At 40.0% G+C, this 574,368-nt stretch overlaps 21 protein-coding genes, 3 long non-coding RNA genes and 1 other non-coding gene across 50 annotated transcripts; 13 read left to right on the forward strand and 12 right to left on the reverse strand.

Moving 5' to 3' along the window:
* Positions 1-795: 795 nt before the first annotated feature.
* On the reverse strand, positions 796-30,412 carry mindy2 (MINDY lysine 48 deubiquitinase 2). 2 transcript variants are annotated; one of them, XM_026168871.2, is made up of 9 exons: positions 29,343-30,409; positions 28,928-28,985; positions 25,621-25,685; positions 17,578-17,736; positions 9,309-9,411; positions 8,209-8,351; positions 4,682-4,855; positions 3,597-3,788; positions 796-1,791 (listed from the first exon to the last, which is right to left on the reverse strand). In XM_026168871.2, the coding sequence occupies exons 1-9, from the start codon at positions 30,267-30,269 to the stop codon at positions 1,603-1,605; spliced, it is 2,010 nt and encodes a 669-aa protein (XP_026024656.1). In that variant the 5' UTR covers positions 30,270-30,409; the 3' UTR covers positions 796-1,602. The 2 variants fall into 2 exon arrangements, with proteins under 2 accessions (XP_026024656.1, XP_026024664.1); XM_026168879.2 differs by lacking the exon at positions 796-1,791 and having other exon boundaries at positions 3,656-3,788; positions 4,664-4,855; positions 29,343-30,412.
* A 3,016-nt stretch (positions 30,413-33,428) lies between these two features.
* On the forward strand, positions 33,429-68,761 carry adam10a (ADAM metallopeptidase domain 10a). Its single transcript, XM_026168891.2, has 16 exons — positions 33,429-33,689; positions 39,783-39,933; positions 47,494-47,612; positions 48,930-49,088; positions 53,102-53,199; positions 53,464-53,625; positions 57,315-57,407; positions 57,701-57,884; positions 63,656-63,819; positions 63,945-64,128; positions 64,240-64,390; positions 64,505-64,688; positions 64,774-64,885; positions 65,070-65,290; positions 65,422-65,548; positions 67,158-68,761. The coding sequence occupies exons 1-16, from the start codon at positions 33,638-33,640 to the stop codon at positions 67,301-67,303; spliced, it is 2,307 nt and encodes a 768-aa protein (XP_026024676.2). The 5' UTR covers positions 33,429-33,637; the 3' UTR covers positions 67,304-68,761.
* A 1,524-nt stretch (positions 68,762-70,285) lies between these two features.
* lipca (lipase, hepatic a) lies at positions 70,286-82,449 on the reverse strand. 2 transcript variants are annotated; one of them, XM_026168914.2, is made up of 9 exons: positions 82,143-82,449; positions 79,900-80,078; positions 77,842-78,021; positions 77,605-77,722; positions 77,270-77,503; positions 75,701-75,943; positions 73,021-73,135; positions 72,410-72,628; positions 70,286-70,580 (listed from the first exon to the last, which is right to left on the reverse strand). In XM_026168914.2, exons 1-9 carry the CDS (start codon positions 82,222-82,224, stop codon positions 70,466-70,468), a joined length of 1,485 nt encoding a protein of 494 aa, XP_026024699.1. In that variant the 5' UTR covers positions 82,225-82,449; the 3' UTR covers positions 70,286-70,465. The 2 variants fall into 2 exon arrangements, with proteins under 2 accessions (XP_026024699.1, XP_026024690.1); XM_026168905.2 differs by having other exon boundaries at positions 79,900-80,084; positions 82,143-82,409.
* Positions 82,450-84,616: 2,167 nt separating this feature from the next.
* On the reverse strand, positions 84,617-98,657 carry aqp9b (aquaporin 9b). The gene is made up of 6 exons (XM_026168926.2): positions 98,444-98,657; positions 97,642-97,768; positions 94,408-94,545; positions 94,069-94,187; positions 92,701-92,918; positions 84,617-85,663 (listed from the first exon to the last, which is right to left on the reverse strand). The coding sequence occupies exons 1-6, from the start codon at positions 98,543-98,545 to the stop codon at positions 85,501-85,503; spliced, it is 867 nt and encodes a 288-aa protein (XP_026024711.1). The 5' UTR covers positions 98,546-98,657; the 3' UTR covers positions 84,617-85,500.
* Positions 98,658-102,244: 3,587 nt separating this feature from the next.
* aldh1a2 (aldehyde dehydrogenase 1 family, member A2) lies at positions 102,245-130,588 on the forward strand. Its single transcript, XM_026168940.2, has 13 exons — positions 102,245-102,462; positions 109,992-110,096; positions 111,578-111,718; positions 112,282-112,411; positions 115,812-115,873; positions 116,551-116,679; positions 118,965-119,078; positions 126,524-126,626; positions 127,236-127,420; positions 127,537-127,701; positions 128,020-128,177; positions 129,355-129,429; positions 129,661-130,588. Exons 1-13 carry the CDS (start codon positions 102,346-102,348, stop codon positions 129,731-129,733), a joined length of 1,557 nt encoding a protein of 518 aa, XP_026024725.1. The 5' UTR covers positions 102,245-102,345; the 3' UTR covers positions 129,734-130,588.
* Positions 130,589-170,062: 39,474 nt separating this feature from the next.
* On the reverse strand, positions 170,063-174,987 carry polr2m (RNA polymerase II subunit M). Its single transcript, XM_026168966.2, has 4 exons — positions 174,632-174,987; positions 172,514-173,110; positions 172,128-172,350; positions 170,063-170,762 (listed from the first exon to the last, which is right to left on the reverse strand). Exons 1-4 carry the CDS (start codon positions 174,739-174,741, stop codon positions 170,619-170,621), a joined length of 1,074 nt encoding a protein of 357 aa, XP_026024751.2. The 5' UTR covers positions 174,742-174,987; the 3' UTR covers positions 170,063-170,618.
* Positions 174,988-180,688: 5,701 nt separating this feature from the next.
* On the reverse strand, positions 180,689-193,463 carry myzap (myocardial zonula adherens protein). Of its 4 annotated transcripts, none has more exons than XM_080298683.1 (14): positions 192,954-193,463; positions 192,117-192,197; positions 188,739-188,831; positions 187,912-188,073; positions 187,704-187,796; positions 187,477-187,590; positions 187,220-187,372; positions 186,435-186,560; positions 186,104-186,232; positions 185,367-185,461; positions 184,652-184,757; positions 184,143-184,226; positions 183,795-183,856; positions 180,689-183,358 (listed from the first exon to the last, which is right to left on the reverse strand). In XM_080298683.1, the coding sequence occupies exons 1-14, from the start codon at positions 193,029-193,031 to the stop codon at positions 183,106-183,108; spliced, it is 1,629 nt and encodes a 542-aa protein (XP_080154809.1). In that variant the 5' UTR covers positions 193,032-193,463; the 3' UTR covers positions 180,689-183,105. The 4 variants fall into 4 exon arrangements, with proteins under 4 accessions (XP_080154809.1, XP_080154799.1, XP_080154804.1 ...); XM_080298673.1 differs by having other exon boundaries at positions 180,689-183,706; XM_080298678.1 differs by having other exon boundaries at positions 183,795-183,901.
* Positions 193,463-198,335, forward strand: LOC145425567 (uncharacterized). Its single transcript, XR_013906289.1, has 2 exons — positions 193,463-198,082; positions 198,162-198,335. It is a non-coding gene; the product is annotated as an uncharacterized LOC145425567 (long non-coding RNA).
* Positions 198,336-204,176: 5,841 nt separating this feature from the next.
* cgnl1 (cingulin-like 1) lies at positions 204,177-237,993 on the reverse strand. Of its 2 annotated transcripts, none has more exons than XM_026168979.2 (19): positions 237,822-237,993; positions 233,143-234,733; positions 232,889-232,983; positions 231,120-231,225; positions 230,609-230,710; positions 229,924-230,060; positions 227,802-227,940; positions 227,270-227,482; positions 217,241-217,447; positions 217,018-217,122; positions 216,781-216,933; positions 215,921-216,091; positions 211,662-211,823; positions 211,383-211,472; positions 207,243-207,326; positions 206,927-207,051; positions 206,521-206,629; positions 206,174-206,337; positions 204,177-205,544 (listed from the first exon to the last, which is right to left on the reverse strand). In XM_026168979.2, exons 2-19 carry the CDS (start codon positions 234,679-234,681, stop codon positions 205,394-205,396), a joined length of 3,852 nt encoding a protein of 1,283 aa, XP_026024764.2. In that variant the 5' UTR covers positions 234,682-234,733; positions 237,822-237,993; the 3' UTR covers positions 204,177-205,393. The 2 variants fall into 2 exon arrangements, with proteins under 2 accessions (XP_026024764.2, XP_026024773.2); XM_026168988.2 differs by lacking the exon at positions 237,822-237,993 and adding an exon at positions 237,688-237,817.
* Positions 237,994-244,370: 6,377 nt separating this feature from the next.
* On the reverse strand, positions 244,371-327,161 carry tcf12 (transcription factor 12). 6 transcript variants are annotated; one of them, XM_080298733.1, is made up of 21 exons: positions 326,970-327,161; positions 326,092-326,180; positions 325,792-325,864; positions 314,102-314,193; positions 303,847-303,949; positions 282,335-282,396; positions 279,887-280,019; positions 277,418-277,470; positions 262,699-262,798; positions 261,309-261,448; positions 260,650-260,791; positions 260,388-260,458; positions 257,723-257,867; positions 253,356-253,429; positions 251,692-251,763; positions 251,013-251,204; positions 248,511-248,613; positions 248,268-248,406; positions 246,770-246,999; positions 246,188-246,335; positions 244,371-245,023 (listed from the first exon to the last, which is right to left on the reverse strand). In XM_080298733.1, the coding sequence occupies exons 2-20, from the start codon at positions 326,161-326,163 to the stop codon at positions 246,193-246,195; spliced, it is 2,139 nt and encodes a 712-aa protein (XP_080154859.1). In that variant the 5' UTR covers positions 326,164-326,180; positions 326,970-327,161; the 3' UTR covers positions 244,371-245,023; positions 246,188-246,192. The 6 variants fall into 6 exon arrangements, with proteins under 6 accessions (XP_080154859.1, XP_080154847.1, XP_080154855.1 ...); XM_080298721.1 differs by having other exon boundaries at positions 248,268-248,418; XM_080298729.1 differs by having other exon boundaries at positions 248,511-248,616.
* Positions 327,162-334,498: 7,337 nt separating this feature from the next.
* LOC113021788 (uncharacterized) lies at positions 334,499-338,366 on the reverse strand. Of its 2 annotated transcripts, XR_013906308.1 has the most exons (5): positions 337,763-338,366; positions 337,214-337,247; positions 337,056-337,126; positions 336,000-336,199; positions 334,499-334,710 (listed from the first exon to the last, which is right to left on the reverse strand). It is a non-coding gene; the product is annotated as an uncharacterized LOC113021788 (long non-coding RNA). The 2 variants fall into 2 exon arrangements; XR_003272364.2 differs by lacking the exon at positions 334,499-334,710 and having other exon boundaries at positions 334,750-336,199; positions 337,763-338,316.
* Positions 338,367-340,790: 2,424 nt separating this feature from the next.
* znf280d (zinc finger protein 280D) lies at positions 340,791-360,203 on the forward strand. Of its 5 annotated transcripts, XM_026169047.2 has the most exons (18): positions 340,791-340,931; positions 344,064-344,188; positions 345,275-345,483; positions 345,586-345,685; positions 345,807-346,028; positions 346,588-346,662; positions 346,764-346,870; positions 347,027-347,214; positions 350,431-350,588; positions 350,681-350,781; positions 350,872-351,018; positions 351,465-351,599; positions 351,687-351,916; positions 353,178-353,318; positions 353,424-353,492; positions 353,576-353,691; positions 353,783-353,807; positions 358,574-360,203. In XM_026169047.2, exons 2-18 carry the CDS (start codon positions 344,071-344,073, stop codon positions 358,950-358,952), a joined length of 2,520 nt encoding a protein of 839 aa, XP_026024832.2. In that variant the 5' UTR covers positions 340,791-340,931; positions 344,064-344,070; the 3' UTR covers positions 358,953-360,203. The 5 variants fall into 5 exon arrangements, with proteins under 5 accessions (XP_026024832.2, XP_026024850.1, XP_080154884.1 ...); XM_026169065.2 differs by lacking the exon at positions 353,783-353,807; XM_080298758.1 differs by lacking the exon at positions 340,791-340,931 and having other exon boundaries at positions 343,901-344,188.
* A 666-nt stretch (positions 360,204-360,869) lies between these two features.
* mns1 (meiosis-specific nuclear structural 1) lies at positions 360,870-365,000 on the forward strand. Its single transcript, XM_026169078.2, has 10 exons — positions 360,870-361,048; positions 361,167-361,376; positions 362,550-362,677; positions 362,796-362,898; positions 363,074-363,303; positions 363,454-363,670; positions 363,748-363,855; positions 363,992-364,249; positions 364,337-364,462; positions 364,546-365,000. Exons 1-10 carry the CDS (start codon positions 361,046-361,048, stop codon positions 364,654-364,656), a joined length of 1,494 nt encoding a protein of 497 aa, XP_026024863.2. The 5' UTR covers positions 360,870-361,045; the 3' UTR covers positions 364,657-365,000.
* tex9 (testis expressed 9) lies at positions 364,725-371,518 on the reverse strand. Of its 2 annotated transcripts, XM_026169091.2 has the most exons (12): positions 371,379-371,518; positions 370,556-370,689; positions 370,175-370,238; positions 369,961-370,037; positions 369,787-369,832; positions 368,718-368,800; positions 368,436-368,587; positions 368,106-368,197; positions 367,727-367,900; positions 367,465-367,599; positions 365,126-365,260; positions 364,725-365,044 (listed from the first exon to the last, which is right to left on the reverse strand). In XM_026169091.2, the coding sequence occupies exons 1-12, from the start codon at positions 371,424-371,426 to the stop codon at positions 364,970-364,972; spliced, it is 1,215 nt and encodes a 404-aa protein (XP_026024876.2). In that variant the 5' UTR covers positions 371,427-371,518; the 3' UTR covers positions 364,725-364,969. The 2 variants fall into 2 exon arrangements, with proteins under 2 accessions (XP_026024876.2, XP_080154921.1); XM_080298795.1 differs by lacking the exon at positions 370,556-370,689 and having other exon boundaries at positions 371,379-371,479.
* A 7,488-nt stretch (positions 371,519-379,006) lies between these two features.
* LOC113023042 (DNA-binding protein RFX7) lies at positions 379,007-404,309 on the forward strand. The gene is made up of 9 exons (XM_026169103.2): positions 379,007-379,366; positions 384,572-384,605; positions 388,976-389,061; positions 389,241-389,363; positions 390,985-391,101; positions 396,042-396,126; positions 396,244-396,457; positions 399,481-399,761; positions 400,598-404,309. The coding sequence occupies exons 1-9, from the start codon at positions 379,236-379,238 to the stop codon at positions 403,757-403,759; spliced, it is 4,233 nt and encodes a 1,410-aa protein (XP_026024888.2). The 5' UTR covers positions 379,007-379,235; the 3' UTR covers positions 403,760-404,309.
* Positions 404,310-414,629: 10,320 nt separating this feature from the next.
* LOC145425619 (uncharacterized) lies at positions 414,630-415,705 on the reverse strand. The gene is made up of 2 exons (XR_013906330.1): positions 415,053-415,705; positions 414,630-414,966 (listed from the first exon to the last, which is right to left on the reverse strand). It is a non-coding gene; the product is annotated as an uncharacterized LOC145425619 (long non-coding RNA).
* A 287-nt stretch (positions 415,706-415,992) lies between these two features.
* On the forward strand, positions 415,993-456,953 carry nedd4a (NEDD4 E3 ubiquitin protein ligase a). Of its 2 annotated transcripts, XM_026169125.2 has the most exons (29): positions 415,993-416,128; positions 417,407-417,480; positions 420,442-420,520; positions 420,606-420,644; positions 420,906-420,959; positions 438,239-438,289; positions 438,682-438,743; positions 438,920-439,022; positions 440,605-440,768; positions 440,867-440,981; positions 442,831-442,992; positions 443,156-443,239; positions 444,380-444,499; positions 444,673-444,936; positions 445,140-445,217; positions 447,233-447,287; positions 447,383-447,441; positions 447,515-447,580; positions 447,951-448,180; positions 449,439-449,560; positions 451,257-451,327; positions 451,438-451,533; positions 451,633-451,706; positions 451,795-451,855; positions 451,951-452,010; positions 452,106-452,213; positions 452,330-452,426; positions 452,576-452,648; positions 454,177-456,953. In XM_026169125.2, the coding sequence occupies exons 1-29, from the start codon at positions 416,084-416,086 to the stop codon at positions 454,277-454,279; spliced, it is 2,769 nt and encodes a 922-aa protein (XP_026024910.1). In that variant the 5' UTR covers positions 415,993-416,083; the 3' UTR covers positions 454,280-456,953. The 2 variants fall into 2 exon arrangements, with proteins under 2 accessions (XP_026024910.1, XP_080154949.1); XM_080298823.1 differs by lacking the exons at positions 415,993-416,128; positions 417,407-417,480; positions 420,442-420,520; positions 420,606-420,644; positions 420,906-420,959 and adding an exon at positions 436,459-436,479.
* On the forward strand, positions 426,431-430,645 carry LOC145425615 (uncharacterized). The gene has a single exon (XM_080298832.1). The coding sequence runs from the start codon at positions 427,856-427,858 to the stop codon at positions 429,260-429,262; it is 1,407 nt and encodes a 468-aa protein (XP_080154958.1). The 5' UTR covers positions 426,431-427,855; the 3' UTR covers positions 429,263-430,645.
* A 6,331-nt stretch (positions 456,954-463,284) lies between the features above and the next one.
* Positions 463,285-489,870, forward strand: prtga (protogenin homolog a (Gallus gallus)). The gene is made up of 19 exons (XM_026169135.2): positions 463,285-463,524; positions 464,923-465,225; positions 471,442-471,586; positions 471,765-471,898; positions 472,036-472,332; positions 472,423-472,582; positions 473,000-473,247; positions 474,412-474,576; positions 475,103-475,408; positions 476,095-476,283; positions 482,114-482,209; positions 482,301-482,487; positions 482,915-483,042; positions 483,164-483,334; positions 484,688-484,858; positions 484,951-485,074; positions 485,215-485,356; positions 485,600-485,713; positions 485,946-489,870. The coding sequence occupies exons 1-19, from the start codon at positions 463,461-463,463 to the stop codon at positions 486,324-486,326; spliced, it is 3,525 nt and encodes a 1,174-aa protein (XP_026024920.2). The 5' UTR covers positions 463,285-463,460; the 3' UTR covers positions 486,327-489,870.
* Positions 489,871-494,951: 5,081 nt separating this feature from the next.
* Positions 494,952-506,361, forward strand: ccpg1 (cell cycle progression 1). Of its 3 annotated transcripts, XM_026169149.2 has the most exons (11): positions 494,952-495,149; positions 498,320-498,409; positions 498,868-498,985; positions 499,077-499,162; positions 499,256-499,439; positions 499,529-499,621; positions 500,795-501,139; positions 501,283-501,344; positions 502,147-502,266; positions 502,897-504,188; positions 505,459-506,361. In XM_026169149.2, exons 2-11 carry the CDS (start codon positions 498,350-498,352, stop codon positions 505,649-505,651), a joined length of 2,553 nt encoding a protein of 850 aa, XP_026024934.2. In that variant the 5' UTR covers positions 494,952-495,149; positions 498,320-498,349; the 3' UTR covers positions 505,652-506,361. The 3 variants fall into 3 exon arrangements, with proteins under 3 accessions (XP_026024934.2, XP_026024939.2, XP_080154978.1); XM_026169154.2 differs by lacking the exon at positions 499,529-499,621; XM_080298852.1 differs by lacking the exons at positions 494,952-495,149; positions 498,868-498,985 and having other exon boundaries at positions 498,326-498,409; positions 499,020-499,162.
* pigb (phosphatidylinositol glycan anchor biosynthesis, class B) lies at positions 506,217-510,995 on the reverse strand. The gene is made up of 12 exons (XM_026169167.2): positions 510,747-510,995; positions 510,536-510,659; positions 509,917-510,034; positions 509,711-509,815; positions 509,344-509,474; positions 508,678-508,818; positions 508,541-508,592; positions 508,213-508,424; positions 507,275-507,339; positions 506,967-507,189; positions 506,496-506,673; positions 506,217-506,423 (listed from the first exon to the last, which is right to left on the reverse strand). Exons 1-12 carry the CDS (start codon positions 510,856-510,858, stop codon positions 506,310-506,312), a joined length of 1,575 nt encoding a protein of 524 aa, XP_026024952.2. The 5' UTR covers positions 510,859-510,995; the 3' UTR covers positions 506,217-506,309.
* A 1,960-nt stretch (positions 510,996-512,955) lies between these two features.
* LOC113023083 (uncharacterized) lies at positions 512,956-513,830 on the forward strand. The gene is made up of 2 exons (XR_013906396.1): positions 512,956-513,133; positions 513,489-513,830. It is a non-coding gene; the product is annotated as an uncharacterized LOC113023083 (transcript).
* Positions 513,831-515,521: 1,691 nt separating this feature from the next.
* rab27a (RAB27A, member RAS oncogene family) lies at positions 515,522-536,554 on the forward strand. Of its 2 annotated transcripts, none has more exons than XM_026169200.2 (6): positions 515,522-515,723; positions 530,449-530,617; positions 533,058-533,143; positions 533,220-533,323; positions 533,859-533,982; positions 535,709-536,554. In XM_026169200.2, the coding sequence occupies exons 2-6, from the start codon at positions 530,465-530,467 to the stop codon at positions 535,902-535,904; spliced, it is 663 nt and encodes a 220-aa protein (XP_026024985.1). In that variant the 5' UTR covers positions 515,522-515,723; positions 530,449-530,464; the 3' UTR covers positions 535,905-536,554. The 2 variants fall into 2 exon arrangements, with proteins under 2 accessions (XP_026024985.1, XP_026024990.1); XM_026169205.2 differs by lacking the exon at positions 515,522-515,723 and adding an exon at positions 516,287-516,310 and having other exon boundaries at positions 535,709-536,143.
* Positions 536,555-539,722: 3,168 nt separating this feature from the next.
* vrk3 (VRK serine/threonine kinase 3) lies at positions 539,723-555,020 on the forward strand. 3 transcript variants are annotated; one of them, XM_026169207.2, is made up of 16 exons: positions 539,798-539,924; positions 543,863-544,074; positions 544,158-544,250; positions 545,495-545,608; positions 545,705-545,851; positions 548,460-548,606; positions 549,542-549,585; positions 549,738-549,804; positions 550,541-550,625; positions 550,723-550,825; positions 551,793-551,885; positions 551,975-552,107; positions 552,548-552,665; positions 552,746-552,804; positions 552,889-553,025; positions 554,650-555,020. In XM_026169207.2, exons 2-15 carry the CDS (start codon positions 543,864-543,866, stop codon positions 553,023-553,025), a joined length of 1,551 nt encoding a protein of 516 aa, XP_026024992.2. In that variant the 5' UTR covers positions 539,798-539,924; position 543,863; the 3' UTR covers positions 554,650-555,020. The 3 variants fall into 3 exon arrangements, with proteins under 3 accessions (XP_080155011.1, XP_026024992.2, XP_026024994.2); XM_026169209.2 differs by having other exon boundaries at positions 544,158-544,241; XM_080298885.1 differs by lacking the exons at positions 543,863-544,074; positions 544,158-544,250 and having other exon boundaries at positions 539,723-539,924.
* Positions 555,021-556,279: 1,259 nt separating this feature from the next.
* LOC113023155 (rho family-interacting cell polarization regulator 1-like) lies at positions 556,280-572,200 on the reverse strand. 3 transcript variants are annotated; one of them, XM_026169212.2, is made up of 16 exons: positions 572,035-572,200; positions 569,061-569,194; positions 568,853-568,931; positions 568,732-568,755; positions 568,597-568,650; positions 566,212-566,361; positions 565,906-565,969; positions 565,775-565,818; positions 565,568-565,693; positions 563,690-563,838; positions 563,453-563,561; positions 560,464-561,039; positions 560,140-560,387; positions 558,444-558,537; positions 557,681-557,771; positions 556,280-557,594 (listed from the first exon to the last, which is right to left on the reverse strand). In XM_026169212.2, exons 2-16 carry the CDS (start codon positions 569,150-569,152, stop codon positions 557,533-557,535), a joined length of 1,962 nt encoding a protein of 653 aa, XP_026024997.2. In that variant the 5' UTR covers positions 569,153-569,194; positions 572,035-572,200; the 3' UTR covers positions 556,280-557,532. The 3 variants fall into 3 exon arrangements, with proteins under 3 accessions (XP_026024997.2, XP_026024995.2, XP_026024996.2); XM_026169210.2 differs by having other exon boundaries at positions 558,444-558,540; XM_026169211.2 differs by lacking the exon at positions 572,035-572,200 and adding an exon at positions 569,315-569,339 and having other exon boundaries at positions 558,444-558,540.
* Positions 572,201-574,368: the final 2,168 nt, after the last annotated feature.

Raw genomic sequence — 574,368 nt, forward strand, 5'->3', positions numbered from 1 at the left:
TTTAAAAATCTGATTTTATAATAAATTAGCCACAAAACAAACAGATTTCCGTAACATTTGTTATTTTTTAGTTTTATTTTCATTTTCTCGTTTATGGTCGACTCTGCTCGGATTAGCCGGCAGTCGTTTGGGTTCCAAACACTTGTGTTGCCAACAAGGAAGTTGCAAAGTGCCCTCTGGTGGACAAAGTATGCAACATCAACACTCATAAAATAGCTGAAGGGTGTTTCTCCCATCTCTTCTTTACTTTATTAGTTTACATTTATTGGCCACTATGATTGCCGATATTGACAAACTGTCAAATGGCTAATATCATAGGATACTATCGGCCTGCTGTTAAATCTGACTCTATTATATTGTATATCCTGATGTCACATATTTGGAGTCCAATTTATATGTTAATAAAAGGACCTCCGTTGTTCAGAGAAATGTATGTGGATTACTGAATTCAAAGCCCTGATTCTAACAGTGTCTCCACACACACAGACACATACGCTCTACAGGAAGCTGTCAGAACAGACTTTCAAACTACCGCTCACTCTAAACTAGGTGCCATCGAACGCAAACCTAATCTGCCGAAAGATAGGCGCGTCTCAGAAACATCAGATTCAGACATAACGTGCCAACGTAATCTTCAGTTTTCCTGTCCCAAATCTTGTTTTTGTGAAACAGAATCACAACAAAAAAGACACAAAATGTCCCAAATGTGTAGCTTAACTGATGCAGCATACAAAAAAAAAAAAAAAAAAAAAAAAAGCAATCTTGTTACATCAGTGATGCTCAGTAAATGACACGTTTATACCAAAGTAGCACATGTTTACTGCACATACACATTCAGACAGAGCAGAATACAACACTGCCATACTCTGGTAAGGCAAATCTGAACAGGGCAAGCTGTGATGAGTGTTGTAACATAGCTACAGTATCTGGCAGCTAATTAACCCTTAGTATGTAGTGTTTCAGAGGGGACACGAGTGGCGTTACATCGACTTCCCTTTAGACTGCGAGAAAAGGAACAAAAAAGAAAAAAAACATAGAACCTCTCCCAAAGCTACAGGTTACTCAGATAAATAAAATGTGAATGTTGGCATCAATGGCTATATATGTTTTGTAAATATTGACGCATACAAAAAAGCTTATAAGCTGCACTACTGAAAAAAATGACCAAAGTGAGTTAAGTTTTGTAAAAGAAGAGAATGTGAGAGGGTGAGATTTAGTTTCTTCGGATTATGTCGTTGGCTATAAAATACACCATCCCCAGGTAAACTTGACCCCCCTCCCTCCCTTCACAAATATAGTGTGCAACTTGTAACAAAGTTTGGCGGACTCTAAGAAAGAGAAGGGGTAGTAGTTGTTGTTTTGCCCCTTCCTCTGATGTCCAGGTTCCACTGAGGATAGAGGATAGCAGGCACCAGTGGTTTGGGAACAGCAAATCCTCTGTTAGTCACATCTCTCCTCAATCGTCTCCTTCCCTTGTTTGCCATCAAGTGGGGGCTGTGCGTTGTGTGTGTCCAGTCCATGGAGAAAAAACTCTGTCCCCTTTCTCACAGATAAGCAAATGCACAAAACACTCACATGCACACTCACGCAGACAGCTATATGTTACAAAATAACACATTTGTCTTTATCTTTTGATTCTTTCTTGTTTTTACGCTCCCCACTAGATGACTGTTTCCCCGGGCTGGGTGTGGCTCCAGCCGGTGCTGCTACGCCACCGCTGGCTGCTGCTCCCCCTGCTCCTGGACCACCTCTGTCCGTCTCGGCCCCCTCGGCAGCATCCTGCTGGCCCTCCTTCCCGAACAGGACAGCAAAAGAGTAGAAATTTACAGCTTTGTTTGTATTTGTTGAAAAACTGTGGCAAGAAATGATCAACCAAAAATTAATCTCTCTCTGGAATTAATTACACAGACTTTGAGAGGTAAACTAAAGCTATTTCACACATGCACTGCAGTCCTGAACTTTAACAGGACTCTACCAGGCAGGTGATCATGAGAATGCAAACACATGACGCATTCAGGTTGAACGTGGTCGCTCTGTGAGCTCTTTCAAGTCTGTAATTCGCACTGATGTGAGAATAATCATACAGTACGGTGCATTTACCACCAGGTACAGGACACAAAGACAAACACCATCCACACCTAACCCATGCAGACAGATCCCTAAAGTAAAACATATTTAGAATTTAAGATGACCTATTCTGTTTGATTTTCATTTTATGACATATTGACTTCATGTTGAACACATAGTATGAATGTGTTTAATGCTGTGTGGTAAACATGGAAAAATTATCATAATCTGATTGTCCTGACACCCTGCAGGACGTTAAGACGTGTCCTCATGAAACTTTGGCCATGTGTGTCAGTGTTACTTACGGCAAGAGTGATTCACAGTAATTACCTCAGCCAAGGAGGTACTTGGTAGCGTGTATGAACATAATAGCTTAAAAAGATTTGAATGAATCCTGATCAATCTTTTTAGTGGTGTACGGGGGTGGGGGGGTGGGGGGTCGCAATCCATTAATAGTTGGCTTACATCCACCAAGGTTTTCAAGGTCAACTTCATAATTTGATTGGTTGAAAACTGAGAAAAAGCCTTAGAAACTGTGATTCTTACAAGTGTGTGTCTTGTCAACATATAGCAATCTATTATATATCACACTTGACCTCTGACCTCTCCTTCAAAGTGAATAGATTGATCTGATGGTCAAAGTAGTAATGATATATAGAGTTATTTAAAACTGCATCTCTCACTGCAATTGTTTGTATTAATGACATATAGGCACACTGGGAATGTTAGATGGGTATATCATGTACTTTGGACCTCTGACCTCTTCTTCAACATTTCTGAAATGATACTGATATATGGAGATTTTAAATATCACATCATTTACATCCAAATATTATGCCACATTTGGCTAATTTCACTTTTACATTTTACTTTACCCTCTCTTTCCTTCCAGAACGTTATATCTGCTTTTTTTGTAAAACAGTCAATTGAAAATTCGTGAATAACAACAACAAAAATGTGAATTTTTAGACAAAGATGGGCGAGGCTGAGATGGTTTGGACATGTGCAGAGCAGGGATAGGGGATATTTTCGACAAAGGATGTAGAAGATGGAGCTGCCAGGCTGGAGGACAAGAGAAAAGAGCACAGGGAAGATAAATGGATGCAATGAAGGAGCACATGCAGAGGGTTGGTGATAGAAGAGGATGCTAGGGATAGGGTGTGATGGAGAGAGATGCTCCACTTGGGCGACCCCTAAAAGGAGCAGCCGGAAGAAAAATGTAAAAAAGGAGAAAAGCTGTATAAAGAAACTGATGTGAATAAAACTGAAGAGTTTTACTTTTATCTCCTGTTCTCTGTTTTATTTCTTTTTGTCCACTTTCTGAATTTTATACTCTGCTCACACAAATTAAGGAGAAAAAGGATGATTATTTGCTATCACCTTCCCCTTTTCATCATCAGTTCCTCCTTTGTAATTCCGCTCTCTGATGCAGACATCTTTCCGTTTCCAAAAGGCAAACTTTACCCTCCGTGGTTCATAAAATTACCTCCTTTCTTACCTGCTATCTCCCTATCTCCCACCCTCCCTACCTGTGCGTGTGCTGCTGCTGCCACCGCCGCCTGCTCCTGCTCTTGCTCCTGGTAGTACTGGGAGGCTCGTCGGTCCTCTTCCTCCTGAAGCTTTTTCGCCAACTCTAGATCACTGATGCCTTCTGGGAGTTGTTCCCACTGTAAGTCCTGGCTTTGCTGCTCCTGCTGCAGTGACAGCGCCATCAGATAATCCTGATAACAGACATGAACACACATATAAAGGTGGAGAAAGAATCACCTATGAGCAAATCTATCACTGCAACGCTTAAATCCATCAAATACTGTGTTATGGTTATTGAACAGTTGGTCACAAGCCTCAAGTTTTTCCTTATTCGGAGAAACAACTGTGTCTGTCGTCTACTTTGTCAGAGTGCATTATCTAAAGTGTTTCCTTGTCTATGCTATGCACAGTGTCGCTGTAAAGATGGTGAATTTTTTTCTTCATCTAACTGAAGTCATGAGTCGTCCATAAAATACAAATTCTTACAAAACCAGTTTTGCTGATAAAGAGTGCTAGACCTGAGTAAGCAAGAAGAATAAAAAGTAATAGCCCCTCTGTTCATGTCTCATTGGTGCATGTGTGGGAGCGAGGCAGAAAATCTGTGTTCAATCTATTTTGGTCCACCGAGAAGAAGACAGCTGTGAAACAGGTAAAAGAGCATCACAGACAAACACAATGCATTGATAGGGACCACAGTGAAGCATGCATTAGAGGGGGGCAAGGTGCCATGCAGCCTTGCCCGGTGCTATTCAGGCTGCCCTGTATGTGATTTGCACTGGGAGCTACAACACATTTATTATTTAAGAAGTTTCCATTATATTTTTTTTTAGCCTGGGTTGACGCAGAGTTTATTTCTTTGGCTTCATTTCCCGTGTCTATTCACTTCGATAATTCTGTGTCTCATGGGAACTGGTGTTGTGTTTCATTGAGGCCAATGCTTTAAAGCAGCTAAAAAAAAAAACAAACCAAAACGTTACTTTGTGTCACACTGATGGTGTGAAAAGCACAACACATTTAAACACATCACGGTCTGGACGGGAATTGTTACTGGTTCTGCTAGTCTTGCCTGCATCAGTGCTCAGACCTGGTCTATCTGATCCTGCTGGCCACGGTATACAGTCTCTGGATCAGAAGGAGGCCGCAACCTGAACTCCGAATCGCAGAAATTGCCGTCGCCGTCAACGTTGTGCAGACTTTCCCAGACAACCTTCTCCTCCGTCAGGAAACCTTGGTCTGTAACCAGAAGGTACAGCTGGCCCTGGGAAACAACACACACAGATTACACACATCTTATCAGTGTATACAAACATGCTGTTAGTACAATGTGTATTTGTTATTACCACAAAGGAGGTGAAGGACTTTCAAAGGTTATTTGTCAGATTTGGTCAATGTGATAGCGCTGAAGGTCAAAGTAAGCAGTCTCAGTTCCAGAATTTATCAGCTTTGTGGAGCCAGAGATTATTGTCTACCATTTTCTATTTTCATCATTTATATGATCATTATTAATAATACATGCCAATGCCACAATATTAGTTGGTCTGTTGGTGGTGTTGGCAAACTGATTTACAGGACTCAGGACAAGGATGGGTACCGATATCCGGTGCCATTATGGCACCGGTTCTGACATAAACGGTAGTAACCAGACCGAAAAGCAGCGCACATTTCGTTGCTTTCCCCCCCCCCCCCCCCCCCCGAGATGTCATACACTTTGGATTCTAGCCGATCATTTTACCTTTCCAAGTACAGTAGGCGGGCCCAGGTACGTACGTTCTTTTAGAGCAGAGCTACAGATTAAAAATGCCCAAGGCGAAGCGGTCACAAGTCTGGCTGTACTTCACAGCAAAAGATGCAAACTCAGCAGCCTGCAACAAGTGCTTTAAGCTGATACTGTGCAAAGGAGGTAACACCTCGAATCTGATGAAACACCTGGCGACGCATAGCATTTTTTAAAAAGCTATCAAATGTACCGTATTTGATAGCTTGCTGCGAGACCTCACACAGAGCACATCTACTGCGGGTGTGGCAAATCTCCATTAGCGAGTTAGCTCGGATCGCTCCGTGCGTAGGGCTGGACCGTGCTTATCATTTTGCAGGAAAAAAAAGAGACTGCTAAAAATAAAAACATAGGAGGTTTTTGGACAAAGTTTGTGTTCTCCATTCTTTAAGCACCGGTTCGAGCACCGGCATCATTTCAAAAGTATCGATTTGGCACTGGTATCGGATAAAACCTAAACGATACCCATCCCTACTCAGGACCCCAGCTTTTACAGGCCATCAGGCCATCAGACTGCTGAACACGTCATAGACACCTCACCTTCACTACTGGAACTTCAACATTATGCACTACACACTGTACATTAATGCCACTGTTTTGCACATGTCTCAACTCTGTATATTTTTATATATTTTATTTATTGTTGACTCTATTTAATTTGTAAAATATGTGTATACACACACACACACACACACACACACACGCGCACACACACACACACACACGCACACACACACACACACACACACACGTAGAAAAACATTTAGTATACACATCCAGAAATTTTTTTTTTTTGCATATACTATTATATATTGTACATATATTTATTCGTTTCAGATTTAGCCATTCGTATATTTTGCCTGTTTATGTTATTGTATTTTGCACAACTCTGTTGCTTGTGAAGCTCACACACAAGAATTTCACTCGCTTGTGCTGTACCAATGTACCTGCACATGTGATGTGACAATAAAAGTGATTTGATTTACCATATAAATGTCACCTTAGGCCACTGTTAAGTGGTTGCCAGGCAACATGATGGTGTAAAAAAAAATTACATAATTTTAACGTTTTGAGGCTATTAGATGTTACTAATAGTTACTGTTGTAACATTAAAATATGATTCTTTTATAAGGTTTTACAGTTGCATTAGTTAAAGTTAAAAATGGGTCACTTTAGTCTGTTGCTAGGTGGTTGCTAGGTAACATGGAGAGATAATATGTAATCTAGATAAGAACCTTCAGAGGCCTAAGATGTGCCTGTGTGCCAGTGTGGTTGTTGAATTTTGGATCATGGAACGAGTATGTAGACAGACAAAGTTATATTATTACTCTTATTGTTATTTTCCTTATAATTATGATTATTATTATAATGAGTTTGGTTACAAAATATTAAGTTGAGGAAATGTTGATTGTTCTATAATAATAAACTCTTTCACAGGATTAACTCTTTTGATGTCGGACATAAAGTGCTTCGGTATTTATCTGATCCCCTTCCTCGGATCCCCATATTAATTATTTGAAGGAGAATTATTTATGAAGAATAAAAACAACGTGCCAGTGTTCAGATTAAATCACATGCTAGACCCTACACATACAGTCTTCACAGATAAATAAGGCTGTTTAGCATGTATGTGTACAAGTTCATGCAAAGGTCTGCTTTGGAGTGATTACAAGAGACCATGGGCTATTATTATGCTTTGTCTGATGGTTGTTGGGCACACACATGCACTGCTTTGCTTATATTGGCAACAAGTGTACTATTCAAAATGAAAGAACAGACACTCACTTCCCCTTCCGTGGATAACAGGAAAGGTTATTCCCTGCTGCAGATATATGGTAAGCAATGACCCTCTTAGGGTCACTGTGAATGTGGTGTCTAATGTTATGTACACATAAATAAACAGCTTTCTTCAGACTGATGAATATATTAAAGCATATCATTAACTACACAGATGCCACTTAAAGGCAAAAGAACTACTCATCAGAAACAAGAAAGTGGTTGAGCTGTTTTCTGTGAGCTCAACTGTAACTTATTAACACTCCAGTAGGTTTGTTATGCATGTTGTGTAGCCCCTCCCACTAGGTCATTTGGACACTGCTCTCCCAGGTGAACATCCTCTGTGCAACCAATTGCACCTCGATTGAAAAAAAAAAAAACACGTTATATTATTTTTACGTTATTTTAATCGTTTTACGATTATACTTTGTGTTCATATATCACATACAATCTACAACAACTGACATTTAAAGGGCTGCAAGACTTGTTGCTGCTAGAGGGACAGATGGTATCATGACGTCCTGACCCATTTAAGCTGTTGCAATGTAGCAGTGGCTTCTTACATAAATCTCAACTCTTTACCCCTTTAAAGCATACTAAGAGTAACTCTTGAAGCTCTTTTCTGAGCTGAGCAGTTTCTGTCATATTCCAGACCTGCTTATGGAACAGAACGACTGGGTGTCGACAGGGTGGTCTCTGTCTATGCAACTACCCTTGGAAAAATCGTCAAACCTTGTCTTTATTGATATATACTAAGGTATCAAAACTTGCCATTAAGAGTTATCAGGTAGTAGTGAGGCTACCTGATAACTTACGTAGTATTACTCTTCTGAATAGTCGTTTTTCACTATTTCATTGATGGCGCAGAGGTTTTCATTTACTGTAGATGAAAGAGGAAACAACATGGAGGAATGATGACCTTTCATTCTTGGAGTGAACCAAATAAAGCCCAGTGAAGGTTGCCAAATGCCGTCTTGATCAGGAAAATATATTAAATGCAAGTTACATCAATAAGGTTCACAGTCAGAGCAAAAATGCTGTTACTTTTTTGGTAGTTTTACCTTGTACTTGATCATGGTGCTGAAGTGATTATTCCTGAAAAAGACGCAGAGCTCTCCCTCCTGTACCGTAGATGTGAGCTCACACAGTCCATGGTAAGTCAGCTGGGTGGCTGTGCTGTTTAAAAACTGCTCTGCTACGATGCCTAATGAGAGAGAAGAGAAAAAAAAACACAAAACAGAAAATTAAATGAAGTTAGATTAGAAAATGAAGAAACACTGATGACTTTTAATTGGTTTAAATTCCTTGGGGAATATAAAGCAGATTTAGGTGACTATAAATTTTAGTTCCTTTGTTTTGATTAGCTTTACGTGCTAGATCCCATAAAAGCTATTTTTGTCATTGAGCTACCACTTGGATGAGTCGCCTGGACTCCAATCAAGCAATCCCAGTTCATTCATGAACACAGGTCGCTACTTGGAAAGCTTTGTGGAAATTCTGCTGTAATGTCTATCCTCACTCTGAGCAACTCTGACTCTCTGCTCGAACTGGCAACCTTTACAGTCACATTTGACATTTGTACAACAGAGCAGCATTCAAAACTCAAAATCAGTGGAATGCTACCACTGAGAAACACTCTACCCTAGATTGTGAATGAATCTTTTAAAGATTTAATCAACTTTACACAAAACTCAGTTTTCTCAGAATTTAATCTCTGTCCAAGATAATTAAATGAACCATATCGGGACATCGACTAATGCGGTGATGTGTCGATGTGGTAGCAGCCCAGCTGACAACTACTTAGGAAGCTCAGTGTTGATTGAGCAAATATTTAGTTGAGAAGTTACAGACAGCTGGTAGGAACGCTGTGAGCCGAGGAAATAGGTCATTTGATGAGTAGTCACAAGTATGTCCTGGTTTTTGTTTAAACTCAGTCAGTGGTTTTCTGGGGAAGCATGTCTAATGTAATGCCAACAAAAAAATGTTTCAGATTTTTTTGTTTTTTAAAAGAAAAAAAAGAAAAGAAAAATCTTTTTATTATTTTACTAAAATGTACAACTTTTCTCTTTTCTCTCCAGCTTCAAGTACACAGGATCAAAAGAGAAGAAATGGGAGACTAGAAAGCAGTCGGGCAGATCAGGAGAGTAGAGAAAGCACTTACCTTCTCCTGCCAGCTCACTGTTGTCTGACTGTTTGCAGGATATTATCTTTTCGACCAGCTGGTTATAGCTGCAGTTGCCCACTGCCTTTACAATATCATGCATCTGTAAACAAAGATAAAAAGTGTGGGAAAGAACATTCAACAAGCTTTGATGTTGTTTTACGAAAAGCTGCAGAAAAACCAAAAGAAAATTTATGACAGCAGCTCCCCAAAAAGTTAACTTATTTAAATCTGTTACACTCACCTATTAAGTCTTTATACAGATTACACACTTATAAAGAACATGACCTTTCATTAACGTTTCTCAAAAAGACGATCAAATGGGAGAGTGCACTTTAAAAGGTCACCTTTTACTTTCAGATCTGTTTTTGCTGTAAACATCTGCAAGTGGGAATTTATCATGACTCATAAGGACTTGGAGAACGATTAGATAAAAGCTGATAAAATAGAACAAAAATAAAACTTTCAAAGAAAAGGTGAGCTGAAACTGGTACAAGAGTAAATTCTAACTAGAAAGTGCATTTTCTGAAGAAACTGCAGTGTGAATGCTTGAATCTGAATGTATGCACTGAAATGAATTAATTGCTGAATTTTGAGTTAAAAATATTGAATGAGATAAAAAAAAAAAAACCCGAATTTAACCTGAAAACAAAAGTGCTGAACTGCTAAAAGCTGAAGGTTACACAGAAGAAGAAGTTGGAAAAAGCTGAAAATGTTTTAATTGTAAATTAGAAAAACCTAAGAAATGAGAAAAGAACATTTAGAGTCAGAAAACATCTGAATGAATATTAAAAGTTCATATTCTTTGAATCACTGAATGACTAAAATGTGATCCCTCCACTTTGATCCACACAGTTTAAAAAGTTTAAATGCCTGAGCTTTGAAAGACACGGTGTTGGAAAGAGAACAATAATGGCGACAATTTGAGGGTAAAATGATGGCTGTAACACTGTGGACACAGCAGCAGTTGAAAGAGAAGTGCTTAAGATGAATCTTGGCACAGTGGCAGGCAGAGCTCGTTAAGCAGGCAGGTGTGAGCCTGGTTGCTATAGTGACTGCACCCAATGGCTCCATACACACGTACACAGACATGCACCTCACTTTTGCTGCTTAAAATGAACAGAAAAGTCAGGCCCAAACAAATTCTTCCCAAATGAAAAGTACATGTCGTATTGACAAAATTCTTTCACCGTGAGCGACAGCCATGTCTAGTCTACCTAATTCTCAGTTTTCATGCCTGTGGAGTTTATTATATGGACGTGGTGACAGTGTAAAGACACCATGCTCTTCTGATTTTCAAACGAACCTTCTGAGCCATTTTAACATTAGAGTCTATGGAAGAGTTGGAGGGAGGAGGCTGTGCATTGGTGACATTTATGAAAGAACCATAACACCTAGTACAATAGTAAACACATTGGATGAAAGAGGACAGCCATGGCTACGTTTTGAGGGTAAAATCATACCTGTAGAGCAAACGCTGTGGACACAGCAGCAGTTTTAAAAAAGATTTTAAGATTAATTTTTTTGCTCCTCTCACTCTAGCAGTTGAGCTGTCTCACTCTAGCCCCAACATTCCGTCCCATACACACCCATTATAAACTCTGAAACGGGTGAAAAAACATCATGAAACTTAAACTGGAACTGAAGAAAAAGTATAATAGATATTGAAAAGATAAATACAAGTTGAATAGTTGAATGTCTTGTCTTCGTTTTAAAGTTTGAATGGTGGCTCTATGTCAACGTATGTTGAAGTAGTAAGAGTTTAAAAATGAGTAAGTTGAATGAGAATTTGAAGGGTCTCCCCATTGAAATACATGGGAAATTTTTGTTGAATAAAGTTGAATAAAATTAAAAATATAAATGTTAAAAATGAGAAAAATACAAGCAACAGTGTCCAAAAGAATAGGAATCTAATGGTGTTTGAATGGTTTTTCTAAGTTGAACGGTTTTGAAGGAGTAGGCTTTCAAAAAACGTACGGAATAGATAAAATATAATAACTAGAAAGTGCATTTTCTGAAGAAACTGCAGTGTGAATGCTTGAATCTGAATGTATGGACTGAAATGAATTAATTGCTGAATTTTGAGTTAAAAATTTTGAATGAGATAAAAAACAAAACAAAAAAAAAACCCGAATTTAACCTGAAAACAAAGGTGCTGAACTGCTAAAAGCTGAAGGTTACACAGAAGAAGAAGTTGGAAAAAAACTGAAAATGTTTTAAATGTAAATTAGAAAACCCTAAGAAATGAGAAAAGAACATTTAGAGTCAGAAAACATCTGAATGAATATTAAAAGGTCATATTCTTTGAATCACTGAATGACTAAAATGTGATCCCTCCACTTTGATCCACACAGTTTAAAAAGTTTAAATGCCTGAGCTTTCAAAGATACGGTGTTGGAAAGAGAACAATAATGGCGACAATTTGAGGGTAAAATGATGGCTGTAACACTGTGGACACAGCAGCAGTTGAAAGAGAAGTGCTTAAGATGAATCTTGGTACAGTGGCAGGCAGAGCTCGTTAAGCAGGCAGGTGTGAGCCTGGTTGCTATAGTGACCGCACCCAATGGCTCCATACACACGTACACAGACATGCGCCTCACTTTTGCTGCTTAAAATGAACAGAAAAGTCAGGCCGAAACAAATCGCTCCCAAATGAAAAGTAAAAGTCGTATTGACAAAATTCTTTCACCGTGAGCGACAGCAATGTGTAGTCTACCTAATTCTCAGTTTTCCTGCCTGTGGAGCTTATTATATGGACGTGGTGACAGTGTAAAGACACCATGCTCTTCTGATTTTCAAACGAACCTTCTGAGCCATTTTAACATTAGAGTCTATGGAAGAGTTGGAGGGAGGAGGCTGTGCATTGGTGACATTTATGAAAGAACCATAACACCTAGGACAATAGTAAACACATTGGATGAAAGAGGACAGCCATGGCTACGTTTTGAGGGTAAAATCATACCTGTAGAGCAAACGCTGCGGACACAGCAGCAGTTTTAAAAAAGATTTTAAGATTAATTTTTTTGCTCCTCTCACTCTAGCAGTTGAGCTGCCTCACTCTAGCCCCAACATTCCGTCCCATACACACCCATTATAAACTCTGAAACGGGTGAAAAAACATCATGAAACTTAAACTGGAACTGAAGAAAAAGTATAATAGATATTGAAAAGATAAATACAAGTTGAATAGTTGAATGTCTTGTCTTCGTTTTAAAGTTTGAATGGTGGCTCTATGTCAATGTATGTGGAAGTAGTAAGAGTTTAAAAATGAGTAAGTTGAATGAGGATTTGAAGGGTCTCCCCATTGAAATACATTATAAATTTTTGTTGAATAAAGTTGAATAAAATTAAAAATATAAATGTTAAAAATATGAAAAATAGAAGCAGTGTTGTCCAAAAGAATAGGAATCTAACGGTGTTTGAATGGTTTTTCTAAGTTGAACGGTTTTGAAGGAGTAGGCTTTGAAAAAACGTACGGAAAAATAAAATATAATAATAATAATAACTAGAAAGTGCATTTTCTGAAGAAACTGCAGTGTGAATGCTTGAATCTGAATGTATGCACTGAAATGAATTAATTGCTGAATTTTGAGTTAAAAATATTGAATGAGATTAAAAAAAACAAAAAAACCCCCCGAATTTAACCTGAAAACAAAGGTGCTGAACTGCTAAAAGCTGAAGGTCACACAGAAGAAGGAGTTGGAAAAAAACTGAAAATGTTTTAAATGTAAATTAGAAAACCCTAAGAAATGAGAAAAGAACATTTAGAGTCAGAAAACATCTGAATGAATATCAAAAGGTCATATTCTTTGAATCACTGAATGACTCAAATGTGATCCCTCCACTTTGATCCACACAGTTTAAAAAGTTTAAATGCCTGAGCTTTGAAAGACACGGTGTTGGAAAGAGAACAATAATGGCGACAATTTGAGGGTAAAATGATGGCTGTAACACTGTGGACACAGCAGCAGTTGAAAGAGAAGTGCTTAAGATGAATCTTGGCAGAGTGGCAGGCAGAGCTCGTTAAGCAGGCAGGTGTGAGCCTGGTTGCTATAGTGACTGCACCCAATGGCTCCATACACACGTACACAGACATGCACCTCACTTTTGCTGCTTAAAATGAACAGAAAAGTCAGGCCCAAACAAATTCTTCCCAAATGAAAAGTACATGTCGTATTGACAAAATTCTTTCACCGTGAGCGACAGCCATGTCTAGTCTACCTAATTCTCAGTTTTCATGCCTGTGGAGTTTATTATATGGACGTGGTGACAGTGTAAAGACACCATGCTCTTCTGATTTTCAAACGAACCTTCTGAGCCATTTTAACATTAGAGTCTATGGAAGAGTTGGAGGGAGGAGGCTGTGCATTGGTGACATTTATGAAAGAACCATAACACCTAGTACAATAGTAAACACATTGGATGAAAGAGGACAGCGATGGCTACGTTTTGAGGGTAAAATCATACCTGTAGAGCAAACGCTGCGGACACAGCAGCAGTTTTAAAAAAGATTTTAAGATTAATTTTTTTGCTCCTCTCACTCTAGCAGTTGAGCTGCCTCACTCTAGCCCCAACATTCCGTCCCATACACACCCATTATAAATTTTGAAACGGGTGAAAAAACATCATGAAACTTAAACTGGAACTGAAGAAAAAGTATAATAGATATTGAAAAGATAAATACAAGTTGAATAGTTGAATGTCTTGTCTTCGTTTTAAAGTTTGAATGGTGGCTCTATGTCAATGTATGTGGAAGTAGTAAGAGTTTAAAAATGAGTAAGTTGAATGAGAATTTGAAGGGTCTCCCCATTGAAATACATGGGAAATTTTTGTTGAATAAAGTTGAATAAAATTAAAAATATAAATGTTAAAAATGAGAAAAGTAGAAGCAGTCATGTCCAAAATAATAGGAATCTAATGGTGTTTGAATGGTTTTTCTAAGTTGAACGGTTTTGAAGGAGTAGGCTTTCAAAAAACGTACGGAATAAGAAAATATAATAATAAAGATTAGAAGAACAATACTGTGAATGCTTTTCAAGCATTCACACTAATAATAATAAAGATTCGAATAACAATACTGTGAATGCTTTTCAAGCATTCACACTAACTAGAAAGTGCATTTTCTGAAGAAACTGCAGTGTGAATGCTTGAATCTGAATGTATGCACTGAAATGAATTAATTGCTGAATTTTGAGTTAAAAATATTGAATGAGATTAAAAAAAAACAAAAAAAAAAAAACAAATTTAACCTGAAAACAAAGGTGCTGAACTGCTAAAAGCTGAAGGTTACACAGAAGAAGGAGTTGGAAAAAAACTGAAAATGTTTTAAATGTAAATTAGAAAACCCTAAGAAATGAGAAAAGAACATTTAGAGTCAGAAAACATCTGAATGAATATTAAAAGGTCATATTCTTTGAATCACTGAATGACTCAAATGTGATCCCTCCACTTTGATCCACACAGTTTAAAAAGTTTAAATGCCTGAGCTTTGAAAGATACGGTGTTGGAAAGAGAACAATAATGGCGACAATTTGAGGGTAAAATGATGGCTGTAACACTGTGGACACAGCAGCAGTTGAAAGAGAAGTGCTTAAGATGAATCTTGGTACAGTGGCAGGCAGAGCTCGTTAAGCAGGCAGGTGTGAGCCTGGTTGCTATAGTGACCGCACCCAATGGCTCCATACACACGTACACAGACATGCGCCTCACTTTTGCTGCTTAAAATGAACAGAAAAGTCAGGCCGAAACAAATCGCTCCCAAATGAAAAGTAAAAGTCGTATTGACAAAATTCTTTCACCGTGAGCGACAGCAATGTCTAGTCTACCTAATTCTCAGTTTTCATGCCTGTGGAGCTTATTATATGGACGTGGTGACAGTGGAAAGACACCATGCTCTTCTGATTTTCAAACGAACCTTCTGAGCCATTTTAACATTAGAGTCTATGGAAGAGTTGGAGGGAGGAGGCTGTGCATTGGTGACATTTATGAAAGAACCATAACACCTAGGACAATAGTAAACACATTGGATGAAAGAGGACAGCCATGGCTACGTTTTGAGGGTAAAATCATACCTGTAGAGCAAACGCTGCAGACACAGCAGCAGTTTTAAAAAAGATTTTAAGATTAATTTTTTTGCTCCTCTCACTCTAGCAGTTGAGCTGCCTCACTCTAGCCCCAACATTCCGTCCCATACACACCCATTATAAACTCTGAAATGGGTGAAAAAACATCATGAAACTTAAACTGGAACTGAAGAAAAAGTATAATAGATATTGAAAAGATAAATACAAGTTGAATAGTTGAATGTCTTGTCTTCGTTTTAAAGTTTGAATGGTGGCTCTATGTCAATGTATGTGGAAGTAGTAAGAGTTTAAAAATGAGTAAGTTGAATGAGGATTTGAAGGGTCTCCCCATTGAAATACATTATAAATTTTTGTTGAATAAAGTTGAATAAAATTAAAAATATAAATGTTAAAAATATGAAAAATAGAAGCAGTGTTGTCCAAAAGAATAGGAATCTAACGGTGTTTGAATGGTTTTTCTAAGTTGAACGGTTTTGAAGTTATAGGATTACAAAAAACGTACGGAATAGATAAAATATAATAATAATAATAATAATAAAGATTCGAATAACAATACTGTGAATGCTTTTCAAGCATTCACACTAATAAAGATTAGAAGAACAATACTGTGAATGCTTTTCAAGCATTCACACTAATTACGTGCTAATGGAGAGGTACGGTGTGAGCTGCATTTGGAGACTAATTCCAGTAGCTTGTATTGAAATGAGGAGATTGCCACCTACACTCATCATTTCTGTTCATGTCCAGAATAAAGAGCTTTCTGTTAAGGTGCATGCGTTATAGTGGATGGCTCATTTTTTTTAAAGGTTGGAGACCTCCTCCTCTCTCTGACAGGCTCCTAAGCCATGAACCAACTCAACCTCTCAGGTCCTCTGAAGCAGAACAAATGATTGTTCTCCGACTCGCCCCTGATACTGGAGACGCTGCTGGAACAAGCAACCACATCGTGCTCTGATAATGTTGGCACACATATTGGACGAGTTTAAAACCAAATGAAAAACATTCTTGTTCATCTTTTTAATTGTCATTTCTTTTATCCAATCATTTTTAACATTATTTTTTTTCTTTTCACAAATCTAATAATAACACCCTAAGACTAAAGTCTTTGTGCTCCAGGTGCCCCCACTGAATGTATTATAAATTGGTTTCTAAAGCTTAATCCACCACCACAAAACATATGGAAGTAAAAGCATGCAAACATATAAAATTAGCTAAAAGTCATTGAAGCTACAAAATCTCTGTTTTATAAAGCTTTTTAACTCTGCAATGGCCTTATAATTACAACAAGGTGCTTCAATCCACATCTCTTTCTATTCTTTTTGGCACATTTTTTTGTTTAATCATTTATTAATTTCCTCCCTGTTTGTGGGGTTAATCAGAACAATTTGTTTTTATGCTCTTGTTTTGACATTAATTTTTAAAGCGTCATATCGAGGATGTAAAGTCATGTGGCATGCAAATAAAGAAAAACATGACCTGTCGAAATGTAAAACTGCTTGAAAATGATGCTGCACTGTATGAGATGTTAGAATAAAGCACAGATTAAAAAACAAAAAAGGGGGCAAGTCAATACATGGAGACATGTGAACATGAAAGAGGATGTGCTGAAGTTCAAACTGAGCATCAGAATGGGAATAAAAGGTGATTTAAGTGACTGTGGTTGTGGCAGATGGGCTGATGTGAGTATTTCAGGAAGTGTTAAATTACTGAGATGTTCCCACACAACTATCTCGAGGTTTACAAGCCTGAAAAAGAGAAAATATCCTCGGACCTGCAGTTCTCTAGCTGAAAATGTCTTCAATATGATAGGAAGGCAAAACTACCTCAACTAACCATTCATTACACCCAATGTATGCAGAAGAGCATCGTTTAATGCACAGCATGTAAAACCTTGAAGCAGATGGGCTACAGCAGCAGAAGACCCAGGTGCTGCTCCTGTTAGCTAAGAACTGAAAATTGAGGCTACAATTTGCAGTAATAAGTTAGAACAAGACTACTTAATTGGACTACAACTAAAATGAATTCAACGTCCAACGTATATGTGTGGAGAAAAAAAAAACAACAAAAAAAAAAAACACAAAAAACACAAAACTGAGAGTATTCATATTATGTTGAAGATAAAAAAAGAAGAAAAAGAAAACGGGCCGATTTCTACGGCAGTAAAGGCAAAATAAGATCCATCTCACCTGGGGGTCAACCAGCCAGCCGTGGTAAAGAGGGATGTCCAGCAGATCAAACACAATGCATTCTGGGGTGTACTCAAAGACTCGCACCCCGGTGAACTTCACATTCACGTCTAGACCTGTCTGCAGCTTATGCAACACTGCCATGGCATCACTCATGTTCTAGAAAACAGAAAGGACACAGCGCAGCAGCGTGAGACACAGATGTTATACAAATCAAATTGAACTGATCAGAAAAAATGCAAGTAATCACAACAGTTGCTGGGGTCCTCGTGGATCAATTTCTAGAACTTTAAAATAAACCATTAGCTGTCACTTACACCAATACAAAAACCTGCTTTCATGTAGTTTTGTCAGATCACATTATTTTATTGTAGCGGAGTTATTTTCATATATACTGCTCTTTTTACTTTTTGCTCAATCAGTCAACTTCATGCAATTAAATATTCCTGTGATTATTTCACGCCGTAACAAACTACACACAGTTCATCTTTTCATCTAAACTCAATGACATCAGTATATGTTTTAAGCGGCTAATAATAATATTTTATTTTTTCCTTTCAAAAATTCAAGTAAAGCAGATTTTTACTTTTTGTTTGCTTGCAGCAGTTGGTAAGATCAACTTCAAATGTCGTTTCTTCCCTCAATGTGTCATGTCTTTATGACCAGATGATGGGAGATGACTCACTGTAGCCGAAAGATGCACTGACGTCACTTTTTCGCATGATACCACCCCCCTGCCGCTATCACACTGTGACAAAACAAACCCACTGTGGCTGCTATGAACGGACTGAGCTGTGATACCAGGAGGCGAAAAAAATACAAACAAACAAAAGTCCTGAAAAAGTAAAAAAACTGAATCCACATCCATCTATCTTTCAGATTAGATCATGTTTTATGCCGTGTACCCGACAGTAGTGGCTGGGCACAGGAACCAGGAGAGAATCAGAGGCTCCTGATTTGTACGTGGTGTGGTAAATGGGCTGTATTTATATTGTATAGCATCTTATTGAAGATCTTTAATATGGACACTGGAGGAGCTGGGAATCAAACCTATGGAACTACAAACCTTTAACCCCCAAACAGAGAGCACAAACTGGCATTCTGGGTATAACAGTTAAATCCTGGAAAACCTGGATGACTGAGCCTATTTGTCAGATATGACCGGTCCCCGTTGCAGTAAGTTTGTGAATACAGTTCCATGTCATTGTGTTTCACCTGTGCGCTTAATTTTCCATTATAAAACAGAGTGTTGATTTGCTTTATTTTGCTTCAGTTTTCCCTCACCCACTTCTCAGTGTATTCTTGTTAAAATGTTCTTAAAGTCAAGTTTCAATTCTTAATAGCTTACCCATGTTTTAAAAGTGCTTTACACAAGTCAGTGCACAGTGGCAGATACTTTAGAGGCACAGAAAAAAGGGTGAATGCAGCAGTGGACAAAGCTTTCAACATTTAAATTCCTGTAAAAATAAGATTTCTTATTTAGTTCCTCTTGTAATGAGTGGGCTGAGTTTTTCAAGGTCTGCTTGAGAGAAAAATGGGAAATTCTGGCATATTTCTCAGTTGAAAAAAAGTGCGACTGCACAACCATTGTAAGTTTTAAACAAAACAAAACGAAACAAAACACCTGTTTATGTTCAACTCCTTGAACATAAACCCACAGGAAGGTCTTGGATTTTGTGTAAACACAACCTAAAAACATAGTTCACAGGTGAGAAAACAGGGAGGCCTGAAGCTAAACCGTAACCTAGTTGTTGTGTTTTCATAGAGACCTGCATTCAAACCCTGCACACTCTTCTTGCCCAGTGACTACACAATCACTGCACAGAGGCTGCAGCCCAGATACCACCTAATAAGCAACATAAGAAGAAAATAAGGCCTAACAGGCAGAGAGCAGGATCCCTGCATAAAAAGCCCAAACAAACTAACAGTCGTATGAATGAGACGGCATCATTTTGCATGAGATTCAAATTGTTTCAGTTACATCCTGCATATTAGAACCTGACTGAGAGCTTGTATGCCACTGCTATTTTTCAATTAAAGCCAAATCCAACAGTACTGAGAAAAACATTGTCTTTTACACTGATAAGAAAACCTCTCACTATAGAGGAATTAGTCTCTATGTGTGCGCCTGTACTCCGCTTTTGTTGACAACTGCTCATCCTCTTTTCTTCACACTTAGCAGGTGTACGGTTGGGGACCCAAGGAAATGCCATGCTTGGTGTAAAGTTGTCTGAATGAGCTGCCCTAATATTGATAGTTAAATGTTGTGTTTTTTGTTATGCTTTAACAACACCATGTTTTTAATAATGACTTCCTCGGGATGCTGCTCGTTCTAAACTCAAAGCATTCGCACACATTTTACCACCTAATGTGAAGTTGTTTGGGAGGCCATCTTTAGTAACTATCAGCTGTTCCACAATCTTCACACACTCCCACACACACAAACACACCCCGTCCTCTTTACAGTAATGTTTTAGGTGTGTGCTAGCTCTTTTCCTCCTTTGTTATTGCAGCACACATACACACGATGATCCACAGCACATGGCTGACCCTGATCCGTGTGCTATAGATACATAAAAAAGGCTTTTCTGATATAGTAATACAAAAACATGTTTTAAGTATATTTCAAACAAATATCAGCAAATCTTTATTTTTTTTTCTCACATTTAGAAAGAAAAATTTTAATAGAAAAGTCTCTGGTTGTACTTCTCATTAGCCATGTTTTGACTGGTGGATTTTCATTATCTCTGTAGAGTAAAAAGGTTTTAAAGCAGACACAAATACATCGTGCGTAAGTGGAAAATCCTTTTCTGTGGATCCGACTGGCATTCTTTCTTTATCGGTAAGAGAGGATTTAATTAGAAAACCAGCCTTTTTACTTCACCGTATGAATATTAGAGCAAATACTCTATATACATAACTGCACCACACACCTGAGGACCCAATGAGAGAGACTAATTCCTGCACTCAGCCTCAGAGCAATGTTTCCCAGCTGGCACTAAACCTCTCCTGCCATTTAACTCTGAAATCAAGATAAGCCTCGCAGCTGAGCCCGACAACTCTATTATGAGTGTATAGTGTGTTCTATGGGAAGATTAAAAAAAAGTTCCACAAACCAAAAACCAATTACCACCGTCACACATACCAGAAAGATAAATACGAGCCTACAAAGTGGAGATTTATTTGCATTTTTCAGTTTTTAAATTCTAATATTAAACGATTAAACCCCATTTATTTTCTCTCAGCTGTATTGCATTATAAAAATGCCTTCATATGTTTAATCAGTTAAAAACTTCGCTTGTCCAAACTAATAATAATAGTAATTCCAAGCAGCTGTAGGGAAAATGCTTCCAAATGAATTATAGAAATGTTTTCTAAGGGTTTTGTCTGACACAAATCAATTTTATTATTTTGGACATGACTTTGCACACATTTTCCATAAAACTATGAATAAAATATGGTCTTACTATTATGATCTAGTTTGAATCACTATGCAAATGAAAAACTTTATTTCTGTGATACACTACATCTAATATGCAAGCATCGAAATGTCTTCATGTTTTCAGGGCAGTTTGTGTGGACTCAGGGGTGACCGGCGGTGTCAAACATAAAGCCCAGGGGTTACAACCAGCCCTGGTAAAGACTCCAATCAGGCCCACTGGATAGTTTTGAAAAATGTGAAGGAGGGGATACATTTTGGACTTTTAACTATAAAAGACCTCCCCGCAAAGCCATTTATACCACACCAGACTAAATAAGTAATAGACAAACAATAAAAAGGCAGAAAAATTCCCACCATCTAATACAGAAATGTCTTTCCTTTTTTCCCCTGTTTTTCCCACAATGGCTTCAGAGTATTTTCTGTGAAGTGTTTTGACATCCCCCTGCTAGCAATAGGATCGTGTCCAATAAGCGCTGGGCTGCTCCAGCTTTGACCCTTTGGTGCACAGAGCTGAGGTGGAAAGCCCACAGCTGGCTCATCTGAGTGTGTGGATTAGGATGCTTATAAGCGGCAGTGATGGGAGGATTAGCAGGGATGTGTAATGGACCACATCTCCTCATTTTAGGGCAGAGAGCTCCAACAGCAGATGAGCGCTCGTGGATCAGATGATTAGCACTGCATCACGCACACGTTCATCTAGCCCCGCCGTGTTACACTTCCACAGCGTAACATTAGCATGGTACTCTGCTGGGGCCTTGCAGTTTGTTTGTTTTTTACACAGTCTAAGCGAAGGTGTCTAAGGGCAGGCCTCTCTGCTTCTCTCTCTGAGCACATGAGGGACTTTGTTCCCAAAAGGATTTATTTTCTTAAGATGAAGGTTCCAATTAAGAACAGAACACATGTAGCCGTTCCCACTTTACAACATAATGAAGCCAAGAAATCACCGTGACACCAGTCATGCAGAAACAATAAGAAGATGCTCGCTTTATTTCTAGATTTGAAAGAACATAAAATCTGATTGTTACTGTGAAGAAACACAACTGAGCACCAGGTTCTGATAGAAATATAAAGGGTGTATGAAAAGTCCAATTTTAAAGTGCTATAATTATGCAGCCTTTCCAAGACCAGTAACGATCAAAACACACTGTCAGAAAGATGGGATTTGTGACTTTCATGTGGTTGTTGGTAGGTAACATAACAACAACAGCAACTCCAGAGATGATTTCAAAAGTATGGGACGAGTCTGAGCACTGTATGCCGTGTGTTTGGAGGGAAACAGCACTAATGACTTTATACTTTGTAATCAGCTGTGTTTTAAAAATTACCACAAAGCTTCTGTCCATTACTGTCCAGCGCTATGAAATCAGAGGATTCAGAGGATGCACTGTACATTTTATGTCACTGTGAAGCAAACAGAGAATAGTGAATACAGCTGTCAGATATTTGTTGTCTGTGCAAGCTGATGCATATTTTATGGGTCTGCCTGCAGTCATCTGTGTACATCTACACGCCAGATAAATCTTTATACATATACACAATAGATCTTTGAGCCTAAAAAACATCAGTCAATGAATGGAGGCCAGCAGCCTCAGAAGTCTTACATAATGTCATGACCCATTAGTTTGAGGTGTTAATTATTAACAGTTTACAAGACGGCAATGTCCCACAAAGTGGGACACACTTTTTGTGCTGGCTCACATCTGCAGCGTTTGATACTCAATATTTTGGTCATCAGATTCAAGACAAATCTAGATCTGTCTAAATCATGGGGGGAATATTTCTTTTTCCCAATAGAGCAGAAAAGCAAACCAGGTCCTAAAAGAAATCAGTTTCTTTCTGACAGTGTCAAAGCATCAAGCTTCATAGAGATACATTTTTTGCAAAGGAGCCCTCGCAATGGATTACACTAAATTGTACAAACGCATTTAAGAAAGAATTTACTGAAATTTAATGGAAAAAAATAAACAAAACAAATAAAGATGACACATCAAACATTGAGAACTTTGACACTAATTAGTAGATGACAGGTCCAGACAGCAGGGAGGCCAGCTTAGCACAACAGTGCAATTGCAATATGTGTGGTTTTCCACCGTTTTCACTAAAACCAAGCACGGATTCACTGAGTCTGGATGAAACTTGTTTAGCTTTAATGGTGCCTTCACAAATGTGTGAGTTAACCAAGCTGTGTGCACTGATGCATCCACAGAGGGTCACTCTCCTTGTTAGCTCACAGGATACAGCCTTTAGGATTTCTTTCATGGATACCCTTCCTGTGGCCTAAAGGTCACTGCCATTCAACCTCGTTTTTAAACTGTCCCCTGCGTACAAGACTCATTAAATATTAAATACCCAAACTCTGACCACCAAACTGACCATTACCGCAAAAATACTCAGCCTCTATTCGTATTGATTCAATTCAATTCAATTTTATTTATACAGCCCCAAATCACAACAACAGTCGCCTCAAGGCGCTTTATATTGTAAGGTAGACCCTACAATAATACATACAGAGAGTTAGTTTAGTTTTAAGACCTGGCCCCTGGTTTATTTTTAGTATTACACAACTTTTCTACATTTTTGTTCTCCTTCTGTTGACATTTTTGAAACATGCTGTTTGCATCCAATTCAAAATAACCACATACATAAAATGTTTTTTTTCAGTTGGTACTTTTACTGTAGTTGTTATAAAATACAAGGTTGAAAAGACCTGCAAATTACCTTTTACACAACAAACCTGATAAACTGGCAACTCTGCGTAGACATTCATTTCTCATCTTTTAATTAGATAGAGCCAACTCGGATTAAATCAGGCTCTGATACCACAACCCACACAACTGAGAGCATACTATAACTCCTTCAGTAATCTGCACTACACAAGGACCTCCATAAACCTTATAAACTGGGCTGTATGATTGGTTTTTTTAATTGTAACTTATTCTATTATCTAAAGTTTATTAACTACAGTCAATGCTGGCTTATTTCGACAGAGATTTCAAACATACCACACACAAATATTTTGCCTTCGTTAATGAAAAATCCACACTTAAGGGCATATAGAAATTCAGAGTCATGCTACAGCTGCTGGGACTGTACCTGCTTCACTCAGCGCAAAATACTTGTGAATAATGATCGATACTATGAATGACACTAAATAGGAACAAGAGAGGATGCTTAAACCCAGCCCGCTTCCTTCAGTGATTGTGGATGAATCACAGTGTTCAGCTGGGTCCACTGAGACGAAAGCCTAGCAAAACTACACTCACTTCCTCAGCTTCACCGAGTAAATATTTAACAATAGCTAAAGAGCAGCCGTGCATCTGCTATTTTAATCCGCATGCACTCCTGCGACAGATGATGACTTTTAAGCGGAATTTATAAATAGAATTACTTCGGTTATGAACTCCTAGCATCCTTTTCAAAGTCGGGGTAACTTCATTTGCATTTTGCATCAATCCAATGAGCAACGGAAATATGTCTCTGCAACATATCAAGAAGAGGGCACCATCTGATTCTCATCCACGACACATCTCAGACTTGTTCCTTTTTAAATCATAATTTCCAGCTTCCAAGAAGCCTTGGCCGCTGTAGTCTCCACATAACTGTGTCAACCAGCCCAACTGCAAACGCAGGCGGCAAACGGACACAAGGACACCCACATGCAAAACAACTCCTGGGCCAGTATCTAGGATTAGACCACCATAATAACTATGCAACGCATACCCTGACCACTCCCTTACTCTGAATGCTGAGGACACTGCTGATTTATTCAAGAGGTTGTATTTCAGCTCAACTTAAATTTAGAAAGGTCGCTCCAGAGAGCTTCTATGAAGAACCTATGCGCATTATTTTTGCCCTTTCTGAACGAGGGACAAGTGTGGCTTGAAATCATTCACAGATGTGCTGGTGCTCTGCCACGCAAATGGAGAAGAGGCAGGGCCCCTCCCACACTCTGAGGCAGGCAGTGGAGATGGGAGGAAGCAAGGGAACCACAGCTCCATCTCCAAGAGCCTCTCACTGTGAGCCACACACATACAGCCTCAGTAATAGCCGGGAGCTGAACTTACCCAAGCGTCTCTAAGCATTTACTGCCATGTGAAACAACATAATCTGACACTGTTGACCCTTTTTGTTCCCTGGGCCTTGCAAGACACATCTTATGTAACATACAGAGCAATGGAAGAAAAAAGAAAAGCTGGGCTGCAGTCGTATGTATGCAGTTTGCGATCAACTCGACCCTTATTACCATATTATGGAACATCCGCTGCCCTTCTCTGCTATGTCAATGCAAATGTGCAAACCCGTTGTAGTTTAAACAAGCAGCTACACGGGGTGTTGGCAGGACATGAGACACAGCAGCGCGGCAGTGTCGTCACTGTAGTAAAAAGAAATCTCAATAGAGACAGCGAGCAGAGCAGATAGCTCGTGTTAAACGTGCACATTTGTCGTTTCAACAGAGAGGGTGAGAAGAGAGCAAGAGAGTGAGAGCCAACTCATCCAAAACAGCCCTCGCTCCTCCTCAAGCACCGTGAACAGTCAGCAGCTTACTAATACACACACATAAGCAAAAACACACGCCTGCTTAGGTATGAGTCAGGCCTTACCTGCTCATAGTTTAACCGCTGAGCTTCTGATATCTCTTTAGGTTTGGTTTCCAGGATGTAGTCACCTGGAGAGAGAGAGAGAGAGAGAGAGAGAGAGAGGGAGAGCGATATTGGCAGATATGTCGAGTCATATTCCAGAGCAACGCAATTACTATCTGGATTGGAACTCATTACATGGAGTAAAGATTGTAACAGATGTTGTGAACTGTTTCTAGTGCTCACTGGTAGATTTTGCACTGGTCGGCTGTATCCCAAAAAAAGGTCTGTGACAAATATGGAGGATGAGCTGAATCTCGGTCATCTGTGGCATCACCTGAAAGCTCCGCTGACTCACCTCTATAGCAATACAGGCTGTGCCAGAGGGCAGAGCCTGGCAGATGTCTGGCTCCTCTTTTACTTATTTATTTTTTTGCCCTGATCAGTACTACCAACATGCAAGTCTTCACTCAACAAACTGAGACTTTACAGTACATCAGCTGTAGACAGATAAGTTTCAAGATGCACCAAAAACACAGCTGACCGTTACATCTCAAGACAAAGGTTTCCGCTCGTTGCTAATTGTCTTGTTTTTCATTAGGATCTCACTGATGAACATTTCCAGCATTGCAAAGGGCAAATACATTCTTCCCCTCGCTGTGAATGCTTTACTGCCGTCTACTCCTTACTTTTAAAACTCTTGAGCAAGTGGTTTTCAAAAATGTTTCACAAAGAATCATAAATTTATTAGGAACTGGCAGGAGTATCGTGCTGCACTGTCAACACATATTTTCCCTGAGAACTGCTCAGAGGAATGCCATGGACGCCTAGTCGACAACATCTATATTAAGTGAAAACAGCTACACGTTTAGGATAAAAACTGCTTTCATATGCATCTTCCTCAAACAGAACAAGTGGAATACATCCAATAAAAAGAGCCTCTTAAGCTTTCTTTTGTGTGATTAGTGCTTTATAATTGTAATGACGCAGTGGTTTCTTTGTGCGTATGCTGTGGGAAATACCTGCCCAGTTCTGAACTTGGCTTTCAAGTAAAATGAAATAAAAATACAAAGCTCAGCAAAGGCTTGTTACGTTCTTCAACCTTTATTGGGACTTATGATATCGTGTGCCAAATGCATGCTTCACAAACAAACCGGAAAAGCAAGCGGATGCATTCACTCGGGCTTGGTATAGCCCTGCTGCCGTCTTCTACAACTGTAAAACACAAGCTTGCTTTTCACAAAATGTTTGATCAGACAGTAGCCTAAAAACCACCTCTGTCTTACTTGCTGAACTGGACAGCCTTGACAAAGACTTTAGTGCAAGTCAAGATTTTTTCCAGCAGGGGGCCTGCCAGCTGACTGCTTTTACTACAGCAAGTCCACAACTGGGAAAACCCCTCACTGCTGACCTGTTGACTCACTGATCCCTGACAGTCACTTAATATCTGTATCTATCTGCCGGATCTCTGGCATGCTACGCTGCTTACTCGTGAGCTGTGATACTCAACCATTGGCCTTTTAAAAACACCACTTCTGAGCTTGGTGTTTACGTGTTACGACAAAGAGGCTATCCAGAAGCCCCTTAACGCTACGCAAGACTGTGTGTGCCGCAATTATGTGCAAGCACGAGTTACCACACGCACACAGCAATTTTAAATGCACATAGTGATCAAGCCGCACAAATCTGCCACTGTCTGTCAGTGTGATCAACGGAGACGAGGTATGTCTCACACACAAGTAATCCTAGTAAATCTGTTGTAAAACCTTACGTGGATCATTGTGCACTGGAGAGTGACACAAGTGTGGATCGGTGACTCTACCTCTGAAGAGCCCCTTGCTAATGTGACACTTTATTTTGATATTTGAAGTTTAATTTTAGTTATGAATGACAGGACACAGCTCCTGTTTCCTCTGCAGCAGCATGAGACTGGCTGATGGGGGATTCCCCTGTGCTGCTATATATATATAATATATATATATATATATGACCAGTATTGGGGAGTAACGGAGTACATGTACCGCCGTTACGCATTTCAAATACAAAATATGAGTAACTGTATTCCGTTAGAGTTAACGTTTAAAAGGTGGTATTCAGAATACAGTTACTTTGTTGAAATAAATGGATTACACGGCGGTCTTTTCCTGTTTCATATGTTAGGCTATGCTCTCTCTATTTTTGGTAATTCCACACTGGTGGAAACCCAAACAAAACGCGCATTAAGAGGCTCTAATGCCTGTGTCTCAATCTTGTGGCTCATGTCACCTCTACTTGCACAATGACATGAAGAAATATTTTTAAAAATGATTTAATATGAAGGCAATAGGCAGAGTGTTACAGGCATCACCCTAAAGAATGTAGCCTCATGGGCAGTGTAGTCCGTGCTGCAGGGAGAATGGACTGCCATACCCGTTATGTGCGAGCGAGGGAGGGAGGGAGGAAAAAGGAGAAAAGTACGAGTTGTCACCGAGCAGAAACGGGAGATGGAAGCATGTAAATATAATAATAACCACTACAGCCAAAAAGAGTGCCTGACAAGCCCAGTTGTAAGTAAGCTATTAGGACTGTAGGACTGTACACTGTGTTCCTGTTTTTCTCCGACACAATAAGTTCCTTTGGAGCAGCCTTCCAACGCATCTCTCTGTCTCTCGCTAGCAAAGTTGACCCACACAACAAAGTAAAGCCAGTTTTCGGCTACGAGCCCGACACGAAACCCGGCGTATTAGCCAGAGGACCCTTTACCTCGGTTTGACCTGTTTTATATACGCTCAGAATAGTTTTCTATATGAGATCGCTGCAAAAAAGCGCAGCCTTACCTAATGTCCACCCTACTGTTACTCATTTTATGTTAAGATTTAAACATCCAGTTGGTATTGGTATGGCGAGTAACCCTCAATAAATCACACAGCAATAGTACATTCATGTAGTTGTAAAAAACATGACAATATATTAAGTAATCCAAAGTATTCAGAATACTCTCATTGAGTAACGTAACGGAATACGTTACAAAATACATTTTGGGGCCTGTATTCTGTAATCTGTAGTGGAATACATTTTAAAAGTAACCTTCCCAACACTGTATATGACCTGCATGTAACTGCTCATTAGAGAGGACATGAAACACAAGAACGCTTATGAGGGCACTGAAACTCAGTGGCTTTGCAGGCTTCTATGTTTACAAGTGCATGGACTCATGGGCGCCACTCCAAATGCAGGTTAGTGTGATGCTGTAGGAGCAGCCCAAGACACTGCCACTGGATTATGCTGCTTTTTGGACTTGTCACTGAACACACATGGGAGACTAAGTGCTGTCAGGATTACAAAGACTTACCGAGATACTCCATCAGTTGCTCAGCAGTTATAATTTCCATCATAGGTGGCATCTTAACCTGCAACAGACGTATGCGGAGCCATAGTTCATTAGTAATTTTTAAAAACAACACAGCGGGACAAATATGTAAAAGATACGTACATCATATATCCTGTAAGCACTTAAGGCATTTGGGCATGATGGTTTAACTAGTGAAATCACGTAAAGACGTGTCTTGGCTGAAATTAATAAAAAAAAAAAAGATAATGCAGAGCGATGAGACTGACAGTTGTGTTATTAAGTTAAGTCTTAATACACTTTTTCTTTATAAAGGCATGAAACCTGTCAGAGCTCAGAGATGCATTAAGAAATCTGCCTAATTATATCAGTGCAAAATCAAGTTTGCATTGATCCACAGTCATTTCCAAGCCTTTACCTTCCATGCAAGCAGAAGGACATTCATGATGGCCAGTAATGGACAGGGGCCATTCTCGTTCTGGGTGATGATCGGCGTATTCTCCTCCCTCCATTTGATCCACTTAATGTGGTATATGGACTGGCCGGCGGCCCTGTCCTTCGCATATGAACTCTTCGTGCCATCAGCCCCGTACTCGTTCTGCAGGGCCAAGGCCAGTCCTCTTTCCTCCAGCCCCTCACTGTTCAGGTCAGAGCTGGGGCAGGAGTTGAGGTTGGAGAAGGACTCGAGTGAATCTATGCTTCGAGACTCTCCACCGAGACTGGGATCGGGGTCACTCCCACTCGGCAATCCCTCTGATAAGGCGTTATCAGCGGGCAGCCCCGACTTGACGTTTTCTGTGTTTGCATTGTCCGGACACAGATTAGTCGGTTTGGCAAGTTTTGTCGGCTCACTTTCTCCGCTGGCGGAAACCTCAGCCTGCACATCTGCGCTCTCTTTATCGGGAGGTGAGGACGAGGCGTCGGTTTTGTTGTTTACCAACTTTGAGGCACCACCCTGGCTGTCTTTTGCGGCCACCACAGAGTCATGCCCCATCCCGTTACTGATCTGATCGGACCCCGACCACAATTCGCTCGCCTCGGCGTTCTTCTTCTTCTTCTCGTATCCCTCCTCTTGCTGCTGCTCGGGGAGGACTTCGACCACTTCTTGCACGTCAGACTTCCCGGCACTGGTACTGGAAGTGACATTACTGGGAGCACCATCGGTTGTGGTGCTGATATTATAACTAACGTTAACCAAACTACAGAGAGGAGCCTCACTATTCTTGCATTTGTCGGCTGTTCCTTTCACTCCAGCGACAGTAGCAGCTTCGCCCATTTCTCCCGCAATCGTAGCACACAAAGAGCTCCCGTCAGCGTCTCGATGCAAGTTTGCATTTTTCTCCATTTCGGTTTACGAGTTGTCGACAGATTTTAGCTAAATTGCAGCGGTAGCTTCGGTCCCAAAGACGCCATGACAACTCTGCGAGTGACGTCACCAGAGTGAATTGCTTTCAGGCCGAACGAGGGGGGCGGCAGACAACCAGTGGTGCGTTTTGGGTCACCTCGTATTCTGTAAACTCTAAAGCTTATCACTCACATTAAACCGCGTGACCCACTCGACGTGTTACTTAATCTACGTGTCTACACACCATTTTACCACTATGGTGACAAGCTTACATTTCACGCCTTAACATTTATCTGTCATTTACTTAAACATAAATAAATATATAAAATGTAGAATATTTCTCAGTTTGAAACTAACGTTGCGTCCCAGACGAGCTGAAAGTGAGAGCTTTGCGTTTATCTAATAAATAAATAAAAATTAAAAACATTTAAAAGTATTTGCATCAGCTGAATCACATGTAGAATAACTTAATAGTCGGGCTGCCTTTCAAAGCGCTAAAATGTTCAGGTGGTTACTTTTACGAGTACTCGTAAATTGATAAGAGCCTGGCGTAGCCGTGACCGCTTTGCGTCCCAGTGCACGCGCATTTGTATTGCGTGATCTCGCGTAGCTGGACCTCCCAGGTCCAACTTTGGATATCGCGAGGTTGTCACTGTCTGTGAGTTTTAAAAATTCACAACAAAGTATACTTTTTGTTGGATGTGTTTTATTAATTTGTTGTTTGACAGTTTAGTGTATACTTTTGTGTCTACTTTTTTAATCCTTGTCTATTTTTTAATACAAAAAAGATAAATAAAAATACATACATACATACATACATACATACATACATACATACATACATACATACATACATACATACATAAATAAATTTTAAAAAGCACAAAAACGGAGTAATCTTTGAGTAGATTAAATTTTCCCACACTGGAAATTCTTGAGATAGAGCTCTGGCTGTGCAACAAAAACCACATCTGACAGTTATAGATCCCACGTGTAGTAACGTTTTATAGACACTGGGTGGGAGAAAATACTCAATCTAGCACAAGAAGCGCAATTTAGGGTTTCAGCACAGATTTTACAGGCATAAATTTCTGCCACAGATAGTATTTAGTAACGTCCTATAATGACAAAACCCAGAAAAAGCTGCAAAAGTGAAATATACAAAAAATTCTTAATAAAGTGTTATATTTGATAAGAGGTTTGGCTCTCAATATCACAGTGGAGCTACATGAAAAGGAATGTAGAAGTGGGCAGCTAAGGAAAAAGGTCGTTTTACGTGGCCATTATTATAAGTTTGACAGGTTCACACAAAAGATTATCCCTGTTTTGATCTGTTTTGAAGTCTGCATCAAAACTGAGAATTATTTATAGGCCAGTCACAGGATGTCAGTCACAGTCACTTCTGGGATGTGAAGCACCTAGATTTTGTGGTTGCAGACTGACAGACAACAAAAATGACCACATGTTATCGCCTAAAAATACAAGTGACATACCCCTTACTTTCATACGTAAACATAACCCTTGCGAATTGTATGTTAACATTAACAGCAAAGTACATGTCAGATTATTATTATTATTTTGGGGGGGGGGGGGGGGGGTTGTTTTGTCATTTTGAGTGATGTGGCTGCCCATAATTTTCTAGTCTGCAAAAAGAACAAACAAACTTGGAAGTCCATCTCTCTCCTGTCTCAGTAATTTACACATTTTCTTTTTCAGTTCTAATTCTTTATTTGCATTGATTTCTTTGTTGTTGTTGTTGTTACATGCCCACAAACAATGTTGTGTATTGTTTTCACTTGTTTTTAGATCCTGCTATATGCATAATCTCTCTTTTAGTATTACAAGCCTCAGCATTCTCTAATGCAAGACACTTGTGTCCTTTCAGCATTGGAAATACATCTGTCTCTTCAGCTGATCACTGATGCTGTTCACTGAAGCCTCATCAGAAATTATCTCAGCGGAAGGGCGGCTTTCAAGAAGCAATTCTTACGAAAGGGAAACAAGGAGAAAAGGCTGAGGTATGCTAGATTACACAAGAACTGAGCTGAAAATCAGCTGCAACAGGCCCGATGGAGTGAGGAATCCAAATGAGACATTTTGGGTTCAAGTCATAATTAGAGCAGCTCAGGAGAGAGGTGCAACAGTGAGATGCCTGCAGTGGTTTGAGACTGTATTTCAGCCACTGCTGTTGAGAATTTGGGCAAAACTGATGAAATCATAAACACAGAAAAGTACCAAAGCATTTTTATTGGCAATGGCTTAATTTTTCAGCATGACAACGACCCCAAACACACTGTCGATGCAATAAAAATACACCTGGATAGAAAAGACACATTGTCAGTCATAGAGTGGCCTCCCCAGAGCCTGGATTTCAACATTAGTGAATCAGAACATAACAAATAGGTTTCATCACCCAAAGAACACTGCAGACTTTTGCGGGGTACAATAAATTGTATACACTGCAGCTAGAATAATCCTTCTGGCTGAGGTGGTACAGGTATAGAAAGCCAGTGTTTCTCTGTAATTTATATACCCTTATACTTACCTGCTGGTCCAATTACAGATGCAATTTACAGATGTCTCTTTTACACGGTTACCATGCGGTTGCACAAAGCAATAAACAGATAAATATGTATACTGTCAAAATATTATTTCATTTTTTTCTTCAAATTGTATTTTTGTAACTTTTTTCTTTTAGTTTGTATCTACTTAATCTCGAAATAGTACTTCGAGATTCATTAGTACATTTCAACTTCATTCTTTAAAAAAATCATTAAAAACGAATGACTAATCCTTTCTTTCCCGAGTTCTCTTTATGCTAATGTTACAGACCGGTTTGTTGCGAATCCTCGCTCTCAGAGCAGTCTGTACCTTGCATTTACAGCGCAGTCTACATAGACAGAGAAACAGGAAATGTATAACTTCACTATCACAAAGTTAAATCTTTAGTTTTTAAACCCGGAAATAATGTGTGCAAGCAGTAAACAGCAGATCAGTGCGTGTTTTCAGCACAGGAGCAGACACATTTTGGTGGCGTTGTGTAAAGCTCAGTAGTGTTTTTTTCCAGTTGTTTTCACGTATCTTTCAACCTACGATCGCAATACTATAGAAACGCAGAACAGCGGGTGTGTCCATATCTTTTGGCCCCATACACCGGAAGGGAGTAGTGCCTGCCTGTCTGTCTCTCTCTGTTTATGACAGTGTGTAGCGCTGTTGGAGAGGTAGAGCTGCCGGTGTTTGCGATGGGAGTCACAGCTAACTAGGAAGGGCGACTCTGTCTTTAAGTGTGGCAGAAATCGAAACAAGCAACTGTCAGGGGTATCGCTGTGTAGCTTCGCTGGTTAAGCGGGACTACAGGGCATTTCACTATGGAATTTGTCAAACTAATTCTTCTGTTTTGCTGCCTACACGATATTGCAGGTAAGTTTGCCGTTGACTAACAGAGAAAGTCTTTAGAGCTCGTCAGTAGAGCTAGCGCTAATCGGATCGTGTAGTTGTACTGTCGACAGTTTAACTTGCTAGCTAGCTGGCTGGCTAATGTTGTGGAGACTGCGGTTAACTTGTGTGTGTTTTTTGTTTGTGTTTTTTGTTGTTGTTGTTTACAGTGTGTAGTTAATCTGTATTAGCTGTTATCTGGTTAATTAATTATGTTTGGCTGATACAGGTTAAGTACTCCTGTAGTAGAGGAGGGGGGGCTTGTCTTTCAGTCACTTGCTTAGTGGGAAATCTTTACACTGTTAACGTCTATAAACAAGAGTTTTACTGCCGAATATGTTTGTTACCATGAATATTTAGTGTCGCTAGAATAATTTGAGACTAGTTTAACAAAAAACTTTCGTTTTGTCGGACAGTCTGTGAAAAGCAGGTTAGGTATGAAGCTGCGTGACAAGCAGTTGCATCCGTCAGAAAGGCACCTGAAGCAAAATACGGTACTTTTTTCTACTGCTGACTCAAGCATTTGGTCGAAAGAGATGATATATATCCCGTTCTTACCGTGGATGAGTAACTACCTGGGTGTCGATATATTATAAGTTTTAATATAACTTAACCACCTTACAAAACTTTGTCCAGGCCCTTCTTAATAACATATTTTCTACAGTATGTCAGATTGGTACTTTAATTGTACTTTAGGCATCAACATTTGTAAGACAAACAGAGCAAAACTGTGATTTTGTGTAACTGGTGATATTAAAATAGATATAATTTGTGTGTAAATGAAAATAAAATCATCGCTAAGGGGTTATTTCCAGATTTAGTACAGTTACACCACCTGCTTCACAAAACACCAAGACAGACGAGCTTAAGCTCACAGTGTAAAATGTGTGCATGTGATTAACTGCAGATACTACACCTGTGAAGTTTTATTATCTGTGAGGGCAGTGACAGATTTATTGAGAGCTGGGGGCTGTCATGAAGAATCAGGACAGGAAAACCAAATAGAAATTGATTTCTGCCTTGTGTTGGTAATGAGCTGCTGTGCTACTTTCATATAATTGTATAATCTGGCAAGATAGCTGGTACATTATTATTCAATTTTCACTTTTTAACATCTGTCAAACCTTCATTAAAAAGTTCTAATATCCTGTGGCAAAATATTGCTGCTGTGTTTGAAAAATTGCTTAATCTGTCATTATAAATAATTCAGTTTCTTGGCTTATTTCAGATTTGTTTCATTGTGATTACACATTAATCTTCTTTATGTCTTTAAAACCTTCATTTGACATGTCAAGATTAAGTACAAAGTGCATCAACGTATTTGCATAAAACATCTGTACTGGCGTTTTTTTGTTTGTTTTGTTTTTTGCAGTAGCACAAGTGAAATTGTGACTCAAGTGACTACGTTTTTTCCCCCCTGCTTCCATCTCACAACTTTACCTTTTTTTTCTTTTTCTTTTTTTTTTTGTGTCTGATCAGAAATGTATTTTGAGCTTTCAAATCAAATCAAATCAAATCACTTTTATTGTCACATCACATGTGCAGGCACACTGGCACAGCACATGCGAGTGAAATTCTTGTGTGCGAGCCCCACAAGCAACAGAGATGTGCAAACACAACAACACAAACGAGCAAAATACAAGAATGGCCAACCTGAAACTAATAAATATATGTACAATATATAATAGTGTATGCATTTCTGGATGTGTATACTAAATATTTTCCTACGTGTGTGTGTGTGTGTGTGTGTGTGTGTGTGTGTGTGTGTGTGTATACACATTTTTACAAATTAAATAGTAAAAATAAATAAATAAATAAATAATAATAATAAAATATATAAAATATACAGAGTTGAATATGTGCAAAACGAGTGGCATTTATATACAGTGTGGAGTGCATAATGTTGAAGTTCCAGTGGTGAAGCTGAGGTGTCTATGACGTGTTCAGCAGTCTGATGGCCTGGTGGAAAAAGCTGTCTCTCAGTCTGCTGGTACGGGACCGGATGCTGCAGAACCTCCTTCCTGATGGAAGCAGTCTGAACAGTTTATGGCTGGGGTGACTGGAGTCCTTGATGATCCTCCCCGCTTTCCTCAGGCAGCGCTTCCTGTAGATGTCTTGGAGGGAGGGAAGCTCACCTCCAATTATCCGTTCAGAGCACCGCACTACTTGCTGGAGAGCTTTGCAGTTGTAGGCGGTGTGTCCACTGATGTGAACACCAACATGAGGAAACACTATTTATATTCTTGAAAGGGATCGGGAAGGTGGGGCCAGAAATGTCCTGATCAAAACTTCACGCTTTGTGTTTTTTAAATTTTATTAATTAATTTATTTTATCAGTTTAACATAAGCTAAAAGATTGCATTCCAGAGTTTTCAGATGTACAACATGACTGATTTATTATACAAGCTCAGTTGTTTTTTAAAAAATGTTTTTCCACAAAGCTTCAAACAAATGGCTTTATGTCATTCCACATGTACCTCTGAAAGATATGTTTGATGTAAGAGGGGCCATTGCAATTGAGTTTGCAATTTGATAGCTTGTTAGTAATGATGGCGTGACATGCAACAACCAATCTTACTCTGTTTACATGCCCAGACATTTTCGAGGAAGTCTGTGTTTCATGTAATGTAGGTTATTTCACTTTCGCACAGCTGCTGTTACTTGGCCTTCTCACAGTCACAGCTTCCTGCAGACATTTTTTGAGTAATGTAGAGTGAATTTTTGTTGTGGACTTGATGCCTACAGGTTTTTGCCAACCCACTTAATTTTTTTTTCAGTACTGTATGATATAAAATGTTAAGGAGAGACATTTTAGTCGGGTGCCTGAGATATTGTCTTAGCCGGGCTGCCAGGACCCAGCGTGCATGGCAATGCGAGGCTCAGCTCAGTTCTGATCCATGCTGTGACCATGTCTTTGCTTCCTGTCAGCAGGTTTTTTATCTCTCTCTCTCTGTCTTGCACTTTCCTGCAGGACTTGAGAGTGAAAACAGATTGCTCTGTAGTGATGATGCCTTTTCAGTAAAACTCACTGGCAGTTTAAATGAATTTTTTGTTGCTATCAGTCTGAAGTGAACTATGTAGTTCCTAATAGTGTTGGATAGTATTGTCACATAATGATTTATTGTACTTTTTTATTGTTACAATAAAAATGGAAAATGTTTTAAAAAACAGAAGAAGAATAAAAGTAAAAGAAAGCAATCCAAAGGAACCAACTGATGTGATTAATGTAGGGTATTAATAGAGATGTTAATGCAAGCAACTAAGAGCTTCATTTTGAAAGTAATGTATTTTGCAACCACTGGAAATCAAAATGCATTAAAAATCTCAATTGAATTCCAATTTTTGTGCATGCTATTTTATAAATTATAGATACACATAAAGGTTGTGTACATTATGTTATAAATCACATACACAACATCATGTCATTTTTCCTGTCTTCCTCCGCTTACCCCTAACCAGTTGGGGCGATGGCTGCCCCTCCATGAGCCTTTGAGCCATGAGTTTTTCATTCCCAGCATCGCCAAGGACTTGCTCATAGGGCATTGTCTGACTGTTGGGTTTTTGTCTCTTATTGTAGGGTCTTTACGTTAACATGTTAACCACCTTGAGGCAACTGTTGTTCTGATTTGGTGCTATATAAATAAAACTGGATAGAAATTAAATACATGCATATTCACATGGTAGTGATGACTTTATGTTAAGAATGCAGTGTATTTTATGGCTACAATTTAGGTAGTCCAGTCAATGTTGTATTTCAGTTTGGCTGGAATGTTGACATGCGAGTAGAGCAATCCTCGCTTTTTACCTTTTTTGGATTTTGTGTGTGTGTGTGTGTGTGTGTGTGTGGTATGAGTTGTGAGGTATGCAATGACGTGGAACAAATTAACTCAGATAGTACTGGTTTGATGTTTAAACCTATTTGATCTGGTTTAACTTCCTGAAACATCCTGATCAACACATTTTTAGTAATAAAGAGTAGTTGTATTAAATATATATATATATTTATATAATATATATAATATAAATATAATATAATATAATAAATATATATAATAATAAATATATATAAAATATAAAATATATAAAATATATATAATAAATATAATATATATATAGTAGTTATATTAAATATAGTTGATTTGAATTCTTTGTTGTCACTGAGAGAAGGAAGTGTCTTTTTAACCTTTTCAACATTGTGTAGCTGCCTGCATTTTAGATTCTTTTCAGGCTTGTAACATTCAGGATGTGATGTTTACACACAACATGAAAAAAACCTGCTTAGTAAGATGTCTGTGTATGGGAATCAAGAGTTATATAGAGATTTTAGTAAGTAAAACAACATTACATTTTGTTATATTGTTTATGTTTACAATTCCACCTTTTATCGCTGCCCAGGAGGTTTTGGTAATGTTTGCTTGCATGTCATTCTGCCTGTAAACACGATTAGCTTGAAAAGTTTTGGGTGAATTTTGATCGACTTTTGTGGGAGGTGGAGTGGGGTACTGCTATCAATCATTTAAAATTTGGCTTACATCCACCAAGGTCTTCAAGGTCTTAATTAAAATAAAGTGTGCCATATCCATATTTTCACTGCACTACAAACATAAAGTATATTAAAAACAAAACAAACAAAGAAAACACAATGAATATATAGAAAATACAAAACTACTCCCTTAAAAGTAAGTACTGCCCAGAGAGTGAGCTGCCTTGGCGGACGTTTGCGCTCTTGGCGTGGTTCTTGTATTTGTTTTGCAACAATAACCTGTGTGTGTGTGTGGGTTGCAGTAAGATGGTACATTTTTTGTTAGTGATAGTTTTCTCAGGTATTTGAAAGCTGCATAAAATGTTAACCTGCTCTTACAACTGGCTTAACTCTGTAACCCTTAACATAAGCTAAAAGATTTCATTCCAGAGTCTTTAGATGGAGAGCATGACTGATTTATCATACAAGCTCAGAGTTGTTTTAGGAACATGTTTTTCTACCGTGAAGGCATCCGGAGATACCTGTCAGCATTCTTTTTGAAACCGTGTACATAAAGAGGTCAAATGTGACATGATATCTTACACACACACACACTGCATACTTCATTATATACATAATATACGAATGAAGTTGGTGAGACCTCCTGCAAAGGTTGATCTGTGTTGTCTGTGTAGTTTGCAAACATTATTTTCCTTGTTTAATGAGACTAAAGAAGATGGTTGTTGAAATATTTTCTAAGTGCATTCATAGACAAGTTCATGCTAGCCTGGAGCAGCCTCTCCCTGTATGGGGAGTTATGCCTCCCACTGACATGGAAATTATGTAGTTGTCAACAGAACAGTGCAACGTAAAAATGCAGATAATGTGGAGCATCTACATCATCTATTTTTGCATTTTTGAGTCTAGGTATCTCTTAGTCATGTGCAGAAAATCCTACAGTACAAAAAGATTAGAACTTGATCTTACTAACAAATCCTTAAATCGAGTCATAGCTGAGGATTTTTTTTTAAGGCCACCAGAGTTGCACAGACACCGATAGACAGACAGATAGATGGACACACACACACACACACACACACACCCCTTTGAATGTAGATTAGCATTTAAGCAGCCTGCAACAAGCTCACACAATGCTATACAGTACTACTGAAACAGACCCTCGTCACCTGATCGTATCATGTGCTCCTCACTTGTATTTTAAACTGAACACTAGCTTTGTTTTTGTGAAAAGAACAAAGAAAAGGGTCGGTATGGATGCCGGTAGGGTTTTACCTCAGGGGATGTTATAGCAATTGGCTGAATAAGCCTGTTAAGCATGTTTAGCGAGTGCGGGCTTGTACTAAAGCTAGCCAGTATTGTAGAGATCGATTGCTCCATAGGCCATTTCCATTGAAAGATTGGCACGTCAGGAAAATCATGGATAGAAATGATAAAAACGAATTATCTCAGAATTACATGCTAATCTACAGTGGAAAAATGTCAGCGATACGTGAATGAAATTTTAATTATCATTTGATTAATAAAACAATATAAAAACCTATTCGTTTTGATACTGTTGTTGACCAGTACTAAAAAGCTGTTGAACTCTCTTTCAGGTCAGTTTGGGAACCCTTTGAACAAGTATATTCGCCACTATGAGGGTTTATCATATGACACAGAAGCCTTGCACAGCCGTCACCAGAGAGCTAAAAGGGCGCTCTCTCCTCAAGACAGCACCGTGCAGCTGGACTTCCATGCACACGGAAGGTCAGTTTAAGTAGAAACACACACAGCCTTCCTCATGTAGTCACTCTTTCTTTCTGTGCTGACTCAGTTCATGTCCAAGTCTATTATTCTTGTGATCAGTAATTTATATTCCAGCCCTAGGATCAAACAAGAAGTATTTATTTTTATTACTCAGTGGGTTTTTTTTTTTTTTTTTTTTTTTGGTTTTTTTTTTTTAGTAATGTGAAACACCTTTTCATAAATTCTTACTGCTTTGTGTGTTGTGGTGATATTTATCAGGTTTTGGTTTTTCTAGTCTTGGTCTGTGTGCACTTTGTTGCCACTGCAAGATTATACTGCACCTTTTTGCATGGATGATCAGCAAGCCGTATATTTGCCTGTCAAATTGATAAGTGCAAGCTCTGTTGCCTAATGCCTTTATACATGACATATTGTGTATTTTGTGACTTGGTTATGCTGGTTCCCTGTTAAAACTAGAGCTGCAGCCAATATGAAATGTTTTTTCAGTGTTATCATACTGGCAGACATACAGTACATACCAAGGAATTGCAAAAGAGCTAAGAAGAATAGCTTTGTATAATTTGTAGTATAATTAGTATAATTTGATTTTCCTTTCTAACTCTTATTATCATCTTGGAGATGGGCGGTGATATTTGAGATCAGTGATGCTTGGTGATTGCCCGTCAAGATAAGACATGGCTTGTTTTCTTATTAAGTATGTACAGCTAATAAATTACTGTGGAAATTAATTTGCTCACCATGGTTTCAGTTTGTGTTGGTTGTGGCTGTATATACAGAGCTGAGCTGAGAGAGGGAGTTGTAGAAAGGTCAATGGAAAATATCTCTTTATTATTTGGCTAAGATACTAGTTATAGTCCTTAAGATAAGACTCATTGCTCAAAGTTCAAACTCAGGTTTTTTCATGTTTCATTTTAACCTGAGAGATTCAGTTTTCATTTATATACATTATCCAAGGATGACCCTTCATCAAACCCATGTCATCTGAGTGCAGTGGTGCCACCCTTGTTTTGGAAACGGGCAACAACACAAATGTTCCCAGATTTGTATCAGCTGAATTTTTGCCATCTCCTGTAAAGGAACAACACTCTGCAACAAAAATGTGTAAGAATTACACATTTTCACATGAACTTGTGAAACGCAGTTAAAGCAGTCAATGCTGTTAATTCATTTTGCAGAAGGTACTTTTAGGTGTGTTTTCAAAAGGTTATTAAGAATTTAAACATTTGTTTTTAAAATGGCAATCGGACTCATACTACTTTAGTGTTTTTCTAATCAGAGTACTTTCTGTGACAGCCTCATTTACACATTCACGCAGGGCTTTAACATTTGCATTTTTAAGCGCTTTGTCTAAAATTCACATACTCACACTCCAGTGGATACATTGGGGCAACTTGGGTTTCAATATCTTGCCCAAGGACACTTTGACTTGTATGGTGAGTTCCCAGTTGGAATGTTTTTTGACAAATGCCCCCTCAACTTGGATTTTCCACCCAGAAAGCCCGTTGTTAGCAATCCAAATGGGGACACTGAACATAAAATGATAGGGAAACCGTTTATTTTTAATCTGTACTGCCACTGTTGTGTATTTGCGACTCACTAAATAAGGCATACACAGAGGAGTGAGCAGGCTCTAGCCACGAATGTGTTTTAAGTGCAAAGAAAATTTAAACAAAATGCTGTATTGCTAGTGATACCTGACTGGCTGAGCCTTGCTAAGAACTGAAACAAAACTTGTTTTTTTCTTGCTTTTTCTGAAGCATACTAACTTGAAATCTGGGATGCAGTAGTAGACTGGAAGAACCAGGGATCTGGTCTACCTTGTTAGCCACAGGTTCCCTTCTTTTGGTCAAAATGTTCACAATGATAATAATTTGGAGCTTGTATTATTCCTAATCTACACGAATGAATTTCTAATTTAGCATGACATCCAATCATTTTAAATGTGTCCATGCAGTCCATGTCTTTGTGAGACAGGTATATTTACTGAATAAAGAGGCACTGTAAGACAAAACTGTGTAAATGCTCAACAAAACCAAAGACGAGCAACATTGATTGGTTTGTTTATTTATTGTAGCCGCGTCTATGTGAATACATTTATGAAACTAGACCCTGAATGATTTTTAAGATCAATACCAATATTTGGTGATTTTAAATTCCAATATATTGGCCAATATTTTTTTCAGGCACATGAAACAAGCATCTGTTTATTATGTGTAGTTATTTATGAGTACTTGCTAAAATATTATGACAATACAGTTTATAATCTTGTTTTATTGTCACAGGTTATGGATTACTCATTTATGTTCTGTCTAAGTCTGTGCAGATCAGCTGGTTGTTGTGTTTGTGGGTTTGAAACACATGTTGCCAGTAGGGAAGATGCAAACTATGCAACTCAAACATTCATGAATCAGCTGAAGCGTGTTCCCCCTGTCTCTTCTTTCCTTTTTAAAAAATATTTAAATTAGTTGCGGTTATAAACTCTGATTCCAGTATATTCGCTAATGTTTTTACTGACGTTTTGTGCAGTGATACTGTTTCATTCCTTATTATTATTATTATTATTATTATTATTATTATTATTATTATTTATTTTTTTTAATTCTTTTTTTTTTTTCTTTTGTCCTTTCTTTCAGTTTTTTGGTATATTGATACCAGTGGCTTTTTACCCAGCTTTTGCGCTTTTTCCAGTTGTTGCTGAATCTTGCAGAACTTGTTAGCATTGCCTTATTGGGTTGGCCAGAAAATATGATCTCCTCTCAAAAAAATTCAGCTTATAGGAAAGATTCTGCTCAATCATCTGCATCATTTGTGAATCATAAAAGCTCACTTGTAAGTAAAAGCCTTAGAATCTGCAGCAGTAGGAGCAGTAAATGGTCCACTGCTTACTCCACAAATACATAAGGCTGGGTGGTTCATGCTTGGGATCGACTGTATTCAGCATCCTAAATCCAGGATTTTTGACTGCGTAAGTGGATATCACTTCTTTAACCGTATGAGCTTTCCTTCAATTACTTCCCTGTCTTGTTATATAGGTTGCCACTGTAAAGTGAGGCAGCTTTTTATCTATGGCCCTGGAACTGAGATTGGTCTGAGGCTCCGAATTTAAGGAGACACACTGTTCGTATTCCACTGTGCGAAGGAGGCTTGTCATGCTTCCACTTTTAGTTTGAACTGAGTTTTTTACTTTACATGGCACAGTTGTCTGTTTGAGGTTATATTGAAGCATATGAGTAAAATTTGAGTGTTCTAAATGAAGAAGCTCACACTTGCAGGCTTATTTCATTTTTGTAGACTAGACATTTTGCACATTGTGCAAAAGCGAAACTTAGTTTGAAAAGTCATGTAGCTCTACTGCCTGTTTTGGTGAGATAACCACTTTAACTCTCTGAGCATACTGCAGTTTCCAAAAACGGCTGCAGTATACCTGCTGTACATCAGTATGATTTATATTATGGAAGCATTAAGGAGCAAGAACTGCACAGATAATGCTGCCTACCTGTTACATTTGAGTTCTAAAAAGTTTCTTAGATTTTTCTTTGAAATAAGTGGACACTTAGTTATAAAGTGTCCAGTTTTCTGCAGTATCACATGGAGTGTAGAAACCTTTGCACATATTAAAACTGTGTGTCAGGTATTACTTGTACAAGATAATTTACTAGACATGTCTGACAGTTGCTAGTTATCATGCCAGTTAGAAATATCTAGATTTAACTAAGAGGTCTTGAGGCTTGATGTTCACATCGCATTGCATACTAGAACTTATTTTCTTTTCTTCTCCTCATCCATAATCAGCTAGAGCAGATGGCTGCAACTCCCTGAGCTTGGTTCTGCTGAGGTTTCTTACTGATAAAGGAGTTTTTCCTTCCCACTGTCGCCAAGTGCTTGCTCCTAGGGGTCATCTGATTGTTGGGGTTTTCTCTGTATTATTGTAGGGTCTTTATCTTCTAATATGCAGTGTATGGAGGCAACTGTTGTTGTGAGTTGGTGCTATATAAATAAAACTGAATTGAATTAACCTGTAGCAGAGATGAGGAGCTACAGAGATGTGGTAAAAAAAACAAAACAAAAAGTGAACTAATAATTGACCACTTTCTTTCAGTTTTTCAAAGCTGAGCAATAATATTAATAAAAGTAGCTGTACCACAGACTATAATACTATGCCACTTGACATTAAGCTTGTGTCTTATGTCCTGACTGAATTCATTTAGTGTGTGCAAATTAAGGCTAACACTCTCCCTTCTGTGAAAACTCAAGGCCAGGCTGTTTGGCACTGTAGAGGTTTGTTGTAACGAGAGAAAAGCGTTCTTCTGTATGCCCACTCGCATGAGTATTTGTGGCCAGATCAGGTGACAGAAGAAGGCAAGTCACAGGGTCTCTGTGTAGGGCTTCTTTACAAAGTGAAGTGCCATAGCAAGCATGTGCTAATGCAATGCTTGTGATTGTGATATAATTCACATTTCTTTGTAGTTTATAGCTTAATAATGAATTAATAAGACGCATAAGTGTTTTTTTTCCTTAATTATAAAAATATTTGACAAAAAACATTATTATTATTATTATTATTATTATTGAAGCAGTCAAACAATGCAGCTTATCCATTAATGAATGTTAAAGTTAAGGTTCATACCACATTTTACCACTTTAACCAGAATCTCTTAGGACTGCTTCCCAGTTATGTCTTGATTTCATCTCTTACTCTCCTCTCGTTGTCCTTGTTTCCCACTTTCTGCACTGATATTTAACAACTTCTGACCTGATTTGATTTCTTCCAATTAAGTAATTTGGGAATACTATGATTTTACGATGATTCATTGTGACCAAGCGACTTAATATTGTAAATAGAGCTCTATGTAGTGATAAGTAGGTATTGCCCCCTTTTTAGTTGGAATTTTCTCTGTAGAAATGTCTTGAGGGCACCCCATCTCTGTGTGCTTGGCCTGCTTACTAAGCAGTGGATGACTGTCAGATGCTTGATTCAGTATGTTCAGCAATTGGGATTTGTCTGAATAATTTAGCAGTGAGCTGCTGCTGTGAGACGAGTACCACTGGGTTTATCCTTGGATTCCTCTCTTCTTGTCTTGCGGCCCATGTTGATTTGTTGGTATTTTTTCTGGTCTCTTCTTTCTTTCTCTTTTTTGTCTAGGGCACTTTATAGTTTAGTGATTAGAAACACACTAAATGTGTTTGTTTTTCCACACATTGCAGGAGAGACATGCTTCCCACTAAACCTGCTAAGATAGCTAAATCACATATACAGGTGCAGTTAAGCTGCATTGTTCTGCAAAGCCCAAGCCAACTGTTCAAGTCTTACTTCTTCATTTACTGCTTTGTTTTCTCCCCTTTCTTCGGATTTCCTGCTTCTCTGTTCTCTGAACACACTAAGCTCCTTTACTGAGTTGCTGCGCTCTGAACCTTGACTCACATGGGTGTCAACGACTTGTGGCAGACATGATTGAGCCCCTGCAGTCTGTTTCTTCATGAACTTTGGGATGGAAATTCTGAATAGGAAAGCCTTTTAGATGCTTTTTAGTGTATTTCTATACACCTTTTTTGCTATTATTGCAATACAAAAGATGTAACCCACGATTCCTCTTTGCCAAGCTTCTCGATACACAGGAAACACTGCCAAAACTGTATTGTTCAACTGCTTCAGAAACAAGAGCAGCCACATCCTAAGTGTAGAACAGTTTTTTATAACAGAATAACCAGTGGTTTGTGACTTCAGTGGTACACCTGGCTGCTGTGGGGAAGTTGTCGCAGAGGTGTTAACTTCTAAGATGAGGAGGCAAATGTTGCAAAGTAGGCAGTTAGGTTTTAGACTTTGTAAGGCTTCTTACCAACTAGTCATTCTCTTTTTGAACCCAACCACAGACAGTGTCTCAATCCCTGATGACTAACTCTAAATACATGACAGTGCAGGTTATATTTCTAAGTGAATAATTTGCTTTGGCTGTGACCGGAATTATATTTATGAAGGCAGATTTATTGTTTTAGTGCCAGTATGAGTAATAAGCCAAGGAAACTATACTGTATCTGTTGCTATCTCTGTGTAACACTGCCGACTTCAAACAGCAGGTCATGTTGCAGCCATTGTCGTACAGGTTTAGCAGTTCTCTTATTTCATCGTCTCCTCTTCTGTGTCAAATATTTGATCCTTTTTCTTTCTCTTGGCTTCAGCTGAAATGCTCTTTGGGCAGAAAATCTGTAGACGAGGCCAGCTTGTGTTTGACTGCAAATCTACTTGATCCGTCTAGGTTATTATACATGTTTGTATCTATAAAAAGCATTCCTAATGACATAACAAAGTTTTTACCAAACTGAATACTAACCAAAAGCAAGGCTGTTTCATTCAGCATATCATTTGGTACAATGAACCAATACATGGAAAATAAACAGTAATAAAAAAGGGGTGTGAAATGAAAACTGGACTGGGAAAAACTGAATGCAGGTCAAAAAGTCATCCTGGGGAGGGAAATCCTGAACTGTCTGAGCCATGAATAATGCCTTGCTTTCTAACTCTGCCAGACACTCCCTGACACGTTGTACTGCTCAGAGCATTTATTTGCATTTTGTGTTTTCATTTTGTTTTGCTCTATGAATGTTTCCATGATTGTTGTGTAGAAATGTTACTGTAAGATCCTTAGTCTGAAACAAACCTGTATACTGGAACATCAAGAAAACTTCACAGCATACACTTTGTTCTCAGTAGTATTATGTCCTCTATGACCTGAGATTATCTTAGCTTTGGTTTGGAGACTAATGTGCAGCTGAGGGATTGAAGAACATGCACACATCCTGCCCGACTATGATTAATCTCATTACCATGCCTGCCTATAAGGGCAACTGTGGTATTTAAAATGAGTTAAAAAAAAAAAAGAAAAAGGTGTGGAGTACTTTCAAAATCTGTTAAACAGCCTACTTTAGCTTAAAGATTTCCTGCTGTGAACAGCTTTTTGGCCTTACTGATGATTGTGTAAACACACCAAAGCCAAAAAGGTCTTGAGCCATTTAAGGTTAATACTGAGTCATGTGGAGGAATTTATAATTTGTCAGGAGATTTCTGATAAGGAGTTTGCATCTGAACTGCTCAAGCCTTAGAACCACTAACTTCTCATAAGTGCCTCATGTGAGCGCCATGTGACGTTTGCCTTTTTGCCTTTTACATCATTCTCATCATTTCCACTGAAAGTGTTACATAAAACAGTGTCTGTGCACTTGCAAGGTTCATGTGGTTTTCCTTGTGACATAATTCGTCTGACTCACTGAGCTGCCTACTCGGTAACAACACTAGAACGGTGAACCTCTGTAAACATTAGTGAAGTAAATAAGGCTGCTTTCTCAGCTTCCTGTCGTAGATTTCCAGTGTTTGTGGTCCTTTATTCTAAAAATTTTCAGTAAGAGGATGACAAAAACACTGTCAACACTGTGAATTATGAGTGTCTGTCTGCAGGACTGTTGTCCACATGTAAATGTGGACAACAGTCAGAGGAATGTACAAAGTTTGAATGTGGTGTTAGACATTTAATGTAATTGGACATTGTTTCCTATTCTTCTTTTCAGACATTTTAACTTGCGGATGAAGAGGGATTCAAAGCTGTTTTCTCCAGATCTTGTCATTGAGGTGTCAGGGGAGGAGAACCCGATTGATACATCACATATTTATAGTGGAGAACTGTATGGTAAGTCTTGAGTTGCGCGTGTGTGTGTGTGTCTTTTAAAGGTAGTGTATCTGATTTGTAGCATTGTTATTTTTCAATTCAAAGCCTATTTGTATTACCTTTTGGGTGACTTCTCAATTGATGAAACGTTGTTAAATGTGCAGAGTAAACAACAAATCACAAGCCAAATCTCACAAGACTTATTTTTAGCTTCTTTTTTTTTCCAGTTCTTCCTGCTGCTCTTATTTCCCTCCCTTCCTGGACATCTTCCTGCTGCCTGTTTCCAGTAGAGTTCAAATGAACAGGAGGAAAAACAAGGGTGTTTGTTTTTTAGTGATTGGTCTGCATCAAACAAACAGATGGGGAGGAGAGGTGTATACTCCTTGAATATTTTCTGAGCTGATAAGAAGTCAGCTTCTTTAAACCACTGAGTAACATTTTAAAGTTATTCATGATGCATAACTAATCCACACATGTAACAAAGCAGGAAAAGCACAGCGTGAATAAAGTTGTTTTCACACCGGTGCTCTGTAGTTACCTTAAATCAAACCTTTTTTTTTTTTTTTTTTTTTTTGGCACTGTTGTGCAGTTCGTTTGTGCATGGCAGCTGCACTGGGGAGCAGTCCAAAGCTCACTGTAGCCAGATCCTTTGGAGGAGGTGATCTTGATCTGAACAGAAGTAGAAATAAAGGAATAAGATGCAAAATCCTCATTTCAAAGCAAAACAGGAAATGACTAAATGAGAAAATATTGATGTGAACTGTGACGCTTAAGAAGACGTCAGACTAGGGAACAGTGGAACTAATAAACTAATACAGAAATGAGTCAGAGGGAGGAACAGGCAGTGAAGTAAAACTAACATTCATAAAAATCAAAACTTTAATCAAACGGATCACAAAACTGAAATTCATAACATGAAAAACCCATAAAACAAAAACGGCGATCAAAGACTTAAAGTCGGAATCCAAAAGTGAAAAAAAAAAACAAGCAAAGAAAAAATCCCTGACAAAAAAGCAAACCTCATACTCTAGAAGCAGTACAACAGACAAAACCGTAAAACAGAAACCTATATAAGCCAAGCCTTCTTCATCTATCATCATCATCATTTTTATTCCTCATATTGATCGCCATCTCTCTCTCTCCTCTTCTCGCTTGTGTTTTCAGGTTTTCATGTGTTTTTTGTTTGTTTGTTTGTTTGTTTTTAACAGTTTTGGTTCGAGTGCTTGTTTGTTTGTCCACTTTGGCATGTTAGTCTTTTTTTCAATTTACTTGCGACTTTAGGCTACACAAAAAAATGACGTGTCTTCATCTGCTGACCCTCCTCCTCTTATGTTTCAGGAGAAAAGGGCACACTGACACATGGCTCTTTGGTTGATGGGCGATTTGAGGGCTTCATTAAAACCCAACAAGGAACATACTATGTTGAACCTTCAGAAAGATACCTACAGGACAGGAGTGTGCCCTTCCACTCTGTCATTTATCACGAAGATGACATCAGTAAGTAGGCACTATATTTACATTTGTGTTCTGATGTTTAGTATAGTGACCAATACATGAAGCTTGTTGGACAAGTGGTATTTTTTTACAAAGTCTGAAACATTTCTTTATAGAAAAGCTTTCTTTTTATACCCCTGGCAAATGTCATTAACTTGGTGAAGAATTGTTAAATACACAAAGGAAAATTCTGTTATATTTTTTAAATAACAAAGTGAAATTTGAATTTTTTTTATTTTATTTTTTATTCAGTTGCAACAGAAGTTGTTGAATCAGCGTGCCAGACAAACGCTTGGGGCCTAGACCATTGGGGGCTCTCTAAAGAGTAACAAGCTTATCTTCCTCCTCCATAATCTTAACTGGGAAATTGCATAAATGAGCCCATTTTTGTAGCACACCAGCTGTTTTGAAATGTGAGACTGTCTTGCCTGCTGATAATACATTTAAATAATTGACATTTGATCAGAATATGTACAGCTGTGATTGATATCTATGCTGTCCAAATAACATTGTTATTATACATTGAGACTAAATTGGTACTTGAACGTCATATTTAATAGTTTAGTTTATGATCTTAAAACTGAGTGAAGGACAGAGTAGTAGTGGTAGTAATAGGATATTGTTCAGCATCCTGAGTCATGGACAGGGTGTTCGGTATCTATTGAAAACTGGATCGGAGAATGTAAATGGCTTACATTCACTGCTTTTGTCAGGCTACAGAGCTATAGAACCAGGACACTGCAAGTTTCTCAGTGTTTTCAATGAAGATGAGCAAATCTGAAATTATTTAGAGGTTGACTTCAACCAAGCTGAAAAAACATGTGCACAGTGCGTGAGTCAAAATGCAATTCAGTAACTTGAGACTTACAAATTTAGTATGAAGGCTCTTTCATATGGGAACAGGCATGCAGTGCGCTAACTGTAAGGTTAAGTTCCGGTCCAAAAGCTCTGTGTTGAGTTGGCTGCTACACTCACGGTCTTCGTGTGTACTAAATGACATTCTGCATTTCTACTGGTCGCACAAATGTATGCAAGTGCTCTCTGACCGGGGGTGCATTTAGCAGCATGGCAGGGAATCTGATATGAACCCTGTGGTGGCTTTAGACTAGCACACAAACACACGTCTAAACACATACACTGGTATATAATCTGAATCTGCTGAAGGAAATTTAGGAAATATGGATTTAGAGTCTCAGACTGTGCCTAATGATTTGTTGAATTCATGTTCTAACAGCAGGAGCATGAAATTCTGTCACTAATGAGATAGAAGATGCATATTGGAAAAATTAAACCAACAAATGGTACAATATAAAAGTTCAGCAAGTGCACTTATTTAAAAAACAAAAAAATAATAGCTGTTATCCCCGTCAGGGCCGTCTCCTTAGCGAGAAACCACTCAAAACATTGCAAGAGCCTTCCCTGGAAATCTCTGACCGCCTCAGGTTTGCATTTGAGACATGTGATACATCTCTGCCATTTTTAGCACAGCAAAGGTAGATAAGCAGGCAGACAATAGCATGTACCAAAGGTTAGGTTTACAGTCAGTTTCCCAGGGCATTACAGTAGAGCTCAGTATTTATCGTGTGACCCTGGGGCTCTAATTCAAAGCTCACAGCTTCTGTGAATGTCATAGTAAGAGAGGAAGTTGCTCCTTGTTGCACTTCTCCCCTGATGTGCCACTTTTCTCCCGCTGAAAACTGTTTGTGGTCTTTGGACCAAAGCTGGAGACCTAGCTTTCCTCATTGTTCATCCTGAACATGAAGTTTAGGTCAGTTTGACAAAGAAGTTGATGTTTGCTTTCAGCACGAGTTTGTGGTCAATGGTGAAATTCAGTGGTAAGAGAAGTGCTGGGAACTATGTAAGAAAACTACCCTCGGTGGGATAACTGCCACACTTTAATGAAGTGCTAACTTTACTCTTTATGAGGGTAATCAAAGAAAAGGTTTTGTCACAGTTTCCACAGTGGAGTTTATGACTTCTTAAATTTCCTAAGAAACATCAAGTGGAACTGAAATTGTTTATGTAGTGCTTTCATTAATTCATCCTTCTTCCCTTAGTGTTGCAACTATAATCAACTCTTATTTGCCCTTTTAAAATTTCTACTTCCCTACTCATCATTGTTAATCAAGACTGAAGTAGCACATCAACTTGTGTGGAAGTGTGTTTTTCATTAAAACACTTCTGCTGCATGTAGTCTCTGCTAACATCTGCACTGGGTTGTAAAGATAAAACAAGATGTTGTTTCTGGCTGTGTACCGTGATTTTTAAAACTCAAATATGTATTTATCAGACATATTTTTAAAACTTCTCTGAACAATTTTTAGGTAGTCGGAATGTATCCCCCTTGTTTTGAGATAATTAGGTGACATTTTTACGAACCTTGAAGGTCTAATGTCACGAGGAGGCATCTGTCTGCCCAGTTGCCCTTGTCTGTCTGCCCACAATTCATAGGAATTGCTGCTCTTCCTATAGATTTGTACAGAATTTAAGCAAACTTATAAACAGTGATCAGCTAATCGATCTTCACCAAGGCTTTGCTTTAGATGAGGGTCATATTTGTCACCTTACAAGGAATTTTTCATTTTCCCAAGAATTCCTGCTGCTTGCACAGTGTCAGTCATGTTTTAGTGAAAGCTGCACACAGTGATCACCCAGTGAGACTTTATCAGGACTGTGCTCAAGCTCAAGGTCACACATGTTGTTTTATGGGCAATAACCTGTGAATTGTGATGGCTCTTGTGCTGTCTCATTGATGTTGTGGTTTTCAGAGGACTGTGAACCGTACGTGGATAGTACCCAGCAGTAAAACTGCTCACAACTAACTGGGGGATTTTTTGTGTGAAGTTTCTGTACAGTTTTTTATTCAGGTATCAGTGAAATGGGTGGAGAAGGCTGATTCTTTTTATTTATTTATTTTTTTAAGACTCAGAGGAGCCTTTGCTTCTGATTTGGCCTTTCTCTTAAGCTTTTTACTTCTGTCCAAACTGCAAAAGCCTTTTGATTAGCAGTTGAATGAGACACCATTCACTGTGAGGACAAAGACGACTTTCTTTGAAAAAAATTCAAAAGCACATTGCACACAGTGTATTTGGTCGTTTCAGTGAGTTAAAAGAGGAGACGACGGACCTGTTTTCATTTAGGAAACATGTTTCTGAAGTCAGTGTTATTGTTTATGACACCATTATCTGTTATGGTGTCAATAGTAATATGCAGAAACATTGAAATCCAACATTCACAAGGCTTCACTCAGTGTTGAACTCTGGATCTGCTTGTAGTCTTAGCGAAGCGTAGTGTATTTTGTTCATATGAAAACAGAGACTTTCAATTTTTAGATATGATCAGTGGAGCCCGTGATTGTAAATATGCAAGAATTTCTTTTCCATTGCTGTAACATGATTAGTTTGTTTGAATTTTGTATTGAACTTGAGCAGGCCCTAATTTCCTTACAGTGGTGGTCTATTGGTTTTGCTTAACACCTGGGCAGTACGTGGAACAGTGGTCAGGCCTGTTGCCTCACAGCAAGACAATCCTGGGTTTGCTTCCCACTTGGCCTTTCTCTGTGAAGTTTGCATGTTCTCCCCGTGTTTGGGTGGCTTGTAGTGACACAAATTGGTTCTCTTCAAGTTTTCTCCATGTGAAAACAAACCAAACCAGGGGGAAAGGCGGCAAGTTTACAAACTCATCAACTGATTCAAAACAGAGTAAACAAACTATTGGTGTGAAAGAGCCCACAGATTACAAAGCAATTTAAAATGAAACCAAATGTTCCTGCAAACTCTGTCAGTCTCTGCTTTATTTTGTGGCTTTTGAGCCAGGTCATAACAATTTTTTTTTGCCTTGATTTTGTTAATAAATGAGAAAAGAGGCCTAGTTGCACAGATTTTTAACTAGTGGAGTCAGGGCCTTTCTCTTCTTGTACTGAATGTTAAAATAAAGATATAAATGACTGATGAAGATAACTGAATGGATATGGTGAAAGGCACTCAAGAAAATGTTTCTCTCCTTCTGTCTGACAGATTACCCTCATAAGTATGGTTCAGAGGGTGGCTGCGCAGACCACTCTGTGTTTGAGAGGATGAAGAAGTACCAGGCATCAGCAGAAGAGCCAGCCAGAGTAAGTGTTATTAAGAACAAGAGAACAAGAACAGATAAACACAGGCAGACAAGACTCGTGATATTACATGAGCTTATTTCCACCTTACCTTACACTGTTAGTGTTTGACCTTACTTAAAATGGCAATATAAACTTTTTAGCCCAGGGAAATTTTTAGGGGATAAAAATGTTGGATTGTTTTCAAAACCGGAAATGTGCTTATTTCCCCAAACGCCATTGAACTATGCTATCGATAACAAGCATAACGTAACGTTTTCTGTCCAGGATGTGACACGAATGTTGGAAGATGAGGAATCTAAAGATACTCCTGTCATTTTGAGAAAGAAGAGGGCGACGGGTAAAGAAAAAAACACTTGTCAGCTCTACATCCAGACTGACCATTTCTTCTTCAAACGCTACGGCTCAAAAGAGGCTGTCCTTGCTCAGGTATGAGGAAATGCAGTATGTGAAATCTTTGTTTTCTTTTCTTTCTTTTTTTATTTGAAAAAGCCTGTTTTGCTTATTTGCTGATTAGCATTAGCTCACACCCCTTCCCTTGTTTTAGCTGCTGCCTCCCAGTGACTTCATGCTGGATTACCAAATCAAAACATTTCTGTGGAGTCGGATTTTTGGGCTAACTTGCTGCTGCTACATCCTGACATCAGATTTTAATTTCCTAATTCGTAACTTATACTTTTAATAAGTTTAGCTGGACAGAAGTTCGTAAGGCAAGGCAAGGCAAATTTATTTGTATAGCACAATTCAACAACAAGGTGATTCAAAGTGCTTTACAGAGACATTAGAAACAAAAACAAATAAAAAGCATGATTTAAAATTGATTAAAACAAGCAAACAAACAAACTAACTAAACACACACATTTCACACCTGTTCGCGCGATCTGAACCCTTATCGTAAGGGGAGCTACCAGTCCTTCTGTGGACGAGCTACTTTCTATTTTAAATTCCCTGAATTTAAAATACTCTCTAGACCCAGTCTAGACCCAGCTGGGGAGCTACCCAGAGCTCTAAACCCACTTAACAAACAAACAAACAAAACAGTATATAAAATCAAAACAGATAAAATCAGAACAGTAGATAAAATCAGTAGTTAATGTAAGTTTTGAAATTTAAGCTTAACAAACAAACAAAACAGTATATAAAATCAAAACAGACAAAATCAGAAATAGATAAGATCAGTAGTTAGTGTAAGTTTTGAAATTTAAGCTTAAAAGTGTGGATTTGGTGCTTTATTCAAATGCAGCTGAGAATAGGTGAGTCTTCAACCTGGATTTAAATAAAGTGAGTGTTTCAGCTGATCTGAGGCTTTCTGGGAGTTTGTTCCAGATATGAGGAGCATAAAAGCTGAATGCAGCTTCTCCGTGTCTGGTTCTGACTCTGGGAACTGATAAAAGACCGGATCCAGATGACCTGAGGGATCTGGAAGGTTCATACTGGGTCAGGAGGTCACTGATGTATTTTGGTCCTAAACCATTCAGAGCTTTATAGACCAGCATCAGAACTTTAAAGTCTATGCTCTGACGGACAGGCAGCCAGTGTAAGGACCTCAGAGCTGGACTGATGTGGTCCACTTTTTTGGTCTTAGTGAGGACTCGAGCAGCAGAGTTCTGAATGAGCTGTAGTTGTCTGACTGATTTTTTTGGTAGACCTGTAAAGATGCTGTTACAGTAATCAAGCCTACTAAAGATGAATGCATGGACTAGTTTTTCCAGGTCCTGTTGAGACATCAGATCTTTTATCCTTGAAATATTCTTGAGGGTGATAGTAAGCTGACTTTGTTATTGTCTTAATGTGTTTTTCTAAGTTTAGGTCTGCATCCATCACTACACCCAAATTTCTCGCCTGGTTTGTGGTTTTTAGATGTATAGATTGAAGTTCTCTGGTGACCTGTAATCGTTTTTCTTTGGCGCCAAAGACTATTACTTCAGTTTTGTTTTTGTTTAGTTGGAGAAAATTGTGGCACAACCAGTCATTAATTTCCTCAATGCATTTACCAAGAGCCTGTACAGGGCCTCGGTCTCCTGGTGACATTGTGATATATATTTGTGTGTCATCTGCATAGCTGTGGTAGTTTATTTTGTTGTTCTTTATAATCTGTGCCAGTGGGAGCATGTAAATGTTAAACAGAGGGGGTCCCAAGATCGAACCTTGGGGAACTCCACATGTGATACTTGTCTGCTCAGATGTGAAGTTACCTATTGATACAAAGTATTTCCTGTTTTCTAAGTATGTTTTGAACCAGTTTAGTACAGTTCCTGAAAGACCTGCCCAGTTCTCCAGTCGTTTGAGTAATATGTTGTGGTCAACTGTATCAAATGCTGCACTGAGATCCAGTAAAACTAGGACTGACATTTTTCCACTGTCTGTGTTCAGACATATGTCATTAAAGACTTTGGTCAGAGCGGTTTCAGTGCTGTGGTTCTGTCTAAAACCTTACTGGAAGGCATCGTAGCAATTATTCTGTTTTAAGAAGTAATTGAGCTGTTGAGAAACTGCTTTTTCAATGATCTTACTTAAAAATGGAAGATTTGAGATCGGCCTGTAGTTTTTCATTTGTGTCTTGTCAAGATTGTCCTTTTTCAGTATAGGTTTGATTACAGCAGTTTTTAGTGGTTCTGGAAACACACCTGACATTAAGGAAAAGTTGACGATCTGTAACAGGTCTGACTCTAAAGTAGGGCTGGGTATCGTCACTGATTTCTAGAAGCGATTCAATTCCGATTCACAAGGTCCCGAATCGATTCGATCCACGATTCGATTTAATTCGATTCGATTCGATTTAAATCTGGGAAATTTTGACAGTCAGAAATATTATAATTCAAATCAGTACATTTACATATTTTTGTATCAATAAAAAGGAAGCTGACACACGCAAGACTTTATCAAAGGTGTGAGCATCACAGCAGATGCCTTTGTGTCAAAGTAGCTGAAGATAAAACACAGAAAAACATGAAGGTGATTTTCCTGGCCTGGGATTTTATAAAAATATTCTGCAGTACATCAAAAACGAAAGAAAACCATTAATCAACATATGAACATTACCTCTGAAGTTACAGCGGTTTTATTAGAGACACGGTTAAGCGTTTTGCATTTTGAATAATTTTAAAAAGTTTAAATTTGTTCAGTATTGAACAGCAGAAATGAGGTTTTCTTTTCGGAAGAATGTAAAAGGGAAAAAAACAGCGGCTGACAGCGCTGTAAACTACGGTAGACTTGTGCGTAACAAGCAAGCGAATAATGAAGAAAGCGAAACTGTTCTTGAAGTACAGAGAGAGAGAGAGAGAGGGGGAGAGAGAGAGAGAGAGAGAGAGCTGTGCATCGCGGTGGAAGCAAAACAGTAAAAGTCAGAGTGAATTCATGACGATTTTATGTGAATCGTTTGGATCTTCTTTTGCTGCTGGTTCGGTCAATATTGTTTGGAGAGAGATCAAACTAACAGCTTTAGAATCGGCGCAAAAAGGGCGTAAACACAAAGCGCGGACCCGCCGAAACATCAGGATCAGCGAGCTGTCGGCTTTCAGCCCCGACCGTGAGAAAGGCGACATCTAACTGATTCTGATCCGCGGGTCGCACCGTGTGTTTAAGTCTATGTGCAGAATCCGTGTACCTGCTCTCATTTACTGTCTTAACTGTTTGGTGGTTCTTGAAATTTTGTGAGATGTCACCAAAGATTCTGGCATTTCAAGCAAAATAAATTTATATTAAAAAAATCGATTCAGGATTTAAATGAATCGATTTTACGTTATCCAAGCCAGAATCGATTTTAATCGATGAATCGATTATAAAAACCCACCCCTACTCTAAAGTCTTTGAGACCTTTTTTTCGTAATCCTTAATCCATTCATTCTTAATGTTTTAGTTTTTTTCATAGCTGACCACAAAGTCAAACTTGGCATCTAACATTCATAGGCTGAAAACAAATGCCTACTTATGTGGTGTAGGCATTATTCTAGTAGCTGGGAATTTAGCCAGTAACCTGTAGCAGAGATGAGGAGCTGCAGAGATTTGGTAATCTTATTTTTATTTTTATTTTTTTAAATTTTAAACCTAATAATTCACTGCTTTTTTCATTGTTGTACCTGTGTTACTCCTAATCTAAAATCTTGCACTCCCTGCAGATCTCCAGCCACGTAAAGGCTATTGACACCATTTACCAGGGCACGGACTTCCAGGGCATACGTAACATCAGCTTCATGGTGAAAAGAGTCAGGGTGAGTTTCATCTTGACATTTAGGGTCTCAAACTTCAGGCCAGCCACCATTTATAGTCCTAAATTACATAAAGTGTTACATTATTATGTTTGTTTACCATTATTTAATATGCTAGAATTTTTCATCTATACCAGACCTCATTTATCATTATTAATAACAACTAAATCAACCTGCTGATATTAAAAGTGGAAGTAATCTGTCTACTTGCCCGGGATCATTCTAAACTAATCTGCTTCATTGGGGTAGTTTTGTTTTCCTACTTTTCCTTTTGATTGTTTAACTCTTTCTCACAGATCAATACCACAGTTGAAGAAAAGGACCCCAGCAATCCTTTTCGCTTTGCCAACATCGGAGTGGAGAAGTTTTTGGAGCTCAACTCTGAACAGAACCACGATCAGTACTGCCTGGCCTACGTCTTTACTGACAGGGACTTTGATGATGGCGTGCTTGGCTTGGCGTGGGTTGGGGCTCCCTCAGGTTGGTACCAGACACACACACCGAGCTCTGGTAGTGACTCCCTGCGTTGCTCAGAAGCATTTAAAGTGTTTGGGTGTTTTGTAACACACCTTCACATTACTTCTATAATCATATTTGCTATCAAGCCAGTTATCCATACTACACATTATAATTTTTTTTATTAGTCTGATCATTTTATTTTTTAAGATCACTTTGGTTCAAGAAACCAGATCTCAGTTTTAGTAGTTTGAATAGTGCTACCGCATCAGCCATAAAAAGGCTGACGGGGTATTGCTGTCACCCTGCTTGGCGGGCGGGCAACCAGGCGGGGAGACAAGGACACCCAAGTTTGTGAATGCGGTAACTTGAGAATGAAGAGATGTAGGAGTTTCAAACTGATACCATATGTGCATCGACTAAAAATCTTGGAAAAGTTATAATCTCACAGATTTCAGCTGTTAGGTCAGAGGTCAAGTTTTCAGAAAATTTTGTGAAATCAGGAATGAAGGGACATAGGATTTTGAAATTTATACTGTAGGTGCATCTGCTATGAGGCTGATAGGTACCACTGGACACTGCCAGTATTTCTTTTTTTCCTGTGGTGATCAGAGGACCCAGAGTTTGTTTATATTCTGGCAATGCTTTGAGACCACAAGAATCTGCACAGGTGGCCATTTGTATTAAGAAATATTCTAATTTCTTTATATTTATGTATGTGAGAAAAACTGTTGTCCTTGAAGTGCAAAGTATGCCAGCAGCCTCTCTTTCCTGTTGGATTTCATGCTGTGGTCTTCCCACAGATTGCTCATATAGACTGGCTTTTCCCTCACATTTGTAATTGATTGTTGTGTTTGGTGCTTCTTTCCTCTCCTTTTGAATTAGCTTGGATACCATTTCAACATGAAGTATACCGCTACAAACCCAGACGATCAATCCTGGCGTATTAGCAAAACTGTAAGCTGAAAGAATTGATTGAATAAAAGACATGGAGAATAGATTGGTTGCAGTGAGCTTTGTGGTGATTGATTGAACAAAGGAAGTCTAAAAAAGGCTTTCAGGCCCACTGGTGAAGCACAGCTAATGTGTGAGTTCATGTGACTAGTTGTGCAGGGTTTACACAATTGCACAGGTAAAGAGTGCGATGTGTAGTAAAATGTGCACTCAGTCTCATGGTCACTTTACACAGAATGGACACGTTATTGCTTGATGTGGTCTCATGTTTCTATGTAGCTGGAAGTGGTCTCCTAAACTCTGAATTTCTGGATATTGGGAATTGCAGCACGACTGGGAGAGTGCTTCTTGTTAAGCGTGATACCCAATATATCCAAAACCAATTTTTATTTTAGATAATTTAACAGACAAAGCAAAGAAACTTCAGGGGTTTAGATGTATTCAGGGTCTTAGACTTACAGACGATTCATCCTGTTTCAGATTATTGTTCTCCCCTTTTAAAACATTTAAAACAAGTTCCTTAATTTATTGGACAACCCTTATAAGACTTTATTGTTTATTGGTTAAACCGGTATACAAATAAAACCTTCTCCATCTGTTAATTACTGTAGTTTATGGTTCACTGATTTTCATGACTTCTTTTCGATTAACTGTGGAGCCAGTTACGCTTGCTGAAACTACCAGCATCTCCATGCCCTGCTACTGTGTGTCTGTATGTATGTGTGTATTTTGTTGTCCATATTGAACCAGAGGGGTGTACAATAGGGTTGCAAAGGGGCGTAAAATTTCCGGTAAATTTCCGAAAAGTTTCTGGTAAATTTCCATGGTAAGTTAAGCTTGGGAATTTTGGAAATATTCCATATTGGAAACTGTCCATGGAAATAATGGGAATTATGGAAATTAATGGGAATTTAGGAGAACTAACTGGGAATATATTATTTCCAAGCATAAATATAAACAGAAATCATAAGAAAACCTCCATGCAAAATGTTTTCAACAGATATTTCAACAGATTTATTTGTAAGTACAGTAGAATAGAACACGTATCAATAACTTGTTTCATGGATGAATAAAAACAGAAATGTTGAGTTCAATATTACCATCCCCTAACCCCGCTCATTCAAAAATGGCCCCTGTCCAAAAATCTCCGCAAAGTCCCATTCAAAAGGTTAAATGAAAAATGTCACTTATCCTCCAAAACGTCCCATTAAACATGCAAATCTTCCTTCAAGCAATCCTCTTTTCTCATTTTTGCTCAGTCAATAGACTCTTCCTGGACCTCATCATCATCCAACAACATGTCCACTTCCTCAGCATCCAACTCTGAGTCTTCCTCTTCAGTGTCACTTTCCAGCCTTGTTGAGGATGGCTCTGTGTCAGGCTCAAAGAGCCGTAGGTTTGCCCGAATGCCGACCAGCTTTTCCACTCTCACATTTGTGAGCCTGTTGCGAACCTTTGTGTGGGTGTTGCCAAACAGTGACCAGTTGCGCTCGGAGGCAGCTGATGATGGTGGGATTTGGAAGAGGATGGAGGCTACAGGTGCAAGGGCCTCAGATTCACATAGTCCCTTCCACCAGGTGGCTGCAGATATGTGCTGGCATGACTGCCATATTCCATCCCCTTTCCAAAGGCCTTGCTTTGTTCGATACTTTGCCAAACTGCCTAGAACTTTGCCTTTATCGAGACCCAGGTGGTCAGACATGGCTGTAATGACCGCATAGGCACCGTTGATCTCTTCCCCAGAAAGTATGCCCTTGTCATATTTGGGGTCCAGCATGTATGCTGCTGCATGCACTGGCTGCATGAAGCCAGTGCATGCTCCCTCCGCTGTTCCAATGACTTGACCACAGCCGTTTCCTCTGCTTTCAGTAGTAGGGAAGTGGGCAGAATTGTCTGGATTTCCTCTGAGTTCTGCAAAAAGGCACTGGACATCTGACAAGATGGCACCATCCCCCTCTATCTTCGCTATTGCTGCTGCAATAGGTTTGAGGATTTTCCGACTGCTAGATACTCATTCCCAGAACACATCATCCAAGATGACCTTCTTGATGTCACTGTCGATGCCTACAGACTGGGATATGGCCATCTCTTGCAGAGATTCCTTTCCCTCCAGACGGCTGTCAAACATGATAACAACACCACCCCATCGCGTTATGCTGGGAAGCTTCAGTGTAGTACTCTTGTTCTTTTCCTTTTGCTTTGACAGAAATGTAGCGGATGTTACTTGTTTGCCTTTAACATATTTCAGAACTTGCTTCGCTCTCTTATTCAGAGTGTCCATTGTTTTTAGTGCCATTATGTCTTTTAGGAGAAGATTTAGTGTATGGGCAGCACAGCCAATAGTAGTTATATGAGGGTAGGTCTCCTCCACATGTGCCCAGGCAACCTTCATGTTGGCTGCGTTGTCAGTGACCAGTGCAAAAACCTTATCTAGTCCAAGGTCATTGATGATCACTTTTAGCTCATCTGCAATGTATTGGCCTGTGTGTCCGTTTTCCTTTGTTTCTACACTCTTGTAGAACACAGGCTGAGGAGTGGTGATTATGTAGTTAATAATTCCTTGTCCCCTGATATTGGACCATCCATCAGAGATGACTGAAATACAGTCAGCTTGGTCAATGGTCTGTTTCACCTTTGCTTGAACTCGACTGAACTCTTCATCCAGTAGATGAGTAGACAATGCATGTCTGGTTGGGGGAATGTATGCTGGTTAGAGAACATTCAAAAATCTCTTCCAGTACACATTGGATGTCAGCATCAGGGGTGAGCCAGCTGCATAGACTGCACGAGCGAAACACTCATCTGTGTTTTTCTGGCTAGTGTCATCCATAAAATCAAAGAATCCTCCGATGCCAGAGGGACCAGGAGCTGATGAGTGGGTATCTGACTCTGATACAGCTGAAACAGATTCATTTTCCCCTTGAGTGGAACTCCTGGCATGTGTTGGGCCTTGAGGAATTTTTTTGCACTTTGCAATGTGCTGCTGCATTTTTGTGGCATTCTTCACATACGTCTTATCACAATACTTACACATATATACAGATTTCCCTTGTACATTAGCTGGTGTAAAATGTCTCCACACATCAGATAGCGCACATGGCATTTTTCTGTAAAATAAAACAAGAGCTTGTAAAAATGCTAATGCAATGCAAGAGATCGTAATAATACAATTGCAATATGATAATAAACAGATATAAATAGTAAGGCTAGCTAAACAACTGGAATGATCTTCAAAACAAAACAGCCAAATGAGGAAGCTAGCATCTTCTTTATGTTATACTAGCTATGGCTTATTTAGCATCTAACAGATGCTAGCATTTTATTTAGCATCTTATTAGATGCTAGCATTTTATTTAGCATCTTATCAGATGCTAGCATTTTATTTAGCATCTTATCAGATTGCTATCTACCAGATTAATACATTTTATGTGATATTCACAATTTAAACATTTAATGAATATATTTCCCCATAATATCATCAAAACTTACCTCACTTGTTAAGTCCACAGGCTCAAATGTGTGCCTTCAATACTCTTTGTCCTTCAGGCTCAAAAGTGTGGTCCATGTGTACATGTGATGGAGGCATGCACAGTGCCAGTAGGTGGTCTCAATAGCCATGCAGCAAGCTTGTGCTCTGTACATGTGATTAAGGAATGGCATGGATATTCAAGTGTATTTGAATTGCATTTGTTTGTTTTTGTCAATATTATGCTAAAATATACTTTGCTCAACTATATTTAAGTTCCCTAAGAAGAGCCATCCTTCAATTTTGAAAATTCCCAGTTTATTCCCATAAATTCCCGTTAATTCCCGTTTATTCCCATGGAAAATTTCCATCTTTGAAAATTCCGGGAATTTTGCAACCCTAGTGTACAATGGGTTAGTGAGCTAAAAGTAAGGTTTTGTCACCCGCACAGGTGGCTAAGTCACTGTTATGTGGTAACTGTTGCTGAACACACAACCTGCTTTTGAGCAGGTTAGATTCACTGTTTTAGTTGCCACGTTTTCACGTAATGTTTTATTTATAGCATTTTTTAACTCGTATTCTTTGCTGAGCGAATACCTTTCATATGTGCAAGCTGTCAAACCATACCAACATCAGGAATGAAGCCCAGATGTAAAGTAACAGCAGCACAGACTGTTGCATTCATGTGTGTATTCGGTTGGTGATGCAGAAAATATAAAAATGTTGTTTTTGCTTGATTCTAATCTGCTGCTAAGTCGCCTTTGACACTGCTGGAATTGCAGCTGCTAAAACACAGAACGCAAGAATGCCTGTTTAAAAGTAAAATAATTTTCACTTTGATCTGTGATTTCCACGTTTCCTTTATTAGGCTATGGGATAAAGAAATGTAATATTTAAATATATACACTTTAAAATTTCAGAGCTGTCACATTAAAAATAAACTGCAGCAGTGAGAGCGCATTTGGCTTTAAAATAATTAACTTAAAATGAAATGTTTATTTTATTGCTCTGTGGACTGAATTCCCAGTTTAATTATTTTCTGCAGCATTAATTTTGTGTCTTATTTACAACAGGATTGCATTTTAATGTTGTTTTCTATTCTCTTTACATATTTAGCAGTGTTTTATCATCATCATCATTAAAGTGTTTCTGACTGGAGTAGGCAGAACTCATATGGGTCATTTTGTACAGATTAAGAATTATGATGGGCTTCTAAACATGCTCAGAAGGCCTGGTTCAACAGAACGTTGATAACCACTGTTGAGATGCACATTATCTCCAACTGGACTTTTAGGTTTTGTCTAGCAAGCAAATTCAAACAAATCCTGGCTGTGTTTGACCTGTTAATGCATCGCACCCTTTGTTTTTACCGCAGGAAGCTCCGGGGGAATTTGTGAGAAGAACAGAAAATACTCAGATGGAAGGACAAAGTCTCTGAACACTGGTATCATCACAGTGCAGAACTATGGCTCACATGTCCCCCCCAAGGTGTCACACATCACCTTCGCTCATGAGGTCGGACACAACTTTGGCTCACCTGTAAGTACTATTATTTAAATCCCGGCCTTTGCCAGTAGCCTACTTTCTCTTGCCAAGCTGTATTTATTCTGTGGAACTTTCTCAGAGCTCTGCTGTTTCTCTTTTGCTTGCCTACTATTTCACAGCATGACTCTGGTAGCGTATGCACCCCTGGAGAGTCTAAGGAGCAAGGACAAAAGGAGAGAGGGAACTACATTATGTATGCCAGAGCCACATCAGGGGACAGGCTCAACAATAACAAGTTCTCAAGCTGCAGCATCGGGAATATAACCGCTGTTCTACAAAAGAAAAGAGATAGCTGTTTTGTTGGTAAATTCTCTTATGTGATCAAATAAATAAAAGGATTTTGTTATCTGTGTGTGAGTGAGAGAGAGAGAGAGAGAGAGATGCTCTTTCAGTCTGTTGTTTCTGTGTGTACAGAGTCTGGCCATCCTATCTGTGGTAATGGTCTGGTGGAAGAGGGAGAGCAGTGTGACTGTGGCTACCAAGACCAGTGTAAAGACAACTGTTGCTTTAGTGCAGATTCAGGGGATGGCGAAAAGTGCAAACTTAGACCCGGCAAAATCTGCAGGTAAGATTTTGTGATGGACTGTTGATTGTGGTATTAGTGAGCACAGAACACAGCTGTGAACAGGGCAGCATTTGTTTGACTTTTGGTTGCATGGTTTTCATTGTTTTTACGCAGTCCCAGCCAAGGCCCATGTTGCACAGGAGAATGTACTTTCAAGACCAATAATGAGGTGTGCAGACCAGATTCTGAGTGTGCCAATGAGGGCAGGTGTGGTGGAAATACTGCTCTATGTCCTGCCTCACAGCCAAAGGAGAATTTCACCTTTTGTCATAAAGATACACAAGTTTGCATCAATGGGGTATGCTCATATAATCGGCTTCGTGTCTTGTTTTCCCGCTTTGTGAGTTTGTATCATAAGTTAAAGTTTTTGTTTTTTGAAATAGGCCTGCACTGGTTCTGTCTGTGCAAAGCACAATCTGGAGGTATGTAGCTGTGCTAAGGAGGATGGCAAGGATGAGGCTACTGACCTGTGCCATGTGTGCTGCCAGGAGAAAAGTGAGTGTCTGATTGTTCACATGTCAAAATGTACACTAAGTATAGTCATTTAAAACTAGAATTATCTGACGTATAGCATAAGTGACTGTTGGTTTTAATGTTTGCTTTTAGTCATGAGAACATCTTTACGATTAAAACATTTTCTTGGTAATACAGATGTCACTTTCTTTCTTTCTACCCTCAGCGAATCCCAGCACCTGCAGCAGCACAGGGTCACAGAGATGGGCCCAGTATTTCAGTGGGAAAGTGGTGACGCTGCAGCCTGGCTCACCCTGCAATGACTTCAAGGGATACTGCGATGTGTTCAATAAGTGTCGCCTGGTGGATGCAGACGGGCCTCTTGCAAGGCTAAAGAAAGCCATCTTTAATCCTGATTTCTATAACAGTATTGCAGACTGGATAGTGGTGAGTGTCTCAGTGTGGGAGTGTATATAGTGACAAAGATTTGTCAACATGGTGACAAACACACATAGCTAATATTTTTAGTGATTCTTGTCTGTGCTTAAATATTTTTTATTACATTCTGTGTCATTCAGGCCTACTGGTGGGCAGTGCTGTTGATGGGTGTTGCTCTCATCATGCTAATGGTTGGCTTCATCAAGGTCTGCAGTGTCCACACACCCAGTAGCAACCCCAAGCTTCCTCCACGCAAGCATGTATCTGGTACGTATCTAAACCAGGGCTCTGCAAAAAAAGGAAACTGTGATGTAATCTGTGGCCTGTTGTGGGTTAAAGAAAAACTAATTTTGGAGTGAGGGAGAGAAGGGAAATTAGATATTAAAAAAGTTTGTTTACTTTCATTTTGGATATCAAACTCCATACTGTACTGGTTCTATTTGTAAGATTTAGTCAATTTCATCACATCAAGGATTCCAGCACATGTCCATGTTAATGAGCAGATGGGCCGTGACTTCTAGTTCATTCAAATCAGGGTTTTCTTTTCTTCTAACTTTAGCCTATTTGTGACAAATTAATCTTCGGACTTCTAAAATCTCAAGTATTTCCTTTTTTAAGAATCCCATTGCAAAGTACAGTTTAACTTGATTAGGTCATCCACCGCAGAGGTTTTTCCCTCTTGTTGTAAAACCTTATAGCATGAAAAAAATTTACGCTAGTTTCTTTTCTTTGTAAGGATTTCTCTTTATTCTCAGAGGATGTATATTTTTTTTCTCATACATTTTGTATTTTAACCATTTAATTTTTTATTTAATAATTTTAAACAAAAAGTATTTTTTTAAACAAAAAAATGTATATACATCATTGAGAAAAAAAAATGTTTTTTTCAATAATGCATATAATACATTTTGCAAGTATACTAACAGTTCATCTGTATGTAACTCAGTTTATATTTACATGTTTTAGTAGGCCATGGCCATGAATGTCATGGTAATTTGAGACTTTTAAGGAGTTTAGAAAAAATCCAAAATTGATTCAGTGTCTGTAGGATCAAAAATATACACCCTCCACAACATTTAATTAAATGTCCCTTAGTCAAACCAAACTTTGCCAAGACTGGTCACATATCCAGTCAGAATTATGCCAAAAGCATCGGGTTGAGGTGCAACTCGCTAAGGGATATTCCCATGTATGGATCCCTGTATGGATTAGAGAAAATCCCAAACAAATTTAAACTTTTGCATCTAATTCTTGTGTTTTAAATAATTAAAGATGTATGATGCACAGTTATTCCACCCTGGAAAATGAACAGTTCAGAGAAATCAAATCCCTAAATTACCAGGACTTTCATGTTCATGATATGTGTGTGTGTATGGGTATTAACATCTTTGTGGGGACCAATAATTGGAATTTACTATACTTGTGGGGACCGACAGCCCTTGTGGGGACCACCACAAGGCACGAAAGCATTTTTGAGACTCAAAATATGGTTTTAGAGTCAGGGTTACAATTGGGTTATGGTTAGGTTTAGGGTAAGGGTCAGGGTTAGGCATTCATTTTTGATGGTTAGGGTAAGTGGCTAGGGAAAGCATTATGTCAATGAGATGTCCCCCACAAGGATATAAATATGCACAAGTGTGTGTATGTATGTGTATAAACTTCCACAACTGTGGATTACTGAATGCATATTTAGGTTAAAGAGAAGAGATGGCTGAATAGCAAGGTGCTAAGAAATACTTTGTAGTCCAACATGATTACCTTATCATGTAATAGTCACTTCTACTGTGGGCATTTCTAACAATATAAATGGTAGTAGCATTAATTTGCAGCATTCACTGTATTTCTTTAAGTTAATTGAGATGTCCATTTCCTGTAGACACCCTGAATACTCTGAGACGGCGGCCCCCAGCATCACAGGGCCAGCGCCAAGCTCAGGGCCAGCGCCAAGCTCAGGGCCAGCGCCAGCAGCGTCAGCAGCGTCAACAAAGAGAGCAGTATCAAATGGGACTGTTGAGACAATGAGGCAAAAGTCCGCTTGTTGCCTTGGTTCTTCTTCGTGCCTACAATCGGAGCACCTTACTCCAAAGAGTTACCTTTACCACTTATTGCAGAATTCTGAGAACTTGCAACTGAAACATTTTTACTGGACAAAACCTGATGTATTTTTGGGTCTAACAAACTCACTCACCTCTGCTCTAAGAGCAAGACTAGCAGTGGTTCACTTAGCTTTTATAGGAAATACATTTTTCCAAGGATGAACGGGGGAGAAATTTACTGATCTCCGTTATTTAATCTTAATCTTGTTTCTTTTTTTTTCTTTTTTTTAAACCTTTGAATTTTTTTCTTTTTTGTGGAGGAGCGAAAAGCAAATTTATTAGTTTTTCACAAATTTCTGCTGCCAATCAAAAACAGATCTGAGACTTTGTGTTTGAAAAGAACCTGTTTTTCTTTTGCCAATGTGACTTTTTCCCCCCAATACATATAATATTTTTTTTGTAAGGCATACTTCTGTTCCTTCTGTGTGCAAATATATAAATGTTGAGGTCGTTTTGTCTTTTGTTTCACATGAATTTATTTTTCTTTGAATGGAGATCGTTCACTGTTTTAATTCATCTTCTCAGGATCAATAAAATGACAGAATACAAGTGTAAAGACGACTGCTTACAGATGTCTGGGTAGAGTCTCTTCTGGCTCAGGCCTACAGGTCACGTAAGCTGCCATCCAAGGCAGAGGACAGGACTGGAAGAATGTATATAAATGAGCTCGATAAGACCAGTCAGTCATCTGGTGGTCTGAATTTGTGTATTTGTAGTTGTGATATGGTTTGCAGATGTGTTTACAACAAAATACTTGAGGTGGAATTGAATGACGAGAAAATAGCTTTTGTTAAACTGATTGTATCACACTTGTATTCTGTAATAACTCTTTTTACCTAACTGGTTGCTTTGACTCTGAGCGGTGAAACAACCACTTTGTGCTACATTCAGAAAAGTGAAAGCTAAACCAGAATGCGTTAAACCAAACAATACAAGTGTACAGAACTGATTAGAGGAGAGAGAAGTCCTGGTTTGACTGTCGTGTCTTTTAACTCTTGTCATCTGTCCATCTTTTCACACATTAGCAGTTGTTAAAGACAAAGTAAAACCACTCAAATGCAGTCAGACCTTTATACCCAGATAAGGAACCTGTCCGGGTTTATATGTGGTTTGTTTTTTGTTTTTTCTTTGTTTTTTTGCTTTTAATGCTTTTTAATGCAGTTGAGATTGTTTCTATTGTGCATGGAGTTGGGAAGTCTAGCGATTCTAATTGTATTATTGCTTTGTTGCTGCTGTTAACAGATCTTTATCAGAGTGAACAATCACATCGCATCAGCCATCCACTACTGTTCTGTCCTTCTTTTTGCTACTGATTGGGGATTTTGTTAACCTTTGTTACTCCCTTTGGTTTTGTGTGATTACATTAAATATGTGCCTACTCGGAGCAGTGTGACTGAAGTTGATGTACAAGTGTCAGCAATCGTTACTGAAGACTGAAACGATGTCTGTGTGATGCAACTTAGAGCATAGCCTTGCCTGATTGTAGACACTTTATCAGCCAGCACGTGAAGAATCCAATTTTGCACACAGATAAAAACCTTTTTTGGCTTAACTTGAGCAGTATTCAGTAAGTGTAATTTTAGGTTCTCTTCAGATAAATAGATACAAATGCAGAACACACACAAACATGATTTGTAGACTACATAACATATGTTTAGTAGAATAAAAGAGATGCTCCCTCAAATGAGCTCTGTTGAGCGCAGCTGCAATTTAGCATTGTTTTATGTGCAAGGTGCCAGGATGTCTTACAGACCAGATTCTATGCAGAGCTTCACAGAGTTTTAACATTTGACCTTCTCAGTGAGAAATGCCTCCAGCGTGTCCTCCTGAGAGGGTACACGGAAAACCGTGTGCTGCAGCAAAGCTTGTGAACAGGCACAAATGCAATTCTTTTGCTCCCTTTTCTTATGTTCTTTGTCTTTGTGGTGCTACTAGTTATGCTTTTTGTTGGTTATGAGATTTTCTGTGGCTTTTTAAAAAAAAGCTTTTGTCTGTGTGTGAGAGAGAGAGAGACGCTTTGCTGAAACATTCGTATCTTTTTAAAAAAAAAAAATATGTATGATGTGGATACTTGGTGTCGAGGGTTAGTACTCTGGGATTTTGTTTGTTGATGTTGCACTGAAATGTAAGCGATGTAAACAGAATCCATAATGTTATAGATTCATTACTACTGTCTGATTTAATGCGTTGTCTTTTATACTGTGCCTTCAAATTGTGTGGTTTTGTTTTCCCCCTTCTTTTGTTCTGATTCTCATCCTGCTTAATTTGAATATTTTACTACATTTGCAAAGGTGGAAATGTATAATTTCTTTTGAATTACTTGAACTGCATTAATAAAGTTGAATTTACCATATTGTTTCCCTCTTTGTCCAGTGTTAAAAGGTAGCGCCATGGATTTCTGATACTTTAAAAAAGAAACATTTTACAATTTAATTTAATGTTATTATGTTATTCAACCCACAAATGGTTCAAAGTGATGATTGGTAAGAAGATTCAAGTGTCGCACCTGATTTAGAAGAACAAGATTCAACTGCATTCGAGTTTTCAGCTGTAACAGCCTGCCCTCTGCAGTCATCACCTGGTAATTACTTGCCTTTCTTAATCTCTTAATGAGATTTTAAGACTGATTTTGTTTTCAAGCAATTATGATACAAATTCAAATAATAGATGCAAAATAGGCATCAATAGAGGGTTTTATAAACATCAATTTTCAGTTAGAATTTAGATTAGTTCCCGTTTCAGGCTTTAAAGGGTTTAGCGCTTTAACTTACAGTTCAACCTGTCAGTTGTGTTTTCATTCAACCAAAATATCTGCACATTTGTGACATGGAAAAATGTGTTAGTCCGTAGCTGGATACGAATGGACCTTTGTGCATGTGTAGAAAAATAAACCCACCTAATGACATGATAGAAAAGAACAGTATATTTATTCAGCACTTCTTTCCAGCAATTATGGTTTTCTGCGTTACTCCCTGAATGTACACAACTTCCCTTCAAGGAGGGAGAATTTTATCGCATTCGTTGTTGTTTTCAAGGGCCATTCAACTGATATCTTCAGTTAGATCTTCAGCGAGTGACCCACACAAGTCTATAAGTTGTCCTTTCTTCTGGGCCTTTTTGGTCTCTCTTCCTTACAGCGTACAAACACCATGTCTTCTGACGCTTCCATTTGTCTCTCGTTTGTCATGGAACAGAAAGATGTCCTGGAAAACAGAGACGGTGTCGTTAACACGCTGCGATTAAACAGAAAGAGTGAGTGCAGGAGTAAAGATTAACCAGTCTGTGTATGGGAAACAACCCACTAGATGGCATCAGCAGTCTGTAATGGTCTCAAGTGTGTTCTTTATACGATTGTAGCATCTTTACCTTACAATATGAAGCACCTTGAGCCAACTGTTGTTACAATTTGGTGCTATTTCATTAAAACTGAACTGAATTAATATAATTCAGTATCAGTAATATTACTCGTCTTAGCACTATTGTACAATTTGAGACAACTGTACTTGACTTTCTTTCCTGTTTATCCCATTTTCAGCTCTATTAAATATCACAGTGTGATTTTTATTTTATATTTGGAAATATCATATATGCTCATATATATGTGCTTTGAATGTGATACGAAAAACTGCAGGGTCAACAGAGGTCATCTGTGATGCCACCAATGCAAGTTAAAACTTTACAATGCAAAGAGAAAAAACCCCAAACACCATCCAAAACACAGCAGCTTTCTCTGGGTCAAAGCTCATTTGAATGTGTACAGAGTGGGAATGTGAAGATATTTTGGAAATCATGGACACTGTGTCCTCCGATAGATGCAACAGTAAAAGGACTGGTACTTACATTGCACTCTCTTACTCTATTTGAGCACTCAAAGTACTTTCTAGCCACAAGCCTTAATCACCATTTTCTATGCCTAATTGCTTTTAAAGTTATTTAACCTAACACATAGATGCAGCAGGGGCAGCTCAGGGCTCAGCATCTTGCCCAGGGAAACACTGACACGCAGACTAAAACCACTGACCTTCCAATTAGTAGACAACCTGCTCTTCCTCCTGAGCCACAGCTGTAACGTGCTAATCCGTGAAGGCCCCATTAATGCTGAATGACACATATATTCAGATAGAGCCATTCAGACGTCTCTTTCAGAGAAGAGCTTTTTGCATGCAGCAAAGATAATGCTAAACCACTTTTTGACACATATTGTTGGCTGCTGTAGACTAAACTAGCCTGTCATGTCTGTCTGCAGTTAGACCTGCAACCTACAGGAAATATGTGATCTATCATGAAACAAAAAAATAATACAAAGAAAACAAACAAGCTGAAAAGTATCAATCACTAAAAAACATTTCACCTTTAAAAGTTCAGTTAATGTTCTTAGTTTTTGTCACGGCTTTTGTTGAAATGGGTTTGGACTGGATCATTGAAGCATTTGTATATGTATATGTATATATGCATGTATATATGTATGTATGTATGTATATATATATATATATATATATATATATATATATATATATACATATATATATATATATATATATATATATATATATATTGTGTGTGTGTGTGTGTGTATGTAAATAAAATCAATTTAAAAATATGTAGTTTAAAAAAATAGAAAAGGCTTCAGCAGTGTTGGAATCATGTGTGGAATAAAGCCCGGTATGATGATGAAAAGCTGTATAATTATTTGTGCTCTCCATCATTTAAGCCCTTAATTTAGGGGTGTCAAACATGAGGCTGGGGGGCAGAATTGGCACAGCTAAGACTCCAATCCGGCCTGCTGGATTTCTTTAGAAAATATGGAAGGCATAAAGGTTTTGATTTAATTATATATTTATACGTGTTACAGTTTGTTGATAATAACCTCCCCCATTCATTCTACACCAAAGTAATAGATAAACAATTAAAGACAGAACAATTCCTGTTTTTTTGGTGTCTGCTAAAGAAACTTTGGTTAAAACAAGAAAATTTACAGCAATCAAGAAAAACTTTTGGTTTTATGCCGCTAGCTCGTAAGAAACACATGTACCTCCTCTGTGTTTCGCCCGCTTTGACGCTGACTTTGCCCACATTCAGGAGTCTTTTTCTTTCCCAAGTTCTCCAAGGAATGATGGTCTGCACCTTGTCCCACACATTTTCCCACAGAGGAGATGCCTCCCAGCGTATATTGAGCAACATCAGTTCCCCCAAGTCTCTGTCCAGGGTGATCAGGAAGGTGAAGGTTTTGTTACCTGAAATCTTTTCATTGCTGGTGGAGATTTTTAAAACAGTAATCGAGAGAGACAAAGTTAGACGAGAGTTAATCACCCTGCAAAAGGCTGTTGTGGCGGCTCAGACTAGAGCGGGACAGCAGATGAGATTTCCTCTGCTAGCACTGTTTAGCCTGAGACGCTTTGAGACACAGAATATGAAGGATAACACAGTTGTCAGGGAATATTGTCTTGTTTAAATTATTCATCCCATCATTGCCATTTATAGTTCTCTTTCATGCAAAGGCTTCAGTTGTTTCCATGTGTGTCAGCTGCTCTCCTTAACTTGCTTTGTAGAGCTGAGAGCCCAGCTGCATATTGCATGTGTCAAAGAGTGCTCATGTGTTCTGATTTAAACCCGATGGGGGGTTGGTGTTGGTACAGTACTCACAAGGTGATGTCCACAGCTCCACTCTCTTCTTTGGTTCCTGTGAGGGAGATCGTAAGAGAGGGCTCAACCTTCTCCGTCTGATTGATGAACTGGACCCTGAACTGGTAATGATAGACTGAAGGGTGGAAGCCAGAAACAGAAGAAGAAGAGGACACGGTTACAGAGAAACCCCCGACACAGTTTTCAGTTTTTCTTGTTAGCTTTACATTTTATCAGTCTAACATATAGGATAATAAAACATTGAAACAGGAACAGATTTTGTGTAGATAATGGCTGATTTTTGTATTCCTACCAGTCAAACAGAGGACTGGATTCATTTACTGGTGGATGTGGACTGTCTAAACAGATTTAGATGTAAGTTTTTATTCGATAGTGTGAAAAATTGGCAAAAACTGCTCTGTAATTTTTTTGATTTAGACAAAGAAAAAATGTTTTATGAGGCCAAAGTGGCCCTGATCTTTCACTTTTAACTACTAAAATCTAATTTGCTTATCCTAGGCTTATGGAGCTACAGTGGGGCAAAAAAGTATTTAGTCAGCCACCGATTGTGCAAGTTCCCCCACTTAAAATGATGACAGAGGTCAGTAATTTGCACCAGAGGTACACTTCAACTGTGAGAGACAGAATGTGAAAAAAAAATCCATGAATTCACATGGTAGGATTTGTAAAGAATTTATTCGTAAATTAGGGTGGAAAATAAGTATTTGGTCACCTCAAACAAGGAAAATCTCTGGCTCTCACAGACCTGTAACGTCTTCTGTAAGAAGCTTTTCTGTCCCCCACTCGTTACCTGTATGAATGGCACCTGTTTGAACTCATCATCTGTATAAAAGACACCTGTCCACAGCCTCAAACAGTCAGACTCCAAACTCCGCCATGGTCAAGACCAAAGAGCTTTCGAAGGACACCAGGAAAAGTATTGTAGACCTGCACCAGACTGGGAAGAGTGAATCTACAATAGGCAAGCAGCTTGGTGTGAAAAAATCAACTGTGGGAGCAATCATCAGAAAATGGAAGACATACAAGACCACTGATAATCTCCCTCGATCTGGGGCTCCACGCAAGATCTCATCCCGTGGGGTCAAAATGATCATGAGAACGGTGAGCAAAGATCCCAGAACCACACGGGGGGACCTGGTGAATGACCTGCAGAGAGCTGGGACCAAAGTAACAAAGGTCACCATCAGTAACACACTACAACGGCAGGGAATCAAATCCCGCAGTGCCAGACGTGTTCCGCTGCTGAAGCCAGTGCATGTCCAGGCCCGTCTGAAGTTTGCCAGAGAGCACATGGATGATACAGCAGAGGATTGGGAGAATGTCATGTGGTCAGATGAAACCAAAGTAGAACTTTTTGGTATAAACTCAACTCGTCGTGTTTGGAGGAAGAAGAATACTGAGTTGCATCCCAAGAACACCATACCTACTGTGAAGCATGGGGGTGGAAACATCATGCTATGGGGCTGTTTTTCTGCCAAGGGGACAGGACGACTGATCCGTGTTAAGGACAGAATGAATGGGGCCATGTATCGTGAGATTTTGAGCCAAAACCTCCTTCCATCAGTGAGAACTTTGAAGATGAAACGAGGCTGGGTCTTCCAACATGACAATGATCCAAAACACACCGCCCGGGCAACAAAGGAGTGGCTCCGTAAGAAGCATTTGAAAGTCCTGGAGTGGCCTAGCCAGTCTCCAGACCTCAACCCCATAGAAAATCTGTGGCGGGAGTTGAAAGTCCGTGTTGCTCGGCGACAGCCCCAAAACATCACTGCTCTCGAGAAGATCTGCATGGAGGAATGGGCCAAAATACCAGCTACTGTGTGTGCAAACCTGGTAAAGACCTATAGTAAACGTTTGACCTCTGTTATTGCCAACAAAGGTTATGTTACAAAGTATTGAGTTGTATTTTTGTTATTGACCAAATACTTATTTTCCACCCTGATTTACGAATAAATTCTTTACAAATCCTACCATGTGGATTCATGGATTTTTTTTTTCACATTCTGTCTCTCACAGTTGAAGTGTACCTCTGGTGCAAATTACTGACCTCTGTCATCATTTTAAGTGGGGGAACTTGCACAATCGGTGGCTGACTAAATACTTTTTTGCCCCACTGTAATGGAGTTCAATCAAGGCAGAAAACCGGGAAAATGAGGCCATCAAAGTGCAAAGTTTCTGATATTGATATTTATCTGATATTTATGTTTTCATGTCTGCAAGTTCCATTAAAACACCAAAGCTTTGTGGTTTCCAGCCCAGTTGATGGCACCAATCTAAAAGCCACCCTTTCCTACTAAAGATCTAAATTACAAATGAAATTAGTGGTTTGTAATTTCTCATTTTTTCATTCTCAAAAGAAATGAAGCTGTAAAAAGTCTAGGTCTTGTCGTAGGTTTACTTGAATAACAAATAACGACTAGAAATCTTCTTGGGATGAGATTTTATGCCATGATGACAGATGCACCGAATCCTTTCAAATCTACTGCCACTCCGCTTTAACTTAAATAAAATTTGGCCTCCTTATTTTTGTGTAATCTTGTCATCAAACTGATTTATTTTGCCTTAATAACACACGCAAAAGCTATTTATATATATTAAGTCTTTAATGGGACATATAAGTGTATCCTGTTGGTCAGTTATGACTTTTACACGGCTGTTAAGTCAAAATGACAAACCATACGTTTGTAAGGCATCCGAGACCGTGTTTTCAGGTAGAGCCTCTTGCTGGTGCCCGTGCGGACTTTCTTGATATCATAGCCGAGTGTGTTGCAGCGATTCTTCCGGCAGTCCAGACAGACGCCCTTGTCAAAGGCGCTGTTGTCGCTGCACCTGTAGGCCATGCTCTGCTTGTCTTTGTTGAGCAGAGAGTCGATGAAGAGATGGACAGAGCGCTCATGGGCACATTTCACTGTTTGCTCAAAGCCTAAGAGAAAAATAAAAATGTGGTGAAAATTTTAAACCTGCTTCTCCAAAACGACTTTGATCTGACTTTCAACGGATTGTGGAAGAGCTAAACCACGAAGCCTGACCATTATTTGTGGATCGAGTTCATTATCGCCAAATGGTGGCATCTATCAGCTCTTGCTTCTGTCACATCTCCTATAAGTGACTCATTATGTCTGACACGGCTCTGCTCTGAAGGCCGTTTCTCTGAGCAGCAGCTTGTAGCCTGAAGGCAGCTCAGCTCAGACGGATGGACAGAGAAAAAGCACGGCACATGTTGCTAATTAACTCCTGAGGATGACAGATGCTTTAATGTGGTTCTCGCTGTCATATTGTGAGGATGTGTTTAGGATTGAGAGGCAGCATAAATCCCACAGCCACTTCTGTTAGACTGCATGAAATTAAATACATCTGCCTAAACACAGAAGAAGAAACTGTCAACAAGCAGAAGAGGAATCGGCATCCTAGACGTGGCTTCTAAACCAGTGTTCTGAGGTGGCAAGGCCAATTAAGAAGAAAAAATGTTATGATAGAGCGTGCAAAGAAGGAAACCAGAAAGCCTTTAAGCAGAGAACATACTGCTCTGATTGGAGCTTTGATTTAAACCAGAGGAACCAGAAACTTGAATGCCTTTTCAAACAGGGAATGAATGCCTACTTTATGTGGACTCATCAATGCAGACATTAAATAAATAAACAAATATAATAGCTTTGGTATTCCTGATAAATATGGTCTAAATTTGTAAAAGACTGTTTGTTCAGAAAAATGTTTGTAATATTTAAGTTTCAATACAATGTTTAAAGTGGCCACTTCATTAGATACATCTGGCTAGGGTTGGATGCTGGATTCAACAAGGTGCTGGAAACATTCGGTTCATGCTGACATGATATCATCGCACAGTTGCTGGGTGCACTGTGATCATAAAGGGATGGACAATACTCAGGTAGGCTGACCCTTAGTTGGTACTAAGAGAGGCAAGAAAATATCCTCCACATGATTACATCACTAAAAGCAGCAGTTTGAACCGTGAATTCAAGGCAGGATCGAGCCATGCTGTTTATATCTGAATGTCAGAGCAGAGATTGAGACTCATCAGACCAGGCAGCTTGTTGCCAGTCTTCAGCGGCAAACAGACAGCAGGATGTTCTGTTGTTCTATCCCACACTTACAGACCATAAAACACTGCAGCCTCTAAGAGGCATCACAGAGCTGCTTATTTCATGCTGCAGAAATACTATACTATAAAACAATCATGGTTATTTCTGGTGGTCGCAATTTTTAATGTGCTGTTACAGATTTATCTTACCGAGGATCCCGTACTGGGATATGTGCTCGTAAATGTTTTGCAGGTCACACCCTGGTTGGAAATCTCCTCCATTCGGGTAAAAGTCATAATGAGCCACAGCTTGCTTAATTCCCACACTGAGGCCCATACGCTCGTGGGTGAAAGTGTGGATGGCATCCACAAATTCAGCATCATCAGGAGACAGTCTGTCCGTGGGAGACATGCCTTCAAACAGTGGACCGGCTGGATCGAGCCCTGAACACACATGATATACACAAGCATTGGGTGGTTTTAGAATATTAAATGAATAAATTGCTATTTATTAAATTTAGCTATGAAAGGACTAAAAATCTCACCAGTAATTCTTCCAATCTTCTCTGGACCTGTCAGAAAGCTCCCAGCAAATCCAGAGATGTGAGCGCCGAGGCTGTAGCCAATCAAATGAGCATTTCTAAGTGGGTACTTGTAGTGCTCCTGTAGGCGATTAAAGACATGCATGATTGCTGAAACGTATGGATTTGATTATGGAATGAAAATGTATCACCTTTCAGTCCACTGACATCATAAAGATCAGTGGAGGAGTTTATTCTCACCTGAAGTGCCTGCAGTAGGTGAGCTATGTCTTTTCCAACAGTGCGGGTTTTCTGTACTGCGATTGGATAGTGCTGCTGAGCCAGCGACAGCCAGTCTGTAAGCACCACATTTGCATCTATCAGGTTTGTCCTCACAGCCGTGGCTAACCTCATCACCCAGCTCTCCATTATGCCATCCACCTTCACAACAGCAAAACTAAGCATTAAAAAAACAGCTTCTTACTTTTAAAGTGTTAATATGTGCTGTCCACAGTACAGTCCTGTGCATAGTTCAGTTCGGCAAAAATGAGAGAAACTGCAGTGACTCTGTTACTTAACTAAAGGATTTTTCCTCATGAACCGTTACAAACTGTTGATTTTTCACTTTTCCCCACCCATCATATATTGGCATCATCTTTGTGTTTATGGAGGGTTTTTTCTTTCTTATTTCCCTTTTTGAATTCTTAGTATGTGGGATTGGGGTTTCTGTTTGGTTCTCATTTGCTGAGCTAGTGTTTGTTGGCTTTTATGGAGTCTTAATTCTCATGGTATTTTTGAATTCTGGTTCTTATTTTTGAGCACTTGTCACAAGTTTCTTTTTTAGTGATTTGTAGTTCTTGTGAAATTAGTGAGTTCTGTTTTGTGTTTTGCTTCTGTTTGTTATTCTTCACCAGTATTCCAGTCTGTGTCCCCTCTGTCTCGTTCATGTCCTCGTGTCTTCACGTGTCATCCTTCACTGTCTCTTATGCTTCTCCAGTTCCAGCTGCCTTTAGTCTGAAGCTAAATTTTTCTTTGTTTTTCCCGTGTCTTCAAAATGTTGTCCCATTGAATGAGTTCATTCATGTTCCGTATTTATCTTTCATGTTTTACTGTAAAGGTGATTGTTGTTCCTTTTCTGTTTTCATTTCTATATCACTTATGATTCAGTGTTTTATTGTCACCACCTGTGTTGATTACGCTCACCTGTGTCTTGTTCCCCATGCGTCTCTAATCTCCAGCTAATCCTCAGTGTCTCCTGTCCTCCCTTTGTCAAACTGACTGTCTGACATCTGGGACCCTATTCTCAGACTATGGAAGTTTGTTTCTGCCACAGAAAAAACATTTTTTGCCATCCATAAGTCAGAATTTTAGGTTATTTTCTAAAAAAAAAAAAATCTTTAAATTGAAAATCAAACTTGAAATTTTGCTTTTATACCATGACTGTGAAACATATACTATATGGTTTCACTCTAAATAAAATCAGGCTACCTCATACGGGGAGGCATAACAAACTACAGGGCGACTAAGAGGGTTCAACCTCAGCCAAGGCCTGCTTCCTGTTTTGCAGTTTAGGAATAGGTGACCTGCATGTGCACAAGAATGTAACAGCTTCCTTTTATCTGCCATCCTCCACCTCTCCTGCAGCATTCACCAACTTCAGCTTGGTGTTGAAATCTCGCTGACAGATAAATATGATACAGATTGTTTTGTGAATGGGAATTACAGCAAGGAGTTTTTATGTATTTTGGCAGGTGTTCTTAAGTCTGTTTGTGGACAAATATTTTCACTGTTATAGAGACAGCTTTATAGTTGTGTAACCGAGATCAAAATGTTCCATACTCCAAAGAGAAAAGGGCAGTCAAAGTTCAGTGGGGTCAAGAGAGTCATGGCACTAGCACCCCACCCCTTTTTAATGTACGTTTCTCTGTGTTAGCCCTGCAAGAGGCTGGCGACCTATTCAAGATGTGCCCCTCCTCTCGCCTTTTGACCACTGGGATAGCCCCCCCCAACAACCCTGAACTGGATAAGCAAAAAAAAGGTTGAATGATGGATAATGTACGTATAAATCTCTACCAAAACTTTAGTAATCTTGAGTTGTGACGGGTGTGGTCTGGGAACTAACTGCTATTGTGGCTGACATGATCCGATCCAAAATTTAATTACATTTCAGTGCAGATCCACGTGTCTACCTCATGGTGTGTTTTTTCAACATGTTTCAGCCTTTTGAAGACGTTTCCCTCCCTGTAGTCAAGTTCCATGTTTAGTATCCAGTGGCTTAAGTCAGCGAAGCGTAAAGAGAGAAAAGGGAGTTGACCTTACCGACCACCCATGAGTGATGATGATGAGGGGATTACTGCTGTTGAAGCCACAGGAGGTGAGAGTGTGCAGCTGCAGAGGGTCCAGCGTGCAGGTGTCCTCACCTCCTAAAAACAGCCTAAAGACTGAACTGCTGACATATAGCTCTTTCTCCCTCAGGACATCCCTCTGCTCTGTCCCCACTGCACCTCAGAAATCAAATAACGGATGGATTGTCTGTTAGAAACGAGTACTTTACAGAACACGATGGTTATGCTTACAGAATAATTACAAATGATGAATGGAAATGTGTCAATTTGATAACACTGAGTGTGTTTTGATGCATTAATGTAAGTATTTGAGTGAGTAAACGTGGAGAAATTAGGACAGTCAGTTCCTGCTGAGGCTCCATTGGACTGGAGACTAACTAACGCCCAATCAGAAGCCCTTTGCTGTGAGTCCAGGTCATACAGACCTCGCTGGCATCTGCTCACAGACATCACTTCACAACAAGTCCCATCGGATGAATCTCTGCCAGACTCTTCTATCATTTGTTACGTAAACTCCTCCTCCCTCAACATGTTTAAAACCACAGCCAATAATGCCAAAAACCAAGGCGCCTGTAAACACCCAGCAATGCAGCTGCCTTCATACAAGTTCTGGTTCCTGATGTGAAGCCCAAATCGTCTTAGCAAGAAAAGTAAAAGAACATCCAGCCATCATTTATCATCATTTGCTTTGGTGTGTCTCTTCAGTGACTGTTTATCGACACGATCAGTGAAAACAGTCTGACTCATTAGTAACAGAACACAAACAAACCCTAACCCAGAAATTTGTACAAGAACTGTGTTTACTTTGCAAATCAGTCATGGTATCTATCACAGCGCATAATTAAAAAAAAACATATTTCTAAATGGGGCATGAAGTCTGTCATAAGCCCACATTTAAAGACCCAGTAAAAACACCGGCACTAAAGACTGAGATGGAGAAAATAATGGCAAACCTAAAGGAATATGATTTATTTATTTATATTTATTTATGTAGCGCCAAATCACAACAACAGTTACCTCAAGTAGCTTTGTATTGTGAGGTAAACACCCTACAATAATACAAGGAAATCTGATCTGAGTTAAAATCTCCAGTAACTTTTCCTTTTTGCGCACGTTTTAATGATTTCGTTGTAGGACTTTTTAAAATAATGACAATCATCAATAAGGTGTGAACGCATCCTTTACGAGCTTTCAAATAGTTGAGATTTTGTAGAAAAAAGGCTGGGTTTTAAGATGCTAAATATTTTATTTTATTTAAAAAAGTATTTAAAAGTTCAAAACAACAAGTTCAACTTAACAAGATCTGACAGCTGTTTCAGTTTTTAAGTCTCTCTCTGGATGAACGCCATTCACCCAGATATCCACGTGGTGGAGAAAAGGCTAACAGCTTTGTAAAATCTCCCATAGATGTTAAAAAAACGTGATTCATATTTTTATATTCATCAAATCATTTGGTGGCCTGTTTTTCCCCCAGACACTGTGGGCACTGGCAATCTTGAAAGGACCGATTGCATGAAAAATGTTTTATCACAGGATAAACGTGAAAGCTCAGAACAGCTTTATACCGATTTGAAGTGACTCTTCACTGTAAGGGAACAAGGGAAACGCACACAGACGCACACTGTTTGTGTTTCTCCGCTTACTTGTTGCTCATCTGTGGAATCTTAATGTAACTTTTAAATGTAATTGTTCATATGAATTAGTAAAAATAAACATACAGCCTGAAGCAGCTGGACTGAAACTTGGTTAAAATTTCACTTTACAAGACATGAATTTGCTTTCAGCTGCTTCCTGATGTACACGGGGTAGCCATGACAGGTAGCTCCACATGTCTAATTTATCTGTGTTTCTATGTCGGCCCCCTCTGTGATCCATTTGTGTCTCCTCCTGGGACCAAATCGGGGAGCTTTTGCTTTTTAGGCAAAATACTACTCTGTGGAACCACATCTTTATAACTATCTACTGTGAGGCTAAATAAACAGTAAAGATTGTTTTAAAGATTGTCTTTAGAAAGAGATACTTTGGGAAATTATGTGTATACTTCTGCGGTGTACAGATTGGCTAGTTTCGGTGTGAGTCTCATTGCAAACACTTTCCTCAGCATGAATTCACAGCATGAACTACAGTTAAATTTAGTGCTTGTTAAAGATTTTGATAGCATCAATCAATCTGTGCATAAATCACAGAAGCGAAGGCAAAGCATGATATTTCACTTACCTGCTCTGATTCCTTTGATTTTCTTTCCCTCACTGAGGTGATAGATTAAAAGCAAACACCACAAGACTTTGACCACAAACATGCCGTCAGCTTGGTAGGTCCTTTTGGCCACGCTTAGAAAATCTTCAGCGTGTGCTGTGGATTTTAAAGGTGAGAACCTTTTGTCTGCAGATGTAGGAGCTGTTTTTAAGGAAGCCTCATTTCTGTCCTGAGGATTGAAATCAGATTATTTTACCGAACTCTAAAGAGAAAGAGAGGGGACACCAGGAGCAATGGTTCGTGGATAAGGGGGATTTATTCTTATCCTGATTGGCTGGGGGCTGGATCGTGTACATTGTGAAAGAGCAGAGGTATGATAGGCAGGGGATGTGGTACGATGTGCTGTGACCTTGGATCCTCAATCGAGACCCTTTCCAGGTACCAGGGTAGAGGTACAGAATATGTACTTTTTATGTAGCTTTTATAGAACTATGTGTTATTGGCTAAAGACATGACATGGATTAGATGTGGACTATTACCGCATTGCTTAAACCCATGTTTAAACAGTTGACGAAGAGCACTCTGTGTACCCAGGGCACACAGTGGATCAATACTGCACACAAAATTTTCTTAACGTCCCACAGAGTGGGTAAAAAATACAACCGCAGGCATTTGTTTTCATTTAGTAATATTGGGTATTAACAAAATAGTATAGCGTCTGAATCATATTTTCTTCAGTTTTAAGCTACTGTTTTTGTTTTCTTCCTTTTAATGCGTACACAGTCTTCACTTCTGATTTCTGTTTATAATCTCTGCGTTATAAAGAAGTGTATTTGTATTTTGTTTGTCTTTTTTATTAAAAACTCTACGTAATATCTCTTTCAAAATAAATTTTAACATTTGCTTGATTCAGTACTTTTATATTAACAATGAATCATATTATTGTGTGTGCAGTGGTATCAGGCTTATATTTTGGTGTCTTTGTATCTGTTGTCTTTCTGTCCGATATTAGTAAAAAAAAAAAAGTTTTGGGTTTGCTCATTGCTTTGAGGAAAAGTAAGCAAATAAATAAATGTAGTTTTATTTATATGGCACAAATCAGAACAACAGCAGCCTCAATGCATATTATATTGTAAGTTAAGGTGTTTGGTATATTAACCTTACTATTAAACACTCTCTATACCTGTTCTGAACAGCAGCTATATTTAAAGCTGAGGTTTGTTTAATACATGATGTCGCCTGACACACTTTCAGACAGCAAACTTGATGACCCTGCTCTTTGCCAAGGATTGTGTACATCCATGCCTTCTTCACGTGTGTGCACACAGTTTTAGCAGGCAAGGACTGCCTTTGTGATGGTACTTTAAAAATTTACATACAGATGAGGGAAACATGGTGACAGCATAAAGACTGACGGGGAATCAAAGCTGCCATAAACACTTAATCTAGATCACAGCATGCAGCAGGCTCGGGTAGTGAGAGGCTGCTTTCTGAGGAAAAACCACTGATAAGCAAAACACTTTGCATCCATTCTTCATGAAGCTGTTTAAGCTTCACAACCTGTCTTCACTGATTCGTTTTAAATGCTGCTTATCAGTTTACTACATTGATACAGTGACACGTGTTAAAGAAGAAAATGTGTCACACATTACAAGTACATGTGATTTCAAACAGCTCTAACATAGAAGTATTAGAAAAATATACAATGAAATATAATCTCACTAATGAACAGTTGCATACATACAGTTAACAGTGCAGCGTTTAATGGACCAGTTCATGCATGGTGCACAGACAAACATCAGAGATTATGTCATCATTATTTCCTGTTTCACAAAACAAACAACTTTTAAGTGCTTTGAGTGCTTTTATATCACTAAACCACTGCGTTGCTGTAAAATGACACTCAGCATAGTAATTATGTGAGAACGGCTATTTTTCTTCAACTGACAGCCAATATCAGCATCCATGCATTAGCAGAGATTATATGCTTCCTGTTTTCTGACAGCAGTGCCTATTCTGAGTGATCCAATCTTCAAGGCTGTGTTTAACGTCATGTTATGCTGAAAAACAGCCTTATGAAGACCAAACAGGTGATGTGATTGGTTTAATTTATTTGTTTGTTTGTCTGGCTTTTTTCTTTACTGCACATATGGCTCAGCCCATCTAAGCAGTGATTCACATATAGATGAGGCATGTCAAACGCATTATACATGGTGGGCCACATGCAGCCCACGTTGATCTTATGTAGTGAAAATGAAACCTGTCGCCTTTCTTTGCTAGCTGGGCTGATTCTGGCCCCCGGGCCTTATGTTTGACACCCCTGTTTTAGAGTATATGAAGATGTAAATTAGATTCTTCAAGGCTGCAAGATCGGGCAAAATTGGACATTTCAAATCATGTCTTAAACAAATACGTATCAAGAGTAAATAGTGCAGATAAGATAATCTCAAAATATCACAAACTAATCTGAATCAAGAGGCTCAATGATTGTGTGCTTTGGAGGGAATTTTCAGCCTTTATTACACATTTCCCACATTAGCTGCGAGAAGGTTTTAATGTAAACAGTTACAGTCAGTGTTTGCATACTGCCTGTGATACAGTGACACTACCGCTACAAAGAACATGAAGGAATTCAGTGACATGTGCTACATTCTTTGCAGAGAAGAAAAGTTTATGCGAGCATACATAAATGAAAATATAAACTTATACCAGTATCGTCATTTTAAGGCTCGACTTTCTACATATACACGTTAAAAAAACAAAACGACAACAGCAAGATGCAGCAATCGTACATTTTTACATGCACGCAAAGGATGGTGTGACACAGAGCGAAGACACTCCACGATACCAATTAATGCCACTACCTAAACATATCATAAATTGCTACCTTTCAGCAGTTTTCAAATACATGCTGTATATTTAATGCCCACTTGTTTGACAGAAGCACATAAAAAAACAATATTGTTCAGAAACTTGGCAAATATTTCTAACAGGAGAAGATGGTCCCAGTTAGGAAATAGGAGATTAAAAATACTGCATAGCTACTGATTAATGCAGAAAAAACACTTTATATAAGGTTTTATTATTATGATACTAAAGAGAATATATTTTTTGTATAGTTGATATATTATTTTAGTCAAATTTGATATATAAAAGAGCCCCTGGAAGATAAACCCTGATACCTGAAGTCGTATAGACTTTAAAAAAAGAGAGACTTTAAAGGCTTCATAAAATATTCATGTGTATATAAATAAATGACTATAAAATGTTCCATTCACGTACATGCTTCATGCAACTATTCACTGTAAATATACTCAGATATTTTTTTATAGTAGAAATAGATTTCAGTTTTCATGCTAACACCTGTTTTTTTTTAGTATTAAGTCATAGTTACGATCTCATATTTGTCCTGGACATTGTTCTGCTCTTGTTTTTCAGGTTCAGGGTGGTGCAGCTCAATGAAGATAAGGTAAACACCTGCTCCCACTGCGCCACCCACCATGGGCCCTACCACAGGAATCCACCACCAGCAGCCTCCAGCTCTGCAGACAGGGGACATACGCAGAGATTATGATGTCACAAAAACACAGCCCCAAACGTATCTGGTCTTATTAAGGATTTAAAAATAAAAATTTGCTTATTGCGCAGTCCTAAAAAACAAACAAACTAGGATCATGAAGTAAAAAGTTTACCATACAGAGAGAGGCTGATGTTAGATTCATGCCGAGGAATCACTAACAAGAGTGAAATTCTAATATTGTTATTTAGACTCTAATAAACGGGATAATCATTAAGACAGACAGCTGACGGAAATGTCTTGTTAGGATTTTAAAAAACACTACAAACAATACGAAAATATTACATTTATGTTTTGGTTTCAAAGAGTAGTTTTATGTTGATTTGCTAGAACTGAGCAGGAACCTCCAGTGCTGAAAAATGTAACAAAAACTGTAGTTCCTCCAGTGGCCACTTGAGGCCAGCTCCAAAAGTGAGTTAAAATCATTCTTCTAATGCTCGACATAGCCATCGTCACATCAGGAATAAACAAAGTTATGACCTGATACAAAAATTTTGTTTTTTACAACTCTGACTTCACTTTGAGTTTCAAAGGTTGGTGCCAGTAGAGTATGAGTTACTTCATGGCTAGGTTTGTAGAGTGTGTTGGACAAACAATATGACTAACATTATTGTTAATTATACCTGTAGACTGCCCAAGAAACCTGAGTGCCAGTTTTGAGTTAAATTCTAGTGGTTTTTGTTTTTCAAATTAATGTTACTTAGCCCTAACTAGCAGATATCTCATTCTGTGAAATGCAACTAGCTAGCATTATCTGATAACTTAGATGTAGCTTCTGGGTCCGAAAACAGGAACCAGTACCCTAAACTTGCATTCCTTTTAATGGCCATCAGGGGGCGAAAGCTATGTTTGCAGAATGACTCACAGTCCAATAGATGTCTCTCTACTGGGACCACAGTAAATACTTTACTGTTGAGTTTATGGTCTTTGGAAGTATTTTCTGGTTATACTGTATAAAGCATTGAGTCCATTTTGTAATGTTTTATAACTTTAAGTTTCAGAAAGGAGGATTATCCAGGAAATATTCATTAGCTGGCAACTTAACAACTTATGAGCCAAAAACAAGTCAGCAGCTAATAAGCATATGGCTTCAAAGTCAGACATACCCCTTATTGTCTCATCTCAAAATGGCTCAAAATGGGACTTCATCAGCTCTGTCCATCTTTTACATACAGTCTGTGGCTAAAACCTGAAGAGTCCGTCTCCGTCCTAAGATAATTAAACCTACCTACCACCACCTTCAATGCTCAGTAGGTAACATGTTTTATCCCATTTTATTGATCTAAGGATTTGCAGGTTTATTGGTGATATTGTGGCCGATTAATCTGTCCACATCACAGTGGGTTCATGGATGATACTGCTATGCTAATATAAGCAATTATGGTGTAACTAGCTACTAGGATTGTCTTTATTTCAGACATAGATGGTGTTTATTACTTGCCTTTGGCTGATGAGTCTCTTGTGTTTGTCCATCTCGCACTGACACATGCTGACACATGTGAGATGGTTTTTTTTGTTGTTGTTTTAACATTTTGAGTTAAAAAAAAAACCCCAAATGGATCAGATGGGAATGAAGATTATAGTCATAATGCCTCAGATAGGCAGATATGCTAGCTATATTTTTGAATCAAAATTGCAACTTGGATGTTGTTTTAAATGCTATAAAAAATAAAAGACTGCAAACATGGCACAAATGCAGCACAATTAATGTTGTATTATTTTTTTTTTCTTTTGTATGATCTCTAATTTTATTAATTAATTAGGTAGGTTAATTAGTAGGTTTAAAAGACATATTGTGAACTGCTTCACTAGTCTCTTTGTTTATGTTAGTATCCTCCTACCGGAGACAAGTTATCCCAGATTACAATAAAGACTAAGAAGCTCTGTTTGTTGGACCAGCTGCTTGTGTCCTCATTTTCACTCTGCCCCCCCCGCAAAGACTCTTTTACTTAGAAGAGGGAGTTAGAGTCTTGTGGGTTAATGTAGCAATAGGTGAAAGGGCTTCAATTAAAAGAGCAGGCCTGAAAGTAAACAAGGTCCAGCAGACATTCAGGAAGTAGACTTGAGGAGAGAGGCACCCGGATTATAGACTTTAATCTATGGCCACGGCTAAGATGATCAGGCTGGGTGGCAGACACTCAGTGGGTCACATTGACACCATCAAATGCAAATAGTGAGCGAGAAAAGAAACGGAATATCAGGAAATCCTCAGCCCGACTTCCATTTTTTCTTTTGTTTTACTACATGTTGTCTTTTGTTGCATTTTTTTTCCAACAATATCTTTTTTTTTTTTTTTTTTTACATTTTAATGACTTACAAACAGTCCAACATTCTAAATACTACATGAGCATACACTCCTCTCAGACAGCAAAAAGAAAACAAAAAAGTCATCAGATTTATCACTCCGTTAAAGGCCTAAATTTATCATTATCCCAAATCAAATGTCATTGCCCTCAGTCCTCGTCCTCCTCAGATAATACAAATCCTTCTACAAAATTCACAAATGGTCTCCACACCTTCTCAAAAACATCCAATTTCCTTTTCAGTATACATGTTATCCGCTCCAATGGCAAAGCCACCATCATTTGTTTTATCCACTGTGTGATACTCGGTTCCCTTGTTCTTTTCCATTTTAGTGCGATTAATCTTTTTGCTTGTAACAAACCCATATCAATAAACATTCTGTCACTTTTTGTGTACTTCATGTTTTCCGGGTACAATCCCAAAATAAGGAAGCCAGGATCCAAAACAACCTCTTTGGATAATATTTGTTTCATAGTTTGTGTTACTGCAACCCAAAAAGAGCCTATCTTCCTGCAATCCCAAATACAATGCCAAAAGTTACCTTTATCTTCATTACATTTATTACAAGTGTCTGGAATATTAGAGTTGTACTTATTTCATTTTTCCGGAGTAACATATATTTGCATTAACCATTTGTATTGCAACAACCTTAGTCTAGAATTAATAGTTTGTTTATGAGCTTTTGCGCAAACCAATGCACATTGTTCCATGGATATGTCCTTCTTTAAATCATTTTTCCAGGCGTTCAACCTTCCCAAAGAATTGTCAGATGTTTTGGACCTAATCTTTTGTTGCATTTTTAATCAGATTTACCACAGTGATACGAACCTCTTCAGTGCATTTCTACCCAGCGAGAAAAGAAACGGAATGTCAGGAAATCCTCAGCCCGACTTCCATTTTTTCTTTTGTTTTGTTGCATTTTTAATCAGATTTACCACAGTGATACAAACCTCTTAAGTGCATTTCTACCCATTAGTATAGAAACATTGCTACACATGAGATATTTACGGCTGTAGTGCAGTAACAGATAACACCAGAACATTTATATTTCTCAGGCTTGTTGAAAAAAAAAAATCCAAGTCTGCATTTATATGCCCTATATTATTCAGAGAGCACCTGGGTCTTAGTTTGTGCTCAGACACTTTCAGGTCCAGGGGTTAAAGAGATTGGATCAGGGCACAGCCAATGATGATCGGACGCTGAGGGCAAATCCACAAACAAACAGCACAAACGCTTTGTCTTCAGGCAAACTGTACTATTAAACTGTGTTATGTTGCCAACCCAAAATAAACATTTTGAGTTAAAACCCAGCTGGATCAGATGGGAATGAAGATTATAGGCCTAATGCCTCAGAAAACTGCCATCAGTTCTGAGGGGTACTTTTACAAAAGCTTTAGTTTTGATTTGGTACAAAGAATTTGCTTTGGGCAGAGAAACCCAGGGGATACTGTCTTCATAAAAGGGAAACCTGAGGGAGAATGAAGCAACAACTGGAAAAACTAAACATGACCTGGAATATCTGGAAGCTTGAATCCTACAGGAGTTAGTTAAAAAGCCCAACACTGTATATTTGCCAGCAATTGATGAGATCAGCTCCTGAAAATTCTAATACTTCAGCGTTCAACAGCTGATGTGGTTTTCTAATATCACAAAGATTCTGGGGAGAGATCTTCTAAATTAAGAATAAGAATCTGATTCAACACTCGGAGACTGAGATGAGCCATCAGAGGAGTGTTTTCTAACTCTGTTAGGACCAGAAGTCTAAGTGAAGACGGTGTAAATGATAGTCTGTTCAGTGATACTACTTCTTGGGGTCTCTGTCCAATATTTTCACTACAGACATTACCGATTTGTGAATAGTTGGTCAGACAGCTGACACAAAGTTCACTGTTATAAAGCATTCAGGTAATTTACATGTAGCCAGACAGTTCTGTTTGCACTCCAGTCAAAGTCCAAAGTGAAAGTGAGACATGGAGACACACTGAACCCACGTATGTTTGCAACATGCTGGAAAAATATAAAAGGTACACTTTGATGACACAGCATCATTTTGATGGTGGTTTGGAGTGGTCAGTACTTCTTGATCTTTCTAAGATTAGTAAGTGGTTAATTTAGGAATCCACATACATATTTATGTGGTCTGAAGGGTGCTAAATACAAAAAAACTGTCTCAATTTCCCAAATTTCCAGATAATTTTTGGTTCCAAGAAGCAAAACATTTCACAGAAATGTCACAACACCTGGATTCTGCAGGTTTCTCTAAACTGTTAGGGTTTCTGTCAACTCTAAATTGCCTGTTTGTCATGGTCCTGGGTCGTGTGACCCAGTGTGTTATGCTTAACCTATTTTGATGTTTATTGTTTGCTTAGGTTCTTTAAGGTAGTCCAGTCCTTTTTGTAATTATGTTACCCTTGCATTACGTCTCCCTTGCCCTTCGTGTGTTTATGTCTGTGTGTCTTGTACTGTCAAGTTCATGCTGTCAGTTATGTCACCTCCCCCTGTACTACGTCTCCCCGGTTCATGTCTCATGTTTCCTGTTTTACTTTGAAGGCCTGCATTCACTGTCTGTGTATTCAGCTCACTCCTCCTGTCCTGTCGTTAAGCTCATGTGTGTCAGCTGCGTTCCCATGTGTGGCCACTTCCCCTGATCATCCCTCATGTGTATTTAGTCTCTGTGTTTCTTACAGTCTGTGTCGCGTCGTCTGTGTTCCCACCCTCCGTGTTTCCATGCCTGGTCTGTTGTCTTCCAAGCCATAGCCTCACCATAGTTTGTTCCCAGTTTAGGTTTTTGTTTAGCCACGCCATCCCTGCTGTATTTGCACACCTTGTTTTCAGCCATAATAAAGGCTCGCCTTCTGTTAAAGCTCATTCCTGTCTGTTCACTTGTGTACGCACCTGGGTCCATTACACGCATTCTCCACTCGGTCCGTCACAGCGGACCGTGACACTGTTGTTTTTCTGTGTCTCTATGTCATGAGTGTGTACCCTGTCAGATGCGGGGAGCTCTGTGTGCAACCTTCATGACCCTTTAAATCACTTCTTAGAGGGAGGAGAGAAATTTTACAGAACATTGCACTGTTGTTAAAAATTCTTTGTTCGAACATTTACATATAGAAAGTATTAAAGCACAACTTTTTTCTTTTTTTCTAATTGCACTGATAACACCCCGCCTGAAACCAGTGGGATGCACCTGACAGTTACAGCTGAGTTTAATATCATCTTCCACATAGAAACGTGTCCTGAGCTCCTGACTGAGTCTTCATTGAGTCAGGACTGACTCACATGGGTAAGAGGGAGTGGGAGCAAAGTTGTCATGCTCTGAGAGTTCAGGATACTTAACGGGTTGGCCTAAATACTGCGTGAGACACCTGCTGGTATTTCAGGATAAATCCACCAGTTTGTTGCGACTGGGGCACAAACAGTCCTAAACTTTAGTTTTAAAATCAGGGAAGTATGAAGTGAAATGTTGTCTGTGCTAAACACAGAGATCGATGATGTATGATTTTCTCCATTCCTCAGTTTTTCCATAAACTTACTTAGAGAATGGATGTGTAACCTCCTTACATTTGCAACGTTTTTCTCTTTGATTATTTTTCTTCATTCTTTATTTTATATACAGATCTTTTAGGTTTACTGGAGGATTTGCTTGGGTTATTAGGGTGTTGGATTGTTAGACGGTGCTTTAGCTTGGCTTGCTTAAAACCGAAGAGAGATCTGTCAATAAAGCCAAAATCAACATATAAATCAACATCATCGTGTCACAGCTTCAAAAATGTTTCCATCCTGCCAATGACGCTATCTTCCCAGAGCATAGCCAACAGTTTGACGATTAGCCGTTTTCGTGGCGATGATTAATTGAACGCTTTTGTAGCAACTTTGAAATAATATTTCTCAACTTGTTAGAATTTCCTTTGGCTCACAGATAGCATGAGGGAATTGGGGTCAAAATGATGTATTTGTTTTTTATAAGGGGTGTTAAATATATTTTTAAGTTAGTGGAGATTAATCAAAGAACCCCACTTTAACTACTGCATATACCGATGGACAGATGGACTTACATGAATGCACATGTGACAGTTAGTTTTCATCTTTTATAGCAGCTGTTACTAGTGATTTAAAATACCCCAAAAAGTGCCATTAATGTAGTAAGTAAGATAAGATAAGATAAGATAAGATAAGATAAGATAAGATAAGATAAGATAAATAGATGCAGCATAACCTAACACTAATAATACTATGCAAAAAATAGACAAAAAATATGTAAGTGTATATTATAATATACATAGTGCAGTGGTTGAGTGTTAATAACAGCAGGTATTGAGTACTGCACACTACATGTGTAGACAAAATAACCCTTTTTGTGATCTTCCAAATCTGATTAAAACCTTTTTGTGGAAAAACACAAAACAGGACCAGCTGAAGGTAAAAAGGAATAAAACTGAGGAACATCCAGTTGTTTCATTTCAGTAACAAAGCGCTGAATATTTTATATCTATCTGCATTGGATTGCCCTCTGCTCCTCGCTCTCATTGAAATATTAATTCAGTTGTCACAGGACTGAAGATGGTGCAAATGCTGCTCATCATGTGCAATAAGAACAGAAACTCAATAAATGAAATTCTTCCCAAAGTCTCAATAAAATGCACTTAACAGTCGATAACAACCACCTTTTGTTTAAATATCAGACAGCTAAGTTACCTGAAAACTTCCATGCCCCATCCAGCCAAAGCTGTGAAGAAACGGGGGCCAAGGTCTCGAGCCGGGTTGATTGGATAGCCACAGTTCAGACTCATGGACACTCCAATGCCTGCGATGATCAGGCCAATACTCAGAGGCTCCATGCCCTTTGGAGCGCCGATATTCTTCCTGTCAGTGATAGCCAGGATGCATATGACCAGTGCAGCGGTTGCAATTACCTTAAACAATAAAAAATAAGGCAGTTAGCACAACTCTGAACATATTTGCTATAGTTGCTGCTGCAGCTGCTGCAGTGTTTGAAGGACTTCACTGTACATTAAATATATTCCATAATGAGATAATAACAGGAATATTATTTGATGATTATTTGATGTTAGTTTATTTAATATCATGTTTATCAACAATATAAGCATATTATGACACACTTATTGTTAAAACATCTCTAAAACAGTGAACATGTCAGTTAATTTGGAAATGTTATTATACTTTTGCATACCCATGTTACAGTAGTGTTTGTGCTGTTGGCAAACTGACATACTGTATCTCATTTAGAAAATAATAAGTAGGGTTGGTGGGTCTTTTTTTTACTCCAGATTATCTTTAACCATGTCATGTCTTTTTTGGGCGCACTGCAATGATGAGGTTCTCCTCTATCACATAAATGCCATTGTTAGGTGGTTGCCAGGCAACATGATGGCATCATGATATATGATAGTATTCAAATTTTAAACTAAATGAACATAACTGCTGTGAAATTTTGTATACAGTGTTACAGGCCTGGATAATTTGCTTGGGGTTGCTTGGCAACATGATGGTGATGATGATGTCATGTCTGATATAGATAAGAACCTTCAGCCGCCTGAAATGTACCTTTGTATCCCTGATCATGGAGGAGGAGTTTGCGGACAAAAAGGTTTGGTGTATTATAATAAAATGTCTTATATATAATTTTTTCTTTTTTGGATTATTAATTTTATATAAAAGAAATTAATATTTTGTAAGGTTATAATTCACATTGATTCAATAACATGTTTTGTTTTGTCTTTTTAGGCTTATCAGGCCATTTATATAGCTTGTAAAGGTCTATCAAATGTTATGCTTTTACTAAAAGGGTAAGTCTGGCCAAGCTCTTTTACCTCAATTATATATCTAAAGCTCAATGTATTACGGTAGGTTTCATAAACACACATGATTTGAAAATATATTTGCTTTCTGCTCTTACTTGTGTATGCATGTAGTCCCAAACTCAGGGCACTTCTACTTCTACATCCACAATATACTGTGATCAACTGACAAAAATATGTAAAGGAGTGTAAAAGTCATTAAGATCTAAATTACAAAATATAAGTGACAGGTCTAAAGGCCCACCTGATCACCAAGCCCGTTTAGGACAGACAGATGTTTTGAAGGATAGCTTGCAAATATGGTGGCTGTGGCATTTTCACCTGTAACAATAAATTCTCCTTTGGTAAAGTCCATCAAAGCATCTGCAAAAGAAATGTTTATAAAATTACTGCCATGAAGCTCATCTAATATTTAAAAAAGAATTCAGGCATTAAAACAGTATCAACTATAATAATGAGAAGCATCATTGTTTCGGCTCTTTAACATGTACATCTGGTTTGTGATTATTGTTATTGTTGGATGGTTATTCCGGGTTTCCTCAGAAAAATCCTGCCTTTTGGTACTGGCGAAATTTACACCCACCATAATACAATCCATAGACGGCACATGATCCAACAAAAGCCCCCAGGAATTGTGCTGCCACGTATATGGGGAACTTCTTTAGAGGCAGCTTCCCCAGGATCAGCATGGCCAGAGAGACTGCCGGGTTCACATGGGCTCCTGGAACAATGCAACAATGCATTAGGAACATAGCATTGCAGCATTTACAAGTCAAAGATGAGAAACAATAGTAATCAACAATGATTTTATGACACAAAAAAGCTTTGGCAAAAATTAAGACCTGTTTTCTATGATGAATGATGGCCACACAGTTCTCAAAGCCCTATAACCTCAAACACTGAGTTTATCACTCTGAATACTTTGCATTGAGCATGAGACTCTTATATTACACCTAGGCTCACTGTAAGGCTGTTTTTTAAAAAAATAATCAAAGCAGATCCAGCATGGCTACAGACGTCATTAACTTCTTTATTCCATAGTCTTCTTCCTTGTTAAGCTACATCAGGCCTTTCTCCCCTCCCCCACATCATGAAATATTCCCCTAGACCTGCAAACAAACTTAGATTTGTGAAATTGACGGAGTTACCCTTTAAACGATAATTATCAAATGTTGATTGACAAATTAATTGACTAACCATTTAAGCTCTAAATCAGATGTCAAACATCTGAGACCAAAGAGGAGGACTTGGCCAGGCATTTAAAAGTCTCTTATGTCTTACCAGATGAGGTGAAACCAGTGTGCAGTAGATTAAAACACTTAGTGACGTCCTGTCTGATCATTTCATGCTTGTGATCAAACCCTCTGCTAACAATCTTCAGGATACTTTCAAACAAAGGGCACCGGGTTTGTGTGCCTTCAGAGTCAATACTTTTTCTTCTGCATTGTCCTGAAGAGGCGTGTTTGAACACATTCCAGCCAATTGTTATTGGGCTGTGATGGCAGTGTGGGGTCATTTATTTAACACTCTGGGTTCTTGGCTTTGACCTAGATGTGGTAACACCACTGGGGGTATCGGCCATGCGCCCATTGTTAATCTCCCCATCCTGTTCACAAACACAGACCACGACAACCAGCCAGACCTGCCTGTCTGAATTGCATCTGACATAATCTGCCTGAATCTGCTTAAGGCACACGTAGGCTGCGGGTCATTAGAGTGACCATGATGTGTCACACTTACCGTATACTGTCATCTAAAATCTCAGACTACAAAGTGAAAACAATTGTGTTTTCTTCTCCTATGGAGCCTCCCTGCCAGGGAAGCCTAGAAAGCCAGGCTTGCCACACCTGACTCCCCTCCTCTCCAGAGACCCATGCCCCAGTAAAGCTCATTAGTCCAATACCTATGATCATCTTCAGAGATGTCGTTGGACAGAAGATTCCCACTGAGCCGTGGACCCCAGGGCTGAATGGCTCAGTCATGCAGCAAAAGCTCTTCATATATTAACCTTGCTGTCCTCAAGTTTTTCAGCGACTCTTCTGAAGCTTTAAACTATTCTTATTAATCATGTCGCGCAAGTAAAACTGAACCATGAGTCTCAGTGCTCACAGCAATCATCCCTAACAGCAAAAAAAAAAAAAAAAAAAAAGGAATGGAAATAGGTGGAAAAAAGTAAAGAAAAGGCAGGAAAAATTCAACCACATTATGGGTGTTGAGCTTGCGTAGTTAACCAAATACTAAGACCTTTAACGAAGTACAGCCTACATGACATTAATATTTATATATATATATATATTTATATTTATAAATTCTTTTAATGTCGCAGGCCACATACAACATACATGGGATCTTAAGTGGGCCATATTGGACCAGTAAAACTATGCGATAAGTGTGTGAAATTACAGACAAACTTCTGGTTGTTCATTACTCAGACTGTCCTGTAATTATGAAATATAAAGTTTTTAATTCACTGAAAATTTCAATGTTTTGTTTGCTTTTGTAACTGTGAAGTCACTGTAAAGTAAAACCAAGCAAACAAAAAATCAGTTTTTATGGCAGATGGTGAAAAAACATGTACTTTTTAATCATTTGATTGTTTAACCATAAATTGCTTTGGTTCGGGCCAGATTGGAGTCTTTGCTGGGCCGATTCTGGCCCCCAGGCCGTATGTTTGGCTTCCTTGATTTAGCGTAAATTGGATATTTCAGTCTTTGATTCTTAAAAAATAATAATAATTTTTAAAAAATGAATTCACTTATTATACTATGTTTGTTTGTTTTTTGTTTTTAAAAACCCAAATTTTATTTATGAAACTCTGTCTTCTCCAAAGCCAAAAACAAACTCTGAAGCCTGCAAAGAATTGCACACGTAACCCTCATGAAACAGCAAATATTCACTTTTAAACAAAGGTGCTGGTAAGCTCATGTTACCACTGAACTTGCCGCTTCCCCTTACTTCAGATACATTAAACTTTTCTTTTCAGCGGTGACTAAGCCTTCAGATGCCACAGCATTTATATAATCTCTTATTTCAGCCTTGAAGCTTTTTCCCCTTCAAATACTGATGAAATGTCCATACATCTCATGGAGTCTGCACAATGCAACCCTTGACACACTGGATACTGTAATCACTGATTAATGGACGCTCACTTTGGCTCAGACAGCCTGTGAGAAGCACCGTGACATTTAACAACTATCCCCTTCTATCCCTGTCATTGCTGGCAAAGCCGAGCAGGGTCTGCTTAATCCTCAAGGAATGCACCCGATAAAGTCCCATTGGTGCAAAATTTCCAGACTTAGACCATTCAGACTACTATTAAACAGAAATGTAGCCCATTAGAGAGGATAATTAAATAATGGCAGTAATTTAGTGTCACAAGGATCATAAAAATATAAACTTTACATTAAGACCTGTGTGTTATCATTTAAACACAGAGAAAAGTCATCTGGAGCAGAGTGACCTTCATTACCAGCCTAGTTTTGTTTTCCAGGGTGAATTATTAAGTAACGTTAAGTATTTTATATAAGAAAACAACTGAATTAGTGAGGGAAAACAATGTGACAACAAATTGAAACTAGCATTTTTATCATGTGCCTGCAGGTAGACCCTAAACACATAGTTATTACACAATTATGTGTCTGTATTGTGGGAATGTGTCCTTTCCTTTGTTACTTTTGTTACTTTTAAACTCAGTATTTTGGCTGTTTTTAACATTTGAGTGACCAAAACAATCGATTCATCTGCTAACAATCTGATATTCAAATTGTTAGTTGTTTAAAAAAAGGGGCGACATAATTAACGCGAGGGGAACTTTTACCTGACACTCCCCCTGCAATATAGACGGCCATCATGACTCCAAGAGTGAAACCAATGTGGACGCTCAATATGTCACCGAGACCTGCTCTGCTCAGGACCATCTGGGCCACCGAACCACATCCAAAGAGCTGGAACACAAACAAGAACAGAAACGTAAACAGCAGAGGCAGAGAGGCTCACTGTGTTTAATTTAATTGGTCCAATTATACCCACCATTAACACTAGCCCCCTTTGACCACCATCTGCAGCAATTAGTACAATTTGTAGCTGGAAACAGTAATGAGTCCCCCACTTAATTAGGTAAAGGGTGTGGGTGATTTAAAGGCAAATAAAAAAGGAAGCTGTTGATGGTGTGTCACAGGCTTTGGAGGTCGGGGTGGACAGGTGGATAGAGGAACATAACTGTAAAGCAGGCCACCGCTTGAATGAATGAAAACACCAGGGTGGGAAATAAACACCCCCCCCCCCCCCCCCCCACATGTGACATAAGAATTATGATGAAATAACATATTTGCAAATTTTCAAAATTTGTAGAGCGGGATGCCTTTGCTTGCCTGAAGAGAAACATTCCCTAAATCAGAAACATTTTGTTGTGATTTTTACAGTCTGTCAGCAGCAAATCAAAGCTGAGCACATGAAAGACAAAGATATTTTCAAGATATATAGTCTGTTAATAGACTCATGACAGACAGCAGTTACAGTCCCTGGAGACCCAGTTTGACACCTTATTATCATAGGCTGCTGGCTCGCAGCTTTAAAGCGTCTATTTAAGCTGGATGACAGGTGCAAAGGGAGGTACTCACTATCAGGAAAAATATCCCCAGAAACTCCGCCAGGAACTCCTTAAAGATGTCTCGCCTCAGGCCAAGTTTCTCCTTCATCTTCCTCCTGTATTCGTTTTCCATTTTCCCCTGCGGCTTCCTTCTTGATGTCTTCCTTGTGACACAACAAACAGCTAACAGCTCTGATGGAGTCTCCGTGAAACACTGGCGGTGTAGGTTGTCGCCTCCCACTCGGTGCGCTCGGACCGCGCAGGCTGACAGCGATGTTAAGCTTTCTCAATCCGTTTCCCTTGGTGACCACAAGAGGTCTACTTCTACTTCAACAGGGTTTTTTTTCCAGCTGCTTTCACTGAATTTTCAAATCTCACTTGAAGTTGTAAAAACAAAAATTGAAATGCTTCCTGTGCACAACACCAAGAGCACCAGCGCACATTTTTTAACACAGCTAAGCCAATGTGACATCACCTGCCTACCACCTGAACGGTTACTAAATTGTAATTGGCTAGTTTTACAGCACAAAATATGCTGGGGTTATTTATTGTGCAAGTCACCACGACGGCCGAAATCTGTCGATCCTGCAGGTGTAAGTCACACGAGAATGTGGATTGTAAAACAAATTTAGCCACGGCGAGAGGAGGTCAGCACAACGATGCACGGGCGTGCAGACGATGGTTGCAACATGCAAGCCAGTTATTCCCAAGTTACGCTGCAAAGGGATGCAATAAATGCAAGAATTTCTGGAAAAAGGAGCGACATGATGAGATTCCCAGCAACATTTTGTTGCTATATGCACACGTAGGCCAATGCTTTCTTTCTACCACACGTTTTTGGGCACTGACGGTCTGTGTGTTTTGTTCAGTGCTGGGTACAAATGTATTTGTTCTTTATATTTTCCCCTTGTTTTTGCTCAATATTGTATGTGTTACGTGATCATCGCAGGGCAGTTGATTTCCCCTCACGTGTTAGCGCTCTTTTGCTTTACAAGTTATAGGTTGAACCATGTGCTCAGCATCGGAATTAAACACACAACAGCGGCCAGTTATCTTTCCTCTTAGAGATTTAGAACCACAGCACATCCAGTGTCAGTGAAAACATGTCGGGCCACTTTTCAGAAATTATCATAAGTCACTTGTAGCACATTCAGTGACGCAAATTATGAATTTTGGCACAAAGAGTCTGAGCCAGTTACGGCATTTTGCAGCTTAAATAAAGATTTCTACTGCATGTATAGACGGTACTAAGCAACTGATCTTATGTGAAGAGAACTTTAAAGTTTTAATTTGAAATATACAAAAGGCAAAAAATGCTAAATATGCTCCTCAAATAACATAACATTTTATACTTAAGTTCCATGGGAAATGTGACCTAAAAGCACACATATTTTACTTTACACCCATACAATTTCAAAGGTGCAACAGTTCTAAAAAAATCTCTTATTTTAATGAGCTCTAGCTGAGGGATTTACTTATAAGTACATTTAAATATAACCCTATAAAACGGATTTTTCTATTGGGCGTTTAGAGGATTTTTTAAAAGCCCAAACAGACTAGTTTTATTTATTTTATTTATTACTTTCGGGTCTGAAGTTACATTTAAAAAACATTATGTGTGTGTATTTTAACAGAACGTGATAGGAATTACAGGCTTCTCTATTTGGTGCTCGAGCAGCCGCCTTACATCAACATATGTTAAACCTTTAAATAACAAGCAGCTTTGTCTCGGTTTAAACCATAAAATCAAATTATTTATGCAAAGTAGACGAACTAGTGCACAGGGGGAGTTAGAGTTAAGATATTTACAAATGTGTGCGCCATCAAATAACCAAATAAAACTGAGAATAGTTTAAAAATTAAAATATTAAAAAATATGTTTAATCTACCGAGTATAAGAGGTTAACCTCGGTTAAGGGTTGAACAGATTATCTTCAGCCTCGTTTCTTGATTTAATGCGTCTTTCCATCAGTATTATTACGCTTGTTTGTTTGTTTTTTTACATTTTTAATCTCACTTATGGGAAAAAATTGAGTCCATAAAAAAATTTGGTTGATTTTGTGAATAAAATATTTCGTAACTTTCAGAGGTCTTCACCACCATCCATTAGTCGCGTATTTACTCTCTGTAATTCGTTTGGGGGGCAACTGGGAGCGATGCTGGTTCATTTCGGGGGACACTCACCTCTGTTTTCTCTCTGAAATGCTTTCCCACTCACCTTCTTTCAGCCTTCCTTCAGGAGGGTTTGCGCTCCTTGCACTCATCCTGGGCTTTCGGTCATGCCTCCATTTGTTATCGTTTCGTGTTCCCATCACTTCAGCTTATCGAGTCGCTCTCTCCAATTATTCAGACTCATGTAAACGTGTGTGACCCTGCAGAGTCCTGGGCTCTCTCCGTCCAACAGAGGGAGCTCCATGAAAACATTTGAAGTGTTGAAGTGGCGGCTACACGTTTGTCACACCGTCTCCCCGGTATGCCTTATCTTCCGTTCACTGCGCTCTGTGAAAAGGTGAGACGACAGGCTGAGAATGGGATGTTTTGACTCCATTAATCAATGTCACAGTTTCGGAGCCGTCCTCTTTGATGTGAAACAGACACTTGGAGAGTGTCGCCCATGCTGTGAGAAAAAGAGTGATGTGCTGATGGAGAAAAAGCATCCTGCGGGGATTTGCAAATTATGGACCTACATCTGTCTCAAACTCCTTTGTGCTGTCAAGAGGCCCGCGTTATGAAATCTGAAATTCACGCCTCTTCAGTAAGCCCTGCTAGATACACTTTCTCCCCCCACGCCGTTTCTTCACATTTCCGCCAAACTTAATGAGCAGATAATCGTAAATAAGCACCTCATTCACCCACAAACTGCTGAGTGAGTGACGTCACATTTAAGTATGACGGTCTATTTGTTGTGGATGTGTTAATACGCGTGGATTTTCTTTAAATCCTTTAGTTTTCCCAGATAGGGCCTCTTTCGGCTAATTGGAGGATGTATATTGGCCGGTTTTGAAGGAGGCGCTGGAAGGAATTATCACCTACAGGACAAATCTGTGCCAACAATACCCCGCACGCAGGAACAATTGCTCCAGTGCGCATTTGCATGACATCTCAGGCCGTGGGGAGGTTGTGTTAGGCAAATAGGACTACATGGTGACTGTGAGGCGAAAGGTGGTGCGACACTTTAATGTCACTTAGGAAAAGGTTAATGACGGTGTAAGTGTGAGGTTATGGTGTGCTTTATGTATGAGGGGTTGTTTTGTTGACTGTGGGATCCGAGAGACAGAGTTAACTTTTAATCTGAGCCGAAGCAAGGCGCTTAAAGGGCTCAGAAAGACCGATATTTGCACATTTACAACTGCAAGACAACAGGGCAAACTCCGTTTGCGGCGAAGGAGCAAGCGATAAGCTCCAGAAACTAATGGACCCTGTTGCGAGACTGGTTTACCCAACAAATATGTTGGCTATTACGCTTTAGTAACTCTCTGTTTCCCTGAAGGGCCCATTTATATTAACTATATAAACTTGGCATAGCTTTTACATGCTGAATTGTTATTACCATTGAGTAATACTACACTTGTGACTATCATAACAATCCATTTCAGACTTTCTCGAGTATGAGCGTGGTCTATTTGTACATGTAACAGGATGAATTAGTGTAGAAAAGCGTCAGCTGTTGGTGAGTGAGAACACTGGAAACTGAGTGCACCGGGAGTGTGAGGTGGGTGGGGTGGATGTGTTCCTCCTCCTTAACACGCATGGCTTTATGTAAATGCTTGAATTTATTTTTCAAAAGGACAGCCCTTTTCTTTACCCAATGAAAATGAACCGCTGCTGACACCTGGCTATAAACCCAGGAAGGAGTCCAAAATCTCAATCAGAACTGTGCTGAAAAAACCCAGAGAGGCGCAGGCAGGCAAGACGAGCGCAGAGACGGCCGCGATGACTTCCAGTAAGATCGAGATCCCGGGAGAGGTGAAGAGCGACCCCGCTGCTCTCATGGCATCGCTCCAGCTGATGCCCTCACCGGTGCCCAACCCGGAGATCAAGTATACCAAGGTCTGTGTCTCTCCACAAACCGCCGCCGACCGAGCAGAGTTTATTTTACGCGTAACGACTCACAGCCTGTACGCGCAGATCTTAAACCTAAACTTGGAAATCTTTAGAAGTAAAGCGAGTTTGTGAGTCAGCAGCTGGAGCTTCAGTGTCAGAGCGTGTGGCTGAAAGCAGACTAGAGGTGATGAAAAATGATCCAGCAGAACTTTAGAGCTTTAAACCTGGCGCGCTGCAACTTTTAATTAGATTGTTTTTCCGCTCGCACGCGCTCAGAGATGATCATTAAATCTTAAACAATCCGTGCGCGACTCACTGAAGCGGTGACGAGCGTGTGGCTGATAAAACACGTTTGATTAATATTTTTAGATTGTTGTGTTCTCTAGATAGGCCCATCGCTTCGTGCGTTTTGAAACACAACTGGTTTCCTAACACAGTTCAGCCTTTTTGTTCTTAAAAAAAATTAAACATGGTTAATTGGCCTGGTTTTGCTTGTAGTTAAAAGTGCGCATGGTGCACAACGGCTATGATTTTAAGTAGACGCCAACAACGTATTAACAAAGGGCGTGTCATAGTTTGACCGTGTTTTAAGAAGTGCACCACATGCTAAACTTTTACAACACTGAGTCACGTGGCCAATTTTTTCCGCCGTTTTAATGTAGTTTTTATATTTATTCCATCTGGAATACATTATCCCTAATATCACAGGCCAACCTCATTCCAGGTTACAGCGTGGGAAAACAATTTATAAAATATACTTTAAAGGGGTATAAAATAATGATACTGGGAGACTTGAACCATGTATTGAACCACTGGTTTTTATTTAGTCTATTTTTATTTTCCTTCCTATGTGTTCTCGTCATATTCACTGAGTCGATTTACTGTTATTATTACGGCCCAGGATCATATTAGGCATCAGCTAAAAAGAAAAAAAAACCCGCAACCAAAATAGTTTCTACCTGATCTTTAAGCATTTTTCTATTAATGACATGAGTGATGGCAGCACACTCAGGTCAAATGTTTCCGTTTCTTTTATCTAAGAACAACATATTTAGTGAGGAAATAGTTTAGAATTAAAATTTATTTAAAATATATTTTCTATTGTTCTTTCCTTTTTCTTTTCTTTCTTTTTAAAGATATATATATATATATATATATATATATATATATATATATATATATATATATATATATATATATATATATATATATATATGGTGAACTGCTTAATCCTGCTTGAATAAATAGATGTCTCTTAAAAAAACAAAACAAAAAAACATTAATTAATCGGATGATGTCACTTTAAGCCTCTGGGCTTTGAAAGTGAGTCTTCACCCACCACAAGTGATGAGTCACATGAAAAACTGGCATGATATGAGTTGTTTTGATTTGGTTTGATGTCTAGACTATCTTCATTCTTTCAGTTTTATTTTTTATTCATGCTTATGTTGCTGCACTTTTAGGTAAATTCACAGTATCAGTAGCAGAGGTTTGATCATCAGTCTGAGCAGCCTGATTGTGTCTTGCTGCACTTTGTCGCTACTAAAACAGTCTTTTAGCTGCAGAACAAGTGTTTTTATGATTGTAAGATTAAAGGGCATCTCGTGCAGAGGACAGGCTGATGATAATGTGGTGGAAGTTCATTTGCTTTTATAATTGCTCTGCGTTAACACATACCTCAGTGTTTTAAGTGCAAAGGGCACACTACTGCTGCCCTGTAAAGACAATGGTGTGTGTTGTCCTGCTAAAAGCTTTTCATTCCCTCTCAGTGCAGAATGTTAGTTAAAGGAGTGGAAACAACAGTGTACAGGAGGAAATTTAGGAAGCGACTTGGTGAATTAACCCCCAGGAATTTGGATCATCCAGTCCCTGATGGTTTGGTGGACATAGGGGGCAGAAGGGCCCTGATTTATGGGCACCCCTGGCGTGGACTCTCCTCACACCCTGTTCCTGTTCTCCTCCCTGCTGACTGCAAAGGAATCAGCCCACATTGTTCACTGATGCAGTCCTTTTCCCTCAAATATGATTTTTAAACACATTTTCTGCAACATAAAGGCATCTGAAACTTTTTCCAACTTAATGAGAATTCAAAAACTTTAATCAAACTTTGATCGCAGTGACTTTTCTTTGCTTTGCAATGCAAAGATCAGATGACTCCGGAAGCAGAGATATGCTGATCCATTATCGTGCTTCAACAGATCTATAACAGGGAAGCATTTGATTAAAACAAAAGGGATAGTTCAGCCAAGGTTTGCCCCTTGTCCTTTTCACCAAGTCACAAACCACTCACAGTGAAATTGTGTGATCGTATCAAGATATCTTCCTGCTTGGATGCAAATCATATTAAAGTGGCATTTATAGTTTTTTAATACCTTCAGGAGACTTTGTAGTTTTAATAAATACTCTAAAACCTTGAAAAGAAAGCATACCCCCTCCCATCCTCTACCCCCACATTTCTATTATTAAAAGGATCCAACAGCTGGGTTACAAGACAGAAAGAGTTTAAAGCCTGATATTACCACAACGGAAGCCATAAATAAGAGGACGATGATAGCTATTTATTGACATTTTCCACTTGTGCCAGAAGTGGAGAGGAGAAAGACTGATAAATAATTAAGGAGAAAGTATCCCTGCTCTTTGTTGTGGTTTTTCACACTGTTGAGTGGTAATGACTTGTTAAAACAGACACTCGGTGGGACAAATTTAACAAGAAAGGCCCAGCTTTGTTTCTTCTGCTGTGGATGAAGAGTCTATAAAATGTTTTTACATGTGGTGAGAAGAGAGGATTTAGAGGTATTTTACGACATTTTTATTTAGTTATTCTTAAACGTTTGCACATGTCTTGTCTTTCTGATATTATAGAGACTTTATTAGAGACTAGAAACTACAAGAATGCTCCACAAATGTTAATATTAAGCTTCTGATAAAAATGCACTTTTGTATTTGTGTTCATAGCACAAATAAAGTGAGAACGCATCTGAAGAATTGACAAGGACCAGATTCAGTGGCCTTGTTCACCGTCTGAGTTACAGATCTCTTAATCTAATCAAGTTATAAATTTTCATTGTTGCTTTACTCGTGGTGGCATTAGTGCACTTTCACCATAGGAACCTGTGCAGAGCCCCTCTGATGAAGACCCATGAATTTGTAAAGCAGTCTATGCACAGACATCCACTCAGTGTGGATGAATAAGAGACTCCATCAATCTGTCACTGATTGAGATAGTACAGATGGAGGCTTGGGGCTCCCCGATGCTAGGTGCTGTCCACCGGGGTGTAAATTATGACCCTGCCTCACTGTGTGGGTTAGTGGCCCTGCCTTGCCAGAGTCTGACCTGCAGTTCTGGAGTTTTTCACTTCAAAACCACCATCTTACCGCGATCAAGATCAAACAGAGGCAAAGTTAGTGGATACTGTGCAACTAAATGATTTATCACAACGAGCACAGCAAGATCCCCTCCCTCCTTTCTGTGCCTTTGCTTTCACAATCTCCTCGTTCGCACACACATGGCTGCGTACTCTCTAAAACACATCTCTTTGATTGTGACAGGGTAAGTGTGCACCGCCATTAATGTGTCCATTGGTGTGAAATGCCTGCTTGTGCAGCGAGTGTAAATTATCATCTTAGCAGACACGTCAACATCATGTCCCCTGTCTCTTAATCACTTTTTAAGGAAGAGCAGTGACAGCGAGGTTACCCTGTTAACTTCCCATACCTTCAGTCTGCGGCCCTCCTGACAAGAAAACGTGTAAATCCTTACGGTGTCATTATGAAAAACACTTGGCTTCATAAATCTGTTGGAATGGGCTCTTTTTCGCCGGCGAGCACAACACGACACAGCAGAGACCGCTTTTCTAGATGTTTATTTGTCCGTGGAAAAAAAGCATGACATTTCTTTATAAATTACTTCCTCCTTGTCCAGTGATCCCATGAGTGAAACTATGTTAAAACGTTCTTTAAAACCTCCCTTGACCTGAAATATAAAGAGTGGTTAAGTACACAGGAAACCCATCAAACCTCAAATGGTAGAAAAAACACCACGAGTGAGAGGAGAGGTCAGTTTTATTGTTGATTCATGGAAATTAAGCCGCACATGGTCTCGAGGTTTTTTTTCTTTGTTTTATTTTGCTCTGTCTTTCATTAGGACTGCAGATTAAGCTCTTCTAGGTTTTGCAGTAAATAATATTCATATTGAGTCTGATAAAAATTGAGCGTTAGTGTTGGGATTCATTGCCGGCCGAATAAATCTGCCCAGAAACGTTGTCACACTGGCACCAGCATCACTTCTGGGGATGTTATTAGAAAGGTGTGCGTTGTGTTAAGCTTGTTTCTTGCTTAACGTCGTTGTCAGGACAAACAGCCTTTATCAGTTGCCTACTCAAATTGACAAGACAAAGGCGTTTGCCAGGCAGTGACAATGAGGCCGCCCTCGCCAAACCCGAGAGGGCAGGGTGGCATTGTCTCTGGGTGTGTGAATGAAAAACATGAAGGCTCCACGGTGTCAGACATGTGGAGAGGAGTAGGAGAAAAAAAAAGAAAAAAAGAAAATACCAGCTGGTCTCCACTTTCACATGCTCTCCACTCACTTGTAACAGTAGTAATTATAAGAGTTTTGAACGCCATCCAAAACCAGAAAGGAAATAGAGGTCCTGTGATAGGGGAGGATATGAAACTTCCTGCGCAGACGAGTGTTGCAGGTGCCCGTAGGATTCATCTGGCTGTGGAATCTTGGCGTGTTGTGTGTAAACACACACGTATGTAAACCTTCACACACACACACACGCGCGCACACACACAGACGCCCCTAAACCCCCGCGCCCCCTCTGTCCAACCGACGAGAAACGAGTAGCCTTACATATTCTTTCAGCATGTGAGCTGTGAGAAGAAGCAAAGAGCCAAACAGATGTTTTGTTGGCTGCATGAAGTATTTTGGCATTTCATACTTCCCGTTACAGTTCACTCCGAAAAAATGAATCGACACAAATACCGCACAAAGTTTTTATTAACGTGGAAAAAAAGAAGGAAAAAAAGGAAAAGTCGGTATCGTTTACATTTTAAACTTTGTGTAACATGAACAAATCCTGGTTTTAACGTTAATTTATTTGTTGTTGTTTTTTGTAATTACAGAAAATTAAAGCTGAATTGAAAAAAATACAATCTTAAATTGTAGTTGTTTATATTGTGCCTCATCTTTTTGTGATCCCCATCCCTCGCAGGCTCGTACCGGATGATGGGACCGGCGATTTTTATAGAAAAGCAAGAGATTTGCTAAATGTTTGCAGCTGCTCTGTGACCCATGCAGAAAGCCCTGACCTATAGGCTTACTCATCCACATCAGGCCTCCTCGTTATTATTCAAGCAACATATATTGGACTCAGTTTTAATCCTCTCTCCCATTTGTATAAAAAGCTGCAGAACTAGATCTTTAAAGAGTTTTTCATACCTCTAGTTTAAAATGAAATATAGAGTAAATAAAACCTGGGATTATTTGTATCCATATTAATTATTTTCTTTCATCTTGCGTGCACTTTTGGGATTTTAGGCCCTGAATGGCAGCACAGACTTTCATAAACATGAACCTATCATGTGAAGTGATAGTAACGACCCCGCAGGGAATGGGAAAGAAAACACAATTAGTCATTTGAAAATGTGAACCCTTGCACTTGCTTTTTCATCCTTGCGTTCTTTGCCCCTCGTCCAAATGATCCTAAAAGCAATTTTAAGAAACCTTGAGAGTTGATTTACGACTCCAGCCTGTCATCTTAATCAAGTCTCTCAATGGAACGAGACAAAAGTCTAACACCAGTCCGAGCCCAGCGAGAGGGCTGAGCCAAACGGCGTCTGACAGTTGTCCTTTTCTGGCTGTGATTTAGGTGGGGCCTGCTCCACTGTTGTCGTGCTTCATCCGTTCTCCTTTAGCAGCATCTTGTGAGAGGGGTTACGCCATGCATAAAGCTACCCATGGTCTGCATTCTTGCTCGGACTGTTGAGGCTGTCAGGGGGCTCCTCTGATTTAGGGCGCCCCACTTCAGTGGCCCCTATAAATTTAAAAACTAATTCAGTGCTCTACAGGACTTTTTGTTTTTGTAGCTGGCCCTCTGCTCCTTATTGTTACTGACAATTTTATGAAGTGCTCTTAATGAGCAGCAGATTAAAGGTGGCCTCTGATGGTAGGCGCCTGAGAATACCAGGCTGGTAGAGGGAGAAGTTACTCAGGCCTTTGTGTGGGGGACGGTTTGGGGGTAAGCAGTGCAAAGGAATGATAGGAAAATGATCGTGTACTGTATTTTTTTGCCTTGTGAAGTGGTACATGGAGATACTGAACACCTTAAACACGTGAATGCGAGGTAATCAGATGCAGAGTCCACATTATGAGCCAGTGAGCCGTGGGAATGATACGGAGGAGGGATTGAGGGAGGGAGGGGGGCAGAGTGATGTGTTTTTACTGTGACTCCAACGGTTTTCAGGAACTTCGGCATTTTATACCAGCCTGAAAGTAAACACAGCTAACACTTTACAGCCAATTAAATAGTACTTAAAGCCCGGCGTTTATGGAGGTAAACATGTTGGAGAGTTTAGGGAGGCTACAGCCAGTGGGATACTTGAACCCTGCTCTCAGGTTTGCTCTCAGTACATCAGAACTCCTCTAAAGTAGAAGGAGGGTAAGAGCGAATATATACACAGAGGGATTTGTGCCAGCAGATGTTCTCCTTGCACTCTATCTATCAGGCAGACTGACAGCCATTAAAAACAGTGTGAGTAAGTCAGCCTAATGAATCCAAACATGTCAGCGGGGAAGGAGGTTTTTGTCGCTGACCTAATATGCTGGAGGTACGTTTAAAATTACGTATGACACATACATGTACTTCTGTGTCATAACTCTCAGTTTTGGAGTTGTGTAAACATTTATTTTTCTTTTTGCTCGGCAAAGATGTTGCATATGTCTCGTGTTGGAATCCAAGGACTTGCTGTTTAACGGAAGACTTGCTTTAACGCATCACAGAAACCAAGTGCAGCACGTGTTTTATGATCTCGTAAACGAGCAGCGATGTTGTGAAACGTGTGTCTGTGTGCTTGGGGGGTGGGGGGGCGGATTGTGTAGGTGGGTGGGGGTCGAGTGTGTGATTGGGATTTATCTGTACCCCCACATCCACCCACCCCCTTTGTCTGGATGGTGGAGCACTCCCTAGAGAGCAATGCTGAACAGACAGGAATCTGTGTCCAGATTTCCAGAGATTCTCCCTGGACGTGTCGCTGCGTGAGAGCTGTTTTTCTTTCGCAGTCCACAAACACATAGCTGCAGCAAAATGGTGAAATGAACGCATTACTTAATATAATATAAATATTTTTAAATAAAAAAAAGAGCAGCCATTGTTGCACGCTCATGCTTAGCATGTTTGGAAACTGCCTTTTCAGGCTTTCAGTGCTACGTGTGAAAAGGATACATTCCAATAATAATTTTGCCTATTTAATGAATTTAAAATGGGTTATATCTCTTACTAAAATGCCCAAATTATCTTCTTCTTTTTTTGCAGATCTTCATCAACAATGAATGGCAGGACTCTGTTAGTGGAAAGGTCTTCCCTGTCTACAACCCGGCTACTGGAGAGCAGATCTGTGAAGTCCAGGAAGCAGACAAGGTAAATGTTATACAATGTTTTATGGTGGAGTATTATTATAAGTATTACATTACATAAGTATAGTTAAACCAAGTAAATGGTTAAAGTCATTACTGTTGATGGATGTAGAAGTTTTTATTGGTAAAACTAATTTTTAACTTGTTCATGTTGGACTAGCGTGCAGGCTTAAACAACAAAAGCAAGCGTTTAGTGGATGTTAGACAATATACAAGATAAAAAAAGATAAAAAAGACAGAAAAGATAAAGGCAGAACTACACACACACACACACACACACAGGTGGGAGGGTAACCCAAGTGAACCTCATGGGGTGGGGCAGATGATCCCAAAGGACAGAAAGCAACATGAGCAGAAAGTAAAACCTCAACAAGACCCTTGATGTTCAGCAGATACATTCACATGATGTGCAACCACAGAAGAGATAAATGCAGCTAGAAATAACAAATTATTCTTAAAGTTTTTCTTATTTCATTTGCTCCATATTTTTATTCTTGGGCTTTAAAAGAGTAGCTTTAAATTATTCATAGTTCAGTGTTATCTTTATTAATCATATACTTGGCCTTGCTCCATTCCCTTAGTTCATCAGTTTAGCCCCTCCCACTTAAAGCCAGTTTTCTTTTGATTGGCTGTCTCTCACAAACAGCGGGTTTGAACAGCTGCCAGCGTGGCCTCTGTACTCACAGTACAGTACTTTGAGATGAAAACGTTAGGATGCCCTCTCTTTCTCTTTCTCATCACACAGAGCCAAGAGTTAAAAAAAAAAAAAAAAAGCTGGTGTAAACTGAGCATGCAGTGAGGTCTGGAGTTTCTGGCTCACAGGGATTACTTTTATACATGATGACCTAATTTTCTGAAACTTAAGCCATGTTTAAAGTGAGCATGTAACAGTATATATATTTGAAAAGCATAATGGAGCTACCTTAAATACATGTAGTACAGTAAAAAGAATAATGAATTTCTCTGTACTTAGGTTTCAGCGCTGGAGAGTCTAACAATGAAAGGTGGGGGGGGGTTACCCATAATCAGGAAACATATCACTTCATTTGCATCGCAAAGATTAAAAAAAGTCACACTTTAGGGTTAAAGTTGAGACTTTCTGTGTATCTTAGTGAGTGCCCTGTAAAAGGTTAACCATCTTTTTATTGGATAGGGCAGTGCAGAGAGTAGGAAAGTGGGGAGAGAGTGAAAACATGCAGGAAATGGTCTGTAATGAACTCCAACTCTGGCTCCTGCAGTAAGGACGCTATCCTTTGGTACATGCGTTGCATGCTTAAACAGGTATAGCAATAGTGTTGGCCTGGAGTCTAGTCTTTAGCCGTCATACATGAGTGAAATAGCTGGATCTGAAATATTAAAGAAAAGCAAAAGCACAATATGAGACAAATCATCTTCAGCATTCAGCATATACACTTCTATGTCAGATGTAGGCCTGCTAAAATGCAGAGACAGATCATGAAGTGACATGTTTTTTTTCCCCTGTAGGCTGACGTTGATAAAGCCGTGCAGGCAGCTCGCCTGGCCTTTTCTTTGGGCTCTGTGTGGCGAAGGATGGATGCTTCAGAGAGGGGTCGACTGCTGTCCAAACTGGCTGACCTGGTGGAGAGGGACAGTGTCTACCTAGCAGTAAGTGGACAAATACTGGGAATGTTCTCTTATTTTTCCTCACATGTTATTAAATGCATTTTATGCCTTTTGGAAAGAAGGATCTACAGTTGCTTTTGTGCTTGATAGTACAAATACATGCAAATTCTATTTATCCCCTTCGTATATTTTATTTATATTGTCTCTGTATTTATATATATGTGTGTGTGTGTGTGTGTGTGTGTGTGTGTGTGTGTGTGTGTGTGTGTGTGTGTGTATATATATATATAATATTCTGTAACTCTGTAACTTCTGTCGGTGCTGTGCTTTTTTGGAAATCGAATTTCCCAGAGGAACCCACCCGAGGGATTAATAAAGTTCTATCTTATCTTATCTTATCTTATCTTATCTTATCTTATCTTATCTTATCTTATCTTATCTTATCTTAAATGTCCTAAAGCGAGCATATTACTGCCGTATTTGTAGTTAAGTGTTATCTTAGTGTCACATTTCACCCATGGGTGCGTGTAAAAGATAGAAAACAGTATGGAAATATGTGAAGATCAAAAGGTTATATCACATATTTGTCCCTCGTCTCTCTTCAGACTATTGAGTCACTGGACAGTGGAAAGCCTTTCCTGCCCACTCTGTTTGTGGACCTCCAAGGAACCATAAAGACACTGAGATACTTTGCTGGATATGCCGACAAGATCCATGGTACTTCCATTCCAATGGGTAAGAGCCATTTGGACTGAGAGAGATGAAGGGTACTAGCAGTTAAAGAAAGGATTAGTCAGATGGTATTAAAGAAAGAGCCAGGTTTGTGTTTTTGTGTTTGTTCCTCTGACTTTTTGGTACCAAAAAACAAACAAAAAACGCAACAACACTCAACTGAAATTGCAAACTTAACATATATGATTAGTCAGGATTTAAAAACTGAAGCATGTGTGGAAGATCTTTAAATCTACTTCTTTCTTCTAATGGCCAGCAGGGGGCGACTCCTCTGGTTGCAAAAAGAAGACTGACTGTATAGAAGTGTATGAGAAAGATCACTTTCTTTCTGATCTGCTCTTTGACCTCAGTAAACACTTTCCTTGATTAATAAACCAGTTAAACGCTTAAAGATTGCAACATGATGTTTATTTTGTCATTTTTAGTTCCCATTTAGAGAAAATCTATGATAATGAAAGATATGCCTTAGGGCGTGGCAACCTGTAGTTGATAAATCAATTCAATATGAATGCAACACGTCGCTCTTTGCATCAGCTTGAAGTTTCAATACAGAATTCCTCAAACAATTGTTGATGTTACACTGTGCACATTTTTTACACAGTCTGTCATTCAGATTTAATGTGTCAAACCTCTTAGACAATAGTTAGCTGTTTGTTGTGAGAAGTGAGCAGCTGAAAGTAGCTTTAAATTCTCCACTAACTCTACTGAGAGCTTTAGCAGGCACGGTTTTATTCTGAGACCCGTTTGGTATCAGTAAAAGGTTTTAATTGTTATTGTGCATTACTGGGGTGTCAGGAAAATGAAATTAAAATAAAACAAAATAAAAAAATAGTTCCCTGACCTGGAAAATCAATACGATCGCTCTTTGAAGTCTGTTGATCAACTTTACTTTTATTATTGTTACATGTGCTAATTGAATTTGGGATATATTATTATATTGACTGTGTTCCACACAAAGTGACCTAGATTAGTAAGTTATTATATAATTTACAACCAGTGCCTGATAACAAATGCAGCAAATTGGTGTTTATTTTTTTAATAAATATTTTTATTGAGCGACAAATGTACATAAGTTTAAAATGACAATACAATCTGTTCCCCTGACATATTTGTTAGTTTTTCTTACATGAACAGATACAATAATACACACACACACAGTCACACCCACGCTTATATAAAATTGAGAAAAACAAACAAAACAAAAAAACCCAAAAAACCCCAAAAACTAAGAAGAAACCCAAAACACACAAAAAAAAAGGGGGGGGGGGGGGGGAGAGATGATATTAATCAGCTGGTAGAACGTTTAATGACTTGCAATAGTTTGAATAGCAAACCCTGTACAATACACAGGACGTACTATAACGGACATTGGATACTGCTTTCTCCCATTGCTGATCCGAAAAAATTACTCCTAACTCCCGCTCCCAAGCCCTCCTAATTTTAACAACTGAATGGACATGTAAATCCATAAGTTGTTTATATATTAAAGATATAATTGAATTCTTATTGGGTTTAAGGGATAAGAATTCCTCCCAAGGCTGGACATTTGGAAGAAGAGGGTTGGACGGGAAGAGAGCAGAAGTGCAATGCCGTGCCTGAAAATAACGGAATAGATTGGTAACCGGAAGATTTGTTTCTGAACACAGGTCTAAAAAAGTTAAGAAAGTGCCATCTTTATAGAGATCCTTAAAAGTATTAATACCATGACGCTTCCACTGTACATAGGTACCAAAATCGGTGTTTATTATATACAACAAGCAGCTATAAACATGATTTTAAAACACTCAGAACAATAAAATAAAAAAAATCTTTGTAGCCTCCGTTAATCTTTTCCTACGCTGACTGAAAAGCATGTGGACAGTCAGGAGAACTATGTTATAATATAGGAACCCTGTAAGAGGAGCATGAGAAAGCACAATTAATATAGGGATTTAAGTTGTGCAACATTAATTTTTTTTGCTTTTAAGCTACTTTAGAGACCTTTGACTAGGATCATTGCATAAATTCTTGCAATATTTTAATACAAGGCTTTTTACAAGTACAGGAAATTTTAATCTTTTTTATGGGGGGGGGGGGGGTCTCTATTTGACATCACCATTTATTACATTTTTTAGTAAAACAAAACACTCTTTTTATTTCATTGTGTTCAGAGTTTTGCAGAAAGCTAAGCTTACATTCAGCGGGTGAAGGTAACAAATTGGTAATCAATCTAAACACATTAGAGCCAGCTGCCAGTGTTGCCCCTCTAAAGCAGCTGAATCTGAGGGTGGAAGAGAAGAAAGTTGGCTGTGTGTTTTAAAAGGAAGAAAAAAAAGAATGAGAGAGACTGAGAGGACATGGAAAACATCCTGATACCGCTGTATTGTCCCTCTCAAAGCTTCTCTTGTACGCTGCTGCCAAACCAACCACGGCGAGCGTTTTCCCAGGGCTTTGGTCTAAGCTTTATTCCACTTGTAGGCTTTCAGAGTAAATAAATAAGGGTATTCCTGTAGCCTGTATGATGTAAGTAATCATGTTTGTTCACCTGTTAGAATGAGGCGCAACACAGCTACCATGAGCTGCTCCTCTGCAGCTATTTGTCTTGCCTGTTATGCTGATACTGTGGTGTTAAATTTATATCAGAGACGGCATGAAATGAATGGGGAGTGTCATTATGTGCAGCACCTTTGGCAGTACAGTTTGGTATCATTTACACCACCTGTGCCAAATTGAAATATAATTCATGTGCAGGCGTCATTCTTTCAAACAAGGCTTCAGATACTCGAGTTCCTCCAGAAAATGTCATGCCTACTGGGTTTGTAGATTCATTCCACAAACAATAGCAGTTTTGCAAGATCCACACTGGAATACACGGACAAAAAAAAGAAAAAGTTGAAATATGGGAATCTTACTGCAGTTTTGTATCTGTTGTCAACGTGATTGTTTAACTTGTCATCCCCCCACTGATCCTTCCAGTCCAAGTGCAACATTAAGCAATCATCAGCTGACCACTGTGGTAACAAATTTATACACACATTTCTCAATATGAATTGTTTTTCTGAAAAATGAACAAGCATGGCACACCCTCAGCAAGTACCTCCTTTTTACTCAAGTAATGCAAGAGGAATGAGCAAACCTTTCCAGCATAACACCCATCTCTATGACCTAAAACAGTTACACACATGCCTGTGCTGCTGGAGGAAACGTAATCTCTCACCAGGGTAAAGCAACAAGGAACAAGGAATGTGGATTCATTTGCAAATTAACATGTCGAGTCAACAACACCAGGGGAGTCAGGTGGTGACGTTTTTCATGTGTTTAGAGGGATTTTTTAGTATTTCCTATTAAGTGCTTATTTGTTAAAGTGTTAAAGCTAGGAATAAATAACCCAGTTCTCTCTTTGCTCATGTGTGTTCCTCTACAGATGGAGAGTATCTGACATTTACCAGATATGAGCCTATTGGAGTTTGTGGACAAATTGTCCCTGTGAGTATAACTTTTCTGAAAAGTGACATGCAAACATGACAGGGAAGTGTGAAGAAAAAATAAAAAAGATGGAGTTAGCTGCGTCTAAAAGTACTGAATTACATTCTGAATTTTCCAGTAATTCCCTGTCAGCCACAGTTTTTAAATCTTACCGGTAATCCCCCGCAACCACTCCAAACCCCACCCCCTCCAGTGTGCCGGTGGCTTTGAGGAAAAGGGAACAAGAAGTGAGAAGCAGAAGAATGAGCTAAGGGATTTAACAGAGTGTGTTTGAGGAAAAAAGAATGATGAGAAAGGAGGAAAAGATCAAGGAGAAAGAGACACTGTTGATTGTGCAAGAGTGCAGAAAGCGTGTGGTTCTGTGTTGAGCCCCATGGGCTCCTGTGCAAAGCAGAAATAACACAGGCCTGTGTGTTGAACAGTGATACGGGTCTATTGCACATGTGTTGCAATTTCCCGACTTTCTCAGAATACTGTGGGAAGAGAAAATACTGTACAAGTGCCGAGAACATTTTCTCACTTGACTATGTTTAGACAGAGTGAAAATGAGAGTGAGTGACTTAAGAGCGATGAGTTATTGAACTTGACTTGTGACCACCCAGTGTGTCAGATGCATGATGTCTTTTTCCGGTGTTTGTGTGTGTGTCTGTGTGCGTGCGCGTGCGTGTTGTACACAGTGGAACTTCCCTCTGATGATGACAGCATGGAAGCTGGGCCCAGCACTCGCGTGTGGAAACACTGTCGTCCTGAAACCTGCTGAGGAGACGCCGCTCACTTGCCTCTACATGGCAGCTCTAATCAAGGAGGTAAATGACAGAGTCACTATGACGACAGCAAACATTTCGCACGCACAGTTTCAAGCATGAGTGCTGAACTAACTGAAACAGAATCACTTATAGATTTTATTTTGCCAAGGACACAGTGTTCACTTTGACTTTGGCCAACACTTTATTTAGACAGTTCAATGTTAATGTAACCAAAAGGCGATAAAAAACAGATGTTTAGTGAAGTGTCACATCGATTTGGTGCATCATCTCAGAGTCAGTGAAGTAGGACTTGGCCTTTATGTTATCTCCAGCCAATATAGAGCCAAAATGAAATGGTTAGTTTGCCTCAATTATGCAAATGAACTTTTTAATGATCTAAAACATACACATTTTAGTCTCTTAATACAACAATAAAATTAATTAAGGATGATAAAAATGAAACATTTAAAATCTTTCTTTATTTTAATGAAAAAAAAAAAAGCTCAGAATTAGCATCTGTCTGGTGGGAAATGCTGCAGAAACAGTAATAATGAGATTAATATTGTGAATATCTATTTTTGCTGAGCTTTCACGCTGCACTTAAAAACCTTCATGTTGGTCTCTGTCACATAATTAAGTGTCAGAAATACAAAATAATTATCTGATGCAGAACTAAACACATGTCTAGTGTCTCTAGTTTACTACCTCTGGTAGTTTAGTCAAAATAAAATCCAAATATTAATATTAATACAGCTAATTCAACTCAATTCAATATTCACTGTATGGACAAAAGTACTGGGTCAAACCTATTAATCTTTGAATTCCAATGTTTTCATCTACTGCCTTCACACACATTTGTAAAAGACTGGGTCGTTCTAAAGAACTCACTAAATTTGAACGTTTTGCTGTAATAGGATGCCACCTATGCAACAAGTCAGTTTGTGAAACTTCTACCCTCCTAGATATTACATGATCAACTGAAAGGGGAATTACTGCAATGCGGGAGGCTTTACTAAGAACAGCAACTCAGCCATGAAATCAAAGACCACATAAAGTTATAGAGCAGCAGCACCAAGTGCTAAGGGAAAATAGTCCCTGAATGTCAAATTACAAACAGCAAAACCTCCTTTTGCTTTAACATCAGCACAAAAACTTTGTGCCAGGAGCTGTGTCATCATTGTGTCATCAGTACTCGAGCAGCATTAACAATGTGTCTCACATCCTTCAGCAAGTATGGATGTGGTATATATATATATATAAACAGTATATGAAGTATATACAGTACTGCTGTCTCATGATAATTAGGTTATGTACTTAGCAGAAATGGCTACTGAAGCATTTCACAGTGGTTAGCAAGCTAGCTGTGCCATTTTGTAGACATTTACAGCTTAACTTAAAATGTAACCACTCATACTAAATTCTTCCACGGGGAACATTATTAACAATATTTAAACATTAATACATAGACAAGAAAAAACACCCATAATGTCAAGGTCTGCTAAAAATCACCTGCTGCTCGGTTGCTAATTAGAATTAGCATTCCCTCAGACTTAAAATATGTACTCCCTAACCTTCTGCTAAGATGGCAACCTTTGAGAATAATACAGGCAGTATTTTAGCAGTAATAAGTACAGCATTATCATACCACATTGAATAATCCCACTTTAACAATAGCATGAAGAGTGATGAGAGCCTAATGATGCACACACTAGCTAAAATGCTAAATGACTAATAAGGAAAGTTATTTTAAGTTTTTATTTCTAAATTTGATATCAGTTTATTATGAATTCAGAGAGATCACAAGAACAAATGTTATATAATCACATAGTTTCATATGTTAAGTATGGATGTGACAGTCAACATAAAAGTGCTTTAGAAAAATTAATTCAGGGATGCTCTGGTGTCAACTTTCTTTTTTCTTTATTCAGTTTTTCCTGGCAATAGTGCCGAAAACTCCACAAAATAATAAAATAAAATCTGAACATCTTAAACACGCTGATATAAATCTCGAGTAAATTCCAAACCAGAGCTCTTTGTAGTGAGTGCAGCTGTGTACAATAAGGATAAACACATGAGTAAGTTCAACAACACAGCCTGACATGGCAATGTATTGAAGCCAAATAATGGACAAATTTAAGTGTCTACATCCTCTCTATTTTTCCCCTGTCCTCTCCGGCCTCGCCTCTTCTTGGAGACTATCTGTCTGTTGCCTTTTTGATGTTCTCCCTGCTCTCTGCTTGTAGGGAGGTTGGGTTGGGTCCGGATTCCCCCACACTGCCTGTGGTTTTGCTTGGCTCTGCTGTCATCTCCGCTAAAGCTTGTTTCCTCTCATATTGTTTTGACAGGCCGGCTTTCCACCGGGAGTCATCAATATTTTGCCAGGATTCGGGCCAACAGCAGGAGCTGCAATTGCTTCACACATGGGCATAGACAAAGTGGCTTTCACAGGATCAACCGAGGTACTTTTCTCTCTAGTGGAACTGCTCAGATCAGCATCTGCCTACTGCTAGCTTTTGTCACTGAACACAGTTGACACAGTGACCAACATGTGCAGAGCATAAGAGCAGGCTGGGTAATTAGGGGATGTTGTGTGCCTGTATTGAAGTTTAAATGACAAACAAATGGGGTCTTACATAAGCCGCGCACCCTGTCATTACTCCTCATGACAGGGCTCTGATTTTATCGCACACACATGCACATATTTGCGCTGTCGAGAGTATACAAACAGGTCTCTCTGAAAACACTGCCTCTCGTCTGTTTTCCCTCAGCTGTCTTTGAGGTATTAATGCACCTCCATACCGCTTTTCATTTAGCTCACCATCAGGATATACCCTTACAGCTCTTGAGAACAGGGAAGCAGTTAATAGGAAGACAAAGGACATACCATGTTAGGTGTTGAGCCTTGTGGTCTGAACAGATTCCTGGAGTCAGCGAGAACAGCCAGAGTGACGGCAGATCCCTTTCTACAGATCATTTATAAACATCTGTCATTTCCATGTTGACTAACCCCTGTATTAAAACCATTTACAGTAGTCCTGATGTTGTAGTGATATTTTTATGTGACCATCCTGTAATTTACACCTATCTTTAGCAAATAACACGGCCTTATGTAATATTTGTTTTGACTCCTGCATTGTGTTGGAGGCGCCATGTGTACAGTATGTGTAATTGGAGCAGTCCCTGATAAGCCCATACAGGTACAGATGTCACAGATAAAAGCAATGAAAGCAAAACCGACTGGAACAATGAGACATTCGCTCGTTGGACCTTTTTTGCCTTCAGAGGTGCCTTAATCCGTCATAGCATAGGTTCTACAAGGTGTTGGTAACATTCCTCAGGGATTTAGGGTTTTGTTGATGTGATGATAGCATCACACAGTTGCTGCAGATTTGTCGGCTTCACGTCCATGATGCAAATCTCCCGTTCCACCACATCCCAAAGGTGCTGTACTGGATTGAGATCCAGGCAAATTGTAGCCTTCCTGTTTTTAACTGCTGTTAGCCGACAGGAGTGCCACCCGGTGTGGCTGAAGCCAATCTGCGTGCTGTGCGCTTTAGCGATTCTGCGCTGGCATTCTGGCCATTCCACTCTGAACTTATTTTCACCCAGAGAACTCCCACTCACTGGATATCTTCTCTTTTTCAGATTATTCTCTGTAAAATAGATGGCTGTGTGGGAAAATCCCAGTAGATCAGCAGTTTCTGAAATAGTCACACCGGCCTGGCACCAATAACCATACGCCCTTCAAAGCCGCTTAAATTACATTTCTTCCCCATTCTGATGCTCAGCATGAGCAAGGGGCAGTTGAACCAGTGTACCTAATTAAGTGGCACATGAGTAGACATATTCCTGTAAAATGTAAACGTGAATGTCACAGGGAGAGATCATCATTAGTGTACGCCGTTGTTTGCATTTCAAAGATCCTGGATGTCGATGAGGCGGATTTTAAGTGACGCTAATGGACTCGAGGAACAGCTGTGAGAGTTGACCAGTCTGTTGCTTCAACACTGAAATTTCCCCAAAACAGTTTTAAATGACTTTGGTGATATGCTGGGTTTTTTTCTTTTTATGAAACAATGGTGGATTTTTTTGTTTATTTTTTTAAATATCTGGATAACTTGCAGAACTGAATTTGTTACACACATTTATGTCTCAGTTTAAAAATCAACATTAGCATCTGGGCAGGAGAACAATTCAGCTTCAGATATATTAAGAACTGTTGGTTACAGTTATATCTGCTAAGGTTTGGGGTTATGCAGTTGTTTGTGGGGTTCATTGTTATTATAATAATAATTAATATTATTATGTTGTGTGATTTATGTCTGTCCTCTTGAAAATTCCAGTAAATTTATTGTCTACGTGATATGGAAACAGTTGGTGTTCGTACCAATGGTTCTAACTTTTAGAAAGTCATGACAGGGACCAGACTGAAGTAATTGCAGGTAGTGGTTGCTGTCCAATCGATTAGTACTGAAAAGTCTCATAAATGACATTATTCATTTATTAGCCTTTGTAATCTTTACCTCTGTTCATTTATAGGCTGCAAAGCGGAGGCATCACTCCCTCAGGACCTTTAGTTTCTTCCATTTTAAAACCAAAATATTCCCAAAATAGTGATTTTTTAAAATATTTTCACAAACAAATGCTTCCATTTGCTGAAAGGGTGTCGGGAGTCTTTTGCCCTGCTCCCTGCACTTGCTGCACAGACAACCCTTAACAAATATATCATCAGTTGCCTGTCGTAGGACTGACGGCAGGCCGTTGGAAAATATTTACATATTGCCCAACCCAACTAAGCATGTTAATATCATATTGTGTGTTTGTGTGCGTGTGTGTGTGTGTGTCCATGCTGACATAAGCATTAAGCTCAAACCACAGCTGTAGACCATATTGTTCCTAAAAATGGCCACAGCATTGCAGAGTTTGTCTGTGTGGAGCCAGGACCTTGGGCTAGCCCATGCTGGTATTAGTTACATTAACCACAATGTGTTAAAGATAAGCATTACCAAAATAATGCATGACTGCATCATATCAAAGTCTCCTTAAATACAAACAGAGTAGTAGAAGTGTGCGTCTGGAGAAAAAAAAGTTTACTCTTTAAATAGAAACTCTGAAACAGCTGTCAGCCAGCTGTAAATCAACGCCTCCTGCCGGGCGTTACAGCCTTCCGTTAGCTACCAGTCTTAGTAACACAGCAGTAATTTATAAAATGACCAATGGTACACACATTAGATTGTACAGCTGAAATCATCAAAAACTAATGTGATCTAGTTTTTGCGGGAAAAAACGGACCCATTTTGAAGCAGGAGACACATTTATTTTGGAGCCAGCATCTAGCAGCTTTCAGCAACACTGCATTAGCTACATTTTGGAGACTAGACCACACTGATATTAGAAACGATCAGACACCCATGAGTAGTTCTTGATCAGAGACTGTATAAAGCATGGATGTGCCCACATTCAGAAATTGTATTGTGGACTCTGTTAGCATTTTGGCTGTTGCCATGTTGGATTTTGGGAGGAAGAAGATACTTTATATGAATAAACAAGTGGCGTGCTAATTTATCACCTATCCATGAACTCGAGTGCAAAACACAGAAGCACATATCAGCAAAGCATGTTAAGGCAATTTACAAGCGTAGTGTTCATACTGTATTGGTTAACACATGTCAAATGATTAAGGGACACAAATCCCTAGGAGGGTTGTGTCAGGAATGGAATCTGGCATAAAAATCTGGCAAATCAAACTTATTGATTTATCCGCTTTTGTGGTGTCTTGTGAATAAGCAACCCAAGTAGTGAACTAATAAAACACCAGAACTTCACTCACCAAAGCACATAACTTCTGGGATGATTTGACCACACATCAAGCCCTAATGTTAGTCAGATAATCAATTAAAAATTCACCTACGGCAATACCGGCCCAGTCTAATGGCTGGATGTAACAAAAGTGAGGCCTCGTAGATGCTAGTCAGCTCCAGCTAAATGTGTTGGGAAAGCTGTCTGTTAATTAATAAGGCCACACCCCTAACTCAGTTAAGCAGGTAGATCAGTTATTAAAAAAATAAATCATTCTACTTATAGTTGATCTGAATGGCTATCTGTAAAGCACAGGGACATTTTTATGTCAAGCTAAACATGCTTTGTAATGCTGTACATGGCCATTTTATCATGGAAGTCTAATGAGACTCACTCCCTTTTGAAGCCAGCCTCAAGTGGCCACTAGAGGAACTGCAGTTTGTTTTGGTTTTTTTGGGTTTTTTTGGGTTTTTTTTTTTAGCATTGTCTTAATTCATTCCAAGGCTTCTGATTGGCTGATAACAGTAACTATGTGTCCTTCCCTGAGTCGTACATGTATCGTCACATGATTTGACCTTTTCTAGGCAAACGCAAATAGTTCCTAAAATAAAAGTTCAGAACAGAAATGCGCTATTGTGGACACAGCATCCTTTGTGTTCTTAGCTTACTTATTTGTGTGTGTAGGATGTCTGTTCAATGTCTACAGTGTCTTCAATCTTTCGTACATTTTCTGTAAACATTCAAATTCAAGCACAACCTCACTAGGATCACCAAACTTTGTTAGAATAAGCCACGGTAAAAACTGTTAGCAGCTGCTAACGGTCTATATTAGTTACTGTATAATTTCAAACATTGATCTAGTTATGATTAAACCATAATCATGTATTTATCTATTTAGAAATTATCTATCCTGTGGCATCTTGTTTAACTTGTATTATAAACATCTTTGTTTAACATCTCATCCCAATTGAACATTTCCTTTATAAGTGGTCCAGTTTGGGGGGTTTCTTGTTGTTTTTGGTTCTTTTTTTACTAGTTTTCCTGTTATTTCGTGTGAACTGGAGTCAATTACTGAGAAAAGAGCCAGCACTGTCAGAGACTGCTGATGCCCAGACAGTGAGTCACTGCACTGTAGTAGCAATGGTGGGATCCTAGCAAGCACCTCATCTCCTCAGACAGGATTAAAGGTGCTGGAGTAGCTACAGGTGGATTTTAGGAGCTCAGCTCATCTCTCACTGACTCACATGTGGCGGAGGAGTCTAGCAGCCCAGTGTGTTTCCTTTACCCTTGAATAAACACATGCTAAACTCCCCTTAGTCAGCCACTTTATGTTTCTGATCAAAGACAGACAAAACACATCAGAAAAATGAAGCCGAGCCAAGTTTTGTGTTGTATTTAGGCAGCTTCGGTACCAGCCGCAGCCCAGCTGTTCTGATCTTAGTCTTTCAGTATATAATGGGAAGTAGAGCGAAGAAGAAAAGAGCAAGAGAATGAGTCTTTAACATGTTTGAAGATGTTTTTCTTAGGGGTGGTTTGAAGAAGGGGGGGGGGGGGGACTTGGACACTAAGGGGTTTTTTCTTCTTCTTTATCTATAAAAGACACAGTATGAGTAACAGGAAGATGAATACTTGTTTAGGGTGTAGGATTGTGAGGGTGGTGTATGGGATTTTCCAGGCTTGTTATCAGTCCAGTTATTGCAACGTGTCAGAACAGTGAAAAATATTGATTAAAAACTGGTGACTCATTCTCACAACCTAAAATCATGTTTACCGAAATTGGCAAGGGGGTCAAATAGCGTCCGGCAGTTTTAACCTGTATCTTTTCATGTCGAGTACGTATTACTGCAACTGCCTTTATTAGTCTTAAAGCAGCAGGTTTAGATTAAAGGCTGTAACCAGAGGTGCACAGTCAGCCTGGCTCTGTCCAAAAGTGATGAATCCCACCATGTATTTATTATTTTACCAATTAAATTATTCATTTAAATGTCATGTTTATTTTTTTTAAGTTGCCTCATTATATGTTTGTTTTGTGTCTCATTTAAAACACGTTGAGTTGAATTGAAAAAGTGCCTAAACAAATAAATGTGCCATGACTTTAATCTCATATTAGCACAAAGTTCTGTTGCCTTTAGCTCAAGCTAGTTTCTCCTGCTCATAAGCTCATAGATGGTATGATGAGTGGGCGTTGCCACTGTGATGTCGCCTGTTTGGTACCTGAAATCTTATTTGGATTCCCTGAGTGGTTGGCGGTGGTTGCTGGAGGCTGCAACAAAAACTCTTACCACCTGCTCTCCAAGTGGTAGTAAAACTGGGAAAAATGCAATGCAAACTGGGAAGGCAGAACACTCACCTTCAAAGTAAAAGTTGTACCTTACCACTGGAACCAGAAGATTTCAAAAAGTGCTCAACTTTTACTTTGATGGTCTTTGTTCCTGGTTGGTGTCGCACTTTTAGCAGTTTTAGCAACACTACCGCTAGGCGAGCAGTTAACAAGCAGAGGCCCATAAAATACAAAAATTTCAATCACCAAAGTGGAGTACAAACCTGGACAAATAATCACACTGAAAACCATACTAATCAGTATGCAACAAAAACCTCCTAGTGATTGCAATCTTCTAGTGGCAATCTACCAGCAACACTAACAATCTGCTAGCAAAGCAAGTAGTGTGTTGCCTTTGCTTTATCATGTTTGTCTTCAAAATATCTTTGACCACTAGCCAAGCACTAGTAAAACTTAAAAAAGTGTGTCACAAACTGAAAATTGTAAACAAGAAAAATTAATTTGAGCTTTTTTAACAAGGTTGGCTGCAATGCTAAGACACAAATTTAAGCATCTCTTTTTCTGGTTTGTGTCTTACTTTTCACAGTTTCAGTATTAGCTCAGAGACTAGCTGGACAATGTTTATATGCAAGTACAATGCTTTCTTTTAAACTACAACTGCAGCAAAATGCTAACAGCCAAAGCAATCACAATGAGGTTTTTGCTAACTAGTTGTAGAATACATATTTTTGCTAGGGAGCATGTAGGCTTGCATTACTGGGATTTTATCACTCATCTCCCAGTGACTGCCATCAGCATCCAACCACTCCTAAGCAGTCAGGGAATACAAATTTTTTCCTCATGACCAGTGGTTCTCTGATGTTTGCAAACTAGTTTCTTGGTCTATGACACTAATGCCTTATTCAAGCGATCCTACATTGCCACCAAGCTTACTACACATCCAAACAGTGAATATATTAATGTTATGTGGTTAATGGTCACGTGCCTCCAAAAACCTCATCGCCTTCAAGTTTCACTAAATCTCCAGTCACCAGAGAAAAATATCTTTTCCCTGACTGGCTTACTGGTGATTGGTGGAGGTACAAGGGTATTGCTTGGTCTTCTTACCTTAGCCTGCTTCTAAAATATCTTACTATGCATAGCCTGTAATGTAGCAAAAAGAAGTGTGGATGTTATTTAATGATGTATTACAGAGAAAAACAAGGTTCAAGTAAAAAAATATTCATGGCTTGTATTCAAAACATTTTCAAAGATTTAATGATTTGTACTAAATAAAACTAAAACGTTCTCCCCCAGGATGAATTTTACACATGATTCTCTTGAGCAATAGATCTTTATCAAGGAATGTTATTCCTCAATCCGTAACTTATTATTCTTCATTTAGGTCATCTGATATCATCGCTCCTGATAAGGAGTAAAGTGGAAATTAGGGCAATAGAAGGATGAGATAAAACACCACAAATCCCTTGCCGTCTTTCGTATCGTCACACCAGGCCCAACTCATACCGAATATCCCGTGTCGGTGTTATATCACAGTACACCACCCACACACCTTGTGGTTGCCTCTTCCTGTCCTACGGCACATATCAAATACTCTTCCCGGCAGAAACATCATTTTGTTTTCCTCTCGCTGTCGCCAAAAGCCTGTAACAGATATTCTTTCTGTGTGTTTGCAGAACTCATGTTTCAGGTGGCCTACCAGTATATTCCTTGTTAGGAGCTAACCAGCCTCTTTAAGATATTTAATGGTTCCAGCTGATTTACTGATCTGGCTGTGAGCCTTGCATCGCCACGAATAAACCTCTGATCTGTTTCCTCTGTTAGGTCGGCAAGCTGATCCAAGAGGCAGCTGGGAAGAGTAACCTAAAGAGAGTGACGCTGGAGCTGGGAGGAAAGAATCCCAACATAATATTTGCAGATGCTGATTGTAAGTTTTGTTTTGTTATTTTGTTATTTGTCACTTCATTTACCTGACCCCCTCCCACCCAATGTCTGTCTGTCACAATCACGGTTTTTTTTGTAGCTGTGTGTCATATTCTTAGAAAAGCACTCACAGCTCTCACCCTTACTGAGAACCTTAAAATGTTCGGGGCTTAGCAGTGCTATGAAAACCTCTGGATGGATGGGTTTCATATAAACTCCAAGTGTCTCACCAAACTGGGGTTGCAGAGCGTCTCAAATGCTTTCAGCAGCCGTGAGAGGGGCACACTAGGGCCTGTAAATCAAGGGAATGGACCCCGACTCGGCCGAGACCCATAAATCACAGGGGTCCATTAACCCTTTGTGCACAACAGCGGGATCCTGTCTCTCAGGTGTCAGGTGTCAGATTTGCATGGGATAGCTCCAATAACATTGCACACATTGCTTTTTATAAACAGATAAATTTGTTCTGTCTTTATTGATATTTAATTTGTGCGTTGTTTCACTTTTAAAGACCAGTCAGGTCTTTTTTTTACCTAATAAGTGGCTTCATGGTTATAATTCTATACTACTTTTGTTTAGTTATTAACCAGCACAAATCTCTCCATTTCCCCAGTGGATCTGGCTGTAGAAGAAGCCCACCAGGGTGTGTTTTTCAACGCAGGCCAGTGTTGCACGGCAGGCTCTCGCGTCTATGTGGAGGAGCCCATATATGACGAGTTCGTCCGGAGGAGCGTGGAGAGAGCAAAGAGGAGGATAGTTGGCAGCCCCTTTGACCCCATGACTGAGCAGGGACCACAGGTGAGGAGCACAGAATCAGAAGCTGTGATCGGTTTTTCTATCATTTGCTCTGTAAATTTCATATATTGCTCATTTTTTCTGTCATAAGGGAGTAAGTCTGTCCTCCACCTCCACAGATCAGCCGAGAGCATCAGAGCCGTGTGCTGGAGTTCATCCAGATCGGCATTACCGAAGGGGCCAAGCTGGAGTGTGGAGGCAAAGCTCTGGGCTTGAAAGGTTTCTTCATTGAGCCTACGGTCTTCTCTAACGTCAGAGATGACATGCGCATTGCCAGAGAAGAGGTATAGTGATAAAGACTCCAGCACTACTAATGCATCTTGAGTTGATTTAAGGGCTGCAATAGAAGAGGTAGCAAAACAGTTCATGAATAAATGTAGAGGCTGTTAATAACCTGTTTCTCTAACCTGGAGAAAAAAAGAGTCACTAAAGCTGTCAAAAAATGTAAAAAGGTACCAAAAAGGATGGTGATACATAAATTAAGTCCCTAATTAAATGCGTTTACCTAAGAATAACTAATAATTTTGAAGTTCATAGTGAGTCTGTGTATTCTCATTTCTTTGATGTGTGATGTTAGCTTACCATTTACCATATTTCTACAGATTTTTGGGCCAGTCCAGCAGATCATGAAGTTCAAAACAATTGATGAAGTGATAGAAAGAGCCAACAACTCAGATTATGGTTTGGTTGCCGCTGTATTCACCAAGGACATCAGCAAAGCCATGACCATATCCACAGCCATGCAGGCTGGCACTGTCTGGTAAGCTCTATCTGCCGTGCTTCTTCAGCTCCATTCAGTAATATTTTTCATGTGAGAAATATCAGCCACTTTCCCGAAGCTTTAACTAACAGTCTGCTGATTTAGAATCATTACAGTAGCCACAAAGAAAAGCTTTTCTTCCCTTTTATCCACCCATAAGCTCAGATATGATGAGAAAATATCAGAAATAATGTTCCAGGACAGGACAACTGAAATGAAATTAATAGTAAATGTTACTTGTTGAGTTAACCTGCAATAGTTTCCATTTTTAATTACTTACAAATGGTTATGAGTAGAAGTATAGATAGCTGCCAGAAATCTTGCGTCACTTGTTATGCTTAGCTATTTTAATAACTCTTCCTTCATCAATGATGTTGACCTAATCACCATCGGGCAATTTTCATCACAAATGCCACATAAATTATTCTGTAACCAAGAAAGGATATTATATGCTCCATCCTTAATTATAAACATTATATTTATGAGTCCAATCACAAGACATCAGTAATAGGTAAGATCCAGAACTTTAATCATAGACATTGAGAAATTCACTCAGCAGGTGGTCAACTCAGGCAAAGAGACAGACTCCAAAAGAGGGGAGAAAAGTCATGTATGAGGAGGCACACAAATATACAAAAACCTGAGCTAGAAAGGAAAAAGAAAACACAAGTAGTGCAACTATTAAAATGGCATGAATGTTTGAGACTAAAAGGACAATCTAGAAATTGGGGGGTACTGTACAGGGGGTGTATGAAGACTCAGAGAGCGATCAGCTGAATGTGGTTCAAAAAACTGGCGAGAGAAGAACAAGGACATAAGTGATGAAGCACGAGAACAAAGTCTTTCAGCAGAAGGATGAGAAGGAAAAAAATCGCTGAAATATTTAATAATTTTACTTCATATTTTCGAGTTACTTCAAAGCATTGTTTCTGCAGCTACAGCAGCTGTAATCACTACGTTTACAGATATAGAACCTGACATTTTTTAACTGTGTTTGCTAAACAGCAAAAGAATAATTGTTATTGAGTTCAGGGGTTTTTAAAAATAGCTGTGATGATGAGAATGTAATTTTACATCCGTCTTCCCAAATGACGCTTTGGATAAAGTTGTGCAAAATTTTTATAGTAAACTGCAAGTCAACTGATCAAGAGTGATCAATGCTTTGTGTATTTCACAGGATAAACTGCTTCAACGCTCTGAGCACACAGTGTCCATTTGGAGGATATAAAATGTCTGGCAATGGACGTGAAATGTGAGTAAGACTTGGTCGTCTGCCCGCTGAATACACACAAATTAGTTGCAACACTAGTATTGCTGACTTAGTGTTTTGAAAGCCGACTTTCCAAAAAAGCTTAACATGATGTAAATCTCTATCTAAGAGGAAATATTCCTGCTCCAAGGGCCTCCAGCAGTGTGTACACTGTAATTCAATGTTGCTGTCAGCATTCGAGTTTAAACAAAATGTTTCTATTTCTTCTTTCAGGGGAGAAAACGGCTTGAAGGAGTACTCAGAAGTGAAGACCATCACAATAAAGATGGTCGCCAAGAACTCTTAAGGCAGCCACACTTTTTTTGGGAGTGGGGAGGGTGGAGGAGGTAGTGTCTTCCTCATTGTTGACAAGCTTTTGTCAGTCTGTCCATGGTGTCACACCACGACCCATCAGAGCTACTTATATCCATGATAACTCCAGGCTGTACCCACTCACTGCCTCCCATCCCTCCGTGGACATTCAGCTGCTTCCAGTCCAGGTATCGCCACTTGTGTTGCCCCCCTCCCACAGTACTCCATACCTTCTCCACTAACTACACTAAAGCACTCACAAAGACGATGGGGGAGGCTGCTCTGACTTCAAAACCCAATAACGACGCCCGTCCCAGCCGTTACAACCCCGATTCTCACCACCAGATGCTGGATGCTCAGAGACTCAGTTGCCGCACTTGCAATCAGCCCTTTAGCAGCTTGTAACCCGCTGGGTGACAGTTTTTCTCTGTACTGTGCGGTGTGATCGTCAAAACCTCATGTGTCACTGTCTTGTTAGAATTTGTGCAAGCACGTTCGCTCATTCAAAACCACTGATGTCGTCAGCCTCAGACACGAATGGATGAAATGTTAATTCTGAATTAAGATTGATTTCTAATTGTCTTTGTTTGTATTTTAGCTCATATGACTTAACACTGTATGTCGACCTTTGACTGATGTAAACGTGAAAAAACTTTAACCTCTTAAAAGCATTTTACTCTCACCTGCTAAAAGAGGAGTAGATGTGTTTTAAAATACATGTAACTGATTTTCATTGATGTCCATCTATTTTTATGTTTATACAATCATATGCTATAAAATTATAAAATGACTATAGTTGTTTTTTTGTTTTTTGTTTGTTTTTCAGTAAAATCTTTTTTTCTTGGAAAAAGTGTTTCGAGTCTTTGCCGATCAAAAAGTCTCACATTTTAATTCAGGCTAAATCTGTCTATTTAATTATTACATTAAATATCTATACTTAGCTCGTTATATTGATCCACATGTTGAACAGTACTAATAGTACTACTCATTATTATTATACTTTGAATACTAATTCAAAATCTCCATCCACTCAGATGTATTTTTGTCAGTGTTTGGAAAAAAAAATCAGTTTTAGATTTACCGAGCCAAAATGATCTGTGACGTATAAATCAGCCCATCCAGGTCCAGCAGGGAAGTTACACAAGTCTGATGTGAACATTTGAACTCTGAGGTAAAAACCGTTTCCAAACTTATGAAATTGGAAATATTTGCATAGTGATAAACGCTAGAGTTTTTACTTGCACCACAGAGGAGGTGGAGGTGTCATTGTGGGAGTTATTAATCATATTTTGTGGGGGACAACATTTAACACACTACTTATCCTCTTCCTTCCTTATTTAGTTGGCCAGTGCTGCAAAATATTAAAGTTGTATCAAAGTGTTCCAGTAAAAAAAAAGTCGTGGTGGGGGCAGCGGCAGGTAGCAGCGGGTAAAGTTAAGCCTACCAGGTGAATGGAAATACTGTTTATTTCTATTATGAGAACACCAAAACTGCGTAAATAGCTCTGACACAATTCCAAAGAAGAAAAGTAAGAATAACGTTAGCGTGTCACACACATCCTCTTGCTGTGTGAATTGCTGTTTTACTATAAATAATAGAACGCTTGTCAGCATGAGTGACGGTTGTGTCCTATTAAGTGGAAGTAGGGTGGGACAAGGAAGTAACTGCTTAATAACAACTTCTGACATTTACATGTGTGACCTTACGCCTTCATCTGTCTCTAAATTTAGACTTCTAAAAGCAACTGAGGAATGTCAAAGAAGTGGAACATTTGAGTACATTGCATGAAGGAGTAAAAACACATATATTAAATATGAGATTTTGCCTCAGCTGCCCTCTTTACACACTATTTGTTTACTTAAACACAGGCTGGTTTAGTTTCAGGTCCTGGTGTCGTGCATGCTGGCTCATAGTTACTCAATCACAGCTTAATGGGACTAAATACAAAAACAAACAACAAACTGCTATTAAGATCTTTTGTCTGTGACATGTGGAAAGTCTGACACAAGAACTAAACCACAAAGGCAGCACGCATACTTTTTAAAAAATGGCCATTTAGAAAAAAAAAAAATCACTTTTCCTTTTTTTTTAAATGAAAGAGGGCCCTAAAGACAGAAGTGACCACTGAGGGAGGCTACAGCAGAAATATGAGTCTGTTTGGTGACGGCGTTCATGCTGGAGGTGAAGACACCGTGCTGGAGTGTTTCTTTGGCAAATAGCTTTTAATTTACCAGGCTACGGTTTCCCACAACTCCTTTCCCAGTTTATATCAGTCTTTCCAAGGACAAGATGAAAAAGTGATCTCCTTATTGCAGCACTCTGTTAACACTACAGGGTATGTCAGTGCAGACCAGGAGATTACACTCTCAAGATAAAAACGCATTTATGAACCTGTTTATCTTCTGACTTATTTAAAAAATTACTTCTAACCTCTATCCTTTTTTGCTCTCTTTTTGAATCAATTTAAATTCACCCTTGCAGCGTTAACACTACCCTGTGAAAAGTTTCTGTCACTTTTCACACAATTAAAAACCTCACATGCACTCAACAACATAACAATCAGCAAATGAGAAAGACAAAGAACTGAAATTTCCTTTTTTTTGAGGGGATTTTATTCATCTTGTTCTTCTTTAAGAGATTTTGAAATGAACAGACTCAGTATTTCCTTCATGCAGACGCTTCAGAGCATCTCATTTTCTCAGCGTGCACGTACATAACCCCACAGTTAAGGACATCAGCCTAGAAACAGACCACACACTGACAGGGACATTCACCCTTTGTCCAGAAAAAACCCTTATCCTTCACAAGCCTTGTTTATAGTTTCAGTTAATATTCCAGAAGATAGCGCTGCTTTTCCTATTATCTGTTCCTTCATAATATTTTCTCACAGAGTTAACGGAACAAACAGATGTGTCTTTGTGATGTCCGGTCCTCTTTATTTGTCACAAAAGCGATTTCCACATTTACGGACACTTTGGAGAGGTAGCTAAGGACAGAGATTGTGTGTGTATGTGTGCGTGCGTGCTTTTGCAGAGGTGGTCTGATTCTTCTCACTGAAACATTGTGCAAGCCTCTCTCTGCATGCTTCTCATTCCAGTTTAGTGTGAGTCAGGGCTCGCTGAGCGAACAGAGACTCCTCCACACCAGCGATGCTGTGATGAGTTAATGTGTGCATGCGAGCGAAGAAGAAATGGCTGTTGAACATTACAGAAAATAACAACAGCCCTGGATGGGGAGCCTTTGTCCTTAATTTAGGAGAATTAAAGCAATAAATTCAACATTCACAGAAGATGGAACTGGCGCTAGTGTAACTGGAGGGATCATTGCAGGGTAGCAGTCAGTTAAAGGGGCATTCTTAAACACAGAAGTGTACTTTGTTCTGTAAATGAATACTGCTTCTACTACTGCTGCTGCCCTTCACTGCACACTTGAAAACTACAGAGTTAGAATGAAGAATTTCTACTTTATTATGTACAGCTTGCTTGTACCGGGTTGGACCCCATTTTGCCATCAGAACTGACTTACTTCTTCCTGGTACAGATTCACCAAGGTGCTGAAAACATAAAAAACATTCCTCAGACATTTGATTGATATGACAGCATCGCAAAACTAGTTTGAAGTGATCTGATGTTTATGACATATCCTGCTGGAAGTAGCTATCAGAAATACATAGTGAGATAGACATCATCAAGAACAATATTCAGCTAGGCGATGGTGAAGTATCCCTGAGAAAATATCCCTCACACGATTACACCAACACACTCTGAACCGTTGATACAAGGCAGGATGGGTCCATGCATTCGTCTTATTTATGCCAGCCTCTGATCCTACCAGCTGCACGTCACAGCAGAAACTCATGAGTCCAGACAACATTTTTCTAACCGTCTGCTGTTCGATTTTGGTGCGCCTGTGTGAAGCACAGACTGGGTTTAGTGTTCTTAGCTTACAAGAGTGGCGCCTGGTGTGGTCTTCTGCTGCTGTAGCCCATCTGATGTCTTGTGCATTCAGAGATGCTCTTCTGCATACTTCAGTTGTAACTGCTATCAGACTGCTGATAGGAAGGCAGTCTGGCCATTCTCCTCTGACCTCTGACATCACAACAAAGCATTTTCACCCTGGGATTTGCAGCTTACTTCTTTGGACCTTTTCCCTGTAAACCCGAGAGTTGGCTGTGTGGGAAAATCCCAATAGATCAACAGTTTCTGAAATTCTCAGAGGAGCGCGTCCAGCTCCAGCAACCTTACCAGGTTCAGACTGACTTAACCTCTTAGCGTACAGTGTATCATGTTTGATACATAAGTTTTTGTGAGTGAGGTTTTGAGACTTCTACATCATCACTGTGATATATTCATCTTCAAAAACCTAAAAAATTATATACTTTAAGCATAAATTATAAAGAAATAAAATGCCGGTTCTAACAAATTAAGAATCATATGTGCAAATTATATTTTTTTAATCTCAGAAGGTTCAATAAACACTTAAACTTAAAAACAAAAAGAATGTCCTCACAATTATTTCATAATTCAGGTCTTAAAGGGTTAAATCACTTTTCTGTCCTTGTTCTGCTGCTCGGCTGACTGAATATAATGAGCCATTGAACAGATGTACCTAATGAAGTGGCCTGTGAGTGCGTATCAGTGCACCACTCATTTGCTTTAACCTCTTATCTGTTGTGATCATGAACAGATTCTGTGTAAAAGTGAGACAGAAGGGAATCATAGTTGATGTTCTGCTGAAAAATGCATTAATTCCACATTTAGACAAAAAAAAGGATGCGTTTTCTAGACAAGCTTATGTGTGGATAGCAGCGACATGGTCTGTCTGCACTGTCAGAATGAAACATGTAAACATCTCAGGATTGCCCCAGAGACCGCTGACTTTCCAGATTCATACCATGAATGAACGCACCGGTCAGGATTATATCGACTTCTAAACTAACTGTCTAAACATGCGTGTCAGCATTTTTAAGCCAGTTGTGAGAAACTACTAACTTCTGAACGCAGCTTTAAATGTTTACATGAAAAGCAGTGATGTTTACTCTACTGTATGATGATTCTGTGGCGTGAAAGTCTTCAGATATAATTGTGGCAGGCAGGGTCAGGGTCAAGAGAGCCAGCTTTCAACAAGAAGCACATGACCACAATCAGCATTCATACATCACTGTCCTGCTTTGTTAGTGCATTTATGCAGATTCGAACCTGCTTAACCTGACAGAGATTAAACGTGTCTCTGGAGCAGGTTACGTGTGTTGCTACTGCCTGCGATCCCCTGAGCAACGCTGTTACACGTCAGTGTGTCAAAATAATAATAATAATCGCATGACCATAATATGGGAAACATGCATACAGTAGCAACCTTTCACAAAATAAAAGGATAGAGGTGCCCTGTCATGAGTACATCTAGGTGATGAATAGGTCACTAACACCTCCGGTTTAATTTATCACATAAAACATATTTTACATTAAGAAGCGATATCCTTAAAGACTGGTCAGCCGTTATGGGATAGATAATGTATTGGATGATTTAAGCGGTGCCTTGGAATTACTCCAAGGTTAAGTGGTAATCCCATATCCATCAACACGTGAATCTCAATACAAATGACCTGGACTGCGTATTTATTGGAAGGAGCACTTACAGAGCTTGATAAGTATCATTCACCAGCCATTACCCTGTAGTCAGAAAGATGATTTATAGGAGCCATTTGCATGGAAATCTCCCCATCTGCTCAATAGCCTCAAAGATTCAATTCTGAAGAACAATTTCTCAGATTCAAACACTGAAATATAACTTCTTTAAGAACAGAATTACTGAGGTGATCTATTGAATTTCCATGGTGTGCCAAATCCATTTTGCGGCTAATGAAACGACTCATTTGTACCATAAGGACTTTAATGAGATAGTGACATTGCTGCTTTGAATGTCATCATAAAACTTGTGCTTGACATGTCTATGATCAAGTCTGAGTAGTGTTTTTCCAATAAAACTGTGGCAGAGAGGCCCAACGGGGTCAGTCCTCAAGGCAGAGATGGCTAATTGTTTAGCTTGGCTGATTCAGAAATATTCCCCGATTGTTCTACCAGCGTAACAGCAAATATATCTCATGGATTATATTTCACTTCATCAGGAACTATTTGTAAAAGCTGGGTGGGGTGTTAATTTGTCCACAAAGGAATTCCAAAAATAACCACCGGCTTGCGTCCAGTGTGATGTCAGTGTAATGAACATAATGCTCACTGATGATGTTGAAATAGTTTCCATCTGCCGATCTGATTGAGCACGAGTTAAAGTAAGGTGCATGCGTGTGCTGTAAACTATTCTCTCATTTTTAGACATTTAGAGTTTACAGTTTTTGTGGGAACTTATCTGCTTGCAGCAAAGACTTGAAATAAAATCCACTTGCAAGTACTCGCAAGTACAGTTGAACTTTTTAAGGTTATGCATGCAGCATCCAAACGCCTTTTTGCCACTATATTGATTATAGGGATTGTTTTGCACAATGTAAAAAATAAATGTTTGCTACAAGGTTGATTTAAAAAAAAATATTCCTGGTATTTTATCTTAAAAAGGGACTGTTGATATAAAATATTCAGTACTCCAGCACAGCCAGTCAAATCATTTTATGCCTTCTTAGCCTGTTGGCTTTATTGTATTTGAAATATCATGTGTAACGTGTCCTGCATCGTCATGAAAAACAAAGCAAAAGTGTTTATGGTAGTGTAGAAAAAAAGCAGGGTCTGCAAACCAAACTGCGGATTCACACAGAAACAACTTCTTCTGTTTACATCATATCGGTCTCGTTAACATTTTTTAATGTTGCAAAAGACTTCATGTAGGAGCTGATCTTCAGCAGCTTTTATCGTACTACACAGATCTGTTTGTTTCTGTTGATAATATTGCAGTGATTTTGCAAATGCAAATGTCTAAACAAGCACTAACTGACCAATTTCAAGTCTGTTCCCAGAAGAAGAGAAGAGAAGCAGGACTGTATCTTTCCGGTTTCCCGGACAGGTTAAGGACAAAAACACTTATCCTTTCTGAACTAAATCTTCTGACACTGTGCTTCTAAACCCAGTTGTACATTTTTAAAGGAGCACTCTTATAAACCCTCCTTCACTATATTCATGAACCTCCTCTGGGGCCTTCCTGTTTCCTCCTGCCTGGCAGCTCCATCTTAAACGTCCTCTCTGTCAAGGAAGGCCATCTGTGGAACAGTCTTCCTCAACCCATTAGAGAATGCTCTACACTCACTTTGTTTAAGGCAAAGGTTAAAAACTGGTTATGGACAAATCAAGTGTGTGATCATGTATGAGTTGTATAGTTTTAATGTTTTATTTGGGAACAGAATGGTGTGTATGTGTAAGTTTGGTGATGGAGTTTTTATTATGAATGAATGATGAATTTTTATGAATTATTATGTCTATTTTTTATGCTTAAGGACAACAGATGGAAATTAGCCCTTGGCTATAATCTGGTATGTTTACATTCATGTAATTTTTTTTTTTTTTTACATTTATGTTCATTAACATGCACTGTCCTAAATAAATAAATAAATAAAATCATGTCCATCTTCTGGACCTCAACAGACCATCTCAACCTTGCCTCTCTGACTTTGTCACCAAACCACTCAACCTGAGCTGTGATCAGCTCTAATCTTGTCCATCCTGCTCACTCCCGATGAAAATCTTAACATCCCCCTCCAGCTCAGTCTTCTGCCTTTCTTTTGTGCCACTGTCTCCAAACCGTACTTGATAGCATGTCTCAGCACCATCTTGTAAACCTTCCCTTTCACTCAGGCTGCTATCCTTCTGTCTTCTGTTACGAGCCATCCCCAGCTCTCCTTTCCATCCACATGTGATCCAATAGTAAAACTGGATTTAATAAAATAACAATAACAGTTTTTTTTCTGTCACCTCCCTCAGAGAGGATGGCATGAGAACAAGCTGTGAGCCATCACAAGCCTTCACAAGAAACTTTATTGAAATTTCTTTCTGATGACAGAAAAGCACAAATACATTGGAAATAATTAACATGCATGTTATTAAGTTTGTGGAGGCCCGAACTACATAACTGCTGCCCAGCATCCATAACTGATTCTTATTCATCATCACTGCTTAAGCACAGACTGTACATCTGCACACGTTTGCATTTGCTCACTCTTAACTTACTCACACAGCATCCAAGGGCTTTTATGAGACAAGGTTCAGATAAGAAGATGCCAAAGTTACAATGTAGTCTGCCTGCAGGTTGCCAGGAACCAAACGTTAGCCATCCCTTTTCAGTTGATACTGTAGACTAATTTGTATTTAATCAAATTACCCAAACTGACTGACACTCTGCCAGTCTGGGTTCTTCAGGCCATCTGGCTCTGTCAGTAATCCACTCTTGGTACTGAGAGCAACATTATGCAACCAATGCAACACAGGTGCACCTCCTCTGAGTGAACTGGATGTAGCAACAGCTTGTGCCACATTTCCATAAACAAACCAATCTCTCATTTTATCCAGTATCTCAAGACTAACTGTACCACTCTTGCACAGATCAAGACTGATAAAGATTCTGATGGGTGGGAAAAAATACTGTGGGACCACTTTTTGGTTCAAATATGCACATTTTGTAAACCTCAGCGACAAGGACTGGAGATATTGATGCTTCTGCCAGGAATTCAACTGAAGCTAGACTCGCTGTCCTACACACTCACTATTTGGATTAATTAGATCTGAAATATGGGTAAATTGTTCTTCCTTCTTCTTCTTTTGCCTCAGATCTTTTTCCATGTATAAACTGGATGTTGTTCATTTGTTGTGTGTGGCAGTTGTATTTGTTTGCAATGTTTGTTTTTAATGGTTGTGGTCACCCCACCATCTGATCTGTAGTCACCCAGGAAGTGCTGCTTCCTGCAAAACAATGCAGGAGTGCCACTAAATCGATTCAAGCATAAATAACTGTCTTTAATAAAGCGGAGGACTATCCTAACATGTTATATAGCAAATAAATTATGATGCGACTGTATACAATACTGTCAGTTTTCCAACAGTGAGACTTGTGAGCTGTGCTGTGAGAGCATGTCACAGATTTGTGCAGTGACGGTTTACATCAGCAAACTCTTTCAGATGCAGAAATGCTGCATGCAATCTCTCCAGGAGGCTCCAGAAGAGTTTAAACTTTAAAAAGTCTTCTCTGATCCCTCCCCTCCAAAGGAGTCACACACTGGGAACATTTGGGGGATACAAAATGGTTTTTCCACGTTATAGATCGGCTGGTGTTGATTTTCTCATTACTGGTGATGAAAGGCTTGCTTTAATGTAGCAGATGAATTAGTTTGTCCATCCAGTCATTTGTCTCAGTTTCATCCATTTACAACAGTGTGTTTCATCAATGCGCAGCCATCTCACTGGATGTTCCATTTAATCAAGCTTTTATATTTAACCCCAAAATGACAACTATTAGTCCACAATGATAAATCACAGCTCTGTGCCTGATATGCTAAAGGAGGCAACATCCTGTCCATGCAAGCCATTTGGACGGAGTGACTATGCTTTTAAGGAAAGGAAAATGGAAAGAGAATAAGGAACATCTTTAAGCCAATCTGGGTTTCTGCCAGCCTGCCTCTAACCTTTGCTCTTTTAGTTTGGGAGTTAGCTAGTTTCCTTTTTCCTCTGACATCACTCTCCAGGATCCACACAGTGATAACACGGCCCGACTGCATGACATTACTGCTTCCTTCAATACACATGGGAGAATTGTGTTAAAAATCCCACATGACTACAGCCTAACTGCAGTTTCCAGTGAGCACCAGCTGCACAGCTGGTGTCCATGGGAGAGACAGAGCGGATACACAAATTCCAGACTGTTATGAGGCAGGGAAATACATTTCCTTGGGCAAGATTTTTCTTACGGCACACCACACTGTGGTGTGTGTCCAAACTATTATGGTATCATATGGCAAATGTTACCTCATGCACATGTTTCTGCGCCACAAACGCAGAAACATGTGCATGATGTTTCAGCCGAATATTGCAAATGCCGCGTTTAGCAACTAAAATCAAACTCTGGAGTAGATGCATTCATTCATTTTTTTTTTTTTCATTTAACAGAGTGCAGCTGACAGAGAAAGCTGAATGAAATCAGTGTTTTGCAGTCAGTTTTTCAAGGACTTGTGACTTCTTGGCACTCTGTTGGCAGAATCAATGACTAATCAGGTGTGATGAAAATAAAATAAAAATATAAACATTTAAAGCATGAAAAACATGGAAAAGTCCTGCGTGCTGATTTGTTGATGAAAGTTTGATCAGGAATACTCTTGCTTGCTGAAATCTTAGTGACAGTGCATTTTACTTCAATCCATCCATTTTCTTAACCACTTATCCAATTTAGGGTCAGAGGGCGACTGAAGACATTCCCAGCTGGGTAAGCATTAGAACAGAAATGTGTATTTATTTACTCCCTAAATAAATACACTGGAGCTGCTATATGCAAAACATCTCTAAATTAAAATCTGATAATAATTGTTAGGGACTTGGGACCTGTTACAAGTAAAGGTATTTACCTACAAAACAATCTGAGTCACTCTTTGCCAGCTTTGAGGAAAAAAGGCTTCTGTTATCTTTGTAAAACAGAGCTTTATATTGTAATAAACTTTGCAGCGCTTTCAAATTCTTGGATTTGATATGTTCAGACCCCCAGAGAGTCTAGTTCTGAAATCTGAAAGCAAATTACTGCTCCTCATAAGTTTTGTTTTTTGTCTCATGCCTCAGATCTTAATTTGTTGTTCTAGCCTATTTCAGAAATATGAGCCAAATACTAAAGTAAAGCACAAAGGGGAAAGAAAAAAATGCACCTTGTGTAAAAAAGTTTTTTCTCTTTGGTAATGCAAGCCAGATGTGACCGGGGACCATGGAAACAGGTGATGATAGCATTACACTGGGATTGCAAACAGATGGAGAGAAGTTTGAACCTATTCGGGTGTCACTGTCGAGGTCATAAATTAAGATTTTTTTCCCCCCCCCAATAAAATAATTTCTGTATAAATAATAGAAAAATTTTAGGTGCTGGGTAAACACAAGGAGGCCTCGTTCATTGTTTGGCAGCAGCTGGTAGCACTTCATGGACCGATCGTATATGTGTATCCATAAGTTACACTGTGGTGTGCATATGTAGTTATCAGTTGATTGGTACAGCAAAAGCCTCACTGCTTTGAGCTTTGGTGTTTCTCGACTGTTTCCCCAGCAGACATAAAGAGTTTTCCTCTGTGAGTGAGTGTACAAGGCCCAGGTCTGCTTCACATCAGGTGGATATATCGCTGGGAGAAGAACGTCTCCAGCAATCAGCCTTGATGAGGCGGATGCTGGAGCTGTCCTGGGAGACAAGGGAAAGCCACTGTACGTGTCGGACCGGTCTCCGAGAGGGAGAGGACGCTGTGCAGACCCGTGCTGAATGGCAGCGTGGCCACCCCTGAGAGATTGTTATTTAGTGAGCAATTACATCTCGCAGCACTGAGAGAAGCAATGATCCCCCCCACCCCACCCTATTCTCCAACAAAATACCAGCTGGACTGTTCATCATGTGACCTCATCTCAAGAACTGAAGTTTGCATCGAACATCTGCTGTTGCATAAAAAAAAAGTTAAAAAAAATCTAAAGCAGCTAAATCAGGACGACTGAGTCACAACATCATGTGTGTTTCAGAAGCAGTAAAGACTTTTTAAGGAAAAAAAATACCAGCTGAAAGGATTTTAAACAAAGTGAACATTGCCATTTTCCAAGCTATCCCCAGAGCTACCACAAGAGAGCACAGCTGGCTGACTCTCCCACTCTCTGCTGAGCCTCCCCTGTGTCACACACAGGTGTAAAAGCCCAGGCCTTCAGCACAGATTCATACTGTCACCGCTTCAACCAGCCACCCCAAATGGGGCCTCGTTCTCTGCCATTTGGGAAAATAGACTTTCACAGTAATGGACACTTAAGAAGGCGACACCTCGGCCCATCATGGTGCCACTTGACAACATGACACTGAGCTCTTAAATCGTTAGATCACAGTGAAATGATTTATTGGCCCCTGTAGCATACAGTGTTATCGGGGGAGCATTAAAGATGGTCTTTGTTTTAGATTTCACACATTCTGTAATGTGTTTATGCAGCTGGATAGTTTTATTGGAGCAATTGAATTAAGCAGTGATGAGTGGGCTCAAGTACCACGCACAACTCAGAAATGTCACACCTGTCAGTGCTGGGAGCTGGATGGGTTATGAAATGTTGTGCGTATGCAGGAACTAAACTGATCTGACCTGACTGATCTGAAATGTAAAAAACTTGGCAGTCGAGATTCAGATTTCTGATACACAAGATCCTAATATAAAAATAAAAATAATTTATCTGGTTTTATTATAGACTTTTACCACAGTCTTGTTGGTTTGTACAAGGCCCGTTACACAATTTTATTTTGTTTTTCCCTCCTCTCGGTGCCGTTGATTAAGTGCTACTACAGTTTTTCTTTTTAAAAAAGGCAAAGCTTAGTTGCGGTCTGCTCAAGAGGATCAGCTCATTTCCTTCAGCATGCAGCACAGAGCGCTGAGAGTAGAGCCGTCTCGGCTTTTGTTGAATCGGTCATGCAGCTTCTTTGACACACAATGGCATTGGGGCGGTTGGTGGGGTGGTGACGCTTTCGCATGCAGGACCACCTGGCCGCCTATGGGTGACCAGGATACACAGACTCTCTCTCTCACACACACACTGGTGATTGTGTCTTTATCTGTCTACTGACAGCAGATTGTTTGAAAGTTTCTTTCTCTCCCTCCCCCTACTATAGAGTGAGTTAACATGCTTTATTCTGCTTTGACATACAAAACCGCATACGCTATGATGTGCAATAGGCTCTTACATGTCCCAACTAACTGGTCCCTGCTTAGAGGATTATTTGAAACACTAACCTACAGGCTTCATTCTAAGTTTTGTTTGAGAAGTTAAAGCTGTTTTCCATTATTAAGCCTCCACATTAATCATCCATACTTCTTTTTTCTATAGCAAGACAACACACCCTTAAACATCCACCTCATTTGGCATGTGGTGATAATCTCTGAATGTTTTGTGTACTCGTAACATGTTTCGAATAGAAGGCCTCTGGGTGTAAAAGTTTCCTATTGATTTGTTTACTTCTGGGATATTCATGACCCACATTATCTCAGCAGTTAAGGAAAACTTTAAAATAATTTTTCGGCGCAAAGTAGGGAGTCTTGGAGCAAATAATGAACTCTGCTGTTATATTACAAACATCAGAAAGGTATTTTTCATGTTTATCTTTCTCTCTCGTAGCCTCAGAAGTACTTAAGAGGAAAAGGAAACCAGACCTTAACGTGCAACTGCACATTCTCATTAAAACGAGGTTGCTAAGACAAGATAGAGAAACAAAATAAACAATCACCAGTCGCACCATTCTTCATCCGGAGCAAGAATGCAGAAGCTGAGGGGCCGCTGGGATTCAGGGGCCTGTTAGTGATGACACTCCTGATCCAGCCTTGACAAAGTCCAGCATCATTGCCCCCCCCCCCCCCCCCCCCCCCCACATTGCTCTCTCCCTCACACACACACATAGAGGCCATTTGTTTTGTTAAGTACTTGCTAAATGCTACAAGCTGATTATCAGGAAAGACCTGATCTCAATTTTCTTCAGAAACTAAGGGGTTTAACACTACACACCTCCTCCTCATCCTGTTATCACTGACTTATTTATTTATTTATAAAATCTGTATGATGAGGTTTACTTGGTAGATGTGGTGGGAATTACAGCTAGATTGGAGTTACTTGTGGATGTTTAAAGGCATTAGTATTAGTAATGCATGGGAGTCCAGTGCATGGGGCTGCAGCTAAAACAAGGCTCCCAAAGAACGTTTTTTTTTTTTCACTTTTTCAAAGTGCATTTATTCAGAATTGCCAGCGTTGCTCTTTCTACAGGTCTCCAAAGGACTGGTTTTACACTGTCTACACGCATTACTCCCATAGTCTGTTGAAGGCTGATCCTGTCACCCACATCTTTCCTGCAGCCGGGCCACCCAGCCTGGATGTGCCACCAACATGTCATCCCTCTGTGTGGTCCTCAACAAAATAGAAACAGAGAAACAGAGGGAAGCAAAGCATTGCCAACCAAGAGAGAGATGTTTCAAAATATGACAGTGTCATCTCTGGGAGGGGAGTGCGCAGCAAAGAAAAGGGAAGCGAGAGTGGAGAAAGAAGCGTGTGAAGAAAAGCTGTATGCTGAATTGGAGCCGTGGTAAATTTACTGTGAGGTGGATTTCAATCTTCAGCTGATTAAAAAAGAAAAACAAAATCTGTATAAATGATAAAAAGAGAACAAGAGGAGTTACATGAAAAATAAGTATATGAAATATTCCTTTTTGCCAAATGCCAAAAAACAGGAAGCAATTCATCTTAAACTATTGATTGCACCTGCAGCTTTATTGAGATTTTAGGCCACTAAATAACAAAGAATCCTCCCGTTTGTTTTTACATCAAAAGTATACCATTTCTCTCACAGAATAAATGAGAAAATATTATTATAAACTGTAAAAATAAAAAAAACTATATGAATATAAATTTAAAAATATAAACTCTAAAATTATAAACAGCTGTACAGTCATTCATTATTCAAAAAAATAAAAACAAACCAAAAAAGAAATGGAAAGTAAAACTGTCACAATGTTTGGGAACTTTGCGGTGCTCTGCCACACACTTTCGCAGCTTGACATTTTTGCAGTGATTCCAGTGTATTTTGCGGTCTTTTGTGATTGTTTCCAGTTGATTTATGTGTCAGTTGATGGATATTAAATAACTTTCACTGGCATCGTGCTCTTTGGGAATTTTAAAGACAACGATCTCCAGGTCATGGGATAGATATCCGATGTACTGAATGTGTTTTGTGTTAGGGAACTACTCTGATGGCTGAATGATACCAGCTTCACTTCTGTGATTTACGTAACATGACATTATAGAAAGGAAAGATAAGCGATGGAAAACAAATGATCTGCAGGGCATGATGATTGTTCGAGTCGCCCTCTAAACTCTTTCCCCCCATTATTACAGCTGAGGTTCTGCTAAGTTAGAGTACATTCATAACTACCCCTGAGCCTCACTTAACTATTCATTTGATGCTATCTGCAGCTGTTTGCAGCCAGTCCTATTATTTTAATTACAATCAAATGTTTGTTTAGCACAACGGCATTTCTATTTTTTTTTTTCCACAAATGCCAGATATTCATTGGAAAATATCAAAAAAGGCCCCTATAGCCCTTACCAAAAGTGCCAATATGTGAGTCAGTACTGTTTATATTATTGCTATTACAATGGCTTCCAAGGTCCGGTGAGCAAACTGTCCTGAGTGTATTTTTGCACATGTACTAAATTATATGCAGTAATCACTCAGCCACCAGGACATCAGCGCTTTGAAACATAATTCTTGCAATCAGAAGACACGTACCAGCAACAGCAGACACACTCAGTGCAGTTTAGTGAGATACTGCCCAGTGGAATGGCAGAGCTCAGTCAACTGCCAAGGCCAATGCCCTGTTTGCAGTTTTAAAGAACAAAATCTAATGTTTTTTCTTTGCCCAGGTGCTACCTCTTCACGGGTAGGGGCTTAGCTGCTTTAGTCTGCTGACAACCAGAAAGATACACAAACTAACAAACACGACAAAAGCACAACCTCTGACCATGTTACACCTCCTTGATAAATGTCTCAACTAAGAGCTGGCAACATAAGCCCCAATATGTTAGTGTAATGTTGAGCATTTAATGTGCCAAACGCTGGCTTAGAATCAATTCACTGTCTCAGACAAACACAACAACGATGATGAAATACAGATGTGCCAAGTTGTTGCAGTCAAACAGTTTACAGTACCCTGTCATAAAAATATAGGAAAACCTTTCATCTCCATAATAGGTAGGGCCTTTGTCTTACAGTAAACATTTTTACAGTTTGTACATCTACTATTTGCATCAATGAAACACACGCTGAGACTATAAACTACTCTGCTGACTTTGCCTTTTATGATAGAGACAAAGTGAAACATTACAAGTAGAAACAGAGACAAGAAAGCTTCCATGACCAAAAATGATGCCTACAGATTCTCGATATGCATAAGCAGATATCAGCTTGCACTGATGAATGAAAACACAACACGACCTCTTACAGATGTTATTTTGCATTGGACCACACAAATAGGTGATACTGTAACCGGAAGCGATCATTAGTATGAAAGTAATGCAGGGCAACAAAATGGGGAGAGGATGTAACATCCCTTTATGAAAAGTGTAGTGTTTTACTCCACGTAGAAGTTCCAGTGTTCAATGTGATGGACCTCACGAAAGATTTTCTATAGTTTTGTGAGTTGATAGTTAGAGAAACGCATCATCTGCATACAGCAATAATCTTCCACATGCTTTTGTCTTTGGATTTATAGGTGTGGGTGGAAGTGGGTAAATGAAACTGTAAAAATGTGGGAAAAGACTCTTAAGAGTTAAACTTAAAGGTAAAAACATGGAGATGTTTTTGGTTTATCCCTCTCGCTGATATTTCACTGCCAAGCCACATGAGGTCAAATTAATTTAGTTAGTGGTCTGTTCATGCATCGAAATGTTACACTGCTTTGACAGATCATTGTAAATGCAGCATGGCATGATTTAGAGACAAAACTTAGTGGGATCTGGGGTTTTAGACATGGTGGAAGAAGCCGGCAAGATGATAAACACACAACGAGCTGTGCACTCAACAAGTAGAGATGCCACTGAAACCAGAGGCCCTAACTTGCAGCTCATTTAAACCTCTCTGGTTTAAATGAGGATCTGTAAATGCTGCAGTCTTAGGCATTAACTTTGTTTATAAGCCTAACATACCAACACCAAACCTTGTTTAAGCCTTGTTTAAGGCAGCTAAACTCTCGCACCACATGTGAACAGTGTTTGCCGCAGACAATTGCCACTGCTGCATTACACAATACGCAACACCACCAGTACATCCAAATCCAAAGTTATGTGCAGCATGTGGTAATTTCACACGTAAACTAATGACACACTGGAAAGTGAAAGGATGTGAACGATACCGTAATGTGAAGACATTATGGGGGAACAGCTGGGCAACTTTCAGCCACGACGCTGCACTGCTCTGGCCTGTAGAGATCCCACTCATGATCATTAAAGGGAACTCTGTATCCTGTCCCAAAACCTCCAGCCTATTTATCTTTGATTTCAGTCTCCCTCTGACACACACAAAGACACAGTTTCATTCATTCACACTGTGCTCCACACTCATGTCTCCTGCCCCCTCAAACACGAGACAGTGAGTATGAGCAGAAATACAGAGAAACAGTCACGCAGCCCATTTTCTGTCTAAGCTTTCATTGTCAAATTAAGCTCCATATGTTAGTGGACAACAAGCTACAAATGCCTGGCCTAAACAACAGTGCGTTCCTCATCATTTGTTGTGAAAACAGTTCCTCTGGTGGCCTCCCTGCCCCCGGCCCACATTTCCCCACTGTAAATCATGATAAAATGACTTGCAGGTGTCAGGATTAAAGAATTCTCTTGAAGGGCTTTGGGCCACAGACGCAGACACAGCTGCTGCCGTCCTTTTGCCAGGTCCTTTATTGCTATTTTGTTTTCAGTTTAGGGTGATGATGGTCTTGCAGTACCAGTGCTGGTTTGGACCAAACGACAACTTCCAAAGGGTGTGTATGCATAACTTACCAGTCTTATAATGTTAATGACTGAGAAAGTATGGAGCCATCCTAATGTGCAGCGTGTTTCCTTTCAATGAACATCAACTTATCTTAATTACATTTTTATTCAAATGTAAAGTTTTGTTGTTCTTTATAATCCAGCATTGCAGTCTTCTTGTCTGCACATGGAAAATGGAAAACCTACATTGCATCAATGAAGAACTGTTATATTTCCAGAAAGATCTGAAATATAATGATGTCTCCTCAGGCTTAATAGTTTGTTTTTTTAATGATTTCTTCAATTAGTGATAAACAGAAGATGAAAAACAGCAAGAATCATTTGTAATAAGCTCACCCTTAATATCCTAAAGTATACTGCAGGTCATTTGATGCAGATTCCAAAAACAATTTATTAACCCAGAGGGCCAGATGAGAAACTGCGAGTGTTGTGGATGACCGCCCTCAACAACAGTTCCAGTTTCTCATGTGGCCCCTTGGGAAAATTAACTGCCCTTCCTGGTACTACACAAGTTATTAATGACACCCTTCGCTAACACACTTCTTTTGATCAAAGTGCTGGTGGTCATTCTGAACATGATTTCATAACTCAGCAGACATTCGGTATCAAAGAGAGAGATGGAGCGACTGACAAGCAGTTTGGAGCATTAATCACCGGTAAACTCTGGATAATGATAGTTATTTGTAGTAGTTTGATCTTTATTAAACTTCTTTCAACAAATTTTAGGTTCACCATAATTATTACTAGAATAAAAATAGGACAGAAACTTCCTTGTGACTAAGACAAAGTTGGTGGTTGTCCAGTGATTGCATTCAATGTTCTTTTGCTGTCGAAGGTCCTATTGTTCTGATTCCAAGGTTCACCAGGTGGGAAGTAAACTTCCTTCAACAAACTGTGTCCCATCTTGGAGTGACTGCACTTACTCTTGGGCAAACTGGTGAATTCTTGCAAATAATTTCTCTCTAATATATAAATGCAGACATAATGCCAATATGTTGCAATCAATCAAACTCAAAATTGTACTTACTATGTAGTCTTGTTCCATAATCCCACTAAATGCTTAAGACTACAATACGGCTCTCTGCTTTATGAATGATAATACATTTTCAATTATCATCATTAATATGAAAAAAGTTATCTTATTTCTCAAATAGTTAGGAAAGTCAGTTGCTTCAGTTATTAATTTAATACCAAAAATACTTGTGTGTATAGTTTTAAGTTGTTTTAATGTGCACAAATGCCTCAAAAATGGGTGATTTGAACACGTTGCTAGGTGGTTGCTTGGTAACGTGATGGCGTCATAATATATGATGTATAATTCAACTTCTGTGGAAACAAAATAGATGTAGCTGTTGTTAAATTAAAACGATATCATGCTTTTACAAGGTGTTAATAGTTTCATAAAATAAACAAATGGTTCCATTTAGCCTGTTGCTAGGTGGCTACTAGGCAACAAGATGATATCATAATATCTGACATAGATGAGAACCTTGAGGGAAGACGTACCTGTGTGTCAATCTCGATTGCTTAACTCCTGATTGTGAAGGAGTTCAAACAAACAAACAAACAGAGACTTTGTGGTGATAATGGGGCTTTACTCAGCTATGTGAGCATGCAGCTCAGACTGGAAATGTTCCCAGCCACTAATATAGACATTTCTCACAGCGGTCACTTTGATTTGTCAGGTGTAACTAATAATATTATGTGATGGCTCCATTCCATTTAGGTGGCCCAGTAAGCCATGACGGTGAGCCAACAAGCACAACAGAAGAGGCCTGGGCTTGGCACCAGAGCAGTTAGATCTCACACGGCCATCGTTAATGTTATTAACCACACCTGTGTTTGGCTGTGGAAACATCAGTGGAATAACAATGACCACAAAAAATAAAACACTATTCAACTGTTAAAACACAGTTAAATCTGGATAATGATGTTGTTTTTGTATAAAGCAAAAAACACTATATCAGTCTTAATTAGCGAGGCTTGAGGGAACATTTCCTTCGAAACCTCACCGACACCGAGATGGGAGGGAAATGTAATTTGTCGAGAGGGCTTGGTGTGCCAACGAAATGAGCTTGTGCAGATCAGGCTGCTCAGAGCAGTTTGTTGGACCACTTGTGTATAGTGTAGAGCTGTTCCAAGCACGTACCAGCCACACTTGACGTGAAACTTTGACGTAAAATAAATGTGTCTCTCTGCTTTTATCACTCTTGGGCGACGAAGCTATGACTACTATTACCTTGCACCTTGAGTCCAAAACCACTGTGGGGAGTTTTGTGAAGTTGCTGGGCAGTGATGAGCGCCACTCCTGCAAGGCTAAATGGAAACTGGATGCCCAGAGGAGTTAAACAGGATGGGAATGAGGTTTCCTTGAGGATACATTCCTCACAATGAATGCCTTTTGGTCCAAGTGTTTGTTTTTTAAGCACATATTTCTCATAGTTTTACTTGATATGATACATTTGTACTTTAAATTAAACATGCTTTACCCTAGCACTGAACCATTTGTGTATATGAAAAAAAAAACTTGTAACAAACCCAATGGGAATTATCGCCCAGCTCTGCAGCTTCACGCAGGATTGACCTTTTCATTTTTGGTCCATACATTTGGTTGGTAAGTAAAAGGTTGCTATGTTGATTCCAGCCAAAGACAAATTCTTTCAGAGCTGCATCAGGAAGGAAATCAGGTGTAAAAAAGAAAAGAAAAGAATAAAAGCTAACAACTGTATGGTTGACAGAGTTCTTATTTTATTACTATAAGAAACTATTTTCTGGAAAAAATACTCATGGTATTGTGCAAACACTTTCCAAAGGTGAAGCAGGAGTCAGTGGGCACTTGTGTGTTTGCCTGTAGACAAACAAAAATCTCCTGGAGCTCACAGTATTATCATGAGTCTGGTTTCTTAGTGATCTTCTCTCCAAGGTGCACTACCCATTCACAGGGTTCATACACCTGCCAAGTCCCACTTTAACCCCTGCGTGCAGACCAGTTACAGTTGTTCATTAAAACAGTTTGACAGAAATCACATGAGATCATTGTTTCCATTAATTAAAGTGTTGATGCTAAAACACCGACCGTGTTATAAGGTATATTTTTGTGATAAGGGCCTTGCTGGCTATGCTGCATAAAAGGCTGAAAACTATAGCACATAAACTTGCTTTTGGGGGTTTTTTTGTTGTTGTAAAGCACTAAAAATAAAATTATAGTTTTAGTTGCTTACAATTTTGAGACAAATACAGCCTTAAGCAGAGAACTGAAGTTCTCAAATTTGAATAATATCAGCAAAATCACACGGTTATACCAAGGCAAATCACAGACCTCTAATAGGCCCCTACAATCACTACTTTAGTTTAAAGACAGGAGGTTGCATGGTTGTATGTATGTTGGTTGCCCTCGGGAAAACCATTTTTGGAGATTATACTGTCTATTAAAAATGCAATCTATCCATCCATCCTCCCCAAACTGTTCTCACAAAGTTGGGAACTTGAAATGATCAAAAATATAGCATTAGCAAGAAAAGGAGCTTGAACTTATCATCTTAACGGCTAGTTGTTTGTTTACTGATCACCTTGGCCAACATGTAATATAGAGGAGTAACACTGTAGTGTGTACAGCTCTTTTAGCATGTTAGCAAGGAAAGTCTTGATGGTTAATGAAACAAGCAAGCTGAAAAAGTTGAAAGCTCCACCGTGCGTTGTCCATAATTCTGAGTAACCAGATTTGTGACTTTGTTGTCAGACTCCTGTTGTAGCTAGACTGATGTGTCTGGAAGAAAAAGGAGACAATCAAGAACAAATGAAAGGTTTTTATTTATCTTTAATAAAACACCCAGCACGCCCCTGCGGGCGGTTTATCCTTCAAGCTCGGGTCCTCTACCAGAGGCCTGGGAGCTTGAGGGTCCTGCGCAGTATCGTAGCTGTTCCCAGGACTGCGCTCTTCTGGACAGAGATCTCCGATGTTATTCCCGGGATCTGCTGGAGCCACTCGCCTAGCTTGGGAGTCACCGCACCTAGTGCTCCGATTACCACGGGGACCACCATTACCTTCACCCTCCACATCCTCTCGAGCTCTTCTCTGAGCCCTTGGTATTTCTCCAGCTTCTCGTGTTCCTTCTTCCTGATGTTGCTGTCATTCGGAACCGCTACATCGATCACTACGCCCGTCTTCTTCTGTTTGTCTACCACCACTATGTCCGGTTGGTTAGCCACCACCATTTTGTCCGTCTGTATCTGGAAGTCCCACAGGATCTTAGCTCGGTCATTCTCCACCACCCTTGGGGGCATCTCCCATTTTGACCTCGGGACTTCCAGGTTATACTCGGCACAGATGTTCCTGTACACTATGCCGGCCACTTGGTTATGGCGTTCCATGTATGCCTTGCCTGCTAGCATCTTGCACCCTGCTGTTATGTGCTGGATTGTCTCTGGGGCATCTTTACACAGCCTGCACCTGGGGTCTTGCCTGGTGTGATAGACCCCAGCCTCTATGGATCTTGTACTCAGAGCTTGTTCTTGTGCTGCCATGATTAGTGCCTCTGTGCTGTCTTTCAGTCCAGCTTTGTCCAGCCACTGGTAGGATTTCTGGATATCAGCCACTTCCTCTATCTGCCGGTGGTACATACCGTGCAGGGGCCTGTCCTTCCATGATGGTTCCTCGTCTCCCTCCTCTTTCTTGGGTTTCTGCTGCCTGAGGTATTCACTGAGCACTCGGTCAGTTGGGGCCATCTTCCCAATGTATTCTTGGATGTTCGTTGTCTCATCCTGGACTGTGGTGCTGACACTCACCAGTCCCCGGCCCCCTTCCTTCCGCTTAGCGTACAGCCTCAGGGTGCTGGACTTGGGGTGAAACCCTCCATGCATGGTAAGGAGCTTTCTTGTCTTTATGTCAGTGGCTTCTATCTCCTCCTTTGGCCAGCCTATTACCCCAGCAGGGTACCTGATCACGGGCAGGGCGTACGTGTTGATGGCCCGGATCTTGTTCTTACCATTCAGCTGACTCCTCAGGACTTGCCTGACCCTCTGCAGGTACTTGGTGGTTGCAGCCTTTCTAGCAGCCTCTTCATGGTTCCCATTTGCCTGCGGGATCCCCAGGTACTTGTAACTGTCCTCTATGTCTGCAATGTTGCCTTCTGGTAGTTCAATCCCCTCAGTTCTGACTACCTTCCCTCTCTTTGTTACCATCCGACTACACTTCTCCAGTCCGAACGACATTCCAATGTCATTGCTGTATAGCCTTGTAGTGTGGATCAGTGAATCGATGTCTCGTTCACTCTTGGCATACAGCTTGATGTCATCCATGTACAGGAGGTGGCTGACAACTGCTCCGTTCCGTAGTCGGTATCCGTAGCCAGTCTTGTTAATGATCTCACTGAGGGGGTTCAGGCCTATGCAGAACAGCAGTGGGGACAGAGCATCTCCTTGGTAGATCCCGCACTTGATGGTGACTTGTGCTATGGGCTTGGAGTTGGCCTCTAGTGTTGTACGCCACATCCCCATTGAGTTCCTGATGAAGGCTCTTAGGGTCCCATTGATCTTGTACAATTCTAGGCATTCCAGTATCCAGCTGTGGGGCATTGAGTCATAGGCCTTCTTGTAATCAATCCAGGCAGTGCACAGGTTGGTCAGTCTGGTCTTGCAGTCTTGGCTGACTGTTCTGTCTACCAGTAGCTGGTGTTTTGCGCCTCTGGTATTCTTGCCAATTCCTTTCTGTGTCCCACTCATGTATTGACCCATGTGCCTGTTCATCTTAGCCGATATGATGCCTGACAGGAGCTTCCATGTAGTACTGAGGCAGGTTATTGGTCGGTAGTTGGAGGGGACCGGTCCCTTCTTGGGGTCCTTGGGGATCAGGACCGTCCGACCTTCAGTTAGCCATTCCGGGTGTCTCTCGTTAACTAGCAGCTGGTTCATTTGTGCTGCCAGATGCTCGTGGAGTGCAGTCAGCTTCTTTAGCCATATATATATATATATATATATATATATATATATATATATATATATATATATATATATATATATATATATAAGATCCTGTGGGACTTCCAGATACAGACGGACAAAATGGTGGTGGCTAACCAACCGGACATAGTGGTGGTAGACAAACAGAAGAAGACGGCCGTAGTGATCGATGTAGCGGTTCCGAATGACAGCAATATCAGGAAGAAGGAACACGAGAAGCTGGAGAAATACCAAGGGCTCAGAGAAGAGCTCGAGAGGATGTGGAGGGTGAAGGTAATGGTGGTCCCCGTGGTAATCGGAGCACTAGGTGCGGTGACTCCCAAGCTAGGCGAGTGGCTCCAGCAGATCCCGGGAATAACATCGGAGATCTCTGTCCAGAAGAGCGCAGTCCTGGGAACAGCTAAGATACTGCGCAGGACCCTCAAGCTCCCAGGCCTCTGGTAGAGGACCCGAGCTTGAAGGATAAACCGCCCGCAGGGGCGTGCTGGGTGTTTTTATATATATATATATATATATATATATATATATATATATATATATATATATATATATATATATATATATATATATATATATATATTAGGGGTGCAACGATACACAAAATTCACGATTCGGTTCGGTTCGATACTTTGGTGTCACGGTTCGATATTTTTTCGATACAAAAAAATGTTCATGCATTTTTAATTTGTCATTTATTAAAATTATAAATATATATTTTAACTCAAAAGTACAGTTTTTAAATTTAACCCTAACCCTTGTGCGTGTTTTTTATTTTGACAGCGAATGCGCACCTGCGGACCACTTATGTGCAGCCCTGGTTATTTAGCTCATCATATTGCAGCCACAGAAATTCTTTTGTCCATGAAACCATAAAGCTGCACTTTCTTTTTGCCTTATAGTCTGATTTATCATAACTTCTCCGTTTTGTGGTAAGCTTTTCTTTGGCTGTCACTTCTTCACCCTGACCTGTCTTATATGTAAGACTGCTTTCTTCCATTTGCGCAACATCTCTAAAATTAGAAATATCCTGTCTCAGAGTGACGCTGAAAAACTAGTTCATGCATTTATTACTTCCAGGCTGGACTACTGTAATTCATTATTATCAGGATGTCCAAAAAACTCACTGAAAAGCCTTCAGCTAATCCAAAATGCTGCAGCAAGAGTCCTGACAGGGACTAGAAAGAGAGAGCATATTTCTCCTGTTTTGGCTTCCCTTCATTGGCTTCCTGTTAAATCCAGAATTGAATTCAAAATCCTGCTCCTCACATACAAGGTCTTAAATAATCAGGCCCCATCTTATCTTAATGACCTTGTAGTACCATATCACCCTATTAGAGCGCTCCGCTCTCGCTCTGCAGGCCTACTTGTTGTTCCTAGAGTATTTAAAAGTAGAATGGGAGGGAGAGCCTTCAGTTTTCAGGCCCCTCTTCTGTGGAACCAGCTTCCAGTTTGGATTCGGGAGACAGACACTATCTCTACTTTTAAGATTAGGCTTAAAACTTTCCTTTTTTCTAAAGCATATAGTTAGGGCTGGACCAGGTGACCCTGAATCCTCCCTTTGTTATGCTGCAATAGATGTAGGCTGCCGGGGGATTCCCATGATGCATTGAGTTTTTCCTTTCCAGTCACCTTTCTCACTCACTATGTATTAATAGACCTCTCTGCATTGAATCATATCTGTTATTAACCTCTGTCTCTCTTCCACAGCATGTCTTTATCCTGTCTTCCTTCTCTCACCCCAACCGGTCGCAGCAGATGGCCGCCCCTCCCTGAGCCTGGTTCTGCCGGAGGTTTCTTCCTGTTAAAAGGGAGTTTTTCCTTCCCACTGTCGCCAAAGTGCTTGCTCATAGGGGGTCATATGATTGTTGGGTTTTTCTCTGTATCTATGAAGCGCCTTGAGGCGACTTTTGTTGTGATTTGGCGCTATATAAATAAAATTGAATTGAATTGAATTGAATTGAATTTGGCTCAGCAGAACTGAAATGCTTTTACACATGCACTCACATAAGCTCAGCGATTCTCTGCGCGATCAACCTCTCACATGTTTAAGCTTGCTGCGGGAGATTTCACTTGTCATGTTTTTTAGATTAGATAGAACTTTATTAATCCCTCGGGTGGGTTCCTCTGGGAAATTCGATTTGCATAGTTTGCATAGTAAGCTAACGATTAATAAGACGATGTCAGAGGAATTGGTGCACAAATTATCATCACTCACAGATCAGTGCTGTCGCTCTCTATACACAGTTCGCACGATTGCAAAGTGAAAGCAAAAAAACAAGCGCAAATTCAAACGCGACTTCAATATGTCACATATTGACAGTGGCTCACCGATGCCAATGACATAATTACCCAGCTACATTTCTGAAAGAATGCAAAAGCATTGACATATATTTTTCCTACAATAGCCCGACGGGCAGGGAAGAGATAGATTTTGGTAGCCCGACTGAAAAAATCGCTAGCTCCGGGACGTCGGGCTAGCGATATTGCAAGCCCTGTATCTGATTGAGGAATCACTCATCTTTGGAAAAGAGAGTTTATTACAGAGAAATGGCTCTTTCCAAAATAAAAGCTATACTATCCGCTTCTTCTGGGCTATATTCTCAGCAGCATAAGGAGAATCATGTGCTAACAGCTGTCTAAATGACTCGGCTAAAGTTAGTAGCATGCTTGCTTTTTTTTGTCTGCTTCCACTTGTCTTTGCACTAGGATGATGTCGGCATAAATGTGCACTCATATTCGTTGTGTTCCCACTAGTGCTTTCAGGTTAATCTCGTTGAAATGACCTTAACGCCACAACACGGCAAATCTCCGTTAACGAGCTACCGCCGATCGCTCCGTGCATGGGGCTAGACGGCCAACACGTTAACGAGCTAACTGCGCTAACACACTAGTTCACACCAATGTAATTGAGCATTGCATGGCACATCCAACATACTGTTTTACTTTAGTGCATGACTCGCTTACCTTCAGGGTCATACGTCACATGAAAACCAAAATAATTCCAAACGCCAGATCTGAATGAGGTTCAACTTGCCTGTTGCAAGGACAGCTTAACTTCTGTCTCGCTAGCTTGCCCTGCTCTCTTCCTTCTGACTATGCTGTCTGTGTTGAGCGCTCAGTGGATCTGCGCTCGACAGTGCAGCCTAGGCGGAGTAGTCGAACACAGATTCACTGAGCGCTCAACACAGACAGCATCGTCAGAAGGAAAATTGATAAAATAAATTACAAATGTTGTATTGTTCGATACATATGCGTACCGAACCGAAAGCACTGTATCGAACGGTTCAATATCGATACGAATATCGTTGCACCCCTAATATATATATATATTATTGAAGAGACGGCCAAGCCACCTGCAACAAAAAGATAAACAATAATTACCGGAAGTAGGTCAACCTAAAACACACAAAGGAGTAAGCCACCACAGATACACAGCTCAGCCATGATCACTACAAAGGCTCTCCAGCACTAGAGCGCTTCTCTTCCTCACCTTAAATACTCGCAGGCATAATCGTTGAATAGAGTGAGCTGTGCGCATTTTACTGGCTCCACAGGAAATCGGGCAGTACCTGAGACAGGGCAGTGAGCCATAGCACACACTCACAGCCACGAGCACAGTGGGCTTGCTACGGCTCTAACACTGTTATTCATATTCTTGGAAGTGAAGTCTCCAGAGAGAGTCACAGAGGGAGTCTCCAGAGGAAGTCATGAGTTTTCATTGGCATTGATGTAGCATATGTCCTTCCTGAGGGGAAAATGAACAGGTGAGTCAGGGACAGTGTTGAACACTATCCCTGACTCACCTGTTACAGCGAGAACTCAGAATTCCCCAAGTCTGACCATGAAACAAATCCACTCAGTAATTCTGGTAATATTTCTCAACTCTGACTTCTTCATTTTAGGCAATTTCCCAAAACAGCCAGTATTAGTGTAAACAGATCTAAATATAAATATTCAAATCTAATCTAGTTCAATAAATACAATGATATTTTTATTTCCAGCTTTGTGAATTGAACAAAATGAGAAAATTTTTCAATCTCGGGTTGACTTTCTCTTTTCCAATCACTGCATTTATATGAAGTAGATTTAACCTCAAAGTTTGATAACTGAAGCCAATGTGAAAGCTCCTTGTGGTTCATGGTCAGCTGGCAGATGGCTGGCCCTCCCTGAACCTGGTGCTACTGGAAGTTTCTTCCTGTTAAAAGGGAGTTTTTCCTTCCCACTGTCAGCACGGGCTTGGTCATCTGATTATTTGGTGTTTTCTCTCTATTACTGTTTGGTCTTTACCTTAAAATATAAAGAGCCCCAAGATGACCTTTGTTGTGACTTGGTGTTGCTAAATTGAATTGAAATGTATTCTTTCTAACGACCAACAGGGGGCGACTCATGTTGTAACAAAAAGTCAGAGTTAATTCAGTGAAAAAAACCAACCTTACCTGTAAACTGATTTATAACCTCATTAAACATCTAGTTGTTGAATTTATGGTCTCATTCACTGGTTTTAAGTCTTGATGTGAATTGTCATGCTGTTTCTTTTGTACAGTATTATCCCATGCAGAGCTAAACAGATTTGTAAATCAGCGAATTGACAAGTGCTGGGTTTCTGCCATATTTCAGCTGCAGTGCTTCAGACCACACTGGCAACATATACAGTGTTTGGTGATATATTCTGAAATTGGCCAGATGCTCAATGCTGTTCCCATATCTGACTTGCTGCTCTGTGCAGCTTGACACGTCTGCGCTCATGTTTCTGCAGCACAGAGTGAAGATGTGCTCCTTAGATGCTTCCAAATAAATTTACATCCTAAACGTTGTCTTGAGTGGACAACATCAGCTCTGACAACTGAGTTATAGCCAGATCTATGTGTAGATGCCTCTCACCTGTACTACAAGATACTTTAAGGAAATACTTATTCAATTTTTCTCTTAACCAGTTTTTCTTGCATCCCATTACTTGTGATTAATGGGGAAAAAGCTATACTCCACTGCAGTAGATTATAGGCCTTTCATTATCTGGTTAATTCTTCTGGTCCTGCCAAACCAATTGGTGATGTCAAAGAGTCTGAATCCCTCTTACAGTCTGTTCTTCCAAGGTGGAACAAATACACAAAGACAGGTCACAACATGCAAGTCCTATCATATCATACCACCACCTACTTTCACTGTGAACCGGAGTCTAATCAGGATAATCAAGTGAAAACACCTGTGGGAATGTGCCTGCAATTTAAAACACGTAGTAATCAAATGGCCTTGTCTTCATGTATCTGAATTATCTTTTTTTTTTATCTTGGTGTTTGTTAGACTTAAAAGAAGGTTTAGCAAAAGATAACTTTCAGTCCCAGAGAATGAACTGATCGTGGTAAACATCTGCTAGAGAAGGTTAAAAGACTTCTCCACTTGGTGAAATTACTCGCAGGATATTTTTTGTAACTCGCTCAGTGTGTGAGGCAAAAGGAAACAAGGGGGAAAAAATGATGGGTCGACCACATCAAAAAGAGATTTAGCTTTTATGTAGTGACACCAAAATTACCAAGGTGATTACACAGCTGATTCATGCTACATTCACTGCTTATTTACCAGCATGTGTCAGAGCTGGCATTCACCAGCTCAGACACATGACACAGAGCACCTGCTCTATGATGAGGCTCACGCAAACAAGCCTTTGAAAATTACCAATACACCAGACTTAATAAAACCAGTTTGTCACGGCCTGGCATTTATGACTGTTAGAGAAACCTCCTTTACCCAAAATAAAACTAAGACCAAAGCCATGGCCTTTGAAAACTTCCTATGTTCAAATCAACACAGAGAACACTTTATTAGGCACACCTGTACAACTTAATGCAATCCTGACAGATCAGCTAATTTCAGGGCCAGCCTGCATCTCTAGATTTGATTAAAAGACTGCCCACAATGACTACACATCTGCAAGCCACTTTGCAACCCACTTCCACTTGAGCTCCAGCTTTCTGTCTGACTTCATCACTGTGATATTGACACTGAGGCTTAGTCTAATGTGTTCAGCCAAGGAGGTCTGAAAAAAAGGTCAAACAAAAAACTGTTTCAAAAAATTACAAAAAAGCTGTTATGGTTTATTGTTTGTTTCTTTTCTTCTTCTTTTTTAATTATTATGAGTAACTAGCATGAACATTGTCACTACAGGCTCACTCTGCCCTTCCTGGAAGCGCACCATGCTTAGAGTAAAACATGTCACAGAGGAGTGCAGCCTTGTTCTCTCCTCTACATCTTTGTGCAAACAGGACTTCCACCCATGCTTTTTATTACCCCGTGCAGTGGCACCTGTAGAGGCTGAGACATGGACGTATACAGAAGCGAAGCAGGACCAGATGCAGCTTGTAAATGTTTGTCTGAGTGTGATACATTCTTCATTGGTCATGCGCTGTCATGTTGTAGGTTTCATGCTGACAGATAAGAAAGGATAACAGGAAGACAAACAGCCTTTATGAACTTAGTTAAGGCGCTGCAAAGAACAACAATAGAAATGAAAATCTCTCCTACCGGCTTTTGTACGTATGCGCCAGTAGAAATGTAAATGAGGTCTGGGTGTTTTGAATTTCGGGGTCCGATTGGTGACTTGTTGGAACAAGTAAAGTGATTTTAATATATTGAATTTCAAACACACAGATCACACCATTTTGTCTCTACTGTAGTTAGTTTGGGTGTGTAATTTCAGTGGCATTAAAGTAAATAATTTGTATGTTTTAGTGGGAGATTACCGTCAGCTGTAGGAGTCGAATAAGCCCTTCATAATTACTTCTCTCTAGTTGCAGAACACTGAAAAAATGCAGACAAGCTGATCTCTATTACGCTCTATTTCTTCTTTTATTTAACAATGAATTCACTTCAAATGTGTAATGCTGTATGAAGGTAAAACGAAACCCACAGTCTGCATAATAATGGAGCGGTTCGGCTTCTTTTAACCAATTGTTTTGGTTAACTGATGGCACGTGACGATTACTTTACAGTTCATCTCTGATGCTGCTTGCTTTTGTACTGAACCTTTGGTATATGCACAGCTTTTGCAGCAGAGGTGTTTGCAGATACTTTGTGCGCTAGCTTTTGGTTTCGATGTAATGACAATAAATAAGTAAATAAAACCTGGGTGTATTTTCTGTACTGGGCATTGCATCGCCACAGTTTGCAAAACTTGGCAGGAAGAAGTTAATATAATCTTGAGGAATGGCTGAAACTGTGGCGGTAACACCCATGTGTTTGTTGCTTCTTACAATTACATGTATTTCTTTAACCCTCTGAGATCGAAGTCATCACTGGTGGTAACCCTAACCGTACATTAACCCTTTGTTAGGAGAAAGGCAAAGTTTTTGCCGTGTGTCTGTCAGACCGGTTATTATCTTTGTCCCCAGACTGCAAAGACTTTGGAGAACTGTTTAACAAAAACAAAAAGTACATAGTGTGATTGTATGCAGTTAAGGTTGGGATTATTACTGATGATGTCTTGGACATCAAAGGGTTTAAAGGCATTCTCTTTGAGGTAGGAAGACTACCACCAGAGGGCAACACTACCGGCTGTTTGCTGAACTTTTAACCATTCACTGGAACTTCTTAGTTCTGTTTTGATGACAGGCGATTCTGCATCTAGTGAATTGGTGCAGTGACATCTGAGGAGTGTGTGAGTACTCACATGTCACTGAAGGTAGAAGAAATGACAGATATTCACTGGGAGGGAAATTCAGGGATGAAGGGACAGACCCCGCCATTCTGAAGCAGACAGTATGTGGAAGATGTAAGTTGTTTGTAATAGAATAAAAGTGAAGTCATTATTGTGTCTGTTCAGCAGAGCTCATCCAGACTGTCCCCCCTTTTGAGCTATAAAATCCAAAAGTTGTCTATGTCTGTAGGTGTTTATCCAAAACACTTTGCACGCTGACATGTTAGATCTCAGCTGGAATGTATTTACTCAGCAAAGGAAGTCATCTAATAAGAGGGTGTAGCTGCCTGTCTGTCTGTCAGCTTCTCTCTGAGAAAACAAAACATTAATAAATAAATAAGGAAAACAGTCTGGGCCCTATACTCCCACTCGGTCTCCTCTGTTTTATCATACTTGTATCCAACCGCCTTATGGGGCCAGAGCCGTGCTGCAGAGTGCGCGCTCCAACGTGCTATACTGCAATCAAAAACACCTGGCCTCGGGGCTTGGAATGGTCACAACATCACAGCATATAAACGAGCCAACTACTCCATATAGAGGCCCCATAATTGTTGGACTGAAGAGGATTTTGTGTGTGTGTGTGTGTGTGTGTGTGTGTGTGTGTGTGTGTGTGTGTGTGTGTGTGTGTGTGTGTGTGTGTGTGTGTGTGTGTGTTTTAGTGCATAATTTTACTATTGTTGTAACACTCGAGAACCAAAGCCAAATTTCACCATCCAGCACAGATTTTATGCACATAATTTTACAAATAAATAGCAACTTCCCAGAGAGCTGTATGACATGCTGTGAGACTCGGCCTAGTATGAGAAATAAATGTTTTCACACCTACAAAATGCATGTATAAGAAATGCTCTGGCATCAACTCTCATCTGAGAGTCATGCACACAAATAAATTTACACTTCTAGTGTTTGCTGGTTCAAATCTCCTCAAATCAAGTGGCATGATTTCACTCGCAGTTTTAAAATAATAATATTATGTTGATGTGCCTGTCGGTTCGCTCTTGTTGTTAGATTGGTGTCACAAACAACACTAGCCAGGAAATGATACCTTAAAACACAGAACTATTTAATTACCACAACTTCTGAGATAATAAGCAGGGCTTCCTGAGTTTCATCAAATATAAGTTAAAGGGGTTGTAAATGAAACAAATGTGAAGCATTGAAGGGAAAAAAAAGCGAGAGAGGGGGGAAAAAAAGTTGGACAAAAGTGCATTGTTGTTGTAACATTAATGGGAATACAAGAATAAGAATTTTCCTCCTCATTATGACCAAGCTGCTGGGCAGGGTCTCTGGTTTCTCCCCCCTGCCGTGCCCTGGCACCCCCGCAGCATCCCCACAGAGACGGCTTCCTTGCCGTGATGAGCTTTTGACAGGCCCCAAAACAGCCTGCTTAATACTGTGCCAGGCCAGACATGGAGCGGCTGGGATGCTGGCAGCTTCTTGGCCCACACTACACATCACGGGCCTCAACCCATTTCGCCCCCCCTTTTCCTCCTGCTCTCTCTCCACCCTGTCTTTCTAGTGCCTCAGGATTGTTATGCAAAGCTTTCCAAGCAGAGATTGTGGGAGTGCTTTCAAGTACAGATGTATCCAGATCATATTTGTATAGTCTTCCATTGTAGTGAGAAAAGGAGTTCCAGACTGAGAGCTGGGATCCGGGAAGAAGCTGAGCAGCCAGGTGTACAGACTATCTGGAATCAGATGGTAAACGCTGAGGCTGCTGATCCTCCACTTTGCCTCAGATGGGGATTCTGGCTTTGCAGTCTTTAAGGAAATAGCTTCCCTGCACTCAGATGGCTATTGATGATAAGATTAAAACCTCCCGAGAAGAAATTAAGCCGCAATGACATACCTTACATCGGCAAAGCTGGCTGTTATTAAAGCTGTATTGTGAAAATGTGATATGAGCATAAAATCATAAATCTGCAACACCGAAGATACACCACTGCCATCCAGTGTTGACCTCTGAGTACTACCTGCACGGAGTTAAAATAAACACACAGTCCATCTGCTACAAGATGTGGCTACACAAGGATAACTCATTACAGCTATACCATGCCTTTTCCATTTGTGGTCAGTTTTATGGCTTTTGAACTGTAAACATTGTTCCAAGGAAAAGGAAACACATAATGCTTGTGTTGTGACATTCTTATCTCGCAGAAAGTCCACAGACTGCTTCTCTTACATTAAATCTGGTAGTTAGTTAATTACAGGCAAAAGGATGTAGTGGAAACATAAGAATATAACTCTGCTTTATAATGAAGTTGGCCATGTATATAATAAAACAACAGCACACATGCATTTCATTATGCTGCACCGAACATTAGAAGTATGTCATCTTCCTGAAACTGGAAGAAAATTGAATTAAAGTGATAATTTGCTATCGGTTATACTTGTTTATTCATGATATAGGTGGAGGAGGCTGAGGCAGCTCTTCTCAGAAAGGGATTGCTGTTATTAACAGCAACGTAACGCCAAATGTATCTTACTTCATACATGTGTTATTGTGAGGTTTAGGTTTTGAGACCTCAACGTCATCAAAACCTAAATACATTTAGAAATAATTTCTCTTAAACTATGTGCAACAACATTTGAATGTGTGGGGGAACAAAGTAGTTTTTACTGTCTTAAGAAATAGCTGATGGATTTTTTAAAAAAAAATCTCAGTTTTTCTGGTGAATACTGGAAAAAGATGTATCGTTTAATGTATTGATGATAAAGTTTAGTGCAAATTTCTAAGACTGTACCAATATGCAGTAATTGGCTACAAACACCATTATGTACGAACTGGTAATAGATACAGAAATGGTGTGTATGGATGGCAAAAAGGTTTTGCAGCATGATTATTATAATACTCCACACCAACATGTATCGCATCCATAAAAACACCTTGAAATCATCAGGCAACTGAAAATTCAACAGATATGAATGAAATATACTGCAATCATAATAAATAAACTGTCCTGATTGCATTTATATGCAATGAACTAGCTGTGTCTATTGTATGTTTAAAAAAGAAAGAAAGAAAGAAAACAATCTTAAGAATGTAAAAATCTAATAAATCATTCCCATGACTATGTTTTACGACCCCCACTCATTTCCAGACACCTCTGTCTTTCTTTTTCCCCTGCAGTAGAATAACCCACCAGTAGGGGAACATTTTTTTTATCCACATTACTGGTGAGACAGCTGCAGGACTCTCTTGAGTGTTACGGCCACATATCACGCTTCCTCGGGCAGCCAGCAGCTATGACACAAACTATGTGCAAGCTTCCTCTCACACACACGTTTCATGGTGAGATAACTGGAGACCTCAGCACCTCTGTGCTGTCAGGAAAGTATTTACTTTCCTCCTTGCCCTGTCAGGAGGACACACACACACACATAACACAGCACAGTCACACATGCAAGCTTGTTTGGTTCTCATTCACAGCTAATACCATTTGCATATGAAACATCTGTTTAGCTTTAACACTTGAGACAAACACCAATGAGAAGCATTGCCTTCCACATGTTAAGATTGATTAAAACATCCATCTGGTGGCTACCTGATTGGAGGGACACCACCAAACGTTTTACAATTCCATACAAAATGAATGTTTTTGTCTTTTGTTTTTTCAGTCCAATCCACAACTGCTGAGACACAACACCATGACTGAGAAGCTGTGAGTGGTTTTGAAACATCATGCAATAATGTAAAGCCTCAATATGTGGCTACATAGCATGCCATCTGTGCCTGATGTTATACACAGCACACTTTAGTCCATCTCAGATCAGCCATTGTTTAGAACATCTTCTGTTCAGCCATCCCCAGTTTGCCCCAGTTTGCCCCAGTTTGCATAAAAATGTTATGGTATAAAGTTTGGACATATATAATGAGTGCTTTGAGATTTTAGCTTCATGTGTCAAAGACTTTTCAACATATATGTATAGATTTTATTTTATTTTTTAAAACCTGGTCCAGCAGCGTTTAGACATGAATATCTCAAAAATTATTAAAGATAAAAGAAAATCCAGTACGATTTTCAGGCTCTTATCGGCAATGGCTTTTATAATATTTGTCTTCACATATTGCCATAGTGTGCAAGAAAAAGGGAGGCCTGAAAGTGAGTTACATGGACCTTTTTGAAAAATAGAAATTAAAATTGAAATCAATCTACTGTTTGACATATGAAGCTAAAATTCCCAAATTTTATACAGTCAAATTATACAGTGAAAAGTTTTCATATAGCTATCTGCAGTTCTGTAAAAAAAAACAGAAGAAGAAGAAAGAATACTCCATGATTCAGTAGCTTTTAGAACAAATTTTAAAAGAAATAACTTGAATTAATCATTTTCTGTGTAACTTTATCAGTCTCTCACATCATTATGGAGGAATTTTAGCCCAGTCTTCCCTACATGTTGCTTCATCTCATTAAGTTTTTTGCCATTCATTTATGCACATCTCTCTAAACGTACCACCAAAGCTTTTCAATCAGGTTGAGGTCTGGACTTTCACTGGGTCATTGCAACACCTTCATTCCTTTCATTTTCAGCCCTTCTGCTGTTTTGCTGCTGTGCTTGGGATCATTGTCCTGTTGCATAATTCAAGGTTTAGCTTTCAGACAGATAGCCTCACGTTTGACTCTAGAATACTTTGATATGCAGACAAGTTCATGGTCAACACAGTGACCTCAAGGAGCCCAGGTGTGGCTGCAAAACAAACCCAAATCATCAGACCTCCACAACTGTCCTTGATAGCTGTTATGAGGTGTTTGTGCTGATATGCTTTTTGTTTTTTTATCAAACGTGGTGCTGTACACTATGGCCAAATATTTCCATTTTGGTCTTGTTTGTCCGAAAGACATGGTTTCAGACGTTTTGTGCTTTTTTCACATGCAACTTTGCAAACCCATGCCATGCTGCCATGTTATTTTCAGACAGAAGAGGCTTTTTCCTGGCAACTATTCCATGCAAACCATACTTTTTCAACCTTTTTCTAATTGCACTGTCATTAACTTTAACATTTAACATGCTAAGTGTCAGAAACGTAGCTCTAGGGTTCTTTGGCACTTCCCCTGAGCATTTCCTCATCTGACCTTGGGGTTATTTTGCTGGGACTCTTGGGAAGACCACAATGCTCCAGACGGGAAAACTGCAAAAGCTTCTGCAGTTATAGAGGCAATCATGCTCGGTGATGATCAGCTAATGAAGTGCATTTGATTATCAGCACCTGGCAGCTACTTACCCTTTTAATTGCATAAGTAAGGGTGTACTTTGCTTTGTCCTGTGAAAACTCTCTTTGTTCCATGACTGTAACAACATATAAAACATATATGATAATTTTACTCTTAAATAAAGTTATTTCTTCTGTGTTTATCATTCTTTATGCTGTCTTAATCACAGTTGCTAGGTTACAAACGAGCTAAAGCTTTGCAGTGGGACAGCACAATGCCGGTTCATGCTGTTGTTCTGCCAACTGTAATACTACTTAAACATTTAGGTGGTCATCAGTTCAGTTCAATTTCATTTATATACCACCAACAGTCACCTCATGGAGCAAGCACTTGGTGGCAGTGGGAAGGAAAAAGTCCCTTAAAACAGGAAGACACTTACAACAGAACCAGGCTCAGAGCCGGTCGGTTGGGGTTTAAATATCAGAAGCTTGCTACCTCATTCACAGGAAACATGAATGCATTTGTACATATTGTAATTTATTTGCTATAGGGAAGGTTACAAAACCACAAAGTAATATGGATATGTCCTTTGGTGAGGCTGATTGGCATTTATCAGTGGCAAACAGTTGTTCTGAACAAGCAGACCAACATCTCCATCCACCTTTTTGGCAAGCCAGCCATGACGCTTGATTCACTTGATTCAGTTTTGGTGCACTAGATGAGGGAGAGCTGGTTCTAATTGGGATAGGAAGATAGGCTGTAACCTTATCTACAGAAAGCTGCTGTGTGCTGCATTATTTCATCTCCTCGTGTGCCCTGAAAAAATATGACAAAAGCATCAGAGAATGGAAAAACTATGAGCTCAGACTTCGTAACCTGGCAGATATAATCAAATCATTCTGCTGAGGGCCTAACTCGTGTTTAACGCCAGTCTATACATCATACTGTATATCTAATTTAAGGCCGAGCTGACTGCTCTTTGAAGAAGCAGTTTTGAAATCACATTCCAGTTTCCCCTCCCAAACAGCAAATTATTTCTATTCCCGCAGGACGTGTGATTTCGGACTCGGAGTTGGAGCAAATCACTTGCAGACTACTTCATGAGGAGCTTATTAATCTGAGTCAAGGGGTCTGGGATTCAAGCTGAAGTATAAACAACCTCCTCATCAATGGGCAACGTTTAGAAAAAAAAAAGAGAAGAGAAAAAAAGCTTTGACTATAGAGTGAGCTTGGTTCCACCTCAACAACGTCAACCTACGTGCAGACTCAGGTTTGACGCCAGATACCACAGAGAAAAGCTACGGCAAAAATGTGCCCTGTAATTGGTAACAGTCTCTAAATTTATGTAAGCAAGGTAGGCTGTAATTAATCCCAGCACAATGAGGATCCTCTGTGGAGGAGTGCATATGTCTTTGTTATTGGACATCACCACAGGGCCATTCTGCAGCCCATCAGATACAGTGTCTAAATACATAGCAATCAGATGTGGAAGGGTTTTTTTCCTAAAACATCTCCCACCAATGCCTCAGCAGCAATTACAAAAGGTTATCAAGGGGCATCGACCACCAGTCTCTGACCTACATGAACCCGCCCTCAGTTCCCCTAAAAAGGTGCCTCTGTGCCTTTTCCTCCCCTTTCTTCTTCATTAAAATCCCAGAATCAGACTGTTTAAATTACGATGGTCTGCAGTCCTCACAGCGAGTTGGAAGAAAGATGATGGGAAAGGCAGTTTGGAAAGATGCTGAACGTAGCTGGCACTTCTTATCTGCCACATATTAGCAACGTTGAGAAATGGTGTTTGCCATATTGCATTAGCCCGCTGCCGTCCCATCATCGCCTGCCATTCTCAGCAACAACATGATCCAAATGCATTCCAGATGTCTCAGCCATCAAGCTTTAATATTTCACTACCCTCCATTAATCTTATCAAGTGTGAGACAGATCCCTGCCTGATAACATCTCACAGCATTTCAGTCTATCAGTGCCTGCAGCTGACCACAGTCTCACTAGAAATTGAAATTTATATCACCTTGCAGATCTCCTTTGCACATAAATTAACTAATGTGCTGGAAGCCTAACAATAAAATAGCTAGGATCTTTTTTTTTTAACACTCGGAAAATAGTGAAACCTAATCCGAGTAGAAGGTTGTATTTCATATGGAAGTGGAGATAAAAATGTCAAGAAAACACCCTTCATCTCACAATTATCAAGATTATGGAAAATACACACTATACACAACTTTTTTTTCCAAACAAAATAAAAAAAATAATAATAATAATGAAAAAAAGTGGTGTCAAGAAAAGCAAATAAATGTCCAAATTCACAAAAAAAAACCAGTTTCCTCTGTGCTGCATCACATATTCGAGATTCTTGGAATTCTGGGAATGGTGGAGATCCACTGTGGTAGTTTTGAAAGCAAAGTGGTTTGTTGTGAAACAAACAGGCCAGTGTGGCAGGCAGGCTCGCTGTTGTAATACATGCAGAGTGTGGTTTGGCGCTTTCTTGCTAAAATAAGCATGAGCTAACCCTGAATGATCTCTTTGCGGTTCTTGATCACAATTTTGTGGTGGAGTTTTACACTTAACATTTGAGCAAAGAGTAATATGACATTTAGTCCCCAGACATTAACTCTCGTAACATCATGAACATCATTCTGAACATTACCACATTAATGCTTTTTCTGTTCTCGTTATCAGAATGAATATATATTCGCTGGACACTTTGTTAGGTACACCTTGTTAGTAGCAGCCTGGACCCCTTTTCACTTTCAGAATTGTTATAACTCTTCATGGCACAGATTCAACAAGCATCACAAAGTTGAGCACGCAGTTGCAGATTCTTCAGCTGGACATCCATGACGAAAATCTCTCGGTCCACGACATCCAAAAGTGCTCTACTGGATTAAGATCTGGTGGCTGTGGAGGTCGGAAGTGACCATAAAGGGGATGGAAATGATCAGCAACGATACTCAGCTAGGTTGTGGTGTTTAAATGATGTTCAGTTGGTACTTTAGGGCCTAAAGTGTCACAAAATAGTCCCCACAGCAAAACCACCACCAGCCTGAGTCAATGATACAAGGCAAGATACAGTCATGCTTTCAAGTTTACACCAATTCTGACCATGCGATCTGAATGCTGCAGTTTTTCCAGTCTTCTATTGCCCTGTTTTGGTGTAACTGTGTGAACTGGAACCTCAGGTTTGTGTTCTTAGCTGACAGGAGTGGCACCTGCTGTGGTCTTCTGCTTCTGTAACTCATCTGCTTCACGGTCCCATATGCCTTGCGTTCAGAGATGCTCTTCTGCACACTGTGGTTGTAACAAGGGGTTATTTGAGGTACTGTTGCCTTCTTACCAGCTCAAAGCAGTCTCGTGTGTAGTAAAATCCCATCAGATCAGCAATTTCTGAGATACTCAGACCAGCCTGTCTGCAACATTCAAAGTCACTTTAAGTCACATTTCTTCTTCACCCCAATACTCGGATCATCTTGACTATGTCCACAAATTTAAATGCATGGACTTACATTTACATTAAGTAGATGAAAAGGTGTATCACACTGATCACACTACAGCCAATGAAGCTGAGACAGCAATTACACCATGTATACAATACAAGCAACATACAATTTACTCCATCATTACCTGTATTTTATTTCACTGACCTGACTTTTAAAATTTTATACTGAAGAGACTACTCAGGTCAGGTTAATTAAATAAAGTTTATCTCTTAAATATAATTTTTTCTAGAAAACTGATGCCATGAAAACGCTGAATGTTATTTTTAAAAAAACAACAACAAACAGGGATTTAGGAAATCACATGATTTATTTGTTCATGTTACACATTCTGTAACATTGAAGTTTGACATAACTATTTGCAGGCTCACGTCTGCTTCTCCACAAAGCTGTAAACAGTCACCACTGATGAGCTTTAAGTGAATTGAATTATTAAAAATACTAAAAACAGAAACCTCAGCACTCCCAGGATCTGAAAGCCATGATGTCATCAGTCTAAGCATGCTGACAAGAAACACTTTCCCACATGACACATGTTTCAAATTTAGCACTTAAGCGTCGTAGTCAGCGGAAGGTGTTGTTATTCCTGCAGGACGCTGAAACAACTGAACCCACTACAGACTGAATGACAATTAAGTAAGCTAGTTTCTCAACCTGTCATTCAATTTCCTGAGCTGAGTCTGGGATACCGACTATTCCTTCACACCATGCAAAAGACCCTTTTCCTCTCTGAAGAATTGTTGCCCTTGGAGTGAAAATCCTGTCTGATGGGTCCTGATCACAAGGTCCAAAGCCTCTTTCCCTCAGGGCCAAGGTCACACTGGTTTCCCCAGCTGGCCCTCCAGGATCAGTCTTCCTCTGAGGAGAGCTGTGCTCCTTCATCGTGAACCTCTCTGTAGGTAGCCATGGGGCCACCGTCAGGAGTGTAGCTCCCCATAGAGATCTTCAATCCTTCAGACAGTTTCTGGGCTGCCAGCTTGGCCTGCAACTCCTGAAATTAAACACCAGACAGAGAAAAAGCTGACATGAATAGGCTGGTAAACAGAAGACAAGCACATTATTATAAAGCAGCACAGCCACTGCTATTAAACTCTCAACAAAAGTAGGACTGATAATGAGCTCAACCGCCTCCATAAGTTGACAACAGCACACTGTGTGACGTACACGGCCCCGACGCTGCTTGAATGCTGCCCTCTAGAGACAAGAAAGCGTCTCAAGCAGGGCAGCCTTTACCTGAAGATTTCCATCAGAAGAAACAAAGAAATCAATGAACTGATTGTGATAATATTTTAACAGAAGATGAGAGATGGCATTTCCATTAATGACGCTTTAGGACAATGTGGAAGAACAAATATGTTTTATATGAATTCAAGTTTCAAGCATAGAGGAGTGCCTATGTTTGTCTTATGTAATACTCTTCTATAGGGGCGACCGTGGCTCAGGGGGTTGGGAAGCGCATCTGTAACCGGAAGGTCGCTGGTTCAATCCCTGGGCTCTCTGTCCTGGTCGTTGTGTCCTTGGGCAAGACACCTTACCCTACCGCCTACTGGTGTTGGCCAGAGGGGCCGATGGCACGATATGGCAGCCTCGCTTCTGTCAGTCTGCCCCAGGGCAGCTGTGGCTACAACTGTAGCTGCTTCCACCAGTGTGTGAATGTGAGAGTGAATGAATAGTGGTATTGTAAAGCGCTTTGGGTGCCTTGAAAAGCGCTATATAAATCCAATCCATTATTATTATTATTATTATTATTATACTCTCGTTCAGCTTTCTCTAATAATAACTGTTAAAAGGTTTAATTCTTAATTAAATTAAAGCATCCTAAGTGTTCGCTATTAACAGCATCAACGAGCTCTCTGAGACTTCATCCCTTTATAAATACTTATTGCACTAAAGTTTTCTTTTCTGCAGTAGCTACTCAGTTTGGAATCACCAGCATGTCTTTGGACTGAGGCAGGAAGCCAGAGTACTTGGACAGAACCCACGCACGACACAAGAACATGCAATCTCCACAAACCAGCCTTCTTGCTGTGAGGTGACGATGCTAACCCACCATTGTATCAGCTGTCAATAAAAGTCCTGACTTTTTAAAAATAGTGAGAATCAAAGTGTAAGATGCTGATTGAATTTATGGCACAAAGGACAAGAGGATAAACATGATTGTTGTTCAGATAATTACTTAATTTTCTTTTACCAAATATTAAATAAAATTTATGTCTATTAAAAATGTATTTCTTGTATAAAAGGAGACATTCAGAACAGCTTTGGTTGAACCATATTGCTAAGTGATCTAGGGAGGCACTGGCTGTTTCCACCCAGCCTGTTTAGCCTCCTTAGAAGGGCACTCGGCCTCACTAACCAGCTGCTTCTTGGTTTGCTTCTTCAGCAGTGCAGCTGACTCCTCCAGAGATAGGAGCTGGGCTGGATTGTGATGGAGAGGGGGGAGTCTGGCAGCAGTGATGTCATCCAGGTGTTTTCTGTCCCGCTCCCTCCTGGCTTGCACAGACAGCGGCGATGAGCCTTCAGAGGACTGACTGGGTGACGAGGATCCTGATGGAGAGATGTCACTTCTATGAGGCAGCCTGGAAACACATTAAGGTGCATATTATTTATACTCAGTTAACTTACACAGAGGACAAAAAGGCAGAATGGCAAACTATGTCAAATGTCTTACTGTATAAAATCTGGATTATTGGAGCATTTTTGTTGGAAATGTTCAGAAAACAGTAAATAAAGTCCACTCACTGATTTGGTTTAAATTTTTGCTTCCTGGGAGCTGCAGACTTCTCTGTTTTTTCCAGGACAGTTATATAGTGAGGCTTCTTTGGTGGTTGCTTTCTGAGAAAGTAATTGTCTCTTGCACTGCTGTTTAATGGCTCTTTGGATACGCTGCTGCCACCAGTAGTAGTTCCAGACAGCGTGACCCTTTCCAGGGCCTCCACAAGGTCACCCTCTTTTGTTTCATCAGAGTTCAGAGAGGCCCCACGAGCCACCGTTTCCATGGTTTCCACAGCAGTCGCTCCGGAGACAAACGGCTCTCGTTGCTCGTCCAAAGTGTGGTTTTCTTGCACTTGAGCTGAGGCAGGTGAGGTCTCGCTCTCCTGTGCAGCATCACCTGCAGCAGCGTCATATTGCCTGTTTTGATGCGAGGCTGCTGGTGTGATGGAGGCAGCACGCCGGTGAGCAAAAGCCTGCTGGTACTTGGACTGTAACTCTGTCCTCGCAACACACACTAGGCTTCGTCTCCTCTCCTCCTCACTGTGGTCATCAATGGCAAGACGCACTTTATCTGCAAAGTCTTTTATCTTTTTCCCTTTGTCAGGTAGCGTCTGCAATAACTTCCTGCAAACAACACAAACACATCATTGTAAAAAGTATACTTCAAGCAATATTTCAATACACAACGAGAGCAACAATAAATGTCAGACACATACATGTCTGTAACCCCTCCCTGACCCCAAATAAAAGTCTTTCATGCCATGTTTTCCTCTTAATTGTTGATAATGGCAGCCAAAGCTGATACTGATCTACTTCATGGTCCTACTTCCCATACAATCACATTTTTGATAAGAATTTTTTTTTTTTTTTAAACATATTATGTTACATTATGTGAACAAAATCCAGGAAAACTTGTCTGGAAATATTATGTGGTGCAAGTGTAACACAGAAAACTACTGATGCACTCCAACAAATTATATATAATTTTTTGAGTAAATTGGCAGAAAGATACAAATGGAGGCAGTATGACGCATCTGATGCAGTGATGAAAACCTAAGGCCAGATTTACCAGCATGTTGCACCAGCACAAGTGGGTTTTGGCATTAAAAAAAAGTATTTAAAAAAAAAAAAAAAAAAGAGTTTCTTTATCAAGGTGTGAAATATAGGGAGGAGAACATTTAAATAAAGCATATAAACTGATCGACCAATGCCAGCAACATGTGTTTTACTACTAACTACATATTTGAGGTTTGAAAAAAAATAAAAAATAAATAAATTTGCACCTTATTCTGAAATGACTGCACCCGTGTTCAGAAAACAGCCCCACATTTGTAAATCACCCGTAAAACTGAACACTCCTATTAGTGCCATTTGGCCTCAGTGACTAAATCTGGCAGTGTAAATGTCTAAGTATCCTCAGCAGTTGCTGTTATAGGTTAACTGCATCTGTAAAGGTGTTCCCATATTAGTTAAACAGAAAGAGGATTTCTGTGTTTCTGATGGTATTAATAATAATGGTAGTTTATCGTTTTCAAATGGTCTACTTTTTATTTTTATTTTAGTTAAATAAAATGTTTTGGTTTTTTACATCTAGTTTTAGTTAACTATAACAAACTTGCTGGAAAACAGGAAGATGGGTCAAAAGTATGGAAATGGTCACTGACAATACCCTGGTAGGCTTCAGAGTTTAAATCATGCTCAACCGGTGCTAGGGTGCCTAAAGCGTGTCAAGAAAATGTCCCTGACATCATCATCATTATTGTTACCACAACTAGCTCCCTGAACTGTTCATACAAAGCAGCATGCATCCATACTTTCATGTTTAAGCCAATGTCTGATCGCACCGTCTGTTGCAGCAGAAATCGAAACAGGTGTACCTAAAGTGGCCGCGAGTGTTTGTTTTTTTACCCCATGTTACAGCAGAGTAGTGTCGCCCGTGCATCGTTTTTTACAAAAAGCATTTCATATTTTCACCTGAGCCAAAGTGGACTTATATAAACACGTCGTCAGTAGATCATCTGTCTTAGTTTTAGGGCATATTCCTGAACACATAGAAGTCACTTTACCAAACCGGATCAAAGCTAACGGGATGGCCGTGCGCATAAGTGTCACGCTTCTCTCATACAACCTAAGGGTTAAACTTACTTGTTACTGAGGATCCCTTCTTGTCGGAGTAGCAGTTCCTGTAGTTCTTCTTTACTCAGGTGTCCCAGGTCTCCCACCTCTCCCTGGCGCTCTGTCCACGACGAGGACATCACTGTTAGCTAAAGTAAGCTAACTACAGCCATCCACAAACAGCACGAGCCCGCTTTAAACTTCAGCGTAAACACGAAGGTTTGCGGTAAATCTAACGGTTGATTGATTCCTTTTTTATTAGAGAGCTTCAGAAAACTCTTTAAGTGACAAATTCACTTCTTCAACACATGACACAACAACATTTCAAAGTGGGACCCTTCTTCTTCTTCTTCTTCTTCCTGTGTGGAAAAAATAGCACTCTATCGCCCCCACTGTACGGGACACGGTAACACACCTCTTCCCTACAAAGACTATGAAGCTTCTTTGCTGCCCTCTCCCGGTCAAACGTGGTAACCAGCCTGGATGCAAGAGCTTTCTCTCTTAGCAGCGCGATCAGTACAGACAGTCTGGACTGGGCTGGTGTCTCAGATTTTCCACAGCTGCATTTCCTGTCCGGATGTTTTCCGATCCACTTCTCACTCAGCTCAACTGACAATGAATGACCCAAACACAGCTGTGTCCTCTCCAGCCTGTGTCAAAGTTCAAAGTCAGTTTTGGTTGCAGCTGTGCCGTTGGAACAAAGTCTCTGCAGACTTTACCTTTAGAGTTCAGACTCTAAGTCAAAGTTTAAAGTTTTCCATTTTTTCCTGAATGTATTATTCCAAGACCTATTTCTCAAGTATCCCAGATATTGTCAAAAAGAGAAATGCTTCTTTTTTCACGCTTATCTTTGTTAATCAATTGTAATTAAAGTAAACATTAAGTTTTATTTTTTTAGTCCTGTCAAGAGATTCATTCTAAAAGACACTTCTTCAGCTGAGAGTCAGAGAGTAGAAAGACACACGCTGCAGTTTCTACTTGCAAGGCCAGTCACAGAGCGCTCACACCAGAGTGGGGGCCCTGTGATGTGCGCTCTGTTCTTGCACTTGTCTTTATTTATACACAAGAAAAGTAATACAATAATGAATACATTTGTTCAGTGGAATGTTGATACGTGAGCATGTGCGTATGTGATTGTGTGTGTGTGTGTTGGAATGTGGGAAGCAGCCCTTTTTCCTGGTAAGAGCTCAGAACTGCTTGTTCAGCTTCTTACTATCACTGTGGGAAGATTCAGATAAAAATATATGAACAGGTTTTATAAAGACCAATCAGTTCTAAGTAATAAAAAGGTCATCATGCAGTATTCTATCACATGTACACTTATATCATTAAAAGCTTATACTGACTACTAAGTACAATTTTCCATTGACATTCCCTCCCGTTGTCACGTATAACTTTTAAGTGAGATATCAGTATGTAATATCTTGTCGTACATTTTCTGTCACATCATCATTAATCACACAAAGTCTTCATGTTCTAACAGGTCGGGGTCATCATCATCATCATTTGTCACGGCTGTGTATGCAGCAACAGTGGATACAATTATGCGGTTAATCATGAGTTTTAGACATGGCAGGATACATGTTACAAAAACACAAAATAAAAGTGAAAATGTTCCAACTCCAATGAGTAGTCTTTTTAGCACCTGTAGCAGGAGCCAGTGTAAAGCCAAGAAAACCAGTCACTTGCATTACTTACATAATCCTGATTTTGGGCCTGCTGGATCTGTCTCAAGGCGTTCAGGGCGTCAGTCATGTTTGATGAGTGTACATTGTCTGGTATGTAAGTGCAGCAGGTGTTGTTGAAGAGGACGCAAAGTCCCCCTTTTTCTGCTAGTATCATGTCCAGAGCTACTCGATGTTGAATCACTGCAATTCGTAATGCATTGATTTCCTGATTCTGCTGTTTATTAATCTTGCATGAAGCGTTCAAGAAAAGTCCAAAACTGTAGTCCAGAGCTTCAATCCTCAGCATGTTTTTTCCGGTTCCCACCCAGGGGAACAATGAATGGAGTACTTTCTGTCCGGTAGTCCATAATTGGAATTCCTCGGGTACGTCGCTCCCCCATATTGGGTCATGTGGTTGAATTTCAGGGAGTGTTGATCTTCTTTTCCGGCGTACTGTAGAAGTGGTGTTTACTGCGGTCATCCTAAAAGTGTGGTTTGACAGGAATGTGGGAGCACATGTTCCTGTCCAGCCTGGGGGCAGTATGAAACATGCCCGTTGTCCACATTGCCAGGTGATGCCTTGCACTCAGTATGTGCCATTAGATGGTCCAGTCGTGTTCACAGGGGCACCTTCTCCTCCTCCAGCGGCCCGGTTGCAGTTAGTGATGTTTCCAAGTGGCCTGTTACCTTTGTTTTGTTTATAGCACATGGAGTGGTTCTTCCCTGGAGTTTGGTCCAAGAACACTGGGAAATGGATGGCTGTATTCCAGGTTGTCACATTGAAGTTGATCCAGAAAAGTTGATCACATGCTCGTTATCAAGTCCAATGTCTTCAATGGTGATTTTCTTGTAACCCTCCATATAGTGTAGGGTGTGTCGACGTGCTGGGCATATAAGAACAGACATAACAGTCTGCATTTTCCGATTCTGCCCTGGTCCTGTCGTACCAGGCATTATTCATCCAAGGGTGGATGTGGTCTTGTGTCATGTCTCTTAGGTGGGAGTTGTCGTGCGTCCATCTTTTCAGTCTGACTCATGGTTCAGCTGTTGTCGGCATCAGCTGGGGGCCTGTAAGGGTGAGCGTCGTAGTCAAGGTAACCAAGAGGGTCCACCTTCCCATGGCTGCGTACTACACACTCTACTACTTGGTTACCCTAGAGTTGGTCAATGGCTGGAGGTGGAAGTGCGAGCAATGCTCAATCAGCACTTGACCCTCAACACTGAAGCAACCAAGCGAGGGTGAAACTTTCCCTTACTAGTTGATTTCTGTGAAGGAAGTGGAATCCTCTGGGACCTCAACTTTCTTGCGGTGGCTTTGGTGTATCCAGGAAGGTCTTTCCGCTATTTTGCAGGCAGTTGGAGTGGTCAGAAGCACTTGGTATGGACCCTCCCACCGTGGCGAGCTCCAATTTTTCCTTGGAGTACTCGGACAAGGATCCAGTCACCCGGCTTCAACCTGCAGGAAATAGAAGAAGAATCTTGCGGCAGTTTATTGTTCAAAACAACATCTCTGTTTGTCAACAATTGAGTCATCCAATCTGCCAGAGTGGTTTCACAGACTGATTTATCTAGTGGCTCGCTAGTAACTGGTAGTGGAAAAGGTTGCCCATGTATAATTTCAAATGGGGACAGTTTGTTATTTCCTTGTGTTATTCTCATCCACATTTTGACTAGGCCTACACATTCTGGCCATGGTCTGCCAGTTTCTTCCATTGTTTTCCTGAGCCTTTGTTTTATAGTGCCATTTGTTCTTTCCACTAATCCTGCACTCTGTGGGTGGTAGGCACAATGGTGTTTTAAACTAAAACCTAGTGCTTCAGATACTTTGCTGATCACATCATTTACAAAATGGGTTCCATTATCTGATCTTATCAGAGTAGGAATACCATATGTTTGCAACTGAGATTGCGTCTGCTTTTTTCACTGGGTAGATTTCTGACCATTTTGAGAAAACATCTATAATTACTAGAGCGTATTTTGAGCCATCACACTCATTCAATTCAATGAAGTCCATGTGAATTGTATGAAATGGGTGGTGTAGGAAAATGTCCTCTTTTTGGTCTTATCAATAAAGGACTACCGTAGTAAACACTTTTACTAACCAGATGGACAGGCGCTCTGCAGGTGGGATTGAGCGCCTGTAGTTGGTGTCTAGGCGGGCAATTCTAGGACCGATGCAGGACAGCAGGTCCTCAAACTGTACGAGTGAAAGACGGTGATATCGCTAAAATCATCCAGGCGCAGCTCCTGGAGCAAGTGGTGAAACTCACCAAACTGCTCACGTGTCTGGAGGATCTGATGGACCCAGGTACGGCGAGGACGTCCTTAACGCCGCTGCTCTGCTCTCCACAGTAAATAGAGAACGTAGACTCTCTCTTCAAATGCTAGCTCGACAGCTGCCATCTAGCAAAGATACTGGTCTGGCACAACTTCCTCCCACATCCCTCCCACATTTCCGGTTCACGCGTGTCAAAATATGCAATTTTGAGGCGCGATGGATTTTTCTTGGACACGCATTGAGGTGCAAATGTGCGTCTATCGCGTTCGGTGTGAACACACCGTTAAGTTACCTTTGGTATTGTGTTTTTGGCAGGTCATACATGTTCTCACGTATTCTTTTGCTGAAGTTTCAAAATTTATAGTGTAGAATTGTCGGTTTATTATAAAGACCATCCCTCAGATCATCCCTCCTGTTGAGACATTGCTCAAACCATGGCTCACTAGAGCGGCTGTTTTGTGCAATGATTCGGGAAGAATGGGTTTTCCTGCTATTTTCATTATGTCATCAGTGTCCAGTACTGCTCCGTGTTTCAGCCATTGTTTTGGTTCTTTTGGTGGTGCTGCTTTTTGTTCGTCCTGCAGTACAGATAGTGGAATGGTGTGGTTTTCATGAGTTGTTAATAAGACTGTGGTTGCTATGGCTGCTGCTTTTGCAGCTTTGTCAGCAAAATTGTTTCCCTTTGTAATTTCAGAGTCATCCTTCTGATGTGCTGCACATTTGCAAATTGCTAAATGTCATATCACATAAGGAGTTTCCTCTCATGTAAACAGATGTGTGCCATGATAAAACCTTCCTCCACACACTAGAAATAAGAAACTAATCTCAACCCTTATTTTATAATCCAGTCATTTTTCCAAATCTAGTATCAACCAACTAATTTGCATATCAGCTTATAATGCGCTAAGTTGACAGGTCAACTGAAATGCACATTCAAAATATTATCACAAAAGAGAATTTCCTTCATACAGTAAATTATTTGTGTTGCATCAATCAAACAGAAAACATCTCACAATTCATTGTATTACCAACTAAATTTATTGTCTGATTACTGCTTGGTCATACCAGACTCTCTCGATCTTTATTTTTTCTTCTCTGTTTTCACAAACGTTTCACCTATTGTCAAGCTGAAGAGTTAAATGTCAGCAGTGGATAAATTCAGCATTTGATAACAAAACTCTGTTAAGTTTTCCCTGCTTTAACACCAATGAGAGATATAGGCGCATGTATAGTGTGTGCTGTAGTGTAAGCTGTTCTTCATTGCATGTATGTGTGTTAGTACGCTTGCATGCAGGGCCTGTGGGCCTGTCTCACCCAAAAGGGCATTTTCTTAACAGTTGCCTTTCTCTCGCGTGTGTTAAGAAAGGCAAATGTGCTTGTAGCAGTTGTGAGATTATTATGCCGTTATATATTACATTGTACCTGTAATCAAAATGAGTGAATCATGATACTGCTGTAGGCCACATCATACTTCTTGTATAATCAGTATGTAGTTTTAGTTTGAGTCATACTTTTGAGTTAAAAGAATGTGAAAATAATTAGATTTATTAGAAAGGTTTGCCAGTCTTGGCAGCCGGGGGTTAGTCCGCCAGGGCCTCCGCTCCTGGCCGCCACCCGGCACACAATGCACCCGACCCCTATGGCGCCTCCTGCGGGTGGTGGGCCTGCGGGAGGATGGGCCCACGTCTCCTCTTCGGGCTGTGCCCGGCCGGGCCCCATGGACTAAGGCCCGGCCACCAGACGCTCGCCCTCGGGCACCCTCCCCGGGCCTGGCTCCAGGGCGGGGCCCCGGTAACCCTATCCCGGGCAGGGTAAACTGTTCCCTCGATATTCTTTTCATAAGGGTCTTCTGAATCGCTCTTTGTCTGCCCTCACCTGAGAGGCACACCCTCTCAGGTGAGGGCTCTGTCCCTCAAAAGTGAAGCCAAACAGGTGTTATGAGTCGGGGTGTAAAGGCACTGAGAAAAAAGCGTTTGATAAGTGTATCACTGAGAACCATTATTCTTTTGGAGTGACTGGATTCAGTATAGTGTGGGGATTAACTACTGGTGGCATCATTTCAGTGATTTCATTTATTGCTTGCAGATCATGCACTAGATGGTATTTTGCAGTATTAGCTTTCTTCACCACTTAAACAAAACATCACTCTTTGTTTGTTTTATTATTATTATTTTTTAAATTCTCCTTTCTCAAAAACAGAAAATGAAATTGTAGTTGTTCTTGGCTGAGAAAACACAAAACCTCTTTCTTGTAAGCGCAGCCATCTTGTGACACATTCAGGATCATTTGCACAGTCTTTATTATCCAAACAGATGCTGGCCTCTCATCATTAATCGTAGTATTATATGTATCAACGAGGAAAAGGCACATCATAAAACTATTTCAAACACAGCTGTGGCAGTACAGACAACACCTGGATAACACTTGTGCCAGTGGCTCAGGAACGGCAGTCACCTCATTAAAGTTAATATCGTTAATAACAGATTTCTCAAGAATTTACCACGTCCTATTTTACCACATTACCCTGCTTCCAATTAAAATAGCTTTCCTTTCACCACCAGGATCACAGAGTAGGCTGTCACAAAGGCACAAAGCATGGTAATAAATATTATATTATTGACAGTAACAAAATATCATATGTTTAATTTGTACAGACCACATATAAAATGATAGGAAAATACACGCAATAACCATATCGACCTTCATATAGGACTGAACGCTCATAGCTCAGTGAGCAACATGAATAGAATAGATTCACTGTAAACAAAAGAAATATATTCCATATTATATCAGTTAGAAAAATATTTTTTACATAGCATCACATCATTTACATCCTACATCAAGCTACTTTTATCATTATTAGAGCTATGTGCAAACATGGGACAGAAACCCACATAAGACTTTTTTTGCTTCACTGGCCAAAAATCATTATCTCCGACATAAATGAGTGAGATATTACTGACATGGATGTGCCAGCTTTAAAATGATTTAAAACTGATTCTTGTGTTAGTACATTTTTAAAAGAATATTTGTAAAAATAAATAAAAATTGACCAAAGACAATAGAAGTTTAAGGGAAAAAATTCCACTCTTTGGTCTAGTTAATATTAACAGCTCTGACTGCATAAGTAACCCTCTTACTTTCACTATATGGACAAAAATATTAGACAATTCTTATTAATACTAGAATTCAGTTGTATAAAGTCAAATGCCTGGCCAGGCAGTCTGTATTTACAAAGAATTGGTTGTTCCAAAGAGCACACTTTAATGCTCCCGTTGCATGGGTTTACATGGCAGAGCAGCTCCTGCAGGTGTGCTGTGTGTTGTGTTGTGTCTGATATCCCAGTGTTGGTGTTGTCCCTGCATTATCATAATAATCTTGGTCCAGGATCAACATTGCAACTGACCATTCACTTTGTTGATAAAAGAGGAGGGGGGGATTCTTTTGTTTATATAAAACGTTGTGTGTTTTATTAACTATATTCTTTATAAAGTTATGCAATGTAATAAATATATTATCAAGTTAGGTTGGCTGTTATCCAACTGGCATTATCAAGTTAGGTTGGCTAATGCCGTTTAGCATTAGCTTAGAATGTGGCTAAATTCTAAGCTAATGCTTGGCTCACTGAATGCTCCAACGTCATTGGTCAGGTGTAATGTTGATGCTGGATCAACATTATTATGATGATAACAACATCAACACGGGGATATCAGACCGTGAGTAATGTGCAGCTAGGTCGGTAGTTCTGTCCACGTAGTTTATTTACATATTATTATTTTGCATATGTATTCTGAGTCAGCGGTATTCTTGAAGCACACTAGCTGATGTTTTAATGGCTAACCTGACTTTACATCACCACTTTTTCACTTTCAATCCTAAAGTTAACGTTACTCTATGTTATATACCAACACAGAGTATGTTATCATATTACATTATTAAAACTTGTTTTTAAGACTGTTATTTTTTACAATTTGCTGTGAACAATTTGACAATTTTATGGTCCATATAGTACGTAAATGTTAAGCTCAAGTAAGAGAATAATAAAGGATGTTACTACTGCACTACTCCAACCAGTCTTTTAATACGCTTGTCTCTTTCCCAGCATACGCAGACTGAGTTAGAGGATACTATTATTTAGCTTTACCTACATATTTACTGTTGACATACAGGTTAGCTCTGTACTTAGCACTGATACAAAAAGAGAGAGGAAACACAAAATAAAATCCAACTGTCAACAGGTTTAAAGAAAAGTAATTAAACTGTTCACTCATGTTGTCATCCACATGGAAACTAAGCTATCATCTGACAGGGAATCTGGATCAAACTAGTTTGTAACTGGGGACAATGACTTCCGTGAGTTTCTTTTAATTTCCAGTTTTTTTTTTCACTCCCAGTTTGATAAAATGTTATTTTTGATTTTGTTGCTTATGAAAAGAAGTTTGTGCGTTACTTGTTAACCCTGTTTTCAGTAATTATACTAAGTTAAATGGCTTCATAGCTTCATTGACTCTCCTTATTTAAGTCTTGGCTCATGCATTTTCCAGGACTGCTACTTAACTTTAATCTATGTTTATCTTTGCTGTCATTTCCATAAGTTTCATGAACGGCGTATAAACTCGCACTCCTGATCGTGGTTGAGAAGAGGGCGGGGATGAAGTGGACTCTTCTTGTATGGAGGGTGTGCCTCTGCTTGTTTGTGCGTCCAATTCGTCTTCTCCAGGCTGGACCGGACTGACACCAGCTTCAGACTCAGATGGGTGGATGTAGGAGAATGTCCCATGCTCCTGTGAGGGTCTGGAATCCAGGAAGCGGCTGTACTGGACAGGAGTGTACCTTAGTAAACTTGAATGTAGCCTGCTGGGGGGAGGGTTATTAAGCTTAAACGTCCTTGGCTGAGTGGGCAGTGTTAGAGAGATCGATGGATGTTGAATGGGAGGTGATGATGAGGGTTGTGCCAGGGATGAGGGCACTATGGAGGAAGGGCTTGGTCTAAGTGATAGAGGATGAGTGGGTGACAAAGGCTGTGTCGGTGACAGTGGTTCGGTGGGTGATGGGAGTTTCACAGGTGATAGAGGATGATCAGGTGATGGGGGTTGGATGGGAAAGAGATGAGTTGGTTCACACTGAACAGGTTCAACATCATACCTCTGTGTTTCATGTCTGCAGAAGCACAGTCAGAAACCAGAGTGAGAAAACACCTCCTAATCAAGAAAACACAACCCAATGCTACTTAGTATCACAATCCTACCTGGGGAGCAGATCACAGCCTACTCCTTTCTCTCTGGTTTCCAAAACCTCTCGCGTCTTATTCTGTGTGGACATAAAATACTTGAGCTTGTCTTCTAATTCATTATTCTAGGAAAAGGAAAACAGGAAACAAGAAATATCAGGTCAGTTACATGCAAAAGACTATCGTCACTTTGCATGAAAAAAATGACCTGACGCTTGCAGCAACAAGCAGTAGAGGGGGATTAACACAGTTATTCAGTTATTCAGTGGTCAGAAGCCCATGTGATCATCTGAAGCCATGAAGCAGATTATCACACCCCACCACCAGTTATTAAAACACACAGAAAGCACACCAGTCTCATCCTACCTCACACTCCACTATTGCAATCCTGTCCAGAAGCTCAGAGATGAACATGTCCTTCTGAGCAACTTGAGCTCGCAGAGATTCGACCTTCACAAATTCAAAAAGATAAGCATTTTAAAAACATTATATAATTTACAGGGAAAACAGAAATGGAAAATCCAGTTCACAGCAAACTTAACTAGAGTCGTTATCTAATCTCGGTTTTTCCATACATAGAAATGAAGGCAATGAATAACTGAAATACTTCAGTGAAGACAAATAATGCCCCTTTATCTCCAACCCCTTCCCATCAAAATTATGAACATGAATTCACCCCGTTAGCATGACGTCCCGCCCTTTATTGACTCTGTGTGCAGTGAAGTTCTCCGTTCCTTGTGTGCATTGACATTGATCCATGGTTTTAATGGTAAACAGGCTACTTGTGTAAATGTATGAGACACTCCCACTATCAAAACAGTGGAACAGAGGAGTTGAATCCATGGTCTACATACAGATAAATAAATCCTACTCACCTCCTCAATCATTCCTTTGACCTTCCTCTGTTGACAGAACACCATGTCGTTCAAGTGTTTGATCCTCTCGCGGAGATCACCTGCTTCACCTTCCAGCTCTTTGGACCTAAAAAACAACCACGATGTAGTCCCACATATGAAGGAAATACGACTCTAGCACCCTGATTCATTTGCAAACATCGATGAAAAAGTTATGTACTTTTTTCCCTTCTAGGTAATTAATCTGCCTGCAATGCTATAAACATCCTGCTCCAAAGTGCATCTTGCTCAACTGGTTTAAAGGGCCAAGCGTAAGCCGCTCTGCTTCAGGCTTCAAGAAAAAGTGTTATGAAGGTTCTTAGCTGACTTGAAAAACCTTTCAGGTCTGCACTTTAGGTAAACGTACGAAAGAATTTTAAGCTGAACTTTTACACAAAAACTAACATGTTTTTTTTTTTTTATTAATATCCCATCCTATTCAATTATTTCTCAGTATTGTTGCTGTCTGAGGTGGGGTTTATCATGCATCCTGTGTGTTTGCAGCTCCTTGTTTAAGATCTCTGCACCAAGAATGAAAGTTTATCCTTGATGTTTGAGAAAACAAACCAAAGACAAAGAACTTCCTCACATCTAATGCAGTCTTGGCGAAGTTTTATCCACTTTTAGAGAAAGGGCTGTAATAGAGCCTTCAGATTCACGCGCGGCTCAAATTTTCTATCTGGACTTTAATTTGTACCTTTTGGCTACAGTTTCGTCAGTTCTGTCCGTCACCTCCATCAGGCGTAGGCGCTGTTCGCAGTCCTTCAGCTGCTCTTCCAGTTGGCTCTTCTCCTGTGGAAATCACAACATTTTATCTGTTTTCCTATGGCTGAATGAAAATCCTAATACTCAAAAGTTTGAGTCTTTTTGGGAAGTAAAATCACTGACATCGGTCGTCTCCTTAGATTACAGGGTCCTGATGGGGAACTTTGGCACGTAACATCCACCTGAAAAGATTCTCCTGGCAGGAAAACACTCCAAACTCCAACAATCCCTATCAGTTTGATCATCAACTAAAGCAAGGCAGCAATCCCAATCCATGGAGGCCCCACCCCACAGTCCACAGGAGTCAAAGGATTGACTGCTGGCGCCCCCAGTGGTCCCGTGCCCAACCGGTTTGAGCTGTAGGGAAACCTCGGTATCAGGCATGTGGTTTTAAAGTAGTGGGTCCTAGGTGTTTTTGCAGCTGGCCAAGTGTTATGTTGTTTGCAGTAAACATGGACTGAACTCCACTACGTGCACATGTATACGGTCATAACCTTTTACAGAAGGTTGCTTTTGTACATTTAAGAAGTATCATCTTCATCGTTTCCTAAACATTTGACTGATATATGACAGATCCCTCAAAGTATTGTGTAATTTTTGTTTTACACAATTTTGTTCAAGGGTCAAGGGAACAGGAAGACATATACATACGTTACATTTTTGACTTACTTTTCCCATGCACTCCAGGAGACGCTCCACTTCCATGATCCTCTGGTCCCTCTCTGCAATCTTGGCTTCTGCGATTTTGATGTTTCTCTCCGCTTCCTCCAGTCGTCTGATGTACTCATCGAGTTGGGCCTGTGCAAACAGAAATATGTCTGCCACTCTTCTCTCAGCTTAGGCTTGCCTCATTGTCAAGAATTTTGTAACTTTTTTATTTGTAAATTGTGTACAGTTATTTCCTTAGGTAATCTACGTCAATAGGTTTGGTTTCTGCTGTCAAAATAAAAACAAAAACAAAGTGTGATGTATGTATGAATAAGGACCAAAGAATGCAGACCTGTAGGTTTTCAATCTCCTCCCTGTGCCTGCGTTGTTCTTCCAGCAGCTTTTCCTCATACTCTTTCTCTAGCTTTTCCGAGAGCTCCTTTAGCGCCTTATCGTTGGCCTCCCGTGAAGACTCCGCCTGGACAGTCCACAGCATAGCAAAAATTAGCGCTTTGCTCAGCTGATTAGGCCACATTCTGCTCAGGGTAGAAGATGCAGATGCAGCTGATGTGTTTCTGTTCCGCAGCAATATGATATGTTAACAGAGCTGCTCGATAAAAGTTTGCTGTGTCTCAGATCACACAGTGATTTGAAAGCTGGACTCTCTGCTTTCTAATGTAAATTAAAACTTAAAAAAAAAAAATAGGACAGGAGATGGTTTCTCAAAACTTCAGGAACTGTGATGATGATCGGTAAAGCTGGATTTTAATGTTACCTGCTGCAGAGATAGAAAAATGTTCTTTCATTTATTGATTTATTCACTGTTGGTAGGGGTCATGAAGTCCTAAACGTCCTGTCCTTCCATCACTCTTACTGACTCATCAGACCACTTTGTTACAGGACAGCTGAGCACTTCACTGTCCCTTTAAACATACACAAAGTAGCACTTGCACAAAACTTGAGGGAAAATTTTGAATTCCACCCATTTATTTTGGCCATGCTGACATCTCGGTCTCGTGGCCTTGTGGCATTAGAAGCAGCCACTTCCACTGTAAAGTTTTGGGGGGTTTTTTCATCTGTGGACACACGTGGATTCATGTTCATTCCCACAGAAAGAGTTTGTGTTTGCGGGACTACCTGAAGCCTGAGAGTTTGGTTTTCAGCCTGTACTGCAGCCAGCTCACGCTCCTTGTCTCTGAGCTGTTGTTGTGTTTTCTCATAGGTGCTCCGCAAACTTTTCACATCGTCTCTCGAGCTCACTCTCTTCTGACAGTCGTCCAGAAGGGATTTCTGCAAAGGGAACTTATTTTAGCCAGTGAAGACTTTTTGTAACAGCCGGAGTAAAAAAAGAAAAGAAAATGTCTTCGGAGTGTTTGGTGACTTTGATTTGTTACCTGCAAGGTGAGGTTAGCAGATATGAGGGAACTGTTCATCTGATCAAAGTTCTCCATGGCTGCCGTGCGGATCTTAACCTCTGACTCTAGACTCCTCTTGTGTGCATTGGCAGCCTGCAGAAACACGTGGCACACAGCTTTTTTCAGATTTATGCACAGCTTTACAGGTCAGAGTTTGATGAGGAATGTCAGTGCATCCGGTCACATGGTGTTGTCATAATCTTTACCCTGAGTTCCTGCGAAAGCTTCTGCATTGATTTCTGCATTCCTCCAAACTGTCCGTACATCCGCTCTCTAACCTTTTCAAGAGAATCTCTCACCTGCAAACAGAAACCAGGAAAACACAGATATCATCTAAACAGAAACCCACTCTGCCTTGTATGGATGATGTGATGGCAAAAGAATGATTGGCCTGAAGGCTCAGTCTTTCCTCACCTCCCTGATGTATCTCATCTCATCCTGTAGGTGACTGGTTGTCCACTCGCGTGCCAGCACCTCCTGTCTATCTGAGCCTGTCCTCTGCACTACACCATACACTTTGGGCCCATGATGCTGCAGCGAGGTCTCTGGCACCCCATTGGTCATGTCTCCGAGGTGCTGAGGGAGACAGGATTGTGCCGGTCAGGTTTCTGTAGCTACCTACCGCTGAGGCAGGCTTATGCTGGCATGGTGTCTCTGTGTTTGTGTGCACACTTACAGATGCACTGCATGAGTCTGCATGTACATGCACATGCATACATATGTGCAAGTGATCAAGTATTTCAGCGCCCACGCTGCTGTGCAGTGGAAATAGGAAGTTGGCAATGTGCAGCTAAAAAATGGTGCAGAGTGCATCGAAGGTGTCGTGTTTCTGCAACCCAGGACATGAGCTGCTGCCCATTTCTGTCTATTGTGCCTCTAACAGCCAATGAAAACAGATGCACACCAGCACAGGAGCAGTGTGGCACAATGCAATGACTAAATAATACACAGCAAAAGTCCTGGGCACAAATAAAAACAACTTTAGCTCAGAGACTACATTTAATCAATTTGCATGATCCAGCTCATTTTATTAGCTTTGCCATAGTTTATCACTTGAAACAAATAAAAACAAATAGAAACACTTTGAACACGCCTGCTGTCTTTAAACTGTGATGGTCACAGCATTTGCCACGGTCACCTCTGAGCCTCTGTTCATGCTGAATGTGTGAATACAATATTAATGACAGCCTCACGGTGCATGCGCAGGGCACACTCAATGAAGCAGTGGCTGCTTTGTCTACCTGCTGAGGTGACTCCTGGCCAGGTGGACTCTCTCTTTGGATGAGCCCGTTCTTCCTCTTCCACATCCCATTGACATCTTTTTCATTTTCAGTCTGCAAAATAAAACAAAAACAGGTCAAGAACACTGATGTGGATGGCTTCCATTCAACCATCCTTCCATTGATTCTTCCATTCTCTTGACAGCATATCCAAGCAGGGAGCCTGCTCTTAGGTTCATTGCTAATTCTAACATCCACGTCTTTAGTACAAACAAAGCACTCAGTCAAACTCCACGCAGGCACAGGTTCAACATTCAAACACTACACTGCAGGTTCAACCCCATAACTTCATGTTGTGAGGCTATAGTGCTGACCACTGAACCACCATGCCACCCATGATTCGTGTAAAACAAAACATTTTCAATTAAGCTTTATCATTTCTGTATATATTCTACAGCACGCCTCATGTGAGCCTAAAGTGCAGGATTCTAAACAAAAATGCAAGTAAACACGCTCTTGAAGTATTTATTTAACTGTATGTGAATATTATATAGTTTCTATAGATCTATAGATAGATCTAGAGATAGACAGATTCTGATATCTTTTAGATGTCTCTACACAAAGAAGTCATTCATTGAGGACTACTACTCAGAAAAAGAGGCATCAGTGTCCACATCTCACAGAGATACGAGCGAGGAGGAACAAAGATGCCAGTGTGGTCTCGTGGACAGAGCCCAGCCTCACATTTCTGCACCACTCAATCTACAGAGGACCTGCTGTTGAGAAATGGAAAAGGCCTGCTAATAGGTGGGAGGATGTGGATTCCAGCAGATGGGAGGGAAGCACAGCCATCTTTATCAGTTCGCTTCACGAAGCCCTGCGTGCTGCCCATTCAGCTTTGAACTTTACAATGTTTGACCACATGCTGGTCCGTGTTTACCTGCCCTTTGTCAGTTTTGTGGGAGAAGCACTCTGGCTTACTTTTCCTCTGTTGCTTGAGGAGCTTGAGCTGTTCACAAATGTTAAAAAAAATGCTCGGAGACAGCTCGGTAAAATAATCTTGCATCAGTGCATTGTCATCTAACACTGTCATTTGTTTGTATGAACTCACTCCTCTATCATATGACTGCACCGTCTGACCTGATTAGCTCCTTATTTGTCACACAAGCACGGAGGATGCTCACTGTAGCTCACTGGGCTGAACCGTGTTCACTTTACGGCTGTTACGGAGATGAAATCCAATGCTGGCGGTATAGAAACATCGTCTGGTAACAGTTCTCTGTTTACTTCCTCTGCGTGTGTCATGATTCACATGTGCTACATATCATCTAGGCCGCAGTCGCCGGTTGGATATAATCCACGATGTCTCGAGTTGCAGGACACGCCCTTTCTAACTTCACAGCGAAGAACCAGCATTCCTCTTGAAACACGGTATTGCTGGATATCTCTGAGAAAAGATATTTTGGTCATTTCCTTCCTCGTTGATTAACTGGATGCAGTCCCCATTACCACATTCCTGCTGACCTTCATTTGACCTTCCATGGTGATGACATCTAAGATCTAAGATAGTGTAACTAGAGCGAATAGTTATCTGAAAAACAAGCATCAGTACCCAGTGTAAACACGTGCAGGTATTTTGCAACAACACAGTAATTACAGCAGCGCCTGCAGAGACCTTAAAGCGCCACACTGAAAACATGATGAACAGATGAACTAGGCACAAGTTTTAACCTCTTGAACCTCTAACTGGCTCCAGCCTGATGTTTTCTACTCTGTGCTGCAGTTCCACGTACACTTTAAGCTTCAGTTTGCTGTTGAACTTCAGTGAAACTGAGGCTGATGACTTCATGGTGATTAGGGTTCAGGAATGATAAGACTGCTTTCAGACTTGCAGCAGTCACTGGCGACATGTTGTCTAATACTTTCTGATAGGAAAACTTTTTTCACATGATACAAGAAAACAGGAGTGGTAGTGTGGAGTAAAGTGGTATCTTTATGATAGCTTTATGATGATTGTGAAATACCTCACTGTAAAGAAAATCTGCATCTGGATTGGTCTCAGAAATCCAGTTTGTGTTGCCATGAATCCCACCCAGCAGCGGTGATGTTACTCTGTTACTCAGCTGTTTTTATTTTTAAAAACACCCTTCTCTTCACTCGTTACATCGCTTGTTGCCATTTTCATCTCACAGACAGATGCTGACGCTGTTGCTGGAGTCACCGATGTCTGTTCTGGGACAAACCGGCTGCCACTCGCAGAGGGCACAAATCTGCATCCTTCCCAAACACTAAAGTGCACATCAGCTCTAAACACGTGCGCTTCCCTCCACTCTGTGTTCACACTTCATCAGACTGTCCTTTGTCATCAGTTCCTATAGTCGCAGTCACACCCTCCCAAAGGCAGCCACATTCAGAGATTACTTCAGTGTGCTATCGGTGGAAAGAGTGGACATGTTGCACAAGGTTCATTCAAAACTAGCCATCATGTTTCTGGATCCTGCACACCGCACAGTCATACAAGGAAAAACCTCTCCTCAGAGATTAAACCTAACCCAAGCATTGCACTCAGTTCTCACACTTTCACTCTGAAACTTTGGCATCAGCCTCCGATCACAAACAAAGACCGGGGCAGAGCCACCAACAGCAAACACCCACGCAGCCTGCGGCGTCGACTCAGCCATAATTCACAGGATCACAGAGCATACCAGCAAATATTAAACGTGACTAAGAGTAATTCTACACCTCGGTAGGCAAATATTAATTTCTCATGAGCTCTGTTTGTTTTAGTTACCGTCCTTTGGAGTTAATACTGTTAATACTTATTAGCATTTTCTGTTCTGTGGAAGAGTGTTAGAGCACAGATGGAGCAGAGCTTTGAAGTAAATGTAAAACAGCTGTGTGTGCATTATCTCACACACACACACACACACACACACACACACACACACACACACACACACACACACACACACACACACACACACACACACACACGCCCTCCTGTCATGATTGCATAACTGGACCAGATGATAAAAAGCACATAAATCTCAGCTTTTCCACCATCTTTCTTTTAATGGTTTATAAGATGAATTAAGGTGTGTGTGGGAGGGGTTTCTGTTTGGTTTTTATTGGTGCTTTTACTCCCACACGTCACTATTTCTGATCAGCAGTGTCAAACTGAGTCGAGTGTGATGACGTTTCCTCTTTAACTCATTCACTGCCATTGACGTCTATAGCCGTCAATTGCAGTGCATGAGTCAATGGGTTTAACTCATTCACTGCCAATGGCTGGCAGTGAATGAGTTAATGTAACTTTACGTATTGTACCGTATGGATTTGAAGCCGGTTCTGGCCGGAGTAACAGGGTGGAGGTAACACCGAGGGAGACGCAAAACTTACAGTGTCTGACTTTTCAGTTTTTGGCTCCTTGTTTCCATTTTCTCCGGGATACAGAGTCAGTCTCAGGCGTCTGATTCTCCTCTGGAAAACAAAACAAACACACACAGACAAAAAAGGCAAATGTTTGAATTTAGGGGAATTTACAGATGGTCATCATGAAGAAAAATAAAATTCAGATCTAAATATCTCTGATATTGTGGCAAAGCTTGAACTGTCAACTAAAAAATTCTGTGAGCTTATTCACATACAGCAGCAACAGGGCACCAAACAAAGTTTATGTAAATGCAAAACAGAGTAAACAGAGTAAAATGTTAAAAAGTAAAACAGATACATGGAAAGTGGGAACTCTGTTTGATTTTTTACTATTTTGAGGTTTTTCATAAGAAATTTAGTACAAAGAAAAAAACCGAACTCTTCAGCAGACCCTACAAGCGTGCTTCACCAAATATTACGGTACGTGTTGACCTGCATGAGGCGACCATGGGAATAAAATAAAACGTGGGGCAAGTACAAAGGCCTGTTTTATCAGAGAGCTGTTCAAATAAACATGACAGCTCTGCCTCCTGCACGCTCAGCTCCCATTACACACTTGTGTAAGTGAACAGAGCCACACATCCTACAACAGAGTCAGAAAACGTTAGAGAGAGAGAAAATGGATCTCTTTGCTTACAGACAGGAAAACAAGTGTCGGCAGAGTTAAAAGCAACAGCCGACAAACAGAAGAGGGGAGGAAAAAACACTGGACAGGACAAAACACAGAGAGAAGAGGAGAGCAGAGAGAAATGGGAGGAAAGACAGAGAGATCTTCAGTGTTCTCGCTTCTCTCGAGCTTCTTACCTCCCTTAAAGCCTCTGGAGAGTCCTCTGTTGTGGTGGTGGTGGTGGAAACAGTTGGTCTTGAACCGTAGCGAAGCATGTCTCCTCTAATGTCCACTCCTGGCTTCTCTTCCTCTCCCTCTCTGGCTGTCCTCCCACCCTTCCTCTCACTCTCCTTCCTGAGTTCTGCTCAGATTCTCAGAGCGACCATTCGCCCCCGGCCCCAGCCTGGGAACAGGAGGGAAATTCCACTCTAAGTCTGCTTCTGCTGCTGCGTCTGCAGTGGGTATCCTCAGGGCTGCGAGGTTCCCCCTCAGTCAGTGAAATGAACAGGTGCAAACCAGCTCTCAGCAGCACAAACACAACAATGTCATTGTCCTAATTCCAGCCAGACTGCTCCTAAAGCCACCTGACTGACAGGCTTGTCAGTCACTCAGCAATCCTCTCTGCACTGACTACGTCTCTCTGCACTCCCATCAGACCTGTCGGGCCACATTTCACCTGCTTCGCTCTTTTGCGCCTCCTGGCCCTGAGAGCAGGACTTTCACAGGCAGGGCGGATCCTTTTACTCGGGCTGGGACAGGTGGAGTGCGCCTTATCAAAGGGAGTGGCTAATAAGAGGAGCCCACTGTTCACATGAAGCAGTGAGACAATAACTGCCTGCCAGGCCTGTTATACATACAGGAGTTATTAGACTTAAAACACATTTAGATAGAGGTTTTGCTTTGTGAGAAGAAGAAAAAAAACACATTGAGTGGCAGAGGTAGGGTTTTTTTTTTTAAAGACTTAAAATAAAGAATTTTCATTGAGATGGAATCTGATTTCTCCCTCTTATTCACTCGCTCTCATTATTTGCTCTCGCAGGTAGGACAGCCGCATTATGGGGGCTCTTATATAATAACCTTTAAAAATTAAGGGTCTTCATCTGATTGAAACCTTTACATAAACTAAGAGAGTTATTCTTTTTTAAATTTGCTAATAAAAGTCCATAATATAACTTAAATTGGAGGTTATATGTAGGAAGACAGGCCATAGAATAAAAAGACAAAAAACAAAAGCTCATAGACTTCCATGTCTGAATGGACAGTATGTCATGCCCTGTGATTTCAAAGGTCTGTTTATATCAGAGTTTATTAGTTTCCTCAGTTCTTTCTCCTACTTTCCTTCTGTGTCTGTTTCCTGTATCGAGTTTTCCTGTATTGAGTTTCCCGCTTTAGTCATTGTTACTTTCTTCCTGTTTTACTTTGCTACTTAGTTGTCCTCTGTCTTGTGTTCAGTCTTACTTCCTCCTCTGTGATTGTGCTGATTGTGTCCACCTGTGTCTTGTTTCCTCCCAGCTGTGTCTCTGGTCAGTGTGTGAGTATAAATAACGCTGTCTTACCTTTGTCCTCTGTTACAGTGTTTGCTTACCCTTAGCACGCTTCCTTCTGTCCCCCCCTGCTGGATTTAGATGAATTTGTTTATGGACTTTGTTATTTGAATTTTATGCACCAATGAAGGGGCGCTTTTTGTTTGTTTCACCTGCGTCACCTCAGTCTTCTAAACAAACCATACTTGTTCTGTTTTCAATCGTACAGTCATAAGCTTTAAGATTTAACGTGCTGACTGAGGCCTGTAGAGTCTGAGATGTAGTTTTTTTCCTTTTTTTTTCATTACATGATCTGACCTGGGGTTGAATTTGCTGGGAAGATTGTGGCATTGTGTTAACACACAGCTGAATGATACAGACCAGTAAACCGACAGAACTTGTGCTTTTATAGAGGTGCTGACTGTCACTTAATCGAGTGCTTTTCATTAGCAGCACCTGGCTGCTACTCATCCTCCTAATGAAAACAGCGAGGGTGTTGCTTTTCCACATGACTGTGAATGCCAACCAGCCAACAGAGGTGCTACACTAGATCAATTATTGATATCGTGAGAGGGATGAAAAGAAAGACCGCACTGCAAACATGATTTTTTAATGTTCTTCCTTACCACTCCATGTTTTACTTGGTTTTACACTGACATAATATGCGCTCTGCTTATGATTATTCATGCTGACAATTATCTTTGAGGACCAGAAGCACAGTCTTCTGCACAGCCAGATCACATTCCTCTTTTGAATGGCTGCAGTCACTCCCTTTCAATAGAAACTAGAGACAAAGTCTCTGAAGAATGAGGAATCAAGTTTAAAGACTCAAGTTGCCTGGCGAGAGCTCGTTCAGCTGCACGTGGTGCTTCATCAAAGCTTTGCTGTTAGCTCACGTCAATAAATATGATGAGAAAAGCTCGCAGAATAATACGAGATGCATTTCTACTGGACTCTGTGGTTAATCGTTAACCAGACATCAAACAAATGGTGTTTCTGCAATCAGTAAGGCAGCCACTCTGTCCAAGTCCAATGTCATATGGAAGTTCTCTCTCATAATGATATTCACCTCCCGTCACAATCACAAAGTCACTCTCTGGATTAAATCCACAGTACTGGTGTCACAACATCAACCAGATTTACAGGACGAAAAAGTTTCTAAAAATACTTTCTACATAAAGAAGCAACACGAGTACATTTATAAGCAGAAAACAGAGTAATAATTCATACATGACAAATAGCAAAATAGAGTAAACAGTGTTGTTAATACTGTTAGTAAACAAAGAACACTAAATAGCGATTTTAATTCATCTTTAGCGATGCTATTAGTTATGTCATAATATTGTGACATAAACAATAACATTCTTCTTCTTAACTAATTCAAGGTCACAGACAGGTTGGAGTCTGTCGCAGGTGTCATAGGGCAAGACGTGGGGTACACCCTGCACCAGGGGTGGGCAACTCCAGGCCTCGAGGGCCGGTGTCCCTGCAGGTTTTAGATGTGTCCTTGATCCAACACAGCTGATTTAAATGGCTAAATTAGCTCCTCAACATGTCCTGAAGTTCTCCAGAGGCCTGGTAACGAACTAATCATGTGATTCAGGTGTGTTGACCCAAGGTGAGATCTAAAACCTGCAGGACACCGGCCGTCGGGGCCTGGAATTGCCCACCCCTGCCCTGCACCCTGGACAGATCACCAGTCTAAGAGTAAACACAAAGAGAGAGAGAGACACAACCTCATATTCATACCTGCAGCCAACTTAGACTCACCTGCTCCACACAACAGACCCACACTGTGGGTAGATTTAAAGAGACTGTGAAGCAACAGTGCTGACGAGTAGACCACTATACCATCCGTTAGTGTGTTTTTATTCATTTATTAATCATTCACAAATGTTACGTAAGTGTGAGTCTGTCCTCCTATCCAGAGCATCAAATACACCTTCAGTGCCCTCCAGCTACACAGTCTTTTATTTATGACGCCACCACCTGATCTTCCCATTTCACGCTCTTTAAAGCAAATGTAAATGGCAATTTTAACTTTATAATAAGTATGATTGAGTTTTTAATGATTAGTAATAAGTGCATAAGGATGTTTTAGGAATGTAAAAAATATTAGCTGGAGTTTTACTTCTACCCAAAGGAAATATGGTTAAACTGGTATGTACAGGTTACAGATTAAGATTATTCAACTGATACTACCGTAGCAAGAGCACACAGAGAGCACAACTCCCTGCGGAGGGCAACAGCTGTACTAAAACTTTGTAGTTTAGTCTCTGTCCCGAATATTGTAGTGAGGTTTGGAGATGACACATAAAAAAACTGTGGGTAATATACAGTTTTACTGATTTCAAATTTGCTGTTACTTTGACCCAATTTCCACCAAAATGAAATCAGCTCAAGCTGTATCTGGTTTAAACTGTCACACAAAATTTGTGGCTGGAAAAGCAAGTTTTTGCTCAGGAAACTTTTACTTTTTCCGGTCTTTCTTTTTAATTGACGAAGGCAGAAGATCGTGGTTTTGAAGACACCAGCCAGGTGGGGCCTGTTTCTGTGCAGACTTTGCTTGTTCTCTCTGAGTACTCCAAATACTCGGGCGTCCTCCTATCGTTAACAGCTACAGGCTCCAGCCCCTCTGTAATAAACACGAGGAAATGAATGAGTGATGATGGCGGTAATTGTCAGATTTGATCAGTAATGATTACTTCTGTAAACTCCTGATCACACAGTAATGACTCAACATTAACAAAATGCTAATGTCATGTATAATACTACTACAATCCAAGCTGTTAGAATGTATTTTCTTCGACACTTTCAGTACATTTAAAAACAAACTGCATACTTGCATTTATTTATTTCCACTGCAGTAGTTTTACGTAGAGGAATGTGTATTGCTGTTGTGACTTAATTAAAGTATCTGAGCACATTCGCCACCACTAGAAGACAATGATAATTAGAGGTTCACATTAAACACAGTAATAAGGAGACTATTGTTTGCTGTTGCGTGCAGATTACAGGTGTTTGATCTTTTTGGTGTGTGGGACTGGCTGTTTGTGTGGGATTTAGCTGTTGAAACCGACAACAGTAGTTGGTGACTTCTCAGCATCCCTGCAGCAGTGAATTTCAGCTTGTAGTTGCTGCTACTGTCATGATCCCTGGTTTTGGCCCCAAAAGTTTGATCCCATAGAGTTTTGTGCATTTAGTGTAATATTCTGTCTTTAGTTCCTACTTCACGATTATTCCAGCGATGAGTTTCATCGAGATTTGGTTCATGTCTTGATTTTGATCCGACATCTCTTTTTTCATGTTTAATGTGAGTCTTCTAGTCTCTATGTTTAGCATATTGTCATGGTCTACGGTGGGTGGCTGGAGTTTCCATTAGGCTCCTGAACTGACCTGGGATCCGCCCCTGGGCAGGGCCAACTCCAGCTCCTGCACACCTGGAGCCTATTGCAGGCAATCAAGCCAGAGGGATTTAAACCACACATCGATGTTCACTCACTGCCAGTTCGTCATCAACCCATGTTGGTAACAGGTCTTGTGTTTCAAATTCTCGCTGTGATTTATCTTACTAACAAAGACTCTTTTGTACTACAGTTGCTGTACCCACCCTGGCTCACTCCACCTCCGGACTCGGGATACCTAGTGATCATTTTGGAAATCCCTCTGTGCCTCACCTGCCTGCCCTCCTGCCATCACACTCCATCTGGAGCCCCGGATCTCAGGTCAGCCTTTCCACGCCACTCAGCCTCCCCTGGATCTTCATCATCCCCCTCTCAAACACTCCAGGTCCCTAACTGCAAGTAAGAATTGCTGCTCTTATATTGGCCACTTCTGAGCTGCCTTCACTACCTGCCTAACTCCTATATCCTCTCCCCTCAGTGTGACTGTTCCCCACTCAGCTCCGTTCCACTTCTCAGGCCTCGTTCCCTCGCCCTAGCCACGTTCCCCTGGGCACGCCACACCAAGGCTCCACGTCTCGTCATTTTCTGTCTTTGCCACGTTTCCCTTTTTTTTTCCCCCTTGCACTTAACCGTAATAAACTGTTAAATCATCTACTGTCTCCGCTCTGGGTTTCTGCACCTGAGTCCTATTCAGTACCGGCCATCCGTCGCCGTGACACATATGTTCTTACCTAGCTTTCCTTTCCTGGCCATGTTTTCCTTGCATCCCCGATTGTTGCCATTTGTTTTATGTTGTTCTGAGCTTTGTTCCCTACCTCTCTGTGTATAAACGGTCCTGCTGTATGATCAACCCTTTATGTATAAATAGTCCTGATGTCAAATAAATAACTTTCTGTGTATAAATAGCCCTATCTTCCATCTTGTGTCAGTTTGACCATGGATCTCGTCCTGTATCGAGTCCTCAGTCCCACACTTCATCATTCCCTGACAGCTGCAGCAGCAACTTTACAACTGTTGACAGACAAATGCTGCATCTGTGATGAAATGACATGGTTTCACAACACCATGATGTTTTTAGAAATGTGAAGCAAGCAGGTGTTGCTGTTGGAGTTCAGTCACCCAGCATTAATGAACTTTAGGCCACTGCTTTTGAGGTAATCATATTTCCATTTCACGTCACTTCCTAGCAAAAAATTTACTTTTAACTCCAGGAGAGTAATCAGACAGCCAGTGCACGAAATACTTCACATTTGCTAAACTTCGAACACTGAAATTTGCAAAGTAATGCACAGGTTTTATTAATAAAAACTCACATTCACTGATAATGCTGGTGTGCTAATTTGATGTCACCTGATTTTGCATGACCTGGAATGGAGTTTAAGCTGTTTTTGTTTTACAAAGTAATATATATGTATACTGAGAGATTAGTACAATGTTGAGCCTTGATAATTGTTCCTGAGGCGGCCATCTAACCTGTTGGGCGTTTATTCTTTCAGATGGAAAACAAACAAAACACTCCTGTTGTGACACAGCGTTAGATGTTTTCCCAGCCTCTGTGCCGTAAATAAAGGACAAGACATTTACAACTGTCCTTTGAGGCTTTAGCCTTTATAGCCGGCCATCAAGTTTTGATAACCCACCTATTCATTGATCTAATGTCAAGAATCAATTATCTTGTTTATAGTTCTGTGACTGACTCCACTTGATAATGATGATTGATGATGATGTGATCGTTTAATAATTAGATAGAAAACAAACAGAGAAAACTAATCTGACACCAATCTGGTGATCTCATATATATCTCAGACTACTGTTAATGAAATATTACATCATTACACAGTGAGAAGTAACTCTGTGCACTTACTGGGGTAGTTTTGAGGTATTTTGAGGTATGGGTACATTTTAGATTAGGGGTTTCTATGTGAAACAAATGATGACATTCACATCCGTGTACAAAATAGCTCTACACTGGTGTGACACAATGTTCAGTAATAACAGGTAATAGCGCAATATGTATTATCAAATTATGTACAATTAATAATAATCTAATACCCTCAAAGCTCCTGTCAGCAGGAGCTTTGAGGGTATCAGATTATATTATTTTGAGGCTGCAGGTAAAGAGTGTGAATATTTCCTTCACTGTAGGCAGTGCTGGAAACACCCTGAGACCCTGAGAGCAGGTTTGTCCTGCTGCACTGTAACATTCAGCGCCTGAGGCATCCACAGGATGTTTGTTTAGTGTCTCTGAGTGATGTTACTGCTGCTGATCAACACAGAAAAAACACAATACAACTCTGTGGGTGTTGGTTTAAAAATACACATTGAATTAGTCACAATAATTTAAAGTGACGTATTATTCTCTTCCTTCTTGCTTCCCTGTTGCTAACACATATCTAATCAGCCAATCACATGGCAGCAATTCAGTGCATTTGGACATATAGTATCAGAATGCGGATTAAAAAGGTGATTTAAGTGACTTTGAACATGCTGTAGTTGTTTGTGCCAGATGGGCTGGTATGAATATTTCACAAACTGCTGATCTTCCGGGATTTTCCCACACAGCCATCTCAACAGTTTCCAGAGAATCTTGATGAAAACAGAAAATATCCAATTAGTTTCAGTTCTCTGGCTTGTTGATGTCAGAGGTCAGAGCGGCCAGACTGCTCTGAGCTGATAGGAATTCAGCAGTAACTCAAATACAACAAAGGTATGCAGAAGAGCACCTCTGCATCAATACACCAAATCTTCAAGCAGAAGACCACACCAGGTACCTGTCAACTAGGAATGATAAACTGAGGCTTCAATTAACACGTGTTCATCAGCATTGGGCAATAGCAGACTGAAAAAAATGTTTCCTGGTCTGACAAGTTTCAATTTTGAGAGATGAGTTTCATATGCTACAACATTCAGATGGTATGGTCAGAATTTTGAGTAAACAACATGACACCCTGCCTTGTATCAACAGTTCTGGTGTAAGAGTGCGGGATATTGTCTTGGCTCACTTTAATGGAGCATCATGTAAACACCACAACCTGCCTGAGAATGGTTGCTGACCATCTCCATCCCTTTATGACCACAGTGTACTCTTCTTCTGGTGGCAGCACCCAGCACGATAACACACCATGTCACAAAGTTCAAATCACCTCAAACTGAGTTCTTGAACATGACAAAGAGTTCCCTGTACTTAAATGGCCTGGACCAGTGAATCTATGCCAAGGAGAATTACAGCAGTCCTGAAGGCAAAGGGGAACTAGTGAGGTGTACCCAATAAAGTGGCTGGCATATTAGACATAACCAAAAATACTCACCAAATCTGAAACACACGTTTCTTGGACTGAGTGTGCAACATAGAAGTCACAACATTAGCCAGGTAACCTATTAAAAACGTTCCACACTGGAGAGGTGCAGTTTAATGATGCCGAGAGGTCACTTGTTAATCAACATGACCACGCCTGTAGCCCTGCAGGTGGATGAGCTACAAAGAAAATCACTCACATGCTTTTGATGTTTGGGTTTCTCTACATTGCAGCTCTAGCGGCACCTCTAGCGGCAGCTAGAGTAACTGCAGTTTTTCATACAGAATATCTATATGCAGCAAATAAGTGTAATTTCTCATAAACCCTGGATATTAATAATCAAGTTGAAAGCAATAAATTAGAAATAAAGAAATAAATCAGCATAAGCGAGCATACAAGCGGAAAAAGTGATGGAGCAGAGAAGCAGGAATCCCATTTAATTCCTATTCACCACTGAATTTTTCTCATATTTAGTTAATCTGGTTGAATTTTAGGTAACTGCATTGGTTTTGCTCCTAACCAAAACCTTATCAGGAAAAAGTGAAATATGAACTCTGCTATATTTTCCACCTCTAGGGGGCAGCATGGCACTGTGACAGTTCTGGGTCCAGCTTTCTGTCAGACTTGTAAAACTTGAAAGTGAAGCCGTGAAACGGTGAGCTCCGTGTGAAATAGATTGCCTTCTCAAAATTTATAGCTTCGTGTCACAAAACAGCCACAGTTCACCTCCAGGACATCCCTCTGTGCCTCCTGCCTGCTCTGCAGCCGCTCCTGCTGAAACCAGTGAAGCACATGAAGGAATCCCAGGAATGATCACCTTGTTAGGCATACACAACTTTCCCCCCTAAGCCTTGCAGCCTGCGGGCCCTATTAGTTTGCTGCTTGGCTTAACACAGGAGAGAGAGATAATACTGTGGCACTTGAGGAGGTTGATTTGTTTGTCCCACAAAGAAAAGCAGCAAACTAAGGTCGTGCCCTGCCAACAATAGCCAGTCAGCCAACGAGGATAAGAAAGCTCCATCTATTCAACTCCTTTTAGTGCTGTGGTCAGCCCCAAGTGGCAAGAAAGTTTTCAATCTGAGTCCTCTACAAAATAAAAGCACTAAAAAAGAGATTAAAGAAGGTTTAATGTGAGTTTTAAACAAGAAAAAAAAACAAATTTAAATGTCAAAATGAGAACAGTTCTCTGCATAATGTTTGAATAAAATAAAATACAATAAAGAGGACTTTTAGCTCTGTGCTCCTGCTCCGTGCCAGGACTCTTTTTTATTACCCCAGAGACTGAAGGAGGTCAAACCTGTGCTCTGAAACTTGATCTGGGCCAAGCATGGGCTGCATTTGCTTCATACATTCCAGCAGGAAAAATATTGACCCGCTGAGAACGAAATTAAAGATAGAGCCTCTGTTGACACAGCTGCTTTGACCCTGCACAGATTTTACCCGAGCACGAGGGAAGTCAGCGGCGATCATTACACAGCAGACTGATCAAATCGTCTCAGCCTCATCCAGGGGTTTCAGCGCATTTACTCAAATACTGCAGGACATGCAGTCGGTGGTTTGATTTACTCGACTGTTCATATTTTCCTTTTTTAATTATATATTTTAACATGACAGACAAACAGATGACTTTATCTGATTGCTCAGGTTGCTTGCATCTTGCGTCATGCAAAACTCCTTCAGGTAGTTTTCTTTTTCACAAGGTTCATGATTATTTTTCTTTTGTTGTTTTACAGCTGTCATTCATGTCTAGAGTTTTTTGATACAAGGTGATTTATGCCAGGGCATAGTCGGTAAAAATTCAGGTCATCAAAATATTCTGAAGAAGATCCTCCTGAGTATTTCTCATAGATCAGTGCTCTGTGCAGTCCAGGGGGAATTAAGAGGGTAAGTAGCAGCCAGATGCTGATCATCAAATGCAGTGATTAACTGATCATCAGCCAGTGTGAGCACCTCTATAAAAACAGATGTTTTGGCAGCTTGTTGGCGTGGAGCTTTCAGAAGTGGGTTAATACAATGCCCTGGAGAAAAGATGTTGGCAATGATCTTAAAGAAGCAAATGTTGCTGACCGTAAATCTGGGAAACGGAGGGCATTTCTAAAGAATTTGAAGTCTATCATTCTACACGGACAAGAATTATGCACAAGTGGAAAACATTCAAGACATTTGCCAAAACTACAAAAAAAGAGTTGCATATCAGACTCTATGCATCTCAGTTAGCATATTAAATGTTAAAGTTTACGACTGTAGAATTGGAAAAAGATGGCTTGTTTGGAACGGTTGCTTGGAGAAAGCCTCTTCTCTTAAAAAGAACATAGCACAGCTTATGTTTGCAAAGTTAAATTTGAACAAACCAGAAAACCTCTGGACAGATGAGACCAAAGAGAAACTAAACACAGTATATCAGCACAAACACCTCAATAATAGCCGTCAAGCACGGTGGTGGAAGGGTGATGATTTGGACTCGTTTTGTAGTCATGGGACCTGGACACCGTACAGTCAGAGCGGACCATGAGCTCCATGTGAGGCCATCTGTCCAGCAGACAAAGCCTGACTGAAATCAGGTCATGCAACAGGACAATGATCCCAAGAACAGCAGAAGATCTACAAGAGAATGGTTAAAACAGAATGAAGGTGCTGCCAAAACCTTCCTATTCTTAGAAACGCATTTATTCTGGAGTATTAAATGCTCCTCTTCTCAAACATTTTACAGTGTAGATATCATTTATGGATGCAATTTGCACTACTTGCTTGCATTGTGTTATCACTGTTGTACATGTAAATTTTTTCACCCCACAGTATCAGGCCCTTACTAAGCACATGTGGCACTTTATTGTAAACTGCACAGTTTTTTTATTCTTTTCCTTCAGCTAGTATCTAAAATGGGTTTTTTTTTTTAAGCTTCATTGTGCAAGATGACAGTATACTTTTTAAACAAACGGGGCAAGTTTCTGTGTGAAATATAAAACCTAGAAACATTCACCACCACAGCTATGGCACAGTGAAGACCAGCCCAATTTCCATATCTGAACCCTCGAGTGCACTTAGACTGAAAGGAGGGGGAGAAGTTTGAACTAGAAACTTAAACTTAAAAAGAACATGATGCACAAAATATTCTTTAAAAAAAATGTCTAAAAGAAAGAAAGTCTTGAGAGGAATAGTTGTCAGGAGGTCTGCACCAAGCAAAAAACAGGTGAGAGTAACTGAAATGAAGTTTATTTTAGCCTCAGCAGGATTTAAGTGTACAGAGAGGTAGTGGCAGGAATTTGTCTCGCTCATCCACTCTCCAACTCACAGAGTGCAAATCATCACAGTGCAGCAAAATATTGATTGTCAGTTTATCTGAAGAAATTCCCTGATTCGGTCCAAGGAGGACCCATAAGGTCCTCACGTGGTCCTTACAGGCACTGCTGATGTACACAGCGGGCACAGCTCATCACAGACAGGTAAGAGTTTAAACATGTTTTAAATCAAAGCGTTTCCAGTATAAAACAGCTTTAATGTGTGCAGCTTTGTTCGGAGATGCTAGAAAAATCACGTTAAGACAGAAAAGCATCTTCCAGAAGATGTGTGAGTAACACTGTGATGTCACTAATATCAAAAGAAACCTGCATGATGAATGGTGATTACAAACTTGTAATTTTACTGCTCATTAGATATAAAACTGTATAAAAATGAATGTGTACAAAGTCCCTCATTTACTGTTCCCTAAAAAACAAAAAAAACAAAAACAAAAACACAAACACAAAACCTCTTACTGAGAGGAGATTTTGTATTTATAGCTACAAATAACTTAAAAAAAACATCCTGGCACATTTCACTTCATATACCCTTGATTTCCAATCATTAAAATAAAATAAAAAATAAAAAAAATAAAAAAAGGAAATATTTTGCATTTAACTCAATGATAAAAAATAAAATGTATATTCAGATACTGTGTGTAAATGTGACCTATTAGATTAAAAAGGAAGGGGTCAAAACTGGATATCGGTTACAAAGACATTACAGGTTTCATTTGTTTACAATGCATTCAATGCTGGAATAATCATTGACAAGCATGTTTAACCCATTAAAGGAAGATCCACTCAGAGTAGAAAGAAAAATGTTGGAAGATGGGGCTTAACGCAGGAATATAAAATGAACATTTTAAAACCGTATTTACAAAAATTTTCACTGGACAGGACAAAACATCATTGCCTTTGTGATTTCACCAATTAATCAAAGAGCTGCTCTAATAATACTGAGTGAATTCATGGACGTTGAAGCTGCTGAAGTGAGGATTTTATTTATCTCACCTAGCTGGAAAGTCTTAATATTCACAGCTCAGTGTTTACAGGAGCACATGGCACAGCTCTCCAGCCGTTTGGTGTGACAGTGTTGCACATAAAGCAGCTTTACTTCCAGCCTCAGAGTTTGTTTATAAAGAAAAGGTCGATAAGAGGTTGTCCTGACTCGAAGAGCGCTTGTACCCCGAGGAAGAGCTGAAGTACGTCTCCCCATCAGTGCTGATGTCATCGTCTTCGTCGTCATCCAGATTGCTGAGCAGCGAAGCAGGCGAGTTCTTGCGTCTGAACAAACAAAAACAAACAAAACTATTAAGAGTGTTCTTGTTATAATGTGTGTGTTCTTTGACATTACTAGAGCAGCTCTGCATTATTTGCAGGCCCTAAATCCATCCTGAGTGTGAGCTCCTCCTCCTTGCACCTCATAAACTAAAGGTTTGAACAGGGACAAGGTGGAGCTTCTGTGAGATTATTACATTATGCATCTCTGTGTGACATCATAAAGATCTGAGAGCAGAAAAAACTGCCTGAAACACACCTCTGACTTGTACAAACACAAACTTCATTTTTAACAGGAGTGTTCACCATTGTTACTGTAGGTCTTTAAAAAATAAGCAAACGTAACCTGACCATCTACAAATTAAATTCCTACATCAGATTTTAATTTCTGACTTTCTAAGACCCTTCAATGACCTGCAGGAGCCCACCAACTTAACTCAAGTGGCATAATTATTTAATTAGTAACTGTAATCTAATTCATTTCAGATACAATAATGGTAAATGGTCTGATATTTATGTAGAGCGTGTGCAGTCTAAGTATTTTAAGCACTCTACTCTTGCCCAAAGGCACGTCAACATGCAGGAAGGAGCCCAAAAAGACCTCCAAGCTCAGCCTCCTGAGTTTGTGCTTTTACCTCAACTCGCTTCGCAGAGCTTTGAGCTGACTCTGGAGCTGCTCGTTGGCCTCCTGCTGCTCATCGAAGTCTCTCTGCAGCTTCTTCTTGCTGTGCTCAAGTCGGTCTATCTCCTCCTCGGCCTCGTCCATCTGTCTCTTCAGTGCCTTCAGACGCAGATTTAACTTCACGAAGGGGGAAAAGAAAAACATGTCTAGAGTTAAAAGAGTTCTACTAAGATCAAATTGTATTTTCTTTTTCTTTTTTTTTTATTTGCCTGATAAATTATTAGTCTTGACATTTGTCTAAGTCAGAGCAAAGAGAGTTTAATGACTGTTAGAGTGGGCATGAAGGTAAGGGTTACATACTTGGTCCTTTTGATCTTGCATTGATTGCTGTTCTTCCTCAACTTGCATCATCATCTCTTTTACCTTCCTCTCCAGCCTGCGGTTCACCAGCTGCATGTTAGCGCGCTCCCTGAAACACAGGCGATGCATCACTAAACATAAACATGAGCTAATAATTCAGACCAGCGTACATTTTATGACGCAAAGACCTACAAGCTGATCAAATTCTTTAAGTCCGACGATCTCCCAGTGCAAACTAAACTATACATTTAGATAAGCTCCAACTTTCTGACTCTGTGTCCTAAATCCATGTGTTCAGGTATAAACTTTCATCTGAAGCTTTAAACTAAACTCTCACCGTTTCCTCTTACATCACCTCAACCACAGCACCCCTCAGCTCTATTCCCAGTTGGAGTTCCCATCTCACCTCTCCTCCGCCTCCAGCCTCTCCTCCAGCTCATGTATGCGTTCCTCCAGCTGAGGTACCTGGCCCTCTCTGTTGGACTTCTGGGAGCCTTCTAGATGACTCACTCTGGCCTTCAGATCCTTATTCTAGAGAGGGCAGGGAGAGAAAACCACTGATGTGTTTGACAAATGTATGTTTATACCATAATCATGTCTGTGTACAGATAATAAAATGATGGAAATGGACAAATCAAATGAATGTGATGAAAAGACAAATGAAATGAGTGTGTGTTTTGGACTGAGTCTGTAGCTGTTATCCTCCAGACAGGAGTGTGTACCTGTCTCTCCAGAGCAATCTTGTCACACTCCAGGTCCTGTCTGCTAGCCCTCTCCTGCAGGAGTTCATTCCTCATCTGCTCCACCTGTCAAGCCGAGTCCAGACACTGTCATCGCTACAGTCCCACACAGTCTGACAATAGTTATGATCAGACACTGACTCACAGCAGAAACCCACGTAACACCTACTGAGCCAAAATGCTAAACAATAGAAAAGTTAATGCTGTGTGAGCTCTGCTTAATTGGTGAGCAGGATTTCCTTGCTTGACTGCATTCCACCCTTTTATTGTGATTGTGATGCCAAACTGTCAGAGACACAAGGTTGTAGTACAAAAAAAAGACAAACCAAAAACCCCACAGGTAGCTGACAGTAGTTTCTATGACGCAAGAGTCAAAACGTCCTGTATTCATAGAAACACAGAATGGCCTCTGTTTCATCTGAAATATCATCAAATCCCCTGATATTACTGACCGATAAAGGCATATTTTTTGCTTTGCAATAAGCTCCACTGCATTCACACCTTCTCGTTATCAGACACTTTCACTCAATCCAACAGACCTGCTACTCTTCATTGTGATCTGGTGATCTTCGAATAAAGCAGAGTTTCTGTTTAAAGGATTGTCTGGTTTCCAGGTGCCTCTTCAGCTTGCTTGGCAACTTGTTGCTCTAACCTGACATCGAGCATTAGTTTCTTCTGTCAGTTTGTTTTCCTTTAAGAGGTGTTGTGTGGGTTACTCTACAACTTGGTGATAAGTTTCACATCATCAAAAATTGCATCTTCCTCTCTAACTCTGATGTGTGCCATTATGGTAAATTTATACGTCACTCATTTTTAGTGCAGCTCAACTAATATTTGGCTGCCACAAATCCCATGGCACACCTGGGCTCCCCTTGAGCCAAACCCACGTCATCTGAGATACACTGCTGTAAAGAATATGTCTGTGTGGGCTTTCAGATAGTACAGAAGGTATTAGTGTTTAACAAGTTGATAAGCGAGGATTAACTTAAATATAAAGCCAAAAGCAACAGCAAGGCAACTTAACTTACGGAAAACAACAGCAAAAGGAAACATTGATCCTGGATTTGTCCCCTGGAGACAAAATCCCCCTCCAACACTTATTTTAACCATTCGAACAAAGTAGTTTTGTTTGTATCGAGAATTTTAGTAATATAGCCAAGGGTTGAGATGCTGGACACAGATTCACCATTTCAACCATGTTCAGTTTTTATGCTAAGCTAAAGCCCCTTTCAAACCTGCCAGCTTTAAATCAGCATTATGGTAACTTTTTGGTAAAAGTTGTTACCTGAACCTTATTCGGGTGGACCTAGAAACATTTTAACTGCAGGCAGACAAAAATGACAAATAGCTGCACACAAAATTAGGACTGTTCACATCTCTTATGTATCTTTGTGAGTTGCTCAGCTCACCAGAGAATGCCCTAAACAGCAATAACACACACATAATGATGTTTTATCTCATCAGCTGTTCCTAATTTGCAATAAGATTAAAACATTTGTCTATGATGCATTTTTCGTGTTCCCAATCGAGTAGAGCGATCTCACTTTCTGAGCCTCAGGGGCGGGGCAGCTGCAGCACACACACTCACACACTCTTGTGATGATGGGATCACAAGGAGTAAGAGATTTAAACAAATAAATGTGTCGTTTTCACTTAATTCAGCAGGGTGTATGATGCCAACCGTTGTTGCTAAAAATGCAGGTAAATGCTTGTATGGCAAATATCACTATTACTGTGGCACTCTCGCCATTGTTGTAACTATGTGTGAATAAACCTTTAACAAACATTAACATAAATGTCTGACTTGCAGAAGGTTGTTAAGAGGTTAGCAAAGACAGAGGTTTGCAAGTCATGCACCCTTTATGTGGAAAGGCCTTTTTGTTTAAAAAATATGTCATAAGTTATGAATCCTGTGTAAATCCATCAAACTCAATCCACAAAAGCACTAATGGTACCTCAGAGAACACAGTACTGGGTGTGAGACTTTAGAACATCTGACTGAGAGTTAAAGTAAGATGACTGTTTTTTGACAGTAGTCTGGTGGCTGTGATGAGTCCATGAGCACATCCTTACTCCCTGTTCAGCAGCACTGTCTGACAGCAGCTTGAGTGCTAAAAACTCTTCTAAATTGTTTGTATGCAGAAATAAAAAAATAAAAAAAAAAAAATATATATATATATATATATATATATATATATATATATATATATATATATATATATATATATATATATATATATATATATATAAAAATCTCGCCACAATGAACAAACTTTAATGAATCTCAGTCTGTGACACATATATATGATTTTTTTTTTTAAAGAAAGAGTTGTTTGTAAATGAATCAATATGATGAATAAATTCAACTTGTATTGTTTCTGTGTTTAATGCTGATATTATTAGATCTTACAAACACAGATATAAGACCTGTACAGATAATATCATCTGACACTGAAGAAAACAGCGATTAGCACAATTTCTAAAACTATTCCTTCAGTACTTCTGTCATCACACATCACCTCAGTGGATATTGGATCGACTCAGAGAGGCCTGACTGTTCAGTGATAACCTAGTTCAAAAGAAAAGGGGCGAATGAAAACTAATCAATACAGCAGTGATGGCTCTTTGTGAGAGGAGCTGAGAATTGGTGATATTTTATGCCAATTAGTGGGTGACAGTGGGCTGCTCTGATGAACGATGGCCCCTATAACTGGTGCACCCAGCACAGTGCTTGAGGGAGCTGAATCAGCAGACTGGAACATACAGCGAAACTAATCTGCTTTGTGAGAGACGGCAGGAGAGTAGAGGGGAGATTACTCTCATTTAGACAGGAGAGGAGCACCTGGTGCCAGGAGAGACGCAGGTGTTCTTCCTGCTGCCTCCGCTGCAACCGCACCAGCCCTCCACCCCATAGCCCTTCACCCACCTCTCTCTCCTCCCCACAGACATTTGAGCACATGCACCAGCACATACCCGCACGCACGAACGCACACACACACACACTCTGCTGGCACTCAACCTATTCCACTCTTGTCGCACAAAGCTCGAGTGTTGCCTTGACAACCGACCTCAGCCTCATGCTGAACCAATGCCACTTTGTCACAATGCCACTCTTTCCTCTCTGCAAAGATTTTTTAAAAGGGGGGACCATTTATGCAGGTTTAAATACTCTAATGAATTGCACTGGGGCTCTCTTGATGTCGCTGCTCACTTTATTTAAAATTTTGGTTACAACTTCAAAATACGTGAAGGGAATTTGTCCCAAAGCCAAATCTTAAAAGCCGCCTTTGGCCCCAATAGTTGTTAAAAAAAGAAAGGGAAAAAAAAAAAAGAACTATCTGTGGCTCCATAGTTTTGTGGTATTTTTTAAACTCCAGAGCCAGCTTCCTCCCTCTGATTATTAAGATCTCCCCTATGGACAAACAAGTGTTAAAAGTACATGCAATTTATCTAAATCTTACTTCACAGTGTCTCTGTCAGCAGTTTTATCACAGTGGAAGGAAAACTGGAGCGTTTGCTTGCAAGGACAGAAAAAAGAAAATCTGACTTCTAGCACAAGAATGAGATTTGTTCTCAAGCCAAAGTTACTGAAGCATAATTTCCAAGTGCACTCCACAACCTGAAAACTTGAGACATTTGGCAACTTGCATATTTTGGCTCAGGCGGTGCATTAAGAAGGGTCTTTTGTGGCTGATGCATGAAAATTGGATAGACACTCCTAGACCATGCTGGTGAGCTGCCAACCTGAATGATTATGCAATATCATCTTACAAAGCAATAACCCATCCACTTTATCCAGACCAGAAAGAAAGAGAGAATTTTTGAGTACTGATATTACATGTAAAGACACAGACACTTGAAAAAAACCCATGAACCTGCACAAGAATCACACACATCAACTCTTTAAGGACACATCTGAGACCCGAAGCTGTTATATGGAGGTCAAATGTCCCTTTTCATTTAGAGATTAGTGGTTGCAATCATGATGTTAGAAATGGAAGACAAAGTGACAGGAGATCTAGAACTCATTTACAGGCTGACATAAAACAGAGACACGTCTGTGTGTGTATGGACAGGTGAACACTGATGATGAAAACGTGTTGAGTGTTGAGTGTGTTTCACCTGCTCTCTTCCTCGGTCTATCCTGTCCATCAGATTGTCTCCACTTTGACGCTCCTCTTCAAGGTTCATTTCCAGCTGAGCAATCCTCTCCTACAAAGTGAAGCAGTTACATCTTTATGAAGAGTGTGTTTTGCCATCACTGCTCTCTGTAAATCTTCATACAAAATTGTGCGAAATTAAGATTTGCCTTTAAAAAAACTTTTAAAATAAAAAATGTTGAAAGGATACTTCTGGTCTTTTGCAATAATGTAACAAAGCAGTCATTAGTAGCTTGTGTACCTCCATGAGTTTGACGTGTCTGGATTTTTCCTCTTTAGACAAGGCGTTTTTCTCAGCCTCAGCTTCAAGATCACGAACTCTTTTCTCTAGCGTATTCTCCTTGACCAAGGCCTCATCTCGCTCCCTCTGAGACTGTCGCACTTCCTCCTCCCGGCGCAACAACTAAAACCAGAAACATTTATATATTTCACTATGATCTTATGACATACATTTTATTTCTGGTCCTTGAACATTTGAGCACTTTTAAAATAGTGACATTATCTTTTTCAGCATCAACTCTAATCTTATCAAGTGTTAGTGCTGAAGTGATGAGCAACAGTTAGTTGCTGTTTAGCGATAGTATTAATATGATATAATATACACTCCCCTGGGTGACTAATGCATCCAGCACAGTAAGTGTTTCCCTCAGCTGCAGTGCCCCTCACAGCTGGAAAACTGCCCTCACTGCTTAATGCTAAGACTGGAAATTCATCATCTGCCCTCTTTTTACTCCCACAACAGATATTTGCCCATTAGTGTAAAATTGTTATATGGTTATTCATGTAATGATCTGAGCAATACTTTAAGTACGGCACTGCACTGTTAGAAGTATAACTGGATAGTTGTGCATCTTTTATTGGATCTTATTTTTAAATTTATGCGATTACAAAATCTGTGGAGTAAAACCTCTAACTTCAGGCCGTCTTCATAGTCGGCTTGTAAAAAGAGATTTATACGTACAAGATGCTCACTCGATAATTCAAGTAAAGAAGGTGGATGTATGTAGCCTACACTTCATATGGTAGAGGACTATTGGAACGTTTGAGAACAGCTAGAAAATGTGGACTAAATGAAGCAGTCCAGGGCCCTATTTCAGGAAGCCGGTTTAGAAAACTCAGAGTGAAAAACGATACTCAGGGTTGAGTAACCCCGAACTGTCCAACTCGGAATATTCGGTTTCAGAAAGGCTGATAACAATTAGTTCAGTCAACGCGGAGTTGCTTTAACCCCAAGTTAAGCGCACGCACGAGGATACATAAAGCCCTGATTAGTGGAGCACAGATTAAGCGAGTCACCATGGAGACGGAGGGAAAGAAGGCGCGGTCAATGTATTTTACAGCGCTTAAGGCCGAAATTCTGATGGCAGCATATGCCGATAACATGCAAATTTTGCGGAAAAAAAGTAACACAGCATCAGCTGCAAAAGAAAGGGAGCATGCATGGCAAAACATAGCCGACAGAGTCAATGCGTGAGTGTTAATTTAAACATTGATCTAGGGATTTCCACCCATATAACACATTATTTTATTATATTTTATTTTGTATTTTATACATTTTATTTTGTGATGTGATGTGAGCGCAGGTGCAACCCAACAGGCCCCAAACGTTCCTGGCAGCAAGTAAAAATGAAATATAAAAATATAGTCCAAACAGGTAAGGTGTAATTGTATTATGAGCCATAGTGCTTGGTCTGTTTGTCCGATGTAAATCAATTGCAGTTAGAGGCTACATTAATTTCCCCTCTGTAAGCACTTATTGAAATTATCTGAGCACATTACAAGTACATATTTGCTTACTCTGTATGCTCAAATGTGACCCGTTATAGCCAACAGAAAAAAAAAGCGGAGGCCCGAAAAACAGGTGGGGGTCCTCCACCACCACCACTCACAGAGGCTGAGCAGTTGGCTTCCACATTTGTGATAATGTTGGCAGCATCACATATGATCTTCACAGTGCAGAGAACACAAATTAGCATCCATTACTATAACGAAATAATTTGTTAGTTTGAAATGCTACAGGGAACCATGTACCTGTACATTAATGCTGTGGAAAGACTTCCTGTTCACAAAGTCTCCTTCATTTACTGAAGGAGCAATGATTGGAATGTGAGTGCCATCTATACAGCCAATCACGCCTGGGAAACGTGAGAATAAATGTGAAATTTAAGTAGTAGTTCAAGTATCACCACATCATAAATTAAGTTTTGTTCATCCTGATACCTGCAATTTTGTGGAATCCCTCTTTGATAAATCTTGTGGGTCTGTGACCGGGGAACACCACAAACAAGTACAGGAGACGTTTCAGTGCAACTGTAACATTCCTGACTGCCCGACAGACGGTAGCCTTGGAAACGTGCTCAGCGTCACCAATATTATACAGAAAGCTCCCGTTTGCAAAAAACCGAAGTGCAATACAAATAATATGTACAGAACTGAGAGAATGTCCGCGATGTGTCACATGAGCAATATTAGGCCTGAGGATGTTATCCAAATAAATTATAGATTGTGCTGAAAAACGGTAACGTTCACACAGAAAATCATCAGGAAATGATAAAATGTCCGAACGCGCTCTAATCACTCTCTCCCGGCGGAGAGCTCTGCGGAGAATTTGGGCTTCAACATCTACTGGCTCTTCAAGGAAGGGGCACGCCATGTCTGACACTTCCTACAGTCAGGTTTCCGACAAAGAGGTGGAGAAGGTCAGGGTTAGTTGAAGTAAACCTGCTAGGGGGCAGGTTAGCTTCACGGAGTGTGTCGTCATAGTAACTCACTCAGAATTAATCTAAACTCGCTTTGTGAAACCGAAAACCCAGAGTTTTCGTTAACTCAGGGTATACTTACTCAGAGTTTGCACTAAACCGGCTTTCTGAAACAGGGCCCAGAGCACTGAATTTCTTGGGAAAGGTAAGTGGAGGAGGAGGATGTGAATCAGCCAGCACAACTTTCACAACAATGATTTCACAGCGCTAACATCCTCCTCTTCCTGTGCACCAGCAGGATAAAGATATCATAGCATGGATGCTGACAGAAAAAAAAAGGAAAAGCCTGGACACTGACCTTATCTTGACAAATGAACTCTGTTCACAACCACATTGTACATACAGACAGACATGCAATGTAGAGCTCCATGTTTGCCCAGATCAGCAAATCAGTAAAACTAAAGGCTGGCCTATTATACATGTGAAAAAAAGCCTGCAACTAATGACTACAGGTTTCAGAGAACAGTTCACATAAAAAGGCCTGTCTTTTTTCTTCTTTTTTTTTGAAAGGCAGCCTCTTGTGGTTTCAAGAAAAAAAATTAAGGCAGAGTCTGCCAATACCTCTTTTTAAAGGTACCCGTGGAGTTTTCATTATAAACAGGCACTGCTTTGTTTACAGCATTAGAGCTCTGGGACACTGAGTGTATCCTTAAGGACTAGCAAGCATGTTTAATACATTTCCTACCTCAAGACCTATTAGCAAACAGCCATTTTTGAAATCAGCATTGTTTACAGTCATCATCTTTTCTTCCTGTACTGGCACATTAGTTCCAACAAGTTCTACCTCACTGTGCAGTCAGGAGAAATGTGTACAGAACCCTGTGAATGTTACTAAAGCAAACAACAAAAACAATATTCACTTTCCAGAACTAGATTTCATTACCTCTACATGGTACCACTGAGTATTCTTTTTGCTGTGTTTACACTTTTTCCACACATTCACTAATACAAGAAAGTGTCAAATTTTTATTCTCTCAAAAGGTTTAAACTCACTGCTAATCAGTTATATAAGCAGGGCTCGCGAAATCGCTAGCGTGACATCCCAGAGCTAGTGATATCTCCGGTCGGGCGACCAAAATCAATCTAGCGATCGGGCTAGCGATTTTGCTGGCCCTGATAATCATAACTTTACACACAATGTGTCTCACACAAATGATCTACCAGAATTGCAGATAAAACACAAAATCTTAGCCCAGTGATCTATGTACCATTATCTGCATTACTCACTGATGCTATACACAGTTTTTGCATCACACATTGTGACATTTCTCCAGGACCAAACTGTTTCAGAGGTCACCAAAAAGAAAATCTTAACTGCCCTACCTCCATAAATAAATATTTTATGTATAAATGAAACAACTTAAGGCAAGCTCATTTCAACATAAATGATTCTTTTTCATCAAAAACATTCTTCACATTCCAAAGAGCTGACAATGATAAACTGCACGACTAAAAACAATGCCAAGGGGTCACACACAAACAGAGCTTTTCTATTACTTGAATTGGCTAAATTCTTTCACTTTAATATTATGCTTTGGGTTTGAAAGGGCAGCGGGGAGCAGAAATACCTAAGTGCTGACATCACTCTCTGAAAGTAAAGATTGATGTTGGTAGGAGTGCTCAAACTGGCTGACTCAGAACAATAGCTCATAATGTGCTGGTCTGCATGGAATTGCTCAGATAGGCTGACTGATAACAGCCTTGATCTGGCCACTGTGTCATTTCTTCTTATTGTGTTTACCTCATTTTGTAGGGTTTTGGTAGTCACCAGGTACTTCTCCAACTCCTGTCCTCGCTCTTTGAGAAGCTTCTGCAGCTCGGCCAGCTCCCGGCGGTTCTTCTCCTTATAAATATCAATCTGCTCCTGAAGCTCGCGAGTGGACGACTGGGATGCCTCCACGATGTCATTCATCTGAAGGTGTGGTGACAGGGACGGAAGAGGCAAAAGAAAGCAAGATGTTATGAAAAAGTAGGGAATTTTAAAGATAATGATGTGGTTCAGATGCAAGTTTGATAGTATTTTATCATTTGTTTGCACATTGGACTGGACTCCTTTTATAGAGTTATTATATAACATGAACCATCTCAAAAAAATAATGTTCTTCTGGAAAGCTTCCTTTAAACAGGACCCTTTATACACCTTTTATTATTGAACCCTCAAGGTAGCTTTAGATGACTCACAGTTCATAATAATCCACCTTAATCTAATACTGGGCCCTGATGCAGCCCATCACTTCATTCACTCTTCAAAACTATGGTTTTTAGCTATTAATCATGTGCCTGAGATGACTATACTAGGGATATCCATCGCTAAGATTAAGTAATTTGATGAGGACTGCATGTTAAGAATGAGTCAACATCGCTCTTCTAAATAAAAGGTTTTTTTTTTATCAAAGTTTTCTTGGTTACTCTGCTTTAGTAATGAGTCTGGAAAATAATTTTTGTAACAAAGGTCAAACTGAATAAGCACACGGCCTCCATCTTGTTTGCATAACCTAAAATTCTATTCTCTGCATAACAAAAGCAGACATTCGGTGTGAAATTCATTCAGATCAGAGTGAATAAGTGAATTAGTGAATAAACAAACACTCAGAGACTCACCTCCTTCTGAAGTTTTTCCACTGTACGATCCAGCAGCCTCCTTTCATCCTCTATGTCATTCTTCATGCTCTTTAATTGCTCCTTCTGATTTCTCTCTTCTTGAAACCTCTCCTCCAAATCGTTGTGTTCATTGCTGAGTTTGGTGAAGTTTCTCTGCAGAATGACACAATAACAAATGTGTCAAGTTGTGCATTTGCAACTGTATTATCTAACACAGTGAAGTGTTACTAATCTTACTTGCACATCCTCAAGTCGGATGGTCAAAGCTCTGTTTGCACGTGACATCTCCTCTTCTTGCTCCGTAATTTCAGATAGAGATTCTTCAAGTTGCTTTTTCTCTCTCTGTTAAATGGACATTGTTGCATATGAGACTGTCATTTAGTATACATATAATGATGCTACAAGTGACTGTGTAGAACAAAACTAATAATAGTTGAGACTCTGGAACTCCACCCCTTACCTCCAGTCGACCAACTTTATCCCCCAGCCTGCTCTCCTGCAGCTTGGCTTCGTCAATAATTCGGTTTAGTTTGGCCACCTCATTTTCCAGCTCCTGCGCCCGTCTGCGGAGTCTCTCGACTTCTTGAGTCAGACGTCCTGCTTGGCCCTCTGCTACACCCTTGGCTGCCTCCACTTCTGCCTTCTCTTGCACCACTGTGGCGCTGCTCTGCAGATCAGAACAAAACACAAGGCTTCAGTACAAAGGAAGCAGCAGTCTGTGACACTCAACAGAAAGTGGAATAATGAGGCATGATGGAACATTTGAGACCAACTCAAATACCTCATAACAGAAGCCATTTGTAATACTCAGTCCCCCAGTGGCCTTCCTGTAATTCTCTTACACCTTATAATAAACCACAATTGGAGGTAACTAAATCTGAGCTTTTATTAGCTTCTGCTGATTGAGGGTCAGCAGGCTAGCATTGCAGACCTGTTATGCTAGCCTGCTGGGTTAGCACTACACTACTACCAGGTATTAATACAGACTGTTGTGTGGTATATGTCTGCAGTTGTAACACAGATGAAGTTTCAGGTGCACCAGTCCTTTGAATTTGCCTTATGCCCAAATCTACTAATGCAAATCCTTTAACTCCTACATTTCAGGGTGGAGTAATGACACTAGTCAAGAACAAGCTCTAGCTGAAAACGTATTCCAAATTTTTCAATTCCCTTGAATCATATGCCTTCAAGATTGTAAATTTCTTTAATCAATGCCAGCATGTTTTTCTGACAGCTGAAAAACAATGATGTCAAACTCTTGGAAGTGGAGCTAGAGCACATCTCGCACATCAACTCGTGTGCAAGTCGTTTTGTATTGTGTTGGTAAACTGTGTTCAGACTCAAAGATAAAACTGTTGTACAGATGGGAAAACACATGTATGCCAGTGTTTTGTCCAAGAGGATGAAAGCAAAATCAATAATGTAGTAGTAAAGAAATTGTTATTAATATCCATCCACAGGGTGGAGTGCTGTGCAGAAGAGAAGAAATGGGAGACACCCAGATATATATGTCAGTGCGCGAGGAGACAGAAACAAAGAAAACTGACTACAGTAGAACCACACAACAGATAACAACAGGTTTCAGTTGCGCTTACACCCTTCTACTGAATAACGTCAGCAGGCAACAGGCTTGTAAAGGTTTGTTTGGAAACAAAAATGTTTTTTGGTATGGAGGTGGAATGTAAGGAAACTGGTTTAGTAGTTTACAGCCTCAGTACAGCGAGGTATGCACGCATGTATGGCCGTGAACACAAAATTACAGAACAAAATCTGTAAACTCGATTTGTCACCATTTTAATATATGACAGAGGTGAAAGTGGTGAAACATTAAATACATAAAAGAAATGCTCAAGGTGGGAAAATATGCGAAAGGACTGCGATAGTACAATCATACGGGTCTTTCTGTGCAGGTCTTTGTTATGCATCACACACTCAGCTGATATCCAAGTATGACACTTCAGGTGTGTTTGTATGTGTGAGTGTACTAATGCACAAAAGCACACAAGGCCTTCTGTGTTTAAGAACCAACTGATTGAAAATGTGATCTAGCTGGTGAGACATAGATGAAAGGTAAAAATGTAAGAAAGCAAACAATGAAACCAAAAACTGGTTATTCATTCTCTGGCACTTTCTTACTGAAGAGCTACAAACACCTTCCACAGAAGCAGCATAATCACAGAAAGAGTGTCATGTAAAAATCTAATCTAACCTAATCTAATCTTTGAAAAAGATAAGGAAACAAACTGTTAGTAGATTTTAACTGCAACGCGGAAAAGTTTCCTTTTGTAAATTGTCAGACAATTTATTTACAATTTTTTTAAAAAAAGTTTTAAATGCCTAGTCACCTCCTGAATGCCCTTTCATGACTGATATAAAAGGTGCTTGTTGGTTAGCACATCTTGTCATCACCGTGTGTACAAAGAGGCACGTCCTGTATTAAATACGCGATGGGTGCCTCCCAGTTTCAGGCCAGTCAGACCTGTTTTCCGCTGTCACAACATAACCGCCCTCATCACCCACTCACTGGATAATTTAGTTTGGTCAGACGAGAAGAGCAAGAAGGTTCTGGATTTGAATCAACCAGCCGCCTGAGCCTTTGGGTGGAGTGTTTCTATGTTCTCCACATACCTGCAAAGGTTCCTGCCAGGTACCCTAGCTGCCTCCCACAGTCCAGACATGTCTGTTAGATTACTTGGCAAGTTTAAATTGGCCACTATGACTATGCATTGGCTTTGCAAGCCTGTCCAGGGTGTATCCCGCCTTTCACCGTATGACAGTCGGGATAAGCTCCAGCAACCCTATGATCCCCAACTGGATAAACACCAAGAACATGAATGGATGCCTGGATAGATGGATGAACCACAAAAAACATCTGCAGATTTTATAAAAAAAAAAAAAGAAAAGAAAAGGAATTTGCTTTTTATAACATAATACAATTTCTCACCAGCACAAACTGCAGCCTCAAAAGTGGCCAAGTTGAATCAACACCTGTCTCAGGAAATATGACATATAGTGCTATTTCCAGCTTCTGCCTTGGACTCTACTGCCATGGCTTTGTTATTTATATTGTACTGAGACTTGGTCTACTGGTTTTAGTTAAATCTTTGGTTGCATGTACCATCTGAAACTTAACATTTAAGAGTAACTTAGCTTTTGGCTCACAAGGATTCATCTACCTGCCTCCCTAGCCACCTATCCACATAATGTAAATGATAATAGTTCCCATTCTTTGCAGGGTGGATGTATCTTTATCAAATTCCATTACATTTTTCGCTTGATGTGCTTCCATAAACTGGCATCTGGTTGAATAAATAAATACTCAGTTTTTTGTGTAAGTTCAGGCTAAAATGTTTGAGATGATCAGATGTTCTGTGTCAAATTGTGTTACAGCAGCCCTCCAAATGCTGAAAACTAATTAAAAAGCTGACAAATCAGTTTTATAGACAACAAATGCTGGTAACCATCTTTATGACCACTTTCTAGGAAGATTAAACTCTATAATAAATGTGGATTTACCGATTAAATTACTGATTAAAGTGTGATTGTGTTGAGGGCAATAAACAAAGCTGTAACTACAGTAATAAAGGAATAACGTGTGGCATGATGGTGTCTGTGCTCCATTTCTGCATGTCCCACTTCCCACATTGGGTCACGTGTTAAAAACAAGAGCAAAGCCACCCAGCCAGAAGGAGAGAGACCCTTCTGCTGTCTGTGGGAAGAAGTGGGAGGGGATGCAGTGACACGATTAGTCAGTTTTTAATGAAAAGTTTCCCATCTGCATCGTTAATTTATTTTAAGTGACTTTAATAGACCTGCACTATAACACATTTATCTCACAATATCAGGAACACCTGTGAACTTAAGTGTTCATACTGCTAATAGAAAAATCTTTTTTTATTTGGCTCTTAGAGAAATACTGAATTTTAAATTTCTTCAGGGTTTTACTGCCTTAATTCTCTTGCTTTTCACTAGTACAAAAAGTTAATAATTTGTTAAAGCAGTATTAAAGTTTACCCAGCAATCACTGAAGGATTAGTACTAAAGAAACCTCCCTTTATCAGCTATTATTTGTTTATTTTGTCTATTTATTATATTCATTTATCACCACTTCAACTTGTGACCAACAACACAAGCTGACTTCAGTGTATTAGTGAAATATCAAAGAAGAATACGTATTAAGATTATACTGCTGTTACACTTGTCCTTCTACCCTAAACTCAAAGATTGACTTGGGACCTCATGTGTACTCTGTTTACCTAGAGTTGCACATTAACTAACTTTGTGCAGTCTTTGAAGCAACTCCAATGCTCAAGCGAAGCGAATACTTAGAAAGGTCGTTTGCTACAGTGAAATCTTGGCTTAGCTTTTCCTACCGACCTATTAACAAACTTCAGAAAAAGAGTAAAGAGTGAAATCCTCAAACAGCTAAAGTGCTGATCATGTCAGAGTAACTTCTATACATCACAGATGAATTTAAGATTATTTCATTGGATATAATGGATTATTTAGTACATTAACTTTCACCTAAAATGCTTGGGCAACAAGTAAACAAATCCAAAATGCAACTCTAATACATTCAAGGTACATGTTATTTTTAAATATTAGATTTACAGTAAACAGATAGAAAGGAAGCTTCTCCAAATAAAGACATTTTCCACACAGGGAGCTGCTAAAATGTCATCCTTTCTCCCCCTTCCTGATTCCTGGTGTTGTTCTTTGTGAGTTTTGTTTTCATTCGGGGGTTTCTTTTCTGCAACTTCAAGATTATAATTATAATGATTAATAGATGTACAAAGAACAAAATCCAAGAAAACCTATTCAGGTAGTACAAGTATATACAAAGAACACTACTGAAAGACTGTTTTCATCAAGGTGAGACTTTGATAAAGACTTTTTTTTTCCTTCCAAAGAACACAAAAATAATTTTACAAGAAGACAGAGAGTAGTGTTCTTCGGATACACTTGTACTGCATGATATTTAGCATGCTTTTCTTGGTTTTACTCTTTGCATAACCACCAGCCCTACTGAAAAGCACCTGTTAGAGCAGCCATTTGAGACACATAGTGCTTTTTAAAATAATATTAACACATTTTAAAAGAAATGCATTACATATATAATATGTAAAAACAGCTTGGGCCTCAGCTAAGAATTCACCATTCAAAAATTATCACCTCCTCCATCTCCATCTGTGCAGGTACAACAACTGATTCAAGACAGGAAGCTAAGTCAGATGGAGCAGTGACCAAAACATTTTTGGCTTTCCCTTTAGATGAATTTGCAATAGAATATATTAACATTTCTTACCTTCCCAACTTTAGTCAAAACAGAGGTCAAAGGTATGCAAATCTGCTAAAATAAGCACTAAAGGCTACAGGAAGTCTTTTATACATTGTCAGTGCACAAAACACCAGAGGGAGTGTTTGATGTGTTATTTGCATTTATCGGCATGTCACTTGCTTATTCTAACTAATCCTGTTCTTGTCACTGTGGAGTTTAAGTTTTTGACAGCTAGATAGATGGAGTTCTTTGCGGTCCTTGTTGGAAAGGAACTACTACACACACATGACTTAAGAAAATAAAACTGCCCAAGGTCATGTAGAGCTCACCGCCTTTTCTGCATGATGTCAGATTATCTGAACTTAACCCTGATATCAGGAAATTAAACTTGAAAAACTTATTCGGGGAGTGCAGAAGCTGTGATTTGGTTCAACTACTCAATGTATTACAAACACAACAGCTATCTTTAATTTAAAAAACAGATACCTGACAGACACCCGAAACTAAGGTTAACTGCAACAGGAGACCTGTCATGTACTAATGAAAGAAAGGATTGAAGTACAAATTAAAATGTGAAACCTGAGAAGTACTAAAATCTCCTTGGGTAAAAGCGTAATCAAATATAGTCTTGTCCTCAGAGAAATGTGAGTGGAAACCAGCTTTTAAAACAGTCTCTGTGCAAGGCCCCTTTGCAAGGCCCCTTTGCAAGGACGTAACAACCAGACAAAATGGCACCAAATAAGTTCTATAAGAGGCACTGATGTTTCTTATTTAAGGAAAATTCAAAGCAAGACAAAGTACAGCTGAAGTAAAGCATTCTGAACCACTTTTTAATAAATAAATAAATTACAAAGCCTTTAACAAACAGTGGTAACACTGTTTGTTCACTCACAGACCACAGAGTGTCAGTAAAATCAGGTATCACAGTCCAGAATAAAGTTCAATCAAATGCTGAGCAGAAACAGAAAGAGACCAGAAAACTGCATATATTCTAGTTTTTTCAGGCCAAAGTTGACAGAAATGAAATAGAGCTATGAGTGAGAAAAGAAACACCCATAATACACATCCCACACAACAAGTCAATCCAGAGAATTTACAACAAACGCAGAGACCTCAGCCCACACATCAATTTACTATCACATTTAATTTCATGTGGCGAAGCAGCCTGCTGGCATTAATCCAAATACAAGATGCAAAAGTATGAAACAGGTTCAGATTCCTCTCTTTGTGGCCAAACCAAACAGAAAGCAGAACAACAAACATCTCTGCACATCTCAACAGGAGATGAGTGTTTTACTTGACTTCTGTGAGATGTTTTGGCAGATTGGGCTCCTGCAAAAACAATAAATACAAAAATCCAGGCCACTGCCTAGTTTTACACAAACCTGACCCATGTTTAGCTGTGCTGCAACATTTTCTGAACTGAACACCTGAGTGAGCTGCAGGGTATTTAGTTCCTGGTTTTCATAGCTTTTAAAGTCATCAATCTATAAAGTTATCACCACAGCTCTTTGAAGACCAAGAAGTAAATCGCCTAATATTTCAACAAGATATAAACTGCTAATTCCTCGCCATCTCTGTCAAGATAATCATTTCCTTCCTTGCTTGCTGTCCTGCATCTCATGCCTCTTCTTCCCAGTCGCCTGGTAAATCAGCTCCCAAAGCTACGCTGGGAAATACAGAGCTATCATCAAACACACAGACTCATGCTGAAGTCTTTACTTTCAAAACAAGCCTGAGGGGGAACTCTTCTCTGAGCTACACAAGTTTGATGATCAGACAGAGAGACTTCAGTTCACACACTGGCAGAGATTACTGAAGAGGCAGGCTGAGATAGAGTACAGGCCAGAAAATGAACTGCATTTAGGTCCACATGAGATCACTGTGGAGTGTTGTGTGGAAACTGTGGAGTTAGGAAATGAAGAATACAGCATTTGGGATTGAGGTTAGAGATGAGAGCGTGATAACAATCTGGCTGTGTTACACACTGTGGTTTGGATCTGTAGGTGAAACATAACAAGAGCTGGAAATGATGCGATAAGCACAAGGCTCTGTCTTTACAGTTAGGAAGGGCTGAGACCTTTTAAAGCCTCTAACACTGAAAATATGGAGCACTGTAGTGACGGAGAAGCAACTGCAGCACCCTGAAGAGGAATAAATGAAAATATCTGAACCTCTCCCGCAGATCGGAGCAGGTACACTATAACAAAGCTGGAGCTGAGTAAAGAGGAGGTCTACAGGGTGCACATTCCCCACTCTAACCCTGGCATTCCTGGAAACGAACCCTAATCTCTACTCACCACACCTCATCTTTCTGCATTTTTCACATACTAGCACATGTCTAGTTCCCAATGAGTACATATCTTTAGTTACAGAACATTAAGAATGGTGCTAATGCTGGCTAATTTACATAAAACAATAAAACCAACGTTTTTCAGCCTAGATAAAATTCCATACATTTCATCTCATCAAAAACACAATGTAGCTTTTAAGTTGAGACACAAAGCAGCCCCCCACCCTTCTTTCACAGGGGTCAGCCTTGCATCCCCTCTCTTGCAGCATACTGACCCACTTATTCTGCATGTCCCAACCCCCGCTGCTTTTATTGTGTGAAACAAACTCATCATTCATCAGCAACTGAGGTCCACAATTACCCCGACTCTTTCAGAGTGCAGAGAGAAGAGGGGACGTGACGCGATCAGGAACAGCAGCTCATTAGATTAGTGATGGCTCGTCACTGCAATTAACTAATATACAGAGGGATTTCGCGTTCCACTTTCCACCATTCCTGTCCACAAGAGCAGGTCTGGTCACTGCAAATATCAGGGCCAACAAAGAGGAAGGCACCTAAACAAAGGTAGCACTTCAGTTAGAGGGCAGGGTGAAATATTCACAATATGTATTTTAGCTGTGACTGCAAATTATTTACTTAATGTGTCATTTACATGCTGGCAAGACTGTCTATTTAATCAAAATTTGTATGCCATTACAATTGAATTACAAAAAATAAACAAAATAAAAAACAAGATTACTGAGATAAAAGAATTACATTGTTGCTTTGTTGACTTTTGATAAACAAGAAAGGTAAAACCAATTCAGAAAAACTTTTGTCCATTGTGAGGCTCCTTGAAACAAGAGTTACTGTGTTAAACATAATACTAAGCAATCATGGGTATGATTTTTTCTTTAATCGGGCAGCCTTGCATGCTGATTTGTTTAGATTTTTTTTCTCTCTACTTGCATGTTGCCCAGCATAAACAACATATATTAAACTGGTAAAGGAATGCCACTGCGTTAGATGGATACAATTTCATATTCTGCATAGTAATCGATACACCAGACTGGAGAAAACATTAATTCAAGGAAAATAAAGGAAACAATTCAACAAGAGGCAGCTTTTATACCTCACAAGAGAAAAAACAATGACCTTATCTTGCCAAATGTTTACAATGCACTGAGGGTAAATCCCTGATGACCTCAGGCGAGCAGTACCTCTGTTTGACAAAAGGAAGTGTTCTCATAGAGCCTTGTTACACAGCAATGCTGTGGACCCCAACCAGGCCTCCAGGAAGCTGAGAACAAGGACAAGTTCCACTCGTGAAGATAAACAGGACACACGTGGGTCACAAAAAACAACCTACTGACAACAATGCATCTTCAGTGCCATTCAAAGCTATTCTTCTCATCTTCTATTTCTGAAACAACAGATGACGACCCCTCTAACTAGAAAATGCACTTTTTTCATTTATTAGTAATGAATGGCCCATCACTAACACTAATCTGGAAATATTATGTGGTGCAAGTGTAACACAGAAAACTACTGATGCACTCCAACTTCTGGTAAAAATGATATATACTAGTGGTGCAGAATAATACGGAATGGTTCAGATTTCTTAAGACAGTTGTGAAGCTTGCCAGAAATCGTCATAATGATGATAAAACTTTCTCTGCGCTACAATAATGACCTTGACTGTAAGGCAATACTTACAAATACAGACAAATGTTTCTAAATTGTAATTTTAAAAAGTTCTCCTTGTAAGAAGACTAAGCCATTAAGAAAGACTTCGCATGAAAAATGATGATGAGCAACATTTAAATGTTACATAGCGTTTTGTTTTCATTTTATCAGTTTGCTCTGTTGACTCAGCTCATCCACAGTGAACTCAAGTGGAGGTCAATTTCCACTTCACTGAAAAGAACAAACAACTCACATCGCACAACTCTAGACTGAATTGATGAATATTTCAAGGTTTAGTACAACACATGCGAAAAGACGAGTTAGTAGCAGTTTTCTACATTTCTATTAAGGCGTAAAGTAGTTTTGAGAAACTACTATTCACCAACATAAATTAAAGAGCATTAGTTTTAATGGTCAGCAGATTAGAAAAAACAACAAGGCCTTTTTGCTTCCCTTTCATGCTTATCGTGCATTTCTTTTTTATAGAAATGTAGTTACTCTGATTAAAACGACCAAGCGTATCTTTCTGCCTATTTTAAAACCAACTGCCTCGGAATCTGCATACTCAGTGTCACAGCTGTGTAACTACTGAAAGTGTAAATAATGGCACTTCAAAGCAGAGGACCAAACTCTAAGGCTACATCCACCCTAGCCCGGATAGATTTGAAAACAGCGTTTTCGTCTGAAAACGTTCCGCGTCCACACTAGTGAGTGAGGATTAAAGAATTTGAAGAAAAACTATCTGAAGCATGTACAAACTAGGGCTGTCAAAATTGAGAGCAAACAAAACAACTGCTGTATAATACCCTCCACTATCTTTGTTTAATTGGTCACATGACTGCATCACATGACAAAAATGCATCATCGTTTTTGAAAGTCTCCATTTTCGCTGTCCACACTGCGATGCAAAAGCACCGTCTTCAATTGTATTCATTTTCCAGAGCGTTTTCAAAATGCTGCATTTTCCTTCGAGGAAAACGCTGTCTCAGTGTGGACGGGAGACCAAAACGGAGAGAAAACTATGCGTTTTCAAACGAAAACACATTAAGTGAGGACGTTGCCTAAGATGAACTTAAAATCCACAGCAAACAGGGTTACAGTACCCCTGACTGTGCTTATACCCACACCTCTCTGTAACACTCTGTAACATTGTGCTGTGGGTGAGATGGCAAATAAGCGAAAACAGAGAAGGAATCAAAGTAGAGGAGAGTGGAGGAAGGGAACTGAGGGAAACTACATGGGAAGCTGAGTACCTGCTTGGCCTCCTCCAAAGATGTCTGCAGCTTGCTTATTTCCTTCTCGTACTGCTCCTTCATTTTATCCAGCTCCTGATCATGAGCGGCCACCTCTTCCTTCAAAGCTCCTTTCAGAGCCGTTAGCTCCCTTTCTCGCCTCCTCAGCACCTCCTCCTGTTCCTCTTTGGCTAGGATAGCTTCCTGCATTTCTACCTTGAGCTGCATCATCTCCTATGGAAAATGCAGACATTTTGACAACTTTAGTCCAGAATTTGCAGAAGAAAAAAAAAAAAGCTTTCAGCAACTATAATGTCAATGTGATCATTTTAGCTACAATGTAAAGAATTTAGGAAATCAGTGATAGGTTAATTGCTATACAGGCTGCGTTTAGATCTTTTGAATATTACGTGAAACAGGAACTTAAAGGCTTAAATCTTCTATATTGTTTTATGAATAAAGTTAATTAACCCTAATGCAACCCCCCCCCAAAAAAACGCAAGAACAATAAACATTTATTTTTCTTTCTATAACAAAGGGCACTGTGGCTCACCACCATAAGCATGTCTTTCTCTCCATCAGCAGCAGACTTCTTGGCTGAGTCGAGTTCATCATGCATCTCTGACAGCTGGTCCTGCAGGTCTCTGATCTCTGTCTGATGTTGCTCCCTTTCCATTTTCACCTGGAAAAGCCTAACAAACCATTCAACATGTCACAGCATGGTACAGGTCCTTTTCATACACTGCACACATGTACAAACATACCCATAAATCTGCGCCTTAATTCATGTACAAATGGCATCAAATGTGGTTGAGCTGAATGTAACGCCTCTAGAGCACACTCGTTAAAATGAATAACTGTATGATTGAAAACCAATAATTTCTAATCTGCTTCTTCATCTCTGAGGCAGAGGATGATAAGTGATGTGAGACACCTTAAACAAAAACCACACAGTAATAAATTGATAAAGACTGGCCTCAAATGCAACATGCTATAATTTTTACAAATTATTTATTCATTTATTTTTTTAAAAGGTAACATACTGATTCAAGAGTAGACGGCATAAACAGAAATGTCCCTGATTGATTTGCAGCTGGAAATAAGGCTCAATTAATTTTAAAGAAAAGAGTCAGAGGAGTAAAGACTTCTTTGGTACTCTTCAAGCTGAAAAGCACAGCTAAGCTGAAGCTACAGATAATAAACTGAAGAACAAGGAAATGATAATTAAAGATCCTGAATTCACAGAACAAAACATTATGATAAAAGGACCAACACAGACACAGGAAGAAATTAAAGAAAAAAGCTCAGTTTTCAACAGCATGAAATTCTCATGAAGTGTTACACAAATTAAAAACACAAAACCATTGGCTCGAAGATTGGCAACTTTGCTACAATTTCCTTTTCAACCATGCAGAGCTCAAAACAAAACAAGGAAGCTATGAATAGTGGCGACACTCTGTACTTGAATGACTGTGAAAACAATTACACGAAAAGCAGTTTGGAACGGGACAGTTAGTGCTGTGATTGAATGGTAAATGAGTCACCAGGCACACAGGAATATAGAGGGTAAAAGATAAACCTACCAAACTCATGGGGACACAAAGAGTTGTACTACAACACAGAGGTACTGATTTGGTAACCACAGTAACTATCAACAGTCTGGGCCGTTTCAACAACAGATCTCCATTACTGTTACTTAAATCACACTTTTGATACACCTGAAAAAAGGAGGTGCTTCACCCACTGGCTTTGAGTATGTTCCCAACTACCCATGTGGGGGCTTCATAGCTAGTCATTAGAAACCAGTACTGCAGCAATACAAACAAAATGCCACCACATGCACTTCCAGTTTTAATCACTTAAGGACAAAAAACAACAAGAATCCAGTATGTGTGGGTTACGGGGGTGCATTCGTCCCTATGGCATTGGCAGCTTACACTTTGGGAAAGTCACCATCAATACTGAAAGGTTTAAAGAGGTGTTTGAGCAATACATGCTCAAATCCAGATCACTTTTGGGTTTGTTTATTTTTTTAGTCAAGTCCTTGCGGATTTCAGCAAGACAATGCTAAACCACATATTGCATCTATTACAACGGCATGGCTTCATAGTAGAAGAGTCCAGGTGCTGAACCTGCTGCCCTGCAGGTCGAAAGTCCAGATCATCAACTGAAACATTTGGTGTATCATGAAATGGAAAATGGACTGCTGAGCAAAAGTTCTGAAACTTGTGTCCTCAGTTCACAGATGTTTTCACAGACTGATGTTAAAAGAAGCTACACAGCTGTAAACATGGCCCTGTCCCAACTTTTTAAAGATGTGTTTCTGCCATTTATTAAAAATTACCTTTTTTAAATTTCTTAAGGTGAAACATTTTGTCATTTTTTTCATCACTGTGTTGGACTGCAGCTGATGATGGTAGACTTTGATTTGGTGATCCACTGAAAGCTGTGGGATCACTCTTACCAGAACCAGCAGCAGGTGGAGAATCAATAGTCTACCATCACAAGCTGCAATCCAACACGGTGAAGTCAGAGTTCATCTGCAGGATGAGAGAGTCACTGGAGAGGCAGCTGACAAAAAAAATACCCATTTATCTATTTGAAATTAACTGCTTATAAAATATTTTATTTAATACGCCTCTTAAGGAGGCAATTTGCAACTCCTTTACACTTACTCTTCCACTGTGGTCTGTAGGTCAGCTTCTGTTTTGGCATGTTTTTCCTTCAGGTGCTTGTACTCTTCCATGCTCTGCTGTATCTTCTCCTGCAGCTCCTTTAAATCTGCAGCCGTCCTTTTGTCAGCCTGATTTTTCTGTAAGTAAAAATGACAAGGTTATTACAGCTTGTGTGTTTAAGTAGAGACACGCATCTAGTCTTTTACATTTCTTAAACTAAGCTTTAGCATTTGAAATGAACATTTTTATTTATTGTTTGCTGAAAGTAAGTTTGAGGATTCAGCGTTTTTTGATTACAGGACGTGTTTTAAGTATAGCAAGCAGTGCCATTGATATACCATCAGCATATCAATGGCACATATTTTACCCCAAAGTCAACGCCTGGCCAACACTATCCATATTTGATTATTTAGCTTCTTATTTAATTCCTTACCTAACAGATCAACTAAATAATGAGTTTTCAAGGGAGTAGCCTATTTGTTGCATTATTCTGTTAGCCTTTGTACTACGCTTAGTCAATGCTACACCCAAACACTAGTCTTTAAATTCAGCTAGTTGAACAGTAATCCTGTAAAGCTCCTTTTCAGCCAAACCCTTGATTAAAGGATATTCTCAAATAACAACAAGTTAAGCAATAAAACCAACATAAACAAGCTGGTCATAGAGACAGTCGCACTGTTCTTACCATGCTTCGTTCCTCTAGTTCTCTTTTCAGTTCAGACATTTCTTTCTCCAGTTCAGCATTTTGCTCCTGCAGAGCTTTGGTCTGAGCAGCAAGATCCTGGGCCTGGAGAAAACAAACAATTTAGAGGTGCTCATTTCTTATTAATCCATTACAAATACAAATGGAGACTAGGTCTTTGGACAGTAGTACCCTGATAAATTAAATAATCTTCGGGTAACAGTAAACAGCTTTGGTGTTAACATCTCATGAAAGCACACAATATTTAATCATCAATCGCCTTAAATAAAAATGAATTTTAATAATGAAACCAGTCTGGCTAATCTCCCACCCATTTAATGGTAGGCAGACTAAAGAATTAAGCTGGTGCTGCTCTTTTACTCCACCCCAATCACCACCAATTGTGATATAAAGATGCATAAAGATGACATCTTGTTTGACATCTCGTTGGCATTTAATACTGTAACTGTAGACTGCCACTGTGCACAAGCAGAATGACATAAAATGGCCTTACTTTGTTGTCGCCTTGCGCACTTGCTGTGGCCCGAGACTTCAATGTCTGTATCTTCTCAAACACAACGTTGACCTTTTTCTTCGTCATCTCATCATTATCATTGCTCCTGCAGACGTGCACACAGACAGTTGCGTTAAAACACTCTGCTTATCAAAGGTTTCAAAAACTTTATTTCAATGTTGTGGCGGCCAGAAGTTAATCCCAGATTGTTCTGGGAAAACAGTAGCTTATTCCCCTCCTTAGAAGGGGAGAGAAAGGATCATGCTGCCTGGAAGTGACACCTCACAGCACAAACAGCGCCATTATAGCCATCCAATAAACTGTTAGACACATAAACACAATCCAAATAGGCAGTGTATTTTATTTTCGGAACTACATTGGTATATAAAATGCAGCTATATAAATATATACATTTCAGTTTTTTCTATTATATATTTAAAAAATGGCTACAAGGGCTAAGAGATCTCACCATTCCTACTCCAATAAAAAACGCAAGTAAATTTCTGTAGTCAGGTCTAAGTTTCGTTTATTTTAGATAGTAAATGGACCAGCACTTACACAGCACTTTTCTACCCTACCTGAGAACTCAAAGCGCTTTATATAACATGCCTCAGTCACCCATTCACACAGGCCTGGCTCTGCCTCCTGAGCTACAGCCACCCGCCCAAATAATATAATAATTACTGAAACAAAAGATGGTGATGAGAAAGAAGCTAGGATTTACAGTATTGGGTAGAAGGACAACCACACCCACAACGTTTCTACACCAGCCCTATTATTTTCAAATGTCTTTAAAAACTAACAGACTAACCCATTGTTCTAAATAGTAAAAAAAACATCAATTTCCTCCAACTTCAACTTCTCCTAAGTTTAAAAAGCAGCTTGGTCCTCGGCGTTGAACAATGCCCATTTCTGAGATCATCAACAGATGTCTGAAGGCCCAACGATCAGGGGATTTTCTAAAGTCACAGAAGAACATTTAATCCTTTAGTTCGGGTGAAAACATAAAATCAACAAAACTGAAGTTGCGCCATTTTCACTTGACAGCAGCGATAGATTATTTCAATAAATGGTGAGACTGACACTGAAAGCCAAACCCCTTAAATCTCCCCTCTCCTCATACACATGATTTTCATTAAACCGTTATAACCCCTGTTGCTGCATGTTTTTCTTCTGGGCCTTGGGAATGTAGTTCAATTTCAGCCCCTGCACTTCCATCTGTGCTTCCTTTCATTTGTCCTGTGGCTCCTGACCTGTTGCCCGACACACCCAAACAGCTTCCTGTTCGACTTCTACAATACCCCGATTCAATAACACATCCAGAAACTGTAGTGATTGTATTAACTGTAACTTTCTCCATGAAATTGTTACTGATGACAGTATTAACTGTTTAACTACTGAAAGACTCGCTGGTATCCATAGCCTAAATGCAAACTCGATGTAATTTTTTTCGAGACAGATCGTCTCCTCTACAGAAAGACAGGATTTTATTCATTATTTCACACTACACAAAGAACAAAGCTGACTAAAAGTGGGATTCTGCAGGAAAACAAATTCCAGACAACTGGATCGCTCACAGCCTGGATGGGAGGGTACGAAGACCACATTCCTTCGTTTTTATCACAAACAGTCCAGCTCAGATAAAAAAGGCACATTAATTTACTTCCACAGAACGGTTTCTTACTTTGTGTGAACAACACTCAGTTCTTGAGTCAAGATGTTTTCACAATATCTGGTCACATTTTGTATGGGAAAAAGTTCAGACTTACCCATCTTTAAGGTAATTGAACAAAATCTGTTTTGCTGTCTCTTCATTTGTTTGTTGTGACAGCTCCTGCTGACCTTTCAGGAGATCAGGTGTTGCCTGGATATGTCAGGAAGAGAGAGTGAGATCTTAACAAAATAAAAGAGAGGAACACTTCTCTCATAGATCATATTTTGAAAAATGCTACTTTAAATTAAAACGAAACATAACTTAAAACAAACAAATGTAGGATGCAGTGATAATGGTCTGACATTTTACCTGCACGTCCGCGTCTGTCCCGGGTTTTTTGTTTGCTAAAGAAGATGGCCTGGATAATGACGATGACAGTGATGATGTCAAAACCTTTTCACTTTCCTCACTCGCTTTAATCTTAAACGATAGAGAAGAGGACTGAGTCTGAGGGTTTTTGTAACCCTGTATAGAGCCAACACCTTTAGAAATGGTGTTCTGTGGGGAGCCAGGTGCACTGGTGGCATGAGATCTGGAATCAACGTGATCTAAAAGCCAGGAGTCCTGACTTCCAGCTGATTTCTGCATCCTCAGCTGTGAGGGAAGCAGGACATGCTCCTTGGATGTGCCTTGATGTAGCTCCGTGTAGCTAGAGCTATTTTGCAGGCCGAGGGCGCTATCAACACTCCGTGAGCGCTTCCTGTCCTCTGGATTGATCCTGTTTCTGCGCCCCGCCCTGCCTCTGCGTTGAGTGCCATCTTTGCCGTCAAACTTCTCAATGAGCTCATCAACACCGGGTATAGAGCCTGTGTCAATATCTCTGCCTGAACCAGGCATAAAAGGGATGTAGCGACGATTCTCGTGACGGTTTATGGTGTCTGCATAAAGGGCCTCCATTTGTTCATCCATTGGCGTCTTAGAGGTGGAAGATGAGGAGGAGTGGCGGGAACGGGAAGAAGGCTGAAGAATTGGCTCGCTGGAATCAGTCCTGCGCAGGGGAAGGACATCAGGCTCACGAGGGGTGCGCTCAAGGCTGGAGGTGGCACTGCTCCTAGGGCTCGACACAGTGGAGGGCTGAGGCTGGGCTGGAGGAACTGGTTGATGTGGAGTTTTAGAGGTCAGCTTGGGATGAGCTGGATTCAGGGTGGTAAGAGGAGCTTTGATCTGTGGCTGAGACAGTTGTGACTGTGGCGTGCTCTGAGGCTGAGTGAGCTGTGGCTTCAGCTTAGGAAAGCCTGCCTCATTCACACTCTGGGATGTAGGTTGTCTGTTCTCAAGCGGCGTGGCATCTTTTTTCCGGTCAAGGCTTGATGCCCTACGGTGAGATGCTGCAGACCTTGGGGACCAACTCTGGGGCAGGCTCCCAGTGTCAGGCCTTGAAGGAAGGCTGTTGAAACCCTCAAGGTTCAGGGAGTTGGTCTCTGGATCATACGGCTGTAGTATCTCAGGGTGCTTCTGGAAGTTCAGAAGGGAGGATGGTTTCTTTCCTTGGGATTCTGTGACACCATTTTGGGGACCAGTATAATGCAACATCTTCTGAGTCCTGTACTCCACAAAGGGGCTGTTAGATTCAGCCTCTTTGCCACGTCTAAAGTCATACTCATCGTAGCTGTTGATAAAAGAGTCTTCTGTGTCGATGTAGCCATTACCTCTGGGGTCCATATAAGTGTGGGGACCCCCATCCTGGTTGTTGAGAACCACAAATGGGTGTCCATCTATACCTTGGACTCGGATGCTGAGACCATATGTTCCAGCTCCATTACTTTGTGGCTTGGAAGGGCGGGATGGCTGAGCGTAGCCCCGCTGTGGTCCACTGCTAGGAATGCCAGACACTCTGTATGACTCCATCAGGAATGCAGAAGGAAAATAAATCCCTCTCCCTGGATCAACTGGCCCACCTCTGCAAGGAGAAGATTTAGAAGCACTGGATTAGTCAGAGATGAGATGCTACATAATTCAGCGACATCAACAAACATTCCTTAGATGTACTTTCAGCCAATAATGAAACTTTATTGTTCTAGCTTTCATTTTCCCTTCTTGTCTTGCATTCCTTCTATTCTACTTGTTTCGCAGGAGAGACCTTTGTGTCAAACTACTCAAGTAATGTGCTCTAACCAAATGAAGACAGTGCCCTCCCCTTGTGTTGCCTGTAACATCTCAGAAACCATAATATCCCTCAAGAGATGAGTCAACTTCTGCCACATTCTTTAACAACAGAAACAGCCAGGTACTGTTTAGCAAGGCCTCACAAGTGTGTGACTAACAGGTATGATATAACGAAATGACTGTTTACCATGCTTGACAAAGACTATGCCTTTCTCTTCACCTGCTAAAAGGTATCATCATGAATATGAATGAGTTAAACCAGGGAAACATCTCAAAGCTGTCATGTCTAAATAACTTCAGCAGGTGTTGGGTTCAGTTCTCTGTCTGTGTGCACAAACGGCACAGGTGAGCCTTGTAAATGACACTGTTAATTGCAGCCCTGGGAAAAGTCATGAAAAGCGGGCAACAAAATGTTATCGAGCCCTTTTCTGTCACATGCATAATAACTACAGGTCTGTCAAAGCTGACAGATTTGCAGCTAGACCGTGAGAGCGCAGCTGGCAATAAATATCAAACTGTGTACAAATATTAAAAGTGAGCCACCCGGTGTTTTTCAGGGAAGCCAGTGGAGACAAAGCCATCAGCAGCCACCATGTGCTTTTCACTGGACAATGGCCTTTCAATGTGTTCCTGTTTGTCTTGCTGATAGCATCCTTTTCTGATGTTACAATACAAAGATGGACAGAGGTGGGCCTGGAAGGAGGACACTGATAAGACTGACAAGAAAGGGCAAAAGCAGGATGTATCACATAAGTGTGAAATGGGTCAAGACAGACTTATGGACACAGATAATCATTTTGAAAACATAGTACTATGAGGGGTTTCATGGCAATGCACCTGTAAATTTGGCTGTTTTACATGTCTATTTTCAGGTTTTTCTAATTTGCTAGAAAGTGGATATTGCAGCAAAATGGTGGATTCCTCCCTGGTTTACCTTACCAGATGAACAGAGCTAGCTAAGGTAGTTCAACCATCTGCCTCCTGGATGCCTTACTTTGGAGGTTTTCCAGGCATGCCTAGCTAGGGGGAGACCCTGGGTAAAACAAAGAACTCCTTGGGGAGATTTTACATGTCCTTTTAAATTGCTCTTAAGTGGGTCAGATCAGTGTAACTACTCTTTAATAATATATGAAATAACACACTTCCTTTGAGATCTTCCAATATTGTACTATTCTACTGCAGTAACTCAAAGAAACCAGTAACCAACTTTGTCCTGTAATTTAAAAAAAAGTGAAAAACAGGAACCTTTATTTGATGGAATACTAATTTAAAAAAAAAAAAAAACATTTGCTGGTTAATCTGTCTCCTAATTTTGTCAATGTCTTTCATTAAGAATAATTTAAAACTTCATTAAAAGAAAGTTAAGTCCTAAATGTATGCCCTCTGTCTTTACAGTTTACACATTCACTGAAGCCAGTGGGACCAACTGGAGCCTCCAATGGGCCAGTACTGGTGTGTTTGACATTCCTAGTATATGTCACGCAGCCTAGGAGTATCTCGGGATCCCCCAGGAGGAAATGGATAACACTGCTAAGGAAGAGGAAGTCAATAATACCCTGCTCAGCCCACTGCCACTACCTTCAGATAAGCGGACGGACGGACGGATAGACAGACAGACAGATAGACAGATAGACAGATAGATAGATAGATAGATAGGCCAAAAGAGACATTCATCTCTGGTTATCTTATCTGGCAGGAGATTTTAAACTAAGGCATTTAGCTGAGCTTGAAAAACCACCCTGATCCCCACGTATTTCTTCACTGATCAAATGTGTAAATGCCCCCCCACCACCACACACACAAATACACACCTGCCATATAAGTCATGAAACAACAGCTACCTGGGAAGCATTTAACTTAATGAAACTAAATAAAATCTTGCCTTATAAACAGCCAAAGTTTCCACCATGAAATACTGCAAGAAACTTTTGTGGGCCACTCCTAGCAAACCACGAAGATGATTCAACTCCAGTTTGTTTCCACTAGACTAATGACATGATGTTCCAATTAGCCAGAATTACTCAGTTTCACACGCAAACGGGAGGAGAGAAAGGCTGAGGTAAGGTGTCCTGTCAGGGAGGATGAGCCAGATTAAAGCCTGAGACGACACAATAGACCCTTTTATGCTCAGTGTATGTATCTAGCACACAAGGGCTCCAACAAGTGTGTTACTTTTTCCTCCCATTGTGTTTTTCACTCCAAAAAGGAGGAAACTCTCAGTGAGCTGCCTCACTGTCCTACACAGGGTCGGTGCTTCCTTCAATGACCCCTGTGCTGCCTGTGATGTCCATCCAGAGTGCAAGTTAGGATGCAAGCGAGGGTGAAGTGCAAAAAATTGTCTTTTTCTGTGTCAACACCTGTAGCCACTCACATATCAAAACACCTAAATCCAGATGGGACCAAACTTTGGAAAAAATTGGAAACAAACCTGCCTGTGAGGGTTTAAACGGTGGGAAACTATTATTAGGTTACGTAACATGAATGGGAGTTCACTAATCTCTAGCGGCAGGTACAGTAGAAGCAACGTGACCTTACAGGAGCAATTGTAAACATAAGTCAGATAAAAAACAGTTAATTGGATGCAGATCTGAGAACTGAAATCATACAGTAGCTCGTTAGCCAAAGTGAAGAGGTAGCGCTTTGATTTGACGCAGTTTCTCGTTATTTGGCTGCTGAGTGCAACAGGTGGCAGAAACACATCACCATCTTCAAATTTTACTTCACCTATTTCTCACCTGTACCACTCACCTGAAGTAAACGAGCTGTGTAGAAAAATAAGCGGCCCTTCTATTCGTTTAATTTTTTTCTCCTCCGGCTGAGTTTAACGGCTGTTAAAGAGTCTCGCGCACAGGACAGTTACTGATAGCTAGTTAGTTACTCACCGGCGTCGTTGCTCTCGCTTGCTCACTTATCCCAGGTTTGGAAAAAAAGTTTTCTTCGAGCGGTTTTAAAAGCTAAACTCTTTTGCAAAGTGCCCGCGCCGCACTTTGCTAACTTATTTGGTCCTGAGTTGTTTTCTGAGAGTGAGTGAGAACCGTTTCAGAAGGACGTTCTGAGCCTCCAGGCCGCTCCGCCTCCTCAAACAAGCGCACTTTACCCGCCCACCCACTCAAAAGCAGTCCGCTGGTCCTGGAGCAGATCTCACACAGACTACCCCCGAACTCCCAGGCCCCACTCAGTTTGGACCGACTCGGCTCGGTTCAGCTCGGTTTTTAGAAGCTCCTGCACTAGCGGGGAGTATTGTAGCCAGAGGTGACACCTGACAAATAATTAATTCATAAATTTTTCCTTCTTATTAACTCCTTGTAGTTCAAAAATGTGTTTGACATGTAGTGTAACACAATAAAAGTTTTTACATTTCTATTAATTTCTAAAACAAACTAAAAGTTTTGTGACTCCTGGGAAAACTTCCCACGTTACATAATGTACGCATAAATCCAATTTGTAAGTGAATGTCTTTAAAAACCGAGAGCGTCATCTAGTGGATGGTAAGCTCACCTGACTGCACCTAAACGCATCACCAGAAAGTCAACAATGAGTATCTCAGAGAGTGATTTAAAAGGCATGAGCTAGTTATTATGCTGAGCAGATATGCTAGAAAAATGCTGATGATTGTGGGGAGTGTATACTGTTTGTGTGCAGCCTCTGTGATGGTGAGCATGCTCTTAGTGGGGGGTGCCAATGGCACTGTGCAACTATAAACGACAGCAGGATTACAGTCAGTGTCAGTGATCCTGAGGTGCTGTGCTTGATGCTCAGTTTCCATCATAAACAGTCACCTGTAGCAAGCAAGTGTAGCCACATGCTAGACAAATATTATTGAACAAGCCACAGAAGAAGATGCGAATAATAATCATCAAGTTTGCTTCTTATTTCTCAGGCTGTTTTAAAATTTATGGAACAAATGACCTTTAAAACAATCAAGAGATAATGTAAAGCTGAAGATCTCCGGTGTATTTGAGGCTTAAATGCTATTGTACTGAAATGTTTTATGGATATAATCTTCATCGTCACTTAAGATAATGAAGATTACATTGAGAGCAGTCTAATTTTAGAAAAACACATGTTTAATATTTATTTATGAAAGAAATAAACGTTGCAACTTTGAAAGGTACTTGAAACCACATTATGTAAATTTAATATAACATAAATACACAGGAACCATGTTTAGTTTAAATATTACTAACGTCGGTCGATCAGTTAGATGTGACCAGTACCCATCTAACTGATATTTTCTTTGGGCCTAATCAATGCCATGAACTTCAAATAACAGCTGTCATACAAATCAGAGTGGCATTAAAGTGAGTGCTGCTTAAAGCACCCCCAGCCTCTCTTTTCAGTGCATCCATGCTGCTCCTGAGTGGCAGGAGAAAGAAACGGTGCATTCACTTGTCTTTTTATAGATCTTGCCACTGCAGTGTAAACTTCATTAAACCAGGGGCCTAGCTTCCCCTTCGCCTTTGTAGTGGCCCACTGTTTATATTTTTGTCCGCAGAGACCACGCGGCACCGCAGCCTTTAATCTGAGCCACTGTGTTGGGTTACAGCCGCACACAATGGGAGCTCTGTTCTCCGCTGAGGTGCCACAGCTGGGACCTCTGGGCATGCTCAGTGCACACCTCAGTCTTATCCCAATTATACAATAAGGGGGTCTGCAGGTTTTCCAGGGGCAGGTCAGCCCAACTGACCTGTAGCAGCAATTGTGGAGATGCATTTTATTTTTTTGATTTCATCTTTTCACAGTCACCGAGCCATTGTGGGAATTTTATTTTAAATATTTAATTGTTAAATTATTCCTAAAATATCCACATTAAATAAAACTCTATTCACAGTTTTTTAAAAACACTTCTGTTTCAAATGCCAGTTTTGGATCCATTAGCGTTCCCACATATTTATATTCATCAGCTAATCTTTTCCTTGCTGCTATCTGGACTTGGATCTCCATTTAAAAATGTACACACAAATATCTAATGAGCCAATCAATGGTAGTATAATGGTGTGGGTGATGTTTTCTTTTTGGTACCTCAGCCCAGCTGAGCATCTTTAAACACCATAGCCTACTTGAGTATTGTTGCTGACCATCTCCATCCCTTTGTGACCACACTGTAGCCATCTTCTGATGGTTGTTCCCAGCAGGGTAAGACACCATGTCACAAAGCTATGATCATCAGAAACTGTTTTTTTTTAATATGACAAGGAGTTTGCTGTACTCAAATGGCCTCCATGATCACCAGATCTCAATCCAACAGAGCACCTTTGGTATGTGGTGCAACAGGAGATTCTCATCATGATAAGCAGAAACTGTGTGATGCTGTCAAGTCAACATGGACCAAAAACTCAGAGGTTTCCAGCAGCTTGTTGAATGTATGCCATGAAAAATTAAGACAGAAGGCAAAAGGTGTCCAACTGGGTACTGGCAGGGTGTACCTAATAAAGTGCCTTGCCCATGCTACTTTCTGGATCTGATTTCACTGTATTACTGACACTCTTGCTTCCCAGCTTTGGTGTGTAGATAACTAACTACACCATCAGTGCACATCTGGCAGGTTACGGTGGGTGCACAAATGTCAGGTAGGTCATTAACACACAGACACACAGGTGAACCTCATCAAGCTTCACCCTGTCTTACTGCTCCTCATAAAGATGTTGTCCCTGGATTCCTTACTGAGGGAATCTGATACTAAAAAGACAAACTGTGGAAGTTACCAGACTTCTTGTGTCTAATTCAGAACCCTGGAGCTTTTTTGTGGCCTTCTTAATATAAAACAAGGACTAGGTATTTTATCCATCACTCTAAACTGCTTCAAAAATGGATCTCTGTGCAGCTGGTGTGGGCAGGAGGAGCAGTACATTGTTGTTTTGAGTACATGTAAAAGTAATCTTTGAAATTACTTTTGTGCTGTCGTATTTGTTTTCCACACTTTATGCCTAAAACTTCCATTATTGACAGATAAGCACTTGCTTTGTGTCTCTGTGAAATGTCTGAATATCATATCCTGTTCTCCTCACTATGTTGAAATGGTCAAAAAGCCTTGAATCTTAAAGAGCTGAGATTAGAAAGTGAAACAGAAGACAAGAGGCCTGTTCAGTGCAGCGTGCATCCTGAAAGTGGCAGAGAGGCGGATGATCTTACTGTTAGAGCAGGAGGAGCAGCAGGCTCTTTGGTTGAGATTCAAGGATGTGAGCCAAGGACTTTCTGTCAGCTGGCTCAGCCAGCAGCCATGACAGGAAGTCAGCCTTCAGACATGGTGGTCCCACTCCTACAGAAAACATGCACACCCACGACCACCACCACCAGAGCTCAGCACAGTCACACGCTCCGTTTATCCCTGCGAGGAACGCTGGAAGGCCACCGCGCATCACTGAGCTCACCGCAGACAGAACGGCAGTCAGCACTTTTGTCACCTCAGTCTGACGAATGACTCGAGATCAGACCTCTCAGGACGCAATGAGCGGTCTCCATGCTTACATCTGCACGGAGATAATTCTGCGCAGATGTACAGGCTCTGAGATTTACAGCACAGCAACAATCTTCCAGGTTCAGAGCAGTATTTTCACAACGCTTTTGGGATTCATTAACTTCAGTCACAGCACAAGTAGCAGATTGAGTACGGCAGGTTACAGAGAGAGACACTTCCACCAAAGCCATTTATTAAAAAACTGTTTAGGTTTGTGCTTTTCAACATGACTGTGGAAGTTCAATTTCAGTGCTGGGTGGGTCATTTTGTTTTGTGTCAAAATATAAGACAATTTATTCAAATATTATTTAACCTCCTAGGACCTGGCGTCCACATATGTGGACATCACATTTTGGGTTGTCTGGACCTAAAAACACAAATTTGTCTCTACAAGAGCCTGATATCCACTTACGAGGACATTATCCTGCCACTGTTCTATCAAAATTTAAAACAAATGTCCTCATATGTGGATCTCATTTTTGTCAGAAACACAAATCAGGTCAAAAAATTAATCTGGCAATTCTTTGTTTTTACATTCATGAGGTCCCAATATGCCCAAATATCAAAGAGAAATTAAAAATGCATGCCATGGAAGAGTTCAGGTCTTAGGAGGTTAAGGCACGAGGATCTGTCTCTATACTGCATAAATGAACTTGCAAAAAAGAAAAAGTAGGAGCACAGCACATATACAGTACGCTGCTATCACACTTTATTAAAAATAGAAACATATATTCATAGTACTTTTCATACAGACTACAATGGTCCACTGGTATTACTTTCAAAAAAGAGTTACATACTATAAAACACTCATTTGGCCTAAATCCACTGTAGAAATGTCTCAAAAACAAAATAACAAAAACGATAAGGAAGTCTAAATGAATCCCATTGTTTCAGAGCTCTTCCTTCTTGTGCGTTAAAACACAACAAAGGTTATGGAAAGGTGGAAAAATGTAAATATGGAGAGGAAGATGAGCGAAATAAATGCACATACGATCGAGTTTAAAAAAAGATGGCACATTTATTGCAACATAAATGTTATATACATCGTGTTTTTCTGTTTGAAAATGACAGAAAATTCAAATTCTCGTTGCCGCAGTTTTTCAATGTGCATCAACAACACCTTTTATTTGACACAAGAACAAATCTTTTTTTTTTTCCTTTTTTTTTTTTTTTTCAATCAATCAACAACGGAGACTGAGGAGTACGATGGAGGTCGCGCTTTTAGGAATCTGGAGCTCATACGGAGCCTTTTTGAAGTACTAAACTACGAGCAGCAGTTCAGCCGTGTTCTTGAGATGCCATATGTAACTTTTTTGTGATAATGGACAGGTTATGGTAAATAACCGTACATTTTACTATCTAATATAGTAAAATAAAGTAAGAAACTTTTTACTCAAAACTTTTGCTTTCAAAAATCTAGAAAGAGTAATATTTAGAATTCAAGAAATATTCTTACAGTATTATTGTATAAAAGACTAACTACAGTGAAAAATAAGCCAAATGTTTTTTTTTCTTTTGATTTTCTTTTTTTTTTTCATATATTATACAAGGGAAAGCATCTGGGGATACAGCAAAGTTTAACTTGGCAAACAGAGGAGCAAAGAAACACAGGAAGAACGGGAAGTTTAAAAGAAAGAAAGAAAACAAATGAAGGGAAGCGAGCCGGAAGTGACACACATTATACCCTCAAAGTCTGCCGACATGAATACAGGATCATGAATACTGAAATGATGAACAAGGCCTCATTCAGTCAGAGAACACACCACAACCGACCAGGTCTCTCTCTTTTTGGATTCTTCTTCACTAAAATGAGGTTGTTAAATTGTAAACTCATCATCCTTTATTCTAATCAAAGTCCCTTTATCGTACAGAATACTCGTTCTGAATGCGGCAGCCTTGTTTAAGGTGTAAATAATGATAGAACGCAATATACAAAGAAATAAATGGAATATAAAGCAAGTCTTAAGACCGAAAAGACTCAAAAAAAGGAAAACGTAACGCATGCACACGGATAGGGAAAAAGAAATAAAGCCATGACCGATGTCTTGGAACATAAAAAAGAAAAATCCTGCTTTTGTTCATCATCATCATCCTCATTATCATGATCATGCTACAATTCAATGATACTCAGAATAATCCATGAAATGTTCAGTCTGCTTTGCCATACTGAGAATAGCATGGCTTCCATCAAAACATCACTGAAAATAACTTACAGATTTTCTCTGCTAGCTAAAAACCGGAAATTATAATGCTGGACAGAAAGGACTTGTTACAACAAATAAGCATAACTAAATTTTAGTCAGGAGTAACTGCGCTTATTAGAATTTAATGTCTTGAGATATTAACAGAAAGAAAATTGATATGTTTGATCAGGCCAGGAGAAACTGTGGTCGTCGTTTTGTGTTGTTTGGGTTTTTTTTGCGTGTTTTTCTACTTTTGTTTGTTTTGAACGTCTTCATTAGGAGATCTCTGATTAGCTGGTGGCAGAAACAAGAAAATAATAACACATTTTCAAAAGAAAAAAAGCCACTTCTGTGCCAACACAGCCAACACTTCTGTGCTGACGTCCGGAGGAGGAATCTGCAAACATACGCCACTGCTTACGTTTAACACTATATGGCAAAGGGAAGCGAGGGCGCTGGAGTCGCCTCTTCCTTTAGTTAAGACACTAAAATATGCAGGGAATGCTAAGGTTTGCAAAAAGTTTGCCCTCTGTATTTTCACTGCTCACTACTGGGAAAAAACAAACAAAAAAAACAATTAAATCTGAGCCTTCAGTGAAGCTACAGTTTGCCGTTTGTGCGTCACCTCCCGTGCTGTTGACGCTATCGTAGCTGGACCTGTTACCTGCCGGTCAGTAGCACAGAGACAGATCTAAACTGCTCAGAAACAAACATAGGTAGTTTTGGTTTCACGTGTGGCCAGTGGCAGAACGAGGAAAACAAAAATATAAATAATATATCATTTTTAAAAAAATTTATATTTAAAAAACGGGTGCTTTTGTTTTTCAGCTCGTGATGATTTTCAGTTGGGTATAAATATCAGTCTAAACTGGCCAATAAATTAATCTCTAACATTTTTCCCCCAATCTCAGACTCAAAGATTTTCCCGGGGTGGAGTGCTCAGGGTTGATGGCGACACTGGCAAACTATAGATCGACTGAAAAGCCGCATGCTTCTCTTTGTATTGACCTAACTTTCCCTTTAGACATACACTTTATAGCTCAATAACATAATAAATAGGAAAAAAAACAAAGAAACAGACAAATAAAAACAATTGCTGTTACAATGCATTCGTCAATTTAGTTTAGGCACAAGGCAATTTCCACATACGGTTGGAGGAGATTGCGAAGTCTCTGATTGTTCAGAAGCAACACACTTCTTGCAGACAGTGATATGTGTTGAAGATTTTTTTCTTGTGGGGGAGAAATTTGCAAATGGAATCTGGTCACAGGGAGCTGGACGCTTGGCTCTACTTCAATCTTAGGAGTGGACTGTGTTAGACTCGTCGTTTTGCTTCAAGTGGTCTGTCTCCTCCAATTGGTGTCACAAACTGCGAGTCCTGTCTGTCACTGGGAAGCAAGGTCACCGACTCAGATGGGACAGAAATGATCTGCATCGCTCTGATCTGGAGGAGAGGAAGCAAAGAAGGAGCACTGATCAGAGGTGCGCATCAAAGGAGCTGAGCGTAGGCCGTCCAAATTTTAGCTTCAGCACTAGAGCTGGTGATTAATGAGATATACCCCAAGCCAAAATAAACAGGAATGCATCTTTCAAAATGCAACTTGCACAATGCTGTTGAAAAAGGTCAGTTTGTTTAAAGTCCTGCTGTTTTACATATTTATTTTTTAAAAAGTCTGACATAAATCAGACATAAATCAATAAAGGACAATTATAACATTTAAATTAAAGGATTTTTCCTCCAAATAAAAATAAGGGATAAAAAAGGGGTTTAATTTATTCAAATACAAAATACAGTTTTGTTGATCGAATAGCCAAAAATGAGAAGAAAATGCACTGGCTTACTTTAAATGAGGTAACATAGATTTAGAGCCTTACTAAAAAGTGACGCAGCACAGGAAAAACCAGCCAAAGATGCAGATCGCCGGCCAAGAACAACCAGACTTTCCAATATTTCCAGTGTTTGTTATCTTCACTGTCTCTAAAAGTATGTCTGGAAAGTGCAGTTTATTGAACAGATTCTGATGCATAAACGGCAAATAAGCCGTGCACAATTTCACCCCAAATCCTTGTTTAACAAAGCTCTCAGCCATGAGGGGGAAACCCCGCTCAGCACAGCCACGCACGTGGCTGGAAGCGCGACCAGTCAGCCAGCAAAATTTGTCCTCTTAGTGATGGCTGGCAACTTTAACTCTCATGAAATGTGACTGATTGATGGTTTCTGGTAACCTTAGCAGAGATTTTATTAAAATTTAAATAATTTAGTGAATATTCCATCTATCTGCATCTTTTTAAATAACAACGATTGAAAGAATTTTACAGTTTGACATCTTCAAGTTAAAAATTTTATTTTAGGAAACATAAGTAAAAAATGAAGATTGTGGACTTTAGCTGGGTTTAAACATGCTGCGTCAATATGATTCAATCATGCTGACCTGTGTAATCAACTAAACATCAGTTAAACCAGGAAAACACACAGGATGACCGCAATTATCATGGTATCAAAGTGCAGAAAGAAAAAGAAAATATGCTGTCATGAGATGACCGATTATTCAGTTATTAGAGAAAACCATCATAGCAGTGTGTGTCGCTCAATTAGAGGTGAGAGTACCTGTCTCAGAGGTGGCCCATGGGGTTGGATGTGTCGGTCAGGCCTGGATGGACTCCTGTGTGGGCTGGTTGGGCATCACTGGAGCCCCCAGACACTTTTTCTTCCTCCCTTCTCTTAAGGCAGGCTGCTTTGGGGTTCAGATTTCTCTCTGTGAGTTCACATAAACACAGATTACACTTTAATTAAACACATGTCAAAGCTTTTTTAAAAATAAAATTAAGATAAAATTTTAGAGAGAGACCGAAGCTTTAAGGGTGTTATAAAAGGGCGTTACTTTGTTTGTCTTTCGCCTCAAATCTTTCATCATTACTCATTTTAGTACCTCTAAATGCAGCACTGCAGGGAAACATCTGAGCTGAATAAACGCCCTGCATTTTCTTTACTGTCTGTGATACTCTGGCAGCTCCATTCCCTATTTTTTCCTTTCTAACTCCACATGTATCTGCTCTGGATGTGACAGTGAAATTAAATTACCACCTGCAGGAACGCTGCATCAAAACACACGTTGTTTTTAAGAGTCAGCAGTGATTTGATGTGATGTAGCATTTCAGTTAATTGCCGCAGCAGCGCTGCAACACTGACCTCTGACTTGCTGCTCCAAGCTAAGTATGACAGCCACAGCCTGATGGAGGATGAGCAGTTTAGTCTGGGGCTTCTCGCTTTTCAGGTGCAGCTGGCACATGCGACCCAGCTCTTTGAAAGCCTCGTTGATGTCTCGCACCCTCAGGCGTTCGCGAGCGTTGTTAGCCATCCTCCTCTCGCGCTCCCGTTCAGCCTTCTGCTCGGGATTCAGATCCTCGTCTTCGGTGATGCTGCAGCAGAGAGAAGAAATCAACCCGCAGCCACCATTCAGTCATCTGCACCAATGATAGGATGGTCTTCAAACCATTAATCTGACATGACCGTGATTAAACCATGAACTATAAACATGAAGGAAGAAAATTTAATTCATTTAACATCCATGAGTTTTTACCACAACGATTTCACTTGACGCTGAGAAGCTCCGCCTTCTCAGCATCAAGTGAAATCTGTTGTTTCTTAAGCATGTGTTAATGAGACAAAAGATTTGCCTGACAGGACTGGTTATCCCTCCCACCCTTAGGGGAGGTCTCTGTTTGTTTGTGTCCCGGCCGTTTTCAGACACCCGGCTTTAACTTGGTTGCAGGCTTTCTGAGGAAATGAATGAAGTGTATTCACTTGTCTAATGTGAAAGTGAATGTGCCATTCATAGGAACCAAACTGATAAAAAACCGAATTTTATTTGCTTCCTTTACACATATAAAATGACTACACATGGTGGCTAAGCTAACGCAAAATAAAACTGAAAAGTAGCCACATGGAAACATAAAACAAGCACATGAACATCTGAACAGTGCCAGTGTTAGTGTGTCGGTGCAAAACTGCCTCTTTTAATAATTTCTGTTACTTTTGACTTTTCTTCACTTTGTATAACAACCGTTTGTCCCAGATTTTTAGAAATATTCTTTCACTTTCAGTCTGTATTTGAGTTTACCATCACAACAACAACAATCACCCATTGTCTGTAGCTTAGTGTTTTGATCGTTAGCCAGTGCTAGGTCAATGTTAAACAGGTATTGGTCTTTGGATGCATGTTTCCTTTAAGGTGATCCAAGTATAGGATCTGAAATGATCATGGGATTGTATAGCCAAACATTTCAGCAAGCTCTGAATGAATACTATCCAAAAGGGGTTTTATTTTTCCGAATGTCCAAAACATGTGAGTATGGTTTGGTTCCATAATCTCCAGCAGGGCTGTTTCACATTTATCTGTTTGCTTGTAATTTGGGGTGTTAAAAAGCACCGAATCCAGTATTCTCCACATCTCCTCTGGAATTTCTTTACCCAGCTCTTGTTCCCATTTGTTGACATGCCTATTTTAAATCAAATAATGACAGTAAAGGTTAATACGATATGTATCAGATTTTCCACTACCTGTCGCATATGAAAGACAACCTTTCCAGCCTTATCCCATGTTTCTACCATCTCAAAGCATGCCATAGAGCTTATTTTCACTTCTGAAGAATGTTTCACACGTTTTCGTATCGAAAGGTCCTCTTACCTTGTGCGTGGGCCTGCTCTGGGTGTCTTCATATCTCTTCTGTCACTCTCGTCATCTGACTTGTTATCGGTGGAGATGCTGTCGAGCATCTCATCCTTGTCCTGTTTCTCCACCTTCAGCTCCAGGGTTGCTGGAAGGCCTGAAGTAAGACCTGTTATTAGTAACAGAAATGTGGAGGTAAGACATCATACGTAAACCGAATCGTGTGGATATCGTAGAGTGGGACGCCGTGGTGGAGCTGACCTCTGAACGTTTCCACTTGGTGATTGAGTTCTGTGCTGGATGTCGAGCCGGCGCTGGGCAGGCCTCCGTGGCTGTTGTTCAGGCTGGCAGCATCGTCGCCGCCCTGCTGCAACACAGACAGGAAGGACACGTGAAGAAAGGAAGCAGCCACACACTCACTGGAGACTGTTCATAAAAATGAAACAACACTTTTGAGCAGGAGAAAAGCCTAAAATGGAAAATCCCACAGTTTTAAAGAAAAAGAGCAACCTTAGTTATACTGATTTGCACATTTTGGTGAGCACTCTACACTGGTTGGATCATAAAAAAAGATGCTTTTATATATGTATATATACATTAGATTAGATGCTGTCTGTAGCAGTGTTTATTAAAACCTGTAGTCACAGCATGGGACAAGTTCTGGGTTTAATCACCATTCAAGTCAGTCATTACCAACACCTGTGGGTACTTTGGAGATTTGCTCCACAGCAGCGTTATAATGCATAATCAAGGGTAGGAAATAGAAAATAAACACAAATTAAAAAAAACACCTGTGCCACAATATTTAGCCATACTTAAAGGTCCATATATAGCCTCCTCATTTGTCTCTGTCACTGTTGCATTTTGTGTTACTGCTCGCTGCAGCGACATTCTCAGACTCCCCGCTCTGTAACCACAACTGAGGACCCGTCTGTTCCTCATGTCTACGAGAAGAATAATCCTTCTGTGTTCAGTTTCAAAAGAAGTCAAGCTAAACCCACTCCAATGTCTGACTATCTCCTTGTTATTTTGTTCACATGCATAACATAGAAATGGTCAACTCCCACCACGTTGTGCCACAAAGCCCCTCCTTTACCACATGCTCTAGAGCCATTTGATTTCCTTTTTCAAGGACTGAGGAAAGGCGGAGAAATCATCACTAAGGGTGGAGAGCATCTCCCTCTTTTCCTCTGGAATGTGATCCCCAGTCACTGTTGGCCTCTGTTAACCCCACCGCTCCGAGATCCTCCCCTTCCCCAGCGCTACGCTAATCTTTGCTGTGCTCTCAACAGGTGTCCAAACAACTCTTTGTCTGGAGGAGGAGGAGTGAGGCTGGGGCTCTGGCAAGAAAAGAACGCTGCCATTTTCATGGCTGGGCCTGATTACCATACAGCTGAGGACCTCTATTTGGGTGGAGGCTGCGGGTTCAGACACACGTTTCCAACGATTCAGATTTCCTGGGTTGTTAAAAAGAAGTGATGAAAAGGGGTGGAAGGGGGTAGAGGGCGGGGTGACAGCCAGAGTAAAAAGCCTGTGGCTGTGCCGTGTCGAGGCTGTTGAGCCCTGTCTGAAGGGACCTCTTCCCACACAGGAAGTGCTGTGTTAGTGCAGACACAGTATGTTCTATCTCACAGTCGCAGTCGGTCAACATCACTGCCACAACCCAGCTCTCTGTAACAAATACATCAAACTGAGCTCTTCTGACAACCACAGTAAAATTCTTGTTAAGGGACAAAGCGAGCTACCCAGTAGCCTCCGCGTACGAGTGAAAACAACCATCGACAGGAAAAATACCACCTTAAAACAAAGAAAAAAACGAAACTGCTTTGAAAATAAATGAATTTCTGCACGACAGCTCCACTGCAATGATCAAGACACGAAAACAAAAAGTGCAGACTGAGCACTAAAATGTCGGTCTGCACTCAGAAATGCATCTTTTCATTCTTTCTTCATGCTGCATCAAAGTACAACCTTACCAAAACACTTTACTCACAATACGTGCTTGTTTTATAGAAAAAAAAATTAAACTAATTAATTAATAATCAATTTACACACAAAAGGAGCCTTTTGGCCTTTCTGTATAACAGTAATCTAAACAAGAATATTAAATTTAGGTCTGAATTTAAAGGCAACACCACATTTACAGCTAATCACTGGCTTATTAGATACAAAATCTCATCACTGTCTAACTTTTCCTTCCATCATTTATCTCAGAGAAAAAAGTAATCTAAACTTCTTCCCACGTTCAAATTAATTTGATCTTTTTCTTTTTAAGTTTGTGTTTGTGTCAAACTTTTTCCAAACACCTCCAGATAACAGTTGGACGAGTCATCCCATTTTAATTTCCACTGCAGATGTGTTCAAATCTCCTGGCTCTGTACAATCAAATACCTCAGAAGGAGGATGGGCGAACACGTCATGATTTACACCGAGACCGGCATTTCCCCAGTTCTCAAGGGGCTTCGAGTTTAACTCTAGAAGGATTGCAACGTACAAACACGTCCTACGCCAACTTTACTTCTTTGTGCCTGTTTTCTTCATTTCTCTCTCAAACTTGTGTATACAGCCGCTCTCAAGAGGAGGGTGATCCTACGGCCAGCTATTACACTTATGGAAAATATGCCGGTATAAATTCAACTGTTCGTCTGCGGAAAATGTCTCAAAGCTCTCCTTTTTTTGACCAGGTGGCCAAGGTGTTTTATGTGGTGTAGTTTGAAAAATACCGTATAGTAATAAATAAATACTTATATGAAGTTATCGTACCATCGCTGCAGTCCGACTTGGAACCAATGCAGAGGCAGGAAAATTTGGTCCAATGGCTGTTATTGGCCCATTTTGTGCCTGTCCCAGCAGACTGTGTATGTCGCTGGGCAGACTGGCGGTGGAGCCCACTGCGTGGTTCCTCAGAACAAGGATTGCATCATCCAATCTGTCCAGGCGATCCTCCATTCGAGACTGGGAGGACCAAAGGGATTGAGAAATGAAGGGTTAGGGAGAGAAAGAAGGGAGGAAAAGAAGGACAGAGCAGCTTAGTATAAGCACATTAGGACAAAAATTGAAAATGCTGATTGTATGGTGAGAAAAAAAAAACAACACAAGATAAAGAAGGCAATTCAAATGCAAGATCAAATGAGCCATTTCAGCTTGAGTTGTAGAAGTCAGGATATGTTCTCATTTGTTTTTCAAATGAACAGAGGCACTGCAGCCACTTAATTTCATTGTCATCTGAACCTAAGCTGATTACTACAAGCTGGCATGGCTGCAGAAAAAAACTAAAACAAAAAAAACGACAACAACATAACATGAGAATAAGGCGACAGAAGTAGTAATAAATGAAAGTGCATTTCACTGTGAAGAATGTAGTCGAACTTGTGCAAGAAAACAAAACGATGTATGGAACACGCAATGGGTAAAAAAAAAAAAGAGTCTATCTGAAGAGTACCTCGCAGACATCCTTTAAGAAAGACATGGCATCCTGGAGATGCTCATGTAACTGCTGATGAACTCTGTTTTTCTGGCAAAGTCAAATAAGAATAAGAGAGAATTAAGAAAAAAAGATCAGAATCTATAAATACTACAAACACGCTGTGGGTAAAGACTTTTTTTTGTTTTGTGATAGCACATAGAGAGAAAGAGGCAGGATTTAGAAAGAAGCACACAGCTGCTGACGACTCACTTTGTAAAGATAAAAATGGTTCGCTGTTTGCGTATTTACAGACCCCTACTACAGCACTTGTCACATTTTCTGCATCGCCACAAGTTTAAAACTTTACACTGACTTTATGTGCTGGGATAAATAATGTTGTTGTCTTTTGTGCCTTATTGCTTTGCCTTCTTATGTTCATTTCATCCAGCTGTGCGTGTTTTGTTGATTACCAAAGTCTGCCGTTTTTAAAAAAAATTCGTCTTAAACGAATATAACTACTGTTCACAGCCCAGTCCAGTAACAAAATTAGTCATTTTGACTGTAATCTAATCCTCAAAGAGCTTCATCACCATTTCCAAGAGCTCTCTGGGACTTTCCAATGTTCCAAGTAGTTCTGTCGTAACTACCAGAGGACCGTGATCTACGATTTTATTTCAGCACACTCTTGAACGTTGCTGAGAATAAATGAGAATTTCCTTCAGTGGCTGCCAGCTGCATTTTTCATTCATCATTCAATAAAAAACTGCAATTGATGTTTTTTTACCTCTTAGAAGCCTAAATGATTCAGAAACAACCGGGTATGGGTTCAAGACATTCTTAAGGAACATCTCTACCAGGTAGATATAGGATCCTTTATATTAAACCTGGATGTCTTTTCATTGTTACGTGTGAATACGGATTATGAAGGAGCTTTGCAGACGATGTCAGGATGAATCTATGTCCCTCTAAGATCACAGCATGGCTAAAAGCTCCATCCTTTACTTCTGCGGGTCTTCTCTGTGAGGTCATAGAAACATATAATCATGTTAAACTTCGACACCAATACAATTTGAATTGCTGGTGATAAGAAAATTCAATATCGGTCAATATTTTCTTTCTTTCATACACATGAAACATAAATGCATTTTGTTAACACTTATGATCCATATGTTTTATGAATTCACTTGTTCACCCATTGCTTGGATCAGCTGGGTTATTGCCTAACATTATACTGTCTTTATTTATCATATAAATATGTCTGTGGATCTGTATAGTAAGTTTATTTAAGTCCGTTTATCCCTTGAATAAACTCCCAGTAGAGTATGTAAACACATGACATGTGCATCAGGTAGCAGGGCTGCATGAAATCCGATCTTCAGCTCTGGTCGTACGGCAGCGAAGGAATTCTGGAGAAGAGGTTCAGCAAACAGCTGCCACCCCCACACCAGCCCCCATAACTAAACCCATCCCCCAACTGTCATCCCAGACCCAGCCCACAGAGTGGAGGACAGATGGCATGCCCCAAGGGACAGGTATTGTTCAGTTTGGTTATCCCTCTACCCCCACCTTCCTCAGCAAAACATTTGTCAGACAGGAATCTCACTGTAATGCTAGCTCAGTCCTTCATGGGCAGCTTATCTAAAGCGAGCATCCATCATATCCTCCTCTCACTGAATGATGGAGGCGGGCAGAGAGCTTACCAGTGAGTGAAGGGAGTTCTCATAATTTGGGGAGGAGGGGGTCTGCCCACCAACACGGGGCCACTGGTTGGTACCTGAGGAGAGACAAAGTGAAGGTCAGTGTTAACAATTATCTGATTCAGTTTTGGCCAAAAGCCTCATCCTGGTACGCCGACACAAAAAAATCATTCACTGACAAACACAATAACATGCAGTCATAACACACTGACATCCTGATTTTCTGGTCTCTTGTTGTTCTATGAGAGGTATTTTTATCTTTCAGAGCTTAACTGCATCACTTCCTGATGGCTGGACTGCATCCTGACACATGAGCCAGCGCAGGGTTTGACTAACACCCACTTCCACCCTGAAATGATCGCTGCATCTGCACATTAATAACCATGGCTATGAGAACAATGTGAGCAGTGAAAAATATCACGCTCAGGACTAGTTTTCACGCATGTTTTAATTTTATTCCAGAAACGTGCAAAAACATCAGGAACCAGTAATCAAAAGTGCACCGTTGCTGACTGTTTTAGTACCTGATCTTCATGCAGGCTTTTGGTGAAAGAAATAATTACATGGGCTTTCTTTTTCTTTAACTTTTAGTCAGTTTAAAGCATCTTTGACTGGTGATGTGGTAGCACTAAAGTCAATCATCTTTATATAATTTACATCTGTAAATATATGAGCCTGAATATTCCACTAATGTGTCCCATAAAGTCAAATCTAATTCTGCTCTAAATAAAGACCAGTGCATTTTAATCATATGATCTAAATACAGAGATATCTAAGACACTCTGCACTGGGAGAGAGATTATAATTTACCTTTGGCACAGTGAGTTTTTGCATGTTTATCTGAGCCAAAAATTTAATCTACCGGCCAGTACAGGAAAGCAAATCAAGCTGATTTGATCTGGTGTAAATTAAAGAAGAGGAATCCACATCTGCTCATCACATTTCCAGCTACAGTACAACATTTCTTTCTTTCCTTTTTGGAGTCGCAATTATCCAAGTAGTGCCAGCCATGTGCAACAAGAGGCAATGCATTATACTGCAATCAAATAACCTTAATGGACTTTGACAGTAATGAACCTTTCCAGGTTATTTACAGAGTAGGATAGGGTGTCCGTAGTCTTTCCAAGCTCTTCTGGTGTCTATTATAGTGTTAGGATGCTAAACCCAGCCCACATCCTTGTAAATGGTGCGCACTGCTGCGTGATCCACACAAGGAGACTTTGTTTCTGCTATCAGTCATTTCGCATGATTCTAGAAATTCATTTTGCTAAAATAACCAGCAATGAAAACCCCATGATAAAGGCAGAGGAGCCTGAGGAACGCTGATGGTTTTTTATTCTTAATTTAAAGCTTAATTTACATCATTTCAAAGCTATAGCGTGCTGAGCGGGGTGACGCAGCGTTTTTATTTCTCAGTTTTACAAAATCAGACCGATGTTGTCAGAACAAGTACACAAATAACTTAGCTATTAAATCCTTTAAAGCCTAAACCATGAAATAACTTCTAGAACATTGTGTTTATGTATATTAATTTGCATGTGTGAGTTTTAATATGTATCATATTTGCTACATTTGACAGTCTTGCAATTATTTCTTAAAAATGTATTTTTTCAGATTTTTCAGGGGGGGGAAAAAACAATCACACTGATGATGCAGAAGCCTCAAAACCTCTTGCAGTAGATATGACACACTTGGCTTTAAGGGGTTAAAAGTGGTAAAAATGCAGCTGATGTATATTTTTGACAAACACTAGAAAAATCACACCTTTCACGCTCAGGGAACTTCCATTAAATCATCCCAATGAAATGTCTAACAACTCTTCTGTGGTCTTATGAGTTTTCATGTTTCTGCACACACACTCACACACAGCCTTGGAAAAGCCGACTTTAATTAACAGACTATTAAAAGTGACTTTGGAGGAGGAAATGAAAAAGTCTCTGTTCTGCCTCAGCTTTCTCCCAGGTGAGTGAGACAGGAACTTCACATAAGCCTCTGCTGGCTGGCGGCTATGAAAAATTAGACTGAAGCTCTGGTCCCCAAGTGCACCAGAGAAGGCTAATTGAACAAACCAGCCTTGAGTAATGTGCTGTATATTGGTGCAGTCCCAATGATGAATGGATTTGGAAACTTACATCAACAACTAGCCAAATTTTGGGCTACTTTCAGAGTATCGTTCTTTTTCTAAGCCTGGAGGCACATTAAGGACGAATAATTAGTAAAACTATATCTTTTCCCCATAATTCCACATGACATATTTGGCAGCAGTGCTTTATATATTATATAGATATATATCTATATAATATGGATTTTCTTCATTCAATAAAACACTGAACTGTTTTTTCAGCTTGTCATATTGTTGCAGTTTTCAGGTGCAGCGCGCTGTACTGGAAATAGGTCAACAGACACATCACCGCCACTCTGATCAGCTGAGTCACAGCCACCTTCCTTCACTCACTGGTGAATAAATGGGGCATTTTGCCGCCTGGTCTGCGTGTGTGTATGCGTGTGTGCTGGGGGAACAGCTGTCCATGGGGCAGGGCAACAGCTGAGGAAGAGGGGGGCATACGTAGAGACAGCTGTCGCCACTCCATTACCACACATGACACAACTGCCCGTTAAAACAACACACTGGGCTTTCCCTTACTGTCCCCCCCTCTCATTCTCTTTCCATTGGTCTCCCGCCTCTGTCAACATATCTGACGGACCATTTTCTTCGTCTACATCTCTTTTCCGGTACTTAAAAGTACTGTGTACTACAAACAGGATCCCCTTGATGGGGCCGCCCTGATTTCCTTACTACTTTCCTGCTTTTGTTCTCTGAATTTGTTGCAGAAAATAATTACAATTCAGAGGGAAACTGGTCGTCCCATCCCCCCCCCCCAAAAAAAAAAAAAAATCTAACTACAAAAACACTTGTCTGGGAAAGCAGGATTATATAACAATAAATCTACTCCTGAAACTGTTTTACTAAAAGTAGAATGAATAGTATGAGCTGCTATTATAAGCCATAAATGCAGTTCTGCAAATATGAAAAGCTTTTCAATAACTTAAAACCCTTCGCCGCCCCAAGAGCCGCAGTCATTCCACAGTTTGTCCATAAATTTCTATCACTTAAAGGAAATGACAGCAGAAAAAATAAACTACACGTAATTCTGAAGGTACTTCTTGGCTGCATTTAAACTCCCGAGCTCGAGCAAAGTGCCTCCTAAAAAGCTGAGAGCCAAAACTTCTCTGTGATGTCACCGGGAGTCAATGCGGAGCGGCTGCCTCAGCCACAAAAATAAAGCCCCTGACGCAGATGCAGGTGAAGAATAAACTTGTAACACAGATTTCATGCTTTCAGTATAAATGGTGTCACTTTTGTGCTCGTGGACCGCAGAAAGAGCACAGCCAGCAGATAAATCTGGCATGAGGCATCTCTTCTATTTGCTTGAGATTAAACTTCCTTGGAACATTTTCGCTTGAAAATTAATTCTCGCGTTTCTTCAGTTTTAAATACTCATCGTGGCTGTCAATTCAGTGGATGTTCAGCCTTATCCCAGACTAAACTAAGCTTTCTTTTAGGATGGATTCATGTAGAAATGGCATTAACTGCCCCGACTCAGATAAAGCACGGAGAATGACGACCAAATGATTAGAGATGCTCTAAAGCTAAAAGGGGCTATTAAATTAAGTTTTAGGGAAACTCTTCACAATTCACTCTACTTAGGCTTTAATTAATCCGACTAATGCAGCACAGAGTAAAAGTAATTAATTGAAGTCACAGGGCCCTATATTCACTGACCAGTACAAGCAGAGCTGTGACTATTACATAAAATACAGACCTTCAAATTCATTACTTCCTCTTTTATTCCTAAGATGCATGACGGTGCAGACACGGTCACAGTTACTGTATGATGTTTTGGCTAATCATGTGAGATAAAGCAGAAAAATTAGCTGTGACAATAACTCCAGCGTCCACACAATAACACACTTTCCTGGAGAAGCCTACCTGTCGTTAGCACAGCTGTTTAGGAGGGATGACAACACTGAGTGAACAAGACTCGGTTTATTAATCAAACTCTTTCATTTGCCTCCCACTTCAGTTTCAGCCAGCCTTTTTATACTACATGAATCAGAAAGCACAGCTGGAGGCAGCCTAAAGACCTGCCTTTTTGTGTGGGTTATTGCACTTCCACAGTTAAAATAGGGCACATATTCATGAAAGCCTGATAATTAGCTTGGCTATTCTAGGAAAGAAATAGCCATTGAGTGAGTTACCGGCACTTTACCTGGGGAAAAAAAGCCTTTATGAAGCAGTTTCTGCTGGTATCTAGTATATGTGTGCAGACAGTGTTTATGAGATTAAAATCCACAGGCTGGTGACCTACCTGGCCTTCCAGACGGGGTGCCAGCAGCAGTCACCACTGTACCTGCTGAGGCTGCACCTGCTGTGGCTGTTAGAGGTGAAGGAGAACCCACAGGTGTCGACGGATTGGATGGAAAACTACTGCTAGTGTGGTCAGGTGAGTAAATCTGCAGAGGCAGAGAGGAAGACATCAGGAGAGACAGGATAGATAAAAAAAATAAAAAATAAAAATAAGATGAATTTGAAGCAGGAGCGTGTTTACCAATGTACACCACCCTTCTATAAAAACAGTAAAGTAAACATGCTTTTCCGGCTTTCCAAATCAAGTTCCTAACATCAAATGGAAAATTAGCCAAAGTCCGAAAGCCACCAACTTTCTGTTTCAAATGTTTCAATGAGGTCGTTGCACTATTTTCAATTAAATTAATCGTTTAAACGCACTCTCAAATTTCATTTGTTTTTTAACCTTTTTAGGAAACTAGGCTGTTTTAAAGGAGCACACTTTATTTTCACTCGTATACAGACTCTCTGCTTATAGGTGTCCAGTTTTTCCAGTGTGCAGACGCCCAACCTGGAAACCCCGTTAAGCCAACAACAGGAAATCTCAAGGGGCACAATTCAGGCTGTAGCCAGAGATTATACTCTGAGCCATATATCAAAACCCCGTCATATTCAAATGTTGTTTTTTCTTGCTTCTTTTTAAACCTCATAGTCTATTTAAAGAGGACAAATAGTTACAATTGAATTACTTTGGTTTCATTGCTGCAATACTGGCAGTTTTCGTCGTGCCATCCTCGGATAGGTCACGCTGAGGTCACTGAGTTTTAGGATGACGTGTCAATCACAAGGGAACGAGGAGATTATGTCTTCAGAACTTTCACAGGGATTTCATTTGTTTAAACAAATGCTGGATTAAAGCACAAACACGTCCCTGATTTTTTTCCCTTTTCCTCTTTAATAAGAGGATATTTGTGCCATAATGGAACATGCCTCGGAGAAGTCAGGGTATTACGGTGGATCCTGACTAATTAGCAGAGAAAAAACAACAGATCCACAGAGATTTCTCCTCCAAGTTAAGATCAAATTGAGCTTGAAGGAAAGCGTTCAACTTCTGTGGGGATGATAGAATGCACTCATTACTAATAATCTCCTTATTCAATCTTGATCTCAGGGCTTTAGTTTTTCAATCAGCTTGGAGTATCAGGATAGAGGCTTCACTGAAGTGTGTGGCGCTGAATGTGGAGGAGGATCGGCCGTTGTCTGAAGGGAAGAATGAGTATTTATGCCCCGCGACACTCAGAGAGCAGAGAGCTTCTCTCTGCTCAGCATTTTCACTCCCAGACATGCAATTCAGTGAAAAACTAAGGAGGATTAATAGCGCGGTTATCTCTGCGTTGGAAACCAATAAAACTCAAGACAAATCTCCAAATTTTTCTTAGTTTCTCGACAGCTGTTTACAACCGTGACTTCTGACCCGACAATATATGACTTTCTATTCTTTTCACTCACCGGCTAATAACGCTGCATTCAAAGTGAAACATGGCTCATTTTACTGGAATAAATGAAGCTCCGCCTCATCATCAGTTACGCTCCCGCAGGCGGCATTGGGCCAATAAGCACGGCCAATTTAAAAGGGCCGAGAACAAAAGCTCTACAAAGGGGGGCCCATGGAGTTGAGCCACAGCAGTTATAAACTCCCCTGTGCACCCCTGATCCATGCACCCACCCCCACCCTAGTCCAACCGTGTCCATTTCACTCCAGCTTTGTCATGCTAATAGAATTGAGTCTGCAAATATAAAGGACTTAATTTGTTATTACCATGCCCAAATTCTCATATTTTGGATTCACACTCCTAAGAAATATTCCTCTTACACGAACAGCTCGTGCTGTGTGTAAAATTAAAACGCTGCTTTCATGTTTGTGCAACATGTTAAACACCATTTGAAAATTTAGCTGAAATATCGAGGATCATAGGTTTGAAATCCAAAGCAAAAATACATCCAGTGCGTAAATGGAAACAGCAAATATTGTTGCTGAGGAAACAAGGGAAGGGTTTAGGATAAAAAGTGTCTGTTGTGTCACAAAAACGTTTACATATATGCACATGTACGTCATCATTTTCATCATGCAATTCAAATAGTGACGTTTATCTGTGAGTCCACTTCGGACACATAACACTATAAACAACCTAAAGGACTGAACCATTACAGGATGTCCCTGAAGTGTAATCCATTGGCTTTAGGAGTATTTTTTAATGTACAGTTGCCTTTCTTGAATACTCTTAGTTTAAGCCCACAATTATCCAGGCTTAGGCCAAAAAAACAAAAGACAAAAAAACAACTATAAACTTGTCCTCTGGGCTGTTTTAATCAGCGGTCAGTATAGCATTTAATTCCCTGCATGATTACGGAGGTCACCTTCTTTGGAGACAAAACACTAAAAACATTTTTTTTTTAAATAAATAAAAAGGGGGGGGGGGGGGTATTTTTACTTTGATTTGCAGAAAAATCAGAACCATTTGAGCTCGAGGGCTTAAAGAAGTCAGACATGAGTTTCACACTTGACTAGAAATGCAAAAACTTCTTTGAACTTGACCAAAATGCCTTAAGCAACACTGACGCTACTCGGAAAATACTTAGTATTGATAGGCAACGTTTTCCATCATAGACATAACAGCGTAACTCACCGAGGCTAAAGCCTTGCCCAGTGCGTCTCCAGTCTGCGAGCTTCCAGTGGCAGTCCCCCGATTTGCAGCAGCTACAAAAACACAGAGCGAAGCTTTGTAATCGCAAACTCAGACAAATGTGGAGCGGTTACAGTGCACAAAGCAGCTGTCCCCCTGCATGACTCAGTGCCTTCACAGAATGAACATTCAGCTATGATTACACTGCGGTGTCAGTAATTAGCCAACCTGAGCAGGTAGCTGAACTGTTAACACAAGAACGTACCCATGATCCCGTCGGCCGAGGTGACGGACGGGGTGTGTGCCGCAGTGACGAATGGTGAAGTGCTGGTGTTGCTTCTGTGGAAGCTGGACATGGGAGGAAGACTGGCATTGATGTCTGGAGAGACTGAGTCTGGGGGGTAATTCTGGAAAATCGGGAAGAGAGAAAAGTGTTATTTTCAATCATAAATGTGTTTGTGTGAGACAGAAAGAAAGAAAGAGCTTATTTATTTATTCTTGAAATTAAAAATGCCCTTTGACGTCTTCCAGGCTGTCACGCAGTAAAAGTTCGTGTAGCGGGGGAGGGACAGAGATAAAGAGAGGGCAGGCAGCATCTGCAGCCTCCCTATGATGCCCTGCCAAGTGAAGCAGGCAGGCGGACGAAAAAAGATCAAACGCTGACACAAAGAGGGTCAGCGGTGTCTTCACTGATAATAACCAGACAACAACTTAAGACACACACAGATCCCTCCAACTGAGGAAGATGCGCTATGGGAGAGCAGAGCAAAAACCAGGGCTTCAACAGAATTTATTTGCCCTGCGTGTTCAACAATACACACTGCATCGTTCATGTAAACGTGAGGGCAAAACAGAAACTTACTAGCAATCATCTATCACTTATTCATAAAGCCTAAGTGCTGCCGGCCGAGCTGTGAAGCTTACCAAACGGTCGTGTGAGTGCAGGCTGCTGTAGTTTCCTGACTGTGGCATGTGAGATGAAGATCCTGCGAGTATTCCCCCGTAGCCGGGCTGACTGATGCCATTGGACGAATTCCACGGGTCAGACGAACTGTGGGTACCATCTAAAACCAATAAACATATCACTTTAGCACACAATGGATTAGAACTGAAGGAAACAACATGTTAGACAGACGGCTAACCCCCTAACTTTACCCTTAAAACTTGGGGGTCATCCAAAGAGCACTTTTTAGGTTTTTTTCCCTCTCGGGACTGAAACACGATCCTTGTCTTGAACACAGCTGAGATAACACAAACGCTAAAGAGCAACAAGAAGACGTTTGTGTTTGTGTGTGTGTGTGTGTGTGTGTGTGTGTGTGTGTGTGTGTGTGTGTGTGTGTGTGTGTGTGTGTGGGAGTCAGTCCCACTGAAAAGAATCTGAGCACACATCTAACAACTCAATCTGTCTGACAACATATAAACTACAAAATTAAACAGATGTTTGGTTCAGTGGTTTTGGAGCTCACGATAACCGCCAAGGTTATAACTGTTAACAAAACTAAACAAAAAACTAAAACTAGGTGTAAACAAAATACTTCAGTCATCTGAAATACATTGTGAGCTTAGAAAATTGACTGAAATAAACAAAATCAGGCAATTTTCTTTCACTTTATTTTTTGTCACTCTGGCCAAATGCGTTAACCTAACAAACACCAGGTTTTTTCGTGACGCATGACATAAAGTGTTAAATTTCTATTGAACATCTGATCTCTGACACAAGCCACCCACATTATAATAACAATAAATTCAAAATACTACTGAAACTAATAAAAACAAAACTGAAAAGAGCAAACCCACTCAGGAAACTAAAATGAACTGAAAACAAAAATAAAAATGCAAACTAATGGAACAAACTGAGGTTCTAGGTGATAACTTGATGAAAACATACCACACTGACTTTAATTTAGGCCAGAGGTTCTCAAAGTTTTTGTGACTTAATGGGAGTTTAAACAGTCGAAAGAATGCACTCATCTGGTTTATGCTGCTAAATATGACGTTTGTCCTTGTTTATGAGTTGGTGAGATGAGGTGGCTGCTAGATTTCTTGACATTAGCTGTGTTTCTCAGAGGTCAATGGCTGGGATTGCAAAAAAACCCAAAACCCAGAAATGCTCACTTGGTCTTATCCTGCTTATCCTTCTAAATAATGAGAAATGAGCATGAATGGAATATACAGTAGTGCGTTTAATCCATCTCATACTTGCTGGTTAATCGTGCACAAACTCAACACACACCAGTGTAATAAAAGGGTATTAAAAAAATAAGCAGTAGATGGTAATTCTATCCAAAACATGGAGACTTTGCTTTGAACCTACCGAAGAAAGTGCTTGCAAACATACTGCTGGAGGGTTTTGGAGAAGAGTACGAAGGTGAATCTCTGTTGAAGTCTTCTGAGTTTGGAGATGGTGCGTACACCTGCCAGGAGAACATGATCGTCATTAGAAGAAACCGAAACACCAAGACTGTCACACGGTATGAGGGTGTTCAAACTCATTCAGCTCTCTTATATCAGTTTCTGTGAAGTAAACACGCTTCCTAAAAATGCAAAGCACAATCATATTAGGGTCTATACAAGTATGTGATCTCACACGCACACATCCACTGCAGAAACAGCCCTACAACTATAAATACACACATTCTAATGACTAGCAAGCAATCAAGCTCATGACGGGGGGAGTGGATTATCAGAAGTATTTGCATTTCAGATCAACTCAACCTCTAATGGAAGTATAATGACACCCGCTTACATGCATAGACTAAATGCCTGGCAAATTGCAGCATTCCCAGAGAGGCAGAAATCAAATAAGCGCTACAAAAAGAGCCTGCTTTGCTTTCTTTATACTTCTACCTGCAAGCTAGCGGGGGAAAGGAGACACAATGAGCACGCTGTTGTACAGCTGTGAGTGTGTGCCAATCTGGGCGGTGAGATCAAAAAGACTGGAGTCCAAACACCAGTGATGTGGTCTCTGACTTCATCCACTCCAGATGGAGGTCGAGGGAGCGAGGCAGAGCATAAAGGAGGGAAACAGGGAGAAAAAGTTTTGGACAAATTCTCCCTCCCACAGACAGGACTGGATGACCCCACTGTCGTGTAACACTAATCAGAGCCAGACCTGCCAGCTCGATTCCACCTGCACATTTCCAGCTTGTGTCCCCACTCAGCAAGATAAACCTGCCGTTTAATGGCCTCATTTCACACTCAGATGTTGACAGCTCACTCCTCCAAATTGGTTCCTAATGCACGTGGACGTGATGACGACCACAAAGGTTGTTTACTTACTTAAGTTCTTTTATGACGGGGTGCTGATGGAAAATATGCACGGCAAACAAAGTGTTCGCGCTGAAACGCTCGCACATACACGTGAACATCACATCAAAATGCAGCTTAAGCGAGACTCTGCTGAGTGAGCAGGTCTCCCGCACGCTGTTGTCTGGGTGTGTAATTAAAGTGCTCTGGGAGGGGTGCAACCCTCATGGGTCTTCTGGCTTACACATGTGACCAGGGTTGATAGTAAGTTCCAGAGAGATCTCAGGTTAGCCTCACACGGGAACCCGGGCTTTGTCTTTCGCCTCTGTCAGACGCTCAATGGGCAGCATATGGCAGCGGATAATGCTAATTGTCCTTTTTACCCTGGGCTAACCAGTCAAAGCATTAATAAACCATCCCAAACACCGGGTGCCTCATTCCGCCAGGCCTATGGAGGAGAGGGCCCGCCTGGGTTTCCTTTTACAAGGCCATTAATTAAAAGCCGTCACTCACACGGATCAGCACACCAGCACACGCCTATACTGGCTATTTGAGCACCAGCCGTTATTTCTTAAATAAAATCAACACAAAAGACAAATCTTACAGTGGCACCTTTTTTTATTTACAACTAATTATTTGAATATGAATCATAAATTATGAAAGAAAACAATGACTTTTAGTTAATGATAATCTATGAAGCTTGATTTTGGTGAATATATCCTCCACACCTTCCCATGTGCCTCCCAGCCTTGCGGTACCTGTGTTTGAAGTTCACGCCTTACCGATCAAAATATCAAAGGCTGAAAGAAAATCTGTCGACGACCACAAAGGACATCACAGAATAACAGGAAGGGAAGGGAAATGTAAAAATAAATAAAAGTAAGGAAAGAATCAGTCTGTCTAATTGCCAAAAACCTCAAAGAGAAGAGTTCAAACACACTCTTAATGGCTTGTCCTGTTTTATATGGTATGTCTTTACTTGGAATCGAACCAACTCTCTGGGGCATTTTGTTTCAAGTCCAAATCTTAAACACTTACAGGGCTTAGAAAGAATCGATGCCTCTTCAAACTAAAGCTGAGCTCAGTCTCCTCTCTTAGAGGGGCGTTGTTCGACATTTGTGTGCGATATCTGCCAATGTTTTTTGGAAAATAAAAGCTTCAGTATTTTTATGCATAAAACCGTGACACTGAGCCAACACAAAGACCAACTTTTAGTGGCACGACGTTTTGATGTTGTAAGAGTTAGCAGTGGAAGCCAAACGCTTACATGAGCATGTGAAGAAATAAAAATTTCAGTGAATTCACATTTAAGTGAAATATAAACATTAAATGCCCTCAAAGAATTGAATTCTTGACTAGAAGAAAGCAAAGAAAGCAACTGAAGGAGATGGATAGATCTGAAGAGAATAATAATGTTTATTCTATTATATCATATCTAATAAAAACATATAAACTGCTAAACAGCTAAATCTTACATCCAAATGTAACGTCAAGAAGCACAAAAATACCTTCCAGTCAGTAATGTCACAAAAATTTGGTTTTGGCATCAACACAACTTTGCTGACTAATCACAGTATGCCGTACAATTTATGCAAATACTCTGACTTTGTCCTGGATATTTAGTCAAGCATGCATACTGCAGTGCAGAAAACACATGCGCCATGTAGGCTTCTAGAAAGCAGGATCCAACCTGTTGCACCACAAAAACAACAACAACAACAGGCATGTGGCACTTTAAAGAAAACATGTTGTGACATTAGCGTTTTTGCTATTTTCTGGTCTAATTTTATGTCCTTCCACTTGTGAAGGACAGCTTTCTGTGAAGCAAAACAACAACCACCACCAGAACAGCAACAACAACAACAACAACAAAAAGGGGTCTAAAAAAAAATCGCTGCAGGGCTTTCACTTCAATTTTTTCTTTTCCACTAATAGGCAACGGAAGAAAGCTCAGTGAGCTGCTCCATCTGTATTGGTACCGTGCCACCAACTCACAAGCCAATGGCCCACTGTGAATTCTCCCAGTGCTCCAGATGGTGAGCCTGCTATGCAACTCTGCATTATAACAAATTAATGTGGATGAAGTTGGTGCAAAGAATGAGCACCATCCTTCTTTTTCCTTGCAAGCAAAACAGAAAAAAAAAGAAAGAAAAAAAAGTTGTTGGTGGTTATTTAACAAGTGCTTTTGATCATAAAAGTTTGCCCATTCTGTCCACATGCTATCAATTTTCTCCCCATCACCAAATGTAACACAAGCCTGTTAATACTTAATATGAAAAAGATCAAAGTCATCTTTTGTGCAGCGAGAACAAAAAGGGAAATGCCATAATGGGTTATGAGGAAAGCTGAAACACAAGCATGAGTAACATGACCTTTTAAATACAATGCCATAAAAAAGCTAACCTCTTCATTTCTCTTTCAAATGCCCTTTTTATCTAACAGCAAAAACAACACGTGCAGTGACAGGTGGAAATCTGTCTGCGTAATTTGCTTATGACAGGATCATTACTTAAGGATTACTGAAATGCACTGCAGAGCTACTTCACCCGTTGTTAGACTGCCCTTGAACAGACTCATCAGTCCACTAGATTTTTACAGTAAAACACCTCAAGCATAGCTCGCCTTTACACCTACAAGTCCACACACACACACACACACACACACACACACACACACACACACACACACACACACACACACACACACACACACACACACACAAAAACTATGGAAACTCCAAAGTTCTGAGGGCAGCACACTTTAATTAACGTATGTATTGACACAAAAGCAGTCACAGAGAAAAGCTTTTTAGAGTAACAAAAATCAAAGAAGTCATTACAGAAAAGTTCAGAAATCACATTAGGCTCCCTGTGGCGTCAAGAATGCTAAAGTGATTAAAAACAGATGGAATAACAGCAACACTGGTGCTTGGAGCTCAATCTGCAAACAGGAAAGTCTAACCTCAACAGGCAGCCTCTTTCCCTTAATCATTCCCAGACTCCCACTTGCTATTATTTCAACCCAGTCTCGGAGTTGAAGCGAGCAGCCAGTAAAAATAATTCAAGACTGCAAAAAACGTTCTGCTGCTCTGCTTCATTCTCTGCATGAGAGGAAAATGCTTTGGCAAAAAAAGGGCAAAACCTCCTTTTTTAAAATATGTCTAACCTGGAATATTTACTTGTACGTGGTACAAAGCAGGTTTGAGTCACTTGTTTTAATTGCACTGTGTGACAGCTTTAACTGATGCAGTGGAAAATGAGGCAGAGGAGCATCGGACGCTTGCACTTGCATGCAAGGAGGCGAACAAAGTGCTTTAAAAGTTCAAACCAATAAGTGCAAAAACTTCACATAAAATCAGACTGACACTCAAAGGGATACACTCGTATACATACACACACAGGCAACCACACTTTATACAGCTCCCTTCTGTCTCAGACACACACACATTCCCAGAGAGACTACTCACCGATTTTCCGTTGTAGTAATACATTAAAGAGTTACTGCCCATTCCAGGGACAGGGTAGGCGCAATACATTATAGCTTTAACAATTTAAGTGATAAAGGTATAGTACAGCGGCACGCTAGCTTTCTCTCTAGACATACATCCAAACCGTTCAAAAGGGACTAATAATTCTTTCAGTACTGGCCTTCACACACACACACAGACCCACTCAGAGGAAACTTATGCAAAGCAGGATTGTACCATTCCACACTGTGGGAAGGGGTGGCTGTAAGAAGGGAGTGGCTCGTGTGGTACATCCCTCCCTTAAGCCTCTAAGTGCTGAGGCGAAGAGGACGAGGAGGGGGGAAGGGAGTCGATGGGGAGGTGGGTATAGAAAAGATAAAGGGAAGTGGGTGGGACGGAAAACAAATGTGTGAGCGGATTTAGAAAGAGAGGAGAAAAAAAATGTTTTAATTCCAGGCATAGAAAAATGCAGATTTTCTGCAGGGGAACCCCGACAAACTGGAACTAAAATAATTTTGTTCTAAGCAGGGTTTTATTGTGTGTAATTCAAAGGCGATCAAATGAGGGCTTTAAATAAGTGCGGCGAGCCTGTTCTCTTCCACACGTTTTAATCCCGGGCGTCTAATCTTTTTGTTTTTGTGATGATTAAATGAGTCTACAGGCAGTGAGGTGAATTATGGCTTTTGGAAGAGCAAAGCCATCTGGAAGCTCATTTTACCTGTTCCCACACATGGTTTGCACACCAACAAGGAGTCATTAGAGTGGAGAGAGTGACGGCTCAACATTGCAAGAATTTTTTTTTTAAATCCATGAATCCAAAATCCAGCCAGCAATACAACGGCTGATTTATGAAATGTGAGAGTTTGGGTGTTAGCGCAGGGGGACCTTTAGCTGGAGCCCCTGTAAACACAGAGTTGTAAAGCATGCAACAGCTGCAGAGGGGTTGGCTTGTGACGTCGAAACAGGAAAATAATGCTCCATTTCCTAAACCCTGGGGGCCTCAGACGGGGGAGAACTAAAGGGGTGGGTGGGTGGGTGGGAGCAAAACATTGACAGCCATTTTACCATGGTTTACTGTCACTGCAAGCCACACAGCTCCCCATTACCTTTATCACGGGGGAGGAGAAGGAGGGGTGGGGGGTGGGGGGGTAAAGGAAAGAAGAAGAAGAAGAAAGGAGGGGAGGAGGCGAGAATAGATACCATATTCTAGCAAGAGACCGGTCTGGACAGCCTGACTGGAGCCTTTCATGTGTGCCACTCGAAGCTTGCTCGACTAAACACAGGCCTGTAGACTCATTGAGAACATTACTGTTATAGAAAGATGAAAGCTTCCACTTCCTTAAGAAAACTAGGCCTTTATTATGCTTTTGCTTTTAGTACTGTTATTATTTATCCCCCTTTCTTCTCAGAGGTCCTTTTAAACTCATCCAAAACACTGGCTTTGCATGTTGTTACCCCTTTAAATCTGGCACTGTTTCAAGTTGATGCTTTAAGGAAAATGGTCATGATAGAAGTGTTTGAAGAGATCTTAAAACAAGTCCAGACACACATCGCAGTGTTGCGAGGAAAACACATGAAAGCAGGGACAAATGGGCACAGACACACACACCAGTTCTGGCTGATTCAGGATACATCAAACTAATTTCTCTCACTACTGACTCTGAAGGAGAGAAAATGTCTAAAAGAGTTCATTAATTTATAACGTATGAATGACCGTGACTCACAGTTCACAGGCTTGATATTGCTGGAAATCATCACTGTTGAGCTGGGAGGTGAAGGTTCAGCTCCGCCCACCTGTTCACGCGATCCTCTCTAAAGACACTCAAGTCATCACAAGGTGCTTTTCTTGGGATTTGTTTGGGTGTTGAAAAACCCCGAGCAAATCCACAGGCTGAGGTCACCCCCCAACTCACGCATGGATTTAGCGGTGATGTCATCGGGCAGGAAGATTGCTTCCTGTAAGAAGCTCTGGTTCTAATTAGGGAGGGCTGAGTGCGGGGCGCATGAGGGGATTCAAACCTTCTCCCTCCCAAACTCCTGGCTTTATCATGAATGGAGACTCAAAATTCAGTGTTTCTGTGCATTAAATCAAAAGACCATTTTTTATTATCATGGACCATTAAACCCGCATTACCCAGACAGTAGTAACACTGGCAATGATAGTGATGGTTAATATTTTTATAGACTCTGGCAGCGTGATGCTAATTTCTAAAGTTAGCTGACCTGGATCCAAACAAACAGCAGATGGGGGATTACCCAAAACAGGCTCATTAGCCCTATTTATATGTATTTTAAGTTTTTTTTAAATAAATGAATTTAAACTTACTTACTAAAATTTTTTTTTGCTTACATAGTGCTCAAGAGATTCGTTTTCTTTACATATTAAAGTCTATTAAAGTATTTTTGTTCATTTTATCACAAACTATAAAAGAAAATGCAAAAACCTATTCACTGCACACTTGATGTCTAAAAAAGGATTAAATAATTAAATAATGATCTCTGTAAAGTCTCAGTTACTGTATGACAGCTTGCATGTTTATATTTAACTATAACCTCTGCGTACGCTACAGAGCAGTGAGCTTGTATAATTGAGTCCAGTTATAAAAATTAAATTTCTCGGCAATACAAGCACACTGTACTGCAGGAGAAATCTCATTAAAATATGAAGATAAAACTAACAATATACATTATGCTGCATCAATGAATTGCATATGAGGAAAGTATAAAAAGTCAGAGCAAAGAAGTGAGTTACTGAACCTGTTTAGGAAATTGATGCTTCAAAGCCAGCTGCAGGCTTTAGTTGATACTGTTAAAGGCATCAGAGTGTAAGTGGATGAAGGGGACAGATTAAACACGAACGTGTATGAACAATAAGATGAGTGGCACTGATTTTTGTAGGGGTGCATGAAGAGGAGAGACAAAAATGAAACTTGGGGTTGACAGCACTGAGGCCTGTCTGCATTATTTATCTCCATACCCGGAGAAGAAACACACACACGAGGAAAAGCTGTTAAGACTGTGAACACTACTCATGCAGATCCATTCAATCACAGTTTTGTCATGTGAGGCCGGATCCTGAATTCTTCTGTATGAGAGCAGAAGCAGAGATGCTTTTGATGGAAATTTAGATGTTCTGACAAAAAGGAGAGGACAAGACAGATGCTGTACAAGAACACAGCACAGCAGCACCTTTTGGTTGATTTAGGAGCTATATGTTCACGTGTCCCACTAGTTCACGTAAGATGTTTTTTGTAAGATTAGCCTATAAAACATTAGCCTATAAAAACATTTGAGGGAAAAAACCCTCACCTACAGTTATAAGTAAGAGAGACTGACTTTGGATCCATCCGATCTTAAACTACAAACTCATTTTTAAAAAGGGTTAAATTTCTTTTTCCCATGAGATGCCACATCGTTAATCCTGACTTCTTTGTGTTTTCCGCTTGAAGAGTTCAGGGAAGTGAAAGTAGAGACCTCCTTTTTGCATGAAATGTAAAAAAGTGCTGGGATGGGACACCTGTTTGCTGTTTTGCTGCAAATCTATTTGACCTCTTCATAACAGACATTAAGGAGGGGAAAAAGTATGTTCTGGGACGGATGGCACATGTTTGAAATTTCAAGTTAAGCCTAATAATAGGCTTCAAAAGAAGAACAAAAATAAAACACAAGGTTTTATTTATTTTACTTTTTGTGGATTTTGTGCTTGTTGCATGTGACTGCTGGTCTCAAAAGCTGTTTTACAAATACTGAATGTCCACATTACAGACTGCAATTTAATACAAGTGACACGACTCATGGACTCATCAGCAAGAATGAAAAAAAAAAAAGCACCCTTATGTTTTCAATCATATTTACAAGAAGAGTGCACACATTTCAATAATTAGGCACTTGGACTAAAAACCTGATGGCAGGAAATGATAACACAAAGCTTCTAACCATATTTATTTTATTCTCCGAGCTAACAGAAATAAAAGGAATTTTAAAAATTTACATAACACATTTGTGCTGTTTGGACATCTGTCTAAAACCATATGGCAGGGAAACTAAAAACAACCTAATAACATTATCTCCTGAAAGAAAGCTTCCTTTTTTGACTTTTTCTCCTGCTGCTTACACTTTTACTTTACACTGTAGAATAAATGTGAAAAATGTGTAAACCAGAAGAGAATAGAAGAGATTGAAAGAACTGAATAAGACAGAGCGAGACTGGGGCATAGAGAATGAAGGCTTCTGTGGTTAAACGGTGAGGATGTAATCCTTCAAAGGATTAGTTTCATTACCTTCACGGGGACTCATTCATTTGTTCTGGAAGGATCTAGAAGGTCACTTCATCCGGGGTACAGATATGACCCAGTGGAAGCCCAGAATCACTATTTTGAATCTACCAACTTAATTTTTCACATGATTTTGATTCTAGTTACAGATGATGTCGCCAAACAAATATATAACAGCACTGTTCACTGAGCAAAGCAAACCCCTGATTGGCCGTGACACAAGTAGGACAGTGCTCACTAGAAGTGCTGGGCATCTTAAAGGTGTAACTTATCTCGTCAACGGCAGACAGCAGAGCCGGTGAAGACCACAAGAAAGCTAATCAATTAACATCCTGGAAGCATCAACGCAGCAGAGACAGAAATCACCACTTCTGGTCAGATCTTTCAGTTTAAAATAAGATAAGATTATCGTCTCCCACAGGAGAATATCGACTGAGATTTGGTGAAATTCGAACAGATGAAGCTGCACCTTTACTGCATGTAATTTCCTTGCTCCATTTCCCCTCATTTCCTGCCTTCCTCTACTGCTCCTATCTAATAAAGACTATCAAAAAAAGGAATAAACAGGATGACGCAGCAGTCCAGTGAGTTGGAGACTGACTTTCTATCCACTAACTAATTATGTAGGATAATTATGGAGGATCGCAGAGCTACCCCAAAAGATCTTTATATGATCCTCTGGCCAGCCAGAATTTTGCAGGAAAAGAAGACTTACAGGGTGTCTTTCTACGCTGCAAAACCATCCCTTAAATGGCTCTTTTGTATTTTAGACTGCATGACGAAAAGCTCATTCATCCCTCCGGAGTGCTGCAGGGATGACTTTTGTTGTAGGCCAACCTGAATGTTAGCATCACCCTGGCTCCCTCGCCAAAAAAGCAATGGGATTTTTTTTTTCTATAGGCTTTTAGTGTGACATATAAGTGTTCGATTCTTAAACATTTAATTCTGCATGATAATCTCCACAAATTAGCAGCACAGTTATAACCTGAATAGTAAAACATGGGTATTTGCTTGCATATTTGTTGTAGAACAAAATGTGAGAGTGACTAAAGCTTCTTATTACAGCAGACCTTATTTTTAGGCATTGAACAAGAAGCTTTGACACAAGAGAACCAGACGTACAAAAATGCAAACCTAGTGTTCATTCTTTGGCAGTCTGCTGCAGCTGATGGGCAGAGGTGAGCAAACATTTACACCTGCACATATTGTGTCTGCACATGTTCAATTTTAAACACCAACACCAACATTATGAGGATGATTGATTTCTCTGGGTCCTTGAACGCTTCAAGATGCTCCAATACTTCCGAGCTGAATAAACTTCCTTTGCCTTAGAAGCAAGCTGACCGGCACACCTTCAGAAACCTGAATAGTCGCCATCTATGGTCGTTACACTGATCTCATTTATCCCTCAGTAATACACGCATCACACATTACCTCTGACCTACAGCAGAATCCTGTGGTTCAGTGATGTCTTTTCCAGGTCACAGCAGCCACCCTTAGATGGTCTCTAAATAACAAACTTAGTGATTGTTGACAGGCTGTGTTCTTGAGTCTCCCAGCGATCTCAAATCAAGGTTTGCATTAATGCCGTACACTCACGCAAGGCTTACATGAATAATTTACAACAGGCCAGAATGTGAGTAATGACTTTAATCTGTGCATTATTTTTGTGCTCTTAGTCCTTTTAACTCCTTGTTCTCCTCACAGATGAAAGAGGTCAGGCCTCTGGATTGTTTGCCTGTTCCATTATCTGCAGCCTCTAATGTCAGTGGTAAATTTCAGCCACCCAAACAAAGATAAACACAAAGCCCAGGGTCCCAGAGGTGGCTGCGACTGTTCAGCATCATCCCGTCAAACCAAGGATGTCTATCTAATCAGCCATCTGATGAGGTCATCTCTGGGGAGCTCGCTAACTGGGGTCAAGTCAAAGCCTACAATATTGGCCCCTGTCAGTTTAATCACCTATTATAAAAAATTCAAAACAATGACATACAGAACATACACCAAATTCTAATTTTTACAGTGAACTGTGGAACAATCAGGAATAATTTCCAGCTTTACAGGTGTTACTCTTTAAGAAATAAAATTAAAAGACGACTTAACATTTGCAGCTTGGTCTGTTGTTAATATGAAACCCACAGAAGTAGGGCCTGCTGTCCGATAACAGCAACCAACTGTCAGCAATCAAGTCTTTTTGAGCTGTGCAAGTATTTAATATTAGCTAGTGGTCATGATACTAGAATTTAAAAACTTGATACCAAAAATCAGGAAAATACTCCATACGCGATACCACTTTCAACACCACAGGGAAAAAAGTGAGAAAAAAGAAAGTGTAATTAGCTATTATTGTTATTAATCCAATATTTCCCTTGTTTCACATTAGAAACCATTAACTTGTACAACGAGACTGGGAAACAGATCTCTGTTTAGTGACTTCCTACAAATAAATAAATAAAAATCAGCAGGCTACTTCAGGATGTAATTGAAAGTGTATGCATGCACGTTTGTTTATAATGTTCGTCCCTGCGGGTGTCATTGTTTAATTCATGTTTTTGTGGATTTACATCAGGATATCAAAAGGCAAAAACACAAAACATGCAACTTTATGCTTTTCTGCTGGGTGGCCCCAGAATCTAATTTTGCCTGAGACTTAAAAAGGCCCGGAGGTTTACAAAGGGCTTTACTGATGCATTTCATCTAAGATCTCTTCCCTGAGCCCTGTTACTGTCCCATCCTGCCACGGTTCAAAGGAAGAAACAAAAAGAAGCTGCTCTCACTACAACAGGAACCCTAGCTTACCGCTGCAGTACAGTATTATTTTTGTCTTTGAGCCGTTAATGGCAGATGGAGAGAGAGAGAAAATATACCATTTGAAAGTCATGCACCAGACAACACTGCGAGGAACATTTCTAGGTCTTAAGATTCACAGCCTAGAGCAGACTTCCTTTCTTACAGCTCGCACAGTACAAATCTCTCAGAAACAAGGGTGTCTGAGTGATCTGTCAAAAGCAAATGTCAATCTTTTTTGTCATCCACACTCAGGGTTCTCGCTTGCAAAAGCCCCCAAGGGGAGCCGAATCTCAGCCCACCACTTTCTTTCTCTCATCCTGCAGCCATACCGTCACCAAAGCCAGGGAGGAAGTGTCACATCGAGCCGCTGTGCCTCTGACAAGGCGGGGATGGGGGGATGAGGCGGTGGGGGAGGATGGCACAAACGCTATTTACACAAACAAACTCGACACGCACACAGAGATACACACCATGCCCTTGCAGATTCCCAGAAATATCCTACAAGAGGCAACTTTCCCCCACGAGCTACGAGCTTTCTCTCCCTCCTTCTTCAGTCCTTCTTGTCAGACAGGTGCCCACGCAGCTGCCCATCAGCATCCCTCGGCGTAGCAGCCTGTCTGTCCAATGACAACAAGCTCTGTCCTTCATATCCACTGTTCAGATTATACAGTCAAATAAAAGCAGGCGGCCAATGACATCCGAGGTGTCTACTGTAACAGAACTAATGCTTCTATCGGTATCTCCCGCACAAAGTGGTAAGCTATAAATTTATAGATAAACAAACAGCTTTGAAGAATCCTTTAAACAACATATTGCTAGGCATATACATCACACGATTATACGATTACAGCCACTGCAGAATCCCACGTCTGCAAGCACACAGCCAGCAGACCACAGAGGAAAGTATGAGTGTGGTTGATGTGGGGGTGGGGGGTTTGTCTGTATATAAGATGAAAAAGCCCTATAAACATTTAAATATTTGCAATCACCAGCTGGCCCGTCTAGATAGTGTTCACATCCCGGTGCACTGCAGTGTCAAAACCTAACTGCACAGAGGATGTGCTCCCGTAAATATTTTGATTCAGCTCCATCATGTAGTGTACACACACATCACGCCTGGACTTGCATCTTCCATTGCCCATCTGATTTAAAAGTCTGAAATTTATTTTTAGACTGAGAGAGCAAAGAATACAAGCTGGGGAATAAAGAGGGGATTTGAGAATGAAATAAATAAATAAGAAAATTCCCAGCAGTAGATATAATGATGGGAAGCACTGTGTTGATTTTTTTTTTTTTTGTAAATCGAGCAGCTATTCAGGTCTCTGGTGAGGCTCCCGCGTTTGCTTACACAAGCAAAAGCTTTCGGTGGCATATGCAGCTGCATTCATGCTTTACAGGTACGCTGCAGGCTCTTCACACAGCTGCCTGTGGCAAAGTAAATCTGACTCCAGGTGCGCCTTCCCCTCGACACTTCTTCAACGGCAAACCTCGCTACATCCACAGCCCGCAATACAAACACGGCTCTCAGCTGATAACCATCCTCAGAAATGCAGCTTACACTCCCTCCAACAGTCACCAGACACACCTTGGAAGGCCGCAGGTAGCACTTTTCCCCATCCGATAGCTGCTACACCCATGCCTCACCTTTGCTTCCTATTAGCTCACTAAGCAATAAAGTAACAGCTCCTAAAAGCTGCCACACAACCTCCCACTCTAACATTTTCCACATATGCCAACTAAAAGAATAAAGAGGAGAAAAACTCTTTATGTTTTCCTTTCTCTGTCAGCAGGTAAGAAGAGACCTATAGCCCTTTATTCAACACTGCCATCTTTATTCTTTCAAATGGGATCAAAGACTAACTGGGATAATTCCTCCAAGCTCCAGGCTTTATCTTCTGAGCTGTACTGAGTGACAAGAAGAAGCTGTATTTTATCCCATGCTCTGTCACTGTTTTTCCCCATCTAGCATTGTACTGCTTGATTGTACTCTTATGAGTCACAGAACCGCACCTGCGCCCATGTGTTAAGTACTGACAAATAAAAGCCCAGCGTCCATTTACACAACAAAGAGATGTAACCCGCGAGGCAACCATTCTTTGCCTCCCTCCCTCCGTCTGACAAGACCTCAAATATATCACTTACTTAAGAGGAAGGCAGCGCACGTTCCTGCTCCTGCCAGGGACTGCTCTCTCTCCCTCATGCTCTGACAAACTTCTTTTCAAATACAAATCCAGAAACAAAACACATGCCACCCTTTTATGTTCGGTGGCCTGTTCCATATTTAATTTCAGAGTAACAGCAGTAGAGGTGATGATTATCAAAGCTCTGCAAGGCAAATCCAGTCTCAGACTCCCTCGCCAAAAGAAGAAAAGAAACCCCGTCATTGTTTAAGGAAAGAAAATGTTGGATTTTTGGTAAACCAGTTGCTACTGATTAAAAAGGAAAAAACATTTTTTAAAAATCCTTGTCTTCTACTAGTTCTGAGAATTCAAGGCAAAGCCTAATAAAAACCTCTGACGATCCACCGGGGTTTTTAACAATGAACATCTGACTTAGTGATTTATGCATATTAATGAACTCCAACACCCCCTGTCTAAGCGAATACAAGCTGAGCTCCACACTTCTCTGCATCCTAATGGTTTCTGCTCCACCGGGATCATTACCAATAGAAATTTCAGATATTCTGTGCTATTAATCTCTGTCTGTCCTCCTGTTCGGCTACGTAATGACTAATTAAACATCAAAAGAGCAGAGCTGTGGATCCGCTCTGACAGCCTCTCTTTCTCCCAGGAGAGGCTGTGAGGAGGCTAGACTGTGACAGGGCAGCACTGAAAATCAATCACCTCAAGGTCCACATGTGTATTCACACACTCGCACGCACGCATGCATGCGCTTTTGCACGACACACCAAAAAATCTGCAGGAAGTTGTCGCCCGCCGAGACCTTTACGTGCTCGGATTAAAACAACAAGCATGTAAACAACAAACACTAAAAGTCTAAATCAAACAGCCACCACCGCAGTCGCTGTTGAACAAGCCGCACAGAGACAACACAATTTCAATCCGAGAAGTGTGCCGGGGTTGTCAAGAGCGCTCTGTGTGTACAACTGTGAAAAGAGAGGGTGTGTGAGTGGTAAAGATGTGTGTGTGTGTGTGTGTGTGTGTGTGTGTGTGTATGTGTGTTTGAGTGAGTGTGTTTGTTTAGGTGAGCTCACTGTGAAATCTATTTATATGAGAGGTAGATGATCTTCCACTCACAGATGAAGGCAGGCCAGGAGGGACCTTGCGAACCTTTTTTGTTTGGAGAGGATCTGTGGAAAGATGAAAGCAGGGTGTATTCATTCAAAGGCAGAAAACAAAATAATAAAGAGGCAACTGTACAGAAGCCATAACTCACCAACAAAATCCTACGAAGCATTGTTTGTGATTTTCACATAAAGAATAAAAGAAAACTACACACAGTCCTACATGACATATCAGAGAAATATGTCGATACTTGTTTTTTTGTGTGTTTTTGTCATTGCTCTTTCAACGCAGCCTGATGACGACTGAAGCCAGACACCAAAGCAGGGTGTGTTCATATTAGGGCTGGCCAAGTTTTATATCAAATGTGGAGTTATTACAGCTGTCATTTTTTTTATTAATCTTATCAAGTGATTATATAAAACTAAACAAAGTTAAAAGTAGATGTGAAAATCAGTAACTAAAATAAATATAAAAACTAGACTTTTGAAAAAAAGGAAAACTAACTGAATTATTTACCATTATTTACCTGCTTGTTTCAGTTTAGCTTTTATTAGTTTTGCTGTTACTTTTAGTTTTCCTTTATTGTGCAGTGGATGTTAAGACTGTCAAACAATTAACACTGTCACGCAGACGCCCCAAGGCTCGATAAACATTAGAAACAAAGCCTCACCATGGCTGTACATAAATATAAATAAGTATTTAAAAAATATTTACATAGCGAAAATGAGAGAATCACAATTTTTTTGATATAATATTAACAGAAAGTTTCTTTTTCTAAAAGAGCTCATTTAGATCTTGGAAATGGTTTCACACCTGAGGAATAACACACTAAAGTTAGATGAAAATGTTTGGTTTTTTTCCATATTGAAGCTATAATATCTGTGAAACCACACACATGATTTGCGCAATTTTAAAGAACATGTGCCATGAAAATGTGAAGCTGTAAATATAACAACCTATTGTGATTTCTACTCATCAGAGATCAAACATACAAAATACCATATTTTTCGGACCATAAGGCGCACTGGATTATGAGATGAAGGGATCTGTTTTCATACATAAGGCATTGATGTTGAATTCTCTCGCAGCTGCTCCATTCCCATGTTGTTGCAGTATATTAATAACTAACCTCTTATTGTGGATGGATTATCTCAGTTGTTCTCCTGACTGAAGTTTGGTCCGTTTACAGTACACTACCATGCAATTGCATTTGTCAAAAACCATCGGGAACCCTCACCTTAACTTAGCTAGCGTTCATCCTCCAGCTTCACTGTGGTATGCTTTATGTTATGCTAACATAGCTGTGTTGCTAGTGATCACATAGCACAGCATTATATACCAGCTAGCCCAACCGCAAACGTCACTGCTGTTTAGTTTTCTGTCTTCATTTATGTTGGAAGTGATAGCAGAGCTGTACGTTTTTATTTTTTTTTTCCAGTCAGAACATGCTATATCACGTTTAGGTAGCGAAGCTAGCGAGCTAACTTCCTGCTAACTTCCAACTCCATTAAATTTAATAAATTCTGTTTTGAATGAATGAATGCCTGGGTGTTAACGTAATTGTTACACCTGGTAAAGCAGCAACGCTGATCATTTTATTAAAGATGAAAGAATTTAGACAGTTTTAAATTCTCAGTGACGCCAGAGTGTTCGTTTGACTTTGGGACCTGAATAGACGGAGTTTTGGACCCAGATTACTCCGAGTCCATGAGGCTCCTAACTACGGTAGCCCTAATGCTCAGACAATCCATCAAGCAGTGCCGCTTGGTAGCTTACCAAAGTCATACTAAAACATTTTTTTGACAGATTTTTCAGGCCATGCACCACATAAAATCGGTTAGAGGACAGTAAGCACAACCAGAATTCATACATAAGGTGCACCGGATTTCAAGGTGCACTGACTATTTTTGAAAAATTAAAGGATTTTAAGTGCGCCTTATAGTGTGGAAAATACAGTAATTCAGTTAACTTTACCTTAACTTGAGCTACACTCCCGATAGTGTGTGATCATAGAGCCCCAGCGCCTAATAATTACTCTACTCCTTTGCAGGACCTAGCTCAAGTAGTTTTCTACATAATTGAATTTAAATATTGCACCTCAAAACAGGAGCTTGAAAAAAAATGCCCAGATCCTCATCCTGTTTTTTTTTAATCAAAGTAATGACAGTATGGACCTAAAATCTTGCACATTTCTGATTAAAATACAATATTTTCCTTTATACAGCCAAATCTGAGATGAGAGGCATATGAAGAACTGACTGAGCAATAGTTCGTATGTAATTGGGATTTCTCAAGCATGAGCTAAAGTGGTCCAAAAAACAACTTTATCAGAAAGGCTCGAATCCTGCATTGCATAATTAAGGCTGTCTTTATCTAAACTTGATCTACTTTTGGAGCACAATGTGAAATTCAAATATTGTAAAACCTGCTTTGCTGGTCATTTAAGAGCACTTTTCTTTCAGTCATGAAGACGGCACTGACCGATGGCTGGAGGGTCTGGCAGAGAACGTCTTCTTGGATTGGCTGCAGTGAAGGAGAAGAAAGGAGTAGCAGACTTCCCTGACGTAGTCACTGAACTCGGACTCGCCAACCCAATGTCTGTCCTTACAGAAGGCTGAAAGAGAAAACGCAGAAATGTTTAAAAACTAAAGGAAAAGAACAACTTTTATTGTCCAAACTGACCTTCAACCAGTCATTTTTTTAAGCTCTCTGCATTTAAACCGAGCTTTGTTCAAAATAACACATATTTTAATAAAGAGAAGCACTCAGTGTCTCTCACTTGACCGCTTGTATTAGATCTTTCTTTAGTACACTAACTTCAGTATATTTAAAAAAAAACATGCAAAAAATTTACTTCATGCTATGAATATTCTGAGTTATGTGGTTTCAAAGTAGAAAGCAGTTGATTAAAATTTTGCACTTTTAATTCACATAATTATTCCAGCTTTTATGAGCCCATATAACTTCTTAAGTATCCACATGAAGCCTTCAGTGCTGAAAAGCACATTTAGGCTCTGTTAAAATCTAAAACCAAATCAGTTTTACACCCACAGCAAATGCCACAATCAAAAACCAAAATCTTCTTCTTCTCAGTATTTTCAGCACTTTCTATGACCAGCTTTGAGCATTAACTTCTAATGCCTTTAAAATTTAAAGGCTATAAAATGTAACTGAGATGGAATACGTTCTTAAGCTCTGCAAATTGAATGTGTCTATAAGTTGTGAGGGCTCAGAATTTGGAAAAAAAAAATTTAAAAGAATTAAAAAGTGTAAAATTGAGCCTAGCTCAATGTGTGTGGAAATTTTGGTGAAATTCTGCATGTCTTTATTAAATAAAAATCAGCTGACTGGGAACTTTCTGTCAGATGTGGTTGATTTTAAAAGAAATGAATAATAAGAAAAAAAAGCAGAAAACAAAAAATTCAATTTTGTTTTAAAAAAAGATTTCACATATCTTTTTTTTTTTTTTAACATGAGAGGACAGACTCCGCCAGCCTTGAAAGCTTACCATGTTACCCTGCCACCAATATCTGTTTGACCTCTACAACCCTGACAAACTGGGTTAAGACGCCCAATTAAGAGCTTGGTCTAATTAGAGTAATCGGCTGGAGATCAGGAGAGCGTAGAGTGTGTGAGTGAGGTCAACTCAGCCCGATGAAGAGTAGTAGTAGTTGGCTTGAAAACCTGCCTCATGTGCCCTCTTGGATTCTTTGCAAGCTGAGGATTAACACAGTTTACCACTGAGACGTTTCTATCTGATGCTTTAAAGTTCCAAATTTAGTTGGGACTAAAAAAACAATGTGTACATGAGAAGCAGCACAAAAGAAATGAAGATAATTTCGCTGATATGAAATGTAGGTCAGGAAAATAGTTTGCAAAAAAACAATCTGTCACTGATGCTGGAGCTTTCACATGGCACAACAGACCCACTTCTGCTGTTGCCTTTGTTCAGTGACATTGAATACCTTCAGCAGCACTGGGTCTGACCTCCTTTATGCTACTGTAGTCAGTCTGGGAGGAACAACATACGAACATCACTCAACAATCATCAGCTCAGCTCTTCCAGCTTGAATAGATCTCAAGATTGTACAAGCTTCCCTATTCAATCTCAGATTTTGTGGTGAAAAAATCCTGAAATTCTGATATTAAATGTTAAGAAGCCACAGCTCATGTGAGGCACACCTCAGCACCAATATGCACAAAGGTACAAATGGTACCATGCTCTCCCAAAAAGCTGATTCTGTTCATCTGGACGTAGTGTTTTCAGTGGGAGAAACGTTTCGTCACTCATCTAAGTGACTTCTTCAGTCTCAGCTGACTGCAGGTTATATTTGCATAAGGACTGAAACTAGCACCACTGACAAACAATTGGCCGTGAGGTCAGTTTCATAATCATTCATATGCAAACTGTTACCACGCTGTCTTCTGAGCCAAGTTGGGAATTGTGTAAGTCTTGATTGACTGTAAAATGACCACATGGCTACACGTCATGTGCCAAGTAGCTCATGAGATCAGTCGTCTTGTTCAGCTATTTGTCCTGATTAGATGTCAGTTGGTTAATCTCAGATCTGTGCAGCTGCAGGTGTGCACTCTTTCCTCTGTGCTTATTCACAATATCTAAAACAGTAGAGTTAGTCAGAAAGCCAAAGCAAAGATAGTTTACATTGTAGGAGGGGGTCTTGGTGGTCTTGTAGCCTCAATGGGACAAAGCCGAGAAGCCATAGCTTGGCACCAGCCTGAGGTATGGGGGTCTGTTTAACTTTTAACGCTCACTACTCAGCACAGCACACTCACCACACATATTTGCTATAATGAGACTGCCTATAACAATAAAAAAAATACTGTTTGACTTATTTTGAAGTAAAACATTTTAAAAGCAGGATGGAAATGATGCAAAGGTCTATATAGAAGCAACAATGAGAGACTCACCTGGCAGCCAGATGCCGCAGGATCCCTGCCATATCCAAGAAACGAAGCCCTCTCTGATTTACCTGTAAAAACAGACAAAAAAAAAATAATTACTATTTCAGTATTTTATGGAACTTTTATGGAATGCAGATGGTTTTATAAGTAATAACAGGCTGCGGTATTTAGCCTGCAGTCAAGCGTTTAGCGCAAGATGAACACTTAATTTGCTGTAATGTGTTCTTAGCTTTACTCACAGTGATTTGTACATTGTTGCACCTGTTTGCTTAAAACAGGATTTTCACATTATTCAATTTAAGGTCACACATTTGCTTCTGGAGCCTGTCTAGTACACAATCACTCAAACAATGCTAGTTAAAAGCAGCCACACTGGAGCGGTGAATGCTGTGATGCAGCTCCTGTGCCGAGCAGTCAAAGAAAGGAGGAGTTTGGTTTCCCTGTGCGTTGCCCTTGTAATGATTTAAAACATTATTGCTATACCTGATGAACACCTATTCTGCTGCTGTCAGATGTTGTCTACTAAGCAAAACTGAGGGCTTTAAATGAAAAAGAAAAAACTCACAAGCATGCTTAAATGTGGTAAAAATGTTATTGCAAAGGAAATACTCATATCTTTCTTTCTGGGTAACAACATGTAAACAACACAGAAGCACACAAAGACTCTACTGTAGTATACTGACATATCATTTAACAAATTTGGGAGCTTTTATTCGAGGACACGAGCAGGATTCTTTTTCTGTTTAGAGCAATAATAAAATATCTTTGGACAATCTTGGAGCTGCTGTTCCTTTCACTGAAGCGAACAGCCCAGTTTGTCCCACTTTCATCTGCTGTCTACTGTAATATCATCTGATGCTGGCAGGAAAAAGAAGGACACAAAGAACGAGGGATTGAATCAGTAGACGGATTAGCTGACGGACTCATGGATGTACATCAAGTGGAAATCTCCGGGGCTGAAAACTGAAGCAAAGTCCTGGCAGTTCCTCTAATGGCCACTTGAAGCTGTCTCCAAAAGTGAGCCAATCCCCATAGACTTGCATGTTAAACTCAACAATTTTACAGCAGAAATAAACATATTTACAGCCCAGTACAGAAAATAGTTTTGGTCTCTATTGATAGTTGGATAATTGGGTGGTGTGGTGGTGCAGTAACTAGCATTGTTGCTTCTCTGTTGTGAGCATAGAAGGCCACAGGTTTGAATCCCCTAGTCATGGTCACCCCAGTCTAAAACCAAACATGTTAGCTTAACTGGTGACTCTAAATTGGTGTGAATGTGTGTGTAAATGATTGCAATATACTGATGACCTGTCCAGGGTGTAGCCCATCTCCAGCAAGTCAGCTATTTAAGATTTTTTTTCCAGTTTGAAGGTAGGGGTATATCCCTTTTGACAGGCAGAAGCTGCCTTCAGGGTCTCAAATCTGAATCTGAGAAGCCGAACTGGACATAACCCTAACCCTGTTGGTGAACTGTAGAGAACTTTTAATGGAGCTATGTAGAAAAAAATGGCTTACTTTGCATTAATTGCACTCAGGACCAGGAATTTTAGAACTTTAATAAGCCCACTATGACGTCATGTGCCCTCTCAACTTTCATACTGGTGCTTCAGGCAGAACGGACTCGCTGCACTCAAGGAAAGCAATTGCCGAGTCTTTCTCAGAGTTTTCTCAAGAAAGTCTCACATCAGTTTCAAGATGTTGCAAGATGATCCCTCTCTGTAATCTCTGACCTCTTGCTCATACACGCCTGTCTTCAGTCCAGCCACGAAATGCCAAGTTACAAAAAACGTGTGCAGCAGGCCAAAACTCTGTTTGTTAGCGTAACAACAGCAAGCATAAATGGGGCACTAGTCTGTTATTTAGCACCAACTAGTAGGTATGTGTGTCTGCTTGACACACACAAAGTCCACAAATGCAAAACTATTGCAGTCGACTGACATCTAAGTATGGCTCCAAAAACATCAACACGGCAGTGGCAAAATGGGAAGTTCTGAAACCAATATTTTATGTACAGAAAATCCTTTACATTCAAGAGATCAAATGTACTCAACTGTCCTGCAGTAAATGGTTCAGTCACGAAAAGTTTCCTTATCTGGATTCCAGTAAAAGCAGGTTCTGTTACAAGCACTATTCAGCAGACCAATAGCAACACCTGCAATACTTCTGTAAAACTGCGTTATGACTCTCAAAGTTTTCTGTATGCAAAGTATGTTTTGGTGAATAATTACTGATCCAACTGTCAGAGTCCGTCTCTCAGTGTCAAATCCTCAGAGGAAGGCTCCCAAGGATCCGTCAGGGGAGGAAATAGACCTTAAAGCACACAACACCCATGAATCACACACATCACAATATCCACACTCAGCACTTTTAGTCCCCTGGAAAAAACAAACAAACAAATGAGAGCTCCTCTGGGAGAATGATGAATAACTTTAACGGCATCGTACATTATTTTTGTCAGACTTCCAAATATTACAAGCACAGACAAAAGTGTTGGTACTAAATTCTGTTTACTCTGGGGACAAGGAAAATATTTTTTGTGCGTTAAAAACCTGCATAGTTCAGATCTTTTGTTACACAATGACTGATCTGAACAGCACTTTCACATGCGCAGGTGAACCGAGGCACATCTAAGAGAATTCACTTGTGCTTATCTGAGCAGTCCTGCAGGAGACAGTTGTTCTGCATCTGTCCATGCCGCCTTTAGAGATGAGGGAAGCTGAGGGAATCAGAGAGGATCGTTTAACTGGCAAAGCTGCTTCTTTTCTAACAATGATGTGAAACAGTTCTGAGCCATTGCGCTTGCAAAAAAGAAATAGGATTAAGTTGTCAGTTACCACCAACGTTTTCCATCATGGCAGGATGATGAAATGTCTCCTCTGAATGAGAATATTAATTTCTTTATTTTCTGCCTCATTTTCGAAGACGGTTTAGTGAAATTCATTTTCACTCATCAGATGTAATCAGAGAGAAAGGTCTGGTCAAGGGCAAGAGTTGAATATTCACTGCAAGCACGTGTTCTTGCACACACACCGCGTCTGACGTGAATAATTGATCGTTAGTGTCGTAGGCCCAGACTCAAACAACAGATGTGTTTGCAAAAACAGTCGCACTTTACACTATGACACAGAGAAGCAGTCCCTCAGGGCCATGAGAACAAAGCCTAACAGAACGAAGTCTAACAAGTGCTGCCTACTGTGTTTAGCCCTTTACATCGAGCGTGTTGCTAAAAAACTACATAAAATTCCCAATTTCTCAGATGGAAACTTGTACACGCCGAAAGATCTGCGGGGGGGGGGCAACAAATTCATCCACAAGAAGTGATGATGAGCTGCTCTGGATTTTTCTAAAGAAGAAAGAAGAAACTGAGATTCTGAATTCATCCAATTCTCACAAGAAGATTTGATCCAGCAGTAGAGGCTGAATCACGACTGCTTTCGTACATATTTCAGGATGTGAGCGAGGGCAGTTTCAGCTGTCATCGGCAGAGTTGGGAGCACATCAGAGGAGGCAGATAAATCACTTCAGAGAGCCGATTGACCCACAGCAGCGTCTAAGTGTGTGTCTGAGGTAAAACAGCATGGCTTTACTATTTCCATATCTTTGTAAAATTCAGTACCAGGTTGCGTTTTGAGCTACAAGCGCACTTGTTGCCAAATGCAGTTGCCTGATTAGTCAAATCTGTTTATTTGACAAAAAAAATAATCTAAAGAATTTCGCTTAATCTGAAAAAATAAATGCCACAAATATGTCCTGCAAAATTACACGGTTGGCATGAACAGCTACAGAAGTCAGAAAACTGCTGCTTTGTATGTAATGTTACTTAATCATAATAGACAGGTTGCATTTTTCCTTAAATGGTGCCAATTTGCAAATATAGGGCATAGTTGTCTTGTTTTTTTGCTTTGATTACCCTGTTCTTGAGAGTAAAAACATCATTATTTAGCAAATTGAATTGACTTTAAGAATAAAACATCATGGAACAGCAAGTGTAATGTACACTTAATGTACATAGGTTTACAACTATCAGTGAGAAATAAGGTGTCAGAGCCACAAATTTGGAGAAACTGAAGCTAGACTAAGCACCTGTGAGACCACAAGACATGTCAACCCCCATTCAGACCGCACTCTGTCTCTCATGAATCTGTCAGCAAGAAGAGATGGATGCAGCAGCACTCGAAGGACCAATCCAATGGCAGCGCTGGTTTAACTTCAGGAGTATGCACAGGGATCATGGATGAGCAGGTCTCTTAGCTTATTTAAACTATTCTTCAGCAAATGCAGCAGCTCTAACCTCTTTATCTGATCATGTTTCTCCCTGCTGCCCTCAGCAAACACTTCAGTGCCTTCTGCGATGTGTGGTGCAAAAACACAGCTTAAATCTCTCTGTGGTGTGATGTAGATTTACAGGAATTTGCTCCCAAATTTCAGGAGAATTCATATTTATGACGCTGAGGTAAAGTAGAACAAAGTGATACATCAAATGGAACATAATGCTGGGCTGGCCGGTTCTAAAGCCAGGAGCCTAAATTAGCTGAATATCATGCAGTGACACCATCTTCTGTCTGACGCACAAATACTGCAACTTACCGTGAGGAAAATAGGTCACAGTACAAGAGTGAATTTCCCATTAATGAACACGACTCAAAGTAACTTTTTAAACTGCACATTCATGATTGAATTAGTTACGTTTGAAGCTTATACATTAAAGCACATCCCTACTGTGAGGAAAGAGAATTAAAATAAAAGCAGGATTTAACCGTTTCATGTACTTGAGGCTTGTTATCGGCCACATTTTGTTTTGCCTCCTCCGTGGAAGTCTGTGTGATCACAGCCTCACAACAAGAGCAACACAAATATTGTTATTATTACTTCCTGAGTACGCCCATTTTTTCTGTGCGGCTCTACATGGGGCTAAAGCATGTGTTTTCTTTTTGTGCCGTCACAGGCCCACTAATGAGTCACCGAAGTGCAGTGATTGATAGACAGCACAATTCATTAGGTGCCTTAAAACATCAGTGAGAGATAGAAAATGTAAGAAAGCAACGCGAGTAAAGTGGCTTAATTACCGCAATCACCATCAATAATACGAATGTATATATGCAGACATCACTCAGTATATCCCCAATGCAATGAAAAATCAATCTCAAGAGTGGGAAAAAAATCCCATCAATTCTGATTTAAATATTCGGCAAAGCTGCTCATTAGCATATCACACAGAGATGAGAAGGTGTAACTACAATTTCACTGCAGAGGAGGATCCATCTTCAGCACAACGCAGCTGATTCACTGAGGTAAGTCTTTATCTCCCAGGCCACACACCTCATCGGCAGTTCGGTAAAAACCTAAAATCCTACAGCCATGCAACAAACTAGAAAAAGGACTTCCCCAAACAAATAGTATTATATTAATAAAGGAGAACAAATAGCAAACACTCTGGTGTGTCTGGGATCAGCCTTCGAGGAGCTTGGTCATTCAGAGGAGCTCAGCCGCTACTCCTACACATCAGAAGGAGCACTCAAAGAAATGATTCTTCACCCTCAATAAACATGATAATAATATAATGATAATTTTGATTAAAGACTGCAACTGAAATATATGAAAACAAAGGTTTGCTAATTCAAATAGTTCATTATTAAGGAAAACGTGTCTGCTATAAACTGAATGTATACCAGTCATTCCAGTAAATGTAACATTTTATGCTGTTTTTATGTAACAAAATTAAATGGAAAAGTTACTTGAAATAAAATTAAAGTCAGCATTTTAGACATAAATGTTTTTTGACTGAGCCAACTGAGGGGACCCAGGGTCCTCCTAGGTTTTGGGCATGTCCCATCTCGGAGGAGGCCCGTGCACATCCAGGACTGGACAGATTAGACCTGTGAGACGGCCTAGGAAATGCCAAAGTCTCCTTAAACCCCCGTTAGTGACAGGAAATGGATGGATGGACGGATGAATCAAATACCAAACTGAAAACATCCAGCTCTCGGTGTTAACACACTGCAGAGACACTTTTGGAAGCTTTAACAGCTTTGGGTCTTCTTCTCTGTGTGGATATCACACTTTCAAATACAGCACTGCAGTTTGCCACTGGCACCTTTGCACAGGCTGTGAACAGGCATCATGAAGTCATTCCACAGATTTTAAAGCATCGCTCGAGTAGTGCCACGCGAGGCTTTTCACACACTTGTAGTGAAGCTACTCTACTCAGAATTTAAGAGTTTTTTTAATCATCACGCCACTCCAAAGTTTTTGGCACAGTGAAGCAGAAAAACTTTCATATCTAACAAATAATTTGGCTCTTCATGGTCCTATTGTACTACCATCGTGCTTCAGATGACAGATATGATTTCCTCTGTGCCCAGTTTCTGCTAAATATAGCACTTTTATGACTTTTTTTTTAGTTCACCTATTGTTGAGCCAGATCCAACAGTTGCTTTCCTCATGCTTTTCAGTCTTTTGCTGTTTTTCCATTCTCCGGGCTACTGCCATGTGCCTTTTATCAAGAGTGGCTTCTTTCTACTGTTTCTTCCACACAGACTAAATTTCGCAAGTGTTACCCTGGTACATTAACTTCTGGCACATTCTCTCACTGCATCTCAAGAGGGAACATATTTCTGTCAGTTTTCTCTTTAGGGTCTTGGTCTCCTTGTCTGCTTATTTCCCTTCTTATTTTGGGGCTGAGCACATCTCTGTTTTTAATTTCCCAACCTAGACTGCTGGTACTCACCAAGCAAGAACTGTCCAAGACACCTGTTTCCACTACTAGCTGTTACACAGCTACACTACAAAAGGTGGGAATTTGGTATTTTTGCTCAATAAGACTTCTGTAGATGTTTTCTATCATTTCATAACTTTAACCCACCAACCTCAGAGGGCATATACTTCTTAAACTGCTTAAAAATGAATTCCACATGGTGTTTCCTGCAACAGCCAGAGTATAAAGCACAAAAGATGACAGACCACATGACTGAGAACCATGATTGTCTTCTCAACATCGTTAGGGCTTCATTATCCCTTCAATCATGTTTCAAAAGGCACAACTTTTACTCTAAAGGCAAACGTTCTCCGTTTCCTTTCATCCATCCAACCATCCATTTTTTACTATTTATCTGGGTTCAGGTCATGGGGGCATCAGTCTGAGCAGAGAAGCCCAGACTGTCTAACGGGCGTCTATAAAGCACCCCTCTTCGGGTGTTAATAAACAAAATTAATTTAAATAAAAGCAAACAATTTGTAGGTAAATGCTAAATACAATCTGCACATTAAACCAATAAAAATGTAACTCATGTTTAAAAGACTTTAAATTTTTCCTGCAAGTTTTAAACCAGTTCAGCGTCATCTGCCTAGAGCTAGTGGAGCAGAGTGTAAACAACAGTAGGTGCAGGAATTTTGCAGAAAAAAAAAGGCAAGCTGGCCAGTCATTCACAGCATGCCTCCTTATTGATCACAAGACTGCACCACAGTATAGCACTGCACTGTGCTGAGCCCCTTATTTTGATACTGTGAGAGGTAGTGACCTAAGCATCCCCAGGGATCAATTCAAAACCCTTGCCACAAAAACAGCCAATTAGCGAGCGTGCTTCACTGCCTCTCAGATGCATTCCAAGGGTCTCTTTTTTCCATCCACAAAATGAGTCAGTTTCCTTCGCTCCAAGGAAAGTCAAGACCATGAAAACAAACACATTATACAGTATGAGGAATTATGCTTAAAGCAAGTGAGCTTATCACACGCCGACTCAGTTAGTTTGTTTTTGCTGTGTCTGTAGATCTTTGCTCATACGCGTCATTATGTGATGACTCCCCATCATTTTTCTGGCTCCCAATGGGCCTTTGGGGGGTTACTACAGATGTAAGAACAACTGGTCAACATACAGCAAAAGTAACGTTATTTCACTGGAATCTGTGCATTTTTGACTATTTGAGTAAACCCGATGTGTATTACGGTCGAATACATCAAAACATGATGAATAAAACTGAATCTTTAACTCCTAAACTCAAAACGTTTCTTTAAAAAAGGTTTAGTTGCAGCCAAGATTCAAAATTTTTTATGTGACTTTAGCATTTAAATGTAAATATTTTAATACAGCTTAATGCTGAATCCCTAGAGAAAGATGTGCACTACAGGAGTCAGACTCCGACGTGACTAAATGATAAACTGTCAGTAGGGTACTCTCGGCTACACGACGCTAATGTTTTAGCCTGTCTGGGTGCCTTGGAAGTAAAATTAGGCAGGCTCCATGGTTACTAATACATTCCTCTGGCAACCAGAGATGGTACAAGGACATGCCAGGCGTACACTCACTCCCTTTTCCCCCATACCTTTTAACACGCCTCCTTTTGTTTCCTTCACTTATGAGTTTGTGTACATCCATCCATCCAAATCTGTTTGATGCTTCCCAGCAGATTTTTTTAGACTGTAAATAAAAGCTGACTGGGTTAGAGGTTAGGGCAGTGTGTGTGTGTGTGTGTGTGTGTGTGTGTGTGTGTGTGTGTGTGTGTGTGTACACTGGTGGAGGATTTCTACAGCCCAGCATTAGAAACAACAGTAGGACAGAGGAAAATAATAGAGCCACAAAGCACCGAGGAAACATGACTCCCTCGCCCTGAGCTCAACATCAATTCTGCGCACAGCCTTGTCAGCGCCAACATTATTCAAAACAGCAAGAGCAAATGTTAATGAGTTCTTATTTGCATATTTATTTTTTTCTTTGTTGAAATGTCACTGATTATTATGTACTATGATGATAAATGCATCTGCTCACGCAGCCTGATGTGTAATTAGCCATTAGGTGGAATGAATAGATCAATTAAAGGCAAGGGACCAGGATTAAGGGAAATCAAACTGGGAAGAATGCAAGAAGGAGGAACAAAATAACACACTTGGCTCAGGGGGGGAGAAAAAACTATACTGCTTTTAGATGAGGCAAAAAATCCAGAAGGGGTTACTAATCAAGAGAAGGTGTCTAAATCAGCGAGATCAAAGATATTCCTCGTTTTATTGCGCTTTTTTTTTTTACCCCTTAAGTATGACTTTGAAAATCAGGAGCAGCTAGCTTCTGCCCTTCGCTCCAGCTAACCAGTTTATTTTCCCCCTAAAATCCATCTCTCTGTATGAGAGGAGAGATGGGGATTTCCTGATTGTATTTATCCCCTCTCCCAGGATAATCAGGTGCCGTGGCTCGGTCTATTTGAATTTCTTCTAACTCGGTAAAAGGGAAAAAAAGGGGGGGGGGGGGGGGGGGTGTGGAGGTGGACAGGGGAAAATGTTTTCGCTTGGCCTTTGCCTTTTTCCAAGCCCAACTATTCTCCTGCCAGTGCTTGTTATTCACAAATGAGGAAAAAAATGCATTACTGCGGACCAGATGGGAACATTCCACATGACCAAACCAATCAATCACCTTGGTGGGACGCAGGTGTGACACAGCCGTGCAGCAACACACCATTTCACAGTCTATCAGGCACAAACACATGGTCACCAATCAATGGCACCCTGAGGACCCATGAGGAGGGGTGCTTCTCCGCAGCCTCACTGGTTCATAGCTGATGACTTCATAATCACACATCCATTCTCTCAGAGGAGAAAGGCAATGAGCTCCCTAATAACGTCTCCCACCATGTGAACACCAACACTGTAATGGATGCTGCTGTAGTGGGGACACTAACATGCTCCCCTGCATCTCGCATTCACGTGTGAGCTCAGCGCCATCATCTCTGTGAGGATGAGACAGAGCGCTGTCTGGGGAAACAAGAGCACATTTAACAAGCTGAAGAAATGTCCCCCAGCCGGCTATTAGAATCAAGTCAGTGTGTTGCATCAAAGTACAAGATTATGTTTGGTCTTAGATGCCAAACAACTGTTGAACAGCAAAACAACAGAGAGAGCTGGAGAGAGGTGAAGGACAAGGAAGGATACACACATGGGTTAGGAATGCTGATCCAGCTCCAAGCACTGTGGGAATATTTCCTTACGCAGATATACCCCTAAACCCCCCGAAAAGTCTTCAGAACAAAAGCCTCCACTAAATAAAACACCAAAAAAAAAAGCCTGAAGGGGATAAATCTTTTGATGAGTACTCTGTGTGGATGGCACTGCACGAGGGCATAAATTGTAGTCACCATTTAAAAGAGGTTTGTTGATTTTCAAGTTGGAATTTTGTTGGTTTGTTTTGTTTTGTTTTTTACCTTCCCACCCCCGTTTTCATGGCAGTAAAGAGAAAAAAAAGTCTCACAGAGCCATGCTTCGCTCTACACTTCCCACACTTCACACTCTCGGGGCTGTGCCAGCGCAGGAGAAAATGTCAGGCATTGTCAAGTGGGAGTAAAGGCGAAACAAATGTTTGCATTTTATTATCCAATTACAGTCCACTGCAGTCCAACAAGACGGGAGTGTAACATTATCTAGTGTTTTGTTTGCCAGCACTCCCAGCATGGACGCAGGACGCCTGGGCAAGCAGTTGTGACCGTGGAAAAAAATGGAGGCGGGAGTTAGAGGAGGGGTGGGCAAGAGAATTAACGAGCTACTGCCGGCCAGGCTTTCTGTGCCTCGTCTCGACAAGGACCCAACTTCTGAGGTGGTGGCCAATCGGTTTCCCTCCAATCGGCTATTGGAGGGAAACTACAAAGTTCACTCAAAACCTGACCTGTCCGTGTTGAAGAAATTGATGTGCGGGAACCAGGGGTCAATTTCATGCATTCTCCAGTTTAGCTGGTAGAGTTAGCAAAAAAGAAGATCTAAGGATGAATTTGTCACCCATCTGTGCCCAACCTGGGTTCAAATACTGCTACCAAAGGGAATTTTATCAAAACTGGTCCAGACGTTTACGTGATGAATGCAAGAACAGCTCTACTGTTTTCAAGCTCTAATCTTTAGAGCTTGAAAACACGTTAGTCCGGAGTTACCTACCAAAGCTCTCAAGACATAGTTTCTTTGTTTTTGTTTTTTTCATGTGTTCTTTATTTGTGATGGCCAACATTTTTTATTAAATGTGCTACAGTGTGCGACAGGTGTGTACAGCAGCACGTGCTGACAGGTTAGATTATGAGCATGGGGATATTAATTTCAACTGGCCTCCACTGACAACAACAGGAGCTTAGCCCGAATGATCGAAATACAACATCTGTAAATATCACCAGTACTAAAGTCAAAGGTGATGTTGTATAACATTTCAAAACTAAATAACACATATAAGGATCATGTGAAAAGTTTGCCTAACAATCTCATTTAACTCGTTGTACATCAAAGCTACAGACATATAACATTGCTATCAACAACGCAATGTGAAGCAATAAAGTCAGCAGACTTAAAGTGTTCCTCTAACATCATTTCTTCTGAATGAATCATTTCCCTTTTAGTGTTGTGCTTGTATTAAATAATCCCCCAACATTCCTCTTGGCATCAGCTGCAGGCAGAAAGAGACGAAAGCAACGAGAGATCGGGGGGAGGGGAGAGCGATGTGGGATATACGAGGAAACAAGTACAATGAGGAAGGATTTGGATTAATAAAAACTTCTTTTATGGGAAAGTTTTAACACAGAATTTGACTCTTTTGTTGTGCAAACATCTGCAAACACATGTGTGCAATTAAGTATCTTATAGCCTCGACCTTGCAATTTCAACATGATTAAGTATTACAAAAATGAACTAAAGTGACTGAAAGCAGCAACATTAAGACACCTTTCCACTGCTGATAAATATAACTTTGGCACTCTAACCCCTGCAGCTGTCTCTCAGAGACTTATTATGTCATCATACCTTAGCTATACCACAACTCTTCTATCCTCTATGGAGAGACGGCCCTCGAGGCCTACTCAGACTACAGCTGATCCTCTGCAGCTGGTCAGCCTCACCAGTCACATGCTGGGGGCCGGGGCCTAAGGAAGCAAGGCAGGACGGCGCGGGGTAGGGCCGAGAGAAGCGAGGAGGCGGGGTGGGCTGGGATGCGTGGGGAGATGTGGGCGGCACGGGTAAGGAGGAACAGGATTTGGACCCTTTCAGCTCGTCTTCAGCTTTTCATGCTCCACTGACCGCAGTAATAGATAAGCACACCCTGCAGCTCTGCATAATGACCGGCTACAGCCACTAAACTGTACTACACACATCCCCTCGTTTTCCCTTCTCTCGTCTCTGCTTCATCACACACACACACACAGTCTATCTATGCCACATCACTTTTGATAAAGCAATACGTGTAAAACAATATTTGAGTCCATATTTTCTGCTCTTATTGTGAAAGCTTGTAGTAAACAGTGTCTGTGTGTATGTGAGAGAGTCTGGGTATGAAGAGGGAAAAGGGAGCAGCATTGGCAGCACCTGTGACCCAAACTGCACTGCAAACCGAGTGCACACCTGAACAGCACCTGGCCACAATCACAGCCTGGGTATGAGGAGGGTCTCCTGTGGGACGGCGCATTAGCACATGACACCTGCCCCAGTAAAAACACACTGGGGATGCCAGTGTGAAGTGGGATTTGACACTTCAGGGAAAGCCTTGAGGAACAATTAGACATGAAAAGGCAAAAGTCTGGAAGGGATGAATTCTTTCTCAGTGCGAAACACTAATCAGTGCAAAAAAGAAATCACTGTTGTGTCTTCTTTGTACTTTAAAAATACAATCAAAATGTTAAGTTCGACTGGTTACAAAGAAACAATATCACAAATTTTGCTACTAGCTAACATTACTTCTGTTTTACCAGCAGCATGCTGTTCCCATGTAAAATCTCTAAAGGGTCATTTCATATACAATCATGTAAAAATAAAATAAGCTGACACCTGCAGAATCACCTTTTTTTTTTAAATTATCACAGACATGCTAATTTTCTAAAATGTTTGAAGTTAGCAAACTACAATAATATGTTGTGTTGGTTTTAAAATTTTGAGCTTTTCCCTTTTTTCTTCCAACATATTTGAACCCTTTTTGAACCCATTTTTTCAATCTTTAACTTCTTAAGCACAGGATATATCCACATTAAATTTCCAGGGCTGAAAAACACATTTAAGCTCCATTACAAACTGCAAGCAAACCAATTCCACCCACTCGAAGTGTCACAATCTAGAGCCAAAATTTTATTTTCATCCAGCATCTTTTTTCTTCTTTTTTTCCCCAACCGACTTCAAGCATCTATCATGGGGCAGATCACAGTTTCGACAGCAAAACTGCACCAATTTAATATCTAAGATCTGGAGTAACAGAACCGAGCACCGGTAAACTGGATATTTGATCTATTATTATTTATTCATTATTGTAGGGTCCTTACCTTTCAATATAAAGCGCCTTGAGGTGACTGCTGTCAAGATTTGGCGCTATATAAATAAAACTGAACTGAACTGAATCTGCTGTGTCACATTGAAAAGTGGAAAACTTTAAAGGTTTATAATATCACGTGGGAAAAGTGGCTGTTGAAATCAAGTCATATCATATAAAATCTCCTTTTTTATCTATATTTATCATCAGGCTCATCCTTCAGCTCTGATTTTCTCTGTGTTACAGTTTTCTAATATCCTCATATTTTGATAGAAGCCTTCAGTGCTTGACTGAAAATGAAAGTTTTTTTCTGATAGTGTTACGAGCTCTTGCTCTGTGGGTTTATACTGTCATCCTGCTTCTATCGGAGGCGATTTGTAATCTCGGAATTTAATGCTTGTCTTTTTCATCTACACCGATCAGGCACAACATTATGACCACTGACGGGTGATGAGAATAACATCAAGTATCTCTTCATCATGGCACCTGTTAGTAGGTGGGACATTTTCAACATTTTCTCCTCAGAGTTGATGAGCTAGAAGGATGAAATATGTCCAAGCGTAAGGATTTAAGTGACTTTGGCAAGGGCCAAATTATGATGACTAAACGACTGGGTCCTCTACAAAACTGCAGTGGTCACTATCTAAAAGTGATCCAAGGAAGAAATGGTGCTGAACCAGCAATCGAGCATCTGTGGGATGTGCTGGACAAGCAAGTCCGATCCATGGAGGACCCACCACAAACCTTACAGGACTTAAAGGATCTGTGGCTAACATCTTGGTGCAGATACCACAGCCAGCCTGTAGGGGTGTAGTGGACTCCGTGCCTCGACAGGTTGGGGCTGTTTTGGCAGCAGAAGCGGGGACAATATTCTGCACGTGGTCATAATGTTATGCCGGATCAGTGTATATTTCTATCATGAAGGACCTACCAACTTTACGAAGCCTGGGCAGAAATCTTCATTGTTACCATGTAGAACTTGTATCAGTACTCATGGGATGATCCTGTACTGAACTGCATCTAACAACGAGCTTCCACTGAATAGAACAAAAATAAAGAGCTACCATGAAAGCAACAAGAAGCTGTCAAACAATCATTTTAGAAGTTATAGTCTTCAAAAAAAAAATGTTAGCTAGCACTTAAATCCATCACACTAAAAGAAAGCTACTTTCGGCTGCTGCCTTGTTCACAACTGTTACCACAGCAGGTACCTCCCTTCTCTTTGAAGTGGCAGAGGTCATCTACTGATTGGAAGGTGGAAGATGGTTAGATTCCTGGCTGCTTCAGTCTGCATGCTAAAAGTATCTTTGTTGTATCCATCAGCGTGTGAATGTTAGATAGAAAGCACAACAAACAACTATGCATTTTTACAAATATTAAATACAAAAATATGTGAAGTCCTATAAGTTTACAGCAGGATGAAACAAAAGAGGAGAGCAATAACTGCCAGGTCATCATGTGAAAGTCACGTGTGTGCAGACCGGCAGGACGGAGCACGCGGCCTTATGCATGCGGCTTTATGCATGCGTCGATGACAGTATTAAGCTGATTAATTGTCATGCAGGGCTAAAGCCGTATGAGTAATATACATGAAGCACACCAGAGAAACGTGAGTGGAGAAACTACAACTCAGCAGTTGTGATATCACGCCTCGGACACATGGCCCGAGAGAACTGATGCTAAAGCGGTCCACAGATTCACAGCGAGATCCCACATAAAGCCCAGCTCACAATAAACACGGGCATGCCTTTGGCACTTCGTTTTGAAATGAATGCTTCAGTATATGTGGGTGTTGGTGTGTGGAGAGTAAAATCAAAATAAACACATAGAAATCCAGACGATTTTTATTTGACCTTGTTCGTATTGACAAACTTGCAACTACAACTGTGATTCTTTTATGTTTCCCACTCTCCAATCACAGGCCGTGCCTTTAAATCCAAGCCAAGGCCACCCTGAATGGAAAAAAGACCTTAAAGCACAAGAAAGAGAAAGACTGTTGTGAATTAACATAGCTTGTAATTTTAGCCTGAAAAGCATTAAATAAATAAAAGAACAATAGGGAGGCCTGGAGTATTTTTATTATTCCTTTGAAGTCCCTATAATACATTTCCCCTACGTTATTTTTAAACTGACAAATGACAGCTGTGAATAGCTTCAGTTCTGTCCTACTAATTTTGTGACTTTAAAGCTATTTATCTAAAGTTGCCACACTTAATGAAAAACAGCATTAGTCCATTGAGTAAATAACAGCAAAAAGGCAAACACTAAGCAGTGCAGACTCGAAACACAAAGAAAAATAAAGGGGCAGAGTGCAGCTCTTTCAGTTTTAGCTCATCGCCTCTGGTAATTGCCCAGAATTGCTTGAAATCAGCCTCCCCTACTGACTTTCCCATATTGAGCTTACATCACAAGGAAAAAAAAATCTCTGCTGGTAATTAGACGAAACCATTCCTTGTCAGGGCTGTGAACTGTTGGCAATCCATGTGGCTAAACATTTAGAAAGAGCAAATGAGAACCGGCCATCCACTGCAGGGCGAGCAGAAGACCTGAAGTGAAGTGCCACGATGAAAGAAACATAAATGAATAAAGGTGAAGACTCCCTCACACACTCTTCTAAGCTGCTTTTCCTCTGACAAAAAGCTAAAATGCAGCGTCTCTTTACTGTTTACAGACTGAGAATTGTTTTCAATCCAGAGACGATTCTGAAATTAATCGTCGCACTAAGAAATCGATTTAAATCCTAGGATTGCCAAATGTTGCTAGCTCTGATACTATTACTTATGCAACAAAGTACGAAAATCTAATCCATGCTAACAGAGCTTTCACGGAATCAGTTTTCCAATCACAGCAATTAATCATTAAGTAAATAGTCCATGCATCTACGTGACTGCCAATAATTCCTATCAGATCACACGATGTGCTATGAATGCTCTGACTAAGTCTGTCCAAGTGTAGCCTGTGTACTTAATACATGTTATGAGTGGCTGAGTCACACAGACTCACATGGCTGAGGCTCTACACATGAACAATGTGGCTGCCACCTGTCGGGCAGTACGACGTGGATGGCGTGACGGCGAGTAAGAGGATTTTAGCATGAGTGAAGCCCGTAGTCTGCCCTAACTCGAACCCGGCCCCCCCTTTAGGACAGCAGCATCACATGATCATTAGGCACTCAGAGGCTCCCCAGCGCTAAACCAAAATGCCCGTTCTTCAACTTCAATCATTCCCGATTAGGCGGGAAAAAACCCTGTGATTTGGAAAAAAAGTTTGCTAAATTTCTGTTTTAAAATGAATGATAAAAATAACAGAACAAACCACTTCCTGCATCTATATGTTACCCATAATAACTTACAGCCTCACCTCTCTCCTGCCCTGTTAAGAACATGGAACCTATGCCTTCTCGAAATGAAACTTAACGGAAAAAAATATACAGATTACTGAGAGTTACATGATTCTGAAACACTGAAAACACTGATAGATTATGTTGTACAACCCTGCAGTAATAATGAACAGTAATAACAGGAACAGTTATGTATGTGTTGTGGCTTGTAGGAGTAGTTTACAGGTGCAGAGGTCTACTGTGCATTTGCAGTGTGCAGTTTTCTTGTGCAGATTTTTTCTTCCTAATGCAGGAAGTATAAATGTTGCAAAACTGAAAAGAGAATTTGGTTAATAAAATACTTTTAGTTTCTGAATCCCAATATCATCATGCTCTAGAAACTACACATTCAAGCACTTTCTCTAGATTTAATCTTAACCACATGCAAATTCTAATATAAAAATTTCAAACACTGTATATTCATTGTCTGTCTCGCTTATCTTCTGATGCACACAATTACTTTTATTCCCGAGTTTGGTTGGCAGATGTCAGAAACAGTAGCAGCTTATTTCGCACAGGCTGTGGATTTTACAGAAATGTGAGCAGTGTGCACTTTTGCTTACAGTAAAAAAGAAAGTGCTCTATTAGAGCTAAAAAGCACTATATGAGTGCATACGGTTAATTGTAGTGATCTTTAAATAAATACAAATTAAATCTTTAGCTTTTATCCAAGTAGCAGTATGACTTCCCAATTAATGGGCAACAGGAAAGCAGATGGGGGCATAGGACATGAAAGATATTTTAGTTGGTATTTTTGCCAAGGGAAATTTCCAAGCAGCTTTTCTCATACAAGCCTGGTTTAGATCTACTGTGTTGATAAACTAGACTAAACAAGTCCATGTAAACATGGAAATGTCATTAAGAGTTATGGACTGGGAGCTTCCGATTAGGAACAATACACTGACTGAGAGGCAGGAAATATGAAGCGGTCCTCAGGGCCCTAACACACCACAGCTACTGCTGACCAGCTCTGGGTCGTTTTCAGATGTCTGCAGCCATTCACTGGGCACAGTTTGTCTGACGGTACAGCAACGGTTTCACTGACTGAAACTCAAAATGACAAATTAATGGTAGAGGACTTGACTTGAGACAAATTACCTCTTCAGATCCTCTACCAAATTAGTTTCCAAGTTTATTCTCCACGTTTCACATTGGCAATGATTGGTATTCAGATTACAGACTAATCAATGTGATCTTAACCCAACATAATATCTTGAGGATCTGAGTGTATATGCCTATAGTCTGACCACTTTCTCATCATCTCATCGCTGAATTTCAGAAACTTGATGGAAAAATCATCTGCTGTATTCTGCGAGATGTTTCCTGGCTTAAAATAGTTCATTTAACAGCTCAGAAACTGCTGCGAATGCCTTGAAGTTTACAGATCTACAACATATGCTCAGATTCAAGAAACTTCAGCAACACTGGAGTCCCTGTCTGAAGCCCTCATGCAAAAAACAACCCAGTTTCTCCAATGTTTCTCGGGTTTGTTGGGTTTTTCTGTATCTATGAAGCGCCTTGAGGCGACTTTTGTTGTGATTTGGTGCTATATAAATAGTGTTTATATAAAGGAGTTATACAGGAGGAATAAAAAAGAAAAGTCATGTCATGAATATCAGTAGAACAGTACAATTAATCTTGTCCTCAGCTTTACTGTTTTATTTATTTGATATACAGAATACAGTGTATAAATATAATATATATGAATACAAACATTTTACACACACACACACAAAATACACACATATCATTACAAAACATAAATACAAATAAAATAAAACAAACAGTAAAAAAAACAATTAATATTCGACTTCTAAGCTCTGTTAATAAAAGAATACAATATTTGGTGCTAGGGCTGCCACAAGCGATTATTTTGATAGTCGACTGGTCACCGATTTTTTTTGCGATTAGTCGACTAATCAGATCATGCATCCGTTGGACGTAAAATGTACAGCTTAAAACACCAGCATGCATCTGCTCTTATCTATCATTAGCTTACAGCTTTAAATTTTTAAGGTATGCTCCAACTAAAAATAAAGACAAGATGATAGTTTATTAAATTTTAATGAAATTTGCAGATTGTTTCAGTGGAGTTTAATAAACTCAGCCATCTGCACCTTGCTATCTAAAATATAACAGGACACTGGAGTATATTCTCGAGCATCTCACACTTCTGATAATCAGTTGTCTGCTTGACATTTATTCAGCGGTATAAAAACTATAACTTTAATCTCAGCCAAACTGATTTACTCAGGAACAAATAAAATACTGAAAAAAGCCAAACAATAACATTTTTAAGTTATCTAAGTGACTTATATATGTTTAACCTGAGTAGTGAAAGACGGCGGTGGGTTTGAAAACGATTTGCCGGGAGTCCGGTGTTCTCACGGCTCTAGTGAGCCTTGAACCCCGGCTAGCTATCGAGCTAGTGGGTAACAGATGTCTCTGAAAACATCGGAGCGCTTTTGAAAATACGTGGTGTCTTGATAAACTGAGCAGATATTTGAAGTTTACACAACTACATTCTCACCTGAAAATATGTTAAACGTTTATTTTGTGACCCAGAAAGAATAATAAGAGTAATATTAAAACTAACTAGCTGCCGCCATTGTTGGAAACTGAGCAGGGCCGTGCTATGAATTCTGGGATAGGTTGGGCCATGAAGTATACACCCGACCCATCCTTCAAATCTGGGGAAATGAAGGACGCATTTCTCGGCCGCATTTGTCGGAGTCTTCGAATTTGTACAGGCTTCGTCGTGTTGCTGTAACGTAATCGGCCTACAAATGCGTTCACAGGAGGATGCGCTTACTGAATTCGGACACAGCTACGATACCGGACACTGCTTCTTCTTCTTCAGGGTTTAACGGCAGCTGGCATCCTTGTACATGCAGTGCTGCCATCTTCTGTTTCGGTCCATTATTACACTCTTAAATCCTACTACTTATTCCTGCGTCTTTTGGGATCTTACAAAGCTTCAAACGACGCGTCGACTATTAAATTAGTCATCGACGATTTTGAAAGTCAACGTAATCGTGACTAGTCGACTAATTGTGGCAGCCCTATTTGGTGCACAAATGAGTCTGCTGTGAGGAATGACACCTGTTATTTTAGCTTTAAGTGACAGGTTATCTTTTTCTCCAACTGTCGGTAGTGTTGCTGCATGTAGCAAGAGACTCCCAGCAGTTAACAGACATTTATGAAACTTGGTTAGCTAGCATTACCCAACATTCTGTTCTGTGGCATACAGTTAAAAACAGTTTCTCAAATTATGTTTATTATTATGCTATGATGTCTGCCCTTTTTAAGATGGTTTGTTGCGGGTTTTTAACTATGTTATTTTTTTTGCATCACATGATTAGAACATGAGTAAGAAGGGCACACATTATAATAGAGATCTCATCCAAATACACTCCACAGCACTCCTAATAGCCAAAAATACATTAAATATAAACCTGCACATAAGTCACAGTAGGCATTTTGTCTGTTCACTGGTGTTGTGGTACTTTTACTTTTCTTCAATCCCCCTCAAGTCTCCATTTTAACTGCATCTCAACCATTTAATCTCCAATGTATTATAGTGGCGTAAAAAGCCTAACTTCATGAAAATGATGTCACTGCACAAATATTTACAGCCCCAACCATATATTTCACTACTACATAGTTGTTCTATCCTGTGCATTAATGAGGAATAACCTTTCAGACATGGCTTAATGAGGGTGCTGAAAACTATAAATCTGCGCAGATATTACTTCTGGAAAAACAATTTAATAAGACCACAGTCATCCTGAATTCCCATCCTGAGATAAGCGCAGGCAATTCCAAGTTTACAATCATGTTGCCCAACTCTGACATATCATTGCGACACATCACATCCATATTCTGAAGCTGGTGAGCACAATTACACACACACAGTGGCAATGGGTGGGGAAGCAGTCATGTGATCAATTGCAGGAAAGATAATAATTTGTTTCATTCAGTAGCGCCCTAACCGCTGTGCTTGGAAACCAGTCTCCAGGGCCATTACATAATGGGCTAAGCTGTAGTTAGCCATAAAACTGTCGAGTGGTTACACATCACAACGATGCCAGGCCAAAGAGCTGCACACAGCTTTTAACCGCTACAATAGCAGAGCATATTGTAAGCCAGTAACACTATGTCTTTTAAAAAGTGATGACAGAGTATTAAAACTCAAAGTACGATGTGTTTGGGGAAAGTGCGTCCACCTGCTTGTGATTAAATTGATGCTAATAATAGGAATGCAGAGTAAGTCACAAAAAAAAACTTGGAGAATAAAAGCCAAGAAACACTACAGTAAAGGTCCAGAAATCTAACTAACTAGTAAAATGAAAGCCAAACAAATGCAAATAAATAAATATATATCTTTTGTATGAGCAAACCAGATTGAGCTAAAGGAAACGCAGCACCTGAAAAATCCAAAGGCAAACACAGCAACAATCCCAAATGAACACAACTGTATGATCTACTTTCAGTTTAAAAGCTTGTTTCTGTTTCACAGTGGGGTCTTTGATACAACAGTCTGTTTAACCCTACACCCAAACAATACATAACTGTGCTGCTGCTGGAAGCTGCTGAGGGCGGTTTTGATGTCTAGGACACAGCTTCTTATGACGGAAACCTATACTGATGGTGTGACTCCTAGCCTGGGGGAGGGTCATCTCAGGAGGAGGAAGAGGGAGATGTGGAAAGGGGAGGGGGATTAAAGAGAGGAAATAAAGACATGAGGGGCGAGAAGAAAATTGTCCTGTAGCCTGCAAGCCTTTCAGTCCTGCTGCCTCCAGTAAATGATGTGCCTTAATCTCAATCAGTTTTTTTTAGGATGTCTTTCCACCACCAAAGGGCATATGAGGGTGAGTTGAAAGGAGTCACTTACTTACCCATTATGTTTGAGTTCATAAAAGGTGTTGGGGACAATCCTTCATGGGACACTAATCGACTGTCACTCAAATGATCGCTGTAATGAGGGCTGTCTGCGAAGCCCTGAGGGAAGAGATCAGAATATTAAGCACATTAGTAGGCAACTTTGATAATTGTGTGCTATAGCGTACTCCTAATTAGCAAGGCGAGAACACAATTGATGCCAATAAAATCTGCAAGAGAAGCCCAAAAATTTGAAGAGAAAGATGGTTCACATTAATAACACTGGTTCATATTTAAACCCCCAGTATCTGCCATAAAAAATACAAGAACTCTATAGATGTTTTAGTAACCTCTCATAACAAGCTGCTATGTGCATTGCATTTTGTGATCTACTGGAAATTACCATAGTAAGGAAGGTTACACGAAATCGGTCAAGAAGAGGATGTTTTAGTAGCTAGCAGAAAACTACTAGCTAAGTGGTAGTGAAACTGTAAAAAGTATCAAGTAAATTGGAAAAGTAGAACTTCTGAAGTAAAAACTGTATTACCTCTCAACAAATAGTTGGCATCCTCCATGTAAACTACATGCACCATTCAAATGCTACTGACCAAAGCAATCACAACAAGGCCTTTGGTCCAGCATCGCGTACTTCTTTACGACCAGTCTCACTTAACGACAAGTCTGGCACACATTTTTCCACTAGCAACCAGTGACAACCAAAAGGTCCCTGTAAGACTGAGGCCTTACTGGTCCTGGGCCATCAGGCTGTTATATTAACCCAAGAGATTTTATCATGTTTTACCATTATTTTATGTACAGGGTGGGCCATTTATATGGATACACCATAATAACATGGGAATGGTTGGTGATATTAAAGTCCTGTTTGTGGCACATTAGTATATGTGAGGGGGCAAACTCCTCAAGATGGGTGGTGACCATGGTGGCCATTTAGAAGTCGGCCATCTTGGATACAACTTTTGTTTTTTCAATAGGAAGAGGGCCATGTAACACATCAAACTTATTGGTAATGTCACAAGAAAAACAATGGTGTGCTTGGTTTCAACATACCTTTATTCTTTCATGAGTTATTTACAAGTTTCTCTTTGTTCACAGCCATTGACATGTCGAAGAGGTTAACACGTGAGAAGCGGATCGAAAGTGTGTTGATATCTGGTGAACGCAGTAACCGGGTCATTGCAGCAGATTTCAATGCAAAACACCCTACGAGACTACCCATCTCCCATGCTACAGTTAGCAAACTGCTTGCTAAGTTTCATGAAACTGGTTCAGTGTTGGATTTGCCAAAATGTGGACACAAGAAAACTGTCACTAATGAAGAAACATCAGTGGCTGTCCTAGCTTCATTCAGCAAGAGCCCACAGCGTAGCACTCGCCGCATGTCACTGGAGAGTGGCATTAGTCGAACATCCCTTCGGCGGATATTAGCTACTCACAAATGGCACCCTTACAAACTCCAGCTACTGCAGCATCTCAACGAGGATGACCCAGATTGGCGCACAGAATTTGCAGAATGGGCAAAAAATTTGAACAGGACCCTCAGTTCACGCAGAAGATTTTCTTCAGTGATGAGGCAAACTTTTATGTGAATGGTGAAGTTAACAAACAAAACCACAGCTATTGGTCTGACACTAACCCACATTGGATGGATCCCTCCAAGACTGCTGGAACAACAAAAGTGATGGTTTGGTGTGGTATATGGGTTACAACGATAGTGGGTCCATTCTTCATCAATGGAAACCTCAAGGCCACTGGATATTTGAAATTGCTACATGATGATGAGTTTCCCTCTTTGCGCACTGAAGCTGCACGTTCCCTGAGTTTTTCCAGCTAGATGGTGCACTACCACATTATGGGTGCCAGGTCCGAGCTAGATGAACAGTTTCCTGGAAAGTGGATTGGTCATCGTGGGCCAGTTGAATGGCCCCCAAGGTCTCCCGATCTGACCCCCTTAGACTTTTATCTTTGGGGTCATCTGAAGGCAATTGTCTATGGTGTGAAGATACGAGATGTGCAGCACCTGAAACTACGGATAGTGGATGCCTGTGCTAGCATTTCTCCTGCAGTGTTGCTATCAGTGTGTGAAGAGTGGGAGAAGAGGGTTGCATTGACAATCCAACACAATGGGCAGCACATTGAACACATTTTATAAGTGGTCAGAAACTTGTAAATAACTCATGAAAGAATAAAGTTACGTTGAAACCAAGCACACTACTGTTTTTCTTGTGACATTACCAATAAGTTTGATGTGTCACATGGCCCTCTTTCTATTGAAAAAACAAAAGTTGTATCCAATGGCCACCATGGTCACCACCCATCTTGAGGAGTTTGCCCCCTCACATATACTAATGTGCCACAAACAGGACTTTGATATCACCAACCATTCCCATGTTATTATGGTGTATTCATATAAATGGCCCACCCTGTACAATAAAATATATCATGCAAACGGAATTCAAAACCAAACTCTTTAACCCTCTAACACCAAGTGTGTCATATATGATACATACTTTTTTTTCCCCTCGCCTAAAAATAAGAAAACATAAGAATTTGCACAATAAATTTTTAAGCAATAAATTGCACATAAATGTCAGATATAGCAAAAATTATACAAATGAAAATTCATACATGGAACTTCATATTTCCTCTCTTGTCTTTTTATTTGATTCAAGTTTCAATAAATACTCCAGTGTTGTTGTTGGGGGGGGGTTGGCAATTATTTCTTAGTTCAGGCTTTACATGGTTAAAACAGGTCTCCAAATTCCACAAACAGGCCACCGACTTTCTCAGTATAAGAATTCTGTGCTGTCATCTTAAACCCAACAACTCTTTACCTTAAATGTATCTATAGTTCTATAAAATCAAAACGTATAAATCCAGTTTCTTAAAGTATTCTGTCTTATTCAGTCGTTTTGTGCAAGTCATAAAAGGTCTGTATACCATTTCATGCTTGCAGATGGTGTTGTTTAACAGAAGAGGAAGAAACACAGAGATGCAATCCTCCACCATTTCCAGGTACCTGCAGCTTAAAAAAATTGCCTTTTTTTCTCCTGCAGCTTAACAGTGCCTTTTCATGACAGTTATCAGCTTCAGGAGCTCAGGTCTAAATATCGGTCACAGTATGGTTTTTGAAAACTTGGGGTCCCATGTAATAAAAGATGCTTCGTTACAGTGCTAATCCCAAGTCCTGTGAAAATCCTCCTGTGCTCCAGTAAAATACATCTTCCCAAACTACATTAACTCCCACCAGAGGGACCGAGCAGCAGTGGGCTTGCATTTGTATGGAGCTATTTTCACCAACTCATACCCATTGCATTCAACATACAGTTTAAAAAAAAAAAAAAGTAAATCTTATTATCCATCTTTTCTTGTGAGTGGATGGTGATGGAGTAATTTCAAAGGCAGTGGAGTGTTGTGCTGTGTCGAGGGATTCCTCAGAGATTCCCTATTGTGCTCCTGCCAGGCCGCGCTCACTGTTAATCACACCATGAACCGACTCAATAACAACAACAGCCCCGTGAGAAGCTCTAGCACACATACACAGACTTACACATACGGAAAGCATTCCTTCTCATATACAAGTAAAAAGCATCAACCTGACCACTCTCTGCAAGGTTGCTGACCAAACTATGAAATACTGAGCTATGGTCAGCAGACAGTGAAAACAATGGTTAAACAACAAAAATAGATTCTAATCATAAACATAAACATAAAACCATATGAAAAGCTCTACTTTTTTCTTCCTTTTTAAAATTTGTGCAAATATCAAGAAGAAGAAAAAATGTGTGGTTTCACAGAGACTTATAGGTTGAACTATTTCTTGGCTGGGAACACACCAACTTTCAACAGTCTCTGCTTGTTGCCTGGCAAAAACTGCTCATGGCCAGAAAACAATCTGACAAAAGTTGATATCAGACCAAATTGTCAGCTCGTTAAAACTGTTTTCATCCTCAGTCTTACTGCATCTACTCCAAACAGTTTCCAGGGGAGAGGGGATTTGGTTTTCCCTCGTCGATCACTAGAGACCAATATATCTGCCTGAATCTAACATGAGGTTAAGTCACTATGCCAACATACTAGTTTAGCCAGGACTTTAAAAGTGTGGCAAAGAAAAAAACAGTTCAGTAGCCATGCCTCATGGGTGAAGAAAATAAGTGAGCACTGGCAATTTAAAATTTCACTTCACGAGCACTTAGCTTGGCAACAAGTAGCAAATTGTACTTCCACTAATGGCCATTTGAGGCTGGCTTCAAAAGCGAGCTATTCCCCACAGACTCTCTGGCTAAAATGCCAAACTTCAGCTATGAAACAAACACGTTTAGAGCCTGATACAAACAAATAAGTTTTAAGGTTTTAAGGATAGATTCCCCCCTTCGTAACAACTGCAACAAATCCATTTGGATTTTATGAAGAAGTGAAGTTAATGAAGACATTATGATGTCCAATATTTGGAATCACTGAGCTGGACCTCTCACTAACGCCTGCCTTGTTGGCGTCTTTTTAATTTAATTAAAAAGACAAACAATAAGGCCAGCTGTGAGGCACAGCATAAGCAAGAAGTTTATGCTCGAGTTTTGCTGAATGAAATTCTAGTTTGTTTTTGTTTGTAAGTTATATGAATGCAAGGTGCACCCATAAACAACTCCAGGAGGGGCCAGTGGATGATGACAGGACTACATCCATATTTTATATACATTCTATGACTGACAGTAGTGTTAATCCTGCCCATGATGCTGACTGGGAATTTGTTGCTTACTTTTCCACTGAAAACTTGCAGTTTTATGTCCAACCACCTAAGGAATGAGTCTCATGGAGCAGATGGATTTAAAGGTCTGAAGCCAAGCCAAACCTGACACAAAATTTAATGTAAAATTTCAATTTTTTTGTTGTTAAAATACACAACATTTTACTAAACTTTAGAGCAATATCCCCCTGTTTTCACCCTTAAAGGTGAAAAGATATCTTTAACATACAGTGTTGTACAAACCTTTGCATTCAACTCCATACAGTTTATATATGTATATACATTTAAAAATATTCATGTATGTATGTATGTATGTAGGTAGGTAGGTAGGTAGGTAGGTAGAGAGAGAGTTATATATTTATATATATTTGACTCTACACAGGAAAGTTAAGCAAAATATCAAACTGAAAAGCACTTCCTTTCAGTTTTATAATTGCAAAGCAGGAAGAGACCATCAGGGTCAGTCAGCAGTGCAGGAAAAAGAAGTAGGAGGGTAACGGTCAATCCAAGCTTAGTGCATGTTTCTACATTCATCTGCGTGTTCACACTGGGACTGTTAGATCATCAATCAAAGGTCCCTCATCATTCCCAAACACTGGTGGCCTACATCCATCCAAGACACTAACACACGCTGTCATTGTGCCACAGGGCCACGTTAGCACTGGTGGCTAAATAACTGTCAGATCACTGTGGCAGCGTACAGGCCGGAGCCCATGCCTCATTCCCCAGTCGCTCGCCACAGCGTTTAAAGAGTCATCTCTTCCACACTCTGTGTTGCATCCCAGGTGAACATGTGGCTGCATGTGGCAGCTTGGGAAGTAATGATATGGTCATGATGGATGCGTGTGGGGTCGAGTATCAAGTTGGGGCAGGGCACTAGGGAAGTGGGGGTTGTTGTGTAGTGGCGGTGGGCACAGCCCTGCCTGTCAGACCGCCAGCCTACAGCCACAGCTGCCCAGGATACATCGAATGGCTGGGAGCCAAGGTCAGCACGCCAGGGCTCGGGACTGTTCACAGTCGACTGGTCACACACTCGTAGCAGCAGCTCAAACAAGCTCAGGGACAACACTGAATTCCCTTTGTAACACACTGAAAGATGAAGCACTCAGATTTTTTTCCACGAGCCTTGGACAGATACAATGAACAGAGAAAAACTGGGAAATCTTAGAAAGTAAGTCTTGTTTTTAATTTAGTTATTTGATACTAATTTAATAAGTTCTATAAATTACACTGAATCAAATCTCCAAAGTTTCGCCTGAGATAAGAACAATCCAAGAGTCTGTTCTACTGTTCTGTCTCTGCCTAAAAAAATTCAGGAAAAAGGGGAAAACAGCAAGATTTCTGCAGCTCAATTTAAAAATCTCATCTTCTGTAAAGATGCAGAAACATATAAATGATGGTTTAATTGCAAATAGATTTTTAAAAGTTTATCTTAGTGGAACAGCTTCTATAAATTGCCTATGCAAATATCAGGCTCTTGCTGGGATAGGTGATTCAGCAAATGGAACTCAGTAAACAGATGTATTTGAATTATATTATCCAGAAATCTCAGTCTTTACACAATATCTTTCACTAGATGGTTTGTAAATGCAAAGTTGGCAATCACAGAAATCCGAGTTACTCTAACTTTTACTGGCACCACCTGATTTTAATATCGGCCTGTTTTGGTTATGGTCTGTCCTGAGTGCTCAGGTTCAAGAAAAGACATTGACAAGTTAGTAATTCCCATCATCACAACAATACTCCCTTACTAATGCTTATAATTAATGATTACAATTAGGTTAAATTAGCCAAGATTATTCACTTTGTCTGTCTCTTGTGTGCAAATTTATATTAAGTTAAAAAACAAGGCTAGAAAATTGGTTACAGGAAACGTAAGACAGATTAGTTCTAAATGGAAAAATGGATCTGAAACAAACAAATTAAATGTTCCATTTATGAAAATAACAATGTTAATATTTAGCCTGTCTACAAATTTGCATCATACATCATATCCATTTCCACTGCAGGTGCCTCATTATTTTAAAGCTTTCATTTAGGTAAATTTAAGCAAAACACTATGCTAATCAATCATTATTTAGCTGTTATCGATTACAAAGCACATGAACACTATGGCTTCTTCAGTGAGTTCAGTACTGCCACACACAGTCATTTATTTAGTAGTGCTGGGGTTATTACTTCAGCCATGCTGTGTTCAGACTTTGGTTGCTGTGGTTTCCTTTGCCTGCCTGGCCAAGAACAGTGTTATGGTTTACCTACTAACAGCCCACCATTACTGAGACTCCTGTAGTGACGTCAGGGCTGCTGTTTAAAATGTAAATTAAAGCAGTGTTCTCGTAGCTATGCCGTGCAACAAGCACATATATCATGACATGAGGAGATTTTGCTGTGATATTAATATTTAGTGCAGTTATGCCTCAAAGTGGACCGTTATGCTCATGTGTGCCCCTATATTTTTATTCTTTCATTCTACTACAGTAGCTTTCCATGATTTCAAGTTTAAAATATTCCCTATTTTACCTTATAATTTTTCTTTGCTGCACCTGTTTAGTTCATTCACTGTCTGAAACAAGCTTTTTTAGTTCAACACTCTTTAAGCCAACATTGTGCTGCACCTTGTTAACATTAAGTTTCAATAGCAGCCTTTGGTGCCTGAGATGACCATGATATGGTTCAGTCATTCAACAGTAAAAACCTACAGCAACCTCCTTGTGACAGGAAAAATCAGTTGGCTGCCCTGTGACCGCACTGAATGCTTACTGCACATGCAACACCCTTAACCTCAGGGTGACCACTTTTGATCACAAAGTGATTGCACAATACGTAGCAAAGTGTCTCCAAAAAGTCATGGTCTGACTTGGACTGCACGCAATCACTCACAGATCAGTCTTGTCGTGTCTTGATGTACCAAAATCAATGAAAGACAGCAACAGACACCTCTCTTTACTCACCATTTCTTTATATAGCACTCTGCATTTAATCATTAGTTAGTGTTGATCATTTCCCTAAATCCCTCGTTTTGCACAGTGTTGATGGGAGCCATATCTTTGGTCAGGTGATAAGTGATAGCCTCCGTAATTTCTTTGTGCCTGCGGGAGTTCGACGGGTATAGGGAAGCGCTGCATAAGGTTCCCGTTATTGGTGTTTGGGTGGTTGACCGGGACAGATTTTCTCCTGTCACTTTCTCGTCATCCCTGACGTGCTCTCCGTTGTTTTTTCCCTGCTAATTTTAGCATCACACGGCACAGATTCTGTATCACGTGGTATAAGGCTCCGCCCTTGTCATTTGTTGAGCAGGAAGAGTGAGCGCTTGTTTTCATGCAGATTACGTCCCGGATCAAAATGCGGTACAATCGTCGTCGTCTTTTTTTTTTTTTTTTTAAATCGTTGTCATTTGGAAATGAGATCGCACATAAGTATGAATCGAGATCGCGATTTTCTAACGATTAAACGTGCAGCCCTAACTGATGATGTATTTATTATTTTCTTTAGGCTTTGGTTTTGTGAAATTTTTTGTTATTCGTTTTTAATTCAGTTCTTTCCTTTTATTTAGTTATTTCATGAGTATTTTTCTTGCGGTAAATAATAATAACAAAAAAACTTTTTTTTTTAAATATGCAGCTTTTCTTTGAATCTAATTAGGTCACCTTTCAGATGGTCAACAATGTTTGCGAGCAGACATCAAAACTATGTGAACTGTATTAAAAAAAAATCTCAAAATACATTATTCATTGAAAAACCTGAAACTGTCTGGACAGATTACTATAGTCTATTGAGCTTTACAAGAAAAGCCACTTCTTTCCTAAACCAGCATATGCGGGATATAATATTCTATAGGGTATATAAATCAAATCTGTAAGGTACGTACGCAGCTGTGTGTGAGTGTTGACATGCACGCCTTATGGAGGTGCAAACAGCTGTCTGCTGGCTGATGGTGTGCCTTGTAATGTCAGAATCACTCATTTATATGCACCTGGAGCAAAGATATCTCAAGCGTCTCAGTCTTATAATTCAAATCAAGCTGCCTATGTTACCATAGCCTGTAGATGTTCATTCGGGAAGGGCACAGAGAAATAAACAAGGTAACGCAGCTCGAGTGGCTCTGACATTTAACTGAATTCTAATAGAAAGTGACAGGAGATTGACATTAAATGAAATTCATACAGGGCATCTAGAACAACCAATGTGTGAGGGACAAACAAACGGGAAGAGCTGTTCACACTTGCTCACACAAACAGTGAGATGTTCTCACTTAAACAAAGAGATACAGTTTCACATGGAAATGAACATGCACACATCTTGTTCATTATTTTACAAATGAACTACACTTGAGAATATTTTGAAGATACGATTTACAGTGGATTAGGTCATCACAAATAAAGCTACATGACCTTTAAAATTTTTTAATTCCATGACATATCATGTTAATTTACACTCCTTAAAGTGACAAATTTAAACAAATTTCTCATTTCTACTTCACACAGGCCTGAGATCATAGGCTAAATTGTACTGAACTAACTGTGCATAGTGCAGGGTAGCAGAGTGCTGGATATCAGCAGATATTAGTTATGGACAGAATGAAGAAAATAACTAAAAATATTGTTTTCTGTAAATATCTTCGGATATGCAGCCATGAATAAGTTGATCCTTTAATTTTAAAGTCCACCATTTGCCATGATTTAAAAAAGGACTAACATTAAACATTTACATTTACAGACAGGCTGATTGGCCTGCGGAGATGATCACAAACCATATTTTCCTGCAATGCAGCTTATAACATAATAAACATAATATTGTCTTGTTTTCATGGAGAGTAAAGTTTTTAAATGTACGGCAAAAAGCACCTGCTTATTCTGAAGCTCAGTTTTCTGACTGAATCAGTGGATCAACAGATAAAAATCTTGCAACTATTTTGGTAACAGATTAATCCTTGGCATTTTACATTCTCAAATTAGATTATTTTGCCTGCATTTCTCTGTTTTATATGATTTAAAAATAAGTATATTTTGTTCAATTAACCAACAAAAGGAGAAACAAACCCATATTTAATTTAACATGCGGATATTTTCACTACTCTCAGTATTAGACACTCAAACTGCTGATTTAGTTTTGCAAAATCGTGACAGGGTATTTTTTTTAATCTTTCATTTATATCTTTAATTTAGTCATCTACTTTCTGACAGGGATTGGATTATTTTATCAATCCCTTTATCAAAAGTCTTATTATGTTATTGAAAAAGACCTTGCCTAATTGTGGAAATGAATAACAAGCACCATTTAAATATAGCCTGAACTGAAATATTTTTTAAACTAAAAGGAAGCTCAAGAATAACACCAGATTCCAGTGTTTTCTAACCTTTGCTGGTCCCGTCTGTCACACAAATACATGTCTATCATAGGTCCAACAGCAACAATGGTGCTGGGATAAGGTCTTTGTTATAGTAAGTGTTAAACGATGTGCTGTGGAGCAGAAAGGTCACTCAGGAGCATTATCGTGTGGGTCATCTTACCCGTGAGGACTCATAAGAAGGACTGGACTCATAGGAAGGACTGGACTCGCCACCTGGGGTCCAAGATGCTTGGGTGGTCCGCTCATCCATACCTGTCAGAAACAGAGAGCACAACTCAGTCAGAAAGTCACGATTACCCTCACAGTTCAGTGTACCCGTACCACATGTACCTGTGTCTTCACTCAAACAACCCCGGTTTATTTAGTGTCCCTGTGGTTGTGTTTAACACGACATCTTCTGTTTATAACTCACTGTATATAATGACCCTTATATTTATATTTGCTTTTGTAATCTTTTTAACTATAAAAAAATGTTTCTTACACATCTGTTCTGGCATGGCTAGAACATTGGAAATGTGTGGAAAATATATGAACCTTTTTTTAACATTAAAGGCTTTGATTTCTTACAGATTTGCTGGCAAATTTTTTTTGTTTTTGGGAATTTTCAGACATTTCAATTATGTAAAGAGTTTGTGTGTTTCCGCACGGAATATTTATTTTGTAAGTAGCAAAAGACAAGCACGAGAACAATCTATATAAATCTGTGTTTGTCCAATTTACGTTTCTAACTTTTTTTTTGGTATAAAAGTTATTATAATCCATAATGAATTAGATTACATTAGAATATGTTTTACAGATAAAGGAAAGAGTTCACGTGTGAACTAATAATATATCCAACTAATCGTACTATAACAAATTAAATTTCTTTGTCTCTGTTTGCCTGTGAATTCCTTCCACAAGATTGACACCTAATGAACCAAATTTGGCACATAGGTACATCACACAGATATAACTTTTATCCATGTGACATGATGCTATCATGTTGCCTGGCAACCACCTACCAGGACTAAAATGACCCATGTGCAGCGTTCATGCACTTACAACACCTTATAAAAGCATTGTATAATTTTTATTTCACAACAATAATATCCTACTCAGCAAATATCGAATGTAACTGTTTTTCACATTTTCCAATGGCAATGTTTAAATCATTAACATTACAGTATAACATCTGACAATTAAATACATTATACTATATATCCATCCATCCATTCGCTTCCGTTTATCCTTTTCATGGTCGCAGGGGGCGCTGGAGCCCATCCCAGCTGTCATAGGACGAGAGGCAGGGTACACCCTGGACAGGTCGCCAGTCTATCGCAGGGCCAACACACAGGGACAGACAGCCGGAGTACCCGGAGAGAACCCACGCAAACACGGGGAGAACATGCAAACTCCACACAGAAAGACCCCGGCCTGATGTTGGAATTGAACTCAGGACCTTCTTGCTGTGCGGCAACAGTGCTAACCACCGTGCCATCGTGCTGCCCTATATTATATATAATATACTATATATAAAATATATAATATATATAATATAGTATGACTCCTATATCTACCTATTTCTTTGTCAAAACAAATCTACCACCCATATTTTTTTTAATTTTCTCAACGTGATTAAGTTTACCAGTTTGACAACAGCACAATAATAATAATGAAAAAAAAATGCACTTCTCTTTTATTCTGGCTTTTCCAGCTTGAAATGTTTTCTGTGGGTTTTTTTTTCCTTTTTCAATTTTCATTATTAAGAAATATATCTGAGTTTCGGGTGGTTGTCTGAACAAAACAAGATATTTGCATATGCTGTTCATTTTCTAATATTTTATTCAGGAAAAAAAATCTGGAGGAAAATAATTCACAGATTTACTGATGACAGTAATTAGTGAAATTAGTTCTGAGCTGCAACACTTAATGTCCGCCAAAAAACATCTTCAGCCAGCAGCTTTGGATATAACAATGACCACAAATGAGCAAAAAAGAAAAAACAAAAAGAAAAACTTAATAACCTGGGTGGGTCACATAAACAGACTCTTGTCTTGCTTACAAGTTGGAAATGCTATTTAATTACAGGTGCAAGCCTTTGGTCTGATTAACACCCAGACTGCCATGACAGCAGTGTGATTTTTACAACAAAACAAAGAGAAAAGTGACTAACTGATATCTTTAAATGTGACACATAAATATATTTTTCCTTCAAATTCTCCTCATGTACCACAAAGCAACCAGAAACTTGGTAATCCGATGTATGGCAGGCTAAACAGCTGAGCACTGAAACGTGATAAAACTCATTTTCTAAATTAAAGAAAACCTGAATGTTTCAAAACTCAAACTGATAAACAAATAAAATCAATAACGCCAACCAATCTGCAAAGCTAGAGCATCTGGCACAGCTTGAAAAACACAATATCTGATTTTTACAATCTAATTTATGTGATATAGTCAGTAACAAATATTTGATGCCTCGATTGAACATTATTGTGCTCCTGTAATAGCCAAAGTCACCACAAAGAAAACATAACTGCAACGCGGGTAAAGCATCAATATTCTCGAAGTTATTGATTGTCCCTGTTGTAATAATATCTGTCCCAGTAAAATGCAATCCCATTTGTTCATTTCCAACTTCAAATAAAGAATATCAGATTTTATAAATATTGGGTATGCTCAGAAAAAATAATACAACAAACAAAAAAAACTTTTTTTTTACACTTTAACAGGTTTAACAAATTTAACAGATGATATGCAGCAAAGTTGGTCTAATAATCAAAAAAGCTGAATTTTTCCAAGTGAAACTAACAAACAACAAGTAAAAAGCAAAAGTTAATTATGCACAGCTAAAAACAAACCTATAATCACTGATCAAAACGTGTTTGGTGGTGGTCCTCTGATTCACCAACATCTAAATACAGCTCTGCAGCCCTACATATAATGTTCAGTTTCACCTAATGAGGTTCAGTGCAGCTTACATGGAACTTTTTATGCGTCACTAAAGCTAATAATCACAAACAAAGCCCTTTGGTGTTATCGGAAATTGATGAGGATGTGGAACAATGATTACAAGATACGGAAAAAATACCCAATCTGAAATGATACTGCAGTTAGATTTTTTTTTTTAATTTTTAGTGTCAATACTACAATTTCAGCCTCCATTCTGCCAAGAACTTCTTAGTCAGAAACCTGTTTGTCTAATTATACATTTTACCCGAAAGTCAGTGACATTTCTGTAACCAGAAATCACGCACCAGTGAGCAGCGCAACAAATAAGTTTCATCCTGACAGACATGGTGCTTTGCTGCTTGCACGGAGTAGATTCATTTCCTCTTCTTCAGTGGGCAAACTATAAAGTTAATTTGTCTCGCTTTTGTGATTTGTCGGTTTTGTCATCCACATTTGAGGCCGTGATACTCGTGTTACTAATTGAACTACTAGTGTTGGTAGTGTGATGACACGATGGTGACATGCTGTCGCCCAGCTGAGGCATTTTACACTGTGAATGTAACAATGGTCAGTGTTTGCAGTCTGGGCCACTGGTTGTCATCTTGTCTGATTACCATCTCCAAAAGGGCTCTAGGGTTCCCTCTCTTCTCGGTACACAGACAGCCACCACAATGAGATTACTCACTGATACAAGAGGATAAAGAAAACACACAAATACACTGGCTGGCTGCAATGTAAGCATAATGAAACATGGAGAATCAGGTTCACATTCATCATTTTTTTAAGAAATGTTTGGTCTCCGAGTGTGTCTCAGGGTGTTTTCCACTATGTTAGACTAGAAGTTCTTTACACTGATAGAAAGGGGAGTTTAACTGGTCCACCCGACTTGAGCTCAAAGTGGGCGTTATGTGGCCCGCAGTGTCCAATGACTTTGACGTCCCTGCATTAGACTGAGCTCTTTTTTTTTTTCTGTTCTATGACTTTAAGACCTGTCCACCTCATCTGATTTTTGTTCTCCAGCTTAATTGACCAGCAAATTTGTAGGAACATCCCTAATATTCAGTATGTAGTCCATCAAACCATTATCAACAACATGTTTTCAGTAGAAGGCTCTGGGTGAAAAAGCAAGCAGTGTGGTTGTAGTGGTTGTGTTTGTAATAACATGCTGACTCCTCCTTTCTTACCATCTCTACGGCATCATTCATGAACAGCTTGCACCAAACCTAGATTCAGTTAAAAGCCAGCCAATAAAATTATTTGTGCACTTTTTGTACAAATGAAAAGATTTGAGCATTAAGTTCAATATTACTGATGCAAGAAAATTCAACAAGGCTGTGAAAGTGTCTGCTCAGCAAACTGCAGGAAAAAAATAGCCAAGCATTACAGTTTGTATTTAGAATTTCACTACTAGTGACATTTGCTGAGATAGGAATCTATATCATCTTACTCACTTGGAGAATGAATACTTTCCATCACTCGAAAACAGTTGGCAGCACAACCACACGCCAAATGTTATGCATTTATTTTACAAAAAAGAGCATTTGGTCCTGGCAGTATCTGAAATACACTTAACATAACACATGGGGCCCATAATACATAAATTGCTCCTATGGGCAAAGACAGTGACACATTTTGTATACAGTGGTCCCTCGCTATATGTTTTGCGGATTTTTTTGTGCAATTTTGCATGCTTTTTTTTTTTTGCAGTGCAATCAATCAATCTCGTACCGTGTCTCCTGTACAGTACAGAATGCATTCAGCTTGTCAAATTTACATAAATCTTCGATCGCTAGCAGTGTGACTCTGAAGTGCTGTACTGTATGTTTGTAAGTTTTCTACCCAACAAACGCACCAATGCTGACAAAACTTTTATACACCATCAAAGGCATAACACATGGGGCCCATAATACATAAATTGCTCCTATGGGTGAAAAGTGTGAAAATTTTCATGCCTGTCTGAGAAAAGTGTATAAAATGTGTAGCCTTAAAAAAACCTATAATAGCCTTAAGCCTTAAAATCTATAATAATTGTCAAAAAATTAAGTTGGCTACTTTACGGATTTCACATATCGCAGGTTATTTTTAGAACGTATACATATATATATATATATGTGTGTATATGTATACATACATATATACATATATATACATATATATATATATATATATATATATATATATATATATATATATATACATATACATATACATATATATATATATATATATATATATATATATATATATATATATATATATATATATATATATATATACGTATGTATGTGTGTGTGTGTGTGTGTGTTACCAGTCATTTGGGAAACCTCAAGAGCTGTAGAGTAAGTTTGAAACAGTTATGCATGTACTTTCTCATACATTCTCATATTGGGTTCTCAGTTTTGGACCCTTGGGCTATATCTATTTCCATGTGTGCATCATGGCGTTACATGAAGAGCGTTGGCAGAGGAACAGAAAAAAAAAATCTAAATCAAGATGGAAAAAGGCTGCAGTAAAACTGATGGCCAACTAATAATGAGTTGGAGCTACTATATGGAAGTACACAACTGTACTAAACTGCAGGATTACAATTTGCAAAAGAACATGAAAAGAAGCTTGATGAATACTGGGTGTATAATCTTTGTCTATATGAGGCCGAGATAAATCTGTTTGACTCAGATGAGGTGTGTGGCATGAAAGTGGGCCGGACGACCACAGTAAATGAGATGCAAACAGTAACACACAAAAAGGACTGTGATGACCTGTGGCTTGTGTTTGTGTATTTGTCGAGTTATATTTTATTTCTTTGTACAGTTTTGCTTCTTATTGGGGGGGTAAGTACACTGAACTTGTGTGTAATAAAATCTTCTATATAACAAAACACTAGCTAGAAACATTATTTCCTGTCTCCAGACACAAGGTACTAGAGACTAGACGAATCTCCCATAAGTGCCCAAAGGAGACAGACAAGGTTCTGACAAAGATCTGGCCAGGTACATTGGAGCAACACTATTATCCCACTATCCCAGTAATAAAAAGGTTGACTAACGCTCATTACGCTTCTACCATGGGGCCTTTAATGCAGTAAATGAGGGCTGTGGATCATTTGATAATCAGATCTATTTTCCAAAGGGATGTATTCACTTCTGGCAAATGGTGCAGCGTGATATAGTTTCCATGTCTGTTAGAGTAATGCTAGGATTCACACAGGTCCGAGTAACGTAAATTTCTACATCGCAAAGATGATGAATGTGAGGCTCTGTGCAGACGTCCACATACCTGCCAATTTTTTTGTGACCACACAGACTTGTCCATGAAGACACTACTCCACAATACACAAGTACACATGGGGCCCCTCAGGGAGAAGGTTTTTGGGCTTGATGTCTAATTGATGGTTTCTTGTATAAATGATCTTAGAGCAGCCCAGTCAAAACTATGACTGTGCCAAATGTTTTCACGCAAATCACAATAATGTGAAATAGCAACTGAAATCAGACAAATCCAACTGATTCCAACAGGGATACACAGGGTTAACATCAACCCTCCATTACTCCATATAAGCTACACTTACACCACACCTTTTTATTTACCACAATCTTTTGCACTAGCTACAAACACTGGCTACAAAACAAACATGTCCATGATTACAGCTAGAAACAGTGAATTTCAAACACGCTGTTTCCTGACATAATCGACAATCTCAAACACTATATTTCAACAAATTTAAATTAAGACCTGTTAGCCCAAAATTAGGGATGCATCTAATCGGGACAGAAATGTTGATAATATGAGGTGTGATCAAGAGGCATGAAGCACAGTTCAGGCTGTTTGCTCTGAATGTTCTCCCTCAGAAACTTCAGACTGACCCCAGAGGAAAAGAAATTCTTATGCACGACCGTGTGACTATCAAGAAAAACAAACGGCACACTCGTGGATGTGCTCCTGACCTCACTTGCCACTTTTGTTCATTGACACTGACAATTCTTTAACTGAAACATGCTCATTTGTAGATGGACACAGTTTGAAAGAGAAGTTTAGGATTGCTCTCTGCACAAGTTCAAGGGTGTGTGCAGAAATCACAGAGCACACAGTGCAAGTGGTCATAGCGGGACATGCAGGAAGGAAAAATAAAAGTGGGGCTGAAAATGGTCAAGAGATGCACGTGAAGATAATCTTAAAGGGAGAGATCGGGTAAACTCAAATCAGATACGGTTTTTGATTTTCATGATCTGGTTTCCAGAACATTTTGATTACACCTCATAACATTCAGCCTTTACTCCTCCCTTTCTCGCAGGGAAAGATTACTTTTCTCTAGAACTTCTGCTCTACATCACACTGCCCTGATTCATTTGGCCAGAAAAATATTAACCACTGCAAATGTCTTATTTGGCATCTATATTAGATATGAGAGGAGCTGGAGCCTATTCATGAGGTGCAAGTCTGTCTATCACAGGGCCAACACAAAAAGACAGACAACCAAGTTATGGTTTCTCCAATTCTGCTATCAGAGATCAGCCAAACAAATATATTAAGGACTTCAAGCATCCACCGATCTAAGATAACCTGAGCCACACTCCAGCGAGTCCACATTCACAGAGCCACATCACCAGCCTTACCTTTATATTGAGAAACCTAATGATAGTAGGGACCTGATTTGTTTTGCATAATTCCTTTTAAGAAGTTTATCTGTCCCCTGGATTTTTATTTCTTTTTCAGGCGAATCTGAGATGCGGTCAGGTGTAACGGAGGTGAAGAACTGACATGGAATTACCCCCATTACAAACTAATATTTTATTTTTAGAAACAAACACGGTTATTTAACAGCAAATAAAAGATGTAGTGTTACCATAAAACAATAATTAGAGTTATTATAGTTCCAATTTAAAACTATGTGTGGAAAAACTGTTTAATTATCACACTCATATTCACACAAACAGCCAATTCAGAATCACCACTTCACCCAACACACATGTCTTTGGGCTGCGGGAGAAAGCCAGGGTACATGAAATGAACTCACACAGGGAGACTTGAGCCAGCCAGTGTATTCAAACCTAGGAGCCTTCCTGCGAGGTGACACCCTGCAGGGTATCGTTCCTTCATACACGGTTGAACAATTTTAACTGGCATATGCTTACATCCTTCAGGTATCTTCTCTGTAATGCATTTCTAAATCATTGAAAACCATCTTGACTTTACAGGCAAGAGTATTTATTTTTGTTAGGTGACATCAATCTGATAATTAATAACCAAATCTGATGCTTTGCACACAAAACTGACCTCAAAGTGAGGCAGCAGCAGTGACGCTCTCTTTGTAGCTACGACCGGCAATGAGACATTTCATTTTGGGATCCATCTGACTGACAAACCAACCTACAACAGCTGCTGGTCACAGTCAACAAATGTACCACTACATACCCACTAAATGAAAATTACCCATTTCACAGCAGCCCCACTCCATTGAAGAGTCAATGGCCTCATCAGATTTGCATCATCAACACAGCTGGAGGAGAGAAATGATGAATCTCCGTTAGAGCCACTTTGGCTATTTTTTCCAATCCATCTTTCTCTGACACACTTTTGAAGGGTCCTGCATGTCCCACTCTGCCTCAATTATCTGGCTATGCCCAGCTGAGATGCAATAATCCAAACCCTCATTCCCTGCAATTTCCACACTCATGACTGCACACTCACTTGCCTTAAGTTCACAATCACTTATGTAGGTGCTTCTTCCCCTACCTTGAGGATCAGAGAGACATGAGCTCTGGCTGTAGGCTAAAGGGAAGAGGGATTTACCCGCTATAGGTGTCAGTGCTGGAATATTTAAATTAGAACGTATACATGCATACATATGCAAACTAAATTTAGCCTCCTGAAATTACAATCCACTGCAGAGTCAAAGTTGTGCGGATGCTTGTTTGTTGGAAAAAAGTGGTATAGCTCATACGAGCAGTTTTTGCTACAAAAACACAAAATACTAAAGCAGACAATAAATTCCCTCTCGCTATTTAGATGTAAGACACTTTTAGTGGCTCATCTTCTCCATGATACTGCAGCGTGATATAGTTTCAGTAGTGAATTTTGCTGAAGTTCCACAGGAAATATTTAAGATGTGACTTAACAAAATTTGAAACTAAAAAACAGAAAAGCTAAAAAGCTATGGAAATCTTTCCAGAGTGTGTCTCTTACAGCAAAATATATCCTGTGACACGAAACCATAAATGGATGTAGAAATATCATGCAACTCAAAAACACTTGAGTGTAATCTCTCTGTCCTACATCTAATTATTTATCAATCAAGTTATATATCTATATAGATATATTTTTTTTTAAAAACACAGTGGATCATTCAATCTCAATTCATCCAATTAAAAAAAACCACCATGACATATTTTGAGTATAATATTAACAGAAAGGTGCTCTTTGTAAAATAGTTAATTTAGATTTAGTATATGGTGTCATACCTCAGAAATATCACAGTGAAGAAATATCAGTCCCCTACCTGCAAAGTTATGGTTTCTCCAATTCTGCTATCAGAGATCAGCCAAACAAATATATTAAGGACTTCAATCCACCGATCTAAGATAACCTGAGCCACACTCCAGCGAGTCCACATTCACAGAGCCACATCACCAGCCCTACCTTTATATTGAGAAACCTAATGATTGTAGGGACCTGATTTGTTTTGCATAATTCCTTTTAAGAAGTTTATCTGTCCCCTGGATTTTTATTTCTTTTTCAGGCGAATCTGAGATGCGGTCAGGTGTAACGGAGGTGAAGAACTGACATGGAATTACCCCCATTACAAACTAATATTTTATTTTTAGAAACAAACACGGTTATTTAACAGCAAACAAAGATGTATTGCAAATTAAAGAACAAAAACATCTGAAGTGTTACCATAAAACAATAATTAGAGTTATTATAGCTCCAATTTAAAACTATGTGTGGAAAAACTATTTAATTATCTAACACAAACAGTCAAACCTAGACTGTAGGGGGAATAAAAGAACTGAAACAAAGCTGCCTATTTATAAATCTGTACTTAGATAGAAATAAGCAAAAGGAGACATTAATACCTAATCTGAGCTCTTTAAATCTGCTCTAAACATAGTTCATGTCATAATAATAAAAATATCTGCAGATAGTATGTTTCTCACAAAATATTACATTTACAAATTGCAAATAAAATCTACAAAACATCTTGTAATTACACAGTCACGCCCACATAATTTTTATCATTTTTGTTTTTAACCAACAGCCCAGGTGTAGCCTTAGTTCAGTTTTGAAGAAAAAACTTGGTTACCAGAAGACACACACCGGTGCCAATGAGCTTTGAGCTGTAACTTACAATTCTCCACAGAAAAAGCACCAGGCTGGCCACAGTGTATTTAAGAGCACCTTCCTACAATAAACCACAACAGCACATAGTTATGCCTTACAGTGCACTGCATGGACAACACCAATGTTTAGTCATCCTAGTAAAAATGCTTGTTTTGCAGATAAATCAACATTAAAGAAACCTGTTTCATTTTTTGTCATCAGCTTGCTGCAGCAATGACAAAACAACCCGGCTGCTGAAAACATCCACAATTAGAGAAACATTCACTGAGGTTTCCACCTGTGTAATCTGACACAATCAAGTGAAAAAGCTCTGCAATACATTTCCTGTCTGGCACTCCTGGAACTTGTTTCAAATCGGCTCTGACTTCTCAGGGAGCAGATAGTAGTGGTGGCGGCATGCTCAGATTTATTATTTTTTATAAAGGTATACCTAAAACACTGTCACATGAAAACCTTCAAAAATATTGACAACGCTGTTGTCAATGTGAAACTTTGTGTTATTATTACATTACATGAACATATGCGTGGGAAGCTTACCAGAAAGGTGCGACTATTTGAAAATTCTCAGAGCAATTTCACTAGAATTTCTTGCCATTTGTTTTACTGAAGAGACCACACACACACACACACACACACACACACACACACACACACACACACACACACACACACAGCATCATCGTTACTTGAATGATTAGGTATTATAAAAGTCAGCCCCGCAGTTCATGTGTGACAGCTCTGTTCTTGTTTCTTTGTCATTTCTCCTCAGTGTGTGTCTTTCGTTTCGCAGATAACCGATGACAACGAGGCTTTGTGGATGCACACAAGACATGCTTTCACAATACATAAAGCTCGATTGTTGACTTTCTCTAGTGGCACATCAGACAATAGATGTGCTTCGGATTCATGTCCTGTAGCGTTTATAGATATAGGAAGCGATCCAGAAGCAGAAAAGCTTAACGCTAGTTATTACGACCAAACCACCTCCTAACCCTAACCCAAAGAGACCAGAAATTCATGGAAAACACACTTAAATGTATGCGTATATTTGAGGGGCATCATCAATATGCTCCTGTAATCTTGCTCAATAAGAAAATGTCACACAATCCCACTAGGGATATTAACAGCATTTTCCTGAAGGAAACCTTACAGCGAATCCTTAACCACAAGCTGACAAAAGAACTGCCTAATTAAAGCATCTGACAATGCGATGAAAAAATGAATAACACTCACATTAGATCAATAAAACATTTACACCCGTCTGTGTCCTAAACCAAGCTTTGTTCTACATCTTTACTACAGCACTGCACTACAATTCCAGGTGGAGGGCTCATGTTTCAAGCACCAGATGTGAAAAGCACACACACACAGAGGAGAGAGAAGAATCACATGCAATGCTGAAAACTAAGACAGTTTTCTTCCAGTCTCCATTTATATAAATAAGTCCAAACAGAACTCAAACAAATCAGAATCAGGTAAACAACCGATCTTCAAGTGCAGAATTATGAGTCATGCGAGCAGGGATAAAGAGAGACTACGTATCAGAGGGTTTACAGAGAGGTCTTTGGGACCAGGTCCTACCTGATGCACTGAACTGACTGCTTCCAAGTGTGGTAGGCCTATTTTTCCCTCCGCTTACAGGTGGAGAGAACATCTGAAAGGAGAAACACAGAAATGCATACCTACAATTAGAGCAAGTCAGATGTGCAAAAGCAACCATTCACATAATCCAGTGCCATGACACTAAATCAAGGTTAGCCTGTGAAATCATACTACTCGACATACTAACAGGAATTGATCAATTAGTCATTATTAAGCCTGTTTAATCATCACATGTCTTGGAGCTGCATGGCAAAGCGTTTAAAAAAAAACCCAACCTACCGCACTAAAGTCCAGCAGGTCACTTAGTTCCTTGTCAGTTCCGAGAGCGGCAATCCGCTGCTGGGGGTTCATCCTGGCGATCTAGAAAGCTGGAGAAGACAAAGTCCATCAGATTACATCTTTGCTGGTTTATTGAGCAGAGGGGACTAGTACCACATGAAATGACTGCCGCGGGAGGTATTTGTTATGGATGAAGAATAAAGACCATCACTGTGAAGTAAAGTTGACTATGGCTTTAACCTTCATGTGGCAAACACGGACAGAACGGGCGTATAATCACTGATGAAAGTGTGCAGAAATGTTTCTCTTTACTTGTTTTCTCTCACTGCGCTGATTAAGAGAGATGAGACCGTTAGTAGGAGCGCTCTGAATGGATGGCTCTGCTTGTTAAAGCCAGGACCTGCAGCATCGCGTTAGAGCGCCGTCAACGTGCCTCTGTTATCACTCCGAGACGTTTAAACGACCCTCTGCCCGGGCTGTCACTAACCGTGTTAATGTCAGTGGTCTGTGCGGCTTATTTTCCACGTATAACGATGGTTATCGCCTACTGTTCGCGGAGGCACCTAACGTCGCTTAGCTAAGCGGCTAACACTAGCTGCAGTCCCTAGTTCATATGGGTTGAAAATAGCTAGCGAGCTGCAGGCAGCTGCAGCGTTTTTAGTCCGTGTAGACAGCAGTACGGAGAAGACAATGCCCTCCGATAGACCGAAACGTAAATTACAGACCACTTCAAGACAGGCAACACAGATAAACAAATACTGTAAATGATAATCTCAATTTCCAGCTCCGGAATACAAAACGCAGTGATGGTCTTTCTCAACTCCCAACTTCTTTCACGGGTCCGAAAGCTTTTTGGCAAACTCCTTCTGATATTTTACCTGTTTTCCGATTAAAATCCCGACTAGGGTGATCTGGTGAAGAGTCGTTTTCTGAAAAGACGCCTCAGAACAGCGAAATGTGGGTTTAAACAGCAATTACTGGGGGAATATCCTCTATATATATCAGTTACGAGTTTCCCTTAGGCAGACATTTTTGCTTTGCAAAAGCCTCAGCACCACGATGACATTGGTTACTGTATCCCTCCGCCGAGCTCAGTGACATGATGGTCCCACACAGGGGGAGATGCTGCGGGAGTCAGCGCGAGCTGCTGTCCTGGGTCGCGCTGATGCACGACAGGTTTATCTGTGCGTTATTATCACTGACTGCTAATGCGAGTTTTAGCAGACTGTGGAGTAAAATTCAGAAATAAGGGCAATGAAATGATGGGAGTCTGATTTCCCAGTTTAAATAGGTTTTTATTAAAGATTAGCCATAATTGCCATATCAGAATCAGAATACTTTATTGATCCCTGGGGGAAATTATTTATATACTCCCTCGTTATGTTGTATCCAGTTTAATCACTGTCTGTTGTCTCTGCTTGTTTGAAAATTTACCTTTAAGGATGGATGGCTTACCTACTGCAAATCAACTGTACCTACTGGGTACAAATAACCTGAACCTGAACCTTTTATCTTTATCTTTCCTGCATAAACGTAGTACATACTAGAGCATCCCACACTTCCAGATTAAAAAAAAACAACCTTCATGTTCACTGCATGTAAGATATGGTCATTTTATTTGTTATAAATTTGTAAGACAGTCTAAACCAGTGATTAAAGTAAATCAGCAGCAGAGTGGATCCTGTATTATCTGCGTTGTGTGGTAAATGATACTTTTATTTAAAATCTGTTTACCCCAATCTTTAGTTTCTAAGTAAAGTATGCCCCTGTTTTAAAGTCACTTTATTCAAAGAGCAGGACTGCAGAGGTTTCACCTCAAAATTTCTGCTTTAATCAAGTTCTCATTTTTATAGATGTTTTCGGGGACTTCACTCCTTTATTTCTCAGTTAAGAGGCAGATTTATGTTTTGTTAATGCAATTAGATAAAGGTATCTGCATTTCGTGAATTACTCTTGGGTCTGCTTTTCTTTCACAGATTTAATAAGCGGATCAAAAGGTGTGTGTGTGTGTGTGTGTGTGTGTGTGTGTGTGTGTGTGTGTGTGTGTGTGTGTGTGTGTGTGTGTGTGTGTGTGTGTGTGTGTGTGTGTGTGAGATTCAGTTCTTTCCAAGAGAGAGAGTAGATGTTGACTTTTGTTTGATTTCTGAAAACTGTTACAATTGTTGTTTAAAATGTTCTTTATGTAACCTAATTATGCCAAAGCAGAACATTTTCATAAAAGTATTACTCCTTAAAATTTGTGTGTATTCTATATGTCTGAAATGATTTAAAAAATATTTCACTGGAATAACTTTTAGTAGAAGTTTGGAAAACATACATTACTTTTAAAACAAATGTGGCTGCTACATTAAAGGAAATAATTCCACGCTAATGACACATAACCAATAACAGTAATATTAGCCGTGTTCCTGTGAATTCTTTTCCAATGATCATCATGATGTAAAAATCTAGCAGACCTGTTCTGAACAACAGTCTGGGACTTTGTGACAGTTCCTTAGACCTTTCCTTTTAATGGACAGCAGGGAGCGACTCCTGTTGTTGCAACATGACTTCAGTTTGTGTAGAAGTCAGGGCGAAAACGGCCCCAGAGTTTCTTGCTCTATGACCTCTGAAAGCCTTTTCCTAATGAGTTTACGGGCTTAGTCACAGTTTCAGATCACAGTGAACAAAACATGAAGTCAGTTTTGTAAATGGTGGTCATTCTAACAATTAGAAAGGAGAATTATCCAGGGTATGTAGGGTATACTCAACACAAGTCTTCGTGGTTGGACTTTACCAACCATCTTGGTGGCTATGTCCACATATGAGGTGGGCCGGCATTGTTCATCTTCATGCTTGGGCTTGCTGATTACTTCTCCAATCACTTGATGGTAGCACACTCCAATCAGGGCTGTTTGTGTTTTCATGTTGAATTTGCAGCAAATTTTCACAAATGAATGATCATATATATTATTTAGAACAAGAAAGAGCAGCAATCCTCAAAATAAAAAACAAAGTGAAACAAAACTGGGGCAGGCTACAAGAGAAAACAAGTACAAAACACAGATCTGGTCTCTTCTAGATGTTTCCAGTTGGATAGGCAATTGAGCTTAAACTCTGAGATAATTTTGTAAGTGGGACCTGATGGGCACCGATTCTCCGTCACACTTGGGAAAGCGGTGGGTCTTTAACTGATTGACTGAGGCCACTGAATCCTACACACTGGTCCTTTAACACAAAATTAGCACCTCTTTAACCTGAACTCAAAGAGCAGATGCTTAAATCAAGAGTTAGCATTGTTTCTGTTTGACAGGTTGAGTTTGAGTGAGAAGGCAGTTAGGTGTGGGTGTTCACGGTTGATTGAAACTGTTATGACTGAAAAGGGAACAAGTTTGCAACAGAATTTTCATAGAGTGCAAAGCCGTGCAAGGGTGAGATCCCACACTCGCCCCTGCGTGTGGTGTACCTAAATCTGTCTCATTCAGCCAGAATCAAAGCTCTACAAGAGACATGCTCCTAGTTGCCTAAACAAGAACAAAATCTCCCAACTCAACATTAGTTTTTAAAGTTTAAGCACTTCATCTCGCAAACCGTAAACTTAAAAGCAGTATGTAAACAGCTACAAATCACCAACGGAACGAGGTGTCATAAAAGCCATGTGTGAACCTCATGAGGAGCAAAGAGGGGTGTGCATCACCAGGGCTTTCCCCTCCCATCTTATCCAGATGTTTTATTGAATGGGGCCTGTTCCACCTAAACTTCAGCTTCAGTAAACTTTGTCCCAGAACCACCCACACACTTCTGGCACTGTTCTCACTGATTCATGTAAAAAACTAAATAGACATGAGAGGCTGGGAAAGGAGGCCCACCAGGATATGGGAGGACAAATGTTTATTCCTTTCTTGCTGTGATTGTGCAGACTCCCTTTGGCTACATTCCGCACTGATATCTTGTGTTGCAAATTAAAATTAATATCTAGTCTTTATATCAGTGTTTATAATTTAAGTTTTAAGACTGTTTATTTGTTCTAGGGAAATAAAAACAGAGATACAAACTTCTCTTTAGACAGTAATCTGGCTGCTTCTTTTCTTTGAGAGATGTGAGTGGTCGTGTGCGGCATGACTTGCTGTGACACATAAAAGCTCAGTGTTGGTGCTGTGGGTTTCTAATTTCTACTCATTCTTATAAGAGGTTTTAAATGTGTGGGAAGGAGAGAAGCAGTCGACCTCCAAAGCAAGCTCATTTAAAAGCCACACACATAGGTGTGTTTTTTCTATATAGCACACGTGATGCACCGTAGCGCATACAATGTAAATATGTAAGTTTTAGTGCATCATCTGAGCAGTACTGCTTTAGATTAGGTCATAACATTGCAGCTGCAATAGCATGCACAAGTTTTTTTAGATTGTAGAGCGTAGAGAGCTACCATCAGGGAAAAGAAGAGCAATGGAACAGATGTCATGGCTCCTGTAGAGCCCTGATCCCAACATCATAAAGTTAAGCTAAGATTAAGATGCTGACAGCCAGTTTCCCAGATATAGATTAAGTCTAGTCCTAAACTCAAAGAAAATGTCAATGAAGTTTTGGAAAGAATGTGTGCAGGTGCAGGCTCGAGGTCTTCATTTTTTCTGTCAAATCAGCCTCATTTTAGTCGTGGTGCCTAAAACATTTGCGCTGAACTGTTTAAGGGTGCATCCCAGCAAACAAAAACATCTCAATACTGCTGCATGTGAACACTGGTGAAGGCTGCACATTTATTCTGAAGTCACATCTGGCACCAGCTTAGACAGGGTGACTTATGGGGTGCAGTGTAATGATAAATATTAGAGGCTTCACATTCTTCATCACTCGCTGACAAGTGGCCGACAACAAGCTGACCCCCGTGTTCACTGGATCGCTTTGATAAAGAGAAAGACCCGTATTTTTGCTCATTTCTAATCAGCACTAAACCTGTACCGTGGATTCCCTCGTCTCTCACTCTGAGACAGATTTTGACAAACCGCAATATGAATGTAAAGCCTGCGACACAACGATCTTAAAATGATAAAACACAGTCACTGATGTGACAGCAGGGCAGTTATTATTCTTATTAAACACACGTATTACAAGCTAATTAACAAAAATATGTCAAGTCATTACATGTTTAGACCAAGTGAACCATTTGTTACATCTGGCACAGGCTGCTGATCATTACACGGGTACAGGGCTGAGTTTTTTTATGAAGCCCCCCTGAATTAATTTGAGAACATCCACACTGTGTCAGTCACCTGCTTCACTGCCATTCATTTTCTACTCAGCAATTGGACATAAAGGATCCAAGCAAACAGAGCACAATGAACTCAGAAGATTGTAGACGAGAGATGATTTCCACATTGTGTAACTGAACATAGTGCCTCATATGATTTATTACCACCTGAAACACCGCTGAACCTACTTAATGATGGAAACTGCAGGGCTAAATTATCAACTTGTTGAAAAAAAAAAAACTTTATTTGAATATAAATGTATATTGAAGTAAAACCAAAATGTCTAGAAAACATGAGTTAAAAACATGAGTTAAAAACATGTTTTCTCATTGAGGATCCACTGAGAGCGCTCCTACCTTACATTATTAATTGCAGGCTGCCACCTGTTGGACAAACACAGATCACCCTGAACTTCCAATACAATTTTATTTATAAAGCACATTTAAAACAACATTTACCAAAGTGCTGTACTTTAACACAGACACCACAGACGCATGCACAGATACAATAACAATCAAAAAATAAAATGTCTGAAATGCTGTCATTTTGTTAAAATGTAAAGTGTTACATTTTAACCGGGCAAGTAAAATGTACTTGATTGGTGCACATTCGGTTTATACCAAGGATATTTTTCTTAATGATTAACTATTTACATAAATAAACAAATTATTATTCTTTGTTTATTGAAGGCAAAGAATCACAGTTTTGAGAGCAGCCACACAATAATAAACATAGCTAAAAGCCTAAATATCTACAACTCTCGCTCAGGGTTCAAGCCAAGCAATGAAACTGAGGCGTACTTTACAAATCTGCAAGAAGGGGGAAGTGGAACTCAATCCACAGTTTACAGGGCTCGTCCTGAGAAAGTTCAGTCCCTTCGATTCTTCAGTCTAGTCTTCAGGACAGAGGGGAGTTACTGGTTAGCAGATGTCAGTGACCTCTAATGAACATAGTCAAAGGAGCTTGGAAGGAAAGCGTCTGGACTTCTTTAAGTTGCTTGAAGAAGTTTCACCTCTCATCTGAGAAGCTTCTTCAGTTCTAAGGTCAAATGGTGGAGAGTCCCAGATATAAACCCAGTTTCACACCTTGGCTCAGGCGATTAGAGGATCATCAGGGGGTCCTTTTGTCCCTCTGTGGGGGGTTACTCCCACTAGGTTTATATCTGGGACTCTCCACCATTTGACCTTAGAACTGAAGAAGCTTCTCGGATGAGAGGTGAAACGTCTTCAAGCAACTTAAAGAAGTCCAGACGCTTTCCTTGCAAGCTCCTTTGACTACGATGACCTGGATGACTGAGAACCTTCACAGACATCTAATGAACATAAGGTGTTGAGAGGTCAGAAGGCTTTAAAAACATGCAATAAAATCCTGAAGGCAAGAGTGAAGGCAGGCCAGGAAAGGGGCGATACGCTCCAAGTTACAGGTTCTAGTAAGCAGGCAAGCAGCAGCATTTTGACCCAATTCGAGGAGTGAAAGTTAGCATAACTCACACAAACATAAAGGGCATTACAGTAGTCAAGGGGAATTGCAATAAAACCATGTATAACATTCTCAAAATTACAATAAGAGTAGAAGGACTTGACCTTAGAAAGATGCCTCATTTGCTAAAAACCTTAATACAGGATTAATCTGTTTATTTTCACACCGAGGTTATTTTTGAGCACTACTAGGTCATGACCTCAGTCCTGCTTTTCATTAAAGCTTAAAATAATTTAAGGGCATCCAGGCTATGATGTCACCGCCTATAACCTAAGTACCTCACCCAACAGGAGAAAGGTTCACAAGATAAGGTGATAAAATATTGTTTTGTTTTTAATTTCAAATATGTCGCAACCATTTAAAGCAAACATCAAATAAGTTAAAAGAATTTACCATTATCGTTATAGAGATATTTCAGGCATTGTGAGCAAACGTGCTCATATGGCATTTTTGTGCCATCTTAAACACATAGTGCATGTACACGAGGGTACGATATATCACAGGGCTCTTGCTAGTGTTAGGTCAGTGTAACAATAAAACTCAAAGGAAGGTTTCAGTTCAGTTCTTTTTTATTTCAAACATATACATTCACCAACGTTTCATAAAATCATTCCATACAGTTGTTTGAAAAGGAGTAGGCAGAAGTATATACTTATTTAGCCCTACCCCCTCAGGTTTACATCCTCATCATCTAAATTTGAACAACAAAAACGTATACAATGCCTTCAACTTAGAACATAACATCTCAAAACAATATTTTCACATCCCTCCAATTCCTTCCTACATGATCTAACCTAGCTGAGGCAAATGCATGCCTGTTTATCTGAACACATCGTAGAAGCATGTTAGAGGCTGATGTCACTGTTTTGCTATGTGCTACTGCCAGAAAAACCCCACCCCTGTTCTCTGCTGTCCCCATTTTGTTGGTTTTGAAAACACGAGGGCACACATGAGAAGACAAAGTAACCTTCTAGCTTTACTGAGGCCAGAAGACAGTCACTGAACAAGCTTGTGTCAAGCTAATTGGCAGGATCAGAGGAAAGGATTTGTTATCATCGTGGGTATCTGATCAGAATGAAAGAGAATACAGCTATCAACACTAAAAGGCAAACAAAAACACTATTAGGCTTCAAGTCTTTAACTTCCAACTTAGTTAAGGATAAATAAAGTTATTAGTTAAACCAACTTAATCTGTAGAAGTGGAAAGAGTGGGAAAGAGCCGAGTTCCTAAATAATGGAAATGAATGTGTTTATACAGTATTATTGTCTTTGACTTGAGTGTTGAGTATGAGGGGTTATGGATTTCTGTTTTAGTTTGTTTTTTGTTTTTCACGATTGTTCTTTTCCTTTAGCATTTATTACATCCTCTGCATATCCACTAGTTCATGTTCCTAGGTTATATTGTAGTCGAGTCCATGTGCCTTGGTTATGTAATATTTATTTGTCATCTTTTGCGATCCCTTTCCGTTTCCCCATTCATGTCGCTGTTTCTGTCTGGTCTCTCTGTACAGTCTCCATGGTTTCATCCAAGTCTCCATCTTGATGTTTGGTGTTCTCATGTTTTGATTACTCCCCGTTTTATTTTGATTGCCCCTCGTCTCTTGTGCACTGTGTTAAGTCTTCTTCCTTTGTCTTGTTTTACTCCAATTAGTTTCAGCTGTGTTCCCATCTGTCCAATAATCTGGTTGGTGTGTATGTATTGTCTGAGTGTTCCTCTGACCTTTGTTACTTCTTCCGTCATGCCTTGTGCTCTCTCACCTTGCTTCATGTTTAATGAGGTTGAATCTTTCCGTCTTTATTTGAACCTGCACAGCATTTCTATTCCTTGTCCCCTATCTCAAATATCCCAATATGTGGTCTACAGAGTGGTCAGCGCTGTGAGGTCTACGCAAGTCTTCTACTCTGTACAACAGACCTGAAGAGATGCAGAAAGTGGTTAAAGCTCATTCACGACCTCAAATTTGATGAAAGGTGGTATTTCATAATTTCCCCACTTGAACTATTCCCTTTAAAATTCTCAAGTCTATTTTGATATTGTCTTGCTTATTTGGGAGAGCAAGAACACCCGAACACATCTGAGTCAGAAGGTGGCACGTGCATGTGGGATGCTAAGGTAAATAAATGCATTTGGAGGCTTCAGAAATTGTAAAATAAATAAATAAAAATAGAAGTGTTGTGTGCTATGATTGGTGCAAACCAGTTATCAATACTTCAGACCCTGAAAAAGTCAGTTTTCAAAGAAATTTTTTATGAATATATATGAAGAAGTTAAGGATTGTCACCCGTATTCTACTCATTCACTTTCAGAAAAGTTCATATTAATTTAAGCAACTTTTGAATTTCTACCTTGTCAAGTTTAATAGTGTAAAAGTTCAGAGAGAGCTGAATACCAGCAAGCATTCTCCAAATACCTCCAGTGATTAGTGCTGTTAAACGATCTTGCAGGTTTTGTGAACTGCTGTGGAAGACGTTTAACATGATGACATCATAGCTGACATTATAGCCAAAGAGCCAGATGAGTATTGGAGGGGGATAAAGGAATATTTGTTTTAATAGTTTTTATTGCACCAGTCCTTAAGGCACATCACACTGTAAGGTAAATCCCCAGCAGTTTCACTTCCTACACTATTTGTCATTCAGAAAATAATTGTATTAAACATACCTTTCTAACCTACTGCCCTGAATGAGCCTGATAATTCAGGTTAAGCTTTAAATATACTAAGAGTCATTAAAAGCTTAATAAGTACTCCGGTAACATTTTTCATACACAAAAATAAATATAACAGAACAATTAAGTAATGAAAAAGGGTTTAAAAGCTTTTTTTCACGTGAGTAGTCTTGCAAGACCAAGTTGTCGGGTCTATATGGTGCTATGCTAATCCTAACCTTAATGCCACAGGCAAGCAGGGATCACGTGACTGGCATGCTGACTTACAATGAATGCTGCTGTGTGTGTGTGTGTGTGTGATGTGATTGATATCCATGCTTGTAACTGCTACATTTAAACTTAACCTGAATTAGACTTCTTAGACCAGAGTTCTCCTGGGCAGTGGGTCTCAAAAATGAAAAATATTGAAAGAAGGTAGGTCAACAAAAGCTTTTTCAAAGGAATATATCTTGAAAAGTGAAGCTAAAACCTCAGAGAGAGGACTATGTTTTTCCAAACTATGAACCATTCAATTTTGAGGCAAACTGGGGACCCACATTGATTTAGGATGGAGTGACCCACAGGCCCATGAATGCCACCTCTGGGAGACGTTTCCTGGAATCATCCTTCTTACAACTCTTTCCATTCCTTGTTTTTTGGAGGCATCTTTACACACTTCTTAAAATAGGCTGAACATCTGGACCTCCATTTCATGGAGGATAAAACTTCTCTTGAAGTTCAAGAGGTATGCCTGCACCTGAAACAAAGAAAATAACTTTTTAATTGCTTTATAAAAACAAAACAAAAAACCCAACAACTGTACTTTAAACTCTGACTGCCTCCACTCTAAATTAATGATAATATATACAGATGCAATAGAAATGCTCTAATAATGGTATTAGGCTCAGTCTAACAGTTTAAAGTCAGCTGCCTTAATATCCAGAAATGGAAAAGTTGGGCTACTTTTTCCTTTTCTAAGTAATTTGCTTCTGGAAGGTTAGTAGTTCTAGTTCTTGTTTGTCTTTCCTGCCGGGTCATCACCAGTGTAAATTATCTGCCTCCATCTAACCCCTCCTTTGCCTTCTCCTCTGCAACAACAACCCTCTACATGTCCTCCTTCATCCATGAACATTCTCTATGGTCTTCCTCTTTTCCTCCTACCTGGCAGCGCCATCTTCACCGTCCAACATTTTCACCATCCCTCCTCTGCACATGTTTAAACCTCTGTCCCTCTGCTACACTCATTTCTAATGCTGTCCATCTTGGTTACTCACAATAAAACTCTTAAAATCTTTAACTCTGTACGATCCTGTCTGACACTCTTCACCCCCAGAACACCTTTGACGTACTCATCCACCCAGCCTCTACACCAGAGAATGGTTAGTTGTTTGCAGATCCAAATGGAGAATGCAGGAGGGGGAAGGTTAAGAAAGCAACGATAGAAAAAATAAAACATTAAGGCAGAATCATGAAAATAAGCAGAAACTGACACTAAAGCTTAAACTTTTTAAAATGTGGCAAACAAGAAAAAAAACAATAACAAGCAAACAGAATATGAAATAATAGCAAGAATTCAAAGTTTATAACAGAAAACCCAAGGACTGTGACTTTACCTTACAGCATGGTAGAACAGTCAAGTCCACATCCCAACACTCTTCACCTTGCTTCCCTTCCGCCTGGTCTCCTGCAGAAACAATATATCTGCCTTCCTCCTGTCCATCATATCAGCTAGCTAATTTTAAACACCCTACTCTCACCTCCGTATACCTACCTTTCCTTCTCTCTTGTTGCCTCTTCCCCATAGCCTATGTGGTTAGAAAAATACATGGAGTACACCAAAGGTGGAGGATTCTTTGTGATGTAGAAGCAAATTTTATTTTGGGTCTGCATTTTCAGAGGCAAGATATGAAGACTCATATGTACGTTTAATATATTGGTACTCCTTCACCAAAGGAGTAAAAACGAGAAGGAACAACACAACGCCACCAAAATAAGAGTAAACACCAGCACAGTAGCCCTTCCCACATTCAAGGGTTGCAGAGAAAAAAGTTTTAAGAGCGATGCTGAAGTTGCCTGCTTTCTGCTTGAAAGCTAAGTTAACAAGTCAGTGCAAGTGTTGTAGCAGATATGAAGTTTAATGGGTAATTTCTCAAAAAAAAAAAAAAAAGTCTTACAGCCATACAACAATGTGGGGGAGAAAGGGACCATCAGGTTATGCCAAAGAAAAACAACAAGAAAACATCGAAGAAGAAAAAAAAGTCTTAGTCCTCAGCTTACAAAATAAGCTCAAACATTACGTGGGTGGCAACAACGTTCTTACCTGGTGTGTTTAACAGAAAACAGCCTACATGAGGAAATGTACAGGGTCCCCCAGACTTTAGACAAACAAAAGAAATGCACCAGAGCAGCTCAACACATGTGCCAAGCAACCCTAACCAAGGAGAAAAGAGCCCCCTCTAGCCACAGGTGAGTTTCCTTTTATAAGGGTGTCCTCACTCCCAGTTGGTCCATTCAAAGCCTCCTCCCTCTAATTAGGTGGAGATTCCCAAAATGACACCAGCCTGCAGTCTACCTTGGGAAATGGCTAGCAAAAGGAGAGGGAGAAAACAGGCAGTCTGCAGACACGTAACAGTTTTTTAAACATCTTTCATCCTGTGATGCTAGGATTCTGCGGGAGGGGTAAGAAAATAGAATTCAGTTGTTTGCAATCTCCTTACATTTGGCAGTAAGATTTTCCACAGTGTACCTTTAAAATTTTTGTAAAGTTTGTAATGAAGACCAACATGGATCAGTTATTTATATCATTAACCTTTTCCTTGCCCCTACTAATATACTAATCACAGATGAACACAGACATTTCCCTGCTGCAGTAGTTTTACTTACTACGTACTCTATTCATTATAATCAGAGACACTTTCATTCTCTGGGCTCTGTATTCTGGACAGGTGGGAGATGGATTTAACTGAGCCAGAGCAAATTTAATTGTACGTAGAATTCAGTTTTATTTATACTCTGCCAAATTACAGTATAAGTCATCAGAGGACAGCTTACAGTGCTACAGAGAGAAACTGAAAAAGGCCCTTGAGCTGTGGTGAGGGGAGAGCAAAGACTGAAATGAGGACCTTGATCTGAGAGTAGAATCTGCTGCCATGATGATAAATCTGCATCCCCTGATTTGAAAAGTGACACACAAGAGATTAGCACTGATGATCCCCAGTGGATATTGTCTACATTAAATTAAAATAAATGCTAAAAAATAAGAGGAATATAAATGTAAATGTGAACAGTTGTGTTTTCTGTCATTTCTGTCATTTCTGGATTCTCACAATGGTGGATATGAATATTAAACACGGCTGTAGTTTCAGATAACGAGGTCAGTACATGTATGAGTAATCCTTATGAGCCAAACACTTCAGTCTGTTCCAAACACTCAGATCCTGACGTTTTTTTTGTTCTTGTTGTTGTTGTTGTTTCCCCAAATCTTGGCTCTGTAAAACGTCACAGAAGGCATAACCATAATATGGTCAGGATCACGGAAGCCCCTCCCAGTTGCTGATGAAAGAGGTAGCCAATCAGAAGAAAGTTTCTTTAAGGGAAAAGCATTAAAAGGCCTTATTTCCGACGGTACATGAACAGAAGGTCTGCATCTAGACCCAGCGTGAGATAAATAAGTAACAATATAAACTGCGAGTCATGCAAAGTATCCGTATTCAGTACCTAACTGTCTGGACAGCCTCTGCCTGTTGGCTAAGATCTGATCGGCGCAGCTGTTTCAGAATGATGTAACTGGCTATAAATTGGAAAATGCGGTGTTTTATTGATCATTTGCTTTCCCTGCTGCACCTACAAGATCTGTAATATCTCAAAGAGTCGACATGTGTCATTTTGTGTCATCACTGTATTTTATCATTTGCAGTTTTGAGCAGATGGAGATCACAGTGGATAAGAAATTCTTGACTTGACTTGACTTGATAAACAGAGCGTTATTTTATGCTTTATTATGCTGTGTGCATCATGCATCACTTGATTCTATCAGCAGATCTGTTTTTAATCTAACGATCTGAAACAACTGCAGTGAGAGCTGCAGGAGCAGATGGCAGGTGTGGTGCAGTCTATGTACCATTAATTACTCAGAGGTAATTCAGGGCTTGTCAAAAAATGTTTCTTCAGGTAATAACGGGTAATCTTGTTTGTTTCTGTGAATTATTTTGATGAATAATTACTTTTCCATTACAAAACAGCTTTAAAGACAGCTTGTTATTAACCTGCAGTTAAATACACTTACAGATGTCATTAGAAGTTTGTATGCACTTATTTCTAATGCCACTAACAAGAAGTTAATAGGTCTCGGCCTTGCCCAGATAAAAGACGCAGAACCTTCAGCACCACCTATTAACAGATTTAAGGGAGTTTGTGTATATATTTAAGTTTGTATGTAAACTTTTGAACATATAAATTAGAGAAAATACGAGTGTGACTGTTCCTCTCCTTCCCGTCACAGCAGCTGCACCATGAGCTGCAAAGTCAATAAACTGACAACTAAAGTATGTAGAATAGCATTTTTAAATGCACAACATGTCAAACCTTGAAGCAGATGGGTCACGGCAGCAGAAGACCACACCGAGTGCCACTCCTACCAGGTAAAAACAGTTAACTGAGACAGTTCACATGGGCTCACCATAACTGCACAATAGAAGATTAGAAAAATGGTGCCTGGTCCATTGAGACTCCATTTCCACTGCGATATTCAGATGGTGTAAATAGTATGAATCCTTATTGCCTTGATCAGTGGTTCAGGCTGTTGATGGTGGTGTAACCATGTGAGGGATATTTTCTTACCACACATTGGGAAACTTAGCTACAGCTGAGCATTGCTTAATCCCACAGCCTGCTTGAGTATAGTTGCTGACCATGTCCATGTACCGATTTTTTGACGGCTGCTTCCAGGAGGATAACACGCCAATATGGACCACAATCACTGAGGAATGTTTCCTGCACCTTGTTGACCTCATGGCACGAAGATTTAAGGGTCTTTTAATGTCATCTGACATCATTTACTGTGTATATTTTTTACTTTAGTTTTTACCTCATTAAGATATTTGTCTTGTCATGTTGCATAGGAATTTCCTAAATGTGAGACAAAGTATATGTTGTTTTATTTTAATTATCTACACATCCCTTGATTACTTAGAAATATATCTAAAAGTAATGACTGAATAAAAATGCAGACCTAAACAAATGTTTATTTAATGTGTGCAAATGTGTCTTGCTGAGCTGGTTATTCCTTTGCAGGTGGAGAGAACTGATGGCGAGACCAGGAAGCAGTACATCACTGAAAGGAAGTTCCCAGCGAGGAGCACCGGGTATTGGTCCGCACACGCCGAGCTTTTCCGCCGCCTTTGGGCAGCGATACATCCCTTGGTGTGTGTGATGTGCACCCGCTCTTTCTGAAATCCGCCGTCCTCAGCTCAAGGACTGTGCCGAAACTGGTATGTAGACACAGCTTTTCCCCTAAACTGCGAGCTGGCAGTGAAAGAGTTGTGTTTAAGCACACGTCCTACCGGTGCAGGCTTTGTCCCAGAAAATGTGTGCATGCTAACCGATTCTGGCTAATGTTATGAGGCTTTGCTCGATGACCGGTTACTCTTGCAAAATAATGATACAATGATCTGACAGTACACTGTGCCGCAGCTCTAAAATCTGATTTTGCATTTAATGCTCTAATATTGTGGCAGACTGCAGCGGCCGAAGAGCAGGAGCAGCACTAGAAAACTGGACCTTAGCATTAGCTCTGCCGCTAGTGAAAAGAGACATTAACGTCAAACAGCGCTGCTCGCTATGAGGGAGCTAGGCTAACATGACGTTAGCTGTTCTGTTGTTGAATGTAGCACACAATAATGTCTTCATTTACTCTACCTGTTTTCATGTGTTTATGAAATGTGCACTGAGGTGAGCTCGCTTAAAATTAAAGACCTTTGTGCATTTGTGCATGCAATTTCAGTTAGTTGTTTGTCGCTATAAAAGCGTTCAGGCCCAAATAAGTAATGCATTAAAACGCGAGGCATTAGTATGACTATTATACAATAGAAACTGAGCACAGCTACACCAGCAGGCAGTGTTGTCACCGCCTTAACGTCAATTACACAGCTTTGTAAAACCTTCAGTTTATAAAAGCTCCTTTTAGGGTCTCCACAACACAAAAAACCAAAGCACTGAGACCCAGTTTAAATCCTGTTCACCAATAATCACTGTAAATAATCAGGGGTTTGTACTGTAGGGTAAAAAAACGGTAATGGTACCCACTAATGAGATTTTTCCAGATTGAAAATAACCTGAAGCATGTTTAAAATTTGTTTTTTTTGTTGTTTTTTTAAAGTCATGTATTCAAAGCAAAAATAAATAAATAAAAATCTAAACAAACTGGCCAAACATTGTGCGCCATGAAGTGAAAGTGATGCCATTAGGGCTGCAGCTATTGATTACTTTCAGAATGGAGTAGTATATCGATTATTCCATCAATTAATCAAGTAATCGAATAAGAAATACTTTTGTATTATTAATGAGAAATAATAAATATCAAAAAGATAAAAAAAAAAAATTCACGTCTTACCTTTACTCTGTCTTCTTAGAAGGCTTTCTAAAATTAATCGGAGGCAAGTTTTAATGCAGCTGAAAAAAGACACGATGTTGCAGATGTTAATTCATATTAATAATAATTCTGTGTCTGACCTAACAACCCTCAGGTCAGTGGCTCAGAGTTTAATGGCCCTTTTACATTTTAATTGGCTTGTGAAGAAAGCTTTTATTTTTAAACATTAATGCAATTTAATGAATAAAATATTTTATATTATTTCACTTTTAGTCTGAAAAATGTTATGAAAGCCTTGGAATAAGTATGGTCTCGTGCACCCCATACCCCCCTTTAGACTCACCCCTGTTTGCTGCAGGTATTGTTTCCATGTTAAAAAAAAAAAGGAAAAAAAAGCTGTATAATTTAACCAGTCTTGTATCAGACTAACTAAGTCACTAAGTTAACAGTTTATCTGCATATTTTAATACTTCTGGAGATTTATTGTAGAAATAAGCGGCGGTGGATGGATAAGCTACAAAGTTTGCTTTTCTTCACGTCCGGTGTCAAATGACTAATCACATACTGTATAATATTTAGGTACCTGTGTTTATGCGCCAGTGGCTGGTTCAAATTATGGCATCGGCCCCTTATTGTGGCACCCTCAGATGCAATGAAATGCCATGCAATTTGAGGGCTGGATCAAATTGTGGCATCAGCCTCTAACTGTGGCACCCATGGTGGAGGCTTACCATGTCATTTAGGGGTGATGCCATGGCTGCTTAGACTAATACCTCAATCTGTTGCGGCGTTTGGGGTGATGCTGTAGCATATGGAGATGATTCCGTGGCATTTTGGGGTGGTGCCGCACACTGCCAAGGCATTTGGAGAGGATAAGTCAGAATTGTTTAAAACCAAACCAGATGAAGTCATTTGTCTGAACTATGTTATTTTCTTTGATTCGTGATTTGGGTGTTTTCTTAGCTTTTTGTTTGATTGGTGTTAAATTGAAGTATTGAGCTAGTTTGTTGATCAGGTCCTTACGAAAGAGGATTAGGGCCACTGGGGGGGAAAAAAAGTGGGCACGTCTTTTTTTTTTTTTTTCTTCTTTTTCTTCTTTTCCTGAATTCGGTGAAAAAAGTCAGAATTCTGACTTTAATCTCAGAATTCTGACTTTTCTGACTCATTCCAAACCATGGCCAACCTAAAAACATTTCCAGACAACCACTATACATTGTGACATTCCAGTATTTCAAAAAAGCCACAGTAAAGACATTATTAAAAAAAACACATACCCACAACCACACAGCTGTGGCAGCTCAGCTGTTTGGACGAGGTATGTAATGGCACCGTCTCAAAAAGCCGGGATAGGTCGTGGCATCACCCTTAAAACGCTGTGGCATAACCCCAAGATGCCATGTCAAATGGTAGCATCTGAGTATACCACCAGTTTAGAATCAATTTCTAATCTAAATTCAAGGAAATCCGTTTGAATACACAAAGTCTCTTCTTATTAAGTTTAAGAAATCTAGCTACTTAACATGTTGAGTAATCGATTATCAGTTCTACTAAAAGCAGCCCCACTCCAGCTAGTAAAGCCCTCATCAGGGGTCATTTATTTTATGCTCAGCTCGTTTATTCTTGTAGAACCGAGTGCTGACCAGCTGTATGCCAAATGCAGATTTTGCAGTTTTTTTGGTGCAGACTCAGGCACCGGATGCTCAGATTGCACACCTGAATTGAATTTCTCCCAGTAACCCGTTTTCCATGCATTTGCTGCAGCGATTCTTATCGTTACTTTTTTAATAGGCATAATCAGAAAAAGTAATCACAGGTAAAGATCAAATGCCTGTTTCGACAGTTTATCATGAAATACTTTGGGAACACCATTTTTGTTTGTTTTTTTTCTTTCAATAATTAGATCATCCAAGGATCTGTACCTAAGTGGGCCACCATCAGTGATATCTGTGTTTCTTATTTCATCTCAAAGTGGCTGATGGGAGATACGTGTGTTGTTTGCTGAAGCAGTAACTTTAATGTTTTTCTGTTGTAGGTCCACAATGTCCGAACTTTTTATGGAGTGTGTAGAGGAGGAGCTGGAGCCGTGGCAGAAACAAGTTCCTGAAGTTCACTTGATAGAAGATGATGACGATGAGCCCATCTTTGTTGGAGTGCTCTGTATGTTACACCACATTTTTAGAAATATAAAAACGTCTTATTTTATTGTTTAAACTTTAATGGCACCAATGAATGTATGATAATACAAAAACAGACTGGATTCCTCCACCAAAGCTGAAATTTACCTGGAGAGCTTCCCTGTGCCCAGATCCAGATTAGTTTGTTAAATATTCGGGAACATCCGCACAGTATCGCCCAGTTCTTAATATGCACTTGTAAATATAGGATAACTAAATGTCCACTTTTAACCATTTGGAGACAGGATAAAAGTCCTTTCAAAGAAATTTCTGGCACCAGATCAAATATTGTCTCTGACATGTAGAGCTGTTTGTCCTGCTAGATTGTTTTAGTTTACTCTATAGTACTCATTTATGCCATCAGGCATACAAGATTCATAGTTTTTTTTAAATAATTGGGTCGTGTTTTCTGGAAGGAGACGGTGACAATGTCTGTAAATTTTTGCCTCAGTACGCCACCCTGTACACCATCTAGTGAAGTTATGAGGAAGTAAATGTGTCATTGACAAAGCCTACAATGGGAAAAAAAGCTGTCACGAATAGATGCAGTTCTTTGACTCGTGATCTGAAGCATATCACATCATCTGTCAAACATGATGGTGGTAATGTTATGGCTGCCACGTATGACTGCCAGTAGAACTGAGTCGATGGGGTTTGTTGATGATGTTACTGCAGATTGAAGTAGCAGGATAAATTGTTGAACTGTGTACAGGGTTATACTCTCTGCTCAGATTCACCCACATACTGCGGAACCGATTGGATAGTGCATTATAAACTGTAGGCAGAGAAACCCACAAACTGCAAGTTGTACCAAACACAGTTCGGACGTATAAATGTCCCTATATTGTCCCAGCATCCAGAGGAGAAATAGTGTACATTTAATTTTCTGTAACTCGCTATTTTTAGTCAATTGCAGCTCATTACAGAAGTTGTTTTTCTAGGGTTTTTACTTGTTGTCCAGCAAGTTGCACATATTGCCTGCTAAAATTCTAAGTTTTCAATGCTTTGACTTTGTTTCTGGTTGTTGTTGTTGAATTGCCTATTTTTGCCCCCCTTAATGTTCTCACAGCGAATAACCAGAAGGATGGAAAGCCTTCTAACCCTCCGACTCCTCAAAGGAAAAGTGCAGCGAAACAAGAAGTAAAGTGCCCCCCTCCTCAGCCTGCTGTGGTCCCCTCACCAATAGTGCTGCCATTGAATATACCTGGGAAAACAAAGAGTATTGTACCAACCAGTCTGACAACAGTAACTCCACAGCCTGTTATTGTCAATAATCAGGTATTTTTGCATTTAAGTGTTTCTAAATACCAAAAAACTAAATGATAAGCACAGGCAGAAGGAACAGAAGCTGATAAGGGTGATTTTTGTTTGTTTTTTCAGGGCTTTATTGTCACTTCTCCACAGTTAACAAATAGCAGTGACTTTATTGCCTCTTTTGGGGCCGCGTATCCCCCAAGACCATCAATTACAATCATTCCAGGTAAATCTCAGTTTAATATAGTAATCCTTTTGTGAGTAAATCTTCATTGCACTATATTTTGTTTGTTTATTTTCTTTAGTTTGAGTCTTGCAATGCCAAGTGCGTATCCTGTTGCTTACAGCTGGTCAGCAGCAGATTTTTCAGCAGGTCTCTCCAGCCACAGTCATACCTGGCGCTGTCCACAGGCCACAGGTGCAACAAATTAGCAACAATGTTGTGACACTGTCAAATGTCCAGAGTCCTGCTGTATACTCAACACAGCCTAGTCAGCTTCAACCAAACAGATCCACCTCACAACCTCTTCAGACCTTTTCTATGTCTGCAAAGGACACCAATAGCAGAGGTAACGCTCTAAAAGTTAGCTATTTTGCTTTTCCTGATTTTTTTTTTTTTTTTTTCTGCCACGTGTACATGTTTTGTAGTGGTGGTTCCTCATATTAAACACAGCCAAAGTTTCAGATAATGAGGTCCGTATTTGTGCAAATAGTCTTTATTAGTCAAAAGCTCTAGCTCACACCTTAATGAAGAGCAGTGAAATAGAAAAAAGTCAACTTTAAGGGGGGAGGAGATTAAAATGTATTGGTTCAGAAAGCGCAGGAATTGTTGGATTATTTTGATCTATGAATCATGTGAAGCTACTCTTGTAGAACTTAGAACATATAACTTTTATTGTCAGTATACAGTTGCTTGCACAGTGAAATTAAGTAGCAAGACCACAAAGATGAAAAAGTAAAGAAAACAATATACCTCTTCACAACCTCTTGCTGTGTATACCTCTAGTGTATGTTTATTGTAGAGTCTAGGGATAAAAATGTGGAACTGTGACAAAAAACAACAACTGTGTTTTTAGCCTCAGGCAGCTCAATTATCTCAATTGTCAATTGTTTTACATTTCGGTACAGATCAGAGCTTACTGAAACGAGGACTGGCACCACAGGAAATGGACAACGTAGCAAAAAAATCAAAGCCTGACTTGTGTAAGTTTTATTGACAATTTTTTTTTTTTAAACTCAAAAAGATTCTAATCCAAGTTCCTGCTGTATTTTATTAAGTTTAACCTTCAGTTCCTTTTCTGTAGCACCACAAAAAGTAGTCATCAGAGTGGAAAATGGCATGGTAAAGAGAAAGTGTCCCAATTGTCAAGAAGAAATTCTCACAGAGGAAGCTCTAAAATATCACATGATGGTGAGTAAAACTCTGGTAAGAATATGTTATTGTCAAATGGGATTATATGAAATAATTATATAAAATAATGTTTTTAAAAGCCCGTCAGTTTTAGCAAACAATCATTCGTGTGTTGGTTTCCATGAAACATTAATATGTTTAATCCGTTTATGTCAGAACTGCCGTGCCAACGGAGGAAGCACAGCTCCAGCGGCCCTGAACACGAACTCAAACAAGCGCATCATGCTGGTCGCAGATTTCTATTACGGTAACTTTGAGGGAGACGTGCAAAAGAAGGAGGCACAGAAGACCAACACCACCTTTAAGTGCCAGAGCTGCTTAAAAGTTCTCAAGAATAATATCAGGTAGGAAAATTTGCTTTCATTCTTAAGTAGATAGCCATAATTTTTCTTTATGAATTGTCATTTTTCCCACAAAGAGTGCAGACTTCTTGCTGATTTCAGCATTTTGCCTTTGTAAGTTTGAATTATTTACATTATTTTATTGGTTCCTATTGGCTGGCACCACATGTAAAACAACAGGACGCAAATACACAGTAATTAAAGCATAATGAATGGTGCACATCCATAAATGTCAGCAATGACTTCGGCCACTTGCGCAAGTTACATGAAAAGCTCTACAAAGATTCCCCAAAAGTCTAAATCAGACCTTACTCCTTGATTGGTACATATGCCACTATATTAATATGCATAATATCCTCCTGAGAACTGAGGAAATTGATTTTATGATTTCCTGCCTCTTTGGAGCTTAAAGAAGCCACCCAAACATATGAGATATCATTGGAAGGGCCAGCATGTCCTCTGTGAGCACATCGGCACCTAGTAAGGGTAGCTCAAACAAGTCATAAGATATAGAAAGAAAACAAATGTCCAAAATAGAGGAAAAAATGAATAGGCTGGGTCTCAGGAGGATATAATGTACTATACATTTACAAATATTGGTTTGTTTTTATGTGTGTTTCCTTGTCACTAAATAGAAATTAACCAGCATATATTTGCTCCAAATATCCATTAGATTGGGTCGTCGTGTTATTGTTTTATAGTAGTAATTGGGCTTCCTGCTTTAAGGAAGTCTGAGCAGCTCGGCTTACAGGTGGCTGCTCACCTCATAACCAGGCTAATCGCTTTCTGCTGGGGAACATCTGATTGTATTACAGTAATAAATAGGCAGGTTGGTCTAGTAGTAATTATTCAACTTTAGTATTCTGTTTTGCTCAGTAATAGGAAGGCATACGGATACTGATCTAAACTCCAATGGTATTGTTAATTTGTGGGAATTATATTTTGAAATCAACATTCCCTTCATGAAGGGGAGTAAAGGCAAAACCATCTGCCTTTTCCAACTCTAACATGGATTTGAATAAAGTATTAGTGAATATTTATGGTGTTTATAGACAGTGCTGTAGTGTTTGGCTTGTTTTGTCTACACACATAATGTTCAAAAACCAAACTGAGTTTTCAAGGACTTTGTGTCCAGTGCCAATAAAACAAAAGAGAGGATGGGGAGGGAGGTTATCTGCCTCTGCCCTAACTGCAGCTTTTGTCTCAGATGGATGACAGTATCTGACCATTTTCCCTCATGGGCGTAGAGATGAAAAATGACTGCTAGTTTAGATGGCGTAAGAAGTGCTCCTTTGATTAAATAACTTTGCTTCAGAACAGTGGGGCAAAAAAAGCTTCTGTAAGCTGCTTTTAATGGGAGAACACATTTGTACTGCAACCACACTCTCACAGCGGAGGTCAGAGATCAGCCACATAAAAATTTCTATTAGGGGAGCTGAGGTAGCAGAATGTGCAGGCTGAAAAATGGGCCATGCCTCGTCAGGGCAGCAGTGGCAGGTAGCTGAGGAGGTGCTCAGTGCAGCCGTGGGGCACTGTATCATTAAGCAAAACAAAAATCTTTGTGTAATTGCTGATATTATAGCAGCCATTATACATGCTTAGAAAGTGAAGCGCGAGCAGAGCGCTTCATTCATCTTAAAAACCTTTGGGACCTGGATCCGGTGCATGTACACAGGCCATGAATATTTAATTTTTCCCCCACAAAGCTAAAGTTGATGCTGTTTTAGTGCACCTATTTTCTCTTTAAAGATAAATCGTGATCAAATTTGTTCAAGTCCGCACTTGTGTATTTATTTATTCAACCTTGAGCTGTTTGTACTGACCAAACGCAAACATTGTTATGATGAATGAATGGAAGGGCTGTGTGGAAAATACACTTAAATGTAAAGTAATAGCTCACCTAATAGTTTCTGGCTTATAAATTAATTCTTTAATGTAGCAGCTTTGAAAATGTAGGGCTTAGACAACCAGCAGTATACAGATGTGGAGTAAGTTCAGTTAGCATGCACTGTAGCTGATCTCAACAGGTTTAAGCTGATCTTTAACTATTCAACAAATATATAAGTGGCCTGCCAAAATTTTCAATCAGTAGTACCAACACTAATATCTTGAAAATATATTTTTGTTATGGGTTAAATTTAACCAATTTAAATACATTTAAAACAGGGTTAATAATGAGCAAAAACTGAACTGTAAAGTCAGAACACCTGTTCATCATATAAAGTATATTTGTGAACAATTATAGAAACTCTTCCTTTCGTTTATAACCTGAAATGAACTTTTTTTAAATTAATTAAAAAAAATGTTACTCTTAGTTTACTCACTCCACCTTTTGTTTCTTAGGATTCAGGATTCAATATTACAGGTGCAACAAATATAATAAGACATGAATGGGGGGGAAAAAAGTTTGACTAATGTTTTCATATAATTTAAAGTATGAAAAGCAATTATTAAGATTAATTTTGCATTCCAGCAGCAGGTGGTCTGGGCTAGAATGAATAAATACGGGTAAATGCATCCATTTCATACTTTCTAAGGTTTCAATCACACAGGGCTAGAGACCAGTTGGCAACCTCCAGTAACTTGGTAACAACTGGATGATGAGTGGTTGCTGGCTGTTGCTAGGGGATATCAGTTGTAATGATATGATGCTACACTGAAAGCCTCATTGTGATTTCTTTGGTAATGAGCAGATTAACAAAAGTCGCAAAAGTCATGTCTGCAAACACTCAGCAACTACTCACTGATCTGTAACAAAGATGAAAACACGATGAAAACCAGAAACGGCCGTTTGCCTTATGAGCACAGTTGTGCCTCGACGCTAAAACCAAAAGGTTTCAAAACTTTTTCGATGAAGGCGATTGCTCTTTCTAGCCTGCTTCATGCTTTTCACAGGTTCAGTTCCACTCTGCAAATAATTAGTGTTTGCAGACAAGCTAGCATCTTTTATGGGCAAGCGATGCTAGCAACCAAAGCAATCACTAAGAATACATCTTTGTGACCAACTATTTGCGAACCAGTTGGGAACACCGATTTTTCTTAGCAACCTGTTCTGAGTGGTCTCTAGGTCTTTACTGAGGCCTGAATCGTCAGTTCAAATAAACGTCAGCAGTCTGTTCTTGATAACAGTTAAAAGCTGGCTAATTGTTCAAAGGCTGCCACATGCTAACGAGTTGGTTGACATTTCCGTGCTCTGTGTGTTTCCATTCTTCGCTGCAGGTTCATGAACCATATGAAACACCACTTGGAGCTGGAAAAGCAGAACAGCGAGAGCTGGGAAAGCCACACAACCTGCCACCACTGCTACCGACAGTACATGACCCCGTTCCAGCTGCAGTGCCACATTGAGAGTGCTCACAGCCCAATTGAATCCTCAAGTATAACACGATGATTCATGAAGCTCATTCTGGCTTTTTGGTTAGAAATTTATTTTCCATATCTGATTTTATTCTATTTTTTTCCCTTTTAGCCAATTGCAAGATATGTGAGCTGGCGTTTGAATCAGAGCAGGTGCTTCTGGAGCACATGAAGGGAAACCACAAACCTGGGGAAATGCCTTATGTGTGCCAGGTCTGCATTCGTCTTAGGGTTACAGTTTCTTTTAATGTGTGCAGAGAATCGGTGGCCAGTACTGAATTTGTGGTTTTACTGCTTCCACAGGTTTGCAATTACAGGTCTTCCTTCTTCTCGGATTTGGAGACACATTTCAGGAGCGTCCACGAAAACACAAAAGACCTGCTGTGTCCCTTCTGTCTCAAAGTTCTTAGAACTAGTCATATATACATGCAGCACTACATGAAACATCAGGTATGAAGCTAAGTTCACCCTCGGTTTGAGCGCCTTTCAGAAACAGATGTCAGTTTTAACTGCCGCAGTGCAAAATACAGTTTAGTGAATTCAGATTTTCTCCAGGAAATTTTAAACATTTACAGGCTTGGAGTTGTTTTTGGTTCCTGCCATTACCTCCAAGTTTGAATTGATTTAGGTGTCTGCCGAGCACACAAGTGTAATACATAAAAGCTTCCACAATAAAACCTGCTTCTCTTGCCCTACAAAGCAATAAATTTGGTTGAATTAGAACCAAAAAAAATTAATTGCCACTCTATTAATAGAAGTGAAATTAGTCTGTTTCGTACTTGTTAGACTCTTTCAGCGAATCCAAATGAAACATATCAGCTATTAGCCTCCCATAGAACCACTTATTAATCACATTTTTTTGTGTTTCTGCCCCCCCCCCCCCCCCCCCATTTCAGAAAAAAAAGATCCATCGCTGTGGAAAATGTAGACTGAATTTTCTCACCTACAAGGAGAAAGTGGAGCACAGGACTCATGTCCACAAGACTTTTAGGAAGCCTAAAGCCCTGGAGGGCCTTCCTCCTGGTACAAAGGTCTGAGGCAGTCATAATAAGATCTGTGCTATTATGTTAAATGTTAAAGAAATATAAATTTGATCCAGTGTTGTGTTCTCACTGCAGGTGACCATTAGAGCTTCCCTCACAGGAAAGTCACCTGCACTGCCGGTGTCCCCTAAGCAACCTGGTTTTGTCGTCAGTACAGAAAGTCTGAGTGTGAATCATCCAATAAAACCTCATGTTACTGTATCTAAGTCTAAACCAACCACCTCAGAAACAGGAAAGGCAAAGATGCCTCAGAGCAAGAAGCAAAACCCTCAGTCCAAGCACAACCTGGCACTCAGGAATCTCAGGTTGGCAACTTTTTCACACAGCACTCAGGAGCAGACTCTAAAGATGTGCAGCATGTAAACATCAGTGAAGATCAATTTAGATTTCAGAGTGTTCTTTTTCAAAACTTCACTTGGTATGATAACATTAGAACTGCCACGAAGGTTCAGCCATTTCTTCATATCTGAAACTCGAGCTATTCAGGTCCTCTGGATTTCGCTCTTTATTTGCTTGGATTAGTTCACACTCTGGACTCTTGGCTCATTTCAGCTTCAGCTACGCTGCTTCGCACAGCCAACAGCCTGATCAATATCTCAGCAGTCCTTATTATAAAACTTTTCACAGACAAAGCCATCACAGACTTTCTTATTTCAGGATTTAATGTGACCCATGTCTACCTGTTGTAGCTGTGTGTTGTCACCAGGAGGCGGTGTCAGATGTGTAAAAAAAAAAAAAAAAAACCATCTGCTAATGTTGGCTGTTGTTCCTCCTCTGCTTGTGGACTGCTATTCGTTTTCTTGTTAAAGACAGCTTTTTCCAACCAATCAGTTTTTGACATTTTCATGGCATCATTGCATCAATGCATCAATCGCTCTAGTTGTAGTTGTCTCTTGTTGCGTTCCACTGTAGGTGGTGTAAATAAATACATTTGGACTCTTTTAAACTATTGTGAAGTCGCAAACGTTGAGCCCTTAATACAATTTGAGCTGATGCAAATTTATTAAGAAGTTAAATATCAAGACCCTTTAAAATGACTGTAGTCTTTAAATAAATTAAATGTTTACACTGCAGTCTTCACTAAAGTGCAGATCATTTATCTTAATGACACAATGGGTCTTTTGCATGTGGTTAAAATTGCACCACAACCACTAACATGGAGCCCCACCTCTTGGGTATCCAAGGCAGGGTGGGAGCAAATTAATGGAGGTTATTAAAGCCCCGCAGTACACAAAATAAATGACTGTATTTCCAATTAATTTTCTGGACACTCTTCATTAGGCTGAGTAAAAATAACATGGAGTATAGCAGGATTTCTGTCTTTAAAAAAAATTAATGTGTGTGTGATATTTGGCTAATTAGGCTCAGTAATCAACAGCGATTTGCTGGCTTCAGTCACATTATTTGGGCTTTTAAGCAGATCAGACATAAGATGATGTAGTGGTACAACAAGTCGGACTGTACAATTAGAAAGCTACAGACCTCTCAGCAGACAACGCATCATACTAATGAGAAATTCAAATCATCATTAACAGTATCTTAAAGTGTTACATTTTGTGCTTTCAGTGCTAGCGGAGGGATTTACACATGCATCGAATGCAACGCACACGTGGACGACTTTTTCTCTCATTTCCCAATGGTTTCCAGTTGCGGCGCATGCAAATATCGTACAAGTTGCAAAGTTTCTATCGGGAATCATATGATAAGGTCAGCAAGACCCTGATTTCCATTGATATTTGAGTGACTTTTAGCATCTGCTGACTTTTTTTATGACAAAACTTTCTTTCTTTTTAAAAAAAAAAAAAAAATCAGATTTCACAGCACCATCACCAAGAACAGATTTTTGAAAATGGATCACAAGAAAAATTCATTGGCCTCAAAGTAAGAGTACTTCTCAAGTTATACTTTCACTTGGCAGTAAATCTGAGTTAAAATAGTAATAAAATTTCTTCTTCTGTTTTCAGGTTCACGTTGGTTTGTCTCAGCTGTGACCTTCTCGTCGATGCATCACGTGGCGACCTGATGACCAAACATTTAAACGATCGGCCGAATCACGTATGCAAAGTCATAGCTGAGAAAGGTTTGTGTTTGTCTTTCACTACCGCTGGAGTCATGGCCAGTGTTTAGTTTCACACGTTGCTTGAAAAAGTTGTTTCTTGTTTTTAACCCAGCAGATATGAAAGCCAAAGATCGTGTGTGAGTAGAAACCGCTCCCAACATTTACATGTTGTGATTTGTAGTGAATCTCTGAAACACACTGAAGACCTAAAGAAAATGCACTAAATACTTAAAGGGGCACTCTTTTCAATTTATAGTTTGCTTTCATGAAGTTGAACAACTTGCAACAGACTTTAACAGATTAAAATATAGTCAAAATAGAGACATAACAGAGATTGAGATATCTGTATATCATACACCTCGATTAACTCCAGCGTCTGCAAAGGTAGAATCTCTTATATTCTGTTATTCAGTCCTGTTATACTTTATACAAAACTGAAATAACCTCACAATTACATGAATCGTGGACAATAGTAACTGACTTGCTGTGGAGAATAATTCAGGGCTGAATATGTGTCTGTGTAGATGTTATCAAAGAGGTTAGGGGAAAAAGAGGTTTGTTAGAACTTTTTACCGTCATAAACGACATCAATTCATCCAGATTTGTGAATGTGATAACTTCAGAACAAAGTGATGTAGGATCTTCAAATTGATACCACAGGTGTAGTTACTAAAACTCTCAGACAACTTTGAATCTCTTTAAACTCATAGTTAGGGTCAGAGGTCAAATTTTCTGAAACTCTTGCAAATACGATGCGATAATCTGCTAGGAGGCAGAGGGATACCACTGGCCACCATCAGCATTTTTTATTGTGTCTGCAGTATTTGGCCTGCATGTGGTCATTTTATTTGAGACAATAACCTTCAGTAACCTTACAGTGTTATAACTGGTTACATTGCAGCTTATGTAATATCCCTCTCAACTAGTTGCATCAGATGGTTGAGTTTGGTTCATTCAGACGTTTCTTCCTGTCATCAAGTACTTCCTCAAAATAGGTCTTTTGACTGCTAAATTTTATAGTTAACATTTTAATATTTACACTGGACCTTAATTTGATACATTTTGTATTTACTGTCTTTTGCTTCTGAAGTTACATTGTGTGTGAAATGGAGTCTACACACACAATCCACGCTCTCTATAGTGAATGTTTGCAGGTGCATCTTTGAGGATGGAATTAGCAGAAAGATATACGATACAAATGCATTGGATTTTTTTGATTTTTGTGAGATAGATAAAATATGTGAAGTTTAAAATTTATAAATTACTTATTTGGAAGTGTGTGTAAGTAATTTTCAAATAATCAAAACTTGACACATGATACTCATTAAAACCAAAAACTACTGTTTGTGAGGACTGTATACATGACTCTGACTCTTTTCACAGCATTAGTCTTTTTTTCCCCAAACCTGAAAAAACTTGGTGGATGCAGCAATTTAAAAAAATAAAATAAAATCCTGCAATTTACACTTCTTCCACTAATGCACAAAGCTGCAAACATTGCAGCTTTATTTACAGCTCAGTCCAGAGCGGCTGTTTCATGGGACCGACAGGCGTTACTGAGGTCTTACAGTAGGCCAGGTCACTGATGAGGACAGTGTAGCAAATTAAGGCCTAAAACCGAACCAACATGCTCCGTCTTGTGATTTGTGACTGATAAACATGTGGACGTAGGAGTGCCCCTTTAAGATGACTTAGTAAAACATTAAGAGGCAAATTTATTATTAATAAGTGTGTCATATCTATAGATAATAGGGGTGCAACAATACTCGTATCGACATTGAACCGTTCAATACAGTGCTTTCGGTTCGGTACACATACAGTGGGGCAAAAAAGTATTTAGTCAGCCACCGATTGTGCAAGTTCCCCCACCTAAAATGATGACAGAGGTCAGTAATTTGCACCAGAGGTACACTTCAACTGTGAGAGACAGAATGTGAAAAAAAAATCCATGAATTCACATGGTAGGATTTGTAAAGAATTTATTCGTAAATTAGGGTGGAAAATAAGTATTTGGTCACCTCAAACAAGGAAAATCTCCGGCTCTCACAGACCTGTAACGTCTTCTGTAAGAAGCTTTTCTGTCCCCCACTCGTTACCTGTATGAATGGCACCTGTTTGAACTCATCATCTGTATAAAAGACACCTGTCCACAGCCTCAAACAGTCAGACTCCAAACTCCGCCATGGCCAAGACCAAAGAGCTTTCGAAGGACACCAGGAAAAGTATTGTAGACCTGCACCAGACTGGGAAGAGTGAATCTACAATAGGCAAGCAGCTTGGTGTGAAAAAATCAACTGTGGGAGCAATCATCAGAAAATGGAAGACATACAAGACCACTGATAATCTCCCTCGATCTGGGGCTCCACGCAAGATCTCATCCCGTGGGGTCAAAATGATCATGAGAACGGTGAGCAAAGATCCCAGAACCACACGGGGGGACCTGGTGAATGACCTGCAGAGAGCTGGGACCAAAGTAACAAAGGTCACCATCAGTAACACACTACAACGGCAGGGAATCAAATCCCGCAGTGCCAGACGTGTTCCGCTGCTGAAGCCAGTGCATGTCCAGGCCCGTCTGAAGTTTGCCAGAGAGCACATGGATGATACAGCAGAGGATTGGGAGAATGTCATGTGGTCAGATGAAACCAAAGTAGAACTTTTTGGTATAAACTCAACTCGTCGTGTTTGGAGGAAGAAGAATACTGAGTTGCATCCCAAGAACACCATACCTACTGTGAAGCATGGGGGTGGAAACATCATGCTATGGGGCTGTTTTTCTGCCAAGGGGACAGGACGACTGATCCGTGTTAAGGACAGAATGATCGTGTATCGTGAGATTTTGAGCCAAAACCTCCTTCCATCAGTGAGAACTTTGAAGATGAAACGAGGCTGGGTCTTCCAACATGACAATGATCCAAAACACACCGCCCGGGCAACAAAGGAGTGGCTCCGTAAGAAGCATTTGAAAGTCCTGGAGTGGCCTAGCCAGTCTCCAGACCTCAACCCCATAGAAAATCTGTGGCGGGAGTTGAAAGTCCGTGTTGCTCGGCGACAGCCCCAAAACATCACTGCTCTCGAGAAGATCTGCATGGAGGAATGGGCCAAAATACCAGCTACTGTGTGTGCAAACCTGGTAAAGACCTATAGTAAACGTTTGACCTCTGTTATTGTCAACAAAGGTTATGTTACAAAGTATTGAGTTGTATTTTTGTTATTGACCAAATACTTATTTTCCACCCTGATTTACGAATAAATTCTTTACAAATCCTACCATGTGGATTCATGGATTTTTTTTTCACATTCTGTCTCTCACAGTTAAAGTGTACCTCTGGTGCAAATTACTGACCTCTGTCATCATTTTAGGTGGGGGAACTTGCACAATCGGTGGCTGACTAAATACTTTTTTGCCCCACTGTATGTATCGAACAATACAAAATCTTTTATTTATTTTATCAACTTTTCTTCTGACGATGCTGTCTGTGTTGAGCGCTCAGTGGATCTGCGTTCGACTACTGAGCAAGCTAGCAAGACAGAAGCTAAGTTCGTTGCAACATGGCAAATTGAACCTCCCCCACCCTCATTCAGATCTGGCGTTTGGAACTATCTTGGTTTTCATGTGAAGCATGACCCTGATGGACAAAAGTCATGGACAAAAGTAAAACAGTGTGTCGGATGTGCCACGCAATCAGGGCTGGACTGGGACAAAAAAATACCTGACTTCTTACCTGAAGTTCAGTTCCTCTGCCACTATGACCGGCGGCCGCCTCGGGTCTCTCCTCCTCTTGCCTCCCCTTTCCCTTATCCACCTGCTGGCCTCCACCACTTGCTGATGTTGCTAAATCTGTGGAAGCTATGCCATAGCTACCGCCAAACAATTCAGTTATTTTTACACATTTGGCAGCGTCTGCCTGAAGGGCTTGTTTCTTTTTGGCCCTAATTTTTTTCTGCACCTCCTTTCCTTTTTTTGTTCTCCATTTTCTTTAGTTCGTCTATAAGATTGCTAAACAAGGGGGAGGGTGCATCCGACCTCCTCGGCTGTAATTGGTCCAGCCCAGAGTCGATCATGACCAATTGGCCGATCCAACACCTTTCATTATTTATACCCTTCCAAAAAAAAAAAAAATCGATCGGCCCATAAAAACAAAAAATCGCCAGCCCGATGGCCAGTCCAGCTATGCACGCAATGCTCAATTGGTGGGAACTAGTGCGTTAGCGCAGTTAGCTTGTTGACGCTGTCCAGCCTTGCGCATGGGGCGATCTGCGGTAACTTGTTAAGGGAGATTTGCCGCGTTATGGCGTTAATGTCATTTTAACGACATTAACGCTGACAGCACTAGTGGGAACACAACGAATATGACTGCACATTTACGCCGACATCATCTTAGTGCAAAGACAAGTGGAAGCAGACAAAAACAACAAGCACGCATGCTACAAACTTTACCCGAGTCATTTAGACAGCCGTTAGCACATGATTCTCCTTATGGGGACCTGATATGTTTAATACGCTGCTGAGAATAAACCCCAGAAGAAGCGGATAGTATAGCTTTTATTTTGGAAAGAGCCATTTCTCTGTAATAAACTCTCTTTGCCAAAGATGAGTGATTTCTTGATCAGATAGATTTTTATTATTATTTTGTTGTTTCAGCAACATTAAATTTAAAAACTGTACTTTTGAGTTAAAATATATATTTATAATTTTAATAAATGACAAATTAAAAAGGCATGAACTTTTTTTTTTTTTTGTATCGAACCGAACCGTGAATTTTGTGTATCGTTGCACCCCTAATATATAACTGTTCATGAGTAGGTTCATATTTTTTTAAATTGTTGGTAGAAAATGCATGTTAGCTGAACGTCAATCTGAAGTACGTCGTTATAATGCCGTCTTCTTCCCTTCACACAGGCAGCTCATCGTGGGGCAGCCAGCCAAAGTCCAAGTGTACGTCTTGACAGCCTCACCTGCTCAAAAACCAAAGGAAACGGACCCAAAACAAGCTGAATGTGTCTCATCTGGAGGTGCAGCCATCGGCACTGTTGACAAACCAGAATTAGAGTCGCCGTTACCAGCAGGAGATCAGAAGGAGATTTCCACAGGAACAAGTGTTATCCAGGCTTCCTCTGAAGATGACTCAAAGACGTCGGTGCTGCCCGCTTTACCGTCTTCCAGCACACCTGACCTCTGTGACGAGATCTCAGAGAGCAGAGATGAGGAAGATCAGCGTCCCGACTCTGTGTCTGCGGCAGAGAGTGCGACTGTGGACCAGCAGCCTCAGTCAGATTAAACCTGTACAGACTAACTAAACAATGACTTCCCGTTATTCAGAAAACACCTCACCAGTGTACTAGATGTAAAACGTCTTTATATTTGTGAATAAAAAAAAAAAAAAAAGTAGATCCAGTAAAGTTTTATTTACCCTGCAAAGTTGATCAGGAGTATTCCCACTAAATATTTTTGATTCTTTTGTAAGATCCTCCCAACACACAAAGTGTCTGGCGCCCTGCCGGCCTAAAGAGGGCAGTGATTGTCAAAAAATGTTGACATAAATTTGTCAAGACCACCAGATTTCCTTAAAAAGAAATCCCACTTCCCGGCACAGAATGCTCAAATTACTTATACCTAAATTCTGCATGTAGTCCTCCTAAAAATTTGCCTGCAAAAATATTGTAATTACTGAATGTTTAAGCAGCTTGGGCCCATCCATAGGTTTTCCTGGTGTTTTGTATTAATTAGGATAGGAGGAAGAGGATCAAGGAAGTGAGAGGCAGTCAAAGTGTTTTGGGTTTTTAATGTGTGGTTGCTACTATTGTGTATGTGCTTTTTATTTCCTTTCATTTTTTATTTGTAACGAACCTCAAAGCTGCTCCCTTTATATAGAGTCAGGTTGCTGTGCAGCAAGTGTAAAAATGTTAAAGTGATGTAGCACATATTTACCTTGATCACCTGCTGGTTTTAAGTAAGTTTATCAACACTAAGACATCTGATTTAAACCATTAGGAAAATACGTGGAATGTTTTTTTTTTTTGGGGGGGGGGGGTTCCCTCCCCACATGGAAAGTGATCTCAGCTCTGAAAGGTTTGCGTTTTAAAGGTGAACATAACCTGAATATTTTAGCATTGAGTGAAAGATTAGGTAGATTTCACTGTGTTAACAGAGTTGACAGATCCAGCTTATAAAATAAATACCTTTTGGATTAGGTACTAGATGGGTTTTGATTTACAATTACTGAGGGGGGGGGGGGATCTGGAAATATTTTTTACAATACTGTGTGTTTGTTTTACTTGGCTTGAAATGTCAGAAGGTTTGTTTAAAAAACAAAAAAACAAAAAAAAGATCTTTCACTTGTACAGTACAGCAAGTTTGTAAATGCATCTATGTCTATTAAGGCGCTATAAATGTACCCCCATCCAACCTGTTTTTAATACATTCTTATAAAACTATGGTTCCCCTTAGAACACATTTTCCTCTGATCAACATTCTTGGCTTAGATCCAAGTGTTCCTCTTCTTTGTTATGTAAATAAATCTTTAATACAAGCCAGTTTGAGTGTGATTTGTTTGTTGGCCACATACACCTCTTTTAATCAAGGAAATATTTTGATCTTGAAGCTAGTGGTGAGATTTCTTTAGGAGGAAAACTAAAAAGCCATACTTGGAAAAAACATTTGTAGTCACTTTGGTCAGACTTGTTACTATGAGCAGGGCTGGACTGAGACAAAAAATTGGCCCTGGCATTTATGGTTCTCATCTCTTCCTCACTTCTCTACAGCTAGTGCTTGCAGCAGCAGCCCCCTGTGGTAATGAGACCTCGCTACTAGTTGTTGTTGGTACTACCGTTCACAGAGTTCCGAGACCTAATCAAAAATTAATGAAACTAAATAAAAATATTAGAAGCTAAAATGGAAAAAGCAATGCATCTCCTAAAGCTAACCTCAGCTGAAAACAACTGAAAACTAAAACTCTAAACTGATAGCAAAAGTATTCCTATATCAAATATTAACGTGGAATCTATTGTTATTTTCTTCTGACAATTTATTAGACACATTGTTAACACTGTGATAAACATTCACCTGCCTTCAGAAGTGCGTCAGTTATTCATGGCGTGTATCCTAGAAACAATCCTCCATCCTGAAACCGGTTTGAGTTTCCCGGGCCTGACGTCACTGCCAACGCTCACTCATTGGCCCAGTTTAGGAAGACCAAGCGTTCCCAGGACAACAAAACGCTAAACAACTGACCGAGGTAACCTGCGGCAGCTACTGACCCGCTCAGAAACACCGAGGATTAACATTCGCTTCAGTACATTCGAAGTTTTCTGCGTTAAAGAAAGTTAAAGGCTTGAGTTGAGAAAGCGGGAATCCAGGAGAAGAACCTCAAACATGGTAAATCCTAGAAGCGAATTTAACGTTAGCTTGGCTGCTAGTTCACGACCTCAAAGTTAACATAACGCCGGTTTCTGGTCACGTGTTTTCTCCTCCCGTGTTATTGTTGTGGACACAGAGTGGTAACAGGATGTACAGCCACCAGCAGAGGTTAATGGCTCAGCGGCGGGTCCAGGAGCAGCACCGGCAGCAGGAGGCCCAGCGGGTGGACAGAGAGCGGCAGGTCCAGGCCAGCCTGAGGGAGGAGGAGGGCTTCGAGAGGAGGAGGTACCTGCGACAGGTGCAGCAGGAGCTCAAGGAGAAGCAGATAGAGAGCGCACTGCTCAAGGTTTGTGTGTCTGTTTCGGGGGTGACAATTGACATTTAAGCACGCTCTATTCGGTTTTATTTTTCTGAATATATTGGTTTTCACTTTTACAGGTGAGAGATGGATCCATTCTGAAATCTGGTGAAATTTTTAATCAGAAAAATCCTTTCAGCATAATAGCAAATACTTCAAATGAAAAACTAAATAAAATTCTTCTGGAATTAATTAAAATGCATGTAAAGTATCCAAATGAAACTAAATAAAGCAGTAGTTGTTTTTCCTTGCAGCATAAATAAAGTAATGGAATACATCTAGTATAAAGGCATAGAATAAGAGATTTTGAGACCATCTCCATTTACATATATAATCTTCTTCTTTCACTGTTCCCATCACCACAGTGGATCAACTCCTATCTCACCATAGCACCAACCCTCCGTCCTTAATTATAGCCATGAATTCCCCCTAAGATCTTCCTCTTTTCCTCCTTCTTAGCAGCTCCATCTTCAACATCCTTTGTCCAGTATATCCAATGTCCCTCCGCTGCACCTGTCCAGACCATCTCAGCCTCACCTATTGGAATTTGTCTCCAATTTCAGATCTAATATATTTTCCATTTCTGATTTTACATCAGACCAGTATCTTTGCAGCTAAACTCTTTACAGTCCAAAATAAGACATGCTTTTTAAAGTATTGACCAAGTCTTGATCGGATTAAGATGTGAGGAGTTTACTGTCCATGGATCCAAAATGTTAATTCAACTAAAAATGTTAATTTTAATGCCTTGTGACTTGATACTTCGCCATACTGGAAAATTCAAAGGTTGTTCCCAGATTTCTGCTTGATTACTAGAAGAACTTGTTCTTTGAGTTTGTTTTTAGTATAGTTAATCCTTAAAAAGCCAATACTGACAGTGCTGACAGGAACAGTGCCTATTGGGCACAGACTCAAGCCCCTAGAGCATCAGGCGGCACTTTGTCTTATCCTTGAGTTAAAATTATATGATATTTACCCCCTAAGAACAAAAAAAGAACAAAAGATCACAGAGAGACAGCAGCACATGTTTGTGGCCAGGAGTTATTTTGTTTCATAATCAATAACTGACTACAGATTTTAGATCCAAACTTTGAAAAAATATCCCTCTGACACTTTTCTCTTATCTGAGCTTTAAATGTGATAAATAAATGTGATTCGCAGGCAGAGGAGGATCGAGTTAACCGGGAAAAGCAGCTTGAACAGGAAGAGAGAATGGCCAGGGAGCTGGCCCGCATCAACCACGATAAGCAGAAAGAGGAGAAAATGAGGCAGTATATCAAAGAGAACAGGTACACACACACACTGACCTCGTTACCCTGACTTACTGGAGGCTCTGGGTCAGTAAACAAACACATTTGACATTTGTCACTTTCTGCCTGTTAAATATTTTCTCTGTGTATTTTTCAGCACGGAGCTTCGAGAGCTGGAGTTGAAGCTGAAGTCTGCGTACCTGAACAAGGACAGAGCCGCACAGATTGCTGAGCAGGAGGCCATGAGGTTTGAGACAATGGTGAGTCCTGAGGGCAGACTTTCTTTGAATATAACAAATACTCTTGAAGTGTGGAAATTTTAACAGAAAACACCCAAAACTCTCCCCACCCAAAACTACTACTTTTGGGTAAGTACAAAGAATACAAAGGCTGCTCTGAAGTCTGTAGGTTGTATAAATATGATGTGTCTTTTAGCGGGAAGAGGCAGACTACGCTCGCAAGATGAGGAGCGACCGGGAGCGGGTAGCCGTTGAGCAGCAGAAGCTGCAGCAGAAGCGCCAGGAGGAGATGGTGCAGTATCAGAAAGAGCTGGAGCAGCAGCTCATGGAGAGGGAGCGCAGGAGACAGGAAGCGTATGAGGAATTCCTCAAAGAGAAGCTCATGGTGGACGAGATCGTCAGGAAGATTTACGAGGAGGATCAGACGTGAGTCGCTACTAATTCATAATCTCTTCATGGTTAGTTAAAAAAATACCTGCAAAAAACAATAGCAAGTGTCTCAGACAACAGCTTCCTTCTAAACGGGATGCAGAGGTAGCACAGGATGAGTGACTTTTTGAAATGTTTTCCTGAAAGGGAGCGGCAGCTGAAACTGGAGAAAGTCCGAGCCACTCAGCAGCATATCGAAGAGTTCAAGAGACAGCAGGCCGAGTGGAGGCGCATGGAGCGAGAAAGGATGGAGGCCGAGAACCGGCGCATCATGGAGTTTGCCATGCAGCAGCAGCACATGGAGAAGGACAGGATAGCCAAGCTCAAAGAGAGAGAAGAGGCGAAGGAGCATCTTCATAAATTGGTGAAGACTCTCGGCTTCTTAACTCTTTGGTGACGACGCCGGAGTGCATCTGTAACTAACGTCTCTGTCCTCTGCAGCTCTGCGTGAAGATTGAGGAGGAGCAGCAGCAGCGTGAAGAGATGGAGCGCGTTCGTCAGGAGCTTTATTTGGAAGAGCAAGAAGAGGCTAACAGGCAGAGAGAAATCGTAAGGAGCTTTACTCTGCCCAGCTTCCTTCCACAGGAAAAAGAGTGTGTTATGTTGCGATTTTGAATTGACTGTATGGTGTGAATGCTTGTCTGATTCTCTGTGTGACACTCGCTCTTACTCTTTTGTGTAACAGGAGGAGATGGAGAAGAAAATCAGACAGAGGCTGATGATGCAACAGACCTTCCAGGAGCAGCTGGCTTTCAAAGAGATGCGAAGGCAGGCTGAGAAAGAGGAAGAGGAGGCCTTCAGGAAGATGATGATGGCCAAGTTCGCAGAGGACGACCGTATAGAGCAGATGAACGCCCAGAAACGACGCATGAAGCAGCTTGAACACAAACGTGAGGTGGAGAAACTAATAGAGGACAGAAGACGACAGCAGGAGGCCGACATGGTGCAAATTACTCTCTTTGATCATTTTTTTTTATCTTAATGTATACTTTTAATGATGTGCTTTGTGATATTTTGATTGCTCTTCCAGGAGCTGGAGGCTAAAGAGAGAGCGATTGAGGAGCAGAAAGAGGCATTGCGGAGACAGATCGTTGAAGAAGAGAGGCAGAGGCTTCTGAAGCGTCATGCGACACAACTCCTTGGATACTTGCCTAAGGTGTGAGGCGGTACACGAGTCACAAATAATTTTACGCAGCTTCAGATCAAACACATGTATGACCGCTTGTGTTTTGTTTCCAGGGCTTGCTGCGGGAGGATGACCTGGAACACTTAGACGAAGACTTCAGAAAACACTTTAAAACACGTCAGGCTGATGCGTTCTCTGATGATGGCTGGGAGGCCAACGATTAGATGCTTCTCCTCCAATCTGCCACTAGAGGGCAGTGTAGAGTTACAGAAGTATAGATACAAGGGACCGATTCAGGGACATATTTTTATTAAGAGGTGCTGACAGGCACTGAGTTAACATCATTCCAAACAGACGTGGCAACTCAGTCTGCCAATGTTTAACTGAAGAGACAAACCAAATCTACTTATCATTTTTTCTGACAATGTTCTGAGAGACAACTGAGGCCTACAACACAAAGAAGTATCCTAAAATAACAGTGACCACTGTTAAGCTTTTTAGCTTTTAAAAAATAGAAGTGGAGACATTCAGTGGTTATTACTTCCCCCAGTCTAGAGCCTTCATGAATTCTTCTTCTGTGAAGCTCAGCAGCTTAGCAGCTTCAAAATGCATCTGCACACACACAAAAAAAAACCCCTTAAGATTAAAAACTAAGCACAGTATCCACTAACAGAGTAACATGATGACTCGTACCTTTTGCCTTTTGAGAATGACGATTAGCTTCAGTTGTTTCTTGAAGGCCATGATGAGTTCAGCTTTCTGCTTTTTTAGCATTTTGTTTTCAGCCAGCAAATTTTCTTTACTCTGATGTTCCTCAGTTATTTTGTCCTTATTTATAAAAGAAGGCAAAAAGCAGAAATTAGTGCAGGCTCAGCAGGACCTCACCTTGTTTGTGCAATCGGAAGTTGTCAGAGCAGATATTTTAGTGTGCGGCTTAAAATTCAGTTCTATGTACATGTGAAAGATCTTCAAAATAAGATGTTGGTGTGAGGGACATAATAGCATTACCTTAACTCATATTTTTTCTCTGTATCTTTAACTACACCTATGAATTCATGTCTATAAAAGTTTTTCTGCTATGCCTCTTTAATTAGAATAGCTGATATACAAATAAATATAAGACACTTTGTGGCTGTTGTGTCTCTATAACAAGATTTAATGATTACATATTGGAATTTTGTTTTTGTTATCGGTTTTAAACCTCTGTATTTTAAACAAATGTTTTATTTTGATGGTAGTGTTTATACCTGCAATGGAAGTCTGCTTTTTAATAGGACTGGACTGGAAAAAAAAAATCTGTCCTGGCATTTTTGATCCAGGCGGCCCAACATGACCACTCGAAAAAAACAAAAATCATTATATATCCTGCATACACATTATATATATATATTCCATTTTACTTGATTATAGATATTGAAGCAGATAATATAAGACTATAAAACAATAATTAGACCCAAAACTAAAATCATAAACACTGATCTCAATCACTGTCAGAGCGACGTTAGGGGCTTCTCTCTTTTCCCGTTTGTCTCTTACCCTGAACAAACAGCCCTTTTTATACCTACTGCTTCATTGAAATGGTCATCCAGATAGAAATGTACAGACACGCAAGTCATATAAGACCAACTCAGTGTAGTTGGTGACTTGCAGAGTACACATCACAAGTTTGCAGCATGCAAATGGCATGCAAAATTAAGAAGAGTTATAAAAAGCAAAGCTCTGGATAATTTCTTTGAGGAGATAAAACAGCACAGCAATATGGATGACCCTCTTTCTGAGGAGGAGGATAATATAGATTATCAAGCAGAGGACAAAAACAGATCTGATGAGGAGGTCACAGGTGCGAACCTGCTCGTGTTTTGATTTGTTCATGCCATTGTCACTAAAAAAAGTCATCATGGCTATCACAGCCCTTGAAGGAAAAAAAGTCCACGGTGACATTTGGAATGACAGTGATGAGGAATACCTGAATGCTTATAATGGTGCCCTTCTTGCTGCAGTGTACAGATGAAGCAGCGAGACCAAGCATCGACAGGCAGAACTATTTTTCAGGCAACAATGTTGCTTCAGACCTTTATAGTCCTTAGATTTTACAGCAGACATACTAGAGCAACATCTGATATACTTGCTCCCATCAAGGATGTATAGGAGAGATGGGTGCAGCTCCTTCCACTGAGGTTCAACCCAGGGCCACAGGTGACCGCTAAAGAATATTTTGTTCCTTTCCATATAAAAGTGTTACTATAGGCAATAACACTTCTCAGTAATAGTAGGTAATATAACCTTTTTTTTTCTAAATTCTCTTGAGGTTTGATTTACAATTTTTTTTAGATAGAAACAAAAGGTATGCTGAGGAGAGAAAGGACCTGAAAGGCCATGCCAAAAAAATTAAAACCAATATTGTCAGACATAAGGCAGCCTAACAAGGTAACTGATAGGCAACAAACACACTGGATGATTAAACACTGTTCTGAGGCTATTTTCTTTGGCTGATTTAAGACACGGGTCAAAACTGACCTGTTAACTTTAGAGATAGTTACAGAAGCTATCACAAGATGAAGGTTAAAGTAGCGTTATTCAGTACAGACACTGGAAAATCACCACTGTCACTCCATAGACCTGTACACAAAGCAAATTGGTAAGAGAGTTGTTTTATATTGAATTGAATTCATACAAATCCTCCCTTTATTATGCAGACTCAGAGCAGAGCCCTCAGATAAGATGAAGAGGTAAAAAATGTCAGCAGCCTCCACCTGTAAAACTATTACTGTCTTGGGCTGTTGTCTCATTGTTCCCTTTCTAGTGCATCTGCTGTTCATTTTATTAACACCAAAGCAGCTGAAACTGATTAACAACCCCCTCTGCTACTTAACTGACCATATCAATATCCCACAAGTTTAACTGACTTGATGCTGTACTCTGATTAAAAAGTATTCCTTTAATTTCTTTGACTAGTGTGTATTTCTGATATAAAGACAAACATAGAAAACACAGACATGTTTATACAGGAATCTTTGTTTTAATGCTGTTACCTTTTTCTCCTGTTTCATTTTGTTCAATTGAGTCTTCAGCCTCTCCACCTCCTCTAGAGCTCGGTTCAGGCGGACCTCTACCGTGCTGTGGACAGCTGCTGCTTGTTTGTGGGATCTATTCAGATTTTCTATCTCCTACACAGAGCACAAAAACAGGTGACACACAACAGCAGCTCAGATGAATTACGCTGTCCAGTTTTACTGCTTGTTTTAAAGAAATTGTTGCAGTAGTAATTTCCTCTGAGCTGTTGGCGACACACACCTTGCTCAAACCAGACACTTCCAGTTGAAGTCCATCACATTTTTTGTTGGACTCTGCGGCTAAAGCTCGGTGCTTCTCGATTTGTGTCTGCTGAATGCTCACGGTCTTCTGCAGCCGGGCTCGATCCTCCTCCAGCTCCTTAATCTTTGCGCTAAGCTTTGTGTTTTCATCGTCCTGCAGAGACACAAGTTCAGACACTTCAGTCTGAGCAGTAGAAAAAACAATCCAGATACAATAATACATCCATGCTGTGTTAAACGATCTAAGGATCAGGACAAATAACCCTATATATTTTACCAAAGTAACTTTTGTTTCTCTAATGTAAGGCATCAGCAGCAACATTTCTGTTTATAGTTGTATATATAAATATTTACATTACCTTCTTGTAATATTCACATGAGATCTGGTCCAGTTCCTCTTGCATAATCCGGAGTTTTGCCTTCAGGACTCGTATTTGAGCTTCTGAAACTCCTTAAGCGACAACAATCTGATTTATACGCTTGTGAAAAAATCTATATAAGCATATGAAACTTATCACATGAATTAAATAATCTCAAAGCTCCAGTTTGGCCTTCATTTGGGATTCTCAAGGGGCAAAAATCATCTGACAGAAAAAAGCCTATTCGTGGAAAACTATACATGTTATTTAGTCATTGTTCCCACTGAATAAAAATGTGGTTTATTATTTTTTAAGTGAAATAAGCATTACCTGATCCTACATTGTCTCCAAAGTTAGGTATTTCATCCACAGCATTTTCATGAACTACAGCATTGTTCATTTTCTCCTCCATGCTGTGAATTGTCTTTGCCAAGAATAAATTAGCAGAATCTTCTACAGCTTCAAAATCATCCTCTGAGCTCCTGAAACAATCAAGCACAATTTCGTGAAAACCTGTAAACTGTGATTCCTCCTGGAGAATAAATCTCACAAAAGATTTATGAGCAGAAAGGCTTGAAATGGATTTAGAAATTATATACAAATAAAACTCACCCAGTTTTAAAGTGGGGATCTTTCACTTGTTTTCCACTCAGCATATTTTGTGATCTTGATGCAACAATTCTTTTGGTCGCCTCCTAAAAGAATTACACAAAAATACTGAAGTGACCTTAAAGAACTTACAGCACCTTGTTACCCCAACAGGACACTTCTAAGGTGACCCTGAGAGGTCAAAAACACTGCAACTTAAGAAAACACCAGCAAATAGAAAAATGTGCCACAAAAGCTAAAAAAGCAAATTCACAAAAGAAGTGTATCTGAAGAGACGATAAAGTAATGGAACAGCTGCAGAAGTGCTGGAAACCAAAACATCTGGAGGATTGCACTGAGACATACTTCAAAGAAATGGAGGATTATGTTTTGTGTCGTGGGGTTTCAACAAGATTCATATAATGCTGTCCATCGATGTTTGCTTTTAGCTTTTTACTGTTATCTTATCACTTCTGCTGCTGTTCTTTACTTGTTCATCCATGAAGTTACTGTGTGTTTGACCACTCAGGGCCGCCGTACACTTCACTCACAGATTGCTTACTTGTTGTTTCCAAGGTATAAAAAAAATAGAAAAGAAAGAAAAAAAAGTGGAATGGGAGGCAGAGCTTTTAGTTATCAGGCCCCTCTCTTGTGGAACCAGCTCCCAGTTTGAGTCCAGCTGACAGTCTCTCTACTTTTGAGATTGGCCTTAAAACCTTACTTTTGAATAAAGCTAATTGGGCTGGCTCACGTGAACCTGAAGCCTCCCTATGCTAAGCTGTTAAGAGCTTTGGTTGAGGGGCGTTTTCTAAGATGCCCAAGCAGTTTTCTTCACTCCCCACTGGCTGCTCCTCCGTGAGGTCTATTCCTGCTAAAAGGGAGTTTTTCCTTACCACAGTAGACAAGTGCTGCTCATATGAGATCATCTGATTGATGGGGTTTCTCTTTAATAGTACTGGGCCTTTTTTCTTCTTTAAATACCAATATAAAAAACCTTGTTTTCAACTTCTGCTAAAAAAAATAAAACTGAACAGAGCTGAAAACGTCCACAACAATAATACAAACTGCTGAGCAAAATGCCTGAGATACAGACCTTCACACCAGGCTGCTGCACAGCACATGTGTGAGTCTTTGTTATCCTGCAAGTGAAAAGTTAAACAGAGAGATGCAAATGTACATGAATATAAAAAAATATCTTTCTTTTCAAGGAGGTTTTGCTAAAATTATATATCCGAATGATCGGAGATAAGGAAATCAAACCTTTTACCTGGACGTCTCTTCTTCTTCAGTGTCTGTGAGCAGGACATTGGATAAAGGCTTTGAAAGAACTTCACTTTGTTCTCTCTAAAATAAACACAGAGTTTTGACTTTAAAGTAAGCATGCTCCCTTCTTAACTTCTTTCATCTGACTTTTTTAGTGCTACTGCGCTCACAAATTTTTTTTCTTCCAATTATTGAATGCAAATCTGTTAATAACTTACCATAAGTTGCTCAGCCTGTCTAACTAAATCTGCTGTTTTGGCTTCCAGCTCTGCATTAAGGAGTCTGTTGGAAATAAAATAATGAATAAGCAGATTTATATAAACAACTTTTAACAAGTTGAAATTTAGTACTGCAGGATTGTTGGTGATACAAGTGGGTCACTCTATCTGGAGTTACTTTTTTTTATTATTATAGGTAACCAGTACTGGTCAGTGCCCTAAAGAACTACTGATTAAACAAGTGCAAGAAATAGTCCACATATAACTTATTCTGACAGAAATGAGCAACTTAGACTAAAATGCAATGTTAAAATTATCAGAAGGGTTAGTGCAATTACTATATACAAAAATAAAGCAAGCAGGTGTGAGAACAACTCCTACTTATACTCTTCTTCTTTGGCTAAAAGTTCATCTGTGTGCTTCTTTGCCTGACCAGAAGCAGATTTTGACTGTGCCCTTAATTCAACTCTTTTGGACCTTTCAGCCTTACTGGTAGAGGATGGACGTTTCTTGACCTAAGCATCAACAAAAAATGACATAACAGGAGAGTTATCAACAGCTATGAAAAAAAAGTTTTCCTTTGACTTATTATTTTAACATAACTCAAATTTCAAGCTATTTTCTCAGCTTTGAGTTATTTTCTCAGAAGTTTCAGTTAGTGAGTCGAAATAATGTTTTATCAGTGGCACAAACAAGCATCCATACAAAACCCTTTGAAGGACAAATTTCACTTTCCATCTGATACAACAATACCAGCATTTATTTGTTAGATTTATACTCGTTAAGCTCTTATATTCTACTTTTTTCTATTTAACTATTTTCCACCTTTTGTACTTGTTTTTGCTAGTTTACCTGCTTTGTTCTGTACTTAGCTGTTCTAATTTCTTTTTATAAGTGCTGCATTATTTTATATTATCACTATCAGAGGTTATCCAGTTCACTAGAACATGGCTATGCCATATTATAAGGCTCTTTTTTGTAACTTTGATGTGCAACAGTAAGAATGAGACTGTGATGTTATGTTTTGGTGTTTTTTGTTTTGTTTTTTTGTATGTATTTTTTTGCTTTGTCAGTGCTCCTGTTGGCGGAAGCAGAAACGGTTGCCATAGTTACTTCAGTTAGTAAAACATTTTGGTGAGGCACAACTAAAAAGCTCAGCTTAATGGTCTGAGAGACATTAACATGAAAAAGTAATGTTACAAACCTGCGAAATGAAGGGCTGGACCTTTTTATCAGCACTTCTTGCCGCCATCGTGTCGCAGACCGAAACGACGCGTTAATGGTTGCATAGCAACAGCTGGTACACCGCGGGCACAGTACGGCAACCCATGAAAGACAATTACGGAGATTTTTAAACGATTACAGCAAGTCATTGTTTATCGACGTTGTGCTAAAATACTAAAAATAATGTTTAAAAAGGGGTACTCGGATAGTTGTTGAGTTATTTGTTATATAAAAAACATTTACTGACACTTAATATTCATTTTAATACACATAAAGGAAACCTAGTCATATGTTAACATTTTATTTCATGCAGACTCAATGTGATTACATCAGAGGGTTGAATGACAGAATACGGTCCGTGTCTTTGTAATAACTAAGTATAGAAGCAATATTTTGGCCCAGAGGCTTCCCTTGAAGACATAACTGGTTAGATAGCCACCAACCACACCTAACTCAAAAGTCATTCTGCACTCTGCAATGTGTTTTGCAGTGTTGTCAACTCTTCAGTAAGGATAATCGGTGTCCTAAAAGTCGCTAGAAGTAGCTAAGTGACGTCATCGCCCAATTTGCATAATTGGTCCTGCCTATGTAATTGTAACAGACGCTGTAGGAGAGAAATAACATCGTGGAAGAGACAGAGTGATTTTTAAAAAAAAACAGCCTAAAAGCATTTGAAATATATTTAGAACTACAAATTATTTTTTTCTTTTCTCTTGTTACTGTTTTCAATAATTCCAACCCTCCTCCTTTATCCGGACTTTGGACCGGCAAAAGTGATCAGAAATAGGCACTCTGGCGGAGTTACTTTTTTTGGTGTGTGTGTGTGTGTGTGTGTGTGTCTTTTTAAGTTGTATTAAACCTTGTCATCCACAAAAAGTAACAGTAAAAGAAGAACATTTTTAACCATTAACAATCAAAATGGACATAGCAAGCCTCACCAGACAGCTTCAGTCGAAATCGGATGTACAAGATGGAGTTATGGCTCTGCAAGGACATCCGATTTCTAAGTTTGCAATGATTGGGCTGATGTATTTCACTGCATTGATTTAAGAATCAATAGTTCAATAGTAAAAAAAAATTACAGTGTAAATGTAACAGCATTGTTTATACTTGTAACTTCAAAATAAAAAGCTTACAGTTGCAATTAACAGTAATGTATTACCCTGTAATTAATAATATTTTTATACATTTTACGCATTAACCCTCTGGTCTCTATCCTGGCCATTTGTGGCCACTTCTTTCTCTTTTTTTTTTTGTTGACCATTTTTGCTGTGTTTATGCCAATGGAATGAAAGGGTCTAGTTTTTTTCAGCTTTAATAATTTTCAGCTTCTTAAATTCATCAAAAATATATACACTGAACATTGTTCCTCTTGCCTCGATCATGGAAACTTTTGGCCACCCGAAACCCATTATTATGAAATTTTAAAATTCCTTGTTATTGACAGTGCTAAATCATGCAATTTCATCATTTACCCATTTTTGGCCAACAACCAATTTCATGTAATATTCTTAGTTTCATATAGGGGCTTTTGATGACTTACTACACTGCAATGGACCAATAGAATGACACAGGTTTGATCTTAAGGATCTAATAGTTTGTACATGACATTACAATTTGCAAGATACACTGGAATATATTATCATCAAATATTACACAGGCTGCAGTGAATTTCTGTTGATGCAGGTTATTGACCTTTGAGTTTCCCAGTCAAACTTAGCTTTGAAGCACATGCTAAAAACACTTTTACTCTTGTACATTTCATAACAAGATACCATGGCCAAATTTTTAACTCTCCAAAAAAAAAAAAAAAAAAAAAATTCAAAGCTGCAGCTGTAGCACATACAGTAACAAACACTGCTAGTAAATGTGTCCTTTATGCAGGTGCAGAAAGTGCTACTGCTGTAAGTAAGCCTGACAGCTTCCAGATCACTTATTTTTCTAGAAAGATGGCAACGGACTAACGGACTGGTGTAAGGACAACAACCTGTCTCTGAATGTTGACAAGACAAAAGAGATGGTTGTTGACTTTAGGAGGACACGAGGCGACCACTCACCGCTGAGCATCAACGGCTCCTCTGTGGAGATCGTTGACAGCACCAAATTCCTGGGTGTACACCTGGAGAAGGACCTCGGCTGGTCCCTCAACACCAGCTCCCTGCACAAGAAAGCCCAACAGCGTCTCTTCTTTCTGAGAAGACTGAGAAAGGCCCGGCTTCCACCACCGATCCTGACCACCTTCTATAGAGGAACTATTGAGAGCATCCTGAGCGGCTGCATCACTGTCTGGTTTGGGAGCTGTGCCATATCAGACCGCAAGACCCTACAGCGGATAGTGGGAACAGCAGAGAAGATCATCGGGGTCTCTCTACCCTCTATTGAGGACATCTACACTACACGCTGCATTCGCAAAGCCACCAGCATTGTGGCTGATCGGACACACCCCTCTCACACACTCTTTACACTCCTGCCATCTGGAAAAAGGTACCGAAGCATTCGGGCACGCACATCCAGACTGTGCAACAGCTTTTTTCCACAAGCCATCCGTCTCCTCAGCAAAAAGGGACTGACTGATAAACACGCACACACACACATACACTAACATTATCACTCAGCTTAACTCAAATACCTCAAAACATTGAGACTGGACTGACTAACCAACACAAAGCGCAAACACACTGACCTACACCACCAAACCATCGCACACACCAACCTGTAAATGCTCTTTTGCACAATATTATTACTAGATATATTATATATTATTATTTTTTTTGCACTAACTTGTCTTGTAGCACCTTGGTTCCTGGAGGAACGTTGTTTCGCCTCACTGTGTATTTTTAAACTGTATATGGTTGAAGTGACAATAAAGTTGAACTTGGAACTTGGAACTTGGAAAAGAAGGCCATTGCTGCTCATTTCTACAATCTCCCAGATGTCTTGGAATACAATGCCTTTTTCCCATGAAAACCACTTCACAGTAGTAGGAGTCCTCTAAAACCTACAAATGAAGAGTGATCCTGGAAGAAATGGGGAACACACTAGTGACCTCAACAATTGCAAGACAGCCTTGTCCCTGATGCTCAACTGAAAAAAATAGAAAGTTTCATCAATTATATGGTGAAAAAAATTAGACCTTTATCCCCTTTTTTCTGAAAGGTTACTGGTAAATGGCCTGCATTTGTATAGCGCTTTTCTAGTCCCTAAGGACCCCAAAGCGCTTCACACTACATTCAGTCATTCACCCCTTCACACACACATTCACACACTGGTGATGGTAATATATAATCTCCGTGGAATTTAAAGGATAAAAAATGAATTTAGATAAATGTCTGGTTTTGGTGACAAGGACTGGTGCTAATTTAAAGACTGAAGTTGGTCAAAGTAGAAAAATGTTTTAATATATCTAAATTTTATAGCATTTTGTGAACGTAAACAAAAGGTGGCCATTTTTGGCAACAAACAAGCTGAGAGGGAGTTTTGTCTATTTTGCTCTCCTTGCACAAAAATAACTGCATAATAATCAATGTGATGTTAATGACAGCTGGGATAGGCTCCAGCGCCCCTGTTATGCAGAAACTGACACTTTTTGCCACAAAAAAGCTGAAGGGATAGTGATTTTTTTTTTAAAAAAAAAACAGGATTGAAAAACACTTTATTTCTCAGCAGCATCAATAGTAACAAAAACACAATTTAGTTTTCACTCTCAAAGTCGATTGTTCTTATCTATTTTAAGTAGATTCTATATTTTTAAAACCTTTTATTCCAAAATATTGCAATACAGGATACGTTTTATTCAAACAAGAACTTTATTGAACAAACAATGAGTATAAAACATACAAGCAGATGAAGTATACAAGAGAATAGAACATGAATACAAATAAACAGGGTAAAAAAAATGAAATAGTTATATAAACACTAGGGGTGCAACGATACACAAAATTCATGGTTCGGTTCAATACTTTGGTGTCACAGTTTCGATATTTTTTTGATACAAAAAAATGTTCATGCCTTTTTAATTTGTCATTTATTAAAATTATAAAAATATATTTTAAATCAAAAGTACAGTTTTTAAATTTAATGTTGCTGAAACAACAAAATAATTTAAAAAAAGAATAAATCCATCTGATCGAGAAATCACTCATCTTTGGCAAAGAGAGTTTATTACAGAGAAATGGCTCTTTCCAAAATAAAAGCTACACTATACCCTTCTTCTGGGCTATATTCTCAGCAGCATATTAAACATATCAGGTCCCCATAAGGAGAATCATGTGCTAACAGCTGTCTAAATGACTCGGGTAAAGTTTGTAGCATGCGTGCTTGTTGTTTTTGCCTGCTTCCACTTGTCTTTGCACTAGGATGATGTCAGCGTAAATGTGCAGTCATATTCGTTGTGTTCCCACTAGTGCTGTCAGCGTTAATTTCGTTAAAATGACATTAACGCCATAACGCGGCAAATTTCCGTTAACGAGTTACCGCGGATTGCCCGTACATGGGGCTGGACGGAGTCAACACGTTAACAAGCTAAGTCAAAGGAGCTTGCAAAGAAAAGCGTCTGGACTTCTTTAAGTTGCTTGAAGACGTTTCACCTCTCATCCGAGAAGCTTCTTCAGTTCTAAGGTCAAATGGTGGAGAGTCCCAGATATAAACCTAGTGGGAGTGACCCCCCACAGAGGGACAAAAGGACCCCCTGATGATCCTCTAATCGCCTGAGCCAAGGTGTGAAACTGGGTGTGGGTCCCAATCAGCCAGAGTTTCGAGTGAGTTCATTGTGAAACCTGGCCCCACCTTATCATGCGAATTCCTGAGGTCAGATGGCCCAGGATGTGAGTGGGCGTTAAGGCGTCTGGGAAGGGATCTCAAAACTGGATTATAGATGGCAGAGAGTTGGTGTCGTAAACCCCCGCCTCTGTTCAAAGATGGTCGCTCACAGTGGACATAGATGGCTTCTTTCACTCCTCTTTCAAACCATCTGTCCTCTCTGTCCAAAATGTGAACATTGGCATCCTCGAAAGAGTGACCTTTGTCCTTAAGATGCAGATGGACTGCTGAGTCTTGTCCTGTGGAGGTGGCTCTTCTGTGTTGTGCCATGCGCTTGTGAAGTGGCTGTTTGGTCTCTCCAATGTAGAGGTCTGGGCATTCCTCGCTGCACTGTACAGCATACACCACATTGTTAAGTTTGTGTTTTGGCGTTTTGTCTTTCGGGTGAACCAGTTTCAATAACCTGCTCAGACAGAAACTGGTTGTCCATAACATACGCCTGCCCATACCAGAACCCCACCGCCACCATGGGCCACTCGATCCACAACGTTGACATCAGCAAACTGCTCACCCACACGACGCCACACACGCTGTCTGCCATCTGCCCTAAACAGTAAAAACTGGGACTGTGAACAGAACGCCTCTTCAATGTGCCAAACGCCATCGAATGTGCGCGTTTGCCCACTCAAGTCGGTTACAACGACTAACTGCAGTCAGGTCCAGACCCCGATGAGGGTGACGAGCATGCAGATGAGCTTCCCTGAGACAGTTTCTGACAGTTTGTGCTGAAATTCTTTGGTTATGCCAACCGATTGTTGCTGCAGCTGTCCGGGTGGCTGGTCTCAGGCGATCCTGGAGGTGAACATGCTGGATGTGAAGGTCCTGGGCTGGTGTGGTTACATGTGGTCTGCAATTGTGAGGCCAGTTGGATGTACTGCCAAATTCTCTGAATCACCTTTGGAGACAGCTTATGGTAGAGAAATGAACATTCATTTCACGGGCAACAGCTCTGGTAGACAGTCCTGCAGTCAGCATGCCAATTGCACGCTCCCTCAAAGGTTGCGACATCTGTGGCATTGTGCTGTTTGATGAAACTGCACATTTCAGTTTCATCAAAAAACAGGCACACCTGTGCAATATTCATGCTGTCTAATCAGCCCCTTGATATGCCACACCTGTGCGGTGGGATGGATTATCTTGGCATAGGAGAAGTGCTCACTAACACAGATGTAGACAGATTTGTGAACAATATTTGAGAGTCATGGGTCTTTTGTGTATGTAGAAAATTTTTCAGATGTTTGAGTTCATCTCATGAAAAATGGGAGCAAAAACAAAAGTGTTGCGTTCATATTTTTGTTCAGTGTAGTTAGGTTGCTTAATATTTCCACTAAGTACTCTTTAAAATACAAGAATAGGGAGAATGGTGTAGGTTTAAGTTTATTCGACTGATCAGTGTTGCTGAACTATGAAATATTTTGGGTGTAGTGTATTTTTTGCATACAGGTATAACAGAATAGCTTTATTTTTGTTTTGTTTTGTTTTTTTATAAACTTGAGTATGAACTTATACAAAATGCAGCAAAATATTAAAAAAAATGTTTTATTGATTACAAAATGTGCTATATCAGATTTATATCTGTATCGGCAGATATCCAAATTTATGATATCGTATCAGTATCGGACATAAAAAAGTTATATGTGCCATCTCTATTCATTATAATAATAACATAGAAATGTAAATCACATGGACTTATTTTAGATCAGGGATACAGTGTGGGGATGACAAATGAACCTGACAAGCTTTTTGCAGCAGCAGCTCTCTACAGTTAAACCTTTTATCACCTTTTGTGACTAAGAGTTTTATGAGTTTGTGAGCACTCGCCTTGATTATTGTAATGCACTTTATGTCGGTATTAATCAGGTCTCAATATCACACTTACGAATGGTCCAGAATGCTGCTCTTCGTCTGCTGACAAGGACAAGCAAACATGAGCATATTACTCCTGTTTGTGCTTCTTCACATTCGTTGTCTGTCCATTTTAAATTTTATTGTTTGCTTTTAAAGTTTTAAGTGGCTTGGCTCCCACTGACTTGGCATACTTTGTACAAATACACAAAGGTCTCTCCGATGAGCTGAACAGTCACTCCTTGCTGTCCCCACATCAAAACTGGAACAAGGAAATGAGTTGTCACAACTTCAGGTTTTTAACACCTTTCAACACCTTATCTCCAGGGCACTTTAGGAGAAGTACCAGAGTTAGCTTCAAGTCAGTTTTAGCCAGCTGTTTTGTTCACTTTTTAATCTTTCTTATTTATTGTCCATTTTATTTCTAGTTTTCCATGTTTTACTGTTATATTAAACAAAAAGGAATATTAAATATGGCTTTGTATTTTATCTGTCTTTTAACTGAAAAGTAACTATGTTTTTTGTTACCTTTCTGTATATCAAGGTTCAAAGTCATTTACCCCTCCTAGAGCAAAATAAAATCTGTAGAGGATTTGTTATAATTCTTGTTTTTAATAATAATACTATCCTATTACAACTGCTACTGTTAATAAAGACAATAATGCTATAATAATAATGAAACTAGCACACATGTAAAGCAGGAGTGTGTTTATATAAATGCAGTCTGGCACGGTCAGTGATGTCTTCTGCTTACATTTTGTTTTTAATGCTGAGCCTCTCAATGCGCATGCGCCTGCCAGACAGCTACTACTCACCATGCACATGTAGAGCAATCATAACGTGCGGGGCAGGCGGAGCACACCGGAGGGACTAGCTAGTTGTTTTGCAGCTGTCAGGTTGCCTGTTTACTCTTGCCTTTATTTATATTCATGTGTTGGCCCGTGTTTGACAGCGGCTCGTAGTTCCGCTCCACAGGCGCCAGTACTGACCGGCAGTCCGGGCTCGAAGCGAGCGATGTCGGAGGAGCGCAGGGTGGCAGCCACAACAACAACAGGGCGCGCTGCTGTCCCCCTAGCATCGCAACGTCCTCCGGTCCATGTTTAACCCTGCCGGGCGACTACACCTGTCCTCGCCTCCCTACCGGTCCACTCCCGTCCCACAGTGACCTCCAGTGATGGCTGATGAGGACCCCCAGCAGCAGCAGCCGCCGCCGGAGAGCGGGGCGGGGAGCCTGCCCGGCCTACTCCCCGGGCTGCAGGGCGCTGAGGCCAGCGCTCTGCAGCTCAGGATCAAGAACTCCATCTGGTGAGGAGATGTTTACTTCACACACTGTTGTGCTGTGCATACGCACAATTTGATGCTTAAAGGGAAACTCATCACAACATTTTTAAACTGCTCTTATCATGCTTGGACGCAGTCGCATCTTCACTGCTTAAATATAATAGTAAGTAAATAATAACAACCGTAGAAGTCCAGCATGTTAAATGTTAGACACATGCACGAGCTGCAGCGTGTGCTTGTGATAAAACAGCCGGATAAACCTGGTAGAGTAGACACTGTGCAAATGGAAAAATTAAATAACTCAAATAAAGCTTAAGGAACTTGTTTTATGCTTGAGTAACTAATTACTCGACTCCTTGAATAAAGGTATTTCTTTTTACATCCCACCACCGTGTTTATTCCAGTAAAAGTAGCTATATTTAACACAGGTATCACGAGGAAAATGCTCTAGAAATAGCAAAAGTAAAATTACTCTGTATGGCTGACATAATGGTCTCTGTCAGAGCAGCACATTGTATTCTAGTGATTATTGAGTTCTTATTACTCTTACGTGTATGGCAACTTTATTATCATTTTTATTTTGCATTTATTTGTTTTACGGTGTTCATTTATCTGAAGCGCTGTCTTATATTTTAGTTTTATATGTAAAATGGGACAGAAAACAGTGTACACTTAATCAGGAATTTGAAGACTGATTCCTAATGCAAGAGAGGAAGGAGTCATATTTCCCCAATATCTTTCTCTCTTTCTGTAATATACAGTGCTGTAAAAATGATGAAGTTGAATGATGAAGCTGATTTCAATTTCACCAGCAACACTGAGACCTGCTGAATCAAGAAATCAGTACAATAGAACCTGTCTAAAAAAAGTGAAGCAAGCCTAAAGCAACACATCATGCCACAATTTAAGAAAACAATCGAAAAACAAAGTTATTGACATCTATTAGTTTGGAAAGGGCTGAAAAGCCATTTTTAAGGCTTTGTGAACCACCTTAGAGTGATTATCCACAAATGGAGAAAACTTGGAAGAGTGATAAACTTTCTTAGGAGTGGTCAGCCTACGAAAATTACTCCAAGAGCATATCAACGACTCATCCAAGAGGTCATATTAGAACCCAGAATGACATATAAAGAACCGCAGGCCTTATTTGCCTCAGTTAAGTCAGAGTTCATGATTCAACAATAAGAAAGAGACTGGGAAAAAATGGCATCCATGAAAGAGTTCAAGGGAAAAAAACACTGCTGAACAAAAAGACAAAGGCTCACATTTGCCAAAAAAAAAAACCAATCTTCATGATCCCCAAGACTTTTGGGAAAATATTCTGTGGACTGACAAGACAAAAGCTAAACTTTATTGTAAAGTTCAAGTCCTGTTACATCTGCCATAAAGTAGCATAAACACAGCATTTCATAAAAAGAACATCATACAAGGAGTCAAGTGGTGGTGGTAGTGTGATGGTCTGACTGCTTTGCTCTGGCTGGATGACTTTCTGTAATTGAAGGAACCATTAATTCTGCTCTCTACCAAAAAAATCAGTGGTACTTGGGTCAAGCAGCAGGACAACGATCCAAAACACACTAGCAAGTCCACTTCTGAATAGCTCAAAAAAACAAAATAATAAAAAATAAAGAAAAAATAATAACAAATCAAGAAGAGGCAAATCAAATTTATATTTTTAACCAGTTCTCAGTTTGAGAGTCTCTGGCAGACTGGAGCCTCTCTCAGCTGTCATACTGGTAGCCAGTTTGTCACAGCTCTAACACAGACAACCAGTCACACTCACACCTGCAGCCAATAGATTTGAATCCAGGACCTTCTTGCAGTGAGGCAACACTGCTAACCTCTAGGTTCTGCTAGTGAATCCTGAGAAAATACCAGCGCCTTTCTGTGTGGATTTTCCATGTTGTCCTTGTGCCTGTTTGGGTTCCAGCTTGCTCATTTAGAACTGTTGATTCTAAATTGGTTATGGCTCGATAAGAGGCTTAATGTGAACAGAGTAAAGGAAAAGACTTGATTTCTTGTAAGGCACGTGTTCTTTTGTGTCTGCTACTTAAGGTCCTGTTCTGACCTTTTTTTCTGAATGAACTTAAGTTCTATCATTTAAATATCAGACAGCAAGAAAATGTCAAGGAGCTGAACAACCGGAAACACAGAAGTTCAGAGTTCAAATCTCTTCAGGAAATACCTCAATAGAAACTTCACGTCACTGTGCTGCTAACAGTTTATCAATAACATGTTAGGATCCTGAACGTTTGCCCAGCTCCATACAGGTTTAACCTTTGAGAGGAGTAGAGCATAAATATTGGCATTCACCTCAGTGACCTGCTTCTGGGTGGCTCTTGGTGAAGTGATACAGTCGTAGTCTGGGTCAACAAGTTCACCTGCAACATACCGTCACTCTGTCTGCACAGGAAGTCTGGACAATCAAAGCACTGATTTTCAAAACCCCACCTTTGATGTTCATGTTAGCTTAATCGAACTCATTTTAATCTGGATTGTTTACTTGCTAATTAAATAAAGAAATTATTAAACATAAATTTCCCCTAAACTGCAGTATGTTACAGGATCTTCTCTTACTGAAATAACTGAAAATAAAGTGCTGAAATGAGTTGCTGTACACCTACCTTTACCTGACATATTTTACCTTACTAAATAAAAGCAGACACAAATCTTTTTATATAACAAAACAAATGTCATGTACTTTCTTAATTTTATAGCTTCACCAGACAACAGGACATTGACCCTTTTATCTTTTTCACTCCTAACTGCTTTGATTGTTTGCTAATACCGAGGCTCTTACAGAGGATACTGACTTATGGCTGGCTTTGTATTGTGGATGGCTTTAGCTTTAGTTGCTTTTCATTTGTTTAAAATGTGCATGTTTACATGTGTCATTGGGTTTGTTGTTACAAACATTTTTGTTTCCCCATTGTGGTTTACTTTAGCAAACTTTTTACCTTACTCACTTCCATGGTAACAGCGTAGCATGTGGCTGTGAGCCACATGTCATTGTGCACATGTTGTGTATTCATAAAAATGAGTGGGCTCGTAATAAATCATATCGAAGGCTGACCAGCCGCTCACCGGTCCAGGCCGAGAACACTGGAAATCATCCAGTTTTGGTCCATAGTCGGTCAATTGGTACATCTCTAATCTACTCTAAAACTATACTATTTAACCCTTCATCCAACAACAAATTTCATCTTTCATCTCTAATTTCATTTCTTTTTTGTTCACTGTAATCTTGCCTTTTAAAATGCTAACTGTAGCAGCTAAATTGTTAGCCGTTTCATCTGTCCATAAATTGTTAGACCACTATGTAAGCCCTTCGTCCATTCAGTTAGTAGTAGCTACTACTCTATATAACAGCTATTCATTTAATCAGATTTCATTAATTTATCCCTAATATTTTGACAATTGTTATATTTCTTCTGTTAATCGACAATTTCAAATATTTATCCTGTAACTTCTAGTAGCTAAATGATTAGCTAGAATTATTGGCTGTCCATAAATAGTGGTTTACTAATTTAAATATTCATCCACTAAATTAGAAGTTACTATTAGAGTCACTAATTTTTGATTTAATTAAACTCGGTGACCAATTTTATGTATTTATCGCTTATGTTTTTGCTGTTTCTTTTGTCCTGTTTTAGGTATTCATTACTTATTAAAGTGATAGTTTTAGCAGTTACCGTAGCTGCTAAAAGCATATAAGCTAAACAACTGACAACCTTTTGTTAATGATAATTCGATATTCTTTTCTTTTCTTTGGTTAGGACTACTTTAATTAGCTGCTTTATCTATTTATTTATTTTAAAGACTTTTGTGATTTGTTTTTTTCCTGCACCTTATCCACTAAAATTGATCCACTTTCACTGCTCCCTTGTCACATGGGGTTATCACAGCAGGTAGCTCTGCATGTTTGAGTTGACAGATGCTCTTACTGGCACAACCTCAAACTATGGAGCCACTCTGCACCATAGCCACTATGTTTAGTTTACTGTAACTGCTTCTGCTCCAACTTGTTTGTTTGAGGATTTTTAATTTTTATAAGTTGAACAAATTTTTCCATGAACCCCCCCTAACTTCTGTATAAGTACCTACTGGGGTACCTTTAGCCCTAATTAGGAATCACTGGTCTGGGGTTAGGTGTACATCTTGCTGGTTCATCAGCAACATTTGTTTGTCTTGTTTCAGTTCTTTATTTTCAAGGCTTAGGTCTTGTAGAAAGTTGCGTCAGGTGTCGTTCAGTTTATCTGCTAAGTCTGCCTCACAAACGGCTTACTGACGGTCTTTCAGCACTGGGAAATCCTCAGCCCCCTGGTAACAGTCAATTAAAGTGAACTGTTCTTGTCATGGCTTAGAGCGTCTCCTGATTCTGACCTGCCCAGCCCAAGTAATAGTCTTTAAATGTGACCTACCTTCTGCCCCACAGTCATTGACAGCATGTTGCCCTGTCTGTGGATTACACATGAAACCTGGACTTTATTCCTCAGTTTGGTTTTTCTGTCTGCAGGAGTGGACCTAAATAGGAGCGACTAATTGTGATCTTTCCCACTATCAAAGTCTGTTTGATTGTATGTTAATTTTAGCTGTAGCCTGAGCATCATTCCAGTCACTCTTGGATTTTTGTAGTGATCTTTGATAGTTTTTAGCTGCAGCTCAGCAGTGGCTGTTTATGAGCCTCAATCAAATCTTACACTTCTTCCAGATTGACCTCAGGTTAAAACCTACATCATTAAAAGTCAATCAGGAAGAGAATTTCATGCTTCCGAGGCCTGTGTGAGATGCTAAGGCAAAAAATAGAAGTGACACATGATCATGGTGGGACACAGGGAAGCAGTTACATGTGTTAATATGTTATTTTTGATTAAGTTTTTAATTTAAGTTAGGCTTTCACTAAAATTTGCCAGAACTTTGTATTGTACTGGTAACCTTTCTGTTGAATATAGAATAGGAGTATGAGAATAAAACCTGTAAACACAGAAAAATATTTGGGAAAACTGTTGATAAAAAAGATCTTCTGTCCTAAACAATGTTCATGTCCCTGTTTCTTTTTACATATGACCACATGTGTTTGTGGTGGTGGGATACATGACCTGAGAGATCCTGAGGGGAGGGTCGTCTCATACCAAACATTCCTCTGCTTTATAAATAAATATACTTCAGACACAAGTGCTCATGTTACACCGGCTTCATGCTAATTTGTACTATGTTTCTGTTTTGCAGCAAATCTGTTCAATCAAAAGTGGAAAACATTCTGGTGAGTATTCCTGACATATTTGTGATCTGCAGATAACAACTTTAAGGACATTTTTCATACTCTCTGTTCAGATATTGTCAGAAGATTATTAGTGTTCCCAATAGGTTGAGCAGAAAAAACATTCCTACCATCCATGTATAGTTTAAAAATAAAAATAGAAGATCCGTTGGTAGCAGTGTTAAGCATTAACCTCCTGAGAACCAGCCTATTCATTTATGGCTTGTGCAATGGACGTTTTTGGATGTTTTTGATCTATATATTTTGACTTATTTGAGCTACCCTAATAAGTCTTGTTGTGCTAAATAGAGGACATCCATTCCATTGCTATCTCATGCGTTTGGGTGGCCTCTTTTAGCTCCAAAGAGGAAGGAAATCAAAAAGTTCAATCGGAAGAATCTCTTTTCCTCAGTTCTCAGGAGGTTAAGGGTATATCGGAAGGCTGAAACATAGACTGTATAACAAAGATGGTTTCTTTGTCTTATAATATAGTCTGCATTGCATCTATGGGATGTGCAGTCACCTGCTAGTTAATGTGAATTAACGAACAAAGAAAATAATTTCACTACCAAAAACCAGAACACAGACTTCTTGGACAGACTTTATATTCTGTTTATAGCACAGTTAGAATATACAGTTCAGTGTCTAAAATTAGCAGAGGTGAGGCCTTGCTGACAGCTAGCAGCCACACCTCTAAGAATCCCAGTACATCCACCGCATTAGTTGCTTTGCACGCTAGCGGTGACGTCACCACAGCTTTGTTCCATGTACACCAGTGTTTAGGGCATGGGTACCTGCTGCAGTATTCTCCTGAACAATAGGTGTCTCCACTCACACAAAATTCCCACACCAGTGTGGGTATAGGAGGAGAGGAATTCAAAACTAGAAGGAAAGAAACTGGTGAGTTTTTTTTCCCCCTCCACAAAATGTAATCTTTCAAACTGTTGCTGCATCTCACATCCGCCATACGTCACTGTTCAACAGGGTGACAAGGGTAGGCATAATGGATTAACACAGTTTATAATTCAGTCCAATAACATAACCTTTTTAAGTCGTTAAAGACAAATGAACCAGAGCTGTTTCTTCTATAAACTTTAAATCTTTCCACATTTCTTTGTAGCTAGCCTCAAGTGCTCATTTTGATGTGTTGGGGTGGTTCACTTAATTTCTTGTTGATAAAACACTTTTGATTTAAGTGGGAAATTTCTATTCTAATGTGGCTGCTATGTGGTGTTCCACAAGGATCTTGTTGAAATCCCTTTTTATTTTCATTAAATTATATTCTGCAAATGTTTTTGCAGCTTAACACAGACAAGACAGTCTCTAATTATTGCTCTGGGGAGTATTTTCCCCCCGTATTAGACACACCTGGTTCCTTTCTGATCCACTGTGACCAAAATTGAGCCCAATAATCTATTCATTAGCTTTCAGTCTTTAACCTTTGATGCTCACATCAAGTCTTGGACCGGCTCTTGCTTTTTCTATTTAAGAAATATCGCTAAACTCAAGACTGTTGTCTCAAAAGTTAGATTAATCTTGTCCTGCTTAGAATATTATAATGCTCTGTTTTCTTGTCTGTTGTATTAATTGTGTCAGTTTGTCCAAAATGCTTTTGCAAGGCTTCTAACTCCTACTTGCGTTTTCTTATATTACCTCATTGTTAAAGTGTCTGCACTGGCCTCTTGTGAGGTTTAAGGATGAGTTTAAAATCTTCGTTCTTGCTTTTATGGTCTTACGAGGTGAGGCCCCCACTTATGTCATCAGTCTACTCCACCCCTATTCTCCAAACTTTACTCCCTTTCAGCTCTTGCACCCTTGCAAGAGGGTACAAGAGCAGGTAGCATCACATGTTTTAGTTTGCAGATTTTTCAAACTAGGGATCTCGTGCTTCTTAGGTGAATGTGTAAACTATTATACTATAAAAGGGTTGCACAACTACTCCCGAGGCCTACATGTTTATATATGTTTTATGCAACAATTTAGTAATCGTTTGTTTACACTGACACAGTGATCTGACTCTATAAATGCACTCTTAACAAGTCAGCATCAGCTCAGTGGATGGAGTATGAAACGGTGCGAATCAGTAAAGTGTCAGATTAATGTCTGAATATGATTTTTATTCTAGAGCCCCTTTAGCGTACATCAAAACAGGCACTATATAATTTATGCCACAATATTTGCTTTGTTGATTAATGGCCAGTCTTTTATTTTTCAGTGCAGTCTGACAGCAGTTTGTTAAACATTCACAATCCTTAAGCTCTTAAACAGAAAATATCAAACAGAAACTGAGAGTCCGAAACTGAAAACGCTGGGTTCAAAACCCACAACACCCATTATTTTTGTTGGGGGAGGGGAAATCCACATTTGGAGGTTGGAGGGGTTGGTGGTGAAGCTCACACTTCTACTATGCAGAGGGAAACAAGTTCAATACTTGGTGAGGATCAGGCATTACTATTCAATTTAATTTAATTTATAAATAAATATCTATATATCTAATATATATTATATAAATAGAAATAGAATATATGTATTTATATTTGGTACGGTAATATAAGCAAGCACTTGGTGACGGTGGGAAGGAAAAACTCCCTTTTAACAGGAAAACCTCTGGCAGAACAGGCTGGGAGTGGGACAGCCGTCTCCTATGACTGCTTGGAGGTGAGGGGAGGAAGACAGGATTTCTACTACTGGGTTGGTTATGAAAGCTTTGTCAGTTGCCGTGGTGATGTAGCTTCACTTTGTCTTAATGACACACAGCAGGTGTTTCTGACACGAATGTGCTTCCTATTGTAATACATAGTTTCCTGTTGACTGTTGTGAAAAAAGGCATCAGTTTGTATCTGTGAACATGAACAAGTAGATGCTTTTCATGATTGCTTGATGTTTTGTTATGGTCTGTTTAAGGATAAATTGGTGAGGGCTGAAATAATTTATTTATTTATAATAAATGTCTTGGTTTGCTTGGAATAGAAGAGAGAGTTATTAATTTGAAGCATTGGTTTTGGTGAAAATCAATTCCAGTGAAAGCACGCTGTTGCTGTTCTTCAGTTACTGATGTAAAATTTACAGCACGTCCTGAGAGTGATGCTAAAATCAGTCCTGCTTAGGCTAAAATGCTGCTTATAGAGCTGTAGCTAACATATTCAATTACTGAGAGATGACATAACACTTTATTAGCGAGTGATGTTTTAACTTAACAGAAGACCCCGCTGTAATGTTTCAGCTTTAAAACGTTAACTGTGCAGCTGAGGCTTGTGCTTTTTTAAGATAAACAAAACAAATCTTTATATTAAGATTGCATCTTGGGTTAGTTTGTTATTTCCACTATGTAGTCTTCTTGAACTTGTAAGTCCTGAATTGTCAAAGAGCCTCTTTTCTCCTTTGACCTGCTCCCTGGCTTAAAGAATAGCACTGCATTCTGTTAATACCTCAAATGATCTGTAACAATTCAAAAAATGTATTTATTATGCTTTTCAGCCTTTAACCTAAGCTCTTGTTTGGGATTCATGGGATGCAACAGGTCTAAGTATGAGTGACTGAAGTGTAATGTGCAGAAAAAAAAACCCCACATGCAATGTCCGCGTGTAAGTATCAGTCTCAGGAGGTTAGAGAGCTTCAGCAGAGATGAGAGGTTGATTTTGTTGCCTTCAGACTGAAACTTTAACTGTTCCCCTGAAACCAGCTGCTGGCTCAGACTGATATGTAACAGACAGAAAAGAGAGCGCTATCAGTGCCATCTGGATGCATGCAGTGGGTGGCCAGGCAGCTCAGCCATGGCTCTGTCATTGTTTCAGTGTTTACTGGAAAGACTGAAGATTTTTCTTGTTGTAAGGATGCTTTGCTTGTTCTGTTTGTTGTCTAAATCGTATTTCAATTCATGCTTAATGCAGACATTTCTATCTGTATAAAAGTGTAAGTAAGAGGAAATCAAGTATGGTTATAGGAGAGGGGTGACACGCAAAGGCTAATGGACTAATAATTAGACATACTATTGTTTTAATAATAATACAAATATTTATTCGTTCAAATAAATATTTGTTCAAAATAAACATAAAATAATATTATGATGATATTTTGAACAAATAAATATTTTCTAGTCTCACCATCTCAAACAATATTTCACATTTTTCTTTTTCTTATGTTGTAATGATTTTATGTTTTATTGATGAGTCCGGCAAAATAAGAACTACGTTATTAGATATTTTAAAATTAAAATAATGACAGAGTAGTTAGTAATGAAAAATAACAGATGAAATGTTGAACTTGTAAATAATGTCCCTTATGAACTATCCTAGTCCTGCTTTCATTAATGCATGTGCTGCAGGTGTGACCGACCTGCTTGTTTAACCATCTTTGACTTTTTGTTTCTACAGCAAGATGTCGAGAAGTTCTCAGACATCGAAAAACTCTACCTCTACCTCAAGTTGCCTTCTGGTCCGAGCAGCAGTGTCGATAAAAGGTGAGGATATACTTGTTTCTAAATGTTTTTATAGAAAACTGGACAAAGGGATAATGCTTACAAGCTTATTGAAACAAAAATGCCTCGATTAGCGTTGGTGTCATTTATCAGGCCTGAGGTGACAGTAAGCACTGCATTGTTTGTCTTCACAAACATCACTGACCCACATCTTTGTGCAGTGACCAGAGCGCCCTGTCATCGAGTCGCACGCAGCAGATGCACGCATTCACCTGGATCCGAAATCATTTAGAGGAGTACCCCGAGACCTCGCTCCCCAAGCAGGAAGTCTACGACGAATACAAGTAGGTGTAAAACAGAAAGGCGGAGTTTAGTTTCACTGCATAAACCCAGTTTTCTTGGAGAAATAAAGTCATTGTTGACGTTCACCTTTTGCATAGATAGCTGCTTCCAATGTTTGAGCCTCTTTCTCCTCCAGTTTACTGCAGGCAGAAGCATCAGTATAAATAGATGCTGCAGGCATGAGAATCACAGAGCCGCATGTGTCGGTAATATTAGAATGGAAAGTGTGAGACAGCCATTGAAATGTTCTGACGCTGTTATACAACTGTCTTTTTAACTCAGCTAGAACAAAAATACAGCGTCCTCCAGAAATATTGGCGCCTTCAGTGCAGACAGGTCAAAAGGCTTTAAACAGACCTAACGTGCTTCATGTTTTTCACAGTCAAACAAGCACATAGGACACAGTCACTGTGTAACTTTGGTGCTCCACCACTGCTCAGGTCTTTATTGGCTAGCTGTTTTAGCAGATGCAGATGTTTCTACTCAGAATAAATGATATGAAATAAAGGTCATCTGTACCTGCTTATCGAACAGCAAGATGTTAAACTTTAAGTGATTGAGTGGGGTCATATGTGCCATTGACATGTTTTATTTTTCATTAAAAAAATTCTGACTACCATGAATCTGTCTGCTTTTACAACAGGCACATCGGTCTAGCAAAGATAATCAAAAGTTGTGTCGTTTATGATCCTGAAAATATATGTATGGGTTTCTTTTGGCATCTTAGGTTATGATTTTTTTTTGTAATTTTCCACTTCTACTCATCACATTGTTCTGAAGTAAACCACGGCTAACAGACCTTAAACATGAGAGAGATTCAGACAAGCTTGCTGCTTTCAGGGTTTTGAAGACGTTGCTAGCTCAGTTACCTATATACTACATACGGTATATTACTACTATACTTGTCAAGAAAAGAAAGGCAGCTTTATGTCATGAAATAAGTTGTGTTTAATAAGTGTTTTAAATCCTTTGCTATACCTGAAAAATGGCACATGCCTTTCACCATCAGGAACATAGTCAGACACTTCCTTGGGAAGCATTTAGTCCTGATATTTCAACATCTGTGTAACTGCGAAACCTCCTCTTTGCTAAAAAAAAAAAATTAAAATCTCTTAAATTAATCCTGCAAGATTCACAGCTACAAGTAAACAAAAGGTGAACATTTTATTAATTTCAGAAGTCCAGAAAAGTCTAACAGTCCAGAAACAAAGGAGGCAACAGAATTCAAAAACCAGCAGGGAGCTCACAAAGAAGACAAACAGACAATCATTTCGTCGCTAGTTGCTAACTCGTACAGAACTTTGAACATCTATTGTGTCTATCGCACAAAAGCATACATGGCTACAGAAAGTTTTTAGCTCAGACTTGAAAGTCTGCTTGTTGGTTGGCTCAGGTCAAGGTCGGTCACGTTCACACCATAAACAAAGTGCTCTGGAGTTCATTTTGGAACCACATCGAGACCACCCCCTCCATAGGGTCTCGGTACAGTTGTTTAGGTCCCCACCCTGGTTAGTGTGTTCACATCTGCACCCAGAGACAATGACAGCCTGGCTATGATGCTGACCTGCACTGTGTTCCTAATTAAATAAAATTAATTGTATTAATTCTGTTTCTGTGTTTCAGGAGCTTCTGTGACAATCTTAACTACCACCCACTAAGTGCTGCAGACTTTGGGAAGATGATGAAAAATGTATTCCCGAACATGAAGGCGCGTCGGCTCGGCATGAGGGGAAAATCAAAATATCCTTTACTGGAAAGGAGTGTAGCAGTCTGGCCTCTGTCTCTGGTCACAGACCATCTGCTGCTGCAGTTCATAAGCTCGCTAAATATAGACGTGAAATGAAATAAAGCCCCCCTCTGCCTTCGAAGCAGAAGCATAATAATGCAGAGACCCTCAGGGGAGTCACTGTGATCTTGACCTTCACGTAACATTGTGATTTTATTTTTTATATTTTTTCTGTTTAGCTCATGACGTCTAATGGAACATCTTGGTTTATTGTCATGACCTTTACCTGCGTTATAGTCTTATTAACTTTCAGGTAAAATGGTCTGCTTAGAACTCAGCTCCTCACGTCAGTCCTTATCTACATAATCTACAAAAACTAATTCTGTGCCAATGTTTGAAAAATGTGAAATTGTTTTAAATTAGAAATTTGTCATAATGTGTTGAAAGACAGGATCCAAATGCAGACTCAAAGTCCAAACATAAAAAAACAAAACAAAAGGTGTGACTGAGACTTTAAATAAGCAGGAGGTAACAGAAGTGGGAGCAGGAGGGAAGCTAAACACAGCTGAAAACAATCAAGGTAATGTACAATGAAGTAAAACTAAATACAATACACAAAAGACCACTAACTATCAAAAGTCAACTACCAAAACAGGAAGTGAGAATTGTAAGTAGACGAGGAAATTGACAATCTTAAACTTGACATGGGGGAAAGACACTTAAGTGAGGCAAAAAGAAAACTAACAAACTGATACCAGCACCAAATTCAAGTAAGCACTAAATGCTAAAAATCTAAGATAAAATGTAAATAATTAACAAACTAAGAACCAAATATTGGATATGTAATGATATAAAATATTTTAAAGTGTATAAACTGAAAAAAAACTAGTTCAAAATCCAGGACTATAACATACTTGCGTTTAATTTATGCTTAATTTTGTTGTAGTTAGTTTTAAATTAAACTCTAAAAAGGGTGGTGGGCATTTTTTCATACATCTTGTAAAGAATTGTTTAAATTAAGGGTATTGATTAATGGCATGAAATTTTTAATTTAATATTAGACAAACTGTCTGGGAAAAAGTAATAAAACATATTAAAATAGGTCAAAAAAGACTGAGAACAAGAATAATATTCAATATGATTCCAATGGAATTATCATAAAAATTTAGAAGTTAAAAGAATAAGATGAAGTTAAATCTATACTAAAGTTTTTTAAAAAGCTTTACGATATAAATGAGTCTTAACCCCATAAAGCCTGAACTGTTGAATAATTTCCAGAAATTCTATTTTTTTTTTCAACTGAAATGTTTATGAAACCTGACAAATTTAAAAAAATAATAATAATTACTTGGATTTGTTGGACTTTGTGAGCTTCAGAAGCAAAGTATTTGCTGCTGCTATTCACAGAACCAGCTGTCAGTGTCACTTTTCACTACAAAGCCCATCCTGTTATTTATTTATTTATTTTTATGCCTCCACTCCAGCGACAGCCATGCAAGAGGCTTTAAATTTTAAGGTTATCTGGTTGTCTGCCTTATTCTTGTAAGCACCATCACTGTTAATACGCCATGAGTGGATTTGTTTAAATGTGGCTCAAACTTTCACTTGACCTCAGACTATAAACTGGTTACGATTTGGGGATTAAAGGTCACTGTGACCTTTGTTAAGTACATTTTTGACCATAATTTGTAGACTTGGCTCCTTTTATTACAACATTTTTACACACAGATGTCTAAAAAAAATAAATGCATTGTGAGTCAGGTACAGAATGGGAGATTGCAACTACAGGGTGGGCCATTTATATGGATACACCATAATAAAATGGGAATGGTTGGTGATATTAAAGTCCTGTTTGTGGCACATTAGTATATGTGAGGGGGCAAACTCCTTCTTCACACCATAGACAATTGCCTTCAGATGACCCCAAAGATAAAAGTCTAAGGGGGTCAGATCGGGAGACCTTTGGGGCCATTCAACTGGCCCACAACGACCAATCCACTTTCCAGGAAACTGTTCATCTAGGAATGCTTCAGTGCATAAAGAGGGAAACTCATCATCATGTAGCAATTTCAAATATCCAGTGGCCTTGAGGTTTCCATTGATGAAGAATGGACCCACTATCGTTGTAGCCCATATACCACACCAAACCATCACTTTTGTTGTTCCAACAGTCTTGGAGGGATCCATCCAATGTGGGTTAGTGTCAGACCAATAGCAGTGGTTTTGTTTGTTAACTTCACCATTCACATAAAAGTTTGCCTCATCACTGAACAAAATCTTCTGCGTGAACTGAGGGTCCTGTTCAAATTTTTGTTTTGGCCATTCTGCAAATTCTGTGCGCCGATCTGGGTTATCCTCGTTGAGATGCTGCAGTAGCTGGAGTTTGTAAGGGTGCCATTTGTGAGTAGCTAATATCTGCTGAAGGGATGTTCGACTAATGCCACTCTCCAGTGACATGCGGCGAGTGCTACGCTGTGGGCTCTTGCTGAATGAAGCTAGGACAGCCACTGATGTTTCTTCATTAGTGACAGTTTTCTTGTGTCCACATTTTGGCAAATCCAACACTGAACCAGTTTCATGAAACTTAGCAAGCAGTTTGCTAACTGTAGCATGGGAGATGGGTGGTCTCGTAGGGTGTCTTGCATTGAAATCTGCTGCAATGACCCGGTTACTGCGTTCACCAGATATCAACACACTTTCGATCCGCTCCTCACGTGTTAACCTCTTCGACATGTCAATGGCTGTAAACAAAGAGAAACTTGTAAATAACTCATGAAAGAATAAAGTTACGTTGAAACCAAGCACACCATTGTTTTTCTTGTGACATTACCAATAAGTTTGATGTGTCACATGGCCCTCTTCCTATTGAAAAAAACAAAGGCGGTATCCAAGATGGCCGACTTCTAAATGGCCACCATGGTCACCACCCATCTTGAGGAGTTTGCCCCCTCACATATACTAATGTGCCACAAACAGGACTTTAATATCACCAACCATTCCCATTTTATTACGGTGTATAAATGGCCCACCCTGTATTGTTCATCTTTGTTTGAATTGGTGACACTGATGCTTGGTTCCCACATACAGTATTTAATTTCTTGACTACAATTATTACCTGACTGGACAAACATGAATGTAACGTGTAACTTCGCTGACTGTTGGAGGTGTACGATGGCATACCAATAATTCTAGTTATTTGTTCTAGTAACAGTCGGCAAAGCTTTCATCTACAATTAAACAAAGCCTGAGTGTAGCATGAGACAAAGTCATCAAAGAGTGTTACTTAAAAGTATAAATCAAGCTTCATCAGAACTGAATCTTTAACAAAAAAACATCTTTGAAGTGTGTACACACTCTGTCCCAGCCAGTGAATACTATAAATACTTTTTTCTGCTGTTTTGCACTGGTCTACTCATCATATATTATCATCGTTTAGAGTAGCAGAGCCAAATGCAGGTTGCTGCAGGCAGAGGATTCAAACAAAAAGTAAGCTCTTTATTTCCAAAAGAAGCATAATCCAAGGAGAAAATCCAGAAAACATAGGGATCAAGAAACAAGAGAACTTGCAAAGCAACAAAGAACAAAGGAAAGACACTCAGAGGGTAATTAGGGGAAGTGAAAACAGGAAGGTGACAAGAAAAGGCTGAAAGTAATTGGGATTAATTAACAAAGTAAAACAGGAAATAACTGAACACACAGACAGGATACAGAAAAGCTGTGGCCCAACCAAAACACCAGGTCCCTGTACTGCAAAGCCAAATCAACATACCCAAAGTATCCGTTATCTGGATTCGCTTTACCCAACATCGAAAATCAGGACGAGTGGTCGGGCAAAGGTGGTGATCAACCCAGGCTTTGTCAGTCTACCTTGATAAAGGTAGATTGGAAGGAGGTAGAGCGGGTCATATACTAAGCAGAAGGCTGGTAGTTTGCATCTCCAAAGACAGTGCTTGTGTGAACGAGGCAAGTTATATAGAGTGCTCAGTAAGAGTAGAAAAGCTCTATGTAAGGACTTGTAAAGACAAAAGTGTGTCACTGGCAGCATTGAACCAATAACAAATATGAAGTGAACTGGGAACAAAGTGACCAATCCTACACAGGGATATGAAAAGGTTAAGAACATGATACAGAATCAAATCAAAGTGGGGGGGGGGAAGCTGCCATATTAATAACATTGAACCTGTTTAAAGGCTGGAAGGACAGTTGGCAGAAATGCTGACTGTAGAAAGTAAAAGGCTTATCATTATCACAGCTCTATCATTAAGATACACGAGAATCTGAAAAATTATAATCATGTACCTGTTTTAGGATCATGTATTAACTCTTATAGAACAATAAAAAAGTGGAGTGACTTATTTTGCAGCTGACAGGGAAAAAAATTGGGAGTAAAGAAGCGGCTAAGGTTCTATATTTTTAATAAAACAAAAACTTCCGGCCCTCCTACTCCCCGTACACAGAGGTCCAGATGATCTTATAATGCGTTTGTAACACTGCAGTCGTGGTGATTCCACACCCTTTGATCTCTAATCGGGTATATAACCTCATTAACTGCCGGTTAGGGCTGCGCCAAATGTTACTATAGTGATATGTCCCATTAAAAAGATCCACCTTGGATTTGGCTGGAGAAGCCAAAATCCTGCTTTGTAGTACGGGACTTTGGAACAAAATGAAAAGGAAAACAATAACAACAAGACTTAACAAGAACAGATAAAAAGTAACTCCAATAAGATAACTCAGTAATACTAATGTAAGGCTCAGGTAACACAAAAGATAAATATGGAAATTTGGATGCAGTTTACGAATGAGAATTGGCGCTGCCAGTTTTCTGTTATGACATGGCGTATTGAGCTGCTAATACTACACAGGCTGTGTTTTATTCAGGGTTTCCTCTGTATAGTTGTCATATGTATTCTTCGGAGATCCTTTGAGATTTTTTATCTTAACACTGACTCACATACTGCTATAGTGGCCTAAGGAAGAGACCATTTGTTCAGATGCCGTCTTTACCAACTCTGGACCTCCATAAAACAGGAGATGGAGTAAGCACATTTATTTACACTTATTTTCATATTGATATTAATATTATGTCTTTGGAATATGGCTTTTTTTCCATATATATGTGTCTATATATGAAACTAAATGTCAATTGTTTGCAGCCCCAGTGTGATGTGCTCGACTCCCCGGGCCAGCTGAGCAGTATTAAGGAAGAGGTGCGGTTTGCAGCCTGTGATCTTGTGTGTGAGTGGGCTCAAAAGGTGCTCAAACGCCAGTTTGATGCTGTGGAGGACCTGGCTCGCTTCCTAATCGACAGCCATTACATCAGCAACAAGTCTTTGGCAGCTCTCACCATAATGACCGGCACAGCAGCAGGTAGGACACTTGACAACTTGATGTTCCCAGAGTGCAGAACATAAAGGTCAAGAGTGACTTCTGGTGGCAGCTCGCTGTTAACGCACCTATGGCTTTATCCGTCTATTGAAGTTCTGTCTCTACACCAGATTAATGTTGTTCTTGGACTCTTATGCTCTGGAACATCAAGCAGTCTAACTTGCGAACCTTGCAATAAATCTTTACAGCGATTATAATCTTCAGTTTTACTTTAAAATAAATTAGAGAACTTTTTGTTCAACTGTGTGATCATTTCAGAAAAAAACATGTTTGTGTTTGTTAAATACTCAATTTACAGTAAAACTACTTAAAATAGGTTTTCTTTATAAACCAGAAGCAGTATATAAAACTCATGGGCGATCATTTTTGCCCTGAAGCTTGCATACCAGTGACAAGCTCAAGAAGACAGATTCAGAGGTGTCTCGGGATTTCAGGCTTCCCACTTCAAATGGAGCGTAGCACAATATGCATTTTCCACAGAAGTGTGCAAAGATCTAAGCTGTTCAATATATAATATATTACTTAAACATGTAATTTTGATGAAGAGCACTTTGTGATTGAATCAATGCAAAGAAAAAGAACAAAATAATAATGTCTCTGAATTGTCACATCATTTTAACATAAACTGAACAGCTACCTTCGGCTGCTCCTTTATTCACTAGGGCTCACTTCAGCAGGTAGTTCTGCATTTTTATTTTGGTAGATCAGCTTTTCACTTGTTAGGCTTATTAAACCACTACACAATATATTTGTATACCTCATAAACTGGAAGGTTCAGTGTTGAGATTTAAGTAAAAATAATTGTTTAACAAAGAACCAACAAGAAGCTCCCAGACACTGAAATGTACAGTGAGGATGCAAAGGAAACATGTGGGATATAAGCATAACTGAGCCAAGAGAACAGCAGGAATCTCTACTGCTGTTCTCTTGCTGTAATGTGCGATGGTTGAAATAAAGGCCCATCATCTCCTGTTAATTTACCCTGAGATTGCACAGTTCTTTGATTCTGTGATTTAATCCCATGTACAAAGGCAGGTGGAGAGGCAGACTGCCAGGTTTTAAGAATAAGTTTCTTGGCAACCCTTCCTAGATGCAGAGCAATGTGGATGTCAGGTGGGAGCTCAAGGGGGACTTTTCTTTTGTTAGTCCTTGTTTTTCATTTTAATGAGCTATTGACTTTTTTGTGTGATGATATCAGGGTTGCACAGGAAAGGGACCCAAATGCACACTGCTAAGTCAAACCTGAGAAACGTAAAACAACCTTTTATTAAGGCAAAACACAAAGTACACATACGGAAAAGTTAAATAAGTGAATAAATCCAAACAGAAATACAGTAAACACATAAGCAAGTATGACTCAACAAAGAATTAAGGCAACCTTTTCAGGTTTTAAATAGACACGTGAAGTAATCAGGGGGCTGGGAAACGCCAGGGTAACAAGACATAGCTGAAGCTAATTAAGACAAAGGAAGTAAAAGTGATGGGAAAGCACAAATGAAACAGGAAGCTACTAAAAGGGGAATCACAAAACAAAGACAAAGCCTTAACAAGATGCAAGAACACACTACAAAGACCAAATTAAAGTAAAAATACGAGGAATCCGATTTATAATAACCTAAACCCAAAAGAAAACCAGAATACGAAACTAAAGAACAAAAGACTAGAAACAGAGTTAGTCAGATGGATAATAATGAAAATAATGATGATGATAATAATAATAATAGAATGCAGGAGTGAATGTGAGTGCGAATGGTTGTCTGTCCCTGTGTGTTGGCCCTGCGACAGACTGGCAGCCTGTCCAGGGTGTACCCCGCCTCTCGCCCTATGACAGCTGGGATAGGCTCCAGCGCCCTGAAAAGGATAAGCGGAAGCGAATGGATGAATGGAATAATAATAATAATAATAATAATAATAATAATGCATTTTATTTATAGGTGCCTTTAAAGACCCTCAAGGTCACCTTACAATATTACAAAAAATAAGTAAATAAATAAAAACACAAGGTAAACATGGAAAAAACAAGCATGAAAGTATAAAAGCTAAACAAGGTAAAAATCATGATGCAATTTTGAATAGAGTTTTGAATAGTTCGGAGTGAGTGAAGGACAAAGGCGGTTATTGAAAGATGAAAACAGGAAGACCGAGTGATATTATTTATGTGTTGTGAAGGAAAGAGTGCTGTCGAGTATGACATCAAGACTCTTAACCTGAGGGGAAGGTGTGACAACAGAGTTATCAATGGATAATGAAAGACATCTGGTTTAAAGTTTTGATTTGGTGCCTATTAAAATAAATTCAGTTTTAGTGCCATTAAGTTTAAGAAAGTTGTGAGCAAACCAGACCTTGATTTCACTTAAACAATCAGAAATAGATATGGGTGGGAGAGTAGCTGTGGATTTGGAGAGCTGTAGTAGAGCTGAGTGTAATCTGCACAGCAGTGAAATTGGATGTTATATTTCTTGAAAATAAGAAAAAAACGGAAACAAGAAAATATGAACATTTCACTTGCACTGACAGAAACTTAAATACAAAATACAACAACTAAAAGCTGTGAATCCAAATGCTCAACACAGAGTGACTAACAACCTGATACACAATACAGAAACCCACAAATACTAAGGAGTAAGAGAAATAGGTGCATCTACTAAAAGTCTCAGATGAGTTTGAATCTCAGTGATCTTGAACTCAAAGTCAAGGTCAGGGGTCAACTTTCCTGAAAATCACCTTGGATTTTCAAAATTATACCATTGGTACATCCACTAGGAGGCTGGGGTAGCGCTGGTGGCTGCCAGGTTTTAATAATAAGGAATTCCCTTTTGAAACCAGTAGAATTACATCTGAATATATCAGGGAACATGCTGCAAAACACTCTGCTACCTCAAATGTAATTGTTTTTGCAATAACTGAAGATGTACAGTACTAAGTTCCCCTGCATAGTGTTATATATTCTTTTTGTAGGAGCATTTGATGTATACTGAATACAAATTTCTTTTGATTTTCTTCAGAGGTGAAAGGTTCACAGACCGTCTCAGCCTTCGCCCCGGCTGCAGACGCTCACTCCTTCCAGCCTCATGTGACCATGCTGTCCTCTCCGTCTGTTGACGCAAAGCAGCAGCTCCAGAGGAAGATCCAGAGAAAGCAACAGGAACAAAAGCTGACATCTCCTCTACCCGGAGAGGGACAGATTAGGAAGGCAGACGACGGTGTGTCTTGTGGTAGTCCCACCCCTCCGTCGCCTCAACCAACTATAGGCATCGTGGTTGCTGCCGTGCCAAGCCCGATCACGGTGAGAGAGAGAGCTGGATCACACCATCATGTGTCATTTCTTTCCCCACTGAAGGAAAGATTAACTGCACGTCATGAATGTTTAGAACATAATGAACCCACATTAGATAAAAAATATACCCTTTTCTAATCTATTAATTAGCTACAACACGTTGCTGCAGTTACTGTTGATTTACATTCTTATAGATCACTGAATTTTCTTTTCATCAATATAATAGTCAAACTTTCATTTATCTGAGGTCACATCACATTTCTGATCTTATTATTTTGTGTAGTCTGAAGAAGAGATAAGCCAGAAATGATAGTCCACAGAATTCATCAGTAGATATTCCAACACATTTTTGTATCCCTTTTAATGTCACCAAGGCTGCTTTATATATTTAATGCAATATAAAATCAAACACTTGGGATTAAATAGTTGTTTTTACCAATAAACAAAATATCTACAACATAACTGCATGGATAGCTGTAATTCCAGCTGTTTCTTAAGTGGACTGAAGTGGCAATGTAAAACAAAATAACCATAGTTAAAATCAAAAAGGTGTCAAAACTATCAAAAACAGTAACACCAAGGAGAAAAGTAATAAGGCACAAGGTGAACTCGTCAGGCAATGACAGGGGAGAAGACAACAAACATGCGAGGTAAAAACACAGTAAAAATATCCGTTGAAATAAAGCCTGAAGTAAAAAGAGACGAAGGATATATTCATACAGACGTGCAGGGAGTCCGAAAAGGAATCATTAAAAAAAATGGTACCATAAAGCCCCCTCTATCTCTCTCTGTCAAAGACAGGATCTAAACTTTGATTTCATGATTCCTCTTTTTTCCCCCTGCAGGTTCAGAGGAGTAGGCCGCTGATGTCCCCGAGTCCAGTGGGAACAGTGGAGAGCAAAGTACTGCCCATTAACATCCAGATGGTGACCCAGCCAGTTCAGGGAGTGAAGCAGAGCCCCAAACACCCCCAAAATATTCTGTCCAATCCAGCGGGGGAGCGCGCAGCTCGGCAGCGCTACGCTCAAATCCTCCCTAAACCTTCAGCCACCACTGCCATCGCTTTGCGCTCGCCCTCCACCATGATCATCGCTAACAGCCCCATTAAGACTGTTGTAACGCCATGTCATGTCAGCCCAGTCAGTCTGGTCAAAATGGCAGCCATATCGCTCGCACCCAACAGCAGTGAAACTGCCACATCCTTCACAAACGTGCTGCGGCCGGCATCTGCAGACATCAACTTTAAAGCTACAGAAGACGCCAGCTCCAGTCAGAGCGCGAGGAGTTCCTCAACGGTCCCCATTTTGGCCCCGGTGGCCAGGCAAGGGCAGACTTCTAACACTCCAAGCATCGATGTTGAAATGGAAGTTGAAGCTATACATGAAAGCAGCCAAATGCAAAATTTGGGCAGTCAAGTTTTGCCACAAGTGGCAATGACCAATAGAGTCAAAGGGGCTGTACAGAGGGCCGCCAGTGTGCCCATACCGCAAACTAGAGGCTTCTTGGGTCTCGAGGAAACGTCCAGCAATAAATGCAGCAGAGAGTCCTCCTCAAGCACTAATACTGTGGCCACAGGCGACAGTGGCAATAATAGCGCTAAAAATACAAGCACTTTGCACTTAAATCCCTCCACTCAGAATACCAGCACCGTGTCTCTACTGAACACCAGCAGAACATCTTCATGTGGGGAAAACAACCAAACAAAGCAAGGCTTCTTGTCCACTAAGAGCCTCAGAAAACGTTCAGGGCTCAGTCCAGACCTTTCACCAATCAAAAGGGTTTTTATACCCCAGCAGCCAGTAGAGGGTGCTGCTGGTCCAGGGTATGGTATCAGAAACATGACGGGTAATGTATCCAGGCCAGGCGCTCCAGCTAGACCTGAAAGTGCACCAGCCACCAGGGAAGTAGAAGTGAAAATGACCACTCAAGTCCACGCACTTGGCACTTCTCCTTCTTTCAGAGCGAGTGGCTTTTACTCTGTTGCCAAAACACATAGTTCATTGCAGAGGAAAAACATTTCTGCCGTTATGGAAACTGGCACTTCAGTCAGTCACGCATTAATACAGCAACATCAGGGGCACGCAGCAGTTGACGCACATGCTGTGCCCGATAATCCCAGTTTTCCAAAGCATTCAGGTGTGGCTTCAAACTCAAGCCTGGAAGGAGTCCGGCAGCAGCCCTGCTCTCAGTCCAGTCCTGCTACTGAAACCTTAGAGTTTTTGAATCACGCTTCATCATCCGGTCAACTGCCCATGCAGACAGACATGACAGATTACTTTTGCTTTGATGATGATGTGACTCAGGACAGCATAGTGGAGGAGTTGGTGCAGATGGAGGAGCAGATGAAACTTAATAACCTGCAGCAGTTTGGAGATTCTGTCACGCTGCAGGGCCAGCAGGTTGCGATGCCAAACAACATGACGTCCGCTAATAAGAACATGGCTTTCTATCATGCTGCGAACAACAACAGTAACCCAATCCAAACAATTCAAACGCCGACACCTACACCCATGTCGGAAATGATGGGAGGAGCCCAGGGACTGACAGGAGAAAGCCCCTGCTCCCACATCGCCTCCACGACCCCGGTGGACAGCTCGCTCGGAAGCAGTCGCCACACCCCGGTTGGGACGCCACACTCCAACTGCAGCAGCAATGTTCCTCCCAGTCCAGTAGAGTGCAGAAACCCGTTCGCGTTCACACCCATTAACTCCAGCATCACTGGTTTCCATGACGGCAGCACCATCTCCAGCAGCCCCGTGAAACCGATGCAGAGACCGATGGCCACCCATCCAGACAAGACCAGGCTGGAGTGGATGAATAACAGTTACAATAGCAGCGGCGGGACCACCAGCAGATCCAACAGCGGAATGGAAATCCTGCCCGGCTATCACAGCCTGATAGACGACCATTTTCAAAAACCTCACGCCTTCGCCGTTCCTCACGCGCGGCACCACGACAGCCATTTCGGCCGCTTGACTCCCATCTCGCCCGTGCAGCAGCAGGTAGCGAGCATGGCCAAACAGGAGGGTTTTGCAGTGCCTGCCCCTCTGGATAATAAAACTGCCAACACATCTGCTGCAAATTTTAGGTGTCGCAGCGTGAGTCCCGCTGTACATCAGAGGAACTTCAGCGGCACAGGAGCAGGAGCCAACCTTTCCAATGCCTCCCGATCGGTAGTGTCTCCCTTTAATTCTCCTGTGACGGCTGAGGTGTTGAACATCTTCGCAAACAGGCAGACAAACCTCGGCGTGAACAGCATGGCCCAGAGGAGCCGCTCTGTGCCGCTCAACATCATGATGCAAAGCGAGGCCCCGCCCACACCGGGCCAGCAGTGCAGCATCAAAAGCATCGCCAGCGTCCTCCTGAGCAAGCTAGACGGAGATCACGAGAATAGTGTGCGGGGTGTGGGAATCAATAATTTACTTCCCACCTACACCGCTCGTATGAACCTGACCCAGATCCTCGAATCCAACTCCAGCCTCTCCTGCACTGACAGCCTGATGACCTCCGACTCCAGCAGTACCTGCAACCTGCAGAGGCCCAATTACCTCATGGAAAACTCTATCGGTGAACAAATGATTCTCTCGGCAGGTCAAGGCCAAATACAAGCAGCCGGTGGAGAGCAGCATCAGCAGCAGTCCATCATGTCAGCTTTGAACTCACAGCAGCAGCAACACCAGCAGTTAGACTTCAGCACCTCTCAAGACCTCCTCGCTGCTGGCAATCAGCTCATGGAACAGGTGTCAGAGCTAACAGCAGGCGGGGCCGATTTCCCCGGTGAAATCAGAATGACATCGGAGCTTCCCAGTAGCATCAGTGACCTTAACGCATTGGACACAAACCTGCTGTTCGACCCCAGCCAGCAGCAAGGCCAGTATCAGCACGCCGCCCCAGAGGAGCTGGTGGACGATTCGCTGTTTCAGCAAATCACCAGCGAAGCGGCTCATTCAGGTGGTCTCGACTGGTTGGAGAGCAAAGATCACCCAACTGTTGGGCTGATGGGCTGAGAGCAGAGCTTTTTATAGTAATGTTGAACATGTTAATCTGCGGTTGATGTTTGTTTTATTTATTTTCAGGCATTTATAATGCAACACTGGATACAATGAGGTCTGTCCAGATTAAGTGCCAGGCTAAAAACTGAGCTAATGCTGCAACACTCACTGAAAATGCTGGTCATTTCCCTTTAATGAGAGAATATTGCCTCACTTTGTTTGATCAAGAGAATTGTCAACAAGAAAACACACACAGAAAAAAGCTAGTTTTCAAACAGCTAATTTTATTGAACAGTCAGATCAATAACAGAGCCGTGGATCAGTGTGAATAAACCTTATGCAACGCTACTTATTTCTGTCACCGTGTATGAACTGCAGGCTAAATTAGGTGCAAAAAAACTAATGATATTTAATCCTAAACTAACAATATGTGTTTGTTGTGTAGCTTTACTTAAAGAAAAAAAGCGCTTAAAAGGTTTTGAATTTAACATTAAGATATGTGACGTGTACACACATACATTAAATTATTATGTATTCACAAATACACAGAATCAAATTCATCCATGTAAATCCATATAATGTACTCATAATCTTAATATATAAATATACCAATATAAATATATGTATCTCTTCCCAAACACAGCACTGGCCTTTACTGACTCATTTTGGTGAAATATATAAATGGTATTCGGTAAAACTTTGAACTGTAAAATTCAGCAATATAAGTCTATACTGTCTAAAGTTTCTAAAGTTTATTTTAAATAGACTTTGAGTCTCTGTTAATCAGCTGATGAGTGTGAAGAGCGACGTTAACCTCTCTTCAAACCCCTTCATGTAGATTAAATAATAATACAAATATTATTAGTCCTCTTTTAAGTTGCATTTAAAATAGGTCTTGTATACAGTCATGTGAATAACTAAGTTCACCCTTGTTATCATAGGTGAGCACCTTTAAAAAAGCAGCAGTTTTGGTAGTTTGGTGGTCTGGTGCGTTCAGGTGTGAGCTAACACAATGACACAATCTTTCCAAATGTTAACGTCCCAACAAGGCCCGACTGTAGAAATGCCTCAGCTCTACAGGCTTGAGCTAGTATGTTAAAGGTTAAATTTCATGAAAATAGAATTACAAGACAAATATGGCACGAAGGAATCCCAAGAGAATATCTCTTCCCTCTGAAACAAACATGGCAGCAAGGTTTGCTTTAGGTTTGCCAAGCAGCATCTGAACAAACCACAGATGACACCAAAGTGGAGACAAAACCAAACAGGTCAAGAGTCAAGCTTGGCCTAAATTAGGTTATGTACTGTAGGAGATAAATCACCCCAAACACAACAAAATGAAATGTATCATTAGAATGGCTGAAAGTGAAAAAGAATGAAGGTGTTGCAATATCAAAGTCCAGACCTCAGCCTGCTTTGGGGGGACCTTAAGAGAGCTGTGCATGAATGCAATGCTGTAAAGAAGAGTGGGCCAAAATCTCTCCACGGTAATGTGAGAGCTGAGGAAGTCATACAGAAAACTATTACTTCTATGTCATTGCTGCTAAAAGTTGTTCTTCAAGCTACTGAATCACAGGGTGCACTTAGTTTTTCTCAGGACTGTAATTGTGATTATAAAGATGTTCAAATCTTAATCAATCTCTTTAAAGCGTATGCAAAATTTACATGCAATAAAAGAAAACAGACAAAAACATCAAATATTAAACCAGCTGTTCTCAAACCGGCATGGCCCCGCCACCAAAATAATTCTCACCTTCAAATTTTATCGATCTTTATCAACAGCAACAACACAAAAAATGAATTAAAAAGAATTTAAATCAGCATCCACACCACTCTGCGGCAAAGAGTCTGTGTCCCACCAGGGGGCCATGCCCCATAGGTTGAGAATCACTATATTAAACCAAGAAAGATGATTTGCTGATCAGCTTTAATTATGCTATCAGTCTTTGTATGGTTACATGTAGGTGTGTCACACAGACCATTTTATGGGATCTGTGTTGCAGCCCTTTGAGCAGTGAAAGACGAGGGCTCGACCGCTTAACCCTTACAGGACATTTATGATAAAATCACTTACCTAAGAATTAAACCAAACCTCTCTGACGGGGTCTTCTTTTGCACTTGAAAAATGAACCGAGAGCTTTTTATCACTATTTAAATGTATTATTTATCGCGTGCAGATCACTAAAAAGGAAGACATGGAAAGTGAGAGGAGCCTAATGAGCATGTATATTACACTTATTCTAATGCACTGACAATCTATAATCCTTGTGCTTTATAAAGGGGGGAAAACACTGTTTGATTTGTGTGGAACAATTTTACTCTGAATCCTGAGGTTCAAATGAAAAACAGCTGCCGATCAAATGTGGAAGTCGAGCTTTACACTGACGTCGAGCATCGGGTAAAGAAGTCGTGCAGCCGCTGACTCTAAGCTGCGTCTGAGGGCTTTGGGTTTCTGAGCCTTATGTCCTTATGCCAAAGATGTAAGCTGCACCGTGGCCACGGGTGTAACATAGCCTCCAACGTGGTGGGCTCTCTGACAATAAAGTGCTTGATGACGCCTGTAACAAATGTATTCAGAGGAAAGGTGAAAATCTGTAAATGCTGAGGGTTCCTTTGTTTACTGTTGTTGATGCTTTTGTAACCCGCACCCTTCCAACAGGTTTGATGTTTTCACGGCAGCATCACAGTTGTTTCGCTAAACCGTGTGTGTCTCTGTGTTAGCAGTAGATCTCTTGACCGTGTATTGTTGGTCACACTCACTTCATTTGTTGTACAGATTGGGGGTGTGGCCAGGTGTCCGGTGCTCTTTGGTTTGTTTTATTACTATTTATTATTTTACATTGTTCTATTTGTACAGGATATGTACTCTTGGAAACCATATAATTGTTTGTTTGTGTGCGTGCGTGTGTTCACAATAACCTGACTTGCACTGTTATGATGTTTTGTAGCATACGCTTTAAGTGTCATAGTGTGTTACCACGTATCACGTGCATTATCAAGACTTTTCCGAAATTTGGCAGTGAATAATGAGAAATTGAAGAATCACTAAAACCTCGCAGAACTGGATTTTGACAGGAATTCACGCCAGAAAATGTTTGCACTTGTTTTAAAATGTGGAAACGGCACTGTTCCTTAATATATGGTGCGCAATTGTGCAATTGTACTTCCCTTCATGAGCTTGAAAGTTGTCCCTCTGTGACAAAAAAAACCAAACATTTTGAATGAACTAAATTAATGTCTGGATTTAATCTGGTGATTTTATACAGAATACTGTATTTTTAACTTCTTTAAAATCTGATTGTATCATTGTAACATCTAATTATTTTGAGTACTTTTTTTGACCTCTGATCTCTCTCAGTTTCGATGTTTAACTCCATTGTGGGTCTGTGTGTTTGTTAGCACTGATGTTTCTTTATGAAGAGTTTACCCTTCCTCTTGTAAGTGGCTAGGAGCTGTAGAGCCGCCCTCCGCTGTGTTAAGTTGCTGTGGTTTTTAATACAAATATTTTCTTTTTGTTGTGGTTGTTGTTTTGCATTTTATCAAGTGCTTTTATAAGGGGAAGTGCTTGTTGATACCAGTTTTTGAAAACTTTTTAAAACTAATAAACATTTTTGAGTACATCTACTTCAAAGATGCTGTGCTGTTGTCTGCCCAGGACACAACTGGATCTTCACCTCTGAAATTTTACATACAAAGCCAATAAGTAGCATAACTTCACCCATACTGATGTTTTATGGTATTAACCAGAAGCATTCAGATGAAATTTGGAAGTTTAATAAGCAGCAGGAAAATTTATTTATTATGAAAACAATACAACAAAATAAATGAAATGCAATAAATGCAACTGTGGACACAACTGTTTAACTTCTAAAACTCCAAACTCTAATTAAATTTAATTTAAACCTTAAGATATGAGTGAATTATGCTGGCATCACTTTAATACCAGAAAACTAAGCAGGTGGGTTCATAATACTTAATATGATTATAAACAGCAAATAGTTGGGATTTTTTTTTATCCTTTCTTACATACATGCTTCTCTTTAAAGAAAAAGTTAAAGACTTTGTTACCGTTTCATATTTAAGCCTGAAGCATGAAATAATTATCAGAAAGTGCTTGTTTTTCTTCAACCTTCTGACATTTTTTAATTATATATATATGTGTGTATATGTGTATATATGTGTATATATGTGTATATATATATATGTGTATATATATGTATGTGTATATATATATATGTATATGTGTATATATATGTATGTGTATATATATATATATATATATGTATATATGTATATATATGTATATATATATATATATATGTATATATATATACATATATATATATACACATATACATATATATATATACACATACATATATATACACATATATATATATACACATATATATACATATATATACATATATATACATATATATATGTATATATATGTATATATATGTATATATATATGTGTATATATATATATATATGTATATAAAAAAAAACAAAACACCCAGCACGCCCCTGCGGGCGGTTTATCCTTCAAGCTCGGGTCCTCTACCAGAGGCCTGGGAGCTTGAGGGTCCTGCGCAGTATCTTAGCTGTTCCCAGGACTGCGCTCTTCTGGACAGAGATCTCCGATGTTGTTCCCGGGATCTGCTGGAGCCACTCGCCTATCTTGGGAGTCACCGCACCTAGTGCTCCGATTACCACGGGGACCACCGTTACCTTCACCCTCCACATCCTCTCGAGCTCTTCTCTGAGCCCTTGGTATTTCTCCAGCTTCTCGTGTTCCTTCTTCCTGATATTGCTGTCATTCGGAACCGCTACATCGATCACTACGGCCGTCTTCTTCTGTTTGTCTACCACCACTATGTCCGGTTGGTTAGCCACCACCATTTTGTCCGTCTGTATCTGGAAGTCCCACAGGATCTTAGCTCGGTCATTCTCCACCACCCTTGGGGGCATCTCCCATTTTGACCTCGGGACTTCCAGGTTATACTCGGCACAGATGTTCCTGTACACTATGCCGGCCACTTGGTTATGGCGTTCCATGTATGCCTTGCCTGCTAGCATCTTGCACCCTGCTGTTATGTGCTGGATTGTCTCTGGGGCATCTTTACACAGCCTGCACCTGGGGTCTTGCCTGGTGTGATAGACCCCAGCCTCTATGGATCTTGTGCTCAGAGCTTGTTCTTGTGCTGCCATGATTAGTGCCTCTGTGCTGTCTTTCAGTCCAGCTTTGTCCAGCCACTGGTAGGATTTCTGGATATCAGCCACCTCCTCTATCTGCCGGTGGTACATACCGTGCAGGGGCCTGTCCTTCCATGCTGGTTCCTCGTCTCCCTCCTCTTTCTTGGGTTTCTGCTGCCTGAGGTATTCACTGAGCACTCGGTCAGTTGGGGCCATCTTCCCAATGTATTCTTGGATGTTCGTTGTCTCATCCTGGACTGTGGTGCTGACACTCACCAGTCCCCGGCCCCCTTCCTTCCGCTTAGCGTACAGCCTCAGGGTGCTGGACTTGGGGTGAAACCCTCCATGCATGGTAAGGAGCTTTCTTGTCTTTATGTCAGTGGCTTCTATCTCCTCCTTTGGCCAGCCTATTACCCCAGCAGGGTACCTGATCACGGGCAGGGCGTACGTGTTGATGGCCCGGATCTTGTTCTTACCATTCAGCTGACTCCTCAGGACTTGCCTGACCCTCTGCAGGTACTTGGTGGTTGCAGCTTTTCTAGCGGCCTCTTCATGGTTCCCATTCGTCTGCGGGATCCCCAAGTACTTGTAACTGTCCTCTATGTCTGCAATGTTGCCTTCTGGTAGTTCAATCCCCTCAGTTCTGACTACCTTCCCTCTCTTTGTTACCATCCGACTACACTTCTCCAGTCCGAACGACATTCCAATGTCATTGCTGTATAGCCTGGTAGTGTGGATCAGTGAATCGATGTCTCGTTCACTCTTGGCATACAGCTTGATGTCATCCATGTACAGGAGGTGGCTGACAACTGCTCCGTTCCGTAGTCGGTATCCGTAGCCAGTCTTGTTAATGATCTCACTGAGGGGGTTCAGGCCTATGCAGAACAGCAGTGGGGACAGAGCATCTCCTTGGTAGATCCCGCACTTGATGGTGACTTGTGCTATGGGCTTGGAGTTGGCCTCTAGTGTTGTACGCCACATCCCCATTGAGTTCCTGATGAAGGCTCTTAGGGTCCCATTGATCTTGTACAATTCTAGGCATTCCAGTATCCAGCTGTGGGGCATTGAGTCATAGGCCTTCTTGTAATCAATCCAGGCAGTGCACAGGTTGATCAGTCTGGTCTTGCAGTCTCGGCTGATTGTTCTGTCTACCAGTAGCTGGTGTTTTGCGCCTCTGGTATTCTTGCCAATTCCTTTCTGTGTCCCGCTCATGTATTGACCCATGTGCCTGTTCATCTTAGCCGATATGATGCCTGACAGGAGCTTCCATGTAGTACTGAGGCAGGTTATTGGTCGGTAGTTGGAGGGGACCGGTCCCTTCTTGGGGTCCTTGGGGATCAGGACCGTCCGGCCTTCAGTTAGCCATTCCGGGTGTCTCTCGTTAACTAGCAGCTGGTTCATTTGTGCTGCCAGACACTCGTGGAGTGCAGTTAGCTTCTTCAGCCAGTAGGCGTGAACCATGTCGGGCCCTGGTGCTGTCCAACTCTTCATACTGGAGACCCTTTCTTGGATATCTGCCACTGTGATGGTTACTGGACCCTGTTCAGGGAGGTCGCTGTGGTCTGCCCTCAGATCCTCTAGCCACTGAGCATTGCCGTTATGGGTTGCATCCTTCTCCCATATGCTCTTCCAGTATTGCTCCGTCTCCAGCCTTGGTGGTGCTGTTCTCTTATTGTTCCCTTGCCACTGAGAGTACACCTTTGCTGGTTCTGTGGAGAACAGCTGGTTTATTCTCCTGCCTTCTATCTCTCTGGTGTACCTCCTCAAGCGGCTGGCCAAGGCTGTGAGTCTTTGCTTGGCAGTTTCCAAGGCCTCAGGTATGGACAGCTTGCTGTATTTCTTAGGCACCTTATTCGTCGCACCTTTCTGCAACTCCGTTAGTTGGCTAACCTCTCTCCGTGCTACTTTGATCTTGCCCTCTAGCCTCCTTCTCCATGGAGGGTACTGCCCCTTGTGGCTGTTCAACTTGTAGCCAAGCATCTCACTGATCACTGCTGCCGTATTGTAGATCAGCTTGTTAGTGTCGGTAATCGTGGTTGTAGGTATTGCCCGTAGTGCTGCATTAACATCATCTAGCAGACCTTCTGAGGGTACTTCACGTAATCTTGGTAACCGGCTACGGGGGATCCAGGTTTCAAGCTTGGCCATGATCCATATATATATATATGTATATATATATATATATGTATATATATATATATATGTATATATATTATGGCTATTATCTTTACTGACTATAACAGGCTCCACATGCATGCATACATGCATCCAACAAAACAATAAAAGCTTACATAAAAAGACACATACCCTAACCATAAAGCATAATATCAACATCAGGCGGTTGAGACTGAGCATGTGCATTCCCTCTGCTCAGTGTCCACCACGGCTGAATTCAATGTACTAAACAAGTTTAGGCTTATCTATTTTTTAAAGACTCTTCTGTGGGACAAAGACATTTTTCCAACCTTGGCGATTTTTAGGTGAATGTAAGCTGTTCTTTAGTTATAAAAAGAAATGTGACACACCCAGGAAATTAGATTTATTGGACGGGTCCCCACTTGTCACAAATCGGGTGGCACAGCCACGAGAACTGGCTTGATGAATGCAAATGGTTTCTTTTCAATGAAAGAAACACAAAGAAAGAACTTAAACAAACCAAGGCATGTGTACAGTAGCTGTGTGACTGCAAGAGTGATGAGGCCGTGAATGTTTTATTGTTTAGTGCGAGGAAACTTGTGTCTCAGGAAGGAGAGCCACATGGTAACTGAGCCATAAGTTCTTTTGTACATTATATAAGCTGTGATTACAACAGCTTATAAACGCATTTAACAGGGTACAATTACAAATGCATATCAAAAACTGAAGCAGCGTCTGCATAAGGTGTGGGCTGACCGGACCCCAACAAACTAAATGTGGGGCAAAGGGCATGTTTGTGTGGGACAATGCAGGACACATGAAATTTTGATATAAATAAAAAAAAACTATGCAGGTTAAAGGCATGGCATCGACAAATATACTGCATTTTATCACAATGAACTTAATTTGTGTAGCACTTTTAGAAAATACAACAACACAACAAAGAGCTTGTTGCAATGTTACAACCCAAATATATATAAATTACATTACATTGATACACACACAAAAAAGGAAAAACAACAAATCCTCACATTTGAAAAGTGAGAAACAAAATCTTGATTATTTCTGTGAAGAGGTGAATACGGGAATTTGTGATTCACTGATCAGTTCCAGTTTTGACACGTTTTGACAGCTACAGCCTCAGATTCAGCAGCGCGTAGAGCCACCTTTAGCAGCAGTAACTTGGAGTAACTGTTTCCTGTATGACTTTATCGGTCTCTGACATCATTGTGAAGGAATTTTGGGTCACTCTTCTTAATAACAAAGCTTCAGTTCATTGATTTTTGCAGGAATTTGTTCATTCACAGCTTTCTTAAGGTCCCGCCACAGCATTTCAATCAGGATGAAGCTTTAACTGAGCCATTAGTTCTTTTGTTTTTCAGCCATTCTGATGCAGATTTGCTGCTGTGCTTGGAATCATTGTCCTGTTGCATGACACAATGTGGACAAAGGTTTAGCAGACAGACGGCCTCACATTTAACTTTAAAATACTTTGGCATACAGGGGAGTTCAGTGACTCCAAACTGCCCTGGCTCTGTGACTGTGAAACAAGCCCAAATCATTGCCCTTCACCAGTGTGTTGGCATTTGTGCTGATATGCTATGTTTAGTTTTCACCAAATGTGATACTGTGAATTATGCCCAAACATCTCCACTTTTGTCACATTGTTCCATTTATTTAACACGCTAAGTGAGGCCTGTAGAGCCTGAGATATGGCCCTTGAGTTTTTTGCACGGTTTGACCTTGGGGACGTTCAGGGCTGGAAGATTGTGCCACGTCCTCCAGTCTCCAAAAAACACAGAAGGACTTTTTCTGTGTTGAAAAAAGAAGGAACTTGAGTTAAACTTTGTGTTATAGATGGTTTACATTCCTAAAATGTTTACATCTGCCTACATTTTTATTTTCTCTCCTCATTCAAATTAAATAAAGGCAAGTGTACAACATTTTTAAGCTTTTTTAAATTTATATTTATTTCATATTTAATTGTGTATTAGTATCATTGTAGTGGATGTTTTGACTTTTAAGCATGTTTAGACTTCATCTCAAACATGAAGTGAAATCATTAATTACTTCTAAAAATAACAACAAAAACAAAACAACAACAACAACAGCAAGCAATTAATTGCTTAGTTATAAAAACTCTACATGTGATGTTTTTTGTGGCTTTCTGGATCTGTAAATGTTCACATGATGAAAGCAAATCAGTGAATGTGGAAAAACTGAGACATGTAGTTATAAAGCTTTTCCTGGGCGTCGGTATAGCCCACCAGGTTGAGCAGGTGACCAAATGTGATAAGAATATTGCAGAAACCTGCGTTAGAGTCAACCCTGAAGCCATTTACTGTAAGTTTCTTGTTTCAATAAAGGCTAAAAAGCCCAAAAAGAAATAGCTTTTTCTTAAAACGTCTCAGGTTGTTCATCATTTTGGATCAGTTTGACTCATTAAATGTGAATGTTTTCAGAATGTACTTTCACTAAAATGAAGAAGTGAAAAGCTGTTTTTTTTAATTATGTATTTTACAATTGATCAAATTTGACGCCATATAACTCCTGCACTAAAATTAGTTTAACAGCCCTATAAACATGTGAGACACTGTCAAAATAATTTGGGAAGAATCGGATAAAAATGCAGAGCAGCTCAACATGCCATGTGACACCGAGTCACCACTCTTGTAGTATTTTTCCATGGGTGTCTAACAGATTACTCCTTCCACCTCTTCATCTGTAAATTTCCTTTATTGTGATGTTATAATCTTAAGCAGTGTCGCTGATCTTACAGTTTATGCTTTTATAATTGCGTTCACGTGCATTTGTATTTGTATTGGAGTTTTATTGGTGTTGTATAAGTGTTATAGGTAACTACACCTAAACTAAAATCTAGAACTACCGTACAATACTGTGGAAAGGTCTTGCACCACATCAACTTTCTTGGAATTATTTTAAGGTGCTCTCAGGCTTTTTGGAGCTTTTTTTTGGAAATTGGCTGCTTTTTCACTCACTTCCGGTGCGGTCCTTGTACCTGATAAATTGTAGAGGAATGTTTGTTGTTGCCGTTATTGTTTGTTAAGCCACTTAACAGTAACCTATGAATCATTCTGACATTAAAAAAATGTTGTGTCTAGACATAACAGACAATTTAGCAAAGAATAAATTTAAAATTCTATCTTTAGGCACTTTGTTATAAGCACCTTATCACAAAACACATCATTTGTTTCCATTTCTGTAGTTGAATCAAAGAAAAATCACACCGTTTGACAGATAAAAAAATAGTTTGTTTGTTTTTTGTTTGTTTGTTTTTTTTTTTACCAACAAGGTGAATCCCAAAGATCTATTAGCTGAAAGCTTCATATCTTGGCATGGTGTGCATTTTGTCCTTAAAAAATGGAGAAAGCTGGACATATGTAGGACAAAACAAGAAGTGTCAGGCTTAAAATGTTATCTCACAGCAGGTGGACATTATGTAAAAGCCCTGTCCTTGTGGAAACTGTTACGGCCGAGAGGGCCAGGCAGTGGGTGTGACTCAAATGCAGACACAGAGGGAGGCAAAACGGGCGTGAGCACAGAGTTTATTTACAGAGCTGAGCGAAGTTACAAAACAGAAAACTAAGAATGCTATAACCTATGCATGCTATGAACTGTGAAAGCTATGAGCGGAAAACTGTGAGGCAAGACTGTGAACGAGAAACTCTGAGGGCTGGATTCCACAGAGGGATCCGGGGAATGGAGAAAGGGGTCAGCGGCTTGGAGGGAGGTGGGAAGTCAGCGTTGCAGATTTGGGGTGTCAATCGAGGAGGGAGTGTCCAGGGGGTTCCGGGTGAGGAGTGTCCAAAGCAGATCCAGAATAGGCTTGGAGTGGGGAGCTGAGCAGGGAGGCAGGCAGATGGGTCCTATGGCGAAAAAGGAAAGAAAACACGGTGAGGAGAAAAAACAGTAATCCAGAGTTCTCGCAAGGGCTTGGCGGCCTAGCACTAACATGTGTTAGCAGAAGATCTGGCAGGGGTCTGTCGTGAACGCTGGTCTTATATGCAGGTGACTTGATTGGAACCAGGTGTGGAAGCTGATTGGAGTCTCCGTCTGAAGGTGGAGCCCAGCAGAGTGGAAACACCCCGTATTCACCCGGACCATGACAGAAACACTTCTTACAGAGTGATAAATGCAAAGTTTTTGGTTCGAACTGTTGTTAATGTGTATGGAGGAGGTCAGGATAGAGGTACAACAGTGACTGTCTACAGCACTGACCAGTGAAATCATCTTTCTGTCAGTGTAAAGAAGTTTAATCACAATCAAAAGAAGCGCAATTACACCAATCTTTTTGTATGATACAGAAATGCGCCAAATCACAACAGTAGCTCAACGTGCTTCCTGAAGACTACTTAAAGAAATTACAACAAAGCTTGCCTAAGAGTGTTCAGATAGTACTGTCAGAGAAAGTAGGGCTTTAAAACGAAACTAAAGTTAAACTTTTCAAACTGAAATGGGGAAGTGGAAACCCTTGGGAAAAAACTAAACTCAAAACTAAACTAATTTTTTTTTAATCGGGTTAATTGAATATATTATCTTTGTTTCATAACACTCAAATATGTGCTTTTTACTCTCTATCAGTGCGACCAACCTGTTTAATGCCTGTCTCATTTACGTTGTAATAAACATGTATGGTTTCTTTTAGATAACGCACGCACTGTGACATTACATCGATCTCTAGGAAGCTCCCTCTGGGTTTCCTCAGGCTGTGACAGGGGGACCCAGAGAGGAAGAGGAAGCATGAGGAGGAGGAGGAATAGAAGGCGGAGGAGGAGGATGGATACAGAGTGACGAAGGTGTCACAGCTTTATCAGTAGGTTAGTTTCACGCCATCCAGCAGGGTAAACACACGGAGGGAGTACCTCACTTACAGCGGAGTGGAAAAGCACACCTTTGCGGAGCACTGACTGTCGCACCGCCACCTCCTTCTTCTTCTTCCTCTTCTTGTCGCTGTGTGGGAGGAAGAAGGGCGAGGATACTATTATGGCTTCAGTTTCTTCACAGATCTCAGGACTTCAGACAGATGAGGTAAACTTGGGGGGGTTTATAAACGAGGCCGCTGTCGTTAGCCAGCTAACCAACGGCAGCTAACCTAGAAACTAACCGGAGCGTCGAGTTAGCGAGCTAACTCTCCCTAACTTACCGCGTCTGTTCGCTTCGGAGTTTCGTCTCCGCCAGATAAATGTGTTACCTATTAGCAGACAATCGATGTAGTTTGAAAATCTCCCAACTACTGCCAGGCAGTGTTAGAGGAGCCTTGAAAATAATAGAGCTTTTGTTTTTCGTGGGCAGGAAACCCGTCGTCTCCTGGGCTGTCAACGCCTTTTGTGTTTGCTCAAGATAAACAAAACAAAACAAACAAACAAACAAACAAAACTGAGCTCTACCGAAGCAGCAGATGTCTGTGAAAAGATTCAGAGAAGGACAAGAAAGCAAAACGGGGAATGCAGAGTAAGGAGCTCGGGTCAGTGTGACAGGTTGCGAAATCTCCCGATGATTCACTGATTTTACGGTAAAAATGGGGCACAAGAGCCAAGTGTTGTGAGGATGTTACATCACCCTGAGACCACTGCATGCGTGCTTGCACGGCGAGCTGTGTGCGTGCATGCATGTGGTAACGATCAGACTGAAGCCACACTGCATCAGTGCTGGTACACTCTTATTATTGCCTTTTATCACTTATTGGACACCTGTTGTCATACAAGTCATCGGTATACAGTAGACTGCCCATGCGCAGATTATTACTATATTATGAAGCTATAATAAGAGTGCTTTTTGTGGGTTTTCTGTTTAGTTTGTGTTGTATGAAAAGGTGAGTGTCAGTTTAGTGTTCATTAGTTTTAGAGTTATTATAAACTGGGCAGGTGGAAGATTTAAGAAGTTTAGGTCCAGTGTTACAATCCAAACTCTTGACTCAGCGACACAGATAGCTCAGTCTTAATAATCAAATACACCTAAGTCGCCTCATGCTTGTCCTCATCCATCCATGCATCCATCCATTTGTTTTCTTCTGCTTATCCAGTTTAGGATAACTCTGGACTGGACTGAAGTCAAAGTCAGTTCTGCCATGTTTACAGGACACGCACAGGAGTGTAATATCATTACACTCTCGACCCACAGTGTGCAAACAAGACACAAGTTAAAAATAAATAAAAAGTCAGAAAACTATGATTACTGAGTAATATTGCCTGTGTGTGTACATATGTGCAGCAGAAGTCAAAGCTATAGGCTGTATGCAGTCTCTGTCCCTATTTGTATCTTACTGTACTGTAAATAGACTTGTTTTATTTTATTTTGTTGATTCAGGAGGATAACAGAATCCTGAAGGTGAAAGTCATTGCTGGAATTGGACTGGCCAAAAAGGATATTCTTGGAGCCAGGTAAGCTGAAGGAACATGGTCTGTTTTTCATGCCAGTTTGCTCAAACAACAACAACATAATTTCACCTGTGCCTTAAGTGGGCATTCTTAATACAGCCACTGTTTTCCAACACAGGAAGTGTTGGAAAAGTCTGAGACTCAGGGGTCAGGGCATTGTCACTAATGTGTTTTGCAATCTAACCACATACCACATGACCTTCAGAGCTCTTCCTTTATGAAATTAGAAATAGGATTATCAACTGTCGTAAACTTTAAAAAATCACACACACTTGTAGCAGAATTAGAAGCCTGAACCTTTAAAATCAGAAGAGTTACAGGTTGTTCTCCAGTTTGATTGATTAGACTAATCCACTGTTTTAGAAATATATGACTAATGTTTTTTATCTTCTAAATAAATTTCCCCAAACCTCAGTGTGATTCTTTGGCATTTCTCATTTAGTTTTATCAGCGATTCAAAATACAAACATATTTAATGTGCAGCATTGCAGGACATCTAAAGAGAAAAGCAACATGTGCTACTTGTGTTAGGATGCCTGGGTCGTCGACCCAGGGTTTTTGAGTTTTTGATATTATTTATACTTCCTAGTTTTTGGTTTCTTTGAGTTCTGTCTTATGGCTTATGTCTCTGTCTTCTTTAGTTGCTCTGTCTCCCCTATCACCTGCATCCCCTTGTCTAGTTCGCGTCTATGTGTATCTTAAGTTCCTATATCCCCGTGTTCAGTCAGTGTTTGTGTCTGCCCTGATCCCACGTCTCTGTTCCCTCTGTAGTGCCTGCATGTGAGTCTGTTATGTGTTTCCTGTTTTACTTTGAAGGTCTCTGTCTTAGTGTGTTCAGTTTACGCTTCCTTTTGTCTCGTCAGTCCTGATTTGTCCCAGCTGGGTTTCCCTCCTGTTACCCATTCCCTGATTGCTCCCTCTGTGTATTTAAGACCAGTGTTTCTCTGTGTCCGTGTCGCGATCTACCGTTTTCTTAGCTGTGTGTTCTGTCATTTCTCCAGTTTAAGTTTGTTTTGAGTTTTTTCAGTTATGTTATATTTTTGAGTACCTAATTAAAGCCTTTTTGAGTTCACGTCTGTCTCCGGAGTCTGCACCTTGGGTCCTATTCCTGCCTGCACACAGCCACACCTAACAACTTGACAACCATACAATTTCTTTGTGATCATTTATTTAAATAAATCGATGATTATTAAAAATGTTCACAGCAGATTTGAAAGAAATCTTAAGTCACCAACTTCCAGAGCACAGGGGGCACTTTGTTCCTGTCTGTTTCCTCTTTACATTACAATCAGAGCTTACTAGAATTTGTGAATCACTGATTCATATTAAATCCTCCATTTGTTCCAAAAAACAGAAGGACTTTGTTCTGTGTCATTTGCAGAAAAGCTTTAGTTAACCCTTTAAAGCCGGTCGGAGCGGGCACGCTCTATTTTGCATAACTATTTTTAAATCCCGGTAGCACTGCAACCATGTAAGCTAGCGCAATAAATTTTTTTGCATATGAAACCGGAGGAGTTGTACTTACATCTTATGCCATCAGCTTGTCCTCGGTCACAGTTTCCTTCCACATATAGCTTTGCAAAAACTGCATAAAAAGCACTTGCAGCAACAAAAACATAATATTCCAGAAACACGCTTTGCCGATCCGATCAGCTGTTTGTAACACTTCCTACGTCCATCGGCGCGAACTATCGCATGTCCGCCATGACCTGCCCAAAACCGGAAGTGACATTATTTTGCGGAAATGTAGTTTTTTACCATCAGGGCCTTATGAGCCTATACTTGTGCTTTTAAAAGTTATGTTTGACTTTATGACTTTCTGTGTCGTTTCTGGGATGCTTAGGACTCATATTGCACTGCTGGAAATAATTTATTGTGATGCATATGCTGTTTTTTTGCAAATTTCCATTATAATATTTATTTTCGTTTTTCCTGCAGTATATAAAAATTGGTGTATTTCAAAAATAAAACTATGAAGACACTTAAAATAAAATTCCTGTGGTGGGAAACTATTTTGTGCTACTTTTTTGTATTTACAGTTTTGAGGGATAAACCTCTTAAATTTCTCTAACTAGAAATATATGTTAAAGAAAAACGATTTTCAATTTTTTTGTAGTTTATTGCATTTTTTGCAATTTATGTAATTACTATGAACTTAATGCATACATATTATTCAAATTTGGGCTATAATGCTTGTATTGATGTATATCAACTTAAAATGCTCCCAAAAATGGCACTACAACATGTAAAAATATAATATAAGCTCTGGCGGACTTGGTTCTATGCTAGGTCTTAAAGTGTTAAACTCTGTTTTCTGATGGTTAACATTCCTCAAATATTTAGATACAGCTGGCTACCCTTCTTATTTCCACCCCTCATTCAGGGTTTTTATGGGGATTTGTTGTACTGTTGTAACTCTGGGACTCCCTCCAAAGAACCAGAAACCAGTGTGTCTACAACACTTTTCACTCATACCTTACCCCCACTTTTAGTTTTTTAAAGTTGAAAATAATTCCCCTAACTTCCACATAGCACGGCATACAAAGCAAAGACGCATAATTGAGAGCTTCTGTTGATTTTGTTGGTTGTTTTGGGACTCTTCTGTCTTTATGTCCATTTCGTGTTTAATTGTTCGCGTAATGGCCAAAATTGCTCTATTAGTACCGCTCTAGTGGAGCGCTCGTCATTTAATGCATCACTAATGCTTTGTTAAGAGAGAGCAATGAATAATACAGTTTCTTTGATGGATGTGGTTTCTATGCACAGTTCCTAGAATTATAATAAATTAGAAACTGCAATTATGAGCATGTCAAGCTGGAACAATTTCGTTAATGTTTCTTACGTTCTGAAGGTAGAGGCTGATATTAAGTGTTTTGAATAAACCGCTGAGGGCAGGAAGCAGATCATAACTGTTTGAATCTGTATAGACCAATGACTTAATGAGTCTCTGTTTTTCCTTTGCAGTGATCCCTATACCAGACTGTCCCTGTATGATCCTGTCACTGGAGAAATCGCAAGCCTTCAGACCAAAACCATCAAAAAGGTAAATGCGTGAACACCTGCTTTTGAAGTCGTGCTCATATCTCGTTGATTTATTTTATTCTTTTCTCTTTTCATTTGACCCGAAGACACTGGACCCCAAGTGGAATGAAGAATTTTTTTTCAGAGTAAGTGAAATGTGATTCACATTAAGCACATTTTAAAATGCATGTAATGTTTTTTTGTTTTTTTATAAAACGAATGTACTCTGATGCGATATCAGTCAAATCAATGCTTACTTAGAAAAACATGATTCCAAAATCAGATTTAAATCAAATGTAGCCATAACATGTGACGCTTGAATTACTCTGGCAGTGTTGTCCACGCATCTTGGTTATTGTACTGGTCGATTAAGCAGCTTTGACTTTAAAGTGTCTGTCGTGTTTCAGGTTGATCCCAAGAAGCATCGTCTGCTGTTTGAGGTGTTTGATGAGAACCGGCTGGTGAGTTAGTTTTAATTATTTATTTTTGTTTCTGTATATGATCTACACTAAACTGCATTGGGCGACAAATCTTATTCTTTGAATTCAGGTGCTTTTAGTCACATTACCACAGGTGTATAAAATCAAGCACCTAGATGTGCAGTCTGCCTTTATAAACATTTGTGAAGGAATGGGTTGTTCCGATGCGCTCGCTGAATTTGTGAAACTGTAATTAGATGCCAGCATTGCAACAAGTCAGTTGGTGAAGTGTCCTCCCTCCGAGATATTCACAACCAAGCTATACGTTATAAGCTATGCTACTGCAAACTTTAGGTACTACAGCAAGTCAACCACCAAAGTGTCATACCACGTAAAGTTATAGAGTGCGGTCGCTGACTGTGTAAAACCTGGCAGACCTTCAAACCGCCTCTGGGATTAACATCAGCACAAAAATTGTCTGCCAGGAGCTTTTGGGCATGGGTTTCCATGTGTGTGTGTGTGTCAGTGCAAATGTGAAAACAAATGTGAATAAGTGAAAATAAGTGAGCAGATCAGCAGCAGATCTTTATCGTCAGTATTTCCACACACAGTGTAAAATCCACGTGAAATGTGATATCTGGAGGGGATTTAATTACTAAAGGTACTGGGATTATGCTCTTTAGTTGTGGTTGGATTGTCTAAATGCAAAGCTGGTCAAATATTGTAGAGCTAAAGTGTAACGTGGAGCTGTGGAGTAGGCTAAACAGGCGCCCCAATAATTCCTGTTAGAATGGGACAGACTGATCAGGGTAACATTTAAGAGTAAACTGGGTCTCTAACACATTATTAATTAGTTAATTTTTTTTTAATTCCCCAGATTTGCCTAACAAATACAGACCTCCTACTGTGATCTGTATATGTGTGTGTTTGGTCAAGTCAAATGAGGTTGTAGATGAGATGGTGGCATTATATACTACATTTTTATTTTATATGTGAATGAGAGTCAGCAGATATGAGATTTGAAGACAGACAATGAATGAAACAAAAGTTTTTTACTGCAAATATATTCTGCATTTTATCACATTAAGTGCTAACATAACAGTAATATTCCCAGTTTATCTGCTTCAGTGCGTTTTTGTCATTTGGCATTGTCCACTAGATCTGAGTCCAACCACGATCTGAGCCTATAATGAGCATTTACTTTACTTACTTTCATGCTCTGCACACTTGAACCAGGCTCCAGTCTGCAGAAAGTGATAACTTCGAGTAATGGTTCAACACATTTACAAATCCCAAGATAGCACATATACATTTCCTGTCTGACCAGCAGAAGTAAAATAGGCTTAAATTGCTAGTTGCTGGAGCCTAAGGTCACTTTTAGATCATGTTTATGGTCTTAAATTGCAACTTATAAAGCCTTATTTTCCACTGAAATTAAGATCAGATCTACTAGCTCAGTAGACTTTTTTTTTTAAATTATATCTTATAATAAGGAAAATATTTGTAATTTATTCTAAGAACACAAGAGTAACAAACTTGATTAAAGTAGGCAATACTTTTGCAGGGTTTTTTATAAGGTCGTCTTAAATAAATTGAATATAAAAAATGATCAGCTTTCACACTGCACAACTCAGTTTTGCCCATTTATTGATTAAGAAAATTTATTGCTGTGCAAAGAAGCCGTTGCATGTCGTAAAATGGTACAGTATGTTTCATATTTGTATGGAGGAGGGTATGCCCCAGTCATTACAAGGTTAACTGTGCTTTGTCTGCCTGTCAAATACACAGAGGCCCTTATTTTCCCATGACACTTGAAGTACTGTTGGAAACTGGGATACCTTATTATTCATGACTGTAAATAGGGGCAAATCTTAAGGGCATGGAGAGGATGCAGCTGAATAGTTTGAATAGGAGACTGAAGAGAATATCGATGCCTGCGTCTAGTGTTTCCTTATTGATCACACAATTGGCGCAAAGTGATGTTAAAGGTTTTAGGATGTAGCCTAAATGTAGGGGGACATGTGATAAGCTGCTGACCCAGTTTCATTCTGGGCTGATACAAAGCAGGTACGCACGAACAGGCGGACTCTAGTGACACGACCACTTCTGAGTTTTGCAGCTAACAGTCTGTAACTGTATGCAAAGTCAACACGGTCAAGCAGTGAACCAACATGGATGCTCAGAAGTCCTTATGTGACTGTACTAAATATCACTTCAACTCACAGAGGCAGAAATGAACTGAAAACTCTCTTTATCACTCTTATATTCATGCACCAGAGAGATGTGCATGCGTATTACAAATTAGCTTCACGTTGAATAAAACTCCTGTGTTTCCTTTTATGCATCTGCCACGGTAAGCTTTGGTTTTACGGTTTGGTTTTACGATTATTTTAAAAAGTATGAACATATTTATAAAAGTGTTGCCAGAGGTAGGAATTGCTTAACTTTTGGAGTCGCTCTCCTTGTTGTCTCCTTCAAGAAACAGCAATAATATGTCTATAAGTTGAAATAATAAATATCAGAAGACATTGTTGATGTTCTCAAGATTGTATCAGAGACTAATCTGGATTCAGAGACTTGGTGTAGATATTTGTCTTGAGCTGCTCTTGTTCAATTTGCATTGATCCTCCGCTAAAAAAAAGCACCAACTACACTTGTGTCCACAAAGCAGGCTAGAAAATGATAATGATAAAAACATCTACTAGTGCTTAGTCCTAGAGACTGGTTGACGAGCGACCAGCTTTTACTTTGAAGTCAAACAGTCTCCATTTTTTAGTTTGCGTCTCACTTTTCACAGTTTTACTACCGCTCGGCGAGCAGTCTGCAATTTTTTTGCAAGTCCATGCAAACTACATGTGGCAACTGTGGCAATCTGCTAGTGAGCAAAGCAACTGCAAGGAGTTCCTATGTGCAGCACTGCATGTACCTCTTTGGGACCAATTTCATCTACTGGCTGCCAGCAATTTCCAGCAATCACTTGGGGGAAAACAGGTTTTCCAAAGCTCATACAGGTTTTTTTATTGGAAGCTTTGGATTGTTTTCTTGATTGTTTTGCTGCTCCATATTTAATATTTCATTCATAACTAACTTTCTTTTATAATGGAAAGTAAACAAAAGAAGTTGTCATTCTTTGTAGTGTCCTAAGCTACATTTCTTATAACTGCGATACATGTCTTGCAGTTTGTAGAATCAGTGAATCACCTGCCCCTTTCCCACTGGAGCTGTATACAGCTTCATAGACTTTTATCACTGGTGAAGTTTGGTCCCCAACAATACCAGGAAGCGGCAAAGTAGATTCTTGGAATTACAAGTCAATAAAAAGCCAAGCATTGGGCAGCCATCCAGCAGTCCCATCAGTTTATGATAATTACATTCACATTTCTAACTCTTGTGAAATCTGAATCACCTCACTGTTAATAGTCTTGTGATGCTTTTTGTAATCGTGGAGTTTCTACATCATAAATTTGTTACCATAACATTCAACATGTTTCAGCGGGTTTTGCTCAGACTTTTCAGGTACAGTCAGTCGCTAGATCATTAAAAAAACGTCAACACACGAGCTTTCGTTTGCAGCTAAATGGCTGAATGTTTCTGGAACCTGTCACTACATCACAGGTTTCCAGTCACATGATAAAATAAAGACGGGGGTGAGTCACTCAGTTCTGCCTTGTCATGCTCCAGTTACACGTTGGAGTATTTTGGAGGGTGTGTCAGAGCTGTGAAAGTGTGTGTGTGTGTGTGTGTGTGCGCAGCTCTGGCACACCGAGAGCTCAGCAAGAAACGTGCTTTGTTGGTCGTCTCATACGAGATGTGTTGATTGGATGATTATTGTTTCCACATGGTGTTTCCACAGTGTGAGCTTTCACATCTTGGGATGATAAGATTCTTCTGGCTAAGACTTTCAATTATAGCCTCTTGAGAGTTTAATAAATAAACATTTATTATTCCCACAGCATAAATCTTTGTTCCTTTGGACTATGACATGTCCTCTAGCACCACCAAAAGTAGTTTTTACTTTAACAAAATGTGAAACTTTGATGGATGCATATATTTGGACACTTTGTTTTTTTGGCCAGATTTTTAGATAGTACACAGCCTTGATTACCCAGACTCTTGAGAACAATTAAAAAAAGTAAAATTACATATTCTGATAGCAAGAGGTCAGACTCCACAGGGTTAAACTCTTTAGTAAATCACTTCTCCAGGCTATGCCAGCAGACCCCCATAATCTAATCTAACAGCAGTGTGGTCATATCTAGTTCCCAGTTATCTCAGAGGCAGCTAGACACACCCACAAAAACCATAAAAAAGTAAATCAGATGCTGCTGTACAGTTCTCGCTTAAAATACATGAGTGTGTCTTTGCAGCAGCCCCTTCCCCACTTCCAGAGACAGCATGAATGCAGAAGTTGCTATGGTTACCTGCACTTGAATTAATTGGCACGATTCAAATGGTAAAAGAAAGTGATACAATGGTAGCTGCTTTGTAGCCTACAGCAAAACAACATTTACAAAGACTATGAAAAAAAGCTAAACGCTGAGAGGCAACCAAACTTATCCAAACCAATCAGGCAGGTAGAAAAACATACTCAGACTGGGACTGGAGCTGGAGGTATTAATATATCACTAAAATTTGTTATATAGTACACTAAATATATCTCTTCTGTGAAGATAAACTACATCAGTGGCTTTTTCATACATGGATTAAGCCTAATCCTAAATGGAACCTGCAGTGAACTTCCATGTGTGGAAAATGAACCTGTAGCAGTTACTTACACTATTACATTAGCAGGTAGCTAGCTTCAAACATGTAGCTGTTGATATCTTGGTTTGCAGTAAGTTTATCAGTAGAAACATTCTAGTAAATCAGAAATGGTATAAGTGAACAAAACAGGACATGTTGCTCAGTCATTCGGGTCATCTGATAAAAAGAAGGTCAGTGGTTTGATCCCCAAAGTTCTTCAGAAAAATCCATTAGAGAAAGACAGTGTGTGATAGTTAGAAAGTGCTTAATTATATGAATTCATGTGTGAGTCCTTGAAATTAAAATTTAGAAAGGTGCCAAATAAGTCTTCAATAAACTTAAAGAAGTCCAGTTGCTTTCTTTCCAAGCTCTTTACACTACTCCGGAAAGAGTCTCCTGTAAAAGCATGTCTCACTGAGAGATTTTAAAGAGGTCATTCGCCTTGTTTGGCTTTTGGACACTGGCAGCAGATGTTTGATCACCTTTATGATATTTCTCTAACCGTAAAAATGGGTAGCTGGGATAGGCTCCAGCCCCCCTGTGACCCTGATAAGCAGAAGAGAATGCATGCATGGATGGATTAAAAATGCCTGTCAATATTTTCTTGGACAGAGATCTGAGAAATGCTACTCAGCTCTCTAAAAGTTTGATTACTTCATGTGTGATGAGTTGTATAAAACACATTTACACACACCAACTCTCAGACACCCCAGTCAGATGTCAGTCAGTGCCCCTTGTTCCTCTAGGACAACGTTATCAGTTCAGCCATATTTTCTGCTGATTTGTTTGATCGTAAAACATCAAAACTCTTTAGGGCTGCACCTTAATAGATGCCCAGCCTCTACTCTAGCCACACCCCACTGACCCAATTTATTGATGACCTCACCTCAGACACTTTCGCTGGAGACTTTATTAAATAAATATATAACTTATCCTTCAATGCAAAGCATGATCTTCGCTGTCATGCCAAATTCTTGTGCCTATTTCCAGGCAGCTTTGCTGTGACTTAACATGAACGTGCGGTGTGCGTCACCAGCCTTGTCTTATGGCCTAGATACCGTCAACATCAGTTAAAGCTGCTTTTGCCTGGATGAGTGATTAATGGCCAATCATGGGTTTTTTCTGGCAGTTTGCCATGCTCCTTAAAAATTTAGGTGATGACTTCCACCGCAGCAGGAAGTGTCCACCGGTGAATCATTGCTTTATCCTGGCCTGGCGTCTTACTATTAAAGACTATGCTAAAACCGATTTAGAGGCAGAGCAATATCAGAGTAACAGGCGTGGAGAGGAAATCAGATGAGTACTGACTGTTACATGAAGTGTTGAGTGATTGGTGTCGCGTCACCGCGGTCCCACAAATCTTTCTCCCTCTTATCGTGTTGAATTTTCTGCAGTAAAGCAGATGATTTGCAGCAGGTTGTTCAGTCACTGAGGATCAAAAAGCATTTTTATTAGTGTTTTTATTTGTTTGGGTGCTCTTTTATTTTCTTTGGCATTTTTATTGTGTGCTAGCTGAGCTTTGTCACCCAGTCCTCACTCTGAAGCAGAATTATGTTGAAAGTCAGTCCCTTTGATTTCCTGTAATTCAATAGCAGTGGGTAAAAATATTTGTGGGGGCGCAGAGCAGCAGAAACATAAGAAGCATAGCTGCAGCAGGAAGTGAAGTCTTGGGTGAGTGGCCTGAAGCAGAAGTAACAGTTGACCAGAGCTTTAGTCGAAGATGCAGCGTGGACGACTGCCGCGTTGTTGTTGTTTTTTTCTTTCCCCAAGGGAGTAAACAGGAGTGAGGTGGCAGCAGCAGATGTGAGGTGTTACACATTTGTCAGAGGGTGCAGTTAACTAGCCCTGAGCTAAGGCTATGAAGCAGGTCCGCTTTTTCCTTCAACTCTCAGTGTTGCTTTCTGCTCCGCGGCCGTGTCTTTAAAGGGGGCTCAGCAGTGAGATTAATCTGTTTTCAAAGGTCATCTGTTTGGGTCATGCCTCCACACAGAACCACTGACCTCCCCTGACTAAAAGCCATGGTCCGCCTGGAGAGGAATGTAGGTTGTCACCAGAGCTATTTTGGCAATGCGCAGTCCCTAATGATTGTGATCACAGAGCAGAGTTTGGAGCAGTTGCTTTGCTCTCCTTTTCCCAGCCAGCAAGTTTGATCATGCAGCTCCCGCTGGCGCTGCAGGGATTAGAGAGTTAAACGAATGGCACGTCGGCTCCGCTTGCATTTTGCGTCAAGGAGAAGCAGCACGGACCCTCTGTCAGAAAGCCTCAGCAGCCATGGTGAGGAAAGCGGAGTCAGTGTGTCAGCTCAAAGCCCCTCGGAGAGTCTGGCGCACAATTCTGTCCACTTGAAGGTGACTCCTCTGTCACCAGATTATGCTTATAATCAATACTCTTCAGTGTTCATACCCAGGGTTAACACCGGAGGATGTAATAAGAAGAGAATTCTACAGATCTCACTCCAGCCCTGTGGAAAGCTCAGCGGACAGGTGGATGGCAGCGTAGAGGATGGAGAACCAGGAGCTGGTGAAGGAGGAGGAGCGTGTGCGGGTTCTGACGGGGGTTCGTGCAGCAGCAGCATGGCCAGCGATGGCGGCTACTGTAGCAGTAACAGCATCTTCGAGCCAGAGGCACCAGAAAAGCATAAGACCACCCAAGAGAGGAGTCTACACTGCTGCAAGTCCAAGGTCCCCCTGAGGCGGTGCTCCTCCTTAGTTATATTCCCAAAGAGCCCCTGCAGCACCCCACCTGCTTCCCCAGTAAGTCCAGTGGCTTTTCCTGCGCTCCCTATAGAGAAGGGCTCTAATCAGTCATCTCTTCAGACTTCTGTTAATGGATACTCACTGACAGATGAGGAGGTGACTTCCAAAGGGTCCACCAACACGGCAGTAATCGGCCATCGCTTCCCAAAAGAAAGCTGTTCAGCTGAGTTCAGGGACACCAAACACATGGTGCAGTTTAATATTCCCTTACAGGACGAACCAAAATCTAAAACAGAGGACATGAGCAAAATAAAGGAAGTGTCATCATCTCTAGACAGATCAAATCGTCACTCCAGCAGCCTGTTGCTGCGCTTTGCCCACCAGAAACCAATGATATCAGGAAAAGGAGCCACAACAACAGCTACAGTCAATGTGGAATATCCCGAGGCTCATTACCCAGCAGAGCACCCAGAGGGTGATCACGACTGCCACAAGAAACTTTATCGTAGTACCTCTGCTTGTTTGTTCTCCTCAACTAAACCTTCTGAGAAAAACCTGAAAGCTTGTTCATCAGGAAAAGGCCACCAGGAAAAACCCTGTCATCACGCCATACAGAGGAGCTTTTCCCTCGAGGTGCCTTACGCCAACACTGGAATTTCATGTCACGTTTCGAATCCCAAACTCAGCAGCCCCTGCTCTCCACATGTGCACATTCATTTGTCTCCTTGCTGCCCGGCTAAGTTGCCTACCTCTCTTCCTGATATAAACACGGGCAACAAATGGAATAATACACCCATAAGCTCAGGTCAATGTGCCGAGGTAAGTTTCTTAAATGGAAGGTCCCAGGCCTTATACCTCATAGTGTATAGAGAAGATAACAGCTGTCAAATAAGCATTTTTTTTTAGTTTATGTGACACAGCAAGGCTCAGGAAAGCATGTTAAGGTAAAGAACAAAGTGGATTCACTGAAATGTTGTTAAACTGGTTCCAGGAGATTCCACATGCACTGACTTTAACTGCCATCTACACGGGACTAAAATAACAGCTGGACTGTGTAAAGTAATGCAAATAACAACTATATTTTATATTGACTTTGTGCTTAATTTTCCCATGCATAAAGTTCAACATTCAAATAGTTCTGTGTATTTTATGTCTATATAGATATACAGATATACAGCTCTGCCATTCACATTCTTAAAACTCAATTTACTGCGGGTCAAGAAAGAGTGACGTTCAGTAACTGAGAAGATCGCTACAGCTAAGTCATGCAATTAACAAGCCCAATGTGGACAAACATTCAAAGGTATTCGGTTGCATTACAGTAAATCCATCTGCTTATTAGTTTCCCAGAAATCAGTGAATAAGAGGGAAAGGTTCCCTTTCAACCTGTTTGTGTGTCTGTCGGTGTGTGAACTCATCTTTTGAATAGTTTCCTTTTTTATTATTCTGTTAGCACTATGAGTAATTGGCCTAAGTATTTACCCAGGCTAATTATAGCAGTGGGAAAAGTGGTGCCCCTTGCTGATATAAATAAAGTGCCTCTGAAATATTCTGCCTGACTCCAGATAGTCTACTGGTGTGTAGCACTGATTCAAATTTAACTGCATGATACTAGAGCGCTGCGCAGTCATACCAGCCATCTGTGGACGTGCATGTGTGTGGTGCTAATGTAATGTAGGCGGAATGAAAGTGTGAGCCTTTCCCAGTAAACTGGTGGTGTGTTGCTTTCCTTGGTGCCACTGCCAGCCAGTGTTTGTGAAATATCAAGTGTCAGTCTCCACCCCTACCCCCCTCCATTTAGCAGAATGTCAAGTAGGACGGCTTCCTCCACTAATTAGTCAGTCCATTTATTTTTAAAATAGTTACGTTTGCTTAGGTAAATCTCAGTTATACTTTCACTCTAGAAGGCCCAAAACATGCTTCATGCCTAACTATAAATAATAAATATGGAAAAACTTGTAAATTATCTTTAAAAATAAAAATAAAAAATTTGACTCCTAAAAAAAATTGCTAATAAAAGAAAAAAAATTGAGAAAGTTGTTAATTTGGAAAAATTGTTTCACAACTTGCCAATAAGGCTTTGATGGATGTGTTTAATGAGTCTGTAGACAAGACTGTGAGTCAACTCCTTTCTGCTGTGAGTCAAAACGTTCTGTGTTTTAATTGTAATACCTGCACTGATTTTCTTACTTCTTCCCTCTGACATATGTTCTCCATATAATAATTTAAAAAAAAACACTGACACAAAAAAAACTAGATTAAAACTACACATTTTCATACAATAAAAACTGAACTGCGTCATACACATTTAGTCTCACAAGGTGAATGTGGTTAAAACTAAACTGAAACTAGCTGTAAAAAAACCATTTAGTTAACTGACATATAAATAACAACTGCACTAAAACAATATTGTCCCCAATCCAGTTTCTTAAGAACTTAGGCCCCAGTCACACAGGCCTAGAGACTGCTCAGTAATCCACTAGTAAACTTAGTCTTCTATTGAAAAATGTGTAGTCCCAGACTAGTTGGCAAATGGTTACTGGTGTCAAAGAGGTTGATGCACTGAAAGCCTCATTTTGACTTCCTTGGTCGCTAGCGGATTACTTTGAAAAAGTAAAAGTTCTGCTTAATTGTACAACCAGCATGTTTCAAAATGCACTTTTATTTTGAAGGTGAATGATCTCTATTTCTAGTTTGCATCATGCATTTATACCCACCCCTCAGTAAGTAGTTGGCGGGTGTTTGCAGATGAGTCAGCGTCTTCCAACACGTTCTCACTCCCAAAGCATAATATTTTACGCTAGGTGACAAATTGTCACCATATTACGTTTTCGGCTACCCACCACGTTCCTAAATGACGACCTCGGAAAAAAGAGGAAATAGGAGAACCGTCCGGACTGAATCTACACATGTTTGCTCTTTTTCTTCAAATCGCTTAGAAACACGCTATTTAACATCGTTAAAGTCCTGGTTAAGGTCAGGAATAAGGTTATGGTCAGGGCTAGGGATAAGGTTAGGTTTAGGGCTGGAATACAGGGCTGGAACGTCTATTACCGCGGGAGCGTCATTGCACTGGATTCCAGCCATAACCCGCCGCGTACCATAAGAACGCCGAAAGTCTCCTTTCGCGTTCCTCAGGAACGCCGTGGGACGTGACAAAACGTCGACATGTTACGCCTCGGGAGTGAGAACGGGCTGCGTCTTCAGTGCAAAAAACAGGTGGCCAAACAGTTTTTGGTGGTGCAGTTTCACCGAGAAACCTGCTAGAAACCTCCAGCACCCATTCGCCAAATAGTCGGGGTTGTGGTTGCCAGGAAGACATAGACTGGTTTCTAGGCCTGTGCGACTGGAGTGTCATTTAACCGGGGTTGTGGGGGTTCTGGAGCTTATCCCAGCTGTAGCACACCGGACAGGTTGCTAATCCATCACTGGGCTGCAAAGGCAAGACAGATAACCAGATATCTGGCCAATTTCAGGATCACCAGACATAAGGAGAACAAGCTCCAAAGAGAAAAGCCCGATCTGATCAGGAAGGTTCAAACTGGGAACCTCTTTGGTGTGAAGTGGCGTTGAAGAGGCTTTGGTGCATATATCTGTTTATGTTTTTACTTTTAAATACTCTTGGGACCACAAGAAAGCCCGTGGTCTGAGAGCGAAGTTGTTGGGGTGATATGGTACTATGAGGTCTTAAAGATAAGATGTGGCCTAATTATTCAAGACCTTGTAAATAAAGTGAAAACAAAAAATGAACTAATTAAAATGCAAAACCACAGTAACTATAAGTTCTTCTTGAAAGTCTTTTGTATTACACGCTTTTGTTTTTATTGTCATGTCCACCTACGCTGTGAGTCGTGCTAATGGTTATCTAAGATCTTGTGCATCATAATCTTAGGTAACTATAAGAAAAAGATGCGACAATAATAAAACCCATACAGGTCGTGAATAATCCTCCCACATCTGTAGTGGAAATGTTTAAAAACAGCTACAGATTTTATTGCCCAAACATGTATAAATTTGTACTTTGTACTGCCTTTTATAGCCACTTCAAAAAAATAGGTCACCTGAGTACAAACAGACCAGCACTGCTAACCAACATATGTACTCCAAAAATACAAACATATAACTGTTGCAGACTTAATAATACTGCAATATGACAAATTAGCATCTGTCTATTTCTGGACCTTTTTTTTTATATTTTTAGAATTTGTTTTTCTCAGCTGCACGTGGACAATCACCTAAAACTTTTAAATACTGCTCCAGAAACAAAGAGAAGCTGTGTGCGGCTGAACATGTCGGTTCATATCAGTGGTGGTGTTTGAAAACTTCCTTTGCTCTGGTTAGCCGCACTCCCAAAGTCACCAGATGAGTCATCACCATAGTTAATGAATAACCAGGTATGAATGTGTTGCACAACAAGGTGAAGACATGAATCAAATGAATGTTAACAATGATTTTATATAGCGAAATAACAAGCATTTACAGTTTCATAGAGCATTAAACGTTTTAGGGGTATCTCACTACACAAACAAGTGGGTTTGTGGAGCTGCTGAGTTAACATGCAAAATAACTAATGTGTATTTAGAGAGATAGCCCAGCAAAGTGCCCTTTAACCCCATATGATTTATACAAAGCCCAACTTCTGTGCTTTAAAAGGTTTACAGACTGGGTTACAGCCAGTAGTTGGAAATATTTGACATCATTCTTCATCCTGTAGTTAAATAATTTGTTTGCATATTCCCCAAGAGCATAACAAATGACATCTAGGCTGTCAGACATAATGTGTTTTAACTTGCCTTAACTTTGTCATGGCAATGAAGTGCTGTTTTGACACCTGTGTCAGCTTTCAGTTCAGTATCCATCATCACCACGCTACCACCGCCACATTAGCTCCTCAGAAGCTTATTTTTCACAAGCTGCTGCCCACCTGTCAAAAGCAGCTTTTCGTTGCAGAGCCAAGATGGATATCGCTGAGGCTACCAACATGTGTCTGTAGCTGTTTGCCGCAACCTCATGCAGTCTGTGGTCAGCACTGCTTAATGCCATATGCTAAACTTGAGCTGCATTCAGTGTCACATGAGCCTGCAGGGATGCTCTGAATGGACATTTATCTGTCGTTATCATTTTATCTTGGGCAGTTTTTTTTCACGTGTCCGTAGCATGCATTTCCCCTTTGTTATCTTTAGCCTCACCTTACCCAGGAGGCTCTGATTTCACTCCATCATCTGTTCGCTACTGATATAGACGTGACCTACTCAACTTCAAACCGTTAGCTTTAATTGTTTATGCACTACGGTTTGTGGCTGAGTTAAATATTTATTTGGCAGAGAGATCAGTGGATTTGATCAGCTGATGTAAACACAACACCTGATCTGGACATTCTGGAGATTGTGTTTCTGGGTAAAACCAATTTATCCTTAGCTAGCTTTTAGTAATAACCGCTTGCACGGGATGCTAAGAAAAATGGATTCAGCTGCAATATATACTGTAAGTTCTCAGTAATATATATAGCAGGATGGAGCCACAGCCTATATTAAAAAAAGATGTTTGGTTTTGGTGCCCACATTTTAACTATATGTCTAATTTTTGAAGTCAGGCAGACACCACACCGTGTCTTTGTCCTGACTTCCTCCTCTCACCCCAACCGGTCACGGCAGATATTCGCTCCTGTCTGACCTAGTCCTGCTGGAGGTGTAGTACTGTCAAAAGGGATTTTTTCCTTTCCACTGTCACTAAAGCGCTTGCTCATAGGGGGTCATATGATTGTTAATGTTCTTTACCTTACAATATAAAGCAACTTGAGGTGACCACTGATGTGATTTGGCGTTATATAAATATAACTGAAAGTGAATTGAATTAAACCTCCTATTGAGTGCATTACACAAATAAAAAAATATTTCAATCACCAAAATTGGAGCACAGATTTCTTAAATGAGCTGTTAGTACAACTAATTGGAAAGGAAGCTTTAATATTTCTCTCAACACAGTACTCCATTAAAAAATAATTAATAAAGGGAGAAACTATCCATAAGTACCAATGTCTTTGTTTTCAACCATGCTGTAAACAGTTTCTATAGCTAAAATTGGGTATTTTAATATGAGAGTCTGTGTGGATTGACTTGCTTCTGGATTTTCACTCCAAGAACTGGGATTTTTAGTACTTCTGCTTTTAACATTGCAATCCAAGAGTCTGCTGTTTGGAAGTAATCTATTTAAGTTAAGAGCGTCTCTCAATGTTTTATAAGCGCAATGTCTCCGTTAAAAAGAAATGAAACATTTCTTTATCTAACTTTTATTCTTACTTTTATTCATCAAAAAGAGCTCTATGAGTTATTTATGTGAGCCCTGTATGTCTTATACTATGATTTACTAATTAAATAGGATTCTTTAGCAGATTTCTATTACAAAAAGGAGAGAAATGTGGGGGGAGCCACTTTTATGAGTAAGTCATAGTATCAGTTAGACAATGCTAATAATAGTTTTTAATTATTTTCCATATGGGTACCCTCTGTTAATATAAACTACTGTAAACAATAAAGACAGTGTTCTATATACAGCCACAGCTGCTCTGTTTACTGTATGTTAAATCTCCAGTCATTCAGTATTGTAAACAAACCCAAAATAAATACAATTATTTCTGACTTCCATAATATGGTGGAGGGTAAATAAACACAGAGGACTGACAGTGCGTTTAACCTTAGTATTCTTAGAAGACCTCATGAAGGAAATACTGTGCAAAGCAGGCGGTTTCTTAATGGAAATGCAAAGCCTGCCAGTATAACAGCAACGATAACAAGTGTGCTTGTCTTAATACCGCTTGCATAAAACAGAGACTGCTGTTTTTAGGACAGTTCATTGTAATTTTGGAAAAGCTTGCTCAGAGTTTATTTTAATCTGGATTTATGCTTTTCTCAGTTGCTCTATTAGAAGTGCAAGGGCACGATGAAGGAGGCCTCCATCTAAATTTGTTCACATAAACACTTTGTACCCCTGTTAGACAGTTTGACCTGCCATGGGTGTTAATTTTGGTCACACGTGCTGACTCCCACTGTGCTTGGCCTCAGCCTTCTGCTTTCGAGACCTTAACAGCTCCAATAAAGGCATGCAGTGAATGTGTGAAGAGTTCAAAGCAAAGACGGTTCATCTGGAAAATGCTACATTATTTTGATCCCAGTCTCTGTTGGAATAACACAGAGCAGCCATTCATCGTCGGCTGATAAACACATTCCTGCCTGGGCAACATGCTAAATATACACGGAAATGGAGCCAGTTAAATGACTCTCATTGTTTGAAGTGGGAAAATAGTGCAGCGGGAAACATTTTCTGTTAAATCTACAATTAAAGACGGTTTGTTAAAGGGAGTGTCTTGTGAAAAAATCGGGTGAGAGGAAATATTTCTAGCCCTTACTGATGATTGAGATAAAAGAGAGAGATGTACAACCTTGAAGTCACTGCAGATAACACAGACATACTTCTTTAGAGATATTAAAGTGGTTCTCTGTACTATAAATCAGTTGTTTTTAAATACTTTTTCTGCCCAAGGCACACTAAAGGTCCTGCCAAACTCTTAAGCCACACCCAGGTTTTGTTTCGGGGTTTTGTTTTGTTTTTTTGGGTAGAGGATGAGGAAGCCACTTGCAGCTTCCCATTTATGCCATATAAGGGACTGAGGAAATGATGTACATGCACAAGTAAGTGTAATGTTTACAAAGGTTCACAAATGATGGTTATTTTGTACCCTAAAACACATAAAATTATACCAAAAATACAAAATAATGAAAACAAACTATTTTAAGCAAGAAGTGAACCCGTAAAGGAGTTAACTGCTTAACAAATCAAGACCCTAACTCAACAAACTAACCTGTGTAAATCAAGAACTTATGCTATATATTAAAGGAATAGACCATTTTTAAATGCAAGGAGGGCAGAAGAGGAAAAAGGAGGGGGAAACCCCAAGGACAATCGATTAACTCAGTGCAAAGAACTCCCATCCCCCCCATACTGTCACAGCTGATAGTTTGGTCCACTTGTTGGCCATCTGTATTTCAATGGCTCCACCCATAGTTTCCGCTTTTAACAAACCAGGAAAAACTGAAGCAGCAGGACGATAACTCAAAACAGAAAAAGTAATTAATGCATCTCATAAGTCTATTTGTGCCCGTCAGTTAGAATGCAGCGTAGTGTCATTGAAACAAATTTATAGATTTAACTTGTCCAAAAACATGAATTGTGTGCTATGTAATGCCATTGAGTCAATGCCATTGACTGTGGTAATGACGTGGTAGAGTGAAACCTTAAACCTGCGTGTCTGACTTGACTGAATATTGCCACATTTAGGTTATTTCACATGACATGTGTTTTGTCTGGTTTCTCTCAGAAAAGTTTTGTCTCCCAAAACTTGTTTTTAGCTTGTTAATCATCCCCCCTCCCAACAGACGAGGCATGTTAACATTCCTCATCCAGGGAGCTTTTGCTCTGATCACCTTTTGTGTTATTTCGGTGATGCTTTGTCTGCGCTTGTGGTTAGTTGTGGTTTGTTTAACACAGAGAAGTTACTCTGCTGTTAAACTGTTAATCTGGCCTTTGATGTTTAATGCTTGTATAACCTTAACTTAGGCGTACAGAAACTAGAGAATGAACTAAATTTTCTTTTGACAGATGTTTTAAGGGGGAAATTAGTCCTGCTAATTTAATTTCATGAATCATGTAAAAAACATTATTTATGTATATATATATATATACATCTATATGTGTGTATATATATATATATATACACAAGTTTTGTTTTTTGTTTTGTGTATTTTATGTTCAATATAGGTATTTGTTGTGCCTGAAAATGAATAAATAAATGAAATGAAATGAAATGAAATGAAATATGTATATATTAGTAAAAAAGTATAATCACTAATCTAATCTCAGAGGTATTTTAATATATAAGTCCAACAATACAGCATAGGTTTTCTACATTGTAAAAAAATAAATAAATGCTGCGTTGGGTGTAAAGAAATAAATATGTAAATTTACAGTAAAAGTTCTGTTAGCTCTTTGCACAGTGCCCGCCCTGTGATTTTAAAACAAAACTAAAATTAATTGTCAGAATGTCCTTGTTTTGTTTTATGTTTTTTGTGTGTTTACTGTGAACTCACTGTAAAAATCATAGATTTCTATAGTAGATACTAAAAAAAAAAAAAGTATGTCATTTAATGTCTTATCTGTTATATATCTTTGGTGTAGTATGAATGATCATGGATCTTTATCAATAGGAAAAGTTGTAAAACCTATGAAGACACACTTAAGTCTAAAATGTATGCCCTTCTTCACATTTTTCAAAGCTGCCCAAATTGCTTCGCCAGATTGGAGTCTTTAGCGGGCCAATTCTGGCCCCCGGGCCTTATGCTTGACACACTTGCATTAGACAAATTAAGACTGATTTTGGTCATGTGCAATGGAAAAAATCAGTCCCTGTTTTTTTGTGGGTAGATGATACTTGCTGGGCTGGATGTCAGTCTCTTTACCTACTACGTGCAGTTAAATGTTACTGTCACAGTTTTAAATGTGTAGCATATACAGTATATTCTGAGCTGATAATAAACCGATGATGTCTGGTGAAATTGGTGACAGACTAATTGTAAAAGCCGTGTGTATGTGCTTTGATATCAACTGTATAAATAAGAAAAAGAAACTGATTGTCAGGCAACTGATTTGGGTCCAGTGGGTCAGAAATTTGGAGCAGAAGAGCTGAGATGAGTTTTCTCAGGTTTAGCTAAACCTGCATTCTGGAACAGGGACTCTTAGACATCAGATTAACAGCCCGTCCTCTGTGTTTGTAGATGATGTTGTCACGGCTCTGATGTCCATGCATTTCCCTCTTTCTCTCCCTTTCAGACACGTGATGACTTCCTGGGACAGGTGGATATCCCCTTAAATCAAATACCGGTGAGTGCTTGGCTGTAGAAAATTCATTGTAATACTGATGTCTCTAATCTAAGATCACAGTAGGCTGAATGTAATTTGGTTTTCACTGTGTGAGCTCTTAGCTTCAGTCCCACCTATGGCACCATTTAAATATAAACATGGACATCCTTATTCTACTGCCTGTTCCACATCAGTGTGCACAGTTTTGGAAATACAGTCTGTTGTGTTTATGTTATGCTGCTGCTTTTGTTTTGTTATAAATACAGCACCCACAAATTAGCCCTCACTGTGCACGGTCACTGTCATTTCACCCATTGGTATCTTAAAAGTGTTATGATCCTGAGCTGAACAGCAGATTTATTCATGCAGTGTGAAGAAATGAAAGATTTCCTTTTCTTATTTTGTTTTCTCAGACAGAAAATCCTAACAATGAAAGGCCATACACATTCAAGGATTTTCTGCTTCACCCACGAAGGTTGGCATGATTTCATGGTTATTTAATCTTTTGTCTTTCTCTGTTTTACATTCCATTTCCCATATATTGGCTCACTCATTTATTATTTTTTTTAGCATTTTGGATATTTATTTCTTCCACTAAAAACAAAGAAAACAAAAAAATTATTTATTTACGTTTTTGCCATTCCCACACAGTCACAAGTCCAGAGTTAAAGGTCATCTGCGTCTAAAAATGACCTACCTGCCAAAAAACCCAGGTTCAGAGGAGGAAACTGCAGATCAGACTGAGGACAACGATGTAAGTTTACGCTTAGTGTTACGAATGCTTTTGTGTTAGCAGTGCTTCCATTTGTTCAACATGAGTGTCAGGTCAGTTAGTAGTTGGTGCTGAATTTAAGTCCTTGCACTCGCTTTTAGAGCATCACACGAAAATGTTTGCATTAATTTGCATCTTTAATTGTAAGGAGTGAACCAGAATCTGTGTTTTTATTACTATTAATGTACATATGATATGACTAAGCTGCATAATTTCAAATTTATGCTATAGGTGTATCTGCTAGGAGGCTGAGGGGTGGCACTGCAGCCCGTCAGTATGTTTCAGCATGATGACAATCCCAAACACACTGTCAATGCAAAAAAAAAAAAAAGCATACCTACACAAGAAGACACACAATGACACTTTCAGTCATGAATTTGCCTCCCCAGGGCTCAGACCCTCAACACTATAGAGGCAGTGTGGGATCATGCTGACAGACAACAGAACAAAAGACAGGCAACATCCAAAGAAGAGCTTTGAATGACTTTCAAGAACTACTTCTGAAGGCTACTTACAGAAATTATCCTAACTCTTGGCTAAGAGAGTTCAGGCTGTGTTGAAGAATAAAGGGGCAGGGTTATACAATTATTGACTTTCAGGCTCATTAAAATTGTACAAACTCTGTTTCTTTTATATTTGTACATTTCAATAAATCAGTGCACCAGTTTCCCATTTTTCTGAGCAAAAGATGAAGAAATGAGGGGTGATTTAAGACTTTTGAACAGTATTGTAAATTAACATTTAGATTTAGATTAACTTAAATCTTAACACTGCGAAGTTATTAAACTGTTATGGCTCGTTTTGACAAGCTGGGTCACATTGAGATCCCAGCTATAACCTTGGCCTTGTCACCTGGTTTTCAGCGTTAGGTACAAAATAGCTTGTGGTTCATCTCCTTACTGACAGATCAAAGCACAAGTCAGAGTGTCAGGTGTATAAATCTCTTACATATACACACACGATACTGCACATCCATGATACTTTCTCTAAATCTCAGTCATTGTGAACTGTATTGTGTGTGTGCACCAACGTGATTTCCACCCTCATCTTTAGCCATGAATGGATGTACACACTCCCTTACTTTGTTTGCATATAAATTCACTGTTTGCACCACAAAAATTGGGAGTGGAATTTATAGAAAGGAAATGACAAAGCGTGAACGTGTGTGAAACTGAGACAGTCATCTGAGAAATGTAGGAAATAAGAATCCCGAATACAAAAAACTATTCAAAGAAAAGGGTAAAGTAGGCCTTCAAGGCCAAAGCAACCATTATGCATAGCTGCAGCTATTTGCATGCCACTCACAGTTACCAAGAACAGTAATAGTAAGGTACCAGATAAAGTTTAGTACACACAAAGTTATTTGCACTGAACTTTGTATATAGTAACTTGTACATATTAATATCAGTAGCTGTGTTTGTAAATGTGAAAAAGCTCTGTGAAAATGGCCGTTTAATTTTATTTTCCAGTAAGGCGAGACTTTTTTTTTTATCTCCAGTTTTCCATATGTACAGCTTAGTTTAGTTCTTTAGCATTTCAAAATGATGTCCTCCTTGTTTAACAGCCTGGTTGGGAACTTCTGGAGACACATGATATGTCAGGTCCCAGACAAAACCAGATCCTGCCTCCTCTTCCTCCTGGCTGGGAGGAGAGGCAAGATAATCTGGGAAGGATCTACTATGTTAATCATGAAACCAGAACCACACAATGGCAACGGCCCACCACGCAGTAAGAAGGCTCCCATATCCTATAAAAAAATTAATTTAAAAAACCCTTTTGATGCATTTCATTAGTGAGAATCTAAGTGTCTGTCTCCCCCTGAACAGAGACGGCAATTTGGAAGTTCAACGAAGACAGAACAGTAATACGGATGCGGCGCATGTTTTCATAACACGCAGACAGATCTCAGAACATGAGGATAGCACGCAAGAGTCTCCAGAGGTAACTCTTTCATTTTTTGTTCCCTGTTTCCTTGTTATGTCCCAGGATTTCTGATAATGTTGATAAAATTAGAGAACAAGTTTCATGGTTTAACACTTGAGTCCAACCCTTTCATAATGCTGTTTTTGCTGCAAAAACTTCGAAACCCACCCAACTCTGCAGTACTTGCTTAGCACCAAACATCCAACATAAACGTGGTTAGCATCTAGCTGGTTAACACAGTAGCAAAGGAGTCTGCTGCTTGCCTCAGGATATAGTCTATAGCAGTCTGTTAGGAATAATCAGAAATGTTGCTGATGCTGCCTTCTCAGTGATGTTCTGCTTGGAAATATATTTAGTACATAAATGTAATCTTAGGCTCCTTTTGCCTTCAGAGCTGCCTTAATTTCTTTATTGTAAAGATTTAACAAGGTGCTGGAAGGATTCCTCTGAGATTTTAGTCCATGTCGACATGATAGCATCACACAGTTGCTGTGCATCTATGATGTGAATCTCTCGTTCCACCACATCCCAAAGATGCTCAATTGGATTGAGATGCGATGTGCTGAAGGCCATGTTATGACAGTGAACTTTCTGTCAGGTTCAAGAAACCCTTACTGAGATGATTTGAGTTTTTGGAGGATGGATACACCGTGGTCATAAAGGAATGGACATGGTGAGCAGCAATAGTTAGGGAAACTGTGGGGTTTAAATGGTGCTCATTTAGTTCCCAAGGGGCCCAAAGGTTTGTAAGAAAGCATCACCCACACCACCTCCAGTATTATATGAGGCAGAATGGATTCATGCTTTCATGTTGATGCCAAATTGTGACCCTGTGATGTGAATGTCGCAGCAGAAATCAAGAGTCTCTGGAGCAGGCAACATTTTCCCAATTTTCTATTGTCCAATCTGGTGAGCCTGTGTGAACTGTAGCCTCAGTTTCCTGTTCTTAGTTGACAGGAATGGCATCCGGTGGGGTTTACGGCTGCTGTCGCCCATCTGCTTTGAGGTTTGGAGCAGTTGTTTTGCATTCAGAGATGGTCTTCTCTTAAAATCCTAGTACATCAGCAGTTTCTCAAATATTAAGACCAGCCCGTCTAGCCCCAACAAGCATGCTGCATTCATAGTCAGTGAATTCACCTTTCCTCCCCATTCTGATGCTCAGATTGAACTCAGATGGACACTGTGCATTTTCAAAATCAGTGCAGGACATGATCTTAATTAATCCTTTTTAATAGTGATACAAACTGTTGCAGTGTTGCAAAGACATGCAATGGTACAATTAAGCTCAACTTTGACCTATGGAGGAAAATGGCAACAAAGGGCATTGCTCACATGAGCAGGGCTAATCCAAAACAATATCAGTAGAAAGTTCAACAAGAATAAAACACAGGGCATCTGGAAAGAACCATGAGGCACCTGAGAAGGATGCAGGATGTGGGTACCAGGAAAAACAAGAGAAGACTGTAAATACACAGGTGTGATTGAACACAGGTGAAACTGATGGGGGTGGAGCAAAGGGAGTCGGTGGAGAAAAGGACAAAGACAGGAAGTACTGATTAAGTAGCTCTTAAAAAAGATTATAGAGCCCAATTCATTTGATTTTTATGTATATATTAAGTTAATTCTACCATGTGCAGGCTTACAGGCTTGTAAAAAAAAAAAGGTTAACTGCACAGGGATGTTTTTAAAACCTGCTTTAAGGTTTATCAGTTTTAACACAGCCTAAGCAAAGCAGACGTCATGCGTCGGGCTCGTCTTCTCAATCCGCTGTATATTTAAACAAAGAAGTTCAGATCTTTGTCATACTACCTCTGACAGCCCTGCACTGCTGTTGCTTCATTGGAGTCTCCTCTCTGTCATCATGTAGAGCTGGGAGATCATTACAGAGGATGATTCCACCCAGTACCACAGTAGTAACCAGCTCAGATCACCTTCACCCCGCACCCCAGTGGAGTTCCACTCACTGTGCGATGAAATGAGGAGCGTTAACATCGCTGCCGCAGCTGGCGAGCAGCGCCCCTCCCAGATCGTGAGTTATGTTCTGTGTCGCTTGAGGTTTGACTTACTGAAAGCAGAGGGGGGGAGTAGGCTCGTAATCATATAAATGTGAGCTGAGAGTGGGAGAGTGGTGGAAAATTTATGCACATTAATGGCCAAGTGGTCATCAGAGTCATCCTTCCGCTCTCCTGCAGGATCACACCAGTAATTCAAGGCATTCCAGTCGCAGAGGAAGTGCCCAGACCTCAACAGGAGAGGAACATCCTGCTAATCCTGTGGTGAGTGTTTCGCTCTCTGTTGAAGTCCCCAAAATGTTCTTACATCTGAATGCTTCAGTCTTTATGAGTTCACTTTTCAATCATCTTAGACTGTCACAGTTCCTGTGGAGGGACATTTAAGGAATACAGCATTGCTAACTGCGTTATAGATTTCTATGTGGAATATTGCGTTTGCTAGAGTTTGTCTGTTTGCTAGATTCACAATTAATAATCTGTATCACGATTATTCCCACAGGTTAGTCATTTGACCACTTATACTATTTTTGTGCATACAAAAAACTTGTCACTCCAGATCAAATCTGAAATGCCTTCTCATGAATCGCTGCATCTTGTTTTCACTCTTTTGCTGAAAGCTCTGATTGCTGATTTGTGTCTGTTGCTGTTGGTCCAGGTGTTGTTGTTTTTAGTCCACCGTGCTGTCTTTTATAGAAATTATTACCGGTCATGCTTTTTATTTGTTCATGTGCATTAGAAAGTTTAGAATTCGAGTTTCTATATTTTATTTTGAAAGTTCAGTCCTTTGTAATCAGCCCATCTTATCTTCCCTTAGTGTCACAAGCCTGAGTCACACAGGCCTAGAGAGCAGTCAGCAATCCCTGCCAGTCATGATTGATTTAGTAAATATGTTTATTGAGTTATCTTTTTCCTGTTTGTGTCAGACTTTCTAGTTTCATTACTAGTGAGCAGTTGGTGAGTGTTTGCATATGTTTGGCATCTTCCATACAAATTTTGGACTACTCCAGTAATCTGCTAGCAACCAAATCAATCACAAGAGGGTTTCTGACCCAGCACTACTAGTCCCTGACCTCTGTGTGAGGTAGCTGTCACAACAGTCCTGTTATTCAGCCAGTGAGTCTCTCATCCTGTGATGGGCCTCATCAATGTGGCATCTTGGACTGCAGTTGGTGGCCATAGGCTCTTCAGCCTCTGAGCTTGGAGTAATAAGGCTCCACACGAAGTAGTCAGACCACAACGGAACCTGGCCAACAAACTGGACAGGATACATTAATAATAATCCATTTGCATAGAGTGCCTTATAATGACTGTCTGTATGATTATGGTGGAAATTATATCATATGCCAAATTATTGTCCTTGAATTATCGTCTTGAGAATGTATTTACTTATTTTTAATTTGACAGCTGCTTCCAACCTCAACTGGGTTACCTCCAGGCTGGGAGGAAAAGCGAGATAGTAAAGGAAGACGCTACTTTATCAACCACAACAACCGAACCACTACATGGACACGACCTCTCGTGCAGGTACTTCAGCATTCATATCTTTTTATTCACATTCTGCATAGAAACCTTTGTTAAATCCCGGTTTTTTTTTTTTATTAGATTAAAGCTCTAAAATAGCACTGTTCTGTCAATTTTCCCCTTCAGTGTGTCTGTTCTCGATTTAGAATCTCACTGGAGTCTTTTTATTTGTACAGAGAACTTCAGAGGCAGCACCAGCACCGTCAGCACCGTCAGCAGCAGCAGCAGCAGCAGCAGCAGCAGCGGCACAGAGTAGTGCAGGCTTATCACAAAGCCCTACACCATCCCAACCATCAGCAGCAACAGAGGAGTCTCCTCAGCACACTCCAAGCCCCGAGGCCACGCGAGAATCTGGCTTCCTGCCGCTCGGTTGGGAAGTTCGCAGTGCACCCAATGGAAGGCCGTTTTTCATCAACCACAATACCAAGACAACTACCTGGGTGAGAAGATAGCAGCCAAAGGCTTTGAATGCACCTGTGTGTCCAATTCAGAAAAACTAGACTGGGTTTCAGTTATTTAGTTGACTTTTTTTCTAATCTGTGCCACAAAGAAAGTGAATTTCCAAGCTGTAACTCACCACCATCTCTTGTGTGAGGATTTCCTCTCTGACTGAAACACACCCTGCTTGTTTTTCTCTGAACAGGAAGACCCCAGGATAAGGATTCCTGTACAAATGAGGAGGAGATCCTCGCTTGATCCTTCCGATCTTGGCCCTCTGCCGGTAAGTTCAGTAACAAGATGCAACACAGGCATCAACTTTTGAGGATTACCTATCAGGGGAAAAAGCCTGCTAGCCAAAACATTAAGACCACCATGCGTAGTGAAGTCCAGTCCACTTGCGCCACCAACGCATCTTTAAATCTTCAAAATAGGGGACTGAGACATTGGCAAAGGAAACTTTTAAAGTCCAGTGTTTTTCAAGGTTGCTGAGTCTCTCAGCATATCCCATAGTTTCCTTATCAGATTTGAGGTCAAGTCAACACTTTGTTCTGGAAATATTGAATGAAGAGGTCATATTTTGAAATTGTCATGTGACAGTTGCAGTTTTCCTGCTTAAACAGGCCACTGCAGGCCACATACACAGTGGGCTGTGTGGTCTAAAGAAATTCTTATTGAATTTTTTCTCAACATATGGCTATTTATAGGAAAAAGTATGTTGTGGAAAAAATTATACATTCAGAATGGGATGTTTAATACAAGTAAAATTTAATTAAAAAAATTAAATGAGAAAAATAATCCCTAAAGACATTATAATATCTAAGGTAAAAGAATTTAAACACATGACCATTTCACAATACTTCCATAGAAATGTACATGTGTTAATCACTTAAAGCATGTGACAAAATGTGTTACATTAGCCATGCAGTGCATAAAATCAGACTCTCATTTCATTTTTAAAATAAATGTTTTGTTTTCTGAAACGATGAAAGAGCAGATTTCTTTTTAACTACCCAGAGCGCCAATCTGCATCCATCAGCTGCGTGCTTCACATACCTCTCCCAGTTAATACAAAGGTGCAAGAGAAAATAAGTGATTCATCAAACGGCCCATCTTCTTTCATTGTTCCGTGGCTCATCTTCATCCCACTGTAGGCTTTTTATATCAGTGGACAACACAGTAAGCTGTGACGCACTTTCTTTCTCTCGCAGCCCAAATTGAGGTTTTCATCAATTTCTACTACATTCGCTCTTCTGTAGGATCAGATCGCATGGATCCACCTTCCTCCCCTTATGCACAGCAGTTAACTTTGTGCACACTTGACCCTTCACCATTTATCCTCTTAGACCACTGTTGTCAGCATCCGTCAGTTACCCGTCTATGAAAACATTTTGTGTCCAGCTCATTGGCTGCCCGTTTGCTTGCTGCCACTCCTTGGCATTTCCCAAATTTAACAAGATTATCAGTGTTATTTACTCCACCTGTCCACCTGCCAGTGTTTAAGGTTTTTTTTCTCTTCAAGTTTTAGTAAAAAGCACAGGTGGGACACTGCATCGCTACATTCTCAGAATATATTGTCCCAACTGTCCTTAACCATCTCAGTTGACATAAAGGTGATTCTTTTCTTCCACTTTTGTAAAAAGGCATCTCCTTTAGGCCTTTAGCGAGAAAATCGTCCTCTTCTTTATAAAGATGTTACTTCACCCATTGTTTAAGACCTGGTGGGTCAAGTTTATCCCAGGTCTTTGTTATAGTTTTAGGTAAGAAATATTTTTGCAAAAATGACTTTTTAACAACAACAACACCCTCTTTAATTGCTCCAAGGTACAGTACCATGACATCTACTGAAATTTCATAACCTGGCATCTTAGAGCTACACCTATATTCTCTTGAAATACTTGAATTTTACTTAATTTCCAAAATATGTGGGAGTTGTTATGACCACACTGTCTCCAGGATTGCTTGCTTTTAACATAAGGTGTAACAAAAATCAGATGTTTAGTCATTTCCTTGAGCTAGTTGATGTCTCATCAGCTGTTTCTATGTTTATTTCGTTTCCCTGTTTTGTTTGAATGTAATTGGTATCATTGCGTTTCCGTTTCCTTGATATAATTTAGAGATAATTGTCCCGTTAATCTGTTTATGTGCTTCAAACTATCCATCACTGCATTTCCTTTTTGAGACTAATGGTGGTTTTACTGTTGTGGCTGAACACTGTATGTGGTGCCCTGATTGGTTTGCTGATGTGATCTTTAATCTGCCTGATTAATATAGATTTGATATTTTCTTCATTTCTAGCCTGGCTGGGAGGAGAGGGTCCACAGTGATGGCAGGGTCTTCTACATAGATCACAGTGCGTATGATGTGTTTAAGTCGAAAACATCTTTGATTAGTACATTAATCTGTTTTCTTGTTAATATATGCTTTTTGATATATTTTATTTCATAGACACAAAGAACACACAATGGGAAGATCCCAGATTGCAGAACGCTGCTATAACTGGACCAGTGAGTATGACTTTGAAAGTTGTTGTTGCTGTTGCTGTTGCTGTTGCTGACCTCCATCCTTTGGTGATTACAGGCAGTGCCTTACTCTAGAGACTACAAACAGAAGTATGACTACTTCAAGAAGAAGCTGAAGAAACCGGTGAGCATCCTCAAAAGCTCTTACTGATTGTAGAGATCGACCTGACACACTGTGATATTTTATACTTAGAAGTGTTTATTGAAGTGACACACATGTATGTTTCGGCACCCAGCTCCTCGACTTTCCAGTTGGTTGTCAGCACACACACTTCCCTCTGCTCTCCAGCTTTACTGTTTATAAAAGGCAGAAGCCTCATTAGACAGATCCCCACCACCTATCTCTCCAGCCTCCTTGGCATTGCCCCCTTGACCACTTTTCCCCTGCAGCTGACCCAGGGATACCACCTCCGCCACACTGATTTTCAACATAACTTCTTAAAGGTAACCGAAAACTCACCACTGTGCTTTTGTTTTGTTTTTTTTAAATGTAGGCGGACATCCCAAACCGCTTTGAGATGAAGCTGAAACGAAATGCAGTGCTGGAGGACTCATACCGACGCATCCTCTCGGTCAAGAGGCCAGACCTGTTGAAGGCACGACTGTGGGTGGAGTTTGATGGAGAAAAAGGACTGGACTACGGTGGCGTGGCCAGGGAGTGGTTCTTCCTCATGTCCAAAGAGATGTTCAACCCGTACTACGGGCTATTCGAGTATTCCGCCACGTGAGTCTTTATTTTTGTATTCAGTTGTTGTTACTTGTAGTTTTCCCACTTTTGGAAATTTTTAAGCAATTATATGTTGCACGAGTGATGTGCATCCTCTACACTGACAGCTAAAATGTGGACAAAAAGATGTCAGTGCTTGTATTTACTTCAAATCCAGGACTTCTGTACAGTTCCCGAGATCGATATATTAAATCACTGCTAATTTCAATGTGTCTCTGTGAGGTAACGATGTTTGGGATGATGTATTTTTGTTTAAGGGGGCATATTTACAGGTCATTATGCTTTATTAACCTTCATTTTCACTGTAAATAGGAACTGGTTGAGTCCTGTAGCAGCATGAGTGAGTCAGGGGGAGTATGACAGATAAGAGGCTGACAGGAAGCTAGTGGGATAAGTGTAAAAAGGGGGGGCTGATGCATTCAAGGGAAAAGGAGAGGAAGAGGCTAATTTTAAAGCGGTGGGGAGATGTACTACGAATTTTGAGCAATGCGTAAACCTGGGGGTTTATGCAAAAAGCAGCCACAGGCATGGGAGTCTTCAGCCACTCCCAGATACACAAAATGACACAGAGCACGTTCACACCAGGGAACAACAGAGAAACACAGGGAGAAAAAAAAATAGAGCTGACACACACACACAGAGGAATGAGGAAGAGGTGCTGCAGACATTTACACACAAAAGGCAATCGAAACTCTCTTTGGCTGTGAAAATGTGGGCTGAAAAAAGTTTCAATCAAAATCTCCAACCCTGGTGATACGAAGCACATCAAATAACTGTGGTATATGTTACAGCAAAGGCCTGGACCAGCTCTCTAAGGGCATTTTCACAGCTGTAGATCATTTATCCTGGCTTGAATCAGCTGATGATTTTGCACAAGCTTTTCCCTGTGATTTGGCTTCTTTTCACGCAGAAAAATCCAGGTGAACCAAAATGTGTCACTACAAACCATGTGAGAATGTTCAGTCCGGCTATCTGGGCTAGGATCCACAAAAGTAGTAATTGTTCCTACTAACATTTGGTGCTGCGGCTTGTTGACCTGTGGGAAGATTGGTGGTTCAATGCCATTTTCCACGACCTTTGGCAAGATACTGAACCTAAAGTTGTGAGAGTGTGAACATCAGGTTAAAAAATGCTATTGTATGAATGAATGACACTTGTAGACAGAAAGCTCTGAGTGTTCAAATTGAGTAGAAAATGCTATGCAAGTACTACTGCATTTACTAAAGACACTTTCCTGATCTGCCTTATGTTTTAGGGACAACTACACACTTCAGATTAACCCCAACTCAGGTTTATGCAACGAGGACCACCTGACCTACTTCAAGTTCATCGGTCGCGTGGCAGGCATGGCTGTGTTTCACGGCAAACTCCTCGATGGTGAGTGTCACATGGCTGCTGAAAATGGTCAGATATTTTAAGAGTTCTTCATGTAGCAGCAGGAAGTATTTTTATCTGAGGAAAGTGAAAAAATTACCTCACTGTCTTTCTTTGTGTGTTGTTGTCTGCGCTTTATTGTTTGCATTTTGGTAACTTTTCTGGGTGTTTGTGCATGGTTCTGGGCAGGAGTCCCTCCATTTGAGGCTGCTGGCTTTCTCAAGTTGTTTTTACCTCTAGCTGTAAAAGGCTGATGGGGTATTGTCGTCACCATACAATGGTCAATGGTCAACTTTATTGTCCCTGACGGGAAATTGATTCGCAGTATGTCAAAACGAACAACAAACATACAACCAACACATCACGTACACTCATTAAAAAAATACTATAATATAATATAAGCCTGATAAAACAACCTAGATTTTCCATCGAAAAAAGTGCAATGTGCAATGGCAACAACACTTACAATTTAGTGTTGTTAATTAAGATAATAGCACTAGGTACAAACGACAATTTGTGTCACTTTGTCTTCACTGCAGTCATTTTATAACGACGACCTGATGGAAGCAGTTGAAAATCGTTAAAGAGAGGATGATCTGAACACAACAGGACAGAAGTTGCCTTCCTCAGCACCTGCCTGTTATAAAAGTCCACAAGCTGGACCTGAGACCTCCCTGAAATCTTGCCCGCCACTTTAACCAGATTGTTAAGTCTGGTCTTATTATCCATGGACATACTACCGTACCAAGCAATGATACAGAAAGTTAAAACAGATTCAATAAAACTTTTATAAAAGAGAGTCATCATTTCAGATGAAACCTTAAAACCTCTCAACCTCCTTAAAAAATACATTCTTTGTTGGGCCTTTTTCACTGTAGCAGCAAGATGTGACTCAAAGGACAGGGTCTTATCAAGAACAACCCCCAAGTACTTGTAATTATCCACCATTTCAATGGCTGCACCATTTACCACTGTAAGCGCAGGATGAGGGGATGACTTCCTGAAATCAATACTAGACAGGTGGTTGGCGTGGACACCCGTGGCCTTGAAAATCCCATGTCGCCTTGTTCTCAAGATAACTTGAGATGGGATTTTCAAATTCGTCAGATAGGGACATCTACTAAAATCTCAGACAAGTTCAAATCTCGGTGACCACGATGTCGAGGTTTCTCAGATCTTCAGGGTCACGTCTCAACTTTTCTGAAAATCACCTAGGATTTTCACCAGGATTTTTTACCGTAGGTTCATCTTCAGGTTGAGAGGTCACACTGGTGCCACAAGTTTTTTATAATTTGAGAAAGCCAACAGAGGGGACACTCGAAACAGATGACACAGTGCACTCCAGAGTGGTCAGCTTTGCCAAAAAGCAAAGAATAAAAGAAAAAAGCTCTTTGTAACATATACATACTTGACTTTCAGCTCGGTGGTAGAGTCTGTCCTCACTGCTCTCCTGTGCTCTGTTTCACCCACATTAACTCTCACTAACAGTATGCGTAATAGAGAGAGTAAAAGTAACAAGAGGAAGAGGAGCAGGAAAACACACTTACAATCAGCTGACTATAGTTAGCACGTGTGTTTGGAAATGTAAATGGAAGAGGGAGGCATGTTTGGCTTGATGGGAGCTGCTCTTGTTGCACCTTTTTAAAAACGTCACCAGTAAATATCTTTGTAAGTGTTTGCGTATTTGTTTACTTCACAGCTTTCTTCATTCGGCCCTTCTACAAGATGATGCTGGGGAAGCCAATCACCCTCCAGGACATGGAGTCTGTTGTGAGTATGACTGTAGTAATTATTGCATTGGTGTGATTCGGGATCTTGGATGTCATGTAGATCATTTTCAATTAAATGTCTTCTTTTCTTTTCTTTTCTTTTCTTTTCAGGACGGTGAATATTTCAACTCCCTGAAGTGGATTTTGGAGCACGACCCAACAGACTTGGACATGAGGTTCACTATAGATGAAGAGCTGTTTGGACAGGTCTGCTGAACGTCCTTGTTTTTAATTTTAATTTAATTTGTGACGCGGCTTTGTGTCTCTCTGACTGATGCTTCATTTCTTACACCACCACCTGTTCAGACTCACCAGCATGACCTGAAACCCGATGGCTCAGAGATTGTCGTCACCAATGAAAACAAGGATGAATACATCCAGTAAGAAAAATGCTTTTACTTTGTTTTGTTTTTCTCAGTGTGTGTGTAAATGCAGTTTGATGCTGACATGCCGTTTTGTGATTAACAGCCTGGTGATTCAGTGGAGGTTTGTGAACAGAATACAGAAGCAGATGACTGCCTTCAAGGAGGTAAACAGTGGTTTTGTTTTTTTAAACTTGCTAAACACGGTACGGGTATTAAAGACACACAAAGGAATAAAAGTCTGGTATACTTTGTGTTTTAGGGCTTCTTTGAGTTGGTACCGCAAGATCTGATCAAGATCTTTGATGAGAATGAGCTCGAGGTGAGTTTTTAGCTGATCCAACTAGCAAAAAAACCCCAAAACTGTTTCTCAGGGATGGAAAATGTTCAGTGTATCTGCTTTGTTTTCCTCCACAGCTGCTCATGTGTGGTCTTGGAGATGTGGACGTGAACGACTGGAGAGCGAACACAAAGTATAAGAACGGCTACTGCTCCAACCACATGGTTATCCTGTGGTTTTGGAAGGTGAGACAAGTTTCCATACCTGTGGCTAATAATCTGCAGCTGGGGCAGGGACGTCTGTGCAGAAAAGCTTCATTGATATGTATTTTTTTCATGCTTTTTGTTTTGTTTTATTACAGGCGGTGCTGCTGATGGATGCAGAAAAGCGAATCCGGCTCTTACAGTTTGTGACGGGAACATCCAGGGTCCCGATGAATGGCTTTGCTGAACTCTATGGTGAGATTAGAATTATTCCCTCTCTAAATGAACGGGGGTTTTTTTTAAACTATTTGCCCTTGGGTTGATTTCTTTGTTTCTTGCAAATTAATTCCACTTGAACTCATGTTTGTTGTTGTCATCTGATTTTTAATGGTTTTATTTACCAGGCTCTAATGGACCGCAGCTCTTCACCATCGAGCTTTGGGGAACACGTGAAAAACTTCCCAGGGCCCACACATGGTAAGCATTTCACTGTGCTTTGCTCTTTTTTTTTTTATTTCCTTCTTCTTCTTCTGTTTTTTTCTCCCTTTTATATTGGACACAGTTGTTTTTAACAAAGGATCATTTCAGATTTTATTGAAGGTTTTTGCCAACTTTTAAAAAGGATAAAAGCACATTTGTTTCTTCCTCTGCTCTTCTTGCGTTGGATCTTGCAGTGAAGCTTGTAGTATTAGCACAGTTGAGTTTAGCCATTTCAGCTTTGTTATATTTTTTACTGTTACCTTACAAGAATTACGTGATAGGTGGGAATCCCTAAAACAATTAATCATACTCCAGAAAAACACCTTCACCAATCACCGGCCCATCAATCTCCCCTGTAAAATTGGAAAGATACATGGAAAATCACACAAACAGCAGGGATCCACAAACCCAAAAAGACTGGATTTACTCAGATTTTCCCATGAGCCTCTCCCCAGGAAACTCATTCAACACAAATCCTGCACGAAGGCCCGGAGTTGTAACAGCACATATTCTAATAGTTGGTGTTCCTAACACATTACCTAGTCCATATAAGTATAGATATCAACATTATTTGGGGGGTTTCTCCCCCCCCCCCCCCCCACTGAGATCTGATGTGTTTTCAATAAACACTGTGCCTTACAGAACATTTATAGAAAATGGCATTTTATCCATTTATTTATTTATAAATAATAATAATAAGTAAATCCTTTCTCATAGATTTATTTTCTGGCTTCTCTTTGCAACCAGAGTCTCATCGCCCTACTGGCCTTTAGAAAGAGTGCCAGTTTAAAGCATTAGCATCACTTTGCTTTGCCCATGTTTTGTGTTGAAATTGAGCAGCTTGTTGAAAAGAGACTGGTATCAATCATCTATGTACCCACTGTAATGTGGCTGTTTAGTGAGGTGCTGTTATAAGCAAGCTTGTGTTGAAGTCAGACATGACACTCTAAGGTGTAGCCCATAGACCTGTTTGTCCACACATTTGGAACAACGCCTCCTGGTGACACTACAGAGCTACAACATGTAGATGACTGTCTGCAGAGATGTGTGAGCAGTGAGATTGTACCTGGGTTTCTGAAGAGCGGTGTACCCTGGATAACTGTCCTTTACTACTCTAATAATGACCACATTTTATAACTTCATGTTCTATTCAGCATGACCAGAAACTATTGATTAAGGCTGCAAAGTCATCAGGAAAGTGCTAGAAGTCACAGAGCAGGAGAGCTGAAGGCAGTTTTTTCATAAACTTCTGCACAACCAGAAATCTTCATGCAGTCAGACGAGTCTTAGAAAGAATGCAGATTTAAGCACTGGCTTCACTTCCCAGACCAGAAACTTCATCCATGTTTTGTGCTGCTTTCAAACTGCCTACTGTATCTCATAGTGCAGACTTGTGGAAGCCCACTAGTGGCGCATTACTGTCATTCTTAGTTTCACTGGCACATCACAGTGTTTACGCTCCTGCGTGTTCCCTTTTTGCCACTGCTTAAATTTTAACTCTTGTCTGTTCTTTTGCTTCTTAAAGCTTTAATCGGCTGGACCTTCCTCCGTACGAGTCCTTTGAGGAACTGAGGGAGAAGCTTAACATCGCTATAGAGAATGCACAAGGCTTCGACGGGGTGGATTAGTGCATACGTGGGAAATGAGCTGAACTGACATTGCTGTCATTGGAGTAAAGCAAAGCTGCGTGATGCCCCTGGGAAAAAATACAAAAATAACAACAACAAAAAAGCTGTGTATCAGACTCAGGTTTTAACCTGCCGGCTGTGAAGATGGAGAGCAACAAGACTCACATGAGTCCTCTGTCGGGGCCCAGCTGAAGAAAAGACATGAAATCTGGAGTGATGGAGGTGTTTTTACGTCACCCTGCGTGTTGTAAAGTTTACAAATCAGGTTATCCTAGTATTTAATTCTCTGATGCAAGTCGCTCAAAGGTGTATTCACTCTTATTTGTTCTGCGAAAATGCTCATATATTTAAATAACTTGATTCTGTGAAGCGATAAGAGTATCTGAATGTGAATAACAGCTGTACAGTTTATGATAAAAACCTACATTTTAAAAATGGACGTTTGATTTAGTTTTACTCACTTTTTGCCCAGCCACATGCATAAAGACAGATGTGTACACACATCCTTTCAGTCAGATTGTCCTCTCTTAATAACATCAGTGTTTGAAACTGTAAATACATAAACAAGTCTTTCCACTGCATCTTTAGACATGAATGGATGTAACCACTCTTTTTTTTGTTTTGGGGTTTTTTGGGGGGGGGTTTGTTAATGAAACCACTGTTTGCACCTCAGGTTATTTAATTTGGCCATTTAAAAAAGGGTAGTTGTACCAAATGTGAAACTGAGGAACTGATCAGAGATGGCAGGGGAAGAGCAGGATTATGTGATGGACCCATTTGTGGAATCAAAAGCTGCAAGAAAATCTGCATCAGAAGAAAGGTGAAAGTTCAGAGGAAAAAAAATCCTGGCCGAGTTCTAGAAACAAGAAAGCTCATCTGTTTGTACATTACACACTGCCTTAGTTATTAATAATAGTAGTAGGTGTTTAATGTTAGTAAGTCATTTCCACTTCATCAGGCCCCATTTTCTCTATAAAAACATGTGAATGAATAGTCTGAATTACGCCTGAGGTGCACACAAAACTCATTCTTTCTTTGTAGTAAACCGGAGCTCACGGCTTTTGTGCGTGCTTGTTTATACAGTCGTGTTCAGCTCATTTTGGGTCTTATGTTGTCACTTTATTACATGCAGGTCCTTCATGCTCGGTGTAAAAACTATTGCGCTCTAGCAAAGGCAAGAATTTAATGCTTAAAAAAAAAAAAAAGCCATGCTCGCCACTTAATTTGTCTCCATTGCTGTTAAACACTAATTGGGTGTTTCTGTTCAACAGTTTAAAATGTCCTTAAACAACAAAAAAGATTAAACTTTTTTTTTCATTTAGTTTCTTTTTATTTATTTTTTTACTTTTTTTCCATTCCAGTTTTTTTTTGAAGCACTGATGCAGTGTCCCAAATATATATATGTATAGACCTCAGAAGCATTTCTAGCAGAAAATGTGCAGGTTACGTAGGAATGTGAGCAACTGCCGTCAGTCAGTTTGGTGAATCATTGTGGTCGTGATGTGTAAAAACCCGGACCAGTAACAGACTAAATACGCTCTTGTCTGTGTGCAGATTTGGAGAAGTGACTGTCTGCAGTGTTGGACTGTGCTGATGTACTATGCAAATGTGACTGCATTTGTTTAAACTGCCACTTGGGAGTTGCTCGGTGTTGTCGAACAGGTCTCGATGCATCTCTACAGTCAGTATCTGTTCTTGTTCGTTCGATAGCTCCTCGAGCTCAAGTTCAACACTGACTGTTTATAAAGCAGAAGAATAAATAAATGTACATTAACGTTAGAGCTCCTTAGCTTTGCATAAACGTTAGCAGACAGACTGACTTATACAGTTTTAATACGGCGTGTTAGATTTTATGCTTTGATTTTTGTCAGTGAATGACATTTTATTGTCTTCTACTCATCAAGGGTGTCTAATTGCAGCAAAGTGCTCTATTTTTAAGAGTGCAATTTACAAAAACATATATATATATTGTTGGTTGTTAAAATGTGTACAGATTGTTCTTTTCAAAATTAATTACTTGTAGTACCTTTTGTATGCAGTTACTTTGTGAGAAAGTAACTGTGCTTAAGCCGTACTTTGAACTTTTTCTGAACGGTAAGACACGTGTTTACATAACTGCCGTGTTTACAGGTCGGTGATGAAAGGAAAGAAAGTTGTGGGCTGGTTTTTGTCTCTGACGACAGTTTTATATACCTATTCTTTTATAAAGTGAAGCACTTTGTTAATATTGATGAGTCTTACTTCTGAAATCTTTGCCAATCTGTCGCCTGCATAAATCTCTCTTTAAAATCATTATCCGATGCTTTAAGCGCACATCTCTTCAGATGTTTACATGTGAGCATTGCTGAGAGCATTTTTTTTGCAGAGAAAAGCACATTCTCTCCTTTCAATGGTATTTAAATACCAATGCCTTTTATTTGTCATGTGTCATTGAATTCGCTGGTCTATGAAATGAATAGACATCCTGTTGCCTACTGAAGACTAATTAATACGTACTTCATTTCGGATATATCAAACTTTGTTATTATAACACCTGTAAGTGCATTAAATCATCGATGGTGTATGTAAAACATTTTAAAGGGCAGAACAAACTGTAGCTGTTAAATCCCAATGTGATGGCCTATAACACAGAATATAAATGTATTGGAAAAATAAAGACATGTAAAAACACTTATCCAGTCTCTCCTTCTTCTTCCTTTTTATTATTACCTTATTTTGCTGTCCTTCTGATAGGGAGCCAGTAAGTTTTGAAAGATTCTTGAGATTCAAAATCAGACAAGTTTTAGTAGCAACTTTTTTTTTTTTTAAAGAGTACCAAATTTGTGGACCTCCACCTCTACAGATCCACAAAAGTGGCCAGGTCACACTAAATGCAAACTTAAGTATCCAAGTTTATTACCCTTTGAAAGTTGTTTTTTCCCCTCATGTTATATCTGTTAGAGGATTGATATATTTAGAATAGGCTCACAAAGTCTTTTGTTAAGTCTAATGCTACATTATGCATAACACAAGCATTTTGAAATAAGTCAGCTTAGTTCAGTTAGCTTCAAAAGTTTGTAACCATGAAAAAGAGGATCAGAGGGAGCATCTAACTTTGACCTTGGCATGGCTCATACAAAAGGAATTCCCTTTTGTAAAGCATTATAATCATTTAAGTGAGGCTCAAATAGTGATTGGTACAAAATAAGTGATACTTCACATGGAAGAAAATGCTATAGAAGTGAAGTTGAGTAAGGTAAGTGGTCCTAACATTGATCCCTGTGGGGCCCCACATTTGACAGCCACTAAGTGCTATCCCCTGACACCATGTTCTAGGCTGCCTAAAAGAAGTCTAGAGTATAAATTCAGTTCAATTTAATTTATATAGCGCCATATCACAACAACAGGTGCTTTATATTGTAAGGTAAAGACCCTATAATAATAATACAAAGAAAACAGAGAAGACCCCCAAAAGTCATATGACCCCCCTTTGAGTAAGTACTTTGGCGACAGTGGGAAGGAAAAAATCCCTTTTAACAGGAAGAAACCTCCAGAAGAACCAGGCTCAGACAGGGGAAGCTATCTGCCCCAACTGGTTGGGGGGTGAGGGGAGGAAGACAGGACAAAGACATGCTGTGGGAGAGAGCCAGAGCTTAATAGTAACTAATGATTAAATGCAGAGTGGTGTATAAACACATAGTAATTAAATGCTTTCAATAAGTCATGGAAAATTCCTGTCTCACATTCACTGTTATCAATAACATGATTGATTTATTTCAGAGATGAAGAGGTTACATACAAGTGGTTCTTTGTAGCAGTGTAAATATGTCTAAATTGGAAGTTACTGATTAATGTTAACTACAGGCCTTACAACAGAATGACAGTCCAGCCTCTTTATTGCCTTTTCTTCACAGCAGGGGATTAGTGTGTCATATTTACAGTGCAGATTGGTTGGCAAACTGAAGAAAAAAATCTAACTATGATGATAACTGAGGCCATATGTAACATGTCTGAAATGTAACAGCCTGGGCTTGAAACCACCCAGGGCCCTATACTGCACATCTTCCCCTGACAACCGTGCTACATTTAAAGTCACTTAAATTACCTTTCTTCCACATTCTGATCCTCAGATTAAACTTCAGCAGCTTTGGCATTTATTGTGTTTTTCACTAATAGAGTAATTTTTGCTTTGCTTTTTTAAAATTTTTATCATGTCACTTGTTTGTGTGAGTTTTACTGTTTAGTATGTGGGTTCTTAACTGGAGAGCATGCTGGGTTAAATGTGCTCTGTAAATAAAAGTAACTTGACTATTGTGTGGAAATAAAAATCGCTTGTCTAAATCTGATTTAACCCCGTGATCCAGCATGTTCTTACATGCCTGTGGTTGTAGTACTGACTTGTTCCAGCTGGGGGAGATGAAACACAATCAGATTTCCTGAACATAGCAGCTGGGGCATCACCAAATTGCTATGTTTTTATTAATATTATTTTATTTAACAGATTAATTGTAAGGGACAAGTGCAGAAAAACACTGACAGTTGAAAAAAGCAGGCAGATGTCTGCACATGTGGATACAACCAAAGCATGTCGGCAAAATCACATGGTACTGTTTAAATGTGTGTCCTATAATAGGAAACAAGAGAGCAGTAACATCCATACTTTGAAGTGAACACAAATTGTAGTTAGTTAGTTAGTTAGTAGTTAGTTAGTGGTATACCTGCAAGTCTGGACTCATTTTAACCCAGACTTTTGTAAGAGATACTTTTAACATCTTAAATCTGCTTTAAGCATAGAGAGCTCAGTGAGCTTTTAAGTGCATATGAAGTGTTTAATTCATCCGTTTTCTTCTGGCTGATCTGAGGTTATGTTACAAAATATGAAAAACTACATTTATGAACAAATTGGTGTTGTTTCAGCTCACACCGGCTGTTGTTTTTTTTTAATCTCTCTCTTTGAGTTCTGCTTCTTCATTTCCAGCTGTGATTCATTTTAAGCTACATTTCACTGTATAACAGCCCTATTATTGTTGGGGGGAGGGCTCATTTCATGTGAACTGTTTCTGGTGAAGAAGAGTAGCGTGTGGAGAGGACTCATCTACATCTCTCTTGCTGGAGCCTTTTGTGTGATTCAGCTGAAGAGCCAAAGTCCTAATTTCTCCACAACCCCCCATCAGGGCAGTAAAAAAAAGAAAGGCCTCACCCTCCACGGAGGTCAGTGGAAAGGTTACACACGATTCAGGCCGGCCTTTTGGACACTTCAGGGGTCAGTGGGGATGGGCATGGGTGGTAGCAGATAAAGCCCTCAGCCAATGATGGTAGATTTTGGGGAAAGCTGGCTCCCCTTCACCCACACCCTTACCAACATTCATAACCCAGTAATGACTTTTACTTCATTGATCTGGCCGCAGAGCTTAAACATCACTCCACCCACCAAACTGCAGCATATTGGCAGGTGCTGAAACTAAATTCTTTATTGATCCTCACTGACCATGAATGAGGTCAGACCCTCACTTTCCCATGTTATGTAAGAGACGTGCCCACCACTTAAACTGAGAATGTGGCCAGTTATTGGATTATGGTACAAGTACAGCAAGGGGAAACCTCACCAGTCATGTATGTGTATGTAAACTTAGAGTAACACACAGATGTTTGTTTGGGGTTTTTTTGACCGTCTTTAATAGAAGAGCTGATAATCAATTTTATGGTTGGGTAATAACCTTTCTATGAAAATATATGGAACAAAAACATCTAATTGTGTCACACACACAATACTGCAATTATAAATATTACACAGGAGCTATGCCAAACCCTGTACACTGAAGAAACGTGATCATGCATCGTTAAAATTGTGTTGCTGTGGTTGTGGAGAATGCTGTGGTCCTCTTGTTGAGCAGTTTTGGGTGGATATCACTGAACAACTGATATGGATCAATATGGATCAAATCTTGTTCAGAAATATGATAGTAGGGTTGGGGTTTTTTTGTAATTTTGCCTCTGTGCACCACAGTGGATTTCAAATCAATCCACCAATCAATATGTGATTGAACTGCAAACTTTCAGCTTTATTTAAAGGGGATGAACTTAAGTATTGCATTAACTCTTCAGGGAAGACAGTGTTTCCTCGATATTTCAAAGAACAATAAGCAGATTTTTTATTGTAGTTTTAAATATGAGGTGTAAACAGATGCTGACAAGATGCTAAATTCACAACATCTAAAGGAGTGAAGAACAAAACAAGGAGTTTGATGTATAAAAAGACTTAAATCAACAATAAAAATGTATGAATGTGAATTCAGAGGGTTTACAGCAAGGTGCAAACCCCTGGATGAACCCAAGGACAAGAAGGCCAGGTTAGACTTTGCTAGAAACAAGGTTCTTTCCCCCTTTTTTTCCAAATTCTTTGGACAAATGAAAGCAGGATAAATGATTAAAAGTTAAACATTACACCAGAATAAAGGGAAGAAAAAAGTATGGAGAAGCAAAGGAACAGCTCATGTTCATGTTATGGCATGGCTGACAGTTGAATGGGTCACTGGGGTTTATACATTATGTGACTGGTGACAGAAGTACCAGGACTTGTGAGGTGTGCAGGGCCATACTCTCTTGCCTAGAAGGAAATGAGCAAAGAAAGGAGGCAAAGATATGGGATATTCTTCAAAGGCCAAATTAGTCACCTGATCTCAACCCAAGAGAGCATGCTTTAAGTTATTAAATACAAGACTGAAGGCAGAGACCCACAGATTGGTTCTTTCTTGGTCTCTTACTGTAGTCAGTGTCTCCTTCTCAATAAAAAATCCTGATGTACTGATAAACCCAACCAGTTACAGAGGAGTTCTGTTTTCATTTTTCCCCTTCTTCCTTTTCAGTTTTCAGATCACAGCTGGCCTGTGGCCCTGCTGCTTTATAGAGATTCACAAAGGGAGGAAGGGAAGGAGCATGTGGAGGTGGGGGGTTTGATCTCTCCCCACAATAAGTGATGGACATCGGATCAATATGGACATTGACACAGCAGCTGTCCTGCTCCTATCGGTGATTTGTCATAGTTGCAGAGCTCAGGTTTAAAGGACAAACTCATTTCCATTAACATTATTTTTTCAGTCTGAAAAGTCTGGCCTCTGATACTGAGGGATCTGTTCCCATCAATATGACTGGAGTTTGTTGATAAGGGTGGAGCGAGTGATGTTGGTGTTGCTCTGCTGGGCAGTATCATGGGTGCTGGGCTGATACTACACAGAAAATGACTGTGAATCATCTGACCGTGACGTTATTGATACAAATCGTGCAGTATTAATGGGCCAAAGAAGACAATTCAGCTTTTATTAGAGCAGAGCAACAATATGTGCAAATTCAGCTTGAAGATTAATCATTGACTTTGAAAACTTATCAAATAAGACATCAGTATTTTAGTTACGTGTACTCATTCGTCCTGGAGCTTCTGCACCTCCACTAACAGCTTTCCACAGCAGATGAAGGCTTCTCAGTTATCATGTTACTGTGTTTTACTAAATAGTCTATAAAACACATTAAACACTATTTATGGTCACCAGCTGATCTCTCTCTAAACTATAATGCTGCAAATGGTTGATGTTGTGTGTACGGAGAAGGCTAGTCAGATAATAAAGAGTTATTTAATGCTTTTTTATTTATTTTTTTAAAGTAGTTGTACCTTATCATTTACATTACGGTGCCATAGAAGCGTTAAACAGATAATCCTAGCTTCAGACACAAAGTCAGCTAAGTTTCTATATGCCATCATCACTGCACTAAAACATTTCTCTGTTTCTAACAGATTTCTCTGTTTGAATACAGATATTTACACATCACGATAAGGACATTACCGCAGAAAACTTTACCTGTCATCATGCTTTGTTTTTGAAAATCTGCCACATGCAAAAGCATGTTTTTTGTTTTTCCTTCAAGAACTGAACTTTGACCTCACAGAATTATATTATCCCAGTAGAGCACATTGGTCTCAGTTTGCGGGCTTTACTGGGGCTTCCAGATTTTCTAAAAGTAGAACGGGAGACAGTGGCTTCAGCGTTCAGTCCCTCTCCTGTGAAACCAGCTCCCAGTTTGGATTTGGGAGACAGACAGCCTCTCTACTTTTAATATTAGAAATACAGAGTCAGGTGACTCTGAACCCTATGTTAGTGTTTTTGTGTTATTTTTAAAACCTTTTTTATATTCTTTTCTGTCCATTTTCATGGCAACTTTCATGATCTGCCTGTATGTTTTCCTATTACAAAAGTCCAACTTAATTTGGGCTTGCCTGAGACACAGCCGACTGGGAACCACATCTTTTGCCACACTCTGTGTTGGATCCCTTCCATTGTTTTTAGCTGGCAGCGCTCATGTTTTGACCATGATTCCTTTTGATCACTCAGGTGCAACAGCTTGTTAAAGATGGCAAACACTATAACTCAGGGATATCATATTAATTTTACATTGTGAACCACATTAAGCTCACTTTGATCTTATGTGAACAGGACCAGTGCAACTTTCTGAACTTTCTGAAACTTTCTAATTGAGTTTAATCACACATTTAATCTCTGAGATATTTCAATATATAAAGTACAATTTTAACAGTAGAGCTTGTTTTTTCTACACAGTCAAACAGATACCGCTTAAGCCCTAAATTATAAGAAATAACTATGTAAATTTACTGAAAATGTTCTGGTAGCACATTGCACAGACTGTCCTGCAATAATAAAACTGAAAATTTGTTCTTCTTTAATTGAATTTTTCTTTTTTGTTTTTTCATTTGCTTTTTGCTGTGAACTCACTGCAAAAATCACAAATCAGAATCAGAATCAGAAAGACTTTATTTATCCAAAAGGGGCAATTAAGGTACAACAGAGCAGCATGACGTTGAAGATAAGGACAGGGCATAAACAGGCAATAAGAGTGAGAGTATAAATACACAGAATATACAGTATATACACAGTTTTAAAATTACACAGTTAAATTTCTATAGTAATGTTTTCCCAGGTGTAGTGTCCGTGCCTTGCCGCTAGGTGGCGCCGCACCACACGCTGTACTATGGATGTGATTAATTGGTGTTACCGTCCACCCTCGGCCGGACGAGGGAAGCTGTCCTCCTGCACCTCTGAGTAGGGAGTCCTCTTCGTCAGTAGCAGAGCAGCTCATGTGGAGGAAGCAGCAAGGACAGAGAGCAGCTAGCATGCGCGGACAATTCACGTAAATGGCGCGATTTAAAAGGAGTTTATACCAGCGTCTGCTGTTTGTCGTTTTTCTTCCAATCACAGGTAAGAAGCAGGACCACTTTTACTCATTTTAACCTGTGAGTGCGCGGCGTCCTGTATGGACATCACTGACTGTCCCGTGAGGACGTGTGTGTTAGTCTGCGGACTTTAACGGAAGCTCGCAGATTCAGTTTAACGGTTTTAACTTTTAGCTAGCTGCCTAAAATAAACCGAAGACACGGAGGCAGTTTTTAAACATATTTGGTAAAAAGTTTTATTTTAAAAGCCATAAAACATGAGTATTAAAGGCAATATTTCCTATTTTGGTTCATTCAACAGTCAGTCTTAACTTCAAATGTTCACCTGGTTAATTGTAATCTATTTACAGGTAGATATAAAAATTGTATTATCAGGGGTGTCAAACATGGGGCCCGGGCGCCAGAATCGTACAGCTAAAGACTCCAGGTTGGCCTATTAGATAACTTCGAAAATGTGAAGGAAGCCATCATTTTTCGACTTTTAATTGTATTTTCATATGTGGCTACACCTTTTATTACTAACACAGACCTCCTCCATGGTCGTTGATACTGCGCAAAACAAAATAAGTAACAGATTAACAATTAAATGACAGAAAGTTTCATTTTTTAAGTAACTACTATAAAAAGCCACCATTTTTGCACTAGGTTGACTGTTAAAAAACAAAAAGATGACATTCTGTCAATAAACAAGAAATATCCATTTTATAATTACAGTATAGTTACAGCTCTTCACAGTGACCCAACAAAGTTTTTTTTCTGTAAATTTACATGTTTATCTCTTACAGTTTAAGCCCAAAGCATTATTTCTTTGTCATGTGGAAAAACAGATAAAGAGGAAGTTCCCCCAATGTAAAATGAGTTTAACATCCCTGCGTTAGAACATCTGAATATACTTTAAAGGTACCACAGAGTATTAGTAGAAACTGTGAGTCAGGTGTTGAGCTGAAATCAAAGATCAGATCCAGCTACCAAAGCAAAATAAATACATATAACAGAGTTGGTTCATGAGTAATATGAGAAAAGATTCTTATACATTTTATAAGCTTGTAAGATGTAAATATAGTTGCACGTTGTCCTGTTAATGCTTTAAACTACAGGCTTGGTCTAATAGGACAATCTGTTTCATCTTCAGCTTTATAGCCTTAAGTAGGTGGTGCAGGAAGACCTCAAGCTTGAGTGTTATGACTATACTGGACAGTAGACTTCCTGCTGGCAGGCCTACAAGCCTTTTATATGTGATTTTTCCCTTAGTAGGTGCTGTAAACTGGCTCCACAGACACTGATGAGACCCAGCTAGAAATTATTAAACGTCTTTAATTTTTTTTTTTTACATCAGGCTGGTCTTAAACTCTTTAACTGGTGTACAAATGCTGTTAAATTCCTTAAATCATAACAACTCTCTTCCTGGTCTCTCTACCTGCAGGTGTGTTGTGCTTTAGTGAGTTGTTTTTCATCAAGGAGCCCCTCGATGTCACCGTCATGCGGAAAGAAGCAGCTATTTTGGACTGTCAGGCGCATGGAGAGGCGCCCATCGACGTCAAATGGCTCAAGAGCGGAGTACAAATCGCGGAGAATGAGCGGGTGTACCTGCTCTCCAACGGCTCCCTTTTTATTTCAGAGGTGGAGAGCAGAAGAGGAGACAAATCAGATGAGGGGTTTTATCAGTGCCTTGCTCAGAACAAGTATGGAGCAATCCTGAGCCAGAAAGCCCACCTTACAATCGCAAGTGAGTATCAGGGATATGAGTTGTGTAATCTAGCATGATTTGCTGCTATACGCATATTTATTTGATGCTCAGTCTGGTCTGGTCTGGGCAGCTTTGGTGGCAGCAAGAAGATGGACAAAGTCTTCAAAGTTAGAGCTTAAAAGGGATGCTGCTGGGAATTGAGGAAAATGCCCATTGGTGTGTTAATGAAGGACCAGGAGATTTGAAAGGTTAGGAGCAGTGTGGGATACTGGCTCTCCAATGCGAAAGAGCAGATGACCCCTATTCACTGGCCCTGGCTTTCATGTTATTGCACCCTGATGGCTCGAGGAATTGTTCTTTTTGAATGCTTTCTCCTCCTGCGTTGTGCGAGTTGGCCTCGTATTTTCAGGGGGAGGCAGGGGAGGCTTCAGACAGAGTTGGTCTTTTGGCACCTTATATCTTCTTCCACTCACAGGCCCTGAAATTTGCTGTCTTGTTGTGCCACTTTGTAAAATGTGTGCGTTTTCTATTGCTTTTGATCAATTAGTAACCCAAAAATACATACAAAAAATTATTTAATTTTTTTTGCAGTGCTGTAGGGAAGGGGATTTTAAGAGCAGGTTGTGCCAAAAAACTGCAATTAGCATGTGTTACATAACAGTTATTGTGTTTACATTAATTATTCTGGAGCGGTACCACAGGCCGTGCTTTCTGATAGAGCTCCCAGTCATAACTCAGACATTTTCTGGTGTTTAAAAAGTGTGGCTTGATTAATTGATTGAGTGGTTTAGTTTGCTTTATAGCTTTAAGTTAAGAGGTGATAAAGGCTGCCTGTAAGCTTTACTAGTTTGTTTTAAAACAGCACTTAGACCTGCTGGAAGGTCTATCTGGTAGCTCATAAAGTTTTCACATACCTGAGAAATGCTCAGTTGAAGGACACAGAGGTAGTAGTGGGGGTTGTTGTAAGTGGTTCTCACACACACACACAAATGTGAATTGCTGCTCTCCCAATACTGCGGCTTTACCCTGAGTGTCTAAATGACCAAACTTTATTGCAGGCCTTAGCAGGTCAGTAGGCATCGTAGGCTTAACCCAATTGTCTTCTGCCTCACTGCCCCGGTGAAAGAGTATAAAGCTTTTCACTCTCTTTTTGTCCACTCCCGGCTCACAAAAGAAGAAGGCATTCTTCGTGGGCAAAAGTGGACAGAGCTGCTGGAAGTGGTCACCACAGCAAGGCTAATTGCACTAGTCGTAAAAGTTAAATATTAGTAGATCTGCATTTTGATTAATTATCATATGACATGCCTGTTGCATGGGGGTCTGCTCATTGATGTCTGAATTTTGGAGTCTTTTCATGTGTTCCTCAGCTGATTTATGCTGCTTTTGCAGACGGTCTGCTCCTTGGTAGCTTTTTCAAACGTTGCTCCATCTCTGGATGGATGTTCATTGTTGTTTGAGAAATATGGTGGTGATGGAAGGTAACTTTAAACACAGGATCCTGAAGCACAAAGGTGAGAAGGGATTTGGCCTTGATGAAAAGGAATGTGACACCTGAGCCTCATCGTGTGACTTTTGTCAACAGACCTCAGATTGATGGGGATTTCAGTACAGGGACTGACTCTTGAGTTGTCTCCCCAGAAAAATATACCACTACAAGTGAATACTGTATAAAAATAGGAAAATTTCCAATTTTATTTTTAATAAACATTTACAGCTCTGGTGTATTTGTAGCTCCCATACTGATGTAATGTGGGCACTGTCTGCTAGTGAAAGGATATCCTCATCCTGGTGAAAGCTGATGAAGTGAAATGAAACAGTTTATTCACTTAAAAATTTCCAGTAGGAATAAACACAGTGAAAATGTACAGTTCATTGACTCCAGTGGTAGTAGTTGTGAGGCCTAGGAGACATTGATAGGCTACAGGTACCTGTTTATGGAGGCTTCTCAATCAAAGTGGCCACGCCCCTAACCATCCTCTACCATCCAGGTGGATGAAATGCAGCTGCAAACATGCTGTAAATTTGGAAATTTTAACATGGATGTCTGTAGGGATTTATGTATGTTGTAGTAAGCCTTGAGTGGCCATTAGAGAAACTACAGTGTTTTGAAATTTGTGGCTCAGTTCTTGCAGCTCGTAAGGTTGATACTTGGTAGATCTGAGGACTAGACTAAGACAATAAAATTATGGCCAGTGTGTTAGGAAGTGAATGCCTCATGGTCACTGTTTTCTTCCTCTGGCACACGAACTGATCTTGATTCCCATCCCTACCTGCTGTCCAACAAGAAATAATAATAATAATAATTTTTGTTGATGAAATGGGCAAAAATAGCCAGAAAATGCATAGAACTCTGTTAAGTCAGATAACAGAGATTATGATAACAGTATCCTGGGTTAGTGGTTTGTTGAACTTTTTTCATGTTTATAAGAAAACAAATTTTCCCAAGTGAAGTTGTCACTGTTTAAGAGAGTTTGGCATGAATTCTTACTCTGGGTAGTCTTCACTTTTTTATGCTCATGCCTTAAAGGAGGTATTCTAAGGAGCTGTTGCAAAGTTTATTTTACGTCGCTGGTGTGTCCACAGCCTGCAAGGTCAGGACTGTGACATTATTTTAAGTTGCTAAGGAATGCATCTGACTTGCACCAGCTTGGCACATTTTGAAGACAAATGCAAACCTTGCACAGTGTGAACTGCAATCTGAGTGAAGGAAATGCCCTTAAGTGAGACAACTCAAACCCAAGATTCTTGCTTTTCTCCTCTGCTGGTTACAAAAGGTTACCATGGTTCCCCTGAACACCGGGCCCTAAGGTCAAAGGTTTCTTTTAACTGTTCAATAGATGGAGGTGCAGTGGGATGCAGAGTAGGCCTAAAATCTGTCCTGCAATAATGCTGGGTGCGCATCTGGCTTGATTAGTTTCCTTCATAGTGATCATGAGCATCTATCTCTCATATGTTTTATTTCATACCACAACAAAGGATAAAACTGTTGCCAAAACCAGAACACGGGTATTTACAGAGTGACTTTATTAACTCTGTTCTCTGCTAGGGAGTTTCAAGACAATGAAGCCACTGTTTGTGAGTGCAGGGTTGCTGTTGAGTGATTGGAAAACTTTGCAGCAGAGATAAGAAATTGGAGAAGGGGGATGAATGCTCTTTCCAACACTGCTCCCCCACTGCCCATTCGGAGTTTTGAGAGGTCACACTGCTCATGGGAATAGCTCTTTGTTTAGCCAGGCCAGTGGTCACTTGACTGTCCGACAGCCTGCATGGAGCAGCGCCACATCTGCCATGCAGCTAGTGATTGATTTTGTGGGTTTTTTCAGCCTTGCATTCTTCTTCTTCTTATCAGCCCTTTTTTTTTCTTTCAGAGCCTGTATCAATGTTCAGTAGGGCCAGTGATCATAGTAAAGGACTCATCACTCTTCATAATTAAATGACGATGCTTTTCAATAGTGCTGCTGGAATTGGTTTATTTTAGTCTCAGCACGTGGTTCACTCCAGTTAACAAGAATCAGGCTCATAAGAAGAGTAGATTTAAGGTAACCTAACTCTACTTAGAAAAGTCATGGAAAGTGCATGTTGTTGATTTAAACTGTGTAACGTGCTTTTCGTCAAATCTCTAGAAAGCTAGAGGTGCAGTATTATTCAAATTGACATAATGGAAATAATCTTTTTCAAGTAAAAACAATAAACAAGCAACAGTAAACTGCCATAATGACCTTTTGTGTGGTGGGAATTAAAACCACAGCTTTTATAACTGCTTATCCAATTAAATAAGACAGAGAAAAGACAATGACCTTTCAATTCATGTTATCTGTCAATTCTGGCTGTTGTATATTGTAAAAAAGCAGCTGGACCATCTGTACGGTTTTATTTTGTTGTAACAGAAACAACTGGAAGATGTCACTGATAGAACAAAAGAATTATTATTATTATTGTAAAACAGTATTTGAAAGCCTCACAGCTGGGGCAATGTGTTTTCTAGGTAGTTTTCCTGGCAGTTTGAGCAACAGGACTAGTTTGGGGTGGTCACACAGGACTCTGCCATAGTTGGGTGCTATGCAGGATTTGTGGAGGTCAGAGGTGAGAGGTGAGATTGCTGGGAAGGGCAGATGGTCGGAACTGCTTTGTCAAGCCTTTAGGGAATAAGGCTGAGGTATTTACTCTGTTTGATTTAGGGTAAAGGCCAAAATGTTACACCAGAGATTGTTATGTTGGTATATTTTGGTGTAGGAAAGGAAATTACACCACATAACTCACTGTGAAATACACAGAATAAATAGCCGAATCAGAAAATGTGTATATTTGACTGAATTAGAAAGAGCTCGGCTGTTTGCCTTGATGATTTTATCTACGTCTTAGATGCCTCTTGGCAAACATCATCCCTCAAAGAGTCCGCCTCCTGTTTTTCAGCTTGGAACAGTGCACAACAAACCCTCAGCAGTTAAAGATTTTCTTCCTTCTTGTCTTAGTGGTTAATCAATAATCAATGATTGTCCCGCTGTTTGTCAATCGAGCATCACTTGAGTGAATGGAAAGGCAGAGTGGAGAGGCAAAGGATCAGAGCAGCTCATCTCTCATGCCCTGCAGTCATATCACTTCAGCAGGGTAATGGCATTTTTGTAAGAGGTTGTGTTAAAACAGGAGGGGCAGGAGAGGGCCTGGGAGAGGCGGTTTCAATGCCTCTCTCTGCTTCTGTCCTCACATCAAACATCACAGTGGAGCTAAGGAGGCAACAGCTTAAGGCTAATTAGATTAAACGTGTCCATGGTGACGACATCTGATCCTGACAACAGTTTGACTTTTGTCCAACGGTTCATCAGAAATGGATGAAGCCAGCAGCCATGCCTTTTTAATGTTTTCATTCATGAAGTCCCTTGCATGACACAAAACCCCAAATAGTCCTAATAAAACTGCAATTTAGTAATTAGAAGTTAATTTTATCTCTGGAATCAAACTACAGATCCTTTCTTTCCTCTCCAAATGTCAGTTTGATTTGAAGCTGACAGTTTCTGTTAAATGTGTAAAAGTCATAATTCACTGAACGCAGTCTGAGCTCTGCTGTTGTTTAACACCACAGCAGCTGGCAGCACTGCTTACACACAGCCATCCATCACCCCCTCCCCTATACGCACCACTGTGTGTTTATTGCAGTTAAGGGATTTCCTGGAGACTTCTCTCGAAAGCAGAGGTTATCATAGCACTGAGCTAAAAGAAAAGTATCCCGATAAGGATGTTAAATATCAGAGTGTAAAGGATTATAGCTGGCAATGAGTAATTCGGATATCATTCATTTCACTGTTTGGTTTATGCTTGTTTCCTCTGTGGTTTCTCTTTGTTTTCTTCCTTATTTGTAGTTTATTTGGTATTTCTCCATGCAGCATCTCCAAACGTCTCTTTGGATGGTTTTTTTTTGCAGTAAACATGTGACAGACGTGGTTTTAACTTGATATCCTGCTTCCTGTTCTTTTGTGTTTCTTTTGCTGAGTGCTGATGGCTCACTGCAGCAGAAGCGGCTCTGGGTGTGTGCTCAGAGGTTAAAGAGCACCACAGTGTATTTGTTTATCCATTGCTGAATGGGTGATGGTTTTGACTTAAAAACAGGCAACAGCTTTTGAAAATGGACCTACTGAAATTGAAAATTTAATTTGTTGGTCCGCTGCAAAAATCCTTTAGTGTACTGATTTGTCCATGTATGCCATTGATAATTTGATTTATTTATTATAGTAAATGTTAGCAAGCTGTGGGGCTCACTGTTCTGTCTATCACAGACAAGAGTGCAATTGATTTCTTTTAACAAGCGACTGACCTCCTGCTTTTTAAGTAGAGGGGGGCATGAGGATCTGGGTGTCTTTCAGGATTTTTGTGACTCAAGAGGAACAGCTATTCAAAACTTCAATAGATTTACACAAACATCTAAAAGGTCCTTATTGTAAATCTGGTTGGGTCTTATTTGCTTGCTGCTTGGCTGGTGGCTGACACTAGCTCAGTTTCAGAGAAACCCAATCCACGCAGGATGTAGCTGTTCCACTCCAGTCACCACCTTCCAGCAGCATGCTGCATGTTTACAGCTTCAGGAGCAGGAACGTCTGTTTTCTGATATCTGACTGAGATGGATGGATGATGTCATGATAATCACAAACTTGGATATGCTTGTAACACTTTTGTTTATTATTTTAATGATATACATTAATTCTCTGTACTTCTGCATACATAACAAGTCTCTAATCTGTCTCCTGGTTGGTTTTGTTGCAGGTATTTCCTCATTTTCAGTTCAGCCAACATCTATTGTGGCGACTGAAGGCTCAGTCGCCAGGTTTTCCTGTAAGACTGTTGCACACCCTCCTCCCATCATCACTTGGGAGTTCAATCGGGTCACATTACCCCTCGCCACTGAACGGTATGCACTCTGTTGTTTTCAGTTTAATTTCATCTTACTCATTTACATTATTCCTACACAAATTTTAGATAAGATTCTTTATTAGCCATTATTTCATGTTGTCTAAGATGTTTCATATGAAATTGGTTCATATTGTAAGTATCATTGTTGTGTGGGTGCGTGTGTTTCTGTCTTTCAGAATCACAGTCCTGCCCAGTGGTGTTCTTCAGATTCAGGCCGTGCAGCAGGCTGACGCTGGAAATTACCGCTGCGTCGCCACCAATATTGCTAGTCGACGCCGAAGCACAGAGGCCACCCTCACTGTGACCCCAGGTGTGTTAGCCAGCTCACTTTTTGCAAACTTGTAATATTTAAGCACACAGTTGAGTTAAAAAGTCTGACTCTGAAGCAGTTGAAAGCCTTACAGCTCACCATGTGCACTAAAGCTGTCTTCTGCTCTCTCTCCACAGGTCCCAGACCGCAGCTTCCCCAGAGACCTCGTATCATCGCTTCACCACAGAACATCTCGGTGTCACTGCACCAAACTGCCATCCTGGAATGCATGGCCACAGGCAATCCCCGACCCATCATCTCCTGGAGCAGAGCAGACAGCAAACCTATTGATGTTTACAACACCAAAGTGCTGGGGAACGGCAACCTCATTATCACAGACATCAAGCCCCAGCACGGAGGCGTCTATTTGTGCAGAGCCACCACACCTGGCACAAGGAACTATACCATGGCCTCAGCTAATGTCACTGTGCTAGGTAAAAACAGAATATACTACTCAGGCTGTTCATGATTTCTATTTGTGATGATCACGTAGAATTGAACATATTGCTGTTCTTTTTCTAAAGCACCGCCTTCCTTGGTGGAGTGGCCTGAGAGCCTTACGCGCCCCAGAGCTGGCACCGCTCGCTTTGTGTGCCATGCTGAAGGAAATCCAACGCCTCGCATCACTTGGCTTAAGAACGGAGAAAAAGTTCACTCTAATGGTCGGATCAAGATGTACAACAGGCATGTTTCTCTCCAGTTCATTTAAAGAGTCATTACTGTGACCCCAAATTATCATGAGATGATATTTGAAAGTTCTAGTTGACCAGAACTTTCAAATATCACACAATGTTTTTCTTGTGACATTACCAATAAGTTTGATGTGTCACATGGCCGTCTTCCTATTGAAAAAACAAAAGTTGTATCCAAGATGGCCACCATGGTCACCACCCATCTTGAGGAGTTTGCCCCCTCACATATACTAATGTGCCACAAACAGGACTTTAATATCACCAACCATTCCCATTTTATTACGGTGTATCCATATAAATGCCCCACCCTGTATATTTATAAATGTGCCAATGGAAATTTTGTTGGTTTCCTCAAAATTTTCACCTGAAATCATCTGGGTCCATACTCTTTATCTCTGGGTGTCTCCAGCAAACTAGTCATCAACCAGATCATCCCTGAGGATGACGCCATCTATCAGTGCCAGGCAGAGAATGAGCAGGGATCAGTCCTCACTATGGCGAGGCTCATTGTGGTGATGTCAGAGGACCGGCCAAGCGCACCCAGGAACATCCGAGCTGACACTGTGTCAAGCTCTGCCATCCTTCTGGCTTGGGAGAGGCCTCTGTATAACTCGGATAAAGTTATTGCTTACTCTGTACACTACATGAAGGCTGAAGGTAAGCAGAATCCACACACATGTTTTGTTGTTGGGTTTTTTGGTAACAGGAACAGTACATTAAGACAGGATTTTCGTGGCAGTTTCAGAAATCCTACTTTCTGTCAGACACTGTGACGTTAGTGTTGTGTTGTTGTACTCCGGAGTTAATTGGAACAGCTGCGTTTTCTGAACCAACAAGACATGTTAAGCTTAAAGATGCAGGGTTCCTTCCTTTGCTGGATAAAACACAGGATGCACTATTCACAAGAAGCACAACGGTTGTAGTGTGGCAGCAGAAAAGCCTTAAAGCCTTTCAGTTTTCCTGGGAACTTTCTTTCTGTTGACAACAAGAGTCACATTTAAACAATGTAGCATTTCAGGAAAATGTGCAGGCTGTGCATTCAAGGACTGCACTTCATTATAATGCCACTGACTTCCATTGAGGAGGAGAGACGTACAGAATTCAACTATTGAAAAAAGAACACCTGCTGGATTTTTGGTGGGAATAAGGATGTCTGAGAAAAAAAAACAGGATGTCGCTGAACAAATAACTGACATCTGTCAGGAATTTGTTGCACTTTTCACAGATTTTTTTTGTCCTCTTGGTGCCACTTAAAGAAGCTGGTTATCAGGCAGTGTGCTCTTTACCTGAGGTTGTTGATAGAGGCTTGGGACTTAACTGAAGATCTACTGAAAAAGGGAACTTTTTAGCCAGTGTGATGGAGTGGCCAAAAGTGTGTATTCTATGAGGGGAAGATAGTTTAAATTGGACAGGAAGTCAAGCTTTGTTAAGACTTCCAGGGAGCCGTACTGAGGCATTCAGACTACACAGAATACATTTTTGTTTGCCTGAAGTACCTTAAGTGAGAAATTAGACCAGGTACCAATCCGTCTTTGTTTCTGACTTGGCTGGTTGTTCCAAGGGGCAGGAAATGAAAACTGCAGCTGCATAATGTTCTTATTACAATGAAAAAAACATGGGAATGCACAAAGCAAGCTGAGCAGTGGTAAAATAAGACAAAGTGACTGGACATACATAAAATGTTGAATAAATTATGAAAACCTACAGTAACAAAACTGTATCATATTGTTGCTGATTTTTGGGGGCTGGGGGCTAAAGTTTGAATGTTCTGCTTTTTATTGTTATCTCAACATTTTTTTTTTAATCCTGTCATTTGTCCAGGGTTAAACAATGAGGAATATCAAATTGTCATTGGAAACGATACAACTCGCTATATTATTGATGATCTGGAGCCAGCGCACAACTACACCTTCTATGTAGTCGCCTACATGCCAATGGGAGCCAGTCGCATGTCGGACAACGTGTTTCAGCACACACTTGAGGACGGTGAGGTCTACAATAACAAACAAAAAAATCATTAATGCAGTCAATACAAAACAAGAAATAAGCCCTGTTTAAGGTCATTGAATTTTCTGCAGATGGGTTAGCCATGGTCTTTCCTGTGTGATATAATTAAAAACAGGATATGAGGCTGTTTCATATGTTTTTTTAGTTGCATAGGTGGTTTTACTAGAGATTGCTGATAGCGTTTTTTGGCACATATGACGGGGTGCAGTGGGAGGTTTGAATGTCCAGTGTTAGCTACAAGGTGGTGCAAAACAAGCAACTTCCTCCCTGTTTGGGCATTTCTTTAGGCTTTCAGATTGGCTAGCACTGGGAAACAGAAGGTTTGAGTAGATGGATGAGTGGTGCTGGGTGTTCAGAGTCTCTCTTTGACATAATACACAAGAAAGAGTTAAAAGACAAAAAACAAAGACATTCTGAAACTGAGTGCGTAGAGCACCGTGAAGCTTTTGGCTTACAGGTTTACTTGTACATGCTCTGAGCTCATCATTTAAACTTTGGTCCACAGTACCCCTCCGCGCCCCTGAACTCAGCCTCACCAGTCGCAGCCCCACAGACATCCAGGTGTCTTGGCAGCCTCTTCCAGACAAGCTGAGTCGTGGCCGAGTCTGCAGCTACCGCTTATCCTATCGTACCAGTTCTGACAGCGCGGTCTCACAGATAGAACTTCCTGGAGAAAAGACCCAGCATCTCCTGGAAAACCTGCAACCCGACACCATCTACCTTCTTCGAATTGTTGCCGCCACCAGCGTAGGGTGGGGTGAGCAGTCCGCCTGGACATCGCACCGTACCCCGAAGGCATCCGGTGCTCAAGGTACTTGAAGAATTGTCCTCATAACCTCTAAAATAGAAGCATTTAATCAAAAATATGAAGTCAGAATTGTACTTTAAATAGATTCTTATCCAAGCAGAGGAAGTTGAGTCAAAAATGTGAATTGGGCAAGAGATTGAGAAGAGCACGCTTTAATAATCTTGTTAAGACATTGCATTTGTTTCTCTCTGACCTTTACCCTGTGCTGTCAGTAACATTGGAAGGGCTTTGGTCATGGGTCATAAAGGGAGACCTCGGGCTTCAGAGCTGGACAGAATATATGGCTGTTTAGAGCTAGATCTGAAGCTTTGGGAAGGGGGAGGGGAGGATTTGTTTTTTTTTTCTGTCCATCTCTTTTACCCTTAGTGTCCAGTGTAAACTCTGAAAGGCAACTTCTATTGGCAAACTTCATTCCCGTCATTCCTAAACGTGTGAAACAAGCTTCCTTATCTCTACGTGTGGTTTCTATTGAGTATTTAAAAGTGTGGGGGGATGGGGGCATTATTTAACTTTTCAAAAACATTTACCTGGTCAGGACAGAAGCTTCCTCTGTCACTCAAAAACAGCTCAAATAATGGATTGTAGTTGTTTTAGGATCAAGTTCCTCTTTTGTACGACTTTATAAGAAGACTGTGACGTACTTATAATAAATAAATAAATGTGGTTCGTATGGTCTTATTCTTCTGCAGTTCCCCTGGCTCCTGAGCTGCATCTGGAGTCTTTAAATTGCACCACTATTTTGGTACATTGGCAGCTGGCACCCAGAAACTCAGCGAATGTGCGGGGCTACAAGCTATTCTACCATGAGGAGAGCCAGCCTGAGAGCACCCCAGTTCAGTTTCACGCCTCGGATAATAAACACACCATCGGAGGGCTCGGTGAGTTTTCACCTTAGGTTACCTTCTGCCACCAATTTGGCTGTTTGGGTCATTTTACAGTATTTTCACATGAACACCAACACATGATGGAAGTTTCGTGTTTACTTTGCAAGTTTTAAGATCTGTTAAGATTTTCAGGCAATCTTTGAAAATGTTGATTTTTAACAACGTGTTATTGGTTTAACAGTACTTGTTTTTGTTTTTTTATTAATATTGCCTACGTCATAATTAAAGGTGTCATAGTTTAATGATTTAATATGGCTGGAAATGGATATTTGCTATGAAAAGATGTGTTGAACTGATGGGGTTCTTTGCAGGGAAAGTGTGTGTGTGTAATCAGAGACCGTCTGTGTTTTGGTAGCTGCATGTGAGTTCCCAGCTAAGACATTTGTTTGATTTCAGTGTCCCAGATATTCAGATGAAATGATCAAACTTAGCATAATTTGAATGCCAGTATTCTAACAACTAAAGTAATGGACAAGGTGTACATCCTGTTGCTTACCTGCCTTGTTGCTTGTTTATCATGTGTGTATCTGTCATTTATGGATATACATACAGTAGAGAAAGCAGTCTTTAAGGTTTTTTATTAAAATCTGGATGCATCTTTTTAGGGAACGTGAGCGATTAATTAGCTTAAGTCATGTCACATTTGGAGCAGAGGTTCTTTAAGTGGGAAATATATCAGCATCACATCCAGTTTCCACGACCTCTTGACTTCTGCGGGACATCAGTGTGCGGCTTTTCTGCTGCTGCTGAATAGTGTTCGGGACACATCACAGCCTCTCTGCCCTTTAGGTCAGATTCATTTTATCTTTTTTTGTTTGAGAGCGGAAAGGGAGCTCAGGCTAGCTCCAAGGACAACTGACCATATGTGGCCAGAGGAGGTCAGCCAGGTGGTCAGCAGCTGAGTTGTAAATCAGAAGCCTCTGTGCTCAAGTGAGATCAGAAAGGGAGAAAGACAAGGAGTCATTCTATATTACTGTAGGTGTGAAGTCTAAATGATACAGGTGTTCAGTAAGTTAGAATTTACTTCAGTAAACACTACAACTGTTTAGGCTCATTCTGCCACATCCTATGAAAAATATGACAACTAAACCCATTTCTCCTGCTAGGATTAACTCATAGTTGAATCTAGTGCAGATAAAGTCACAGACACTAAAATTACTTGCCTAGATATGAAGTTATACCTTGAATATTATTTTAATGATAGCTATAGCTTGAGGTGCTGGAAAAAGTAAAAAGATTCCTCTATATTCAGCTAAAGTTTGTGTGTGTGTGGGGGGGGGGGTGTTTCAGTATTTATTAAACGTTTCAGCAAGAATGGTTGTATGAAATATTTCTAAGCTGTTTTGGTTTTTGTTTTCTTGTTTTTTGCCCTGAATATTGGATGTTCTGGGTTGTTCTGGGAGGATGAGCGAGCTGTGGTCACTCTGTAAAATACAGCTTCTGCTGAATTAAAAGAATCATCTTTTTGTTCCTCGTTGTTAAAACAGCTTTCCATGGCCGTGTTTTAAAGAGGGTAAGACTGTTTTGTGGAGGCTGATTTATCATGCCTTTTATGACTCCTTTGAGCAGTGTTGCTGGAGGAGAATTAGGATCAAAGACTCCTATTCTGTTTGGCTTTGAGGGCCACAAAGATGGTGTATTAGCCAGAATTTCAAGGAAAACCATCCTCTGACCAACTGAGAGCTGTTAGCTAAACAATGAGCATGTCTTGTGAGCTCACTATGTCACAGGTTTGAGATTTCTTCCTCATAAATTAGCTGCAGCGCTGTGCATGGGGAGAAAGGTGTGAACTGAAGTGTCTGACGTCCTGTGTGGCAACGCATCCTGCAGCACAGAAGGCATTTCTGTGCTGTGAGCAGTCTGACATTTCCTCTAATTATATCTGCTTTCTTTTCCTTTGAAATTATTTTGATAATTATGTTTTACACAATCTTGTTACAACATTTGAATTCTTGTTAAAATGAAGTTTGCATTGGAAAAAGGTTGAAAGGAAATTTGGATGTTAAAATGAGTCAAAAAGTAGCATTAGCATGAGTTATAAATATTTTTGACTGCATTGGCATTTGTCACAGTAAGCTTCTGGCCACTCCAGACCAACTAAAGCTGTGGAAGAGTCCAGTGAATTCAACAACTCTTTCTTTCTGTCTTATTTATTTGTTATTTTTATTTCTATAAGGGGAGAATGTGTGTTTCCTTCTTTTAGAAGCAACATTGCCTCACTTTTAAGGTGATCTTTAAAGATGATCAGGCAATGAGCAATGCTCTCAGCGCGATATGGCAGCCTTGCTTCTGTCAGTCTGCCCCAGGGCAGCTGTGGCTACAGCTGTAGCTTGCCCCCACCAGTGTGTGAATGTGAGAGTGAACGAATAGTGGAATTGTACAGTGCTTTGAGGGTCTCGAAAAGTGCTATATAAATGCAATCCATTATTATTATTATTATTATTATTATTATTATTATCCAGCTTAGATGATAGGCAGTAATCGGTTACATCAGTCTAGTTGTAGTGAATTTTCTCCATATTCCCTTATGGGTTTTCCGCCCCTGTTTTGGATTTACATTTAAGTGGTCTTAGATGAATTATTGGATTATTGAATTATGAATGAATACATTAACTGTGTCTGTTACACTGTTATTTACTGCAAATTGTTCTCATTAGATAATGGCAGCTAGTAAAGCTGATTGAAATGAGCTCGTAGACTGATGCAGTGTTAGTCACAGAGCGTCATATGCTTTGGAAATATTTATGGGTTTATAAATCAGTGTTTCAGTGCCTGTGTTCTGGCAGTTTTACATTTCAAATTACATTTTATAGCTTAAGTTGCCTGGCCCCATGTGGTTACTTAATAAGAAAGCTGCCCTAAAACTATATATAGGTTTGTGTTTGCTTTTCTTTTAAACTCGGCTTTAAAGATGTGCTAGAAGCAGCTTTGAAGCTGTTTATCATTGCAAATCAAATCAGCTTGTGCTGTGAATTAATTTTTTCATAATCTACTTGATTTTGTATACAGCAGTCAATAGTATTGATTTCTGAACTGTCATCTGTAGGAAAAACCACAAACTGCTGATTCAGCTGCAGAGAACATGCTCTGAACTCACTCATGACAAGCCAGATGATTGAAAGCACACCATAAAAAGCAGGAATGTGGTTTTAGAGGCTCCAGTTTGGTATAAATGGCACGGTGATGTGACCTTTCCTCGCATGTGTATTCGTTGCTTGGCCCATGAACAGCACAAGTTGTCATAGCTGAAGCTTAAAGACCTCTCATACCTGTTGGCACCAGGCAGGACTGCAGATTTATCTCACAGCTGCAGGCCATGTTGCATCTTGTCCACTCCTTTTATTAAACATGAGGCAAAGCATGTTCTGTGTGAAATACAGTCTTCATTTTAAAAAGGCTATGTCATGTTTAACCTGCATGTGTGTCTGCTGATTTGTGTTGGAGGCTAAAGACAGGAATAGTAGGGGTGGTGGTGGTTAATAGATGCCGGTGTGAGGGCTCTTGCAGGAATTGACATTTATTGCCTCTCTTCGGGCCTGGGGGCCTTTCGCAACAGAACAACACTGCAAGGGCCAACAGGAACTGCATTTTAGCTTTTTTTTAAAAAAAAAAAAGGGGGGGGGGGGGGTCACAAATGGCTTGAATATCCCCAAACAGAATAATTTATGGGAGTAAAAGCCTGTATCCCAGTGGAAAGGACAGGAAAGCATCTTCTCCTGAGGAATGGCTTTGAAAGCGGAATACAATGTGTAGTATTGTAATCACATTTAAAATTTGTAAATCTAGTTCTGCATATGAAAAATACCTTCCAGCAGTAATATTTACACTCAGTCTTTTAATTAAGCAAAGAAACCCCAGTTATACAGTTGTGAGTGAATTGTTTCATGTAAGAAGATGGAGAAACTTCTTAAACATTTTCAGTTTAACTGTGATGCACTCGCAGCTCGAGGAAAGTGAGTGAGTCACTTCGTCTGAGTTGCATCATCCCCTACAACATTTGTAATGATTGTGCTTGTTTAATTAAAAGTGACTTTTATTTATTAAGTCTCCTCATTTCTCTGTTTTTTTTTTTTTACTACAGTTTATTTTTGCTTTTTTTGAGTAGCTTGTTTGATGGATTTTGAAACATGCCATATAAGTTTTTTTTATTACATGTGCTGTAAATTAAACAGAATAATCATCAGGAACACTCAGTTCAGATTATTTTCTTATCTTTTGCTGAGGCAAAATCCTCGTTGTTGTCATTTGTTGCTTTGATTTTGTTCACCTGACTGTGTTGTTGAGAGCTTCAAGAGTCATCTTCATGGTTTTATCAGGACACTTTGATATGATGCTACTTTAAGCCAGTTTGACTCTTGGTGGTTCCCTGCTTTTTCACTCACTTCCTCCGCTTGACCCTCCCCCTTCAAGGGGAGAGAGGTAACCCTCCCCCCTTTTTTTGCAGGATTTAGCTTGCTCAGATTCCATGTCAAAGGTCATGGCCCAGATGTCACAGCTTCCCCCCCACTCATAGCTCCTCTCTCACATAATTACGGCAGGCCCATTGTATTGTGGGTTTGGGTAGAGGTGCATGCTACATGCCTACTCCTCTTTAGAGGTAAGGCTTAACAAGCGGCTCAGAAACTCCAGATAACAAGGAGGACATTGTAGAGCTGTAGAAGTCGAGGAATTCTGCTTTCACTTAGTTCTGGAAGTAACAAAGAGAGGGACAGTCCTTCTTCTCTGTAAACATTTGTCTACTCTGCAGCAACTCATGAGATAGTTTACATTGCTGAATATTGTGTTCTTTTATTTTTCCTCATTGCTTTTAATTGTCTTTAGGAATAACTAAGGTTTTAGGCTTCCTGGGCAAAAAAAGAGGTTCAGCTCATATTCCACACCCATGACCCCAGATTCTTTCAGTTTTATCTTGGCCTGACCTGTTGGCCCTGGTGTGGCTCCAGTGAAACTCCTCAGGGCTCTGTGGGGGTGCAATGTGTGTAGCTCCACCCACGCTAAACTTTGCAAACTTCCATGGAGATAAATTCATCTCCTGTGGTCTCCCTATTCTCTCGAGCTTCTAAATGTCTGAACATCAAATACATCTGTTTGTGTTGTCTGCGGGACACACAGGACTCTGATAGTAGTAGTTGTAGTAGTAAGGATTGATTGGTTTGGATTTTGTTATTTTGCACATCCACCTGGTGTTTCTCACTAAACTGTGATCCTGCATCTTTGAAACATTATTTAGAGACTCTGGGTCACATTTTGTTTACTGTTTTTAAGCACTGGAAATTATGACCATTTAGGGGTAAAAGGGACATGTGGTCAGTTGGCTATTGTTCAGCAGAGGGTCTCCAGGGTCACTAAGGTCTGCTACTGCTGCTGACCATCAGCAGTGTCCTCCCCAAGGGGTTTTCACTCCAGATTTAACCCCTAGATTCAGGACCCGAGTAGGTGTGGCCACTGACCAATGACCAGCAGGCCTGACGGGGCCAGAGAAAGAGCTTTCTTTATATGTGGTCAAAAGGCTGGGGGTGACAGGGTGATGGATGTGGGGGGGCTTATCTGTTCTGCTGCCTTGGGTGGTGTCGAAACTGACCAAAGGACTCGCAGCACAGAGCATCTGTCGCCCTGCCCTACCCCTCGTTCTCACCACGCCATCAAACCAGAGCACATCACTGACCTCACACCCACACCGGCCAGCTCTCTTTCACACAACACCCCCACTTCCCATTAGCTTTAGGAAACACATCTGGCACTGTTGTGGCCTATACTGACTTGTGTAAGGAACTGTCAATCTAAATCTTTAGTGCTCTTTTTTTTTTTTCATCTCTTAATGTAGATCCAAGGAAGAAGTACCACGTTAAGATCCTGGCTTATAATGTTGTGGGAGATGGGTACCAAGCAGACCAGACTATCAGCACCCCTGGATGTGTCTGTAAGTCCCACATTATAATAGAAAAGTCAGACCACATGGTGCAGAAAAAGTGGGGAAAAAATAACAGTACTAATCTAGATGTACCTCTCAGCTGTTCGAGATCGCCTGGTACCCCCTCCACCTCCTCCACACAACGTGTATGCTAAAACCAACAGTTCGACCACCGTCTTTCTGCACTGGAGTCGACCAGCATTCACCTCCAGCCACGCAGTCAACTATACCGTCCGCTGCAATCCAGTTGGTCTGCAGAATGCCTCCCTGGTGCTCTACCTGCAGACGTAAGAAATTACCCTTCAGACCAAAGTGAACATGACTACATGTAGATTGATTTTCATATTTGTTAGCGTGTAATTTCAACTGCATTTGCTGCATTTACTGTACGACTGCCTGGTTTCCTTTCATAGTATAGTTTTTATTTTAACAGTATTTTTTTAAACAGTAATTTAGATTTTTTAGCAGCAGCTGATTATCACAACCTAAAATCAGCTGAATGCATTTCTTATACTGTGTGTTTACAACACTTTAACAACATAAATGCTGTCTCCACACTTTTACACTGCCATCACAGCTCCATATCGCCCTCTTCTGGCCATTTCTTTGACCCTCTTTAAACATAGCTGTCTGAAGTTGGCTGGAATGTCTTGCCAGTAAGTATTGAATCTGTAAAGGAGAGCACAATTCTTAAAGTGTGCATGTATTCTGCAGGAGTGAACAGAGACTCCTCGTGCGAGATCTGGAGCCCAATACCAAGTACGAATTTGCTGTTCGCCTCCATCTTGACCAGCTGTCCAGCCCCTGGAGCCCTGTGGTCTATCAGAACACCTTCCCTAAAGGTGAAAATGCAGAAACATCTTATTCACCGATTAATTTCTTCATTTCTTCATGCACAAAGACGAACATCCCCATGTTAAAGCTGTTCTGAGTTCACTTTGTCTTTTCATTCTCACCTCCCAGCTCCCACGCAACCTCCTTCCAACATCAAAGTGACTCTAATTGAAGAAGACACCGCACTTGTTTCATGGAAGCTTCCAGATGAACTCAATGTACCTGTGACACGCTACACAATCCTGTATGCCTCCAGAAATGACTGGATAGCTGGGGAGTGGCAGGTGATGGAAAGGGAAGGTAAGGAGAGACTCAGAACAAGAGCATTTATGTACAGGTGTGTGTGTATATATGCATGACTGTCAAGGAAACGGTCATCTGGGAATCAGTGACTCTGCCTCTGTCTTCATTGTAGTCCCAGAATTCTCTAGAGTTCACTGCTTTGTCTTACTGCCAAGTGGTTTAATGAGACTACAACAAAGACTTTGATTTACAGTCTTGTTGACCATTTGCACATAAAGATGCTTTTAAATCTCTTCTGTAAATGAACAGCCTATATCTTTTTACTGCAATAATGGATGGTAAATAATTGTTATACATCTTATACTATGATAGATTATTGCTCACAATTTGACTCTTAGTAAGTACACACAATAAACCGATATCACAGGCATTGTCAGAATTGATTTCAGTTATGTGTGTTTATTTATTTATTTTTAATCTTGTATACCCTTCATCATGATTCCGTCTTAGTCTGTTTTTACCTTGTTTAGCTTTTATACCTGATTTTACACTTTCATGCTTGTTTTTTGTTTTGTTTTGTTCCTTGCCTTATGTTTTTATTTATTTTATTTTATTTTTTGTCCTATTGTAAGCTGACCTTGAGGGTCTTTAAAGGTGCCTATAATAAGATGAATTATTGTTATTATTATTATTATTATTATTATTATTATTATTATTATTATTATAAGGGTTACTGTGAAAACATAGTTAAAAAAAAATCCATGATTGTAAATGTCACAGGATAGTTCTCAGCTTGACCAGTATATTGGTTACCAGCTATTTGTCGTTATACCAATATCCATATTTATAATATATATTAAGCAAAAAATTAAAGAAGAGGCGGGAGAAACACCCTTTAACCTTTTTATGGGTGTTGGCATTGCATAGTGTGTCCACCAGAGGGTGCTCTGCAACTTCCCTGTTGGAACATGTTTTGTTTGGAACGCTCTTCCCAAGCTGAGTTGGGACAATTAACAATAAAACAGGATTTTTAAACAGAATTGCTATATTATCTTAGTAAGGACTTGTGAGTAACCGCAGATGACAGAGATTTAGTGTGTCTGAAAGAAAATAATAGATCAGCTGGTATATTAGATTTTTAAATTGTTACATATCGGTCTAGTGTCTGATAATATTGGTATTGGTATTAAGCACCCTGTATCAATCTGGCTCTAGTAAACATTTTTTTAATTAATTGTTCTACTTCATGAACTTATTTTTATTCATCATGGATTACAGTGCCACAGAAGAGTCATAAACTACCTGAACATGGACAAACAGTGTGCTATTAAACGGAGAACCTTGTGGTCTTTGCTTCTTTTATGCTTTATACACACCGGTGTATTCAGACAGAATTTCATCTCACAACAGGGACCATCACCATGGCGCTGCTGGAGAACCTGAAGCCTGGCCAGATTTACTTCGTGAAGGTTTCAGCATCCAACGACATGGGCGACGGTCCGTTTTCTCATGCGGTGGAGCTGACAGTACGAGAAGGTCTCCCCCTTGGTCATGATATCCGGGTTTCTCGTGGCTCCACAAGTCAGTGAAACCAACATGATGTCTTACAGTGTAAAGAGTTTCTTTTTTTAAGAGGTTACATGATAACCTGACAATGTTTCCTCGGCCCATAGCGTTTTCTGATAACTTCTACCACCTGGATCAGAAGTCGATGACTGGTATCAGCGTTGGAGTCTGCATCGCTCTCATCTGCATCATCATCTGTGCCTTCATCATCATCTGCAGAGGCAAAAACAGGTACCTGGTGTCTCTGAGTGTAGTGACCATGTCCCACATCAATTCAATTCACTTTTATCTATATAGAGCCAAATCACAACAACAGTTGTCTCAAGACATCGAGGTTTCCTCTATGAACACGTCACTTTGTGTCCTTTCAGGAAACTTTCTGCTGTGAAAACATGCAGAGAGGGAATGAGCACATCTGCTGCAGCTGCAAGACCTCCATCCTCTCAAGGAGAAGCTGAGCATGCTGATGTGAGCATGCCAATGATGAATCTAAGCCATTTTCTTGATGCAAAGGTACAGCATGTCATACTCGTGACACTAAAATCCAGAAAAAAATATACTTTAAATATTTTAATTAAATGTGTTAAGTTATATTTACATTTTGAGAAATGTGACATTGTAAAAAAACAAAACAAATTCAAATAATCAGTGCCACAATGACAGTGCAGGTTTATAATTAAGTGCCAATGTGAGCTGCTTAAACAACAGTTGAACTGTAATAAAGCCTCTTTTCTTTTATTGCTGCTTTTCTTGCAGGGTGGAACAGATCTCATCATCAATTCTCTCGGCCCCATTCAGCACACCGCTGAGAGGAAAAGGAAATGGTTCTCCTTCAGCAGTGATGTGAAAAGTGAGAGTAAACCCACACAGGTGAGATTAAGAATAATGAGTCCTTCTCAATAAGTGATTACCAAATAATCAAACCTGAAGACGACAGCATGGTATGTTGTGTCTGTTGGGTTTAAATCTAGTTTGAATCACTTCTCATGAGGGCTGAATATTTTTTTCTGTTGATTTGCTCAAGATGTTAAGATCTCTGCAGATGTGAAACTGAGCCGTGAACAGTCAGACTAATAGGAGAAACTTTCTCTCTGCGCTGCAGAACACAAGACATGACGCGGCCTCATACCAGCACGGCACCACAGTGCTGACCTATGAAGAGGAGCTTTCTTCAAACCAGCCCACCAACCTGCAGACCCTGCTTGGACATCCCGGCGACACAGAGGGATCTTCAAACAGCGAGGGCAGCCACGCCACCGGTGACTCAGGCCGCTACTCTCACGACGAGACGGAGCTGACCAACCTGTCCTCAGGGCCCAGCAGCCACCTTGCGTCTCCCACGGCAGAGGACGGGACCGAGTTTGACTGTAGCAGCTGCGCTGAAGAGTTGAACGAACTGTCAGAGGAAAATCAGAGCAAACAGAAGGCGAAGGAGTCAATGAATGCTGGCAGTTGTCGACACGAAGCCCAAAGCAGAGTGTGAAGGCGTGCCTCTGTATGTGTGCGTGTGTGTGTGAGTGTGAAGGCGGTGGTTTACTTGCACAAACATTCACATAATATAAAAGTGTGCGCACTCACCAGAGTTGACTTTATTGTTTATTTACACTGCACGTCAGTGAGTGCAGCGAAGAATGTCTGGAACCACGCTGCCTCTTATTTGGGCTGTTATGAGTTTGCCTTTTTGCTTTAATTGCATCACAGAGCTAAGAAATAGGCACACACATACCCCGTAAAACAAAAGTTATATAAGCATGTTAAACAGGAAAAGAAACAAAACAGACTAGTCGCCTAGACTAAAAGAAAAAAAAAATAAATTAAATAATTTAAAATACTTAATCACATTCTTCAGTAACCAAAGTGTGTTTAAATGTCACTGAAATATGTGGCTTTTAGCACAGTGCTTTACGTTACACACATGCGCCTTAAAGAACTAATGTGGAGTGGTTATGTCAGTTTACTCTGACATAGCCAACCTAAAAATCCTTTTAATGATGAAAGTACTGAAAAGACCATAATATTGAATTAATCACAAACAACAAACCTGATAATGTTATTTGAATGTGCAGGTAAACTGCTGGCCTATATGACTGTGTTGATTTTTTCTTTTTTCTTCTTCTTTGTTTCTACACACTGTGAACGCTAAGCTAACAAAGTCCTTCTACAGTATAAAGTGTTGACAGGAAAGCTCGTTTTATCCTTTTAACTTCCTTCTCTTTCTCTCTCACTCTCTCTTTTCATTTCCTGTGTGTGTGCGTTTGTGTGTGTGTGTGTGTGTGTGTGCATCTGTGTGTGTGTGTGCATCTGTGTGCGTGTGTGTGTGTGCGTGTGTGCATCTGTGTGCGTGTGTGTACGTGTTTTTCTCACCCACCATGAATGTTTAAAAAGGAGTGTCAAAGTGACATTTCTGATGCTATTTAAGAGTTTATCACTGGAGCGAAAGGGAGGTCCTTTTTGCGGATTATCTACCTCGGTTTGCCTCATGGGTAAACCTCCCACTGTATATTTAATAACTACTTAAACCTTGCGTTGTGTGATGGGCTGCTTCCGTCACATTACACTTTATACTTCCTCGTCTTCTCTCCTTGCTTTGTTCTGATGTACAGGATGGTAAGGGCGCTGCAGCTCACTCCTCTCGCTCCACCTGTGGTGTGGACTGAAGGATGTAACACACACTCACAGTTTATTATTTATCACCTCAGATGTTGCTGAGGCACTGAGCCAGTATTAATAGGTCTTTGTTCAGTTTTTTTTTATCAGTTACTGATGTAATGAATGTCTGTTTTATCTTTCTTTTTTCATCTTTATGTCGGTGTGCAGTCGCCCTTGCTACTCCTGTTTTTATACTACCTCGTTTAAGATTTAATTTTATTGTCTTATTGTTTTCCTAAACTCAAGGAACAAAGTTTAGTACGTGCGAAAAGTCGTGTAGTGTTATATGATGGACTGACAGGGTAACTTCTCAGTACTAAGCTGTTTTCACGTGTAATTGCCTCAAAGAAAACGCTATGAATGTATCTCTGACATTATGTGCCAGCAGCTCAGATGTTTGTGCTGCCCTTACCACAGACGGACACATCTGCGGGTTCTTTAATGTCTGTATGTTGACTTCTTCTTCATTGTATCTGTGTAAGAATTCACACCAGAAGTGCTTGCAGCGGCATGTCCGTATGGAAAAGCTTTATGATCAGCCTTAATGTGGACAGCGTTTCCTCAGACTCCAAAACCAAAGCCTAATCTCTCTGAGGGAGACACCCCACATGAGGATGCAACACATGAAGAGTGGTTGTAATGGAAGTGTTCAATCAGAGACTGAAGTGAAGAATCGAATGGACAACATTTACTTATAAAAAGTCTATTTTTGTTAGAGGATGATGTACTTGTAGTTACTTTTGTTCCAAGTATTTTTGCTTTGCTTTAGAGTAGATAAAGGTTAGCACTTGTCTGGAAAGTAGTTTGTATTAGAGGCCAATGTGCAGCGGTGACTGTGACGCTATCACCTTTATTTTAGTTTCTCAACTGATCTCTGGCTGGAACAACTGAAACCAAAGACCAAAGATGAAACCGGAGATCAGTTGATCATCAAACAAAGCCTTGCACATTAGTGGCCTTGACCCACGATGAAGATTTTAAAGGAAAATAAATGGTGAAAGTTGTGCCTGCAGGATTCACAGGCACTAAATGGAGTGACAATGACTAATATTTATGCACACGAGCCAGGTTATCCTGCAGCAGAGTTCCTCAAATTCTGAAGCAAACATACGTCTGCATGGTTATAATGTTATAAGAGTTAAATACAGTATTTTATATGGATTAGCAGTCTGTGTTGCGGCAGTGCAGCTGTGTGTCAACGTGCATCCACTGGTTTGTCTCCTGTAAATTAGTGTAAAAAAATAATTAGAAGGAATAATATGTTTAAAGTGTATTATTATTATATTTCTATAGTTTAATTTCATTCTAAGTGCTCACAAGAATTTTTTTTTTCATTTTTAAGTAATTTTATGGCATAAATGAGCTAAAATGCCAGTGGGTGCACAAGTCGTCACATTTCTGTATTTTTAATCAGAGGACTTTGCAGAGGATTCAATCATTTGATATATTTAGGTGACACAATCAGTTTAACTTTCTTTCTTAAGAAAAAGCAAACCAAAGATTTTTTTATTAAAAGGTCACCGTTGCATGTTGGCGAGAGATCAGTTTAAAATCATCCTGTCTTTGTGTGAAATGTTATTTCCACTGCTGTTGTACTCATTTTATTACTGTATGATGTCAGGAGGATGGAAACGTTACAGCGTGTTTTTTAATCATTTCATTTCCCACAAAAACAATTGCTGTTGTGGTTTTTTAAATGCTAAATACTGTTTTCCTGCTTTTGCAAAGAACAGTTTGAGTCTTTGTTTTCAGACGTACTGCCTGAGCAGAGCTTTAAGGGCCCGATCCAGAATCCAAAAACATCTGAACTTTGTGCGTTTACACACACATCACCGCTCTGGTCGAGCAGGTTCTGGATTAGACCCTTGAGTAGTTCATGCAGGTACATGAGTCCTACCTCTGGTGTTTGTTTCCATATTGTTTTTATGGGTACAGATTAAACGTGATTGGGGTCCTTAATGCCTGTAAGGGCCAAGATGTACGGCCATCAAACGTGGGACTGGGGAAGTTGATGTGCTGCTTTTCATCTTATAAATGTTAAAAACATGTGAATTTAAAGGGTTAAACACACACAGTCTTCTGCAGTAATGTTTTAATCCTGTGTAGAGGAGCACTGAGGGTCATTTACAGTCAGACTCAGGGGGACCCACAGCTGCTCATCCATCAGGACAAAGCAGGTTTCAAGTGTTTGAAATTGAATGTATCTTTATGTAATTATTATGTTACCTGATATTTTCTCTTAATGTTTTGTTATATTTGGTCTGTGCCAGCTGAATGACTTGCAAGTTTCCAAAATGTTTAGATAGAAGTTTCTATACAAACAGCTAATGATAAAAAGTCTGATTCTCACTTTAAATAAAAATACAGAAATGCTATAATATCTGCTGTTGTAGTCGGTCTTTGTTGATTCTATCTGAAACTCTGAGCATTCTTTTTACTTTTCTATACAGTGTGCAGTTGCCATAGGTATTAAAGGTACTGCACTGCAGTTGTTTTAATCATAGATGTCTAATACACTCCAATTTGTCATGTGAATGGAGAGTACTCTTTACACATTAAGGTTAATTATGGAGTACCACAGGGATCTGTGCTAGGACCAATTCTGTTTACATTATACATGTTTCCCTTAGACCAGCGGTCCTCAGCCTTTTTTGTTCCATGGACCGGTTTAATGGCAGACAAAATTTTCACAGACCGGCCTTTAAAGTGTGGCAGATAAATACAACAAAATAAAATGATATGACCAAGAGAACAACGGTGGTATTTTGTAAATATAATAGTAAATGTGAATTCACTGTGTAACTTTATTAGCAGCGTCCTCCTGAAATGTGCCAACAACATTGAGAGTACCATCCTCCTCTCTGCCCCTTAATGCTCTCTGGTTGCTATGATAACGCGTAAAATATTTCTTTCAAAATAAGACACACAACTACAACACGGGAAAGACCCAGGGAAACCGAGTTAACGATAAAACCCCTGAAAACCATAAATTTCACACCCGAGCTTCAACTCTCGCGGCCCGGTACCAGTCCGCGGCCCAGGGGTTGGGGAAGGCTGCCTTAGACAGTATCATTAGAAGGTATGGCATAAATTTTCCCTGCTATGCAGATGATACCCAACTTTATCTGTCCGTGAAGCTAGATAACACACACCAATTAGCTAGATAACACACACCAATTAGTTAAACTGCAGCAATGTCTTAAAGATACAAAGACCTGAATGACTGCCAATTTTAGGGATGGGTACCGGTTCTGACATAAACTGTAGTAACCAGACCGAAAAGCAGCGCACATTTAGGTGCTTTATTTCGGTGCTTGTTTTTCCTGAGCTGTGATACACTTCTAGCCAATCATTTTACGTTTCCGAGGATAGTAGGCGGGGCCAGGTACGTACGTTCTTTTAGAGCAGAGCTACAGATTAAAAATGTCCAAGGCGAAGCGGTCAAAAGTCTGGCTGTACTTCACAGCAAAATATGCAAACTCAGCAGCAACAAGTGCTTTAAGCTGATACGTATGGCGTTATTTTTGTGCCACTATTCTGAGCGCACGTAAAAAAGGTTTGCAGGTGCAAGTGTTGCATTTTGAGGAGAAATTTATTTTGAGCGAAGAAAAGCTGAATTTGAGTGAACAAAATTCATTGCTGCATGCAAAAAATGTATATCCGTGTTTGCTATTATCCATATACACACGCACAATAGCAGCCCCTCTCGCTCAGTTTTTGTATTTGCGCTCGCAATGTATCGCTCACGCTCTCAACATTTCTGCCTGTGCACGCTCAACTCTTTCTGTACACCGTTATATTTGTGCCACAAAACCAGCCAATCACAGACTTGGATGCAAAAAAATCTGATTGGCTGTTTTTGTCTCCAATCAGCTCGAAAGGACGAAATGCAATATCCCAGAATCCATTTCGTCCAAAGCTCAAACGAGGCAGTGGCGGAGGAACACAGAGTGGCGGAGTTTGAAATATTACTCTTTCTGGGACACAAAATAAACTTTTAAGATATTTTCATGTTAGAATGTAGCTGTGTGAACTTCAAATATCTGCTCGATTTATCAAGACATCACATATTTGCATAAGTGCTCCAACGTTTTCGGAGATGCCTGTTACCCACCAGCTGACCGGGTGGGAACTCGGGTTAAACATAATATATAAGGCTGAACTGACAAAAAAATCACCGACTACACCACCAGGTATTATTGGAAAAACCATAAAGCCTTTGAACGAAAACAAACGCTGTTGTGACAGTGATGTACACTGTTTTGTTGGTATATATGTATGATTTGTATCACCTTCATGTTTCCAGCTTTACAGCTGTGGCTCCAGCAAACATCAGCTGATACTAGAAATTAATTTTAAATAAATTCTAACAACAGCTGATCAATTTTGAACGTGCTGCTGTTGTTGTTTAGCGCAACATCCGCTGGTTTCCTGTTTCTGGCGCAAAGTGGGAGATAAACAAACAAGAGAGACGATCAGCTGATCATTGATCAGTTTCATGATTGAAGTAGCAACAGGAGAGGGAGGGAGAGAGAATGAGGAGAGAAGAGGCAGCTAAGACACAGAATAACTCCAGCTTTGTGTCTTTTTTATTCTCGCTGAAGTCTTTTCCCCTCAATACGGATGTATTGTAATTGGTCCAGCCCAGAGTTGATTATTACCAGCTGGCTAATCCACCACCTTTCATTGTTTATACCATTACAAAAACAAACAAACTAACATAAAAATGAAAAATCACCATTGGCCCACCGGGCAAATGCCGGGTAAATGCCCAATGGCCAGTCCAGGTATTCGGTCAGCTGGTGGGTAACAGGCATCTCCAAAAACGTTAGAGCACTTATGCAAATATGTGATGTCTTGATAAATCGAGCAGATATTAGAAGTTTACACAGCACCATTCTCGCATGAAAATATCTTAAAAGTTTATTTTGTGACCCACAAAGAGTAATATTTCAAACTCTGCCACTCTGTGTTCCTCCGCCACTGCCTCGTTTGAGCTTTGGACGAAATGGATTCTGGGATATTGCATTTCGTCATTTCGAGCTGGTTGGAGACGAAAACAGCCAATCAGATTTTTTTTGCATCCAAGTCTGTGATTGGCTGGTTTTGTGGCACAAATATAACGGTGTACAGAACGAGTTGAGCGCACACGGGCTGAAATGTTGAGAGCGCGAGCGACACATTGCGAGCGAGCGCAAGTGCAAAAACTGAGCGAGAGGGGCTGCTATTGTGTGTGTGGATAATAGCAAACACTGAAATACATTTTTTGCACGCAGCAATGAATTTTGTTCACTCAAATTCAGCTTTTCTTCGCTCAAAATAAATTTCTCCTCAAAATGCAACACTTGCACCTGCAATTTTTTTTACGTGCGCTCAGAATAGTGGCACAAAAATAACGCCATACTGTGATACTGTCAAAGGAGGTAACACCTCAAATCCGATGAAACACCTGGCAACGCATAGCGGGTTTTTTTAAAAGCCAAGAAATGCGCTGTATTTGATAGCTTGCTGCGAGACCTCACACCAAGCGCATCTACTGGGTTGCCTGTTATCAGACCCAGAGTTACCAACATCCCCAAAAACACGAAGAGTAGAGTCCTGGCCCCTAGCCCTGCCAGTGTAGCAGAAATGATGACGGATGATGATGCAGCAGCAGCCGTTCTTCTCTGCGTGAGTAGCTTAATGTTGTTCGTGTGTGATTTACATTGAGTAGGCTAACCACGTTATTACATTAATGCATGTAAGGTGAACTAGCAAACATCATCATAGCTACATGCGTCTGTCTTCTTGTTTGATGGCAGATACTCCCTTCACCCTGGCCAAAAAGGCTAAAATGACCAAAGAAAAAGAGGGAAACGGCTAAACATGAGAGGTTTTTGGATAAAGTTTTTAAGCACTGCTTCCAGCCAAGAGTGATACCATATATGCCCCATAGCTGCAGAAAAGGCTAACATTGTTATCTTTTTACAAAAAACAGCTGAACATGAGAGGTTTTTGGACCAATTTTGTGTTCTCCATTCTTTAAGCACCGGTTTGAGCACCGTTTGAGCACCGGCACCGTTTCAAAAGTACCGATTTGGCACCGGTATCGGATACCTAAACCTAAACGATACCCATCCCTAGCCAATTTTCTGCTTGTAAATTCTGATAAAACTTTAGGTTACACTTGGCCCTAAACATCTTACAAACATGGTGTTTAACCAGATGCTGGGCTCCAGGAACACTGTGGAGTCTTGGAGTTATTTTTGACCAGAATATGTCCTTCAATGTTGGACTTCTTTTTCTTGCATTTGCACAATATCACTAAAATCTCAAACATACAGTCTTACTTAAAACTACAACCCGGTAAATAGTCTGTAAATAACAAGTAAGTGTTGTGACTTTAACATGAAAGCAAACAGAAACGATTCTTCACAACTGATTCATTTTAATTTGTGTGGTTTGTGGCTCAGAGTACTACGGAAGCGTAGAGCTGCCACCCAGGCAAAAGAAAAAGTGTATCACGTTATAACGTGAAAGGTTTATTGTTCTAACAAGATACTTTTCCTGTTTGTACAATATACTATTCACGTTTGAACAACATAATATCACGTTATTACAAGATACATATTATCACGTTCGTACAATATAAATATTATATTGTACGAACGTGATAATTATGTATATTTATATATATATATATAAATATATATATATATAGCCACCTACTTACTTATTGAGCTTCTTATGATGCAACTAGCAGCTGCTGTTAACAACTTATTTACCTTAGAGGTTTGAGTAACAAGCCACAGACCAAGTAGCAAAAATGTCACTGCAATTTCTCCAGAAACGACATTGTCTAGTTTCATATTGCTATTCTAGCTCTGGTTTTTATTTGTATTGCTGTTGTTGTTGTTGTTATTGTTCTTAATAGTGTGTTGTAAGCCTATTTGCCCTGCTCATAATATATATGTATAACACAATAACACACACATACACGTGTCGGTAGTTACTGACAGACCTGTTAAGCTTTACAGGAACATGAACAAATGTTCAAGCATTCTCTTTCTTTACCTTTTCTTCCCCTCTTACAAACTATTATCTTCTTCTTCTTCGAGTACAGTTGCAGCTGTTTAGTATTTGTTAGATTGCAACACCATGTTTTCCCAAACCAGTCGAGCAACATATTATGTATTCATTAAGTCTTTTGCAAGAGACAGGGAATTTGAGCTCACAACAACAACGACCACGTGTGTTCAGTTAAAGTTTTCAGGTATGGCGTTTTGCTTATTTAATGTTCTGCTTAGGCTGCACATCTAAACATATAAAACACTCATTTGAAAAGCTCTTCATCGACGTGTCTCCGCCCTCGTTGCTGTTACTGTGTCGGTGCTTCGTCACGCTTCCTTGTTTATGTTTTTTTCTTTTTCGCAGCCGCACGGGGATTTTCGCTCCACCCTCGCCGAGTTTGTTTGGCCGCCGAGCTGACCCATGGGATATGTAGTTTCGGGTGTCGCAGAAGACATTGCGCCGCGTGTCCAGCTAAACCCTTTAAAACTACACTTCCCTCCCACTGGTCGGTTACGCAGCGTCAACGGATAAACTGGCTCGGGCATATACTGCAATAACTGTGGAGCTTCTTGCAAACAGCTGTCTCGCCGCCAGGAACAAAACACTGGTGAGTTTAGGCACTTATCGTCATACTCTAGGTTGCAGTGATGTTAAACGACTGTTAAAAATAACGGATAGTCTCGAGACGGTTTCAATTATACGTTCCGACGACGTTTATAGAGGTGACGGTAATAACAAGCCTCTGAAGTTAGTTCAGTAACAGCGAAACTGACGCCAAATGCGGTTATTTGATGTCAGCGGACGAAGCTGGTGTTCGCTGCCCGTAGCTGCTGCAGGTTTAACCGCAAATTTGTCCGTTAGAGACGTAAACAGCGGCTTTTTTTTCAGCGTGAGGCCGCGCGCTGGTTGGCATCGTCTTCTAGCCTTCACCGCCAGAGGGCGCTGGTTCCTCTGTTTGTTTACACTGCCAGGTATCAGCTCGTGACCAGCTGTAAAAAAAGGCATTAGCTGCGGTTACAACACATCGACAGGGGGGGCATGTAACTGGATTCGGGGAGAGGAGTTTGAGACTGCCAAAGTTAGGGGTTATAACGGTATTATCACAGTACCGCGTAGATCTAGGGATGCCACAACAAGACTCCAATGAGGTTTCGTGCCAAAAAGTGATTACTCATGTTTCTGTCTGATTTTTTTTATGACTAATATCTGTGTTTATATACAGGCTGTAGTTTACAGGATTTATGTATATACAATAAAGAAATTAGCTGTTATCCAAGTATCTTTATGACTCTGTCTTATTGTATCAGGTCAGTGTTCTGCATTATAATCAACCCAGTCCTATTTGACCACTTTTAAAACTTTATAAAACTATTAACTAACTTTTGTTGTACTTTCTGCTGGCCTCTTTGCCATTATGCATATTTAGTTTTAGTTATTATAACCTTGCTCGCAACTATATTGTGATGTTGATGTTTAATAGTGTGCCCATCAGAGGGCACGTTGCAGACGGGTAAATGGTCGGTAAATAACAAATGAGTTTTGTGACTTATGACTGATTCATGTTAGTTTGTCTGGTTTTTCTAGATTTGACAAGTCAACCACTGCTTGCCTTCCGTGTCCTGACGAAAAACAGCTGATCTACGCAGAACAATGTTCAGTAATAATTAGGCTGATATGAGTAAATATTGGATTTTTAAATCACTGAGAACTGGTATCAGTCTTAAAAACCCTGTATCTAAAGCAGGGGTCACCAACTCCAGTCCTCGAGGGCTACCTTCATGCAGCTTTTAGTTGCATCCTTGTTTTGACACACCTGAACCAAATGAATGGCTTCATAACAGACCTTTGCCAAACGTCATGGCATGCTGAAGAGGTAATTCGGCTGTGTTGGGATGCATCTAAAAGCTGCAGGATGGTAGCCCTCGAGGACTGGAGTTGGTCACCCCAGATCTAAAGACTATAAACAGGCCACTTAACCCAATGCAGGGTGGTTGCCAGGCAACTTGAGGACAACATACTATATTGTGCATAATTCAACTTTTGTGGATATGAATAAGATATTTTTGTTGATAAATAAAAAGAATGTACAGTTCTTTTATAAGGTGTTGATAAGTGCTTAAATACTAAAAACAGATCATTTTAAGCTGTTGCTACATGGTTTCTAGGCAACATGTTAACATCTAGATAAGAACCTTCTGGAGCCTAAGATGTATCTGTGTGCAAAGCTCCTAATGGTGCAGGAGGAGACGAGCAGAAAGCTCTTTCGCGTGTTACAGTCAGATCTACAAACGAAAATGAGTTGGACAGGCCTGCTGTGAATTTTTTGTGGCATACAGGTCTTGCTCATCTTTTCACTACAACATATTGTCTCAGGTGTAGGTGGAGCTCAGCGGGAGCTCCACTGCTGCAGCAGTCTGGCAGTCGAATGTAAAGTGACACCACCGGTCAGCCGAGTGCCGCGTGATGGGTGGATGAATTTATTTAACTGATGTGTGGGGGTTTGGTTTTTTTCTTTATATGTAGCTTGGTGATAAAATGGAGTGAAAGTAGTCCCTGCTGTATAAACAGGATGTGCAGTGATTGATAGAAGTTTAATTGCATGCTGTGCCACTCTCACCTGCACATCTCACTTTGCCTTTCACTACAAGAGGCTGAACAGCAGGCATAGTCTAAGTCAGATAGAAATAATAACTCAGTGATTTGTGCAGCTGTTGGTGTCACTGCCTGCACTGTTAGACTGTTATGTGTATTTATTTTGCTATCCCTGTGAAAACCCACACCCTACTCATGCCTGTAGCTGGGTGTGGGTGGTGGTGCTGAAGCGTTTAATTGATCCCTGCGTGACTTCTGAACAAGCTTAAAGTGTTTTTCTCAGCAGCTTAGGTTTCTGTTTATGGGTGGGATGGGAAAGACGGTGCAACATAAAAAAAGAACTTGAGTGCTGCATCGAAGTGGAAAAACTGGAGGATTTATTTACTTTATTTCAGACCTACACGTTATTTCAGAGGACAATATTGTGGTATTGGTTGTATAATTGTTTTTTGGTTGCTTGGTTAATATTTGTACATTTCTTCCTTCCAGCTTTTAAAATTCGCTACTTTTGCTCATTTTAACCTTCAGTAATTTTGAAAATTAAGGGAGATTTAAGGTGTTATTTGGACAACATATCAATGTGAAATTCAGCCTACAACATAGCCCAGTCAAGAGGCTGATGCCGTTGGCAGCATTTGCACTTATCTGTCTGGTGTACCTGCGTCGCTCTGCAGCTGGCGGCAGTGTTTCTCTCTTCAAGTTGATATCAGAAATGGCAGCAGTCAGTCACAGTTGCTGTGATCACATTAACTTACAGTGTCGATTTAATACAGAAATATAAAGTATTTTCTGAAGTTTTAGGAACTAAGTAATTAATTTATTGGAAACATAATCAGCAGATCATTATAGTTAGTTGCAGGTTGATATATTAGAAAATGGACTCGACTTTCATCATCTACAAAAACCAAACTCTGCTTTTATATTTCTGTATGTCTGATAAAAGCATAACGATATAAGAAACTCAGGAGCTATTTTTCTCCAGTGAGTGCCTTTACTTTATCTAAATTTTCTGAATTTACATACATATTTTATTTGTTTACTTTTATTACTAGACTTACTTTGAACGTAATATTTTTCCAGTGCTGGTTTTCTACTTTTACTTGTGTAAAGCTTCTGAAAACAATTTTATTGTAAATTTGAAAATGATGCTCAGTCAAGTTCAGGTGTTCTTCTTCTCTCCTCCAGACGTCTGTGTGCTGCTGACAGCTGACAGAAATGTCAGAGACCTCCAGCGATGCAGAGTCCTCCTGTGGCTGGACTATTATTAGTAATGAGGTATAAATCCTTTCCTCTGTTTATCCTTTATCCTTACCACTTGTTGTCTTATGGTTTTTATCATTTTAATCAGGTCTGCATGGGTCATTAAGTATAAAATGTCAATGAATTGTTGAACATGTTGAAGAGATATGCTACATTACAGTTTCCTGTGTTCTTTCTTCAAGTTTATTTTAGAGTTTTACAAGATAAACAACTTTAACTGTAAACCAGAGTTTGCCGACACTGACAGCACTAGCCTGTTTATGCTTAGTTTTTTTTCCTCATTAACAAGAAAAATTTAAAATATTTTTCTTCATTGATAAAACCTTCAACTTTTTGCTATAGCTGGTCAGTTACAGCTATAATTCATCATTAAATTGTCCTTTTCTGAATAGTTAATTACGGTCAGGTATTTATAAAGAAAGTTCAATGAAGTTCATCCTGTGTGTTTGGTTTTTGAACGTTTGTGTTTGCAGGGTTCAGATATTGAGACTTTGGGATCCGAGACAGCAGTGGAGTACGGAGCTGAGCTGTTAGAGCGCCCTCTGGTGCAAGAACCAGAGGCGCAGGATGTTCAGACATCAGTATCAGCTGGTAAAGCTCCTTCTTCTTCTTTTTTTTTATCCAGATGTGACTTTGATTGGAGTTTGTTTGACACAACACACATTTATGTTCACATTGACAGCTGTGTGTGCAGAAGAAAGGACTGCTGATTCACTGGACAACACTCTGGGAGAACAAACTTTAGATGAGACACTGAACGCCTCAGAGGTGAGAGGACATGAAAATGTCCCCGGAATAATTAATCCAGAGCCTCGTCCCTTCTTCTCGCTGTATAACTTGTCTTCATTGTATCGTCTGCAGGTCGGAGACGAAGCTGCAGGGAAAGAGCCCGTGCTGTCCTCCAGCGACCTCTCCGACATCGTGACTCTGCCAGACTTGAAGGAGGGGGAGCATGCCGAAGTGGAAGAAGAGGCAGCCGTCCATGAAGATCTTTACCTCGGCACCTCCTGCAGCAGCCAGTACGCCTTCAGTGCTGCAGAGACCGGTAGGACGGCGCGCACACACTAAAGACAGCTGATTTTATTACCAACATTAAAACAACAACACAAACATTTCTCCTGTTTGCCAAAGCAGGTTTGTTGTTGAGTCACTGGAAACTTCCACAGACTCTGATGAACTTAAGCAGCCGTCTGAGAAGTCAGCTGACCGGTGGCCGCTCTTTTCCAGGTGGCCTGATTTGAAAATGCAGTGACTCTGATTTGATGCTTAGCTTGGTGAGCAGCGCTCGAAACTAATCCTGATGCAGCTGAATCACTGTGAGGTGATGAGATGCTGTCAGACAGTTTAAAGCCTGTGTGCCTGAGCAAATATGAGGAGTCAAATACTTTGATTTATTTATTTAATTTTTCTGTGTGGAGAAGTGAGATAATAACAATAGCCTGTATGTAAAGCATAGACAGTGGAGAGGGTTTCAAACTACATTTAAAGTCTCATCTGGTTTGTGTGGTATACATTTTTAACACACAGGGGTGTTTATCTTGTGAATTATGGTACCAGAACAGTTAAAATGTCTTGCGGTATGGCTGCCTTTAAATGACTGCAGTATTCCTTAGTTTCTTAGTCAGATCTGCCTCGTTCCTCCCATTTGGTTACAAAACCGTGAGATCGGGATAGCCAGGTCCAGGCTGCCAAACTGTCTGTAATCAGTGGTACTGTAGACTCAACTCTGTAGTTTTCTGAATGTGAATGCAGGAACAGTCTCTGGAGTAGCACCAGAGAAGTAGTGTCCTTTAAATTAGTTCTTTCTTTTTAGGAATTGGTAGATAAGTGTGTATGCTTGTGTTTTTCAAACACAGCAACCGAGGAAAGCAAATCTCTGATTAAACAAAGAGTTCTAAGCTTTGTTTTTGTTAGTGCTGGCTTATATACCGGTTCTCAAGCAAGCTAAACCAGTGAGCTAGAGCATCCACTGTGGCTTTAAGGTAATATGACAGGGGCCAACAAGTAGTACTCAGGTGCAACTGTCCATTAAAGGTGTAGTTAGACTTCAGGGCAGTGTCACTGGTTCAGCCCATGTAAGATTCAAATGAGCTATATGTGGCCCACAGTGTACAAATGGATCAGGGGTCTCACTGCCAGTAAATGGTATTTATATAGCGCTTTACTAGTCCCTGAGGACCCCAAAGCACTTTACACTTTCAGTCATCCACCCATTCACACACTGGTGATGGCAAGCTACATTGTAGCCACAGCCACCCTGGGGCGCACTGACAGAGGCTTGTTGCCTGCATGATTAACTGCACCAATGCCTGCTTTTTGAAACCGTTTGCATGTGTGCTGTTTCTTGTTTTGTGCTTTTTTTCCTCTCTTCATGTAAAACTTCTCATTTTTTAACCGTAGTTTTCCCAGTGCAGCCGCCAGCGGTGACAAACTCGAGCAGCAGCGAGGACGAGGCTGGACGCAGCGCCAGCACTGTTGTACGAAGACGAAGGTTGAGGAGGAGTACCACAAACACCGTGACTGACCCAGAGGACGAGGCTGTGTTGGAATCTCGCCCAAGTGATGATGATGATAAAGGGGAGCAGGAGGTTAAAGAACAGAAGCAGCAGCAAGAGGAGGAGGAGACTGAAGTGAGAAGAGCTGCTCGGGATGTTGAAGAGAGAGTCCAAAACAGCAGCATCTTCAAAACGTCGATCCTCATCACTGTCGTAATAGCTGCCTTCCTGTGTTTGGGTCACTTCTATGGTGAGTAGTCCAGCTTTACTGGGATAAATGCAGAAAGTTTTCTTGGACCTCAACTTTAGGGATGTACTGTAGCTCATGTGGTTCCACCTGTTTCCTGTCTACTGTAGGCTGTGGAACTAACGTGTAAAAACTTTCACTTACAGAGAAATACGAGATGAAAAAGAAGCTCTTTGATGATGACTATGTGATGGACCTTACATCCCAGGTCAGTGACTACACAGGTCCCGACTCGAGGAGTAATTTTATTATTTTTGGTAGAACAGTAATCATGAATTTCTGTGCCGTGCTTTTGATTTTTGTAACTTCTTACATGGATCATTTATCACTTTATTTGCTTTTATTCTTAAATCCTTCATAATGCTGTTGTGTGTATGAATTTGATCTACAATTGTGCAGTAAAAAAAGCATTAGAATTTACCAAAAGTCAGACTCAGATTGCTTGGATCCCTGGCTGAGTAGGTACTAAAAGAGTATCTGATATCAGGTACTACCACCTAATGGAAAATGCTAAAAACCTAGTCGAGCTGAGTTGGTACTAGTGTAACAGAAACTCACAGTCGTAAAGACTAAATGTGGATATTTACCTTCCTCTTATACAGGGGTGTCAAACTCTTTTTAGTTCAGTCCAAATTTAATCTGAAGTGGGGCATTAAAACAAAACACTGCTGCATATTTCTTAACTTATAACTTTATACACTGTGAAAAAGTTCACTTCAACCAGAGCTGAGATTTTAATAAATCTGGAACCAGAAGTCAAAGTGAAAGACATTTAATAGTACTTAATGATTTCACTGCTGTTTCCCACTTTATAAATCTGGCCTCAGGCCTCATGTTGGACACCTCTGCTCTTATAAGATGTGAAAAAAATATAGAACCAACAACCATCTGGGTATTGAGCTTCAGCTCCCATGAACCATATTCATCTTAGATAGATAAAAAAAATTAAAAGATGGAGGAGCCATAAGCAGGACTTTGATGGGCTTGTTTTACTTCTTTTTCTCACTTAGGAAGAGTTGTTCGAGTATGGCATGGAAGAAATGCATGACGACCAAATTCCATTGCTCATGGAGCTTGAGAGTATTAGGAACGAGAACCAGGAGCTCATTCTGAAACAGGCTCATGTTCAGGTAACTGATGGTGACACTCCAAGTTTATAATATTCTGTCAGAGCCACTTCGCATTTTATTTTGAGCATTTTAACTTAATATACATCAATACAAACTTTATATCCCGGGGTTATGTATATGTATGTAATAATACCTACATAAATAAATAAAAAAATGTACACATTTTTCCAGATACACAAATGCCAAATCTGTATCTCTTAAAATTTTTAAAAAATTAAAAAAAAAAAACCCAGGAAAATGACATCACTTACTCTTGTGATGGTGCACATGAAAACATGTGATAATTCTTTCTGACAACGTGACAGCATATATGGGGATTTGGGGTTATAGAGCTGATCAGGACGTGCTGATCAGCTCTATAACCCCCCCCCCCCAAATCTGGATCATAATGTTTTTGTTGCTGCGTACACTTTTCACTTGATTTCTGCAAACCCAGTAGAAGAACAGGGTGTTTCTATGCAAGAAGAATTATTCCTCCACCACACTTGGTTGCGTTTTTCTGGTATTTAAAAATAGAAATACTAAATATTTTGTTTTATTGTTGAAATATTGAATGATTTTAGTGAATGCACTGCTTCAGGTAATCACAGCATATGCAATCTTATGTCTGTTCCTCTTTTTCCCATCAAGACCCAGAGAGATAAGTTGGAAATGTTGCTGAAACAGAAGGAGGAGGAGAACACTAACATGGTGTCTCAGCAGCAGAAGTTAGCAGCTGAGAACCAGCTGCTGAAAAGCTCTCTGCAGCGAGAAGAGATGTCGTTGTCAGCCTTACAGGAGGAGCTGAAGAGTCTGCACTCTAAGATCAGAGATCTGGAATCGATGGAAGAAGGAGCCGACTTGCTGCTGTCAGAAAACCAGAACCTGAAAGAGCAGCTGGAGGAAGAGAAGCAGGTGACCAGAAGCTTCCACGGCCAGCTGACTAACATGATGGTCGAAACACAGACGCTGAGAAAGAAATTTGACAAAGAGAGGAAGGTCACAGATGAGCTGAGGAGAGAGCTAAGTCAACTGAGAAGTCGATTCCCAGGAGCCGGAAAGGAATTGGGTTCAGAGGCGGAGGAGCTGCAGTCCCGCCTGATGGAGCTGGAGAAGAGGCTGAGCTTTGAGCAGCAGCGCTCTGACCTGTGGGAGCGGCTGTATGTGGAGACCAAAGAGGAAAGAGCCAAAGGAGACACAGAGCCCAAAGTGAAAAAACCAAAGCATGGCATGGCGGGAAAAGTGAAGGAGACGTTTGATGCTGTGAAGAACTCCACCAAGGAGTTCGTACACCACCACAAGGAGCAGATTAAAAAAGCCAAAGAGGCCGTGAAGGAGAACCTGAGGAAGTTCTCTGACTCTGTCAAATCCACTTTCAGACATTTCAAGGATTCTGCCTCAACCTTCATCAATAAAGCCCGAGGGCTTTATAAACAGAGAAGCAATGAGAAGAATACAAGGGAGTCGTGGCAGCACAGATCCCACAAGCCTCATCAACGACACAAACACGACTCTGGCCACAACACCCGGAAGTCAGGAGACAAAGTTCACCAGGACTGGGAACAAAACGCTCACAAAGCCCACATGAAGGGATGCTCCGGGGTTTTCGACTGTGCCTACCAGGAATCCACCAGGCTCTTCAACAAAGCCACAGAGCCAATCAGAGCTGACGAGTTTCACAAGCTGCTGCAGAGCTACCTGCAGCAGGAGGTCGACCACTTCCACCATTGGAAGGAGCTGGAGACGTTCATCAACAACTTCTTCTGCAACGGAGTGTTCATTCACGACCAGATGCTGTTCACAGACTTTGTGAGCGGGGTTGAAAACTTTCTCGCAGACATGCGCAAGTACCACGGCCTCGATGATGACGCTTTCGGGGATGTTGATGACTACATCTACAGGCACTTCTTTGGAGAAACAAACACAAAGAGTTACAGCCCGAGGTGAGCGTCCAGAAAGATCCTTTAATTTATTGTTAGGTTGCGTCTGAATAATTTATAAAAGTTCTGGATGGGTGAAAATAAATTCTAGATTAAAGTCATAAATTTACAAAAAAAATCCACCAAATTTCTCGGAAACAGTCCAAGTGAAGCTGTTATAGTGATCTAAACTAAAAATGTGTGAAAAATAACTAAAATAAAAACAGACCTTTAAAAATAAAGCCAGCTCCTCTAAATGTTCAATAAACAGTAATAATCAAACTAGAGCGCTCAGACACTTTTACAGCCTCACGCTGACAGGAAAATGGGGCGGAGCTCATCAAAGGTGGCTCGATAACTGTAAGGAAGCAAAAAAATGGCTCAATAGTCACACTAGAGTAAAACTATGAAGGTCAGCTCATTTTTTTCATTACTTTTTTCTTTTCTTTTCTTGCAACTGACTGCAAATTGTTACTTGTGCAACTTTTTGAGCACAAGGCGATTGCACAGGTCACCTGGTGGGTGGAACTCAAGACTCCAAACAACCGCAGTCCATCAGAGACTGACTGGTTGGTGAAGAATTGCAATCAATTGCTGTAACTCAAATTACTTGTAAATAATGTAATTTCACTGTTTTCAATCGTTCCTCTTTTTGGTTGAATGTTGTTTGTAGTTCTAAAAATTAATAACTGAAGTAATTTAATCAAAATTCATATGTCTGTAGTTTGATTATCTACTGGAAATAACTGGTGTAACATACAAATTATAAATGGTTTTTCTCCTTTAGTCCTGCATACAATTCAAACACAGGGATAAGTGTATAAACAGTTTTATGAATGATTTATTGGGTTGTACAAGCCTTCATCGGGTGTTTAGATAAGCTGATTGAATCTTTACAATAAAATGTGTACTTGGAGTCCACCTCTGACTTTTCTGGCTGACTTTAAGCTTAAATAGTGGAATAAGTACGTGGCATCTTCTACCAGTTCTATTATTCTGATGTCTGCTTACATTTTAGCATTTACACAGGGTCCATTTAAGCCAGGGAGTGAAGGTCATTATTAGAGGCACACCAAGTGCCGTCACCACTAATTACTATTGCCATGGTAACAGGTTTGCACCTGAAAACAAACAAAAAAAATACACCTTTTGTCCCCCACAAAGGTTGGGGTTAGGTTAGTTGAGTGAGGACTGAACCTGTTTTCTTCAGCGCTGCAGCCGGTTCATATTAATTTCTTTATATCATCACGCTCACAGTGATGTCATTCGTCTGTGTTGTGTTTGAATCATCCAGTGGGCCGTTTGAAGGACCCGAGGCAGACTCAAAGGAGGAATCGAGGACAAAGCAGGAGCAGCGTAAGCAGCAGCGAGCCCGGTCTCGACCCCACAGCGAACGCAAGTGGAGCCGATCAGGAAGAAACGCAGACAGACACATGGCTGACGTGAAGATAGAGCTGGGCCCGATGCCCTTTGACCCCAAATACTGAAGCGATTTCAGCTAGTTTATTACAATGGCTACAAACTTTAGTTGCAAAGTCATCTTTTTTGTTTTTGTAAGTTTGCACAACTTTTGAATGCTACTGAACGGCCTTCAGCTCTTTGGTGTTTGGTGAAGAAATCATTAGGTTGGAGTGGAAGACGCGGCCTAACTACATGTAGCTTGAGTTTATCTAAGATGTTAAACTGAGTCATTCTTTAAATTTTGGCTGATAAATTTTAGACTGATGAGCACCTCCCTCTTCAGCCCCAACACCTTCATTTAAAAACAGCAGAGACTAAAAAAAAAAAAAAAGGGGGGGGGGGGGGCACTTCTGGATGTTTCTGTGTTCAGTTTGATGGTTTTAATTTGCTGCTACACTAACAGCTTTGTGTGATGTGAGAGCTCACATGCTGTTTCCTATCATTCCACCTTTAACTTAATTTAACTGGACAGTTTCACTTGTGATGGAAAAGGAAAAAACTGGAAAAAATAACATTTGAGGAAATATAACTGTATATAAAATGTTTTTTTAAATTGATGAAAATTTAAATTGTTGAAAATGAATGACAAGATTTAAGTGTAAAATATTTATTTCCATTTGAAAAAGAAAACCCCCCCACATGTTTTGCCATAAGGACAGAAAGTTCCCATTGTTCCAGTGTTTGTCAGTGCCTTTCATAAATAAAGATGCTTCCTCCGACTCTTCCTTCAGGAAAATGAGTGTGAAATATCTTTGCTGCCCTCACAAAGTTATTCCCTTCCAAAAATACAGAGATTTCCTGTGAAGAAAACACACAAAATGTGCTTAAAAACACTGCAAGCAAAAATTAGAAATGTAATTTGTGTCTTACCTTTTCCAAAACATCAAACATGATCAGATGGGTGGGCAGAGAGGACTTGTATGGGAATGAGGTCCTGAACCAGAGAAGAGGCTCCTCGTAAAATCTCTCAGCTTCATCCACGTAAGCTTCCTCTCCCAGATCTGGAGGACACTCGAGAAATCTCATCTTAATCGGGCAGTGGATGTGGCTGTGAGGAGACAGGACCATCAGCTGCATAGCATCATAATGTGATCGAGGAAATGAGCTCTGAAGACTGACAGAGGACAGCTAAGCACGTTTATATGAATCAATCTTTCGTACCACAGCAGATACATTATTAAAACATGTTTCCAGTGTTTTATTTTGAAAACTCTGATTTTAAGTGAATAAATCTTAAATATCAGGTTGAGACAATCCCAAATCTTGAAAACTTGGGATGCTGTGTGAAATGAAAACAACTGAATGCAGTGGTTTGGAAATCTATTGAAACACATCAAATACCTGTAGAAGGGTGTTGAGTGGCAAGGCATGAGAAAGAATACATCCGGCTGTGGACGGGTGGTGGAGACATTGCCTACGTCACAAAGTGGCTGTAGGTGGTTCATGACGTCCAGAGTGCCTCGCTGGTGAATCAGACCAGTGTACAGAGCAGGAATAAGATTGGCCGATAACAAGACGGCTGCTGCAGGTCGACGCCACGATTTCAGATGAGCCAAAGAAATCCCTGTGGAAAGAAAACGTTTATTATATAAACACATCTGGATGGAAATGACCACATACTGCAGTTCTGATGTGAATACGTGACTTACCACAGAAGACCATACAGAAAGGCAGCACTGGATAAATGAATCTGAACTCCTTGTGTGGAAGCACACTGGAAGGAAAAAATAAAACAGGTCAGACTGTCTACCAACCAGGACCCACAGGAAGCTTTATAGGAATCTGTTACATAACAAGTAGCTGGAATTTAAACAGGTTTCACACTGTTAAAAAAAATAAAGAAAAACGTTTGCAAATGTCTTAGGAGAACTCAAAATGAACAAAGGGTTTTGTTGAGCGTAAAAATAAATAAATCTGCACAGAGATCTTTAAACCATCAATTTAAACTCCGTCCCTTCTCCTCTTCTTTGACTATGTGACATCCTGGATGTCTAGAACAGAAACAGGTGAGCAAAAATATATATATATATATATATATATATATATATATATATATATATATATATATATATATACACATATATATATTGGCTGATCTATCAACTTTTTAAATCACCAAAATAAAATTGGTATCATAAATAATAAATGAGTCAGACTCTAAATCAAGCTGAATGGTGAAGTGAATAATTAAGTTACAATGTTCTGTTGGAAAAAATCTGGCTCGTGACATTTGTGCAGAGGTCTCTTTGACGAGCACCACCAACATAAATGTTTTAAATGGGCCAAACACACTATGCACGCTCTGCAACACCAAAAAAATGCCAGAGAACATGAAAAGAGCTAAAGCCACAGACACAGCCTCCAATTCGCCCAGATCCAAAATCCACACATGCATGCGTTGAAAGAAACTCCACCCATAGAAGGCTCCACTCTGCAGCCAATCGGGGTCCAAACAGACATCAAATATTTCACACTAATCTTTTTCTTAAAGAATAAAAATAAGGGGCAAAGGAAACTCTGCATTTGTGTTTAATAACCATAAGCCAGCATCACAAGAACAGGTAAGCAGTGTGTGTTGCAGCTTCACCTGTAAACTGCGATGGTCCAGACGACAGCTGCCAGCAGGATTTTGTATCTCTTGAAGGCGAGCATGCAACCGTGAAGAAAGAGCGGGAGATGAGGGCCGATCACCACGGCAAAGCCCTGAGTGAGGTACCAGTGCCAGGGGTGAGAGCCGTAGAAATCAGCCACACCGTGCAAGATGTTAAACTTGAGGAAGTTAAACTGCACTGGTGTCCACTGGAAAACAGAAAGGAGCCGTTACAGCCAACCGACTTCATGCTGTGTGTGTGTGTGTGTGTGTGTGTGTGTGTGTGTGTGTGTGTGTGTGAGTGAGTGAGACACACAGATTTTACCTTCTCATAGAAAAAACAGTCAATCGCTGTTGAAGTGACAACGGCCAACGTCCTAGTGATGACAGAACAATCATACACCGGAGACAAAACACTGTAAAGCTAACGGTTATAGAGGAGAAGAGGCTGAAAGTACGAACCCTGTGGGAATGTAGTGATGAGTGATGAGCCTCAGTTTGTTGTCTTCCTGCCAGAAATGATACAACAGCAGAGGAAACCAGACGATCACGGCTGTCGGGCGAATAATCACAGCCAAGGCCACCAGGGCCAAGTACTTCTTACTGGAAAACAGCAGTGTGTATATAAAACACCCCACAGAGATCATCAGGGTAAATAAAAAGTACATTTCGCTTCTGTATAATTCAACAGGAGAGACTTTTGTGCACAGCTTTGCTTTAAAACTGCCGGCAATCAGTTTAGATGGAGGTTATTATTTATAACTCTGATCAAGCTACATTTCAGATGTTTATTTTGGTCTCTGGTTATGTGGAGTGATGGGGAGGGCTCAGACTGATGGGGAGTCGGGTGTGGCCTGTTTTGGTTTTAATTTATTGTTTATTTAAAGCATAGCTGAGGTTACAGTTTACACTACTGTGAAATGAAAAGTGTAAGTTCACTTCAAGGATACTTTCTGATATGTATTATTGTGTGTGATTTTTTTTTCTCTTGTTTTTAATGTATTTTTATTGACTTTTTAATTCAGTTTTTTTTCTACTTTTAACTTTTTCTGATTTTTTTTCCCCCTTTTTTATTTATTTCATGTTTCTTAAATCTATTTTAGAATAAATTCTATTTAAGATCAAGACCTGCTGTGTGTTTTGGACCCGGGCAGAGGAAAGTAAGAAAGAGCCAGAGTGGTGATGGTGGCCTCCATGCTGTTGGTCAGAGTCCTGGTGCAGCAGAACCACGTAAACCAGGAGCACATGTGACAGAAGAACTGGAGGTGAAAGACAAGTGAGGATTAGGTATGAAAACTGCAGAGCACTGAAGCCGTTTTTACTATTATTATTATTATTATTATTATTATTATTATTATGCTTAAACCGCAGTGTGAATTGAACAAAATGCAGGTTTCCATCTTCCATCTTTAAAATAATCCCAAGCACAGTCACCATGCAAAACAGTCTGCTTATATTCACTCAAATCTTTCATTATCTGCATACATCCACCTACTGTCCATCTTGCAACATCCTGATTTTCCAGCGTTTGAAGCAGGAAGAAGAATTTCACGTCAGCAAACGAAGCCAGAAGCGACTGAAGAATTCGCGGAAGCCAAATCTGAAGAGCCAGACAAGTTTATAGAAACTTCGTGACTACAGGAAATCGTTCAAATGCTCATTAAAAAAAGATTACTGAGAGAAAATAATAAAGAAACTTGCCAGCAGCTGAACCGAGTCGTAGCTGATGAACTGTAAGATCTTATATAAGAATGCAAAGAGAAGTGGATATGAGAATCCTCTTATTCCCGCCTTCCATTCCCAGGTCAGATACCCATAAGTTACTGTGTTAAGGTTATAACAGGATAGAATAACAATGGCATAAAGCTCCTTTTGCGATTTAAAACAGTAAACAGTCACTTCATGTATCTCTGCTGGGAACCATAAACATAAACAGGGGGTTTGCAGATTTCAGTTTAGTTTTTTATTTTCTTAATGTTTAACTGGTGGAATTGTATCAGGGGCAACAATTAGGAAGTTCAGAAAAGCACAAAAAAGTAGAGCTCAACAGTCTAACCAAATTTGCAATCACTGGCAACTTTTCAACTGTTAAAGCAAATATTTAATCAGCAAATCACAGGCCAGCAACTCAACTGCAATTAGACATGGTGACATGATCAAGACACCTGCTGAATCTGAGCATCACATTGGGGAAGGAATGTGATTTAAGTGACTTTGAACACAGCAAAGTTGCTTAAAATATTAAATAAAAGTAAATGAATGAATAAATGTGCACGTATCCACTGTCCCCTCTGTGACGGGTGTCTCCCAAAAAGGATATTTGAAGACCATCCTATGGGAGACCTCCAGAGACTGCCAGTACTCATCCGGGACGAAGCTGGTTTGAACCAGGAGGCAGTTAATCAGTCTGAACACGACACAAAACACGGTCACGCTCAGCACACCTGTGGAGGTCAGACAAATGAGCACATTTGAGCAGCTGCGGTGAACATCTGTTTTATTTCTGTTTGTGATAAATCTCAGAGCCCCACCGATGTTCAGGGGACTCTCCTCCTGCCTGGAGTACAGCTGGGATTTACGTCTCCTCAGCTTCACGTCCTCCACTTTGCTCCCAAACTTCAGACGTGAGCGCAGATTCTCCATCTTCACATAAACCTCTTGCGGGCATAGCTCCCCTCACCTGTCCCCGGATGTGTTGCAGCAGGTAAGTTCGCTCCTCACACAATCAAAAAGTTAACATATACGATCAGTTTTAAAAGTGAAGAAAAACTGAGCTCCAGGCCTGCCGACAGGGACGAGCGAGCTTCGGGTTTATTTAACAAGCATATTAGACTGTTGCATCTCCAAAAAGTCTTCATAAATGTGAGTTAACTTCAGTTAGCTAAATGAACTATGGAGCGCTTCCGCAATCATGTCTACTTCCGGTGAAATGTTCTCCCCCGCCTTCAAAATAAAAGCTCCTTTATTTATTTTGTCATCCTGTTGTTTTAAGGTTGCATATATTATCCATTCACAGATGCTCAACTGGATTTAGATTAGGAGAATTTGGAGGCGAAGTCAACACCACACACTCATTGTTTTGCTTTGTGGCAGACTTCAGCCATTAGGGAATGCAGTTTCCATGGAAGGGTGTACATGGTCTGCAACAATACTTATGTAGGTGGTACATGTGGGTTTTCCAGCAAAACATTGTCTAAAGCATCATGCTGCCACCACCAACTTGCCTTCTCCCCATAGTGCATCCTGATGCCTGGTTTTCACCAGATAAAACATGGACACACCTGCCCATCCACGTGATGTAAAATAAAACATGATTCATTTAAACAGGTGATTGCTCCATGGTCCAGTTTGTTGTTGGTGCTTTTGGTGGTAGACGGGAATCAGACTGGGGAATCAGATTGATCTGTAATGCACAGGGGTGTTCTGACACCTCTGTAGCTCGTCAGAGAGCCTTGGTTGCCCATGCCTCTGTCACTAGTTCACTACTGTTCCTTCCCTGGACTACTTTCAGATACTGACCACCAGAGATGTGCAGCAATGTGTTACAAGTACAATTAATGCAATTACATTTTTTTTTCAAGTAACGAGTAAAGTAAGGGATTACTATTGCAAAAAACTAATTAGATTACTCTTACCTTCCCATGAGCATGCTGTGTTACTGCATTACTAAACCATTTTGTTTGTGAGTGTGACAATGACATACGAATGTGCGACGTCCATTGTAACAACAGAAGTGTGTAGATCAACAGTCGATAATATAGAGTGTGGGAGACAGTATGACAATACTGCATTTAAAGCTTGGAAGTACTAACATTACTTTGAGTTTGATTCTGTAAAAAGTGACAAAAACATTAGCGTCCACTGTACACTCTGTGTGGGAAGAAAATGTGTTTCTACAGTGTAAAAATTAAACTTGAGCAAGCACCTAGCAAACCGACATGGCAATGTGAAATTCACAGACAAGGCCCCGGATCCCCCCGCTGACATGACTGCTGTGGCACCGGACAAAGGTCAGATGGCTCCACTCCTGCTAGAGAGATGAAAATAGATTTAAAAGCGACAGGACTTAATGCAGCAGAATCTTTGATTGTATTTATTTTGCTGTGTTTTACTTGCATCTATTTGAAAGAGTGAGTATAACCACAAAAAATAATTTTATTTTATATGCCAGAATATCCATCCATCCATCCATCTTCATCCGCTTTGTCCGGGGCCGGGTTGCTCTTCGACCCCAGAATATGCAGGCATATATAAGTCGAAGAGCAATGCATATAATTAAATTTTTGTTTGAATCAATATTTATAAAGTTAAAATATTAAAACTTACCAAACAACATTGAAAAAGAGAATTTTTCAATTGATTCAAAATTATATGATGGATTATGCCAAAAAATAGAATTGGGCTTAAAGGTCTATTATTATTATTATTGTTGTTATTATTATTATTATTATTATTATTATTATTATTATTATTATTATTATTATTATTATTATTATGTCATATCTTACATTGTGTCATATTTTTAAGAAAAATATTCCTTTGAAACTCAAGCCCTGACAGGAAGTAAAATAAAAAAAAAAAACAACAACTTCACCTGCTCATGTGTCCCATAATATTAGCTTAGGTATTATGTCAAAATATGTTTGCTTTTTCGGTGGGTTTTTTTGTTTTTGTTTTTTGTGTGTGTGTGTGTGTGTGTGTGTGTGTGTGTGTGTGTGTGTGTGTGTGTGTGTGAGCAAGTAACTCTACGCTCCTGTAGGTGGTGCAGTGCAGTTTTCTTCTCAGCGTAGAAGAAGAATGTCATCCTGCTGTAACTGACTGTCCTGCTTGTTCTTTCTTCTGTTTTTTATCTCCTCGGGTTTTTATCTTTGTGCGTCTGCTCCGCAGTTACAAATACATCGATCAAAAGGCTTCCTCGGTGAGCTATGAAAGTTACAAATAATTTTTAAATAAAAATTTTTTAAATTTCAAATGTTCCCAGCTAGAAGGTGAACACACTGTGAAGCTAGCGATCGGCCTCTTCTATTATCCGATATGGATTTTTCAAAATAATAGTATACATATAGTTAGTTTTCCAGAGGAAAAAAAAACACTGAGCGGTGGTGCAAACGAATTTGCTAAGACCTAAAAAGACTTTTCACTTTCCTCACATTTTTGTGCCTTTGTGGTAAAGAGATGAGTGATTTCACTACTGTTTTCACATGTTTCAAAGCTGTGTGCTGGACTGACTTGAGCATTTAAAGTGTCTTATAACTCTTTTGTTGTTCTTTTAGGTTCACTATTGGGAAATCCTAATTTTTTTAAAAGAATAATAAATCATGTTTCGAAGAAGACTGCCTTTCACACAGTTAGCCTTTGCCACAATGCTTGGAGTTGCCGGTGGAATTTACATCTACAGACCTTATTTCGAGACTGTGCCAAAGACATCCGGAGAGCAGATCCAGGACAAGCCAAAGAAAGAGAATGAACTGGACTGAAGGAGTTCGAGAAGGCAGGAGGCTGCTGGACTGGAGGCCAAACAAAAAGACAAGATCACCATGGATTAAGTCATACTGATTCCTGCTGTTTGTGATTATAAATTTACAGAATAAATATTTAATAATTTCATGTTCTCATATCTGTTTCAGAATGACTTCTAACAAAATTAGTTACTCATCAGTTTCTTAAAAAGAAAAGTCTTTTCCTTACACTCTAACAGTTGTCTGTAGGAGGTATCTCTCATATGAGTAAATGCTGTTACCCATGAGACTGTGAGCCCATAAAGCTTAGACATAACTTAAATTGATCAAACATTACTAAAAGCACTGTAACAGCCCTCTAGTTGTCCTTAGTTGCCCTTGCTGAGTGTTATAAAGTGCCACATTCACGTGTAGACATCTGCAAAGAGAAAATGAGGTTTGTGGTTCTCAGAAGCCTGAAAACAGGTCACATTTTGTTCTGCCACATGAAATACATTTGTGTCTCTTCATGGAATAAATGAACTAACAATGCAACTATATAAAAAATATATATACATTTGTAATTCATTCAATTATCATTAATTATAAGCACTATATAAACAAAACCATGGTTGAAGGGAGACCTCGAGTGGAATAACCTCTGATATCTGATAGGCCCCCATGGCGTTCCTCACAAAATTGTGTTGTGATATCAGTGCAGTGTGCCCAGATCAATTTTTTTGTAAAAAAAAAAAAAACTCAACACAGGTGCCTATTTGAACTACACCAGGTCTGTCAAAGATGCAGTTCTAGACTTTTCCCATTTCCTGTGCTTCTAACAGAAAACCACAAAGAAACACAAAAATATGACTTTTTTTTTAACCATCTAAACAATTAAGTGATCAGAACTATGTAATTACTTCCCCCAAATGTAATAATATATAGCCTACACAGAGTTTTAAAAAGGTTTTACCATTTTATCAACTAACATGTGCTTCATAGCTTCAGACAAGTGATTTCGTATAGAATTACTCATTCAGCAATCATTTTCAGGGGACCAGCTACATTATGAATACATATTGCCAACATAGAAGTGGTTACAATGTTTTCACCATTTACAGAAATAAAAACTATTCACCCCTAAGAATTGCATCTTTCAGGGATTGAACTCAAGAGTGTCACTGACAGCACTACACTGTTCCAATCCAAAGACTGGGTAGGGTCCTCATCATGCTCTCTTCTGTATACTTTGAGTCATAAGATAGAACCATGACTTAAATGTGTAGTTGAGCTAGGTATTTATCTATCTATATCTAACAGTAATCACAGAATTCTTACTTTTGTTTTACAGAATGTCAGAATTTTAATTTTAAAAAAAGGCAGAATCCTGACATTAATCCCAGAATTCTGACTAAAAATTTAGATCTCAGAATCCTGAGATTATTGTCAGAATTATAATAAAGAAAAGTCAGAATTCGTAATTAATGTCAGAAAAATTATTTTAAAAGATCAGGATTCTCATGTAAAAAGTCTGACTTTCTGTTGGTTTTTTAATATCCTGCATTACATATACCTATGTACCATGCCCCCCTGCCTGTTGTTCGTGGGACCCCTTTGTGCCCGCTACTTTAAAAAATCCTGGAAACGCCCCTGCGCTGAATATCGCGTAATTAAAAAGTGCCTCAAAACGAGCACATGGCGTAGTTACAGTTTGCATTGGCGCGGTTATCACTCCGCCGTATGTAGTTATTAGAAAATGTGACGTTTCCTGAGGAGGTATCGTGTGTCAGTTGAAGCAGTGCGGTCTGGTCCGGCTGTGTGTTGTAACTGCCGTTTCCTTCAGCTGACGTTAGCCGTGAGGAGGAGCTGTTTCTCAGCACGACCACACCGACCGAGTTACCACGGCTGCTCACTGCTGATGAGGCTGCTCTCATGTCGACTAAAAGGCCAGCGGCGACGGACAAAGTAAAACTTTCATTTCCTAACTTTCCCTAAAGTCTTCAGGGGCCACTTTTTTAGCCACATTTTTAAAGACGCGACAAAGCGCCCAGCAGCAACGCCCCGCGGCGGGTGAGTATACTCCAGGAAATATAAATCGAAGAAACCAGCCTGTAGCATCTGTCAGCAGTTAGCAAGAAAACTTTTACCTCGCTCGAATATGTTGCTTTGGGACTGCTTGTGTTTGTGTGTGGTTAAAGTAAAGGAGCGCTGGCGTGGGGAAACGTTTTAGCACCTGCTTTATCCTCTCCTCAAATAGCCAGATAGAGCTCGTAGCTTTCTCTACACTTGCTCGATAATTGAGCAGACTGTTGAAACGTGTGAAACTCTGGCTGTCTCCAGCTCTTATCACACTTCTCTGCCATGCTTAGACCAAACTGGTGGCAGCAGTTTGTTTGATAGAGGAAGCTGCCATGCAGTTCTGCCTTCTTCACAGGATCTATGTTAAGGTTTTTTTTTTTTGTTGTTGTTGTTTTAAAAAAAAAAAATTTAAATAAGTGATTATTTCTTGCCTAACAAGTCACGTGATCAGAAGTGACACACACGAGGACCAGCTGATGATTATTAGATTCTATCGGCCTGTTTTCGGTTAATCGATTGGAGCGTGGCAATGGGTTTTGTGCGCCTCTGACTGCCTGCTGCTGATAAGTCCTCACAAGGTATTTTAATGACTAGATCGTTGATGCAGGACCTCCATATCCAGTCAAATACATCACTTGTGTAGCACTCTTTTTCTTTTCTTTGTTTTTTTTAATTTTTTCTTGCCTATTATGCTTGAGGTTTATGGTACTGGCACATCCGGATTTTCCCAAGGAGCTGCCTCCTTCTGTTTTGGACAGCTGCCCAGGGTGGGTCTTCCACTTTAGCTTTGACAAATGATTAAAGCTGCTTTTTGTTTGCATGGATGGCAGCCTGACAGAAATGGCCTCTAAATCCATTCCCATGCATATCAAGGTACAGCCCTGAGATCTTTTAGGGTATATTATACAGCTTTTTTTTAAAGATTTCTTTCTAGACAGCTCTGGACAAGATGTGGAAAAAACAAGACTAAATTAAGGTCAAACAACATGGCAGAGGTATGACATGTGTGATAACAAATGTGATAAGAAAGCTATCAGAAAAGTTTTCAATGTTGTCATTTAAGGACCTTTTTTAAAGAAACAACATAGATTAGTTAAAGCTGCCGCTTAACAATTTTAAAAACCTATAAAAAAAGCTTTCCACCATCAGTGCTAAGTCTCATCGCAGTTTGTGAAATGGTCTTAACCTCTAATCTGTTTTTGTCTTCCTGGTAACACTTTTCCCACACTTCTTAACATGTCCCCAAATACGATTTTTCCTCTGTCCAGTCTTGCATGTAATGCTGTAATAACAACAACCTCTGCATAGCTTTTTTTTATGTTGACTATATGGAAGCCTGTTTATTGATTTTTTTTTTTTTTTTTTTCAGTGGCATAATTTTTTTGTCATCTATCAGTCAATCTTTTGAGTTGGGCATGGGGTGGGCAACATAAACAATATACGATAGAAACGATATAAATTTGGCCAACGATAGAGATTTTGACTATTCCGCTCTACTGTGATAGCGCATGTTGATGATGTCATCAAGCTGCTCCTGTTTTGGTCGAAAGCATCACAGCGGCTAAAACCATTATCATCTGCAAATTATGCCGGGCGACAGTCATAGCAAAGAGATGAAGCACTTTTGAAATATGGGGAAAGCCAGAAACTGCACTTCCTCCACTTCTGTAACATTGATTCATTACTGTTGAATTTTCTCGCAGCTGCCCTATTCCCATGTTGTTGCAGTATATTAATAACTAACCTTGTATTGTGGATGAATAATCGCAGTTGTTCTCCTGACTGAAGTTTGCCCCGTGTATAGCATCCTGCTATGCGATTGCATTTGTCCCTAACCACCAGAATCCCTCACGTTAACTTTTATCGAGTGGAAAAAAAGTTAGCTGTGTCGCTAGCAATCACATAGCACAACATTATATACCAGGTAGTCCAACTTCAGTAACCCTGCAAACGCCACTGCTGTTTAGTTTTCTGTCTTCATTTATGTTGGAAGTGATAGAAGAGCTGTACGTTTTAATTAGTTTCAAAAATCTCTCAGTTCATGCGTACATGTTAGTTTCAAAGTCCAGCTGACTGATGAAAAAGTGACATCTCACCTTCATGAGGACAAACAAACTACTTCTTTGGGACTGTTTCACATTTTTCTATTAGACTGTGTTGTCGATGCAGACAATATAATACATGTACAAACGAGAGTAATTTTGAAGCTGGTGACAGATCATCCTAGCTGATAGAAAGGTGGAATATCAGGTTAGATTAGGAATGCAGGTGTACCACAGATAAAGATGTTCAGATGCAGTTGTTTTAAAGCAAAAGTGTGATGTTTTGTTTGTTTGTTTTTTAGCTTCCATTGGGGTAAATTGGTTAAATATCCTTTTTTTTTTTTTTAGTTCACTGCACCATAAAATATACAAAAATAAATATAGCCTAACACTTAATTTAGGTTATAGAATGGGATCTCAACATTGGTTTGCTGTGCAATTTAAAGTTTCCTAGAACTGTAACAATTAGACAACCAAAAATTATTTAAAAACTATTCAGATAATTAAATATGCTTTTTTTTTTTTCTAAATCTCCTTTCTAAGCTTCCAAATTTTGAATATTAAGCACACCATCAACAAAACAAATGTCATAGTAATCCTCCTTCATTTATAAAATGAAGTTGTTAGTAATGACACCATCCATCTATCGGCCCGTCCAGCCAACCCTGGATGGGTCGCCAGACTGCTACATAAAGGGGCAATTTAAGCACCACCCATTATCCTAACCTGCATGTCACCTTTTGCCCTAATAATGAGATAAATGTACTTAAATCCAGCAACAGGCTTAGTTCGCATCTATGGAGGCATTTCATACCGGCTCCATAGTGTAGTGGTTAACACACTTGTGTTACATGTGACAAGTACAGTTACAAGTTCCCTGGTTTGAGGCACAATTCCAGCCTCAGGAGTCACAAGCTTGTAGTGCCAATCCCAGTCTCGGGGATTAAATGGGAGGGTTTGAGGGTGGAGCCATTAGACAAGTATAACATGAATTACAACTTGTATGTCGTGTCTGCACTATGTGTCTTTACTCTTATTTTAGGTTGTGTAGTGGTTAGTACTGTCACCTCACAGCAAGAAGGGTAGTGGTTCTACTGGCTGTCTGAGGCCTTTCTGTGGGGAGGTTACACGTTTACCCCGTACCTGTGTTGGTTTTCCCCAGACAGTATGGCTTCCTCCCACAGTCCAAAGACACACAAGTTATTAAAATGGTTATTGGTGGACCTCTGAGTCTTGGCAGCACTTGGATTCTTACACTGCAAGTAAAGAGTTCAGATCTCCTACATGAAGCCAGCATGTAATACGTTTATTTTAGAGCGGTGTACATCCAGTGAACGAGGAGGACCCTTGGTGTTATTGATTATGAAAGATTTGCATTTTGTAAGGCAGTAACAAGGACATGACTGCTGCTGCTTCTTCTTTTTGATGCTCACAGCTAATGTTTTCTTGCCTAACACAAGAGATCATACTGTGCTATCAGAGCATCCTTTTCACAGCTATACTAGGTTTGTGAAGTGCTGTATGACTGTGCAATTTACCTCAAACTTTACATTTTAGAACAGTGCCACGCATATCATGTAATGCATTTTCTTGATGTATGATGATGTGCCATTTTTTTGTACTTAAATGAAACGCAATAAGAACGTCTCTGATTAGCTGATAATAATCTGCAGAAATGTGCTGACACAATCTTCACTGTGGTTTTGCTCGACTGTGTCACTGTGACCTGTTTTAGCCGAAGCACATTTCGTATATTGGCTCAAGCTTTTCCGTCAATTTAAAAAGAAAAAAACAAACAACATAAACAGGGTAGGTTTTTTCTTTTCTTTTTCTCTTTAGTAACATGTGGTCCTGTTATCTTTAGGTACATAGTTGCCAGTTTGCTATATGGTAGCAGGAAAAACCTTCATTAAAAAAGAATACTAATGCTAATAATGAATAAATTCTTTAGTGTATCTTCGTAGATGAAGTATATTGGCCCATTTTCTGAGCACTAAAAACAGTAACTGGTCTATTTGTAAAACTGGCTGCAAGTCCTAGAAGGTTAATCCAGTGCTTTTATTAAAACCATTGATTTAAAACTGAAAGTTTTTTTTTCTCTATTACAGAGTACTTTTTGACTTGTCATAAATGAAGAAGCACATTTTTCAGTTTCTTTTCCAGTGAGACACAATACAAGGACTTTAAACTCCTTTAGATAAACATGATTTTTATTAGTGAACATCTTAACAAATGTAGTAATTAGGTTAACTTATATAATGACTTTTCCAACATTTTGCTGAGGATGAAACAAAAAAGAAATGCTGTAATAAATTCTACTTTAAAGGCTGTAAAGGCTCTCTTGGAGAGAAGAAGGACAACTACTGTCTAAGCGAAAACCCTTAGTGATCCCTCATGTGTCAGAAGTATCGGAACAGCTAAGACACATTTTTCTCTAAACACCACATCTCTGTGGCTTTCGAACCCAGAAATAAGCGGCACCAAAAATTGCTCCACCCCAAGGATCCGGTCCCCTGGCACAAACAGAGTAATGTAGTGTACGCTGTTAAGTGCCTGGAGGATTCCTCTGATTTATACATCCGGGAAACCAAACAACCTCTGGCTAAGCGGATGGCACAACACAGAAAAGCTAACTTGTCAGGCCAGGACCCCATGGGCTATTTACACCGACAGATCAGTGGACACTCTTTCAATGATGAGGATGTAAACATCCTGGACAGGAATGAACACAGGTTTGAGGGGGATGTCAAGAAGGCCATTTACGTGAAAAGAGAAAGATAATCTCTGAATCAAGGAAGGGGCCTAAGGGTATATCTTTCATCATCTGCATCACCAATGCTGTGATTGCAGCCATTCCTCAACTCTGTGAATAGTACACATGGTTACTGATCAATGGTCTTTGATCAGTAGTTGTTGATCAATGTTCATGACAATTTGCATATTAATGATCAAGAAACTGACCTCACAGCCCATGTTTGTCAGTGGTGCTAGTTTCAGTCATTGTGCAAATGTACTGTTTGTAAGATTGGAGAAACCTGCAGTCAGCTGAGACTGAAGGGGTCACTTGGATGAGTGACAAAACGTTTCTCGCCCAGATAACCAGAATCAGCTTTTGGGGTAAAGGCTCTAGTGTTTACTTCTTGATTAAACTATTTAGATGGTTTTGTAGTCACTTTAGTTGTTGATCTACATGCATGTGAGCAGTTCAGCCACACTTCAAAATTTACATCATTTCCAAATATTTGGGACACTGATTAAAAGATAAATAACAAGCAGTGTGCAATAATTCATATTTACACTTTATACCCAAGTAAAAATACTACAAAGAAGAAAAATTATGCAGAATTTCAGTTGCGTGCTAACACGTTTCAGAAACAACACTTTTCCCACTGTGTTGCATCACCTCTTTAACAACACTAAGTATATGGAAGCTGAGTGAAACAGTTTTACATTGTTGCTTAATTCAGCAGTTGCTTAACAGTTTGTAGCCCTCTTTGTCATTTGTTTATTGTTATGTAATGCACTATTGGGTGGCCAGTATGGACTGCTGGCAGGGCAGTTTAGTACCTGAACTCTTACCACAGAATGGTGCTGTTGAAATATGTGGCCTGCTGCCTTTTGCTGGAAAAGATTGCATCTGTACACATACTGTTCCAAAGTCACTGTAAGTATATTGTTTGGCATTAATGGTGCCTTCACAGGTGGGCGAGTTGCCCAATGTGTGTGCTCTAATGCCTTCCATAACATCACAGATCCTGGAAAAGGATTTAATTGGTCAGGCTACGGGACAGTTCAGTCCATTTTAAATTAGCCTGAGCCCAGAGAAGTTGGTGTGTTGTTTGCATTTGTTTTGTCTTTGCATCGGTGGCTACAGCGAGGAGCCATGCTCGCTGATGGTAGCTTTCAGAAGCGCTTCTGAGGAGATTTCTCAGTATTTTAAACAAGGTGTGGAAATACCACAATTTTTTTTTCCAGTATTACGCTATAACATTTCTAAACTACTTCTTACAGTTTTTCACAGAGTGAACTCCATCCATCCTGTACAAGATGCTCTATTTCTTCTCGTGGTTTTTTTTGTTTTGTTTTTTTTTTTTTTGTGGGCCCTATCTGGACTTTTTTTTTTTTTTTTTTTTTTTTTTACAAACCTGTTTCTGACCTGAAAAAAGTTAAAGGATTACACTAGTTTTTGCTTTGATGTGATGTTGTGGTGTTTTAATCGGTTATATGGTTTAAATGTTTATGTGGAAATGGAGTGGCAGTTAACCCCCAACAAGGAATTCATGAAACCTCACAGTAGCATTTAAAGTGTGCAGTTTGCCTTCCTGTTTCTTACAGAACTGCCTGTGCTTGGACTCACGCAGAGACTTTTCTGCATGTTTCAACGTGCTAAACCTTTGGTACCTTCACACCAGTCATTAACTTCTTTTTTTTTCTTGGCATCTCATAGGCCAACTACAGGGTTTAGGGCTCTGGCCTGAAAGTTTTCTAAAGGGCAAAAACAGCCCCTCCTCCATGTTTCTCTGTAGGCTTAGTGTAGTCCTATAATCTTGTTGGAGTTCTTTCCCTGGATTTCTCCAGACAAATTTTCAACCATCACATCCATGTAGGTCGAATTTAGACTACAAAAGGTTATGTCTGTTTTCTTATGTTTTATTTGAAATTAATCTAAGCTGTCATATTTAGTGTTGGGTAAGTTACTTTAAATTAGTAACTTAGTTACTTTTGATAGAAGTAACTAGTAATATAACTAAGTTACTTCAAGTTACTCGTTACTTTCAAAGTAACTAGTTACTAGGGAAAGTAACTTTGGTTTTACTCAGAATTCTCTTGTTAATGTGTTGCTTCTGTAACTGGATACCCAGCAAGAGTGCCAGTCTTCTAGCTTGCTTACTTGCCACAAGTGCACTGTGCCACCTACCAATAGAAAGGAAAAGATAATGTGCATATTTCCACGAGAGAAATCCCACGCCTGGACCGTCGTTGACCGCCGCCATGATTCTAGCCTACATCACAGCGTCATGTGCGCTTTTTACATCCAACACAAAAACTGCAGTCGTGGTGCTTTTGATTGTACTCAGAACTCAGAAATTCTGCCCTCTGAATAGGAATATGTAGGTAAAACCAGACTGCAGATAAGCTGCATACAGAGCTGGACTGGGACAAAAAAATCGTCCTGGGCATTTTGACTAGAGACTGGCCCACCATTATAGGAAAAATCATAAAGCCTTTGATTGAAAACAAACACTGTTGTGACAGTGATGTACACTGTCTTGATGGTATATATGCATCAATCTATCAATCGTTTGTTGTAAGACTCAGATAATTATTTTTTTTTAAAGCTAGACATTGTAAATGAGAATAAGAAAGAAAAGTATTTCTTTGTGCCCCCCTCTCCCTGTTAATGCCCTACCTGGCCCCTGGCAACACTTTGCTAGACCCGCCCCTGCACAGTTACCAGCAGCTGTCAGCTACTTAGAAAAGGATCCTGGTGTTATTTGTCTCTCAGAAACAGTTCATAACTTCCCTTCAACTCATTCATGTTAACTAAAAGTTAAACCTGTTTCTCCATCACCTGTTCAGCTCTGATGATTCAGTAAGGACATCTCCTGGTTTCATCTTCATGTTTCCCTCTCACCACCAGAGATGGGCAGTAACGCGTTACTTGTAACGCGTTACTGTAATCTGATTACTTTTTTCAAGTAACGAGTAAAGTAAGGGATTACTATTGCAAAATCGGTAATTAGATTACCGTTACTTTCCCGTAGGAACGCTGCGTTACTGCGTTACTAAAACCGTGATTTTTTTTTTGCGAGAATGTCTCATGACAGTGACGTAAGCAAGTGCGACGTTGGTGACAGCAGCTGTGTGCAGATCAACAATGGATAATATATCGAGTGCGGGAGAGAGTATGAGCGTGCAGCGTTTAAAGTGTGGAAGTACTGACCTTACTTTGAGTTTGATTCCATAAAAAGTGACAAAAACATTAGCGTCCATCGTGCGTGGGAAGAAAACTTTTTTACAGCGAAAAAAACCCCTAAACTTCTGAGCAAGCACCGAGTAGCTACGACGTGATGGGAAACTCACAGAGACACTCGCGCGGATTCTTCAACTGACCGCAGCACACCTACACCAGGGTAACCCTCCGCCTACCCCGCTCCTGCTTTACAGGTGAAAATAGAGCAAAAGGACCGCTGAGTCTTTGACTTTATTTATTTTCTGCTGTGTTTTACTTGCATCTATTTGAAAGAGTGAGTGAAAACACAAATATTTTATTTTATGTGCTGGAATGTGTAGAAAATAGGTTTAAATGTTAAACTAATTTATTCAAGTCAGAGAATGTTGCATATAATTAAATGTTTTGCTTGATGCATAAAGTTAAAAGATTAAAACTGATAAAACAAGTTAAAAAAAGAGACTTTTCCATTTGATTACATTTTGTATGATGGATTATGTAGAAAAAGTAGAATTGGGCTGAAAGATCTATCACTTTATCACCTCTTCAGGTTGTAAATCGTGTTTTTAAAAAGTAACTAAGTAACTAAGTAATTAATTACTTTTGAAAATAAGTAATCAGTAAAGTAACGGGATTACTTTTTGGGGGGAGTAATCAGTAATTAGTTACTGATTACTTTTTTCAAGTAACTTGACCAACACTGCTCACCACATATCCAAACGGATATCATGACCAGCAGCTTTTACAGCTGTGGCTCCAGCAAACATCAGCTGATACTAGAAAGTAATATTAAATAAATTCTAACAACAGCTGATCAAGCTTAAACGTGCTGCTGTTGTTTAACACGACATCTGCTGGTTTCTTCTTTGTGGCGCGAAGTCGGCGATAAAAAAACAAGAGAGAAAAGCCGATCAGCTGATCATTGATCAGTTTCATGATTGAAGTAGAAACAGGAGAGGGAGGGGGCGAGAATGAAAGAAGAAGAGGCAGCTGTGCAGCAAAGACACAGAATAACTCCAGCTTTGTGTCTTTTTCATTGTAGCTGAAGTCCGGGACAAACGGTGTTCCTTTTCACCTCAATACAAAACGCGTGATATTTTTTCTGAATACGAGACAATTCTGTTTTTTAGGGGACGGTTGGCAACTCTATTTTGTTCATAAGGTTAATTATTAAAGTTCAACATCAGTAACATAGCACTCGCCCAGCTGTATAGAAACTCCGTCATGATAGCTAGTACGCAGTATGAAAAAGTCAGCACAACAAAAATAAACTCCACCTAAACTTGGTTTATATCTGACCCAGATAGACTGCAGGTCATAACTTCTTACCTGAAGTTCAGTTCACCTGACACTCGGACCGGCGGCCACCTCGGGTCTCTCCTCTTGCCTCCCCTTTCCCTCAACCACCTGCTGGCCTCCACCACTTGCTAATGTTACTGAATCTGTGGAAGCTCCGCGATAGCCACCACACGAAGTAACGAATAACGAGCCTATCTAAATCCCAGTAACGATTAACGCGTTCCTGATTTTGGCATAACTAGTTACCGTGCTCGTTACCACAATGGTAAATGGTAAATGGCCTGTATTTATATAGCGCTTAATAATAACGTAGTTACTGTAACGCATTACTTAATAACGCGTTAGTCCCAACACTGGTCATATTGTTTGAGCTAATACATGGTTCTCAGTATGAACTTGTCTGATAGATCTTGTTGATCTCTGTGGTGAAGAATCTAAATCTGTAAAACACAAACATGAACACGCTGCTTTAAGAGCAGGAGTTTCAAGATGGCCGTTACGCTGATCTTTATATGGTGGATTCCTATATTAAATATGCATACCCTGACCTTTTGTGCTTTTTTTTTTTTTTTTTTTGTGGACCAGTAAAAATATACTGATGGCCCAGTGCTGAGCACTGTGCTCTGATCTGCATGATTTCTTTGCCATATTAGACATAGCCCCTCAATCTCACAGAAGCCCCTTTTACCTACTTTTCTAATCATTGCTTTAGGAGGAGCACCCAATCCGAATAAAGTATGGCTTAAAGAGAGGGTGGTTTTAAAATGAGAGGTGCAAGTGAGGGGCTGCTCCAAGGCCCAGTATAAGATGAGCTTATTTTGAACTTTGCAACACTATTCCCAAAAATATGCAGATGGAAATGGGTATAATAGGGCTAATCTAACAGACTATAACTTTACATGTCAGTTATTTTAATTTCAGACTTCTAGGTTATTGCATGTTTATGAGATTGATTTTGTGTGTGTGTGTAAACATGCAAACAAGGTTAAATATTAAATATGTGTCATTAAGTTTACATTTGTATTGATAAAAGATAATAATACTGATATATCCCCTTTATTTGAAATGTAGAATGAAAGTAGCTTCTTTCAGGATTTATGTAATGCTGATTGCAGTTGAGCCAACCTGAGTTTCTTCCAGGAGACCTAATGGAAACACCAAGGCTTTTAAAGTTATTATTAAAACCTTGTTTAGAAGTTTTAACCCGCCTGAGTGAAAACGGACACACGAGAAGGAATGTAGACGTCACTGTCGTCTGACTTGGTGCTCTTTGCTCACTGTTTATGGCCACATCCGTGCTTAAAGCAGGCATTTCCATCTCAGGGTGTTTATCGTGGATCCTGATTTTGCACTTAGTCTTAAGCTGCTTATTATAGTCCCAGATGGAGAGTTCAATGAGCGATAGAGTGAAAGAATGTAAGACTTGTCTGAATGCTTTTCTATGCAGTGGTCATATGATACATCTCCGCCATCTTTTAACTGTTTTGATTGGACCTATTCGACCATTACAAATGAAAATGTTACATCCAGCAGCTACAACACAGTCCGTGTCTTATTGAGTTAGGAGTCTAGTGTCCTTATGCTAAGGTAAAAACAAATTCAAGTATGTAGAAAATAATATAATTTGCTCAGAGAATTTGTAACTACGTTAAAGCTGTAGGAACATAAAGCATTGTCTGTGTCAGAGTGCGTGTCTTTAGTCGGAGAGGAATTTAAAATGCTTCCTGTCACCGTGTCAGCAAGATGAAACCACTCTTCCGTCACACACAGATTAGCCCCACATTGCCATTCACTGTACAAATCTAAGCCTGGAAGGCACTTAAAACTCTAAAAGAAGGAATGCATGTATCTTGCCAATTTTCACTGTAGTTTAATAGAACATGAGTCTATTTAGTCAGACTATATGATAAAGTCTGAATATGTCCTGCAGGTTTTAAATGTGTCCTTGATTCAACACAGCTGATCTAAATAGTTAAATTACCTTCTCAACATGTGTTGATGTTTTCCCAGAGTCCTGGTAATGAACTAATCATTTGATTCAGGTGTGCTGACCCAGGGTGATATCTAAAACCTGCAGGACACCGACCCTTGAGGCCTGGAGTTCCCCACCCCTGCTCTAGTATCTAAAGGGGTACTTAACAGTAAAAGAAATTTCATTGGTCCTTTTTGGAGTTCAAAAAGATGTTCCTACATAAAACAAAATTTTGAAGACTGGTTGCATTTTGCCCTTTTACAGACTAACAAACAATTACACTGCAGAGAAAAATAGCTCTAAGACTGATCTTTTGTGACGTGGTTAAAGGTTTAATGTGCCTTTTACAGTGCTCTGAGTGTAATGTTGTGGTGAGGTTGAATGCTGCGGTTGGTGTCTGTGGTTACACGGTCATGTTTAGCGCAGTAGATCCGTGGTTAGCATCTTATTTTACAGCAAGAGGGTCCCGGGTTTGAAGTCTAGCAGAAAGTCTGAACCCTTCTGTTTGGAGTTGTCATGCTTTCCAAGATGTTTGGTTTCGCATGTGTTGGCCTAGTAAACAGTTCCACACAAGATTTTTTTAAAATCACGAGTTTTACCAATTGCTTTAAAAAAAAAAAAGTTTTTTATATTTTTCTGTTTTTTACTTCAGATGATCTGGAGCTGGCAGGTTGAAGACTAGCTAATGTCTGAGCACTGTCCCGGATCTGAAAAGTTTTAGACCGCAAATAAGTCCTCTTCATGTGTGAAGAGGACTTGTCAGTGTTGTTATTTGAAGGAAGACGGAGTTCATGTGAAAGCATCAGAAAATAAATGCAATTAGAGCAGGGCGATATGGCCAAAAATATTTATCACGATATATATATTTGAAAATTTGCGATAACGATATAACCGACGATATAATTGATGCGAGACAAAATACAACTCCACAACATTACTAGCGCAAAAAGACAACCTTCCATTTATTTTCACTTAAACAAGAAGCTGGTTTTTATGTACATTAAAGCTTTATAAAAATGTAACAGTGCAAATGCAAATTCCTTGCTGAAAGTTTAACCAAAAGGCATTTCCAGTAGAAATGGGCTGACATATCCTGAGCATAACCACGTATAATATGGTTATATGGTTAAAAAGAGGTGCTTTGCAACATTAAACTGCAGTGTGCAGTACGCATTTTTCGGACCATAAGGTGCACGGGATCATAAGGCACATTAAGCGAAACAAAGCAGTCAGATAAATCAAACTTTATTAAACTCATTCTTCTTGCTTCCTCCACTTCTGTACCATTGATTCATTAATGTTGAATTCTCTGCAGCTGCTCTATTCCCATGTTGTTGCAGTATATTAATGACTAACCTTGTATTGTGGATGGATTATCTCAGTTGTTCTCCTGACTGAAGTTTGGTCCGTTTACAGCATCCTGCCATGCGATTGCATTTGTCTCTAACCATGAAGAACCTTCACGTTAACTTTTATAAGTGGAAAAGTGTTAGTGTTCGTCCTCCAGCTTCACTGTTTATGTTATGCTAACATAGCTGTGTCGCTAGCGATCACGTAGCACATCATTATATACCAGCTAGCCCAACTTCAGTAACCCTACACACGTCACTGCTGTTTAGTTTCCTGTCTTCATTTATGTTGGAAGTGATAGCAGAGCTGTACGTTTGATTTTTTTCAGAAATCTCTCAGTCAGAACATGCTATATCATGCTTAGGTAACTAGCGAAACTAGCGAGCTAACTTCCGCTAGCTTCCTGCTAACTTCTAACTCCGTTAAATGTAATAACTTTTGTTTTCATGGATGCCTGAAAGTTAAACTTTATAGTTACACCTGGTAAAGCAGCAATGCTGATCGTTTTATTAAAGATGAAAGAATTTAGACAGTTTTTAACTCTAAGTGATGCTGCAGTGTTGTTTGACCTGAAGCATACGGAGTTTAGGACCCAGATTACTCCCAGATTTAAGAGCATCTTAGTCCGACAAATATGACAATAACAACGGCCGCTTGCATGTTCTGCAAAAAAATGTGCTTTGTTGTGTATCTGACGGACAAACACCAAACCAGTTCCACATCACTGAAGTTGCACCATTTTTACAAACCAATTCTGGTTCATCTGTTTCACTCAACAATCGGCCATGTGCGTATGAAAACAAAGGCACTGCGCATGCGCGTTTTACTCCCATTCTATCGCGATATTTCATTTTCCTATCGTTGCCTAACATTATACCGGTATTACCGTGAACGGTATAATATGGCCCAGCCCTAAATGCAATTGTAATTAAATACTTTAAAATCTGCTGCTTGGACTGGAGAAGAGTAACTTACATTATCTTCACACTGTAGTGGAGCCAGAGCTCTAATATTTATCTAAGACAGGGTTGGGGAACTCCAGACCTTAATGGCTGGTGATCCTGCAGGTTTTAGATGTGTCCTTGATTCAACACAGCTGATTCAAATGGCTAAATTACTGCCTCAACATCTCTTGTAGTTCTCCAGAGGCCTGGTAATGAACTAATCATTTGATTCAGGTGTGTAGACCCACTGGAGTTCCCCACCCCTGATCTAACATATGCAGATCTTTACATCTTTAGAAACTTGAAAGGCTGTACACAGAGAGTTGGTCAAATACTGGTCCAAACGAGCTGTCTCTGGGATTGTCTGTCAGCACACTGCTAAATCCTGCTCTTGTAATTCCCATCATTCAGTAACATCTGACAGAAGTCTGCTTTAACCAGCACCAAGTAATTCATACAGACGGTATATATGCAACTTTTTTTTTTAATTCATTTAAAAAAAAAAAAATTAATTTTATTTTTTTACAGTTGTGCATTTCATTGATAATATGGTCGGTCCCCCCCCCCCCAAAAAAAAAAAAAAAATCCACTGCACACTAGGCCCTGCCATACGGCACAACATTTAGCAACCACTGGATTTGCGTAACAGAGCGCCTGTCTTTGGCACTCCACTTCTAGACTTCTGGTTCTTACTGATGAAGACATAAATGTCTATGTGGCAACTATAGTTTTAGCAAATATGAACAACCACAGGACTAATTAATACTTTAGCAGTGAACTGTTTTCTATAGTACATAAACACATCTTGTTTTCCTGGTGTGTGCATGTTTGCGTTTAACCTACAGCATGTACTGAATAATAATAATAACCTTTACACAGACACAGTAGTTCATTGGTACTTTTGCTCTTTTCATGATGAGTGTACCTTTTGAATATTAAACGTGTCATATATTGTAGAGTTTCTGTGTTTGAGGTTTTTGGATAAGACATGTACTAAAACTTTACAAGAGTTATGTTTAGTTCTAGTTTTGTACTTTTTCACTCCACTCTCTGCTTAATTTCTGAAGAATAGAGATATGACTATGGCTTCACTTTTCCATTTATATTTATTTATAAGATTGTTGGCTGACTGAGTTGTTTTGTTCATGTGTTTCAGAAATTAAGGCCTCACTATGTCTGATGGGGAATATGATTACCTCATCAAATTTTTAGCCCTTGGTGACTCTGGCGTGGGGAAAACAAGCTTCCTGTACCAGTACACAGATAGCAAGTTTAACTCCAAGTTCATCACTACAGTCGGAATAGACTTCAGAGAAAAACGAGTGGTGAGTCGGTGCTCTTTCATTCAGCTCTTCTTCTTTGGCATCAAAGCAGTTTAGGAGGACATCAGGTGTGAGGGAAGTGACCTTAAAGAAAGTCCAGCAGACCCAAAGCTGTTTCCACTTGATTACAAATCGACAAACAATGTTTAAAACACCAAAAACCTTGAAAGACCAGATGTTAGTCACTGGATAAAACAAATAAATTTAAATTGCAATCTACTGAAAACCAAAGCAAAACTATTTTGACGTTTTGAACACACTTTCTTAACTTCATAAAAGATTTAAATATAACAGAAAGTAATTATGAATAATTGTAAATGTAAACCATCAAGTGTTTGGTTTGTTATGTTTTGAATGGACTCAGTTTGCATTTGTTTTTGTTTTTTTTAAATAAATAAGAGCTGTTTGCATATGGATAACCATGTACAGCATTAAGACAAATGGCTTCCTTTTTATTTTCTTTTTTGTTTCTGACTTTCTGTTTTAATGTTGTCAGTGTTTTTGAAATCTTAATGAACATATTACTCCACTCTCACGCTGTACAGGAAGCCTGATCAGGAGCTTAAACAGATTCCCAGATCATTCACTCCACGTTACAAAAGCCTACCGGTGAATGTTGCAACAGAAAGTAATGACTAATACTGCTGAGAAGCAGGCAGCACCCTCCTTAAGAATAAACACTTCATACCATTGGCAAACAGCTGAGCACATCTCATATTTACTTTAATGCTGCTGACCTTCAGCTCTGAGAAGAAAACCTGCTCCTGTTATATGTATCGGTCATTATCTTTCTTTTCAATGCTTGGTCTGAAGGATTTGAATGTACCTCTTTTTTTCTTTTTTTTTTCGTTAAACATAAAAACTTTACTTTTAAATATAAATGAGTGCACAGCTGGGGAATATTTTGTTTTTTTGTTTTGGGGAGATGAACAGAAAACATTTTTTTTTTTTTTTTTTCCCCAGCTGTTTTTTTTTTTTTTTTTTTTTTAATTAATACATGGGGTAACTGCACTTCTCCATCAGACACCAAGCTGCAGTTTTGCTCAGTACACTGTGTTTAAGAATGGAGGAGGAGGAGAAGCCGTGATGGAGGATACACAGGCAAAAGTTTACATTAGAGGTGTGAGACACAGCTGGAATATAGAAACCACAGAGGAAGGAGGACTTTTGGAACAACTTGTCCTTATTATATTCATAAGTTGTTTCAGCTGTTTAAGGTGTTCAGAGTTTTTGCACCTCACCATTTGTGAGAATTTTAAAAGAACAATAACATCTTGAGAGTGATGTAGATTTTATTGAAAATGTATATATTAAATAAACTGACACTGGTATCAAGTTGTGCTGTAATTTGACTATAACAAACTATTCATGCAACTTCAAAATGAGGCTCAAAAATCAGGAAAACATTTTCTTAAATGTTTGCTGCCTCAACTTCTTCCTCCCGGTGTCTCTACTTGCCTACTCCTCTGCTTGTATCTCTGGTGTGCGGAGACACAAGGAGTGGAATCATAGAGAGAGACGAGTTCCCACTTCAAGCGTTAAGTCACATTTCAGCTCATCCGGCTGCAGGACTGATGAGCTCCTGCCACGGGGAACTGTCCGTCGTCCATCTGTGCTCACATGAGTCATTACTCCTCCTACAGTGTGGGTCATTATTTAATCAAACTTGCACACAATGAGAGCTCACACAATATAAACTCATTATCAAGGTCACATTTGCTGTTTTATGGGCAGTTGTCTCTGACCTTCTAATTATTAAAGTTTGATGAATCTACAGTTTTTGACAAACTCTGTAAATAATTGTGTCAACTATCCATCATCTCAACGTTGGCCATAGGTGATTAGCCCAGGAGGAGCCTTCTGCTCCTGGTTCATGGTTCCTGCTTCTCCAGGAAATTTTAAATGTCATTAACATAATTTTCCCTTTAGTTTCACTGCACTGATTTATGATGGAAATGTCAGAATTTTTGTTTAAAAAAAAATGCAGTCATAAAAAGCACAAACTGGCAGTACTCTAATTATTCTCACATTTTCTCATTTAACATTTAAACGCTCTGTCAACACTCATAGGCATGATTCAATGATTCATTCCTCTCTCCCATTTTTAGTTTGACAGCTCTGATTTGGTATCTGATAATTACATTTACACGGATCCCCTGTTCATAACTTAATTTAAACTTTACTTTTGAATAGTACAAAACTCCCTGCACAGTCATAAATATCAGGATTATCATAAGATTCATTAGCAAACAGAAACACCTCTAAACTCCTCAAACTGGCTGACAACTAGCTTGGTTTTCAGACCTTTTCTATCATCGTCTTTGTTTTGTTTCTTTTTCTCTCCCCCCTCTTGTTCCTACATGGTTAATGGGGTGGCTATATCCTCAAAATCCCAGTTTAATATCTGTTAAATTAAGTATATGTATATTTTTCTGTTTCTAAGCTGTACAAATCACCTGGTCCAGATGGCACATCAAGCAAAGGACAGAAGATCCACATGCAGCTGTGGGACACTGCAGGACAGGAGAGGTAAACTCTGTTCTAACTTCTTGATCTCTAACTTTTGTTTTTCTCCATTAAGTGTTTTTTCTTCCTCTGATTTCAGGTTTCGAAGTTTGACGACTGCTTTCTTCAGAGATGCGATGGGTTTCCTCCTCCTCTTCGACCTCACAAACGAGCAAAGTTTCCTCAACGTCAGACACTGGATGAGTATGTGTCCTAATGTGTTGAGCTGAAAGCACATTTTTAGTCATGAAAATGGAAGAATTAACAATCAGTTCACCGCTGGTGTAATTAATAAAAAGTGCACCAGTCACTGGATATTTACAAGGGCACCTGTAGATGCCCTTCTACTGATTTGTAAAGAAAGTAATCCAGATTTTATTTCTTGCCTGGCCTTCATCTCTCCACCAGGTTTTATGAAATTCAGCTCTGTAGCTTTTCAGTAATCTTGCTGACAGACAGACAAACAAACATCCACGTCGGCTCTGCCTTAGCAGAGAAATAATCTGTTTCTTGTTGACTGTGCACAAAGGCTTATTATGTCCGACTCGTGGAGTTTGGTTTTAGACCCAAAGTGTAATTAAACTTTTAATCTCCCTCTTATTACTCTTTCCCTACTCTAACCCCAGCTGTATCAACTAGTACGTGAATGAAACCTTGATGTGTTTGCCACTATTTAAGATATTTCCATGGAAACACAACTTTATGCATTTAAAAAAAAAACAACCTCTGATCGTTTCAGGTCAGTTACAGATCCATGCATACTGTGAAAATCCGGACATCGTTCTGTGTGGGAACAAATGTGACCTGTCGGACCAGAGAATGATCAGTGAAAACCAGGCTCGTGAACTCGCCGAGAAGTACGGGTACGTCTGTCTGCCTGCCCGCCTGTGATCCATCTGTACATGAACCTCTCCCTCAAACATTTGCCAAGGAGGCAGTGGCCGCTTTGTTTGCCAAAGTTCATGCAGGACAATGTTGAACTAAATTAGTCCTCCTTGAAAAACAAATATTTGTGCACACGTGTAAAATATCCTGCTTGGGACCCATCAGACACACCTTTACTAAAAATATAAACGATGCATTCAAGTATATGGCATCTCTGCCCATCTGCTCTGAATGTATATGTGACATGCTTTGAGTCCTCAAGTAGAGTAGAAAAGCACTGTATGACAATCAGCCAATGGCCTTGGCAATAACTTCTCATTTATATCTATAAACGGCATCATGTCTACCTGGCAACCACCTAACAACGGACTATAAAATGACATTTATACAGTCGAGGACGACCTCAGCTTTGCAGATGTCCCACAGACATTTCTCCCTTTTTTTTTTTCTTTTTTTTTTGTATTTATTTTAAATGAATTTATTTACTTTTAATATAGTCTGTGCCATATTTATCTGTTCATTTCTGTTTACTTAGCCTAGCAGGGACGAAGGACACTGTCTCAGCTGAACTCTGGACACGCGCACACATACATATACACTGATATGCACACACTCATCCCCCCTCCCTTTCCAAACGCCTTCGACGCTTATTCCCTTCCGATGCTGCACCCTTTACCCACCCCTGTTGCTTGTCATGTGTTTCTTTGGTGTATTAAGAGTTTTTTTTCATGTGCTATGTGCAGAGGTGTTTTTTCTGTTCTCTAACTGATCTCCCTGTTGGAGCTCAGTCTGGGGGGAGTTATTATTTCTCCTCATCTTTCCTCATGTGGTGCATTTCTCCATTGTTATACCTCTCTGACCTGTCTTCTCCATGTGATGTTTTGTGTAATGTATGTATGGTCGGAGGGTAAGATGGTGCCGCCATTGCGTGCAATAGGTCGACAGCCTTATGAAATTTCCCCTTGTGGGACTAATAAAAGGTATATCAATTCAATTTATATAAACAATATCTAACACCCTTATCTCAGTGTGGTTAAGTATATCAGTTAACCGACTGATCAAACAATACTGTAGCAGTCCGTGTACTGTCGTATTATTATATCTGTGTATTTTAATAAGTACACAGCAGCAGATGGGTAATCCAAAGATGAAAACGTCTCCAGTAAGTCAGTAAATGACCTTTTTTGCTGCTAATTAGTTTAGAAATAACAGCGTCAGGCTGTTTCAGGAAAACACTTAGCTCCATTTCACAAACTTAATCAACATGCTTAGTTCCACAGCTCTGCACATAAAAACTAACAAAATCAATACTCATGTTCTCAACTTCAGCTCCATGAAAGTCTTGTCCTGAACGCCTTCACTGCGTCAAAACGGCGATCCTTCAGCTTGAATTTCATTTTGGGGTAGAGTCGGATCTGGCGAATGGGGCAGGTGGGGAGGGTAAAATTGTTTCGGTGTGCCCTTCTGTGAGCGGGGCGACGTTCAGGTCGTTTCGATGAATGACTCTGGACCAGTGTTTCAATGACCGATTTTTATTATTATTATTATTATTATTATTATTATTATTATTATTATTATTATTATTACTTCTTATGAGCAGAGTCACAACTTTTTAATTGCACTCCTACGTCAACAAAGGTTTGAGCTACACTATAGCTGCTGTCTTTGATCCCTGTTTTGTAACTGAAAAATGTTTCCGTGCAGAATCCCGTATTTTGAGACGAGTGCTGCAAACGGGGATAACGTGAGCCAGGCCGTGGAAGTCCTGCTGGATCTCATCATGAAGAGGATGGAACGATGTGTGGACAAGTCCTGGATCCCCGACGGGACTGTCCGAGCTAACGGACCCTTCACCCCAGACCTCTCAGAGGGCTCCGACAGAAGCAGATGTGCATGTTAGGTTTATTTTAAACATCTGTGTTCATAGTGTGGGTGGGAAATGATGAAGAGGTGGGAGTCTGTATATTATTATTATCATTATTATTGTATGCTCTGTGATGATCATTTGTGCCATTCAACCAGTGTGTTACACATTTCCATCCAGTTTGTCAGTGCTGAGTTAAATGCCTTTTGGATTTGGGCATTTAACTTGAATTGATTTAATGAGTCTTTTGAATGATTAATTCATGCTGGTTGTGATTTTGGGATATTTATTTCTTATGATGAATAGCTTAAATTTCCAGATCATATATTCAAAGGTGAACTGCAATGCCACAGGTTTTATGAATATACTTGCTTTAGAGATAAATTAGCTATTTATGGATCTTTAGGTTATGTTCTACTGATGCTCTTCTGAATGTTAAGCTGTAATCTCACCGGTGCCACAGCAAGAGGAAATGTAGCTCACAGTGACCATCCGGTGTTAGCTAGATGGACAAGTTAACACTCTTTAATTTCCTTCCTAAATCTTTGTGCTTGTTTGCCTGCAAAATTACAAAACTCTGTTTCACTAAATCATCTAAACTTTATTATGTACAGTTAAGTCCAATAATTACTAAAAAAAAAAAGTACATTCAGTAGTTAGAATGAATTAAATAAAGTGATTTAAAACAGGGCAATAACTCAGGAACGGGGATGATTCGGGTTATCTATCCTGCGGCTGAAAACAGACGGTTGCAGAAAATGTTTAAAAACAAACTTTTGTGCATATTTGGACTTTTTTGGGCTAAACATAATACTCAGTTTTATATTTTAAGCTAAAATATCAGTGTGTGGACTTTCAGATTACTTTTGAGGAATATTTTGGAGACTAAAAATGATCAAAATGGCTTCTGATTAAATAAATGCAGAAGCCTGTTGTTATCCCAATAATAACACTTGTGTCTGAAGAGAGGCTTTGACTAATTTCCTGAATTTCACCCAGATTTTCAGATTTATCATCATTTGTAGTATTCGTAAAGTCCCGAAGACCTTGACAAATAAATATTTATTACTCCAGAGGGGCGTATTACGAAGCAGGTTCAGCATATCCAGGCTTCCCTGGCGTTGCCTGGCTGAATAAAACTTAAAAACCCAGTGGTGTGGTGGGAAAATCAGGCTTTCTGCTTCAGACTCTGAGCACACTCGCATAAAACAGCGTTTTTGACAACTTGTTTAATGTCTGAAGCTTTTAAACATTCAAACGCTACTCGGTGTGTTCAATTCCGATGATTTCCCATCACTTTAGTTTATCGGCAGATTAAACCGAATGTAAATTATAGAATAACTACGATAACTCAAGAAGGATGTTACCTAGGATTTTCAAACTGTTTCTACTGCTACTACTGAAAATGTCAGATGAGTTCAAATCTCAGTGAACTTGACCTCGAAATCAGAGGTCAGAGCTTTTAATGCGACCTGACTAGATTACTGTGGTAAAACAAAAGTTTCTGCTCGTATTTACAGTATGCTCCAAGTGCTAAAGGAACACATTTCACACATGAAAGCTGCAGAGCCTTACCTCACTAACGCGAAGCCCAGCTGTAAGGTTACAGCAGTGCTAACTGTGCCTCACACTGTTGCTGAAATTCAGGCGGCTATGCAGAAATTTCACGTTGGCTGCTTGATCCAAATCTGCTGCTAGTCTGTTTCACACTGCTGGGTTTGCAGCTACTAGATAACAGGTTAGAAAACCGATCAGTTACATTTTTAGGCTTTATTCACCATGTTACAAAATCGTGTTCACATTGATCCGGTGGTAGACTGAAGTGAAGGGAATTTAAATATACTAACTCAAACTTTATTTTACTGCTGAATGTGATTGTGATAATTGGAGATTAACGATTTCCTGCAGGATTACACTTGGTCTTCCATTTTGCTGTTTAGATCTCGATCACTTAGTCTTTGTCTAAAGTTGGTGATACACCGGAGACTCATTTCTATGCAGAATTAGAGGGAAATCATACATCAAAAGCATCTTTTTATGTGAGTGTACGCAAAGCCTGAAGCAGAAAGTTAACAAAGAAAGCTGATACTGCAGGTTCAGGTTTTGTTAAGCTAGTTAACGCCAGAAAAGCCTGGCTATGTTGAGCTTAATTTGTAGGAATCCCCTCTGGCTTGTCCTTTGACTGTGTGTGGATACTGTTTATTTATCAGCACCTGTGGATATAAAAACAAAAGCACCTGTCGCTGTTGCTTAATTCTCAGCTCTTTCTTGGTTGCACACTGTTGCTGAATGTGTTTAAAACTGATGCGCTCGGATGCTGTATTATATTTAGGGCAAAAAAATGGGGCTTGCACTTTAGTTTACAATCAAGGTATTCATTTAATCTTTCAGATCAATTTTGTACCTCTGATATTTACATTAAACACTGAAGTTACATTTTATTTATGAAAGTTTGAGAGTGATGTTTTAGTTGAGTCACATTATTTGTCACCGAAAATGAGATTTGATCACATAAGAAAGGCAAAACTGAAATGTGTCATTGTCAGTTGTGCCATACTTTCATATGCAAAATGTGTAAATTATATCCAGAAATAAACATTTGTATTTATGTATCTGACTGTTTTATTTAATTATTTTCCAATTCTGAGTATAATTAATACCAGATGCTTGTTATGTTATCTGTGCCAATATTCAAACATGCAACACTGACACTCTGATTTAAATTCACAGATTTGTACAAAACCTTTCAGACATTTAATGAAAAATTAATACACATTTCTTTAGCTTGTTGTGAGTACACGAGAGATGGATTTTTTTTTTTTTTTCACCATTTCTGTAGCAGGAGACTGCTTCGGTTTTCCCCACAGGCCGCTACAGTTATAGCTTCCTAAAGTCTCATGTGTATATAAAAAGTATGTTATGACTTCTTAGAAACAAAAAATAATTCTGAAATAAAGGTTTTAACAGCAGGACCTTGGGTGTAGTCAGTCAATCACATGGCAGCAACTAATTTAGGCATGTAGAGATGGCCAACATAACCTGCTGAAGTCAAATTAAGCATTAGAGAAGGGAAGAAAGGTGATCTAAGTGACTTTAATCATGCCATGGTAGTTTGTACCAGACTCCTAATCTGCTGGAATTTTCTCACAGAAACCTCTCCAGGATTTACAGGGAATAAAAGTTGACATCTATCAGTCTGGAAAGGGTTACAGAGACATTTAAGGCTTTGGGACTCCAGTGAGCCACAGTGAGAGCCATTAGCCACAAACTGACAAAACTTGGAACTTTCCGAGGAGTGACCGGCCTACCAAAATTACTCCAGGAGTGCATCGACAACTCATCCTAGAGGTCAAGAATGATCCCAGAACAACATCTAAAGAACTGCAGGCTTGTCTGGCCTCAGTTAAGGTCAGAGTTCATGATTCAACAAAAGAAAGAGAATGGACAAAAATGGCATCAATGGGAGAGTTAGAAGGGGAAAAATCATTGATGACAAAAAAGAATACAAAAGCTCACATTTGGCAAAAAGATATTATGATGATACCCAATATTTTTTTTTCCACAGTCACATGTTTCAGATGATCAAACAAATTTTAAACAAATTGAAAAAAAAAAAACCTCAGGAAGGAAGCAAATAGTTTTTCAAAGCATTGTATCATTGAATAATTAAAGCTACCATGAAAACATTTTCAAACAAAAACTAACGTGAAACGAGAAAATTCGCTTTGGAAAGTGAACTAACGGGAACAACTAAAATGAATTATAATGAAACAGACTAATTATAAAATACAAAACTTTTATAATCCTGCTTTGTGCATCGAGAGGCTCTAAGGATTTAGAAGTGAAGTGAGAGTAAAAGCCAGGAGATGGCAGTAGTGCAGCATCTTTGGATGCAAGCTACCGTTAAAAATGACAGAAGAAGAAGAAGATCTCACTTTGTGGTTTTTAGCACAGCTGGTTGCAACTGTCCTGAAGTCCTGCAGAGGGCAGCATTGCGCCTGCGTAGCTCCACCTGTGAGATTGTCAATGCGGTGAAGAAGAAGCAGCAAAACAAAGGTACCAGACGTTTTAACTGTTTGTAGGTTTTTATTATATACGAACAAAACCAGGTGCAAAATTTTTAGACTTATTTTAAACAAAAGTTAATATCAGTACTTTGGCGGCGCTTCCGCCCGAAAGGTTTTTCAAAGTTTTGCTTGACTTTTAGCTAGCTAACACGAATGTTTGGTCAGTATATGAGTGTTTTTTATTTGTTAATTAAACTGAAAGCGGCAAACACGCTGAAATAAACTTCATGTGAAACGTACTCGGTCTTCAGCTATTTTATATTTTCTAAGTAAGGAGTTCCTGTCGCGATAAGGACTGTAGTTTCCTTTACGCCCCGTTTAAACCTCTTCTTAACGGTTCCCTGGAAAAAGTTATGCAACACAATCCAGCAGGCAGAGCTTTGCTAAATGTGGAGCCACCTTTGATTCTGAAACACAGCCTGAAATCTCTTAATCAAGCTTTCTAGTAATTTATTTAAGTAGTTTTCAGGAATAGCTTTCCAGGCTTCTTAAAGGACGTTCAAAGTTGCTCTTTGGATGTCAGCTGCTTTTTAGTCTGTTCTCTGTCAACATGATCCCACAGGCTTCAATAATGTCGAGGTCCGGGCTCTGGGGAGACCAATTCATGACTGGTAGTGTTGCACTGTGTGTGTTTTCTGTGCAGGTGTTTTTACTGTGTTGGCAGTGTGTTTGGGATCACTCTCAAACTCCCTGTTTCTCTTTCCTTATACATTGATTCTTGACAGCTAATGAAACCATTTCTGATTAAGCTTTTGTGAACAGTAGCTGGATCAATGTTTTGGAGATAAAGTATGTGAATTTCAGGAGCGGGACCACGCCTCCAAACACGCTCCTTCCGGTTCTTATCTCTATCCGGTTGTTCAGTGATGACGCGACGAATCCTACTTCCGGGTCTAAAGTAGTCTGCGTTTAATATGGCTTTTGTGTTGTTAACATGTTTAATGTTTTGTATTTTCTTCTATTTGATCTCAAAAAGCTCCTAAAACAGTCAGTGATCCCTGTTGACCTCCCTCGGCTTTTATTACCACTAATCATTTATTTAAGCTCAGTTTTTAAAACCTTAGGATGTAACTACAGCCCAGCCCATGCAACAGTATATGAATGACTAACCTCGTATTGTGGATGGATTATCTCAGTTGTTCTCCTGGCTGAAGTTTGGTCCTTTTACAGCATCCTGCCATGCGATTACATTTGTTTCTGACCACCGAGAACACTCACGTTAACTTTTATCGAGTGGAAAAAAAGTTAGCTTGTTTATATTATGCTAACATAGCTGTGTCGCTAGCGGTCACGTAGCACATCATTATATACCAGCTAGCCCAACTTCAGTAACCCTACAAACGTCACTGCTGTTTAGTTTTCTGTCTTCATTTATGCTGGAAGTGATAACAGAGCTGTACGTTTTAATTTGTTTCCAAAACCCCGCAGTCAGGACATGCTATATTGTATTTAGATAGAAGCTAGCGAGCTAACTCCCTGCTAACTTCTAACTCCGTTAAATGTCATAAATTCCGTTTTCATGGATGCCTGGATGTTAAACTCAATTGTTACACCTGGTAGAGCAGAACGCTGATCATTTTATTAAAGATGAAAGACTTTAGACAGTTTTTCAACTCTCAGTAATGCCACAGTGATCGTTTGATATATGGACCTGCAGCGGAGTTTAGACCCAGACACGGCTAGTGACGTCAGACTGAACAACCGGATACGAGTCCCCCAGTTCTACAAACTGTTCGTTTTCGTGCCAGGCCCGGGAACTGCTGCCAGTACCCTTTGAGGCCTTCCCCAAACTGCAGCTCAGTTCATGTTTAAGCCATTCATCTTTATCTATTAAAACGCTGTCATACATAAAATGACTTCATCACTCAGGGCCTTTTTCAAGTCTTTGTTGGATTATTTTTTTTTTATCTGATTCTTAAGAACACGACTTTCTCTTCTTGTCTTGTGACACTTGTTCTTTAGTCTTCTTCTTGTCCAGTTTCATTTTTTAAGGGCACACTGTACATCCCACTGAGACATATCAAGTTTTCAGCTAATAGCTCTGAGGTTCACCTTGTTGTTGCAAAAATACTATTTTATGTCTGTTAAACTGTGTTATCTTTGACACTATTCATAGATTCATTTACTTTAACATAATATTTTAAGTTATATTTTGCTAAATTTTCAGTTATGTGTGGACAACACTGGTTCATCTCTTAGTTTAGGTGCCCCTTTTGACGTTTGAACGATTTATATGTCAGTGTTAAATGGACTTAAAATGAGTGAAAAGGCAGCTAATGTCCAAAGAAAGACCTTCGGAAAGCCTGGAGAACTATTGCTCAATACCCCTGTGAAAGAATCAAGAGTATGCTTCCTTGGAACCACAATATAAAGAAATGAGGGGTGGTTCAAGACTTGCACAATAGTGTATCATTTTTGCATGTTTCACAGGTCAAAATTGGTCTTTATGTATCTTATATCGAGCACTGGTCCAGGCACTGCATTTATCTTCTGTCTGAAATGAGATATTTAATTTCTCATTTTAACTTTGTTTTGGTGCTTCTCCCAAACATAAGTGTTGCTACATGTACATGAGCTGACTGTTTGATAAAGACCATGTCTTCCATAAAAAGTCAACAGTGTAAAAAAAAAAAAAAGGTCAGAAACTCAACATTTAGCACAGTCTAAATCTCGAGTTTTTATTTTTTCTGAGAGGGATTTCTTGAATGTGATCGTACCTCATTATTTGAAGCTTTGGTTACGGTTAAAGAGTATCTATAATTTTAACAGCATTTATATGATTAAAGTATAAAAGATGCTCTCTAAATTGGGATCTTTACCTCTAAATTAATTGTCTTAAAAAAATATGTCTAGAATTTTCAATAAATAATCTTTTAGGTACTGTTTGTAAATTACTTTTTATGAGTTTTAAATCTTCCAAAATTAACTAAAGCTGTCAACAGAGTGTGAGGAGACAACTACTATGACTTTATGTCCAAACCATCTCTATACTGTATGGTGAGATAACTGAAGTTGAAATGGGGCCAAGCTATACTTTCATGTAACACCAGTTTGTACCCCCAGGTGATATAGTGGGTCACCACAAGGTTTGTTTTTTTTAACCTGGCAAGTAATCAGTAATATGCTGGCTCCATCCATGAGCCAGAGTGTTGGTGGAGGTGCATAGTGAAGATCAGAGCGAGATTCTTTGTGGATCTACAGATATGATAGGGTGCCAACTGTGGCGCTCCATGAAGGAAGTCAGTCAGGAGTAGAAGTAACAGATGGTTTCAAGGTGGGAGTTAGATTACTTCAAGGATTGGCTCTGAGCCTCTTCTTGTTTGCAGTGGTGATAGACAGAACTATGTTTGCAGACAACATTGAGCTCTGTAGGGAGGGAGGAGTGAAGGTGGAGGCGATGCTGGAGAGAGAAGAATGAATCATCTCAGGACACCTGCTGATAAAATGCTGCAGAGGGTACAATGCTGAAAAACCTACCATTAAGAAAGTGGATGGATGTTTTTGTTTTGTTTTTTTTCCCCCATACTTAAAGCTTAAAATCTCATGTAGTCTTTGCACTCACTAAAGCTGTCCATTTTTGCAGAGGGATATATTAACATTCATAGCCTGGTTTATATAATATTACCTCTGCACTGATAAAAAGAAATATCCAGAATCCTCTCAGTAAACTCATGTTTACTTTGGGAGTAGAATTATGAACTTGACTTTATTTTCTGAAAACTTTTTTGTGACACTTGCAAAGCTTTTGTGAAGACTGGTGTGGCTAAAAACTGTACTACGAATTCATTTCTAACAGAGTTACCAGCCAACAACTGTCAAATTGTTTGTGTGTAGTTTCCTGATCCACACGATAAACCTCGGACAGATACACGACGTGGCTGGAGCAGATGATTGATGTATAATCATGTTTTATCCTCACTCTTGCAGAATGCCTTTCCATTTCTGCCCCCAGTGTGGGACAAAGTTACAGCCTGAATTCAGATTCTGTCCTTCATGTGGGGAGAAACTTCCCGGTCCTGAAAGTCCATTTCAATCTGAATCTGTGAACTCAAGTTTCTCCTCGCCTCTGAGAAATGCAGCAGCAACATCTGTAGTTAATCCAAGCCCCACTCCAAGCACGAGCTGTGAACTCAGTACAGGTGAATACAGGTGGCAGTATGTCATCAAATAAATACTTAAAATACCAAGTAATTTAGCTTTAACAATCTCTCTCTGTGTCCAGCCCAGGGATTTGACACTTTAAGTTCGTTAACACCACGTCCTGCACTGCGAAGGACTCGCAAAACCCTTTGCCTGGACAAAGAAGGTAAAGAAGGTAAAGGAGATCATACAGGTTATCCTGTTAAGATGTCAGTTATAATGAGGTATGAAAACAGCATGAGTAAATTCAGCTGGAGCAGGGATGTCAAACCAAAGGGTTCAGCTCCCTGAAGTGTTTAGTTCTAAAAAACTCCACCTTTTGTAGCTTCACTGTGATTCCAGCTGGGGCCTTTCTTTGTGGAGTTCGTGCACTGGTGGGTCTGAAGACCTCGAAGTGTATAGAACAAACTTATAGTTAAAGTGCTTTGTAAATGTGAGTACATTACATTACACTGAAAGGCCATGGGAGGCTCTTCTGGCCTTTAGAGTGAATTAAAAATCACTTGGCTGATGGATGGCCCTGGAGTTTGGAATCGGGCTGGTAGATCAATGGTGCAAGAAAGCTGTCCTTAGTATACATTCAAGTACTGTGGCTTACATGTGGCTTATGATCTAAGCCATGTGTTTTATTCATGCTGTAAAATACTTGAGTTCTGGATCGATGACTTCATGAATGTCTGTTTTGTATGTTGTTGAGGGTTTTTTTTTAAGATTTTGAAAATCTGTTGGGGTTTTTTTTTTTTTTTGGCCTTTTCTGGCTTTATTGAATAGGAACAGTGAGGAGTGACAGGAAAGTGGAGGGAGAGAGAGAAGAAGACATGCGGCAAGTAATTTCGGATTCAAATATTGGCCGGCCGCTCTTAGCTATACACCATGTGGTTGCCTGCTCACCCCAGTGAGCTAAACCGGCTCCCCATGTCTGATGTTTTAGTGACGCAGATAAATACGAACCCTTCATTGATGTTTTGGGGGTTCACTTGTTCCCTGTACCTCTGTGCAACAAAAAAAAGTCTTTCTTTTACATTTTTGTTATCAGCGTGTCGTATCTCACACCTCTGGAAGTCAGCTAAACCCTGATCCGGTTCCTTGTGGCTTCAAAGATGTGATGTCATTTCTCACAGTCAAAGGAAGCTTTATTCCTTTTTTTCCCCCCAAAGTTTTTTTTATTGATTACTTTAACTCTTTACTCACTGTGCCTATAGATTACTCCACTTATTTTGTTCGTGTTTGTAATTATATTTGTCCCCCAGTTATTTATTACTTCTAAGTATATGTTATTATGCTTATTTGGATGCATAACCTTGTAGCTTATATTTTTTATGTTTGTCCAGACTGCTTTGTCTGGACAAACTAGTCAAATTAGTCATACTCAATCACAATCAGTTGAAGCCCTGAACCAGAAGTACTTTGCTTCCACAGATAATGACGCTGGGTTGCAGGAATCTCCACCAAAGAAGAACACGGTCACCTTTAAACTCGACACTGGGGCGCAGCCAATCGTAGAGTCTCCTGTTGCAAAATCTCCTCGATCTGGTGAGCAGAAGCACTGATTTATCTGCCCGTTCCTGCAGTTCTTTTATGAAATCTCCATTACCGTTCCTCTTTGCTTTGTTAACTGTTGCTGTGTAGTGCAAAGGAAAGGGAAGCTCTGCAGTCCTTTGAAAAAGCAGGAAGAAGAAAAGAAGCTGTCTGCAAAAACAGGCTGGATAGAGGGGAGATCAGCAGTAGATGGAGCTTCACCTGTTTCCTCACCAAACTCTAAGTCTCCTGCAAAAGGTGAGCTACACGTTGAATGATGTAACAGGAGCATGTTACACACATTGTTAAGTACACTGATAGGTTTGTATAAAGATCACAAAATGTTTAATGATCGGGAGCTTTATTGTTGTTCTGGTGTCGTTACAATCACCACATTTACTGCAGTTTTATTGCTGTAACAAGAGTAATCATTCATTTCTCTTAGAATATCTATTCAATTAATAATTTAATTACATTTTTCCCCCTTAGGCTTTTCAGAGTTACCTTTAAATTTAACCACTTCTTTTACAGAAGTGCTATGGTTCACTTATATACAAGAAAATCTCATGGGGGCCCCCCAATCTTAAATCCAATCAAAAATTCCTAATGCTCATCAGTCATGTGGAAAGCTTTTAAGGAGAACGTGTGAGAAACCTGCCACTCGGACACAAACTTCAATACAAGAACATTACATCTAGTTAAGACTAAGGAGTAAAGTCACAAACTAACCACCTCATCTTAATTGATTTAATTCACTTTTTATATAAATATTTAAATGCTTTCTGAGTGTACATACTTGTGAGTAATTTCAAACTGAATTTGTGTTTCTGTGGCCCACCTGCAGTACCTTTGCAGCCCACACTTTAGGAATCACTGTTATAAACAGAATTCACATAAAGCTTCTGATACATGAGAGGCAAATAGTAATAATAAAAACTAAATCCAAAGCTTCCCAGCGTGGATTAGTTTCAGCTTAGTAAAATAAATTTATCAATAAATTAAACTTAAGTTAAATTAAAATCAGTAAAGGCAAGGCAAGTTTATTTGTATAGCACAATTCAACAACAAGGTGATTCAAAGTGCTTTACAGAGACATTAGAAACAAGAACAAATAAAAAGCACGATTTAAAATTGATTAAAACAAGCAAAAAAACTAACTAACTAATTAACAAACAAACAAAACAGTATATAAAATCAAAACAGATAAAATCAGAACAGTAGATAAAATCAGTAGTTAAATGTAAGTTTTGAAATTTAAGCTTAAAAGTGTGGATTTGGTGCTTTATTCAAATGCAGCTGAGAATAGGTGAGTCTTCAACCTGGATTTAAATAAAGTGAGTGTTTCAGCTGATCTGAGGCTTTCTGGGAGTTTGTTCCAGATATGAGGAGCATAAAAGCTGAATGCAGCTTCTCCGTGTCTGGTTCTGACTCTGGGAACTGATAAAAGACCGGATCCAGATGACCTGAGGGATCTGGAAGGTTCATACTGGGTCAGGAGGTCACTGATGTATTTTGGTCCTAAACCATTCAGAGCTTTATAGACCAGCATCAGAACTTTAAAGTCTATCCTCTGACGGACAGGCAGCCAGTGTAAAGACCTCAGAGCTGGACTGATGTGGTCCACTTTTTTGGTCTTAGTGAGGACTCGAGCAGCAGAGTTCTGAATGAGCTGTAGTTGTCTGACTGATTTTTTTAGGTAGACCTGTAAAGATGCTGTTACAGTAATCAAGCCTACTAAAGATGAATGCATGGACTAGTTTTTCCAGGTCCTGTTGAGACATCAGATCTTTTATCCTTGAAATATTCTTGAGGTGATAGTAAGCTGACTTTGTTATTGTCTTAATGTGTTTTTCTAAGTTTAGGTCTGCATCCATCACTACACCCACATTTCTCGCCTGGTTTGTGGTTTTTAGATGTATAGATTGAAGTTCTCTGGTGACCTGTAATCGTTTTTCTTTGGCGCCAAAGACTATTACCTCAGTTTTGTTTTTGTTTAGCTGGAGAAAATTGTGGCACAACCAGTCATTGATTTCCTCAATGCATTTACCAAGAGCCTGTACAGGGCCTCGGTCTCCTGGTGACATTGTGATATATATTTGTGTGTCATCTGCATAGCTGTGGTAGTTTATTTTGTTGTTCTTTATAATCTGTGCCAGTGGGAGCATGTAGATGTTAAACAGAAGGGGTCCCAAGATGGAACCTTGGGGAACTCCACATGTGATACTTGTCTGCTCAGATGTGAAGTTACCTATTGATACAAAGTATTTCCTGTTTTCTAAGTATGTTTTGAACCAGTTTAGTACAGTTCCTGAAAGACCTGCCCAGTTCTCCAGTCGTTTGAGTAATATGTTGTGGTCAACTGTATCAAATGCTGCACTGAGATCCAGTAAAACTAGGACTGACATTTTTCCACTGTCTGTATTCAGACATATGTCATTAAACACTTTTGTCAGAGTGGTTTCAGTGCTGTGGTTCTGTCTAAAACCTGACTGGAAGGCATCATAGCAGTTATTCTGTTTTAAGAAGTAACTGAGCTGTTGAGAAACTGCTTTTTCAATGATCTTACTTAAAAATGGGAGATTTGAGATCGGCCTGTAGTTTTTCATTTGTGTCTTGTCAAGATTGTCCTTTTTCAGTATAGGTTTGATTACAGCAGTTTTTAGTGATTCTGGTAAAAAGAAATAGTCGTCTTTCTTTCTTCCATTTCTTCTAGTGTGCAGAAATTTTTTACAAATTCTTTGTACAAAAAGATTTTGTTGAGTCGATCACAGCACAGCATACTTTAGGTGTGTAATTTTGTGTGTGTGTGTGTGTGGGGGGGTTATTCCTGCACTAATTAATTTGAAGTGTTTTCATTAACTTGCAGCAACTGGAAAAAATAAAGGCAGGAAGGCAAAGCATGCATCCTTTGTGGAACCGCTGCCTGAAGGTGAGGAGGTGACCGACACGACCGGCAAGAAGTGGAAGCTGATCAGGCAGCTCAGTCAGAGCGCAACCGAGCTGCTCTACGAAGGTAGGACTGGTCACAAGACATAAGGGGAACACATGAAAACAAAGACAAATGTACAATTGAAGAGTTTGACTCACGTGAAATAGTCGTGGTGATTGCTGATGTGCTGTGTCCCACTGAGCAAACTCAATATGAACAGCTGGCAGAAAACGTGTTTGAGGGAAGTCTAGTTGAGTTGTTGCAGCAGATGTTTCTGTGATGCATCGACCAGCTGTTATTGTCACTGAGAAGGAATATGGTCGCTGTCCCCAGAGTGTAACTATAAGCACACGTCTTTAAAAGGACTCACTCAGTGCAGCGTGTTCGGTGATGTTCTGGCATCCAAATCAGCCTGGGTGTGCTGAAGGAGCTCGGTGTGGTTTCTCATGGGAAGGAACTGATGATGAGCAGGGAAGGGCTGATTGGCTCTGAGCACAGCTCGAGTGGTCTGTATTCCCATAGTGAAACCCCTCACACGTTTATCAAAGAACCAGGGATTACGTTAAGTAACCCAACATCGCTGGCAGATGATAGTCCATGGATTTGAGATTGCATTTCAGCAAATTCTCTACATGCAGATGTTTTCTATCAGAGTACAACCAAAGCTGGATCATGCGTGACTGGTCAGAAGCTGGAGTGATTTACAAAAATCATGCCCCTCATCAAGGTTTTTAACCTTTAAAGTGATACTGGATGTACTATAAACTACAGCATACCACAAATAGCGAAACATAATAACTGCAGCCCACATTTAATGCAATCAGTCAAGTCTATATTCTATCTGTTTGAGTCCAGTAAACTTTATTAAAGCAAAGAGAGGACTAATCCAGTGTAGCTGGTCAACACTGCATTGCACTCCAGCAGGATAAACCAGTTGACTATTTATTGACTTAGAAAAGATAAATATTAATAGGAAATTTTATGATCACAGATGAATAAAGCGGTTTTTCTCTCTTCAGTTTCTCGGCCAAGCTCAAAGGAGTTGAATCACACCCTCAAACTGGTGAGTACAAACGGTAGATAAATGTGTCTGCTTTTCAGTTTATTTCCCAATAATCCGTTGAATTGCTCTCTACTTTGTTGTAATGCTTCTTCTGCTCCTGAATTTCCCTGTGCCAAAAAAAATCAAAGTTATATTTTATTTTTCACTTTTAGGGAACTAAAGATGGAAGAATCTTCAATGAACAGAACTTCCTGCAGAGAGCTGCTAAACCGGCGTCCGGTGAGGATTTATTGTGCTTTTCTGTCACGTTTAGAAGCCCATAATTACCAGAATTAGTTCCCAAAGCTGATTTTATTCTGATTTCAATAAAGACAGAGGATAAGTTTCTGTGACGGTTTCTATCACCTACGGAGGGTTAGGATGTTTTGTCTGTGCACAGAACATTCACTTTGACACAAAGGATTTAAATTACCAGGTGACTCAAAACTAAACTCTCAAAGGTGACAAATGAGTCAGAAAGAAACACTAACAGCTGAGGCATGAAGCTGTAATACATCTGTTTGACTTGATAGGCATCAGAGGAGCATTGTTGTGTCTTTAACCCTCATCACAGCACAGCAACTTCACCCTTTGGCTTGTGGACTCCTGTTTTAAAACCTTGATTTGACGATTTCTGTCATCACATTCTCAGTTTTATTAAACCAGACGGCGAGGGCCGCAATCTCTAACAGGGGCCGTGAATTACAGATTGACCATCATGTGATATTCAAAGCGCTTAAGCTGTTGATTTAGTGACGAACTCTTCAGGGAGGTGTATTCAATGATAAGGGTCATTTTCTCATAGATGTTTGTTTTATAGCGAGAAGAGTCGCCCTCTGCTGGCTGTGAGAAAGAATGTAGATTGAAAACTTTTCTGAACTGACTTTTCAGACTCTGAAGGCAGTGCATCTGTACATATACACAGTGTTTTCTGCCTGTGTGATGATTTTCCTACTAAAACTTGTTTTCTCTGTAGTGGAAAAGTGGGTCAAGCAAAACAAGCTGGACTTCCTGGGGATTCCTTCCTGCGTTGGCTTTGGTCTCCATACAGACTCGTACAGGTGTGAGCTTTACCTGCACATACAAAACATATGAAAGCATCTTACTTTGACCTGTAAATCTGTTTACATTAATTTCATTTTATTTTCGTTTCTGTAGGTTTCTAATTTTTCCCAGCATTGGCGAGTCGCTCCAGTCCATCATCGAGAAAGAAAATCAGCCTCTGTCTGAGGAAGTTGTTCTTCAGCTGGCCTATAGAATAGTTGGTGTTTTTGAATTGTCTAGTCACATAAATACTCTAAAAGTGGACCTTTTGTACTTTTTCCTCTTCTTAATAATGCTTATTTATCTCTTACTGGACTTTTGTGTAGACACAGTCTGAAACGAGCTGCTTTAGCTCCTCTTCCTTTAACCTTCTATTCTGTTCAGTTCAATTTTATTTTATTTATACAGCACCAAATCACAACAACGGTCACCTCAAGGCGCTTTATATTGTAAGGTAGAACTTACAATCATACATACAGAGAAACCCCCAACAATCATTTGACTCCCTATGAGCAAGCACTTTGGCAACAGTGAGAAGGAAAAACTCCCTTTAAACAGGAAGAAACCTCCGGCAGAACCAATTTTCCACTTCTGTTCACTAAACTGTGATGTTTTGCACTAACAGAGGTAGAGCAGCGACATTTAAAACTGCAGAAACTGCATGCACAAAGTAACGATGAAGAGCTTTCACATTGTGTGAGGTAGATGAAGGAAACAGTATACGAATGATAAACATACAGAGCCATTAAAAAAAATCTGTGTAAAATATAATGAGGTTATAAATAATCCCACTTGGTCATTTTAATCAATACCTGAGCGTCACCTCTGAAGTAAAAAAACAAAACAAAAAACGAGCTCCTGCTCCACTCCTGAGACCCACTTCTTTAAGCCAGCTGGTTTCTGATTGGCTGACCTTCACAAATGGAAGGCTTGGACAGCAAGTGGGTGGGGCTTCTGGAGTTGTGTGTCTGAGAAGAACTGGAAAGCACAGTGATTACTTTTCTTTGTGCTGACCTGTTTATGTGTGCCCATCGTTGTTCCCATTTCACAAGCACTAGAGACAAAATTCTAATGGTTTTGGAAAGATGAGTTATTATTTTAATTTTAGAGCCAGAATTACAAAATAAATCCATTAGGCCTGGGCGATAAAGCGTTAAGAGACTAACTTTTCTTTTCCCTTGCAGTTAGACGTGCTGCACTACATCCATTCAAACGAATACGTTCATGCGGATATCAGTGCCGAGAACGTGTACATAAAACAAGGACAGAGGTCACAGGTAAGACGTGCTCTGAGCTTCAAACTGCACTACTCTGTCCTGAAGTGTGTGTAACCAGGCTGCTTCTGTGTGTTTGTGTGTGTGTCTAGGTGTACCTTGTAGGATACTGCCATGCCTTCAGGTACGGTCCAGGAGGAAAGCATGTGGAGTACCGTGAAGCCAGCCGAACGCCACACGAGGGCACCGTCCAGTTCATCAGCCTGGACGCGCATAAAGGAGCAGGTGTGTTGCCTCTGTGGTCCACTGAGCCATCTGTAGTCTGTCAGTGTCACTAAATCATACTTCATCGTGTAAGCTGCTGTAAACCAGAGCGCTCTGACCACGCTCCATCTGGCCAAACACTGGCTTCACATCTGCTTCTCCTTTCGGCTGCTCGTGCCACAGCGGATCATCTACCATCCTCCTCCATCACACCAACCATTTGCGTCACTACATCCATCCTTCTCTGTGGCTTTCCTTTTTTCTTTCTGCCTGGCAACATCCATGGCTTCACATTAGTATGATTTTATTTTCACATGTGAAGGTGGTTTTTGTTTTGTTTTTTGTTTTTACAGATTTTGAAGTTAAAAGGTACAAATTTCACCCGTGGAAAAACAAGGAGATGTTTTTGTAAATCTGAGGTCTTTTTTTGTTTACTGATTTTTGTCATCACACTCTTTCAGCTCCATCTCGCCGCAGCGACCTGCAGTCTTTGGGTTACTGCATGCTGCACTGGCACACTGGATTGCTGCCGTGGACCGAGCTCACTCAACCACAGCAGATAGCCACCGAGAAACAGAGGTAAGAGAGAGATAATCTGTCATTTTTGTGTAATTTTAACCTTCTGTGTGAAACAAAATGCAAATAACACATGGCTGCAGGTACATGGAGGATGTTCCTGCACTTCTGAGCCAATGCTTTGGGAGGAGGAGCGTTTCCAGTGAGTTCCAGTGTTTCTTCTGTATCATATACCACATTTTCCTGCATTTTCTTTGGTGATATCTTTCTGTTTTTTGTGCTCCAGGAGCATTTCAAACGTACCTGACTGCAGTGATGGCTCTGCAGTACTCCGAGCAGCCCAATTACTCAACGCTGAAGGCCGGACTCAGCGACGCTTTAGTGCAGCTGGGGGCATCGGTGGAGGAGCCCCTCAATTTTTAGGTGAGGACACACCCGCCTTTACTGAAACTCAGAAATAAAGATGTTCACATGCACCTGAGGCAAGTTCAACATACCCAGAATAGCTTTTCTTTACCTGATGTCAGCAGTCAGCTCATTTACCTGCCTTCTGAATAAAAGGTCAACGAGGCTCAGGTGTTGTGTTTTAGGAGCATATTTTTAAAAAGTTGCTTTAAAAGTAAAAAGTTTAAACATATTCTCCAAGATCTTAATATTTCTCATTGATGCTCATCACATAGAGCCTCTTTGTATCTGCACAGAGATGGTGGTGCTGTTTTTAGACAGCTGATTGGTCACTGGGAGGTTGATTCATATTTGTTGATCTCTTAACAGATATAACAGCATAAGTTACCATGGTGATACCCCAGTAAGACTTGAAACATCTTTGTAAAACTAAAATTTTCAGATAAGAAAAGGAAGAAACTGAGATTCTGGGTTCATCCGATTCTGAGTTTCTCACAGGATTAATTTTTTTTAATTAATAGATCTGACCAATCAGGTCACTGCATTTGGCAACAAGTGCAATCATAGCTCAAAATGTGCGCCAGTACTTAATAAACAGTGATATAGAAATAGTAAGATAACACTATTTTACCTCAGACACAGCTGGACGCTGCTTCAGGTCAGTCGGCCTCTGAAATGATTTCTTAGCCTTCTCAGATGTGGCTCCAGCTCTGATGACAAGAGCTGAAACTGCCCCACTGACATCCTGAAATATGTACGAAAGCTGTTGTGATACAGCTTCTACTGCTGGATCAAACCATGAAATTCTCCCTGCTGCTGCCTTCTTCTGAGAATCGAATGAACCCAGAATCTCAGTTTCTTCCTTTTCTTGTTTAAAAACATCAGGACCAGCTCATCATCGCTTCATGTCGACTTCATTCTCTTTAGATTTAGTTTTTCTGAGGGCAAACCTTTTGTAAAAACCCTTTCAGTGTGTATACACGTTACATGACAAGTTCAGATCTGAAAAATTTTGAATTTCGTGTTGTTTATTTTTTCCCTCAGTGGGTAAAGACCTCAAGGCTAGAGACCCCTTGCTCAGCCTCAAAGCCTGTATCATAGTACAGGACTGTTCTTTGCAATCAGATATTAAAAAGTATTATTTATACACTGATGTCATTATGAATTACATCTGTTGGAGACATTATGTTTATTATTTACAGCACAGGATGCAAAGCTAGAGGTGGCAGATGAACATGAGGTAAAGATGCTTAGATTTTCATTGGGCGTGACTGAGATGGAGGGGATTCGAAATGACTTCATCAGCTCAGGGACAGCTCTGAGTTAGTGAAGCGGAGGGTTGGTGTTAGGAATAGGGTAAGATGGAGGTAGATGATCCGCTGTGGTGACCCCCAGTCAAAAGAAGACATACAATCTTCAGATAAAGCTGCCACCGTTTATATGAAAGGGCCCTTTATCTATGTAGCCGAACAGGCAAAATCCAAGCAGACTGAACGCAAACGGGGATTATTACTGTGATCAGATGAGATTATCAGAGATTTAATTAAACCAAACTGAAGCGTTAAAACTGACATCAACCTGACAGCGATGCTGCATATGTATCAAACCCTTTGAGTCTGACTAATCTTTGTTTTATTTTCAGAGAGATCGCACAAAAGAGACGACACTGAAAGATCCTGGAGTTTTCTTATTTTAAAGTCGTGTTTAAATGCTGATGCTTTATTGCACTGAAAGTCATGAGTTTATTAGGTAAACGATTCATTGGTTTTACAGTTTGTGTGTGTGTGTGGGGGGTTTATCATCTTTATGGACCTGTTGAGGCTTCTGTGGTTTTCAGCCTCAAAGAAATACAAGTTTTAAATTCCTAAAGCACTGATTTTTATATTTTGTGTGTTGCAGTGTTGTTAGGTAGTTAGATTTAACAGGGTGATTTTTATAACAGATGGTTTTTTTTCTGTTGACTTATCCTGCTGAACATTTCAACAAATAAAATATCGACATTTCTTACAGTGACTCAGTGAGCTTTGATATTTTCTGATAAGAATACATCGTCTGGTTATTGCTACCTGTTATTCTTTTTTTTTTTTTTTTTCCAAGCTCCAGATTTTTGTCCCTGAATTTTGGGAGAGTAGCTTTGCATGACTCAGAGTTAAAAATAATCCTTATTTATCTTTTACCGGACCTTTGTGCACATCTCGCCCATTTTACCTCTTTATACTTTACCTCCACTCTTCTGATTGGTCGTAGCTCACAAACAGAAGGCTGAGAAAGGCTGAGGCTGTTGGCTCACAGGAATTACACAAACACACACTGACCTCTTTATTTGAGACTTTTGCCAAGCTTAACCCTCACACAACCCAACTGTTTTAGTAAACAGTCTCTGTCAAATGAGCTGTTTTCATCACCACTGAGGGCATCGAGTTTCTGCCTTGAGACGTCTGTATCAGTTAATAATGTTACTGTGTTTGAAGAGAGCAGACAGGGAAAAATTTACAATAAAATTAAAACCTGAGTGTAAGAAAAATGTGTCATGTGGAGATGGTCAACAATAATACTCGGTCAGTCTGCAGTGTTTAAATGCCAGTCAGTGGGTATTAAAGGCTCAAAGTGTGCCAAGAGCACATCTCCCACACCTTTTATACCACCAACAGTCTGAACTGTTGACTCGTCAGACCAGACAAAGTTTTTCCAACCTTCTACTGTCCAGTTTTGGTGAGCCTGTGTGATCTTCTGCTTTAAGGGTCAGTGTGGTGTTCAAAAAGGAATTTTCACCCTTTGGATATTTTCTATATTTTGACCGACTCTCTGTAAACTCTAGAGATGGTTGTGTGGGAAATTCCCAGTAGACCAGCATGTTCAACATCACTTAAATCACCTTTTCTCTCCATTCTGATGCTCAGTTTAAACTTCACGTGTACCTGCCTAAATACATTTGAGTTGCTGCTATGTGACTGGCTGATTAGATACTTGTGCAGCTGAACAGGTATACTTATAAAGTAGCTGGTTAGTTTGTAGTAAGAAACAATTTTAAAAGTAAAAATGCAACAACAGGAAGTATAAATATCCATAAACAATCCCACTTTGGTCACTTTAAGCCTTTGGTGGGAGGCTGCTCATATAACCATGACTGAGCGGTATCTAGTTAAGAGGTAACAAAGTCTCACCCTAACAGACATCTGTACATTTTCCTGTTATTTTGGGGACATAAAATACTTTCACATTCCTGATGACATGCGAGACTAAAGTTGATTCATTCAACACAGCAGCACGTGTTAATTTTAAAGAAACCTTTATAAAGTTTAAACATTTCTGAACATAAACATTTCGACATTTCAAGACATATACAATTCTTTATATGAAACAGTAAATATCTCTTATTGTGCACACTCAAAGTAATTCAGAAAATAAACACTGTTCTCTTTGCCTGATCTCTCCTGTCGTGGCATTTAAAACCTAAACGTCGCTTGAGGCACTTTCTGAATGACGAGGCTGTTAAAGAAACATGTAAAGCATGACGGACTATATCGCCCCCGTGAGGCGGCTTCTTTTTTTTTTTTTTTGACACAGTCACAGACCGGATGGCTTTCTCAGAGCGGAGCATAGCTTACACACCTAAACTGATCAGCTGAGCTTTGTAATGCAGACATGCTGGCGGTGTGTGTGTATGTATGTGTGTGTGAGGCAGCTACACATGCAGGTTTAAATACAGTTTCGCACTTCTGCTATCCTTCAAGTGTTCATTTCTAATAACAGCTTAGGCGCTGGTACGATTTTGACCTTTAAATTCACTCCGAGTGTGTTTCTAAACATTAACTGTCTCTGAAAGCCTAAAATTCTCACTTTCAGGGTACATTGCTGCTTTGGAAATGACTTCATGTCTTCAGACAAACATCACATGCTCAAGAAGCCCTGTCTCGCAATGAAAGAGCTCTGGGCTGTGCAGAGAGTTAACACTGAACATCAATACCTCGGTAGTTCTTCCATATCCACAAATACTCTCTCTTTTTTCTTTTTTTTTTTCTGAAGTCACTATAATGCATCTTGGTAGCTGATTGTATGCGTCTCTGTAGCTTGAAAAACATCAACTTGAAATTATAAAACCACCTGAAAATGATTAGATCACTTAAAAAAAACAAAAAAGGCCGCTTTTTAAGCTGTTCCTGAAATGTTTTTTTTCACATGACAGGAGCAGTTTATGAAAGTGTAAACTTAAGTGGGGTCCCACTTTAACCCAGAGCACATGATAAAGTCTGCGTTCAAAGTATGATTACTGTCAGAGGACGAAGAGGAGGAAGTGTGTGTGTGTGTGTGTGTGTTTACAGTCACGACTGAGGTATAGAAACCTCGAGGTTTATCATTCCTGGTGAGAACAAGGCGAATATGTGCACAAACTCCACCGTGATTGGGAGGAGCCTGTTTGTCTGAGCAGTAAGTGGAACATCCTCAAGGCCTCCAATCCTGCAGTGTAAGAGGGACACAGATGGCACCAGAGTGGGAGAAATGGTTTAAGTGTGGATCCGTGGTCTCACTCGAAGTCAGGTAGGTCTACCTGGCTGGGACTAGAACAACCCTCTTCCTGATCCTTTCCTGTGAGATTAAAAAGAGGGAAAATTAAACCCCTCACACCTGCAGTTTGAAGAACTACCACCTGTGTTTACTGACTGACTCCTCACCGTCATCCTCGCCTCCCTCGCTGTGCTCCTCTTCCTTACCCTCAGAAATTTCTATATGACCCAAATCCTGCACGTCACCCACGCTCGACTCCTGAAAAATAAAACACAATTCTTCATTGGTAAAGGCAGCACGGTGCAGCACCTTATAGATTCAGTTTACCTACATCAGATGGTGACCATAAAACATGAATGTATATATGCATCATGCATTTAGAATATGCACCGACCCTCTTAGATTATGAACTGTGTGCACTAAAACACGTTAAGGATTGCTACACCCCCTGCACTCTGATACGCTTCTTTCGGCTCCTCTCTTTAGTGGTGTATTCTCCATGGACGCGTCAATATGATCACAAAAAGCAAACATGCAACACCCCATGTGAGATGATAAAATTTATGTCACTCAACTCAGATTCACAAACATAGAAAGTATGATTGAGGCTTTATGCTGAACACACAGTGTGAATAATTATGTCCCAAAATTCTACTCTTACTCTACAAGGTCAAATTCCTTTATTGTCACTGTGCAAACAAAATTGTGCACACTACCTAGAAACAGACTTGGTATGACAGATGACACACACACAGCTCCAGAGTTAAAGTGGGATGGACCACAGCAACTATAAAACACTGCATTTTTATAAGAAAACTGTGCAATAAATAGTAATGCTGCCGTTAACGAGCTACAATCACAGATGTAACGTCTCACATCGCCACACCTAAAACAATCAAAGAGCATTAAAGAACATTATAGTCTGTTTACCTGTGATTCAGAGAAACGATCTTCATCAGAGTTCCTAAATCCTTCTGGAGCTTCCATAAGGATCTCAAGACCATCAGCCTCCTCTTCCTCATCACTGCTGAGTGAGACAAAACAAAATGCTGTGACACTGACATAAATGCACCTGTTCACTGACACAGTATCACGTTCAGCCTGGATCTCTCGATTTAGAGTTACTTCTGTTTCTGAGACAGAACGTCACGGTTACGTTTTACCGTAAAGAAGCTCACATAAATATATGTGTACACACAGACTGTATAAAAAAGATGCACAGGCATTGTGACATCAGCCATTTGGTTTCTTTTTGAAATTCTATTTTGGCCATCACCACCTTGGTGCTTTGAAACTGGACAAACAAGCTAAAAATATGAAATAATCCCAAATTTCAACACCACAAAATGCTGTCAGTTTAATAAATATTCCTCTACAGTAGATTCTCCTAGGAAAACAGTCTGCTTTGATTATGTCAAGCCCAGAGTCCACTTTTGCCCAGGTCTGCAAATATCCACACAAGCAAGAAGAAAACTTGGATTTACTGAGATCAGCAGTTTTAAAGCTCCTCTATATCAGCCTGTCGCAGCAGCTTCACAACCACTAGTAAATCAAAAACAAAAGAAAAGAGGTAGAATAACTGCAGGATATCACAACAGCAGTGTGTAGCTGCTAACAGGTAGAAAGAAGAAGCTGCACAGCTCACTCTTGTAGGGAAATCTGATATCAGTGTGTTTGACACACAGCAGGAATATTTCTAGGATTTTTCTGAGGCTCCTGAGACTCTGAATACGGTTCATTTCTGTTTTGTTTAATGATAGTTTTTACTCTCAAATAGCTTAGTGATGTAATAAAATCTTTAAAAAGAATGGGATCCTCCTCCCAAAGTCCTATTGCCACGGATTGTGAGTGCTGAAAGTTAACAGCAGTTTCTAATTTGATTGTTGTTTGCCATGTTGAGCAGCTCAAAAACTACTGAAGGAAAGGGAGAGCCATATAGATGGGGAGGGGAGAGTTGCCCCTCACCCCCTCTGGTAAGCCACGTCCATCTTTGACATACAGTATGTGTACACGTGTATACATTAGCGGCCACATTAAATTATTACGAGCAACAGAGTCAGAATAAAACTTTCACATTTCTGCCTTTTAGTTCAGAGTCACAGATATCAGGAACTTTAAACATCTACAGTATTGTTAACAAAGCTGTGATATTTCATAACACAGTAAGAAATATAATAAACAGCATTTGCACAGCAGATTATGGCTGGAAATATCCGTCTGCCAAATACCTGGAAACACTGTAGTACTGTACTGAGGAGACCTGACTGTTGATGATTAAACTAGAATTACTGCCACGATGACCTCTGAGGATCAAAATCTAAACATGTTCAAGACAATGGAAGAAATGGAGACACAAGAACGATTCCTGATGTTAATCTTCAAAGATTTTCCCTCTCATTTTGCTTCTTTTTGGGTCTCTCATCTCCGGTTTCATCAGCTCCTAAATGCTCCATGTTTCTCTGAGTTTGGTTAATGATTAGTTTTTAAAGTTGCGTTTATACTTAACTGTAAAGCTCCACACCAGCTCCTACCTGCTGGTGTGGAGCTTTATAGTCTGTTATAAAGAAACCGAGGTTAACAGTTGTGGACACGGTCGACAAACATTTCTGTCCCCACACTGACTGACCTTCCTCCACAGTACAGGTTCTCTGCATTCTTTTCTTCCTCCTTTATTTCCTCCTCTTCCTTTTTGTTTTGGTCCTCTTTACATTTATTATCCTGCTCTTCCTTTTCTCCTCTCTCCTCTTCTTTCTCTCCTCTGTCTTCTTGTTCTTCTTCCTCTTCTTCATCAAGATCGGAGCAGTTGAGAAAGTCGAAGCTTTCAAGGGCAGTTTCGACTTCCTGGTTAAAACTCGCAGATGTGGGGAAAGGAGGCTGAGGAGAAACACACGGAGGAGTTAAATACGTCACTGTTTATAGACGAATGTGTTAAATTTATTCCTGAACTCACCGCTGGAGCGTCCTCGCCATGTTTCATCTCCTGGACGGACTGGTGTGGTTGACTTTGGTCTACCTTGTGTTCCTCTGCTGCTGCTTCAGTGTCTGTCTGTGCTTCAGTCTGTTCAGCCTGGGCTAACGAGTCCACGGACGCGTCATCGTTCACCTCCGCAGGCACAAACGCCGCAGGAGGCAGAGAGATGTCGGGGCAGGAGCAGCTCAGGTCTGCCGAGGTTTCAGAGAGCTCCTCTGATTGGACAGACACTCTGTCAGTTGCGGTACAATCCGGGCTGCTCTCACTGGCGAGGCCGTGGGAGAAGGAAGCCTGGAGATGGCCATTCGTCTGAGGAAAAACCTCCCCGGTTTCGGTCTCATCCTCCTCTTGGTTGGATGAGAGCGAGGGCGTTGATGCACTGGACTTGTGTGGCGTGAATGACAGCTGAGTGGTGAGAGTGGTTTGCAGCAAGTTGGACGCCGTCAGTCTCTGAGCGTGATGAGCCAGTGCTGGACTGGATGAGTCATCGGAGGATTCAGAGGAGTTGGACCAGACCGTCCCATTCTCCATTTCCCCCTGACGCTTCAGCAGAGACTAGAGATGAAAGGAAACGAGATCAGAACAAGAAACTAAATCACCTGTACTGTGATACGCAGCACAATGCTAACTGAACACCTATCATTAAATTATATCCTTAAAGCTTTAAATGGGGGAAGATTAAAGATAAAAGCATTCAACTAAAGTAATCTGACTGTTTCCAGGGTTTTCACAAAAACAAAGCCACAGTTTCTCAAGTTGGACATGATCCCCTGAAAAGTTCAGTTTTATCTGGATAGGGCCAAACCACAACAACAGTGCTTTAGACTGGAAGAGAAAGACTTTACGATAATATAGAGAAAATACCAACAATCGGACAGTGAGCAAGCACTTGGCAACAGTGGGAAGGAAAAACTTCCTTTTAACAGGAAGAAACTTCAGACAGAACCGGGCTCAGGGAGGGCCGGCCACGTAACATGAATGTTGGGTCTGAGGGGAGAAAGACAGGACAAAAGTAAAGCTGATGTCACAGTGATCTATGAAAAAAAGCTCCACTGATGAGTTTGTCATATGAACTCACTTGTTTCTGGTCCTATTAGACGTAATATTTTTATTTTGTAAATGTAGTTCTATTTAGAGTAAAACAGGTGATAAAGCAGAGATGCTTCTGTACGAGCATGCAGTGTCCTAGGTTTCTCACTCAGTTTTTTTGCTAATATTCTCACCAGTGTAACATGTACTCATCAGCCCCTTCATTAGTTACACCTGTTCAACTTTGCGTTAATGCAAATCTCTAATCATCCAATCACATGTTCAAACTGAGCATCAGAATGGGGAAGAGCTCGGATTTAAATGATTTCAAATATGGTGTGGTTTTGGTGCCAGATGGGCTTGGCACCAATTTTCCCCACATAAGCATCTCTGGGATTTACAAAGAACCGTCTGAAAACGAGAAACTATCCAGTGAGCAGCAGCTCTCTGGCTGAAAATGCTTTGTTGATGCCAGACATCAGAGAAGAATGGCAGCACATCAAACCTTGGAGCAGATGGGCTACAGCAGAAGACCACACTTGGTGCTGCTCCTCTTAGCTATCAAAAGGAAACTGAGGAAACCCCAACATCGGACAACAGAAGACTGGAATAATGTTTCCTGGCCTGATCAGTCTCAATTCCTGCTGCCACATTCAGATGGCAGGGTCAGAATTTGAAGGAAGCATGAAAGCATGGACCCATCCTGTGTGTCGACGCTTCAGAGTGCTTCTGGCGGTGGAGGCTATGTTTTTTTCCACACACTTTGAGCCCCTTCACAACAACCAACCATACTTAAACACCACAGACTACCTCAGTATTGTTGCTGATCATGTCCATCCCTTCATGACCACCATCCTGTCTCTGCTGAAAGCTTTGATGTTATAAAAACAACTGCTTGTGTGTCACGAAACTTAAATTATCTCAAACTGGAACTTTTAAATATGACAATAACTTCACTGTACTCCAACGGCCTCCACAATCAGATCTCAATCCAAGAGAGCACCTTTGGGATGCCATCATGTTATTATGAACCAAACCTCTGAGGAACATTTCCAGCACCTTGTTGAATCTCTGCCATGAAGAATTAAGGAGGTAACGAAGGTAAAAGAGGGTCCAACCCAGCAATAGCAAGATTGTGTGTAGGCGATGTTGATGGACAATTTTGGGACCTTGGTAACTTGTGAAATGTCATTACTTTAAACACTGAACTTTCTTGATTAAATAAGAAAAACTCAAATCTCCGCAACAAAACTTGGATCAGTTGGAATTAAAAATTAAACACAATCAGTTTTTGGGTTTTTTTGAGGGGGGGGGGGGTTAGGATCTGATTGGATATTAACAAACTAGTTAATAATTGTTCCGTCACTATAAACTATATTAAAGCTACGACTACATCCCAACACACCGACTCTGCTGTGGTGAACTGAGGCGCTGCATGGCTGAGTTCACAACGGAAGGTCGCCGCCCTGTCCGCCGCCACCCCGTGGAAGGCCTTGACCAGCAAGCGGCTCTGCCAGTGCCTACACCGAGCCATGCTCTTCATCGAGGCGAGGAAGAGGAGGAACATATTGGAATTCTACTCAACCACTACTAAACAGCTACAAGGACCACAGCTCCGCTCCAACATACTGCTGCTGTCACACAATTCGCTACGGCTATCGTTCACTCTGCTCGCCTCAGGCACATCACGACCACACCCACACAACCCTCTGCGAACATCCTCACACACATCAGCGCTACCGCTACAGAGGAAGCAGTCGGGGAGCAGCTGAAACAGAACAGGCCAGTGAAACCACAGTAATGACACCCATCAGTTTAGCATAAATGCAAGAAGCTGATTTATAGAAATTGGGACCGAGCGATGTTAGGAGAACAGGTGTGAAGGAGAAGTTGTTAGTGGAAAAAGCTGTTGGTGAATGTTTCTCATGTTGTCACTCACATAAAACACCTGCTCTCGCATAGAAGGTGTGTCTGGAGGGCTCTGATTGGACAGCAGGCGTTTAGAAACTGTGCTGGAGGAAGATGTCTGGTCATCCTTATCAAACGGACTGAAGAAAGAAGAAACGAGACAAAAGACGTGTGAATAAAAAAAAAGCTGCACATGTAAACTGAGGTGTGTGTGTGTGTGTGTGTGTGTGTGTGCGTGTGTGTGTGTGTGTGTAGCAGGTCTGAATACCTCCAGGTGACCTCCAGGTTCAGTTTTACTGTCCCGAGGTCATTGATATCCACGGCGAGTGTTTGAGGCAGCGGGCAGAACAGATCGAGCATTTCGCAGGACACGCTGCCCACCACCACGTGATTGGCCAGGCTCTTCAGCTCCGTCACCTTAGAAACAGAAGAATACAAACCCCATCGTGAGAGCAGAGACCATGTGGTCATCTAAAGCTTTCAGAGGTGGATACAAACACACATATATGAACGTGTGTAAGAGCAAGGGTAAAGGTTATTATTACTTTTATTATGACTACAGAATTATCTGTCTGGAAGTTGTTAATCTGTACATGGAAAAAACAAACAACAGAAGAAAACAAAGACAAAGTCTAAAAAAATGAATGAATCACGTCTCTAACAGCAGGGAATATATTAGCGAGTTATTCTGGGCGTATGTGACAAACCAAACTGACCACCAACAAGTATTTTTTTCTAGTGTAGTCAAAACATGATAAAGATCACGGTTCAGCTCCACTGCTACAGGAAGCATCTAACTACCTCATGAAATAACCCAGCACATCCGTCCTTATCCTCATCTTTATTTCAAACACTGTCTGCTACACGTTACACTCTCTGCTTACTGAGCTGCTTTTTCTGCCATTGTTTGTCCGATATATCCACCATCCCTCCTCTGCACGTCTGAAACGTCTCAGCCTCGCCCCTCTAACTTTTGTCTCTAAGCTCTCTCTGATGTACTGATGTCCAATCCTGTACCTCCCGCTGCCGCCTGAACTCTCTTCTTCACCTCTCTTGTACACTTCCTGTTGTTTGGATGGGTGACTCCAGCTATTTACACCACTACATTCAGATACATATGTATTTTATTTTATTTTTTGCTTCTACTGACTTTTATTCCTCTTCATCTCCTTTACTTTTATACCTCCACCTTTCCAGACGCTCTTCCTGCTCCTTACTCTCACTACTAATCCCATTGTTGTCTGCAAACATGTGTGACCTCACCTGTCAACCTGTCCACCACCACTGCAAACAAGGAGGTGCTCAAAGCTGATCTCTCATGTAATCCTACCTCCACCTTATACCCATCTGTCCCTCCTACCAAACACCTCACCACTGTGTCTCTGTCCTCATACGTGACCTTAACCACCCTCACATCCTTCTCATGTGGTACCACAGTTCCTCTCCCATGCCTTCTCTAGACATGTCTCCATCAATCACATCTGTATAAGGCCATACTGCTACTCACTGATCATCGCCTATTTTTTTAACAGCTTCAACAATCTCTCATGTCTCACTGGCACAGCCTGCTGTTTAAAGTCATTAAAGATGGTACAAAATTGTATTTTAAGACATACATGTTTTACATGTTTGCTCTACATGTTTTTCCTTGTGGTCCTTCTGTCTCACCATATTGTAATCTATGTACCTGTCTGACCCAAAAATGGGTTTATTTTCTTGCTTCGATTGACTTTCATGAATATTACTGAGTTATTTTACTTATTTATGACTTTACTTTATTATTTCGCCTTTCTACTTGTTGAGCTGCTTTTTTTTTGATTTGCTGATCTGTTTTTTTGAGGCAGCTGGATGTAATAAACGTGGGGAGAGAATGGAGTGGAGTAAATTGTCAGGGCTGGAAACAAACTCAGGTGGGAGGATACACCCTCTGTACACAGAGCATGTGATCAGTCGCTGTTATTGGAACTTTCTGACCTTTGGGGACCAATAACATCCGTCATTTGCTTAAAAACAAAAAATTATAACACTTCCTACTAGCAAACTGTTTGTAGTGTTTTGCATATTAAAATGGCTGTAGGAGTTAGTAAAAGATGAACTATCACACTGCAGGTTTTCCATAAGATTTACATAAATGTGGTATCATTACCTTGATTGACAGCAGTTCTGTGATGAGAGGCAGGAAAATATACTCTTCGCTATCCCACATCTGCTTGTTGCTGACTTCTACGCGGCCTCGTAGTCTCCAGCGCTGGCGACCGTAACGCATCAGAACCTGCCGGGGCCAAAAGTAGTGGATGTGATAATGGTGACGCAGATACGCAAATAAAAATGTGCGCCTGTGTGTTTGTGCTACCTCATACTGGTCACCAGCGCACAGACGTGCAAATCCAGCCAATCCTGAAACATCAGAAACTGAGAAGTGAGAATTGAGCTCATTTACAGTGCAGCAAATGGGAAGTCACATGGGCTAAGAAAGCGACTCACCCTTCATCTTCACATGAAATTCTCCCATATGACTTTCTAATTCGCTCTCAAGTGAGCACATGTGCTACAGAGAAAAAAAGCAGACACAGCTTTGAATATTGTACAGCTTCCTATTAAATTAAGAGCCGAAAAAATTAGCGACTTATTAGTCAATTTGGCAGATATTTCATGTTTTCTGCTTCTTAGATGTGTTTTTTCTTTGGTTTTGGATTAATCGGTAATTCACTAGTCATTCACTTCAGCCCAAAGCACACAAACAATCATGTTATGATAGAAACATCTAACAGAACCACACCCATTACTTGCCTCTGTACATTCCCTGTAGCCCTTGTTGGCTTCACTCAGACTCTCTCGGGCCTCCTTGCTGCCACTGGCAGAGTTAAAGGCTGCCACCATCTTGCTAGCTCCATCACGCAGTCGCCGCTGTATACAATAAGCATCGTACAGTTCTTCAACCTGGAAATGCAAACATTACAAAAGTTTAGTGCCTTTGCGGTTTAATCAAACAAAATAGCATTAATTTATATTTCATAAATGTTGCAGGTTATATAATGAGTGACAAAGCAACATTAGCGTCCTTTGGGAGTTGTCTGCTGAATTTAAATCCGATATTCAGCATCCCCTTTGCTCTGTTTTGGTCTCCACCACCTCCTGAGAAAATAGCTTCCTCTTTAACTTCTACATGTTCCACCAGCAAATCTTAATCTCTGCTTTTTCGTGTGGCCATCAGGCAGTGCAAACCAGGGATGTCAAAAGATCCAAAACACCTCTCACTACCAAAACTCTGAAAATGTGATGGTACTTTTTCTTTTTTAGTACAGAGTGTTGCAAGGCGGCCATTGTTGGAGAACTAATGGAGGCAAACTAGGTCTACAAGTTTTCTAGTCTATCTTCAGGGTCGATATTTTCGACTAATATTAGCCATCTACCAATCTGTCAGTAGCAGCACTGATAACGTCCGATAAATGAAAATTAAAAAATACTGGTGGTGACTAATGCAACCACTCAGCATCCTATTAGATGCTCCTATGGCATAAATTTGAAAATCCTAGGTGATTTTCAGAAAAGTTGAGGTTGGAGTCACTAGAATTCACAAGTATTCAAACTTGCCCAACAGTTTTTGTAGATGCACCTGTGGCGTGAATTTCAAAATCCTACGTCGCTTCATTCTTAAGTTATTACATTCACAAACTTTAGTGTCCATGCTGCAATGCAGCTCGCACAGCAGGCTGACATCAATACCACATCAGCCTGCAGCTTCTCTGTCAGCACCACATTTGGAACGCCACAAACACAACAGTCAGCTGATCCAATAAATGAACAAATAAATGGCAAATTCTAGGGGAAAAGTTTTATGTTTCATGTGCAAGAAACACACATGACACATATCGGTATCCGTCTTTGTGTTAAAACTCTTGTGTTGGTTAGGCTCAAACAGACTTGTTGATAAAAAAAAAGCATTATGAGTCAGATAAGGAAGTACTTTATGATGTTATTCTGGCATATTTAGCATTTTGTTTGGTAAAGTGTGCACTGCTATATTAGTTAAGCATGTATTTTATACTTTGACCTAAAGTTACCAGGGAAAACCCTACCCAGGCCATTTCTGTGCTAACATTTGACTTGTGCTGTGTCATCACTATTACACTATAATGCTGCAGCTTGTTTTAGTAGAGTTGTACTTTAAGTTAGGAAGTGCATCATCAATGACAGAACCTTACTGGAAATGTGGGAACTCATTTACTAACACTTATAAATGCTGCTGCCTGTACCAGGCATTGATAAAACATTATTCAGTAATGTTTTCTTCTGTATCAGAAATATCACAGATTTTCTTGAAATGTATAATATTTCTTTAAATGTTATTTTTGTTATTAATGTGTTTTATGTTTTAGGCCCTAAACAGTGGAATGAGCAGGTCATGCTAGGCTGTACCCACCTTGCACATTTTTAAAGTAAAGCTTAAAACTCATTTTTATTCTGTGGCGTTCAACGAGGGGTGGGAGCTTAAGTATTTAGGCTGTTGTATTGTTTCTTGTATTTTTGTGAGTTTTTTGGATATAAAGGGTGTATCAAAAGCAATCATCCTATTTCAAAAGGCTTAAATAAAACCTGCAGTAAAATTTAGAATACACGGATGAATGCAACGTTTTAGATACAAAACTCAAAGTTTGGATTTTAGGCTTTATAACCCATCCCTAGCGAACATTATACAAATGCTTAAGCTAATGTAACAAACTTTATACCTCAAGGTAATGTTAGCAGGTTACTGAGCAACCAACCTAACATTTCAGCCTGTGTCGTGTCTCCAAAATATAATGTTAACAATTCAAATAAACAGAGTGCCGTCACCATGTCAGAGATTTAAAAATGATTTTTTAATAAAGGAGTAATCATTTGGTTTTTGTTTCTGGAATCATGTAATTCTACTGGTACTGGGTATCTGGTATCCTGGCATCTCTACAAACTGGCTTTATCAGGGACTTGCTGCTATAAATAGCTGCCTCCCAAGCAGTGAGTGAACAAAGACACTGGTCCACAGCAGCCATTAAAAATAATGTATTGTTTTGATGTGATGTGCTGAAAGATGCTAAAATGCCCTACTGAATTATACAGAGCAGCACCTTTTCAATGGCCTGTTGTCCTTTCCCTCACTGCCATTCATTACGGGTTGAATGTGTAAATACACACCTTGCTGAGGTGGAACTCCAAGCGACGCATGAACCTCTCAATGGCTTTCACGTGCTGCAGAGGAGAATATGATTATTACACTTGCCAAACTAGTAAAGAAAATTATTTATTTCAGTTTCGTTGCCTGAATCTCACCTTATCCAACTCATACAAAGACCCCTGCAGAGAAAAAAAACACACCGATCAAAAACACAAATCAAAGCAGCGGATGATGATACTGATCACACCCAGTACTGGTCCGACTGGTTTGACTCACCAAGCGACCATTCCTCTTGTTTTCTCTGATCTGCTGACCCAGGCTGTCCAGCTCCAGCTGGTGGACCTGCAGGTACGACCTGATGGCGAAAAAGAAATCATCTTTGCTTTCGTTATGCTAAAGAAAGAGGCCCAGCTGTTTCCTGCGTGTTCAGAGATATTCCACCTGGCAGCCATCCCTAAACTGAGCCTGAAATGTGTTTACTCACTGTAGGCCTCGGCGTAAGGCAGCGTACACTTCATCCAGCCGCTCGGGCTGGGGGCTTTTAGTGGGTGGCAGTTTGGTGGAGCCTGTGAACATCCTGCTTCCTTACAAGGCACGCTTCTCTTGGATCAAACGGTGCTGAAGGAGGGGGAGGAAGAAAGAGAGCGATAGATGGGATGATTTCTGATGAGGCCACCAGGATCATTCAGTTTAAGCACATTCAAAACAGGCAAGTAGGGCAGAAAGGGTGCTGCCCACCTGCTGATTAAAGAGATATCAATAGTGCTGAAACATGCTTGGAGAGTTGTGTGCAGCACTGTGGCTTTAACAGACTGAAGAACATGTCCTGCAGTTACACAAAAAGCAGATATTAGAAACAAAATGTCCCTCTTAGCTTCGCTCCTCACTGTATCTGACTGCAGCTCCTTTAAGACGATCAGTGATTCAGCTAAGAGCACAGAGAAAACAGAAAGGAGAAAAAAAAAGAGGATGCAATCCCCTCTTTCACTTCCTCAGTGTGTCCATACTGCTTTGTCTGCAAGACGGCGAGCTTCGCGTTAGCAACAACCACAGTGGCCATGGCTGACAACAGCAGCGAGTGCAGTCTGCCTGTGCTTCTCTTCCCCTTCCTTCCCTGCCACTCCACCCACCCTCCACTCCACATCCAACACCACAGTACATACAGGAAGTCTCACGGCTGACTCTACACAGGAAATTCTACACAGACGTTTGGCCCGAGAATCGAAAACCATCTCTTTTCACCCCTTCACCGCGCCGAGCTAAGTTAGTAAAGGTGCAGATTAGAGCGACGCTGCTGCCGTCAGGGAAAACTTTAGGAAGAGAGGGTCGTGCCCGAGCTAAACTAGTCACAAAAGAGATTGTAGACTTAAAACCAAAGTAAATCCGCCAAGCAGGGGCCAAACCCATATTAACACATGGGGTCTGTGAATGAGTCAGCACAGGACACAGTGAATTGTGGCACCAGTTTCTCACAGATTACACAATCAAAACCTAATCACAATCAATACCAGTGATATGATATGAGCGTATACACCCTGAATTTATTCCTCCTCTCACACAGGGACTAGGGGGGGTCCACTTAAACCCACTAATCTTAGTTGCTGCACACGAGGGGGGATTAGCTGGAGCTGATCGTGCTTAGAACATGGCAAAGAAAAGGTGTAACGCCCTATAAGAGTTTTTCACGGATAAAACATCCCCACCACCAATCACCTTTAGCCAAACATGTGCAGGACTTGGCTATGAAAGTGCAAAGTCATCATGGTAACACACACACAGAGGAGACAGAGGGAAACCCACATCTTGCACGCTCACATAAATATGTCATACACCAGCGGGCTTTGGTTATATTGATAATAACGAGACCCAGTCGCTCAGATGTGATTTTATCCCTTCCCCTACATACATTAGAGATGATTAGCTGGATTAATCCTCTCCACGCAGCAGGGGGGGAACAAAGAGGATACTGTTCCCAAACACCTCACAAGACCAGGGCTTTGTTTAAAAAAAAACAACCAAAAAATAAAATAAAATAAATAACTTTAATGCACTGAATGCTCAAACACATATAGCTAGCTTAATACGGCAAATAAAAATCTGCATTTTTATCTTCACTACAAGCTTTTTATATGGTCAGAATATGTCACATTTCTTAATAACAATAATGATAATAACTTAAATAAATAGAAAAAGTATATAAATAAAGAACAAGAATGGGGGTTGAAGGCTTCTTGGTAGTCAGGGAGATAAGATAGCTAGTTAGATAATTTAATGAGGAAACGGAACTGTTGTGTTACAGCAACATGATAAACATGACAAATAAACAACAAAGTTAAAGTGCTACAGGTGCCTAATTTGGGCCTTATACTAAGAAATTTAATACACAACAGACAAAACAAAAGTCAAAATAAGTTAGTTAGTTAACTAACACTAAAAATAAAGCTGACATTGTGTAAGAGGTAGTGCAAATTGCCTTAATAAATAATAACATGTACCCTATAGATCTAAGTAAAACAACTGCATGAGGTATATTATAATGGAAGCTCATCAAAAGTCCTTTAGCTCTTCTCCAAAACACAGGGTTGAGGTTGGAGCTGTCACATATGGCGATTCGATCATAACTAAACTAAACATAACGATAGTATTTTGATTAATGTCTTTATTACTAAAGCTATAATGCTCCATAATTGAAAATAAAGCGGGTTATGGAGAGGTACCGGGTAAAGGTAAAGGTGGTATCTTAACTGGTTTAAACTGAACAAAACTGCTCCGAAGTGTGTATTTTACCACAAAACTGCACATAAGGAGGAAAGCACCGACTGATTAATTATAACGGCTTCAATTAAACGACCAATTATGGGGCATTTAAGAAGCAGACGAGCAAAAACAGCCATGTCGCTCCCACTGTGCAGACAGAGCGCTCATCCGTAGTTTCTGTGGTTTCTGAGGAGGAGGAAGAGGAGGAGGAGGATGGTGCTACAATGAAACGCCACCACCTCTATTACAGATTACTGGATTAGCCTCACCCGGCAGAAAGCAGGCCACTGAGTCGGATAACACGCCTCGGCCAGCCCTGCTCTTTACTTCCACCATCAGCCCGGGGATGGAGTCCCACCCGCAAAACTTGTAAGCCGCCCGTCGTGCCACATTTCGTATTCCGCACACACACATATCCCACCGGGGCCCCCACGGAGCTCATCACAGGCCACAAAAACTCCACCAGGACGCCTTCTTCTCTCTCCCTCTAACCCCCTCTATTCCTTAAAGTATCATCCCGCTAAACCACAACACCGAAAGCGGCTGGGGGAAAAACAGGGACAAAGTGGAGCCTGCTAGCGGATTTCATTTCGACAACATCACTGCAAGGCAACTTCACGGCGGACGGACTCATGTCCATGTAGAGAAAATGACCAGGCTTCTGCTTGTGACCTTGGGGATAAAAACAGAAGCCCCCCTACCTCTCTTTTAAAGTCCGACCACCCGGAGGACACGACCCCGGTCCCATTTCCAGCACAGTGCCGCTCGCAGTTTGCAGAGGTTTACAGTTATTCGGGGCGCTGTCCTTCTCCTTGATTTCGCAGTTTTTTGTGTTCACAGTAAAATCAACGGCAATCACCGCATACCACTTCCGGCTCGCATTTTTCAGAGTTAAAGCTTGCTTTGGTCCAGGAGACAGACTGGCAATGCCAAACAATTGCTTGTTACCCAAGTCAAATAAAGCCAGTTTTATTCAGTTTTATATTTTTGGCGGGAGGAAACCTCTAATTAACCTAAAACAACACGACAATTACGTATTTTATTTTATTTATTTTGCAGTAACTGCATTGAAGCAAATAGCAGAGGGGTGGAAAATACTAAGAACGATAGAGCTTTACAAATTTATTTATTTGTAAATAATTTATTTATTACTTTATTATGAAAATTGAATATCATACTGTCTTTAAAGAATTTAAACATTGTACTGAGCCGGGGGGGTCAGTGAGGAGCAGTGTGGCTTCATGTTTAGAAAGAGCACTACAGAGGTTATGCTTGCTTTAAGAGTGTTGATGACTTTAAATATCTGGGATCAGCCATCGAAAAGAACGGACAGTGCACAAGAGAGGAAATGAAAAGAGTGCAAGCAGGGTGGAGTGGGTGGAAAAGAGTGTCAGGGGTAATTTGTGACAGAGGGATAGCAGAAATTGTAAAAAGGGAGGTTTACAAGATGGTAGTGAGACCTACTATGGTTTGAAGATGGTGGCACTGACAAAAAGACAGGAGCCTGAACTAAAGAATTCACTGGGAGTGACAAGGATGGATAAGATTAGAAAGGTTAGGCTTAGATGGTTTGAACATGTTCAGAGTAGGGAAAGTGGATATACTGGATAAAGGATCCTGAATATCGAGCCGCAGGCAGGAGGAAAATAGGAAGACCACAGAGAAGATTGGTGGATGTAATGAAGGGGGACATGTGAGGACATTATCTGATGGCCGTGGCCCCTAAAGAGAAAAGCTGAAAAAAGAAGACTGAAAGAGTCAGTTTGTTCTAATGGCCCATTGTACAACAGACATCAATTTGTCCTTAAACCTTCATTCTGTCTGTAGCCACACCTCCACTTTTTCAATCTGTAAATACTTGTTTATTTCCACCTTCCTTAAATATGCCTCATCTCCATATTTAACTTATCAAATTATGGCAACTTGCCATTTCAAAAGGTAAACAGACATTAATCTGTTTTTAGACAGGACAATACAACAATTTCCTGATTTGACTTCTCATAACATCCTCAAAACAAACAAGCAGAAATCTGTTGCATACAGTATATATCAAAGTCTTTCTCAACTGACTTTTTTCCTCCTTATAATAAAACTTGTGCCAAAGTTTTTGTTTTGTTTTCTTTTAATAATTTGCTTATCAAAATGACCAGCTATAGCAGGAAGATGCCTCCATTTCTGTTATATCAGATATTTATATTTATAGACCAGTCTCCACAAACACGTATTTTGAGCACTTAGTCGCATTTTAAGACTCACACAACCAAACAAAACAACGTCGCTTACTGGGCACATGAAAACGCAGAAATAGTTAAAATCCTGCGTTTATTCTGCTTTTATTTTGAAATGTTCCCCAGACCGGGAATCGCGGTTCTGTTAGTTGCTGTGGCAACAAGGATGTCCCTCTGTCTGTCACTGTTTTCTCCGTTGCTGCTTGTGCTGCGCTGGCGACGCCACCGTGAACCCATCGGAAAAAAACAGATATGACGTTTTGGAAGGAGAGCACTGAGGGAAGTACCGACTTCTCCTTCAGCCGTGGCCGTAAGCCGGGGGTGGCGGCTCGGTGAAGCCTCTCATTGGGCCGTTAAATCTATCAGGTGCAGGAACTCCGAGAACCGTTTGTCTAAGTTTGACCGAGGCGAGGAGGAGTGGGAGGAGGAGGAGGAGGTGGGGGAAAGCATGTGGCACTTTTTCCTCCAAACTTCCACAACAAAACGTTGCAGCTGGCACAACCGGGAGAGCCGCCGCGAAGATCCCCGTACGTTAAATAACGCCGCAACTAAACAGCGCAACACAACTGTAGTTCATTATAAACGCAAGAAAAGACAAGCAGACACATCTGATTGTACAGTTTAGAGCTAGTTTAAATTAGTTAAGTTTAGTTAAGTCCTCCCATCACAGAAAACACGAGGTTATTAAAAGCTTAAAAAAAGTGTCCCTTTAGCCTTAGCAGCAGGACGCGGATGGTTAGCATGGTTGGGTAAGATGTTTACAGATGTGCTGCATTCACGGCTCATGTTTTAACATGCCTGTGATAA

Source organism: Astatotilapia calliptera, chromosome 1 (genome assembly GCF_964374335.1).
Source record: "Astatotilapia calliptera chromosome 1, fAstCal68.1, whole genome shotgun sequence".
NCBI classification, from domain to species: Eukaryota; Metazoa; Chordata; class Actinopteri; order Cichliformes; family Cichlidae; genus Astatotilapia; species Astatotilapia calliptera.

Coding starts and splice junctions, on each gene's coding strand:
- mindy2 (XM_026168871.2), bottom strand. CDS start 30,269: ATGGAGAAAAATGCAAACTTGCATCGAGACGCTGACGGGAGCTCTTTG. Junction 17,737..25,620: donor AGCGGTTAAACTATGAGCAG/GTAAGGCCTGAC, acceptor TCTGTTTTCTAG/AACATGAGTGATGCCATGGC. Junction 1,792..3,596: donor CAGCAGCAGCACACGCACAG/GTAGGGAGGGTG, acceptor CTGTTCGGGAAG/GAGGGCCAGCAGGATGCTGC.
- adam10a (XM_026168891.2), top strand. CDS start 33,638: ATGGAATTTGTCAAACTAATTCTTCTGTTTTGCTGCCTACACGATATT. Junction 63,820..63,944: donor GACACAACTTTGGCTCACCT/GTAAGTACTATT, acceptor ACTATTTCACAG/CATGACTCTGGTAGCGTATG. Junction 65,549..67,157: donor TCCACGCAAGCATGTATCTG/GTACGTATCTAA, acceptor CATTTCCTGTAG/ACACCCTGAATACTCTGAGA.
- lipca (XM_026168905.2), bottom strand. CDS start 82,224: ATGTTTGTGGTCAAAGTCTTGTGGTGTTTGCTTTTAATCTATCACCTC. Junction 73,136..75,700: donor GTCTCGGATGCCTTACAAAC/GTATGGTTTGTC, acceptor TCCACCCTTCAG/TCTATCATTACCAGTTCAGG. Junction 72,629..73,020: donor GGAGCTGTGGACATCACCTT/GTGAGTACTGTA, acceptor AATCTCCACCAG/CAATGAAAAGATTTCAGGTA.
- aqp9b (XM_026168926.2), bottom strand. CDS start 98,545: ATGGAAAACGAATACAGGAGGAAGATGAAGGAGAAACTTGGCCTGAGG. Junction 94,188..94,407: donor CGTCTATGGATTGTATTATG/GTGGGTGTAAAT, acceptor TTTCTTTTGCAG/ATGCTTTGATGGACTTTACC. Junction 85,664..92,700: donor TGGGGCATGGAAGTTTTCAG/GTAACTTAGCTG, acceptor CCCTGTCTGCAG/AGCTGGAGGCTGCTGGTGGT.
- aldh1a2 (XM_026168940.2), top strand. CDS start 102,346: ATGACTTCCAGTAAGATCGAGATCCCGGGAGAGGTGAAGAGCGACCCC. Junction 102,463..109,991: donor CGGAGATCAAGTATACCAAG/GTCTGTGTCTCT, acceptor CTTTTTTTGCAG/ATCTTCATCAACAATGAATG. Junction 127,702..128,019: donor TGCGCATTGCCAGAGAAGAG/GTATAGTGATAA, acceptor ATATTTCTACAG/ATTTTTGGGCCAGTCCAGCA.
- polr2m (XM_026168966.2), bottom strand. CDS start 174,741: ATGTCCTCGTCGTGGACAGAGCGCCAGGGAGAGGTGGGAGACCTGGGA. Junction 173,111..174,631: donor GAAGGGATCCTCAGTAACAA/GTAAGTTTAACC, acceptor TGTTGTTTGCAG/GAAGTTATTGCAGACGCTAC. Junction 172,351..172,513: donor CAAAAATTTAAACCAAATCA/GTGAGTGGACTT, acceptor ATGTGTTTCCAG/GCTGCCTCATAGAAGTGACA.
- myzap (XM_026168953.2), bottom strand. CDS start 193,031: ATGCTTCGCTACGGTTCAAGACCAACTGTTTCCACCACCACCACCACA. Junction 188,074..188,738: donor GCCAGGAGTCACCTCAGCAG/GTAGACAAAGCA, acceptor TGTCTCCCTCAG/CACCTCGGAGACATGACCAA. Junction 184,227..184,651: donor TCAAAGGAATGATTGAGGAG/GTGAGTAGGATT, acceptor GAATTTGTGAAG/GTCGAATCTCTGCGAGCTCA.
- cgnl1 (XM_026168979.2), bottom strand. CDS start 234,681: ATGGAGTCATACAGAGTGTCTGGCATTCCTAGCAGTGGACCACAGCGG. Junction 206,338..206,520: donor TGCAAGATCAAAAGGACCAA/GTATGTAACCCT, acceptor CCCTTCGTGAAG/TTAAATCTGCGTCTGAAGGC. Junction 205,545..206,173: donor GCTCTGCGAAGCGAGTTGAG/GTAAAAGCACAA, acceptor TTGTTTGTTCAG/ACGCAAGAACTCGCCTGCTT.
- tcf12 (XM_080298715.1), bottom strand. CDS start 326,163: ATGAACCCCCAGCAGCGGATTGCCGCTCTCGGAACTGACAAGGAACTA. Junction 314,194..325,791: donor CAGTCAGTTCAGTGCATCAG/GTAGGACCTGGT, acceptor TGTTTCTGACAG/GTATGGATGAGCGGACCACC. Junction 262,799..277,417: donor CTCCTGGCCTGCCTTCATCT/GTGAGTGGAAGA, acceptor TTCTCCTGGCAG/GTGTACGCACCATCTCCAAA.
- znf280d (XM_080298758.1), top strand. CDS start 344,047: ATGTTTTTCTGTTGTAGGTCCACAATGTCCGAACTTTTTATGGAGTGT. Junction 345,484..345,585: donor CTGTTATTGTCAATAATCAG/GTATTTTTGCAT, acceptor TTGTTTTTTCAG/GGCTTTATTGTCACTTCTCC. Junction 346,663..346,763: donor AAAATCAAAGCCTGACTTGT/GTAAGTTTTATT, acceptor CCTTTTCTGTAG/CACCACAAAAAGTAGTCATC.
- mns1 (XM_026169078.2), top strand. Junction 363,671..363,747: donor AGGAGCATCTTCATAAATTG/GTGAAGACTCTC, acceptor TGTCCTCTGCAG/CTCTGCGTGAAGATTGAGGA. Junction 364,250..364,336: donor GACAGCAGGAGGCCGACATG/GTGCAAATTACT, acceptor TTGCTCTTCCAG/GAGCTGGAGGCTAAAGAGAG.
- tex9 (XM_026169091.2), bottom strand. CDS start 371,426: ATGGCGGCAAGAAGTGCTGATAAAAAGGTCCAGCCCTTCATTTCGCAG. Junction 370,690..371,378: donor TCCAGCCCTTCATTTCGCAG/GTTTGTAACATT, acceptor GTTGATGCTTAG/GTCAAGAAACGTCCATCCTC. Junction 367,901..368,105: donor CATGTGAATATTACAAGAAG/GTAATGTAAATA, acceptor GTGTCTCTGCAG/GACGATGAAAACACAAAGCT.
- LOC113023042 (XM_026169103.2), top strand. CDS start 379,236: ATGGCTGATGAGGACCCCCAGCAGCAGCAGCCGCCGCCGGAGAGCGGG. Junction 379,367..384,571: donor AGGATCAAGAACTCCATCTG/GTGAGGAGATGT, acceptor TCTGTTTTGCAG/CAAATCTGTTCAATCAAAAG. Junction 396,127..396,243: donor TCCATAAAACAGGAGATGGA/GTAAGCACATTT, acceptor AATTGTTTGCAG/CCCCAGTGTGATGTGCTCGA.
- nedd4a (XM_026169125.2), top strand. CDS start 416,084: ATGGCTTCAGTTTCTTCACAGATCTCAGGACTTCAGACAGATGAG. Junction 440,982..442,830: donor GCACGCAAGAGTCTCCAGAG/GTAACTCTTTCA, acceptor GTCATCATGTAG/AGCTGGGAGATCATTACAGA. Junction 445,218..447,232: donor CCGATCTTGGCCCTCTGCCG/GTAAGTTCAGTA, acceptor CTTCATTTCTAG/CCTGGCTGGGAGGAGAGGGT.
- LOC145425615 (XM_080298832.1), top strand. CDS start 427,856: ATGGCACGTCGGCTCCGCTTGCATTTTGCGTCAAGGAGAAGCAGCACG.
- prtga (XM_026169135.2), top strand. CDS start 463,461: ATGGCGCGATTTAAAAGGAGTTTATACCAGCGTCTGCTGTTTGTCGTT. Junction 471,587..471,764: donor TTACCCCTCGCCACTGAACG/GTATGCACTCTG, acceptor TCTGTCTTTCAG/AATCACAGTCCTGCCCAGTG. Junction 475,409..476,094: donor GAAGGCATCCGGTGCTCAAG/GTACTTGAAGAA, acceptor ATTCTTCTGCAG/TTCCCCTGGCTCCTGAGCTG.
- ccpg1 (XM_026169149.2), top strand. CDS start 498,350: ATGTCAGAGACCTCCAGCGATGCAGAGTCCTCCTGTGGCTGGACTATT. Junction 498,986..499,076: donor TCAGACATCAGTATCAGCTG/GTAAAGCTCCTT, acceptor TCACATTGACAG/CTGTGTGTGCAGAAGAAAGG. Junction 501,140..501,282: donor GTGTTTGGGTCACTTCTATG/GTGAGTAGTCCA, acceptor TTTCACTTACAG/AGAAATACGAGATGAAAAAG.
- pigb (XM_026169167.2), bottom strand. CDS start 510,858: ATGGAGAATCTGCGCTCACGTCTGAAGTTTGGGAGCAAAGTGGAGGAC. Junction 507,190..507,274: donor TTTCTGTATGGTCTTCTGTG/GTAAGTCACGTA, acceptor TTCTTTCCACAG/GGATTTCTTTGGCTCATCTG. Junction 506,424..506,495: donor TGTTTGATGTTTTGGAAAAG/GTAAGACACAAA, acceptor TTTTCTTCACAG/GAAATCTCTGTATTTTTGGA.
- rab27a (XM_026169200.2), top strand. CDS start 530,465: ATGTCTGATGGGGAATATGATTACCTCATCAAATTTTTAGCCCTTGGT. Junction 530,618..533,057: donor ACTTCAGAGAAAAACGAGTG/GTGAGTCGGTGC, acceptor TCTGTTTCTAAG/CTGTACAAATCACCTGGTCC. Junction 533,983..535,708: donor GAACTCGCCGAGAAGTACGG/GTACGTCTGTCT, acceptor GTTTCCGTGCAG/AATCCCGTATTTTGAGACGA.
- vrk3 (XM_026169207.2), top strand. CDS start 543,864: ATGCCTTTCCATTTCTGCCCCCAGTGTGGGACAAAGTTACAGCCTGAA. Junction 548,607..549,541: donor AACCGAGCTGCTCTACGAAG/GTAGGACTGGTC, acceptor TTCTCTCTTCAG/TTTCTCGGCCAAGCTCAAAG. Junction 550,826..551,792: donor TTCAGCTGGCCTATAGAATA/GTTGGTGTTTTT, acceptor TTTCCCTTGCAG/TTAGACGTGCTGCACTACAT.
- LOC113023155 (XM_026169210.2), bottom strand. CDS start 569,152: ATGTTCACAGGCTCCACCAAACTGCCACCCACTAAAAGCCCCCAGCCC. Junction 563,562..563,689: donor AACCTGGAGGTCACCTGGAG/GTATTCAGACCT, acceptor TTCTTTCTTCAG/TCCGTTTGATAAGGATGACC. Junction 560,388..560,463: donor ATGGCGAGGACGCTCCAGCG/GTGAGTTCAGGA, acceptor GTTTCTCCTCAG/CCTCCTTTCCCCACATCTGC.